The 576,716-nt window shown below is 49.7% G+C and overlaps 1 protein-coding gene and 2 long non-coding RNA genes across 6 annotated transcripts; 2 read left to right on the forward strand and 1 right to left on the reverse strand.

Annotated features, from left to right (window-relative positions):
• The first annotated feature begins 126,449 nt into the window (after positions 1-126,449).
• LOC141567230 (uncharacterized) lies at positions 126,450-128,221 on the forward strand. Its single transcript, XR_012489709.2, has 2 exons — positions 126,450-126,724; positions 127,075-128,221. It is a non-coding gene; the product is annotated as an uncharacterized LOC141567230 (long non-coding RNA).
• Positions 128,222-149,021: 20,800 nt separating this feature from the next.
• Positions 149,022-394,553, reverse strand: GLI2 (GLI family zinc finger 2). Of its 4 annotated transcripts, XM_088794610.1 has the most exons (14): positions 392,162-393,224; positions 325,862-326,042; positions 207,195-207,300; positions 185,924-186,126; positions 182,745-182,930; positions 172,876-173,077; positions 171,214-171,427; positions 169,653-169,775; positions 166,275-166,409; positions 162,170-162,319; positions 157,977-158,141; positions 156,548-156,829; positions 154,709-155,045; positions 149,022-153,214 (listed from the first exon to the last, which is right to left on the reverse strand). In XM_088794610.1, the coding sequence occupies exons 2-14, from the start codon at positions 326,010-326,012 to the stop codon at positions 150,795-150,797; spliced, it is 4,674 nt and encodes a 1,557-aa protein (XP_088650736.1). In that variant the 5' UTR covers positions 326,013-326,042; positions 392,162-393,224; the 3' UTR covers positions 149,022-150,794. The 4 variants fall into 4 exon arrangements, with proteins under 4 accessions (XP_088650736.1, XP_088650738.1, XP_088650739.1 ...); XM_088794612.1 differs by lacking the exon at positions 169,653-169,775 and having other exon boundaries at positions 392,162-394,553; XM_088794613.1 differs by lacking the exons at positions 325,862-326,042; positions 392,162-393,224 and adding an exon at positions 304,000-304,113.
• A 99,843-nt stretch (positions 394,554-494,396) lies between these two features.
• On the forward strand, positions 494,397-545,654 carry LOC141567233 (uncharacterized). Its single transcript, XR_016019598.1, has 3 exons — positions 494,397-494,511; positions 541,835-543,076; positions 544,185-545,654. It is a non-coding gene; the product is annotated as an uncharacterized LOC141567233 (long non-coding RNA).
• Positions 545,655-576,716: the final 31,062 nt, after the last annotated feature.

The raw sequence follows: 576,716 nt of genomic DNA on the forward strand, positions 1-576,716 counted from the left end.
ATTTTTTTCTTGTTGACATTACTTCCTTAATATTTCTCTTTTTTTAAAAAATGCTCTTTATGAAAAACATGTTAGATATTAGATATTTATATTGTTTTCATTGGATCATGTGTTTACAGGGAAAGCAATTCTGACAAGAATATATGGCAAAAAGATACTTCTGTTTGCATAGGTGAGGGCAATTAATCACTATACAATGTTTGAGCCTCTTGTGTAGAGATTGGTAAACTACAGCCTTTGGGCCAAATCCAGCATACGGTCTGTTTTAGTATGTCCCACACGTTTAGAATGGTTTTTACATTTTTAAAATAATTTTTATTAGGAAATATTTGGGAACAGTGTGTTTTTCCAGGACCCATCAGCTCCAAGTCAAGTTGTTGTTTTCAATCTAGTTGTGAAGGGCGCAGCTCACTGGCCTATGTGGGAATCGAACCAGTGACGTTGGTGTTATGCGCACTGCACTCTAACCAACTGAGCCAAGCGGCTGCCCGGTTTTCACATTTTTAAATGAATGTTAAAGGAAAAATAAGAAGAGGAAGAAAAAGAGGAGGAAAAGGAGGTGGAGGAGGAAGAGGAAGCAGAAGAATACGTGACAGAGATTTTATTTAGCCTGCAAACCTAAAATTGTTACTTTACTCTGGCCTTTGACAGAAGAGTTGGCTCACCCCTGCTTTGCTGTATGCAGAGATGGCAAATCCCTAGCACATATAGCATTCCTCCTCTTCTAGGTCCACTGCAGACATGGCTAATCAATTACAGCTGTCTTTCCTAGGTAGGCCTGGATTAGGCCATAGAATCTGTCTCAGTCAACTTCTCCAAGCAGCCATTCCAAATCAGTGGGCGTTGGCATGTGAGATGAAACCTGTTTGCCATCCCTAGATTTGTGGATATGCCTGAATTATTCAATCTTCTTAATGCCAAGTGACAGACTCCAAGGGCTATTGACAGTTAAACTCAGATTAACTGTTTAGTCAGAATGACTTACCCAGGAACCTTGCAGCTCACGTAAGAATAGCGAATAGAAAAAGTGACTTGAATGTGATCATACAGACAAAGAAGTCTTATTTCTATGCTAATCTTCCCCTCACCCTTTAATCCATGATTAGCTAAGAAAGCTTACCTTTAGCTGGAAGAAGGTCTTTTAACGTGCCCCTGTGTCTCTGTGCTTGGCTGTGAGTTGTAAGATTAGAATGTTCCTTTGGCATAGGAAATTTTAAGCGCCTTAAATATGTAATGTGGAAAAAACAAGGACAATATTTCCCTGTCATTAAACTGGCTGGCTCAAGGTTTCATGGGGGGGGGGGGGGGTGGTGGGGAGCAATAGCTGAGGAACTGGGCCTATTTGAAGTTTGTAGTTGTGTGCAAGATGTATTTCAAGTCTCCCCAACTGGAAAACATAAGCCCCCGCCACTGCCTCCCCTGGCACACACACATTTCTCACAGTGTCTAAAATATTTACACTGGAGACCTTTCATTTACACTGGAGTTCTTTAACCATGAAAATAATAGCCGGCATATACCAAATGGAAATTATGTGCCAGAAACTTCACATACCATTTTTATTCCTTACAACAATTCCATAAATTATCTTCTATTATTCCCATTTTATAGAGGAAATAACAGAGGTATAGAGTGTAGGGAATGTGGCCACAGTAACATTAGGTAGTAAGTGCCTGAATGGGGTTTTACACCCAAGCCAGTGTGGGGCCAAAGCGAGCTCTTTTTCCTTCACACTGGGGTATTTTGCAACGAGGAATGGGGCACTGAGGGGTATCTGAGCAGACCCCAACATCCTGAAGATGTCCCACTTGGGTCAGCTGGAGTTCAGAAGATAAGCTGAGGAGATGCTCATCAAAGGCAGCCCTTCTCCATGCCAGACAGTCTGAAGACCGCAACCTACTGAAGGCTGAATTGGCCAAAGATTTGGCTAAAGAGCGTGCTAACATAGATCTTTCTATTGGCCTATTTTCTTCAAGATTTAATTGCACCATCAAGTACTTCTGCATACCCTCCCCACTTCAGGGCAGGACAATGACTTATTATTTTTATTTGTTTATTATTATTAATTATTGTTATTTATTTGCACAGTGCCTTGGACAAACAGGAGCTGGCCAATGGAGTTTGAAGCAAAAACAAATGTGTGTCATGGGGCCATCATATTGATCTGGGATTTGTTTTCTCCAAGGAAACCTGGTGGTACTGAAGGGCTGAGGTGTGTGGGTGCAGGTACCATTTTTTTCCTTACAAACAAACTACAAACAAATCCTTCATGCCCTTGCCTCCTACCATCAACTTTTCTGAGGCCTGGTGAGGCAAGGAATGTGTCAAAGTGCAGGGCAAGAAAGAGAAGTAGAAAGCATTTAATTGTGCAGAATGGCCAAGATGAGGCATGGAAGGTGTTGTTTTGCAGGTAGAATACACCCCCAGCTAGGCCCTTCTTCCTACTCCTCCCACTAAGTGCAGCTGAAAACCCTGGGCATTACACATCAAACAAACTGAAGAAGGCTCTGAAAGGTGGAGAGAAGAAGGTAGACTGGCCAGGGACCTTGGGCACTGATGAATCTTTGGGTTTGTTGTTTGTTTGTTTGCCCAATATACCCTGCACTGGGTGCTGGCAGGGCGAGTAACCCAAAATGCCAAGAAGCACAGACAAAAATAGCCCCAACAAAAGCCTGCTTTCTCTAGCCCAAGGACCAGGAAAGGGGCAGCTTATCAAGAGAGAAAATTTTAAAACAGTAACCACCCAACTCTAGTCAAATACCAGAGAAAAACTGTGACACCCTCTCCATTCCCTTCAGCACAGGCCAAGTAGGAGCTGAGACTTTCATTCCTCCCTGGCCGTAAGGAGGTCCCGCCCCTGCAGTGTGAATGCACACCTTGTGGGGAGCAGTGCTGATTTCCCCCTCCCCTCCCAGCCAGGGAGCTTAGTGGGGAGCCCGAGCTTCCACACTCATCTGGAGTAACATGGCATCCCTCCTCTCCAGAGTGCCAATGGAGACCAAGTAGGAAAGCTGGGCCTCCACTCCCACGTGCAGTAATAAGGTGGCGTACCTGCCCTGCCCCTTTTCTCCGCTGGAGCACTGTCAGAGGAGGTCTGCTGTTACTGCTTGTACTCAACATTGTAGTGGAGGTTCCAGCCAGCGCAATTAGCCAATAAAAAGAAAGAAAATGTATCCATATTGGAAAGGAAGAAATAAAGTTATCTATATTCACAGATGACATGATCTTCTAAACAGAAGTCTCTAAGGAATCCATGCGAAAACTGTTAGAACTAATAAATGAGTTTAGCAAAGTTGCAGGATACTAGATCAATATATGAAAATCAACTGTATTTTTATGCAATTGCAATAAACAATCTGAAAATGAAATTAAGAAAACAATTCCATTTAAAATAGAATCAAGAAGAATAAAGTACTTAGGAATAAATTTAGCAAAAGTACAAAACTCATACTAAAAACTACAAAACTGTTGAAATAAATGAAAGAAGATTTAATTAATTGGAAAACATCTCTCATTCAAGGCTTAACATTGTTAAGATGGCAGTACTTCCTGAACTGATCACTAGAGACAACACAATCCCCACCAGAATCCTAGTGACTTCTTTGTAGAACTTGGCAAGCTGATTCTAATATTCATATGGAAATTCAAGGGACTCAGAACAGCCAAAACAGTTTTGGGGGGGAAAAAAAAAGAACAACATAAGAGCACTCAAACTTCCTTATTTCACAACTTGACTACAAAGCAACAGAAATCAAGATACTGTGGCACTGGCACAAGGAGAGACGTGCGTCTGATCAACAGAATACAACCGAGAGCCCAGAAATACACCTACACATCTGTCATCAACTGATTCTCATCATTAGTGCTGAGACAATCCAATGCAGAAAGAACAGTTTTTTCAACAAATGGTTCTGGGATAAATGATATCCACATGCAAAAGAATGAAGTTGGACCTCAACCTCACATCATATACAAAAAGTAACTCAAGATGGATCAAAGATCTAAACGTAAGAGCTAAAACTATAAAAACTTTTAGAAGGAAACATAAGAGTAATGTTTCATACCCTTAGATTTGGCAAAAGAGTCAGAATATGACATCAAAAGCTCAAGTGATAAAAGAAAAGGTAAATAGATTCAACTTCATCAAAACTAAAACTGTTGTGCTTCAAAAGACATAATTAAAATAGTGAAAAGACAACCTATCGAATGGGAGAAAATATTTGCAAAACACATATCTAATAAGGGACTTGTATCCAGAATATATAAAGAACTCTTACAACTCAATAATAAAAAGACAAACCAATTTTAAAAATGAGCAAAGGATCTGAATAGTCATTTGTCCAAGGAAGATATACAAATGGCCAACAAACATGAAAAGATGCTTAACATAATTAGTCATCAGGGAAATACACAACAAACCACAAGAGTCCACATCACAACCACTAGGATGGCTGGTTTCAAAAAGTCAGATGATAACAAATGTTGACAGGATGTGGAGAAATTGGGGCCCTATTACATTGCCGGTAGAAATGTAAAATGGTGCATCTATTTTGGAAAACAGTCTGTCAATTCCTGAAACAATTAAACATAGATTTACCATACAATCCAGCAATTCTACTCCTAGGTACATACTCAAAAGAAATAAAAACATATCTTCATTAAAACAAACAAAAAACTTGTACACGAATGTTTACAGCAGGATTTTTCACACTAGCCAAAAGGTAGAAACAACCCAAATATTCAACTGATAAACAAACAACCTGTCATATATCAATGCAATGCAATATTATTCAGTGGTGCAAAGGAATGAAGTGCGGATGCAACATGGATGAACCTTGAACACATTGTCCCCAGTGAAACATGGCAGTCCCCACAAACCACGTTATACGATTCTATTCAGATAAAATGTCCAGAACAGAGAACTCTATAAAGACAAAAGGTAGCAGTGGTTGTTGCTTGGGGCTGGGAGTAGGTGGGGATGGGGAAAATAGTGGTGGATCACTAAGGAGTGTGAATTTGTTTTTGAGATAATGAAAATGTTCTAAAAACTGCCTGTGGTGATGGTTGTGCCTATCTGAGAATACACTAAAAGCCTGAGGGCTTAAAATGTGCACTTTAAACGGGCAAATTGATGGTAGGTGAACTGCATCTCAATAAAGCAGTTAAAGATGTGAAATATTCCAATCACAGAAAAAAGTAGATAAAATAGAAAGCGTCATATTCAGCTTAATGAGTTGTAATGAAGACAACTTCTGTGTAACGTGCACGCCAGTCCAGGAACAGAGCTTCTCTGTATCCCGGAAGCTCCCTGCACATCCTTTCCTATCATAACCCCCAACCTTGCAACTACCCTCCTGATTGTGAACACCTTCAGTGAGGCATAATTGACAGACAGAAAACTGCACGTATTTAGAGTCAGCAATTTGACCAATTTTGACATATGTAGACACCCATGAAATCATCACCACAGCCAAGACAATGAACATGCCCAACCCCCAACATTTTCGAGGGCTCCCCTATAATCTCTTGCTTGCATTCTCCCTGCCAGCCCTGGCCCTGGGCAACCAACAATCTGTTTTCTGTCTCCACTTTTAGTTTGCATTTCCTAAAATTTTATATAAATGTAGTCATACAGTTTAAAATTATATAATTATAAGTAAAAATATATATTATATGTAACTATAACTAAACAAGAATGCTATACATATTTGCAGCTAGACCAGAAACTCTTTCAAGGCAGGGCATTTGCTTTGGACTCACAGCATAGTAGAGACTCACAAGACACTGCTCTATCACCCATTTCCTTTTGATTGACCCATTTGGGTTGGGTCGGTGCCACTTTCCCTGGACCTGCTCTTTGGCACCCCCTCTCCTGGTCCATTCTGTCAGAGCCTCCGTTCCACTGAACTGCATTCATTGACATGTGTGTCTTCCCTAATACATGCTGAATGCTGGGCAGATGCATCAAACTGAGAAGACACAATGCCAGTTGAAGAGCAGAAAACACCCAGGGAAGTATTCATTTTGGGGTCCCCAATGCCTGGCACTGAGTGTGGCAGGAGCAGTACCTAAATGCTTGTTAAATGAACGTATCCTTCTCAAACTGACCCTCCCTGCTTGGTGGCCAAAGTCCTCTTCTAAAAATGAAGTGTAAAGGAGTCTCACCCCTTGCTCTCACCAGCAGAGGGTCCCCTGCTTTTGCAGAGAGTTCCCCTGTTCTGACACAGCCCCCAGGCCCCCTGGAAGAGTCCCAGCTCTCCTCTCCCATGCAGCCCTCCCCATCACCTGCCTGTGTTTACTTTCCAGGGACACTGGACTCTCTCATGGGCCCAACACCACTGTCCGTCCTCAGTGCCGGCATGGCTGTCTCCTCCACCCTCTCTTCTTCCCAGTTACTTCCCCTCGTGGATTGCTGACTGTCCTGACTCCGCTCAGCGTGGAGAGAAGCCTTCCCCTCTCCACCAGCTTAGGTGTCCCTGCAGGCCCTTCCTTTGCAGCCTGGCCTGGGTATGTCATCAGCTTCTGGGGCCGTGTCCTCCTCTAGAAATGTGCTTGGTCTTCTCTAAGTGCAGGTCCTGACAGGTGCTCAGTACATGTCTGCGGGTCGAGTGTGTGTGTGTGTGTGTGTGTCCGCCTGGGCCAGGGCAAGAGGTCCCCCAGAGGAGCCAAGTGGGAACTCTAGACAAGGCTTGGGCCTGCAGCAGCAGGGGGGAGGAAGGGCAGCATTCAGGGAAAAACTGGGAAGGGCTCAGGGCAGGGACATGGGGGGTTGTTGGCAGCTCATGCTGTGCCTCTCTGATGGTTGAAAAGCAGATTGTACCAGAACCTTCTGCTTAGTTCCAAGGCCCAGCTAATACGTCTGTGGCATCTTCTACCTGTTGAAACACACACACACACACACACACACACACACACACACACACACACACACACAAAAAAAAAAGGAAAAGAAAAAGAAAGCCCAGCCTTCTTCTCCTCCCTCTTTTCTCCTCCCCTCTCACACAGAGAACAGGTGGTTCTCTCCAGCTGGCAGACTCCAGTGCCTTACATTGTGTTTTTATTCGCATTACATGTCAGCCAGGCTAAAGCTCTTTCATTGTGAGTGTTATCAAAGTCAAGATGGATGATTAGGTTTCCATCCATCAAACACCTCATAAGCGCACAATGCTGGGTGCTCCACACACTTCTCCAACCTCGCAGCACCTGTGAGAACTTCTCATCTCACACCTGAGGAAACTGAGACCCAGAAGAGACTGAGACACTGAAGAATTTGCCTGAAGCCTCTCCCCTGGGAAGAGTCAAAACCAGATTCAACCCAGGCATTTTTGACCCCACGCAGATTCCCAAATAGAAAGGGAACTACAGAGAAAATAAAGAGTCTGGGGGAAAAGGAATTATGTAGAATGTGTTTGGTTTCGACTTCTTGATCTTTAGAAATGAAATGATGACCCTGTAAGATTCCATGAGCCACTTTTTTGGGTGCAGGCTGTCTGTGTCACTGCACTTTGCCACTTGAGCCATTCTGGATGAGTGGGAAAGAGCCTGAGGGAATGAGGCAGGAGAAGGGAAGAGAAATCCAGGGCAGGGATGCTGGGGCAGAGCAGGTCTCCAAGAGGTAGCACCTCTGGAAGTGGGAGGAAGCAGGCAAAGCAGGTGGGGAAAGGGTGAATCTCTTACAGAGAATCATCTGTAAGAGCCTCAGGTTTTGCAAGATCAGGGTACAGTAGGGAAGTGGAGTGGTCCAGTCAGACTCCAGGCTGCAGCATCCGCGCTGGAGAAGTGGGCAGTGTTCATTTTTGAAGGGCTTCACCAGACATGTGAAGGCATTTGAACCTTAACCTGAGGACACTGGGGAGCCACTGAAGGTCGCATGTGAGGGAGGGACATGGCTTGTACTTTAGAGACTCTGCTCTGGCTGAGGGAGGACAGAGGATGGCAAGACTGACGGCCCCAGGTGTGGGATGGGGGCTGAGCTGGCTGCAGGCTGCTACAGGCATTTTCTTACCACCATTACAGATGGGCCAAATTCTGGCTGAAAATCGAGGTGAGCAGGCAGGTGCCTGCTTCCAGGGCTCACCTTCTCTGAGCTACCTGCCCTGTTGTGGAGCCAGGTCTGCAGACTTGGCCAGCCATATTTGGGATTCTGTGTGGAAGGAGGCTTCTGCTATTTAAAACCCGAGCCTCTTTCCAGGAAAATGGGTGGGGTTAAAGGGAGTCTCTACTGGGCTGAGACCAGAGTAGCTGCTGGAAAAGGGCTTAAGGAGGAACAAAGGGGAGCTGAAACCTCCACCAGAGAGACAAAGAAAAACTAGGACTTCTGGAGATGGGCAGGTCCAGGAGGAAAGGGGGGAGGGCAGATGGAATGGAGGAGGGACAAGAGGGGCCCATGGTGAGGGTGTGGGATGACAAGCCGGGGGAATGCCCCTGGCGGAGAAGGGGCTGGAGGGCTCATAGCCCTGTGAAGCGGCAAATGCTCGGGGCTAGGGTTTCCGGGCAGGAATTCCCTCCCGTTCTCAGGAACTTTTTCACTTTCCCATTCCCGAATCCTGAGATATAAACTGTTTTCTATTCTCCATGATGAATTGTTTGCACAAAGTGATGGCCGATCTACCAACCACCTGGGTTCAAGGGGCCGATTTTCCCGATCAACTTTTCTGGGGATTTGGGAACGGAAAAGTGGAAAAACTTCCTGAGAACAGGTGGGAATTCCCACCTGGAAACCCTACTTGGGGCTGTTCAGCCCTCCTCCCCACCTACAGAATCTTTAGTACAAGGAGCTGAGTGAGACAGCTGGCTCCTGTTCGGTTTGGGGTCCGTTGAGACTGAACATGGGGTCCTTGTGCATCTCCTGGGTGACAAAATGGAAGACAGATGATCACAAAAATGAACTGACACAGTGGGAGTAGGTGCTTGGAGCCACCGGTGACCTTGAGAAGGCAAACTGAGAAATGCGCAGAAAACGGGGAAGGCCTGGAAAAGCCATAGCACAGAGAAGAAGGGTTTTAAGGCTGTTTGTCAGAGTGTCTCAGTGCTGCTCAAGAGAGAAATATTTTATTTTCGGACTAAAATGTTTTCTTTGATGATTCTGTATGGACACAACCCTGGCATAATAAGGATAAAATTTCTTGTTCTGGAGTCAGGGGGGTGGGCTAACGGCCTGGGTCCCCCAGTTGGGCAATGGGGAGTGGGGTGCTGTCACCCTCCCCTCCAGCCTGGTCCTGCTGGCTCTAGGTGGCTCACACCCAGTACTGACCAGGCCACACTTTTCACCCCACCTTGGGCCTGACCCTCCATAGCTTTGATGACAGAGGCTCCCCTGGGCTCTAGACCTGTCTGGGGACCCAGCCCTAATCATGGGAGCACTCGGTGTCCGAGCTCCACCCTAGGGCTTGGGTAGACCCTGCCCTTCCAGCCCCCGTCCGGTGCAACCCTCCGAGAACAGGGTGCCTGAAAGGGTATTTGTTCCTACCCAGAATAACATGTTCAAGGCTCATTTCCCTTCACTCACCTGGCCAGAGATCGACAGCTCCGATAGAGGACAGGCCCTGTGTGGCATGGCTGGCCCAGACTGGCCCGGTGTGAAGTGGGGACCTGCCCAGGCTTACTGCCCCGTATTTCTGGTCTCACCCCTCCCTCTGTCTGCTTCAGGTCTGTCTGGGGTCCATCTCTCTGTCTCCCTGTCTTTTTTCTCTTCTTTCTGTTTCTGGCTCTCCCAGCTGCCTCTCTGCTACCAATTCTGCATCTTTCTTACTCTCTGCTCTTTTTCCCTACTTGACTTTTTCTGTCTCTCTACAGCCTTTTCTGTCACTCTTTCTGTTTTTCACATTTTCTTTCTCTGCCACCCACCCCTCCCTTCTGTCCCATAACCAAACCAGGCAGGTTTATTTGAACAACAAAAGTCAATATTTATTTTAGAAACCAAGCTGTTTTGCTCAAAAACAAGATTCCCAGAGTCAGCTCTCATAACCTCCCTTGGAAAAAAAATATTGGGGGACCCAGCCAGCTAGGGAGGTGCTCTGGGGGCTGTGGGGACCCAGTGCTAGAAGTGGATCTGGAGGGAAATGTTCATAAGACTCTTCACTTTCTGTCCTTTGATCTTTCCCACCCTGCTACCTGCAATAGTAAGAATAATACATAAATAATAATTACTATTAAGGTCACCATTTACTGCTGTGTCAGGCACTGTGCTAGCTACATTATATTCCATGTCATATTTAACCACACAACAGTCCTACAAAATGGGGTTTGTTGCCCCTTTTAGCAGATGAGGAGACTGAGGCTCAGAGAGGTCACTCAGCCCATACATAGTAGCCCAGCACCGATCTGACTGACTACAAGCTGTGTGTCCTGTGCGCTAGGATAGCTGTCATGTGCTGATTGCTTTTGTTTTAGGATTTGAGGGACCTGAGGAAGGAGCTGGTGTCACTTAGTCATTTTCCATGGGTGGGCGATGCATAGGGAGGGTGGTGCCGGTCAATAGTGGTGGAGTAGAGCCCAGGCGTCTGACGACAGGCAGGAGAGGAGGGGCAGAAGGGGTTCAGGACCATGCCTGTGGCTCCAGGAAGCCTCTTTCCTTGCTGTGTGGTCCCCATCAAACACTTGCCATTCTCTGAAATGCAACTTTCCCACCTGAAAGTGGGGGTTCTAGAGTCCCCTCATGGGGCTCTGTGCTGGGGACACCAGGGAGAGGTCAAAGGACATGCTTTTTCTAACTTAAGTTCATCATCCAGTTGACTTTGCCTGAGATTTTCCTAGCTGAGAGCTAATCCTATGAACTTGGAGGAATTAAGCTAAATGATGCTTTAGCAAGAAAGCTCTATGGATATGGCCATAAGGAAGTGGGGTGCACAGGGCATGTCTCCCCTCAATGTTACATAATCTGCCCAAACCCATGACCAAGGGGGGCCATCCTACTCCCCCAGATGCTCCTGCCTCCCAGGCTACCCACTTTTAGGCTCCACAAGGGTACCAGGATGCGATTTCTAGCCCCTTTTCTTCATTCATCGAACAAGTGTTGGCTGAGCACCCACTGTGTGTGGCACCGTTCTCAGCACGGGGGTACAGCAGAGCACGACGCCGATGACAGTCCCTGTCCTCGTGGGTCTCACAGTCTAGGAGGGAGGACAAATGACAACCAAGATGAACGAATGAAATATGATTGTATGGTAGACAGTTTACGTCATCAGGGGAACAATGAAGGAGCGAAAGGCCAGGGGGCTACGTAGGAGGGCTGGCCACTTAGGGTGCTTGGGAAGTCAGGTTGCATCACCTCCAGGGGCTCCCACTGGGACTGAGAAGTCCAGGCTCCTCTCCCTAGGACCCAGGCCGTTCCTCTTCTGGCCTCAAGTCCGCGTACATGCTTCGCTGTCCCACACTCCACACAAGCAGAGCGCTTCTCTCCATAACCTTTCCAGGTTTGCACAAGCTAATTGTAAACTGGGAGTGTCCTGCCCTCCTGCCTCCACTGCTTTGGAATGTGATTTTGATTTAATCAGGTATGGTGAGATGACAAAACAGAGACAACTGCCTTGAAAGAAGAGTTTATTACTTACAGTTACCAAGAGGATGGGGCGCGCCATGCCATGTCACGCCGGGCCACACAGGGAAGTTCCAGGGTCAGTCGGGAGGCAGAAGGATCCAAGGGAAAGCACAACTCCCCTACAAATGCCTGCTGTTTCACCTCACTGGAATAGTCAGTTCCTAGGCCCAACTGTTGCGGGTTTGAGCTTTATTTCTCCACTTACTGGTTTGGGCTATTGGCCATCTAAGCCTCAGTTCTCTCACCTGTGAAATGGGGTCGAACACTACCAGCCTTATTAGAATCACTGTCTTTGCCGGGTGTCCTTTGGTTGCACTTGATAGAAATCCAACTCAAGCTCATTTAAGCAAAAGGGGGCATTTAATGGGTTACATGGGTGGGAAATATGAAGGACTTCTGGTTTCGCTATGACTGGATCCAACACTCAATATCAAGACGTACCTCTCTTTGCCTGCCTCTGCTCTGCTGTCCTATCTCCCGGTTTCATCTTCAGGTATACTCTCCCCAGGTGAGAGCTAAGGTGGCCAGTGGCAACTCCAGGCTGACCCTCTGGCCGCTTAGCAAAAATTCCATGGAGGGCTCATTGGTCCAGCTTGGGTAGGCCCACCCTTGAACCCAGCCGTCACTGTGGCCAGAGGGGTGTGGGCTCTGACTGGCCAGGCGGCCACGTGCCCATTCAGACACCCATTGACCCACGTGGATGAAAGAAGTCGGCCCTCCAAAGGGAGTCGGGGATGCTTGACCAGGGAAGAGATGCTGGTGAACACACCTTGCAGGTGTCCGCCACAATTGTAGGAGAACTCTGCAGACACTGCAGGTAAACAGCACAGCGCTCAGCACCGGTGGGAACCTTAGAACAGGTGTCATTACTAGATTGCCCACCACTATCCTCCGGTTCCTTCAGGCTCCCAGCATGGGGCCCGAGCGCTGCCTTCCCTGGACACTACAGAACAATGACCCTGCTCTACGTGCGGCCAAGCCCTCCACGTGGGGCCCGGATCCCACTTCCTCTTGCTTTCTTAACCGCTTCGCTCCTACACCATTCTCTTTTTCTCAAGCATTAGCAATTTTGTCATTAATTGTGGACAATTCCCTTGAGAATACAAACATGCCTCGTTGTCACTTATCTCTAAAACTGCCTAACTTGGACTCATCTGTCACTGCCGTCCTAGCTACAGCCCCTTTCCTACATTCAATCCAACTAACGTCCTATCAGCTCTGGTTTCAAAACGCTCACCGCTCTGCCTTTCCCTCTTGTCCCTCGGGTCTGCCTTCCACGGGCAGCTGTCCAATAGGAATGGGATTCGAGCATTTATGGGTTGACGTAGTTAGCCATTTAAAAATTTCTGAAAGTCACTTTAAAAGGTAAAAGGAAACAGGTGCAATTAATTTTAGCAATATACTATTTAAATGAATATATCCAAAGTATTGTTATTTCAACATGTAATCGACATAAAAATATTTAGTGGGATATTTTGCATTCTTTCTGTGTTAAGCCTTTGAAATCTCTCACGTATTTTACATTTGCAGCACACCTCACTGTGGACCAGCCACCTCCAGGGCTCAATCGCCATGAGTAGTGCAGGTCTCAAGTGTCAGTCGGACCTTGGCACTCCCCTCTCGCTACACTCAGAACGTGACCCGAGTGTCCTGAAGTGGGTGACAAGGCCCTTCATGAGCTGGGCAGCCTCCGGACCTCATCTCCTCCCGCTCGTGCCCTCACCCACTGCAGCCACCCTGGCTGTCCTCCTGCCTCCTGCACGCACCAAGCTCACCTCTACCCCAGGGCCGTTTCTCTGGCTCATTCTCTGCCTGCACTGCTCGTCTTCCCATGTGGGCATGCTTAGTTTCGCCATGTCATTCTGTTCTCCGCCACTGTCACCTCCTCAGAGACTCTCCCGAACCTGTCCTCTAAAGTGCACCAAAGCTGCTCCCATAGACCATGTCCCTTCATATCACTCTGCTTGGTTCTCTGCACAACATCTACTACTCTTTAGCGCTGGCTTCTTTGGTGCTGTGGCTCCTTGTTTTGATGCTTGTTTTCTGTCTGGAACAGCTCCTTGGCAGAAGCCTGCACACTCAACCACGCTCGCTGTTTGAAATTAATCTCTCAGTATAGTCAGTATCTGTGGTCTCATTGGCTGCAAATTCTTTTTGTACCAAGGCATGCACACACACGTATTTATGAAACACAAACAGGGCTTGTATTTATGAAATTTGTCACCCTCGACCACTACTGATGATGCCTAATGACTTTGATTATTTATAGTCAGGGTCTGCTATATGGTAGCAAAAGGTGTGCTCACATTTTACAATGATAACATACTGATCTGGAACCACGATGATGACCATCTAACATTCTTGGTGTGCGGGTTAATGTGACCCTGCAGGTAACAGCCCCCTGGCTCAGGCCTCGCCCCTGGCAGGTGCTTAGGAAACGTGAGAGCCCTTCAGAGCAACTCAACAAACAGTCATAGGGCTCCTGGCATGCTCTGGACACAGTGCTTGATGCTGGACATTCATAGAGGAAGAAGGCCCAGGAGGCAGGTACCAAGATATCCTCCTCATGCAGAGAAAGTACCTTCCAACTTGGCCCCAGCCACTGCGCAGGGCAGAGAGAGCCACCTACTCCACGTCTAGGCCTGACCCATGTCTGTTTGGAAACATGCCCACCTCTCCTCCACTGCATCGCTGGGTGCAGTATCCTGTGGGTGCCCCAGGAGCCCGGAAAATGTCCAACTCAATGAGAGGCATTTCCAGTCTTTGCACTCTTGGGAGGGTCGCTGGAAGAGGACTCAGCCGGGACCATAGCTCTGGCACTGTAGGCAGGGTGTCCCCAGGCAGCCCCGTTCCTCCCTGGGTCACTTAGCGGGTGAGGATAGATGAGTGCTATTCCCAAGATATTTAGGAAGAAGACTTGCCTTAGACAAAACTTTCGTGAAACTCCACTAAATGAAACACAACAAGCAGGGTTATTGGGGCTAAAGCAGACCTGGGGCCACACAGCCTTTCTTCCCTGCTTCGCCCTCTCTGGCAACCCTGGGAACCCACAGGACCCAGTCTGAAAACCATGGACTCATTCTCTGGAGCTGGAACGGAAGCTTTGAATGCCAGCCCTACCTCTTCCCCATGAGGTGCCCTTGGGCAATTTGCTGAACTTCTTAACGAAGCTCAGTTTCCCCGCTGTAAAATGGAGCTGACACCTAATAGAGTTGCCATGAGCAGTACACAGGAAAAAGAAAACTCATGTAAAACACTTAGCCCAGTGCCAGTGAGGTGGTAAGTATTCAAAAGTAGATTACTGTTCCTCTCAAGAGTGTGCGCATTTTAAATCTGAACACTGGGCGAGGGAATGCTTAATCCAAGCAACAGAGAGAACCTGAGATGGCAGAACTGCACCACAGCAGCTGGGAGCAAGGCCATGTGCAGAGGGTATTAGAGTCTCCATCTCTCTTTCGGAGGTGCTCTCCGAGTTGTGGTTCTGCACTAACTGGCTCTGGTTTCCTGATAAATTAGGAAGACGGTTGACCCCTGGATTTTGCCTATACTCACAGGTGAAATACTTAGGGATACTTAAGCATCCAAGCTCGTGTTTGGGTTGAGGGGAAAGAAGGCGGAAGGGGCTCAGGAAAAGTGTGCTCAGGCTGGGCCCACTCCCACGCTGGGGCTGAGCCATCCAGCCTGATGTGGGCTCCAGGGCCTGGCGGGCTGGATGAGGATGGGGTGGGTGTATTCTGCAAGATTCTTAGCTCCGTCCTGGAGACAAAACCCCGGGAACATCAGCCTATGAGGTGGGGGAACGGCCTTGCTCTGCTCCGCCCCTGCCTGTCCTCCAAGCATCTGCCAGGGCCCCTGGGCCAGCCTCTGATCTCAGTCATCAGCTGAGCCAGTTGCTGAAGGGATCTGTCAAAGGCTTTGAATGCCAGGAAAATACACAAGCAGTCATCTGGACTAGCTAGGCCCACCAGGGAGAAGAGCCAGGCTCAGCTGCAAAGACGATAAGCCCAGGAAGATGAAACCTGGGGGAGCGTGGTAGTCTGAGGCAGGGGTCAGGTAATACACTCACCCCCTCTGCACCTCAGGAGTTTCCTCTGCCAAGTGGTGAAACCCCAGGAGGCCAGAATCTCCAACTTGAGAGAATTGCCCTTCTTTTAACATTTACGTAAAAGTAGCTCAAGCCCACAGATGGTTGGGTGGCCCACCCCTCACTGTGTCTGGGTTTCCCGGGGACGGCACAACAATTGCCAGGGTTTCAGGATGCCCATTCTGCTTCTGCCAGATCGGCTACTAACCTTCTTGAGATGCTGGGGGTTGAGGGAGCTTCTGTTAGAGAAAAGGGCTCTGTGGAAATATCACTTAAGGAAACCACTGATCTGGTCCCATTTGCGTCCGTGAAACTTGAAGCTCAGAAAGGAGAAGTGACATGGTCAAGGTCATGCAAGAGTTTCCAGGCGTGGAGTCACAGAGTTCTCAGCCCAGAGACCCTCCAAAGTCTCCTATAACTGAGGCACTGGCCGCAGTGAGGCCCCAATTCTGTAGCCTCCAGTACTCCTGCCTCCCAGTCTGATCTTCTGTAGCATTATAATTTTGCTTTTCTGGAAGCTTCTTTGCTCCCCCTCCCCCCCCCCGCCCCATTCCCACACGCAGCTGGATGTTTTGCTATGAGCACCGGCCTTGGAACCAGGCTGACCTGGGTTCAAATTCTGTCTTGTAGCTCCTCAGCTGTGTGACTTTGGGCAAATGATTTCGCATCCCTAAGCTTCTGTTTCCTTTCCTACAGAGGATATGATACCTTGCGAGGCTCCAGTGTGGAGGACAGAGAGAACAGGCCTCAGTCTCCCGCAGTTCACAATCTAACTGGGGGTCTTAGGCACAGATATTTAAAAACATGTATTAAAGACATTTTCAATGAACACAGGTAGGAATATATATGTATTCTAATCTGAGGGTATAGGGTATTAAAAAAGATTATGTGCTGTTAATTGCTGAAGGTGGGGGTTCATTCTATTATTCTCTCTAGCTTTATATATGTTTGAAAAACTTTTTTCTGTATTTTTGAAGGAAATATTACACATCATATTATATCATCTGTAAATATTTCAGCATGTATCCATAAAAAGAACTCAAAAATAATAAACACAATACTGTTATCACCTTAAAAAAACTAAAGACAATTCTTTAATATAACCAAATTTCCAGTGGGTGTTTACATTTCCCTAGTTGTCATATAAAATTTTGGAATCAGTGTATTTTTGGAATCTGCATCCAAACAGGGATCACATATTATGATGGATTAATTTTTCACTTAAGTCTGTTTTGATTTATAAATAAGCTCTTCCTTCGTCTTTTATTTCCTTGTAATATTTTGTGGAAGAAATCAAATAGTCTGGACTACAGGGTTTCCTACAGTCTGCCCACTCCATGTTCATTCCCATGGTACCGTTTAACATTCTCCTGTGTCTCTTATATTCACCCTAAATAGTGAGTGGGATAGAGGCTTGCTTGGGATTTTCAGCAAGGCTGCCTCATAGTGGCTGCTCCCCATCAGAGGGCGCACTGATGTCTGTGCGTCTTTCTTCTGATGATGTTGGCAGCAATTGATAATCATTGCCTAGACCCATTGCAATGTGAACTCCTCCATGTTTTGTTCACTAATGTACCAGCAGGTTAGACGAGTGCTTGGCACATAAGAGATGCTCAAGGAATGACAGGGGCATAAGGCATTAGGTGAAGTGCCAGAGGAGTGGTTGTTCTGGAGGCATTGAGAGAAAGCCAAGGTTACCTGAGCTAGAACAATCAAGAAAGGCTTCCTGGAGGAGGTGGGATTGAGCCTGACCTGGAAAGATGGGAAGGGCTTCATTCTCTATGAGTGTGGGGACTTGGGAAGGATTCCCAGAAGGGATACGGTGTGAGCTGGGTCTGGAAGTGCAGACGTGTGTTTCCAATTCCTTGGCGCTCTGGTATTCTCACAGCCCCCCTCAGAACACTGCTGTGGGGCGGGGAGAGTGGGGATGCTGGAATCAGATAGGCCTGTGCTGGAATCCTGGCCCCTTCTTACAGGTGCAGGAAGATGTGCGGGTCACATAGTGTCCTCATGTGAACCATGGGCACACAATGGTGCCTGCTTCATAGGGATGGCATTAGAATTCAGTGACAGCCTGGGTGCCCTGACTTGGACATAGCCAGGTACAGAGTCATGTGAAATAAATGCCAGTGGTATTATTGACATTTCCACAGGTTCAGGAGGCGGCCTGACCTATCTGGGGCTCCACTGTTCCTGAGTTAGCTCTTGCTCTCCAGTGCCCAAGTAGCATGCAGGGCCTGGGGAGCACACAGGGAGAGGTAGCAGAGCCCAGACGGAGCTGCTTCTGGTGGCAATGGACTAAAGCTGTCCTAGAACAGTAGTTACTGCAGCTGTCTCTCCAGTAGTTACTGCAGCTCTCTCTCCATGGCCCAGGCACACTTACTTCCCTTAAGATCACTGGAAATGCAACCTCCCTTCAGGGTCAGGAGGACTCAGAGAAGCCACAGGTTAGCTGTTAGTGTCTTGGCCGTGGCTTGGGGTGGCTGGCTGCCCAGTGCTTTCTGTCCCCACTGCAAGGGCTGCTGGACTGGGAGGATGCAGCTGACAATGCCTTCTGGTCTCCTCCCTTGCAAGGGAGCTTGGCGGACTCTGTACCCCAAAGCAAGGCTGGGGTACGCCACCTCACGCTGCTTGGTGTGGCTCACCTCCCTTCCTGTTTTGACTTCCTGCTCATAGGACTGGTCTTCTCTCAGCTTTCCCCAGCATCTTGGGAGAGGGTACAATTAGCCCAGTCCTGAGGGGTCAGCCAGGGTCATCCCAACTCCCTGCCCGCTCCCCTCTGTGACTTATCACAATCTTGTTGCACTTTACTGCTTGAGCTTGAGAAAGAGTTGAGAAAGAGCCCCTGACCCAGCGATACATGCAGGGTGCCCCGACCTCCACGAGTCCTTGCTCATCTTCTGAGAGTTCCAGCTGCTCCCACGATCACGACTCATGGCCCTTGGGCCCTGTGGGGATTTGCTGGGGACTTGCTGGTCATTGCCTTCCTCTGTCATCATTTTCTCTGTATCCCAACCCCATCCATTCACATTGCTTTTCAGACCAGAACTAAGCACCTACCATCAAAAAGCCCTTGGCTGTTAACATAGAAATGCAGACAGCAGCTTACATGTGTATTTCAGAGGGATTTGGACCCATATTTTTCATTTCACCCAATTCTCCTTCCCACCACCATTGTCTCCCATGCCAGCTATGTTTCCTGTGTGTCACTCTGCCCCTGAACTCCAGGACTGAGCAACCTCTGTAGGGTGGCCAGCCCCTGGGCCAGGCACAGGGAATCCCGGCTTCACTGTAAGTTTCTGTCCTCCAGAAGCTCACACTCAGATCAGTGAGACAAGACCGCTCTCTTTTTTTTTATGGAGGGCGCAGCTCACAGTGGCCCATGCAGGGATCGACCCGGCAACCTTGGTGTTTTTAGCTCCACGCTCCAACCAGCTGAGCTAACTGGCCACCAGCAAGGACTCTCTCTTTAAAAACCTTTCTCACTGCCTTTAAAAAATACTTTTTATTTTGAAATAAGCATGGATTCCGAGGAAGTTGCATATATAATATGGAGACATCTGTGTATCCTTCACACAGTTTTCCCAATGGTAACATTTCACATAACTGGAAACTGATATCAAACCCAGGAAACCAACATTGGTACAATTTGCCCAGCTATTCAGACTGCACCATTTTTACTGTGTGCGTGTGTGTGCATGTATCTATGCAATTTTATCATGAATATAGGTGCATGTAACCACCACCATCAAGATCTAGAACTATTCCATCACCACAAAGATCCGGAACTATTCCATCAGCCCTTCATAGTCACACACCATCTGCCTCCCCTCCCTCTGCATCCCTAACCCCTGGCAACTAATTTGTCTCCACCATTTTGCCATTTTGAAAATCTTATATAAATGGAATCATATAGTATGTAACCTTATGATTTTTTTTACCTAGCATGTGTGTGTGTGTATGTGTATGTGTGAGTGAAACTTTAAATAGAACAGGAGGCCATACTTCATCTCTCTTCCTAGGTCCTAGTCCTCCTTCCAAAGACAACCATTGTTAACAGTTTCTTGTGTTTCCTTTTGAATGTTTGTATGCGTACAACCTCCTTTCCCAAAGCTGCAGAATACCCCCAATTCTGTCTCTTAAATTATATTTAGATACAACTTAGAATTGTGAGATTAAGGAGGTGAGCTGTGCCCTCCTCTCTGGCAGCAAATGCCTAAACTTCTATCACTTCTAGGTACAACCTCCTGTACCCGTCCTGGTTCTAAGTATGACTGTCTCCTGCCTGAACAACTATAGATTCTCTTCCCTGGGCATCTGCTAACCCCGTCTCGCTATGGTAGTGCTCTCAGCTGGGTGCCTTGCCCACCAGGAGACACTGGGCAATGCTTGGAAGCGTTTTTGGTCATCACAACTTCGGCAGGGGGAAAGGGTGCTACTGTCATCTAGAGGGTAGAGGCCTGGGATGCTTCTAAACATCACACAACGCACAAGACAGGCCCCGTGACAGAGACTTATCTGGCCTAAGACGTAGATAGTACTGAGGCTGAGGCCTGGTTTGTGTCTCATCTCCATGCAGCAGCCAGAGTGTCACTCTTCTGCTCAAAACCCGTCAGTGACTTCCCAGCTCTCTTGGCATAAAACCCCAAACCTTTCTGTGAACTATGAGGTCTGCGATGACTTCTGACCTCATCTCTTTCACCTCTCAGCTCCAGCTTAACCGTGCTGTCTGTCACGTGTGGGGCTTCTCTGCTGCATTCAGGGCTCTGTGCTAATGTCATCATCTCAGGAAAGCCGTCCCAGGCCTCCTGGCCTAGCATGCCACCCTCCCGGGCACCCCTTGCCCCCGCTCTCAGAGCATGCATCTCCACCTGACGTTTAAAGGATTGGTTTTTTTCATTGACTCACTCTTCCCATTGCAGTGTGAACTCCTCCATGTTTTGTTCACTAACGTACCAGCAGGTTAGACGAGTGCTTGGCACATAAGAGATGCTCAAAAAATGAATCTTTGTTGAGCGTGTCACGCATGCCAGGGTGTGCATTCCCCAGAGCCACCCCAAAGGCCAGTCTGTGTGCCCAGCTCAGAGTGGGTGAGGAGCAGAGCTGGAATGCATCAGGTTTGCAGTCCCAAACCTATGCCACGAACGGCCCCCAAACATACCTGGGGCTTGATGTGTTGTCACCCTGCTCTTAAAGCATTTTCTTACACTTAAAGCAACTCCAAACAGTTTTCCTGGTGATATTTCCCATGACTGTTGTATTTGCTTTCAGACCTGGAACCCCTTCCATTTCCATTTCTTCACTTGGCTCTCTGAGCCTGACATTGGGGGCCTGCTCTCCAGGGGGGAGGAATGTGAGGTTTGCTCTGATTGTGCAAGTCCCCTGTTGTCACCAAATAAAGTGTTTAAAAGAGCTGGCCTCTGCCCCCAGGTTTAGAAATGCTGCTTTTAGAGCACAAAACAAGCCTTGTGTCCAGAGAGTCAGAGGACAGACAGATGAGTGGGCAACCCCTCTCACTAAGCACAGAGGACGGCTGTGAGTGGGGGTCCCAGGTCCCAGCATTGGGGCCCAAGTGGGGCTGTGGGCCATCTTCTGGACCAGATCTGAACTGGCAGGTCAGGCAGAGCCGGGTGCAGTTGGGGCCTGGCAGGAGCTGTGCCCGAGGCTGGGCCAGCTTTTCACACCTCTGTTGCCCTTGGTACCCTGTCTGATGACAATGGCTGCAGCCACTTCCTGAGGGACAGAGCAGGGCCGCGCTCCATCCCTGGAGTCAGAGGACCCACTAAGTGATCCACTGGAGCCTGTTTCTTTATCTATAAATTGAAACAGTACAGTAACTGACTCACTGGGGTGTTTAAAGAGATAGTAAGTGTGAAGTTTTTAGTATTTAATGAAGACATAATTTACACACAGTAAAATTCACCCTTTTTGTGTGTAGTTTTTTTAATGTAACCACCACCACCACAATCAAGATATAGATTAGTTTCCTTATCCCCAAATTCTCTCATGCCCCTCTGTAGTCAAAGCCTTCTCCCACCCCTTCCCCTAACAACCCATCTGATTTCTGAGCCTGTAATTTGGCCTTTTCCAGAATGTCATAAAAATGGAGCCGTCTAATACGTAGCCTTTTGAATCTGGCTCCTTTCATCTTTCAAGCACAATGCATTTAAGAGTCATCCATGTTTTTGCATTTACCAATAGTTTGTTCCTTTTTTATTGCTGAGGAGAATTCTATTATGTGGCCCTACCACTGTTTGTCATTTACCTGTGAAGATTTCGGCTGTTTCCAGAATTTGGCAATAATAAACAGAGCTGCTGTAAACATTCACGTACAGGTTTTGGGGTGAACACAAGTTTTCATTTCTCTAGGGTAAGTACCCAGAAATATGGTGACTGGCTCATAGGGCAAACGTACGTCTAACTTTTTAAGAAGCTGCCAAACTGTTTTCCCATGATGGTTGTGCTGTTCTGAATTCCCACCAGTAATTATGAGAACTCTAGTTTCTCTGCATCTTTGCCAGCACGTGACTTTGTTCTGTTTTTTAGTTTTAGCCATTCTAATAGATATGTACTGTATAGCTGTTTCCTTGTCTGTCAATCAGTATTTTTCCAGTCACTGGGCATATTGAAATGTGGGTGGGAAACAGGGCCCTGGTATCAAATCACCTGAGTTCAAATCCTGACTTGATTACTTACTCTTTAATTTTCAGCTTTCTCATAGAAAAAAATGGAATTAAAATCGGGTTGTTGAAGAAATTAAGCATTATCATGCATAACAGTGCTTAGCTTTCTGAACGTTAAGCCACTGTTATTACTAGAATATTGCAGCCTGATCTCTAGTCCTTCCAGCAAGCCTCAAGGTCGGTGTTATCATGCCCCTTTTATATGTGAAGACACTGAAACTCTCTGCAAAGACCACATTTCCTAGTCTCGCTAACGGGTAGATGAAGGCATTGACTAAGCTCTGGCCAATGAGATGTAGGCAGAAGTGTCACGTGGGACTTGTGGAAAGTCTTCCTCAACAGGACTAAGGTATAAGCTTTTTCTCTTCCTCCTTCTATCTGGAAGGCAGGCTTGTTGGTCCTATCTGCAGCAGCCTTTTTGGGTTATGAAATGTGATCTTAAAAACGTAAACCAAGAGCTGAGAACAGAAACACGGGCGCCTGGATCTCTGATGGCTCATGAAGTCAACATATTAGCCCTGGACAGCCCTTCCCTAGACTGCTTGTCTGAGAAACAGCCAAAAACAAAAACAGAAAAATAAAAGTTAGTGGCTTACAACAGTAAACGTTCGTTCTCATGGCCACACTTTTCCAGTCGACTGAGGTTTGGCTGACTTATGCTGAGCTTGGCTGCGCCTCTGCCCTGGGTTATAGGCTGGCTGGATTTGGCTCTAAGCTGAGGGTTGAACTGAGGTTTTCCCACATATTTCCCATCATTCTTGGACTAGCACTTCATGGCAATGGCAGAAACGCAAGAGAACAAGCCCAATTTCACAAACATATTTAAAGCCTTTGCTTGCATCCTATATGCTAACATGCCATTGGCCAAAGCACTTGGCCAAATCCAACATCAGTGGGGTAGGGAAATATATCCTTTCTGTAGTGCGAGCACTGCAAGTCACGTGGCAAAGAAGGTAGATACCGGAAGGTGTGAAAACTTGGGAACAAGAATACAATACGCTGCAGCTAGACTGGGGTACTACCATTGGGGTAGCTGCCATTTTTCAAGATGCCAGAGACATGGTGATGTGAAATAGAGTTCACGAATCATACCTGTGGAAAGCTATTTAAAAGAGAAAAAGGTTGGGGCTTCTTCACCCAGAAAGCAAAGTACTACTTGCCCACCCAGACAGAAAGCTAATGCAGAAGCAGGAAGATCTGACTTCAGATTTCCAGTCAGATTGGGAGTAGCTGAACTTCCCATGGGCAAAGCTTGTGTGTTCTTTTTTTGGGGCATCTTCCCCAACGCCTAGCACAATGCCTGGCACAGAGCCAGGGCCACATAAATCTTCACACATTCGTTCCTGAATGTGTCTGAGTCAGTCTTTTTTCACCAAAGTAGGACTGCCATGAGTGTATGTAGAACAGCGTTTCTTAACTGCTGTAGTGTTGGCATGTGGGGCCGAATCATGCTGTGGTGGGGGGGCGGTGGGGGTTGTCCTGTGCATTGCACGTGTTTCGCAGCGTCTCTTGCCTCTACCTACTAGGTGCCAGTAGTACCCTCCCCCCGCTGTGACAACCAAAACTGTCTCCAGACATTGCCAAGCCACTCCTGCTGTAGAGAGGGGAGCCTGCGGTGCACATCCTAGCACAACAATTCTCAGAAGAATGGCTGAAGTGCAGGAATTTAATTTAAATAACATTAAATTAAAACTTAATTTAAAATAACAAATTGCATCAAAATAGTTGAATTGCATCTATGTATTTGCAGCTAAGTCTAACGTGGAAGTTAATTTCGCAAGTTTGGGGATATTTTGTGCAATTTCTCACAGCTTTAGAACCAATGGCCAGTCTAGGGAAATTTAATGAACTACATACATTACTGTGTTGGTCACCAATTATCCCAGGAAAGGCCCAGGATTTTCAATGAGTTGACAAAATTCCATGCTTTCATTTGACAAATACTTTTTGAGGGCCTGCTACAGACCAGCCATTGTTCTGGGCACTGCGGAGACAGCAGAAAACATGACAAATCCCTTCCCCTCATGGAACGCACATCCTAGCATGAGCAAAAATGATAAACATATAAACACATAATTACATGATATAACATTTTAGCTATAGGTGCTAGGAAGAAAATACGCGAGAATGACTTGGTCTGGGCTGCATTCCAGGAGGCGAATATTAGGAGGTGGCATTTGGACGGCAACTGAAGGGTGTGAAGGAGTGTGTGACGGTTTGGAAGAGGAACAATCTAGGCAGAAGTAAAGCAGGTTTTGCTTTCCATGTGACAATATTTTGCAAGAATATGAAGAACTTACCTCCTCCTTACACCTTTCTTCTTCCTCCCCTTTCTTTAAAAAAATCAACTGGTATTATTAAAGTCAAGGAAATCTCTCTAATCTCTTTTGCCCAAAAACTTTTGTCAGGCAGGCTTTGTGTCTGGCCATGTCACCTCCCACCTCCCGGTCTCAGTTTCCCCATCCGTCCAATGTGAGAGTTGGTCCAGATGCTGGGGAGATTTTTCGGGCAGAGGGAAGAGGGGCATTGTGTTCCCCGACCTGGGTCTGAGTCCTGGCTCCATCATTTTCTAACCAAATAGTTGTGAAAAAGTGTGTTCACCTCTCCGAGCATCAGTTTTGCCAAAACAAGTCTCTTGGGGGTGGATGAAATGGCCTGAGGCTAGGCTGGTGCCTCTGAAGCCCATGCCTGGCACCACTCAGATGCCCAGGTCTAGAGGTGGTGACTATAAAAGGGTTTTGTGAAGAGCGGGTGCAAAGTATCCATCTCACTACTGTGATGACCCTAATCGAAGCCGTTTTGGTTATTCAGCAGTCTCCTCAGCTTTGGCTGGTCCTCAGATCTAAAACACTTACCTGTGGACCTAAGTGTCAAAAGGTAAAGACACACTGGGATTCCAGCATGTTCTCAACATTTCTGAAAAATCAGACACAATTATGTGATATTTGTAATATCCTCATGCAAGGAACTATGTGCTGGCTATTTGGGTTTCCCACGTGTTTGGGTTCTAGGCGAGCAGGCCTTTTCTGAATGAAAATCAAGACAGACCGACATGGCCAAGTCTGGGTGTTTATAACAACCAGCTCCTGCCAGAGGTCAGCAGGTGTGAGGGAGCAGGTAAATACAGGAGAGGAGCCAGCGGGAACGGGAAGGGAAGGGACTACACTGAGTTTCCGGGTGGCCCCCACACCCATTCTCCCTCTTCCTATCAGAACCTCGTTTTCACTTGGGGCATTCTCCGTTTCCAGACACACTTGCAGCTACTAGGAGTGACCAAGTGACCTAGGTTTGGCCAATGATAAGGGGGTGTGCTGGCGTGGAGGTGGATATCTGGGTAAACTCCTGTTTTCCTGACACAAAGGACAGTGCCGGCTGGTACACATGCATGAATTCCTTACCACTTCCCCTCTTATCCTGTATGGAGCCAGGTGCCAGGCCTGGAGATGGAGCAGTCTTTTATGAGCAGCAGGGAGAAAGCTACATGCTAAGCAGGGTAGCAAGGAAGAGCGCTGTGTTTGGATCCCGTGTTGTGTGGGGTCACTGTGCTGGCTCAGCGCAAGTAAAGAGCTTGCTCTGTCTGCTCCCCACTGCTGGGGCTACTCCTGTTTATGGAGAAATGCCAGTGTGGGGTGTGACCTTGCCCCATTCCCTGCTGCTGGCCCCGTGACTGGGGCAGTGTGTGGGGGGCCAAGACACACACAAACACACACACTCACAATCACCGTGAGGGAGCCAGAGGCCCTGCCTTCTTTCTCTGTGTGGTTCCCAGCACCTAGCACAGTGCTCAGCACATAGGAGGGCATTTATGCATGTGCTTTGGGTGAACAGATGGACTGACGGATGGATGGATGGATGGATGGATGGATGGATGGATGGATACAAGTATGGCTGAGCGTGTATCCATCCATGTGTTCCTCAGCCTCTGTTTACTGAGCACCTACTACATGCAGGCTCTGCTCCAGACTCTGCCAGTAAAGTGGAGAGCAAGACTACACAGATCCTGCTCTCAAAGGCCCACCAGTCCAGCTGAGGGCTAAATGAGCAAAGGGCGGAAACGGCCTCTGGTGCCACCTCCACTTCCCTGGGGAAACCCCTACTTCTCCAGGGACAGAGCCAGAGTGAGCAACCATGGCAGATGGCTGCATCTCCTTTCTCTGGTCCCCAAATCAGGGCAGGGATGGGGGTGAGACAAGTGAGGCCGACCCTGTCCTTACATGAACCTGGGAGTTCGTGCCTCCCTAAATGCTGTGCTCGGGGCTCTGGCTCCTGCAGCCTCTGGAGAAGGCAGTGGGCCTCACCAAGGGGTTCTCACTGACCTGGGGCTGCGAGGAGATGCAGTTGCTGCCCTGGGAGCTTCCACCTGAGTGTGGGACAGAGTAGGCCCATCCGGCAGTGAGAGATAGGGATTCGATGCTCCTGGGAGCTGACGTTTACACGTTGATGTGGTGCCAGGGCTGTGCCACACAGCTTGTGGGCTCCTCACACTGCTTCGTTGTGATGACAATTCCCCCAGTTTTCAGATGAAGGGACTGATGCTAAGAGAGGACAAGTGATGTGCCTGAGATCCTACAACAGGTAAGAGACAGGATCAGGATTCAAACCCTCTCCTCCATATTTGGCAGAATGTGGAGCCACACAGTAGAGTTACAGGGATAGCGAATGGCCAGAGGGTCCCTGACCAGCTTTCTGAGGAATGGAGGATGGGCGTTAGGGCTTGGGGAATGTGTTCATCTGAACTGAAGGCAAGGGGGTGGGAGAGAGGCCATTTCAGGTGAGAGCACCACCTACTCCACCATGTAGGGGTGGGCTGAGCCTAGGCAGGTGCCAGAAAGCAACCCCAGGATGCTGCAGCAACAGACTGAGGTTAGAGCATCTGGCCCTCGCTGTACACATGTAATGAGATGAGGCTCAGAGAGGAAAGTATGTTTGCTTAAGGCCACACTGCACGGTGATGGCATAGCCAGGGCCAGAAAGATAGAACCAGGAACCAGAGCAATCAAAACAAAACCAAAACAGAGGAAAAACCCCAAGCAATATTCAGTCTACCAGGTAGTACAGTTAAAACATAAAAATCATCCATCCCAGTCATTTGGGGTCTTGTAGGCAAAATAAATGGCCATATGACTTCACCCTTTCCTATGCACCCAACCAATCCCACCTGGCCCCATCCTCCTCCCTGCTTCCCTCCCCCCACCCCTGCAAGACAACCTGCCCCACCCCAGACTCAGGGGAACAAAATGCTTGGGGAAAACCCTGGGCCATGACTTTCCTGAAGCTGAAAGTCAAGTTGCCAAAACAAACTTCTTTTGTCTTCCTTTATTTTTCCGTGTTTAAATAATAATAATCTGAAAATGAAGTCATTGTGCTCCCTTGCAGGCCTGCCAGAATTGCCTACTGGTGTGCTGAGTGTGTCTGCGGGCGGTCGCTGTCTGATGGGGCCTTGTGGCCCATTTCACTCCGCTCTCACTCCTGGGATCAGTCCCCCTCTCTGACATTACCCATCATTTTCTCCTGCATCTCATCAAAACTTATCCATTCAATGTCTCCTTCTCTCAGGGTCCATTTCTCTGCTAACAGAATGAGCCAGCTCTCCCCAAGGCATTGTCAGTTGTTGGTGGCTCCAACCCTGTAAGACAATTGCTTTTAAGAGAGACGCCATGGGAGACAGAATTCCCAACCACAAGGCATGGATGCATCTCAAGTTGTGAAATTTGAGTCCTGGGTACCAGATGGTAGAGAATTATTTTATAGAGGAAGGGTATATGGAGCCCTCTGGTCAGACAGGCGCACTCCCTCTGCCTGGTCCTGGCCTCTGCTGCTCCTCCCTCCTCCACAGCCAGCTGGCTGGCATTCTTGCTCCAGGCCACACACGGCCTGTGGACAGAAGACCTTCACGCACAAGACTGTCCTGGTTGGCTCCCACTGCCTTCTCTACTTAGCAGTGGCCTTCCTGGGGCAGTCTCTAGCAATCTTATTCTTCCCTCCACCCCACGGGTAGCCCAGGAGCCTGATACACAGTAGGTGCTCACAGAGCTGAGAAAGGAGCTCCTGATTGCTCCCTCCTCCAGTCTGCGTCCATGGCAGTCACCAATCACGTTGCTTCCATCGCAGGCCTCTTCCTTCCCACGCAGCCTCAGACGCTTCCTGAGAAGCCAGAGAGGCAGTGCTGAGGGTGGGAAGTCAGACAGTCTTGTGGCTGTGGGCCACTCGGTTAACCTCTCGGAGCTTCCAACTCCTCGTCTGCCTGATGAGAGGAATAATGTGTCACCTCTCACAGTGCAGGGAGCCGTCAGGGAGATAATGTGCATAAAATGCTCCACCGAGTACCAGCTGACAGAAGTTTAATAATGGAAGGTGTTCTACTGTACTGACTATCTGAAAAGGCACCAGCTAAGAGTTACTGAGCACGTGCCGTGCACCACACACTGTGCTAAAAGCTTCACACTTAATCCCCACTGAGACGCTATGCGGTAGGAGCCTTTACTGTCCCCATTCCACAGAAGAGAAAACTAAGCCTCGGTATGTGGCCGAGCTGGACCTGAGCTCAGGATCATCTTTCACACGCTGGAGGTTATTCCATGGACTCTTTAAAGTCCCAGAACCAGCCCTTGCTGGCTGAGCAGGACTGGGCTGCATGTGTACCCCCTGCCCCATCAACACATACTGGGAGGAAGGGGAGGGTGACCTTGGCCCCCACTCTCAGCCCAGGATAACACAGGCACAGATACACATAGGCACACACACGTGAACGCACACATGCACCCATGCACATGCACCCATGCACGCACATGCTCACGGAAGGCGAAGACCTTTAGGTGAAGGGGCTCTGCCAGGCTCTCACCCAGGCGAAAGCTGATGCTGTCTGGGTGGGGGTGGGGAGGGGCGCTCTCCTTGTTATCAGCTGCCCCTCTGTGGCTGGGAGGAGGCAGGCAGGTCCCAGATGGGCAGATGGAGTCAAGCGGCTGGGACTCCAGCTACCGCTACAGGGTGGAGGCCCAGATGGCCATGGGCCTCAGGGGCCGCTGAGCTCTGCAAACGGGAGGCCCAGCCCAGACCTGCTGGGTTGGAAACTGCTGGCCTTGGATTGCTGGAACCAGTTGCTCAACTCTGACCTCCTGAGGGCAGGGGGGCAAGCTTAGGGCTTAAGGGTGAGCCTGGCCCCGGGCAGGAAGGCAGAGAGCCTGATGAGGTCCAGATGCGCCCAGGATTCAACAGCCCGAACCTGTGGGTGCATCTGACAGTGCACGTCATCCCCCCTTTTCCAATACCTTAGTCACCAAGCCCACTGCCCCCCAACCTCCTCCAGCAAGTGGCAAGGCCTAACATTCTAGCCAGTGTTACCCAGCAGAACTTTCTAGAATGATGCGAATGTTCTACATCTGTACTGTCCAGTAAGGTAGCCAGATGTGGCTACAGGGCACTGGACATGTAGCTGGTGCAACTGAGGAACTGGATTTTTAATGTGATGTAATTTAATTGAAATTGAAATAGCCACGTTAGGCGGTTGCTACCACACTGGCCACAGCAGCTCTAACAGCAGCAGCTGGGAGGGACAGAGGGCCTGAGCTTTGGGGCAGAGTGGGGCTTGCGTCCCAGCTCACCCAGTCAGTGGCTATGACCCGCTCATGCCCACAAGACCCCCCCCCACACACACACATACACACACAGCAGCCAACACTAACAGTATGAGTGCCGGGCTGGCTCCTGCACATAGCTGTACAGACCCAGAGCAAAGGCCTCCAGCCGCCTGCCTAAGGCTGCAGGCATGCCTCAGTTTCCTCCTCCGTAAAATCAGGAAAACTGTAGTGCTGACTTTGCAGGGCTGCGACCTCTAGTAGGTGTCCTGAGTATTAGCGAGCATGTGGATTACGAACAAGTATATAAAATTGAACACATGTGTGGCACATAGCCACGGGCCCTGGAGACAGGCCTAGCTCTCTCGCTCACAGAGGCACCAAGGGAACAGCTCTTGGGGGACCTGAGACAATGGCCCCAATGTGTTGGGCCTGGAAGTGCAGGGACTGCCCGGGTATGTGTGTGCTAGCTTAGCCTGTAACAGGGTCCCTCAGAGCCAGGAGCCAGGCTCATCCAGGGGCCCTACTTTCATTTTATCAGAGCACATTCCTCCCAACTATCAAAGCAAATCCTCAAGAAGTGGGAGAAAAATGTTAATGAACTTCAATTAAAATTCCTTCCCAGGCTAGTCAGTCTGAGTGGGCCGGCCCCTGACCTGCTCAGAGAAGCCTGCAGGTCTGAAAGCTGGTTCTTGCAGGGCCCAGGAAAACCCGAAGAATTCTGGGGATGAAGTGTAGGATCTCAGTTCAGGGACAGTGTCCTGTGTCCGTGCCAGGAACACGGGCCAGTGGTCCTCCACCAGACTCATGTTGCAATCTCCTGTCTATTTGTGAAGGGAGACTTCACATCTCTCCAGCACCCACAACGGACCAGCATGTCACCTACTCTAGCCTAAGCCTCCGAGCCAAACTGCATAGCAAAATTTTTTTGTTATCAGTTTATATTGTACAGAGGAAGAGGTTCAAGTTTAAAGTGGCAAAGTAGCTTGCCCAAACCACAAAATCGCAGTGCTGAGGTCCATGCCCAGGTCTGCTGGACTCCCAGACCTTTCCACGACTCCAGGCTTCCTTGTCAACATGGCCTGAAGTTCCTCAGGGTCAGTGACCATGGCAAGCATTTGCTCAGACACATGACGTAGCATAAACTAAGCCCTTTCTATTATTTTTTTTAAAGAAACACAATACAACCTTCTCATCCAAAAGCGCACTGCCCCTCCTTCCAGAAGTCTCCTCCAGGCGTAGGACAATACTGCCCCCAGTGACGTCTGCCACATTCGCTGTCACATTTGTCTGAGCCGTCTTGGGGAATGAATTTCCACATCCATCTATAAGCTTGTTCCTTCATCACCACACCTTGTTCATGACAAACCAGAATTACCCAGACTGACCTTCCACCATGGATGAGTGAAAGTTTACTGAATTACATTTTGGTGTGATGTCATCCTGGTGCTTTGAGGACGCTATTTAAAAGGGAGCTCCAGACACTCATTATTGGAGGGATGTTGTCAGGACCTTGGCCCTTCATCCCATGAAGCCACCTTTATTTGAAACCACAGAAGAAATTGCCTTCAGATTTCAAATTCAGGAAAGCCTGTGCTTCTGGACAATCAGCTTGGTTGTATCTTGTGGAATCTGAACACTTTGAGGCTGACCATGTTCCCTCTTTGCTTTGGCTACTGGGAAGCTCAGGATCACATTTGTAGCCACTTCCAGCACAATAGTGTATACTTTTTAATGGACTGATTTTGCCTTGTTTCAGATTACATTCTCATGTCCCCCATCCTCATTTACTTTCTTTATATTTTCTTGTTCACACATCTTTTAAAAACCACCAATGAATGAGGGTAAGGGGGATCAAATATATGGTGATGGAAGGAGAACTGACTCTGGGTGGTGAACACACAATGGGATTTATAGATGATGTAATACAGAATTGTACACCTGAAATCTATGTAATTTTACTAATAATTGTCACCCCAATAAATTAAAAAAAACACACCAATGAGAACAGGGTAAAAATAAATAGCAAGCTATGATTGATTGTCCATGTCATTTACAAGATTAGGCTTTGGATGTTTTTGGTCATTTCCAAAAGTCAGTTTCACTCTTAATCTTAAAATCACGATCTGAAATAAGTGCTTTGCCTGTCATGTGACAAGTGGAAGGGAAACCTACGCTGCAATGTAGGATTTCTTAGGATTTTGCTGACAAAACACATGCTTAGTTTACAGTCAAATCTGGTATATATGATTGGGTTGGGCAGTGGACACTGAGTTTACCATCTTCACTCTAGTGCCAGTTAGCTGTGTGACATGGGGGAAATTCCTTCACCTCTCTGAGCTTTGTACCACTGCATGAGAATGCAAACATGATCTATTTAAACAGCTTACATAGAACTGATAAATTACCTTTGATGGTATGGGAGGGCTGGAAAAAGACACAAATTACAGGCTGGTTTTACCCAGCCTGTGACCTTGGGGTTTGGGTTGGACCATGGGGTCAGAGTCATGCCTCTGGGTTCAGGATCTGAGAGATGTAACCCAATCTTAGCCAACAGCAAGTCAAAAAATTTTGCATTCTGTTTCATCCCAGTGGGCCTGTGGTAGCTTTCGTCCCCTGCCCCCCTGAAGTATCCCACACTCACCAGGGTTGTAGAAATTCTTGACAAACATGCATGGCCCACCTGTGGGTGCTCAGCCCCCTGCAGGGTCCTGAACTTGTGGTACTCAGTCTTAGTTTAGTTGGAAAGCTAGAAGCCTACCATATGAGAAAATTCCTAACTGTACCAGGCAGCTTTCTCCTTTCTGACAATCAGGGGTATATATGTCAGGTCACATCTCCACGTTTCCCTGCACTACCAGGAAGCTCAGAACCAAATATGAGTTTCAACTATGACAGTTGTATAGATCACCGTAGCTTGGATTTTCATGTTCCTGTTTCTGTTCCCCATAGTTCTGACTTCCTACTCTTATTTGTATTTCTGATTCATGCTTTAAATCATACAAATAGTACATGAATACATTCTAATTGAACACAAATTGAAATGATACAAGAAAACTGACCTCTGTGGTCCTCTAATCACCGGCCTTGATCCTGCTCCCCTGCCTGAGAGCGACCGACCACTATGTGGTGACACATACACACCTGAGCACGCATGCTGCACTGCTGCCGCGGGTAACTGTACACTTTCACAGGAGTGTAACACTGAGCTCCCACTGTGCCACTTGCTTTTTTATCTAACAATAAGTGTTGGAGAGCTGTCCTTGTCCAGTCAGAGCAAACACCTCATCACTTTTTTATTGAGATATATTTTTTATTGCTTTATTGAGATATAATTGACAAATAAAATTGTAAGACATTTAAAGTGTACTATCTCATCACTTTTAATGCAACATGTCATTTCATTGTACGGTTTAGCGCAATGATTCGGCCAGTTCGCGTCTGTGACATTTAGGCCATGTCTCCTGTTTCGCGTCTGTGACATTTAGGCCATGTCTCCTGTTTCGGCCATTGTAAATCATATCGTGATAAGCAAGGTCCTACATACCTCCTTGCTCACACATACAAGTGTTTCTCATCGGTACAGGCCAAGCAATGGAAGAACTGGGTCATGGCATATGAGTTTTAAAGTTTAAATTCATATTGCCGAATCGCTCTCTGATGTGGTTGCATCTGTTTACACACCCCACAGCCGGGCACGAGAAGGTCCATTCCCACATCCTCTCCATAGCTGAGGCCCTCACACTTTCTAATTTCTGCCCGTCTCACACAAGAGAAAAGCATCATGGTGTTTATACACATTTTCTCAGGACGAGTCTCTTGTCAAATGTTTATCAGCCATTTGTATTTCCCAGTTTGCTCGCTGTGGTTTATGTTCTTTGTCCATTTATTGAGTCATTGGTCTTCCGTTATTGTTGTTGATTTGTAGGAGTTCTTCACATATTCTGGATATTAATTGTACATATAAACTGTTTTCCTCTAGTCTTTTAAAGAGTTTTTACACGTCAGTAACTTAGGTTATGGTGGTTTTTTGGCACACGGAAATTTCAGTGTTGATACAGTGAGATGTGTCTACCTTTTCTTTCGTGACTTTTGCTTTGTGTGGCTTCTTGACAAAGGCCTTCCCTGCCTCAAGAACATGAACACGACGCTCCTGTATTTTCTTCTATTGGTTTAGAGGCTGTGTTTTTCTTGTTTAGCTCCTTTGTATGTCTGAGTGTAATTTTGCAAACGGTGAGAGGTAGGAATGTGACGTTATTTTCATAACGTGGGTGCTGGTTGCCCCAGCACCATTCACTCACACGTCCGACTGCTCCCTCCTGGTAACAAGGCCCTTTTGTCCGGTACCCAGTTCCCATGTGGGCAGGGACTTGTTCCTGGCTCTCTGTTCAGTTCTGTTACTTATGTGTTCATTCTCCTATTTCTGCTCTCTTCCCCCAGGTCCTGACTTTCTGTACGTGACTATATTCTCCAGGTTTTTATTTTTAAATTCATTGATTTTTCCCCCAGTGTATTTTTATATTGAGTAAAAGCCACATAACACATCATTCATGATTTAAAACATTTAAAAGTGTACAATTCACTGGCTCTTAGTACATTTACGATGTTGTACAGTCATCGTCCTAGATAATCTCGGAACATTTCATCACTCCTAAAAAAAACAAAAAAAACAAAACAACACAGGTGGCTAGTTAGCTCAGTTGGTTAGAGCGCGGTGCTTTTAACAACAAGGTTGCTGGTTCGATCCCCACACGGGCCACTGTGAGCTGTGCCCTCCACAACTAGATTGAAATAACTACTTGACTTGGAGCTGATGGGTCCTGGAAAAACACACTTAAAATAAATAAAAGTTAAAAAAAAAATTTGGGGGGGGGGAATAAGAAACCCTCCCCATTAAGCGTCATTCTCCATTCCCTTCCCCACCTCAGTCCCTGGCAACCACGAATCGGCTTTCTGTCTCTACGGATTTGCATGTTCTAGACATGTGGTATAAACGTAATTACACAATGTGCAGCCTTTCCCGTCTGGCTTCTTTCATTTACCATGCTGTTTGCAAGGTGCAGCCACGTTGTAGCATGTGTCAGTACTGCATTCCTTTGTGTGGTATTCCATTGTATGAATAGACCACATTTTGTTTATCCGTTCATCAGTTGACGGACATTTGTGTTGTTTCCACTTTGGGGCTATTATGAATAATGCTGCTATGGACATTCATGGACTTGTTTTGATTGGAACATATGTTATCATTTCTCCTGGGTATATACATATGTATAAGTGGAATTTCTGGGTCACAGGGTAACTGTATGCTTAACTTTTGAGAAACCGCCAAACTTTTTTCCACAGCAGCTGCATCATTTTATAGTCTCACCAACAATATTCAAGGGTTCCAGATTCTCCACATCTTCCCAACACTTATTTCTGTCCACCTTTTTTATTATAGTATCCAAGTGAATGTGAAGTGACAGCTCATTGTGGTTTTGATTTGCGTTTCACTAATGACAGGTGAGGGTGACCATTTTTTCACCTGCTTATTGGCCTTTGGTGTATCTTTTGGAGAAATGTCTATTCAGATCCATTGCTCATTTTTATTTGGGTTATTTGGCTTTTTTTATTGAATTTTACAAGTTCATTATATATGCTGGATACTAGACCCTTATCAGATATATGATTTATAAATATTTTCTCTCATTATGTGGGTTGTCTTTTCACTTTCTCGACAGCATCCTTTGATGAACCAAAGTTTTAAGATTTGTTGTTTTTAATTATTATAGGCAACACCAAACCCTTGAGAGATGTAGGAGGGTAATAGCAAATGTTGAAGAATAAGCAAAGAAATAAAGAACGCCAGGGAGTGTAGGACAAGACTCGAACAAGCAAGCAGTGTTTTCAGTAGACTACAAAAATTCTGAGGAAGGCAGGATTCCTAGAAGCTGGAAGAATTGAGGAAATCTCTGTGGGACAGACTTGATTTGGTCAGGATTCAGGCTAATGCAGTCTAAGAGTTTGTTATTAATTCACTGACAACACTTTGTTGAGCATCTTCTGTGCGAGGCGTGGGGAGCGGGTGTGTGGAGAGATGGGTGGGGTCCTCACAGCCCAGACGAAGAAGCGGAGATGAGAGGTCAGGGTTGCACATGCCCAGGCAGATGGGCAGGTTTGCAGACTAAGAGAGGCCTTGCTGGAGACCAGCAGGATCAGGAGCTGGCTGCTGAGGGCGGACGGAAGGCAAGTGAAAGGGCAGAAAAGTAGCTCCAGCAGAGGGAGCCCTCTACACAGAAGGACTTGTGGCAGAAAGAGTCTAGGCCAGGGGTGTCCAAACTTTTTTCAACATTTTTCACTAAGGGCCATATGCGGTAAAATACACAAACAGCCGGGTGTATTTTACCTTCACTTCACCTTCACTCACTCGAGGTGAAGTATGTATTGCCTCACCTGGTTTATTAAAGTAAACTAAATATATTTTTGGAATTTGCTGCGGGCCAATTAACAACGGATTGCGAGCCGCAGTTGGCCTGTGGGCCGCAGTTTGGACACCTCTGATCTAGAGTGTCCCAGAGATTGCGGGTGAAGTGAGATCTTGAGCTTACAAGGTGGGAAGGGAAGGCCTCTAAAAGGCCTTGCTTACCACACAAAGGAGGCCAGACTTGGTTCTGTGGGCCAAGGAGCCCCTGGAGAATATTAAACAGAAGAAAGACATGATCAGATTTGCATTTTGTGAAGGTCACACAGAACAAGAGGGGAGAAAGCTAGCCTGGAGATCAGGGGCCGTTTGGGTGCTGGGGGCAGGGAAGAGATGACGGCTGGACAGACGTGGCTCTATAGTCTTCTCTCTTGGTTTCTTTTATTATTTTTCTCTTAATACTGGAGCGGTACATGATCATTTCTGAGAACAGAAAATATCAACCAGCAAAAAGAGTATAATGTATGGCCACAGTTTTAGCTGCTGTTCATGCTTTGGGGCCCATGATCATGGGTGTGGACACACACACACACACACACACACACACACACACATGCTCCACAGCAAAATATCCTCCATGCTGATTGAAACTCAGTCTAATTCTTTATACCAAATCTATATTGCTGGACCATTTTGTTTTGAACTTCTTGCAGTTACAGCTCAGAATAGGAATAATTGGCTAAAAATGAATCAGAACTAAAAAGAAAAGCAGTAACCCAAATCTGATGATGCTTGCGTACATATGTGAAAAAGTTTGAAAGGCCCAGGGTGCAGCAAACTCGTCAATAGTGAACAGTCAGGGAGTACAGGCAGTGAGTTATGAAATGTGCCCTTCCTCTGGTTGGAGAGTCCCCAGATGAGGTGGGCCCTGACAGAGGGATCCAAACAGAGCAAACTGGGCATCACCATCTTAGTTTCTGGGCCCTCAGGCCAAATTAGGGGCCGCCCTGGGTTCCCTTCCAGACAGACCTAACCCTGCAACATTGGAGGTCTGTCCTGGCCCATCGGCCTGGCACCTTGTTGGAACTCAGTACACAGCCGTTCAACCAACAGATCAGGGAATAATCGTCTTGACGATGTAAGGATGGAAGGGAAACAACCATCACAGCATGGAATGTGCTAGATCCAGGCAGGATCGAGGTGCTCTGCAAGAGTTACTTAAACCTCAGAAGGAAGATATTGAGATTTTTAAAAATTTGGGGGATTGGAGGGGATTTCTTTTTTGAAAGCAGCTTTATTGAGGTATAATGAACAAACAGCAAACCACACAGAGGTAAAGTGTACACCTTAAGCTTTAACATATGCATACACTCATGAAACATCATCACACTCAAGGTAATGAATATGTCTGTCACCTCTAACAGTTTACTCGTGAACTTTTGGAATCCATTCCCTTCCCTTCTAACCCCCATCCCCTGGCAACTACTGATCAGCTTTCTCGCCCTATGGATTGGTGTGCATTTTCTAGAATTCTATATGAATAGAATCATTCGTATGTGCTCTTTTTGGCCTGGCTTGTCACTCAACATAATTTGAGACTTGTGCATGTTGCCGAGTCTTATAATCACTCCCGTTTTACAGACCATGGGGCCCACGGGAACTAAGAAAACTGCAAATGGCACACAGCCCTGAAGTGGTAGAGCCAGAATTTGGTCCCAGCACTGTCTGGCCCCAAAGCCCCTCTCTTTCTTTCTATTGCATCCCTGCCTCTAGGAATAGTCTTGGAGTGAGCCCAGTTTCTGAAGAGTAATTGCTCGCTGCCGCTCTGGGTTCACCCCTGCACCCCAACCTTCTGCTCTGTCTCCCCTTCCATCATCTCTATACCTTCTGTGTGAGAATTAGCACCATGCTTCTGGGGAAAAGGAGGTGACGCTCTGTACAGCCGCTCTAGGGTGTGAGCGGCCTGAGGGCAGGCAGCGTGCTTGCTATTTGGTACACTAGCACCTACAGCAGTAGCCCAGTCTGCAAGATTTGTGTGGATGCTTTACTCCATTTTCCTCCTCCCTAGGGGCCAGGGGTGGGGGGAACCTTTTTGGGACAGGTGGGTCCCATGCTGAGGTACAAGCTGCCTCCTGACTGACAATTCCCAGGCTGGTCACAGGTCATCAGCTGCCATGTGCCCTCAGGAGCCAGGCCTGGGCTACCAGAGTCTGGCTGTCCTGAGCCTGGCCTTGCCCTGGGCTCACTGCCATGTGGGCTTCAGCCCGAGGCAGCCTGTCGGGCTCCTCACCCAGCAGCACACCCCAGCCACCCTGCTGCTCATCCCCTGGCAGCCTCGAGCCTCTGGGCCAGCCTTGGTGCAGCACTTGGATGTGCCCCAGCTCTCCACCCCTCCAGCAGGCATGCCAAGCATGAGAACTGGACCGCCTGGAGCGAGGGATGGAACCCTGGCTGTGCCATTACCACTGGGAGAGCCTGGGCAACTTGCTCACTCACCCACCCAACTCATCCACTTATCCATTTGCACAGACCCCTGTGCTGGACCCAGAGATGAGTAAGACGCAGGCCAGGGGTGCTGTGCACAGTTGTACAGGTTGCATCCTGCACAAGGACACCGGTCAAGGGAGCAAGTGACTGGCTCACTAAGCTCTTACCCCTGGGTGGGATGGGGCTGTGTCCCCCTGGAGGAAGGATTCTGTGTGGTGGCCCTGACACCTCCCCTGCCCCCAGGGAGTCCTCGTTCAGGGGCAGTAGAGGGTAGAGACATGAAAGTATGCGTATAGCACAGCACAGTCAGGGCTTTGTCACTGATTTCATGGGAGTTGTCCAGTAGCTACAGCCTATCAAGGAAGGCTTCCTGGAGAGGTGGCATGGTCACAGAGATGTGATGATGTGGGAATGAAGGAAGGACCAACATCGAGGGGAAACCCTGAGCACAGGCCTGGAGGCTAGCAGACGCACCGTGGGTGGAGAGGCTGTGAATATTAAAGAGTGGCAGAAACATAGAAGGAGGGCAGGGGTAGGCCCCAGGGAAAGTGCTGGTACCTACCCAGAGGGCAATGAGGAAGCACTGAAAGATTTTAACCAAGTAGGTGGAGCTCTTAGCCTCTACACCTTCATCTGTAAAGTGGACACAGCAGTCCTACTTCGCCAGGTTGTGGGGTGTATCTAGCGCATGGTAAGTCCCCACTAACAAGGCAGTCCCTGTGTTTGCCCTCCCGCGTAGGGCAAGGGCAGGGTGCCACATGGCCAGGCCTGGTTGGCACAGCCTGCCACAGTGTCCTGCCCTGGAACCTTCTGTGCTGAGGTGAGGTGATGAAACCAGATTCCAGCCCAGAGAAGCAGGATGACGTGCCTCTCTGCCACCCTCCCCCAGATAGAGGTTGTGGCTCTGTGAAGCCTGGCTCACTTCCCCTGGCACCCAGGCCTTGAAGTAGGGCCAAGGAAGCTGGTCAGGGCCTGGCCGAGCAGTATGAAGGGTGGCTGGGCTTCCTGGGCCTGGCACCCACCAGTGGGGGAGAGCCTGCGGAGACCTGGAGGCACTGCGGTGCCTGTTTGGCCACCCCTCCTCTCCTCGGGGCAGGCGTACCCGTCCTTCTCCTCAGCCCCATCTTGCCTGGCCCAGGCTCAGCCAAGCAGCTGCCGGGACCCCGAACTCACTGTCCCTTCACTGCTCAATGCTCTCAGCATCTCCTGCCCCACCTGCAGGGTTTAGCAACATTATACTTTAAACATTTAATATGGACTGCTTTTCTGATTATGCCAATAATACGCACTAATTTTAGAAACTTTGGAAAATACAGACAAGTAAAAGAAGGAAAGATAAAGAACTAGTTTATTACCCAGAGAGAAACATTGTTAAATTAACAGTGTCATTCATTCCAGATCTTTCACACCTGTGTACGTAGACACACACACACACACACACACACACACACACACACAGTTGGGATCACAATGTATACACAATTCTGCATCTTGCTTTTCTCACTGATTATTTTATCACAAGTGTTTTCATCAGTCATTATAGATGATTCAAAAGCATGTCAAGATTTCATTATGGAAAAGTTCAAGTGTACCCACAAGTGGAGAGAATCACACCAGGAACCCATGTACCTGCCACCAGCATCAGCATTCACCAACAGTCTGCGTGTTTCAGCTATTATTCTTCCCACCAACTTTGTTGTTTTTTGCCGGAATATTTTAAAGTCAACCACAGATCTCCTGTCGTCTCACTCATGAATACCAAAGCATTGTAGAGAGCCTCAAGAAGAGGTCTCATGCTTATCCAGGCTTGGAAACATCCAGAACACCATCCACAGCTTGCCAGTTTGGGGCTATCGGTTTATGGCAAGAGTCTTGCCTGTTGGTTAAAAGTATTTGCTCTTCTCATTTTGGGTTGAATCCTGCATTCATTTTCTAGGTAACTTCTTCCAGTTTCTGAGAGAGAGAGAGAGAGAGAGAGAGAGAGAGAGAGAGAGAGAGAGAGAGAGAGACAGAGAGAGAGACAGAGAGACAGAGAGAGAGACAGAGAGAGAGACAGAGAGAGAGACCCTAAAATGCCCCAGGGCCTTGACTGGACCATTAAGGCAGCTCAAGGTTGGAGTTTAACAGCGGCCAGAAAACTGTCTGGCTGAGCTGACAAAGGTGGGCGTCCAGGCAGGAGACACGTGTGAGTTTCAGTGATGTCACCTTCCTGAGTGGCCTGTGAGACTCAGGAGCCCCCAGAGCCAGGTGACTTTGGCCCCTTTTTCTCACGGGAAGGTTAGGAGCCTCAGAGGAGGGGTCCCCCGGTCCTTGCTCCCCAGCTGATGAGAAGCATGAACCAGAGTCAGGCTCTCATCAGCTCAAAGTTTTCTCTTCACACACGTTTTTGCTTGGGCTCCTCTAGGCCTGACACGGATGAGGGATGCAGATGCTGCTGGGAAGGTGGCCCGCGCAGGGCCCAGAGGCGTCTGAGCCAGGAGCTGGTATGTTTCCTGCTCCCCAGTCTGCAGGCTGACCACAGTCCTGGCTCCTGGAGGTGAGCGGCCTCATTTCACAGACAAGCTGAGTGGGCTGGGGGCTTCAGGTTGCACAGCTGGACCTGACAACACGGCTGAACGTCCCTACCCAATCCCGTCCGTAGGCGTCATTAGGGCACACGTGTATCAAGCACCAAGGTGTGGCAGGCCACACTCTGAACTCTCTCTGCAACCATAAACCTGCTCGGTCCCACTCCAGCCTTCCAGAGAGCTGCTATTAACTCCACATTACAGGTGAGACAACTGAGACCGAGCTGGTAAGTAGAGAGGATTCAGACCTGGTACCCTGGTCCACAGCCTCTGCTCCTGACCAGCGGCCCCAGAGACAATGCTTGCTCGTGCAGGGACCATACAGAGGTGGAATGATGGAGGTATGGGAGCTGCGGGAGCTGCAGTGAGAGCAGGCATGGACGGGGAGACCCAGATTCTGGTGCCAGCTTGACTGAGGGTTCCCCAGGGCTGGTGATGTTGAGGAATGCCTCAGCTGCCTCTTTGGGGCAGAATCCTGGGATGGAGGGACCCTACACACAGGCTGTGCTCTTGGGGTCTCTGGACAGCATATCAGCTGTTTTCCAGGACTGTGGGTGGTGGCACTCACAGGATCAGCCTAACCTGGGGCTGTCTGTGACCTTTCCTTTTTTGTCCTTTGGCCTGTTCTGCTTTGCCAGGGTGGGTGGGGGGGAGTCTGGTCTGCTGTTACCCACTCACCACCTCCAGCCCGCCCCACACACTCCAACACTGACACTGCTCAAATCATCACCAGGCCTCGAGGACAAACCCAGGGCATCCAGACCTTTTCTTCAGCACAGGACACGAGTGCTGCAAATGGGCCTGGTCTGCACTCTGCTGCCCCCTCCCTGCCCCTTCCATACTATCGAAGAAACCTGGTGTAGCCAGGCTCCAGCCTCGCTGCCTTGGAGCTGGTGAGACCGCCACCCTGGGGAGGTTTGCAGGCCCCTCTCCTTCCAGCCTGGACCAGGCTCCAAGCCGACTCTGCCGCTTCCTGCTGGGTGATCTCCCCGACCTCAGGGCCTTCATCGGGAAAGTGGGAATGAAAACACATCCCTCGCTGGGCAGGGTTGCAAACTGCACCATCTGGACTGTATGAAGCTTCCCTGCACAGGCCCAGCTGCACAAGGTGGTGGCCCACGTATTTCAGCTGGATTTCTGCACAGGCAAACAACCCCAGGACCTTTCCAGCTCTGAAACCCTGAAGGTCTGAATTTCCAAACGGAAGCTGCCCCCAGGCCCATAGATCGCGCTTTTCTCAGCTCCTTGGCCCCCTCAGCCTGGACAGCAAGATCTTTCCAGCCTCACCCAGCAACTGCCTGTTGAATTTTTTAAATGTTTAAAACTATATGTATTATATAAACATGCTCTCTTTGTAAGAAAATTAAGTGTTATGGAAGTATACAAAATATAGAGTAAAAGCCCCCTTCTCCACACAACTTTCTCACCTTCATCAATCCCCCTTCCAGAGAATTGTCTAGAGTTCAGCATGGATCCTTCCAGAGGGCTTCCATCTAATTACACACACACGCACACGCACACACACGCACACGCACGCACACGCACACACACACTCACGCACGCGCGCACACACACACGCACGCACACACACGCACACACGCACACACACACACGCACACGCACACACACACACCTGCAGATACACAGGCTCATACTTACTGTTTTGAATTCGCTTCTTTCATGTAATTGACAGACTTTCTGTGTTGCTGCATGTCGACCTATTTCATTATTTTAAACAACTAATTAACATTTTTGCAGGATCTATCCACCATAATTTACCATTATGCTTTACATTTAAGTCTACAGACATTTTACGTTTTGATTTATGATACATTTTATATATTTATTTGTGGATATTTGGGTCATTTCTAATTTTTCAGTCAAGTCCTGTTGCAATGCATCTACCTGTGCACGAATCGTTTTTGTACACGAGTGTATTTCTGTATGTCATATATCTTGGAATAAACACACCCTGCCAAAGGGTATTTGCATTATATGTGTGGATAAACACCGATAAATCGCTCTCCTGAAAGATTAACCCAATTACCACTCCCATCGCACTGGGAGGAAGCCCATTCCCCACGCCCATGTCAACACTCAATAGCATCAGTATTTTTCATTTTGCCAGTTAAAAACTCTTTATTGTCTGATTTGCATTTCCCTGCTTACAGACGCGTGAGCATCTTTTCAGGGCTACTGGCCATTTGTGTTGACTCAGCTGTATATTGTCTCTTTCTATCCTTGTCCCGTCTTCCATTGGATTAATTATCTTTTTCTTAGTCACGTGTAGTTTCTGGTGCCTTTTTAAAAAGGGATAAATGTACATGATTTTTAAATTTTAAATAAAGCAAAAGGTATAAAGGAAAGCGGAAGTCTCCTTCCCACACCTGACCCAGTTCCCTGCCCAGCACCCAGGGACAGTGATTCCCCTGGGCACACAGCAGCAGCACATACGGCCACCTCCAAACATTTTCATTTTAATTTCTTTCACGATCAGAAGAAGGATTAATGTAATAATAATGAACATACAACAAGGAATCCAGCCTGGATCATAACTGTCTTTATACCAAGGCAATTATAAACATAATTTTAAATATTTTTCAAGGAGGCAAAAGCACTTAGGGCCCACGAAAGTCACACTGCAGGCTGACCTGCCAGTGACAGCTATTTCCACTTTCTTGGGCATCGTTCTAAAAATATTTTGTGCACATATGTTTTAAATATTTACTTATAAAAGGCTTTTCTTCTTTTTTTATTGTGAAACGTTTTAAGTAGGTAGGAAAAACTCAAGGAAATAACAACCACTCATGAATCCACTACCCAGATTAAATAGTGAGTAAACACAATTTTTACTATATTTCCTCCAGAGCTCCTTTTTGTTTAATAAAGGAAGTGGGATTTGATATATAAAGCTCATCTCCCTCCCATGGTTTTCCTCTCTCCCACTCCCACTCCCCTGAATTGGCTGAGGGCTGTCCTTGAGCACGTTTGTGTGTAGACCACAAACACTCTGCTAAATCCCATGGTCATCAACTTCTCTGTACTTGACACAGTGGAGCATTTCCTCCTCCGTGATACCTTTTCCTCCCACTCCCAGGATGCTTCACTCCCCTGTCTCTCTTCCTGCTTTACCGGCTGTTCCCTCTCTGCCTCCTTCGCTCATTACCCCGCGTCTTCCCGACTGCCTGATATTGGAGGGCCCGGGGCTCTGTCCTTGTGTCTGTCTACACCCTCTCAATCATCCTCCAGTCACTGGGTTCAATACTATTTGTATGCTGACTGCCATGCAAATTAATATCTCTAGCCCAATATTTTTACCTAACTCTACACCCATATACACAACTACCTATCGAACTTACCCCTGGGATGTCTGGTAGCATCTCCAACCAAAGGACCAAAAGCAAACTCATGAGCTTCCCCTTCCTATACCTCCCCAAATCTCCCCCACCTCAGTATGTGAGCGCCCCACTCGTCCAGTGCCTGAGCTCCAAACCTTGGCTTCCTTCTAGATTCCTCTCTCACATACCATATGTGAGCATCAGTGAGCAAATCCTGCTGGCTCTCCCTTCAAAACATATCCAGAATCTGACCACTGTCACCAACTTCTGTGCTGTGTCCTGGTCGGAGCTGCATCTGTCACCATCTGCCCTATTATAAAAATACTCATTTATTCATTGTTATTCTCCCCCCACTAGAATATAAGTTCCAAAGGGCAAGGACATTTTCCATTTTGTTTATTCTCACATCACTGCATAGAGAACAGTGTTGACACATAATAGGTAATTAATACATATTTGTTGGATGAATGAATATTTTAATAACCATGTTTATTTCTGTATTTTATTCTGTTTCACTGAATGATTTGTCTGTTCATGCACCACTGCCTCAGCATTTTAGTTACTTAACTTTAAAATATGTTTGACACATGGTAGTTCATATACCTTCTGAACATCATTCTTTTTCAAAATTGATTTTGTTATTCTCATGCATTTCTAATTCAGATGAACTTCAAAAGAGTAATCCTGTCAAACTTCTCTAAAAATCCTGTTAGTATTTTGATTGGAATTACTTTGATAGACTTATTGATTGATTTGGGAAAAAATGACATCTTTACCCAATGAAGTATTTCTATCCTGAACATTGACTGTCTCTCCATTTATTCAGGATTCTTTTTGTTCTTTAGTCTAGATTTAGAGTTTCCTTTATAGCAATCTTGTATATTCCTTGTATTTCTGAGAAAAATTCTATTGGTCATGATGGATTTTTTTCCTTTTAATTCAGAGGTGAATTCACTGTGCTAATATATAATTTAAGATATATGCATGTCAGGATTATTTTTTTAAAAGGCAGGAAGATCTTTATCTTTGTTAGGTTGTGGAACAGTTCATATTACACAGAAATTGTATCTTCCTTGAAAATTTGGTAAAACTTCCCTGGGCCTGTTGTCTTTTGAGGATAGATCTTTGACTATCTTTTCAATTGTTTTTTTAGTGTATTTGTTTTTTAGAGCAGTTTTGGGTTCATAGCAACATTGAGCAGAAAGTACAGATACTCTGTGTATACATCCACCCCCACACACGTGCACAGCTTTCCCCACTATCACCATCCCAGTGCCAAGGCAGTGTATTTGTTACAATCAATGAGCTTACATTGACACATTATTATCACCTAAATTCCATAGCTTACATTACAGTCATTCTCGGTGTTGTATACTCTATGGGTTTGGGCAAGTGTATAACGATGTGTATCCATCATTATAGTATCACACAGAGTAATTTCACTGCCCAAACAATCCTTTGTGCTCTGCCTGCTCACCCCTCCCTACCTCCGAACCCCTGGCAACCACTGAACTTTTTACTGTCTCCATAATTTTGCCTTTCCAGAATGTCATATTATTGAATCATATAACCTTTTTAGACTGGCTTCTTTCACTTAGTAATATGCATTTGAAGTTCCTCCAGTCTTTTCATGACTTGCTATCTCATTTCTTTTTAACGCTGAGTAATATTCCATTGTTTAGATGTACCACAGTTTATGTGTACATTCACCTACTGAGGGACATTTGGTTGCTTCCAAGTTTTGCAATTATGACTAAAGCTGCTATAAACATTCACAGGTAGAGTTTTGTGTGGACATGAGTTTTCAAGTCATTTGTGTAACACTAAGAAGCTTGAACTGCTGGATCCTATGATAAGAGTATATTTAGCTTTTAAGAAACCACCAAATTATCTTTCAATGTGGCTGTACCATTTTGCATTCCCGCCAGCAATGAATGAGAGTTCCCATTGCTCTATATCCTTCCCAGCATCTGGTGCTGTCGGTGTTCTGGATTTTGGTCATTCTAATAGGTGCATAGTGATATCTTACTGTTGTTTAAATTTGCATATCCCCAAAGACATATGATGTGGAGCACCCTTTTATGGGCTTATTTGCCATCTGTATCTCTTGTTTGATGAGGTATCTGTTAAAGTCTTTGGCCCACTTTTTAATTAGGTTGTTCATTGTTTTATTGTTGAGTTTTAAGAGTTCTTAGTATATTTTGGATAATAGTCCTTTGTCAGATATGTCTTTCTTTTACAAATATTTTCTCCAGTCTATGGCTTGTCTTCTCATTCTCTTGAATAATTTATATTTCCCTAGAGAATAGTTTCAATTCTTTTGGTAAAAGTGCTTTGTCACCTCCTCTGTATCTGTACTAAATTCACCTTCTCGGGTGCCTGCTCTATACATAGCTATGTGCTGGACTTTTATTGGTTGAATGCTTAGGATATGTCCCAACAACACGCATACTTTCCTTTGGGGAGCTACATCCTTCACCATGAGGCAAATACTCTATGGTTTGGGTGAAATTCACACACATCCAGCACATGGAAAGGCCTGGATTGGATTGATCCAATCAATGTAACTTGTCCCCCCCTGAAGTTTGGGGCCCACAGTCCCTGCTGCCGGCAGCCACCTTGTAATAAAAAGGAAACGAGCTTGAGGATAAAATTGACAGAGAAGAGCAGGGCGGAGAGTGCAGCAGAAAAAGTGAGTTGGAGTCCCGAGTAAACCATGAAGGCTATATGATTCGGGCAAAGTAGAGAAAATAGTAATGAACTTGATGTAGCCATCACTCCACAGCAGCAGTTATTAAAAATGCCAATTTTCATCGGTAGGCAAAGAGAGGCCTCTTTTGCTTTCCTGAACCTCTGCTAACTCAGCATCATTGTCCTGAGAGGGCAGCGAGTGGAGTCACACTTGAGAGTCCCTCGCTGTGGGGGAGGGGCCTGAGACCTGGCAGCTAAGAGAAATTGGCCCCGAAGACCTCGGGGTTTGCTGAGCTGTCAAGTTCACCCTGTTTGGGAAGGGCTGTTGCCTGTCTTTCAAGGACTCAGCAGAAAGGATCAAAAGCTAAATTTCCTGGTGTATACTTGAGACCTTCCAGCATCCTTTCTCCTCAAAATTCTTTCCTATCTTCTTTCTTTTTACTCTCTGTAAATATGAAAGCACAGAGGCATACCCTGGCCCTCCAAGCAAAAGTTTCCAAAGAGGCATATAGTTCAGTGGTCCACAGGGTGCTTCTGGAATCAGGACTGCCCGAGCCCCGGCTCTCCCACTGCCAACTGTGGGGGGCTCCCTTAACCTCGCTGTGCCTCCAGCTCCTCATCAGGGAAATGGCAATGATAATAATTTCTGTCTCATAGGATTTTTGAGGATTAAAAGGATGGGATAATAAATGTGAAGAAGCACTTAGAACAGGCACTGTCACATATTAAATACTTAATAACATTATGAAAATAAGATAATGATACAGAAAGACTCTACGCTAGCAGCTGGTGATAAAAATATCTGGGTTTAAATACATACTAACTCCTGTCTATAGAGAGTGGGCTACATACAGCAGGGACAAGATCTGGCTCCGGTCACATTCTTAACTAGTTTTGTGACCATCGGTTAGTCACTGTCCTTTTCAGGGCCTCCAAGTTTACATCCATAACAGAAGGTGCTTGAACAGTCTATACCTTTTATATTACTTTGGTCTGAAACCTGGAATCTTTCTGTAGCAAAAAGTTTCCACCCTACTGTGGGCCCTTGGGCTTATTTTTAATTAACCAACCATCAGGAATGCAACTGGTTACAGATCAAACATGAAGATGAGCAGTGGCTGCCCTCCACGGCCTCCCAGCGGGGCCTCTCCCCCACCCACAGACATACCCCACGCCTTGGGCAGGTCTCCCGCTCACTCAACAGGCGGTTCTCTGGCCCAGCAGTTCAGCAGATTGGTAGCTGGACAGTTCCCAGGGCACAGGCCTTGGCCTGGAAAAGCCACTAGCAGCAAAGGAAAGGGCAGGGCATATCTTCTCTAAGAAAGGCATAGGGTAGGGCGCCCCATTGAGGATCCAGCCCCTTTTACCTAAGCTTTCCCGCTCCCTCCAGACTTGAGATTCTAGAACTCCTGGGGTACCCAAGTCTCCAAGTGCCCCAGAATCCATTAGTTAGTCTGCAGCCCTGGTCCTAAATAAATAAGGGTGCCCTCCTCCACTGATGGAACTCCTCTGTCTTGGGAGATGCTTGACTTTATCTCTCAATGTCATGAAATAAAAGGATGTTTCTTACTACATGGCAAGGGCTCGGCTAAACACGCCAAATGGAGTAGAAGGGTCACATGCCAGGAATGAAAAGAGCAGGACTTTTGCCTGCTTTGTCACCAGCCAGGGACACGAGCAGAGGGTAATGACTGCAGGCCCAGCTTCCTCAAGGGACTTGCATCTCTAAGTTCCCGCTGGCTCTCCCGGATGAGTCCATGATCGGCAGAGGAATGACGCAGAGAAACCAGAGCATCCGAATAAAGCCCCAGCCTGTCGCCCTCCCGCCCACCAAACGTGTCCCTGACACTCCATTACCCACCCATCACCCGCTGTGTGGTCTCTCAGTACATCCTCCCAGTACAATACCACTTTCAAGGTCCAGGTGGTGCACGAGGGAGATAGATGGGCAGAACTCCTCTGACCGGTATACATGATTGTGGTGACCAGGACGCAAGCTCTGAGGCCCACAGAACACAGCCTCTGCCTGGGCACCCCAGGCTATGGCAGTGACTGTGGGGTGGGGCTCAGCTCTCCCTGAGCAAAGGTCAGCCTCACCGTGGTGCCCTGAGAAGGGCGGAACCTGGGACGATCTCCAAAGACCAATCTATGTGTCTGGCTTGGACATTCTCTGGAAATACACGCTCACCTAGAACCCCCTAAACTGGGCTCTGCTCATGTCACCCCTGGTTAGTGACTAGGCCATCCCAGTGACCAGGCCTCAAAGTTTAGAAAGGGTCAGTCATCAGCTGCAGCTTACTGAGCACTCAGTGATCCATCTCTGTCTCCTGAGGTCTGTGCCATAAAACCTACATGGCTGGGGAGAGGGGGAGGGAAGGGATGGCTCAGTTGGTTAGAGCTCTCAACAACAGGGTTGCTGGTTCGATTCCCACATGGGCCAGTGAGCTGCGCCCACCACAACTAGATTGAAGACAACGAGCTGCTGCTGAGCTGCCGGTGGGGCGGCCGAATGGCACAGTTGGTTAGAGTGTGTGCTTTCAACAATAAGGTTGCCGGTTCAATTCCTGCATGAGATGGTGGTCTGCGCCCCCTGCATCTAAGATTGAAAATGGCGACTGGATTTGGAGCTGAGCTGCGCCCTCCACAACTAGATTGAAGGACAACGATTTGACTTAGAGCCGATGGGTCCTGGAAAAACACACTGTTTCCCAATATTCCCCAATTAAAAAAAAAAAAAAACCTGCATGGCTCTCCTCAATCTCACATTTACCACTGCATTCTCCAACCGATCAATATCAGACTGTTAAGCAAACAAATTCCATACTTGCGTTTAGGTGCATTAATTAGCATCCTAGCACATATACCCACTCTTTACCTCACTTTTTCTACCCCAGAGATGTGATATCCAGCAGTTCTGAGTCATATGCATTTGGGTTTCAATTCTACAGCATAACCTTGGACTAGTTACATGAAACTTTCAAAGCCTCAGTTTCTTGGTCTGTTAAATGGAAACAGTAGTAGTGTCTCTCTTACACGGTTGTTATAATACCAAAGAGATAACACATGTAAAGTAATTTGCACAATGCCTGGATCAATATATTTTATTTATTAGTATTTGTCCTTATTACATCCAAGAAGTGAAGTAAATAGAACAGCTTAAACTATGCTTTCAGCAGCCTATATTTGTAGAATGATCTATTTCTTAAGTTACACATTAATTCAAGGTTTCATTAAGTAGCTCAATGCCTTGGGCAACAGATTACTTATAAATAGTATAATATTTAGTGGCTCCTTAGTTTTGCAGTCAGACATTATTAATGGTCCATGACTTAGAATCATGAGGAAGTAAAAACACATGCACACATCCACTCACGCCCCCACGTGCACACACACGTACACACATTGAATGACGGGAAGAAAATCCAAAGCTGGGGCTACGCGCTAATCTTACGGTGAATTTTGGAAAAAGAAGATCAAAGTGAAAGAGGAAGAAGACCAAAGTTATCTTTCATCAAACACTGCAAAAGAACATTCCAAGTGTTGATTAATGGGTTCATTGTCGTATCCCTAATTATCGCCAAAGCATTGCTTTGGGGTACCCTTTTGAAAGCTATATTAGCCCCCATAGACAATTTGCTGAGCCTGCCACCTGGTTAAGAAATTAATAAATTCCCCTTAGCTAATTTAATCGTTTGGGTAATTTAAGTAGACAGGAGATCACAGTATTTCAAACATTCAATAGGGAAAAGTCAGGTCTTCGTCTGATTTTTGGTATGTGTGCCTGTGTGTGCATTTGTCATGGAAGGGCTATGGGAGGACAGGAGTGGTAGAAGAAATGGTCAAAGAAAAGCGGTCAACACAGCTTTATGAGGAATACCTGACACAGTGGAACAGCCTTGAACAAATCAAGGACTTTGAGGACGGTCTAGGTGTTCAAATTGTATCTTGGTTAAGGTGACTTACACCGCAGATTTTTTTTTCCACTAAAAGTAGGGGCTCTGTCATGCTAAGTTCTCCTGGCATGATTAGCGATGTGGTTACTCTTGCCCTCTGGAAACCCCCAAACCCAAAGACCTTGCCCTGTGTCCCCCAGCCCTGCCCCTCACCCACCACTGCGGTAGGCTCAAGCTCTGTCTGCCTGTCAGAGACCCAACAAGGCTGGTCCACGCACAAACCATTCACAAGCTTCCAGTAGAGGGTCTATTTCCTGCTTCCACAATAAGGCATATGGAAAAGTCTTCTGGCCAGAGGGCATTGTTGTTTGGTTTTCTGTAAAGCACATGGCTTGAGATGTGTCCCTGGAAAACACCAGAATTTTGATCCCTATTGCATTGGTTGTAGCCCCTAGGTAGTTTTTAGCACACTTTCTTTCTCTCTGCTTCTCAGTTATTCCACAAATCTCAGAACAGAAACCTTAAATACCACGTGGTCAAACTTGATAGCGTAGGAAAACGACTGTACAGAAAGAAAACAAAGGCTACGGCCACAGCGACATGCAGGGCCGAGGCCGGCCTCCCCCACCTCATCCCTGGAGGCGATTTCTCCTCAATCACACCACACATCCACCCCTGTGTCTGGTGACACAGAGTCAGCAAGACGTCCTCGCCCCTCTGCTAGGCATTGCCAAAGATACTGAACAAACTCAGGAAAACCTGGATGAAAACAGAGCCCAGGTAAGTGGACTGTTGGCACTACGGGGGCTTAGTGCATTCTTGCATTGTTTCGGTTCTGCCTTGTGGGACGAAGCAGCAAGTGACAAACTCCCAGCTAATGCTGCTGCATGTTGTGTCAGCTGCTCTCGGTGCAAGCACTTCCCTCCCAGGATGCCCACAGAACGGCCCTCATGTACCTGCTGAACCTTCTGCCTACATGCTCCAGGTTGCACAGTGACGTCCTGGCCTCAGTGCTCCCCACCCTCCTCATTTACCTTTTCTGTATTGGTAATTAAGGCAGGGAGAGCACTCCCAGGGAGGGTGGGGGTGTCCCAGACCTGTGCCAGGTGGGGGGGGGGGGCAGAGAAAGAGGAAGCCTGGGTTGTAAACTTGCTAGGAAAACTGACCTCCTTCCGGGTTTGCCCTGTGACTCTCTAAGCATAGATTTTAAAGGGCCTCACTTCCCACGGACCCACAATACTGCAGGGCTGCTAGGGCCAGAGAGACACCTGCAAACTCTGCCCCTGGGGTCCCCGGGGCCTCGCCGAGGGAATAGGCTGCTCCAGGTAAGGTCCCTGGAAGCAGCCGGACCCTCTATCTCCAACACTGCGCGTCGCTGTGGCACAAGACGGCTGCTCAGGAGCACACGTGAACGTGCTTGCTGTGGGCTGGTGTGGGGAGGAGAGGCGCTCACCAAAGCCAAGCAGGACTGCTCCCTGGGAGCCCTGCTCCCTGCTCTGCGTTGTCACTACCACCCCCCGGGAAAGGGCGCCAGTGTTTGCGGAGCATCCGCCACGTGCAGTGGGGACGAGGAGCTTCAGACCCCTGGCGAGCGTCTCAGAGGTCGGGGTCAATGTGCGCCCTTGCTGATGAGCAGGCCGGGCTCAGGGGCAAGTGAGAGCGTGAGCAGCAGGGCAGGGCTGGCAGCGTGCGGGCGAGTTCCTTTAAGTGGAGCTCTGGAGAGGATGGCAGCCACACCTCTCTATCAGGGAGGCTTTGCTGTGTGAGAAGTGGGGGGGGGCATGCGTGGGTTTGAGAGCAAGTGAGATGGGGGGGAGGCAGAGAGAGAGAGAGGGAGGGGGAGAGAGAGAGAGAGAGAAAGAGAGAGAGAGAGAGAGAGAGAGAGAGAGAGAGAGAGAGAGAGAGAGAGAGAGAGAGATCTGGAGTATTAGAAGTTGGAAATCTCAGGATGGTGGAGTGAGACAGGAGCCGCAAGAGTGATGGACTGTTGCCGGGACTAGAAGGATGACGACGTCAGAGTCCCACGTCCTGGCCTGAGATCAGACTGGTGTCACGTTGGGCCATTAACCAACTTTCCTGACCCTCATTTACTTATCTGTAAAATGGAAATAGAACTACTATTGTCTCAGGCTGATCAGCAAAAGGAAGTGATATTAATGTACAGGAGCCCAGTGCACGGTAAACGCTCCATAAATGCTGATTCCTTTCCAGCTGCGCAGAAGAGGCCTGACCATCATCACTTCTCGCGACAACTGGGAAGTGTTAGACCGGGGTTCCTGCCCAGGCCGGCCCACCTCCCCAGCAGTGCCGCAGGCTATCCTCCGTGGGCCATTACGCTGCAGACGACTCATTCGCCTACCCTGGTTTGAAACTGCTCAGCTCAGGGATGGAATGTTCTGGTCCCACCAATTTGATTTTCAAATCTCTTCCTTCTGAACAGAGACCAGCCGGTGCCTGGTGGGTTGGGGGTGAAGGGGCAAAGGGACATACTGATGATTTCAGGACACTGAGATTGGAGGGAGGGAAGGTGCATGCCCCACCCTAGGCCACATGCCCTTCTCCCAGTGTGTGCATTTCTGCAAACCGGGTTAAGATGCTTCGAGAGGACAGGGAGAGAAGTCAGGGGAGACAGAGGGGTCAGTTGTAGGGAGAGGGCAGGACCCCTGCTCTGGGGGTCAGATGTTGGGTGACAGCAGAGTCTAGATCCCTATTTCTTACCCCAGTCGGTCATCTCAGGCTTCTGTCCAGGGTAAGGAGAGCTGGGCAATGTCCCCAGTCCCCATCAACCTGTGGGAACTCCCTGCATGGGAAATTGCCCGCCAGCAAGCTCTATCCTGACAGTGCCAGCAGAGGGCGCCAGGAGCCTGGCAGACAGGTTTCCAGCCTCCCTGTCAGGGCTCACTCAGCTGATTCTCATCCACCTCGAGTTTCACAGCAATGCCCTCCCCAGGCAGTCTCACCAGTAGTCCGAATAGGAGGCCACCCTGGTGTAATTACCACCCCGACTTACAGATGGACAAATGGAGACTCAGAGAGAGAGAGAGAGAGGGGAAGTCGCACAGGTGGGAAGGCCTGCAGCTTCCAAGTGGCTGATCTGACCTCTCCTCCTAGTGCTACCATACAGGGCAGGAGCCCTGAGGGGAGCAACTTCTTCCAACTAAACCATTACATCAGTTTCTTATGGCTGCTGCAGCAAATTACCACAAACCTGTTGGCTTAAAACAACACACATTTATTATCTTACAATTCTGTAGACCAAAAGTCTTACTGGGCTCAACTGCTTTCCTCCTGGAAGCTCTAAGGGGGACACATTTCTTCGCCTTTCCAGGTGGCTTCTAGTGGCTGCACACATTCCTTGGCTCATGCTCCCTCCCTCCATCTTTAAAAGCCACCGCAGGACCTCTTCAACTCTCTCTCTCTCCCTCCCCCCTTCTCTGACTTACCCTCCTGCCTCCCTGTGGGGACAGAGCCAGGAGTGCAGTTTCCAGGCTCTCGGCCTCAGGTGGAAAGCTCTCGGCCTCACATGGAAAGGTGCTGGCTCAGGTAGTAAATGGCCATCAACTGTGATTGGATGGCCATCAGCTGTGGCTAGTTGGCCGTCAGCTGTAACCAGTGAGCCATTGGCCACTAATATAACTGCTGTGGCTACGCTAGCAGCAAATGGGGGGCTAGCAAGAAGATGGTGGCTGAGCTAGCAATAGTGGATTGCAGTTAGCAAGTGAGGTTGGTTGTCAGAGAAGTGGACAGTGGGTAGCGGATAGTGTGGCTCCTGCTTCCTGTGTCTCCAATCCAGCTGCCAGTGAGACTATAGTGGTATGACTCCCCTATCTATGGCTCCGTGGGTGTTCCTTTTTGGCCTCACCATGTCCTGCGTTCTTATGTGGGGAGTGGGACCAGAGACACCGCATGACTCCCTGCATGACACGCCCTCTCTTAAAGACCTTTGTGATTATATTGGTCCCACCCACATAATCCAGGATAACCTTCTCCTCGCCAGATTCTTAATTCAATCACATCCATAAAGTCCCTTGTCGTGCGGGAGACCCTGCTCGCTGCGCCATTTGTCATGCGGGGCGTCCAGCGGGGTCTCTGGTCCCGCTCCCCTCATAACGCAGGATATGGTGAGGCCAAAAAGGAGCACCCACGGAGCCATAGGTAGGGGAGTCACACCACTATATTCTCTCTGGCGGCACTATACTCTCACTGGAGGCTGGATCCACACTGTCCGCAAACCGCCATCCATGCTTGCCAGCCCAGCCGCCATCTTCTTGCTAGCCCCCATTCTTTCTCTCTTCTCCTCTCTGCTAGCGTAGCCGCAGCAGTTATATTAGTGGCTAATTGGCTAACTGGCTGCAGCTGACGGCCATCTACTACCCGAGCCAGCACCCCTCCACGTGAGGCCGAGAGCCTGTAAACTACTTTCTGGGGCTCTGCCCCCACACTCCACCCCTACAGGTTCTCGCCTCACAATCTACGCGACAAGCGTCTTCCGCGAGGGTCCCTGTGTCATATTAGCCTACTGACACCTATGGACGAAAAGAAACGGTAGTCTTAGGAACCAACAATGGCAAATCCCTTCCATCTGGGAGGATACATGCCAGCTTCTTGTCCTGGGAAAGGAGGGTTGCTGCCACTGGCACCTTTCCCGGTTTGTGGTACCAAACCTTTATGGCAGTGCTTGGGGTCCCTTGCATAGTTTCAACATGTAACAGAACAGGGGACCCCATAATAGGCCATAGTGAGAGCACATAGTTTCCTCGCAAAATCATCCCGGTATCAGGACCTCTGTATACTACAGTCACTTGTGGTGGCCACTCAGCCACCACCCCTGGCGTCACTTGCAAATCATGAGTCAAACCTGCCCCCCATGGGGCTATCAGGCCCAACTATCGACAGTGGGGGCTTTTGACCTGCCAGGGCCAAGTCCATTGCTGTCGTTCCCCTGCTTTCAAGCATGTGGGTGCTGGCAGCAAAATGTTCCCATTTCTGCCATAGCCTGGCTTTAACAGAGTCTCACTGGTGGTAACTTGTAATTGAATGGGAGCGGCCGTTCGATGTAGCAGAGCTTCTACTGGCGCGGGCCCTCCCTTCCGTGGTCTCTCATTCAGGACTCTCAGGACGTCCCATAGACGCGAGGCCCAGTCACGCATCGTGGGAGGGTGTTTTGACACCCGGAGACCTTGCTTCAAAAGGCCATTATAGCGTTCAATCATGCCAGCTGCTTGCGGATTGTACGGGGTGTGAAACAACCATTGCACGTCCATCCTGGCAGCCCAGCGCTGCACTTCTTGCCCCATAAAATGGGTACCCCTGTCACTTTCAATGACTTGGGGGCGCCCATAGAGGGCACACCGCCGTGTAAGGGCGACCACTGTATGCCGCTGATCCGCAGCCGGACAGGGCCAAGCAAACATCAACCCCGTAGCAGTGTCCACTGCTGTAAATGCGTATATCGCATTGCGGGCCTTAGGCAGGGGTCCACTTGCCAGCGAGTGAGGGGCACCCTCCCTCGCGTAATCTGCTGTGTCTCCCAGGGGAGCCTCCGCCTTTGGGGGCTGTCCTGGGCACAGACGGCACAGTCATAGCAGGCATCTGCTATCTCCTGCCATTTCAAAGGCAGGCCCCAGCGTCTGCTCACCTGCCACATGGTTCGGCTTCCAGCGTGCTGCAATTTCCTATGCAGCCAATGGGCCACATCAGTGGCAGGAGCCCGCTCTAACCATCGTACCCGTGCTAGGGCGTCTGCTTCATCATTACCTGGGGACACTAAGGGGGAGTGACCTGTGACATGCATTAAGGTCACCTCCTTTCTCTGCCCTAGGTCCCAGAGGTCCTGCCACATGGCTTGACCCCACAGTGGATGGTGTCCCACCAACCAGTTTTGGTGTTTCCATGTAGGGAGCCACAACGTTAGGCCCCGGAACACCGCCCAGCTGTCAGTGCAAATAACTAGGGGCCCAGGCTCATGGCTGATCACCATCCACACAGCCCGTAATTCAGCCCACTGGCTACTCTGGCCTGTCCCAGTATCAAACCAAATGGTGTCTGTTTTGGGCTGCACACCAATAGCCGTACAAACAGCTGCAGCCCCTTGGCTAGAACCATCGGTAAACCAGGCATCCTCAGGTACTGGGGACTGTCCTTCTTTGTAGGGCGAGGGCTCCAAGTCCTCCCCTCTAGGCAGAGCACTTGGCTCAGCCTGGGCTACAAGCTCCACAGGCCCCAGGACCTGTTGTAGCTCTGTGCTCAAAGGGCTTGAACTAAGGGTGCTACGTTGCTCCAAGTAGGCACCCCACTTGGCGAGGGTGGTGGTCTGTGCCACCCCCGTTTTGGGTCCCTGGGTCCATGTACGGACCCACCCCTGGACAGGATAGGTTGTTCGAACCAATACGCGTGCCGTTCCTGTGATGGCTTCTGTGGCCACTAGGGCTGCATACACAGCAGCCAGCTGTTTCTCTATTAGAGAGTAGCGGACCTCCGCTCCTTTCCATAATTGGGACCAAAATCCCACTGGCAACCGGAGACGCTCCTGCCGTTGCCAGAGGCCCCATCCATACCCCTCTTGGGTTACATGAACATCAAGTTCAAATGGGCGGCCGGGGTCCACTACTTGCAGAGCCTGTGCCTGCTGCACTGCCCGTTTTGTGGCAACGAAGGCTTGCTCTATAGCCTCTGTCCAATCCCATGAGGCCCCCTTTTTTATCATATTGTACAAGGGCCTTGCCATTTGTGCTAAATGGGGTACAAACGCCCGCCAATATCCTAGCAGACCCAAATATGTCTGCAGTTGGGAGACCTTGGTCGGCCAGGGAAAGGCTTGTATTTTGTCAATGATTGCCTCAGGTATAACCTTTGTCTTACCCGACCACACAATACCCAAAAACTTGACGGATAAGCCAGGGCCTTGGACCTTTTCCTCATTCACCGCCCAGCCGCGTGACTTCAGGTGGTGGAGAAGAGAGGGAGCTGCTTGCTCTAAATCAGAAAGAGAATCTGAGGTTAACAGAATGTCATCAACATAATGAAACAAGGCCACAGAGGATGGGCGATGCCACTGTGCCAAATCCTGGGCCACAAGCCCGTGGCAGATAGTGGGGCTGTGCAAGTATCCTTGCGGAAGGACTTGAAAAGTCCACTGACGCCCATCCCACGTAAAAGCAAACTGCTCTTGACACTCGGGTGCAATGTCAATGGAGAAAAAAGCATTGGCCAAGTCCACTACATAGTGATATGTCCCTAGGCGGACAGTCAGACGATCCATTAAATCATGAATTGAAGGCACTGCAGCGTGCAAGGGTGGCGTCACCTTATTTAACTCCCTATAGTCCACAGTCATTCGCCAGGTCCCATCTGGCTTCTTGACAGGCCATACTGGGGAGTTAAAGGGACTGTGCGTTGGCCTCACAATATGTGCCTTCTCCAATTCCAATATTGTACGACCGATCTCCTCCTGTCCTCCTGGCAGGCGATACTGTCGCACTGTAACCACGCGCCAGGGCTGTGGCAATGCTTGAGGAGGGTGGTGAGCATGCCCACGTGTCACCGCTTTCACCACCCGGATGCAGAGACGGAACTCTCCTACCGACGTCTGTAAGCTGAGGCCATGTAGCACGTCCACCCCTAGAATATACTCCGGAACGGGGGAGACATAAACCTTGTAGGTACGAGGAGGGAGCCTTCCCATACCCAGTGGTAAGGAAACGGCTTTCACAGTCACAGTTTTTCCCCCGTAGCCATCAATGCAGACTGCTGGTCCGGGGAACAGTTCTGGGTTCCCATAAACGAGACTGCAGTCAGCACCAGTGTCAACTACAGCCAAAACCCTCTGTACATTCGAAGGGGACCAATGTATGGACAGTTCCACGTGGGGCCTCCGGTCCCTGCTCGTCCCCTCTGACCGGGTACCTTGGCCCCACCCCTAATCAAGCTGCAAGGAGTTGGCCTCAAGCGGCTGCATGAAGTCCTGGAGGGACACGGGTCGCGCTTTGCCAGACTCCTCCTTTATGCTTCTCCAGAATTGTTGTTCCGGACGCAACTGTTTCCAAAGTTCAAGCAGGAGTGCGTTGGGTTGCTGGTCTATTTTCTTCCTATCGACCCCTGCTGCCACGAGATCACGCCACATCTGTGCGCGTGTTACTCTCTGAGGCCCGCGACCTCGCCCCTTTACCTTTGGTTTGGGCTTCCAGGTCTCAACTGTGCGGACCTCCTGTCTTAACTTCCTTGGCCTCCGGCTTTCAACATCCCCTAGAGTGACCATGGCAGTTGTAACTTCATGGATCCGTCGCCCTACATACGGTGTAAGAATAGCAACCAAGGATCCAAAAGCACTCACAGGTGCAGTGTCCAAAACCAGATCTCTCATGCTGGCAGTAAAAAGCTCGTCATCTGGGCCCTGCATGTTGAGGTTAAAAATAGCATGTCTCATACCCATTTCACGGATTTGCGTAAGTTCTGTATATGACTGCCATTGACTCACAGTGTCTGGCAGCTCGCCAGCCTGTTCCCATACGGTGTGTACCGCAGCCGTGAGCCACGCCATTAGAGAATGGTTGCCTTGGTTGTTGGCCAACCTATGGCAGTTTTGTAACCTTTGTCGCAGGGACGGATGCACTGTCATGAAGGCTAGCTTTTCCATCTCGCCTGGGGAGCAGAGAATGTTGTCTGCTCCCTCATCCCATAAACGTAACAGCCAAGCCGAGACTGGCTCTCCAGGGCGCTGTCTGTACCGCCTCCCCAGCTCCTGCAACTCAGTGGGAGTGTATGGGGTGTAGGTTGTGAACTCAGTCACAGCTGGGTTGCTGGCAGCAACCCCCTGGGGCCCAAAGGTTGCTCACGTTTTACCCTTTGCTTCAAGATTGGCCGGGCTTGGGGGTTGGGAGCTACATTGTCTCCACTTGCTTCCTCCGCCTCTGCCTCAGAGTCTCCACTGTGGGGCCCCTGTTCTAACAGGCGGACCCGGGCTTCCAGCGCTTCCAACCGGGACACCTGGTCAGGCACCCGGGCCACTTCATTAAGCACATTTTCCGTGTTGAGACTCAAGGCCTTGAGGAACATCCAGCCCACACGGCCGGCTGTAGCCTTCTCCTCCTCTGGCAACTGCTCAGCCAGAGCCTGCAGGGCCCTCTCCACGCTGGCCGGAGAGCCGTCCATGTCCTCCCACCCCTCCTTGGGGGTCCAACTCCTGAGAACAGTGGCCACTGGACACCACACACTGTGTGGGGGCCACACGTCCTCCTGCCCAGAGTCAGACGCCATTCCTACCTGGTCGGAATCTTGCTCACCGTGCCAGGTGTCTGAGTGGGTGGAGGCCTCGATGTAAGATGTCCACAGCCCTCGGAGCCTACAGCAGCAGCCCACCAAAAAGCCGGTAATGCCTACTATGGCCAACAGGGCGGCATGCCATCCGGAGGCTCGAGAGGACCACCAATTCACCGAGGGGTCACGTCTCTCCCAGGCAGACTGTGCTCCCCCTCTCTGGCGCGGCTCCTCATGGGCTTCCTGAGACTGCGTTTTCACACGCACAAACTGCTCTACCATCCCTCGGAGAGCCTTGGCCGGCGCCATACCCTGCTCGCTGCGCCATTTGTCGTGCGGGGCGTCCGGCGGGGTCTCTGGTCCCGCTCCCCTCATAACGCAGGATATGGTGAGGCCAAAAAGGAACACCCACGGAGCCATAGTTAGGGGAGTCATACCACTATATTCTCTCTGGCGGCACTATACTCTCACTGGAGGCTGGATCCACACTGTCCGCAAACCGCCATCCATGCTTGCCAGCCCAGCCGCCATCTTCTTGCTAGCCCCCATTCTTTCTCTCTTCTCCTCTCTCCTCCGTAGCCGCAGCAGTTATATTAGCGGCTAATTGGCCAACTGGCCACAGCTGATGGTCAACCAGCCACAGCTGACGGCCATCCACCACCCGAGCCAGCACCCCTCCATGTGAGGCCGAGAGCCCGGAAATTGCTCTCCAGGACTCTGTCCCCACAGCTCTCTCCTAGCCTTCATTCCCAGTCTCCCTTTACACGGGGTGGCCCAGAAAGCCTCCGCTACGGCTCCCCCTCCTGGCTGGATGCAAAGCATCCCAATTTAGGAAGCTTAGGAATCACCTGGGGCCTGCAAGGCACACTGACCCCGGCCCTCCCCTGGAATGTGAGCTGCAGCCTGTCCAGGGGAAGGCCCTGGGCAGGAGTATTTCCCAAGTACCCAGAGATCCTCACGAGGACGTATGTTGGGAGACACTGCATGAGATCACAGGGTCACTGCATAATTCTGCAAGGCGGGGTGGGGTGGGAACCCTTAAGAAGGCATGGAGGAGAGTATGTCTGCTGCCCCCATCTGTGGCGTCCAGCCCGTCAATGTCCTGTGTGCTGGCCTCGGGCTTGCACTCTGGGGCTCCCCAGGGAAGAACCAAGGTGTCTGTCTGATGGAGGCATGTGCTCTGAGCAGCTCACTTTCCTCCCTTGCTCAAAAGGCCTATCTGGGCAGGTGAAGGCAAGGGAGGTTGCCACGTGCATAGCTCCAGAGTTGGCACGTGGGTTGCAGAGGACCCTTCTAGAGAAAGCACTAACAAGCCGCCCAAATAGGATGGGGAGGGAAGAACTTTCCCCACAGAGTTCACAACCGTTTGACAGATCTCGAAAACAAGGTTTAGAGAGCTAGCCAGCCTCAGGTCGGTTCCCCATCCAAGCTGCTCCTGCTCCAGCCCTACGCTCAGCGAGCTGAGGTCCAGGGACCACTCCGACTCCTTCCACTTCAGCCTGCATCTCCCACATGTGAAGCTGTTGGCCCCTGGCCATGCCATCCACCCCCACCCCCACCAGATGCAGCCCAAGAAAGTCACAAAACATTTCTACCCCGAAGATCTCCTTTCATCCTCAAAACGAGCCTCCCCCCCAAGTCAGGCAGGACACGCCCTGTGTGCCCCCTCCTACAGACACGGCCATACTCATCTGGCACTCTGGCTTCATGTCCCCCACCACACCTGCACCTCCCAAGTGCTGAACGTCAGAGTGACAAAGGAACGGGCATTGTATTCCACAGCCAGCTGCTTCTGCTGCCTGTGGCATCTTTCTCCAGAACCAACAGTGAAGGCACCCTTAAAAGAAGCGGGCTGAATTCTCAGTTCTGTGAAATGCAGCAGAAATGCTCGTTTTCCAACCCTGCACTGCCACCTGCTGGTCAGACAGGCGGGGGCATTCGGAATGAGACGGGGTAACGGACTGGAAGGCCAGGCAGCCGTGAGGCTGCGTGCGGATCAGTCCCCTTCCGACCTTACTGCTCCTGCACCACAGGACCCGACCCGGCCCTCATCGTCCCCGAGATGTGACTGAGCTGCCACATTTCCCCTCCTTGTTTCCACCATCAAATCCATCTCAGAAGGTATGGTTTTGTTGAAAAGGATCTGCTAAAGTAACTCATATTGAGACGTAATGATTGACGTGGGCTTTAGTTGTTATCTATCCCCTCCCGGGGCCACTGGAGAAAAAAGCAATTTTTTAAATTGGAATCTGAGTGGAGCAATGTTTACCTCCAAAAAAAGGTATTCTCTAATGGTGCATTTCTTTGCGGTGGTATTTTGGATAGGCAGAAGTCGGCAGTGCTTTCTAGGCACCTATTCTTCTAACTTATCCTGAGTGTAGAGGCCGATGAGTAGGGCACACGTGCAGTCCATCATTGCGGGATGTAATGAAGGGACAGAACGTTAGAGTTGTCTTGTCAGGGCCCTCGGACACCTGGTCGTTACACAGATAAATTCGAGAACAGGAAGAATGGAAACAATCTCTTCCCAACAGGATTAGGTTTCGGTGGATTCCTGGATGATAGGTATCCTAGGATTTTAAGGGCAAGTGTGAGGTTCAAATCACAGAGACCAGTCTTACTTCTGCCCCCAAACCATCCCCTGGTTCCCTCTCCAAGATGACTCAGGGGGAGGCCTCCATGGGCGAGCGGGAGCACAGCCCGCCCCCCAGCTTCGTGTCTGTTCTGTCCATACTTGCCTGCTCGACGTGGCCCACATCCCGGCTCCTCTCCAAGTGGGGACCTGAGAGGAATTTCGACTTATTTTCCATCTCTTTCCATCTCTGAGCTGCATGATGAGTAATTCCTTCAACTCTTTTTTTTTCTAATTCATGAATTCTTTTGCAGATGTGCCTAATCGGATGCTTAAGCCATTTTGACTTTGTACATTTTAATAATTATGTTTTTATTTTGAGACGTTCCATTTGGTTGTTAGATCTGTTTGGTTCTTTTTTATCATTTTGTGTTCCTGCTCACGTTTTCAATTTCCCCTTTCATTTCTGTGAGTATTTAAAACATACGAGTTTTTATTCTGTTCCTGATAATTCCATTTCCGACGTCCTTGGTGGTCTAGTTCTAATACTTGCTGTTTCTGCTGACACTTGCTTGTGGTGAATTGTTTCTTCATGTTTTGGCTCAGTTTTCCTTGAGTTCATATTTCGCTGATCTTGGTTTGTGGAATTCCAAGAGGGTGGGGTTGAGGGTCAATCCTTGGGAGAGATTTGTGTTCTGTCAGGAGCTCTTGGATTGCTGCCATCTTGGAAATACACTAAAATAATTCTCAGCTTGGCTATTCTTCAGAGATTGTAAACTCAGACCCAAAATCTGTGTGAAGATGATCTTCTGTCTGAAAGTTTCTGGGGGTAGGGGTAGGCTAGAGGGAGAGAGCAAAATCTCTCCCTTCCGCCTCCTCCCCACCCCTTTCCTTCTCTGTCTTCTTTGCACAAACTGAGGCCAGAACATACCCACCTGTTTTTGTGTTAGTTCTTTTTTTGACCCCACGTCTCACTGGGAGCCTAGCTCTTCAAGGATTCTAGCATTTCCCAGGATCTAGGTCCTGACATTCCATCTTGCCTGCATGGGCCCAAGGTCTGGCCTTCTCTTCTGTATGGCTGTTAAAAACTTGTGACTATGGTTTTCAGGTATTTTCAGATGCTTCTAGGGCAGCCCACAGCTTCTGAGATCACTTGCCACTCTGCTTTCAGCTCCCTCTTAGCTTTTGGACCCTGTGGGCTCCCGGGCTGTTTTTTTTTACATGTTCATTGTAGGCATTTAAACTAATGTTTGTTTCATTTTAATCAACATATCGAGGTATTTGCATTGGAATTTTTGCCCCAGAATATCTAGTCTAGAAGTGGAAGTCCTAATTTTCTTTTGAAGTGTTTAAATGTTTGCCACATGTACCCAGTCACAACAACCATGAAACTGGAGGCATCACAGTCCACACAGGAGACCACCCTCACTTCCGACATCAGTTACAAGTTTGGAGGCGTATTCCCCCAAAGCACCCTGAGGTTTGATCATTTGCTGGAAAGACTCGCAGAACTCATGGAAAGCTGTTACCCTCATGTTATCTTCATGGACACAGATGTACGAAAAGAGACGAAGCAGCTCAGGCAGAGCGAGGAGAACCACATGTGGGGCTCCGGTAGTCCCCTCCCCTTGGAATCAGGACGCCCTGCTTTCCCGACATCGACATGTGACAATACGTCGCAAACAGGGCAGCTTCCCACGCTTGGCTTCTCCTGTGTAGTGGGGCTCCACTACGAAGGAACAATTGTGGAACCCGCCTCAATCTCCAGCCCCGCAGGAGGCCGGAAGCCTCCCTCCCCACCTCAGATCACACTGCCCGTCTTCCTGGTGTGGCCACCGCCACCCTAAGGCTGTTTGGTAAGCCATTCCCTACTGAGACCACACTGTTACACTATCCAGTGTTACCCAAGGCTCCCAGGCAAGGACTCCTCTATCAGGCCCCATGTTCCAGCTCAGGGATTACCTCTCGGGGCAAAAGGCAAAGGGCAAAGTCTCTGGGGGCAAAGTTAAATTCTTTACTACACACCCCCACCATGAGGAGGCAGGTCTCCTGCCTACCGTGTTTCCCCGAAAATAAGACCTAGCCGGACCATTAGCTCTAATGCATCTTTTGGAGCAAAAATTAATATAAGACCCAGTCTTATTTTAATATAAGACCTGGTTTCATATAATATAGTACAATATAATATAATATAATATAATATAATATAATATAATATAATATAATATAATATAATATAATGTAATGTGTAACCAGGTCTTATATTAATTTTTGCTCCAAAAGATGCATGAGGGCTGATAGTCCAGCCAGGTCTTATTTTTGGGGAAACATGGTAAATACACTCAGGATCATTTCTTGGTGCTCAGCAAACTTACCAGGACATGTCATGGGGTTGATCGTTGAACTTTTTACAGGGACGTACTATAACCTTTTGTGCTAATTTCAACCTACATTTCAGGAAGGTCTTCTTCTATCAACATTTTATCAGTTTTTAAAATTCACTTATTCTGAATTTATTCTGAAGAATCATTTTTTTGTATTTGTCTTCTCCATAATCACTTCTAGTTCACTGTTCTTTTCCACTTTATCTTTCACGATCCCTCTCTTTAGCTTTTCATCTGGCTTTCATCTCTTTAATAATTTCATTTCTCTTTTTTATTTCTTTTCTGAGCTCCTGTTGTTCACTTTTTCCCTCTTTCTGGTTTAATATAGGTTTATATATATCTGGTCCAGTCTCATTCATATCAACTTTAAGTCTTTTTTTTTTTCCTAATAAGCCATGTTATCTTTAATTTTTTATAAATAGAAGGATTATTTATCTGATTTCTCTTTTCCTCTTTTCTTTTGGTTACTGTTCATTTTTGAATGGGAAGTGGTCTGGGCCTTTTTTTATACTTCAGTGTTGAGTCTGTTTTTCCCTCCATTTTTGTTATTGTGGTAAAACACACACAACATAAAATTTAGCATCTTAACCATTTACAGTTCAGTGGCATACGTTCATAATGTTGTGCAACCATCCCCACTATCTGTCTTCATAACGCTTTCATCTTGTAAAACTGAAACTCTATTCACATTAAACAGTAACTCCTCATTCTTTCCTCCCTCCAGCCCCTGTCAGCCACCATTCTACTTCTGTCACTATGATTTTGACTACTCCAAATACCTTATAAAAGTGGAATCATACAGCATTTGTCCTTTGTCGCTGGCTTAGTTCACTTAGCATAATGTTCTCAAGGTTCATTCAGTTGTGGCATGTGTCAGAATTTCCTTCCTTTTTAAGGCCGAATAATAATCCATTGTGTGTATAGACCACATTTTGCTTACCCATTCATCTGTTCATGGACACTTGGGTGGCTTCCACTTCTTGCTGTTGGGCGTAATGCTGCTGTGCACATAGGTGCACAGAATCTCTTCAAGACCTTGCTTTCACTTGTTTTGGGTATATGCCCAGAAGTGTAATTGCTGGGTCAGATGGTAATTCTATTTTTAAGTTTTTGAGGAAACACCATGCAAAGTATGGAAACATCGTATTTTCCACAGTGGCTGCACCATTTTACCTCCCCACCAACAGTGCACAAGGGTTCCGATTTCTCCACATCCTTGCCAACACTTGTTGTTTTCTGTTTGTTTCTGACAGTAGCCATCCTAATGGTGTGAGGAAGTACCTCACTGTAGGTCTGATTTGCATTTCCCCAATGAGTAGTGATGTGGAACATCTTTTCATGTGCTTATTGGATGTTTGCATATCTTTGTATATCTTTGGAGAAATGTCTATTCAAGTCCTTCACCCGTTTTTAAATTGGTTTGGCTGGTTTTTGTTGTTGAGTTTTAGGAGTTTTCTATATATTCAGGATATTAATTCCTTATCAGATATAGGATTTGCAGATATGTTCTCCCATTCTGTGGGTTGCCTTTTTATTCTGTACATATTGTTTTTTTTAACAATTTTGTATTTTTCAATTACAGTTGACATACACTATTATATTAGTTTCAGGTGTACAATATAGTGATTAGACATTTATACTTGTATAATTTATGAAGTGATCATCCCACTAAACCTAGGACCCATCTGACACTATACATAGTTATTACATTATTGACTATGTTCCTTATGCTATAATTTACATCCACATTGCTATTTTGTAACTACCAATTTGTACTTCTTAATCCCTTTTTTAGCCATTCCCAACCCCCCTTCCCTCCGGCAACCATCAACATGTTCTCTGTATTTATGAGTCTGTTTCTGTTTTGTTTGTTCATTTATTTTGTTCTTTAGATTCCACAAATAAGTGAAATCATACGGCTTTCTCTGACTTACTCCACTCAGCACAACACCCTCTAGGTCCATCTATTGCAGAAGGCAAGATTTCATTCTTTTTTATGGCTGAGTAACAGTCCATTATATATATTATGCATGCCATGTCTTCCTTATCCATTTATCCATTGATGGACACCTAGGCTGCCTCCATATGTTGGCTACTGTAAATAATGCTGCAACGAACATGTGGATACACATGGCTCTTCTCAGTAGTGTTTTGGGTGTCTTTGGATAAATACCCAGAGGTAGGATTACTGGGTCCTTCTTTGTCTCTTGTTATAGCCTTTGTTTTACTGTCTATTTTGTCTGGTATAAAGATTATTACCCCAGGTTTTGTTGTGTGTGTGTGTGTGTGTGTGTGTGTGTGTGTGTGTGTTTCCATTATCACGAAATACCATTTTTCCACCCCTTTTCTTTCAGTCTGTGTGTCTTTTGATCTGAAGTGAGTCTCTTGTAGGCAGCATATGTAAGGGTCTTTGGGGATGTTCTGGGGTGAGTTGTCCCAGAACAAGGATCAATCTGCATAAAAGACTGAGGAGTTTTCTGGAAAGAACTGACCCTACGCAGAGAGAGTTTCAGACCCTTGGTTGGTTGAAGACAACAGGCTGGGCAGGTAGGAGAGGAGAGGTGGGAGACAGCTGCTCTCTGTGACCTCGCTGTGTCACTCCGCTTGGTCTGCCCCTCCTGTGTGGTGCTCACCTGAAAGAGTGGTCAGCAGTGGTCCCTTGACACAGGCACCCTTGATGGAACTCAGGCTTTTCCATACCTCCACGTGCCCTGGGGCGCTGGAGCATGGGATGCCTCGGGAGCTGGTTTCCCATTGAGATGCCCATTGAGATGCTCCATGGACATTAATGTGTTGGAGGAGGGAGTGCCCCCGTTAGGAGGAGCCCAAGCTCTGGCCAGAAGAACAGCCTACAGTGAGTTGTCTCCTGTGGGAAGGGACAGAATAGGGGAAAGGACCAGCCTTTCCTACACCAGCACTCTTACTTCTATCCCAGACTTGCCTCATCAAAGAGCCGGCCAGGGGACATGGTGAATTCAGGTTCCCAGGCCCACCCCAGATCGCAGCGTCTGAACCTCCAGAAGAGGGACAAGGCTTGCATTTTTTTTTTTTTAAGAAGGGCGCAGCTCACAGTGGCCCCTGTGGGGATCAACCCGGCAACCTTGGTGTTATTAGCTCCACGCTCTAACCAACTAAGATAACCGGCCACCCCCAAGGCTTGCATTTTTGACAAGTGCCCCCATAAGTGTGGGAAATCCTGCTCTGTGCCATCTTATCCTTGCTCCCAACCCTCTGGGGCAGGTGCAGTATTGCTCCCATTTCTCTGATGAGGACATTGATCCCCAGGTAAATGAAGTGCTGGGTCCAGAGGCCACCACTGGCAAAAAGCAGAATGAGGATGTGACCAGGGCTGGCTGAGTCCTGAGTCCATGCCGTCACCAGGACCCACGGCGCCATTATGTCCAGGAGAGGGGAAGGCAATGACAGTGGGGGCTGGCCATCCGGGGGGCTGCCACACACAGGGACTGCAGGGATGACAGAGACCAGGGGCACGTCCCATATACAGACCTGGGCTTCACGCAGACCCAGGTATGACCTCTGCCTCGCTTTGCCAGTTGTGTGACCTTGAGCAAGTTAATACTTGTTCCTGCATCTCAGTCTGTAAATCTGGAAAATGGGAATAATACATTACCAGTTTTAGAGAGAGGTGATTAGCACAGGCCTAGAGTCCAGCACAGGGCCAGTCAGAGCAGGTCCCTAAGTGGCAGGTGTTGTCAAACTAGGGATAAAAACCGCTTTCCCCTTCACGCTTCTCTCCTCCCTTGTGGCTTCCCTTTCTTCCCCTTTACTCACTTCCTTTCCTTGTGTCACCTTTGTTCCAAACTCTGGAGCAGAATAGCTCTCGCTCAGAGCGCTTCTCACCCCAAGGCACCGCAGCTGGAGGTTTCAAGCTGCTTTTCACAGAAACTGGACATCCACCAAGGAATTCTAAGAGGCCTGGAAAAGGAATTCCCTCTGTCCTGACATCATTCCCTTATTTCATGGGGAGAAATTATTCTTATCTCAACCCCATTGACAGAAGGTTCAACCTTGGGCCTTTGATGTGTGCACTGTAAATGGTCCACACATAGCCTGGAAGTGCCTTGCGTGTAGGCTGGCCAGCAGCGCTCCGGCTGGTTTGCTAGGGGACAAGACTGGGAACTGTTTGCTCTCCACGCTTTGCTTTGGCTTTAATTTTCCTCAGGGATCCGGCTGATGCTGCCAGAGCTGGGCTCTGGAGTGGGCGTGGGGGAGGGAGAGATGAAGTGGACTCTTGCGTTAAATTGTGGGGGGCAGAGTGCCCTCTGTAATGAAGAGCTCCAGTCTTGGAGTTGAACAGACCTGGGTTCAAATCCCAGGGGTCAGTGACTAGCTGAGTGACCATAGGCAAACTACTTAATTTCTCTGAGCCTCAAAATACCTTCCTCATAGGTTTATAATGATGCTCAAATGAGATATTGAAGTTCCTGGTGCACAGAAGTACAAGTGCTACCATCTTGGTTGGTAATCAAGACGTTACCATTCTTCTTACTCTCCCTTTAAAAATCTCCCAAATACCCTGCCACCCACACTGACAGAACGCGGAGGCATTAGGGTTAAAACCATGATGCTGCTGCCCTCTAGTGGCAAAGTATAGCAACACAAACCATCACACCAAAGATGAGCGTTTCGCATTCTCAGGGAAGTTTCTGATTAATTATATGTATATGAAAAATCCATGGTATTTTTTTTACTGGACTTAAGAATATTGTATACTATACCTATATAAAACATAATGTTTCCCTCTGAAAAACTACTTTAAAGACATTTGCAGCACACGCACGCTGACAAATTCTTAAAATTGATTTTTTTCCCAAAATATTTTCGTGTAAAATCGGTGTGTTGTTATTTCTTCACACTTGTTACATATTGAAAAATCCAGTAGTTTCCTTTCCATCACTAAGAGCCAAAATAGTGCCTTGGATAAGTCACTTCATCTCGAGGAGGCTAAGCCAATGAGGGTTGTCGTCAGTGCAAAGAAGGGGTGAGGCGTGGTGGTCTCCGACAGCAGCATCTCCGTCTGCTGATCTGCCCATGTGTGCCACTTTTTGAAAAGTCTGTTTTGGGCCATGACCAAGTGCTGAGACAGCAAGCTCTCCCCCAGCTCGGCTGCCGCTTGCTCGGTCATAGCTCACACTCCCGCCTGCTTCTCTCTGGGATTTAGAGCTCTACTCATCATCTGCCTGAAGGGTCAAGGATTTCCTTTCCTGGAGGAAATTATCTTGCATTTTACACTTCACACCCATAGAAATTTAATTATCTGCCATCCCCAGTCTATCAGAGAGATGGCTGTGACCCCACTCTATAAAATACGCCTTCCCTCTGGACCCAGGGGGACAGGGAGAGCACGGCTGTGAGCATACACGACAGCGGGTTCTCCTAAACATGTCTCTGAATGCAAGCCTGGAGAGTCCATCCGTGGATGGAAACTCACAGGTGGACGGCGTGATGAAGGGAGAAGGCTAGGACGCGTGTGTTGGAGGGCCACAGGAACACCCCAGCGGTCCCCAAGCATCCTTCATCTCAGTAGACCAGAAGGATTAAGGGCTTTGGAGCCACGTCCTCAGGTTTGAACCTTGAACCTCACTAGTTGGGTGACTTTGGGCAAGTGGATTAATTCTCTGTGCTTCTAATACAACAATATGCGGTTGTTGAAAGAATTAAATGAGTTAATACACTGAACACAGTAAGCACTCAATAATTGTCATCTTTCCCTAGACAAATGCTGCCGCCTCCAGGCTGGCCCCGCCTCCAGGCTGGCCCCGCCTCCAGCCTCCCTGCTTCTCCATTTCCCATCAGGCAACCAGGACTGTTTCTGAAGGAACTCTCTGACCATGTCCCACTCCACCGCCTCTAGAGTCTTGTCCCCCTTAACCTGGCCCCTGCCTCCCTCCAGCGACACCCCCAGCCTAAACACCCCGCGGCTCCGCTGTGGACTCCAAGTCAGTTTGCTCATGCTGTTCACTTTACCCAACTTCTCGACTCACACATTCTTGCTCTGCTCTTGCCTCTCTTGTGAAGGAATGTCTCCCTTGTTGTGTCCCCAAGTCCCATCCCCTCTCTTCCAATTGACCCCTGCGCCTAAAGTGTGACCCTGTCACTGCTCAGATCACCAAATCACACTGCCGGACAGTCCCGGCTTGCAGTGCTGTTTCCTCTCCTGGCTGGTAAGCTTTCGGGAGACAGGACCAAGGTTGGCCTTTGCCCTGGTGTTTGGAGGGTCGCAGCCCAGGTCCTGCCCAGAGGAGGTGCTTGGAAAGCCGCACTCTTGTTACATGAGCCACACCTTGGGCCACAGGCTCTGAACTCAGCGGACACAAATACCGTGGCGGTGGGGGAGTAGGCGTTACCTCCTAGGCAGTCCTGAATTGGGCAGAATCTTAGGCCAAAGTCTCCTGTATCCCTTTCCAATTCAGCAACTGCACGATCTGACGGAAGTGGGTGTGCGTGCGTGCATGTGTGTGTACGTGTGCGCGCATGCAAGTGTGTGTTAAACAGTGCCCTTGCCATAGTCTACTTTTAAAATGCCATTTTCATTGTTCCACAAACATGAATTGCATGTCCACTACACACCGGGCGCTGTTCTGTGTTGGAGTCATAGCGGTGAATGAGACAGACACACTCCCCGCCTGATCAGGGGTATGCCATTGCGTGTTTGTAAACGTAGAGAGTCTGCTCGCTTGCCTCCTCCCCGCACTGACGTGCTCAGCACCTGGGAGGTTCCAGGCCTCTAAAGGGGACAGGAGACTGATTCCCAGACTATGATCCCCGCCCCTGCCTCGCTGGCTGTAATGTGGGGGAAGGTACAGTAGGTGGCGATATTGGGCCATATTCAGCTTTTGACTCCTGCCTCGCTTCCTCCCAGAACCGGCACCTTCAAACTCTTTCAGGGCCTCAGATTTCCCTAGAACCCCCAGAGTATCTGAAACCCCAGACCCCTAACTCCCAGACACCTCTAGATCCCAGACCCCAAAATCCCAACCTCCCCAGACCACCACATCTCTGAAATTGGGATCCTCCAATTCCGGAATCTCAAATCTTCCCAGAGCCCCAGACCCTAAAACGCTGATCCTCAGACAGCGCAACGCTCCATAACTTTGAAACTCCCCAAACCCTCAGGCCCAGATGCCCCCGAACCCAGAATCTCCAACATCCAGAAACCACAATCCTTAGATTCTTCGAACTCCCCAGATTCTCAGCATTCCCCGCCCCCCCCCCCCTGCCCCCATTCTACAAACTAACCCCCTGGCTTCAGATCCTTCTAGATTCCTTAGACCCAAGATTCCTGAGAACCATCAGACCTCCCAGACCCACAGACTGCTGGACCTCCACACCACTACAAAGAGCTACAGATCCCCAGTTTCCAACCCTCCCAGACCTACCAGATCCCTCAGGTTCCCACACCAAGATCCAGGTCTCCTGACTGCTCCCCACTTCCCAACAGAAGCTCTCTGGGGGTAGCTTTGTGCTGAGGCAGTAGGTGCTGACCCCTCCCCGAATTCTCCCAAAATTGGTGAGGGCCATGATGCCCAGGCTCACCAATTCCAAAGCTATGAGGGATCCCACATCTTGCAAAGAGGAGCAGATAGAGGCCTAGAAGAAACTGGCTCAAGGCCCCCAGGATGTGAGTAGCTGGAATCCAGGCCCCTTATTCCTGGCTCATGCCGTGCCTGGCACAGAGTAAGTGCCCAACAAATGCTGGTTATTATTATACTATCACTTAATCACCCCTATCCTGGCCCTTGCCCAGGCTGACCTCTGCAAGGCCCAATGTGGGACCATTCTATCTTCCTGGGCCTGAATAATCAGAACACCTCCCAACTTAGCAACACCTGCAAATTTAATTAACAAGCTGTTTATCTCCCTGGCTGAGCAATTAATAAAGGTGTCAGGCAGAACGAGGCCTTACACAGCTTCCTGCAATGCCCTGAAAATACCCCTCCTTCTGCACCAGGGGCTTGGCCATTTATCAGAGAATTGGGGTAGGATGTGCTTGCAAAAACCAGAGAAAAAGAGAGAAAGAGAGAGACAAAGCCGGGAGTTACGTACATGGAGTCACCACCCAGACATCCTGCTCTTGTTCAGCTCTTTGGCGAACAGGCCTGGAACCCCACCATGTGCCCCGCACTGGGCTGCACCAACATTCTACAAACAGCACCTGGAAAATCTCCCACCAGAGCTGTGAGCAGCAGGGGCAAATGTAATATGCAGGCTGAGGTTGTCTTTTCCAATATTGGAATTAATCAGACAAACTGCTCATCAACCAGGGCCCGCCATGCCCTTGGCCCCAGGAGAATACCTATTACTCCAGGAGCTGGGCCAGCTTTAGGGCAAGGAGTCAAGGCAGCCACTGCCTCTACTCTTAGTGGTGCCTTCATGGCAGTACCATTAAGTTGGAGCTTTGCAGCCACAGTCCCCCAAACCTAAAGGACTCTGGTTTTGCTAGAAGCTGCTGTGATGATGAGAATAGCTCCCGTGCAATTGCAGTCAGCTGTTTATGATCAGAGCTAGGACAGAATATGACCATTTTTGTTCTTAGAGCTTAAGGCACGGTGTCTTAGACATGCAAGATAAAAACACATTCAACTAGGCCAGCATCTGCCTTTTACAGATGAGAAAACACAGGCACAAAGAGGTGAAAGTGACTTGCCTAAGTTAGAAACACAGCCAGAACTAGATGTCACCCTAGATTCTCTCTACTGACTGAAACTGCACCCTGAGCCTCATTATAATACCCTTCCTGCACCCTGACAAGCAACCTTTTAACCCTGGGCTTCTCATCCAGACATACATACATACATCCTGAAGGAGCCCAAAAGTGTGCCCAAATGGGTGAGAAACCTTGAGGGATACGTGTTTCTCTCTCTCTCTCTCTCTCTCTCTCTCTCTCTCTCTCTCTCTCTCTCTCTGGTTGAAGGACAGACCCTGAAGCATCTACTGCCCACTGTGTCCTAGGAGACTTTCTCATCTTCACTCTCTCTTCAAACCCCCAACAGCCTCTCTGTTCTCAAAACTATCAGCTTCTTATTACACTGAGGAAAGAGCAATCAGAGGACAACAACCTTCTCATCACCAAACACTTCAGCTGGCCAGAGCCTCTCCTTTCCTTGCTGGAGACATGGATGCACTGTCGGGGCCACCATCTCAGCCCACCCCCTCAGTGCCCCCACCACAAGACTGCCACTTTCCTGGCTTCCGTCTGACCCTGTGGCAGTGTCGTGTTGGTCTCCTTTGCTTGTTCCTCCTCATCTCTGAACTTTGAGGGAGTTCTTAGGACTCAATCCAAATCCTCTTCTCTTTTTTCTCCTTAGGTGAAAAAGTCCATGGCTTTTCATGTGGTCCATGAACTGATGGTTCCCACATTTACGTCCCCAGCCCCGCCATCTCCCTGAATAACAGATTGGTAAATAGGCATCCTATGTGATTTCTCCCCTTGGAGGTTTGTATAAGCCCCTAAAATTTTATAGGCTCCCCAAACAAACTCTCTCTGTCCCCTCCCCAATTCAACCTGCTGTCTTCTATCCTTGTGTGCTGCAGGGGGTCTGGCTGCCTTTGCACAGGTACAACTAGACACCAGCTTGCCTCTCTCCACATGGGGTGGGAGGTGTAGGCAGAAACTGCTCAGCACCCAGGCCAGAGCATCTGGAAGTGTGGGGGAAGTTAACACCTGCAGGTGTCCTTGACCAGTGGGGCGGGAGTGGCTGGGTGAAGTCTCTCTCCTCCCTCAGGCGGTGGTTCTGAGATGTAGCTCATGACATTCTTCAGGAGGTCTCTCAGACTCAAGCACTGGACACCACGGGTGGGCCAGCAAGAATGCATCCGGTGTTGGCCATCCTGCCATCCCAGCTTTCTTCCCTCCTCCCTGCACAAGCCATTGGCTTGGCTTCCGCTCTCAGGGGAACTCAGAATAAGATCCAAGGAGAGTAGCCACTGAGAGCCTTCTTCAAGAAAGAAAAGACCACAGCCCACATGGAAGCAGCGTGTTTAGTCCACAGCCTCCTGCTGTTAGCTTGGGAAGGCGGCTCTGCTCCCGCCGACCAAGGCAAGTCCACAGCTGTGCCTGGATGGTGCCTGAGTTCAGAGCTGCTCTGTGCATCTTACAGAAGAAGCAGACACTGCGATGGACATGCCCAGTCGGGAGGGCTGGACCTGGAGAGCAGCTGGATTAAATGCACCTTTCTGTTTCTCTAGGACCTGTTCTGTAGCAGGTGGTCATTGCTGGGCTGTCAGGATGCCTGTCACTGGGTAAGGGAGCTCGTGGACCTCCCTGTGGCCCACCCATCGTAATATGACTGACTGAACGCCAGCTTCATGCCAGCAGGTGTGAGGCACAGTGGGGAAGACAACAGCTCCAATGACAAATACAGGAACACATAGGTGCTTTACCACACCAAAAATGGGTGCCGTATCCAGGGACTGCGCAGGAGCAAAGGAGACCTGAAAGGGCCTCCCGGAGGAGGTGACACTGGCCCTGCGTCCTGTGAAGATAGCGAAAGGCAGCAGGGGCGCTAGAGGAGGGCACAGCACGTCAGGCCGTGATAGGGCCTGGTGGGCACGGGGAGGCCAGACCGGAGGAGGAGTTCAGACTTGGTGGTTGAGGGTAATTGAGGTCATTGCAAAGGCTGGAAGCTAGGAAGTTCTGATTTGTGTCCGGGAGACTCCTGCAGGCAGCTTGCAGAATGAAGAGGGTTTAACTGGGCCGGCAGGCAGGCAGGCAGGAGACAGTTGGAAACCTAGACTCAGGCAGAGGCAGAGGGAAAGGAGTGGAGAGAAAGGAGGGGCTAGAGAGGGTATGAGAGCAGCTGTGTCTCCTTCCGGGCTTGGGTTTCTCCAAACACAGGAGTGTGGGAGACTTTTGCGTTCCAGTGCCTAATAGAAGAAGAGGGGGAGAAAGCAAGACCAAGCACCTCTCAGTTTCAGAATTAATCACTATCTTTTTTGGTTAAGCATCCATGGCGGGAAGTGGCTGGGAGAAGTAAGATTTAGCCTTCCAAATAGGCAGCAAGGAAGGAAGGGCCCAGAAGCACTTCCACAGACTCATTTGCATTTCAAACAGCCAGTTTGTTTTATCTCCTAATTAGCATACTCACCCTCTGCAGAAAACGAGTCCATTAAAGGAGACTCCGCTCCAGGCCCAGCTCCTCCTTTAAATATTTTTAAAGTGCATGATTAATACACTTGCCCAGCGCTGCCTGGGACTGTGCTGGGGGTCAGGGGGCAGGTAAATGAAAGAAAATGGCTGCACTCGGTGCTGACTAGCTGATTAATCACAACCTCTTTTCTATAAATCACAGCAGATGGCAGGAGCAGGCTGCAGGCCCTCCTGGGGAATGAGGTACTGTGGGCTGGGTGGGATGGGGTCCCCTCTTGTGTTCCTGCAGACCTTGGGCTCCACCCCTCTGCACTCTGAGGCAATTCCCAAGTTCAAAAGAGGTTGTGACTACTGGAAAGATATAGGGAAATCTCATCTAACTCTTGGGCTTTTCAAGATCAAATAACAACATGAATTTTAGAAATAGCCCACTCTGGGGGCGGGGGGTTGGCCATAGTACAATATTTGTACATGTGTTATTTTGCATTCTCCCAAAAACCCCATTTTCCAGATGGGAATGAGAGGCTCACCAAGCTCAAAGTTCACCACCAGGCCCCAAAGTCTCCTCATCCACCTTCTTTCTGTCCTCTCAAGGAGATCACCATCCAACCCCCAAGGCCCAGAAATGAAGGTCCTGGGTGCCATCCTCCCCTCCCTGTGCCTCTCCTGCCTCTCCTGCCAGCTCTGAGCACCAGACACAGAAGCTACAGCTTCCCTGAGGTAGGTCAGCCTGCTCCCACACACATGTGAAGGCTGGGAGCTGACATTTTCAGAGAAAGGAAATAGCAGGTGCCAAGGCACTGGGGTACGGTCAACTTGATGCTTGTGACTAAAGGCCCAGTTGGCTGCAACAGAACCAGTAAAGGGAAGCCTGTCAAAGGGGGCTCCAGAGAGGCTGGCAGGACTGGATTCTGCAGAGCCTGTGGCCATGTGGGGGACAAAAGCGGTGACATAGCTGATGTACATTTCAGAGAGCTCCCTCTGGCCACTGTGTGGATAATGGTCTATAAGAGGACAGGCAACCAGGTAGATGAACCAGAAATGACACTACAGCCATTCAGGCCAGAAGTGGTGTGTGGGACTGGGGTAGAGGGGATTGGTGTGAGCAGAGAAGGGCACGCCTTGGGCTACCACTGAAAGGTCTTGCTAGTGGTGCTGACATGAGGGAAGAAAGATATGCCAGGATGACTCCAGTGTATGGCGTGGTACCCCCATCGATGGGGCTGGGGAGCTGGGAAAGGGGGCAGGAGACAGATGGAGGTAATGGCATAAAGTCATGTAGGTTCCAGATGCCAACGTGACATCCACGTGTGGCTGTTGAGAGGGCTGAAAGGAGAGAGTTGTCCTCAGGATGGATGTGAAAGTGACAGGAGGACAGGTGGGAAGGATGAGTGGGAGTGAGGGGGGCACAATAAGGTCAAGAAGATGAGAGGAACTGGTGAAGGAGACCGTGAAAGGTGTAGCTAGCCAGGCAGGAGAAAGGTCAGAAAAGTGCATGTGCCATGTGTAGAGAGAGGCTTGCTCTTTGTTTAATGGCCAATAATCTGAAATAATGAGTAAACTGCAATTGTTAAAAACCTGTGACCTAGGAGGGTTCCCAACATCCCCCCAATGATAAGAGCAGTGCATGTGCCTAGCCTGTACAACAACATGGTTTATGCTGAAGCTTTCCAGGGAGTCTGGAATTTGGGCATGCCCCTGCGGGGTGCTACGTGACTGGCCCCAATAAAAACCCTGAGTACTGGGCCGCTAACCAGCTTCCCTGTAGGCAGCATTTCGAATGTGTTGTCACAGCTCATTGCTGGGGGAATTAAACAAGTCCCGTGTGACTCCACCAGGAGAAACCAGAAGCTTGTGTCTGGTTTCCTCATGACTTCACCCACACACCTTTTCCATTTGTTGAATTGTTCTGTGTTCTTTTGCTGTTAAAAAAAAAAAAATCTTAGCTATGGATACAATTGTATGCTGAGTTCTCCTCGCAAATCATCTAACCTAGGCGGTCTGGGGACACCCTCCCCCCCCCAACAAATAAGCTAAGTAAAAATCTATCAACATTTTAAAAAGAAAAAAGAAAACCTGTGACTTGGGACTTTCTTTACAGAGCCATCACCTTTTCTTAAGTTCAAGAAAGAAATTTCTTTTTCAGATCCTCTTCTTGGTCCCCCTGGAATATTCCCTGGGATCCTTTGCCTGGATCCAGAAGCTTCCTGTCCTGCCAAGCACAGATCGGCCAACCTCCTGCAGGAAGCCTTCCCTGAATCCTGCACTCTCCCTGCATCAGCATGGATGTTCGATTTCATCCTCAGTTACTCAGTACCGATCCCAGAATTGGGGAAGTGTCTGCGCTGGAAACCTCCTCTGGGACCTGGGACAAACCGCTTTCCTTGCCGTGCCTCCTTGTTCTCATTTGGGAGGTGCGGAAGACAGATGAACGGCTGGAAGTGGGTAGAGGGCTTTGGACGCCTTTGGGATGAAATCCAGGGCTGGGGCGGGGAAGCCCTGTGGCGCTCCGACTGGCCCCCGGTGGCTGACACACAGCCGGGTCACTGGACCCAAGCTGCGGCACCACAGCCCTTCTTTCACCAGGGGGCGCTGCTGGGCCGGCGGGCCGACCTTATTTCCCCAACCCCTCCAAGTTCTGTGGGACTCTTTTGGTTTAAAAATCATTCTCTCAGGATCCATTTGCAAACAGACTTTGGAATTGCCCCTTTGAGAAATTCAATGTAGCTTTAATTTTGAGTTTCAGGACTAAGTCGGGAATCTGGGAAGGTTCCAGCCGCCCCTGCTGACTGGCCAGCCTGAGTCCTTCTGAGTAACCGGACCATGGGGAGAGGTGTGACGCCTCGGTTCTCAGTGGACCAGACTCTCCACTACCGTCTGTTTGTCAGTTTTGATAAGCATGGAAGGAACACACCTGTCCTCCAGCCCTGCCTCATGGGCCAGCCTTGAACCTCAGCAGAACCAGAACTGAAAGAGTCCTTTTGGTGAAAGATTTAGTGAATTTGGGGGAAAATTTCAGCTGCTCTAGGCGCTTAGTGAGGTGTGAGGGCACCGTCTTCACTCACTTTTTACCTCTTGCTCTGGAGGATGGCACAGCTGTGGGAACCAACGGTGGAGCCAGGAACCACCTAGGGCTGGAGCCTGCCTCTGAATTCTCCACCCTGGCAGGCTCTTCTTGGAGGAGAGAAGTCAGAGCCTGAGGCCAAGCTTCACAATCTGCCACCCCAGGCCCCTAAGGGTAAGTTGTGCGTGGTCCTGGCCCCTGGATGGCACTGGATGGCAAAACAGTCCTAACCAGAGCCAGGCCACCAGCAGGCACTGCCCTTCCCTGGAGACGCCTTCATCAGACCCAAACCCACCCAGCCCCCGAGGGGCTCAGGAAGAGGAGGGGTGAAACCTCAGGCCCTGTCCCCCAAGCAACTCAGCATTTCTCCAAGCATGATGGCAACTCATACTCTTGGGAGATGTCTCAGCTGATAGGGAGATGGGGGATGGCTAGACTGGGCAGCAGGGGCCACTTGAAGGGGATGGGGGGCTTGATGCTGAGAATGAGCAGGATTAGGGGGTGTGGAGGGAGGGCGCTGCTAGACAGAGCAAGAAATCAAGATTGAGGGCTCTGGGGAGGGGGCACTCAGGAGACTGGTGTCTCAGAGACAGCTGGGTACCTGTGCTGGAGTCAGTGGACATTAGCTTGCAGAGAAGAGAAGGAGCCTGCTAGGTTACGGAGGGGTTTGAAGCCAGGGTTTAGACCTGATGTGATAACAACAGGGAACCATGGTAGCTTCTTGAGCAAGAGAGTTGTGGCAGGGAGGGGTTCTGGGGTAGGGGACAGGCTCAGGAAAGGGAGAGAGATGAAGATGGTTTATTATACAAGCTTCTGCACGCACCCATGACAGATCTTTAACCCACTGAACCCCTGGTTCCAGTTCATTTACTAAATTAACCTTAGAAGCTACCATTAAAAATCACATTTTCAAATGACATGAGAAAATACCCAGGGTAACGCTAAGTAAAAAACCAAGAAGCCTTTGAGTAAGTACATTATAATTTCGATTTTGTAAGAAAAGTATGTGCATCTCTGTTTGTTGGGACACAACTGCTGAGATTGTTTTATGATGAATATTTAAGTTGCTTTTTTATTTTTTCTCTTTTTTTGCCAAACATCTTCTTTCACCTCCGGGGAAGATTTGTGCCTTAGCCTTCCCTGCCCCTGGGGTAAGAAGAGCCAGTTTCTGGTTACAAATGATTTAGCCTCTGGATTTTGTGGCCTTCCTTGGGAAGGGTAAGAGCCGGCAGGGAAAAGCAGGGGCTGGAGGGGCTCCCCCAAATAAGGGGGATTCTCTGGGCCTGGGCTGCGTGAAGAGATGTCAGGGGCCCCAGAGGCCCCAGTAAAGCCCAAATGTCAGTGGTCAGCTGGGCCTCTGGGGCCTGCTCCACAGTGTTTCCAAATTCTCTGAGATTCCTGTGTCCAGGAGAGATGCCCACGGAACCACGGTCTCACTCCAGGGTTACTTATGTGGGTGAACATAGGTGACAGGTGAGCCAGGGCCCCTCTGCAGCCCTCCTCATTCACACATCTTGGCACTGTGTGAGATCCAGAACCAGGGCACCGTCCACGGTGGGAGCAACTCAGAATCCACACAAAGCTGGTTTACAGCCCAAAGTGACATGCTATTTCCTGTAGACCCAAGTTGGTGGCCTGGGAGATCTCCCCATCAAACACACTAAAGGAAAAGAGTGATGGGGAGGGGGAGGGAGGGGAGGGGAAGGGTGGGGAGGGGAGGGGAAGTGAGAGGAAGGGAGGGGAGGGGAGGGGTGGGGAGAAAAAAGAAACAAAAGAGTCTGGAGGGAATACACCAACTCTTACCAGCTACTCTTTCTGCAGGTGGAGTTATGGTGATCTTTTTCTTCTTAATAGTAAACTATGTTTTTAAAATTTTCTAAAATGAGCAAACATGAATTTCAAAATTAGAAGAAAAATAACCCAATCAGGAAAACTAGCCCTGGGGAGGTCAGGCTTAAGGAGACAAGGACAGAGGGGTCTCGTTGGAGGGCCCAGCTCCCAGGGTGGCTTCTCCACTCTCCTCAAGGCAGAGAGACCCAAGGCACCTATGTGGCATTTGCACAGCCCTCACCCCTTCCTGACCAGCTGCCACCCCTCCCCCTGCTGTCACTCACTCCTGGAGGCCAGATGGCGCTGCCACCATGTTTCTAATTAGAAGTGTCCTCATTACTGGCCAGCTGAGGGGACGGAGACTGTGTAATGCCCACCATGCCACCCCAGACCCGACTTGTCCAAGTGTGTTTAGAGCTCAGGTTTCTTCTAAGGCAATAAGAATGTTCTATCTTTTTCAACTCCTCTCCCCCACTGATTCCCCATCCGGCTTTCCTTTTGGGTCTCATGTCCCTATAATGGCACTTACATCCGCCCAGTATCCTGATTATAGGATTCATCCCAATCTGTTTCAAACCTGATAATCAATGTGGAAGCCAGGAAGTCCTAAGAATTTGACCTCAGACTCTCTCTCACCCTCCCAAGTATTTTCCTACCTCTCTGTTCCCTACATTTTCCTATAGCTGACCTCATGTTCATTGCCGAGGTCTCCTCGGTGGTCTCCCTGCCTCCCCTCTGTCACCTCCCACAATGCCATGCCATGGAAGAGAAAAATACTACTGAGATTGTGCTTCTCTGGTCAAAATGACTTTGATGATGCTTCGGTCCCTCCCACCAAAGCTTATGGGATAAAGTCCAAGTCTCCTTTCCTACAGCTCAAAGCCCTCTGAGCTCAGTCCTGGGATAGCAGAGTATGTGTTACTCTGCCAGCCCCTGCTCCCATAGCAGACATTACTAATGGATCACAGCACTCTTCCCTCTGCTACTCCAGGATGTGGTTTCTGAGTTGTCTTTAGGACAACATACAGGCACCCCAAAACAACTGATCACAGTTGACCATCTCGAATCCATTCTTCACCCAAACATCTGTGCTTCTCTCTCTCTTGCCCTGTGGGCTGTGTTGGCACACTCACATTGGGATAACCAAAGAGGGTTGGATAATGGGACTAACCACACAAGTATGGGCAGCTGAGGGGTGCCCCGAGGGAAAGTGCATTATTCAGGACTCACAGCAGGACTACCACCTCTCCGCCTAAGGAGTCAACCCCCAAGGAGGGAGTTGCATTGAGTGGTGACCTCTGAATGGTTGAGGGACATAGCTAACTGTAAGCAACGTGGGATGGAGGGATCCGGGGTCTTTTTCTCCTGCCTCCCTCACATCACGTGCCTGGGCTCTCCACTGCTTGCAGCCAGAAAAGGCTGGAGGGCGAGAGAACTCACTGCAGCGCACCCCGCAGGGCAGAGCAGGATTGGGGGATTGTGGGAAGATTCCAGCCCACAGGGGGGCTCCCTGCTCAGCCCCGCAGAGAAGAGAGAGGAGGTGGCAGGGCTCACAGACGAGCCCCTGTGCGTGCTCGTTCTCATGCCCCGTGCTCTTGCGAACACAGTTGGTCTGTTGGTGTGACTGTCCCACCAGCGTCACCTGCCGACACCCTCGGAGCTGCAGCTCATCCTTTCTTCCTCTGGATCTCATCGCCAGGCAGATGTCTGGGGAAGGGCACCCGAGCGTAGGCAAGACAGAGCCATTGCTCCATTTGCAGGACAAGGATCCAGGAGCTGAGAGGGCATTTCTGACCCAGCATCCTCTACACAGAGCCCTCATCTCCATCTTCAGCCATGTGCATAATTTTATTTCTCCTCCCTGTGTGGCCTCCCAACCATTTCTGCCCAAAAAGGGCAAAGTAAAAAACAAACAAACCTGTGCCCTGTTGGCCGAGTGAGGGAGTCAGAATGTGAAATTTCTTGGATGTTTCATGCTTTGTCTAAAAAACAGTTAAAATGTGCACCTTTCTCTGTAATATGTCTGTCTTTGTTTTGATATCAAAAGGGTAGTTTAATGCCCCCGCCATTGCACAGAACTGGTGCTCAGAACACTGGCCTTTGGCATCTTATACCTGGCTGGTGGGCATACCTCCGCCCAATCCCTCCTCAGGTTTCCCCCACTGTCCCCCAGACCTGGTTCAGGAGAGCGAGTTTGAGAAGAGCCCTCGTGGGCCTGTGACAAGCAGACTCACAGCAGGCCCCGAGGATTACTTTTCTTCTGTTGCCTTGTAGGACCTTGTCCCACCTGGTTGGTGATAAATCACAAACACTCCTGCGCTCACATCTGGGGAGTGTAATTGGGCCGGCTCTGCATGAGACTGACTCTGGCATCAACTGACATGTCCCTGGGCCTTTGTCCAGTGTGCTCAGTTGGACCTCTGAAAGTCTGCCTGACCCTCAGTCTCTTCTTTTGCTCTGCCTCCCTGCTTCTGTCCCCTGTGACCAACCCTTGGACAGTTTGCTATGCCAGCAGAATGTGAGTGCTCCCAGCTCAAGTCAGCTCTAGTTAACCAACATCTAGAGAACCTGGGATGTGCCGTGACCTGTCCTGGGCACTGGAAGTATCAAGGTGATCAGGACACAGTCCTGGCTCTCTGGTCCTCACAGATAGCTAGAGAGACTGAGAAGTAAATGACACTCGAGTATGCCAAGAATCACCCTACAAGTAGGTACACAGAACAGAGGGGATGGATATTAATGTGTGAGTGTATCAGGGAAAGCTTCCTGTAGGAGGTGCGATAGAGCAGTGTTTTCAAGTGGAGGCAATGGTCTTGTTCTCTAGCTGCTTGAGTCTTCATTCAAGATAACAGTTTATTTTCTCTGGGTGGGCTGGACTGGGCTGGGTGATGCCCTATTTGGATTGAGGTCTGGGGCTCAGCCACAGGGAGAAGAGAGAAGTTACTGGTAAAGTTAGTAGGTGGGGCTGGGCTCCACTGGGGTTTTCACTTGCGTTCCACGCGGGATGTCCAAAGAGGGTCCCAGAGGCCAGGGCCACCTTCCCACACAGCCGAGGGGAATGGCCCTGACAGTGGCACTGCCTGCATTCTTCATCAGGGTGGAAATTCCAACCAGCCTCCCGCATCATGGCCCTGATGAGCATAATAAATTGCAGCATCTCGCATCCCAAAGCCCCGAGGTGACTGGGGCACATTAAGAAGGACCACAGCTAGCAGCAGTATGCTGCTGCAAAATAAAAGTGCGGCCTGAAGCCAACCCGCGGTGCCCTGGCTTATTTCTCGTCCTTACCTAAGCCAACCTTGTTAGTCTCACCCAAATGTGTTCCCCTAATGATGCTCCCACAGAGGTGGGGGCACACACCCTTATGGTCTGGACAGCCGGGGCTCCTAATCAAAAATAATAAGCAGAATTAAGAACGGCCTATTAGGCTCCTTTCCCCTGGCCCCCTGCCCTTCCGTTGCTCCAGCCCGTCCAACCTGGCTCGGGACCAAGAGCGCTGGGCCCTGCAGCGACACCCAAGATTTATTCCGAGCATGCTGCCCTGGCAAATGGCGCCAATCCTCCTGTTCCCCGCCCACTAACGAACATCTGTTGTTGGTTCCTGGGAGTTCAAGGACTTTGGGAGGTGGCTTGGAGGTGGTGTAATCAGAAACCAAACACTGCTACCCCCTCTGCTCCAGAAATCCATGAATAAGCCCTCCTCTGTTCCTTTAGGTCCATGCTTTTCCTCTGGGAATACCCTTCCTTGCTGCCCACCCCGTCACCCCACCAAGCTCTCTGGGCCCCGCCCCACACGCAGCTCGGTGCGCCCTCTGCTGGGCGCCTTTGCTAACAGCCCCCGGGGCCAGGCAGCCCCGCCCTATGCCCCCTGTCACAGCCTCATGGCGTCCTCACTGTCTGTTTCTTGTTTGTCTCTGAGGCCAAGGGCTCAATGGCAGGCATCAAGTTGGCCTTATTACAAGTTTGTTGAATGAATTTATGTGAGGTGTAGGATGCTTGGAGAAGGAGTTTCAGAAAGAAACAGGACACTGACATCTCAGCGTCTTCCCTTTGGCTAAATGTTCACGAGATTTAAGTTCAGCTCCGGGGTGACCACTGATGCTTCCCTTCCTGCAGACATTAGCCACACCCTGCCTTTACCCACAAGGGAGACAGGGGCAGCCGAAGGCTTAGCACCACCACAACAATGCCCACTGCCCAAGGTCACTGCCGCAGTGAAGGCTGATAGTGTTCCAGCCTTGCAGGCCTGGGCAGCAGCAGGGGTGGCTGGAATAGCAGGCCTTTCTGTAAAATTTGTTTGCATGGTCTTTGAAGATGATCTGCAGGCCTGTCTGACGACAGGAGGAGGTGGGATGGGGGCGAAGGAACCCCCTTCACTCGGGGCATCTCAGTTGAAGAGGGGAAGGGTTTAAATCTTCCGTTTTCCTGCCCAAGGGGAGGGAGGTAGGGATGGTTTCCTCTGTCTGGGTGCAGGCTGCCAGGACTGAAGACGATAGTGTCTTCAATAGCCTGGCTGAATGGTTGGTCCCACTGGTGCCGAGGGCCAGGCTAGTCCAAGGAAAATGGAGGGCCCTCCCCCTTGGAATGCCATGGAGGACAGGAAAACCATCTCTCTCCTCTATAGGATCACACATGGGGCAGATCTCATCTCCGTGCGAGGGTCAGGAAAGGCACGCCTGTGCGGGCACACACACGCACATGCAGCAAAACCTTGAGGACTCCGAACATGTTTACACACGCAGTATGATTCTGTGGCAAAGCACCTGCCCAAGAAGACAAGCAGAAATTCATTCACTCATGGGTCCACCAGCCATTTCTGAGCATTTGCCCCAGGCCTGGGGCTGATACGACAGCAGTCAAAGGGCTCACTGGCTAGGCCTTTGTGAATCTCCCAGGGTGGAAAGAGAGAGAGACCTGGTTTTTTTTTGTTGTTTTTTTTTAATTGGAGAAAATTGGGAATAGTGTGTTTTTCCAGGACCCATCAACTCCATGTCAAGTCATTGTTTTCAATCTAGTGGGGGGGGAGGTGCAGCTCACTGGCCCATGTGGGAATCGAACCGGCGACCTTGGTGTTATGAGCACTGCACTTTAACCACTGAGCCAACTGGCTGCCCTAGATAGACCTTTAACAAACACACAGCTCAAATTACACATGAGGACAAGTGCTGCTGTCATAGGAAAGTTTGTCAGGGGCCTGGCTTTGCTGGGGTCCCTGACAGAGTGACATTTGAAGTAAGGGCTGAATGAAGTGGAGAGTCACCTGGGTGGAGGTAGCTGGAGAAAGAAGTGAGATTTCAGAGAGAATGAACTGTTTGGGGCGGGGCCCCGGGCTGGCTGGAGACTGATGGCAGGGAGACCAGTGGGGTGGGAAGCATGGCGGGGGCGCAGCCCAGAGAAGGTACAGGGTGATGTCAGAACGTGGTGGTTATCACGGGACAAGGGGACGCATGATCAGATTTGCTGGCTGTGGGTAGAGAATCAGGAAGCGGCAAGAGCAGCTGCAGAGGACAAGTTAGGACTCTTTTTGCATCAGTCCTGGTGAGAGGTAAGGGTGGTAAGAAAGAAACTTGCCAACAGTGATGTGACCAGTAGTGGGTGGTGGGTTGGCAAGGGAGGTTCAAGAAAAGGTGGAGTCAGGGATTCCCGCTGACTGTCTGACTTATATAAAGGCGGGGAGGGGAAAGGCAGGTGTCATGCAGGGACTCAGCTCCCACTCCCTGGACAAGAACGCAGGATGTGGTGAGGCCAAAAAGAAACACCAATGGAGCCATAGATACGGGAGTCATACCACTATATTCTCGCTGGTGGCTGGGTTGGAGACACAGGAAGCAGGAGCCACACGATACGGAACCTGCCGTCTGCTTCTCTGTCAACCAACCAACCCCACTTGCTAGCTGCAATCCGTGGTTGCTAGCATAGCCACGGCAGTTACACCAGTGGCTAATGGCTAACCGGTAACAGCTGATGGCCAGCTAGTCACAGTTGATGGCCATCTACTACCTGAGCCAGCACCTTTCCACGTGAGGCCGAGAGCCTGGAAACTGCTCTCCTGGCTCTGTCCCCACAGCACGACAGGCCCAGTCTGAGGATGAGGTTGACCGAATGTTCTCTAAGCAGTGGGGCAGGGCTGTGATACCACCCAGAGTCACTAGTATTGAAGCTGGGAGTTGGGGTCAGGGGAGCCAGAGAGGGTAACGGAGAGAGAGTCAGGGGCCAGGGCTCCAAGACCTGGCTGGGCTCCAGGTGCACAGAGCACCCCAGCCCTCACTCCACCTGTCCCTGGAGCACCATCCCCACCTCCCACTGACTTCCAGAAGGGAGGGGTGCACATTCCAAGCCAGCTTGAAAAACAAGCAGTCCTGTTTTTACAACACGTCTATGAAAGACGATCCTTTTTTAGCTAAAATATGAGGGCTATTCAAAATAAGTAACGAACTATGAACATACACATGCAATGAGAACGTGAAAGGGAATGAACACTAGCTCAAAATCATTAACACGAGGCAGTCACAGGGCCCTCCTGTGGCCTCCTGCCAGCGGATGGCTCCACTGAGGCTTATCTAAGGGGTCCTGGGGTACCTCCCAGGCTGTTCTCAAAGTGGGGTCTGGGACCAGCAGCACCTGGGAACTTGTTAGAAACGGTCATTCTGGGACTAGACGTGCTAACTCAGAGTGGGGGAGAGCCCAGCAGGCTGTGTGTGTGTGTGTGTGTGTGTGTGTTTGACTTGAAATTTATATAACATAACATTAACAGTTCTAGTGTACTATTTGGTGACGTGTAGTGAACTAACGGTGTTTTGCAACCACCTCCTGTCTCTAGTTCCTAAACAGTTTCATCACCCCAAAGCAAACTTGTATCTATTAAGCAGTTACTTCCCATGCCCCCTTCCCCAGCCCCTGGCAATCACCTTCTGTCTCTATGGATTTGCCTGTTCTGGATATTTTATACAAATGCAACCATACAATGTGTGGCCTTTCGCGTCTGGCTTCCTTCACTCAGCAGCTTGCCTTCAGGATTCATCCACATTGTGTCATGTATCGGTACCAGATTCCTTTGTGTGGTTGACTATTTCATTGTATGGATGGACCACATCCACCTGTGTTTGAACAAGCCCTCCAGGTGGTTCTGATGCCCCCTCAAGTTGGAGAACCACCACTTGGCAGTAATGGGGACAGAGTGCCCTGGTGGGGCGCCTTCTCCCACCGGGCGCTGCCCAGCCCACCCCCTCCCCACACTGCACACGGCCACAGAGCCCACATGCCACTCAGTGCTACTAATTACATGGGGTCCTGATCTGCTCGCCTGCTCCACCGTTCCTGCAGGGCTGTGCTCACACACATTTCAGATGGGTTACGATTTGAGCTTAAACGTCGTAAAAACGCATCGTTTTGGAAATGTTCTCCTTGGTCAGACTACTTGTTAGCTCAGAGTGGACACTGTATCTTTTCCTCAAACCAAGTTAAGCAGGGAGGGCCCAGGGCAAGGCAGCTGGGGTGGGGCGACCCCTAGGGTTTTGTGCCGTTGCTCTGGGTTTGAAGCCTGGTTCTGTCACTAACTGCTCTGGGTGACCCTGACAAGTGCTCTACCCTCTCTAAGCCTGAGCTACCCCGTCCAGGAAGGGCTGTGGTGACCCTAAGAGCACTCAGAACCAGGCTCAGTAAAGATAAACTGTTATTTGATGGACCCTTGTGAAACTGCCATTTTTGTAGCTCAAACAAAGTTACATATACCTGTGTGGGTTGAGAAGCTGGCATTTTATTCTAAACTCAATAGAGGCCATTGGAGGGCTTTAGGCAAGTGACAAGGGCCAATGTATTTCATTAAAAAACACCTTTGGCTTTTGTGTGGATAGTAGGTCAGGGATGCCATTCCCTTTTCTACAGGTCATTGGGCCTCCCCAGAGATGTCTGAGTCTGGGGCACAACACAACTGAGACCCTCACTCGACTTGTTCTCACTGAACTGGCCACTAACTCTGTGAAGTTGGTGCTGCTCTTATCTCCATTCCACAGATAAGAAGACTGAGGCCTTAAGAGGCATTCAAACCCATCTGCCTGCTAACCCCATATGCTTTCCTGCCAGCATGCTGCCCTGGGCTGCGCTCTGGGAAGATGGCACCCAGCATCTCTGGTCTAGGCCTCCCGGTCCCCAGACCCCGCCTTGACAGTGGAGCTCCCAACACTGCAGCCCTCTGGGTCACTGTGGAGCTGGGCAGGTACCTGTCACATGTCAGAGGAAGATCTGGGAGCCAGGGGTCCCCTCGGGCACTTCCATAGAGTCTGTTAAACACTCCTGGGTGTGAACCCCACTTGTGACACACACCAGCTGTGCAACCTTGGCCAAACCACTTAACCTTTCTGAGCCCCCCTTCCTCGCCTGCAAAGATGAAATAATAATGGCACCTGGCCTTCAGGGTCATGGGGAGAATTAGACATAACACCTTGTTTTCTGTTCCCAAAGCCTGGCCAGGGAGGGTTGCCCCCGCCTGCCTCCCTCCCACCCCCACCCCCACCCCCTTATTTGGCCACTTCTAGGCTGCCCAGGCAGACGCTTGTCACGGCACTCACCCAGCTTAGGTGTCTCACACCGAGGAGACAAAGGCCTGGGCGGGAGGAGACCAACCCCAGCACTCCCAGCAGGCAGCCCCTTTGCCTCAGCAGCCAGGTGAAGGGCAGTCATTGACTTGGAGGGGAAATTGTCCTGTTCACTGTCCTCAGAACCTCAAGGAAGCTGGTGACACAACGGAGTGTGGACATTAATGCAATCGAAGGGTAATTCAATCACTTTATAGAAGTTGATCTGTCCTTTTTATTACAATTACTGTCGGCTGGGGTGTTTCGTTCCATCATGGAGAATAAACATCATTTATCATACTTGTAAAGATTAGCCCCCGACAGCTACGGCTCTTGCTTTGCATAAATGTGTATTAATGTCGACCCTGCCTGCAGTGTGGGGAGAGGTCTATATTTCACAAGACTGATTAGGCCCTGTCACCACTGCTTTAAGTAATGTCTTATCATGACTGATACACCCCGACTGCAAAGCAGCAGCCGGGAGAGTGGGGGCCACTCCAGGCAATTTATGGTGGCACTGGAATGAAAAGCAAGCCTGGGAAGGTGGGCATCTGTTTCCTCGGGCGTAAGCCCATCCCTGGTGCTGGGGCCCGCCCTCGTCCCATGGCCCCTGCTCAAGAACTGAAGGCTTCCCACGCGGTGTCAGGGCTGGCCCACGCACCACTGCTGAGCCCCCAGAGCCCCTGCCCAGCCCTGAGTGTCCCTCCCTGAGACCCCACTAAGGCTGTCTGTCTCCTTTCCTCTACTTTGGGGTGACTCATCCACCAGGCCCTTCTCTGTCAGGAGCCCCTTTGCGTTGATACCCGAGGGCCCTTCCCTTGTTCCCTGTGCCCAGGCTGGGGTCCTGGCTGCCCCTGGCCACCACTGCTGATGCCCACCTCGGTTCCAGCTCAGGCCTCACGCCTGGGCTCAGCCTGGTGGCATTCCCTCACACCCAGATGTCCTACCATGTCACTAACCTCCCACCTGTCCCCCACATCATGGCTAGTGTGGCCCCACTGAACAGAAGCGTGGTTACAGCACTCCAGGGAGGCGCACGGCCCGTAGGACAAAGCCCAAGCTCCTGGGAATCAGGCTTTCAGGTTCTCCAGGGACCAGCGGCAGCCTCCTGCTCTCCTCCCACTGTCAGAGCCTCCTGCCCCAGCCACGCCTGGTGATCTCACACACTGTCTCTGGACCCGACTTGTCCCTTCTTCCCACACCCGTCCACGGAGCCAGCTCCCATGGGGGTCCTGGCCTCTGTGCCCGCCCCTCCCCAGCCAGAAGCGATGCTTCCTGTGCGCCTCTGACCCTAGCACCACTCATGATTCCCACAGTTGATATCATAGAGCAGGATTTGGGACAGAAAATGTGGAGGAACATGATTTCCTGGGCCTCACATCACTCTGCGAGTCGGCATGTAGTGCAGAAAAACACTGACATTGTCACTGGGTTTATTGTTTTATTTGTGTTACATTTATAAATTCGTTTGGATTCTATAGTTTCATAAGGACTATAAGAAGTTTATACCTAGTTTTATGTGCCCCTATTTAAGGAATTATAATAAATATGTCATAAAGACACCAGGTTCATTACGGAAAGGGCATGGATTTGGTTGGTCCTGTCCACCTGTACCCTAGCACCCACTTCAGTGCCTGGAACATGGTAGGTGCTCATTAAATATCTGTGCAATGAGTGGATTCATGAGAAAGACAGTGTTTATGTGGATGGGGGACAGGAATCTTGGAAGCACAAAGTAGATACCATGTGGCTACTTGCTAAGTGAATGGATCATTGAATGAATGGGCAAATGTATGAACAAATGAATGAATGAAGGATTGTTCAGGGTCCCTGGGAGCATGAATTGAGGCAAGTGGGAGCAGGGCTCAGTCAGGCGCTGTCTCCCTCTAGATCTCACCTAAAACATGAAGCTACAGCCTGTCTGGCTCAGGCCTGGACCCCACATCTCCTGGAGTCTGCAGCTGCCGTGGTGCCCCCAGACCCGTCTGGTCCTCTGCACCCCTCCACGCCATTCCTTCCCCACTCCCATGGTTCTCCTGTTGGCTCTCAGGAAGGGCCTGGGCCTGTTTTCTACACTTTTGCCACCTGAGGGAAAGGCAGTAGGGAGGGGGCTTTATTGAGATTCACACACCATATAGTTCATCCATTTAAAGTATACGCTTCAATGCAATGGTTTTTAGTACAGACATAGATATGTACAATCATCAACACGGTCAATTTTAGAACATTCTGTCACCTCACAAAGAAGCTCTATACCCTGAGCTATCACAGCTCATCTCTCCAGCCCCCTTCTCTCAGCCCCTGACAACCACTATGTATTTTCTATAGATTTCCCAACTATAGATTTTCTTATGAATGGGATCCGCCTGCCCCTTTTCCCCCTCGCCCTCTCCCCCCTCTTTCTCCACATTCTCCGCTTTCTCCTCCCCCTCCTGCTTGTCTGTATAGAATGTGGACATGAGGCTGGAGGGGTAGCAGCCATTTTATAACTATGAGGCAACCTCAGGATGAAAGCCAACTTCAGGTAGAGTAGATGGCAGAGTAGAAAGGGAGACGGCACTTGCCTCATTCATAACATAGTAGAGTCTCGGCTAGATCTGGACTTTCTACCTTCAGATTCCATGTTATATGAAAACAAAACAAACAAGGAAAACCCTATTTGGCTGAGCCACGGCCGTCCAGGTTCTGCTACTTGCAAATGACTGCAGTCCTAACTGAAAGCAGAAACTGAAGCTCTGATTAGGCCACTTCCCTGCTCCAGAGGCAGCACAAGGGTTCCCGTCTTCTGCTGAATGAAGGAAAAATACACCAGCCTGGAACGCATGGCCTTCTGGGGTCCACCCCCATTACCCTCGGTGTGTTCAGGTCAGAGAGTTTTCCTTGTTGCTGGCCCCTCTCCATTCCCAGTTATACTTGGCCCCTTCTTCCCCCACCCCCAGCTCCTCTATCCTTCCGTCTCTTCCTTGGAAGTCCCCCCTCCTTGCCCTGCCTTGAAGTCCAGCTGAACGGGTGCTTGCCCCTGCAGAGCTCCACCTGTCCCCAACCACCCCCCGCCATGCCCTCTTGGAGTCTTGCCCCGGCACATGGCTCAGTGCAATAGCACAGTCTGGTCTCATTTCCTTCCCATCCTGGAAGAGTCTTTCTTTTCTGCAGCCACCCTCCCCTGGGGCCAGGACAGTGCATGGTGTGCCCGTCATAGGTGCTCCACAAATGTCTATGAATGAATGACAGCATCCTTTATACGATATGGAAACGTATTTCACGTGGCACGTCAGTGCAACAACAGTGTTATTTATCGACCATCTACTCTCTGATGAACACTGACTTAAGCACTTAATTTGAAAAAATCATGTTTATTTTTTTCTGCTGTATGGCCAAAAAGTTCGTTTTCTGCTGAATACAGAACGACACATGCAATCTAAAGGTCTACTGGAGTGCCTGCACTGGTAACATTTGGGTGAATATCTGTTAAGGTATATAAGGGATATTGTACATAGACAGGGAGGGCAAGAAAGGAAGAGAAGAGGGATCGTGATACACTGGACTTTGTTTTTGTCAAGTTGCTGGTTATTCTTTACCAGGCATTTTAAGTTGATACCTCAGCTTCACACATATCCACATTTCACACATAGAAAACTGAAGCTCAGAGAAACAAATTCAAGGTCAGATAGCTAGGAGAGCAGCGAAGTGGAATTTTACAACAGATCTGTGGAACTCCAAAGCCAGTGTTCTTTCCATTCACTCAACATCCAAAATCTCACCAGCATTTGCCTCAGACATAAAATGAGCCATCGAGAATGCAAACTACGTATTTCATATATGAATGTATTCCTCAACATGTTGCACATGTAACTGATTCACTCACCTGTGTAACTTTACCTGGGGTCTTAAACTGGAATCAGTGACCTCTAAAGAAGAAGATATAGATGGACTTCAGTGGCTAGGAAGCCCCTTGAAAATTTGTTGGCAAGTTTTCTGTGTATGTCTGAATGTCATTTTATAAGGGAGGATTTTTAGCTTCCATGAGATTCTTAAAGGGCCTGTGACCCTCAGAAGCCAGGAGGCACTAACACAGTGAATGCAGGTGTCCACCCGAGGCCACCCGCTGTGTAAGCAGCATCGCCCAAATGCTCCAGCTGGCCCAGCCTCTGAGCCCAGCACGCACAACCCGACCTACGTCCTTGGCTGTGGTTCTGCTCTGGGAGTTCCAGGTGGGACTGCCCTTGCTCAGAGTATGGATTTCCAGCCCAGAGTGGGTGGGCAGGGAGCACCGGTGGACTGGGAGCTGCTTGTGGGGGCCAGGGGTCTGGGTGCGGTGGTTGGGAAGAAGGCAGGCCGTGTCACAGGTGAGACACTTCTATGAAAGGAGGGCACTAGGGATATGGAACCACTGGCAGGACAAATGCTTCGTGGCAGGAGGGAGGTTTTGCCTCCAGCTCGCGCTGGGCCTCAGAGCGTGGGCACATCACAGCTGGGAATCTGGGATCCTCAGCACTAACCCTTGTTCCGGCACTAACTAACCTGATTTGGCGCGGGTCACTTCCGCTCCCCAGGCCTCAGTTCCCCATCTGTAGAATCAGGAGCCTTGAGTGGAATCAGAGCATGACTCAGAGCGAAAGACCCAGGGACGACGGCCCCTGGTCCTAAACCACCAGTGACTCTGGCCACCATTGGCTTATTAGTTGGTTTCTTAACCCCGGGGCACTGAAAAATGCTGCCCGACCTTCCCCCAGAGGGTTGAAGAGTGAGGCTGTGGGAAGCCAGAAGGAAGGAAGCCTGAGAGAGGAGGGAAGGTGGGGAGGCTCTGAGTTCCTGGAGGACAGAGATGGTGCACTTCCTTCCACACTGTAACCCAGCTCTCAGACTACGTCTTGGTGCATCGTTGGTGCCTGTATTGGTTTTCTAGGGCTGCCGTGCACAGTCCATAAGCTAGGCGGTTTAAAAGCACAGAAATTTCTTGTCTTCCCAGTTCTGGAGACTAGAAGTCCAAAATCAAGGCGTCCCCAGGACCATATTCCCTCTGAAAGTCACAGGGTGTCCTTTCTTGCCAATTCCGGCTTCTGGGGTCCTTGGCTTACAGTTGTATCATTCCAGTCTCCTGCCTTTGTCTTCACATGGCGCTCTCCCTGTGTGTCTGTCTTCACCTGGCCACCTTCTTACAAGGTCACTGGTTATATTGGATTGGGGGCCCACCCTGCTCCAGTTGGACCTCATCTTAACTAATTACATCTGCAAAGAGCTTATTTCCATTCTGAGTTATTGGGGGTTAGGACTTCAACATATCTTTTTTGGGGGTCACTATTGAATCCAAAAGAGTGTCCAATAAATATTTGATTAATGAGTGGGGGAGACAAATGGCAGTGGCTTTGGAAATCTTACTATGAGGAAATTGCCCAGGAGGTAAAATTGAATTTACTGGGACATAGTTTTTAAGTAATTGCTGCTCCTTGGGTACAATTTACTGTACTTGAATTATTGACTCATGGATGAAGAGTAAAGTGCATGTGAATCGAGGGAGGCAAAGCTATGCAAGTGTCAACAGGAGTGAACGAGATTGTGTGGACAGGTGAGCAGGTCACTGAGGTCACAGGTGCCTAGGAGATGCATCTGACCACGGTGCTCACAGTCCTTTTGCTGTTTTTCCATCTTCATGAAAAAAAAATTGTTTTTTTCCCACTTCTGCAAAATAAAATAAGTGTGACTTGTGTTTCACAATTTTACTATCTAGCCAGTTTCATGGATTTTTGACAATTTAATGACATTTTTGACATAACATTTGACTTTATAATTCCACTACTTTGAATCTAGCCTTAATAAAAAACACCTGTTGTTTTAGCCAGCTATGGTGTTTGAAGTTGTCTAAAATCCTTGAAGACTTTACTCTGGAGTTCCAAAACTCTGAAGAGCTGGTTTGAAAAAAACATTACATAAAACGAAGGCAGGTGTCGGGTGGTCCAGCTCTGCAGATAGTGATTAAGATCGGGGACAACTACTTCCAGGAAAATCATTTGGACCATGGACAACTTACATTCTAGAGATGCCCAGACAGTTTAGAATTTACATGTCCCAGCTGTTCTCTAAGTTCTTGCTGAAATAGTCAAGAGTTTAGTGCAGGGAACAGAAACCATGCTAGGTATTTTAAGCAGAAAGGAATTTAATACAGGGAATTGAAGATTTATAAAGTCATTTGAAGAGGTTGAAGGGTAGGTCCCAGTTTGAGTGTCCAGGAATGACTACCAGAACACCATATAATAGGAGATTAATTCCAGGAACCCTCTGCTGTAGCTGCAGCCCAGGGAGCAGGAAGCTGAGACAAGGCAGTGGTCGCTGATCCTGCTGCCCAAACACTGGTCATGGGCACAGCTGCCTCATGCCCCATGACGCTGGTGGCTGGACATCAGAATGCTGCATCCAGCTGCCTCTGCAACCACCTCTTAACACCTTGACGCAGGAAGCTGGACCCTGGTCTTTCTTGTTTGCCATAAGAGAACAGCCCAAAGCTTTAGGAAAATGGCCTCCACCTCCCTTCTGCCTTCTAACTTCATGTAAGTGCTTCTAGTTGGCAAACCATCTTAAATCCAGGACTCTAACTGCAAGAGAGTCTGGGAAATGCAGTTTAAGCTTTCAAATCTCTGCAGTAGAGGAAAGCACTTTAGATGAGGAAGATGGACACTGGGGCCCATGGCAGCATCCTACATATTGGAATTCCTTTATCCTGGGCCAGAAATATCCACTCCCTAGACAGAGAGGAAGCAGAACACGCAAATGTTCCAAGCGGAGAGACTACAGAACTAAAGCTTCCTCACACCCAGGCAGAAATGGAAACAGGTGCTCCTGTCTCTCAGCTGGGCAGGGCTTTAAAGGGAAAGAAGAATGACTTAGGGCAGGGCTGTCCAATGGAACTATTTGCACTGATGGGAATTTTCAAAGTGATGCTGTGCAGTACAGTAGCCACTGGCCCCGTGTGGCTATTGAGCACTTGAAACGTGGCTAGTGTGACTTGGGCAACTGAGTTTTCACTTTGTGTTGATTTAAATGTACACCACCACATTGTACAGTGGATACCATATTAGACAGTGTGCACTTAGAGGTGCCCAGAGAGACCAAGCTCGGGACGCTGACTTCCCCACTCTGTTGAAGGCTTGATCTGCTAAGCTTTGGATAGGCTCATAGATTGAAAAACAAAACAGTGGGGTTGGGGGCATGCCTAAAGAAGGGGTGACATTTCGGAGGCAGGGGTGGCAGGAAGGGTCTCTCCCTATGGAATGGCTGGTGTGTTGGAGCCAAAGAAGGAAGCAGAGACAAGGGGTCCCTCCAGGAGTGGAAGCAGAAGCCAAGAAGGAGTCGTTCAGGTTTTAAAACAGTAGGTTTGTTCTCAGTCTGAAGATGCTTCAGGGGTCCAGAAGGCTGGAGTGTTGGCAGAGCAGATCAGAGAAGAGAAAGTGAAGTGGCCTCATGGGAGTGGTGTTGGGACAACCACAGCTGGGCTTATATGAAACCAATGACAAAAGCGGACAGAGGACTCACTTTAGGCAGCCCTGGTGACCCTACCTGGCCTGCATATGTGATGGGAATACTTTAACTAGTAACCAAGAGTATTAATTTCCTATTGCTGCTGTAATGAATTATCACAAACTAGGTGGCTTTAACAACACAAATTTATTCTTATAGTTCTGTAGGTTAGAAGTCCAGCTTGGATCTCACTAGGCTAAAATCAAGGTGTCAGTAGGGCTGCATTCCTTCCGGAGGTTCCAAATCTGTTCCCTTGCCTTTTCCAGCCTGCATTTCTTGGTTTGTGGTCCCTTCCTCCATCTTCAAAGTCCGTCACTATGACCTCTGCTCCTGTCATCACATCTCCTACTCTCACTCTGACCCTTCCACCTCCCTCTTAAAAGAACCCTGGTGATAATAATGGGCCCAGGATAATCTCCCTGTCTCAAAGCCCTTAACTTAATTACATCTGCAAAGGCCCTCTTGCCTAAGGCAATATAGTCACAGCGATGAGGACGTGGCCTCTTTGGGGGCCTATTACTCAGCCTACCACATCCTCTATTCCCATTCCATCTCACTTCCCATGCTCCATTCTACTGCCACCCCTGGCCTTCCTATCCATCTCTTTCCCCAGTCAGTTTGCATTGATTGCCTCAGAAAAGGACAGCAGGACAGTAAAGAAAACAGAGTCATTTCTTGCTTTTTAAGTTTCAAAGTCTAGCCTCATGAGGATGGACAATAGCTAGGGAGGAAAAACTGACAAGAAACAAGGTGCCATCAAAGAAAACCCCCCAGGTTGGGAAGCCAAGAGTCTGTGAAGAGAGGGCCTCTTATCCTGCTCCCTCTGGCTGAGCAATGGTACATGTTGGACCCTAGGTTGATTGGGAAGGTCAAGAGCAGAGGAAAGTTGTCTCTGTAGCATTCACGTTGGGTAGGCTTTGCTGCAGTAACAAACAGCCCCAATTTTATTGGCTTAACAAATAAGGTTAATTTCTCACTGTCACTCCACTTCCATTGTGGGTAGACTGGGGGACCCCACCCATATCTCCTCTTCCAGTATCCAGGCAGACGGAGCAGCCACCATCCGAAGCATCAAACCAGTTTCCACAGCAGAAGGAAAGAGAAGTGTGGCAAATTGCAGTCTGGCTTTTAAAGCTTCTGGCAGAGATGCTGTTTGTCACTTGTCACTTTTCATTAGCCAAAGCAAGTCATAGGCCATACTTAACTTCAAAGGGCCAGAGAAGTACAACCCTGCCCTGTGCCTGGAAGGGGACCTGGAAATGACCACCAGGGCTCCTTTCCCGGGCAGAGCTCCAGAGATGTGGCAAGACCCCTGAGGAGTGGCTACTCAGGAGCTCTGCATGGGCAGCTGGGCCTGGCATGACCCCACAGAGGTGTCCTGCACCCAGGCAAAAGGGAACAGTGTTTCCTCATGTTGGAGAGAGACAGGCAGTAGCTATGGAGCGGGGATTCAAAGAAGGTGGGCATGGGCCAGCCTGGAAACCCAATACCAGCTAGAACTAGGATGTCCCTGCCAAGGTCAGAGTGGGCTTATGGTGAGTCGTGGCCCCCGGAAAGAGGCAGGGGATTCTGAATGGCCTGAATTTAAGTTGACCCTGACAGTGGAGTTGGGGCTCTGAACAGAACTTAAATTTAGGTATGGGAGAGTCAAGTTAAATTTCGTTCACACTATAGTCAAGTAGAAACCAAACGCTGATGTTGGGAAATGCAGGTAATGTGATGGACAGGTCTGTACACGATGTAGCACGTTGGTCATTCCTACAGTGAGCATTCGCTTAATCACTTCTTTCTGCCATTTAAAAAAACTATCTTTCGTGACTAAAAGTTTCAGCAATGATTTAAATTGTTTTAAATTCAAACACACATGCTTGGCAAAATGCAAACATATTTTCATTTACTAACCACTGAAATTGAGGGAAAGCGCTCTCTCTCCTAGCCTCATCTTCACGGCTTTGGGGAATCCTGACCAGAGAAGGAAGTGAGATAAGGGAGGTAAGGGGTTATTGAACTTCCAGAATGTGCCAGAGACTGTGGTGGGAACCATGAGGCCTTAACCCATGTGAGCCTGTGAGGAACGCGAGGCCCAAGAGATTCAGGAACTTGCGCCTCGTCGCTCAGCTGCTGGGCCAAAGCCAGGACTCCACGCCAGCTGGGCTGGACCCTCCATCACCTCAACCTGCCCCCCAGGGCCTCTGCTCCGCGCTCCAGCTGCCACTTAGAACTTGGCTGCCAAGGGCCCTCAGCCCCCAGGCTCCCTAGTGCCAGGGTCAGAGTCCAAGGATAAAGCACTAAGTGACCTCACGTTCTGCACGCTTGTCCCTTTTCTTCAGATGGTGACTATGGTGCCCCCAGAGGATGCTGAGAAAGGACATCCACTATCAGAAACAGAATCTTCCGGTGGAGAAAGCCAGATCCCAGTTTAACTACTTCCAGAATGGTCTGTGGGTCCCACACATGTTCTCAGGTAACCCAGTGCCAAGGGGGCCAGAGAGCCCCCACACGTTGAAAATAGAAAGGCAGGGAGGGGAGCGCTGCTCTGCACCTAAAAACAGCTCCCAAATGTTCACGCTCCCAGTTGTCCTTCAGGGAGGGCGGCCAGTCCATGGCTCAACATGCCCAGGTATCACCGTGCCTGTCTACTTCAGGCTTGTTAAAGATAGAGGGACAGCAGTGTCCCAGTGTTGGGGTGTGGGTCCGTGGCCTGGGGGCTCCGGGTGACCCAGAAGCCCCGACTGGGGGGGGGGGGGTAACCTCTTCAAGGGAAATCCTAGGACTCAGGAATGAATCTCAACTCCCACACCTGGGAGGTAAGAGAGTCAACAACAGATCACAAACTCGCTTTCTGTTGGGTGGAAAGATGGCTCCCGAGGCCACCCTGATGGTCTTTTGCAGTCTTCACTGCAGCGTTGTCAGATGAGTTGAGCAGTTCTTTCTTTATTTTTCAGCCTCTGTTGTCCAAAGGTTAAATTCAGGCATGGAGAGTCAGCGTACGCGTGAACAGGGATGGGTGTGTGCGGAACCAGGTTGACGCCTGGGATTACTGACTCCTTCTGGCCGGAGTGCTTCCCTATAAAGTTTAACAGAATATTTATTGGGCAGGAATATTTTGCAACAGCAGCCAGGGACTAGAAGAGGCCCCACACCCCCAGTGGCTGTGTCCCACCTACGGTCCATTATTGCCTTGGTCAGGGCACATGGGTCCCCACTAACCAACACAGAGGGAGGAGCCCTCGGCAGTGCACGCAGGACTGGGCTGGGGCCTGCAGCTGGGCCATCTCCTGGGGGGCTGCCCCGAAAGCTTGGAGGAAGCTTACCTGGGGGGAGCTTACCTGGGGGGAGCAGGCCAGGTGAGTGACAGTACTTCTTCCCAGCAGGGGTGGAAAAGAAGGGAGTGTTTCTACTTTCACCCTAGGAAACTCTGGCTCCAGTGCCACAAACCCCTCCCAAAACTTCCAACAACAAAGCAATTATATTTTCCAGGCGTTATTGTTTTCCAGACACCGTGGGAACTTTCACCCTCATTGGGGTGGATGGTCATGTGCCCAAATGTCTCTTCCACTGCCGCCTGTGTGGCCTGGGTGTTTGTGTGGTGGCACAGGGCTTGTGAGGGCTGTGGCCCTCTTGTTGTTGGCTTTTGAGTTGTATGTTGTGCTCATACAGGGGCGAGGGTCAGGCAGTAGCTGCATGGTCATTTCCTCTGAGGGTCAGGTGCTGCCCTCTCTGCCCAGCTTGGGAGGGCCCCTCCCTACCTGTTCTGGGTACTGCCTTGTGCCTTTCCCTAAAGCAAGTGCTCACTGGTGTGTCTGGGTGACAGAGCCGAAGCTGTTTCAGGCTCTAAAGTTTTGACTTTCAGGCAGCGCAAGTGTAGAAGCTGCTCTCCCAGAGCTCCTGGGGCTGGGGGTGACATCCCCCAGAAACCCCCTCTCCCAGCCCCTCCTCCCTTTTTTCCTCTTTGTTCGTTGCTGGGTCTGCTCCTCCCCCTTATTCCTTAGGCTCTCACTGGATGGAGGAATAATCAAGCCTGCTCCACTGGAGCCCGTGTGCATTGCAACACGGGTGGACTTCATGTCTACAGCTGCTCTCTGCCATAGCGTTAAGGCTGAGGCTCTCTCTCTCTCTCTCTCTCTCTCTCTCTCTCTCTCTCTCTCTCTCTCTCTCTCTCCCTCTAATTACATACACCATGTATAGTCCTCAAAAGAAAAAAAAATGTTATTTTGCATAATCATACTACCATTATCAAAATCAGAAAATTAACAAGGATAGAATATTATTATCTAGTCTACAGAGCTCCTTCCGATTTTGCCAGTGGCCCCTTAAAGGGATCCTGGGTCCCACCCCTTCAGTCTACTTGAACTTGGGCCAGTTATGCAGTCTGCCTTTGTATGTCATGACATCAGCATCTCTGAAGAGCACAGGCCAGCTATTGTGCGGACTGTTCCTTAACCTGACGCTTCCCCGGGTTCAGCCCGGCTATGCGTTTCGTCAGAGATGTGGCAGGAGGACAGTGTGTCCTCTGTGCATCACAGCAGGAAGCCTGTGATGTCAGTTTGTCCTGTCAGCGATGACGTTCACTTTGATAGCTTTGTTCAGATGGTATTCTCCAGACAGGTCCACTATAAAGTTACCATTTTTTTTCCTTGGGAATTAATAAGTGTGTGTGCTCTAAAAAAGCACAATATAGTACATATTCCTGTAACAAATTCAGATGATACGACAAAGGCACCGCTTCCACTCTTGTGTCTCAAAGGTAATCCTTAACAATTTGGTTAAGAGCTGCGTCTCTTAAGCGATGCTTTTGCATCCACATTTCCCCCAGAATTTTTCCAAATATGTATACATATTTTTAAATAAATAAAAGTAGTATTATCTCACACAAATTGTTAGTTTGGTGCAAAAGTAATTGCAGTTTTTGCAATTATTTTTAAGTTTTTAAACCACAATTACTTTTGCACCAACCCAATACAACATAAAATCGTAGTATTATTTCTTGTTCAATGTTTTAATCTCTTCTTTATTGTGACTAATGAGAGTGGCTCTAAGGCCCCTCTAATACTAATGAATAGTAGTATTTCTTCTCTGAATGCCCTCTTTTATTATAGCCCCCGTTTCTTTTATAATTGGCCAGTTTGTCCTTTCCTGGCCACGTTATGGGTGCCAACAACTGGGCAGTAAAGGGCAAATAAAAGGGGTGTTTGGGGGCCTTTGAGGAACTAAGGGTGGCGGGCATGCCCCTGCTGGGGAGGTGGCAGGAGCACAGGCCTTGCTTACAGGCCAAGAGGTTGGATCTTGTTCTGCAGGAAGTGAAGGGGTATGTGCATGGGAGCTGCCCCAGTGGACATGACTTCTAGAAAGATCTGTGTGCATCCTGGGGAGAAGGGTCAGGCACAGAGGGGCCCTGGCTGCTGAAGTGCTTGTTGCTTTAGGTAGCAAACCAGAGGCCAGAAGAAGCTATTTAAAGCCTCTTTCCTTTGAGGAAAGTTTGAGATGGTAGAAAGCAAAGTTCTGAAGAACTCCAGAAAACTGGCCGTTGGAGCCGGAGCTGGACTCCTGCCCTAATGGGCTTCTTTCATTATCATTATCCCCATTAGTGCTTTATTGTATTAGTTATAGCTAATTTACATTTTACCAAAGCATTGAAAACAGATTGCAGATGTTTGAAAACAGATGTTATCCTAATGCTAAGGCAAAAACCATGAATATTTATGATGATTATTGCCCAGATCAAATTACCTTGCTTTAACAGGGAGGCTTGTTCTAACAACTTTAACTGGGAACCTGGCGAGGGAAGACAGAAAAGTATTGATGAACTTTTGGGCGCACTTCAACTTTCCTTCACGTGGGATACATTTCGCTGCCTTGCCGTGGACCTGAGAACAGAGATTGGTTGTTATGGAACCAATTTAGGGATTTTCCTGCTGCTCGTATTAATTGACCAAGTCAGGATTTTCCATCTGGCTTTTTCCACCCCCTCCTTGGTGAAGGTCTGCCAAGCTTTCTCTAACCTAAGCAGCAGTGGTCTCTTCCCAGACTGCAGGGGGAGGTCACACTTCTTATCCCTTCCCCCTGCCTAACTGTCAGGGGCCTCAGAGCCACCAGGAGCCAGGGTGGGCCTCAGGGGCCAGCAGAGTTTGTGGTTGTCAAGGGTTCCAGGCTGACTCACGGCCCAAGCAGGGCTCGCTCTTTTTCTGTTGGCCACACTGGCAGAAGCATCAGAAATAGAGAACACTGGTTACTAAGGGGGAAGAAGGTTGGGGGGGAGGACGAAATGGGGAAAGGGGGGTCAAATATATGGTAACAAATGGAAATTGGACTTTTGATGGTGAGCATACAGTAGAGAATACAGATGTCGAATTACAAAGGTGTACACCTGAAATTTGTATAACGTTATTAACCAATGTTACTGTAATAAAAAAATAAATTAAAAAAAAATAGAGTCTTTCCTTTGCAGTCTTTAAGAGACCTCTGCTTGAGTTCAGGGCAACGGGGAACGTGTAAGGAATTTTGCTGAGTGTAGTGGGTGGGTGGTGCCCTTCCAGCCCCCTCTGTGTCCTCTTACCCTTTGCGTGCCCACCCTAACTTTTGCATTTACACCCAGCACCTACAGCTCTTCCTGGGAGGACCTCTGACCACAGGAGTCCCGTGGCCCCAACGTGGAGAACCAATGTGCTTGAGAGCTAATCTTTCCCCTCCCCTCCCCCTCTTAACAAATTGTTGGAATAGAAGCACAGCTCTGGCCTCAGGTGAGGGCATGTCTGAGGCATAGCTTACACGTCAGGCTTCCCAGCCCGTCAGGCTGACAACTGACCTTGGCGTGGCATCCCCCCCCCCCTTCCTTCCTTGTTCAGCTTCCTACTGGTTTCTCCTGGGGGCACTTCCTCAATACATCCCTGCTCAGAGCCGATGTCCCAGGGCTCGCTTCTGGTGAGCCCCGCCTGAGAGGCTGAGGGTCCTCTGTGCTAGCACGTCCCCAGTGACGGAGATGAAGAAATGCTGAAGGACAGATCCTGGGTGTGACAAGCGTAGGGACAGTGGTGGAGACGGATGGGGGGGGAAGACGATTCCAGGAGCTGAGAGGTAGGTGCAGGTGGAAGGGCAGGTCTGGCCTGTGGTGGACATTAGGTGCCCACTACACGAGTTGTCACTTTGAGCACCGCTACAGGCCACAGGCTGGGCTGGGGACTGTCCAGCTCATGTAATCCTCATATTAGCCCTGCAAACTGGATGTCATCAGACCCATCACTCTCCTAAAAACTCTGAATCTCAGAGACCTTGAGTGACTCACCTAGAAACATTTACTCATTTAACAAACTTTTATCAAGAAAAGCCTCCTGGGGTGCCAGGGTCCGTACTGGGCATGGGAGACTTGTGGTGAGCCTGTCTCTGTCTTCATGATTAGACTCGATGGGAAAGATAGCTGTTAATAGATACAACACATATGGAAATATGTAATAAACATGCAATCCCAAGCCATGATGGACGAAATGCATAGGATGCTCTGAGCATGCTCCGTGGGGAATGGCCCGGGGAGGTGACACTTGGGCTAAGAGTGAAGGATGAGTAGGTGTGTTCAGGAGAGCCTCAGGCAGAGTGACAGCATGGCCGAAGGCCCTGGTAGAAGGAGCTCCGAGTGTTCTGGACATTGTCATGATGCTATGGGCTTGGCCTTGTTCTCAGAACTATGGGCAGCCGTGGGAGAAACCTGCTCACACTGGAAGAGGCAGGTTAGGTTTGAGCACCAGTATGAGCTCTGCTTACAACTTTGTGCCTCTAAGGACGTGCTCTAGGGGCCAATCTCTGGGCGGGTTCCTGGATAGGAAGGAGGGCCTGGGAGTGCATCTGATGTGGCCGGTACCTGGCTTGCTCCACTTTGTTCCACATGGGCTCAGCAAGGCTCTTCTCCCTGGACACCTGAACAAAAATTGGCAGAGGGCACAACACCCAGCTTTCCCAAGAACAATAGTTCTCAAATGTGAGCTTCTGAGAATGGGAAGAGAATTTGCATTTTTCCCAAGTTCCCCAATGATGCTGGTGCCGTTTCTGGGAGCCCAGTTTGAGCACCGCTGCCCTGGGCCATGCTGAGCCCCAGGGAGGCTGTGCATGAGGCTCCCCTGAGGACAAGTCTCACAGTGAGTATGAATGCAGCAGCACCTCAGGGGAAGGCGGGTCCTTTGCTGGAGTATCACTGGGGCTCAAGAAGCAGAACCGTGGGGGAAATGCATATATTAAGGGAGTCACCTTACTCCATCATGGGAGCTGGCCAAGTCCAAAGTCCAGAGGCAGATAGTCAAGAAAGGCCGATGAGGGACAGGCTAGACCCCACGGACACCAGCCGAAGCCCATGGTCCCAGGTAGAAGTTAGGAGGGGGGCCCCAAGGGAAGGGAGAGCAATTGTAGCCCCCACTGCGGTTTGGAAGGCCTAAGTCCTCCCAAAGGGCTTCTAACTGATGAAGTCAGGCCCACCCAGGAAAATCCCCCTTTTGGTTAATTTAAGGTTAACTATCTTGTGACGGTAATCACGCCTGTAAATTTTCTTCACCGTAGAACCTAGGTGAGTGTGTGATTAAATAACTGGGCAGGAGTTGTGTGTACAATAGAAAATACACTACCTCCATCCAACCACTGAGAAAACAACCCTTGTGGCCTGTGTAACCAGAAGCATGTTAGAAAGGGCATTCTGGGGACTGGAGTGCAGCCTGACCATGCTGACAAGGCACAGAGCCACACTGGCATGTCACAGAGCCACGCTGACATGTCATAGAACCACGCTGACATGTCAGAGAGCCACACTGGCATGTCATACAGCCACACTGGCATGTCATACAGCCACGCTGACATGTCATACAGCCACGCTGACATGTCATACAGCCACGCTGGCATGTCATACAGCCACACTAACATGTCATACAGCCACGCTGGCATGTCATACAGCCACACTGGCATGTCACACAGCCACATTGACATGTCATACAGCCACACTGACATGTCATAGAGCCACACTGGCATGTCATACAGCCATGCTGACATGTCAGAGAGCCACACTGGCATGTTATGCAGCCACGCTGACATGTCATACAGCCACGCTGGCATGTCATAGAGCCACACTGGCATGTCATACAGCCACACTGACATGTCATACAGCCACACTGGCATGTCATACAGCCACGCTGACATGTCATACAGCCACACTGGCATGTCATACAGCCACACTGGCATGTCATACAGCCACACTGGCATGTCATACAGCCACACTGACATGTCATAGAGCCACACTGGCATGTCATACAGCCACACTGACATGTCATAGAGCCACACTGGCATGTCATACAGCCACGCTGACATGTCAGAGAGCCACACTGGCATGTCATGCAGCCATGCTGACATGTCATAGAGCCATACTGACGTGTCATAGAGCCACACTGACATGTCACAGAGCCACATTGACAAGGCGCAGAACGCCCAGCCTTCTGGAGGTTCAGCTCAGGCCCTGCCTGGGTCACAGTTTCCAATACCTGCGCCTTACTGCTGCCATCACGTTCCGGGCTCCTCATTCTTTGGGATGTGCCTCTTGTCTCATAAAATAGCTTCCAAGGTGGCAGGACTTTGTCCTCAAAGGTGGAGCCCAGGCTGCAAACATCAGCAGGTGAGACTGAGAGAGAGCTGGCCAGAGTGGGTCAGGCTGGCCCAGAACACGACGGGGGAGGAAGCCCATTAATGCAGACCAGGACATGGCTCGCAAGGCTTCCTCTCTGGGCCCCAGCTTTCTCACCTGGACAATGAATGTGGGAATCCATGACCCTTAAAGACAAGAGAGAAGGTTCTTGGAAGTTCCAGATTAAAAATACACAGTAAGATAGCCAGGAATGAGAATTGCAGTGGTGTGAGAGTGTTTGGTGCAACGCTTGATGCTAGAGGAAAATGGAGCTGTGGCTTCAACATTTCGAAGGAAATTTATTTTCCACCTAGAATTCTATACCTTTGCAAAAGATCATCTAAACGTGATGATAGAATAGAATTATTGTCAACCCTGGAAACCTCAGAATATTCAGTTCCCATCTACCCTTTCAGAGAAAACAACCAGAGGAGGCACTTTAGCAAAAGAAGGTCAGGAATGACCATGAGGACTCTGTGGGCTCTACAACACAAGCGGTGGGGATAAGGTGTCCCACAGAAGCTGAGAGGACGCATGGATGATGCCCATTCCAGGGAGAAAGGCGTTATTAGAACAGGGCTTGAGGTTTGAAAAAAAATATGACAGGGCTGTGGGGCATTTGAAAAAAAGAAAACAGCGATAAGCCCATAGAATATTAAGCTAGTGAAAAAATATGTCAATAATAAAAAAAAAATAAAAGATGTTTAAAAAAAGAAAACGAAATCACTGCTCAACAGCCAACAATATTGATCCATATTTATATGATTATAATGATATAAATAAGTACTGTTGACTCAACCGGGAATAATGATGTAATTATACTAAGGAGATGGGGAGAGAGTGAGTGGGGGTAGGAGGGAGCTAAAAACAGCTATTCTAACAGGAGCCCAGAAGGTAATGCTAACAAGGAACAATCAAGAAATGAGATAGAAGCATGTTGTTAACCATAAGATTGTCAACACCAGAAGAAACAGCTAAGAAAGTCAAAAATCAAAACAGTCTCCTCGTCAGAGGAGAAGCGGGGGTTAAGAGACTGCTATAAAGCCTTTTAGTAACAGTTGATTCAAAAACTGGATGCAAACAATTTTGTTAAAAGATGAAATGAATTTTAAAACAATGAAATTAATTTAAAAATCGGGGGGGAAATGAAAAATTATGAACACCATATTGTGGGAGGCCTGCTCTAACAGTATCAGATCGTGCCAATCCCCACCCCACCCCCACACCCCAGTACAATTCTACCACCCTGCCCTCTGGTGCCTGGGAAAGTGGACGGACAGTGAGTGACTGGAGCCCTGGTGGGAGGAGAGTGCTAGCTCTCGCCAGGGAAACCTTCTGATGTTTTGATTGTTTGGGGCAAACAGTCAATCTGAATCAAAAAACTTTTCAAGAGACAAATAAAGGCTTTAGTGGATGATCCCTTCCAAACACTTAAAATAATGACCCTTAGTTAAACAGTCCTGCTTGGGCCTCAGGCGTGTGAGAAGAGCCGGTAGCAGATGGCTGGGTAAATAGCAGCAGGACTTGGGAAGTGGTTCAGTGCTGTAAGCAGCAAGCAGCTCTGCTTACAGATGAACACAGCTACCAGGCTGAGTTCAGGAATTTCACATCACGCAGGTACTGGATAGCCTGGCAAACACGGTGCCTTGTACTGAGCTATGTATGTTAACGCTGTAAACACATGGCGAGCTGCTATCCTTGCACAGCAAGTAACGGGTGCATGTTGATAGCTATGCAAACAGAGTTCCAGGTGAGCGGCCATTTGTCCAAGTCCTGTATGTATCTAGCTAGCCCTTCTCTTGCCCGTGGTAGGAGAGTCTCCGAAATGTGAACATAATAGGAGCGTACTTGAAGCCAGCACTGGTATGGTAGCTCTGCAAACACAGCCATGAGGGTGTTGGAAGGTACATCCATCCTTATCATCTGGGGATTCTATATCTGTGAATTCAGCTACTTGCTACTAAAATTTACTGGGAGCCCCCAAACCAACACTTACAGTGCTGTGGTGGCCATTTGCAGACGTGTACAGAGCGGCAAAAATGTGAGTCGCCCGTGTGCACGTTCCTTGCTGATACCGCACACGGCTGTGCTCTGCCCTCTTGTCCCAGCTCTCACATCGTAAACGGCGTCCTTCTCGTGATCCAGTGAGTGCCACGTTTTTTCCCCATTCTTGTGCTTTTTGGTGGTGATTTGGCTGTAAAAAGTGGCTCCAGCGCACAGTGCTGCACTGCTGTCTAGTGTCCCTAAGCACGAGAAGGCCGTGACGTGTCTAACAGGGAAAACACATGAGTCAGGTAAGCTTTGCTGAGAACGAGTTCCAGCGCCACTGGCTGTGAGGTCAGTGGTAACGAATCAGCAGGAACTATCACACAAGGTGTATAAACAGAAACGCTCACAGGCAATGTTATGTATTGATTGGCTGACGAAAGTATTAAACTAGATGCTCACAGGAACCTAATCCTGTATTTTCCCCCAGGAACGGGGTTCAGCAGTCAATCAATCCCTTGGGGTTCACCGCGACATTCTAGGCCACACCTACCACGCACAATGCAACGCAACTCTAGTTGTGTTTAGTAATCCTGGAGGTTCCCTTCCCGACATCTACACCTCCCCTCACCACCCCCTCCGCAGCGTGGAGCAACGACCCTAAAGTTTGGGTGGACTTGACTTCACTCCCAGATCTAAGGTTGGATCGTGATCGCTCTAAGCAAATCCTCTCTGTCCCCTCCCTTTTATGACAGGGATTTGGTTCAGACACAACACCATGTTCTAAGTGGGTCCAAGCAGAATGAAGTTTGTCTTATATGAGGTTCCTCAGGAGTAAAGTTGCCAAATACAGGACACCCAATTAAATGTGATTTTCAAATAAACAAGCAATATTTTTTAGGATAAGTATGTCCCAAATATTTCAAGGCCATACTTATACTAATAATTATTGGTTGTTCATGTGAAATTCAAATATAACTGAGATTTTGTTTTTTATTTCACTTATTAATTATTAACATTTATTTTATCATTCATTGTATTTTTATTTGCTGAACCTGGCAACTGTACCCAGACACAGACCCTGAAAGAAGATTCCTGTTCAAGTGCCTTGTTAAGGAAGCGCTTCCAGGGAAGAAGCCGGTCCAGGGTGTGATTTCAGGTGAGGTCTCACAGAAGGGAGCTGGTTCTACAGGGGAGCTCAGGAGTACAAGTTACACTTCACCTGATGCAAGGGAACGGGCTCTCTTAAACTCACACCAGGCACCTTTTCTCAAAGGACTGGCTCTGGGAATGTGGACTCTCTAGTACCTCCAGTTCTTTGCATGAGCCTCTCCAAGTGACCCAAGGCCAAGTCTCCACAAAGAGTATAAGGTGTGGGACATTAAAGGCAAAGGTATCCAGAATCAACGGGAAGGATGGAGGGGTCTGGGGAGAGTGTCCACAATATCCACCCCAGAGCTTTTGTTCAAGCTGGGAAAGAACCCTTCATGTCACCCAGGACCTGGCTCCCCATTTCCTGGTAAAGCTGTCCTCACCTGAAAGGGCAGCCTCCTGGAGTGGGACGAGCAGTGCCCAACACTCCAAATTCCTGTCCACCAGGCACTTCAGAATGTTGCTGGCAAAGATTGGGAAATGGAGTCTTTAGATGTAATAAGTTGAGATGAGGCCGTACTAGATTAGTGTGAGCCCTGAATCCGATATTACTGATGTCCTTATAAGAAAACAGAGCCAAACAGAGCCACAGAGGCAGAGACTGGAAGGATACAGCTACAGCCAAGGAACGGCAAGGATTATGGGGGGCCACCAGGAGCTGGAAGAGACGTGGAAGGATTTTACCCAGAGTCTCAGAGGGACCATGGCCATGCCGACACCTTGATTTCGGACTCCTAGCCTCCAATATGTGAGAGAATAAATCTATGATTTTGCTACTTGGTTGTGGTCATTTGTTACAGCAGCCCTAGGAAATACCTGTAGCAACCAAGGATGAAACTGCCACCATGAATCGCAAAGCGTCCTCATGGAAGTAACTGGAATCTCCATGCCTGGACCAACTCACCTCTGAAGTCAGCCTGCAGGACCTTTTCAGTTACAGGGGCCAATGAGTTTCACTGGGTGGATTTACCCAGGTGGGGTTGGCATTTATCTTACTTGCAGCTGAAACTACACTAAATGACACTGACATTCCAAAGCACTGTCTTTGGGGAAGGTGCTGGAGCCAAGGACTAAGGCAGGTGCCAAGCTGCCCTGGCATCAGCTGCACCAATGTGGGGGGAGGGGCCTGCACGCTCCCTGGGGCCTCAGCCCGCCCAGGCCTGTCCTATGGGGGCAGAACTCTCCTCTCTGATGTGAGGGTCTGGGCTCGCAGAAGTGTTCTGGTGCTTCCATCCAGGGGGGACATCTGTGAGGCCTCATTTTTATCACATTACGTAGTTCATACCATGAGAAACTGAGAAGAGGTCTTGTCATGTAATTGATTGAAACCACAGCTGTTTCCCTGAAGAACTGGCCACAGCACTGGGTCTGGGTGACCCCAATAGGCCCTGGATCTGCAGAGCCCCCAAACCTGGAGCCTTCGTCCTCCCCCACTCAGTGTTCACGGCCCTTGGTGGGTCTGCAGCTTGAGCAACGGCAACCCCATTTGACAGAGGGGTGGCTGGGAAGTGGTTCAGGATCGGAAATGTGTCCCCTGTGTCCCTGTGTCCCCCGGGGCTCTGTGGCCCTGCCCAGGGCTCTCTCCATCTGACTCCTGTGTATAATACAGCCTGGATTCTACTGCTTCTTTCTGTCCCGCCTTCACATGTGTCGACATTTACCCAGAGTCTACAGGCATGGAGGCTTTGGTGAGTACGGAATTTGAAATGGCATCTCTGAGCATAACCACAAAGTGACTTCACAGGTAAGTAAGCCAGCACAGTTCAGCTCTGATGGACTTAGCTCCACGCTGGCTGGCTTTCCCAGATGGTGCAGGAGGCCCAGATCAATGGCTGGTTGAGACCATTCTCTTGCCTGGCAGTGTGTGTCAGGCGAGAAGTCCCCAGCGCCCCAGAACTTGTGTAGGGAAATACTTCAAGGGGGACTCTTTTCCTTCTTTTCCACAGGCCCAACTGTTCTGACATAGTTATAGGATACCAGGGGCGGAAGACTTCTGGGGAGGGAAGGCGAGGAGAGGGGGATTCCAGGTGCTGCAGAACTAGGCCAAAACAATTGAGCATTTGCCTGCCACCACTGGAGGCTCTGTCAGAGCTGATTCGTACACACAGTTGTCTCTGAAGTCGACGGAATGCAACTGAGTGACTTTAAGAGTTCAGTTTTCTGACATGTTCCCTCTTAGAAGAGAGGTGGTTTAAACAGGCCTGGAACCTTTGGGAAGGGAGCGGGGGCATTTCATTCTGATTCGCCTCGATGAACTGCAGCACTTGGTGCAGTTACTCTCGTTGCATCACTTCAGCATCTCAAAGCAGGATGATAAATCCAGGTATCACTGGCTTGCCACGGACATTCCATGAGCTAAGAAGGAACGTCATTTCCCTGCCGTGCTATTCCCTGCAGGAGCTCAGGTTCCCGCGGGATTTTAACCTTTTCATGCTTGTAAATGGGGTCCCCATGGTCTGGCCTGGGATTTTATCCACCCTTTTTCACCCTAGAGCTGTACAAAACACAGCAGCTCAGGGTGAGCTCACCCTGAGCTGCTGTCCATCTCTAAGTTAGAGAGAACTTGAGAAATCCTTTTGCCTAACCTGTAATCTAATGGGATACCTTTCTTCGTCGCTGCCCCTAAAACATGGTCCTCCACCTTTTGGGGGACCACCCACCCAGCAGCAGAGAGCACAGTGGTCAGGAAACCTTTTTTTTCTCAACCTGAGCTGAAAACAGCCTGTAACTGCTGACACCTTGAGCCTCTGAAGAGGCAGAGGCTCAACAACTCCCTTAGTGACTCGCCAACTCTTCAGCGCTTCGAACACAGTCACGTGCCCGTGGAGGGTCCTCCTGCTACACGTGCCTCCCGAGTGCTGTCTGCAGACCCCCCGCATTCTCCCGGGGGCCTGGGAAAGGCAGGTGTTAGGGACTAACTTCATGCTGACGGATTCAAGTAGACAAAAGCCAATCTCCATTTTGACATCACTTAATTTAATTCCTGATACTGAGCCTCCATTCTGTTTTGACGGATCCTCGTTCCTTACTTGCCAACGGAGGCAAAATCAGTGATTTCTTAGCATGGTGGGTTTAAGACTATCAATTCAGAACATTCCCAACCCCATGGGGTGCGGGGAGAGGAGGTGGAGAGAAAGGATGTTAGGCAAATGTCCTGAGTGAGAGGATTTCCACTTTTCAGTGGTCATCGGGTTTGTGCCTATGCAGGACCAGGTTGTGCCATGTCCTGTACAGTCTTGGATGTGGCCACCGCCGGAGCTCCCTCACCATACACTGTGGGCTCCTGCCGTGGTCCTGGGACAGGCCTGAGCCCTCACTGCGTCATCCAGCACCTCACTCTGGTGTTTGTGCAGCTGGCAGGTCACAGACTTGCTCTTTCTGTTAAGCTCAGGCCCAGGAAAACTTGTTTACCCTCCCACGCCACTCCACAGCCAGGACATTCTGTAGACCTGCCTAGGTCCCTCTCAGACCTGGATGTCACCCTGCCACTCTTTTCAAAGTTCTACTGTCACACTGGGACCTGTGTGTAGGGTTTCATTTCTCTCAGCCCTGGCTGCATTTGAGGATTCACTGCATTCTTCCACAGTTCCCCCCAAAATTCAGGGGATTCTATCACGGTCCCCTTTCCCAATTGTCTCTTTGCTGATAGGCTTTTCTTTATTTAGAAAATGCTATCAACCCTTTCTGTCACTCCCAGAGCACCTGATATGCGCCAGGAGTAGGTTGATGCTTCATACCCATTATCCTTATCTTCACACAGCTCCTGCAGGACGGTGTTAGGTCCACGTTAAAGGTAACAGCACTAAAGCTCAGAGAAGGACCCGGGGAGAGCCCTGGGGCCACAGCTTGGGGACACTGTGTGGCACTCCTCATGAGATTTGCACTACATGACGAGTTCATGGAGGCAGGGCCCTCGCCGTGAATCTGGGGCTTGGCACACAGTAGGAGTGTCTCACAGTCCCCTGGCTTGCAAGAGGGGCTATTGAGCAATCGCAGGGTCAAGCTGGACTGCCAAAGAAAGGAAACTAAGAACAGCTGGTATGCAGGGGGACCGGCACCAGAGAGGCGAGGGTGGACGCTGCTCCCTCTCTCAATGTCTGCCCAGCTCTGCAAGGCCACTGCATTCCCTCAGCTTCCCCTTAGCGTGTGTGGTGTTCACTCCGGCAGACCGTGCAGCAAGTGCTGTTCAAACCCCTCAACGTCACCCACACAGCCCAGCTTTGCAGGGTCTCCACGCCCATCCAATTTGTCCACGCCTCCACTCTTGGTCAAGCCAGTTGTGGCTGGGAGATGAGGCCCTTGCCAGGAGTGTGGGCAGGCAGGAAGTCGTGGGCATTCCTACCACCCTGCTCAGGACAGGGCCGTTGTGTGAATCCTGCTCAATGTCGCTCACCAGTCACTAGTGGCTTGGGGACAAACGCAAAGCTCACGCCTGTCCCTGTGACACCAGGCAGCCGCCCTATGCTGCTTTGGCTGTTTTCCGGGCAGATCGACTCTGGTGGCAAACGGACCATCTCTGTGTCTGAGCCTATTGGTGAGCAGTCCCCTCCTACCCTGTCCCTCTGCCGTGACACTTCCCTGCAAGCCTGAGGATGAAGCCCCTTCTGGGTTCAAAGTTGTTCACATGCAAATCATCTTCCGTGAAATGGCAGAATGTCGTTCTCCAAGGGCTTCCAGACAGGACAGTCCTGGGGGTTGAATGGCAGGTTAATTCTGATCCACAAATTAATTTTGTCTCTTTGTATATCAAGGGTGTGCGAGACTTATTTAATTTGAAATAAATGTAATTATAGAAATGAATGAGCTATCAAAACTTTAAACATATGATCCATCAATATTGGCATGATGTGAGTGGCTGGTTATTAGAAATAAAATGGGTCTTTGGCAATATGGAATTCAATTTCCCCCACAGTGTGTCTCATTATGTTTTGACATCTGGGTGAATGCTAAATGACAATCCTTAATTTCCAAATCGGAGCTTAATTTCTAAATAGGAGGTTAACGTAAATAATGTGTCCGGCTGTGGGACTTCTGGGGCTCTGAGAAGAGAAACTTGCAAGCAGACCAGCCTGTGGTTTTGTGCAATTATCTGCCTCTCTGAATTCTCTCCCACAAGTCAAGTGTCAGACTCCGGGTAGCAGCAGAAATCATGGTGGCAGCGCTCTGACTACCAGAAGTTTCCATGGGCTCCATCTGTTTGGTGTGACTACCCCAGGCAGTGGAAGAGTCTCCAGACAGAGCTGCCCTGCAGCCGACGCACCTGGGCTGGGACTGGGCGCCGAGTCCATAGACCTGCACCAGTTGGTCGTCCTGGGGGTTTATCGGGTCCTGTCGCCCATCAGACACAGCAGGGCCAGAGCAGGGCTTCCATTCTACCACTGACCGTCCCTGGGGGGGATGCAGAGGGACTTCACATTTAAGGTCGAGCTGAGAAAAGTAGACTTCTATATGGGATCTGTGGAAAATGACTACAGAGCGAAAGCCAAAATCGTTCCAATGACTCCGAGGGAAAAGGCTCCCGAAAATGGTTCATTACAAGAGTCAGGATAAACATCTCAGCAAACTGTTAGGCAGTCTCAAGAAGATGCAGGGGACATGGCCTCCACCAAAGAAGAGCCAGAAATCTGGAGGTGGGCAGAGGCCGCGCCAAGGTCAGTGCTGTGTGGGGACATAGAGGTGGTGCCAAGGTACCGACACGAGCCAGAAGGATTGAAGTCCTCACTAGAAGCACTGGGACACATTGAATTGATACGTGGAGGACAAACTTGCCAAGTTCTCCCATACTGCTAAAAAAAAAGGAAAAAAGGAAAAAATAAATGCAAATGATAAAAATTAATAAACTACATGTTGAAGGCAGAGAACAGACCCAATTTCATCATGAACTAGAATTCCTAAAGAAGGAAGAAGCTTCTGCTGCAAATACAGCCCATCTTTCCCCCCTCCCCATACTCCAAGTCAGACCTCCCCTGCCCAACACATTCTCTAATCCCTTGCTGCTATTTTATTATCCTCCATAGAGGGGCTTGTTTCTGCCTGGAGCTCTTGTTCAAGTGTTTTCACTTGTCTATTGAATGTTTCCCTTACTACTCTGTAAACTCCCCGGGGCAAAAATTTTGTCTTATTCACATGCAGTGCCTGGAACACAGGTTCTCAATAAATACTTTCTGAATAAATGATAGTGTAGAAGTAATGATCAAATATACTGTATTACCAAAAAAATTTTCTCAGCTAAAGAGCTGCGTATGTGGAACACAAAGGATCATTCAAAAGCAAAAACAATCAAGAAAGATATTTATATTCACACTTTGAAAGAGTTACATTATGAAGAAAAAATCCTTAAGTCACTAGGCAGAAAAATAAGAATTACATCTCAAGAAACAAGAATTGGGCTAACCTCAGAGTTCTCCTCTGCTACATCAAATGCCAGAAGGCTTCAGAGCTGTAGTTAAGCAGTTTTGAAAGAGAAGGTTCATGATCGGAGACGTTACAGACAGATCACCTGGCACAAGAGAAGACAACTAACATATGTTTTCTCATATGAAAGAGCTCCAGACCTCCAGTCCGTGTGCCTTAGTTAGCCCAAGACACACCCTCTAGACCACTCCTAAGCAGAAAATCAGAGAAATCAAGAATGAGAAACTTGTGTGATCAAACACCAGGTGTCCCCAGAAGGCTGGTCTGCTCAGCAAACTTCACCTGTCTGTACCAGGTGCACCACTGTGGCCTCAGGAATATGGCGGGACGGGTGCCTCCTTCCACTGTAGCCTCTGGGTGAGACGCAAAGTATGCAATTTAGTTATGAGAGCAGTGAGAATAATCATCATAGTGAGAATAACTTTGTAATTGGCTGTAAAATAATCCCCTGGAAAAGTCTCTCCCGGAAGCAGGGTTTAATAACAACCTCAGGAGTTCAATTAAAGATGATTGCGACTATGTAATAACAACAATAGTAGCCGTCATGATTAAAGTCGTCACAGCAGTAATAACAATGAGAAAAAGAAGGAGAAGGAAATGAAGAACAGCTAACATTGAGTGGGCCTTCAGGGTGCTAAGGGCTTTCTATTTCATCTCACCACAGCCTTTTTAGATCAGTATTATCATCATTTATTTCCAGTTTAAATTTGGAGAAACTGAGGCTCAGAGAAGTGATAGTATATGCTTACTCTCAGGGCTGGTAAGTAGCAGACCTAGAGTCAAGCCTGAATAGTCTGCAAAATACATGTTCTCCCTAAGAGCACATGAAATGTTCACAAAGATAGACCAGTTTGCTAGACCATGAAATATGTCTCAATTAATTTCAAAAGACTGAATCTTATAGAATGTTTTCTGACAATAGAATTTAATTAGGAAGCAAAACAACAAACAAACAAAATGCCCTAGAAAAACCCCCAAGTATTGAATATTAACACACTTGTAAATGTCTGATAGCCAATTGGTCAAAGAAAAAATCATGAGAGAAATCTAAAAATATTTTAAACTGAATAATGAATAAAATAACATCAAAATTTATGGGATGCAGTTAAGGTAAATATCTATTAGAAATGTTAGAAACATATATTTAAAAAGAAGAAAGGTTTAAAATTAATAATCTAAATTTTTACTTTAAGAAGCCAGGGGAAAAATGTGGATTCTTTGACCAGATAAATAAATCTGATAAGCCACTAGCAAATATGATCAAGAAAAAAAGAAAGCAAACAGAAATAACCACTATGAGAAATGAAAAAGAAAATAACACTGCAGGTACTATAGACATTAAGGAATAAAAAGGGAAATATTATGAACAACTTTGGGCCAATAAATTTGACAACTTAGATGAAATGGACAAATTTCTTGAAAAACATGTATTATCAAAACTGACTCATTAAGAAATAGAAAATCTGAATTGTCCTATATCTATTAAAGAAACTATGTTCATAATTTAAAAATCCCCCCCACCCCAAATTCCTGGTTAAGATGGTTCCAGTAGTGAATTCTACCAAGCAATTAAGGAATAAACAATACTAATTTGACACAAACTTTTGCAGAAAACAGGAACAGGAAATACTTTCTGATTTGTTTTATGATGTCAGAATAACCATGATACAAAACCTGATGAAGGCATGAAATGAAAAGAAAATTATAGAGCAATATTCCTTATGAATTTAGACACAAAAATCCTTGCATTTGTTTCTTATTGCTGCTGTAACAAATCACACAGGCTTAAAACAATACATATTTATTCTCTTATAGTTCTGGAAGTCAGAAGTAGGAAATCAGTTTCACCGAGCTGAAATCAAGGTACAGCAGGGCCAAACTCCCTCCAGAGGATATAGGGGAGAATCTATTTTCTTCCCTTTTCCAGTTTATAGAGATGATTTCCTCGTAGTTCAAACGCATCCAGCCCTGTAGCATCTTGCTTCAGTGGTCGCATAACCCTCTCTTCTCTAATCAAATCTACTTCTGCCTCCCTTTTATAAGGATACTCATGATTACATTTTGGGCCCACCCAGATAATCCTGTATAATCTCAATATCTTTAACTTAATAATATCTTCAAAGCCCCTTTTGCCATATGAGGTAACATTCACAGGTTCTAGGGATTAGAACATTGACGTCTTTAGGGACCACTCTTCAGCTTACAAAGCCCTTAATAAAATATTAACAAACCAAATCCCATAATATATAAAAGGGTAGTAAAAGTGATTAAGTGTAATTCACCACAGGAATGCAAGGCTGGTTTAACATCTGAAAATCAAACAATATACTGGAAGGGGAGATGAGGGTACTTTCTAGGGTGATGGAAATATTCAATATCTTCAGTGAGATGCTGCTTATGCAGGTGCATGTGTGTGTCAAAATGTATCAGATTTAATACCTATGGTCTGTGTATTTTACTGTAAGCAAATTTTACCAGAAAATGAGCAATGCAAAATAATAAAAACAAAACACAAAAGCCCAGAGGTTAGAAAATCATTCCGAAATTTGAGGTAGGAGTGTCAATAAAGCAAACCAGGAAAAGAGTCAGATTTTGGGGAAAACCAAGGATTCACTTTTGCACATGTTCTATTTGAGATGAGATAGGCAAATAAAGATGTTAACCAGGCAGTTGCATGTGGGGAAGACAAGAGGGGTTGATGAGCTTGTGGTTGGATGTAGGAACAGGGAGCAGAAGGGGACAAGATGGGGCAGGTTTTCTGCTCGGGTGACTGGATGGCTGATGGGACCCTCTACTTTGATGATACCTCAGAAGGAGGGTGATGCTAGCTGAGCTACCTGCCTGCCTTTTCTGGCCCAGGGGAAGTATAGACATGGATACAGCTGGGCTGCTCCCCCCTTATTGCTTTCATGGCTGCCTTTAGCAGAGATGCTGCTTTTGCGGCCAGCTGGCCCACTCCACCGGGAATCCCAGGGCTCAGACCTGTGCCCTGATCCTTCACTTCTCACTGGAGACCCCTGACCCGCCTGCACTGTGGCTGCCATGGAGGGCACTCTGCTGTTTCCAACTGGTCAGCATCCCTGTGGAGACTGCCCTGGTGCCACCACCAGCCTTTCCCTAACATAGCACCTTGGAGTGCTGACACTGATGTCATCGGAGATATTTTGATGGACAGCCACTCTTTCTTTTAACAGTTTATTTGGAAATAATTTATAACTTACAGAAAAATTGCAAGAATAATACAAAGAATATCCATATACTTTTAACCCAGATTCACCTTTTATAACACTGTGCTTCCTTTGCTTTATCACTTATGCTCTGTCTCTATCTGTCTCCAAATGTGTCATGCATATATGTAGTCGATTCTCTTTATTCCCAGTAATCTATAATATTGCCATGAACACTGAATTAGTGAATACTGAGCGACTGCTCCTGGGAAACACAGGGCTAGGATCCCTCTGGCCTCTGGTCACATTTTCATCAATTGATCATCACATAACCTTGTTTCATGTGTGTTTCTGTTCAAAGACACCTTATTTAATATATATTGTTGATTCAATAACTTTGAACTCACAGCTAACAGCACTGTAACTCATGCCTGAAGGAAGCTTATCTAACAAGTGCTTTCTCTGTAAGCCTTTTGTGCATAGAAACACTAGACAGCACTTCAGGAGTACACTTGGGGGCCATTTTAAGCAGCAAAATCACCAAAAAAAGCACAAAAATGTGAAAAATGTGGCACTAAATACACCTTGAAAAGGACACTTTTTACAGGCGAGGAGCTGAAACAAGAAGGCAGAGGGTCACCTTGTTTGTTCTCAGCTGGGAACATGCACATCAGGTGACTCACATTTTTCACCACTCTTTGTATGACTGAAAAAGCACTGTGAGTATTGATTTTGGGGTTACAAATAAATTTTAGTGAGTAGGCAAATTTGCAAATACAGAATCCATAAAAAATGAGGATTTGTTTTTGTTGTTGTTGTTGTTGTTGTGTGTGTGTGTGTGTGTGTGTGTGTGTGTATTATTTTCTTATGGCTGCTATAACAAATTACTACCAAATTAAAACAACACAATTTATTCTCTTACAGTTCTGAAAGCCAGAAGTCCCAAATCAGTCAAGGTGTTTATAGGGCTGGTTCCTTCCAGAGGCTCCAGGGGAAAATCTGTTTCTTTGTCTTTTCCATCTTCTGGAGGCCACTTGTATTCTTTGGCTTGTGGCTCCTTCCTCACATCACAACCTCTGGCTTTTGTTATCACATCTCCTACTACTCAATCTGACCTCCTTCCTCCCTCTTGTAATGACCTTCTTGATGACATTAGGGCCCACTGAGGTAATCCAGGACAACCCCCGTGTCTCAACGTCCTTACCTTAATTACATTTGCAAAGTCCTTTTTATGAGGTACGATCAAACAATATGGTGAATATTTAAATTAAAAAAATTATTACAGTAAAAGACACATTGCCATTAATCCCCCTCAAAATACTCCCCCTTCAAACACACATATCCCACCATTCTTGCCACTTTCTGAAGGAGTTCTGGAAGTCCTCTTTCATGAGTGTCTTTAGTTATGCTGTTGTTGCTGCTTTGGTGTCCTGAATCCATTCAAACTGTTTACCTTTCATGGTCATTTTGACTTTGGGGAAGAGCCAGAAGTCACATGGTGCCAGATCCAGTGAATAAAGTGGATGAGGACACACCGTAATGTTTTTATTTGACAGAAATTGCCAAAGCAATGTGTGACACGGAGCGTTGTCATGATGAAGGATGAAACCATTTGCCCTTTTCACATTAATGCATTGTTCCAACTTCTCTCGACCGTAGCTCACACCCAACTGACTGCACCAAACAAGTTGAACCTTGTCACACACTGTTACTAAGGTTGGATGCGCTGCTTCCCATATTGAAGATCCCTGCCTTTCTGTTGGATGGCACTCGGCAGCAGCATTCACCATATACTGTGATCACATTGAAAAGGCTCTTTAGACCATGCAAACCTTTCATTCTTTATGAGTTTCTTCCCTTGATTTAGCATCCATTGACGATTCTTGCCTGAACCAATCTTTACTGTCATAGTTGCAAAATGAGGATTCTCCACTTTAGGCACACACTCTAGAGCTCCCAGTCAGCTCTCAGTGGTCTGCTGTAAGCAAGAGGCCCATTCGCCCCCACTTAGTTATTTCTTCGCTTATCTGTGTACTGTCAGTGTAAACCAGGGTTTCTCCGCTTCGGCACTATTAACATTTTACAACAGATCATTCTTTGTTGTGGGGACTGTCCTGTGCATTGTAAGATGTTTAGCAGCCCCTGGCCTCTTCCTGATGGATGCCAGTAGCCTTCCCGTTGTGGCCACCAAAAATGTCTGCAGAAATTGCCAAATGTCCCTGGGGAGCAAAATCACCCCCGAGGTGAGAATCACTGGTAGATCCATGGATTCTTCTTCTTCTTCTTCTTCTTCTTTTTTTTAAAATGGTTTATATTCCTTTCCGCGCTCAAATTGTCCCAGATTTGGCCAGTAGGAGCCTGTTCAGTGTTGCTCCTGTGTCCTGGTGGCCTGCCCCCTTCAGTTTTCCAAGCACCCCCTCACTTTCTGCCATGACAACATGTGCCAGGCTCAGCTTGTACCTTCCCTTCCCTGGCCCTGGTCTCAGCCATTCCTCTAAGGAGCCTGACACAGTTGTTTTGACTCAGCTTTATTAACAGAGCTGCATCTAAACGTAAAATCAAGAATTGTAAGCTATATCCAGTAATGCTAGGACCCCTGACCTCTCCTCTATTCCAGTCTTCATCTTCTCCCTCTGCCTGGTGTATATCTGCCCCAAACATGTCTGGCCTCTGCGCCGCCCCTTCCACTCCAGCCTACTGTCATTGTTCTACCAGTTAGGACATTTTGGTGGGACTTAATGTCTTTTTAGTGTTCCAAAAGCATTGCTCTCCAGGCTCCAAGCCCTCTGCAAGGAGAATTTGGCCCATCTAACTGGGCCCTGGCTGCCTCGGGCTGGTGCAAAGGGTCTCAGTGCCAGTGCCACCCGGGACAGAGTGAGGAGCCGATGCCATGAGAGGTCTCCTCTGCCCCATGGCATCTGACTGCGCCATGCGGTGACTGTCCTCTTCTCTTTCTTCTGGCCCATTGGGTAACAGCCCGCCCCTGGAAGCTGCTACTCTATTCTAAAGGTGAGTGCTGTGTCAGAAGGTGTAAAGCAATCCCCACAGAAGGAACCCTTAGCCTCTCATCACCGTGTCCCCAGGGCTGAGCTCATGCGCTCCTAGTTGTATAGGTAAATACTGAACTGAAGTTTCTAGACTGCGTCTCTTGAAGACAGGGATTCTATCTTTTTATTTCCTCAACTTTTTATTACTAAAAATTATAAACATAGGAAAAAAGTTGAAATAATAGTACAACGGTCACCTGTACTATTCAGATTCAATAATTGTTCATCATTTTCCCTATTTGCTTTGTCAACATGTGCATATAGATCAATAGGTTTTTTGTTTTGTTTTGTTTTTTTACTGACCATTTGAAAGTAAGTTGCAGACATCATGACCTTTCTTACTTAAGTACTTTGGCATGTGTCCCGTAAGAAAGAGGAGATTCTTCTACAAAACTATTATCATACCTAAAAATTAACAATAATTCTCTAATATCTTTTAATATCCAGTACTTATTCAAATTTCACCGATTGCCCCGGGGCTGTCCTTTATACCTGTGTTTATTTTATTTTATTTTATTTTATTTTATTTATTTTTTACTTCTGAACCAGGATTCAGTCAAGACTAACACTTGGCTGCTGGGTCTCTTTGTACTCTTTTAATTAAGAATCCCATAGATTAAAGACATGAGCCTGAGACCTGAAACCATAAAACTCTTAGAAGAAAACATAGGCCATAAGCTCCATGACATTGGTCTCGGTGATGATGTTTTGAATCTGACACCCAAAGCAAAGGCAACAAAAGTAAAATAAGCAAATAGGACTACATCAAACTAAAAAGCTTCTGCACAGCAAAGGAAACTATCCACAAATGAAAAGGCAATCTACTTAATGGGACAAAATTATAATCTTATACATCAAGTGTACTTCAATAAGAGAAAGTAAAAAACCTAAAAAAGAAAACCCCCAAATCTTCCCCCTTTCCTTTTCCCATGATGCCAGCTTCCTACAGAACCAGGTCAGGTGTCATGTAGAAGGACAGACTGTGTTCTTGTCACCTAAGCCCTCATGCCCGGGGCAGGCGCAGGACCGGGTGGTAAAGGGGCTATGAGCTGGTGGGCAGCCCCATGGGGAAGGGTTTCCACCGAGCTGGGCTCTCGGGTGGGCTGCTCAGCTGGATGCAGCCCTGGATTCTTGGTCCCACCCACCTCGTCTTTACACCCCACAGGGACACGGGTAGATGGTCTACACTCATTCTGTGGGAGGTTTAATCTGTTTTATTGAATTTTCAGATTCTCAGCTCAATATCCATAATAATGCCCAGCAGAAATAAAATTCTACTCCTGGTATTCTGCCAAATAGAGTTGATATTTACACACAGGTTTCAAACAACTCACCAAATGTCCCCAAAGACAGTGCATCAGCTATAGTGAGCCTGTACAGGAGACCAGAAAACCCCACACCAGGGGCCTCACTCCAGGGGAAAGGCGGGGTGGGACCACGGGAACACTGGCCTGGGCTTGGGTCTTGGGGAGCCACTTTTAGTGGGCCCTCGTACAAGTTATTCAACCTCTTCTCTACAGTGTCCTCGTGTGTAAAATGAGGGTCATTATAATAATAGGACAGCTCTGGGTTAGAAAGGACAGTCACATGCCAGCCTGGACCTTAGTCCCCAACCATGGCAACTGCCTGTTCACAGTGGGGTGGACCAAAGAGAGACAACCAGGTTGAGGGGACAGGGCCACGGGGGTGGGGGAGCTTGAGATGAAGAAGGTTGGTTGGGGCTGTGCAGGAGACACCAGTGGTTTGGTGAGCAGACAGGGAACAAGGTTCAGAGAGAAGCAGGAGACTTCTGTGGGTTCCAGACCCCTTGAGGTGCAGCCACTTCGCCGCTTGTCCTTGGAAAGCCTCTGTTTCTTAAGAGAAACTCCTTGTTACCTGGTTGGTGGGGGAAGGTGAGTACCCCTCTGAACCAAAGGGTACTGGCTGACACCATATCTGTACAGTGCCCAGCATGGAGGTTGGCAAGTGATAGGGGCAGAGCGATCCCTCCCCACCTCCTACCCAGACGGCCTGCCTGGGAAATGAGCATGAGCAATGCCTGGAAGGACTGGAGGGCCACCCCCAGGTCCTCCAGATGTCTCGCCATTTCGTGGCTCTCCCACTGCTTGGCTGTGGTCCCCTCATGAAGGATTGACGACCTTCCTCTGCCTTCCCGTCTCACTCAGCAACCCTATGAGACTGCGCTCTTGGTGTTGGTGTTAGGTAGTCGGAACAGAGCTGGACTCCAAGTACCAACTAAGAGGCACCTCAAGGTGACCTGGTGCTGGACAGGACACTGGGGGAGCCCAGTGTGACCAGTAGGTGCAGGATGGCTGAGCCCCAGGTGCCCACGTCATGGAGAAAGGTGAGGTCAGATAAGTGTCTTGGAGGAAGGGAGGAGTAAGCTGGGCCTTAAAAAACAGGGAAGGCGTGTGGCTGAGCTGAGGGCTCCCGTGAAGTGTGAGCTTCAAATGAGCACACGTTCATTCCTCATCTGTTCATAAACATTGGGTTCTACATGGAAGGTGGTATGAGAACGTCCTGTTGCACAGTCAGCCCCTGACACACACACACACACACACACTCGGCTACAGGTGTTGCAAGAGTAAGTTCAAGTGATTTGGAATCATTTACGCTCCTTTCAGGCACAGCACATGTTTCTGGCTCCTGTTGGAATAAACTGCTCGAGCATAGTGATTGAAAAGAGAAAAATCTCCAACTTTCAAGTGCTAATTCGTATTCAAAATTGAAAACAGTGAAGTAGTACAAACTGCAAGGTGTAATGTTTTTGTTTGGCAAGTGCAGATTTTCGTTCATACATGAAATATCTGGCAGAATTTGAATAGCACGTTTAAAATCTAAATGTATATTATGTTACATTCATTGATTATTTTAGAACAAAATAATAAATCCAGAAAAAACATTGCATCACTGTACGATTCAGTAATTGCCTAAATTGTACCCTTTGCAGATGTTTTTGTTTTATTAAAAGTCACTTATTAGTTATAAGACAATTATTTATATAAAATATTATTACCTCAGCCTGTAACTAAATAATCAAAGTTCAAACTGCTAGGGAGACATAAAAAGTATTGAATAAACAGTTGAATTTTTCCTTCCAAGTACTGTAATATTTGATTTCTTGTCCTTTCCTTTTAACTTTTTCTTAATTTTCTTGAATGAGTGTGTTGTGTGTATGTGTGTGTGTGTGTGTGTGTGTGAGAGAGAGAGAGAGAGAGAGAGAGAGAGAGACAGACAGACAGACAGACAGACAGACGGACGGACGGACAGATGGGGGGAGAGAGAGAGAGAGAGAGAGAGAGAGAGAGAGAGAGAGAGAGAGAGAGAGAGGTTCAATAAGAGAAAAATTTCGCTGTCAGTGTTTTTCTCTAGTCATTACTCTTTTTCTGTTGCATGATTGCTACTGAAAATGTTTAGCTGTACAGAGGAGGCGGGGTTACAGAGGACCTTCCGGTTCTCCTCCGTGCAGAAGCCAGCACTCTCGGCAACCCGTCTTTGCCAGTCAGACTGTGCTCACTGTGTGACCTTGGGCATGCCAGGGGACCTCTCTGTGCCTCAGTCTGTCTGTCTGGGAACGGAGGCAGAACGACTCTCACAGGCTACTGGGAGCCCCTGGCAATCAGTCTCTACATGGAGCTGGCTGAGCTGTGAGAGAAGCAGGAACTCAGGCTCTGAGGGGAGACGTGGGGCAGCGAGGGCTTCGGCTTTGGCATAAGGCAGACCTGGTTTCTCCACTCCACCCACATGACTTGGGTAAATATTTGTCCTTTCTGAGCCTTGGTTTTCTCAGCTGTAAGAAGAGATCATAATGGTTCTCTTTGAAGTTTGTGGTGAGGGTTAAATGGAATGACACACACCAAAACCCGGTCCAGCCCCAGTCCTGTGGCGGGTGTGCTGTCGAGTCGGTTTCTATGGAATCACACATTTGGGAGAGAAGCAGCCTCTTGAGTAGTGATGAGAGCCTTTGGGGGACTGGAGGAGGACCAGGGAGGAGGAGGGGGATCGGATTCCTAAGGGAAGGAGAAGCCTGGGCAGGACTAAAGGAAGAAGACTACCCAGCTCCTTCCACCTGCTGACGGCACTGACCTTCTCCAATTCCCCAGTTCTTCTCACCCACCGGGATCCAGGTCTCAGCCAGCCCTCCACGGAAGCAAAGAGCAGACCTACTGTCCATCAGAATCACCTGGGCAGCTTCCAAATAATGCAGATTCCTGGGCTCCACTCCTAAGGATTCTGATTCCATAGTTGGGGACTATGAGCTGTGGTTTTGTTAATTGAGGTAAAATTCAGATAACATAAAATTAACTATTTTAAAATGTACTAGTCAGTGGCATTTACTGCAATGACAATGGTCTGTAACCATCCCCTCTATGTAATACCAAAGCATTTTTATCACCTAAATAGGAAGCTATACCCATTAAGCAGTCACTCTTCACCAGCCACTAAAATGCTTTCTGTTTCTGTGGGCTTACCTATTCTGAATGTTTCATGTAGATGGAGCTATACAATGGTGTCTGGTTTCTTTCATTCAGCGTAATGATTTCAAGGTTCAGCCATGTTGTAGTAGCATCAGTATTCCATCCCTTTCCATGGCTGAATAATATTCTAACGTACGGATACACCAATTTTTTTATACATTCATCAGTAGATTATATTTGGGTTGTTTCTACTTTTTGGCTCTTGTGAATAGTGCTGCTATGAACATTCATGTATAAGTTTTGTTTGAATATCTGTCTTCAGTTCTTTTGTGTATGTATCTAGGAGTAGAATTGTTGGGTCATGTGGTAACTTTCTGTTCAACATTTTTAAGGACCACCAAACTATTTTCCACAGTGGCTGGACCATTTTACATTCCCACTAGCAATGCACAAGGTTTTTAATTTCTCCACAACCTCACCAACACTTAATCTTGTCCATCTTTTTTATCTTCATTGTGTTAGTAGCGGGTGTGAAGTGGTTTCGATTTACATTTTCCTAATGACTAGTGACACTGAACATCTTTTCATGTACTTGTTGGCCATCTGCATATCTTCTTTGAGAAACTGTCTATTCAAGTCATTTGCCCATTTTAAAATATTGGGTTCTTGTCTTTTTGTTGCTGAGTTGTACAAGTGCTCCATATATTTGGATAATAGACTTATCAGATACACATATATGATTTGCAAATACATTTTCCCATTCTATGGACCTTCTTTTCACTTTCTTAATAGTGTCTTTTGAAGCATTAAAGTTTTCAGTTTATCTATTTTATTTTTGGTTGTGTGTGCTTTAAGTGTCATACCTAAGAATCCACTGACAATCCAAGGTCATGAAGATTTACCCTATGTTTTCTGCTATGAGTTCTAATAGTTTTAACTCTCATATTTAGGTCTTTGATTCATCTTGAATCAAGTTTTGTGTATGGTATGATGTAGGGGTCCAATTTTATCTTTTTGCATGTGGATATCCAGGTGTCCCACCGTCATTTGTTAAAGAGAATATTCTTTCCGCATTGAATGGCATTGATATCCTTGTCAAAAATCAATTGACCATAGCTGTATGGGTTTATTTCTAGATTCTTAATTTTATTTCATTGGTCTATATATCTATTCTTATGCCAGTAGTATACTGTTTTGAGGACTGTAACTTTGTAGTAAGTTTTGATATTTATGAGTCCTCCAATTTTGTTTTTGTTTTGGCTATTTGGGAACCCTTGAAATCCCATATGAATTTTAGGGTCAGCTTTTCCATTTCTCTGCATTTTCATTTTTAAATTTAAGTAATTTGAGTTTTCTCTCTTTTTTTCATAGTCATTTTAACTAAAACTTTTTCAATTTGTTCTTTTTAAAGAACCAATTTTTGGTTTTCTTAATTCTAATTAAAAACTTTTGGTTTTGAGTTTAGTCATTCCTACCACCAATGAGGCCTGGAAAACATATTCCATGGTGCCCGTTATAGGCACCCCCTCTTGCTTAACTTCTCATGGTCTCTCCTCCCCAAGTACCCATTCAATAATTTAGCTTCCAGGTCTCTGTTCTTCATGGTCAAGGTCCTCTGGGTCTTTTTAAACTTTAATATCCCTCTTTATACATGGCCTTGGAGACTTCCATCATACCTACTACAGTCTGGCCACAGGGTGCTCTCCCTCCTTTGCGCCTTGTCAGGAAGCCTGAGATAGCTGCGGTGTTCTCAGGTGATGGTCTCTTTGTCTGGTGACCTCGCACAATGCTCAGGGATTTTTCATATGGATTTCTATCAAGACAACTGCTCCCCATGAAATTGGCTTTTTAAAGCCCAACGTTTGGAACAGTTTGCTTTTCCTGTCTTATGTCTGAGAGGTTAGAAATGCTGACCAGGGAAGGACCAAAGTTAGAGCTCTGCCGGGCATGATGAGAGGATCCTCACCAAATGGCCATTCCTTTAGTAAGAGTCTTGGCTTGGGTTCCCCCAAAACAGAGCCTGAGGCAAGGATTTGGATGAAAGTAGTTTATGTAGGTGGTAATTCCAGGAAGCACAGTGAAAGGCTGGGAAAGTGAGATGAGGAAGGGAGCAGAGCCAGTAGAGTATGCTCATGAATGGGTCATAGCTATGCATAATTGTGTCGTTCCACTAGGGACCTTGGTTCTCTTTATAGAACATACTTTAGAATTGCTCGAAAGGGTTGAAGAAGCTGTCCATCATTGATTGAGAGTCACTCCTGGGACACTAGCTTCTGGCTTGCCCTAACATAGGCCTATAACACACCTGTGGCAGGAGAATTCCTCAGGTAGACACAGGATGCCATTTGTGCAGAAACTGTCTACCTAGGACCTCCAGGGTGGGCCAATGGGCCATGAGTGAGACCTGACAGTATCTGTTTTACTTAACAAACATTATGGAATTCCTGCTGCATGCCAGGACATGCAGCAATGCCTAGGACATGGAGTTTGTCCCCTAGTGGGGACAAGGATGACAGATAATAAAGTAAACCAGCAAGCAAGTAAGCAAGACGACACTATGTAGTGATGAGGGTTACAAAGAAAATAAAGCAAGATTATGAGACACAATAACTGGGAGAACTGGAGCTGTGACCACTTAAGAACAGGTGGTGGGACGTTCTTTCTGAAGCGGGAAATTTGAACTGAAAGCCCCAAGGAGGCAGCAATGGGAAATTCTAGGAAGAATGCTTTGGGTAGAAGGAACACCAGTGCTAATGGCCCAGGCCAGAAATAAGTTTGGCATTTTTGAAGAACAGAAAGAAGGTCAATTTGTGAATAAACTATGGTATGTCCGCACAATGGAGTACTATGCAGCTGTAAGAGAATGAGAAAGCTCTCTGCAAGCTGATATAGAGTCATTTTCAGGACATGCTATTTCCAGAATACTCTCTGGCTCTGAGATTATGCTCAAGCCATGTCAGGGCAGTGCAAAAAAAAATGTCTATAATATGCCACCCTTCATTTAAGAATGAAGATAAATAAGAAAATACATGTGCATCTGCTCATTTGTTCAAAAAAAAAAAGAAAAATAAACCAAAATTAAAGAGATTGATTGGGGTAGAAAGAAAAGAAGGGGTTTGAGAAGGGGTAGAAAGAAAGGTGAAATGGGAACAGGGTATCAGGTATTGAAGAAGGAGTATGTCAGACACTTTCCTGAGTATATCTTTTTGATTAGCGCTGACTCTTAGAACCATAGTCATATTTTACATACCCTTCACATACCCAAAAACAGACAAATAATTAAAACCAACTAGGATAAGGGACCACCATGTAAGATGTGGAGAAGAAAATAAATAATCAAAGTAACTGGAAAAGAGTCTCTTAACTGAATACTGTAAAGCTAAAGACAAAAAAAAAAAAAGTACATAAATGTAACCTAGTTATTAAATTGGTTTCTTTCAAGGATATGGTTAACAATTCTGAAATGCTTTGTGTGTACATTAGAGTTGAACAAAAAAGTAAATAAATTACAGATTATTAAAGCCGGGTTTCTCACTACTGAAGAAGTTACAAGTAACAAAATGGGGAAAGCTAAAATAAACCTTGTAGTGTTGGATTAAAATTTGAGATATAAGTATAAACTCATGATATTTAATAAAAATACAGAGATAAATATAGATGTGTGTGTGTGCATGGGTGAGTATGCGTACATATATTTCCTAGCTCTATCTGACGAGAGGTTTAGAAGCAATGACATCCAGTAGCAAGAAGCACGCCTGGTACCAGATCTTGGTTTCTAAACAGCATTCTCTAATTAAAGGAATCAGCGATCCGGGGAGAAGTTGTTGATTCCAGGGCTGAGGCAGGAAAAATACAAGGTGAGTCTGGTGGTGCCAGAAAGTAAAGAAACCCTCAAAACAAACAGAAACATACAAACAAAACAAGGAGGGGGGTTACATATGAAAAGAACATAGGACCCTACCTCCAGGAGATCCCAATGGTCAAAGCTAGAACTAGAGCAACAAAATAAATGATGGTATTAAATTTTAACCCAAAGCGTAAAATAAATATCCACATGTCCATACTCATATAAATAAATAATTAAATAAGTAAATAGGAGCGAGGAGGCAGCTCTTCCTTACAGTATAATTCCATTAATAAATATAAGAGAAAAGAGAGAACTTATATATGTATCTGAGAAGTCGCAAGAACTGCGGTTGGAAAGCTGGAGACCCAGTAGAGCCAATGGTGTAACTATAGTCCAGGCCCAAGTCTGTCGGCAGGAGATATCCAATTCTCCAGTTTGAAGTCAGTCAGGCAGAGAGAGCAAATTTTCCATTGCTCCGCCTTTTCGTCCATTCAAACCTTCAGTTGATTGGATGAGGCCCACCACACAGGGGGAGGGTGATCTTCTTTACTTAGTCTACTGATTCCAGTGTTAATATCCTCCAGAAACACACTCATAGACACACCCAGAATAATGTTTGACCAAATGCCTGGGCATTCCGTGACCCAGTCAAGTTGACACACAAAATGAACTATCTCAGATGTCTCTTAGATTCTCACTTTAGTCATTGGTAGATGGTGGTCCATTTACTGAGATGACATGGAAGACTAGAGGAGAAGAAAGTTTGGGGATGAAAATTAAATGAGAGATGCCTACGAGATCTCCATGAGAATGTCAAACAGGCAGTGGACTGTAAGAGTCTAGAGTTCATGGGTGAGGAATACATTTGAGTCCTTTATGCGTAAATGGTATTTACAGCCTTGAGCTGGGATGAGAACACCCGGAAAGAAGGTACAGGAAAGGGCTGAGGACTGAGCCTGGGACATCCCCCCACAGTCCCCACCACACACAATATTCAAAGGTCAGTGGGATTATGGCGGGCTTGCAGTAAGTCCAAGCAGGAATGTTCCTGAGGTCGCGCACCTGTTCTCATTTTCAACGCTGTCTGAGATGGGGTCTACCAGTTGCAAATCCATTTGACTAGACAGTCATCTGACCCAGAGTTCTCTAGCTTGTTCAGTCCACCCAAGTCCAATGCAAACTTCTGAGTGCCTCCTATGTGTAGGGCCTATGCAGACAAAGGCGGGGCTCCTGCCAGTAAGAGGCTCTCTGTCTAATGGCGACATGACTCTTGGCAGACCCCTTTAAATGGTAAATGACTCACATATTTAAGCAGTAATTCAGTGACCACTGATTGAACCCCTACCATGGTGCCACGTGCAATTAAAAGAACTGAAAAGGCAAAGCCAAATGAGACATGGCTCTGCTTTTTAGGAGCTAATAGTCTAGTGGGAAGACAGACTTAAAACAGATATTTCAGTAAAGTATGGCAGACTCTCTCCTGGGAGGCTTTATCATGATCTTGGGAGAAAGGGATCCAGGTTGATTTGGCAGAAACCGACCACCTCATGGTCACCTGCCTCTCTCCCCAAAACCTCAGTGTGTCAGTGTGTGACGCAAAGGCTATATCCAGAAGGAAATGAGTCATTTTATTTCATTTCATTTTTATACCAACATATGTAACAGAGCTGTTCCTATTTTCAATACCTGGCAGGTCAGGCAGATGAAGTTGAGAGGAAACAGATATAGCTGTAATGTATACACATACACGCACGCATGCACGCACGCACGCACACACACACACACACACACACAGTTTTCTGGCTTCCAAATTTCTTAAGTGTTAGGTCATTTTCCTCCCTGGCCAAATGGCTGTCTGCCGAGTGCTGGGGCGGCCCATAAATCATCCTGCCCATAATATAAAACACAGCCCTTACTGACAGCGGGTCTGCTCGTAGAAGCGGAGCTGCCAGCTCGTAAAGCAAGGCCTGGTGTCACTCCCACCGAGCGGAGGCAATAAAGGGCACAGGGGAATTACCTGGTGCTCCAGCAGCTGGCTGCACTGCAGGGACCATGGCAGCAGGCCTAATGGGTCCCCCCATCCCCCACCACCTTGTAAAGCATTCCAGTTAAACGTAATTCCTCCCCTGCCCCGGAGCACTTTCTTTCAGGGAGAGAGGCAGGTCCCTGAAAGAGGCACTGTCCCCAAATCCCAATCTGACGCCAGAATCCAAAATGTCCAAATAAGAGGGAAGTGACATCTTTGGGTCTGTGGCATCTCCCCATAATGTGCACCTGGGGCTTGTTTCCATAAGGCTCACTGCTGCCCAGTAACCTCCTGCCCTTAGCCCGTCATCAGACCTTCTCAGCCAGTGCCCATGTGGATGACCGCAGCTCAGCTTTCACTCTTCAGACCTCTGAGCAGTATAGCCCTGCTCAACAAGGCCCCCAGACGCAGATGGTCCCCTCTCAGAGGGTCTTCGGGGACCTCCGGGTCCTCAGTTACTCCCCAGTGACTAACTATCCCAAACCTTCTCCAGTTTTCTTGAGCCTCTGATCACCCTTCTCTCAGCAGACATCAACTGTGCCGGGAAAAGGACAGAAGCCCTTTCTTCTCCCTGCTGCCAAACCTACAAGCCTCCCTCCATTTGCTGGTCTCCTGTTTCCTTCCCTCTTGTTCCAGCAGGGTTGCCGTCCATCCTGCTGTGGAAGGCCAGTCCCCCCCACGTTGTTGGCCTCCCCCTTTTGGCCCCCCCATGCCCTCTGGCTAGCCCCACTGCTCCTTGTCTCTTTGGCCTGTCCCTCTCCACTGGATCCCTCTCAGTAACTCTCCAATATACTGAAGCTTTTCCCATAGAAAAAAACATTACAAACAAATCCTCCCCAGCTATTGTATCTCTTTCTTATTTCCTTTTACTGGCAAAGTTTTTGCAAGTGTTGTCTAATTGCTTTCTTCATTTCCCCCCTCGCACTCTCCGTGCCCACCTCCAACCCAGCTTCTGCATCCCACACACCAACGCAGCTCCTGCTTCTGTGACCAACGGACTCATTCAGCAACTGTGAATAACACAGTGAGTTGGAAGCTCATTTGTGCTGTAGGGAAAAACACAGCAGGTAAGGAGATGGGGCTAGGAGGAGACTGTAATTTCAAATAGTGTGGTCAGGACACCAAAGGGCTGAAGGAGGCAAGGCATGGCTTGTGCGTACAAGCCTGGACAATCAAATTCACGAACTTGGTGCAACCATGTTGCTCACCTTTTTTGACATCAGAGGGATCATTCATTATGAATTTGTACCAACTGGACAGAGAGTTAGCCAAGTTGACTATTTGGAAATGATGAAAAGGCTGCGTGAAAAAGTTAGACGAACTGAACTTTTTGCCAACAATTCATGGCTCTTGCATCACGACAATGCACCAGCTCACACGGCACTGTCTGTGAGGGAGTTTTCATCCAGTAAACAAATTACTGTGTTAGAACACCCTCCCTACTCACCTGATCTGGCCCCAATGACTTCTTTCTTTACCCGAAGATAAAGGAAATATTGAAAGGAAGACATTTTGATGACATTCAGGACATCGAGAATAATACGACAACAGCTCTGATGGCCATTCCAGAAAAAGAGTTCCAAAATTGCTTTGAAGGGTGGACTAGGTACTGGCATAGGTGCATAGCTTCCCAAGGGGAGTACTTCGAAGGTGACAGTAGTGATATTCAGCAATGAGGTATGTAGCACTTTTTCTAGGATGAGTTCGTGAACTTAATTGTCAATCCTCGTATATCTGAAGGACAACTTTCCAGGCAGTGGGAATAGCCAGTGTAAAGGCCCTGAGGCAGAGTGTGCTGGGATTATATGTGGGACAACGAGGACACCAGGGTGGAGTGGTGTGGGGAGGAAAGACAAGGTCTGAGAAAGCCTTGTGGGCCATAGGACTTGGCCTGGGGGAGATGAGGAACTGCGTCAGTGCTAGGCACAGAAGTGACATGGTCTGAAGGACACTCCATGGACAATGAGAATAGGCTACAGGAGGCCAGAGTGGGAGCAGAGTGAGGAGGCTCGGGATAGATAGGTATACAGTAGTGGAGCGGAGTCCTGGCAAACCAGCTCTCCCAAAGGGAGCACAGAAAGCCCTGATCTGATCACCATGGTGACGCTGCCACCAAGGCAGACTCACAGGCCAATGGTCTAACACCTGGCCGGCCAAGTTCTTGTGAGATGGTACTAGTGGGTTCCACCACACTACAGGGGCCCCAGGAGTTATGGTGAAAAGTGAAGAGATTCTGGATAGTCTCTGAAGTTAGAGCCAAAAGGATTTCCTGAGACGTGGGATGTGGGATGTGAGAGAAAGGCAAGACCCAAAGGTGACTGCAAAGCTGCCCAGTCTAATGGTGACCAGGGGCGGGACTGTTGCCACCCCTCCTGGGACCACTCTTCCCTGAATTCTGGGGCACCCCCCACTCGGCTGTGTCTATCTCCTCCGTCTCTTGCCATTCCTTCTAGACTCCTGGGCAGCCTCACCTCCTGGCTCTGGCCCTCGATTACTGAGATTTCTAAGGACCCCTTTCCAGGCCCTCTCCTCTCTGAGGCTTCGCTGCATCCAGGTGATCTCATCCGCAGCTCTCATGCCCGCCCACAGGCAGCTGACTCACAAGCCTGCATAGGGCCCTGCTCTCCTCGGAGCTCCAGACCCACAAGCCCTAACGCCTCTCAGGCCTTGCTTCTTGGACGTCTTAAAGCCACATCAAACTCAACATGTACAAATCTGAACTCCCGAGGGGCCCCCTACCCTGCCTGGCTCCACACCCCACCTAGACACTCGTTTCTCCCCATCTCAGGTCAGGTGAGTCAGACCCCTGGGACTGCTCCCTAACACTTCCTGTTCTTACTCCTCACCTGAAACCCTTTGCCGAGTCCTGTGGATCTCACCTCCTGAGCAGCTATTGAATCCACACACCACTGTGCATTTCCACTGTCAGGCCTCCCTAGTTGTCTCCAGTGGCCTCACACCTGGGCTCCTGGCATTCCCTTGTACATCCTACAGAGGGACAGAGGTTTCCAACGTGCAGTCTTACTGTGTCATTCCCTTGCAAAACCTCTCGAATGCTTTCTGATGCCCTTTGAAAGGGCACGTTCTGCTCCGGCAACAAGGCCTGGCACTACCAGCCCTTCTCCTTCAGGCCTCCAACAGTGTGCCCCTGCCCTCTGCCAGCCACCCCAGCTTGCATTCAGTTACACTCTGTACCCTGCTCCCTCCCTCCCACCTCAAGGCCTCCCTTGCTTATCCCTTTGCCTGGAACACCTGTCACTGCCATTTTCATGAGACATCCCTCAGACTGAGGCTGTCACTGCTTTCTCAGAGGAGTCTTCCCCACCCTCTCTGGCTTGATCAAATCTGCCTATGATGTTGTCTCGTGGCACCTCTCCTTCATGATCCTGAGACCTGCTGTTGTCCTTTTGTTTATGCAACTATTTGATTAACGCCACTTTCCCCACCTGTCTGTAAGCCTCATTTTGCTCACTACCATCTCATCATGGTGAAGCGAGGGCATTGGAGTTAGACCACCTGAGTTGGAATTCCAGTCGGCAACTTGGAGGCCGTGTACTCCTGGATGAGTGACTTACTGACGTAGAGATAATGGTAGAACCATCTTATTAGGGCTGTTGTGAGGATTACAGGACTCGAGTAACATAAACTGTCTATCACAGAGTCAACACCATGCGTGGTACATAGAATCATTGGCCCCAGTTCTTCACTTTGCTCAGCATCCATGTCCTGGCTTGGGCCTGCCTGGGGGCGAAGTGAACTTCCTTGCCCCTTTGACGTTGGGTCTGGCCATGTGACTTGCTTCGGTCCATGGAATGGGATGAAAGTGACAGTACACCAGTTCTGAGTCTAGGCCTTAAGAGACTTGCACATTCCCATTTATCCTCTCGGGCTTCTGCCATTGGCACAAGAAGAGTCTCCCCTGTGTCACTTATGCCCCTTCAGCGTGGGCCACCCCCACCTAGCCAAGCATGGCATAGGCCAGCCAACCCCCAGTCCAACTGTAGATCAGTGGGAATAAATGACCATGGTTTTAATCCTGAGTTTTGGGATGGCTTGCTCTCAGAATTTCGTGGCACTAGATAACCTTCCCCAATAAGGTTGACACAGTGCCCATGATGGAGGAAACACTACTGTGATAGTTCCCTGTCCACAGTAGCTGTGGCGTGTCCCCAGGTTGGCCCTTAAAAGTCATGCCAGACTTTCAGAGCTTTTTGCTCTTCATATGTCATGTGTCAGCCAGGGCTCAACCAGAGATACAGAACCACTGTGATAGAAAGATAATGGATAGATGAATAGACAGATGATAAATAGACACAGAGAGATAAAAGTGAATCTGCTACACAGATCTGGCCTTACTAAATTGTGGGGGTGGTCAGACAGGCTCTAACGTGGGGAGAGCGAGGCCCCACTGGAGCCCACGCCCATGAGGACAACTCTTATGTAGGTTCTTGTCACCTCTGCCCTCGTGGGATGAGTGTCTTTCAGAAGACAGAGCCCTTCCTCATGGGAATAAACACACACACTTGACCCAGGAGTGGGGAAGGCAGAGGGAGGATTGGGGGAAGGTGAGTGGCTGCAGCCCAGCTCGCTGCCCCAGGATACCTGGGTGAACCAGATCACTGATGACATGTTTGTGCTTCCAAATGCCTGTGGTTCTGCCCATCCCCACCACCCACCACACCTCCCACATGAATCTCTGTGACCCACCCTAACCAGAAACCCCAGGAAAGGAATTCTGGGAAGTGTAGTCAAGCCTTGTCACTCTGACCCATCAAAGCTATCACATCTCGTAATTACCCCTCAGACTGATTCTTAGGACAGAAGTAACTGAGTAAATGAGTTCTTACAAAGGTGGGACTGAGTGTAATCCAGTGTGTTTCGAGTCTATTAGCCAAAAGACTATTTCTGTGATGGTGACTTCTCAGCGGTGTGGAGAAAGATGGAAGGCTAGTTGAACACCCACTGAGGGCCAGGTGTTTTATACATTTGATGTCATTGAATCCTCAAGACAATTTTTGAGATGGGCCATTTATCAAACCTATTTAACAGATGAGGAAATCAGGGTTCATAGCTTCTCGTCCCTCCCCATAGACAGGCTAGAGTTTCAAAGGGAAGCAAAGTTTTATTTTCATTGTTTAGAGAAGAACAGATGAAAAGCAGAAGGCAGGTTCTTGGTCCGAAAAGGGGCCCCACAGGAGGTGAGTGAGGAAGAGGAGAGTCACGATGTGAAGATTCAGTAGGCACACCACGACCCCAACAAAGGTGGGGTTCTGTTAGAAGGGAAAAGGGTGATGGCTTGGGTAAGCAGTCAGCAGTCTGTGCCACGAGCGCAGGTGGGGGGTGAAGAGTCAAGGCATTTTTGTGGTTCTTTTGGTTGAGCTGCTAACTAGAGGACCTAGAGACCTGAGTTGCTGGAAGACATCCATATACACTGCAAATACCAACAGCCTCAGACTCCAAGGCAGGGCCGGGGGCTTGTAGGTGTGGAGCCTGGGCTGGGGTCTGGAGTACTTTGGAACAATCTCCACCTGTGTGCTCTGAGCATGCTGCCCAGAACAGGCCATACTGTTGAATATTGCATGGATTGATGGAGCTGGAAGCCCTGGGAAGGCCACCAGTTAATTCCACAGAGGAGGAACCAGGGAGAGGGACGTTTCCTCATCTGACCCTGCAAGGATAGATGTGTGCATCTACGCCTCCTGTTGGGCACCCGATGGGCTGCCAGACTGGTTGTCTTGGTCATTATTTGTTTATGTGCTGATATTCCCAACTGGATGGAGTTCCCCTATGAGGTCACCAGCTCTTTGAAGGAAGATCTCTCACCTACACCTCTATTTCCCACCCTGCTGCTGTCGTACCTTCCCTGTTCCATCTCCAAGAGCAGAGTCTCCCAGCTGGCCTCTGGCTTCAGTCTAACCAACCCCTTCAGATTTAGTTCAAGAATGGAATGTAAAATAATGGTTCCCAACTTTTTCAAGAATGAACCAACCTCCCTGCTTCCCTCTCTGCCTCCCTCCCTTCCTTCCTTCCTCCCTTCCTTCCTTCCTTCCTTTTCTCCCTCCTCCTCCTCCTCCTCCCCCTCCTTCTCCTCTCTCTCTCTCTCTCTCTCTCTCTCTCTCTCTCTCTCTCTCCCCCCCCTCCTCCCTTCCCTCCCTCCCTCCCTCTTTCCTTCCCTCCTTCCCACCTTTCCTCCCTCTATTTCTTTCTGGTGTAGTACAGTAATTAGAATTATATGAATTTTAACACCTGTCTACAAGTCACCACCACAATCAAAACACCTCCCTCATTCCAACCCCCCCGCTTGCACTACCTCTTTGCAATGATAGCATTCCCCCACCCCAACCCCTGACAACCACTTGTCTGTTCTTCATCGTGATAGGTTTGTTCTTTCAAGAATGTCACATAAAAGGAATCATTCAGTATGTAACCTTTTGTGACTCAGCACAATGCTGGTGAGATTCACTCAAGTTGATTCATGTGTGAGTACTTTTTACCTATTTACTGCTGAGCAATTCCTTGTATGGATGGACCACAGTTTGTTTATCCATTCAACTGCTTATGGACATTTGGGTTATTTCCAGCTTTTGATGATTATGATTATGAGAGCTTCTGTAAATATTTGTGAAAAGGGTTTTTGATGAACACACATTTTCATTTCTCTAGGGTAAATACCCAGGAGTGAGGTTGCTGGGTCATGTGGTAACGCTATGCTTAACTTCATAAGAAACTGCCAAGCTGTTTTTTAGAATCGCTGTACCATTTTGCATCCCCCCAACGATGCATAAATTCTAGTTATACCATATCTGTGCCAGCATTTGGTATTTTAAAAATTTAGCCATTCTAGTAGTGATTATATCTAGTCATGTTTAAATCTGTATTGGCCTAATGGCTAATGATGTTGAACATCTTTTTATTTGCTAATTTATCATCCATATATCCTTTTAGTGAAGCATCTGTCTTTTGCCCAGTTTTAAATTGGATCATTTGTTTTCTTACTGTTGACTTTTGGGAGCATCTTATATAGTCTGGATACAAGTCCTTTGTTAGATATGTCATGAAAAAATAATTTCTCCAAGTCTGTGTCTTGTCTTTTCATTCTCTTAACAGTGTCTTTTGCAGAAAATAGATTTTTTTTATTTTGATGAAGTTCCATTTCTCACTTTTTTTCTTTTACTGGTCATGTTTTTGCTGTCATGTATAAGAACTCTTTGACTTCTTATATTACAAATTAGGTTACAAATTTGGTTACAAATATTTTCTCCAGTGTTTCTTCTAAAAGTTATGTGACTTAGGTTACAAATATTTTCTACAGTGTTTTCTTCTAAAAGTTATGTGACTTTATATTTTATATTAGATCTATGGTCTGTTTTGAGGTAATTTTTGTATGAGGTTTACGTGGAGGTTCATTATTATTGTTGTTGTTATTATTATTATTATTATGCCTGTGGATATCCAATCGTTCCAACACCATTGGCTAAAACACTATCCTTTCTCCACGGAATTGCCTTTGCACTGTTGTCAAAAATCAATTGGACTTATTTGTGTTGGTCTTTTTCTGGACTCCCTATTCCAGGAGTTGGCAGATGTTTTCTGTGACAGGTCAAATAGTGAATATTTTAGGATTTGTGAGCCATATAGTCTCTGTGTCACATCCTTTTTTTTTTCTTTTTTAAACAATGCTTTAAAAATAGAAAAACTATTCTTAGCTCATGGGTCATACAAAAATAGACCGTGGCCAGATCTGGCCCTAGTTTGACGAGCCTATTCTGTTCTGTTCCACTGATCTGCGTCTTTGCCATCACTAATACCACACTGTCTTGATTGTGGCAGCTTTATAGTAAGTCTTAAAATCAGATAGGGTGAGTGCTCCATCTTTACTCTCTGTTTTTTAATTGGTGGTTTTACACCATTTTCATTTTATGGAATTATTGATATGTTTGGATTTAGGTCTACCAATTATTCTTTGTTTTTCTCTGTTTTGTTTGTTTGTTCCTGTCTTCCCTTTTCTGCCTTCCTTTGGGTTATCTGAACATTTTTAGTATTCCATGTCAACTTACCTATTTCATTTTTGCCTGCACCCTTGTGTACAGTTTGTTTCCTGATTGCACGAGGGGTTACAATACACATGCTGAACTTTTCTCAATCTATTTACAATCAGTACTTTGCCACTTGAAGTGCCATGCTGTTGTCTAGCCCCATATAAGTTCCTTCACCCTTGCCTTCTATGTTGTACTTGTCTACAAATATTGAAAGCCCATCAGAAAATGTTATACTTTTGGTTTTCAACAGTTAAACATATTTTAAAGAACTCAAGAGGGAAGAGTAGTCTACTATATTTACCCAGATACTTGCCATTTCTATTGTTCTTCCCTCATTCCTGAAGCTCCAAGTTTCCTTCTAGTATCGTTTTCTTTCTGCCTTTAGAGCAGATCTGCTGACAATTAATTCTCTTCGTTTTCCATCATCTGAGAGTGTCTGAGTGATATTTTCATGGATATAGAGTTCTGGGTTGACAGTTCTTTCCTTTTAGTATTTAAAAAAATTTCCACTTACTTCTGGCCTCCATGGTTTCTCATGAGAAATCTCCAGTCTCCTCAGACAATCTCCTATTCATCTTCAAAACCTGGATCTGGTCTTATTCCCTATTTCAGCTATGCTGATCTTACATGCTCCCTTCCCTCCCACCCCCCATCCGACGTGTGCTGATCACTCCTTCCTAGGCATGACGTCATTGCACACATCGCTCCAGGCTGTAGTAATTCAGTCACCTGCTGGGTTCCCCCGCTTGTTCTTTGTCATGTCCACCAGCTGAGAGAGAGAGAGAGAGACAGAGACAGAGACAGAGACAGAGACAGAGACAGAGACAGAAGGAGAAGAGGAGGAGGAGGAGGAGGAGGAGGAGGAGGAAGGGGAGGAGGAGAAGGAGATGATTAAGAAGAAGCAACCGAAGACTGATCACTTTTCAGGAACCTCGGATGACCGCTGAGTTCAGAGCAGGTTTCTGGAATGGCACTAATTAGTAAATGAGGTCCCACGTATGGAAGAAAGCCCGTGTGCTACCACTTAGGTGGGTCTTTCACGCCCACCTACTTGCAGAAAATTCCCAGGTGGTTCAGGAAACAGTTGAAGACAATTTATAATGTTATCATGGGCTCATTCGTTTATTTATTCTTCAAGTTTGAGAGTTCTGGGTCACATTGGCATCGTTTTCAGTGGACTTTAATGTTTGCATCTAAAGGAAACATGTTTTAATGATAAATATTCTCCACCACACCAGGCCACTAGAGTGCACTTCGGAGTTGGAAGTGCCCAGCAGAGACCCTCAGCCCAGTGACCAGGCAGCTATTGTTTCTACATGAGGCTCTGCCTGAGGGCCTGTGGTCTCTGCTTAGCCCCCAGCCTGCCAGATCAGAGCCTTCTTCCTCTTCTGCTTCCTCTTCGTCCTCCTTCCCTCTCTCCAGCCAATAAAAACAAAACAGAACAAAACCCAGTACCTCTCAGGGACAGTCTCAAAGCTTCTGTAGCTTCATCTCTGTGTACAAAATCATTCTTTGTAGACGGTGTGGGGGCGGAGCCCCAGAGAGTAGTTTCCAGGCTCTCGGCCTCACATAGACAGGTGCTGGCTCAGGTAGTAAATGGCCAACTGTGATTGCATGGCCATCAGCTGTGGCTAGTTGGCCGTCAGCTGTAACCAGTGAGCCATTGGCCACTAATATAACTGCTGTGGCTATGCTAGGAAAAGAGGAAAGAGAAGAATGGGGGCTAGCAAGAAGATGGCGGCTGGGCTGGCAAGCGTGGATGGCGGTTTGCGGACAGTGTGAATCCAGCCTCCAGTGAGAGTATAGTGCCGCCAGCGAGAATATACTAGTATGACTCCCCTATCTATGGCTCCTTGTGTGTTCCTTTTTGGCCTCACCATATCCTGCGTTCTTGTATGGGGAGCGGGAGCAGAGACCAGGCAGGCCTCCCTGCACGACAAATGGCGCAGCGAGCAGGGTATGGTGCCGGCCAAAGCTCTCCAAAGGACGGTGGAGCAGTTTGTGTGTATGAACACTCAGTCTCTGGAAGACCAGGAGGAGCAGCTGCCGGAGAGCTGGACTGCCGTGGAGGGGTGGGAGGACGTGGACGGTTCTCCCACCAGCACAGGAAAAGCCATGCAGCTGCTGGAGAGATGGAGCCCCGTGGAGAGGTGGAAAGATGTGGACGGTTCCCCAACCAGCACAGGCCGGAGAAAGCGAAGGTCGTTGCGGCCCTGTGGGCCAGGGAAGTTCCTGCTCAGGCAGCCCGGATGCAGGACTTATAGTCCCAGGAGGTAACGCTTGCTGAGTCCTCCGTGGGAGATGAGGGTGAGGTCAAGGTCGTCCCTCACCCCCAGGACAGCCCTGGTGAATGACTATGGACTATGGGGAATTGCCTTCCATCCCTAATTTAATGGACCGCTTGACTGTTTGTTTGGAAACTGTTGTTAGTGGAACTGGGGGATATTTGCTTTTGTGTCTTGACTGGCCGCCATTGAGAATATGTAAGCACCTTGATTGTGAGTCGCTATTGTTCCAGCAGGGTACCCCGAGAGGCCCAGAGAGAGTGGCAGTGTCCTGAGAGCCCTGGCTGTGTCCAGGAAGTGTGGCTGTGCCCACAGAGAGTGGCAGTGTCCTGAGAGCCCTGGCTGTGTCCAGGAAGTGTGGCTGTGCCCACAGAGAGTGGCAGTGTCCTGAGAGCCCTGGCTGTGTCCAGGAAGTGTGGCTGTGCCCACAGAGAGTGGCAGTGCCCTGAGAGCCCTGGCTGAGTCCAGGAAGTCTGGCTGAGCCCTGAAGATACCCTGGCTGTGCCCAGGAAGTCGGGCTGTTCCCAGAGAGAGTGGCAGTGCCCTGAGAGCCCTGGCTGTGTCCAGGAAGTGTGCTGTGCCCAGAGAGAGTGGCAGTGCCCTGAGAAATCCTAGCTGTGCCCGGGGAAACTAGTGGTACCCTAAGAAGTCCAGGAAGTCTGGCCGTGCCCAGAAGTACTGGTGGTGCCCTGAGAAACCCTGGCTGTGTCCGGGAAGACAGGTGGTACCCTAAGAAGTCCAGGAAGTCTGGCTGTGCCCAGGAGTACTGGTGGTGCCCTGAGAAACCCTGGCTGTGTCCGGGAAGACAGGTGGTACCCTAAGAAGTCCAGGAAGTCTGGCCGTGCCCAGAAGCACTGGTGGTGCCCTGAGAAACCCTGGCTGTGCCCAGAGAGCCTGGCTGTGTCCAGGATATTGCATTCACCCCCAGGCTCCTCGCACAGGTCCCCTCGCGGAAGACGCTTATCGCGTAGATTGTGAGGCGAGAGCCTGTAGGGGTGGAGTGTGGGGGCAGAGCCCCAGAAAGTAGTTTCCAGGCTCTCGGCCTCACATAGACAGGTGCTGGCTCAGGTAGTAAATGGCCAACTGTGATTGCATGGCCATCAGCTGTGGCTAGTTGGCCGTCAGCTGTAACCAGTGAGCCATTGGCCACTAATATAACTGCTGTGGCTACGCTAGGAGGGAGAGAGAGAATGGGGGCTAGCAAGAAGATGGCGGCTGGGCTGGCAAGCGTGGATGGAGGTTTGCGGACAGTGTGAATCCAGCCTCCAGTGAGAGTATAGTGCCGCCAGCGAGAATATACTAGTATGACTCCCCTATCTATGGCTCCTTGTGTGTTCCTTTTTGGCCTCACCATATCCTGCGTTCTTGTATGGGGGGCGGGAGCAGAGACCTCGCAGGCTTCCCAGCACGACAGACGGCTTTGGACATGGCCTCCTGTTCAAATACATTCTGAAAGGGCCACTCACAAGATTCAATTTCTTCCTATCTCTCAAAGCTTTGTTCACTGTTCCCTCTCCATGAAGCCTTCCAGAACCACCGTATTTGGAAACAAACTAAGCAGAATTAATGAAAACTACTGTTGAATTCCCAGGTGCTGGTAAATCAGGCATAGCATCTGCCCTTGAACAACTCACAGCCTGCCCGGAGCAGAGAGAAGGTAAAGGACTGGATCGCACATATGGGCTGTGCCCTATGTTTATCAGAGTGTTGAGGGAGCCAGCTTGCTTCTGGGATTCTATGAAGAGGGGTTCTACCGCTTTCATAATGTGCACACAACTTTTCTGGGCTTCAGTTCATTTGGTGTTGAACTAGACATTTCGTTTTTTAAATTCCACTCTGTGGATCTATGTTTCCGCTGCTTCTGATTGGATGATCGGGGGAGGTGGGATATGGAATGTGTGAGGATTCTGGGTCTCTTGCTTCTGAGTTTAGCCAGATCAGCTCCACTTTTAACTGTGTCCTTGACCTTATATAGCCAATTTCATCTGAACAAAAGATTGCATGACTTTTAAAGTTTGAAAGCCACTAGATGACCAAGGTAGCCATGCCCACGACATTCTGGATTCATAAGATCTCCACAAAATGGATTGTGTGAACATATACAGTCTCAAAAGGCCTCTGGACATATCAAGCTATTGGCAACTCACAGAATTTGAGCTGCTATTAGGTACACTGGCAAATGAATTACGACAGGCTCTCTGCGGGTGAAGGAGGGGGAATGTCCTGATTTGTAGTGTTTGCTGATTCCTGTGGTTTGAATTCTCCTCCTATGGCCAATTTCAAGTTATCAATGTGAAGTCTCTGAATGCAGAGTTGGGAAGAGAAGCACATAACAGGCACAGGAGCTGGCTTTGGCACATCACTGGTGACAGGGTACCAATAAATGGCCCCACTGTCTTCCCCTGTTAGGTTCAGAACCAACTAAGATACAGACTCAGGAGACAGGAGGAGGTACAATGTCAGTCTTATTATGACTAAAGCTGGGTTAGAGGGTGTGGTAGGTTGGATTATTGTTCAGATATCTGTCTCCTCTAATTCTAGAAGACAGTGTATTTCCCTCCTCCATTGATGTAGGGCTCAGTTATGTGACTTGCTTTCTGTTCCAATTCTAGGCCTTAAGAGGCCACCTGTTTTGCTATCTTTTGTTACTTGTGCCATCACTATTAGAAACTGCTCAGATCCCAGGGAAGGAGGCAAAGAGCAGACTGGAGTTGCCTCAGCACCCCCAGCCTAGGGAAGCTACCCTCGGTGGACTTGTGGTCTCCTGAGCTAAATAAGTGCTGGTTGTTGTATGCTTCTGGGCTTTCGTGGTTTTCATTAGATGGCATTATTGGACCATACTGTGTTTCCCCCAAAATAAGACCTAGCCAGACCATCAGCTCTAATGCGTCTTTTGGAGCAAAAATTAATATAAGACCTGGTCTCATATTATATTATTATATTATATTACATTATATTATATTATATAAGACCCAGTCTTATATTATAGTAAAATAAAACTGGGTCTTATATTAATTTTTGCTCCAAAACACACATTAGGGCTGATTATCTGGTTAGGTTTTATTTTCGGGGAAACACGGTAATTAATTTATTCAGAAAATGGTGCCTGGAATGGGAGGCTGCTATAACAAAGTCCTAAAATGTGTAGCATAGGTTTGGAACTGAGCAGTGAGAAAATTTAGAGAAAGTCAAAAAGATGGCAAGAAAAATGGTGACCTGTGCTATATGGTGAAGAAATATTTTGGTACAATTATTGCCTAAGGTAATTGGGGAGGGAGGCAATGTACTTATGAATTCGGGGAATTGTGCAGGGCAGCTTCCAGGCACAGTGCTGAGTTTCTCTGAGCTCTGAATAAGGTGCTGCAAGTAAGAGACGACCTCAGAAAGGAAGCAGCCAGTTTATAAGAAAGGCTCCGTGTCACACATTGCTCTGCTACGGCAATTCCTGTCAAATAAAAACATTATAGTATGTCCTCACCCACCTTATTCACCAGATCTGGCACCATGTGACTTCTGGCTCTTCCCCAAAGTCAAAATGACCATGAAAGGTAAACATTTTGAATTGATTCCAGATATCGAGGCAGCCACAATAGCGCAACTCAAGACACTCATGAAAGAGAACTTGCAGAACTGCTTCAGAACGTGGCAAGAATGGTGGGATAAGTGTGTTTGAAGCAAGAGGGAGTGTTTTTAAGGGAGATTAATGGCAACGTGTCTTTTACTGTAATATTTTTTTTTTATATTTAAACATTCACCATATTCTTTGATCACACTGGTACTGCTTGACGTCACCGATGACGGGTTTGGCCACGTGACTTGCTTTTGCCTGCAGAATGAGGTGAAACTGATGGTGTACTGGTCCTGAGCAGAGGTCTAAAGAGGACCCACATTTTTCTGCTTGCTCTCTTATGCTTCTGCCATTGCTGCAAGAAAGCAGTGCCCAAGCCAGCATCCTGGTCCTGGAGGAAGAGGAGTCACGTGGAGCAGCCAAGCCAGTTAGGTGAACTGTCCCCAGCTGACCCACAGAGCTGCCCAGCCCAGCCCAGCCTGGCTTGGCCAACTCTCAGTTGACCCAGATTCATGAGCTAAGTACATGCTTATTGTTACATGGTGCTGAGGCTTCACGGGTATTGTTATGCAGCATGATTGTGCCCAGGGTTACCTGATGCAGGGGAAGTGGCCGACTTGAATGGCCAGCGTGGGCTTCTTAGTACTGTGGCTCATCCAGTCTCAGGCAGCACTGAACAACTTTTGTCCCCAAAACAGCAGAGATGCTCCCAGAGGCTTCACACGCGGTGAAGCAGAAAGGGCGCAAAGCCTGAAGATGGGCTTTGAAAGGGGCAGAGGAAAGGGTGGGCCAGGTACCCTGAGTTCCTCTTCCTGAGTGTGCAAGCAGCAAAGCAAGTCCTCCCCATGGGAGGAGCGAGGTCAGGAGTGGGACACTGGGTGTAGTCTTTCCACCAGGAAATGAAGGCCTGAGAAGTGCTGACTCCCCTGACACAAAGCAAAGACTCTGGGATGCCTGGGAGAAAGGAAACCTGCTGAATTCTACTTCCTTGGGTGTTTCCCACACTTATTTACTGGAGGACACTTCTTCCGTCCACTTGGTTACATTCCCCAGTTTTGAGTTTAAGCTGGTTTTGAGTAAGCACCCTCCATGCAGTTTGGTTCCAAATGCTCTGAGCCGAGTGCCAAGGTTTTCTCATGGAGAGGAGGAGAGAGTACAAAAGATGCCTTCTACACCCTCCAACCCAGTGCTGGTTACCCTCTTCCCTGTTCTCCTGTCCCACATCCAGAATTCATCCCAGGCCTCATGCCCTACTCACTGGCTCCCCGTGAGTTGATCAACTCAATTTCTGCAATGGTTGATTGATCTCTTACTAGACCCGGGCCCTCTCTATGCACCTGCCAGGGCTGAGCCCCTGCTCGTGGCTGCTCCCCACAGGCCCCTTCACCCAAGGCTGGCTGCTGGGTATCCTGGGGCTCCAGCTGCCTGCTGTGACTCTCTCCCTTTGCCTGCACCAGAGCACAGAGGGTCTGCCTGTCTTCTCCCCCAGTTCCCACCCAACTCAAATGTGCTCATCAGACTGCACCTCAAAGAGGGGATTCTGACATGAGGAGAGCTTGGGACTACACCTGGATCTGGTATGCACGGCTCTCAGCAAATCAACTTAGATGTTCAGACCAGATTGCAGAAAGAACAGCCAGATAATGACTGTAAAACACCAAACCCTGCCCACGCCCCCACCCCCAGAGAGACAACAAACAAACAGCCAGTAAATGCTTCACCATTAAACATGTCTTGGCGAAGGTGGGATAGTCAGTTTTGACACTGTTGAGAAAAAATACAGCCTAATTTCTGTTCAAAGGCTCCTAATTTACTGTCCAGGTTCTCATTAACTACTGTCAAGGAAGAAGCAGACAGACAAAATAAATTATGAAAAAATTACTTTTTTAATGTACAAAAAAGACGTATTTACAAGTTGAGCATGTCATCTCAATTCATAGCATGTAGAAAAAGCTAAAAATGCTTTGGAGATATAAATTCGGCTGGATGATTCACCTAGAGTATGTTCAGGGATGTCTTCTGTACAGACTATATACAGGGTGGGAACGGCTGGTGAACTCCCAGCTCAGGGAGGGAATGGCCACCAGAGCCCAGACCCCTGGTCCTGTCCCAGGGCTGTTATCTGGACTTGGTCTTGACTTTGGACCCTGACAAAGCATTTGGTGTTCTGGATGCACAGGGCCCAGGTAAGGTGCTGGCCTTACTCTGCCTGAAAGCAGGGTCATGGTCAGCATCAGGCTCATGGTGGTACAGTTGGCTTTGGCAAGGTTGCCATAAACTCCATATGGGAACGGTGTGGGCTTTGTATGTGTGTGTGGTGGGGCGGATGCACCAACTCACCCTGCAGTATGTTTGGAAACAATGTCTTCTGACACCAGTTTCAAATTCCATTTGGGGTTGGGGCTTGGTCACACTGAACAGGAAAGTTCAGTGATGGTCCCTCAGAGGCCCTGGAATCAACTGCTTTACCCTCCCGCCCCCACCAAAAACACCATGCATGTCATCATTCTCTGAGGTGAACAAGAGGGCAGAGGGAAGGGAATCCAGAAGTTACCGGGACTGCATGTTGTGGCTTGGTGTGGACCACTGGGCTGCTGGTGAGTGGACAGCACAGCCTGGAGGAAGCTAAGCAGAGGCTGCTATCAGGCCCTGGGGTTCCCCACGGTAAAGTGGGTGGACAGTGCACTGGAGAAACAGAATTGGGTAAACATGTGACTTCCTCTTCCTACCGGAAACCACCAGGGCGGCCGGAGGCTGGGCCCCATATGCACAATCACTTTCTCGAGGTCCCATCCTATGCTTGGCTGCCCTCCATGCATCCCTAACCCACAGCGGCTCCAGCAGCCCCGAGGTATTTGGAAAAAGTGTTCTTTTCAGGCAGGGCTACATTCTACATGCATGAACACTGTAAACATGGTCTGGAGAAGCCAGGGTCGTTTGGGGGCATGCCCCGAGCACTACAGTTTTTCTTTCCTTTTTCTGGCAAGATTTCCTACTTTATTCATTCATATACACTTGGACAGTCTGCCAGTTGCAAACTTGGCTTTGCAGGGTAGAGATGCCAGCTCTACCAAACCTGGAATCAGGGTGTGCTTCCGAATCACCTAGGTAAAATCTTGTTTTCCTCTGTGGCAGGGGATGTTAGAGGCCTCAGGAATTAAGCTGCACAGAATTCCAGTGGTCCAGCAATTCCTTTTCCTTGCAGGTACCAGAATGAGAAACTTATCTTCCTGGATTAGTATATTGAGTATGACTTTCAGATTAGAACCCAAATGTGGTTCCTTTATCTTCTTTCCTTGTATACTTGGAAAGCCTTGGCCAATGTAATCCCTCATTAGCCAAATGACAGAGGTGAAGAAGCCAGAGCAGAGTGGTCCTATAAACACCAAAGGCGGGAAGTACTGTGTAAACGAGCTTTTCCTGTTGAGATATTTTTTTCATGTTCTGAAAAATAATCCAAAAGAAGACCAGACAGGATGCACATAAACTTGCCCTTAGAGCATCTGTGGTCTGAACCCAGCCATTGGCAAACTCCCTCAGACCTATTAATACTATTTTGGAAAAAGACGAAATGGATGACAGCCCCATGCTCTGGGAATGGACGGTTCCTCCAGGTCCGCTCAATGCCAGGGTCGAGGTCTTAGGTCATCATGTTCAGGAACTTGCTCTCCTCGGCCAGACTGGTGAGCATAGAGCTCATGTCCCCAACGGCCATGTTGCTGATGCCCGTGGGGATAGAGGGCAGAGTCAGGGAGCTCCGTGGGGTGGTGAGGCGGGAGGAACTCTGGGAGAGGCTGTGCAGGAGGCTTGGGCTCAGTGTGCCCGAGAGCAAGCTCGAGTGGTCGCCGTCATCCATGATGGCGTCAAAATCAATCTGGGGAGGCTCCAGCAGCTGGGAGTCCACAGTGCTGGATACCTGGTTGACCCCTGGTGAGGGCAAGGGCTGGGGCTGGATGCTCTCCGGGCAGGCCTGTGGCTGCGGTGGCTGAGACCTCATGATCTGGCAGCCTACTTGGTTCTCCAGGCCTCCGTTCTGTTCATACATATGGATCTGGCCATAGTAGTAGAGCATACTGTGGTCCTGGGCCCCACCTGTGTCCTGTGGGGGCAGCTGAGGAGGAAGGGACACCATGGTGCCCATTGCTCCCTTGGGCACAGACTCTGCCATCTCCTGGTTGGCTGACACAGCAGCCATGGCATGACCAGTGGCCCTGGCATAGGCCAGCTGCTGCCCAGCACGTACCCCACGGTGGCGGCCAGCAGGGCTGGGCTCTGGGGGTGGTCGAGGTTGCACTAGGCCAAAGCTTGATCCAGCCAGCCCCACTGTGCCCTGCTGGAGCTCCATGAAGCCAGGCTGGTGGGAAGGCAGATGGCTGGTGCCCTGGCGGTAGCCTTCCTGGCTCATGGAGGTTGCCAGGTGATGGCCCTGGTGTGGGTAGCTCTGGGCTGGGTGAGGTGGTACCATCCCAGCCAGGGTAGAATTGGGGACCCCAAGTTCCCTGCGGCTACTACCCATCATGGTGGGGTCGGGAGCAACTTCCATTTGCTGGGGGAGCCCCAGGTGACCTGGCTTGGCTGCCAGGTTGCTGCAGGATGGGGGGAACTGGTTCAGGGTCCCACCCATGGTACTGGAGCTCAGCTGGGGGTGGGCTTGGCCATAGCTGGTGTGGGGGCTCACAGTGGTGGTCATGCTGGGACACTGGCCACCTGTTCCTGGCTGCCGCAGCTGCTGCATATAATTTACCCTGGGTGCTGAGGGGGCTCCGCTGCAAGGCTGAAGGTGTGGCTGCGTGCTGTCCAGCCCCCCGGGGCTAGGTTGTAGGCCTTGCGGACTGTAGCCTGGGTACTGACCAAAGGCTGGCTTCTGCTGCACCACAGCCAGGTTGCCCTGAGGAAAGGGTGAAGCCTTCACCTGGCTGGCCAGGGCGTCCATGGTGCCCGAGCTCACCTCATTCCACTGCACAGGCATGCTGTTTTTGTTCAGGTTGGAGGGGGCCCCATAGCCCAGCTGGCAGCCTCCCAGCACAGGGGCAGAAGGGCCCACGTTGGAGTCCGCAGCCACCATCCTGCGCTGGCTGGGCAGTTTGGGGTGCTCAGAGAAGCAGGTGCTTTCCGGAGGATATACCTGCGGGACACTCTCATCCACGGCGCCGCCGGCATGTGCCTTGATGTACTGCACCACGTCGTCGGGCAGCACAAGGTCGTCCTCGGGCAACACGAGATTGCCCTCAGGCCCCATACTGTCTGTCCCTGCTGCCATGGCCTCCATCACAGCGTTCTCGCTGATGCTGGGCGGCCGGGGAGAGTAGGCACCGCGGGCCAGGCTGCCATCAGCGCTGGCGGGACCCTGCAGGCGGAGGCCGCGCCTGTCCGCGGCGCAGGGAGGCAGTGGTGCCGGGTTCACGTCGTGGGCACTGTGGAAGCGCTGCACCCGTGGCGGAGCCAGGGCGTCCGGCCGCCTCACTGGGTCACTGGCCCGCCGTGCTCCACCACCTGGTGCTTCGTGGGGGAAGGCAGGCGCAGGCCCTGAGAAGCCATAGGCTGGCCCACCGCTGCCCCTCCTGGGCCCCAAGGTGCGCTCGGGAGCATCCAGCAGCGCCAGCCGGGCCCGCAGACTCCCACGCTCCAGGCCCGGCAGCGGTGTGGGGGGAGGCCCGCCTGTGGCCGCGGCGTACTTGGCCCGCAGGCTGTACTGCTGCGCCGGCGTCAGGCTGAGCGGCCCCGCACCTCCGCCACTGCACTGGCTGGCCTCGCTCGAGCGCCGCGATGCATCAGTGGAGATGGGATCGTAGGAGTCGGCAGAGCTGGCATGGTGCTGGCGGCCAGCGCCCATGGGCGAGGCTTCGCTGGAGCGGCGGCTGGAGAAGTACGGGGAGATACCCGAGGAGCGGCGGCTCACGGTGTAGGCTGAGCTGACCGTGCTGGTGGAGCTGTCGCGGCGCTCCTGCAGGTGGCTCAGCATGGTCACGTCGCTTGACGACAGCTCGGACAGCCTTGGGTTGGGCAGCAGTCCTACTGGCCTGCCACTTCCACCGCCGCTGAAGTTTTCCAGAATGGAGCCTGTGGGAAAGGAGAGGGGTCAGCATGGGGTTGGGGCGTTGTGCTCTGCCTGTGAGGAGGCTGGCAGTCTGTGTGCTTGGAGCCTTAGAACAGAGCCTGGCGCACAGGTGGCAGGCACACCGCCAGTGATTTCTGAATGGAAGGAGGAAGGAAGAACAGTAGCTGAGCAAATGGTGGCACTTGTCGCTGCTAAGGGTGGGGAAGCAGAAGTCAGGAGGCCTCATCCCACTCTTGGCTCTCCCACTGCCTGGCTGGCCCTGAATTCTCATGTCTGGTCCTCCGTTTTTCCAGTTGTGGATACAATGTCCTCTCCATAGGACTGAGTTCCTGAAAAATGTCCGGGAGAGCCCTGACCACAGCCTCCCTGTCCCATCATCATCCATGGATGGGTATTGCCAGTTGGGCTTCTGGGGACTGGGTTTACTGGGCAGGCTGCTTATGGGGAGGGTCCAGAGACCCATGGCCATGGAAGGGAGGAAAGGCTGCAGAGTGGGCAGGGAAAAATGAGCAGTGATGCAAGCCCAGGGATAGCCTCGGCTGAACTCATGGGGAGCTCTGGGCCTTACACAGCCTTTACACCCCTGCAGTGATCAGCCATTAGATGGGGGCCACCCTGGGAAGGGGTGACCTTGGGTGAGGCAGCTGTCAGCAACCCAAGCGATGTCTGCAGAGAGCTGAAGGCCGTGTACCAGCAGTTCCTTCAACAGCTGAGTCAACAAGTCCTCCCTTCAGGGGAGAGCTGGGTGGCACACCTCAGTGTCCAGTCCTATGGTCCATACTGGGCCATCAGGCCCCGGAGGGCAGCCCGGAGGCTAAGTGCCTCCGTGTGTCCGGTGCCGAACACACTGCTGGGCACAGGGCCAGCACGCAAGGAATGCTTGGTGAAGGCACCTTCTATCTCCAAGCTTGACCAACACCTCCTGAGGTTGAACACAGGGCTGCCTCCTCCATGAACTGCTCCCTGCCCTTCCCTAGCTGATGTGCTTTCTTCCTCCTCCTCCCCAAGCTACCCTGATCTCTGTCCTTGGTGCTATTTGGCTCATTCTTCGGGCGACTCCGCATCTGGTGCATGGTCTTCTAACTGTATGCTCCTTCTAACCACAGGGACCAGAATTAGATCACTCTTGCCTGGGGCCTTTGTCATAGTCCCCACAGCAGGTGCCTGATAAGTGACTGAATGACTCATTAGAAAGAGGATGATGTGAGCAGGGTCTGCCTGCTCTTAGGGGGATACAGAGTACAGCATGGTGCAGTTGAAAGAGCATAGGCTTTGCAGTCACTGAGGCCTGGGCTAAGTCTCCACTCTGCCATTGATCTGAGTGAGGCACTTTCACCTGCTGAGACTCAGTTTCCTAATCATGAAACGGGCTGGTAAGATCCCATCTACTGTGGGCATTCAGTGAGAAGACACGTGGTGCTTGATGGATGTGGACCTAGTAGGTGCTTCCCTAGGCTCTCTCCCTCCCCAGCCAACACACCAGGGTCTCCACTCACCACTTCCCGGGAGGGGAGGCAGCTTGGTGTTCCGGGTATGTGGAGCCGGTCCGGCCCATGAGCAGGAATCCTTGAGTGACTTGAGCTTCTCCTTCTTGAGCTGCTCTAACCGGTGCATGGCGGTCAGGTGTTGGCGCAGCTGCAGGCCACCAGCGGAAGGGGTGGCCAGGGCTGAGGCGTCGGCCCCTGGGGGCGTGTCATCCAGAGCTGTCAGGTCTCCCAGGCTCCCAGGCCCTGTCCCTGGCATGTCCACGCCACTGTCATTGTTGGGGGCACTGCCCAAGGGAGAGGGCTCGCTGCTGCAGGATGACTGGGCCCCGGGGCTGGACTGACACAGCTGCAGGGGATGTGGCAAGAAGGTGACAACTCAGGTGTGAGAACCCACCTTGCCCCACACCCACACCTGCATCCAATCCACACCAGAGCACACTCAGAAGCCAGAAGGAAGCTGTTGTGTGATGGAGCGTTCAACATGTCGCTTCTCTAAATCTCAGTTCCCAACCATAAGAAGGACCTGAACTGTCTGCGGGACAGTGTTAGTGGATGGATGGAAAACATCTGGCATGTTGAAGGCACCTAGTAACTGTCAGCCCCCTTTACCCCAACTCCATGACCCTAGGCTCTCCCAGCTGGCGTCTGAGCCGGAGCCCTGCTTGTTAAACTTTCAACCTGTGGACACTTTGAAGCTGTGCCCCACAGAGGCCACCACAGCTGCGTGAAGTTGACACAAAAGATGGTACTTAAGCATTCCCCACACCGCAATGTGCTGACGATGAAGCAAGGAACAGTGAAAGCCTGTGACGCGGTGCCTTCTCAACAGGATAGAGGCAGGTTGTTGGAAAAGAAAGACAAGCAGGGAGGTAGAACTGCTGGATGCAGATCATGCCTAAATGGCCACCAAACCAGCCCTCCCTCTGGGTCGGGGTGGAGTGGGGCTGAGAGTTCATGGCACATGTGTACAGTACAGAACCCACAGAACCTGGGACCTGAACCCAAATGAGGCTTACTTTGGATGTGGCACATCTGGGTTCATTTCTAGGCTGAAAGTCCCCAAATTCCAGACCTTCCCTTGGAAAGCTGCCATGCTCCATCCCGCCCGTGGCATTATCACCCATATTCCTCACCTTGGCACTCAAGACCCTCTTGCATCCTCTGCAGCCCTAACTCACACCTCCACTCTGCCCTGTCCCTCAGGCAGGCTTGGGCCCCACCACTTGCTCCTGCACCTGCCAGCTTGACTCTTTCTGCCAGCCTTTGCCTGTTCTGACGGTCCCACCTGCAAGCGCCTGCTGTCTACCCATCCAAATTCACTTTCCCACATCCTGACAGGCACCCAGCCCGCCCTCACTCACGCCAGACCACCCCCACCCCCACCCCCACGGGCTTCTCGGCTCACCTCAGTACCGTCTATCCTTAGGGGAGGTACAGTCAGGAAAAAGAGGTGGAGACAAAGAACAGGTGGTTAGAACAAAAGGAGTGGAGGCCAGAGGGGCGAGGACGCAGTGACAGGACAGAGGTGAGGGGACCAGCTGCTGTACCCAGTTCTGCTGGGAAAGGCAGACACACCAGGAACCACCCCCACCCCGTTGCAGACTGACCACTTGGGTGCAGGAACCCCCATCGCTTAAAGCCTGCTCAGCAGAAGGGACCTGGCACAAGACAGGTTCTATACGAGGCCCAAGGTGGTGAAGGGAGGAAAGTCGAACTGGAGAGAGGAAGCACATCATGCGCTTAGAGGGGGAGACACTGGGGCAGAGCCCACAGCTGCAGTTGGGATTGGAATTGCCCTGGTCTGCTGGGCGTGGCTTCCTGGAGGGCGTGGACGGGGCCTCCGCTTACCCCGGAGCTCTCAGTCTTGATGGCTTTGATGTGCAGGCAGTCCTCCACGGCCTGGCTGGTGCTGCTGGCCTCCGTGCTATCCTCGGAGCCCCGGCCGCCGGGCTCGGCGCTGGCCTCACTGTCCCCATTCTCCTTGAGCAGCGGAGCCCGGAGGTGCACGTCGTTGCGCTGCTTCTTGGTGACGTGAGCATCGGGGCCGTGCACAGTTTTCACGTGTTTCCGGAGAGAGCTGGGGTCCGTGTATCGCTTGGTGCAGCCTGGGATCTTGCAGATGTAGGGTTTCTGGGAAGAGAAGCAGGCGGTATTAGAAATGGGACACAAAGACAAACTGAGAACGGGTGCTCCCCGGTCTCCCGAGGCCATGCCACTTCCTTTGGCAGAGCCTAACGGGCACAGTCGGAAGGTGCCCTCTAGATGGAGCCACACCAGCCCCAGGCCTGGGAAGGCCTGCCTGCCCCACCAGCCTTGTCTGCCACCTTTTCCGGCAGGTAAACAGGTGGTTCAGGGAACCCACAAGCTGGGGACATAGATCAGAGACTGCAGAGGGAGGGGGGGACACAGAGCCTGGTGTGATGACAATGCTGCCTCCCACGGTGCTGGGAAGTTTGCTATCAGTAGTGAGTGTGTTACCTGTTATACCTGGGAGACAGCGCTAGAATCCTGAGCTCTGATGAGGAAAGACTGGGTCAGAGAGGCAAAGAAACTGACTCAGACACCTGGCATGGGATGAAAACCCAGGGTTTCTGAACCTCAGTCCTGAGCTCATATACACATACACCCCACACCCATATACATACATGCACACACATGTGTGCACATTCACTTGTGTACACACCTAATACATACAAGCACCCCACACACAATACATCCACACCCACATATATACACATACCAACACACACATACACACACACACACCCCTTTCCAAGGCCAGCTCTTGTCTATAGAGATTCTGAGAGGTTCAGATACCTTTGGGAATTCTTCTAACTTCTTACAAGCATTGGAGCAAGTCCCTTTGGGGTTCAAAATGGATCTAAGCTTTTAGAAACACTCTGTCCTGAGTCTACCTGATCCGCTGGGCTGGGAACGGGAGGCAGGTACAGTGAACACCTTGGGCTCCTGGCGACTTCCCTCCTTGGGCTCTCTCAGCCCTGCCAAGGGCTCTGGCTACCTGGCTAGACAAAGGCTGCTCTGTGTCCCATCAGCAGACCTGACAGGACCTGGCAGCACTAGTGGATAGAACATGTCTTTGCCAGCTGCCCAGGCCATGGGGGCAGGGACCTGCCACTATGTGCTGAGCTCAGCAGTGGGGCGGTGATGGGGAGGGGCACCTGGCACCTGGCCTACAGATGTCTAGAAGCCATGGGTGATGCATGTATGCCTGTGTCAGTAGGACATGCGCACGGCCTGTGCACACCCTGCAGGGTACCTCATTGGAGTGGGTGCGGTTCTGGTGCTTGGCGCGGTCCGAGGCATTGGAGAAGGCCTTGTTGCAGCCCTCGTGCTCACACACATATGGCTTCTCCCCAGTGTGGGACCGCAGGTGTGTCTTCAGGTTCTCCAGGCGAGAGTAGGCCTTCGAGCAGCCCTCAAACTGGGAAAAGGCGGGTTTGGTCAGAGAGCACCCCAGACCCAATGCAGGAGCCTGACCTCGGGTTGAACCCTGCCCCCTGCCCAGCCTCTCATCTGCTCCACCCGCATAAAGTACATACAGGAGTATGTACTTTAACAATGACATTTACCTTCCATTCTGATTATAAAATTGACATACGGCCAGTCTAGAAAACTTGGAGAAGACTGCAAAGTACAGAGGAAAATGAAAACCATTGCCCGCCCAGGGACAGCCACAATGGACACTCTGTTAAGTCTCATTCTGGTGGCTTTGCAATTCATCCCCACACATCTTTTTATAAACCAGAATTGGGGATATATCAATTATTTAGTTATGTATTTATTCTTTTTGTTAAAATCAACAGCACATTGTGAGACTCTTCCCATATCTCACACCCATATATATACATGCACACACATGTATGCATGTGTGTGCATGTATGTATATGGGTGTGAGATAAACCCTCTTTGAAAATATTACTTTTAACTGTTTTCCAATACCCCTCCCTGATGAGAACTTTTCTGTGCATCAAAATGTGCTGAGAATGAAATCCAGAGTCCTCCACGGCTTTGAGTGAGCTGGCTCCGCTCACCCTTACTCTGGTCGTGCTGATCTCTTTTGAGTTCCTTGACCCCACTCAATTCTTCCAGGTGCGTGCGGCCTTTGCACATCTGGTCCCCTTTGGCTAGAACCTTTCCCCCGCCCCCACCCACCCTGGCCCTGGACTGGCTCCCTCTGTATCAATCTTTTAGGTCATCTCCTCCAAGAGCATTTCGCTGATATTCTTAATCATAATAATTACCCATTTCCCTTTATGCTCCCTCACACAATTTATAATGATCTTAATCATTTTGTTATCTGGCCTTCCCACGAAGATACAAGCTTCAGAAGAGCAAGACCTTTCAGGTCTTACTCATTTCTGTGTTCCTAGTATTTAGTGCCTGATGAAAAGAAACATCTTTTGGCACTTAGGAACATTTTTGGAAAGGAAGGAAGGAAGGAAGGAAGGAAGGAAGGAAGGAAGGAAGGAAGGAAGGAAGGAAGGAAGGAAGGAAAGAAAAGGCAGGAAGGGAGGAAGGAATGAAAGAGAATGAGCAGCAGGGAGTGGGGGGAGAATGTCACTGCAGGAGGTTCTGTACCTATTCCACAGGTACTGAAGCTGCATCCAATGGACCTGTGAAATTTGCCCTCAGAATGACAGTAAACCCCAGCAGGAAGTGTCTCATTCTCCACATCCTCTCCTTTATTCCTGACCAGTCTGATTGAGCACACTTGGCTCCAAATGCCTTTTATCTGTTCCTACAATTCACAGCTCATATCACAGGGCTGTGGTTTGCTACCACTCAAGATTAAGAAAATAACTTCCTGCAGAGGATCCAGAAGAGCCAAACAATCTTGCAAAAGGAGGATACATTTGGGGGATTGACACTTCCCACTTTCAAAAGTTACTATAAAACTACGGTAATCAAGATTGTGTGGTACTGATATAAGGACAAACACAGAGCTCAATGGAATAGAAGTGCGAATTCAGAAATAAACTCATGTATTTATGCCAATTGATTTTCGGCAAGGGTGTCAAGACCATTCTTTGGGGGAAAGAACAGTCTCTTCAACAAATGGGTTTGGGATAACTGTATAACCACGTGCAAAAGAATGAACTTGGACCCTTACCTCACACCATACACAAAAATTAACTCAATATGGGTTAAAGACCTAAGTGGAAGAGCTATCCTATAAAATTATATATATGTATATATAAAATATTTATATAAAACTATATATTTACAGACTATAAAACTCACAGAAGAAAACATGGGTAAATCTTTGTGACTTTGGATTAGACAATGGTTTCTTATATATGACACCAAAAGCACAATCAATTATAACATTGGACTTTGTCAAAATTAAAAAATTCTGTGCTTCAAAGGAAACTTATCAAGAAAATGAAAAGAAAATCCACAGAATGGAAGAAAATATTTGCAAATCATGTATCTGATAAGGGTCTAGCAGAACTACTACAATTCAACAATAAAGACAAATAACTCTATTTAAAAACGGAAACAAATATTTGAGTAGACATTTCTCCAAAGAAGATACATTAAAAGGTCAATAAGCCCATGAAGAGATGCCCCACATCATCAGTCATTAGGGAAATGCTAATTAACACCGTAACGAGATGCCGCTTGACATCAACTACAGGACTGCCATCAAAGGACAGGTAAAACGTGCTGACAAGGATGTGGGGAAATCAGAACCCTCACACATTGCTGCTGGGAATGTAAAATGATGCAGCCTTTTTGGAAATCACTCTGGCTGGTCCTCAAAAAGTTAAACATAGAGTTGCCATATGACCCAGCAATTCTACTCTAGGTACATACACAAGAGAATTGAAAATAGGTCCACACAAAAACTTGTACACAAATGTTCATAGCAGCATATTCATAATAGCCAAAAAGTGAAGACAATGAAAATAGCCACCGACTGATAAATGGATTAGAAAACTAGGATCTATCCATACGATGGCATTTCATTTAGCCATATAAAGGAATGCAGTACTGATACATGCTACAACATGGATGAATCTTGAAAACATGCTAAGTGAACAGAGACACAAAGGCTCCAAGTTGTATGATTCCATTTTTATGAACTGTCCAGAATAGGCAAATTCAGAGACAGGAAGAAGATTAGTGTTTGTCAGAAGACGGAGGAAAGAGAGAACAGAAAGTGACTGCTAACAGGTATGGGTTTCTGTTTGGGATGATGAAACTGTTCTAGAATTAGCTAGGAATTCACAATTTTGTGAATATACTAAAAATCTGTATGTTTTAAAAAAATGGTAAACTTTATAGTATGTGAATTTTATCTCATTTAAAAATAACTTGCTAACGGGGTGGCCGGACGGCTCAGTTAGTTAGAGCATGAGCTCTGAACAACAGGGTTGCCAGTTCGATTCCCACATGGGCCAGTGAGCTGTGCCCTCCACAACTAGATTGAAGACAATGAGTTGCCACTGAGCTGCCAGATGAGTGGCCGGATGGCTCAGTTGGTTAGAGCACCAGCTCTCAACAAGGTTGCCAGTTCAATCCCTGCATGGGATGGTGGGCTGCGCCCCCTGCAACTAAATATTGAAAATAGCGACCTGACTTGGAGCTGAGCTGCTCCCTCCACAACTAGATTGAAGGACAATGACTTGGAGCTGATGGGCCCTGGAGAAACACACTGTTCCCCAATATTCCCTAATAAAAAATTAAAAAATAAATACATAAAAATAACTTGCTAACAGAGGTAGCATATTTCATTGAAGCCTGGACAGCACCGATTTCAAGACAGCCTGATTTCAGAGGTATTAAAATGAGAACAAAATGTATGTCTTGGACTCTATAAAATATGGCAATTCAAAGAGTTGCTAGAGGTTTCAGCTGCAGACACATCAGTTCACCATTGGACCAACTCCCTCTTTAAAGAGGGAGAACTTTGTATGTTAAAAAGAATGTCTCACCAATTACCGTCACAGATCTTGTCAACTCCATAAGGGAGGCTATCTAATAGGTCTTATCTTGTGTTCCCTAAAAAAATCAAAACCAAAAACCCAGGGGGATTTTTAATCCATCATTGCTCGAGTGAATCACCAATGAAGCTTTTCTCTCTGCAGAGACCAGACTGCAGGGTGCTACCAAGCCAGCCCCTCAGTCTGGGGTTACCCAACCATGTGAACTGTGGGGGTACAGCTGTGCTTTGGGATTCACGGTCACACAGACCGAGCCACAGAGACACTGGCACACCCTGCCTCAGTTACACACCCTGAGAAAGAGTAAATCAAAGTTCTGGGACAACAGACAGAGGGGCCTCGAGGACCAAGACAGGCAGAGTTTCAGGGCAGGAGGAGACAGGATGACCCACTGGCAAGGTTTCCTGTGGTCAGCCATGTCCAACACAACCCACAGCACCTGGCCAACATGGCCGGCCCTACAGATGCTGAGGGGAAGGGCAGTGCCCCCGGGCCCACTCACCGTGCACTTGTGGGGCTTCTCGCCCGTGTGCCGGCGCATATGCACCACCAGCATGTACTGCGCCTTAAAGGGCTTCTGCTCCCGCGTGCAGGCCTGCCAGCGGCACACGAACTCCTTCTTCTCCCCGTGGATGTGCTCGTTGTTGATGTGCTGTCAGGAACAAGCCCACGGAGGGGTGAGCCTGGACACCCACCCTCCAGACTGCACCTAGTGTGTGCAGACCCCCCCAGACCATCACCCACTCTGTGCAGACCCCCCTCGCAGACCATCGCCCACCCAACAAGACCACATTGATGTGCTAAGCCACGCCTCCTCATGAGTTCTCATTAGTGGCTGTTAAGTGATGACCTGTATGTTACTGTCTCGCCTGCATTTTCCAAGTAGTCATTAAAGTGACCATCTATGATGGTCAAAGGCATCCTGCTCACCCCAGGCTGGGCTCTGGGCTCTGGTCTATGGAGAATTGGTTGCTATGATGATGCCCCTGGGCTGCGAACAGTAGGCACTACTTAAATGCAGCGAGGCAGACATGCACATGGTAGGCACATGAGAAGCATCTCCCGCGCTTGCCTGATTATTCCAGAGATTTTTTAAAATTCAATTTTGCCTTATAAATGGAAACGTAAATGCATCCTCCTTTCTATTTTTGAAAAGAACCCATAACATGACGGTTTTATCCCCTTTTTCACAAAGGCCCACTTTGTTCAGCGGCCTGCCCAGGGTCAGGGCAGTTAGTGTGGCAGGAGTGAGATTCTGACCCTGTCAGTGGGCTCTGGGCACGATGCAACGCTGCCCATGGGACAAAGTGGCCTAGGAGAGGGAGTGAGTCGGACAGCCGAGGACGGTGTGACGGACCCGGCAGCACAGCAGTGCTAGCCCTGGTGGTCAGGCAAGCGGGTCCATCTCGGGGAGCCGGGGAACTGCATGGCAAGCAGCCTTCCCTGGAGAGGGGTCCTTACACCCAGCCAGCCAGCACTGCCCTGGCCAGGAACATGGGGCTAACTTTTCTATTTTTCCCACTCCCTGCACCCACATTTTCCGGCCTCTGCCCTGGTCCGTCACCTGTGTGACCCCCAGAGTAGCTGTTCCTGTGATGTGGAGCCACAGGCACTGAGGCCACAGGTAACAGAGCAAGCAGTCCCAGGTAGACCCTTAGGATTTTTAGTCACGTGCTTTGATTGTTTAACTGAAGGCTGCAGTCCTCACTGGAGCAGCGGTATTGCTAGCTCTGTGCCTGGGATGTGTTGATATGTGTGTGGGGCCTCTAAGACTTTTATGTCCCTAATTTTTTGGGTCGTTTATTTACCTGGGGAATGGAAACAGGTGGTATTAGTGACTCACACAGTAGAGTGAAAGAGTCCTCCTGCTTCCTCTCCCACTGGCGCTTCTCTCTAGAGGCCACCAGGGAGCCGCCTCAGGTCCCACCCAAGTCCCATGCTTCCCCTTCCATCACCCTTTTGGTTCAAGGTCATGTCCTGCCGGTATTCGAGTCAGGCTAGGCTTGCTTCCCCACAGGGATGGGGAGAGTGGAACGCTCAAGTCTTGGAGGCCCAGTCTCTCCAGTCCCATCCCCTTTTTCCTCTCTGTTCTCAGTTCCCTCTCCTCTTTCATTTGCTCTCACACCCGTCCTACATTCTCTAGACCGACCCTGTCCAATGCAGTAGCCACTCGCCACTTGTGCTCTGAGCCCGTGATATGTGGCTGGTCCCAACTAGGATGGGCTACAAGTGTAAACGCTCCTGTTTCAAAGACTGAGAATTAAAAAAAAAAGGATGTAAAACAGTTCAATAATGTTGTTTCACATTGACTACATGTCAAAATGGTAATATTTTAGATCTACTGGGTTAAATAAAATATATTATTAAAATGAATTTCACCTGCTTTCCTTTTGTTCTTTTTCACATGTGCTCCTACATAATGTCAAATTACACACGTGGCTGGCATTTGTGGCTGGCAGTGTCTTTCTCCGGGATGGTGCTATTGTCATCTTGCAACCTACAAGGCTGTCCGAGAGCTGAGCAGCCAGCACTGGCAGCGCCTCACGCTGAAAGGCAGGGACCCGCCAGACCCTCACGCTCTGAGAAACAGGCCCAACTGTCATGCATACAAATGCCAGCACTTCAGCAAGTGAATTCTATTACAATGCTTTGAACTTCCAGGGAAATCTTACCATATTAGCCTCACTTTCCATTTTTAAAGCCTTTCAAATGATAGAAATGCATCCTGACAATGCCTTTCATTTTTTTCTTATTGGTTTACTTAGCAACAAATTGTTAATAATCGGCTGGGGGCTCCAGGTTGCCTGTGTACCTGCCGCCATCCATCTTCCCAGGGAGCAGAGGGACAGGCCGGGCAGAGGGGCCTGGCTCCACTCTCACCGGAGCCTGCTCTCACAGGGTCAGGTGGAGTCATTCACCTACGGCCACAGGGACAGTCCTGGGCACAGACAGAAGGCTGCAGCTGCAGCCCTCCTACCCATGTCTGAACCCTCTACCTTTATTTAAGGAATTGCCTCCCTGCTCTTTGAGGCTGACCCACTCATCACTGAGCACATCTTTTAGGTCCTGGTCTCCAACCTGCCTGGGCCCTCTCCTGGGCCCACATGCTATCCCCTCTCTCCTCTCCTAATGCAAGCTGATCTGTCCCACAAGTCATAGCTGCAATGCCCCTTCTGTATATCAGCCCTGTTGATGCAAAGAGATGGTACAGGTTGAAAAATTGTAGTTGATTCCTGAGGGATTAGATTAGACCCTGCTCCACAGGTTCTATGTCAGCTGCAATGGCTTGCTGGGAAATTTCAGTCTCCTGGCTGAGAATTTGGGGAGCAAAACTCAAACACAAGAGAAATCAAGAGTATTTGGCAGCAAGTCACACAAATGGAGGAATCAGAGGGAGCAGGTGGTATTCCAAATGCTGGGTTCACAGCGCTGGGGAGACTGAAACTTGTTTGGGATAGCTTCAGGACGGGAACTCTGTGTGTGTGTGTGTGTGTGTGTGTGTGTGTGTGTGTGTACTCTACCCAGCATTCGAGCTGCTAGTTTAGTGTGGGGTTCATTTTTACAGACACTCCTTCACCAAGGAGTGTGTATTGCGATGGGTGGAGGGGGAGGGCAGTGGTTATTTTTGAATTTAAGTTATTTTCTGGACTGAGAAGAGAGAAACATCAGGCCTGGCATGGGAAACAGGGAGGAGGCAGGAGGGAGCTACCATGTATGAATACCACTCTCTGCTAAGCGCTTCTGTTGGTATCACATGCAATCTCCACCGCCTGTGGGGTAGGATTCACCCCAGCCCCCCACACGGGAGAGGAAACTGAGGCTCACAGAAGTGAAGTCTCTTGTTCAGAACTCAGTCGCTGTGGCGGAGCCCAGTTTGAAGCCAGGTGCTCCCTATGCGGAGCCCCTGCTCCCGCCTTCCCCCTGCCTAACCTGCCCCTGCCTGCAGCCACAATGGATGCTGCTGCAGGAGAGTTTACAGTGGGGACCACGGAGCATAGCCTGAAGGGCACCCCAGTTCCCACGGTGTTCTCTGGTCCCCTGATCGGTCAGTACCCAGGCACGTTTAAGCAGCCCCACTCAGAGATGGGTATAAACACCCATCTGCTCCTGTGTATACTGGGTCTCTGAGAACAGTCTCCAAGAGGAAATTACCAACTCCTTCCGCTGTAGGAGATACTTCTTGAAGGTTTCAGGGTTGGGTTTATTATTATCTTGTGGATGCTGGCTGGTTCAACTAATTTTATTTTCCTCTTTGTATCTTTTGCTAGGAAGCTCAAAAAATAGGTGTGAACTATAGCTCAGAGGCCTGGGTTTTTCACGCTAACTTGACTCCTACCTTCACTTTATTGTTCTATCCCCCTAATTTTCTCATTTGCTGTTTTTTCTTTTAATCTCTTATATGTACTACTTCTGTATTTGTAAGCTCCCTTTTAGACACAGGCAGGGCACACAGCATCATGCCTCCCACTTGCAGAGGATATGCCCAGGCATCCCTGCAGCCCCCTCCCCCAGCCGCTTCTCTCCAGCAGAAGGCGGGGAAGGCTGCAGGCTCCACGTGGTCTGGGCCCTGCACCGGGCTGGGCCGGCCCCTGGGCCGGGAGGCTTACGTGCACGAGCTGCTCCTGGGTGTCATACTCCTTGGTGCAATCTTCCCAGTGGCAGTTGGTCTCATAGATGACCACCTCGGCCTCCTGCTTACACTCATCCCGGTCCAGGTCCTCCTTGAGGTCAGCCAGCTGCTCCTGGGGGAGGAGCAGAGCACACATACCCACGTGAGCCTTGTCCAGGCCCCTGGCCCTGAGGAAAGGGTGCTGTTAGCCCCGGGCAGTTGGTGCCAAGGGCCTGGGTTGGTACAGGTGTGGAAATACACGCATGCACATGTACACGCACACACACATGCACACGTGCACGCACACACGCGCTCATCAGCTTCCTGAGCCCCTTTCCTCAGCTGGCTCCACCCATCACTCTCCCATCACATAGCTGTCCTGAGGACCTTCTCCCCTCTCTAATGCCAGCTTGTCATCACCAAGGAGTCCCGTCACATCCCTGGCCAACTGACATGGCAAGGAAAATAGGAGAAAGCAGGACACTACTTTCGCTTATTTGGTTTGGTTTCCTGTGGGCTCCACAGGCTTGGGGATGGGGCACTTTCATTCACTGTGTATGGGGCTGCTCCTCCCTGGAGACAAGAGAAGTGCAACATGCACCTGGCCTGGCCCTTCAGCTCTCTCACTCTCGTACGGCCCCCTCGTCCCAGGGCACACGGCACCTGGTTTCACACCCGGGACAACGCCCTGCACGTCTGCTGTGCCGGGCGGATGAGCTCGGCGAGTCCTCCCAGCAGCAGTCTTCCCTGTAATGGCCCTGCAGCACGGCTGCTGTATTCTTGTGCTACAGCTAGAAAAACAGGTTCAGGGAGGGGCTGACTCGCGCCCCCCAGGACACCAGTGAGTTTGTGGAGACCTGGATCTGGACTCTAGTCTCCTGAGCACGACAGGGGCCGTGTGTGCCCAGTTCAAGGCCGCAAAGGAAAGGCCCCCGAGACAGGACTTCACCTGACCACAGGTGCTTGGGATTCCTTTCAAGAGGACAAAACCTTTTACTCCAAAACCAGCAACAGACTGACAACAAACCCCACAGGGCCACCTCCCCCCAGCTAACGCTGACAGAGCTGGCCAGGGGCAGTCTCCGAGCATGGGACATGGGACAGGCTGGGAAGTACCAGGAGCTGGGGGAAGGGAGAGACACAGACGCCCCAGGCTGGTTGCAAAGCCCAGAAGGACCTCCCGAGGAGGTCAAGGACTCCTCAATACTCCACTGGCCTGCTAGGCAGACTCGGAGCGAAGCTAGGCAAAGAGGCAGATGTTAGAGTGACTTGCTTTACATTTCAGACTATCAACAAAATGGCAGGAACGCCCTGTCTTTCAAAAAAGCCTCTGGGGCAAACATTTGTCACTCTCTCCCCATAGTCAAGGGCCCCACAAGCTCCAGACACTCAGTGAAACAGAAGCCACAGCTCCCCCATAGCCTCACTCCTTTCTCTGAGTCCATTTCTAGGGGTAGGAATCAACCTCACGACTCCCACAGCTGGCTGGACTCCTGACCGACTTTCCAGAGCGCTGCAAGGGCTCCCGCAGGAGGGGCCTCTGGTTGTTTCTGAGAGCACCTTTCAATGAATGCACATGTTCTGAGAAGGAAAATGACGACGTGTTGTCCAAGAAGTCTCAGGCAGCACTGGGTCACATGAAACGGAAAGTCCAGAAGCACCTCTGCCCGAATTTTCAGCAAAGTGGGGGTGGGGAGCTGAGGCCTCCTGACGCCCGTCTGCACTTTCAGGAACGCTAGACAGGGGCTTATTATTCCCATAAGCTGCATACCCTGCTGATGTCAGAAGACCTGCCGAGGACCGTGCAGGGGCAGTGGGTGTGCTCGGGCCTCCAGATTCACAGTGGGATGTCACCCTCGCCCACACGTTTGAGGGCTTAGGCAGAGAGGGTATTCATTGTGCTGCATTTTCTGCCAAGGGAAAGTATGCTCATCCACTTTGCAAATGAGTCCAGCCACTGAATCAGGACACTGAGTGACACGGTGACAAGCTGCTCATGATAAACAGCTTTCCTTCCACTGACACAAGTGCGGAGCCCAGCTGGGCGGGAAGGAGGGCTTTGTGGGGCTCACCTGGGCTGGAGGGGGCGGGGCAGAGGGGCCCCTCGTGCTCAGCACTGCCTCTGCCCCATCCTCATTGCTCCTGCGTGTTTATCTCCCCAGGATAGGTGCCGTCCTCATCAATTTCAACGGCCCCCGATGATGGCCGGCCTCGTGGAAACCATGCATCATGCTGAGACGCTTTGGCGTCAGCGAGGGGAGAAGAATCTGTCACAAACCCCTCTGTTTGCCTGACAATAACAGGACCCAATATTTCATAAAAATTAAGTGCTCAGAGCATGCCCGACGGTTTACAGGTTTGATAAAGGATGGTGTGGCAGATGCAGGGGGAAGGGGAGAGGAGGCCCCAGCACCCTTAGTGTCAAAGCTGGCGACTGCAGTAACTGATGGAGACCAGGCCACCGTGAGGGAGAGGCCTGGGGGGCAGGAGGCTTGCCCTTGAGGTTGGCACTCACACTGAGCCCTTCCCACGACAAGCTTCTGCTCCGGCAGGACTGCCTGGCTGCCGTCCTGGAATGTTGGTATAAGTGGCAGGATCTCCAGAGGGACATGCACATGGATCTCAGCGCGCAACACGGCCATCCGGGGTTGGGGCTACTCCATTCCTCACTTCCCGCTAGAATCATCTTCCCTTCCCTCCCCCCTCACCTCACCACTCATTCCCTCAAAAGTGCATTGAGTCCTTAAAAAATATGATTTCACAGCTACTGTGTGCCAGGCTCTGTGCAAACCCTGGTGACGTGGAAAAAAACCAGGCACTTCTCCAAAGTGCCACCTCTACAAAGCTCACAGTGCAGAACAGCAGGCAGACGAAATGACCCAGGGGCTAGATGGGTGTCTGCGTAGCTGCGAGTCCTACTATCCTGGAGGGCCAGGAAGGGCTGAAGTAGCAGTGAAGACAATGGCGTGGGAGGTGGAATTCTAGGAAGAGGGAGCAATTGGACAGGAGCCTGAGCCATTCAGGGGATGTGAGCAACTCAGTTCAACTGGGGCTTGTGCTGCATGACGGTGAGGAATGGGCGGAGAGACGGCTGCAGCCCCAGACATTCATTCATTCATTCATTCATTCATTCATTCATTCATTCGGCATGTGTTTGATGAGCATGTAATGTGCAGGCTGCTGGGGACACTGCTCGATCCTCCCTGAGCTCATGGTATGTCCACCCTGTCCTCTCTGCTTCTCATATCTGCTCATTCACTCACGTAGGCAGCCATCCGTCCATTCATTCCCCAACAGGGTCTCCGTCCCATGTCAACTGACCCAGAGGAGACGAGGCCTGGCCCGTCTGAGGATGTGAGGATGGCCAGCAGGTTACCTGTGTCAGGGTCAATGGGGAGGCTGGCCGCAGGCCCTCAGCCTCAGTCTTGACCTTGCTGCGCTTATGAATGACGATGGGGTTGACGGTGCTGCTTACAGCCGACTCACTGCTCTGCTTGTTCTGAGGGAGGGTGCACAGGAGAGCTCATTACATGGCGGCAGGGTGGGAACCCCAAATTCTATTTGGGCTTTACCTCTGGGGCCCTCCCTGCACAGACCATCTGGCCAACCCTTGTATTTGAAGTTTGAGAAACTGAGTCCTCCCAGCTTGGTCCTCCAGCCAGGGGCACGGCCAGGAGAGAGCCCAGAGCCTGGCCTGTCAGTCCCTTCTTCCCCACCATCCATGGAAACGGAGCGGAGACCCTCTCTTTAGGAAATGCTGGGCAGCCGCACTCCTGACCTAACGGCTCCACGTCTCAGGCCTCCAGAGCAGCGGCGGCTCTGGGCCTGAGGAGAACAGGGCCTGGCCAACGCAGGGAGCAGGCGAGAAGGGCTGGCTCCTCAAGACACGGGAGCTAGAGCTGTGGTATCAGGTGGTGTGACAAAAACAGACAGCTACTGTCTGAGGCGAGGCTCTAGGCTGCCGCTTGGAGCTCTGGGGTGGAGGAGGGCGTCCTGGAAGAGGGGCCACTCTAGAATGTTGTGATGTTTTCCTCTCAAGTATATGGTCATGTCTAGGCTCTGCCCTGCCAAGTGGGTGGCCTCGGCAGTCATTTCACCTCAAGAATTGCCATCGTGAGTGCTAAGTAGGATCTAGGTCTACATGGGGCTCTGTGCACATGAACTCGTGTGTGTACACAGTGACCCAAGGTAGGTGGCAGATCCCACTGTGCAGACACATTAGCTCAGGCTGAAAAAGCGTTCAGGCAAGTCAGCATCCAAAACACAATCAAACCAATTCCAAAGCCTGTGCGCTTTCTACTCTCTGATACCGTCTCTATAACACAATTTCCTCATCTGCAAAACAAGACTTCATTCATTCACCAAATACTAATAGCACCTACTGTGTGCCAGGCACTGTGCGAACATGCCCAGGCATGACAAAGACTCATTGGAAAGGTCAAACAAGATGGTCTTTGGTAAACTGATGCTCTAAAACTAAACTGCACCATAGTAATTCTTATCCATTAATCCATCCATTTCATACTCTGTGCATTGAGTGCCTACATTATGCTAGACTGAATTTTAGGGTTTTTCCAGCTACTCATTGTGTTTATTAGACAGGCAACTGTAGAACTGCGGCTGGGTGCTTGCCCATGGTGAGTGGGCTGGTATTAGGACCCAGCCCAGCCATCGTCCATCCATCCACCAACAGGCTCTCAGTCCCACGTCAGCTGACCCAGAGGAGACGAGGCCTGGCCGCACCCTGAGGATGGTGAGGATGGCATCCAGCTTAGGCCCTTCTGATCATGTGGTCTCTCTGCCCAGAAGGCATCCTCCCAGACAGAAAAGCACCCAGAGTCCTTCCACAAGTTCCCCGCATGAGAAGGCAATGATCAGCTCTCGTGAGGTTCAGAAGAGTGTCTGGTGGCCGCGCTCTGCTCCCTGTACCCACCTACCTGGGTGGCGTCACTCAGACAGTTGCTGCTGCTGCTAAGCTGGGTGGGCGTGGCATTGATGGCGGTGAGGGCTATGGGCTGCTGGGCCAGGAAGGTGGGCGAGGGCTGGATCAGGGGTGGCGTGTGTCCGAAGGCCGAGCCCAGGCCCCTCTGCTGGCTCAGGATCTGCTGGTAGGCCACGGGGTTGATGGGGTGGGGGAAGGTGAAGGCTGGGCTACAAAGAAGAGCAGAGAAGGTGATGGAGCAACGGCAGGGGTGGCAGAAGGGGACAGGGCTCTATTAGGCCAACACTTCCTGGGCAGAGGGGACCTTGCTCAGGGATCGGGATGTGCTTAACCTCACTCAAGAACCTCCAATGGCTCCCCACTGCCTGCCATCTTAGACCCCACCTTCTGTGCTTAGCCCTCAGGCACTGCCCCAGGACACAGCCTTCACACTGGCCGGTTGGCCTTCAGTAGATGCCAGGCTCCATCTCAGCCCCACACCCTGGCCCTTCACCACTCTGACACCTGAGACGCACCCCTGCATTAGTGCTCTCTATCTGAACCCCATTTGGCTTCTGATGCCCGTTCTAATGCCCCCTCACCCAGGAAATGTGCCCTGAGCCCTCCAGCTCACATCGTCCTCTCTCTTCTTTAACTTCTACGACAGTTCCAGGCTCTCTCATGCCACTTGCCTATGAACCACTCTTTCCAGAACAGGATACTGAGGAAACAATGGTGAGGCCAAGCCATGAAAGACGCTGCGGCTTCCTCCTGGCTCTCTCTCAGATCACTCGCTCCGAGGGCGGGGGAGGGGGAACCAGCTGCCATGTTGTGAGGATGCTCAAGCAGCCTGTGGAGAGGCTCCCATAAGAAGAAACTAAAGCTCCTGCCAACAGCCCTGTGAGTGGCCATCTTAGAAACAGAGCCCCAGGCCCAGGCGTCTGCAGGTGACTACAGCTCCGGCTGACATCTTGATTGCGGCCTCAGGAGAGACCCTCAGAGATGGTGTGAGACGATGAACGCTCCTTGTTTTAAACTGCTAGGTTTAGGAGTAATTCGTTAGGCAGCAAAAGATCACTAATATATTTATCACGTCTATTTCTGGGTCCTTCTGACATTCGTAACATCTTCTGGCTTCTCTCAGGATGGTCAGGGGAAAAATAAGGGTTTCAGTCCAATTGGCTGGGGTCTGAGTCCCCGGAACAGTCAAGGGCTGCACAGAGGGGGCAAGAGCCAATGGTGCTGACGAGGTTTGGGTGTGACCTGGTGTGGCTACAGTGGGAAGACTGCGCCAGCCAGACTTGCGTGGCCCAAGCCAGTGTCATGCCTTGTGTGGCCCCCAATGCTGGCCAATGGCCTGGCTGCTCCCTGACACCTGCCGAAATACTAGGAAAGTCACCTTTGATTTTACAACCGACTCATTCATGACAGGCCCAAGAAATGTTACTTTTCACATCAGAAGTTGTGTTTGGGGCATGAAAAATGAGCACATGAAGACGTACTCAAATGTTGGCACATTTCAATCTCCTCATTGTTGGTTCTGAATTCACTAAAAAGTGGCAAGTACGCTGATTCACAAATGCAACAAGAACTGTCTTTCTTGTCGGGTTGGAAGCACAGACCCTCCCCACTGGGCCTCCAGCCCAGCTCCCGGCCCTCTGCTTCAGGCGGGGCTCACCTGAGGGTGCCCGCTGACAGATGCCCGTAGGAGCCGCTGGCTGCAGAGCTGCTGCGTGAGTTGTTGATATAGGCCACCAGCGAGTTGGGTGAGGTCCGGATCATCCTCTGCAGATCGAGGCTGGCGTCCGAGAGTGGGGAGATGGACAGCGCCCGCTTGCGGCTCAGGCGCGGTGTCACCCGTGGGCTGGAGAAACGCGACACTGCGGCACAGCCAACCCGAGGTACATCAGTATTATTACAGTGTTTGTAGAAGGGTTGCAGTAGGGGAAGGGGGACTGGCAGGTGGGAGACAGGAAGAGCCTGTGAGGATGGTCTAATGGGAACCACAGCTCTGCCATTGTTCATTTCTGGGCTCTTGGGCAAGGGGCGTAGCCTTTCTCAGCCTCAGTTTGCTCATCTATAAAATGGGGCAGATCTACACAGGTATGGTGAGGGTTTGAGAAGCACAGGTCAGGTGCTTGAGAGAGTGACTATGAGCACTGAACATATGTTAGCGCCTTTCCTGTCCGGTATGCAGAGACCAGGGCTGGATCCAGCCATGCTGAAGGCATGACAACAAAGTGCACAAACCATAAGTGAACCCACCCAGGAAGCCAGCAGCAGGTCAAGAAACAGGGCATGATCAGTGCCCAGAAGCCTCCTCGGCCCTTCCAGACCCACCGTAAGGGGAGCCACTACCCTAACTTCTAACACAACGCTTAGTCTTCCTATTTTTGAATATTTGCCTATTCTGTAAATGGAATTATAAATACTTTCTTATTTGGCTTCTTCATCCAACACTATAGTTGGTGAGATTTCTCCATGCTGCTCTGTGTGGCAGTAATGGGCTCTTCATAATTCCAGAGAATTCTACTGGATGACTCTGCAGTCTCCCTGCAGGAGGGGGCCTATGTATGGGGTCTGAGCAGGTCTGAGCAGGCAGAAGGGAGGCAGGAGGGCATTTTGAGCCCAGGAACAGCTGAGCACTGGCACGGAGGTAGGCTGGGACAGGCTGCGAGTAGCAGAGGGTGTGTTCAAGCAGCCCCTAGAGTTGTTTACAGGTAACCCAGCCTGAAGGGAACCTGGAGGGAGGGCAGTGGGCAGGGGCCTGGGGGGCACAGGAAGAGGCTGTTCCATGCAGGTATTCGAAATGCAGGCCACGGCCTATGGAGCATTTACCTGCCCCTGCTGTGTGTGTGCCAGGTGCTTCTCACACATCCCCGCATTTCCTCCTCAACACAGCCCCGGAGGTGGGCACTGATAGGCCCCGTTACAAAGAGGAAACAGGTCAGGGAGGGTCTGGACAGGGCAGAAACCTTGGTGGATGGATGGAGAGTGGTCCAGCGAAGTTGTCAGACCCATTTCTAGGCCACTGTTTTGTCCAGAGGAGAGACCCAGAGACCCGACTGGGGTGGGGGCTGTAGAAGGAGCAGTCTAGAACCACTGCTGGTGGTTCTAGAGCCCTCCGGGGCTGGCGCAGGCCCTCCTCCCTTCCTGCAGTTATTTATAGACAGTAGTCTCCCCTTACTCTCGGGAGATACATTCCAAGACCTCCCAGTGGACGCCTGACCCCGCCGATGGTACCAAACCCTATATATATACACACATATATACTGCATTTTCCCCATACATATATACCTTTTTATGTCAGTTTTCACTGAATGCCTTGCAGGTGCTAGGTACTAGTCTAAGCACATTAAAGTATTAAGCAGTTTAATCTTCACAACTGCCCTATAAGGAAGGGACGGTGATTATCCTCATTTCACACATGACAGAACAAGTAGCTTGTCCAAGGCTACACAGCCTTGGTGGAGAAATGGATCAGAAGGCAGGCAGATATGGCCACCAAAACCACCCACCTTATTGTTTCTGCTCAGGGTCGGGGAGGAGAGGCATCTCAGGGAAGGCTCTCCTGGGAGGGAAGGAGGTACACACACACACACCCCATGTGGGGGCACAAAGCCTGCGCCAGCCACACAGACCTGATGTTTAGTGGCTACCTTGGAGCACATGTCTTAGCCTCCCTGAGCCTCTCTTTGCCCATCTGTACAATTAGGGCAGCGTGGCTTTGCTTGCAGGGTTTGTGAGGACACACAGAGGACACCTAGGACGGTGCCGAAAAGGTGGTGCCTAAAACCCAGCAGAGCTTCCACGATGAAACTGTAAATTGATACAGTTTCTTTAGGGGCTGGGAGGACGGATGGGCGGGGTGAGCCTAGAGTTGATATCGGAGTAAAGGACAAGAAGTCTAGAAAAGATGATTGGGCCACACCGCAGAACACCTGCCACTCAACACTCACTCATCTGTCATTTGCACATCCTCTAAGCTTCTCAGTTCTTATGTACTGAGCTTATGCCTTGTCAATCCTCACATTAAAGGGAACTCAAAGTGAGATGCAAAAATAACTCTCCCAGAAGACTCCTGTTACTGACGAACTGCAAGGCAAGTGGGAGATACGCGGGGCAGGGGGAGAGATGTAACGTCACAGAGTCTGTAATACACACACCTTTCCGACCCAATTTCACAAAAGATTTTGCTGCTGATCTTTGGGTTCCCACCCTCTCTTGCACCCCTAACAAGAGGAAACAGGCCAAATCTGACAGTGATATTCATCTCTGTTATCCCCACCCCTCAAGGGAAATATGTTTATTAATGCACCTCCTCCACTGATAAATTACTAAATAGAAAGAAAAGCCTGGCACTCATTTCCCGTGGCTTCTCCCATGATTTATGGCCAGGATTGGTGGAGCCGTCACATCCATCCATCTGAGGACGCACCTGTTCTGATACCCGCCAGCCGCTGGGTGCCCAGCCCCTGGCCTGCCCTCACCTGGGCAGGTGCTCAACACTATCCGTTCCTGCTGCCACTTGCATCTGGACCCTGTTTCATCCTCTAGTTCTTTCTTTTGCTCATCATGTGTTTGTTCATTCATCCGTCAGACCCATGTGCAGTGCTGACAGTATGCCTGGCACTGGGATGGATACCATGGGGATGTCAAGCAGGGAGGTCCCTCTGCCTCGCCCTCCTGGAGCTCACCGTCCAGATGAGACATGAAAATGGTGGCTGTTGCACCAGCAGGATTTGCCAGGTGCTGCCTATGCTGGGTTACCCTAGGTAACCCCAGAGCGCTCAAGGGCGTGGTTGCTTTCCCTGGGGTAGATGTGAGAACAGGTCCTCAACCCAGCTCTGAACGGGGTGGCTTTGGGCAAGTCGCTGACCCTCTCTGAGCTGGTTCCTCACCTGGAAGATGGGCCAACAGCATCCACCTCCGGGTGCCTATGGGTTACAGACCAGCATATCATCCCCAGCTCTGGATGGACCTCCTGGGGACCCAGGAATCTGGGTTGAGGGTAGCCCATGGATACAGGGAGCCTGGCTCCACAGAACCTGGGCAGGGCAGGCACTGGCACTGGCAGCCGAGGGAGATACTTCCTGGCATGACATCCCAGGAGATTTTTTGTGTCAGATGCTGTTGTCCTCAGCACAGGGCTGGGACACACCCTCCCCTGGGACATCACGACACAGCCTTATGACAGGGCTCAGTGGGTAGGGAGGATTCCTGCATGGCCCAACCCCTCATCCAGATATTTTCTCACTGAGGAGATGCTGTAAGGAATCCAGCCTGGGGACCTTAACCTGCCCCACGCTTATTAACAGCTGTCCACAGCCCCCTCACCCCCTCTTATGGGGGAGTAGAGCGCGCCTAGGCTCTGCAGCCCAGAGGCTTGGGGTTGAGGCTGCCCAGCGCCATTTCCTACTTCTGTGATAAAGATAAGGAAACAGCGCTCTGGCCTCAGCTGCCCCACCTGTAAAGTGGCTTCATGACGCTGTCTCATGGGACTGCGTGCGGGTTTGCCAGGTGACCCGTATGCACCTCAGCCTGCCCGTCCAGGGCCTGTGGCCAGGTCTCCTCTGCTTCAGGCTTGCCTCCTGTCTGCAGCTGGGCACAGACGCCCTGCTCGACCGGCTGCCCCTCTATCAGCGCCTGCCTCTCTGTGGTGTGATCAATGTAATTGGTTTCTGAAAACCCCTCTGGACCCACCGGCAGCATAAAGAACTGGGCGTCAGAACGGAGGTGACATCCGAGTCAAATTAGTGTCAATATGACAATAAAATATACAGCTCGCAGGAAATATGGGCTGTAAACAGACAACATTTCAATCGGAAACATTTCAATCTTCTCAATGTGGTAGGAGTGGGAGGGGGTGCGGCTACGGCTGCTGCCGCTCTGCTGTTAAATCACCAATATTCAACAGCGTAACACAAGAAAATTCCATTTTAGGGCTCCGGTGACAACCAGTGAATTCCCCGCTCTCCAGAGAACCACTAGGCAGAATGATAACCTTGGGTTCCCTGACTGGTTATCTATTACCTTCCAAAGCAGCATCACTCCTCACTCTTCCTGCTATAAATCAGCCTCCTTTAGAACAAGAGGCAGTGGGCCTTCATCGACCACCAGTAGGCCAGGAAGCTCCCGGCAGAGGGAGGGCGGGCTTTCACGGGAAGTACCCTTTGTCCTGCCCACAGCCTGGCCTCCTGTCTTGGGAGGACTGCAGGATTTGGTTTTTCAGTTAAACACGAGCCCCGTCAAAGGCCTCTCTGCCTTCTAGCCTTTCCTCCACCCCTGTGGTGTTTTCCCTGATGTAGGATGTATACACGGCCCAAATGAGATTATTTTAGGCTTGATGGAGACAGAGGCAGGGGCCTCTTCCTCAGATATTATCAGGTTTCCCATTTCAGAAAAAATACAAAGTTCCATTTTAAGGTGCATTTATTTAACCCCCCAAAGTGAGTCTATTAAAAATATAATATTAAATGAAGAATCGTGTAGATGGCACTTGGCTAAGGTAAAAATTGGGCTAGTGGTTTGCCAGTGAGTGGATTGGGGACACTGGTCTTCTGGCTGTGGACCTTGGTGGCCTTCCTACTCGCCCTCTCCCCTCAGCCTGGCAGACCTGGTCTCTACGCCCCGGCTTGACATTGAATGCCTCTGGAAGGTTCTCTCTGCCCCACAGTTCTGCCTCCATTTGGAAAGTGAAGGGAAGGTGCTGAGAAAGGAGGCCAGGGCAGGTGGGGTGGCCTCAGGATGGTATGCCTTGTCCTGCCAAGGAGCTATATAGAGTAGCCCCACTGAAGCGTAAGTACCATGAGGGCAGGACTTGGCGGGCCGTGCATTGCTGTGTCCCTAGCACCCAGAATCATCATGCCTGGCACATAGTAGATGCACAATAAATACGCTCAGAATGAATGAGAGAGAGAGAGAGAGAGAGAGAGAGAGAGAGAGAGAGAGAAGGCCAGGTCTCCCTGACTTTCCACAAGCTCTCGAGGCCCCCTGTACCTACACAGAGCTTACATGCCATGTCATGTTTATGGGCGGCTCCTCACATGAACATACATGTCCTCAGAGAGTCTCAGGCCCTGCCACAGGCAGTCTCCTGAGCAGTACTGCCTGGCCCCAGGCCTGCACAGTTTTCTCTGTGAGAGTCTGAGCAAAAAGAAACTTGATGGGAAGACCCACTCACACCTTCAGTGGGTGGACCGAAGCTTCCTGGGAGACCTCAGGAAGACTGTGCAGCTGGGACCAGGGGAGGACACCCGAGTGGGAGGGCTTTCCCGGGCTCCCTTGGATCAGGGGGGGGCAGGGCCGGGGACACCCCAGAAGCAGGGCTGGATAAGCTGGGCACAGGCCTGGGCTAGGAGCACAGAGGGTCTCAGGGCTGTGTGTGAGCAGCTCATCCACGTTGGAGACAAACAGAAATGCTTGAATCATTTTAAAAAGCAGAAACAAAGGTTCTGGGTCTCATTTCAACCAGATTGAAGAAAACTGTACTAAGTAATGACAAATACAGGAGATCATGCTGGACCACTCCGATTTCCATGGGTCATAACTGATGGGGGACAAAGGAAAAGAAATCATTGTAACTGAAATCCATCAGGGCTCAGGAAAACCTCCCACTAACACCACCGCCCCGTGCCTCAGCCCGAGACGCTGCTATGCCTGCTCAGGCCAGAGCTGGACACAGCGACGTCTCCCTCTGCACCCTGAAGCCGAGGGCACCCCCGAGAGAGGTGCAGAAAGGATCGGGGGTGTGATGGGGTAACTGGCAGCCGCTGACGTGAGCTGGGCACTCTCACTCCCACTGGTGGGCTCTCCTCCTCACTGCCCCCAGCTCCCAGTTCTCAGGTGCTCAGCCCCAGACGCAGCCAAGGCTGAGGGCCCAGAGCACAGCGCTGCCTATTCCCAGCCCCCTTTCAGGCTCCCTGCAAGCCCACAGCTGCTCACCCCAGCAGTTCTTCCCTAATGAGTTTGCATCTTTCTATCCCAGATTCTTTTGTGACTGCCACTCACTCACATACTCACCCTACAAACACAGAGGAGTGATGCTTGGTAGCCATGCACCCACACCTAGAATAGAGATATCTAGATATAGAAGTGCCAGCCAGTGACAGTTTGAGTGCCTTAGGTCCCACAGGTGGGCGCTGAGGGAGATGCGGGAGCCCCAGGGGAGCTGAGCAGCTGGGATGGGGCAGGATTGGGGGACGGTCTCGGGACACGTGCCGACCGACCTGAGTCCGAGGACACACACAGGATGGAGCCAGGCCAGCCTGCAGGGAAGGGCACTGCAGGCAGGAGCACGGCGAGTTGTCCGGGAGCCTGCAGATGCAGAGGGGTGGCGGGAGTGCCCTGGGGGAGTGGGGGAGACGCAGCTGAACGGGAAAGCCACTTGAGCCATGCTATAGTTTGAATTTCATCCTGAGGGTGATGGGAGCCCCAGGGGCTGACTGCAGAATGGCTGAGGGGATAAGCAATCACTGAAAGGCAGACAGTGAGCCTGAGCTGAGAGGCAGTGCTGGGAGGGTGACAAGTAACTGCGTGGTGGGGAGGGCTAACAAGGCAGGCTCGGCCGCTCGGAGGGATGGGATGGATGGTGTAGATGGGGCGGTGTGAGGAAAAGGTGTCCAGAAGGACGGGGGCACTGGGCAGAAACACGGGGTCCACAGCGGTGCCAACAATCAAGAGACAAAATCCTGCAGGAGGTGGTAGATTTGAAAGAAGGAAAAGGATACTAGAGGAAAGAGATCGGAACCAGCATGAACTGAGCAGCCACCACACGCCAGGCACTGAGCCAAGTTCACACATGCGATGTTACTAAATGTGTTTAGTTCCCAAGCAGCACGCAGGCCTGGGTACCACCCGCCGTCCAGACCCTGTCCAGTCCCACCAGCACCTCTGGCCCAGCGTTCACAGCAAGGACACGCCACAGGCAGGCACTGGCCTAGATCTGCCCTCAGCTCCCTGCCACCCCTACAAGCACCCCAGCTCCGGCCCAGCTGCTCTGGGCTGTGCTGGAACAAGTCTGGCCCAGTGGGTCCTCCCGGAGGCCACGGCCCATGGGCTGGTTAGATGTGCTGCGCTACCTGGAGGCCGTGTGTCCAGGAAAGAGCTGATGATGCTGGTGATGAACAGAGTGGGGCTTGGAACCCCGACCAGAATGCTGGGCCGGCCACTCGATGCTGGGAACCCCAGTGTGCTCAGCTTAAAGCGGGCATAGTAATTCTCGCCTTAGAATGTGGCTGGGGGGCCATGCGGGAGAAGGTACATTTGGCACAGAACAGAGGCAGTTCTTATTCTCACGCAGCAGGTGTGCATGTTGGCTGATTCGGGGACACCTCTCCTGCCTTCTGGGGACACCTGCCTGACGAGACCCCTCAGCCATGGTTTCTATGTATCTGTTCACTGTCCAGCTGGCCTGGGGCCACCCACCCTGAGGCCCTGGAAGGTGGGACCCGTTTGGGGGCATCTCACATTCGGATGCGACTATTGGAACACAACGTTGGGGGCCCTTATGCACCGTGGTGTGCCAGTTGTCTGGTTTCCAACTGTGACAACTGTGTACATGACCTCACCTGAGCCCTACCTTCACCACCTGTGGACACCCCTCCCATGCCCTATGGGAGCACCGATGGGTCTGTCAGGATGAGAGGGGGGAGAACATGGGTGTGTGTGTGCTCAGGGGCCAACAGGCCTAATTCACACCCTACAATGTGTGCCTACGCTGCACTAAACACCGTCCTGGGGAAGGGCGTTGGGGGAGGGGGAGAGAGGAAGACCCACAGAGCAAATGCCGTGTTCTGGGATCCCCTCAGGCATCTCAAGAGTGACATGGGACAATACCCAGGAGAACAGCGTTGGGGGGACTGCAGTGCTCCCTCTCAGGAAATCTCGTGGGGGAACAGCAACGCTCAGAGCACTCAGGAACCAGACGAGGTGGCTCCTGTAAGCGTGCACTGAATAGGACAGAGAGAGAGAGCAGCAGGAACCAGAGGGGGGCATCTGGGGAGACTTCCTGGAGGAGGCAAGATCTCAGCCAGGGCTTTGTAACTGAGGGGCTCGGCTTTGCTCCAGTCAATCAGATGGAGTTGCAGTGGCCAGTGTGGCCAGAAAGCACAGGACAGAGTAGTGGGGGGACAGGAGGGGGCTGCAGGGTGCAGGGGCCCACCGTGAGCTCTGCCTGGCCCCACAGGACCGCCCGCAGCACAGCAGGTACCGAGACTTCTCTGTGGGGCTGGTCTCCCTGCAGGCCTCTGTTCCCTGCCATCAGGGAGTGAAGAAGCTATCCCAGGCAGGGCTTGAGGAGAACAAATCTGCAGGAGCTGCCTACCTGCCCCTTGCTGTGGTTTCTAGCTCCACAGCTTGGATCTGGGGTATCTCTGGGCTGGGCTCCAGGGCCAGCAGGTGGAGTGGCACTGACTGGGGGAGGAGCACTTAGCCCCCCTGCCTCCCCAACAGGGGCTCCATGTTGACCCCAAGGGCTCATGGTTAGGGGGCTTCAGGCGCCCCTGTGAAAGCATCGTGAGGATGGCATTTGGTGGGAGGGGAGGACTTGGTATCTGATGGGCACCAAGAACTTCAGCCACCCGGAACACCCGCTCTCCCACTTAAGTGCCCTGCCCGCAGCCCCCGCGCAGTTACTGACACCCCCGTCCTCCAGTGGCTCAGGCCCAAGACCCTGGGGTTGTCCTTCATGCCTTTCTTCCTCCCTCAATCCATATCCGATTCGGCAACAAGTCTTGTGGCTCTACCTGCTGAATTGATCTGAAACACGATCACGTCTCCCACCTTTACCAACCGGGACGACTGCTTCCACCTTGCTACTAAATCTATTCTCGGATCAGTAGCCAGAGCGGGACTCCTCCAAACAAGAAGTCAGATCTTGTTTCTCCTCTGCCCAACCCCCTCCAAGGGCCCATTCTCACTCCCCATGAAAGCCAAAGTCTTACCAAGCCCTGACTGGCCTGTGGGACCAGCCCTGGAACTCTGGGCCCCACTCCTGCCCTGACTCAATGGGTTCCAGGCCAACTGGCCTTCTGTATGCTTCCTGAGCTCAGCAGACACATGGAAACCTCAGGTCCTTTGCACTTGCTATTGCCCCTGCCTGGATAACTCCTTCCAAATATTTCTGAACAGCTCGGCTCTTTCAGTGCTTTGTCAGAATACCATCTTCCCTGTGTGGGTTTCTCCACTTCCTCATTTAAGATTGCACCCCAGTCCACCCTGCGGCTCCCCATCCACCTCCCAGCTTCGTTTGTCTCTCCTCACTGTGCTATACGTTCCGTGAAGGCAGAGGCGACTGTTCTTTGCTCCCTGGAGTGTCTGCAATTCTTAAAACACTTCCTGGCCTGGGGCTCACCAAGTGTTTGTGTGTGTGGTTCAGACTTGGCCCTCTGTGGAGTGCAGTCGTGGCAGGGACTAAGGTAAATCCCAGACCCCTCCTCAGGGGTCCTCACCCCCAAAGGAGCATCAGACACCCTCCTCAGCCCTGGGGAGGTACCCTCAGCCCCACCCCCTGTCCAGCTCCCTGCTCCCACTCGGCCCAGCACTCACCGTCCACTGGATTGAGGTAGTCATGGAGGTGGGGTGCGCCAGTGGCACCCCCAGTCTGCATCAGCAGGTCCCCGTATGGCGTGGGGTGGCCCGCCATGAGGGTCATCTGGTGGTAATAGTCTGAGGGGTTGGTGCCTGCAGGGGGGAGGCCAAACAGTCCCCTCTCCTTAAGGTGCTCATGGGCCACTGTGAGCAGGAGGGAGGGAGAAAGAAAAAAAGCCATCAGAATCTGGCAAAAAAGAAGAGAAACAGCCTGAGTCCCCCTCAGTTCCCTCTATACCCCGTCCTCTACCCCCTGGGCCCTCGTGTCCCTTTCCCCTCGCTCCAAGTCCTCACTGAGCAGACTGAGTGAGGGGCATGGGGTGGGGACTCTGGCCTCCCCACTACATTCCTCCAACTCGTCAAAGCTGTAATCACCACTCTCTCCTTTCTCTGCAGGCCCCACAGAAGCCCACAGCTCCAGGCAGACAGGGCCCAGGGTCCAACAAAGGCTTCAAAGGAAAAAGAAGATGCAAACAGAGGTTCCATGGTGGCCAGAGTGTTGGGTCCTGTCAGTTTCACCCAAACCTTCAAGGCGAGGTCACAGCCGGGAGCTCGCCAAGCGTGGCCAGATAAAGCCGCTCGCCTGCCACAGCCCACCCACTGCCCGTCCCGCAGCTGCAGAACCCAGGCTGTCTGCCTCTAATCCTCACTCAGCCCTGCCTGGGCCTTAGCAGAGGCAGGGAGGACGAGCTTCAGCTCTCAAGGGGCCTAGCCCTCAGGGGGGTGGTGTCAGGGAAAGGAAAGAGCTTGGAAACCACACATACCCACCATGAGTCCTGGCTTTTACCAAGCGTGCAAAATAGGGAAGGTGCCACCTCTCTGAGCTGGCTCAGTCTTCCTGTCTGTAAAATACAGTACTAATACCCACCACTCAAATTACTATTAAAAATAACAGTATAATAGAAGCCGCCATTGTGGGGACGCTTGCTGGGTCTGTGCAGGCACCGCGCTGAGGGAATCACAGTCATTCTCTAATTTCACTACCAGTGTCCTGCCAGCTGACGGGCACCATTTCCCTTCCCTTAGCAGAGGAGGACTCTGCACTTAGAGAGCTTGTCCGAGGTCACACAGCAGGTAGCTTGAATCGAGAGCTCAAGTTGCTAATCACTGTGCCCCCCGCCTCTCTGCTACTAGCCCGGCAAATACCAAAAGAGATGGCATGTGTGCTGGGCAGAGAGCAGAAGCCAGTCAATGGAAGAGGCTGTCCTCTTCTTCCTCCTTCTCCTTCTCTCTGTCTCAGCTGTGTCCTCTAGAGAGAGCCCTGGCCTCCAGCCAGGCTGACACCTACAGCCAATGCCTGCCCTGTGCACACCTGAGATGCCCTCTCTCCCTTCCTTGCCTGATGCCTCCTCCCTGAAGCCTTCCCTGGAGGGCCCATTTGTCCTCAGCGTACACACACAGCCACCTCGGATCACTGATGACCTTTCCAGGCTTTATGCGGGCAAGCACTGCGGCAGGCACAGCTGACAGATGCTGCTGTATGCGCCGCACACACTATGTCGTCATTTGGGAACTTGAGCCAGGGCCAGCCAGGCCTCAGGGTATCTGGTCTACCCCTTGCTGGGAGGGGTCAGGGGCATGCAAATCAGGCAAGTCCTCTCTGGTGCTGAACCCATGCCTATTGTCTCACGGAGTTTGTGTGTAGGAACGACATGGATATTTACATCAAAATCAGACATAAAATCAGTGTTCTGTCAACGGAAAGTCTCTCTCTGAAGGGCAGCGCTGCCTTGCCACTTAGATCTCCACGGGCTACACCACTGTCAGCCGAGACTAGTGTCGTTGATTCGTAAGGTCTCCAGGAGAGCGCTCTGTTCCTTACCTCTCCTATAGACACCTCGCAGGGCCCACTCTGGCCCAGGCCCAGGGAGCTGCTGGGTTCTGCCTCCTCCCTAGTAACCCTGCCACCATGTTTCCCAGGGCTGCTGTAACAAGTTAGCACAGCCTTAGTGCTCACTGCTGTTCATACAACGGATTTTATTTCCTCACAGTTCTGGAGGCCAGACGTCCAAAATCAAGGTGTCAGCAGGGCCACATGCCCTCCAGAGGCTTTAGGGGAAAATCTGTTCCTTGCTGTTTCCACTTTCTGGGGGTTGCCAGCTTCCTTGGCTTGTGGCCACATCACTCCCATCTTTGTGTTTTCTTCTCATCTGTGTGTCTTATAAGGACACTTGTCATTGGATTTAAGGCCTGAGATCCAGGATGATCTCATCTCAAAATTCTGAACATGATCACATCTACAAAGGCCCTTTTTCCAAAAGAGGCAACACTCTCAGATTTGGGGACTTATCTTCTTGGGGCACCATTCAGCCGCCTATACACGTATGAACTCCAGGCCGGGGCAGCATTTGGAACCCGGCCTGCATCCTCACGCTCTAGACCAGCCGCTGCAGGCTGGGTCGTCAGGAGAGGTGTGGAGAGGCCTGGGCCCACTGTGCAGAAGACAGTGGCTCGATGTGGAGGCAGCACCACCCTTCAGGGCACCGCAGCTCCGTCAAAGCCACTCAGGGCACCCACGCAGAGTTCAGGGCTGGCCAGGTTCCATCCCCGAGGGGCCATTTCAGAATGGTGCCACATTCTTGCAGGCCGTTTTCAGAGCTCCTGGTTGCAACCGTTTGCCTTGTCTGGCTTCTCTTTGGTGACGACCAGGCAAAGTGCAAACCTCATGGTCAGGGAGATGAACCCGGTGCTTCAGGGAGCCTTTCTGAATATTTGGGGGCCGGATTCCCTTTCATTAGGAAACTCCAGCCTAAGCCTCTTCAGATCCAGACCTTGGCTTCAGCTCTTGGTCACATCCATGAGCTGGGAGAGGACAGTCCTTTTGGTGAAAATGCAGGTGGCGCCGGGGGCTCCATGGGGCCATGTTTCCGGGAGCCTTTATCCACTCAGGAATGCACCCTGCAAACGTCCTCCAGCCTGCTGCTGACTGTAGGCTGAGAGGGAAGGTTTCAGTGGGCAGAATTTGAGAAGATGTAACCTGGTTGCTTTTTTAAAAAACTGTTTTCAATTACAGTTGACATACAATACGATATCACTTCCAGGTGTATCACATACTGATGAGACATTGCTATAACTTACGAAGCGATCATCCCGCTAGGTCTGCTACCCACCTGACACCATCTAGAGTGATTACTCACCATCAGCAGGGCTGAGACCCCTGGCTGCAGAGATCGTGGGGAGCGTGGGGCTGCTGTGCACGGCACGAAGGTAATGCTCCATGTGGGGGCTCACGTACGGGTGGGGTGCGTTGAAGGGGGACTCCCCAGGGCCGGCGGGGTGTGGGGAAAGCCGGATCAATGAGATGTCAGAGATGACAGGGCTGCCGCTCAGGGCAGGAGGCCTGCAGAGACAAAGGGGAGCATTCTGAGAGACGTGGCTGCTGCCACGGACACGCAGGAAACCCCGCCAAGCAGCAGAATCAAACAGGCAACCTGCACTTTTATTTCATATGCCCACATCCCTTGGTCGTCCTTCATACAGAGTCTGAACTCCGATATTCCAGCCAGTGAATGCACGCCAAAAGCTCCTGCGTGCGGGTGTGACCACCACCCACCAGTCTTGCGTTGGGGATGGAATTCTCTGCACACACGACTGGATTTGCTGGACCGCGGGCTCGGCAGGCCACACACCTGTGTGAGCTGTCACCATTGCTTTCCCAGGGCCTGCTCAGGGCAGGATCCATAGCGAAAACAAATCAATCCGTGTTAAATGAATGAATGCATATGTTCTGCAAATGTATGAAAAACAGAAGATGAAAATACGAATCCCAGGGGCAGCATGCAAAGAGCTCTTGTGCCTCACAGAAATTAGGAAAAGAGGAACCAGACAATACCCTAAAAGTGGGGAATTTTGGTTTCAGTTGGATAGTCACGGGTATTAAGTGCTCAGCTACAGGACCAGCTGTGAAGGAAGAGGTCAGGATTCCAGAAGAGTTTTGAAATGGCAAGCTATAACCAAGTTTGCAGTATTACTTTAGCTCTCCTTACACGAATTCCTTCTAATGCCAACAGAGTCTCCTTTCTAGGATGCCCACCGACAGTCAGACATATGCCTGCCTTGGTCCCTCTGGTCTGGGTTGGCGTGGCCACGACCCATCTCTATGTCCCCTGGTCGGCGCTCGCTCGAGGAGGTGCCGGCTCCGCTCAACACCGGAACAGGAGGCCCCCTCACCTGGGGTCTCTGAGCAGCTGCTAACGTATTAGCTGCAGGGGTCTTTCGAGGTCATCTACTCCAAAACGTGCCCATTAAATAACCAAATTGACCAAGATTTAATTTTCAAATGTTTTCAGAAAATAGGGTCTCTCTGTGATTTGTCAGAGTGCAAAGAATATGTGTTAGAATCAGACCTGGATTAGAATCTCAGTCTTTGCCAGCTCAGACACGCTGAGTTTAATCTCTCCAAGCCTCAGTTTCCTTGTCTGTAAAATGGGGATAATAATAGTGTCTATACCATAGAGTTGCTGTGGGAATAAAAGTCCCCAAAATGGTGCCTTAGACACAGCCATCAGCTGGTAAATGAAAGCTGTTCTTATAGCATTAGTACCACACTTTGAGGGAAAAACGCAGGAGACTCTCCAAGTCTTCACACGGGGTTGACATTGGAAGGGCACTGTTAGAACTGGTTACTTCAGAGACAGAATGGGATATCTGTTGGCTGGAGCAAACCAGAAATTACTGAGTATGTTCAGTAGTGTATGAAAACTGTGCTTACAACACAATTCAAACCAGGACCAAACACAGGTGACATCCAGATGTCTTAACATCTGGGTTAACAAACTCCCCACTTGAGGCCGCTCCCCTGGCCTGGATGTAAGCACTCAGCTACATTGCTTTCTAGCTTTTGCAGGTGTCATTGCAATGCATGTGCAGATCCAGCAAACCTGTCAGGCCACTTCCACACCAATTCAAGGCTGCAAATGCCTTTCTGCACCCTATACCTTGTGGAGCTATTTCTTTGTCCTCCCTGTAAGGCCAGGCCGGGGGGCACCCTCAGTGATGCCCAGGGTGCCTCCTCCTGTCTCAGGCCCTGGGCTCAGTGGGGAGGCCCAGGGGCTCCATGCAGGGGTCCTGGCTGACCTTGGAACAGCAGTCCATGAAGTAAGCACAGCTGTATGGCCACTGTGAGGACACGTGAAAACTCCAGCACCAACCAACAGGACGCAGGGTTCAGAGAGGAAGGCACCCCTCCATGCCCCGTGGCCAGAGAGATGCAAATCAGGATTCAACCCAAGTCGGCCTGACTCCCAGGGTGGTGCTGGCCTCCTCCCAGGGGCTGCCCTGCCCCACCAGAGAACGCTGCCAAGGACGCCCTGTTCCCTTCGTGTGACAGTGCAGGACGCTCAGAGAGGTCACCGCTGAACCCCAAGACAGACAGAATCTACAGGACATGCGGTGAGACAGGTCAGCTCATGCTGCTAATAAAAGGTACACAGGACAACAACCTCTTGGCTCTTCCCCACGCCAGGGAGGTTGTTGGTGCTGGGCCTGGGAGGGGCGGGATCTGGGACGGCAGAGCCTCCCTGGGAGGCAGAACTAAACGCTCCTCCCTGCATGTGTAGAGCAGGACTGGATTCTGAGCGGTGCTGCACAGGACCCGGGGCCTGGAATAGGCAGGGCAGGAGCCAGCCCGGGGCACTGCCTGCCTCTTCCAGAGCAGTGATTCCCTCACTGTCGCTGGTCCTTCCCACTTAGCTGGGTTGCTTTGGCCAGGACTTCACTAGAGTGGCACAAAAAGACCAGTGCACTTGACAGGAGGTTAACAGGCACTGACCACCTCCCCTTCCCTTCTCAGCATCAAGTCAACGTGGATGAGGAGAATCTACTGATCTGGGCACCAACACAACAGGCCCATCAGCCTGCCCAGACACCTCCTCTAGGAAGCCTCCCGAGACGTCCCCTCGGCACAGTGCCAATTAGCTGTGCCCTTACCTGGCATGTCCTCAGAACAGGCTGACTGCATGCCAGCCATAACAGGCCACATGCACATATTTCCTTTATTAATCCAAATAAAAAATTCACAAACTAGGTGCTTTATGCCCATTTTACACACAGGAACACAGCCAAAAATGCTAGGTCCCTTGCCCAAGGTCACTCAGACAGCAGGTAGTGGAACCACAGCTAACCCAGGTGGGTCTGGACCTGTGCCTGTGCCCGAGCTTGCCCCCTCGACAGAGAAGTGAGTCCTCTGGGTGAATGGGATTCTTTGTGAGCAGGCTCAGGTAGGCGCAGAATCGGGAAGGGGAAGAACCTGAGACTGGAACAGCGCTCTCCCCACCCTGTCTCAGCTCACTCTCTGTCTTCACCCCACTTCACCCATCACCACGTACGACCCAATCCAGTTCTCATGAGAGTTGGAATCTCCCTCACACAGTGTTGTGAATGACTGAGAAGGATTCAGGGGCACAGAAGCTTCAAGAGATGTCATCTTGACATACCAAACAATGCCATGGGAATGAATCTCAAATGACAGAATTCCAAGCATCCCTAATGCACTTGAGGGGCCAGAGGACTTCCCAGCAGCCCTGAAGTCACACCAAAAATGCCAGCGTTTCTTGGACACTTGGCCCCATCCCAGGGCCTCACTAAGAGTCCCCAGGCAGGCTGGGTGCGGCCAGTCCTGGGGAACTGACCACCATACCATGGGACCTCACCAGGAAAGGCATCTGCTAGGGAAATCTGAGCCACTGCTTCAGGCCAACCCCCAGCTGCAACCTCCTTTTTTTCTATTTCCACGCCATTCACTGTGGGGACCTGACACTGGTCTCAGCCTGGCCTGTCCAGGCCTTGAATTCTGGCAACTGGGCAGAAACTCAAGGAGGTGGCCTTGAGGACGGGAGATGGGGCCAGCTGTGGGAACTCACTTTAGGAGATGTTCAGTGGTCACAGTCTCCTACGTTGTAGATATGCATGTACGCACACTCACACGCTTGCAGGCCGCATTCACCCAGACTGGCACAGTCAGCATTTTTGCAAGCTGGGCAGCTTTGGCACTACTCTTACGCATTGCCTTCTCCCCTTCAGTCAGGCCTGAGTTCATCTGAGCCTCATTCTACCAGTTGTTTCTTCATATATTTGTTCATATTCCCAAAAAAATTGTCCCAAGCCGTTGCTCTGTGCCCAGGGTCTTGTAAAGAGCTCAGAGCCCACGTGGAAGAGGCAGACCTGCAAATCAAGTGAGCAAATAAAGGCTCCCACAGAGGAACAAATTCCCTCATTGCCTGTGTGAGGGAAGGCTTCTCAGAAAAGGTGAAATTTGGGCTGGGTTCTGAAGGATGGATAGGAGTTTATGAGGGAGTACATTACAAATGAAGCAACATATACAAAGAAAGTCTGGAGGATAAGAATGTGTGTGTGAAGGTTATACGTGGAGGGTTTGAGCACAGCCCACAGAACGCTTTGGGCTGGATCTGTATTGGACCATGTCCCTTCTCCTGTTGTGGGGGTGCGGGGGTTGGGGTGACATGTGACCTGAGCCCAGCTGATCAGAGCACCCCCTATCCTCAGGCACTGTGAGTGGTTCAGAGTTGGGTATGTACCCAAGACAGCAGCTTTGGCTGAACTCTTTGGGAAAGAAGGGCTCTCTGTCCACAGCAGTTGTTAAGCAGGTAGGAAGCAAATGTAGAGCTGCTGGGAGCCCTGAGGGGAGAGGTCAAGATGGAAGATAATACACACGTCATCAGAGCCGAGAGATATAGAACAAGTTTCTTGAACTGAGCCCCTGGATATGGTTCCAACTTTAGTGGAAGCTAGTATCCTTGGCCTTTTCAGTATCTGAGCCAAGATGTTTGTTTGTTTGTTTGTTTGTTTGTTTGTTTGTTTGTTTAAATCAGTTTGAGATGAGTTTTCTGTCTTAAGCAACAGCCACGGCCTAGCAAAGCAACTTGACTAATATGGCCTCCCATTCCCAGAGTGAGCCGGGATCCAGCATCCTACAAGGGAGACTTGAGCCATGGTTCCTCGGGTCTGTCCACCGTCCTGACCTCAGGACTGAAGGGGAGGGCCCCAGATGTCCTGCCCACAGCTGCTGTGCTGACAAGGACAGCTGTGCTGGCCCTTCCATGTGTGAACATGAGGGACAAGCAGGGGCTCTGGGTAAGAGTAACAGCCAACTGCCTCCTTGCCTCCTTGTATGCGTGTGTGTGCATGTGCGTGCAGGCATGCACATGTGAGTGTGTGCATGCATGCATGCATGTGTGCGTGCATGCAGGTGTGTGCTTGTGCGTGCATGCATGTGTGTGTGCATGCATGCACGTGTGTGCATGCATGTGTGTGTATCTGTATGTGTGTGCGTGCGTGTGCATGTGTGTGCATGTGCGTGTGTGTGTGAGTGCATGTGTATGTGTGCGCGTGCACGCGTGTGCATGCATGTGTATGTGTGTGCATATGTGTGCATGTGTATATGTGTGCATGCGTACATGTGTGTATGAGTGTGTGCATGTGTGCGTGCGTGCATGTGCATGTGCATGTGTGTGTGCGTACACATGTTGGTGCTGAGCAGCACTGGACTCAGCAGGGCCCAGCATCCCTGGGCTGATTCTGCTGCAGTCAAAAACTCCTGGCTTCTCCCCATGTGGGCCCTGGCCAGCTGGCTGGGCTGGGCCCCTCCTCTCTGAGGGCTGGAGGCTGTTTCCTCTTCCTCCTTTTCTTTTTTCACTATTGAGACGGGTCCTGCAAAGCCCCTGAACAAGATTTTAGGACCAGGCCCAAAGACCAGGGTGATGGCCAGGGGAAGAAAGAGAAAGGAGAAGGGGGGACGTGGACAAAGCAAGCAGATACCTAGCCGGATGGCTGTTGTTCTAGCCAAACTGGACGCTGCCATGGGGTAGCCGCTGCTGCTGCCGCCTAGGTCGCCAACATTCACTGGACACTGACTACATGCAACACATACAACCACTCTGCAACACAGGTTTTATTATCTCCATTTTAAAGAGAAGGAAACTGAGGCTCAGGACAGTAATGAGACTTGCCCGAGGCTGCAGAGCTATAAGTGGCAGAGCTGGAAGGAATGTGGCCTTTCTGACTCTGTGAAGTCAGACTCGGTGCTGGCACATCTCTGGTGGTCCACCGAAGGCCAGCTTCTGCCTCAGCTGTCTCCCCTCGAGAAGTTCAGCTTGGTATCCCTTTGTGGACACCACCTCAGCTGGTCCTCATGCCGACCCCAGGGGTAGGGGTGCAGCTTGAGGGGAGCCTTCACACATGCGGGTAAAGCCTGGACTTTCTGAGTCTGAATTATGGCTCTGCCACTTACTGTGGAGCTCGGTGGTACTGTCTACCCCGGAGCCTCCGTGTCCTTACCTGCAGGACATGGCAATGGAACCTGCCGAAGGGGCCCTGGGTGCTTGGTAGGTAGGTACTCAGCCAGTCTTACCATCTCTTTTCTTGGATTTAACTGATGAGCAAATGGAAGAAGTTCAGAGGAGGGACGAGTGGACCCTGCCCTCATCTTGTCACATCAAGTCCTAGACCCCTTCCCCATGTGCTGGCTCAAGATTTTTGGAAGGAGATGAAAGGAAAGGCCTAGGTGACGAGAACACTACACAGCCACATGTAACTCACCCCAACCCTGGCTGGGCCTGAGTGAGCATGCCTAGACCCTTGGAGACCGGCACCATTCTTGGGAGCTGGAACGATGGGGACAGATTCCTAGAGGGCGTGTGGCTTCCATGGGGCTGGAGGGAAGAGTAAGACTTTGCTTCATGGGAGGAAAAGGGAGGGCGTTTGACCCATAACACAGCCAGAGCCAAGGTACAGGGGCAGGAACCAACGTGCTTCTTAATGCAATGTGAGGAGGGGACGGAAGTGCAGGGATTGGGGCTCATGTACCCCACCCATGGGGCCTGTTTGGAAAGGCAGACAATGCAGAGCTGACTCACCCAGAGTCTGCATGAGCTGTTGGGGCAGGCTCTGCCCCTCGGGGGTCGGGAGCTGGAGGAAGGACCCTGGCAACCCGGAGACGTCCCTTCTTGTGGCTTTGTGCAAAGACCTTCTGTGCAGGTTAGCAGGGCCAGAAACAGGCAGGAGCGGCCCTTGTGCCCCATTTAGGTCCAGCAATACTGAATTTAGACTCCTAATCCACAAAACTGTGAGAATAATTTTCTGTTATTTTAACTTATATTTATTTTAAGTGTGGTTTTCCAGGACCCATCTGCTCCAAGTCAAGTAGCTGTTTCAATCTAGCTGTGGAGGGCACAGCTCACAGTGGCCCACGTGGGGATCATACCGGCAACCTTGTTGTTAAGAGCACCGCGCTCTAACCAACTGAGTTAACCGGCCGCCCCAATTTTCTGTTGTTTTAAGCCACCAAGTTTGCGGTCACTTATTACAATGGTAACAGGACGTTAAGCGTATGGTGCTCGTGTGGAGTAGGCCCTTGGGAGGCTCGGTCCACACCATCCTTCTTACTGTCACCCTTCTTACGACATTGTCAGCTCTTACACAGCAGGGCCTGTGTGTTATTTCCTGGGATAGCCCAGGCCCCCTAAGTGCTCCATCAGTGGCAGGCTGGCAAGGAAGGGAAATGCTCCTCCATGCTGGGAGGGCATCTGAGCGCTGTGCTCCAATTGCCCCCCCGTCCCTCCCCCACACACAAAGGGCTCTGGAGCGTGCCTTCCTGCCTGCCACCCAGATTATACGGTCACTGACTCCCCATAGCTGAACGTGTCCCGCACACAGCCCCGACATGCCAACCCTCCTACCCCAAGAACGGCTTGCTTGCACGCACTGGTCGTGCCTTCAGGCTGAGATGCTACCACCCACCAGGATCACAGGGCCATGGGTGGGGTCAGCAGGCTCAGAGTGGGCAGGACATGACCCCTGTGCTGTTGCCGAGCTGCTTGGGGCCAGAGCACCGACTTTCTCAGAAACACTGGACAGATGGCCTCAGGCCCATGGATCTGCTAGAAGGAAAACAGTTTCCCCAAAGCTGGCCTTGACACTCGGAGCTACTCTCCTATCAAAACTGGGGGTCCTTAGTGCCAGGGCTGGGTGGGCTAGGCGGGCATGTGTCTGCTTTCAGCAGGGCATTCCTGCAGAGCAGGCCAACGCCCGCTGCCCCAGGACGACCAGTAGGCAGAGATGGAACTCTGTCGGGCTCCTCTGGGGGACGTTCAGGCTCCTTTCCGAGGGTTTTCTTGTTTCTTGGATTTGTTGTTTCTTGGTTTTCTGTGTGTTTTTTTTTTTTTTTTTTTTTTTTTTTTTTTGGGGGGGGGGGTTATTTGGTATATGAAACTGTACTTTGGCAAGCGTGCTTCCATGTTTTTCATACATTAATTTTAAAAGTTCCAGAAATCAAGTCCTTTTCAAAATATACTCAGGGAGTTTGCAACTGTAAAGGGATGTACAGTGAATTCTTTTGGAAATCACTGGAGAACGGTCCCTGCCGTTCCATTTTTTGTGTCATCTTTTGTGTTCCTGTGTGTCTGGGCTACACCTGTCCATGTGGAGGAGGCTCGGTAAACCAGCAAACACAATACCATGAACAGGAGCTGGGACCTCTCCGTCTAGCCGTCCACTGTTTGGTTCATGCGTTCATGGATCATTCCCTCTGTCAGCCAACGTTCACTGAGCATGGACTTCTGATGGCCCTGGGTGGCAAGCTGGAGACCTGAGGAAGACTCAGCCAGGACCTCACACTCAGGAAGTGGGGCAGGTGGTCATAAACTTGACTGACAAGTGCTACAGCAGGTGCTACAACAGGAGTGGAGAACCGCAACATTCCCAGGGTCCACCCTGAAGCTACACATGCACAGATACCAGCAGAGCACATGAGGCTGTGGCAATGACAAGCTGCCAGGGTGATGCTGCTGGGCAGGGTGCCCCAGGTGCAGCCATGAGCTCAGGACATTACAGCCCCTCAAGCTTATAGTTCACACTGGTACCTGAGACCTGTGGAGTCATGGAGGGAGTATGGACACTGATTGTAGCCTACAAGTAGAACACAAGGAGCTGGAGCAGAAAGAAGGGTGGGAGGGAAAGAATTCATCCACTCTGCTGGGGCGATCTGAGAAGGCTTCCTGCAGGAGGTGGTATCTGAGCTGGGCCTACACTCTTATAGGGGAATGGAAAGAAGGCAGTGAGTGGTGCAGGCCTGGAGTTCTGAGACAGAAGAATAGCAGAACAAAGGGCAGGTCATACCGGGTAATAGTTAACAGAGTCCAGGGGCTGAAGCTCTGACCAGACAGCAGGGTGGGAGAAGAATGTGCGGGGGGAAACCAGAAAGAAAATGTTGAAAACCTGAGGTACACTATACCGTGTTTCCCTGAAAACAAGACCAGGTCTTATATTAATTTTTGCTCCAAAAGTCGCATGAGGGCTTATGTTCAGGGGATGTCCTCCTGAAAAATCACCTGAAAAATCATGCTAGGGCTTATTTTCCGGCTAGGGCTTATTTTCCGGTTAGGTCTTATTTTCGGGGAAATATGGTAATAAAAACTCTTCATCCAGGGAATGAAGAGGCCAGGCACAGACTGGGAGAGGCTATTTGTAACACATATAACTAACCATGGAATGAGTCGCCTTACTGTATAAAATGCTTATTCAAATCTACAGGAAAATGACAACGCCACAGAAAAATGGGCAAAATCGCTGAATAGGTATTTCACAAGAATGAAACATTATCGGTTAATAAACATATGAAAAGATGCTCAGCTTCATTCGTAGTAAGGGAAACAGAAAATTAGAATCACAGGGAGATGCCATTTTGGCAAAAATGTAAATGATGACATCACTCTAGTAACAAGGAGGTGGAACAAGCTGAGCCCTCACACCCAGCTGGTGGGAGTAAGGTCGGCAAAACCACCCAGCAAAAGTCTGACAACATCTAGGAGGGTTAAAATGTGAACACCCTATGACTCAGCAGTCTCATTCCCAGACACACATTTGTTCTAAAGTACGGGCTGCACACAGGCCCGGAGGATGGTAGGGACACCTTCACTGCAATAATGTTCAAAACAGCAAAGACACAGGGGTAACCAAGGGCCTGTCACCACGGAGCATCGAAGATGAAGGGATTAAAGGCCCCACGCATCAATGGGTGAATCTCCGGAATACAACACCCAGGGTGAAAAGCAGATTCCCTAAGAATACTCATACATCTGCAATGATTCCACTTATATAAAGCACACAGAGCAACACTGCACATGTTCTGTTAGGAGAGTCACCTACCAGGTAGATGGTACAGATGACGCGATGACAAACTCCAAACCCCAGAGCACGTGGAGTGGGGAGGCTAGCGGGGGCCAGCAGAGGGGCACACGGGACCTCAAAGGTGCTGCCACATCCCCAGTCCTTGGTCTGGACAGGGTAGGAGCATGTATGTCTTTATATCTCAGCCATGTTTTTGCTATTCTTTTGTATGTCTTCCATATTTGATAAGACCACATTTTTTTAAAAAGCATGGCTGAGTGGAAGCTGGCCTCTGGTTAGCAGTTGGCTGAATGGATGGGGTGCTCGGGTGGGAAGTGGAGTGGCCACAGGGCTGGCTGGTAGTGGAGGACTTGTGTGGGCTGCTGGAAAGCGTGTGAGGGTTCAGTGTCTCCCTGGTTACCCTGTGCACTCATGTTGGCCACTCCATCTGTCCGCTGCCAAGGCTCCCTCCTGGCCAATCCCAGCCCGACCGACAGGCCTGCTCTGCAACCGACACACATCTGTATACACATGCAATCCATTCGACCCTCGGCTCACCCCATTCCCGGTCCAGACCCGCACACTCCGCCAGACCTAACTGAGTGCCAGCTTTCAGCTGTCACTCCCTACGCAGAGCCGTAATAAAGAAATCACTGTTTTCAGCTGACAAAGAGCAGATTTCTTACTAAGTAAATGCTGATGTTTTGGTAGGGAAATTAGGTTATAAAATTGCGCCTACAAAGGAGGCCATACAGATGGACTCAGTTAAGATCTAGCCACACAGGCAATGGGGGTTAATTCAACCACCCACCCTTTATCACATTTTTTCCCTCCCTCGGAGCAGGAAGATAGGAAGGTTATCAGCTTTTCAAACATAAAAACCAAAAAGCATTAGAAAAAAAAAGGGAAGTATCAAGGAGACGTTTTTCTTAGCAAAGTGATGACGGGTGCAGAACTGGGGTGGGAGGGAGGCCTTGGGTTTGATCCATGTGTCCGGGCTGGGGGATGGGAGAGGCAGGAACACAGCTGGCCCTAGGGGAGGGCTCTGGGGGAGCCAGTCTGGATTAGCCCTCTCCAGGTGCCCTGTGGCAACGGTTAACCTCTGGGTATGAGGGGCCTTTGTCGGTCAGAGGAGCTGCCCTTGGCTGAGCACGGCAGGGTGGAATCTTCCAGAAAGTCACGGCTTTATGGGGGCTGCCATATCACAGAGCAAATGTGAGGGGCCTAGAAGTAGAGCCCTGGGCAGGAACCAGACATGGGGTATTGGAGGTCAGGGGGTGTCTTTAGTAAAAGGAAGGGTTTCATTAGATTTGAGTAGGGGTCTGGGTTTAAACAATGGGCAAAGGTGTGTGGGGAGGGGGCCTACATACAGGGAAATGCCTCTGCTTCCCCTCAGTGAGAATTCCTCATCTCAGGCCTGGCCTGCCAAAGCGGTGTGTGGAATTTCCTTTCCTGGATGCCTGTCAAAACTAGATGGATAATCCCAAATAGTTTAGATAAACGTCTTCTTAGTGGTGGGTGAACGGCCGATTTTTACCAAGCTGTGGAGTCTATTAATGAGCGCTTTGAAAAGAGTCTCTCCTTCAGACAGGCATCAGCGGAGCCTGGGAGTGGAGGCCCCTCATTGGAACAAGGCCAACCCGATGGGCGGTGGAGCCCCCTGGTGGGCTGGTGGTGGGATGGGAGAGACAGGCCTCCCCAGCCTTTCTGCTGATAAATGTTTTCCCTTCCTGGTTTCCTGGTGATCTGTGCTCCCCTGGAAACCCCTTGCAGCACAACACCCTGTTACTGTCCAGTTTCAACCCCTTTCCTTTCCAGACCATGAGATCTATGTGGACAGGAAGACTGTGCCCCCTTGGGCCTGTATCCCCAGCACCTGGCAGGGGGCTGACACACATAGGCACTGGGTAAGTATCTCAAGTGAACGTACCCCCATGAGTTAAGCAACAACCAATCTCTTTCTACTTTGCTCGGGCGGGATAGGTCAAGCCCACATTTTAGAAATGCAGCTCCTGGAAGGAGAGGATGAAGGAGTGGCTCCCACTGTGCCCAACACATTTCTTTTCCAGGGCACCAGGGACATGTTATCAATGCAGCAATGCTGCTGCAGTGATGGAGGCTTGGAGAGCGGCAGCAACAGGACTTGTGCAGGGCACATTTCCTCACCAAATGTTGACTCAGGTTGGCAGGCGTGACCCCGAGTGATAGCACTAGGGACACAGACAAATCTGGCAGCAGTGACTTAGGCTGAGTAAATGAATGTGTTCTGGGCACTGGCATCAGTTCCACCTGGAATGGACAACGTGGGCATGTGCAGTGGGAGAGGACCACTTACCTCAGAGGGCAACTGCCCCACCACCATCTGGAATGTTACTATTAGTGATGAATTCCTTTGGGTTAATGACTGTTCTGTTTCCATGCTTGCCAGCAGGGATAAGACTTTGCAACCCTAAGACCTGCACTGGGCTGCCCTTTCCTGTCCGAGGTTAATCATGGCACAGAAGAGTTCAAGTAGGCAGCTCCAACCTCATCTACTAGTGGAGGGGTTGTGGGACGCTCTTAAGTTCGGGAACCTCCAGTGTTCTCCTCTATGATTTGGGGAGAATATCATCCACCTTACAGGGTGTTGGGAGGATTGGCTATGATATCATCCACCCTGGACACAGCAGAGTGCCTGGAACAAAATGTGGGTTTCCTTTTGATGCCCATACGAGAGTGAGAAAAGCATATGAATGTCCAGCGCTCACTATATACCAGAAGCTCTTCAATGTGCTTTGCTCATTCATCTAATCTGCACAACCACCCATGTGGGGTACTGTCGCATCCCCATTTTAGAGACAGGGAAACTGAGGCTCACAGAGGTTACAGAGCCAGCCCGAGGATGAAGAGGGCACAGGTGACATTGGCAGGATGTGACCTCTTCCCCGCCGTGATCTGCCTACATCCAAGGAGTGTGTGAAAGGAAATGCCCGAGATGATGAGGGCCGAGCAGGATAGGAGAGGACCCAGCGGATCACCTCCAACCCTGCAGGACCTTTCCACTGGGCAGCACCACCCACACCTGCCCTGCACACCCTCCCCCGTGGCAGACCCGCCTCATTTCTGCACATCAAGATGTGCTTCACCCTGGGCCCCTCCTGCCCTCAGCTGACCACATGGGCTCTCTCCAAAGCCCAGAGCCAGGCAGCTCCTCTTCTGCGAGGGGCCAGCGTTCAGTCAAGATCAAAGAGCAGGCCGCCTTATCAGACACGATCCTCATTAAACTTTTACAAGCCAGACTCCATTATAAATGAGCTGTCTGTGCCACGCCACAGAGAACCTTCCTGGAGCTGAGAACCTGAGGCTCTTGGAGCCAGGAGGGCTTTTAGCAGAGCAGTCAGGGTGGAGAGTGGGCCTCTAGGGTCAAGCTGCCCAGGTTCAAATCACAGCTGTGATACTTACTAGGAGAATGTCACTGGAGAAAGCAGCCGACCTCACTGTGCCTCGGTTCCCCCACTTAACAGGTGGGAGTGACAATGCCACCTTTCTTATAGGGTGTTGATAAGGGTTAGATGATATAATCCAGATGGCTGAACCCAGCCTGCAGTGACTGCCCAGAGAGGGGAAGGGGCCTGTCTGGAGGGGTCTCTAAGCGCCACTCACATCACCACGAGCCAAAGCTCCACATCTACTTGTCTCTCAGTCCTCAGACAGCTGTGGGAGGTTGGTGGCTGCCCTCCAGACTCCCTGGTTCCAGGGTTTTCTGGGCTCCATGTCTACCTGCTGGCCAGTTGCTCTGAAGAAGTGGTCAGCCAAGGGACATTTTAAGGAGCGCTCTCTGGAGACAGAAGGGGAGCGAGGACCCAAGTGGGGAGGAAGGACAAGGCCCCTGGTGGGAGCCCTGGGCTCACCCAGCCTCTTGGCCCAGGAGCCAGGCAGACTTGCCCTGCGGAAGTCTTATCTTTCCACAAGTCTCTGAAAAGAAGCACGCACGTTTGCCGAGGGAGGAGAACATTCTTTTCAAAACACAAAGCCAGTCCTCTGTGTACTGTGAACCTTGTGTGTTGTGCCAAGAACCAAGAAGAAAATCTCCACGTGTCCTTCCGCCTGCCTGGGTGAGTGGCTGAGGGCGGAGCTGAGGGCTCAGGACAACGCGGTGAGTTGCAGACGTAGCAGGCGTGTGTTTATTAATCTCATGATGAGCTGGTGCCGTTTTTATGGAACACTGACCTTGGGAAAAGCCATCTTCAAGTCCCCCTGGATTAGGAAGTTCATGAGCTCAGCCAGCAACAGCGAAGAAACTACATTCTTAAGTGAGGCACACCAGCAAAGGGGCTAAACATCCCCATTAATATGCAGTTGCTGGAACAAGGGGGGGTGCAGACATCCTTAACAGCTCTCTCAGGGGGCTCTGGGTAATTTGCACGTGTGACAAAGTGTGCAGATGATGGTGGGAGGCGGAGGCCCTCACACCCACCAGCTGGCGTTCCCTCTCTTTTCTTAAAGTACATGGGCCCGCGTGTTGACTTTACATGAATTGATAGCTACCCCCAGAGCCATCTGTCCCTAACAAGAGCCCCCCTCCTCTCCCGGTCTCTGCGCAGGTGGCCTTGGGCCGTGACCGCTGGAGCAGTGCTCCCCAATGATAGCTCAGGATCCTTCAGGGGTGTGATTAACAGTGGTCAGGTCCAGAGCCAGGCAAGAGGAGAGAGGAGGGGATTGTCCTTCCACGGCTGAGAGGCTGTAGCTGTCCACTCCGGCCCTCCAGCCCCCATCCCACTATGCACACCTCCTTCTGCAAGCTGAGAATATGAATAGATCTGGGCCAATTTATGAGCACTGGATGTGTGAACGGCCCATGAATAGGAACCAGGGGATTTTTAACTCCCCATATTTTGCAGTCATCATCCTTTAGCGAAAAGGCCCTATAGCCTATGACTGAAATCTAACACACATCTCTGGGCCTGCTTTCTTGGGTATAAAATAAGCAAGGTGGCCTGTCGTGGTCCCCAGACTCTGGCCTATGGGTGCCTATAAACCAGCAGATTACTACGCCTCACCCTAATCCGAAAGAAGCAGAACGTCTGGGGTTGGGGCCTAGAAATGTGCATCTTTACGACACAGCCCAGTTCTGATTTGCAGCCAGGTTTGAGATGTGCTGTATGAGATGGTCTCTGTCACCCTCCTGGAATGGAAGCAGCTGGAATTGGTCCTCTCTAAAGCGCCAGAGCAGTGCTGGGACGGGAAGGACCCCACAAGCAACACGGTGATTCGAAGGTGGACCCCAGCCTCCTGAACCGCAAACATGTTTCTATTTTCCCTGCCAGGACATGCGTTAATCCTGGCCCAGGCAGACCACACTCCTGCTGTGTGACTGATACACCGAGCAACCAGGCAGCTCCAGCTGGGGGCCCTGCCATGCCTCAGCCTCAGTCCTCATGACACCCAGTGAGCCGGTTTCCAAGGGGCAGGGGCCAGGATGGAGTCCAACGTGCTCCTCTTTTTCACTAGCAGTCACCAGGCAATGGAGAGACTGCAGGGCCTTCTCTTTTTGCCCTTGAGAAAGGACTCTGGGAGCATCAGGAGCATGTCCCGGGGGCAAGGGTCACAAGAGAACTCTGCCTGACCAGCAAGAACAACCCCCTGACCCATTTGTCTCCCCATCACCTGTGCTTACACAGATGAGAGATGCAGCACCAGGAATCCATGGGCAGTGCCATGTCCCCTTCTGGAGCCATCTGAGCATTAGTGAGCATTGCAAGTGCTGGTGTGGGTTTGTAGCTCCAGGTGACAGGGAAGAGTGGCTCTGCAGAGGAGGGGGAAGTCACCCTGCTGGGCTGCGGGGGTTGTTCACCCACACACTGAGCTCCGCCCCTGCCCCTCCCATGTGCGGCTGTCTGTTTGGAGCGGTGTGAGGTCAGCCCTGGCCCTGCTCCCGTCCTGCCCGGGGACCACGATGACAGCTCTGGTACCCCACTTCTGCCATCCTCTAACTTCTCTTCAGTTACCTAGAAAGTCCATCTCACCATGCCCTCTGCTCCTGGTTGCCAAAAGGATAAAACCCAAATTCCTCAACTGGGGGGAAAAAGACCCATCCTCTCTCCATCCCCAGTGGTCTTTCTTCAGCCCAATTTCCCACCTTCCTATGTCACAGTCACCCAAAATCGCCTCTTCCAAGGACATGCGTGCCCTGGTCTGCCTCTGTCACACAGCAGGTCCCTTGGCCTGCCATGAATCTCTTCTTTGATTGGCAAATGGAATAATAATGGTAATAATAATCACTGTTATCATCTACTGAATGCTTTCAAACTCTCCTAAGTGCTTTACTTACATTACCCCATTCAATTCTCAAAGTAACTCAGTAGATGGGACAGGTACCCTTATTATGCCCTTTCACAGGTGAGAAAACAGGTTTATTCCTTCAGGTTGGAGCTCTCTGAGTCTAGGGATTTCAGCACTGGCGTTCCAGCCCTATTAGTGTGGCGGGGCCAGTGCTAGCAGTGGTCCTCGGGCTGGGGCAGGGACCAGGAGGCCCACGGTGGAGCTCTGCCCAGAGCCCTGTGCACTGGCGCCCAGTCACCAGACATGAGAGTCAGTGGGCCTGGCTTGGGTGCCTGAGCAGAGGCCGTGCGCACAGAGCAGCGGCAGCGGCTCCGACTTGGGCTGACAAGAGACGACACCGCAGCTCATTTGCTGTGCACCGTTTGTGTAATTAGCCACATTTGGTGCAGCGAGGAGGAGCGGTCTACAGCAGAGGCTTGATGGATCGGGTGTGCCACCAGGCTCCGACTGCATTAATCACCGAGGCCAGAGCCATGGGGGCCATTTCCCTCCTCAGCTTTGTCCTGTTTCCCACCTGGGGCACTGAGGGCAGGGGGGAAGGAGTGGGCTTTCCAGCATGTGCCTTGGAGCCTGGGTGGGGACCAACCGTCCTGAGGATAAGGTAGAGCCACCAGAAGCCCAGCCCAGCCCAGCAGGATGTGGGGCTCTGGGAACACTGCTGCTGCCCATCGCTAGGGGGTTAACCAGACTCGGACCTCCTTGGCTGGGAAGGGGAGCCTGCTCCACAACCTTCCAGCGGAATCAAGCATACCCGCCGTGCAGGGATGACGTGTGAAAGCCGGAGCACCTCTCTGAGCCTCTGTGTCTGCACCTGTAGGCTGCAGACTGTAACCCCATCTCACAGGGCAAGCAGGAAGTGAACGAATACAGCACACCTGGCTCCAGGGCCCAGCCTGGACCGCTGCAGGCCCCACACTTGTTATTGACAGCCTTTATTGATTGTATTCTACTTTGCGATGTCAGACTTAGCACTGGGGCGTGGTGATCCCAAATGAGCTGACTAACAACCCCCAGAGAGGTCCAGGTCCTAATTCCTGGGACCTGTGAATGCACCTTCTGGGACCTGTGGGGTACATTCTGCAGATGTGGCTGAGTTAAGAATCTTGAGACAGGAAGGTTATTCTGGATTATCCGGTGGGCTCTTAAAGCAATCACAGGTGACCTTATGAGAGGCAGAGGGAGAAAACTACCACAGAAGAGGAGGAAAGCTGTGTGAGGACAGAAGCAGGGGGAGAAAAGGCAATGTGATAAGAGGTAGGGGTCGTAGGCCAAGGAAATGGATTCTCTCCTGGTGCCCCCAGAAGGAACCAGCTCTGCCAGCACCTTGGCTGTAGGCCCGTAAGACTTACTTCAGACTTCTGACCTCCAGAATGACATAAAGTTGTACTGTTTTAACCCGCCAAGTTTGAGGTAATTTGGTACAGCGGCAATGGGAAACAAATACACTGCCCTCCAGTTATCAAGTCTAGTGAAAGAGCCATCCAGGCCAGTGGGTGACAAGGCCGTTTGCACAAGCCCGCTGGCCTGGTCAGACCTCCTCTGCTACCTGCCATCATCACTTTCTACTTGTTCAAGTGCTCTGCCCACATGCTGCCCCTCAGTGGCCAGGAAGAAAGCAAGCCCAGAGACGGGGACAGGACCTGTGTCCAACCCAGAGCTAGTGAGTGGCAAAGCCTGGAGAAGACTCAGGGGTAGCCTCCTGGCCACAGTTCCCTATTAGCATGGGTTGGGGGGCAGCACTAAGATTCCCCTCATTCAGCGATAAGGCCCTGATGCAGCCAGAGCATCTCAAACCTGAGCCTGCAGCAGGATCAACTGGGGGCACGTTAAATATAGATCGTGGACCCTACCCTGGAGTCTCTGACTCAGCAGGTTGGGCCAGAGCCTGAGAACCTGCATTCCTAGCAGCCTCTCAGGGGACGCTGACGCTGCTGTTTCAGAAGTCTGGGGAACCACTAACCTGGGGGCAGTGCCCTAACAAAGGGCGGTCGATGCTTTCAAAAAGGAATCGGTTAGACCCATCTAGGAGTCCTGGAGTCATACACATGCCCAAGAAAGCGGCCACCATGTGGTTGAGGGGCTGGGCTCAGGGGCTTGTAATTAGGTTTCTAACTCTCCCAGTCTTTCAGTGATGACGCTGATACTCAGTTATTGTCTCGCTCTGTGCTACCTCAGCTCCTTCATCTGTAAAGGCACATCCTATAGGGTTGTTGAGAGGATTAAGTGAGATGAAACACACCAAGTGTTTACAACAGTCACAAGATCACAGTTCATTCAAAAAATAGCATTTGCCATGGTGGGGTTTTCTTTCATCTCTGTCATTGCCCCTAGGTATGTGGGGAGATGTGAGCACAGATGTTCACCTGCAGAGTGACAGAACCCTGCATAGACACTCCCTCCAGGGAGCTCTCAGCATTGCTCACGTCTCCCACCAGCACTGGGACCCTTGCAGATAGCACTTCGCCGCAGGCCTGCTGTGTCCAGGATCCATGTCGCTGAACCAGACAGACATTTCTCAAGGGTAGGAAATCGGCAGTTCCAATCCCCTCCTTGACAGGGACGCAGCTCCCTTAACGTGCTTAGGATTCTCAGATGCCACCAACTGATCCACTGGCTCCAAACGTATGCACCTTGCAGAAGCTGCTGGAGCTGTGGTCTCAGTCCCCTGCAGCTGGAGGGCCCTGGGGGTGGGCAGAGGGCTAATGTGGGCACAAAGCGGCCAGCAGCAAGTCCTAGTCAAGTGAGAACCAGCTACATGTACTGAAATAAAATGAAAAGTTCCCAACATGTCGAAAGACATGGGAACCAGTGTCCAAATCTGGGACAATTTGAGCAACATAATAAACAGTGACAACCAGAAACTGTAATTCACAGAATAACACAATACCCTGCATGTATTTGAAATAAAGAAATGGTGAGAAGGGGCAGCTCTTCCTTACGGTAGAATTCCAATGAATAAATGTGGAAGGAATGATGGAAATGGAAAAGCACCACTTGGCAAACACTAGTAATTCCTGCTTCTGACAAGAGCCATCAATAGATGTTACAGTTAGTGGGTGAGATACAAGGAGAAACAGGATATTTACGTATCACCCCACAATTATTAATTACAAAGGGACCAATTTTAAAGTGGAGAAGCTCACCTGAACCAAGTGATTGAAATGTATCTCGTGATGAGAAGCACTGCCGTGACGTGCCCCTGGCATGACACACTAGGCACGGCATAGCACCGCTTCTAGTATGATGCTCCAAAATGTAGGTTTTGAATTCAGTCATGAGGCAACATCAGGCAAACCCAAATCGAGGGCGTTTTATACTGTAACTGGCCTGTCCTCTTCCAACAAATTGTCGAGGGCTTGAGAGACAAGAGAGCAATTGTCCTGGATGAAAGATAACTAAAGAGATAAGACAACTAAATGCAAAGTCTGGTCCTGAACCAGAGAATAAAAGACAGTAGTGGGCAACTGGCCAGATTTGGTTAAGATTTGTAAGTTGGTTCATAACAATGTATCAGTGTTTGTTTATCTGCGATGTTAACATTTGAGGAATTGGGGGGAGGGTATAACGGAAATCTTTGTACTATTTTTGCAACGTCTGAAATTATTTCAAAGTAAAAGATGTTTTAAAAATAAATAATAGCAACAGATTTGCTGTCTTGGGGAGACGATGGGTACCCAGAAGTAGGCGTCACCTGAGGGCGGAGACCCCTTCTCACCCACCTGCCTCCCGACTGACCACAGTGTCTGCCTGGAACACAGTGAGTGCTCAGCAAGTATTTACTGACTTCCTCTGAATGGGAGCAGGGAGAGACAGGAGGGTTTGTCTCCCGTGAGGAACCTGTGGAGAGGGCTGTGCACTCAGCAAACAATGATGGTGCACGGATTACACGTCAGCCATTGTCCACGTGGAAATGAGAGGGCAGTGCAGAGCCTGCTGGGAGGCAGGTGTGAAACACTGTTTTGGTGCAGTCCTGCAGTGGGGATCCAGGGAAAAGCCCCACTCAGTGTGGGGGATCCCAGTGCCCCCAGGCGGAGGCGGCTCCTGAGCTGAGGCTTAGAGGCTCTGTAGCAGTGGCCAGGAGGAAGGGGCTTTCTAGGCAGGCTGGGCGGCAGGAGTGAGGCACAGGGACATGTGACTGTCGTGTGTGCTGGAAACATAAATAGCAACTGGGACAGGTGACATGGCTGGGTCAAGAGAGGCATAGGCCCAACCGATCTTTCGCAGTAGGTCCCCTCCAAGGTAGATGTGGGAAGGAGTAGAGAGGTTGGGGGCGAGGGGAAGGTTCTGGGCTCTTTTCTAGATGCAGGTAGATGGGGTAGCAAGAGCACAGGTCTTCAAGACATAAAGACCAAGAAAAGTGACATCAGCTACGGGCTTCAAGGCCCCAGGTGGGAACAAAGAGGGGCAGGGTAGGTATAGTGAGAGCACTGATGACAACCCTCTACCTGGGGCTCTCAAGGCAGGGGGTAGGGCGAGGCCCCAAAGCATAACTGTGAGCTTGTCCTTATCACTAAGGTGACTCTATAATTTAGTGTCTAAATTGGGACACTTGAGAGAATGAAAGGGGCACTATGAATTATGATGCTGGAACAACATATAACGAGGGTCACCATACTTATATGGGACCTGTGGCCTGGAGGGGATTCCCACTGCATGGGTGAGTAAAGAGCCCCAAGGTGTGTGTGGCTACACCAGGTGCGTCTGCAGCGTTGGAAATGGTGATGTGTGAGCCAGCAGTGCTTCCTTCTCAGGTACCCAGAGGGGAGCTGGGTGTTCACATCCCACCCACAAGTTCACACAGGGTCCGGGATGAGAGCACTTGTGGGTGGCAAAGGTGACTGCTCACGGTGATGCAGATCAGGAATTCCAAAAAGAATGACAAAAGGCAGGAGAGGGGGCCGAGGCTGGCAGCCCAGCCTCCCTGGTGGCAGGGGACCCGCATGGCGGGCGGAGGGCAGAACTTACCCGTGCACGCTGTGGACAGAGTGAGGCTCGTAATGGTACCTTCCCTCCTGGTGTCTCATGTCAATCGGTAAGGGAGCATGGAACGGAGGCAAAAGGTGCTGCGGCACTGTGCAGGGGAGAGAGAAACAGGACTTCAAAACCTTTTCCCCTCCCTCAAAAAGCAATTTTCAAAAGGCTTTAAAGCTCAATGAATTTCAGAGCAAGAGCAGTCAGGACAGGGGGCTGCGAGGTGCACCGGCTATCACACACCCACGAAGGGGGATGAATAAATAATCAAAGTCAGCCCAAGAATCCTACATCTTTCACATAAAAGATCCCCAACTGCGCTCTTGACAAAGACAAGCAGCTAAGCGCTCTTTGAACTCAGGGAGATTACAGGCTGGGCTGCAAATCAGGGCTGACAGAGCCGACAGGCTTCTGCCCATCCCGGCCTCGGTTGCGTGTGGCTCCAGCAGCGCCAGGTTACGGCATCCACACAGGCTGGCAATATTTACCTAGAACCATCTGTGAAGCCAAGGCCCACTCCAGTTGCAGCCAGAGGACACCTTTGTGGGTCTGTTAATTCTCCAGCTCTTAATATTAATTACTGACCCCAAGAGCGCTGGCAGTGCCTGCAAGTTGCAAATACCAACTCGTGAGCATGGGTTTCCAGAGGTGAGTCAGCCCCTGTCTGCACTTGGCCTGCCCTCAACAAATCATCATGATAATTGTAGGATGCTCTTTGCTTATTAAAAAAAAAAAATTCCTGGGTACCCTGGAGGCAAACATAATTATAGGCTCTAGGAAAACAAGGCTCTTTAAAAAGTAGTTAGACTGAGAAAAGGGCTAAGAAGTGATTTCTCAGTCAACTCTCACTCAGGCAGAGGGCCGCGGGCCAGTAGGAATCAGTGGTGAGTGAATTGCTGACTAGTTTAAAGAAATAGTTTGTTTTACATGTGCACAGGTCAGCTGCCTGTCATTTCTATAGTAATAAATGCACACAAATACCGCTGCTAACTGTTTCTGTGCAAACAGATTCTGGTACCATATTGTAAACACTAGGAATTCTTACTTTTATTGTGGTAAAATACATGTAACAGAAATTTTACCTTTTTAACCATTTTTAAGTGTACAGTAAAGTACATTCCCATTGTTGTGCAATCATCACCACTATCCACCCACGAGACTTTTTCATCTTCCCAAACTGAAATTCTGTTCCCATTAAACACTAACTCCCCATTTCCCCCCACCTTCCCCCATGACCCAGGCAACCACCATTGTACTTTCTGTCACTATGAATTTGACTCCTCTAGGGACCTCATATAAGTGGAATCACACAGTATTTGTCCCCTTGTGACTGGCATATTTCACTTAGCATCATGTCCCCAAGGTTCATCCATCATACCAGGCGTCTGATTTTCCTTTAAGGCTGAATAAGCCTTATGGATATACCGCATTTTGGTTATCCATTCATCCCTTGATGGACACTTGGTTTGAGTGTTCCAAATTCGCAAAAAGAAGAAACTTTTCCTCTGACATTTTAACCTCAATTTTTACATATTCAATTTTATCTTCATAATTCCACAATACTGGCATTTTCCATGGGGACTGGGAACACAGAAAGCAAATCTTCAAACCCTGATTAAATCAATTTGCCAAACCAGATTCCACAAATCTTGGGCTCAAAGGGGAGTTGGCCTCCGAAAACAGAGGGCCAGCGCTGGCCTGTTCCACACAGGAGACACACGGGCTGTCTGGAAGCCCTGGGGGCGTCAGCAGGGAGATGGTCCTCATCTCCTCAGAGATGCAGGAAAGGGCCTTTACCGGTTTTCAGTGTGGCCAGGTAGACTGGATTACAGTATTGTTTACAAATAAACATGGTTTGCTGTTTCGTATTTCTGAATGTTTCCCTGCATAACCAAAAGCCCCATGGGGCCGGCCCGGTGGCTCAGGCAGTTAGTTAGAGCTTCATGCTCCTAACTCCGAAGGCTGCCGGTTCGATTCCCACATGGGCCAGTGGGCTCTCAACCACAAGGTTGCCAGTTCAATTCCTCGACTCCCGCAAGGGATGGTGGGCAGCGCCCCCTGCAACTAAAATTGAACACGGCACCTTGAGCTGAGCTGCCGCTGAGCTCCCGGATGGCTCAGTTGGTTGGAGCGTGTCCTCTCAACCACAAGGTTGCCGGTTCGACTCCTGCAAGGGATGGTGGGCTGTGCCCCCTGCAACTAGAAACGGCAACTGAACCTGGAGCTGAGCTACGCCCTCCACAACTGAGACTGAAAGAACAACAACTTGAAGCTGAACAGAACCCTCCACAACTAAGATTGAAAGGACAACAACTTGACATGGAGAAAAGTCCTGGAAGTGCACACTGTTCCCTGATAAAGTCCTGTTAAAAAAGAAAAAAAAAAAGCCCCCTGAGGCAGCCAGCGTGGGTGTTACTGCACCCATTTCACAGATGAGGAAATGGAGGCCAAGGGTGACTTCACCTGAAAGTCACTGGGCTGAAAAAAAAACGACAGTCAGAAGGAGAATCCAAGGCCCTGGACAGCTGGCCCTAGCTATTCCCTCTGCCCAGCCTGAATGAACACTCAGAGGCAGCCCTTGGGTGTAAGGGGGATGCCTGGGTCCCCTTGCCCTCACCTCACTCATGTATTGTATCTAACAGATGTATACACAGTACCAGGCCCTGCTGTAAGCGCTTTGCATGTCAACCCCTAGGTCTTCACAACAACCCCAGGCTGCATTCACCACGGAATTTCTGGCCGTCCTACTGGCCACCCTCCAGCACCCCATGTGCTCTTTTCCTCCCCAGTGTTGCACCTGCAGGGTTGCAGGGGGTTCCCTAATGCACTCAGAGCCCAGACCCCACCCCACCCCACCAGGCCCCTGCCTGGCCAGCAGTGAGCAGAGATGTTGCTCTGTACAGGCGTAACGACACTTCGTCGAGGTCTAAAGAGCTGTAACATCCACAAGAATGACGTGCTCATGCTGTTTTACCAGGCGAACATGAAATGGGGTGAACCAAGGCTGACCTGGCTGTCACAAGACCAGGCACATGCGTGCATGCGTGAGTGTATGTTAGGGGAGGATGAGTCTGGGGCTTCCGGAAGAAGTATAAGGGACAGTGACCCACAGAGCCCCACTGCAGCTGGGGCTGCTCCCGCTTTTCTGCCTGGTCCCAAAGCAGAGGTTACAAAGGGAAGCGGCTTTTTCTTTCTCAAGTCACGGCTGCAGGTCAGGACCGCCACAGCTCCTGATGCCCTCCCAGCAGCGGACACTCATGGAACGAGCAGGCGCAGGAACTCTGGCCACACCCCTGTACCCCCCCCCCCACTCAGAGTCCTCAGGAGGGGCCTGGGAACACGTTAGAGGTTCGTCCTCCAGGCACTGATGTGTTAGCTTGAATGTGGCCAAGTCCCCTCCCCGATCGGGGAGGGTAAGTGCTATGGGTCCTCTGTCCCATGGGGTTTTGCTTATGGCACCTCATTTAGTGTTGCCATCAGCACAGTTCTTATCCCTGTTTTTCAGGAAAGAACACTGAGGCTCTGAGTGGTGTGTCTACTGCTAGGAGAGCAATGATCATGCAGTTTGTGACCAATCTAGCAGTTTGTGGTTTTATTCTCTCTCTCCCAAGAAGCCCCATGTGGTTTCCCAAAGCCCAGCCCAGCATCCAGCACACAGCAGGCCCTCAGCAATAGGGCCTGTCAGCACTCAGATCCAACAACGCAGCAGACCAGCTAGCAGGTGGGGTCCAGACTCCCCTGCCCACCTACAGAGAGGATGCCCAGTCTACTCACATCAGTGGGGCTAAGTCTGGGTAGTAGTTACTGTAGAAATAGTCATTCATGTATTATTCACTCTTTTATTCATTCATTCATTCATTCATTCATTCATTCATTCATTCATTCATCTGCCTTATATCAAGGGCATGCTACGTAGCAGGCACTGTTCTAGGTCCTGGGAACAGCGGAGCGACCATAGCCCATGCTGTCACCTTCACAGAACTGTAGAGCTTCCTCGAGGGAGAGGAGGCAAGTGGTGAACAAATCAGCACCTACACTTACAACATAATGTCAGAGGGTGATGGGGCTAAGAAGGAAACCGGGCAAGGGAACAGAGAGGAGGCTTGGGTGTAGGGCGGGCTCTGCAGGAGAGGGAGAACCAGGCAGGGGGACGGCATGTGGGGGAGAACTCAGCGCTTTCAGCACCGGCTAAGCTGACTGGAGCAGAGGATGGAGGTAGGAAAGACACGAGAGTTGGTCTTATAAGACTGGTCAGGTTATGGGAAGGACTTTGGGATTATTTTCTGGGCGATTAGGGAAGCCCGTGGAGGCAGGGGGAGGCAGGGTCCTGAGCAGGGAGTCGCGTACTCTGATGAAACTTCTCTAAAGGCCGTACGAGTAGGGCCAGGAGGTACGGGGCAGGGGCGTGCACTGGCCGGGAATCCCAGATTGTCTCTGCCACTGGCAGTCACGGGACATTGCGGAGATTATATCCCCTCTCTGGGTCTCACATCACCCATCTGTACAATGGGGATTAGATGAGCTCTAATTGCCTTTCTTCCAGAACTATCCTGCTGTTTGTAAATGGTTACCTGCTCGCTCGGGAAAGACCCATGCTTATCCCAACCAGTGGGAAGGATCCCTGAGCGGTCACAGAAGAGGCTCTGGGCACAGACGCTGTTTTGTCTTTATGGTCCTATCTGTACCACTCACTGACCCAGTGGCCCTTCTCCATCCACTCAGCCCACCAATCGCAGACCCAGTCCCCTGAGCCCACTGGTAGGACATTCCCCAAACTGTCTCTGGGACCAACTTTGCAACCCAGGTAAACAGAGGATGAAGGCTGATCTTGGGTCATCTGAGGTCTCAGGACCTTTCAGACCACACACCCCTGAAGGAAGTATTCAGAGGTGGGTGCTTTGCTGGGGCCGCTCGGCCAGGCCCAGGGAGGAGGAAACTCCACTGTGGGCTCCTGTGAGAAATCCCTCTGCCCAGAGGCCATCAGCTGCATCCAAGGAACATGAGGACGAACATGAAGAACAAGAGCTGCCCTCAGTGACATGTTGCAGGAGACCCTTCCACACATTGTTTTCATTGTGGGCTCCTTTTTTCAAGTTAAATAAAAAATCCACACTAAATCATGTCCTTCCGGCAATGGAGAAAACACACACGCACCACATGTCATTTCAAAGAAATGGCTCTCTTTTTAAGTTTCTGAGAAAAAACTCTAAGATGGGAATCTTCTATGGATCACCCGACCCCCTCTGCAAAAACGTACATTTGTTTTTGATCGTGCACAGAAAAACCAATAGTCTGAGAAGCTGAGGATGGTGGTGGCACAATGGCTTTTTTCTTTTTAACCCTCACATTTTTCTCTGCGAAGGTTTAAACGCCCAGTGCTCCTTGACTGGTGGTTCCAGGGGTAAGGTGACATTTGTGTGGGCAATGTCCCTGGTATAAAGATCTCCCTGTGAGACTAGGGTACTGGGAAGGAGCAAGAAGGGCATCTCCTGGAAGCCCGGCTCAGTTAATGTCCCATTAATGACAACTCTGGTGAATTTCTGTAGGAGAGGGTGGGGTGGGGTCAGCAGAGGGCTCACACAAAGAATCAGGAAAAGTGGGTCATTGAAACATGACCAGGCAGCTGCGTCAGCAGCCGGAGGGAATTCTCCTTGGATGAAGTCATGTGTTGCTACAACATGGAGACGCTGCCCTGAGCACTGAGCTCAGACAGGCACACAAGAGGCTGGCCCACAGCAGGAGGGACCCGCTGGGGGAAAACAACCATCTCCCAGGAGAGACTGGACATGTTGGGAACACACCAGCCCTCCGGGCCGTCCGGTCCCTAGAGGTCAGCACGGTCTCCAGGTACTGTGGTCTCTTCCAATCACACTACAGCAGCGACTGAGCTCGGAGCTCCTGGCATGGGACCCCGGAAGACATGGGTTTCTGAGAGGAGAGCCGCCTTGCCCTGTCACTGACCAACAGGTATCTCTGGAAAGAGGCCTGTATTTCCTGGCGTGATACAGGTTTGACTTACGATGAATGAGGCACAAACCCAACTCAGTGCAGCCTGTGGGGCCCTGGGAGGGAGGCCAGGGGCAGAGCAGGGCATGGATCTCCGTCTTTCTTGGTCAGCTGCCCATGCCCCTAGGGTCACTGTGCAGGAGGCCAGTGTTGTGGCTGTATCATGGACACGCTTATGGGCCCCAGGTGGCCTCTGGCTAGCTGAAACGGAAGCATTCCAATTTGGCATGGCTGGGGGACCAGGAAAGGACTGATTGGCCCCCAATTTCTCTCACATTATGTGGGACTCTGCTTGGGATTCCCCATTAATGACTATTTGATCATGTTCCTTTCCCTTATAATTTCTTGCATCTTAAGTAATATCCCATGCAGTTTCATTATTTTTCTTAAAAGCAAACAGACCTTGGGAAAGTCACAGAAACACTGAAGTGTAGATGACTTACCAGGTGGCTTTCCCCCTAATGGAAGGACCCAGGCAGCAAGAGACACCCACATCCTTGAAGAAGGAAGGTGCTAGTGTGGAGGGGAGTACAAAGGGCAGACGGTGAGCTGGAAGGCAGGCACAGTGACCCTTAGAGCTCGATTGAAACTGGCTTGCTCCTGAGTTGCACATCAGCCAAATGACAGTCCTAAGGGCGATGACCTGTCCCCATGGTCTGAGGAACTCAGGAGTCGGAAGCACATGAGACACAAACCAGACAGACCTGGGTGTGAATCCTGGTTTTGTCATTTCCTAGCAAGTGACACATGCTCAGAGCTTTAGAGTCTTCATCCGTCAAGTGGGAAAGACACCGACCCGATGACAAAGCAGGAACTCAGTAAGGGGCAGTAAGTCCCTCAGTAAGGGGCAGTCCCCTCCCCATCCCTGTGATCCTCCGAGATGTAAACCAGGCCCCACTGCTCTGGTCATGACAGGACCTCTTCCCTGATCCCTGGTGTAAGGGACACTGCGATGCATCAGATGGGAACTCACATGTGGCATCTGCGGCTAGATGTCCACTCCATACAAACTCAGTGCCCCTGACTCGTGGCAGTGCAGAGTGGGACAGGCAGAAAGGAGAGGTCACTGCTTTGGGGCATCACAGGAAACGTCTCCTACAAATGAATTCCCGCTGACTGTCACCCCCACTCCCATGGGGCCCATCCCACAGGAGGCTCAGACAGGCTACCATGAGCGCCAGCATTTCCCATTGTTGTTCCCTAGTGTCTGTGCCCGCGCCGGCCAGGACAAAGCAAACAGGTGAGGGGACTCACAGGTGGCCTGGCAATTCCAGTGAACATTGTGAATTTTGTTGAAAAGGATTGCTTAAGTATATGCATGAGGTCTGACAATTAAGCTCGTGAACTTAATTATCTAACCTCAATATAGATATGATAGATAGATAGATAGATAGATAGATAGATAGATAGATAGATAGGCAGCGATAGATATAGATATATATGTCTAGGTCTATCTATCCATCTATCTACCTCCCCTCCTCATCTGCCTTCACCCACATCACCCTGTGTCATAGCAGTGACTGGCTCTCAGGAAATTCAATAGCAAAGAAGCTCAAGGCAGAAGAGGGTGTGTCCGGGTCGCAGGAGAATACTTCCCGTGTGCTGGATCCAATTACCTTAAACCAAACCCAGCTCTCTCCTCCAGAAAGCTAGGGGCATTGATGGCCTGGACCAGTATACCTCTGGGAGGTACTCTCTCATCCCAGCAGAGAGATTGCTACCTCCATTCCACGCTAGATGCCTATTAGTCAATGAAACCATTGAACTCCACAGGGAACAAGAATGTGAAGATGCTTTGCAAAATAAAAAATGTTAATAGCGTGAGGAAGGGATGGTGATTGGCACCTTTATTTTGTGCCCTGATGACCCGGAAGATCAAGCAGCCCTTCAGCTGCGCACGAGCAGGCTGCCTGCTCAGCTCAGGTCTGTGTTTCAGCTACTGGAGCTGGCTCCTCATGGAGGCCATAGGGCGGACTCCTCGCGCTCTCCCATTCCTGTGGGGATCCCAGGACCATTCCTCAGGGAAGCTGGAGGTAAGGCTCCCCAGAAATAACAACACTAGCTACAAAGAAGAGACCGATACTCCCTCCCTCAGCAGCACGGGTCTGACCTAGGGACATGATGTCATTCAGATATGTGGTCTCTCTAACATGGCCTTGACTAGCTCAGGCTCCGGGCCCCACCAGATCCACTCCTCAGCCTTCTCCGGAATCCACAGTGGAGCTGCCCACCATCCAGGGTGCAGCTTTTAATGCTCAGCTGCTACAGCCCAGAGGATGGAAGTCACACACACCACCCCAGCCCCCGGTTCACTTAAGGCTTCCCCACTGAGTCAATGCCTCCCCTGCTCAAGTGCCCTGGAGGCCCCAGAGAACAAGAGGGACAATGCCTGCACTAGGGGCAGCTCTGTGGAGGCCTCTGCAGAGCTGCAGAGTATGACCCTCTGTAGCCCACAGGGTCCACACAGTAACAGCTGCCAGAACGGCCTTGGAGTCAGGGAAAGGGGATTTGCGGGGAGCCCAGAGCAGCCAGTTGGGCTCTCCGGAAGAGGTGGTTTTGGAGCTGAGCCCTAAAGGGGCCAGTACTGGGAGAATTGGAGGAAAAGGGAAGGGTGAGAGGTTCTTTAGGCTCAGAGGCAGTGTAGAAGAATCCAGAAGACTTGGTCATGTCTTCGCACAGAATTGTGTGGGATGTGAATCCTGGCCCAAACCATGTGGCCACTCCTGTCTGTACATATGGGACTAGGAACAGGTCTTCCTGGGGTCCTCCAGGGGATTAAATGGTGTGTACGCATAACAAAAAGCACACAATCGCCTAAGGCAGTAACATCAGCACCTCTCAGACCCTAGAATCACCTGCAGGCTTTGTTAAAATGCCATTGCTGGGCCCCATCCCGACTTCCCACTTGCACCAGTAAATAAGAGGAGATTATTTCTCATATTTGTGCCTACGATGCACTATCCTAGCTGAAGAATGTTTGCTGTTGGAGAAACTCAACGTGGTGGATGAGACAGATAGCCCTGGGTGTGACTGTTGAATATCCGTGACTCCCACGCCATCCCATGGTTCAGGGCTTTTACATAGCAGACACAAGGGGCCTGAGCATCATGAGGGAAAGCAGGCTTTGAAGGCATCCCAGTGTCTGTGCTTTTCCCTGCTACAAGAACGAAGGTGCGTGCCAGGGCTGGAAAAGCCACAGAGACGGCACACATACATCCCTCTCTGGCTTGGGGTAGCCTCAGTCCGCTCTGAAACTTGGACGATTTCAAAGGCCAACCCTTCAGACATGGGGACTCAGATGGCCAAGGCCTCTCCCAGCAGGAACGAAATCACCAGCCCAAGCGTCAGAGCTCGGAGGCATGAAAGTGCAGAGGGGTCCAAGAAAACCTCATTCCCAGTGGCCAGGCAAGTCTGCTTCCAGGCCTTCTGCAAATGGCACATTATTCCCAATAATAAGCCCTGGACAGGCTGCTTCCAGAGGCCCCTCCTGATACCCAAGCACCGCCCCACAGGAAGCACTTAATAAGAATAATAATATCCTGAATGGCACTCCACAGCATGCAATTAAAAAGCGTTTCTGTCTCACTTGGGGGGAGGGGGGAAATGAAAATCAGACAGGAAATTCCAACACCACAAGCTGGCTGGTGTCCGGTGGGCCGAGGCCAGGCTGCTTGCTCGCAGTCAGGCCTGCCCCCACACAGAGCTTGGCAGGACCAGGGCCTGGCTCGGCCTGCCAGTGCACACCGCCCACCCCAGAGCTGCGGGCTGGCCTTTCCAAGAAGGTGTTGTTTGACAAAATATGACAAAATAGCTGCTGGAGAGAGAGAGAGAGAGAGAGAGAGAGAGAGAGAGAGAGAGAGAGAGAGAGAGAGAGAGAGAGAGAGAGAGCAGAGGCGGGGCCAGCACAAGCTACTCCACACAGGGAGAGCCCTGAGGCTGGGCAGGGTGGGCAGGGTGGGCAGGGGTGCAGAGAGAAGTGTACGCTCCAAGGGCTAGCAATGCACCTGACCCAATGCCACAGGGAGAGGCCAGACTCAAATACCACATGGCCCGCGCTGCATAGGAGCCTGGGCAGTCCTGGGATCTGTCCACTCTGCTACAGACTGAATGTTTAGGTTCACCCCACCCCCCAGTTCACATGCTGCAATCCTCATGCCTGATGTGATGGTATTTGGAGATGGGGTGTTCGGGAGGTGATGAGGTCATGAGGGTGGAGTCCTCATGAACGAGATTAGTGCCCTTAGAAAGGGACCCAGGGAGTTCCCTCGCCCCTCCCCCCACATGAGAAGCCTGTTCCAGGAGACACCGAATCTGCTAACGCTTCGATCTCAGCCTCCCTGCCTCCGGAACTGTGAGAAATGTCTGTCGTTTAACTGCACAGTCTAGGATATTTTTGTTATCCAACTTGGGCTGACTAAGATATTCCTCAGATGGTGGGGCTGAGATAAGGGGAACAGGCCACAGGAAGCCGATGGGGCCTGGGCAGGAGGCCGCAGGGCTGTGGTGCTTAGCACTGAGCCTGGCCCCCTTGCTGACTCACTTATCCTTCCTGCGCCTGGCTTTCCTCATCTGTATAATGAGGGTAGTGGCAGGACCCACATGAGAGGAAGCCTGTAATGCAGAGACGAGCTAACAAGTGCCAAGGACTTGTGCAGGGCCAGACACACACGAGGGCTCCAGGAGTGCCAGTGTGGCTATCTCCACAGAGCTTCCTGCCCCTTCAGCTAGTGTGGGAGGTTTGGGGGACGGTCCAGAGGGAGCCTGGAGAGATGCCTGCCATTGTAGGGATTGACAGGTTGCCCAATGGTTAGGGTAGACGAGTGAACATTACAATAGAAAATCTTACAACCAAAAGAAACCTTAGAGAAGGCCAAACCTGATTCAGTTTGAACAGTGTCTTGGCCACAGAATTTGTTCCAAAGACAGTCGTGTGCAGGACCCCAAGTCTATAATAGATTTTAGGCCCAGGGGACTGTGACTCCTAAGGTCTCCCCAGCAGGCCTCCAAGGGACCTTGCAGAAAATACGGATCCAGGCCAGGAGCCTGGGGAAGAGTGACCCTCGAGCTGGTGCCCACGTCCATACCCGCACCCCTTTCACCTGTTACAGAGGCAGGCAGGCCAGGTGGCCCGGGACAGATGCAGGCATTCCAGTATGGACCCGACATTGCACCGTCCACCTGCATGGACACGCCCCTAAGGTTCATCGCCCGTGACAGACTCACCTGCCAGCTTGCACCAGCAGCCCCAGCAGCTGGCAGCTTCAAGGCTGTCCTGTCACTGTCAAAAAAGCCCACTTGTTATGGGGGATGGAGGAACATTCAGCCTTTTCAAGAGGATGTCTGAGCCACTCCTCTGCCTGGTCCCCACAGGTCCCCAAGGTATCACCTGTCACTCTGCTTCCTTCAGCAGTATCCAGCTCCTTTCTTGCAGTTCTAGCAAGAGGTTTCCCCAGTCTGGCGTTTTCGTCCCGCCTTATAGCCTCCAGAGAGCGCCAGGAGAGCCTGTAGCCACTCTGCCTCAGTTTTTTGTTTTTCATTTCAAATAAAGTTCTTTAATAGTCTCCATTTAATTGGTTTATTTGTCGGTATCTGCTGCAGTTCTTGAGGGGGCCATGGCATTCAGTCCCCACCACGCACTGGTGCCGCTTTCCAGGGCTGGCTAAGGCAGCCCTTACTGCAAGATGTGTTCCGAGGCAGAGGCTGCCAAAGCCAGTCAATGAGATTCAAAAGCAGGGCCTGGAATGTGCTGTGAGAAGAGCCTTCAAGCACCTCTGAGCAGGGCGGTCCCCCTTATTTACTTTGTTGCAGTCGACAGCTAATTGCAAAATGCTTTTCATTCCTTGGTGGAAGCAGGTCTCTCCAGGACCACTTCTCAGGAGTCCCTTGTCAGTACGGTCCCAGTGAGTATATGTTACTCAAAGGGATCTTTGCTTTAAAACATTCTCTACCCAAAACTAGTCTCTTCGTGCCCACCATGTGGGCACATATGTTATCTTAAATTTTCTAGTAACTACATTAAAAAAAAAACTGAAAAGAAACAGGTAATAAAATAATTTTAATAACACAATTTCACTGACCCAGCATATCAAAAATATTATCATTTCAACATCTAACCAATACAAACCAATACAAAAGATACTAACCAGATGTTTCATATTTTTAATGTGTACTGTCTTCAAAATCGCTTGTGTAGCTTCTGTCCACAGCACATCTCAGTTCAAAGCAGCTAGGCTTGAACTGCTCAACAGCCACACGTAATGAGCGGCGGCCTTCCTGAACAACACAGGCCCGGCCGGTTCTCATTACTGAACTTGACCGTCAGGGCAGAGCGGAGCGTGTCAGAACTGCCACTCTGCTTCTCCTTGGACGCTGCCCACTGCCTTCCCCACAGGCGTGGGCAGGTGCGCCCAAACAAAGCAGTGGGTGGGGGGACTCCTGAGACCTTCTGACAAATAAGAAGGTCCCCAGAAAGCAGTGTACATGCAGGGGTCACGTGGGGCAGGGCTAACTCATGGGACATTTCTGGAAGCTTTGCTCCCTGGGCAGCAGTGGCTCCATGTCATTCTGGACCCAACTGACTGAACAATGGTTCCCCGCACATGCCATCCCCACCACCCCTGCCCACACTCCAGGCCACAACCTTCCACTGACGCTAGTGGGAAGAATGGTTTCCCTTACGGCGACACTGGAGGTCTACCCCGGCAGGATTGGAGACCAGCCCACAGAACCCCCCGGAAAAGCCTAATCCCCCTATTTTGCTGGTGAAGAAAATGAAACACAGAAAATGGCCTCATGACCCAACCCGCTGGCACTGAGCAGGGCCCAGAATCTTGTTTCCTGGGACAAGATTGTATAAGAGAGGCAAGAGAGAGGGGGAAAAAAGTCCAAAGTCTTCCTGGACATCAAAAAAACCTCTTGTAAAACAATATTTTGATGAGCTAAGTGTGTGAATTAAAAGCAGACAGAATCTACTTCCTTTAAAATAAACAGGGTTTAAAATCTAGGGGCAAACTCCCATGCACAATGTGTTTCGGAGCCAGAGAAACCAGAGCTGTCCTACAAACCCAAGAGCAAGCGGCCTGGCCCATTTGCCCACTCAAGGTGTTGGGTGCAATGGGCCTGCTCTTTCCACCCCAGCAAAGGGAACCCAGAGGAGAGATCCAGGTCCTGACAGGCAGCCCCCAGGTCCTGTGTGGTGGCCCGCAGAATGGAGTACCACGCCCAGTCTAGCCCTAGCACTCTTCCCCAGAAAGCCCTAGCTCGTTCACACCGCCCAGCTTAGAAAGCCCCTCCCCACAATGCCCATTTCCTTCTCATCACACCAACTCAAAACAAGTCCAGTTCACACGTGCCTCCTCTAGGAGATACTTCCTGGACCTTTCTTCTGCCTCCTCTCCATAGCAGGCAAAAGATATGCCCTCTGCACCATGTCCTTAAAGCCAGAGTCCAGTGCCTGGCACGGAGGGAGTGAGGAATCTGTGCCCAGTTAGGGGATGAATGAGTGAGTGAATTGTCTCACTACTAGAAAAGAGACCTTGAGGGCAACAAGGGTGGCCAATAGCGGCTGACACTCTGTCTAACTTAACTGAAGGCCTAGGGAAGGAAGTCCCACTGCACAGAGGACACAGCAGTACACAGAGTAGTAGCAGAAGGCAGAATAAGTCATGTGCCACGTAACGACATGTCGGTCAACAACAGACGGCACAAACCATGGTGGTCCCATAGGTTGTAATGGAGCTAAAAAATTCCTCGCGCCTAGTGACCTGTGGCTGTCGTAACGCAGTAGCACAACGCATTAGTCTTGTGCTTGGGGCAGTGCTGCTGCTCACAAACCTGGGCTGTCAGTCAGTAAAAGTCCACACAGCACATAATACTTGATAATGATAGCAAACGACTACGTGACTGGTTTACGTATTTACCACATTATACTTTTAACGTTATTTGAGAGTGTACTCTTTCAACTTATAAAAGTTAACTCTAAAACAGTACGCTGAGGTGTATGCTGAGCATACAACAGACGGATGAGGCAGTGGCCTCACACACCTCGTGTTCACTGCATCTCCTGATGGCATCATTTTCTCTTGGGATTGATTTAATGTCATGTTGTTTCATCAGTTGGGTAGCCTAAGCGTACGGTGTTTATGAGGTCCACAGCAGTGTAAGGAATGTCCCAGGCCTTCACACTCACTCCCCACTCGCTCCCTGACTCCCCCAGAGCAGCTTCCAGTCCTGCAGGCTCCATCCATGGTAAGTGCCCTACACAAGTGTACTTTTTGAAAAATCTTTAATACCATGTTTTTACTGTACCTTTTCTATGTTTGGATATGTTTAGATACACAAACACTTACGCACTCTAGAGCCTAGGTGTGTAGGAGGTTATACCATCTAGTGTGTGTAAGTGTGTAAGTCCACTCTATGACATTCCCACAATAACAAAATCACCTAATGACGCATTTCTCAGAGTGCATCCCCACCGTTGAGCAGAGCATGACTGCAGGGTTAGGCAGAGCAGTCGTAGCAGACAGCAGTAGTAGACAGAGCAGAAGTAGACAGAGCAGTAGTAGACAGAGCAGTAGTAGTGAACAGAGTAGTACAGAGTACTTGGCTCATCAGCTGGGACCCTCAGAGACTGACAGCAGAAGTGGTTTTAACAGCCAGTGCACCAGGCTTCCTACATGCTGAGCTTTCCTGAACATGTGACATTTGTTAACTGATTTAACCCTCAAAGCACTTGATGGGGAATGTATTGTTATCATCCCCATTTTACAGATGAGAAAACTGAGGCACAGAGAAGTTCAGTAATCTGGCTGGGGTCAGTCACAAGGCTAATCAGTGTCATTACCAGGCCTCACAGCCATCCCAGGAAAGTCCAGACAGGTTTTTACAGGTGGGACAGGGCAGTGAGAACTCTTCTAGGACCATGAGGAGATAAAGCGTGAGGCCGAGGAGGAGGCCTAGGGCCCCTTCCTGGGTGCCCAGCTCCCTCACAAGACAGCCTGGGACAGGCTGCAGTGTGATCAGAGCCACAGGTGTACGGTGGAAGGGTATTTCACAGAGCAGCTTCTAAGTGCTGCCCAGAGATCCAGCGAGTTGGCGGCAAGTCCGGGAGGGACCCTCGGGAGGGGTTATCTGTTTTCCCCAGCTGTGTTCCTGGTGCTGGCTAATAACCCCCATGGATCATTCTGCCTGGCTCAGAGAACGTGCTGACTGGCGTTAAAAATGGGCCCTTTTCTTGTGCATGGCTCGGTGCCCCTGCAGCACATGTGGGGTGCTCCTTGTTAGCTGCTGCGTGTGTAATTAGGGTGGTGGGGATAGAAAAGGGCCCACCCCAGGTCCCTAAGAGCGACTGCAGCTCAAAAAAAGCACCCACCTGGTTTTGTGCTGATTAATGATGGGCCCCACTAATAGCCCTGCTTAACACAGGAGTTTGTCAAGATTAAGTAATTGCCTTAAACAAAAAGTGTATTTATCTTTAAGGCCCGGCTGATGAATGATTGGTGCTGGGAAACGGGGTGATGGATGTCTGTGACTTCCTGCCACCATCCCTCCCACATTTGCATAAATTAAAATGCAGCCTTTGATTAGGATGAGAAGCCCCAAAAACCCTGCTGAGGGACGGGGTCAGGGATGAGGGTCAGGGTGGCCAAGGGCTGTGCAATCACCTTGCCTCAGGCTTGTGGGCCACTGCACGTTAGCGTTACAAACTTCTTGGCTGGGCAAAGGCCCCACTGCCAGGGGTGGACCAGATGCCCCATGGGGATCGAGGCTGGGACAGGACAGGTAGAGGGAAGAAACCAAAGTGTCGGGAACTGCAGATGCCATCAGGGGACCTGAGGAGATGCAGAGGGAAATGGGGTGCACAGCCCCCACACATAGCTCGCCTGGTACTGGCACACAGCACAGCATGCCCTACATGGACAAGTTGTGGCTGTCCCCAAGGTCATGAGTTATTTCACAAGGCTCTGCTGTCCACAGGGTTGGGGGAACCAGCTGGTGGCCTGGGATGAGCCGGGATCCCCATGTAGAAAATGGGTTTAAATGAGGGGTGTGTACAATCTAATAGCAGTCCCTCCATAAATGGGTATTTGTATTGTTATGCCTCCAGCATAGGGTTCCTGGGTTTGGGGTCATGGAAACCCATCTCTCTACTCCAGGCCCCTTGAGCATTTCCCACTCTTTCCCTCCTGATGGCACTTGGGAAGATACAACTCACAGAAATGGACAGACACATGCAGTGGGCCTGGGACAGACGGCGCAGGGCTGGCCAGACATAGTGATTTCCAGAAGGACGGCTGAGGAGGGGGAGCCGAGCTTAAAGTACGGGGACAGCAGGACCACATTTGGGAAGAGGCCAATGGGATCCAGCCAGGCTGGGAGGAGCAGGTGGGGTCCCTAAGTCTGGGAGGTATCTCCAGGTGACCGCCCTATGGTGCCGTCATCACCAAGCCAGCCAAAAGCAGGGGCTGCATTTATTCCCAAGAAGGAATGACAGTTATCATGCTGTATTCCTGTGGTTCCTGCTGAGTTGGGTCCAGAGCTGGTGGACCCTCACAGCCATTCTGGGGTTACATCTTCAGCACAAGCTGCGATGACAGTGCACCCCCACTGGGTTGGAGATACACTTTCAGGGCAGAGGAGAAGGGTAGCTTGGCACTGACCTAAACCCCTTGTCAGCCTGCATCTCACTTCTACAGACGGTCTGCCCACCAGCCACAAGCACGGCAGTGCTCTATCCAGTGGTTGATTCCACCTTCCTTTCCCGGCAAGGGAAGATTCCCAAACCAAACCACCCACCCGGAATCTGCCCCTGGGCTAGAGAGACACCAGCCAGAGCCAGGAGCTGTTCCCATAACATTGGTTTCCCCTGAACCACAGCTTCAGGGCCAAAGCCATGTGTGGCCCGTCAGTGGGGAGCGGCTGGGGCCAGGGGGCTGCAGCAGTGGCCAGATTTGGGTCGGGGGGCCTTTCCTTCCCTGGAAGCAGAAATCGGTGCCTTTTTTTAAATGCCAGCTCACAGTTCTGTAGTGTGTGGAGTCTTAACCCAGGGGCCCTGGCTTCTCCCATTTTCCAGGTGCTGAGCGCTTCCCAGTGAACAATCTACAGAGCAGGTTGGTCTGCAAGGTGGAGCAGACCAAACGCTCCAAAGACCAAGTCCCTGCCATGCAAGGGCTCTGGAAAGGTGTCCCTACAGAGCTGGCCACTGGAGGGAAGGTGGAACGTCACTTCCTCGTTCTGCCCAAGTGCACACGGATGTCACCCTGAAACCCATGCCCATGCTTCACACTCGGGCCGGTCGTGGGCACCCCTGCTCCCACGGCCAGCCCACTCAGGCTGAAGCCAAGTGGAGGCTGAGTGGACAGACCACCAGACCAGGGCTTGAAGGGCCTCGCTCATCACCAGTGGACAGACGGTCTCTGCTCACCCTGCAGGGCCATGGGGCAGGTTTAATGACCTAGTGTTCGGGGTCTCACTGTGATGTGCTGTCCACACCAACCTACTAGCCATCCCCGCACCCCAAGAACATGAAAGAGGGTCAACAAACGCCCTACGGAAAGGCAGCAACCTCCACGTCTATATTGTTCACTGCAGGAAGAAGACTGCTTTTCCACGCGGAAAAGTCCAGAGTGTCTATTGAATGAAATACAATGACAAGACTTGTTCTGAGTGCTTTATGCCAGGTGGAATTCTGTGCACTTGATATTCATGTTTATTTGCTCTTCACATTAACCCTATGTGTGTGCGGGGGTGGGTGGGTACTTTCACTACCCCCATTCTACAGATGAGAAAACCAAGGCTTGAAGTGTATGTAACTTGTCAAAGAGCACACAGCAAGTAACTGGCAAGGAAGGATTTGCATCCTTACCTTTGATTCTAGAGCCTGAGACCTAACAACCTTCCCACCCTGCTATCCTGATGACTGCTTCCTTATGACAGTGGCTGCCTGGGAAAATGGAGAAACGCAAGTCCCTGGCTGCTGAAAATGCACTCCCCGTAGTTATTTACACCATCACCATGGTGTCTTCACAAGAAAGGCCACTTCCATTCAGAGCCCTCAGGGGTCACCCAGCTCCCAGGTCAGTCTTTTCCACTGTATAGCCCAGTCTTCCAGTCCCACGTCCAGGCTCTGCTCTGGAGATGCAGGAAGGAAAATACTCTGGCCCTGGTCTCACTGCCAGGCAGCAGGAGACACATAGGTGAACAGGTGACAGGTAAGGAGACAAGAGGGCCAGGAAGGCGCAGAGATGAGAAATAGCAGAGTGCTCTGTGCTGTCCCAGCACCACTGGCAGGGCAGCGGTGAGGGCTGGGGCTGGGGCAGTGGGTGAGGCTGGGGCATTGCACGTCTTACATGAGGTTAAGGGCATCGGACATTAGCCTGCTGGTGACAGAGAGGCACCAGGAGGTTTATGCAAGAGAGTGACAGGGTCCGAATTACATTTTACATCCAAGGGAGTGGAGAGGGAAGCGTGTGGATGACACCTGACAACAGGAAGAGGATGTGAATTAACATGCAGATGTGACCTTGTAGCGATGGGGCTGAGAGCTGGAGGGTCGCCGCCAGGGCAGTGGGGCCGGAGGGAAGCATCGCAACCATGCAGGCTGCAGTGCCAGCAGGACTTGGCGAGGGGAGTGGGAGTGAGTAAAGAGTCAGGCTGGCCCAGTCAAGCGTCCTGGGTGGGTGCTAACCTGGGACTTAGGTGGGTGGTGGCACCCCCAACTATGGGCGGGGACACAGGAGAGAAAGCTGTTTTGAGGGTCCTGAAATGGGTGGTTTCTGACCTGCTGAGTTTGAGACGCCCCTGGAGCATCGGTGGCCATGTCCAGGGGCTGTAGAAATGAGGACAGAGCTGAGGAAGAGCTTTTAGGGGAGGCTGCAGTCTGGGAGACACTGGTGGTGGCTGGAACCCCAAATGAGAACAATCATATAAGGTGAGTATGAAAGGGGGGGTGGGGCAGAGCCTGGGAAACAGGACTCCTGTCAGAATGGTCTTGTGCTCACGTGGATTCTTGGGACTTCTGACACTGAGTGCAACCTGGGAGCTGCTGGCCTGGCCAGCGAACTCGGGTCCTGGGTGCTCTGCTCTGGATCCAGCCTGCCTGGTATCCAGGGCAGGAGGCGGGGTGATCCCGCAGTCTGTACCAAGCACAGCACCCCTGGGCTCAGTTCTGACTGTGCATGGAGTCTCATCGCCACACACGGGTGCGGGCAAGGAGAGAGGAAACAGCTATGGATACGTGACACCCCACCCCAGGTCAGAGTTCAGGAGCCCCAGTCATGCCCACACCCCTGACTTCCCACTGGACACGTCAGTCAGGATTCTCCTGTTCCTACCATGCTGCCGGATCCAGGACCCTGACCTTGCCCCCAAGTGGACTCTACTGCAGGAGGCTGAGCAGGCAGGTGGTCTGCCCATGGTTAACACAGCATGTCTTCTCAGAGAGAAGCACCAGCCCTCCTCTGGCCAGAACATATCCTTCCAGGCGGACAGTGGGCTCAGTAGGTAACGATAGCCTAGCTAAGGGCAGAGACAGGATGAGTTGGGTGGACTGACTACCTGGATAGAAACTTGGACCAGGACGAGGGTGGTGCAGCCCATTCCCTCATCAGTCCCCGGGAACTCTGGGGAGATAGCCAATACCCGATTCACAAGCACCTACTGTGTGTTCAGTGTATGTTGGGTCTCTAGTGGAACAGAATAAGCAACAGAAGCCTGAGTCCGCCTTGAAAACCTATGCGCCTTCCAAAGAGCCCTCCAAATGAAGGCAGATAACCTTTCCTGGGCTTGAGCTGCACCCCAAGCCCAGCCCTGGAGCAGCCACTGTGGCAGGCGGAGAGAGACCTGCCTAGGTCAGCCTGAGCTCCGGCAGCACCCCAGCTCCCACACACAGTGAGAAGTCATCCCAGGCTCTGACTGTCCTGAAGAAAAGTGGACTTGTTCCTAATCCTGGCTCTGTCACTTACCCACTGTGTGACCTTGGCCAACTCACTTAACCTCTCTGAGCCTGTTTGCTCCTATGTAACTTCCTTTCTCCGAGATCCCAGAAATGTAAACTCATGCCCTAGCTGGCTGTTGGCATAACTGTCCCTCAAAGGTGGCAACTTGGAGGATGCACAATGGGCAGGCACCCACCTTAAACCTTGAGTACCTCACACTGAGGACCCTGCATTTTCCCCACTAGCAGCAGATGGGTTTGAGCTTCCCCTTCCCTTCTTTTCCTTCCCACCTCCCTCCTCCTTTGCAGGAACTAAGAGCCCCCTTTTACAGCCCTCATGCAGGCCCCAGGGAGCCGAGGCAGGCAGAAATGACTGCTAATACTTCCAGGCACATTTACTGAAACCTTTTGACACGGAGGATATTTTTATGAGATAAGTGCCCTGTGTCGGTATCAACTGGCAAGTTTCATTGCTCACATTTCAGTCCTGCAAAAAGCCTTTTTCAATCACTGTCCGTGGCAACGATAAACTTTAATGGCTGAAGGAAAGCCTGCAGCTCAGGCGCTCTCCGTCCTTCCACATCTCTGTCCCATGCTGCCATCAGACCTCCCTCCTCTCCCTGCAGGGCAAGAGGCCCAGGCAGACGGACAGGTGGAGGGGCTGCCATCGTTCACCCCCAACCCCGTTTCTCAACCTCGGGGATCACAGGCCCTGGAAGCATATTAGAAACACCAAGGAATTAAAAATGCCAATACCCAGCCCAGCTGTGACCAACCGAGACAGAATCTCTAGGGTAGAATCTGGGACATATGCATTTTTAAAAGCTTCCTAGGGGACTGCAGTGGGCAGTGGGTGTTGAGAACAGCTGCACTTCCTCCCGGAAGGCGAGTCTTGGGTCACAGCTCCATCTGCCCCTGGCAGGCCACTCTTCTACTCACGCATACGACCTGCACCCAGCGTGGGCCAGGCAGACATGCGGTTCTCTATCTGATGGTGAGAGAACAAGAACCCAGAGGTCACAAGGTCACACAGACAGCCAGGAACCGACATGCCGTCAGAGCCCAGGTCCTGGTCATTTCCATCCATGTGAGTTATGTTTGAAATGAGAGTCTGGGTGGAAGAACAGTCCAGGGCTGCCACTCGGCAGGCAAGGTCAGTGTTCAAGAGAGAAAGAAAGAAAGAATGAATGAATGAATGAATGGCTTCTACCTACAGGAAACTCACTCAATCATGTCGGTGTCCTTCAGGTAAGGATGGTGCTTGTTGTTCCCGAAATGCTCACTCTCCAGAAGGTCCTAGCACATTCCAGAACTCAAGGCAGGCAGGGCCTCCATCTCCTTGGTACCACTTACAGAGCCGTGCCCATTGCCCATGGCTCTCCTCACAGGTTGAACATGCTCCTGGGACTTGAGGTGAGCTGCACCCCTGCATCACACTCCATGTTTGGCACCAGGCCCCTGCAGTGCTCTCCCACCTCCCACCTACCTCTCCCCAACCTCACCTCCCACCAACCCCTGCACACGCACAGGCCTCAGCAAGCCCCTGCCTTCCTTGGCCCCAAGTGAATTCTCCCGAGTCAGACGCTGTCTCCTTTGGGACGTCTCCTACCAACCCTCTCTCATGTCATGATCCCTCTGGATACTTTGGGGGAAGCAAATGTGAGATCAATCGAAGCAGGGGGCAGGCAGTGTCCTGGGGTTCTGGAGGGGTCCATACAGCACCCATTGCAGACATGAAGAAACGAAATGAAACAAAGCACCAATAAGGGCTGAGTCTGACTCAGAGGCTGGCTGATTTTTCTCATGCATCCTCAGCCAAGCTGTCTTCTCCAGTTGTGCCAATGTTAAAGGTGCTAAGGCAGAAGCATCTACAAACAGTCAGTCAGGACTGAGAGTTGGATCTCAGCTCTCTCACCGAGGACGAGCGCCACCAGCTCCCACTACCAAGAGGCTGCTGGGCAGTTGAAAGAAACTGTCTGAATTGCCTTTTTCAACCAAAGCAAACCAAACCCAAACCTGACTAGTTTCCCCATGGCTATATAGCCCCTCATTCTGCCATGGAGAACGGGCCTCAGGAAATCCCTCCTTTGCCATCCATTTCTTGAGTCTCACTTCCCTCCCCAGCCTTAGCTTGAACCAGTTATCACACACAGAGTCTCGAAATGAACAACTTCTACAACTTCCAAATATACTCATAAGCCCCACCTGTCCTCCCCCATCCATCAAGGCAAAAAAAACTCATTTCTCTTTGGGAGATGAAAAAAAAAAGCCCAGCATTGGGGACCAATTAAGCATTTCCTTTGAAATGCATGTGTGCTGTACATTGCTGAGGGTGAACTCCAACCTCTGATGAAATAGGAACCAGATGCCAGCACTTGGAGGTGTACAGCATCCTGCCACCACCGCCCATCACCAAGACGGACGTGGGGAGGGCAGCGCAGAGCCTGGAGGGGCTCTGGCTAATGTCACAGCCCAGGTTCACGGCACCAGCTACCACTGTAATTGTAGCCATCACCTCTGCCAAGAAATGAGGCCCCTCCTGACAGCTTCGTGAACTCCCGTTCCTCCCTGCCTACACGCCCCCCTTCTCCTTATTTTGCACCCTCGAAGAGATCTGGCTTACGCTCTCCTTCTTCCTCAAAGTCTTTCTGGAATACTCAAGCCTGAAGGGAAGGCTGACTTTCCCACTTAGGGATGAGGAGTGCTGCGAGGATACAGTCTTTGATCGTCAGTTACTATTCACAGAGCGTCAGTAACTATTAACCAGCACTACTACTCTGTGTAGACTGCTCTTGCGTTTTCTCAGCAACCCTCTGTAACCAGTGTCAGGCTGCAGTGGCGTGCTGACAGACGTAAACAACCGACTCTCGGGGGGGGAGGCGGGAGCCCTCATTTGTGGCATTTGCCAATTTCCATGGCGTAAATGCTGTCACCATGGCCTATTTCAAGTGAGCAATGAGTAATCACTGAACTTGGAGTTGGGAGAGGTGTAGCACTGGCTCTCATGAGCTAGCATGAGCTGGCTCCAGCAAGGCACTGCCGCCTTGGGTCTCCACAACCCCCAGCGAATGCTTCCGTCAGCAAGGACTGTCTTCTCTTTTAAAGACAAAAATATTGTGATTCCCTGAAAATTAAATAATACAATTTTCTACCTAAAAAATTAACAGGGTATTTTTCTTAATGAGAATACCCAGTACTGGAAAGGGTGCGGTGTTGGAAATAATTTGCTACTACATCTCAATGATCAGACCCTTCGATTCAGTAATCTCACCAATCTTACTCCAAGGTCAAAACTGAAGTGGAGAAATGTGCGGGCCCAGAGATTTTGGCCCCAGCAGAACTTATAATATCAAACAACTGGGCAAGCTAACAGTTCCACAAGCGGGAGGTGGTTACACTAAGTCTAAAGTCAACCTTCAGGGTGATACTGCAAGGATTTTATCATGAACAGCAAGAGAGGGCATGCCGGCTTTCTGAAGTTGGGTCCTTGTGCACGTCCTTTCTCCCATGTAGGTTCCCTTACTCTCCTGCGCTCACCAGAGGTCTAGCTGGGTGCTGGGGACGTGAGGACTTTCCCCTGTGGATGCAGCCTCTCCACCAGAGGCCTGAAGTAATGGGTTGGCCAAACAGATGGGATAAATCAATGCCAAGGACACTGTCACCCTGGGCAATCCTGCGCCACTCAATTTTCATGTGAATTTAGCAGCTCTGCATGGTTTTTAAGAACCCAATTGTATCCTGACACTTTTTAAATGATGCCTCTTTACATCCAGCCATAATTTATCTTTTGCTTAGCAGCAGCTCTACTTCCATAACCATTTGGAGGGGGGAAAACACCCACAGTGACTTCACTTAATTTACAATAGTTCACACTCAGTAAAACATGGATAACAGAGGTTTGCCAAATGTGAATTTCATGTCAGCAGGTCATTTTGGTAAAGCTTAAGTGGCTTTATTTTGAAAGAAAATACACATTTAAAAAATGTTTACCAATTTGAGTGAGGGAGAGGGTAAGTGTATGGGTGTGTGAGAAAGAACTTGTGCTGGTACAAACCCCCGGGGCTAAGATTTATACCCGACAGAGAAAAGGCTCTGTTTTTCCATTTTACCTAAAAAAGAAAGTAAAAATAATTTCAAATTGAAAAGTCCAAAGTCCAAAGGCATACGCGTGATCACACAGATGCTCTGATGGGTCTTTACTCGTCATTCTCAAGGCACAATGCTGAGCCTGAACTTGGGGACCAGCACACGTGGGATCACCCTGGGCCTCCTCACCATCCTGAGCAAACCACTCAACAGCGCTAACTTCCACTTTTTGGATATAACTATGGCTACACACATCCCTTGGCTCTTTTATGAAGGGGCTGTGAAAGTAAGAGACCGTTGGAGGAAGGACAGCAAATAACATTTATGCAGAGCCTCAAGGGAAGTGGGCATTGTCCCCTCATCTTGTTTAATCCACACACCCCTCAGGGGGCCACGTTTGTCATCCCTACTGTACGGGGGGAAACTGAGGCAGCAAGTGCTCAAATCCCATGAGCAATTACCAAGCTAGTTGGTGAGTTTCTTTAGCATTCATGAAGAAAATGACAATTGGGTTCACCAACTAGAAGTGGCTTTAATATTTGGAAATCGCCTGTCGGAGGCCTTGCTGCTCAGTGTGGTCCAAGCACCAACAGCTGTGGCGTCAGCAGTTGTGTGTTTAAAATGAAGACTCCTAGGCCCCACCCTACAGATTCAGAAGATGAATTGTAGCAAGATCCTGAGGTGATTGTTTTGTACATGGAAGTCTGAGAAACATTGGTTTAAGGGATATATTCTATTAAAGAAGAAATGAGAAAAGGCAGGGAAGAAAAAGATGGGAGTAGCAAGTGGCCACGACACACATGGATTCTCATGACAACGGGGCAACAAACAAGCCTGGGGCTCCTTCTGCATCGGGTTCCTTGAAGAACCTGCCCAATTCTGAACTCAGAGCAAACTCCCAGTGCAGCAAGTTAGAAATGCAGGTGCGGCCACCACCCCAGACCTGGGGAGTCAGGAGCTGGGGAAGGAGCTCAGTAGTCTGTGTGCAACAAGCTGGGGTGCTGGAGAGTCACGGCGTGCACTCCCACAAAGGGCCACTGTCCCCTCGCAGAGCCATTTACATTTTACTGCAGGCGCACACCTGGCTTGGACACCAGTAAGAAAAACAGCCTGCACTTGTACTCATTGTACCAACCTCATTTCTAAAGCATATTTTCACCCAGTACCTCATTTAACCCTCATAGCAGCCACAAGAGAGAGGCGAGCTGGGCACTGGCTTTCCTGTTCAGCAGATGGAAAACCAAGGCCTGTCAGTTAGAAGTCCAGGCTGGGCCTGAGCAGACAGCGGGCCCATCGGATGCAAATGCCCAGCTTCCCAAGTCTCTGCTGCGGTTCACGTAATCGCCCTCAGTTCACAGCAAGTTGCACCCACATAGCCAATAAGGCCTTCCAGCCCCCAGGAAAGGGGGTGATCCCACCCTGGCCCGGCCAGGAGCATGCTCAGGCCGTCCACCCACCCATCCTCCAGCACTCGCCTTCCACAGCTGCATCCTGAGAAGTAGTGAGCCTGTGAGGTGGTGGTGGTGGTGGTGGTGGTGGTGGTGGTGGTGGTGGTGTGTGTGTGTGTGTGTGTGTGTGTGTGAGAGAGAGAGAGAGAGAGAGAGAGAGAGAACATTTCCAGAGAGAGAGAACATTTCCAAAAAAGGAAGCCCTCAGAAGCAAAACCCTAAGGTGAGAAATATGTTCACCCCCTTACCCTGGGGTGTTTGCTTCTGTATTACAGGGTTCTGCAAAAGCCATCTCCCACCAAGATGCCTGCTTGTAAAACTCAAATGCACACGTGAGGCCCAGCTGCAGTTTCCCTCACAATGAGCCCAAGGAAAAAGCTATCCTGGGGAGTGCAGGAGGCTTGCGTCTGCAAGAGGTGCCAGGAACAGCCCCAGTGTTCTGCAGAGACGTGTAAATGTGTGAGCAGGCAGGCATCCTACCAGAGGGAGTGGAGCAAAGAACGCTTGCCCTTCTCACCACAGATCCTTCCAGTCTGCCCTGTGTCTGGAGACGCCATAAGCCGAGCCAACAACTGCTTGGGTTCTGGGTTTAGAAAAGTGTGCGTGGACATGCGTGCCTGCATTGCTCCGGGAGCCTGCATTTTCACCTGGGCTCAGAAAGATCCAGCTACACCAACCAGTGCCTGAGTCACCTGGGACAGGTTACTTTACCTCTCTGAGACTCAGCTAGATCTAAAAACTGGTAGTAAGAATTTTCCCCACCCAGGGTCGGGTGGTGATAAAATGAGGCTCTCTGTGTAGAGTGTCAGCCCACGGTGGATGCCCCATAAATGTTCATTTCCCCTCCCTAAAGCCAGGCTCTGTGCTCCTGGGGGAGAGAAAGACAAACACACCACAGTTAAGAGCAAATATGGAAACGCACATCCCGAGTGAGAGAAGCCGTCACTTACGTCCATTTGCAGTGACTTCTATGAGTGCTGCAATTTTAAAAAGCTTGATATTTATTTAGATATTTATTTTTCACTGTAAATACAACATATGTTTACAGAGATATTTATTTTTCTCTGTAAACACAACAAATGTCTGGGGAAAATAGAATCTCAAACTCACAGGATTGGAATGATTTTCTTTATGACAATCATTTTGTTTTTGTTTTTAAAAATCTACTATAGCAATGCATTATGCCATTGCATTTTACTCTCATTTGGAAGGAGAGGGGTGTGGATGGGAACTGAACCACACAGTGACAATAAGAAAAGATGACAGGTTAAGAGATCCTCATCGGGAAAATAATTTTGCATTTATTCCTCTAAATGGCGGAAGGTGGAATTCCCAAGGATTGGCATCAAGACCTGTCTAATTGAACATGACATTGATATTGAATGCATAATAAAATGTCACTCCACTGGGTGGAATTAGCAGACAATTTCATGGAACTGGGTGAGAAAGTCTCATAAAATTTTAGGGACTTAAAGAGATGATCGAGTTATATAAGTATAGGATCATAGATATTATCTGTTCAACCTAAGAGATTATCAATCAAACCCACCACTGTACTGACAGGGAAACTGAGATGCTGGGACATCACCTTTCTTCCTGAGATCACAGGTGTTAATGCCAAAGCCTAAGATAGGAACTTTCCTTTGTTTGGGGGTTTCCTCCCCACCCCAGAACAGAGAGTTGTGGGATGTGTGAACGTCTCAGCACGTAATATAGAGTGTCCTTAGTTATGATAAAGGTAAGGGATTTGGGGTTGGTGGAGATTGTTCCCTGCAGACAACAGAAGCCAGTAGCTCTGTCTAGAAAGGCTCACAAAATACTAAGTGGGTGTCATCCAGAAGGAAAGCCAGCAGAAACCTGTCCCCAGAAGTCCTGTGCCCACAGTCTTGATGCCCTTCTAACCAAAATAACATTTTGATTGGCTTTTTTTCAACCTTTTTTACCTCTTATTAGGAAAGTGGAGGCATTCAGTTTCCTCAGCATGGAGAGGCAAAGCTGAGAGAAGACATGATTCGCTCCTGTGAGGAATCTGGACAGAGTGAGAGAACCGAGCCCACACAACTTCCAGAGAGAGATTTAGAACCCAAAATATGGAGCCCTATTTCCTCCTGTAGGAAATACACTCAAGGAGTTTCCTCCCTCTGAGGCTTTCGCAGATACAATCATGAAGTCTGGTGAGGTGTGCCAAGGAGTGTCAAAATGGGGGAGTGCTCAGGGGGAGAGCCCAGAGCCCCGTATTTGGGATAAGGTAAAGGGGGAGGGCTCTCTTCTCCCACAGTGTGCTTCTGGGGCCACTACCCACAGGACAGTAGGTAAAAGTGCTCTCCCTTCCCTTTGCCCTCCCTCTCAACACCAGGCCACCTGGAACAGAAGGGGGGACGCCTTCCTCCCCAGCCTCCCGAAGCACTGGCCCCACTTTTACTTGTTAATTTTTATTTTCTGATCCCCCTTTTTTCTTTACTCTCATCAACCCTTCTTTTTAGTTGCCCCTATTAACTACATGCATTTTTGGAGTCTGCCTCTAGAACCACATGGGATAAAAGTGAATAAATAAACCTCAACAAGAGTTAACTCTTGGTGACTCTTGAGTGATTGATACCCAAGCTGGGGATTCCTTAAGACAGAGAGAAAAGGGGACAAGGTTTCAAAAGAGCTTTGTATGTACGCATTTCAAAGGAAATAGAGATCTGTTAGCATGCCCACCTTTACAACAAAAAAAGCCAATTGTTGATGGTGCGATTTTGCCCTGGAAACTTTGACTACTGTAACCATGGCACCGGCATCTTCTGCTGTTAGAGTTTCTCCTTCTTCTGTAGGGAAGGGCGCGTCCCAGTCTCTGTAAATCCATGTCCCACCCAACGTGGCGGGCTTGGTTAACACAGCTCAAGATTCCATCCATTCCTCTTCTGCCTGGGCCCTGCCTGACCAAGTCCCATCTCAGGCAGAGAAGATATGGCCCTTCTGGGTTCCCTCTGCACCCCAAACGGCCTTCTGACATCCTGGCCCTGTGACTTCATTGACTACCAGTGAACCTCAGCTCAGCGAGATCTGGGACTAGGCCTGGGGTTCAGGTGGAGGCCGCCTCCAGGCAGTCCTCTGTCAGGGACAGACAGGGAGGGTGGGAGGCAAGGAGGGAGAAATCTGAGCCACACTTAATTCCGAGAGATACACTGAGGCACGTGAGAACCAACCTGTCCAGACTTACACAGGGAAGGAGAGATGGAGACAGGACAAATTAGACGTTGTAGCACTTAGCTCGATAGGAATGACAACCCTAGAACCTGCACACAGTTCAAGCACCTGGTCATCACCTGTGTGCATTCTCCAGATCTCAGTTTCCTCTGCGTGTAGTGGAGGCATGAGCCCCCTCTGTCCCAACAGGAGGGGATGAAAGAGAAGCGAAGACAACTTCAGAGCTCTTTGCAAACAAACATCAAGGTGTCAGAGTTGGAAAACCTTAGCAGCCGCAAGAGGACCAAATCCTTCATGTTAAAAAGACAGGAAGGGGGATATGACTGGAAAGGACAAGCAATTAGAAGCAGGTCTCCCATCTCCCAGACCCACCAGCTTCCCTGAGACCCATCCTCCTCTCTTGCAAAAGCCGGTGAGAAACACGTATCTCTCACTGATCAAATTATCACCCCGATTCTAAAAAGAAAATGCTTAACTTCCCCCTTCCTTCCTCCCCTCCGAATATTTGACCATTCCTTCCATAATTCATTCAGTGCCAAATCCAAGCAAAACTTTTCTACTCCATCCATATTTGCAGCCAATTTGCATTTTCAGTTTTCTTGCTTTTTTTAATCATTGTTGTTTTTCCTCCCAGTTTCCCAGGAAGGGAGAACTGCTGGTATGCAGCAGAGAGCAGGCTGGCCTGGTGGGGTGGGGGTGGGGGTGGAGGCGGTGGGGGGTGGGGCTGTGAGGTGTCCACAGAGTGTGGCTAAAGCCCAGGGCTGGGGTGCCCCTTCCCTCACTTTCAGCCATGTCCCTAGGAAGGTACCCATTGGACACTAGAAAGCGGGAAAACTGTGCTTATTCTGGGGCAAAGAGGCAAAATGGAAGAGTGAGGATTTGTATGTGGGCTCGAAACCAGAGGATGCCGGCATTCCGCCTTCTCTCATTTGCAGCTCTCTTGAAAAAGCTGAGATTCCTTCCTCTCCAGTTCTTACCAGGTATGAATTTAGAACCATGGATGTCAGTGGAGCCCTAGACCCACGCCCGAGCTGTAAGGGTTGACTCAACAATGGTGCTCTAGAAAGAGTGGGAAGGGAACAGAATGCATGAAGAAACAGAGCAGGCGCTTCTGAGAGCTAGAGGTTCAAGGCCTCCAGGGCACAGTTCAAACCTAGTCCCTCTGTCAACTCAGCAGTGGGGTATGGGCCCTGGGAAGCTCTCCTTTCTAAGACACAGGCATCTGCCACCAAAATTGCATTAAAAAATAAGCAAATGCGTATCACATTCAAAAAGTGCACAGATTTAGAAGACAGGCCAATGCTTGGGAAGAACCAGGAAGGCAAGTTAAGCTCAAGAATAAGACCCACCCCTGGTGAGTCGGATTTTCTAATGGGCGGTAAAGAGAAAGAAAACACTAGTGAGCTCCCCAAACTCAGCTCCAGCTGCCACAAAGCCCCAGGAGGACCCCTGCCACCCCTTTCAAGACTTCTGTCCCCACAATGGGCCTCCCTCGGGCCTCAGCCTTTCCCCAGTGATTAACATGCAGCAGCTACAGAGGAACGAGAATTTATTCTGCAGGGGAGGCTGAGAGGCACAGGGGGTCAGGTGGCTCATCGTTAAATCACGGCTGCTGTCAGCCCCACACAATTCCTCTCCCCTCAGGCTCGGTCATTACTTGGGCTTATGCAAAATAAACAGCTTTGCAAAATATTCCCCCAGACAGGCCCACAAAGGCCTGGGCTGAGGGGACGCGAATGCAGCCAGAGACCCAGAAAACTGGCTGCCTGCTTGTTCAGCTGCTTGGGCTGGGGAGTTTGGATGTGTCCTGTCCATCTTTTCTTAGTCTGCTTCAAGTTTTCCTTTTTTCTTTTTGGTTGGTTTTGTGTTTAGCTTTTCTTCTTTCGTTTCTGGTAATTCCTCCCAAGACACTGCCATGAATACTGTCACCTATTCTTGTCGGCCGCTGACTCACTCCCTTCACTTTGTTTCTCTAGCTACATACAACTTACGATTCCCACTTTTCTATGGGGGAACTGAGCCATGAGAAATCTCTTACAAACGCTCCCAGAAAGCAACCAGTTCTCAGAAGATCCCTCAAGACAGGCTCTGCAGCGGGGGCTGTGGGTGCCTAGTCAGAACCCTAATTGTCCCAGAGCCACACACATGCCCCAAGTGGTGAAAGGGTGCAGAGGGCAGGGCCACTGGATTTTGAAAACAACTCTCCCTTTTGTGGGGAGCTGGGTTTGGTTATTCACCTTGAACCCACACTTCTGCCCCTAATTCTGTCCATCAGCAAGAACAAACTAAACTAGAAAAAGGCACTGGAAACCCCCACTAGCTGTGTGAGTTCAGCCTCCTTTCCAAACTCCTTTGGGGACAGGCGGGGACAGCAGGGCAGAAGCAAGGGAAAGCCCTTAGGCACAGACAAGGGGGTGCCAGGACCCAGTGAAGTGGTCAGGAGGCAGCAGTAAGTACAGGGCACAATGTCCTCTGCTGCAAACACGACTGGTGCCAAGCTGGTAGGCCACATTGGAACTCTTCCCTTGCTGGGGCCCCTGGCTCGCTGCGAGGCACACAGCAGGTTTTATGCACCCACTTTCCTGACATGCAAACAGAGCCATGGGCCCTGCCCAGCAAAATCAATGCTGAATGGACCATGTGGTTCCCTGGCCCAGACCTCAGCCCACCCAGACCTGGGGGTTTCTAGCCCACGAACCTGCAGGAACCTCCTGAAACCTCCCCTGTGACCCACGTTAAAAACAAGGAGGGTACACCCTGTGACTCAAGCAGCAAGGAACAAATCTTCCCTTCCGTCCCCTCCCCTTTCTTCTCCTCAACCCTCACTGGGTGGTTGGGGGTGGGGGACAACAAGACACTAGTTTTAATGAACACCTGTTCAGAGTGTTGGGCTAAGTAGTCCAAGGAAGTGACAACAATCTGCATAGCCAAGCAGGTCACAAGGCAAACAGTCCTGCAGTGTCGGGAGGGGAGGGGTTTCACTTACCATGCCTCCGTGGGGTCTGCGCTGGTGCCGCATGAGGGCGGGGCGTGAAAAGAAGGGGCCCTATTCCAGGAGTCTTGGAATTCCCGTTTCTCCCAATTCCCTGAGGTCTCTGTCCCCAGCAAATGAAGACATCCTTGTGGCAAAGGCCCTTTCTGCAACTTTCCAAATGGAGTCACAGAGGAAGGGCCAGTCACAAGGAAAGAGAAGAGAACTGTGCTCTCCAAACAAAGCCAGCGGGGGCCCCTCTGCCCCTCCACTCTTACCTGCTCAGGAATGTGAGCCGGCTCCCCAGTGGGAAGACACGGGACCCCTGCCCACTGCTGCAAAGCCTACTAGGATCTGCTCCCCCTCCTTCTCCAGCCCTAATTCCTTCCCTCTCTCTGGCCCAGGCGTCAATCACATTCTGCAAGTCCCTTCATTTACTTGTTTTATTTTATTTATCAAACACTTACTTAGCGCTCACTATAGACCAGATATTTGCACAGGCAATTCATTTCATCCTCAGAACCATTCCTACAAGGTAGGTCCTTGTTTCACAGAAAAGGAGACTGAGGAAGAGAGAGGTTAGGCAGAGACAAAATTCAAATCCACGTGGTCAACTCTTACCCACGAGGCAGCATGGCCTCTCAAGCTTCACGTCACTCAGAAAGCCTTTCTTATTTCCTCCTTGTCCATTCGAACTCACCCCTGCACCCAGCGCCCAGCTGAGTCTGCCCACTGATCGCAGCCAGGCACATTACTGGGCAGTGTTTGTGCGGTCTGGCCTGCTCCCCCACCCTGCTAGCAGGTCCCTGCAGCCAGACAGCCTGTCTGTTCATTTCTGGGGGCCCCATGCCTGGTGCCCAGTGGGTCCTGCAGAAATCTCTGCTGACAAATGGATTAATCAGTAAATAAACACATGGACAGGATCCTGAGAAGACAGTAGAACGCCATCCCCAAGAAGCAAACGCTAGGAGGTGAAAATGGCTAGAGGAGAAGCACAGAACCCCCATCCTTGCTCCTCCCTACTACCTGGCTGCCGGCTTTGGGGACCCTGACCTCGGTCTATGACTCACCAGACTCCTGTGCGTGCAGATGTCCCTAGGGAGGCCTGACCTCTCATGAAACACACAGCTTGCTTGAGGAGGAGCTAGTGAAGACACGACTTAATCCACATTGCATTTTTAAACTCATTTTTTAAAAAAATGTTGAGATCATTTGAGATTCAAATGAAGTTGTAAGAAATAATAGAGAGACCCTGTGTACCCTTTACCTGGTTTCCCTAACGACATCTTCCCAAACTCTAATGCAACATCAGAACCAAGATACTGACATTGATCCAATCCCATCCTGTTCTGAGTGCCCCAGTTTTACTTGTAGAGGCATACCTCGTTGTACTGCATTTTGCTTTATTGCACTACATAGATGGTATGTTTTTTTACAAATTGAAAGCAAGGCCTTCTACCAGCAAAAAGATTAGGACTTGCTTTAGTGCAAGACTTGCTTTATTGGTGGTTGGGAACCAAACCTGCAATATCACTGAAGTGTGCCTGCACTCATGCGCGCGCGCGAGCATGTACACACAGGCTCTGTATCACCACCTCAGTAAAGATACCAACAGCTCCATCAGCACAAGGACCCTTCACGTGACCTTTTATAACCACATCCACCTCCCTCCTGCCCAACCCCCCTGCCAACCAACCACTGACTTTGACCCCTAGTAATCTGTTCCCCATTTCTAAAATTTTGTCATTTCAAAAATTTTATCCAAAGTTACAGTTTGTAACGTCTGGGATTGGCTTTTTCAATCAGCATAATTTCCTAGAGATTCATCAAAGTTGGTATGTGTATGGAGAGTTTGTTCCTTTTTATTGCTGACTAGTATTCCACAGTACAGACGGACCACAGTGTGTGCAACCATTCATCCCCTGAAGGACATCTCGTTTGTTCCCACTTCATGGTTATTACAAATAAAGATGCTATAAACATTCATGTACAGGTTTTTGTGTGCACCTTCATTTTCACTTGTCTGGGATCAATGCCCAAGAGTGTGATTGCTGGATCATATGGTATTTGCATGTTTAACTTGATAAGAAGCTGCCAGGCAGCTGTTTTCTAGAGGGGGGCACCCTCCCAGCAATGACGTACGATCCAGGTACAGCACAACCTCTCTAGTATTTGGTGCTGTCACTAACTTTTTATTTTATTAATAACTGCTCTGACCAGTGTGCAGTGGTGTCTCACTGTGGTTTTAGCTTGCATTTCCTAATGGCTAATGAAGTTAAATGTCTTTTCATGTGCTTATTTGCCATCTATGCACACCCTCTTTTGTCGAATGTCTCTTTCATGTCCGTTGCCTGTTTTCTAACTGGGTTGTTTCTTTGTTCACTGCTGAGTTTTGAGAGCACTTCGTATGCTCTAGAGACTAGTCCTTTGTCAGATATGTGGCTTGCACATATTTCCTCTCAGTCTGTAGCCTGTCTTTTCATCCTCTTAACAGGGTCTTTTCAAGAGCAAAATTTAAAAAATTTTGGTGAGGTACAATTTATCAGTTTTTCTTTTTGTGGACCATGCTTCTGGTGCCAAAATCCTGTGCCTGATGCTGGATCCTGACAACTATTTTCCTGAGTTTTGTCATTTTATGTTTTACACCCACATCATGTTTTAATTTCTCATGGCTTCACAGGATGAAGGGATGTGCGCTCTCTAAGGTGGGAGCTATTCTTCCTCCACCTTGATCTGCCGATTTGCGTACCTCCCAAGCACCTCCTGAGGACTGGCTCAAGCTGGCTTATGAGTAGGTAGGAACTACAGATGAAAAGAAACAGCCATTGACGCTTCCTTAGAACATCTTAACAAGCTACACTAGCCCCACATACCTCCCAACCTTTTCAACAGACTGTTTTGACAGGCAGGACTAGACAAGGGCCAAAAGAGAAGACGTTTTTTCTCTATGTCCCCCCCACCCCCGCCAACTTCTCCCTCCCTGGGGACCAGATATAAAATGTGTTTTGTTCTCCTTGGGTCCCATGACACCTGACCTACTGACCTCGCCCAGGGAGCATCTCTTTTCTGGACCAAGTCCTCATAACCATCTAGCCTGGGGGGCCCTCTTCGCTGTACCTTCCTCATCCTGGGAAGAGGGGGACTTAGTCCCTGCCTAATGCTGGGCTGGCAGATCAACTACTTCCATTTTAACTGTAATTTAAAAACCAAGAGGATGAGGAACATTAATTCACTGCTAACTGACCAGGGTGTGAATTGTTAGGTTCCCTTGGGAAAAAGGATTCATTATCGAGGTCTCGGCCAACACTGGCTTGTCTGGGTCACCTAGAGGACCTCTCAGTGGAACCCTGACCCCGGCAGTGATTCCTGGCCCTGAACTGGACCCTACAAGTGGCAACTCTGAATAGAGGCCCATTCGGGAAAAACTGGTATCACAGATGATAGTCAACTTGCATCACCCAGTTCTGACTGTGAAAATCCCTGATGGCTTTGCATATAGATTGTAATCTAAAACATCTCACCATCGACCACACCCAAACCAAACCCCACTGCAGGCGCACGTCTATACTGGACAGCAGGCTTCTCAGGGGAGCGTGGCCCCATGGTCTATGTGTCTCTAACTGCCGCCCACCTCCCCTCAATCACACAGCACAGATCTTTTGTGTCTGAAGAAGAAAAGCAATGAGAAAGAAGAAGATAAAAGTGACGATGATGCTGCTCTGAAGAAGAGATTCGGAACCTTCCTAATGCTCAGCAATGATGTCACATTATTGCACGGAGGGAGCAAACGCAGTCCCCAGGCATCAGTGACGTCCCAGAAAACACCCAAAGTACAACCCAAATATCTCCCACCTTGCCCCAAAAGACAGCGACAACACTGGATTGCAGGGTATTGTGGCAGCTGAAAGTGTTTACCTTGGCGAAGCAGGGCCTTTCCCCCACCCGGTGGGCAAACAGCCCCTCCCTGCCACCCCCACTTCACTCTTTTCCCCCTCTGTAACTGTCTTTTCAGCATCCAGCCAGACAGAATGAAGGCAGGTGACAGGGCAGGGACTTAAGGGGGCCCATGCAGGGCTGGAGTTGGAGGAAGGCCACTCCAAATCACTTTGGTAAACTTGAACTGAGCCGCAGGCCACGGGCGCTGGCAGAAAAGCAGGAGCCCGCAGGTCAGGTCCTGCTAGCTGCGTCTAAGCCGTTGTTGCCTGGCCTCTCCCCGCCTCGGAGTGGACGTGTTGGGTCCCCATCTGAGTAAGCAATAAAAGGGGTCTGTGAATGCACTGCCAAAGCTGCTTAGCAGCCTGTCACACTGATCTAGCACCACGCTGGATCCAGCCCTCTCAAGGACCTGGGCAAACGCTGGTATTAGTGCTCCTTTCCTCTTAAGGGTTTGCTCCAGCCACTCCACTGTTTCCCAAGGAGGAGACCCCCGACCCTGACAATCCATCAAGTGAATGCAAATTGTGGCCCAGACAAAACCAGGCAAACAGCACCCCGCTCCAGATAATGGCCTCTGTGGGAGAAGGGCCCTTGCAACAATGATTGCTGTGTACACATCCCACTAAATACCCACACTTCTGATTAGCCTCATAATGATTTGTGTGTGCACCCGCCTCCTTTGAAATGCTCCCAAGTACATGGCACAAGTTGACTCAAGGCTAACCTCAAACAGCGGCCTCCCTGGGCTGCCCAACGCCAGGGAGTTGGCTGTGCAGAGCTCTCTCTGCTGTTGATTACAAGCCTTTGGAAATCCAACACCCAGCCCGGCAAGGAAACGAGCACTTCGGGAGGGTGATAATCACAGGCTAGATGCTCTGGCTGGCATGGATCTAATTTGAGCATCAATTCAGGTTCACTGGGGGGATACTCCCAGGTTGCCCCTGAGTTTCACGTTTAGAGAATGGGATGCTCCTCACACTGGCAGGTGGGGCACAGGGAGGTCTCTAAGGCATGTGCTTGCTGCCCACCACTTGCAATGGGTGCCTTTTCAGACAGCATCTAGCCGCCTGCCTCCAAGGGCCACAGGAATCCATCCATCAGGGCCAGTGTCTGAGGCTCATGTGAGAAGCCAGACCTCTTCCTAGAGTGTCACTGGCGCCTACAGGGAAAACACATGGGTGTATTGGATGCATACAAGGCATGATCAACAATTATGGTGAATGTTTAAATTTAAAAAAAAATTTCTACAGTAAAAGACACATCGCCATTAATCCCCCTTGTTTCTAACACACTTATCCCATCGTTCTTGCCACTTTCTGAAGCAGTTCTGAAAGTTCTCTTTCGTGAGTGTCTTTAGTTGCACTGTCATGGCTGCCTCCATGTCCTGGATCGATTCAAAACGTTTCCTTTCATGGTTATTTTGACTTTGGGGAAGAGCCAGAAGTCACACGGTGCCAGATCCAGTGAATAAGGTAGATGAGGACACACTATAATGTTTTTATTTGACAGAAACTGCTACACCAGAAGCGATGTGTGACACAGAGCGTTGTCATGATGGAGGATGAAGTAAAGACGACTTCCAGAGCTGCTTCAGAAAGTGCCGAGAATTATGGAATAAGTGTGTTTGAAATGAGGGGGAATGTTCTGAGGGGATTAATGGCAATGTGTCTTTTACTGTAATACATTTTTTTTACTTAAACATTCACCGTATTTTGTGATCACACCTTACATATTTCACCACATGTTTCTGGAGCTGCGTCTTGGGCCCAGATCTCTGTTCAGAGCAGCAGATTGCTCAGTCCGTCCCTTGGACAAGCCCCAGGCACCTAAGATATGACACACCCAACGAGAAGACGTGGGTGGACATCCCCTCCCCACAGGCCCTCTCTCTCAGGGGGCACTGCCATCCTCTCAGCCCGCATCACCCTGGCTTCCTCCTTGTCCTCGAGTCCACAGAGCAGATGTGGCTCGGGGCCAGCACATCTGCCACCACGGCCCTAATCCAGGCCTCTGCATCCTTACCTAAGTCCAAGCTGCCTCCTAAGCAGCCCCCTTGCCTCACCACTTCTGCTCCCTCCCTTCTGTGCCCCCGAAAGGCCAGTGCGGGCTTTCCAAAATGCAGGTCTGACCCTGCCACTCTCCTTCACAAACTCTTGGACAAAATGGGAATAGGAATTCCTTCCCTCATGATGTGGGTGTGAGGGGCACATACATGCTAATTGGTATAAAGAGATCCGGCAGCTAATAGGTGTTCAATAGACAGGAGTGTTTTCCCTGTTTCCTTTCCTCAGAGTCCCAGAGTGAGAAGAGTATGGCTTCACTATATCAGCTCATGGTCCTGTGTGCGAGCAAGGAGGGCGTGAATGCTAATGCCATCGGCCCACATCTTAAGCTCCCACCTTCACAGGAGGGAGCGGGGTTGGGTGCTACCTAATTCTTCTTCCAACTCAAAGCACAGAGGCCCTTGGCGTCCAGGGAGCAGACATGATTTTATTTTTAATCGTCCATGGAGGCCTCAAGCCTGAGTCCCTGCCCACCTGCTAGATGCCCTCCAGTGCCAGCAGCCACCTCACGTGCTCTGTTTGTCCAAGTGGGCGCTGGATGCTGCCTGTTGCTATGGGCTCCACCACAGCCCTCTGAGGCAGCCAGTGAGACAAGCACGGGCCAGGAAGGGATGCGCCAGGAGAACACATGCTCCCCTCGAATGGAGAAGAGCAGGAGGACCTGCCTGCCCAGCCAAGAGCAGGAGGGGATCGGGCCGGTTGGAAAGGCCTGACCGGCCTGAGGCTCGAGCAGACAGGCGCAGGGGTGCAACCCGCGGGTGGGTTATTCCAGAACCCAGACACATTGAGGCCGGTACCCTGGCTGCGAGGGGCTGTCTGCCCCGACTGTGGTGGCACCTCTTCACAAAGCCCAGTGGGGCTGGCAATGTGACCACGTCGTCACCCTCTGGGGCAGGGGTCTGACAATACGGCCCTATGGCGATGACAATGACAGAGTCCACAATAATAGGTGCCTTCTGTCACGAAGCTCAGCAGCCACTTTACATGCAGAGACAGGCTTGCCCTCAAGGCCCACAGTACACTTGGGGCTGCAGATTCTCACAGGCGGACGCTCCATGGGGGCAGCGCCTGTGGCTTTTACTTCTGGTGCCCTCACAGTTCCCAGAGAGGACATTGTTCCTGCTGGGGGGAGGGGAACCAGGGATGGCTTCCTGGATGTGGTGACATTTCAGCGGGACCTTGAAGGGCAGTCAGATTTGGATGGTCAGAGAGGTGGGAGGGGGCATTCAGGGAAGAGGCTTTCCTCCAAGGAGGAGGTCCAGAAATGAACAGAGGGAGCCGAGGAGCACGGGGCTAGAGTCCAGGTGCCTGGGCTAACGACAACAAAGGGGGGTGGGGGGAGTGGGGAGTGATGGGAGAATATGCAGTGACCCCTCCTTCTGGCCTGGTAGGGTGAGCAGACGTCTGGCCTCATTCCAGCGGGGGGGTGGGACAAACTTTGGGCTTGGGCATGTGGCTGGCAGGATAAGCACTTGCTGACTGCGCTGCCCACTCCAGATGGACCCTGATGGCTGTTCTAATGTCACTTGGCTTAGGGGCGGGTGAACTGTGGGGACCAGCCTGATTAAATCCACCATCTCAACCCAGACCCACAGCTGTATATCTCCAAAGTGGGGGAAGTGACACCTCACAGCCTGCACACAGCTTCATTTCCGAAAAGAATGTGTGAGAGGGGGAAGGTCAGGAGACAGGCACAGCCATAAATTTGATGGAAGGTTTAGCTGGAAACCCCATTAAATCCACACACGGCTCGATGCTGGGCAATGTCCTTCTCCAAGTCTGCTGAATGGGGCCAGGGAGGTGAGGGACTCACTAAGTAATGTCCTCATTTTTTGGTGTCTCCTATTACCCAGGGGATGAAAAACCCATTACCCATAAGGTTTAGTGGCACTTGGGCCCAGGACTGCGATACTGTCCTTTCCCGGAGCCCTCCCCTTGGCCAGCCCGCACGACGGTCAGCCTCTGTTGGCCTGTCTGTCTGCTCCACCATCTGTGTGGACGGCTTCACCATCCCTGCAGCTCTGGCCCCTGCCTCCCCAGGTGGCCGATGGGCCCCAGCAGTGGGGCACAGGTGAGTGGGGCAGAGGTGAGTGTGGTCTCGGTCAGAAACACCTATGCTGTGTGGCTGTGGGCCCAGCACTGGGCTGTCTGTGTGAGCTGCCCATGGTCCCCGGGCCATGGTGGTGGCCCTACAAACGTACAACACAGAATGCAGGGGCGGCCTGTAGAAAGGTGCCAATCCCTGTTCCTAAAAATCATGCCTCAACATACGCATCACCTAGGGAGGGTCCAAAGCACAGACTATTTTATCTGGAAAGGATATCCCCTGAGAGACAGGGCTGAAGACATGGGTAGGGGCCTTCCTCTACCCCTACCCACCTACCAGGTGCCAGAGCCATACCTGCCACTGGGAAGTAACATTGACCTAAGACTCAGCTCAAGAACTGCACAAAATGGTGAAGATGATAGAATTGGGCTCAAGTCCCTGTGCAGCCTTAGTGAATTACTGAACCTCTTTGAGCCTCTGTTTCTTGGATCTGTTAAATGGGATCACAATGATACTTCTCCTCCTGTGAGCATCGTGGGGATTTAAGGAGTAAATGTAGCTCAGCAAATGTGCTCAGCAAATATCTGCAAACATTACAACTTCCTTTACAGCAAGCCTGGGGTTCAAGATCATCTTCCTCTAGGCCTGACAGGACTGTGGACGGTTTCATTAGAGCAGGTGCAAAGGGAAGGCTGACACCCTTGCAGGGGGACTAGAGGCATCCTGCTCTTTCTCCCACAGAAGCCACAGCTACACATACTTTATGAGGCCATTTATGTGGTATTCTGGAAAAGGCACAATTCCAGGGACAGAAAACGTAACAGAGGTTGCCAGGGGCTGTGGGTGAGAGACTGCAAAGGGCAGGGCCAGCATTTGGGGGAGAGGAAACTATTCTCTATCTTGATCATGATGGTGATTACATGACTATACACATTTGTTAAAATTTATGAAAGTGTACACCTCAAAAGGGTGAATTTTACTGCATGTAAATTATACCTTCATAAACCTGACTTAGAAAAAGGAAAATAAAGAAACAAAGACCTAGCTAAGAGCAGACGTGAGACTAGATGTGAAGCCAGACCAGGTATCTCCATCCTGGCAGCGAGAAACAAGGTCTAGAGTAAGGCAAAGAATGTCAATAGGGCCCACAAAGGAAGGTCTCGGAGGTCCCCCACTGTCCAGGATGGAGGACCAAGGGAGGTGACAGATACAGCAGGGAGGGAGGGCCCAGACCCTTCACCCTCAAAGACAGGTAGGCCAGGCCTTGCCTCAGGGCCCGATGGCTCTGCACTGGGGCTGAAGCCACTGCTCTCTCTCTGGCTTGCTCTTCTTCCCTCCAGCTGTACTTCCCAAGTTCACAGAGTTTCAAGGACGCTTGCATTCCACAGATGAGACTGGAATGGGGCTGGACGCCCCTTGCCTCTAGCTCAGTGCCCTCCACCCTGAGAACCATTCTCCTTCCCTCTCCTTTGCAGCCTTCACCCCTTCCCTGTGGGTGAGGCATCCTGGAGTCAGATCAACTGGCAGCTCCTGGCCTTTGATGCCCGACCCTCCCTGCCCTCATCCCACCCTCTGAAGCTGTGGCTCCTGGAATGAAGCCCAGGTCTGTCCCACCTCCCTCCTTCCAGAGGCAAGTGCTCCCCAGGGTCAAACTAACCATGGGCAGCCACATTCATCCAGAGACTGGCTGTAAACTCAGTCGGGTAAAACCCCTGAAGTAAGCTGACTTGTTTGATTTCCAAGCTGTATCTCCCCTTCTTTGTACTTGAATAGTAGTGTGTTCTGGAATCAACCTGTAGGGCTTTACTGGTCCCGTGTTACATTCTGTCCCCACTAACCTGGCCCTCTTTGGATGCTGGGTCACTGGGAGCCCCGGCTCTCTCTTGCTGTGGCACATGGTTGTGCAGGCATTCCCTTTTGCCCTCTGTCCCACATCTAGGGGGCCCTGGGAAAGGGGTGGGATATCCTAGTTTGGACACTGTCCCATCCTCAAAACTTCTAGGTGTGACACAGGTAACTTTGACAGGACATTGGGAAGTAGGGCCCAGAAGCTCTGAATCTGAGTTGCCTTTCCTGAAAGCATCACATTCAAGGTCTTCAGAGCGAAAGTGACAGCACTAGTGGGACCTCTGTGCACCTAACACATGGACCTGCTCAGATAACCCTACTAAACATCTGATACGGTTAATGCTTCGCCCCCATTTTACAGATCCAGAAACTGAGGCTCTGAGAGGTCATTATCATGATAACACAAGTAGCTTTTTCCACCATGAGTTGCTGCTTTTAAGGATGGATAAAAAGTAAGACTAATTTCATGTTTTGCTCCCTAGGGTAGAAATATCTCTATTTCTATTTGTGGAGCCAGGTAGCTGCTGGACTGTTCCTGTGTATAAGGATGGATAAAAACAGTGATTCAACCCTCAAATTAAGCTCAACCTCACCTCACATACCCCAAATTTTCAAAACCAGTACAAATCAAATTCTGCTTGAGAAAGACATAATTTAGCCTTTTATAATCTTTCATATGCAAATATCTCAATTGTCAGAACTCAGTCCCTACCTGCTTTTTCTGGCTTATTCCTGCTGTCTGGGCTGTTCCAGGGCTTGGACCGAATAACCACAAGCTTTGCTTCTCAGTGGGGCAAAACAAGGTTTGTGTGTGTTTGTGAATAACCACATATGCGACCTGGTTTCCCCTCCTGACGGCAGAGCTGGGGGCCCAGCGTGGAGGAGGAAAGAGGGCTGAAGTTTGTGAGGGTGGGAAGGAAGAGCAGAAGGTATGGTGAGGAGAAGAGATTTCCGACAATGGGGATAAAACCGCAGAACCTAGACCTAGATAAGCTGGCCCAGCCTGGGCTGGGAAAGATAGGGAAAAAATATATCCATCCCTTTGCTTAAATCTGAGTGGAAATTAATTAAGTTTGCCCAATTCTCTAATTAAAAGTCCCAGTTAGCAAAACCCCCATGGCTGGGCTTTACGTAGAAATTCTTGTGAAACGCAGTGCGGATCCACGCGTATGGACAGAGGACTCACAGCTGGGAGGCACTCAGCACTGCCTGTTTGCAGAAACACATCCTGCTTTCCCATCCCTCACTCGGGGTCCTTAAAGAACCCCTTTCCTGTCCCGTAAGAACCCCCAGCAGGATGAAGGTTAAAAGCCAGACACGTCCTGCCTGCCCGACGCTGTGCAGGCGTAGGGGCGCAGGGCGCTGGAAGCGGCACCTCACACACACCAGTGTATTCCTCCCCTCGTCTCCAGCACAATATGTGGACATAGATGAAAATGCACACCCATTTCTCCACATGCGCATTTTAACCGGCATTTAAAACCCCAAACACTGAAATACAGCCAACTGCGGAAGCTTGGCTAGATGGAGAAGAAAATCACCGGTTTGCACCACTGGCTAAAGGGTCCCCCTCACGTGGCAAGTGGGTTAAAAGCTCCCCATTAGAGTGGTGCATGCGAACAGAGTTTAACACACTGAATTGGAATCTACTGGTCTTTGTCTACAAACTCCTAAGTAGTAATTATGGGTTACTGTGGGGTGACAGCCCGGCTGTCAAGCCACTGAAGTCTGATAATCTCCCAGGCGTCCAGCCTGAGGCAGGGCTGCAGCCAGAGGCAGACCGATGGACATGCACCTTCTAAGAGAGCAACTGGGCTGGGGTGTCGTCTACAAAGCCCTCCTCCGTCCAGCCCACGGCCTCTCCCCACATACCACTGTATCGCCCTTATCTGCCGCCTTGACAGAGCCTGCGACAGCCTCCTACCAGGCCTCTGCCTCCCTGTCCACCAGAGCGAGAACACTAGCAGCAAACCTGACCCCATCCAGTTACCCGGCATCACGTCCCCTCCAGATCCGGTTGCAGCTGACCCTCCAGCCCTTCCCCGTCACTTGGTCTTTTCCACTAAGAGTCTCCTTAATAACTGATCCTTTCCCATTTCCCCCATTGCTCAGGCTGGGCAGTGCCCAGCTAAAGTCCTCTAGTCCAAGCCCAGGCCATCTGGGGGAGGCCCGGGGCTGGGTATGAGAGGCACCCAGAAGCCACGGAAAGTGAAGTCCCTGCTGGACGAGGAACCGGATCCACCAGAGACCTGGGAGGTCACAGTGCCGACATACACACACCGCCCCCTTTGTGGCTGCACGGGGACTTGGATGGGTGCTGACAGGGCAGACCCGAGCCAGAAGTGGGGAGCTAGGAGGGCTTCCAGCGGAAGAAAGATTTTTAAAACCAGAAAAATTAAACCACGTTTGTTTGTTTTTTTCCTTTGGCTATAGGATATGAGTTTTAAAAATAAGTTTCATACAATGTACATAATTCTTTATTCTGCTTTTAGTTTTTAAATTATACTAAGTCATTAAGATTCTTCATAAATATCATTTTAGTGGATTCATACTGTCTCGTTCCATAGATGGGCATTAATTTATGTAAACGTTCCCCTTTATTCAGCCAAGTCTTTAAACACTATAAAGTGACTTTACTACACCCATGATTCTGCTTATGCAGCTTTTCTTGCAACTAATTATTTGTATAAAGAGATGGTCTTCCTCGGTTAGAGCCATTATTGGCCACAAGAAGTAACTAATACATTTGACTAGAATATCATAAGGGGAAAGCATTCTGTCTTCCTTTCTTTCTCACTCGGCCCCTGGAGGGAAGAGGCCGCAGTGAATATTTGTGGCTGAAGGAAGAATAAATAGCTGAGTCAGTGTGTAAGGGACTATTCCCCCAAGGATATTTTTCTGAAGTTCACAATTCTTCAAGGGACCCGGGCTTAGCCAACACTTTAATGTATTCATCTCAATCTGATCAGTTTTTCCTAGATGTTAACAGAGAAGAATTTTAAAAAATAAATAAACAACCTTTTAAATGGCAAATTCCAATATCAAAACAGAGGCGACCGGTGTAACGACTTTTCATACCAGGCAGCATTTATCAGAGCTGACCACACACATACCTAAGATCCCGCAGCCTCACTCCTGGGTATGTTCTCAGCAGAAATGCACACACAGCTTCACCAAGACTGTACAAGAATGTTCACAAACAGCACAGAATAGTCCCAAACTGGAAACAGCCCAGATGTCCAGCATCACTAAGACAGATCGGTATAATATGCTGTATTCACAGAAAAAGGAATAAATACTATTCGACAATGAGAAGGAACAAACCACAACTACATGTAACAACACGAATGAATCCCCCAAACATAAGACAGAAGCCAGACACAAAAGCGCACACACGGCACAATTCCATTTCTATAAAGAACAAAAGCTGAGCGACGTTCTCAGAGGCTGGGGGTGGGGGTGGGGGGGACCGGAAGCAGACACAGAGGCTCCGGGATGGTGGCCGTGGTCTGTTTCTTGATCTGGGTGTTGGTGACGTGTGTGTGTTCGCATGATGAAACTTTACCAAGCCGTACACTTAAGATGAATGCAATTTACTGTGCATGTGTCATATTTTAAGTTTTGAAGGATGCATGGTCATTTTGAAACCTCATCAAAATAGTGTACTTAAAAATCTTCTCGAGTGTCTGTGTGAAAGAGGCCCTGGAGACGCCAATACGTGACACGGGATTTTTGCACCGGTTCTCCAGTCTAGTCTCAGGACGTTCAGACTGACGTGGTAGGATGGGCAAGTGGTCAGCAAGGCTCCCATGCAGAGCTGGCTGTGGCCAGGGGCAAGCCCCCTCTCTGGGCCTGCTGGGGAAAGCAGCCCCCAAGGTCACTCTGGAGGGGACCTGGGTCCAGCCTCAGGGAGATTCATCCCCTGCAGACCCTGGGCCCAGCCCCTCCCAAGCTACACGTCCACGCCACGCCAGGCCTTCTCAGACCTCTTGCCCTGCAACACGCTGCTGCCCACTGTGTGAATGACAGGTCCAGGTCCCGTGGGGCCTGAAGCTTATACAACTTTAGGGGGGCCTGTTTAAGAGAAAGAATACCAAATAATGAATCTACAATTAAGCATAAGGCCATGGAAGGGAGCATGCAACCAGGGCCCTAAAGCATAAGCCTCGCTGAGTGAGTCTCTTCCTGGGTGGGAAGACAGGTGACTGCCCCTGACACTGGCCTGCCCCCAGCTGTCGTCAGGTGCCTTCCACAGCCTCCCTGCTGGCTGCCCAGGCCTGGCACACAGAGGCCCTGTGGAGAAAGGCCATTCCTCAGAAGGTGCCACCTCTGCCACCTAGCCCGCCCGTATCCCTCCACCCCACTCCTCTCCAGCCAGCCACAAACCCTCAGAAGACAAACCTCCTCCTGCCTGTGCTCCACCACTCATCTTATTTCTCTGGTGAATATTTAAACCATATGAAGGGATGCTTAAACTAAGCGTTCCTTCTGGCGTGTTCCTTAAATCAAGTGTTCCTTGATCCTTGAGATCAAGATATATTTGATCTCATATATGTTTGCAGATGAGATTTTTTTAAAAATTTACTTTTCAATTACAGTTGACATATAATATTATACTAATTTTAGATATACAGCACAGTGACTAGACATTTATATAAGTTACGAGGTGATGAGGTGATCCCCCCATAAGTCTCGTACCCACCTGGCACCGTACATAGTTATTACAATATTACTGACTATAGTTCCTGAGCTGAACCCTACATCCCCACAACTACTGTGTAACTACCAACTTGTACTTCTTAATCCCTTCCCCTTTTTCACCCATCCCCCCAAGTCCCCTCCCATCTGGTGACCATCAATTTGTTCTCTGTATCTATGAATTTGTTTCTGGCTTTTTTTTTTTCCATTAATTTATTTTGTTTTTTAGATTCCACATATAAGTGAAATCATGTGGTATTTGTCTTTCTCTGTCTGACTTATTTCACTTAGCATAATACTTTCTAGGTCCATTCATGTTCTCGTGAATGGTAAGATTTCATTCTTTTTTATGGCTGAGTAATATTCCACTGTATATATATACCACTTCTTCTTTATCCATTTGTCTATCTATGGACACTTGTACCAGGCTCATGGGTGAGAAGAATTAATATAGCTAAAATGTCCATGCTACCCAAAGTAATCTACAGATATATTGCAATCTCTATCAAAATACCAATGGGACTTTTCACAGAACTAGAGCAAATAATCTAAAATGTATATGAAACCACAGAACACTCCAAACAGCCAAAGCAATCTTAAGAAAGGAGAATGAAGCTAGAGGTCTCATGCGCTATCATATCAAACTATGTTACAAGGCTACAGTAATCAAAACAGCATGGTACTGGCATTAAAACAGACACATAGATCAATGGAACAGAAGACAGCCCAGAAACTAACCAACACGAATCAAATGGTGCTGTGAAAACTGGACAGATACATGCAAAAAAAGTGAAAATAAATAAATAAAAAAAAACACTTTCTTACACCATATACAAGAATAAACTAAAAATGGATTAAAGACTTAAATATAAGTCTGAAAGCATAAAACTCCTAGAAGAAAACATATGTACCATAGACAGTGAATTCTTTGACATTGCTCTTAGCAATATTTTTTGGATGTCTCCTTGGGCAGGGGAAACAAACAAAAAATAAACAAATGGGACTGCAGGTGAGATCTGGTCTCATGGGTCTTTGCAGTGGGAGTGCACTGGTGACTTTTGAGGGGTGGGGGTGGGGGCACGGCTGTGTGATCAATGGTCTGCCCCAGTTCAGCATTCTGTGCGACCTTCAGGTCAGAGCCCTGCAGGACACCAGGGAGAAGGGTCTTCCATCACACTGTCCTGAGGAGTTTGCCCAGGTCACCTCCAGCTGGCCCCAAAGGAGGAGGAGCAGCCGGGGGAACACTAACCCCTTTGCCAAGTACACTGCTCCTGACATTTCCCCTGCCTTCTCCTCCCTGCTTGCCCCTAAATGGTTTGTCTGATCTGCAACTGTATGTTCTTTTTGATATTATAGTATTTGAATGAATTGCAATGTCTAAAAACTGGGGGTGGGGAGAGAATTAAGCTTCCTGAGCAATTCGTATATGTAGGTACCATTTCCTCGTGTCTGGACAGAGCGAACGTGTCCCAGAAAGAGTAACAGCTTGGGAAACAGGCAGGTTCGGAGGTGATCCCAGCAAGTCTCATTTCACTTTCCTCCTCGGTAAAATGGGAGTAATAGTACCACAAAGACTTAGTTCGAGGACTGAGGAAAATGGATGGAAAGAGCCCAGAACAGCAAGGAACCCATAAATGTTGGCCATTATTTTTTATGGTTCTGTACTCTTCACTGCACAAGTCACAGATGTCTTCTGCTCATGTTTCATTTAACAGTGCTAGCGATCAGCCCATGTCAGAACGAATAGACCTAACTCACTTTTGGCTGCTGCATATTATTCCTCAAAATGGAAATGCCATTGTTTGTTTAACCATTTCTGGATTGTTTAGGCTGTTTCTGATTTTTTGTTATTAAAACAATGCTACCAGGGACCTTTCTACCCTGCTTGATTGGGACCATGTGCTACTGTTCCTCCAGGTAGAGCCTGAGAAGGGAAATTTCTGGGTCCAGGGCTTCGAAATGGTTATGACATGCTGCCAGGTGCCCTGCAGAGCTGGTCAGCGCTCAGCTGACCCTCCATGAGCAGCCTAGGGCAGTGCCCGGTCCCGCTGCTCCTATCCGTCATTGAACATTAGCTGACTGTTAAGGCTGACAATTTGTGAACACTCCCTGAGTACTGAGAAGACTGAGAGTTTTCTCTCATGTTTGAATTACATTTATAATTCCTCTCTATTAGTTGACTCTTCTTACGTTTTTATCTAATTTTTAAAAACTGGACATAGTTTTTCTTTGTTTCGGTCAAGGTTTCTTTCCTTCAGTTGTGTTCCATATGTGGGGCTTGCTTTCTCTCAGTCTGTCACTTGTCTTAACTTTGCTGATGGATGTTTGTTCATACAAAAGTTTATAATTTTACTGATGGCTGCAATCTACTTTGAGATGCATCAAAAACCAGATGGAGCAGAGGATGGAGAGAGTCACAGGGGGAGGGACAAAAAGAAAGTAAAGAATTAATGGCAGAATCAGGGGCCAGGGTTATCATGTAAAATTCTTTCAACTCTGTTTAACATTTTACATAATAAAAAGGTCAGAAAAAAGTATGCAGTTTTGATATGGTCAAGTGTGTCCGTCTTTTCCTTGATGTCTTTCAAATTTTGTGTCTTAAGGCTTCCCAAGGCAGGCAAAGTGCCGGGGTGAATGGAGTAGTCCCCTTTCGTAAGTTGGATTTTTTTAAAAATTTACTTATTGAATCCAAATCCATTTTCAATTTATTTTTGTAAAGAGTATGAGGTACAGATTTAATTTTTTTTTTCTTTCTTTCTGTAACCCATTGTGAATACTACCTACCAAACAGTCCATCCTTCTCTACTGATTTGACCAGCCATCCTTGTTGGAAACAAACCAAATTCCCCGTTGTTCTTTTATCTCTTTCTGGACTGTCCAGTCTGATGCAAGCCTCTGCTTTCATCACACAGCTTTGCAGCTTGGCTTAGTAGCTGGCCGGGCAGACCTCTCACCCCAGCACTGTCTTCTCTTGCAAAACAGTCTTGGCTCTTTGGGGTTCTTGTCTCTTCCCCGTGAATTTTATACTCAGCTTAGAGACTTCCATTAGAGTCCTCGTAGGATTTGGATCATGACTGCACAGAATTTATAGGCAATGGCACACCGATCGCAGGATTGTGCTGAGGAGACAAAGAGGGGTGGTGTGTGCAGAGAGCCTGGGCCAGAGCTAGTGGCCAGTAAACAGGAGCAGCTGCTATTATTACAGTTGGTGTTGCTCTGAGCGGGACACGCTCCATCTATCCCATCGCTTCTTGGCCAAGAAAACACTCTCTTTTGAAAACTGTTTTCAAATTCCTGCCAAGCCCAGCCCCTGCCCCACCTGGGCCATTTCCCCACAAAAAGAACTTTGCTCCTTTAGCTCCTTCACCATATGCTCTCCTTCCAACTGAGCAGCAGCCAGGGCTGGGGTCATTCCTCAGCCTTCCCCTCTACAGTGGGTCCATTCTCCATCCAGGCTCCTGAGTGCACCCAGGGTCTGTTAGGGCCCATGGGCAGGGGACAAGTGAATCAGCCTCCACTCTGCTCACACACTGTGTGCTGACAGGTGCGGCTCCTGCCTGTACCTGGGTCCCAGCTTATGAGGGGAGCCTCTGCACAAACTTAGCCACCCTCCAGGCACAGGCACCACCAGCCACCCTGCGGCCACTTACTCAGCACAGACCCCAAGCCACCGCCCAGTCTCATAACACCTGCAACAATGGGCATCACCTCCCACTTTATGGAGGAGGACGCAGGCTCCAAAGCAGAGCTTAGGCCCAAAGTGAGGACGCTAGGACTCAAACCCAGACCTACCTGACACCCCTGAACCACATTTCTGCTACTGCTGCCTGGGTCCAGAGCCCACAGTCCGAGGAACAAATATCCCTGGAGAGGTACCTCCAGGCCAGATCTTTGACCGAGCTGAGGTTCCCTGGCACTAAAACCCCCAGCCCCCTAGCTGCAGCTTCTCCCAGTATCTCCACTCCTTTTTCTTCTTTGCTGGGACAGCTGCTGCCAGTGTGCGGCTGTTGACAAACTAGTCAGCATGCTGCCAGGGCGTCTTTTGGAGCCGCCCGCATCTCCTGAGCAGAGAGATACCTCATTAGCGTGCTATATTTCAGCCCCGAGAAAACAATGCATGCCAAGAGACCATAAACAACAGTACAAATGCTACAGGTCACAGATGATAGATGCCACCCGCAGACGTTCAACGTGGGCCCCGCTCACACAGACAGGAGTGAGGCCAGCTTCCGGGCACATCCGTCTTCCCCAAATGCTGACGCAGGGAGAAGTCAGCACAGCCCGTGCTCCACGCACATCTGGGGGCCACGGCTCCTTGCCCCCCCACCACCATTAGCCTTTCTTCTGATGGGGGAGCTGCACTGTTTCTGATGACTTTCAATATTTCCAAACTCTCACTATTCCACTTTGGCTATTGGCTCTTTCGATTATGATCATAAATTTTATTTTCCTTGCTACAGGTCCAGGAATTTTTCTCTTTGAAAAAATAAAGTTTCAAAACACCCCGGCCAGTTTTTGAAAAGGGCTGGCCAGCCAGTTGAGAAATCAGGCCAAAGCCGAGGCAAACAGGGGCTCTCGCACAGATCCACTGAGCCCTCACAAACTGGGCTCTGTTGGCCGGAGGGGCGGTTCTGAAAAGGAGGCACCACGTGGCTGAGCGCCACCACTCTGGCCCTTGGGGTGCCAGCTGGGACGGTGGCCTGTGGGCAGGAGCCCTCTGGGGCGAGGACAGGCAAGGGCTGGGTGCTTCCCCTGTGGTCAAGGTCTGCAGACAGTGGACTACGGGATGAGCTCGGCCAACAGAGGACTCCGGACTTTGGGGACACAGCTCCTTCCTGGAGCAGTCTCGGGTCACACAGGTCTCTATGACCTGGACAAGCTGCTGGACCAGCTGAGGATGCCGGGCAGTCTCTACCCCACAGTGACTGTGGGGGGCATGAAAGTGCTCTCAGTGGTCACATACTCTGCACCCAGCGACATTTTGCGTGGGTCCCATTTCACACTGATGGGGAGGGGTTTGTGTTGGCACAGATGTGGTCAGATGAGGGTCCCAAGGAGCCTCTGACTCTGGAGGGACGCTTATGGCCCAACCTCAGGCAGGAAGGTCAAAGACACTCTGTAGGCATTAAAAAGGGGACCAAAGTATAGTCTAAGGATCCCCGAGGGTCCCATGACACTTTCAGGGGTCCACAAAGTCAAAATTATCTTCATACTAAGAGGTTATTTGCCTTTTTCATTCTTATTCTTGCACAAGTGGACAGGGAGGATTTCCGGAGGGTCCCTTAGAGCAGATCACATGCAGAGAAGCGATGAGAATGTCACCTTCCATGCGGCCAGAAGGGAAAGAGGTGTGAAAACTGGAAGCAATGCCAGTCTTTCAAGCTTTTTTGTTGTTTTGTTTTGGAAAGTATTTTTCAGAAAAATGGCTTATTTTCACTGATATGAAGTGGGTTTGTGACTATTTTAAATGAGTTTAAAATATCTTTTAAATTTCTCAGTTATCATTTCTAAGATGACAAATACATCAATAGATAGACTCCTTCCCAAAGAAAAGCTCTTTGGAGTTCTCAATTTTTAAGAGTGGTAAAGGAATCCTGAGACCAAAAAGTTTGAGAACCCCAGCTATAGAAGAACTTAAATGACAAGGGGTCACTGAGTCCGTAGGAGGAAAGGTTACAAAGTAGCAAATACGATACAATCCCATTTTGTAAAAAAGAAGGTGTGTGTGTGTGTGTGTGTGTGTGTGTGTGTGTGTGTGTGTGTTAGCTATGTGGACACCGAAGAAATCTACAAGCACATATTCCAAAATTTTATCACTGGCTCTTTCTGGGTGGTACTTCTCGTCTGTCAACCATGTGTGTTACTACTGCAATCAAAGTAAATAATTAATGCCTAAGGTTTAGCCCATCCTGTTCTGAAAAGCCCACTGAGTAATAACTGAACAAGTAACATTTCTGGGCCCTTTCAATGGGCCAGATACTGTGCTGAGTGTTTCAGGGATGCAGATTTATTTAATCCCAACGATACCTATGGATTATCAACCTAGCCACACTTTACAGAAGAGAAACAGAAGGTCAGAGCAGGGCTGAGCATCTTGTTGATGGTCACCCAAACAGGAGGTGACAGAGAACTAGGATTCCAATCCGGGCTGGTTGGTCTCCAGAAGCCGATGTCCCTGACCACTAGGCTAGGTGGCCTTCCTATGGGCTCTAGTCTCAGGGGGCGGCTGTGTGCCAAGGCTTCCACCCGCCTCTCCTTGGCACTGAGACCATGGCCCACTCACTCTGTCGCGTGGACTTCATCCCTGGTGGACAACAACCCAAGTCTCTTAGATGCATCCTGCAGCCCCTGTGTCTGCCCCGGGACTGGGCAGGTACCTAAGGGACTGGACCAGACAGCAGCAGCTCCTCAGCAGGAAACCAGACACCATCTTCTCTCTCGGGGGCTCCCCCCAATCCAGAGCCTAGACCCAGCCTCTGCGGCTGGGACCTCCAGCACGTTGGAAGCAAGGTCATGGCTGAGGGGTTACTCTGGGCACAGATCTCCAACCACAGCTCCTGGACCATAGCGTGGGCTTGGAGCAGGTCTTGGGAGCAGGTTTCACCACCTAGGGTCACACTACTGCTGCCGCCACCTCCAACCTGCTGACCCCAGCCATCAGCGCTCTCACTGCTGACCCCCAGGCACAATGACAAACTTCGTGCTCCCCTTCTACCTGCAAAGGCGACTCCCCATCTCTTTGCCTGTGGCACAGTGTGATATCGTAGCCAGACCCTGCAAAGTGTCCCCTATTCTCAGCCTGGGAAGGGCCAGAACTCTCAGCTGATTCCTGAACTTGTGTGCTTGCTGTGGGAGTCGAGAAACATAATAAATGGGCCCAGCTCCATGTGTAGCACCTAATTTGCAATAATATTGAAGTCTCCAACAATAACTCATTTACTCTTATAATAAATATATAAAAAAAGACAAATTGCTACATTGAACATGCATTTTCTTCACTGCAAGTAGCTGCTACCCCAGGGAGAAAGCCCTGTGCTGCTAACTAATAGTAAATCCTTTGGAAAATCATGTGTCATAATGATGGACAACCAGGGAAGGGGTATTAAATAGATTTAGAGGTTAGCTACTCTAACAAGAACAAAAGACGTCCTTTGCAAACCTGCACCTATAAGAGCACAATTGGCTGTGATTAGCACTCACCTTCTGACAGCCCAGGTGCACAGAGGAGAGAAAAGTTTCTGTCCTGGGTGGGTGTCAGGATAGCGAGGCAACAGGGCGAGGGACCACAGGTGAGGCCTGGCTGTGTGCAGGCTCCAGCCCCAGACTCTGCTCTGCAGCCCTGCAGGGATCCCGGAGTGCAAGTGCTGCCTGCTTTCCTAGGAGCCAGCCCACTTCTGTGCATCCGGGAGCAAACACTCACAGCGCACCCACCACGCCCAACTCAGTGCAGGCACGGGGTGTGCAGGGCACTCTCTCATTGAGAAGAAAGTCATGACTTTGGGATACGGAAGGAACTGCAGGTGTCCACGTCAAGGGCCCTGGAGGCAAAGGCCAGCTTTGGCTGTGGAGCTGGGGACTACTGCCTGACACAGTGTTAAAGCCCAGTGGCCCTGGCTTGGAAGAGGACACGGCTCAGGAAAGGACCGCCTGCTCTCCTGCTAGATCGTGACTGGTGCAGCCGTGACTCATTCTTTCCAACCCGTTTTTCCAAATCCCACATTTGCCTTCCTCAATTTGGGAATCCTGGCCTCATGGACAGGGGTTGATAGCTGTGTCCAAAAATCTGGAGTGGCCCTTGCCTTTCCAACCATCTCTTGTTGAACTTTGAGTTTGAGCCTGGTCCCCAGCTGGCGCCTGCCAGCTGCTCACTTAACTGAGAAGTGGGCGTGGGGCTTGCACTATTGCATGCCTGCTATCTGCCGGACTCCGTGTGGCAGAGCAGGGAGATTGGGTCTAGGGGGTTGTATGACTTGCGGAAAATCACATGCCCACGATAGCAGAGAGCAATCCTACCCTAGGGTCTGGGGCTCCAGGCACTGGGCTCCTCCTGGGAGCTGGGCTGGCCCTCCGGCAGGAGCGGGACCTACAGCTGGGTCTGGAGCTCGTGTGTGGCACAGCCACTTGTTAAAATCAAGGGTCAGTAGGCCATCTCAGCAGCTGAGCGGCTGGAGGGTCAGAGCACCCACATAATCTTGCCATAAGCCTCAAAGGCTGCTGACCCTACACCTTCTCTCCAATGACGAGCTGGCACTAAGCTGACACAGCTGGGAGTCAATTCTACCTGTGAAGTTCAAGTTTGGGTACAGGTCATGGCAAATCGATTTCACCAATTCCTTATAAGACCCAAGCCAAGTCACCTCCCCCTCACAGCACTATTTCTTCACCTATAAAATGAGAGACTTGCCGAGATACTGTAACACACGATCTGGCCAGTTTTTTCACCATTCAGTCATTCCAGTCAGTCAATAAGGGAAATTTTTTCCTCTTGAACTGATGATACAGATTACCTATAGCCATGAAATAATTCACCGAGACAGAGGCAATTCCATGAAAACAATGCTACAAACCTACTTTTTCCCCCTAAGAACATTACTCTCTCCAGCACCAAGTAATACTCAGGGGCTTTGCACACCAATCCTAGCTAAAACACACAGATGCCACTCACACTTTTGATAGACTTCACTTTAAAACTCGATACCACACATTAGGTATCAGCCCAATATACTTACACAACTTAGGATTTGGAAATTTTTCCAAAAACTATCTAGAAAGAGAAATAAAATACTAAACCAACAGAGAGAGCCACGGGCCCCCTGCGGTATGGAGAGACCAGGAGGGCCTCTCCCTTGGCCTCTGAGAATGGGCTGGCTTGCCATCCTTCCTTCCTTAGCCACTCCATTCCTCTGGCTTCAAAATACAAATACACAGATTTGATTTCACTAGTGCTTTATGCCTCTGGGATTGTCAAATAGTTCCTTTGCTGGCTTCCAGCATCTCACTTCTAGAAACCTTTCTATAGTTTATGCAATACTGCCTGGTGATTGATGACCATTTTGCAACTGCTATCAGTTTACTATTTTAACCAATATATCATAAATCAGAAAGAGGAATGCTGGGTCCAACTGGAGAGTGTAGCTTTCGCTCATTACTTGGAGGATTATAGCCATTTCATAAAATCCATTATCTAGGGAAAGGATCCTATTGGCAGGGGCCAGTAAAATTCATTTCATGCTTCAAAAGTTTGCGATGGGGCTGGCTAAGGAAAAAAAAAAACTAAATTGTTTGGAAGGTGGGAATCATGATTTGTTTAAAAACCACAAACGGCCAAGATTGAGCTGTGTCCATTACACCAAATGGCACTTTGTACTCAAATGCACGGGCACCATTGTCCAGGGCCAGCCCCCTGACCACAGCCCTCCCCAGTCTCACAAGCAACTGGATGGAGGAAGTGTGGCTTCCCTCCCTGCCCCCACTCCAGGCCAGGCCACTATCATCTCTTTCATCTTTGTCACAGTCCTTTCCGTGGCCTTCTGCTCTGGTCCTTCCAGTCCTGTCCCAGCACAGCAGCACGAGGGATGTTCCCACAATGCCACCTGGTCATGTCTTTCCAATGCTCTGAGGATCCAGCCCCAACTCTCACAACCTGCGACATCAGGCAGCCTGTCTCCTCTCCCATCTCAGCTCTTCGGTCTCCCTGCACACCTTGTTCCTGGGATGGTGACTTTCCCTCTCTTCCTTGAGCACGTGCACTCCTTCCCCTTCAAAGGGTGGCGCCACGCTACTGCTCCCTCTACTGGGAATGGCTACCCTCTGTAACAGCGAGGACAGTCCACAGCTGACAGCCGCTGCTTCCCAGCTATCCACTGGCCATTTCTCCTTTAGCAGTCATACTCTGATTTGATACACAGTTGCTGTCACCATTTCCCCTAAAGGCAGGCACCAGGAAGGACTCACCTTCTTACCTAACTTTGTTTCCAACTGGTAATGGGGACAAAATGTCAATGTCCCACAGACTAGCCCAAACAAGGACAGGGATGGTGGGGGCCTCTGTTCCTGCCTGTCCCTCCCCTGCGGGTAGATTTCCTTTACACCAGGGAGCAGCTCTCAGGCCTTAGGAGCAGCACCCCTCCCCCCCCAAATCCTCCCACTTTGGGGACTCCTGGGGTGCTGAAGGCTGGCCAGGTAAGGGTTTTTAGGAAGCCAATAGAAAGGAGAATCAAAAGGATGCTAAAAAAGAAAAGGAACGATGAAAGAAAGTGTCTTCTAGATTTTGCCAAGCCTCTAGAACCTTCTTTTTGAATATGATTTTGTTTCTTTCTCTCCTAAACTCAACTTTCCCCAAATTCATTCCTCATGCGAAAACAGCGTCTTCCCCAGGGAAGCTCAGTTTTAACACACACATGTTTTTCTAAGTAACTCAGAGCTGCTCAGCTCAGCAGACAATAAAGATTCTTGTCTGCGAGTCCTCCTTGCTGCTAAGACCACCGGGAATTAAGTGGCAAAGACGGAGCTCTCAGAAGCTCGGCTTTGCCAGATCTCAGAAGACACGCTCGGTTCAAAGTTCTTGTTGGCACCCCTGAGAGTTTGAGGGACTCAGAGTATGTCTGTCGGGAGGAGGGAGCAGGGATGAAACCCTACCACCGACAATGTGAATTTTCCTACCACCCCCTCCTTTGCAGCCTCACCCATCCCCATCGAGAAGCAGGAATCACTGAACTTCTTTCACAAGGTTTTCTCTTCAGGGCCTCCCGTGCTCCCCCCAAGCCCCTTCTCTGCTCCCCTCCCCTCCTGTTCTCAGTCCACCCAGCTCTTCTCTTGCCTTCCGATTGCCTCCTTCCCTCCTCCCCTCCCCCAGCAGGGTCCCCCTGCCTGGAGCTACTTATTCTCCTGGCTTCAAACTTGGAGGGAGGCAGACACTGGGGAAGGGAAGGGGAGAAGAAAGCAGCAGGCCAGGCCTGTGTAGACAAGAGCGGCCGCCTCCTCATTTCCACTTGAAGCGTGGCAGGAAAAGCTGCCTTTCTCCTTAACTTACCCCACTGGCCCGGAGGGAGGAGGGACGCTGCCTGGAGGGGCGGTGGAGCTGGGAGGGCTCTGCCTGGCCCATAGGCCGCCAGCCACGGAGCCCTGGATGGAGCAGCGGGAAGGAACATCAAGTGGCGGCCGGGAGGGAGGCGGGGCCACATGAATCATTTATGACCGGGCGGCGGAGGGTTTAGGTACACTCGCTCGCTCGCTTGCTCGCTCGCACAGGCCGGCTTGACTTGCGGGATCTGGCTGCTCCCGGTATACACTCCGGTCAGCGGGTGCCTTTCCCAGACTGGATGCCACATGAGCCCTTCCTGCTGTGAGAAGCCACACCTGTGCCCGTCCTCCAGGGGCAGGGACTGTTCATGGAAAGTGTCCGGCGCTTGGGTGGCATGGTGCCTCAAACTCATGGCTCTGCAACCTCAAGAGAGGGAGAGCGAGCTATGTGGGACCTTGGGGACCAACAGGACCAGAGGGCTTGCTGGGTGAGAGGGGAAACTGAGGCCCAGGAAAGGAGGGTGACTTGCCCAAGCTGCATACTGAGGTTGTGAAGAAGACATGACTGGTCCCCCAGGCCACTGTCCCTTTCCTTCTCTGGGAGGTTCTCTGGCTCCCAGCCGCCCCGGTGGAAACTTAGAGCCACAGAGCCAGGAAGCAGGGTGACCCCTCACGTGCAGGTGTCACAGGAGGTTCTGACCCCAGCCCCAACCAGCTGAAATCTCACTAAGAGTTTCCAGTTTTTGAATGTGGAATCCTTTCCAAACTGTGGAAAAATCACTCCCCAACCGTCTTTGTTCTTTCCCTTCCACAGGGAGGGGGGCATGGAAAGTACCTGGGGGACACGGAGCTCCCGTCAAGCAGAAGGATGGAACCTTCACGCAGAACCCTGCGGACCTGCCAGGTGAGGTCCTGCCAGGACCACGGACCCAGGCAGCTCCCCCCCCCCCCCCCCCCCCGTGTGCACAGCCGGGGAGGCACTGCCTTTTCTGCTAACAGGGGGGAGACGCACACTGGGGTGAGGAGGGGCAATATCATTGGCATCTTCACCCCTTTTCACCCCCGATGACATTCTGTACCCTTTTCCCATTGAATCCCAAGGCATCAAAAGTGTGAAAAGCAGCCATTCTGTCCCCGAAAGGGAGATCCTGCCTAAAGTAATGGAATGAACATAACCGTACAAGACGTTTGTGATTCCCCCCAGAACAGGGAGGGGGAGGGGGGCCTGACCTGGAGGAGGAAAGCTCCAGAACCACCACCCCTGCCCACGCCCTGACCCTTCCTGGTCCCACTCCAGGTGCCTGATCCCACATCCCCACCTGAGAACCTCTGACTGGGACCCGAGTCCCGCCTTGCCTGTCCCCCAGCGCCCTCTCACAGACACCTTCAGGTGCCCAACTTGAGCCCCGAAAGAAAGGCATGTTTCTTACAGAGGGGGCAGAGCTTGTGGGACTCTCCTAACCCACGGAAGCAGGCTAGGCCCGGAGACCTCCTTCGGATCACAAAGGAATGGCGTGAAGCCCCTCAGCGTCAGGAGTCAGGAGTCAGGCCCCCACACACCCAGTGTGTCCCTCTCCTCACAGTGCAGGCAGCGCTGCTCTCGGGCACAGGGCACAGGGCTGTTCTCGGGCACAAGGCACGGGGCTGCTCTTGGGCGTCGGGCACAGGGCACAAGGCTGCTCTCAGGCATGGAGCACAGGGCTACTCTTGGGCACGGGGCACAGGGCTGCTCTCGGGCACAGGGCACGGGGCTGCTCTTGGGCGTGGGGCACAGGGCACACAGCTGCTCTCGGGCATGGGGCACAGGGCTGCTTTCGGGCACGGGGCATAGGGCACACAGCTGCTCTCGGGCACGGGGCACAGGGCACACAGCTGCTCTCGGGCACGGGGCACGGGGCTGCTTTCAGGCATGGGGCACAGCTGCTCTCGGGCACGGGGCACAGGGCTGCTCTCAGGCATGGGGCTGCTCTTGGGCACGGGGCACAGGGCACACAGCTGCTCTCGGGCACGGGGCACGGGGCTGCTTTCGGGCATGGGGCACGGCTGCTCTCGGGCACGGGGCACAGGGCTACTCTCGGGCACGGGGCACAGGGCTGCTCTCGGGCACGGGGCACAGGGCTGCTTTCAGGCACGGGGCACAGGGCACACAGCTGCTCTCGGGCACGGGGCACGGGGCTGCTTTCGGGCATGGGGCACGGCTGCTCTCGGGCACGGGGCACAGGGCTACTCTCGGGCACAGGGCACAGGGCTGCTTTCAGGCACGGGGCATAGGGCACACAGCTGCTCTCGGGCATGGGGCACAGGGCAGCTCTCGGGCACGGGGCACGGGGCAGCTCTCGGGCACGGGGCACAGGGCTGCTTTCGGGCATGGGGCACAGGGCAGCTCTCGGGCACGGGGCACGGGGCAGCTCTCGGGCACGGGGCACAGGGCTGCTCTCGGGCACGGGGCACAGGGCTGCTTTCGGGCACGGGGCATAGGGCACACAGCTGCTCTCGGGCATGGGGCACAGGGCTGCTCTCGGACACACGGCACAGGGCTGCTCTCGGGCATGGGGCACAGGGCTGGTCTCAGGCACTGGGCACGGGTGGGGCTGCTCTCGGGCACAGGGCACGGGGCATGGGGCTGGTCTCGGGCACAGGACACAGGGTTGCTCTCGGGCACAGGGCTGGTCTCGGACACGGGGCATGGGGCACAGAGCACGAGGCTGGTCTCGGCACAGGGCACAGGGCTGGTGTCGGGCACGGGGCAAGGGGCTGCTTCGGCCCACCTGTCCATCAATTCTACCTCTCCTCTGAAGAGAGAGGATCTGCCCTGCCCAGGCACACTGTGAGCAGCTGGCACCAGGAGCACAGCACATGGCGAGGCCCCACACCCAGAAAGGGCTACATTAGCGAGCTTGGGCGGCAACCAGCTCTCCAGATTCCGGCCAGCACTGCTCAAGCCCTGCACACTTCCTCCATGCTCCAAGCAGCAGTCCTTGAACTGAGTCAAGGCTGCTTCCTGGGGTGGGAGGGGTGGGGAGGAGACGATACATGTGGAGTTGCAAAGGGTCAGAGGTTTGTCTCGGTCGATTATGCAAAAAAGCTCATCCCCAAACCTCCAAGGTCAGCAAAAAGAAAAAAGCAGACCCCTTCTTGGGTGGTAGTGCCTCAGATGGCACCGCAAAGCCCACAAAAAGAAAACAAGGGAAGTGACCCACACTTTGCCTCAGCCTCGCGGGAACGCAAGGCCCAGGGAGGCTGGAGGTTGGTGGAACAGAGCCTTCTTGATGGTTTCTTGATGGAACCCTGGCCCAGAATCTTCCTCCAGCTCCTTCAGTTTAGAATTCAGATCCTTCCGACAGGAGTGTGTGGGTGGAGCCAGAGGCCATGCAATACAGTTAAGAACTGACCTAGCAGTGAGCTCATCCAGTGAGCTTCTTCTTAATTCAGGGCACGTGGCCATTCTGGAGCCTCCAAAAAGTACTACAGTCACACTTTCAAGCATTCTAGAAACTCAAGCTGCCTTTATCCAGCCTTCCCCACCTCCCAATCCCACCACTCACACTACTCACAGATAGCAGGGAGGGTGCCTATTTGCAGTTAAGACCTCTATTTTAAAAATACAATACTAGTAACTAAGCAAACCGAAAGCCATTAAGCATTTGATTAAAACAGAATAAAGACTTGTGTGCTATTTATGTTGAATTCTAGTGCTTAAAGCAAAGCAGACGCTCTTCATAGAAGCAGTGATGGCTTAGATTCCACAGCCGGGGTTGCGTAATTGCAGGGTTGGGGGTAAGGGGCAGGCACTGCTGGGTCAGACAGTCCTTGGACAGTAACAGCGCTGGCTGGAGCCATGGCGGGGTGGGGGTGCAGAGGGGCAGCAGGCAGCTGCAGGACAAGTATGTGTGACAGCTCTCTCAGGGGAACGCAAAGCAGGACTTGTTCTTCCGAGGTCTCCCAATGGCACCTCTCAACCCATCAATGGGCATGCAGTTTCCTCGCTGGCCTGTTGACCTGGGGCAGGAAGAGTTCCTCATCTTTCATAAGGCCAAGTGGTGAGTGGTCCAAGCCAGGTCCTCCCGGGGCCCAGCCACAGCAAAGGCTGCTTATAGGGCTCTGTCATCTTATAACCCGAGGAAGCAGATACTGTTAACATTGATGAAAACCAACACTTACTGACGAAAACAGCTAGAAAGTGGCAGAGCCGACAGCAGACACATAGCTACCTCATGAAGCTCTCTAACACTTCATACCCACAGGCAACTGTGGGGGGTCAGGGCTGGCTTCTCTTTCTTCTGTGTGGGGAGAAGAGAGGAAACATAGGCTGCAACTTCATGTTTCCAGAGAGCACAAACAACCCACAATGTGCCCCATCAGCTCTGAGTCGGGCCTCAGTCCTTTGCTTTCTGAGCCAGGGCCAGCCTCACACTTCATCCGGATGGTTAAAAGCCCTCTCACTCACCGGAATTGTGGAGTGCCTGCTCAGCAAGGGCAACGGTGAAGCCAATGATGAAACAGACAGTGTGCTTCGACTTAAAGATCTGAGAACACAAGAGCTGGGCCCCACCTTCTGGGCAAGGCACCCTTGGAGCCATCCCAACTGAATGCTATGTGCCCATGGTAGACCCATTAAAGCTGCAAAAGGCCTTCTGGCTCTCACAGCTCTTGCCAATCCACCCGCACAGGAGCGGCTGACGGGCAGGCACTGCTCAGCAGACAGGTAAGGAAACAGGAGTGCCTGAAATCTCATGGCCAGCTGGATGGCAGGACAGATCCAGGACTCCTGGGAACTTCTTGCACAAGGCCTGGGACACAGTGAAGCACTGGCAGAGGGGCAGGTAAATTACATCCTTCTGTTAGGAGGCATCCCCCATGTAGGCATTTGTTCATTCCACAAACATTTAGTAAACGCCTTTGGGGCCAGAACTCGCCCAAAGTTCATTCCAGATCACCTCTGAGGCCTCCTGCACGACATCTGCTCTCTCTGTGACGTGCCTTCATTTCGAGTCCTGGACTTAGGGGTGGGGGGCTTCCCCAACTCACTCCCCAAGGTACGCATGATCACGCACGAGACTCTGAACAGGAGAGAGCAGGGAAGAGCAGTCACAGCAAACTCCCCAAGCGCTGCAGTCCTGGGCTAAGGAACTGTCCAGCCACCGGGACACAATCCCTTTGCCATCACGCAGTAGGTCACTAGAGCCTTGCCTGCCCAAGATGGGCACCTCTTCTTACTTGTTTACTTTGGGGAGGAAGAGGGAAGAAAAGACTTGCACAGGGGCCACATCACCCCTTCTGTGGCGGCTGCGTGTCTCCGAGTTCTCCTCCCCATCTGGGGTGGCTCACCCCTCAGATGTATAATGAATCAGGCACTCGCTCATCAATAAAAAATGACAAGCGATCATCTCATTGAAATCCGCTGAGCTGCTGGAGCCCGCAGACACAATCCTCGCCTGGCTCTGCAATTCCTCTGTGGGTTCGCGGTAATGAGCCTGGGGGTGGACGGGCCAGCTAGCGAGCACCTTGGCGCTTGCCGTGCAGGCGGTCAAGGCACCTTTCCAGGGTGGGCAGCGCAGGGCCTGCTGGCTATGCCTTTTTCATCTCTGTTCCCAAAGGGGACCAGCTCAGCAGGCCCAGTTTCCCCAAGGTCAGCAAGGCAGGAGTGGGTCGCTGGGGCGTGAGAGCTAATCCTGCCGTGGCATCTGCAATCCACTGTGTCCACATCTCCAAGGGGCCCGAGGCCGGGCCGGAGACTCAGCCAGACTTGGAGACTAAAAAACGTGACTGCTTTTTTGTCTTAAAAAGCAAGTAAGCGAGTGAAAAGACATAACAGGAACCCAGATGGCTACGGGGTGGCTAGTCCCCAGCCCTAGGCCCAGCTCCTTGCACCTACAGCTGGATCACAGGGAGGCCAGGCCCTGAGCAAAAGAAATGCCCCAGAGGTCACCTCTGGGAAGCTTTCCAGGCTTTTCCCGCAGCCTGCTGGTACATTTTGCATTTCATACTCACTTTGGCATTCACCACATATGGGGTCCTACGTGCACTGAGGTATTTTACACATAGTATCAGAGCCTGGAAAGACAAGAGCTGAGGGACACAGACAGCCCTGGGATGGCATTCAGGCATGTCATTCACAGGCTACGTGGCCTCAGGACATGAGGAACCTCAGGCTCCTCATTTGCACAATAGGTGAGGAAGCCTCTTGTGCAGAGAAGATGGATTTAGAGCTGTAACTCATCATCCATCATGTTGTCATTGCACAATAACAGTTGTTGTTATAGGGAGTACAGGTCTTGGGGAGCTAAGATTTTAAGGGCCCAGTGGCCCAGTGCTCACCCACCCTCACTCACCATCGTTTACATCAGTTACATCACCATCACCATCACGGCACGTCCCCTCCTGTGGGCCTTGCATCAGGGACCATAATGAATCAGCTTGAATTTTCATGACAGTTCTGGAGGCCAGGGACATTAACCCTTACAGGATTGGAAACGGAGTAATTCATCCGGGGCCTCAGGGAACCAAGGGGCAGAGCCTGACTCCTTCCTCACCCCATGTGCTGACACCTGTGCTGGCCCTCCACTGCTCTAGAGCCCTCGCTGACCTGTTAACCATGGAGCCCAGCTAGACTCCACCGTGAGCCCTGCCTGCCCTCCTCTTCCATAGGAACTTCCCCCAAGGCAAGCCAGCTGCCCAGGCTCTCAGACCTCTCTGACCTACCAGGACAGCTGCCCAGAATGCCCACCCCAGGTCCCGCCACATTCATCCTTCAAACTGGCCACCTTTCTGGAGTGTCCCATGACCACTCCAGGTGATGGAGACTGTGGCTGAGTTCTACTCCCAGAACTGCTGGCATGGGAAGCTTTTGAGCTTCTCTAAAGGACACTGACAGCGGTGTGGGCACAGGAGCCCCAGGGCCTGGGCAGGCGGCTCAAGTGAATCTCAGGACCTGGAATGAAGGTGGCGGAAAGGCAATGAGCCCCCCTGCGCAATGAAAGAACCCAGGTAAGGCAAGGTGGGACATCAAGTGCCAGTGTTCACACAACTCTTGGTGGCACCGGGACCAAAGCCGTGGCTGCGGCATCTTCTGGTGTTGAAGAAAACAGAAAGAAATTCCTGGCTACAGGTTGACCGCTCAGCCTTCCTCTCAGCTATAGATCAGGAGATGAGTCTGGACACCGCCTGCCTGGAGGACCTTAATAATACTCCCCAAACCTCATTTGTCGCCCCCAGTCCATCCTGTACACTGCAGTTGGGGGCAGGGCATGGGCCTGCCTGGCTACCAAAATGACCTCTGGGAGCAGACAGGGTATGTGCTTTTTCTGTATGTGCTTCAGTACTGTTTGCACGTGTTCTAGAAAGTATGTATAACTTTTTAATAACAAAAAAGGGGAATAATCTATTGGGTTGCTGTGAGACTCAGCTGCCTCATTCGTCATTCATTCATTCATTCATTCATCCAACACAGCTTCCTGGCTTGTTTCAGGAAACAGCCCCTTCCTAGGAGAGGGGAAGGGCCACATTTAGGTGCCAGTGACACTGCAAGACAAAGGAAGGATGGAGTAGAGGGAGCAGAGAGTTCTGGATTCTCAGGCAGGAGGCCTGGGCTTCTGCTTTTCTAACCAACTCAACATATGACCTCAGGGTGACCCTTGCCCCCTTGGGGCCTGAGTGGCCTCACCTATAAAAAGGACAAAGGCCCCTCCCATCTCTGACATTGCCAAATGTTTGGGGGATGTTGGGGCAGGATTCCAGAAAATACCAAGTAACTTGGGAGGCCCAGCCTCGGGCAACCCTCTTTAGAAGACTAACGAAAAACATTCTTGTAATGAAGCGATTAGCCAGGCCATCCTGAGGTGCGGATAGGTGACGCCCCACTCTGCTGTGCCTCAGCAAAGCCTGGCTCAAGCCCGAGCCTGGAGCAGAGGCACAGCCAGGGAAAGCATGCTCCAGTCCTGCCTGAGCCTGGAATACGCAGGAGACAATCCATTGCAAAACCCGTGCCTCGGGGTGGAGTCTGCCCTACATTAAGAAACACTTTCCAAATGAGATAATTATTTAATAGGTAATAAATGGAGTCGGGGAGGGGGCAAAGGGAATTCAGCTGATTAAGTGCCTCTGGCCCCCAGCACTGCGTGCCTTCCCCAGAGCTGAGCCTCTTGCCCTCACCTCCTAACGTCTTCTCACTCCCAGCTCACCTCCACCACTTCCCAGGTGTGGGGAAGCAACCCCCTGGCCACTGGGCTACGCAGAGGGCCCGAACCAGAGGGCCCACAGCAAGGCACCAGGCTGAATCCGAACCATCCTGCCGGCCAGAAACTCAGCAGCTCCTTGATGCCCCCATCCTGCCCGGGGGACTACAGGGCCCAAGAGGGAAGGCAGCAGGCTGGAGAAGACAGGGTAGAGCCAGGAGAGGGCAGTGGGCAAAAAAGTCAGAGGCTGCCCAATGCTATTCATGGCTTGGCGCTGGCCCAGGAGTCCTGCGTCCTCAGAAAGCTTCATCTGGCTCTGCCCATTCCAACTCCACAAGCCGGAGGTGGGGGTATCAGAGGGGCTTGAGCAGTCTCTGAATCTAAGGACGTGGTGTGGTGGGGCGGGGCGGGGGGAGGCACTACCCACCAACCATGTGCCAGGGGCCATGGGCAGTGCCTGCACACACACTGAATTGCACAGATTTGTTTATATCTTGTTTCTTGACAAGTAAGGACACTGAACTTCAGGGAGGTTAAGTCACTTATCCAAGGTCATCAGCCCAAGGGTCAATCCCACCCTTGCCTGGATCCAAAGTGTGGGTTCTTTCTACAGTGCCATGCTCTGTACCACCCACCTGCCCCGGGCACTTGGCAGGTGCTCACCAATGTGAATTCCCTTCCCACCTCACCCATTCTAGATAGGCGTCAGGCATCCTAATCTCAAGTAATTTAAGTGTCTAGAGTAACCTTCCCAGCAACCCACAAAAGATGCTTTGAGCAACTCCTCCAAGGAGAGCTCTACGAGGTGCAAGAGCATCAGAAACAACATGACGGAGTGAAGGGCCTAACAATCTCTGAGTTGGTCACAATGAGAAACAAGTAAAGCACAAGAAAATGGTAAGGAGGGTTGTCAAGGGTCAAGGGCCATGATCAGGCTGTGAGTGCAAGAAGAAATCTGAAAATGGTGAGGGGTGGTTGGTCCATGGGGAGGAATAGAGGGTGGGACCTGGATGGAAATGGCTGAAACATAATAGCTGATTGATAAAAAAAATGTGTTGGGTGGATGGGTGGATATGTTGAATTGATGGGTAGGTGGATGAATGGGAGACTTGGTGTGTGGGTGGGTGGGTGACTGAATGGGTGGATGGATGGATTTATGGATGGATGGATGGATGGACGGATGGATGGATGGATGGATGGATGGATGGATGGATATGTGGATGGATGGATGGATGGATGGATGGATGGATGGATGGATGGATGGATGGATGGATATGTGAATGTCTAGATGGACAGAAGCCCTATAATCAGGGCATTTCCTCCTCTCTCTGTCCCTATCTCTCATCCCTACCTCAGTCTTCTCTTTCCTCTCCTCTGTAGCCCTTCAGCTTAGATCTTCTGCATCTTTTGCAGGTGCCCACAGAAGACAGTCAGTAGCTTCAAGAACTAAGGTTCACAGCTAAGCACATCTTGAAGTTCATCATAAAGTCATCCCCTGGTCTTCAGACTAGCACAGCCAGAAGGCATGGAGGGATGAGCTTTTCCTCTCAGCCTTCCCCCATCCCATCTTTAGCAAGCCCCCAGCTCACATCTTCATTACCACTGCCTGCCCAGGCAGCTCCCACTTCACTATAAATCAAAGGCCCCCTGGTCTCCGTTCAACTCAAAGACAGCTTATTCCTTCAGGGCCTGAAAATGAGCCAGGTCCGCCAACGGTCCAAGTTACCCATCAGGGGCGTATCTGTCTGGATTTGTATCCACACACAAGGCTTCTTCAGATGTCCCTGAGAAATGCAGAGGCAGCCAAGAGAAGCAGCCCAGGAAAATACTGGTCTGCAAAATCATGGGAGAATAGGGGATAGGCAGATATAATGATACAGAGCTCAGGACTGCAGTATCCTGGAGCTCAGAGGGTCCTGGGGATTCTTAGAAGTGTCAGAGTGTTCCATGGGCAGCTGAGCTCCCTCATACAGTGGCTGGTCCCAGGCCAAAGCCAGGCCCAGACACCTGCAAAACTTAAGGGCAGGAGAGATCCAGGGAAGGGGGTAGATTTGGCCTGGGATCAGCCATTTTTAGAATGAGGCCCCTGACTACTCAAATCTCTCCCCAGCCCAACTTACTCCCCAAGGACTGTCCTGCCTCCTGGCCCAAGAATAGCCTCCCGAAACTTGCCACATGTGGGTGGCCCATACCCCGACCTGGAGCCTAGCAGGAAGGAGCTGGAAAGGTATGACAGTGGGTGACGAGCTGGGTGGCAACCATGGCTCTGACTGCAGGAGGCAGCCACCAGAGCCAGCGTTACAATCTATTTGAGATGCTTGAAGTAGGTAGGCATCCATCCCTATGCCTTCGAACACTCCTGGCACCACGAGAGGAGCCCCGAGGAAGCAAAGGGGCAGAAAGAGGAGGGCATTCATCAAGCTTCTCAGCCTGAAGGGGCAGAAAACAAGTCAGATGGGTGGCAGGGAGAGCTCCGGCACTGGAGTCAGCAGTCCAGGGTTGAATTCAATTTGGAGCCCTGCTTACATTACCTGTCTCCCCAAGCCTCAGTTTCCTCCTTCGTAAAATGGCGACCTTGCTACTATCAAGAGGACCTGATATAATTAATGCAGGTCAAAGGAGGCATTGCACAAATTGTATTGTTTTCAATAATGGACGTGCCTTTCCTGAATGAGCTTAATAGAACGCATGCCTGCCTTAATGAGGAGAGATGGTCTAGCAAAGGGGTTCAGGGCAGAGGTGTGGGGTCAGATGGACAGGGTTAGGAGCCTGGCACCGTCACGTACTGCTGTGCAACCGCCAGGCCAGTCACACAACCCCCTCTGGCCTCCATTTCTTCAACTGTCCAATGAGGGTCATGAGACTATTTCCTAGGGCGGTGGTGAAGATTAAATAAGTGAATACATGCGAAACAGAGCAAGGCCTGGAACAGTAAGAAATGTTAGTTCACAATATTGTTATCAGGACAATCTGCATGGGAAACCACATCCCTTCTCAGGACGCTGCCTTTGGGAACAACCCTTTGGGAACCCCACACTTTGGGGACTGGTTCCACACCCTAAGAATATCCTTCATGGTGGGAGAAGAGTGACACTTTGAGGGTCCCTTTTGCTGCCCCTTACCCGTTCTGTAAATCTGCGAGCGCTGGAGATACGGCCCTCGCCTGGGATGTGCTGACAATAACCCAACTCGGTAGACCATTTGGGTAAAAAGCAAGTGTGGCTGCGACCAATTTCTTTGAGTGGCTTGCTCACTGGCTTTGAAGATAACTCCAGGGATGAGAACAACCACAGTGGAGCAGGCTGAGCGCCGCCGCCAGTCTCAGACTGGAACTTAGAACCCCTCCAAGAGCTTCCAGGGACCCACCTTCTCACAAGAGTGGTGTCCTCACACTTATTCCTCTGGGACCTTCCTAACCAGCTGTGAACTGTTTGTCTACATGAGTTTGCATGTTTGCTGGGTTCTATGTTTTCCTCTCCTGATGTGCTGTGTTTTTAAAAATTCCGGCATCAACAAACCTTCTCTCATACGAGGAAGTCAGGGTCATTGTCTGATGGCCTCATGGAGAACCTGCCCCAGGATGGACCGTGAGAATTGCTCCTCCCAAACCACGATGGGGACTTACCTGTCACAGGCCCCGGAGATCCCAAGTATCCAACATCAGCCTAAGCCAGGGGGCATCCAAGGGTGGTCCCGGGCCCACCGTCATCAGCATCATCTGGGACTGCTCAGACTTGTAAGCCCCATTGCAGGCCTACACTCCCACCTCCGTCCCTGGCTAAGCAAAGAATGGGCACTCAAAAAGTCAATTCTGGTGGACGTGCCTTCCTTCTGGTTTGTTATCCTCAGATATGTCCCAACATTAAAAACAGAAAACCTCAGAACATTCACAGTGGAGACCAAGCTAATGGGGTGACGTGAAAAACAACACTTTATGCAGTGGTAGCCCCTCAGGATTCCCTCAGGGACCTCGGGGTTTCTTCTGACTGCCATCGCCTGTGGAGGAGGAGACAACCACACACTCAGCGATGGCACTGACTGAGAACAGTACCCCTTGGAGCCCCCTCTGAAGCGGGACTGTGTGGCAAATGTGACACATCCTTCAACCCTCAGAGAAGGCCCAGAAGAAGCTGGTGGGCAGGTCTTCCTGGAGTTGGGACCCAGTGGAGACCAGGATTACAAGGAGAATTCATGCAGACCTGCAGGGGCGCTGGCCCGTGCCTGGGCCTTCATACCTGCTATTCTCTTGGCCTGGAATACTTTCAGGCTTTGGCAAACTCCTTTTCAACCCAAGACTCAGCTGGGTCACCACTTCCTCAAGGCACTGGTCCCCTGGGCTGCCGTTTGGCTCTCTCTGCTCTTACCTTCCTACACTGTAACTGTCTACACACCTGGCTAGTTTGTTTACACCAGACTGTGAGCAATCTGAGGGCAGGCATCTGTCGTATTCCCCATTATAGCCCCCGGTGCACAATAGATACTCAATAAATGTTGGTTAAAAGAAGGGGTAGTCAGAAACGAGCTCAGGAAAAGCAGTGGGCCACCATGGACACCATGTGTCTTTGCTGTCATGATGGAGCTGCCCCCACAACCATCACCGCTGTGCAACTGCAGCCCCCAGACCCCAGTCCATGCCAGCCACACCTGTGACCATGCCACTCAGCATCCATCACAGGTGCTGGAAGGGGAGGATCACAGCGAGTCACCCAGGAGGGGGCTCCCAACTCCTGGGGAAGTGTGGCGAGGGGCTCAGCACACATGTGCAGAAAACATGCCCCTCTCCCTCCTGGTTTCAACCACTTGGAGAAGCAAAAGGGAAACTTCTATTGGAAAATGTAGAAAAATGTGACAATGCCATCCTATGGCTTTCCTTTCCTTGATAGGCAAAGGCCTAGTCTAGTGACTCATTCAATACGCTTTGACAAACAGAAAGCACAGCACTGTGGCTCCAGGCCAGCCGTTGGACATGGGTCCCTGCGCTCCCTCCCACTAACCAGGCCCAGGCCCTCCTGGGACTCACCTGCCCGGGACTTGAGCCAGGCGAAGGGGGAATTTCCTAACCAGAAGCGAGTCACAAAGTTTCGCCTTCATCTCCTTCCAGGACTCCTCACCACTCTCACACCTTCCCTCCTCCCCTTGCCAGGCCTCAGTCCCGGCCAGCCGGATGGCGGATCATTTTCTGAATTCAAATCTCCTGCTTCTGTCCTGACTCAAACAGCCCAGATCTTGGCAGCCCCAGGTCTCCACACCTGTGCCTTCTTTGTCCCCCTGAAAGTCACCTGGCCGTCCTTTCAGCCTTGGCTCAACCCATACCTCTCCTCTGGAAAGCCACAGGCATGTCATTTCATTACATGTTAATGAAGACCCTCCAAGGGCCAGCTCAGTGCTGGCTCCTCAACCACCTTGCAAAAGAAGGTGCCATCTAGCCCCTCTGAATAATCACAAGTGGGGCACAGAGAGGTTAAGGAACATGCAATTTTCCCAAGGGCACACAGAGAGGAGGAGGCCAGGCTACAAGGCCCTCAGCCTGTGCACTTTCCACTCCAAGCTGTCTTCTTGCTCCTGCCACTCCCACCACTTTTCTCTGCCAGCATTCATTATACCTCAGAGTCTGAACCAGCTTTGCACACCCAGAGCAAGCATGGAACACAGTGGAAAATGCCCTGATGCCCTCCCGAGGCATACGGGCGGCTCAGTACCATCCGCTCAAGGGTTGCCTCCTCAATGGAACATTTGTATTCTAAGCCAAAGGAATGAACTTGTAATGGTGGAATTCCAGGCTTCAGCCCCAAGTGGGCTGAGGAGGTAGGAGAGGTGTCTGCAGGCAGAGAAGCCCTCCTCAACCAGCCTTGGGAAAGCAGCCTCTGCTGTGCATGTTTACGGGCAGCCCTGCCTTTGTAACGCTGGCACCAGCTCCCAATGCTCATCCCTCAGTCCTGCACTGACTTAACTGGCGCCCCACACGGCATGTTACCTGAGGCTGGGGTGCCAGCAGGAGACCTGGCTCCCATTGGGCAGCAAGCGCCTGCCCAGGGTGGCGGGCAGGGTAGGGTTTTAGCACCTCCACTGACCTGAAGTGGCCCCAGCCAGGCGCAGTGCAGAGCTAGCCCCACAAATGGGGCCCAGGAGGATGCTTCCTGCACAAGAAAGGGCTCTCCTGTCTGTCTGCTTTCCATTGGCTTGGACAGAGCAGAGACGACGCCAGGCACACTGGTCTGTCCTTCTCCTCTGTCATAGTCCCTGTAGGAATCCAAGCTAGGGATTTGCCATCAAGTGCCCTGCATGCAGGAGAATGTCCTCCAGGCTCCTGAAAGATTGGGCTCAAATCCCAGAGCTGCCAACACTCCCTGCGGGGTCTTACCTACCACGTGCTTCCTCTCAGCGTGGAGTTTTAGGCTCCTCAGGCCCCCCACTGACAGCTTTTCCAGTCTTGAACTGACCAGTGTATTTATTTGCTCTGTGATGTGACGCAGTGGTGCCCCTCTCCAGCCTGACTGGCCTGCCTTCCCACTGGACATGGGGTGGGGGGAGCCTCTGCTCTGCTCAGCCTATTCCCTGGGTGATTCTCAGTAAAACCTCTTCCTAAGGCTCCCTCTATCACGGCCCTTGTTCTCAAACACCACCTCCTCACAGAGGCTTCCCTGATACCCGGTGGGGAGAGGCTCCCTGGCATTCTCACGCTCTACTTTGTCTTAGCAGCACTCACCGAAATTGTCTCATGTGCATTTACTTATAGATTGTCTATTTCCGCCCACAGGTGGGCATAGGCGCTCTATGGCAGCAGGGCCGCTGCCCGCTGCCCACGCCCCATCTGCACTCGCTGCCATCCTCCGCACTCGGGGACTATATGAAACATCCACGTGGGGACGCTCATTCCGCCTCCCCTCACGCTTAATTCAGCACAAGACAGGCCCCACGGGCGGGCAGGGACGAGGCCTAACCCCTCTGTGGGTCCTCCTAGGGCTGTGTAAAGAGCCCCGCCTAACAAAGGCTTCCTGGGCAGGGCTGCATTTCAGAGGAGCCAGGCACATAGACGGCAAGGGACCGTGCTCACCAGGCCTCTCCAAAAGCCAGGGCCACTACCGTCGGGAACACTGGCTCTGAACTCACCTGGGACCATGGGCTGTATTTTTGCATATCTGTTTTCCAGAAAAGTACACCCAAACAGAGCAAGCTCACAGGACTGAAAATTCCTCACTGGGGAGGTCGCCCAGCCGGAGCCCAGCCAGGTCTCACTAACAGTCGCAAGCCAGCGGTTCTGCAGCTGTCCTGGGCTTCCTGCGTCTATCCCAGGAAGTTCCCATGGCAAACTGTGGCCCATTTCCATTGTTTCATTGTAATTTTCTTGACTCTTTTTTGGGATATTTTGGGGGGCGGAAATCTAAGCAATTCTGCATATGATTTTAAAACAAATCGCACAGATGAGCTTATAATGAAAAGCAACCGTCCGCTCCCTGTGCTCTGGAGGCACTTACTTTTAACTTTTTAAAGCATTTTCTACTTTTAGTTCCTCTGACGGCTATCTGATCTATCTAAGGAATATATTAAAACAACATGTTTTGATTCTTTAATCCTATGAGTTCAATGTTTCCGATTTACCAGTTATTTATATGGAGGACAACTCAATACTTGAGCCTCCTGACACACAGCAACAGGGTTATGTGTAAGGCCACCCCTCCTCCTAGTGTAGTGAGGACGTGACCTTCAGTTCTTCGCGGTAGAATCTCTGCTGATGCCTTCCCCCAGCTACCCAGGCCCCTCATCCCTGGTGTATCAGTCCTGACTCAAGAGGTGGCTGCTCAGCTTGGGCCTTGCCATCACTCCCCTTCATGGGGGCTCCCTGCTGGGGTCCCAGGTGTTCCCTTCCTTCATTTATGCCCTTACTTTACATCATCAGAGGATCTTTAAGTAACTGCCTGCGTGGGAGGTAAAAGTTTTGAGTCCTTCTTGCATGACTGGAAACATCGCTGAGTGACGGCTGACAGTTTGGTAATTTCCCTCACACCTGCCAGGGCAGCCACTGTCTTCACGCACAGGTTGCTGCTGCTGAAGAGGCTGGTACGGTTTAATCCTCCAACCTTGGTAGACCATCTGGGGTTTTTGTTTATTTTCCCAGTCTCTAGGTATTTTTAGAAATGTTTCTTTATTTTTGGTTATCTGAAATTTCACAAACATGTCTAAATGGGATTTTTTTTGAAGTGCTAGGCACTCTGAGAATTATTTTAATGTGAGGATTTTGGACCTTCTGATGTGGGCAGTTTTCTTATATTTATTCTTTCATAATTTTTTCTCTCATCTGTTTTCTGTTTTAGTTTCTGGAACTTCCATTATACACGCAATCATCTGTCTTAATATTCTAGCTTTCTTAACTTTCCTATTTCTTTGCTTTCCTATTCTTTTTCCCATGGTTTCTATGAGTCACCTTCCATCCCTTTAATGAACTTTTTTATTTCTACCATCATATTTTTAATCTAAAGCTCTCTTTTATTCTCTGAATAGTCTCATTTCATAGCATCCCATTCTTGTTTTATGGCTGATGCAGTGCTTTCTTGATCTTTCTGGGGATACCCACGAGAGGGCTATTTTTCCCCTTACATTTTCACGTCTCCGTGAATTCTGTTTCTTCGGGGACTATACTTTGCCCATTGTTTATGTTGACATTGCTCTTCTACGAAGCTGGCTTTCTTCAGGTGTCAGTTAAAACTTGGACGTCCATTCATATTTAAAAATGTGAGATGAGAGACCTGTCTGGAAGTTCTCCATAACTGAGTGGGGATTGTCCAGTGGAAGCTTTAGCTACTCCACTGGGGGATCCCTAAATGCCAGAGAGGGGGGAGGCTTGGCTGGGGGACCCAACACCCACACGGTCTGGCTCACCTGGTTATCTACGAGAGTCAGTTTAGCTTCTCTGCAGAAGAATCTAATTATCATCAATACGACTGGCATCAAAGATCAACCCCTCATTCTCCAGTTACTCTCCACACAGGAGTCAAGAGGACGAGAAGGGTCAACTCCCCTTTACTCATTTTTTTAACTATCATAAAATATACATAACACAAAATTTACCATTTTAACCACTTTTGAGTGTACAGTTCAGTAACATTAAGCACATGCACACCCTTGTGTCACCTCCACCCCATTCATCACCAGAACCTTTCCCACCGTCCTGAACTGAAACTTCACACCCCTTAAACAATCATTCCGCATTCCCCCATCCTCCAGTCCCTGGCAACCACCCTTCTGCTTGGTTTCTATGAGTATGATTAGTTTAGGTAACTTATATAGGCAGAATCATGCATTATTTGTCCTTTTGTGACTGGCATCTCTCACTTAGCACAACGTCCTCAAGATTCATCAATGGTGCAGCACGTGTAGAATTTCCTTCCTTTTTAAGGCCGAACAGTCCATTGTATGGCTAGACCACGTTTGGTTTAACCATTCATCCGCCGCCCATTTACTCCTAAAGCCACTTAGGGTAAGGCCGGACTGAGAATGCAACCCTGTCACTGTCACCCAAAGGCAGGCGTGCTGCTTGAATCTTCAGAGACAGTACCTGTAGCCCCTCCCTCGTCCCTTCCCTGTCTCACAATGAACATGTCCACCTGGGAGTGTCCAGACCTCTCCACACACGAGATTCGACCCAAGGCCCACATCTCGTTTTCCCCAGTCCCCAGATCATCGGTGTGGGTGGCCTGACAGAGGACTTGCTATTTTCAGTGGAAACGCAGAACTACCACTATGTGAGCAGCAAAGTCACAGCAGCCAAGGAGACTCCTTTCTCCTTCAGCTCTTCCCTCCCAGCCTCCCCTTCCTGCCAGGCTCCCTCTGCAAAAGCAGCCAAGAATAGGATGAACAATGAAATACAGATCTAACTTTTCTTCCCAGTCCTGAATACCCTGCCTCCGCCCAAAATTAAATGAAAGGCTGGGGAGAGAGCCACAAACCCAGACAGGAGTCAGGGGGCCAGGTCCCACCCTCCTGCTGACTCACTGTGTGACTGGCACTGCTCTGGATGCCATCTCCTGTCTGACGAGACAGGGGTGGGACTGCATAACTCCAGACATCAAGGGATTCTTGATGCAGCAGCCCCCAGTCCACGCTGGTGCAAACCATAGGCCAGAGCCAGTCCCCTCCTTCCTAGGGCTGTTCCCCCAGGCGGCTCTCTGAGTCCAGGTCTGGAGCTGAGAAAAGCTTTCCTCCCCAGTACTGAGGGCAGGAGCCCCAAAGCCTTGCTCAGGTGTGCCCTGAGCTGTCTGCCTGACAAGCTCCATCAAGATGCAGCCTGGATTATTCATGTCTCTCCCTCTTCCCCCTGCTTCTGAAAGAGGCTGCCCCTGGCTGCTCCTTAAGAGCTTCTCTGAGCACTGCCCTCACCTAAGTGCCTGCCATTAATAAAAGATAAACAATAAGTGTGGTGCGGGGACTGGGACATCTGCTGCACCCCTCCTCCATGGGTCTCCCCCTTTCTGGGCTTTGGAGACACATGTGGTGGGGGAGGGGTGTTGGCGAGGACCCAGCTGCCTTCTGAGCCTCCAAGCTGGTCCTGGCCTCAGCTGGATCAAATCAACTCCCTGGCTCCAAACAGGAACCCCCACTCCTGCCCCCCACATAGCTAAGGCAGGAGCATCTAAGGACCAGAATCTCCCAGCTCAGTGGGGAGGGCCCGGCCGGCTTTCAACACTGACATGCCTGTTAGCCGCCCCTCCATCAACTTCCCACTCAAAATTCTAGACTGGGCAGCCCCAGAAACACAGCCATCACGTCCTTTCACCACTGGAACCTCCTGCCTGGGTGCCTGGTGGCCGTGTGCTCCCTTTTCCTCCTCTTTGGCCATCTCCTCTTCCTCCTGGTCCTCTGGCAGAGACCTAGGAGGCAGGGGGTGCTGGGCAGAGGTGGGGGGCAGCATCTTCCCCATAGAGGCATGACGACCCTCAAAAGCACTTTGGCCTTTGCAGGCCTCTTCTTTCCTAAAATATATTAACATTTCTACTTTAAAAATGCCTTGCTTTAAAGATTAATATAATCCAGGCTTCTCATTTTATAAAAAAACAAACCTAAAGCATTTTTGTGGGCCCCTGACAGGATTGTGACCCTGAGCCCTGTGCCCACTGGGCCTAAGGAAGCCCACCCGGACCCAGGGCCTGCCCGTCCTAAGATAGCCAACTCCTCTGAGTTTGCCCAGAACTGCCCCAGGAATGCTCTCAGTCCTGGGCAAACCAGGACAGCTGGTCACCCTATCTGCCCTTCTGTTTTAGATCCAGAGTCCCCCAGAACCATGGACAGCCAGAGTGGTGTAACTATCACCTCCTCAAACCTAGAGACTAAACAGAAGTGGGCTGAGCCCTTGCACGGGTCAGGACCCTGCGAGGAGCTGAAACCCAAGTTTGCTCCAAGGAGCTGGGCCCATGAATCAGAGCAAGGCCTGGACTGGTGACATGGTCTACTGTCACTCCTCTAAGACCACAGACACACACCCCCCACCGCCCCGCCGACCTGCAGAGCAACTCTGAGATGCAGTTATAGACGTGGATTTTCTAAGTAAGGACAGTGTGTCTCAGAGACGTGAAGTAACTCACCCAAGCTCACCAACTTTGAAGGGAACCAAGCCACCGACTACCTGGCTCCAAGCCTGAGCCATGGCTTTGCTAGGGCCGGACTCTTCAGGGGGCCAACAATGCTGCTGTTCCTGACTCTTGACCTTCACAGAGGGGTAGCCTGGAACGGGTAGGCAGGACAGGGGCCTTGGGGTGACCAGGGGTGGTAGGGAACAGCCTGGGGGAGGTGCTGGCGCCTCACGGCCCCCTGAAGAATAAGTACAGCACTACCACCTAGAATGCACTCAGCCTGCACCAAGCCACCTGGAGGCCAGAGGCCCAGCAGCCATGAGGAGCCCCTGGGGAAGCCATGCAGATGGCAGGGCCCCTCCCAGACCCAGCCAATCAGGGCTGAGGCCTGCGACGGTTTTCATAAAAGCTCTTCTGAGCAATTCTAGAGTAGCCAGAAAAAGAGCCCAGAACCCAACCTTCATCTGCCAATGGCTGTGGCATGGAGGGCCCAGAGCCACAGTCTGGCTCTGTCTGGAGATTCAGGGGAATGACCCATGAGGGACTTTTAGCAAGGAAGTGAGCAGCTGACTGAAGAGAATATAAACCGTGCACAGCCCTGAAATGACAGCACCAAGGACATCCCCCAACTGACTTGGGGGAAGGTAGAGTCACCAAATGACACCCACTCTGGAATCAGCCAGGCCCAGATCTTGGCACTACCTCTAACCAGCTGTGTGACCCTAGATAATATCACTAAGGCTTGTTTTTCCCATCTGTAAAATGGACAGGGTTATTGTGAGAGTGAAATGAGTTAATATGTAATATGTAGCCTGGTGCCTGGCAAATAGGAAAACCTCAGTAACAATATCTCTCATACTAATATATATAGATATAGATAGATATAGATATAGATATAGATATAGATATAGATATACACACATACATATATACATATACATATATATATATATATATATATATATATATATATATATATATATATACTGGCATAGTGCCTAGAACCTAATAAATATTTACTAAGTGCATGATTTACCACCAAAACCAGGTATCCCAACAGGTATCACCCATTCTATGATTGCATTCGGGAAACTTAAGCTCCCGGGGTCCAATCATTGCCCCGAGTTCATTAGTGGTGGAATAGGCTAAGTCAGCACAAGAAGCTGACCGGAGCTGTCGACTGCTGTGCAGTTTCCTTTCCAGCTCTCCCAGGGAGCGCTCCTCCAGTCCCAGGCCACCCAGAGCTGGGTGGGGTGTCTGAGGACGAGACAGGCAGCCGACCCTGGCCAACTGGCAGTTGCCGTGTTGGAGCACCGGCAGAAGGCAGGGCCAGCGTGGGCGTTCCTGGGCCTCAGCTGGGTGGGGAACACACGAATGGGCTGGATTTATCTGGCTTCTTGAGTGAGATGTTTCCTCCTAGTACAGCAGACCTTCCCTTGGAGCTACCAGACGACAGGTAAAAGGGATAATACAGCCTTGTAATGTTTGCACTTCCAAAGCACCACTTTCCCCTATTTTTCGTCATGTGTTCCCCTCACCAGGCTATGCAGGAGAGGAGTTAACATGTTCCTCACCAGGGAACCCCCAGAAATTCACAGGTGAAGGCATCCTTTCGCCACACTATGTGGGCCACGAGGCACCAAAGAGTGTCCCTACCTGACTGGCTCCTGAAGGTTTAGGGGTATGCCAAGGTGGGGTGCCCAAAGGGTAAGTGCCTCTTGGGATATAGATGACAGCACAAAATTACCTTAACCATTTTGTCTTGGTGACCAAAGACGCAATCAAACACCACAACCTCCACGGGAGGGTCTATTCATTTCCTTTCTAACTAAAATCAGAACATTTTGGAGCTTGAAGGTGCCTTTGAGAAATCAGCTAAGCTTCCCATTTTACAGATGGGGCAAGGGAAGCCCAGAGCAACAAAGGCTGCTCCGGGCTACATGATCAATTCAAGGTAGGTCTTCTGCCTTCCCAGCTACTGCTCTTCCACGGCACTTGGTAGTGAAGGGTCTGGGTAGAGGGTGGAGACCCATCACAGAGACATAGGAAACAGGGTTTGTATCCACGTAAGGCTGGAGTCACCTGTTTTACGTAGATTCAGTCTAATGTCATTTGTCAATTAGAGCAGGAGTAGCCAATTCCAGTGTGAGGGCCAAATCTGCCCCCTTCCACCCATTTCATTGGCATTCAGCCCTGCCGGTCCATGCACTGTCTGTGCTGCTTTCGTGCCTCATCAGCAGAGGGGAGCAGCTGTGTGAGAGACCATGTATACGGCCTGCAGAGATGAAAACATTTACTGTCTGGCTCTTGACAGGACAAGGGTGCTGACCACTGCTTCAGAGCTGGGGGAAATGGCAAGTACCCCCTGCCAGGAGTGACATGGGCTCTTCTGTAACATCACATGGGACCCCCGCCCTCATGTCACAGAGCGGGCAATAGCCCCAGCCCAAAATCACACTGCAGGCTCCCAGAAAGCCATGTTGCTCCTCCCCGCTCCGAAGCCGCTCTGACACCCTTGGACCTCGAGCAAGGAACCCTCAGCATCACAGCTGTCCTGTCACCTCAATATGCTGACCCACACTGGGGTGGCAAGACTTGTTTTCCTTTTCAAAATGTCCTCCCAGAAGAAACAAGGGACCTAGTGTCCTTAAATAGAAACTCTGGTGTCCTGTTTGAAATTATTTTTATTGATAGCAAAATGTAGACCTGGCATAGCTGTAAGTAAAGACAGATCCCAGACAAAACCTGCCACCTCGCATCTCAGGTTGGTCCTGATGCGATGATTCTGAGCGTGCCTTGGGGAATTACGGTGAAGGGCTCAGCTCTCCACAGCAGAGCCAGGAGCCTGGGTGTGAATACTGGCTGTGGGACCTGGGGAAAATTATGTCACCGCCTGAGCCACAGGTGTCTGTCTATAAAGTCAGGGTGATGACAGGGTTGTTGGGAGGATTGGATGAGAGCACCCCAGAAAACAAGCAAAGAGAGGAGTTGGCTGGCGCAGAGCACAAGCTCAGTAAATACTATCATTCACTGTCATGGCGTCCTGGAGAACAGGAACGAAAACCAGGCCTCTATTCAAAGGTATGTTGAGGAACACGCAGCAGTTTATAACAAAGATTTCTTCTGTTTGGTCAAAAATGAACTTTCTACCAAATTTAACCCACTACTTCAGCGCCATCATATAGCTCACCTTTAATTTGCTGCGCCAGCTTTTACAACACAGCGAATGATTCCTCTCCCAGATTTCTGCCTGGACCACTGAAAGGCTCATGGAGCAGCGCGCATAGAATGTGTTCATTTAAAATACAATTAGAAGACACTTCTTCTAATTCATTTGCAGACCGTCTCTGAAACTGACCAAACTATTTCCCATGCCTTCTACTAAGTTCTCACACGTGTAAGTATTTTCCCTCACTCATTCAGAAACTGTACATTGCATTTCTGTGGCTGAAGGTCTTAGGAAAATTCCTGTAACTGTTAAGTCCAGCCCACCCCACGCCAACCAGCCTTGACCTGGAACACCGGTAATTACTTCACAAGTTAGGAGCTCCTTATAAGAAGCATTGTGTACCCTACAAATATGCTTTCAAATGTATGACGTTAACAGGCATAAGATGAATTTTTGAAGCATTGTTTGAAAATACCGGAAGATTGGAAATCTAAATATCCATCGGAAGGGGACTCGTTACATGAATTATGGTCCGTCCATATAATGGAATACCAAACACCCATAAAAACAAATGAAGAAGCGCTTCAGGCCTCATATGGACCAATTTCCAAGATACATTGTCAAACCAAAACAGCAAGATGCCGACAATTGCATTAAAAAACACATATATGTATGTGTGTGTGTGTGTGTGTGTGTGTGTGTAAATTTATAGATAGGCACACATATATAAATATTCACAAATATGTGTATTATTTATGTGTACATATCTAGAATATCTCAAAAAGGATATGTGAGAAACTGAGACATCGGTTGACTCTAGGGAACGGAACCAGTCGGCCGGCTAGGAGACGGGGTTGGGGAGAGATGTTTTTACTTTTGTAACGAGTGAATTTTGAATCCTGAAAGTCACACTATTTAAAATAGCAAAATAAATAAAACGTAACACAACACCAAATCCCTGGAACTGTCCTGATCAAAGGGTGAACGGGAGCAAGGGAGAGGGGGCTAAACATCCTTCCCAGATCCCACCAGCAGACACATGAGCACGTGGGTGCAGGCTCCCTCCCACTGGCTTTGGCACGGGACCCCCTACCCACCAAGGACCTGAGGAGCCCAGCTGGTCCCTCTGTTAGCTGCATGCTGCTTTGCACAGAGCTCTGGGGATGGCCTTGACCCCACAACACCCAGGACAGGCCAGGAGGCAAGTCAGTGTTTCTCTGGCTTCCCAGCACCTGGAAAACCATAGGTAATGAAGAAGCGCTTTAGACGGTGCCTAGAACAGCACCTGGCACTCAGCAGGCACTCAGGAAAGACTGTTGGAATGAATGAAGATACAGAGGAGATTCAGGAAGTAATAATCAGGAAGCCAGCACTCCCGACTGAGGGTCACTATAAGCCCCTGAATTCGGTGGCGGGGAAACACTATTACCAAGTTATTCGTTTAGAGAAGGATGCACTCACTCAATGGTCATGTGACCTGCAAAGATGACTCAGCAAGGAGAAGGGTGAAAAGAGACAGATGGGCTGTCCCCTCTCTTCACCACACCCTGCCACAACCCCACACATCAGGACTCCCTTGGTCTCGATCCAAGAAGGCCTGTGACTTAGCCAGTGGATTTGGAAATAAGACAAACGCCAAGGATTTCCTCTCCTGAAAACCAACCACTTCATGGGTCTTTTGGCTGGAGTGGATGATAATTATAGCTCTTTCCCAAAATATGGGTTTCTTTCCCCATCAACCTCATTTTCTACCTTTAATTTTGCATATGAAAAACAACAGCATAGTGACTTGACATAGTAAGCTAAAAGTTCTCCAGCCCAATAAATATAATGAATATCTTTTTAAGTGCACATTTGAGCTGACAAGAAAAGAAAGACCACCTGGAGACTGAACACCTAGAGGAAACCTGAAGTGCAAAGCATCTCAGGTGAGCTGATTCTGGAAGACCCAGGGGTGGGCCTCTCACCATAACCCATTGGTCCCATTTTAGTGACCACGCAGGGAGAGGACAGGAGACTTAGAATATGTAACAGGAGAGAAGTGGGAACTGAGGTCCCCGTGTGTAATCAGACCATTGGAGGATTAGAGGCTGGACACCCTGCAATGCCCACCTGCACGGCGACATAAGAATGCCTGGGAGCTTACACTTCTGCCTGGGAAATTGGTGGAGGATTTTTAAGTCTCCTCTGAGTGTCTGTAAACGACTGCCTGCCTTCTATGGGGTGACGGTTCAAATGTACAGTCCCCACGGGGTCCACGAACCTCCAAGCTATGAAAAGAGTACAAAGTTGATCCCACACGTGTGTTATTCCTGAGGAGCCTGGCAAAGTCGTATGGAAAACCACTTTGGAGGAAGAGAGCCTCAATTCAGGCCACGCAGATTTCCTACAGGTAAATCTCTATTCATGATCCAAAATTACAAAATGTACCACACACACACACACACACACACACACACACACACACCCATGGCCAAGAGTCAGCGGATACCACAAAGAACATGTCAAAGTCAGCTTAAGAGAAGATGACTGAATGTGTAACAGAAAAATAAAAAAGACGGATAATATTAAAAAAGAGCTGAAGAGACATGGAGGATAGAATGAGAAAGTTCCAGAAGGAGAGAGTGGAAAGAATAGAGGGAAAGGCATCATTTAAAGAGATAATGGACAAGAACTTTCCAAAACTGAAGAAAAGCTCAGATTTTAAAAATAATAAAATAGCTATATATCAGAACCCCTGGGGTGTCACTGAAGCAAGACTTAGGTATACGTTTACGCTGGGGAGAGGAAAAAAGTAGGAAGGATGAAAATCAATTGCTGGTGCCCAACTCAAGGAATTAGGAAAATAACACGGGTGCAAACCTAAAGGAGGAAGACTCGGATGTGGGATATGAGAAGAAATCAATGACACAGGAAACAAAGAAACAAAAGGAATCAAGCAACCTGAAAGGACTAAAAAGCCAAACCTCTGTGACGACCAATCAAACAACAGAGAAAGCACAAATAAACATCATTAGGTATTAAAAGAGGCCCATAACCACAAACGCTGCCAATAAATTTGATGACAGGACAGACATTTTCCTAAAGAGAAAGAGAGACAGAGAGAGAGAGAGAGAGAGAGAGAGACAGAGAGAGAGAGAGAGAGAGAGAGATTCATGGATTTGATGAAAGACAACTCAAAACGAAATCGAAAGTTGGAATTACCTCTAACCATTAAAAAAAACAAAACTCAAAACCAGGCTGAGGCAGTTTTGCAGTTTGACTTTCCAAACCTTCGAGGAATGGATAATCATTAACATCCACAAATATTTGAAGAAAATCCTTAACATATATTTGACATGCACAAATGGGAACATATACAAATACGTTAACATATACAAATATTTTAAGATAATCCTTAACATATACAAATATTTTAGGATAATCCTTGACATGTACAAATATTTGAATATTGAGAGGGGCGTACTGCCCTGCACACGTTATTGGCTAATCTGGTGGATACTTCAACTAGATAAGGATAGAAGGCGAGTAAATGCATAGGCGAAACTGATTGCTACACGCAGATTCAAACGTCTTAATGGAAACATCGATTACATCCAACAATGTAAACTCAGGCGGGTTTCACCCAAGAATCAAGGATGTGACAATAATATTAGGTTGGTGCAAAAGTAATTGCGGCTTTTGCAACTGTTTTTAACCTTTTAAACCGCAATTACTTTTGCACCAACCTAATAGAAACTGCAGCCCCAGGGCCACTGCACATAGCGGAAAACTTGCTGAAAACCTGTGTAGGTTTAACCAAACAAACCCAGGACCCAGGGTCCCGGAAATGCCCACGGGAGGACTGCACAGTGAGGCCCTTCCTCACTTATGATCTCTCAGCCCTAGAAACCAGGACGACACCAAGAAAATGTTTTGGACGGAATCACCTGCAGAAAACTGGTGATGACGTGCATGGCAAGGGGCAGAGTGACCGAAACAGCCTTCAGAGGAGGCCAGAAAAAGGTCTGTGAGCAAAGGGCTCTGCGGGGACCTGAACCCCATCTCACACCTCCCAATTATTTGTATTAACTATATGGCCTTATTTTCTGTATTCCTGATGGTCTGGCACGTGGGGTTTCACTGACTGGGAGGAGACTGCCCCTCCCAGGGATAGCCAATTTTTAAAGATAGCAAAAACTAGCAGGGGAATGTGCCTTTCATAGGCAAACCAACCAATCCAAAGCCCAGACTCCAAACCACCTCCTCTACCTGGCAATATTCCCCTGCCCTAATCACTGAAGGTCAAGTACCATACAGCCAGAGACAGCTCTGTGCCCCAAAGCCCGCTGAAGTTATTCGAATCAGCTAATCCTAAACCTGCTTACTTTGCCTCACCCACTCCTTACCACAAAAACCACAATTAAGGCTCCTACTTTCCCCTCACTCCTTTTGTCTCCTGACCCACCTGGCCCTTCCCCGAGCAGTCCCGCGAGGAGTGGGGTTCCCCTACCTCTTGGGAACTGTCAGTACCAACTGATCTTTTCAGCGGCAGTTGACTTCTGACTGTTGGCCTCACCACACCTGAATAATAATAACACCTATTATTTAGGACATCATTGTACATTATGCAGAAGCCCCAAGGTATGATGCGGTGGGGGAATGAGCACCCCCAGAGCTGTGCAGAGGCATGCATACGTCACGTGGAAACCAGACTGATACAGACCAACGAGTTGTTGACTTCAGATGAGCCGAACCAGCCAACTACAGGCCCCTTCCGTGCGAGTCATGAGTTTAAGAGTTGCACTAAGATGATTTTGGGAGGCCTGGGGATGGTTTCCAACTGAATTTTAAACTTTGGTTTGTGGATTCTGCTGAAAGAGAATCTGAAATTCAAATGCCAAGTGTCCCTAAATGGCCTGCGTGTTTCCTAACTGCAATGAGGACGTTTGGGGAGCTGAAGGATCGTCCTAGCCCAGGAGACCTGGCAGGCGTCAGCTCCCCATGGGTGACCAGCGGGGGTGGAGGGAGGCGACCTCTGAGGTGGGAGCCGTCTGCTGTGACATGTGAGGACCAATGTCCACGCAGACAAAAAGACTTCAGAGAAGCAACACACCTGAGGGTATCTGTTTATCCACAGCGCAGACGAGACTTCCAGTCAATCCTGTGACAGCCCTGCAAAGGCAGCCGGATTCTCTGTGTTCAGCAGGTGGGGAAAAGGGTCTCACAGAGGTACAGTGACTTGCCCAAGGTCACCCAGCGAGGGAACAGCAGAGATGGGATGCAAACCCAGGCTCCTGACCCCAAACCTCACATGCAACCCAGTTTCTGAGTATACACCATCCCTTAGGGATGAGTCTTTTCCAGCTGTCCCAGTCCTAGAGGGTTATGACATGGAGCCTATGCCTGCTGCTGTCCTGTAGTAGCCGCTCTTCCTGGGCCCGCTGCTACCTAACACAGCCATGTGTCCTCCTAAGGACTCCAGCCTGAGGCTCAGAAAGTGAGGTAAACTCCCCAGGTCACATAGCCAGGCATGGCAGAGCTATCCTTCCGGTCCGGGCAAGAACTGTAAGGTGGACACGCTGTCCCTTTCAAGAGCAGACACAAAAGCCAGCCCCAAACAGCCAAGTTTCCTGGCTGAACACAGCTGTCTGCCCCAAGCACCCTGGAGAAGGCAGTAGTGGAGGCTTGAGTTCTCAGAGCTCAGAGCTGACTGCCTCTGGCATGTAGGCTCGCTCCATCACGCATCACGCAAAGGAGAAGGCTTTGGAGCCCCTGCTCTTGTGGGACCAGCTGGCCCACCCTGGACCAGGTGGGCATGGACTGGGGCCCCAAACCATGCTGACTCCTTCATCACCAAGCAAATACCACACGATGTTCCTGGGTTTTTACTGCTGGTTGAAAGAACCAACAAAAGAACTCACTGTGGCCCCTGTGCTGGGCGTAATGCTTTCCTAGGTGACGCACAGACGCAGCCCAGCGTGGGCAACCCCACCGACCGCTTCACCAGCTAAGACTGTGGGCAGTGATAGTCAGAGGATTTCAATTCCAGCAGCATTTAGTGAATCCTTACTCCGTGGAGGCACACTGGAAACCCCACCAAGCCCCATGAGGCAGGATCATGACTGACCCCATTTACAGATGAAGACACTGGGGCCTGCAGAGGTTAAGGAACTTAGTAAGTGTCCCAATGGGACTGAAATGTGCACTCCCAGCCCCCAGCACAGGCACCACCTCCCTTCCTGACCTTCTCGCTGCCACTACAAAATGAGATAATGACACATACCATCAGGGGTTGTGACAATCAGAGACAATATACGCAATCTCGTTTCACAGGTTCTGGGGTACTGAGGAGGCTCTCTGAATGGTAACTGCACTTTGCTGAACACCAGCAACCAAGAAAAGGGAATGAAAACACTCTGAGTCAAGCCTTTCTTTCCTGGTGTGAGCCCGTCTGGCGTGTGATGCACGCAGCCTTTCTTTCAGGAAAACACAGGTGCTTTCCTGGCCCCGAGGTCAGCATCCAGTGGGCATACGGCTGCCTCTGGGCACCTGTCCCCTCACTGCGGGGAGGTCACTGCCCTAGGAGGGCTGTCCTGGTAGGCGCACTAGCCGACTGTCCATTAAAACGACCAGAGGCCAGATGAATGCCCTCAAGAAACTTCAGGAGTCTGTTCCGCCCCGACAGAGGGCAGCCAGGCATTGAGGCAGGGCCCATTGCCACCCAGGATGGGTCTCAGTGTGCAGAGACAGGCAGACACAAGAGAGACGCCAGGGAAAAAGAAGAATGAGAGAGGAGGGGAGACTGTAGAAAGGAGGTGAACAGCGAGAATCAAGAGACTGAACAGAAGACAGAGCGGCAGAGAGACAGAGAGACATAGGCAGAGAGTGAGACAATGGAACGGAGAGACAGAGAGAGGTGAAGAGTCGGGAACTGAACGAGAGAAACAGTGACAGAAAGAGAGGTGCAGACAGAGGGACAGAGGCCGAAACAGAGTTGGAGGAGCATGAGAATAGAAAGGAGGCAGAAACGACCACCCAAGGACGCAGACAGCATGATGGGGACAGAGACAGGTAGGGGGATAGTCTCACATCCTGGCCTGGCTAGGAAGGTTCTTGGGGAGGAAACTCCCCTACCACCTGCACACTCCCCTACATGCCCTCTACAGCACATGGCACTGGCCTGGCCTATGGGAGCCCCAGAAGACAAGCCCACTAGTCCCCGTGTGCCCTGAGCTCCGTCAGCCTCCTCTGGTTGAAGTGGGTTCCCAGGTCCACACAGGGCTGCTGCTGCCACTCTGTCCCCAGCATCATACAACCCTCTGCGCAGATGGGGGTGGGGGGACATGGCGGGCAGTGTGCACGACTGCACGTGTCTGTGTATACAGAGGCCTGTGAACCGAACTCACACATGCACAGGCTCAGCAACCCTGCTGCCTGGGGGAACCAGCCCCGCTCTGCTCATCCAACGCCCTAGGACTGAAGGCTTGCTGGAGGCTTGAGCAGGACGCAGGGAAAGGGGGCACAGCCGGACCCTCTGAGGACGAAGGAGCTAAGCCACTAAAACAAACATGATGACAAGGAGGTGACACAACACTACCTGATGGTGGCACTGCATGGCCCATGTGGCTGCACCAAGAAGCCCCACCAGACACCCCTCCTCCCGGGCCCCAGGATGGCAGGTATTCAGACTAAGGGCGGAGCCAAGTTCAGGACCTGCCCAGGGCCGTGTGGCCAGTTAGAAAGCCCACCTCCCATCACCACCAGAGTTCCACCCAGGCAACAGCAAACACTGACATCCAAACCTGCCAGATTTTCACCCAAAGTTCTTCTAATCAAAAGCCACCTCTTGTGAGCAGGTATGTGTGCCTACGGGCACACGTGCACACACACACACACACACGCATGTACCCACACTTCACCTTCCTTGAGACATGTGCCCACCGCCTACCAAGCCACCTTGCATCTGAGCGCCCAGCACAATGCTAACTCAGAGGGGCCAGGCTTACGGGAACTCGGCCCCACACTTGCTTCTGGGCACCCAAGCCCTGGGGAAAGGAGGCCCACAAAGGAAAGGGTCCTTGTGAGCCTGCGGGATCTCCAGCTCACAGAGCCCCCTCCTGCAGCCACCCTGGAGGGGGCAGCGTCTCCTGTAGCCCAAGCCCTGGCCCACAGGCCCAGCCAAGGCAGCATGTGGTAAAGGGATGGACACTGGGAACTATGGGACGGTGATGTCAGCCAAGGGGCTGAGGGCCTCCTGGGAAACAACTGTGCACAATCTGATTTCTTCCTTGTGAGCATCCGATGACGTCAGCGCTTTGCTATCCCCATTTAGAGATGGGAAACTGAGGCTGGGACTCACTCTACTTGCTGAGTGCCACACAGCTCATAAGTGGCTGGGGACTCAACCCCAGCGCTATCCAACGTCCGGGCCTGAGGTCATAATCACTAAACTACCTTTGAGTAAATTGTATCATAAGACACAAACTGTGGTCAGAAATTCGGAGACTCCCACAGCAGACCCACTCTGTAAAACACACAGAACAGAAAGAGATAGTTTACTGTACTAACCTGCTTTGACGCATCCTGTTTTACATATATACGTATGTGACTGTGTGACTGTGTGTGTGCATGTGTTTACGTGCATGTGACCACAGAGTATACGAGGGAATGTGTGTGTGGTATGCATGTGGTGTGTGTGACCGTGAGAGTGTGAGGGGTGTGTACACGAGTGTGTGTGTAGTCATGTGTAAGTGTGGGGGAGAGTGTGCAAATGTGCCGAAGGATGGGCTGTGTGCCTCCTGCGAGAGCCCTGGGCCCAGCCTCAGCCTGGTGGGGTCCAGGCAGACCTTTCGGGAAGGTTGTGAGGAATAGTAGTTGTGGACAGTAATGTGGGGGGAGCTGGAAGTCATGGTCTCAGCAGAGAATCCATTTTAGTAACAAGAGGAGTGGAATAATGTAGCAAATTATAGTGTCTAACCAAATAAATGATTCCTTTCATTTTTACCGTTTTGTTTGGAGGAGAGCTTTAAACCTCATCTCCAAGCATATTCAGCAAGTGCTTACTGAGCGGATTTGGCTGTAATTAATATGAATTTAACTTTCTTTTCTTTCCCAAGGCATGGAACTGGAGGAGAAACGGGGCAGGGCAGACTCCTCTGGGCTGCGGCCTGGGTGAAGGTTGAAGAGCTTCACAGACCTGTGCAGGCTGCAAGAGCAAACGGGAGAGGGAAAGTATAAAACCTTTAATTGCTACTTCCCAAAATAACCTCAGCCCGCCTGTAATAAGCTTATGCTGGATTTTAATTCTTTTCATAGAGAAGAAAAAAAATCAGGTTTAAATATCTCAAACCAACATATTTTCCCCAGGTTCCACCCTCAGCGTCTGTCTAGAGTTGAGAGCTCCAACGTCCTGGAAATCTCTGGGCCACGGGTTCAGACAAGAGGCCGGCCTGGCAGTCGCTTTCTTGAGGAACAGCGGCCTTATGCCCAAGCAAGCATTTCCTCAGAACGCCCGGGGACGCAGCCCAGCGTGCTCCCCTCATCTGTAGATCAAGGGGGAGGTCGGGTCAGGGCTCCAAGGCTCATCGCAGCTTTAAAAGCCCGTGGGTCTTTGGACCTGCTCCCCACTGATGTTTGTTAAATTGTTTAATTTTCAAACTGGGGTAAAATATGTATCACATAAAATTTACTATTTCAACTATTTTTAAATGTCCAGTTCAGTGGCGTTAGGGACATTCACACTGTTGTGCAGCCATCACCACCGTCCATCCACAGAACTTCTTTCACATGCCCCAACTGGAACTCTGTCCCCATTAAACACTGACTGTGCGGTGCCCCACTGTTGTGCAGCCATCACCACCGTCCATCCACAGAACTTCTTTCACATGCCCCAACTGGAACTCTGTCCCCATTAAACACTGACTGTGCGGTGCCCCATCCCCCTGGCCCTGGCAGCCACCACTCTACTTTCTGTCTCTATGAATGTGACTACTCAGATGCCTCATATAAGGGGAATCATACTGGACTTGTCTTTTTGTGACTGGCTTCTTTCACGTAGACTAATGTCCTCAAGGTTCATCCATGTCGTATGGAGCATGTGTCAGAATTTCCTTCCTTCCCTAAGGCTAAGTAATACTCCATTGTATGTATACGCCACATGTTACTTATCCATCCGTCTGTTGATGGACACTTGGGTTCCTTCCACCTTTTGGCTCTTGTGAATAATGCTGCTATGAGCATAAGTGTACATATATCTCTTCAAGACCTTGTTTTCAATTCTTTTGGGTAGATACCCAGAAGTAGAATTGCTGGATCATATGGTAATTTTACGTTTAATTTTTTGAGGAACCCCCTTACTGTTTTCCATAGTGTCTGCACCATTTCCATTCCCACCACCATGAGGGTTCCAATTTCTCCACATTGTTGCCAACACTTGTCATAGCTACTGTTTTTATGATATTGGTCATCGCAGTGAGTATGAAGCCCACTGACTGGTCATCATCGGCTCCCAAGCAGAGGCCCTGGCTCAGGTGGGCTGGGTTCACTACTTAGCAAGAAGTACCAGCAGAAACATGCACGTGGGCCAGCCCACCATCCTGAAAGAAGATGGCAATGGGGCCAGGACAACTTTGCTGCAGGTTTATGGTCTTGGGCTGGCTCTGGAGGAGTCCTTAAAGCACTCATCTGATCATCGATTCACTCAACAAACATACATTGATGCGTACAGTGCCAGGCTATTCTAGGAGCTGGACACAGCGGCGTGTCATGGACTCAGGATGAGAGAGTGAGATGGTGGGAGCCCCACTTGTTCTGGGAACTCCAGTGGTGTCTGGAGAGGTGCAGTGTGAATGGAATGTGCCCAGCATTCGAAGGGAGGACAGAGGACAGGAAAGCTGGGGAAGGCTGCCTCGGCCGATCTGAGATGGGCTGCGAAGCTTATCACTCCGGACAATAATTATGTTGAGACTTAGCTGTCCGATCTCAAATCATTCCGCAGGGTGACCTGGAGTGGAGATGACAGGGTTTGAAATCTAACAGGCTAGGATCCAAATCTACCTCTCCCACCTGTGTGACCCGGTGTACCTGCTTTCTCTGGGTCTCAGGTCCCTAATCTGGCAGGGATTAGAAGCTAAACTATAATTAGACAAAAATCTCCATCAGCCCAAATCACCCTTGCATACCACACAGAGGCCCCCGCATGGTCATGGACCCACTTCCTCGCAAGCCCAGGTCAGGGGGCTCCTCTATGTGAAGACACATGCTGCCCCCCCATCCAAGAAGCAGTGAGGTTGCTTGCTGTGTTCAGAGGCCCACGTGTGAAATTCCAAGGGCAGAAACACCAGAAGTGAAAATTCTAGCTCAGGAGCTCACAGTACAGGAGGCAGGAGTGAACTTAACGTACCCTGATGGAGACCAGCAATGCTTGCTCCCAGCTCTACTCCAAGCTCGTCTGGCACACTCAGGCAGCAGAACAGTAGGCAAGGGCACTGTTCAAAAGCACACACTCCATCTCCTTCTAGCTCAGTCTCCCTCTCTTGCTCTTTCTGTCTCACACGAGCTAAATTCATTTGCTAAGTAGGGTGCATGCAGGTGCAAACCAGCCACAGCTCTCTCCCAGCCTGCCCTGCCGGACTGGCTGCAAGCATCGCAGCTGTCTCTGGACACAGCCTGGCTGCGGCCCAAGGCTCTGCTTTGTCACAACAAAGGCAGCCGTCACCCAGCTACCTCCCACAGTGCCCAGCAGTGAGGGCCTGTGGGGTTCTCACCCCCAGCATCCTGTCCCTCGCCGGGACACTGCTGGGCCACAGCTGGAGTGCAAAGCTCTGAGCCTCGTGCAGGAACATCTGTGAACCAGCAGACACAGGAAGGAGGCGTCCCTGTGATCTTCCGCCCGGTTATCCAAACATTTCCTGGCAGGCAGGCCTAGGCCCTGTGGATAGAGCACAGCCCAGGCTCTGCCCAGCGAAGCACGGACTAAGGGAGATAAGTCATCAGACAGGAGACACACAAGGCTCTGAAGGCAGCAGGAAGCACTGGGGAGGGGCTTGTGGAGAAGAGCTGTAATCAAGGAAGGCTTCCTGGAGGAGGTGGGCAAAAGATGGGGCTGGGTGCACTGTGGCAGATGTTGCTGCACAGCTTTCTCAGGTGAGAGGTGTTTTAATGTGGGGGCCAGGAGTGGCTACAGAGGTGGACAGGGCCAGGTCTTGGGCTTTATGCTATGGACCTATGTTTCTAAGCTGAGTGATGAACAAGGTCCTTTGAAAGCAATAAATTCTTTCAGACTCTAAGCAGTGGTTTAAATTCTCTCTACCCCCCAAATCACACCTTGGAGTACCAGAGGTCCATGGACTCCAGTGCAAGAAACACCATGAAGAGGTCCCTCTCAGGTGGTGTCGCTGACAAGGGAGTTCAAGTCCCAATGTCTCACTGTGGTTTGGACATCATGCTGTGGGGACATGTTACCTCCCAGCGAGTCCCCCAGTATGAGCCTAAATTCTCAAAGACCACCTAAAACACCTCCTCAGAGCTGGTTTGAGAGGTGCTGGTGAAGGCCTGAGGGGGACAGAAAAGTTTTCAGTCAGAGAGAGAGTGAGAGGCAAGAGGCAAGTATTTGCAGGGCCACACAGTTCTACCATCTGAGCCCCAGTGCTCACACTATCAGAGCCAAAGACCAGGAGGCAGGCCTAAGGACCCCAGGGTCCTCGGGGGTGGGCACACAACCCTTCACGTGGGAGAGGGCTCCACCTCTTGGCTCCCAGAAAAGACAAATTATGTTTTCCTCCCCATTCCACTCTCTATTGCCCTATATCGCCCTGTACTCACACGACAACCATACAGTAAGCTTAGTGTTCACATTGACATCATCCTTATTCGTGTGCCTTACTGACTCTCACCAGCTGTGTGACTTGGGGTAAGGGAATTAACCTCTCTGAACCAAAGTTCCACTACTGGTTTTGCTGTGCTATGACCTCCCACTTTTATTTAAAAAAAAAAAAAAAAAAGTCATCCCACTGTAAATAATCCAATATATGAGCATTGTGATTTCTATAGCCAATACATCAGAAAGGTCTATTTTTTCCTTTATTATATAAAGTTAATTCACCGCAGAATTCTATTAATTAACTAACTGCCGTTGTGCCAAGAACTATGGATGTTATGATCTGTGCGTGGTTTTACAAGAACGGGATAAATTACACAGCAACAAGGAAAAGCTAAGGGCCACCACACGTGAAAATCGTTCCGTGGGAGCAGATGATGGGTCTCAGCAATGTGGGTGCAGAGAGGAAAGCCCCACTCTTAGCCTGCACCATTGGCACTGCCCGGTCCCCCATCCATGCCTGTGGGAACCCCACAGGGCTTACTTCCATGTGCCACATAAGACCCCAGCCATGAGGAGTGTTTCCAACCGACAACCTTCCCTGAGCACATTCTGAGCCCACGTCTCCTCTCTAGAGCCCACAGTGGTGGGGAGGTCTGCTGGTAAGAGAATCCAAGGCAGCATTCTGAACCCTGCCTCCCAATTCCAGGTATCCCATAGATGTCCCCAAGACACCCACTTACATGTGATCCCCTAGTCCCACAGCAAAACTGACACAAGCAGGCAGATCAGAGGGGTGGTCAATTCCACACCAATCCTCTCCCATAAGCCAGCTCCAGACTGAACGCTCCTTGGTATTAAAGCAAAACTCAGCATCTACTGGGCAAGAAGTGTGCCCTCTCTGCCTTTCCCATGCCTGCCCAGTGGCTGGAACCTACACCTAGAAACAGAGGCTAATTTAATGATGGGGAGGGTTCCTTTCTCCCCTGCCCCCGCATAGCTCCAGTCCCATCCCCCACCCATATGGCTAAATTTATAGATTTGGGATTGCTGTAAATTATAATGTAATTATACTGTGCCAGGGGCAGCTTCCCATGGCAGAAATTAAAAAGCAATTCAGGTAAATGATCTTTAGCTACAGCAGAGTGTCCCTGCAGAACTCATTAAGTCCGGGGACCAAACGGCATACCAAAGACGGTGTGCAGCCTGCTACATGTCAAACACCGCCTCATCTTGGAAACAAGGCCACCAGTGGGGACAGGAGCGGGTCCCTCCCCAGACGCCGGCCTGCCCTTCATCTGCCTCTCACTGCAGACTCTGTGTACACCTGTCCAGGTATTTCCTCAATGCCTTTTCGGCCTGCCACTGCTGGACCACTCTGTGAAGATGCTCATTGGGGAAGGGGGGACATTGGTGGTACCTGCAGGAGAGCCAGGATACGAGGTAGAAGATGAGTTTCGTGAAGATTTAAATTAAAGTCAAATGGAAAATTAGCCATTTTGGTTGCCTAAGTACCACTTCCTCTGAAGCTCTGAATTCCAAAAGCCAAGAGTGTTGTTTTGTTTTGTTTTGTTTTGTTTTCTTTAGTTTCCTTAATTGAACCTAGTATTGAAAAAAGAAATTACTGCAGAGTAAGAGAACTGGAAAGAAATACGCTACCACATGAACGATGGGAGGGAGAATCAGAATCAGGGAAGAATGGAAGGATGTTCACTATGCTTTTCTGCATTGATCAAATGTTTAGATTACTTTAATAACCAGAAAAACAGTAAACATGCAATTTGCAGAAGTGTTCCCATTCGCTGTCCTTAGAGCTTCACCATGTACTGGGGGGTGGGGGGAGCACCGTCTCTCTTGGTGTTAATCGTGGCAAGTGGGCATAAGGAGTCCCCGCAATGGGGGCAGGCTCAGGAGTTGGGGGACACAAAGGTTCTGGAGTCCTGTGACCCACCAGGCTGCTTGCTAAGAACACTTCCAAAAAGCCATTTTGTCCACATGCCTTGAGCCACAGCCCAACCCCTCCCGCCATCCCCTTGCCTGTGTACCTACTGCGTGCAGGGTGCTGAGCCTATAGTATGGTGAGGAACCAGCAATGCTTTGGAAGGCTGCCGTCAGCCACACTTCCTGTGAGCGTATTGCCTGCCAGGCATTATTCCCAGTGCTTCGCTAAGAACAACTCCTTGAACCCCTGCAATGATCCATGCACCCACCAGACAGGTGCTTTACAGATGGACACTGAGACCCAGAGAGGTGAAGCCATCTGCTCCAGGACCCATACAGCTGGTCAGTGACAGGGTACGAACATATACTAAGCCAGGCCTTAGCCACAGCAGCCTTCTCTCCAAATCAGAGGCATGGGACACAGCAAACACCAGTGGACCAGCAGCCTGCTTCCCGGAGGACACTCTCCCCAGCGCCATGTGTTGTCAGAACCCAACTGGGTACTGTGGATGGCAGCCCAGGCTGGGGAGGCTCAGCGTGACCCAGCTGCACCACTGTCCAGTTGGGTGACCCTAGATAGGTTACTCAACAGTGAAGAGCCTCAGCTTCCCCATCTGTAAAATGGGACTGCACCTGTCTCTGGGGGGTGTAGCAGAGACTTGGGAAACTGTGCAAAGTGCTGGTTGTGGCAATGCAGAAAAAGTGTCTTACCGAGTAGATATGATAGTCTAAAACTTAAGAAGGAAAAGCGACGTAAGGGAAATGGACCTGGCACCCCACTGAGAGTGCATTAGCCCTTCCGGGCCCACCCATTCACGCTCCTCCTCATCCTCGCGTCCAGCTCTCAGGCGTCCAAGTGGACCCTCCCATATGCCTGCAAGACTGGGCCAGGGGTCGGGCACCCTAGCAATAACCAGACGCTGGTTACCAGCCCCTCTGTGGGTGTGACAGCCTAGGCCAGAGCAAGACCAAACACCCTCCCCAGAGCTGAGACTTCCTTCTCGGTCGGCCGACGCATCTCCCTGATCTGCGAGTTTCTTCCACAGTGGAAGTTCACGCCTTGTGCTGCTTGGCTGAGACATAAGCCCATCCCTAATTTGGACATTTTTCTCCCAACATCCAGCCAAAATAGGAAAATACATTACATACCAGGCCTTGTAACCTCGGTCCACGAGCCAGTGAACCACCGGGCGCGTCAGCACCTTTGCAACTGTGTGACCCTGCCCTGCACAAATGCCCCCGGGAAACGCTGTCCCCGTCATGTCCCAGTGGCAGCTCGGCTGGCCACACCAAGGCAGACTGCCCGTCAGGAAAGCAATGGACGGACTAGGTCTGGTGTTCTGGGCCCCAGCGCACACGTTTCCCATTTCTCCAGGAAAGAGGGTGGAGGGGCACAGGCTGCTGGGTCTGGGCTAGGCTCTGAAACCACGGGGAGGCCACACACTAGTAACTGAGTCGGCACAGGACAACCCCTTTGAAAGGCCTCCTGGTCCCAGACTGAGAAAACATGCACTTAAGCCACCTCAGCAAATTACTCCTCTGGCTATTCAGGCCTGCACACCAGGGCAGATGGGGCGCCCCCTCCGAGCCCCCGAAACCACAGGCGGCCTATCCTCCCCGCCTGCTCTGCTGCTACAAGGCACAGGCATCTCGTCAGTGGGACACTTAAGTATTTGTTTAAGGAAAAGTCAGTCCCCTCCCCACTAGAAAAAGAAGCTGCTCTCCTCCAGCACCCAAACCCTTCCCTTTTCCACTGAAGTTTTTGCCACTGCTGAAGGCAAACTCTCACAAAGAGAAGACACGCAGACACAGACACACACGGCACCACACATAGGGTATACGCACATGACCGGAGACCATCCCTGCGGCCCTCCTGGGCCCACACAGCCACAGCCAGCATACCTGGGGGTTGCCGGGAGAGGGGCCCGGACCAGCAGCCGACCCCGGGAGAGCCTCAAGGCAGCTCTCTGCCTTCTTCTGCCACCAGCTTCTCTTTCTCCTGCATCAGCCTCTGACGTTATCGCCTGGAGAGGGGGACTAATGCTCACCAGCTGGTTTGGTGGTTTAACCCTCTCGGGCTTCCAGGGCGTCCAGCCGGGATGAAAGCACACAGTCCCCCTAACAGGGGCCCCAGAGCCAAGTTGCTGTGAATTCAGCAAATATGAAGGCAACAGCTGAGAGTTCATATTAGATGAGAAATCGGGGCCTGGGTGGGTGAGGGGAAGAGAAACTGTTCCCAAAACCCACACTCATTCTACTGTTCTGATTCTCAGGGAGTGAGAGGGAACTCAGACTGAGCTGAGAAAACCAGACAGAGGGCAAAAGGTACCAGCCTGAACTTTCTTTCACCTGCCTTTTTCAACCCATCTCTCTAGGGTGTGATGCTTCAGAAGCTGCTGGAGAAGAGCTCCTCCAGCAAAGCAGTCAACAGTTCCCAGATTCATATGTTCTAAGCCGCCACCCTTCCTTATGCCTGGGCTCACGTTCTGTTTTCTATGCCTCACTTTTTTGCCTAGTGAACTCCTATTCATCCCTCAAAACCCAGGCATGCCTCCTCCAGGAAGCTTCCTTGCCTCTTCTCCTCCAAGGGCAGGAAGAGTATCTGGAGTTAACTCTCTTGAAGTCCTTTCCATACTGAGATACTAAGCCTGTGCTTTTCAGTCACTCCTCCTGACTGGTAAGGTCCCCATGGGCTCAGATGGTGGGGTATTTGCACAGTGACTACCACAATGACTGGTGAATGCCTGCAAGTAGATGAAGAAACTGCCTGTCACAAATCCTCACAGTATTACTATTCTTCAGACCAAAGCTCATGTCATAGAATTTTCTGTCTGCCATAGTGGCTCAGCTGCTGGCAGAACAATGGCAAAGGGAGAAGAAAAAAAAAAAAAGAGGAAAGGGTGGATGGAGAATATAAAAGCATTCTCTATTACCAGTGTCCTATCACTCTGAATTATCTACTATCAGTACTTTCAAAGTACAGTACAAACCTCTTCTACGTGGAGGTCACTTTCTACCAACTGTAGCCAGGAACACAGAACAGACAAGAAACCCCTGGGCCCCTAACCTATGCTGCAGGGGCCTTACTCTAACCTTTACCAGTGCCCCTGGGTTCTTGGTTTAGAAACAATTCTAACAGATTTATATGTTTTTCTAGCATATAAACCTGAAGTAGGTATAAATTAAAGAGGGCAGGGTGTTGTGGCTACTCCAGATAAGCAGGTTATCAGTAGAAGGTGCGAGAAGAGAGGTAGCCCATGAAGGGAGAGGTGCCTGCACTTGGAGCTCACTTAGACTGGAGTCCAAGTCCTGGCTGAACCACTTAATAGCCGGGTGGCCTTGGAAACATGCTAACCAGTGGGCCTTCCATAAACATCCAAATGCTTTTTGAATTAAACAGAATTGACTAATTGAATTTGGCCTTGAAGGAGCCTTGGGATTTGGAGAGGCAGAGGACTAGAGGAAGAAGTTGGGGTGGGAGAGGCCCCCTGCAGAGACTGGCCTGAGAGCCCAGACAAACTCAGGAGGCTCAGAAGTGCTTGTGTTTGGGCTAGGGGTATGGGAGAGAGGGGGGATGAACACACTTGCTCGTGGACCCTTCTGGTCTTGCCACAAGAGACACCCTCCCTCCCCAGCTGCAGAGCCAATGTCAGGGCTAAGCATTGCTCTCGGCTTCATTTGCAGTAATGCCTGAGACATTCAGCACCAGCTGAGGACGCAGCCAGTTGGAAAGGTCAGCTCACACCTTCATCTCTGCTTTGGGCCCCTGGCACCCACACACTCCTGCATGGGGGCTGCTTAGGGATGCAGGGCCATGTTCCTCTTGAATAGGAGGGAGGTGAAAACCCTGAATGCACCAAATGGCAGCCCTGGTACCAGACTCAGGCCTGTCCATTCCAGGACAGGTACTGTCACCCTCCACCACCAGGCTTGGAGGAGGTGCTGCCACCCCCATAGGGATGGAGGTTGGGGCTCGCAGTTTTCTGGTTCTCCCCCTCACCTCTCCGCAAGGGGCTAGACTCTGAGCTCTGCCAGGCGCAGGCATGGGGCCAAGTGGCCGCTTGAACCAAGAGCAGGATGCCTGGGAAGGCACTGGGGCAGGAAAGGAGCACAGGCTTTGGGGCCGGGACCCTACCAAATCCCAGTCTTCCTCTGGCTCGTGGAGACCCAGTGGGCAAAGCCGACTCCTCTGCCTCATATAGAACATGGGGCAAAGGCTTTAGGACGGTGCAGCCACGGCAGGTCCCGCGGCTCCTGAATCTTGGGCCATCTGGAGGCACAGCTCTCTGAAGTTTCCATCATATACGAGTAAGGGGCTGACGACACTGTCCCCTCAGGGGAGGCCCCGGAGGGGGACCGGTGATCTGAGGGTTCATAGAGAGTATAGAAAAATAATAAACAGAGCCACTTTACAATGGAGGTGGAGCTGCCATGGCAGAGGAACTGACTTGCATGTCTTATGCCTCAAGCCTTTATAATGTTAAAACGGCAAAATAACCTTTGGACTGGGCCTAAAGCAACCTTGTGTCCCAAAGAACTGATTGCAAGGATAACAAGAAAGCAGATATTATGATGACCAGAATGATAGCTACCAGACAGAAAATTAAAAACATCCTTTGAAATTAACATCACTATGTTATCTGCACCAATAGAAATGGCTTCCTTCTATTGATGTAATTGTTCCTCTTGCCGTTCTCATAAATACCCCTTGCCTTTGTCTCCTAATTGGAACATTATTTGAGCTTCTACCTGCATTAATGCTTCCTGAATAGCTATTCTTTAATCTCAAATAAATGCTTGTTGCCTCCCACTTTGAAAGGCCTTTTATTTTTAGGTTAATAAGAGGGAGAATTATGTATTCAAGCCAGGACATGGGGAGTCAGAGGACCTGTGAATGTCAGGTAGGCCATTGAGTAAGTAAGCAGGTCTGGAGCCAATGAGGTAAGTGTGGGAGTCACGGGGTAGAGACAGCTGAGAAGGTCGAGCCCCTCAAGTAAACACAAGAGGGCCTGTGGAGGAGGCTCCAAGGAGATGAGATGAGAAGAGAGCTGAGGGCAACCTTGGGTCAAGGGAAAAGGGAGGTTTCCAGAAGCCAGGGAAAGACGGGGGAGGGGTAATCACCAGTGAGACTAAGGAGAGGAGTGGAGAGTAGCCCTGGGAGCATGGGGGCCTCTCAGAGCCATCTGGGTGAAGGGCTAGGGCAGGGTCCTGACGGACAGGGAGCACAGACAGCTCTGACAAGGAATGCAGCTAGAAAGGGGGGACGAGAATGTGCAGCCAGAGGGCAGATGGGTCCAAGGGGTGCAGGGGTAGTTTTGAGAGAGACCTTGTGTTGGTGTTGGGTGTGGCTTTGTACTGTGGCAACAGAGGTACGCTGACACTTCCCTTCCCTTCTGGCTGTGATTAGGGCTGGTCACAGCTGAAATCTGTATGAGGTTTGGAGGAAGGGTCGGGGAAGCAGAGGTCCTCCTAGGGCGGGGCAAAATGTTTTCATAATACCAAGACTTGATTTGTCTTTCTCTCTCCTCACGGTACATTTGGAAATCCCCACCAGTCTGTGAGCCAATATTTCCAAGTGACTAAAGCATGATGGTACAAAATAATGCAGGGGTAAAACAATACCTACTCAAAGTGGGATTATTGTACCAATGGATTTTAATGAACAGAATACGGAAAGTTCTTTGATATGATTTCAGAGTCTATGTTACTCATTTAAGAAACCACCTGTCAAGTTTTGGTGTCGTATCAAAGAAGATCTACAATTAGATAAAATGGCATTTCAATTATTAAAAGGATATTTTAATGCCTCCCTTTTCTAACTTAGTATCTTATATGAGGCCATATTTCCTCCAAATATTTCCACCAAAAAAATATATTGCCATAAATTAAGCACAGAAGCAGATATGAGAATCTAGCTGTCCTCTATTAAGCCAGGAGTTAAGGAGATTTACAAAAGTGTAATGTCATTTTCTCACTATTTTTTTTTTCAGTTTGGAAAATTATTTTTCATAAAAATAATGGGTTTATCGTTATTTTCAAATGAGTTAAAAAATTAAAATATTTTAAAGTTTCCTCACTTTAAATTTCTAGTAAGGTAAATACTGATAAATAGAACCCGTGTAAACAAAAATCCTTTGGGCTCTTCAGTAATTTTTGAGGGAGTAAAAGTTGGGGAACCTTGAAGTAGGGCAGCAAGCATGCCACCCTCAGCTCCCACATGCCACTGCTGACCTGTGGCCCACCCTGGAGACATGGGCAGAGCTGGCTCTTCTGGTGCCCACAGAGCCCTTGGGACAAGAGTGAATATACGAAGTCTGACAATTAAGTTCGTGAACTTGTTGCAACGATGTTGCTAACCTTTTTTGATATCAGAGGGATTATTCATTATGAATTTGTACCAACTGGACAAACAGTTAACCAGGTTTACTATTTGGAAGTGCTGAAAAGGCTGCGTGAAAAAGTTAGACGACCTGAACTTTTCGCCAATAGTTCATGGCTCTTGCATCACGACAATGTACCAGCTCACATGCCACGTCTGTGAGGGAGTTATTAACCAGTAAACAAATAACTGCATTGGAACACCCTCCCTACCCACCTGATATGGCCCCCAGTGACTTCTTTCTGTACCTGAAGATAAAGGAAATACTGAAAGGAAGACATTTTGATGACATTCAGGACATCAAGGGTAATATGACGACAGCTCTGATGGCCATTCCAGAAAAAGAGTTCTAAAATTGCTTTGAAGGGTGAACTCGGCGCTGGTGTTGGTGCTTAGCTTCCCAAGGGGAGTACTTTGAAGGTGACCATAGTGACATTCATCAGTGAGGGATGTAGCACTTTTTCTAGGATGAGTTCGCGAACCTAATTGTCAACGCTTCGTGTTTCCCAGGGGAAGGCTTCTTCGGCAGCTTCCAGTTCTGTCCATGTGAGGCTGGGAGCTACCAGAGGGAGACAGCTGTCTCTAACTGTCCCCCCGGGTTCCAATGGCTCCACGCTCTCCTCATCACACCCAGCTTTCACTCCCACTGCAGAACCACTGACATATAGTGACTTTGGCCCAATACCAGATGCAGGGACTGCAACCTTCCAGAGACGTCACGGGTCCCACAGCTGGGTCCGGGCTGTGTCCTGTGTCACTCATGTGGCTTTGCTCCTCTGATAGGACCATTACTGGGTCGGGGCTGCGTGTCTAGGGAACCACGAGGCATGTGATGTGTACATGGCCCTGAAAGGCCAAGCAGGAGTGGACCTGGTAGGAGAGCAGCGGAGGGCAATCCTGGAAGAAGAGAGCTGTACAAAGACGCACAAGCACCTCTGAGGGACACTATGAGGATGGAGAGGTGGGCAGGGGCTGCGTGTGCCCCCAGGCCTTGGTGCCAGGGAGCCAGGGAGCCACCACAGATGGCTACCATCCCTTCCACCAGTGCAGGAAGGGAGTTGGGCCAGCTGTCCGGAAGGCGGCAGTCAGGTTAAATTCCCACTCCCACCCCCAACTTTCGGACCTGGTGATTTGCTGCTCCTCTTACAAATGGACTGCAGCTCCATAAACGCAGAGATGCCTTCTCTCCCAGGCTTCGTTGTGGTTTTTTATGAGTAAACATTTCTCGATAAAGACTTACTGTCTGCAGAGACCCCTTTATCCCCCAAAGGTAAGGGTTTAAGTGGCCTCCTAACTGCTGTTACTTATCTTTACAACGGCCAGAGAGAGCCCGCTCAACGGCAGAAGCTTTCACTTCACTGTATATATTTTTAGTGACTGGTTATAAATCAGGCTCCTCCCTGGAGCTCAGGGTCTCAAGTCTCCTCCATTCCAGAAGGCCAGGCTGGGAGAACCATCCCTGTCCCTGGTTCTCTGGGATGCTGGCACTGGCGTCCTCAGGAATGCAGGACACATCCCCCTGAGGACCTACCAAGGGGATCTCTTCAGGACCCTCAGGCCTGTTTCTGGCCCCTTCTTTGAGCAGCAGCCTCTGTCCTGTCCTCCTGCCCTCCTGCCGATCCAACCCTACTCTCAGCACAGCACCTGCCAGACCCATTCCCACTGAGGCATGGCTGTCTGCCAATAGCCAGGCTGTCTGCCTCCTCCCTGCACCACACTCATATATCCTAAGCCATCAGAATTCGTCTCAAATGATGAAATCACAGGAGCAGGCCAAAGGATGCATAAGCCCCCAGAAATCACGACCTATACCCACCCCAGACCTCTATCTATAGCAGATGTTATTGGTTCCCACTCTGTCCTGTGCTCTCACCACTTTAGTGCACACACACACACCCAACTTCCAAACACTAGAGCACCTTTGGTTAATTGTCCGAAGGTTTTCTCTGCCTCCAGAGCCTACTCTGCCCAACAGTGTGGCCAGACGGAAGTGCCAGCGCAGCCCCCCCCAGCAAGTCCTAATAGGAGTTGGTGTTTAACTCTGGGCTCCCTGCCCCTCGGGACAGATTGTACAGGGTCGCAGTTTCCCTGTGGAATGGAATTCCAGCAGCTCGCAGTGGTAACTGGCTCGCTAAGATGCCCTTCACTGGCGCTTTCCCTCTCCTGTCTCACCTGCCCAGTCCCCTGCTCACACCCCCAAATAAACCACACCCAAAAGAACCCTCGTCTTAGAGCCTGCTTCTGGGGACTAGAATTGAGACACCATGTGTGCACGTGACCTCAGATCAGGGTGCCATCTGAGACGTCCTCTGGCAGGCTGGAAGGCTGGGGTGACCTTCTTCTCAGGATGAGGTGGCCCACAGGGCTGGCACAGCCTGGTGACCTGGGAGGGACAAGACTGCACTCGTGAAAGGTGAGAGGCAGTGAAGAGACTGGCAGTGGGGCCAGGGTGGGCAGGGGCACCTGAGGACGACAGGCCAGAGGCAGCTGGATGGACGAGACCACAGCAAGAGAAGGTGCAGCACACAGGTGAAGTCTGGGGCATGAAGATGGGGCATCCATCTGCCCAGGCAGCCACAAGCCGGAAAGTTCTTGCACATGCAGGGCCGAGTCGCAGTCAGACCCTGGGCTCGTTTCTCTCCCTCCCAAGACATAACCCAGCTGAGGAATCAAGCTGTTCCCGGCATGCAGCTGGCACATTTCTGGAATGCGGGAGTTCAAGGACACGTGGGCTACGTCTCCACATGAGCCACATCTCCACGTGAGCTCGCTCTACCCCACCTCCTCAGGGAAGAACTTTCAAAGGCCACTCTCATCCTCCCCACACCCCAAAGCAACGAAGCTCCTACAACCACAGCACCAGGAAACATCAACTCTGTTTCTTTCTTTTTGTTTTTTAAGATCCCAGAAGTTTCTTTGGAGATCCCCTGAGGGACACACGCACAAAAGACGTGTGGCCCACCCACAGCCCATCCAGGACATTGGGTGGTGTTAGTGATGCCGCAGCACTAACAGGAGAGTTCTAACACTTCACAGAGGCGCACCAGGAATTCTCCACAAGCCTCTTGGACATGGCACCCAGGGGCTGGCCATCAGCCTCCTCAGGGCCTCGCAGTGTCCCTCGGGGACTGTCACCTCCAAGGAACAGAGCGCCTACCCCTCCCACCATGGTACATAATGGCTCTGCAACATAGTCCCACGTTCCCACACCTTCGGTCAGGGCTTTCCCTGCTTTTGCTGCTCACAGAGGACTCTCACCTTCACTGACAGACAAGAGTGGAGGATGGGACTCACAGAGAGGCTGGGGTAAGGGGACAGCCCACCTGGGGCCAGACCTCAGCAGGACAACCCAGGAGGGAACATTCCAGAAACAAGGAGCGAGAACAGGCACTGCATGTCAAGGGTGGGATTATATAAAAGGGGCCTGGAAGACTGCGAAGGGTGACGTCCCCAGACAGAGACCATGGGGTCCCTCCAGCGTCTCCCCAAGAGCTGGAAACTCCCCAGCGGCTCACTATGAGGCCGGAGGCCCCCCACACTAACGCTGTGGCCAGCCCTTCCCGGACACCTTGAGGCTGAGGCCTCCTTATGGGGCCTCTGCTTCAGTCCTGGTCACAGCCCCCGAGAGGGCAGGCAAGCGCGCATCCGTGTGAAAGACCAGGACCCAAGGAACTGCCGCCACTCCCATGGCGGCTGGAACCCAGGTGTCTGGCTCCACTGGGCTCCACTCCAGCCACTGCTAGTGAACCCCAACTTCCCTGGGTCACAGCAGGCAGGCAGGTGTGATCGCCCCACGGCACAGGAGTGACCTGAGCTAGCTCATCAGCCTCTTCTCCCCCAGCCGAGGAAGCCATGTCCACTCTACCTCACCAGCACATCTGAAAGAGGCAGCGGCCTTAACAACCGTGGGAGACGTTGCCGAGCCCCCATCTCTCTGACTAGAGCACCCGTTTTACTTTCTTCATGGTGTGGTCATTCATTTGGGTACTTGCCTATGTCTCCCGAATGGGCTGTCGGTTCTAGAAAAAGCAGACCTTGCCTTTGTGTTCCCTGCTGTGACCTAGTGATTGGCACACACTAGGCCCTCAGTAAACATCTGAGGAAAGACAGAAGGGAGGCCAGGAGAGAGAGACAGGGAAGAAGGAAGGAAGGACGAAGAATTTTCTGAAGAGCAGAGAAATCCAGCAAGAATCACGTGCATTTCACGTACGGGGACGGAATGCTTCCAGTCACAAGCTACATCAACCCAACAAAAATACAAGTGTGTTCTAAATGTCCTTCCCCTGCTCCACGCTCTTGTGTGGTCCCTACTTGCTTAGTCCAGATCCGTCTGCAGCCCGTCCAGGGGACCCCATGGATGTTCAACACTCCCTTTCCAACCGTGTCTCTCCTCCTAACCTGCTCTCAAGTGAGGGTTCCAGTCCCTGCCCTCCACACATGCCACCTCACCCCCAACCCCAGGCCTGTGCTCAGGTCCCCCCTCTCCAGACCTCTCCCACATGTCCCTCCTTCTTTGAGGACCCCTCCTTGTGGTGCTATCCCCAGAACATTCTGGATTTCCTCTCTAAGGCTCTCACCTGGCACTTCTCAGAGGTACATTGTGTCCCTCACGGGGAGCTCAAAAGGACAACGAGGGAGAGAAGGGGCAGTCCTGGTCACTCCAGGTACGGCCCACAGCAAGAGACTCAGGGACAAAATGACCACAGGAGTGCTTTCTGCTTCTGAAGAGCCAGAGCTCTGAGTCCATCACTCACTAGTGAGTGTCTACAGGTGACCGGACCTCCCTGGTGGCCTCCCGCTCTTCCCGTCAACGGGCTGCATTTTATTTGTCCTGCTCAGCACCGCATGGAGCCTGCCCTTGCACACACGGTCCCTACAGGTCAAGGAGGCTAACCCTCCCCCCACAGCGGTGTCCGTGGGACCACATGGGTACCACAGGGCCTGGTCACAGTAACTGGCTCCCAGGTGCAGGGGACCCAGGCCAGGCCAACGAGAAGACGCCCTGGACTTTTGCTGGAATCACCTGGAAGGAGATCCTCCTCCATCAGAGCTCAGGGGTGTCAAGCCCACATTCACCTGCAGCAACTCTTCACCATCAGGTGAAAACAAGCTGCCTGGATGCCCACCAAGAGGAAAGCCAACCAAGAGCACTGAGAGAAAGAACTAATGCCCCAATGACATCATCAGGGCCTCAAATGTAGCTAGTCATGGTTTTGCAATTATGGAGGCTAAGAACTCCAGGTAACTTAAGAGGATGTGAGCAGGTTTCTGTCATAGTAGCCAAGTGTCTGGCTCAGTTTCTATGGAGAAGAGCCATCCTTTCAGGCCAAGGTACTGGCATCTCCCTATAACCTCATACATCCCACATAGTCCTCTTGGGGTACACCCTTAAATCTGGCTGCCTGTCCATCCTCCATTACCACTGACTGAGGGATGGGGGAGAAGACGGAAGGCTCCTGGAACCACCCGCTGGGACTCGCTGAGGACAGGGTGAGGCCATGGGGCAGAGGGCAGGAGGACAGGAAAGGGAAGGGGCAAACCTGGGGCTCCATGCCAGGACAGGGGAGGTGAGAGGGTGTACAGACACCTCAACCCTAATTGTGCCAATTCTGCCACTTCCCAGGAGCTGCAATCCGCCTGGCACTTGCCCTCTGCAAAAGCTGCCCTGAGGAGGGCCTGTGGCACCACACATGGGCTGGGAAGGTCACTGACCTCTAAAGCTCACGCCTCCTGAGTGACTTACCCCAGGCCAGGGAGAGCACCCTGGCTTGGGGGTCCAGATCTGCTCCTTACTGGGCTCCCTCACATGCTCACTGTGTGGCCTCGGCAAGACCAGATGGCCCCTGAGGCCCCTCCCACTCAGAAGCATAGAAAAATCTGTCCCTGTCCAGCTGAGGGCATTACAGAGCCCTGGCCCTTCCCGGCAAAGTGTCTGATTTTCAGCAACAGGAGCCCAGGGCCGCCCCCACCACCTGGAGTAGTAGGTGGGGCTGCAGGGTCACCCTGGCATGCTGGCAGGCCATCTCTCTCCACCCCGCCTGACCCGGGCTGCAGAGCCCACGAGCCTGCCACAATCAATTATTTGGAGACCAAGGGAGGACGTAATCTGGTGATAAAGGACTGGAAGTGAGCTGGAGGCTGGTGCTCTTTCTAAAGTGATTTACTCAGCTCCCCTCCACACTGGCACCCTTAATGTAATTATTTACTTTGTCATTAAACACCCTCCTTCCACTCCAGTTATTTTTAGAGCTTCTGGAGCCTATAGAATCGGCTGAGAAAGCTGCTCATTGGCCAGGAGAAGTCAGGTCCTCCCTGTGGGGCAATGATACTCACAGCCTGGGGACAGCCTGGGGACTCATGCTGGGGTTTCCAAGGGGACCAAGGCAAGGCCAGGCCTAGATGCCACAGGCCTTCCCCCTTTACCCCCACCCCCAACTTTGTCACTCACCTTCTCCTTCCTTCCCTTCCTTCATCCTTTCTCCCTCCCTCCCTTCCTTTTTAAAACTGAGGTGCAATTCACCCTTTTAAAGTATACCATAAAATTCACCCTTTTAAAGTGTACAATTCAGTGGTTTTTAGTATACTCGTATTCACGGGGTTGTGCAACCATCACCACTATCTAATTACAGAGCATTTCATCGCCCCAAAAATGAACTCCATACTCATTGGCCGCCACTCCCCATTCCCTCCTCCCCTCAGCCCCTGACAACTGTTAATCTATTTTCTGTCTCTGTGGATTTGCCTACTTGGGACAGTTCATATAAACGAAATCATACAATACGTGGCTCCCTGTGTATCTGGCTTCTTTCACTCAGCATAAATGTTATCAAGGTTCATACATGTTAAAACACGTATCAGTATTTCATTCCTTTTTATGGCCAAATAATATTCCATTCTGTGGACATACTACATCTTGGGTTTATCTATTCATTAGCTAACGGACATTTGGGGCATTTCTCATTTGGGGCTATTGTGAATTAAGTTGCTATAAACATTTGTGTCCAAGGTTTTGGATGAACATATGTTTCCAGTTCTCATACTGACACACCTACGTAGGAGTGGAGTTTCTGGGCCCTCCCTCCGTCCCTCTCACAGTCAGCTGGGAAAGCTGGGGGCCTGGCACGTTAGTGCCGCTGTGGCCTGTGGTCACCGGGAAATCTCCACACTGCTCTGGCCACTAATGATGCAGCCAGGAGATGTCACGGGTCCTCTATGGCAGGTGATACCGCTACCCAACGAGAATGATTTCAGCAGCCTCTGGCGGCCCACATGCCAGAGCCGCACCCTGCACACAGCGGGCCAGGTGAGCTTCTTCACCCCCACTTTACAGATGAGGCAAAGGTGGCCCACGCTCATTCCTGGATGTGGACCTCACCTGCCTGCCTCTAACTGAAGGCACCTGTTGCTTTCCTTGTCACCAACACAGCCTAGAGGGATGTGACCAGGGTGCCAACTCTGGGGACCAGACATGGGACAAAGGTCGTACCCACAGCCAGCCTCAGAACTTGAAGAGGCAGCAAAGTACATCTTTGGCAATTTCAGCTTCCCTGTCTGACCTTCTTCTCCCTGGGTCAGCTCCCCCAGCACCAGGTACTCCAGGTACCCGAGGCTGTCACTGGGAAGGGGCCTGCACCTGTAACTTAGGTCACAAAGAGGGACACAGGACAACGTGGGCCTCTGCACAAATCCAGAGGCAAGGTGACAGCAAAAGGGAAATTTCAGGCACTTGGCTCTCAGGGAAGGGACTTTCCTGACCTGACAACCCTTGCACCAGACAGGACCACCTGCTCTGCCATGCATGACGCTTCCCCTGGATGTCCCTCCATTTCCAGAATGACAGGGACTGAGGAAAGTAAAAAGCTTGTGCCTGGTGTCCACTGCCAACCACCACGCCAAAGCCAAACCCTCCTCTCAAATGTTGCTGCTCAAAATGGGATGGAAAATCAGACAGTGAAATTACCTTCCTACCGTGGGCCTCATGGCCCAGTGTCTGGGTGTCTGACTTCCCAGTCCCCACAAATACAAGGCAGTGGTCCATGCCCCCAGGAAGCAGGGCCAGGCAGGGAAGGAGCCAAGGGCAGTTTCTCAAGGTAGAGCCTTTGCAGCCTCCCCCCCTCCACGTCTGCCCAGGAGGAGAGGCTGGCGGAACCTGCAGGGGGGTCCAAATAAGCCCTGCTCACCCAGGCCAGGCCAGGCCTCCAGTGTCCACGTGTGGCTGTGCAGCAGCTGGAGGACACGGACCCAGGAGGGGCCTCACAGGGCTTCCCGGCCCCGAGACAGGGGCTTGGCTGGGGCTGGGAGGTGAAGGGAGCCCCTCCTCAAAGGGCTGACAGAACCAGCCACCCTGAGCCCATACTCAGATCCCAGGACCTTTGTCCATGCTGTTCCCCCTTGCACATCATGGGCAAACTGCTACTCCTCGTGAAGACTCAGCTCAGAGTCCTGTGCATTCATTCATTCATTCATTCACTCTCAAATATCTATGTGAAGCATACGCACTAATCTTGGGAAAAGTTCTAGAATAATCATAACAGCAATAATAATACTAATAACAGCAACTACTATATACAGAATTTCTACTACGTCCCAGGTACTATCTAAGCTCTTTACACTGTTTATCTATAATCCTAGTCCGCAAATGATAAGTATTTAGCCCATTGGTAAACTGAGGACACTGGGCTTCCAATCAGCAAAGGATACCCAGCTGGGTAGTGGCAGAGCAAGGATTCAAACTCCGTCTGTCTAAAGCTGAGACTCATTGGCCAGGGGGATTGGCCGGCCATAGGGAGGTGGTCACTCCATGCACCATACCCTGTGGCTTGCCCTAGGCCCTGCCACACTTTGCAAACACCACTTTGGTGACCTCTTCCCAGCCATCTGATCTGAGTGTGCAGCTGTGCTCTGCAGGACCCTGACCGGTCAGAGAGGGCACATGGCTGCAGGTAGTGGCCTTACCAGGGCTCTACTGAGCCTTCCTAGCCTTTTCTGGCCACATTGCTTCCCTGCAGCTTCCCTGACCACCCCAGGCATCAGACAAAGGAGCCATTAGCATCACATGTGGGGGCATCTGGTTTCTCTCAGGGGGTCACAAGGTTTTGGGACAGGGACTATATGGCTCCTGTTTCTTGGATGGCCCCCTCACTCTCCCCACATGCCCCCTCTGGTGCTGGCACAGGGCTTCAAGAGGGCAGCAGCTTCGGTCAGAGGCACTGCTTCTCCCACCCATGTGCAGAAAAAGAAGAGGTTCCAATGGAGCCACAGGACCTCAGCCTGTAAGGCTGAATGGCCACACACCCACCTGGGACCCGCAGCCACCCCTGGGCCTCACTCCAGGGCAGTCAGGAGTCTCCTTCCCCACCCAGTCCCACAGGTCCCCAGACAGCACTGCCCATCCCGGCCACGCCCGACTGCCAGGCCCAAGGGCTTCTCCCTGGACTCCTCGCCTCCAGTCTCTCTGCCTAAGACCCTTTCCACTGCCAGTTGAGCTTTCAAGCTGACTGACAGGGCAGGGGTCTGCCTTAAACCTCTGAGGCTATTCCCCTGATGTCTGGGGAGGGGAACTAAGGAGGGGTCAGGAAGCTCCACCTGCCTCCAAGGCTGGAGCCCCTCAGGCTCCATCCACACACCCCCACTGGAGCCACAAGGGCCAACTCACTGACCCCTGAGCCCCTGTACTCCCCAGGGGCCACTCTGCTGCTCCCCCACCAATAGTAATACTATGCACTAATAGTAAACTATGCACTAAAATGTGCACCCACTTTTCCCGCCTTCTCCCTGGTGAGACCCTACACATCCCTAAAGTCCCAGCTCCCTGGCCGGATTCATCACCATCTCCCCGTAGTGCTCTATTCTCAGCCCCTGATGCTTCCATGTGTCCCACATCCACTCCAAACAGCAGACCTGACTTCATTATCTTCAAAATGTTCCCGAGATCAGAGGCAGTGAGACCTGGCCACAAACATAAAATAAATTATCCCCCCCACACCAATGATAAATGGTTCTATTAGCAAACCAGATTGTTAAACTCCGATATAACAGAACGCAGGAAACTGGGGCCCATCCATTCTCCCTCCGGCGCATACTGAGTTGTAAATAGGTTATTTTGTGTGTAAATAACACATTAAAACACAGCATTAGCTGTGTCTTTTGATAGAGAGGAAATTGTTACAAATAAATAATTCCGGACAGGAATGTAAAATAAGCCAGATTTAATAGAGCATGCCTGGTGCAGCCGTGTTAAACATGACTAAAATGATAAACCCCAGAATATACTAATAGTAAACTATGCACTGACATCAAAGTAATGAGGCTGTATTTTTACCAAGCTTTAGAAATGCTAAAATTAGTTTTGACAGAACCAAACATCAGAAAAATGTTTCTGACATAAATACTATCAATTTGGGGAGCAGGGGTTTGGGCCAGGAGGGGGCAGGACTGGGGGCAGCTGTGTCCCACCCCACGGGCAATTCCTAGGGAGTTGTTTCCAGTCCCACTGGTGTCCCTAGGTGACCGCTTGTACTTCATGTCTCTGGACCTCAGTTTCCACATCTGTGAAATGAACAGATCCGAACTGGATGATCTCTAAAGCTTCTTCCAGTTCTAGACCACCGCCCGCCCCTTACCCATAAGGGATCCACCCCCAGTGGATGCTTGAAACCACAGAGAGTACTGAACCCTACGAATACTATCCTTTTTCCTATACATATATACCTATGAGAAAGTTTAATTTATAAATTAGGCACAGTAAGAGATTAACACCAGTAAACAATAATAAAATAGAACAATTATAACAATATGCTGTAATAAACATTACATGAGTGTGGTCTGTCTCTCTGTCTCTCTGTCTCTCTCTCTCTCTCTCTCTCTCTCTCTCTCTCTAATAACCAATCTGATAACCCAGACGGCTCCTAAGTGACTACCGGGCAGGGAGCATGTGCAGTGTGAGATGCTGGACAAAGAGACGATTCACATCCCAGGCGGGATGGAGCACGACAGCACACGATTTCACACGCTACTCAGCAGGGCACACAATTTAAAACTTGTTGGCTTATTTTGGGAATTTTCCATTTAAAATTTTCAGACCGAGTTTGACCGTGGGTAACTGAAACCACAGAAAGCAAAACCGCAGATAAGGGGGGAACTACTGTAATTAGAAATGTCTTTAAAGCTCTCCCCGATGCTCAATGAACCATGAGAAACAAGGCTGTGTCTGTCGGGCATGGCTAAGGCCCCAGGGAGAGAGAACAGGAGCAGGAGCCACTGGATGCTTTCCTTCTGTGTGGGCGGAGCTCGCCAGCTCACGTGCGCCCGCCAGAAAACACAGCAATGTGGGTCCCAAGCTCAAACGTGTGTGCCAGCCACCGCATCCAAGGGGAGCAGCCAGGAGAGGGCGGCGCAGTCCCCCAAAGCTTGGACCCTGGGATGGGCCTGGAATGCTGTAGGCAGGGGCTGGGGGAGGAGCCTGCTGTGTTGCAGGAAAGTGGGGCATCCAGTCTGATTTTGGATGGCAGCTTTGAGTGGTGTTTAGAGCATGAGGTGTCAGCATTGCGCATGAGACTATGATATGCAGGAGACATGCTCAATCAAATTTCTGTCACTAACATTTACTTCAACGCTACACGGGCACTCTGCTACCCAGTCTACAGACGCTCTCCCATTTCACCTCACTGTAGGCAGAAATTATGATCTCAATTTTACAGACTTCAGAGACGTGAACTGCCTTATCCCAGAACACACAGCTAACAAGTGGGGCGCGGGGAAGAGCCCAGGTCTTTTCCGCTGTACTCCATTAGAAACCAAAAGGAACCTCCAGCCCTCACCCTCATCTCCAGGCACCCCGACCCTCCAGGACACAGCCAGCACCCAAGACCATGCCAGGGTGTCATCAGAGTCATTCAGACCCACCCAAAAAATGCCCCATTTGTCGCACTGCACCCCACTTCGCAGGTGTGCAAAGCCGTCAGAGCAGAGTTCTGCTCTCTGGAAAAAGTCTGATGGGAACTGGCTATTCTATGTGGCTGGGCTGTTAAAAAACAAGCTCAGAAGCAGCATCAACAGCAATCCTGAAAATCACTTAAATAAGAATAATTGCCCACTTAGTCACATCTGATTGCATTTTGGGCCCAAGGCAAAAGTGTGTGGCCCCAGCCTAGCAGTTCAGGTAAGCCACGGAGGCTGGCCCACTAGGTACGTTCCAGGGGCCTCGGGAGGGGAGCTAGGCCCAAGGAGCAGGCCAGCCCCGAATGACCCTCGTGCCAAGGGACCTCAGGGCTGGCAAAGGCAGCTGGCTGTACCAGCCCACCGGGCACACACCTGGCATGATAGCATCAAAATGAGGGAGTCTTCACTCAATATTGCTGGGGTGGGGTTAGGGGGAGGGGACAGTGGTGAATAAACAATGCTCTGCCCACATTGGGGGGTAGTGGCACGGAAACAGAGAGGGCAAAGACACCAGGGTCTCAGACGTATTGATCAAGGTAGGACACGGTAAGGTCCACATGACTTGGAGGGATTGCCTAGCCCTCAGCATCTGAGCAAGAATGCTCACAGCCTGACTTGTTTACGTATTTCGGTATTCGCGCAGCATTCCAAGCCAGACGTGCATACCTCACTGCTAAGCAACAATGCACCTCACAGAAACTTTCAAAGAAGCCAGCAGGGCCAGTGAACAAGATGAAGGGGTGGCGGGTGCGAGTTTGGGTGGCACAGAGGCCTCCTGCAGCAAGGGAGCACGAGGCTGAGAGTCATGCCTGCCCACGCCTGCTAAACGCGCAGGTCACAGTCCCCTCCAGGAATCCAGTCCATGCTTTGGACCCGCTGTACCCAGGGACCTGGGAAGCCTGTTAAACATATACATGCTTAGGCCCCAGCCCGGAAGATTCTGTTTCTGCAGGTCTGGGGCAGCCTGGGAGTCTGCGTTTATTACAGCCGTCTCATGAGATTCTAAGGCGAGGCCAGCTTCGGTAACCTCTGGACTGGTCCCACCCTTCAGGGTACAGGGGAATAGGCTGAGTTAAGGAGGTTAGGGGTCCCCTAAATTCCCTATCTAGGACAGGCTGTGGCAGTGAGGAAAAGAAGGGCCGGAACCCAGGTCTGATCTCCAGCCCATTGCTCCCCGCACCACTGTTGAGTGGGAAGACACCAGAAATCTGGGCTTCCATCCCCTATCTGGCCTCAACAGGACAGTTAGCAAGGGTTAGCAGTGGAGATTTTCTAAGTCAGAGCCTACAGACCTAGGAAAGGAACACTGGTAACAGTTACTAAAGCAAATACTTACATCAGACTTCACAGAGAGCTAAATGGTGCATAGCACTTTACATGTGCTAACTCAAGCAATCCTCACAACACTATGAAGTAGGTTCTTTTATTATGTCCATTTTACAGATGAGAAAGTGTGGCACAGACCTGCTCAGGGTCAGTGGAGCTAGGTCTTCACCAGGCGACCTGGCGACAGTCTGGGCTGCTTCTTACTGCTCTGTACTATACAGCAGGAGCAGCTACGACCCATGAGGTGCCCTGTGCCAGGCAGGAGGGAGCACATTATTTGTCTCCTGTAGCTTCCGCAGAGCAGCTCCATGTATGATTCGTACTTGACATATGGAAAGACTCTCCCTACCTTCTGCAGCTAGAACACAGAGGTCCCAACACTTACGAGAGCCTCAGAATCACCAGCAGCTCGCCGGGTCCCCGTCCCAGAAACTCTGCTTCAGGAGGTCTGGAATGGGGCCCACGAATGTGCGTTTCTCACAATTCCCAGGGATGCTGCTGCTGCTGCTGCTGCTGCTGCTGCTGGGGACCACACTGGGAGAGCCCTGGCCAGCACATGGCGTCGCCCCGTGTAGAGTTAGGTGTTGCAGTGTAGGCACATCACAGGGTTTCTAAAGCCTGTGTAGCTGCTTGACTTCAGGGGTAAGCAGAGCTCACTGGATAAGACCCACAGCGGAGTTTTAAGGCTCCAGACTTTCTGATCGTCCCAGCCCAAGGCTTGAAGTGGCTGGGTCCCTGGTGCGCGTCTGAGGCACACAGAGAGGTTCAGAAATATTTTTTTGGGGAAAAAAAAAAACATTGTTGAGAAGGAAAATACGACAGCATTTGGATAGTTTCACTGCAAAGCAATGAGAAACATCTGAATCAAATTGCCTTTAAAATTATGCCATTTTAAAAATTAAAGGGGGAAAAAACTCTGGGCCAAAATGAGTTTTTAAAGCTTTATGGCTTCCAAAGTGTTAGCACAACAGCTAAAGAGGCTGGGAAAGAACCAGCTGTGCTCCTGCCAGGTGATTCAACTAACCTTTCCGCAGTCTGACCACAGCGCAGTTTTCCCCTTTGGTACAGCCCTGCTTTGCCATGTAAAGGCGTTAGTGACACATATGTTGGCTCAGAGAGTTAACACTGAGTGGAAATACCCACCCCAGCAGGTCCAGCCCTAAGACGCCTAAGGGAGATCAAGCACCAGAGTCCAGTCAAGCCAGGTGACTTTCAAGGTCCCTCTGCAAATAAGTCACAGTCCCACAAAGAGCAGGCGCTGGAAGACAACAGGTACTGTTAGCCCTTGGACAGCCGAGGGAGCTAAGGCACAGTGACAAAGGAGGAGACCTGTCCAAGGCTGGTGCATAGGCTGGACGCTTTCCATGAGTAGCTATCAGTGGGCTGGGCTTTAAGGCCCAAATCACCCACAATCTAAAATCACAACCTGAAAACAAAGGGAAGGTGATGCTTATCCAGACACCTGCTGTCTGTTAAAGCAGCAGGTGGCCTTGGGCAAGTCCCTTCCCACCTGGTCTCAGTCTCATCTACAAAACAAAGGTGTGAAAGGCGAGGCTCCGATGCCTGATGACTGAGACATGCTGCTGCTCCCGCCTAATACCCGGGAGCTCCTCTCTGGGTTCGCCAAGCTTTGCCTCAGCGGGTGCCTGCCTCCCTCCCATCCTCTCTCCTCACTCTGGAGGCTCACGCTCTTTCCCATTCCTGCGGTGCTTGAGATCAGCTGGCTGTCAGGGTACCTGAGTGAGGCTCAGCTACTGCCACTTGCTCACAGCATCTCTGCCAGTAGGATGGACTAAAGGTCCAATGTCACGAGGTCATCAAGACTTTGGATAACATCTCTCAAGTGTCCTGACAACACAGTTTAGGAAAATGAGGCCCAAAGAAGGGAATGGTGTACCACACTGGGACCTAGGGATGTTGCTAGAAGTAGGACCCAGGCCAGTGCCCTATGGGCCACTCCCTCGGGACTCCCTCACTCCCTCCACAGAACACGGTCATTACAGTCCACCGGCACCAGGGGACCTGCTCCAAGATGACCCTTTGCTCCACGCAGGAATGGCTGCTCTTTCCTGACTCCAGGAGGGTTCTTTACCAACAGACTGCTCAGAGAGGGTGGAGGGAATGGAACAGTGACAGGCTCTCTACCAGACAGTCTGTACTGGACTCAGAGGCTCCAATGACACAAGACACCTACCCGGCAGGGGGCAACTGGGTGGACAGCTTGCATCCACAGTCTGCTGGAACCTCATCAGTTAAGTGCTCCCCAGGGGCAATGAGGGGACAGGGGGTCCCTGAAGGTGGGCAGGGATGGCACCCTGGGGTGAGGGCAGGGGCGGGGTGGAGGAAGGTGTGTGCCTCTGTGGAGCTGCTGCACTCCAAGCTATAGGCCCGCTGCCTACCCTCCCCCACCCCACATCCCAGGTCAGGAATCCCTCAGGCCGCTGTTGTTACTGCACAACTGGTGGCAAAAAGGTCTAATGCTGTAGGGGCTTCCCCCCTAATTACTGTCTAATTACTGCCTAAGTCTGTTCTCTGCTACTATGACATGGCAGTAAATTATGCCATGTGGCAGTTCATGATCCACTCATGGCTCCAGAGCGGCAGACCCAGGCCAAGGCAGAAAGAGATGAGGGCCCAGGGCAGGCCAGAGACACACCGAGCCGGCTTGCCAGAGCTCCCTCAGGCCTGACACCTATATGTCCAAGCATCAGGCAGAGGACTCGCCACAGGCCAGGGTCGGCCCTGACCCAGGGGAAGGAACAGACCATGTGCAGACACAGCCAGGCCAGGACCAGGGGGCGGACTCAGAGCCACCACCAGACTCCTGCCCCTCTCCTCATGTCTGTCTCCTGGACACCACTCTGCATGGGAGTCCACCCTGGGCTTTGGCTCCTTCCTCTACCCTCAGCTGGCTCCTCCTCACAGACGGAGGGCCTGGAGAGCCTGTCAGTGAGACAGGGTCCAGGTGTCACCCAGATGAGGAGACCAAATGCCCACCTCCCTGTGGGAGCACAAGGTTAGCCTTGGATATCCTTCTCCTGACCTGGGTCACACATCCTGAAAACGACCTCCATCTGAGAATCACAAGGAGGGTCGGGCCGGGGGTGGGGGGGCGGTGAATAAAAAGAAATGTATCAACAACGACCCAGAAGTCCTCCAGTTCACTCTGGGAGACACCGACTCCTACCCCTCTGAGTGTCTCTGATTCGCTGGTCTCTGGCCCCGAGCTGTGCCCAGCGTGGCACGTGGACAGCAGCGTCTGTCAGCCCCCCCCCTTACTGAATGGGGTTCCGCACTCTCACAGGCCCCCGCATCCATGTTCGCATCAAAGTGTGAGATGACACCCACCCCTCTCTGGCCAAGGCGCATTTCCCACCGTTCCCTGAGCTGTGCTTGAGCGGCGAGAGCAACAAGGCATGACTAAACGCACTTGAATAAAAAGGGGAAGAAAAGAAATCTAAGTCTCTCCATTCCTCAGAGACAGAAATAGTTATGTGGCCTCCAGATGGACTGCGCAGACACAAGGGGAGGTCTCGCCTTCCCGCCAAACTTTCCCACTGGGAAGCTGGCACGGACCAGTGGAAACCATAGAGTATTTCTCTTCGGGGCAGTAAAATGAGAGGCTGTGGCTCATGTAGTCCTTCTGTTATAATTAAGTTGGCCAGAAATTCACCTAAGGATACTAAATTCTGTACCTGACCCTCTAATTACAGCCAGAAGGGATCAGGAGACAATTACTTTCCAAAATAGTCCCTGGCGGGCCAGAGGCAAAAAGCAGTGTCTCTGGCACATCTCGAATGTGCCAACTGAACGCACCCCAGGGCCGCCCAGCAGCCACCGTGCCTCGCTTCCCTTCCCTTCCCTCTCCAAGTTCTCAGGCCCGCCCCTCTGAGTCTGAGCCAGCCCGGCCCCCCAAGATTGGGGGTGTCCAGACCTCCGGGAAACCCCGCAGGCGACCGTCACAGTGCCTGGGATCCCCAGCAGCAGGGACGCCCTCCTCTTCACCCGCCATAAACCCAGCATGCCTGCCGGATGACATCGGCCACCAGTCCAATTAAATCCTAACGGGCTAATGAAAAAGACCCCTGCTGCCCACCAAGTGTGCAAAACAGAAAGTACCTCCTTGGGCAGCTGCTGCCGCCGCCGCCGCCACAGTGGCCACGGCCAGAGCAGAGGCCTTCCTGCCCGGGTCAGGGAAAGCAGCACCCTCCAGGATCCCACTTTTGGCTTCTTTCTTCTCCGCGGCAGTGGCTGAAGCGGACGTCTCCATCTTAGCCGCTCATAGTCCTGGGTGGCAGCCCTAAAGAGAAGACAAAGACACTCACCAACACTGCCCCCAGACCCAGCCGGGAACGCCGACCCAGATTCCCCATCACCGCACGTGGCTAACGCTACCACCTCAATTCTCTCATAATTGGGAAGGAGGGTTTAATTAATTTTGATAATTATTAGTTCTGAGATTCATCTGCTCTTTTGAACGACCTCACGGACAGCAGCTGCACATTTCCGTTATCTTCTACCCCAGATTTTTTTTAACCTAAGCAACAAGTTCCTCCCGTGGTGAGTGGTGAGCAGTCAGAACTGCACTGAGAAATGAAGTCGGAAGCACAGGCTTCTCCAGCTCAGGATCTCAGGAAAATAAGAGTGACAAAGACTCAGAGGTCCTGAAAGAAAAGCCCTCGTTTTCCTGTCCCTTCCCTGCTCACCAGGATCCAGCTTTCATTTATTCATGTGTACGTTCATTCACTCATTTATTCAAGTTTTTCATCATTTATTCACTTGCACACACGCAGTCACCACATTTGGAAGCCCCTATTATGCAGCAGGCATCGTGTCTGGTGCTGAAGACGCAATCCATGCAGTTTACAATCTACATGAGAGACAGATAATAAATAAGGGAAGAAATAAATGTATATTTAGGTGCAGTTAGCGAGAGGTAGCATGGAAAGAGAAAGATTGAGCAGGGTGGGAGGGGTTTGCCTCTCTGAGGATGGGAGGCCACGTGAAGGTCTGAGGGAGCCCAGGGTAGCAGAGGGCGGAGGCGGGAGCCCAGGGCCCAGGTGGGAGGAGGCAAGTGCCGGCCCTGGAGGGTTTTGAGCAGACGGGTGACATGACATGACTCGGTTTAAAGGGGTCGTTCTGCTGTCGTGAGAAGAGCAAATTTGGGGGGAAAGGGCCCTGCTGCAGTGACCCAGGGAGACATGACGGCAGCTTGGGTTAAGGGGGCGGTGGTGGAACGTGGACATGCTCTGAAGACAGAGCTGACATAACTTGGCTGTGGGCTGTGATGGAAACAGGAGGAGTCGTGGTTAAGGGAGGAGCACCTGGGAACGCAGGGCCAGCTCCGTCTCCAGCTGGTGCTGGGTCACAGGGAGCATTTTATTAATATGCCTCATCACTCACAGATACTGCTAGCTCTGTATTTGTATCAAATATCACAGAATAGAAATTTGAAAGCCATTTTTTTTAAAGAAGGGGGGGGGTGTCAAAGATGGCTTCTAATTTTGACCGAGCACCTGGATGAATGAACGGTGCCATTTGCTGAGATGGAGCAGAGTGGATGAGAAGCATTTCCAGGGGCAGAAGTCAGGAGCTTGGTTTGGACCATGTTATGTTTGAGATGCCTATTAAGACATGCAGAAACTGCTGGAAATGCAGGTCAGATCTTTGGGTAGACAGAGGTGGAGGCTAGAGATGGGAATATGGCGGCCATGGGGGCGTTCCAACATCTCCAGGTCAGGAAAAAGAGGAGAAACCAGCCAAGGAGAGTGAGCAGGAATGGCCAATGAGGTGAGGGGAGAAGGGGAGGGAAAAAAAAGGCACCAGGAGAGTGTGGGGTTCTGGAAGCCAACCCAAGAAAGAAATGCCTTAAAGAAGAGAAACAATTGGCTCCATCACAAGTTACTGGAGACTGACAGGAGGCCTGAAAGCTGAGTATGTTCAGTGGTATGATGGCGGCCAGGGCCCAGGTGGGGTCAGGGAGAGTGGGAAGAGAGCGGAAACAGAGGCCACCTCTCAGGAAACTTTGCTGTAAAAGAAGTGAAGACATGGGCGATACCTGGAGGGAGCAAGGAGGTCCCTGGTGGCTATTTCAGAAGGGAGGCAGGCAGGGTTTCTGCCCGCGAGAAGAGAGCTCATGGATTGCAGGGTGGCAGGAACCAAACACAGTGGTGACTTCCCTCAGGGGGCTCGAGGCTAAACCTATGTTTGTAGGCCCCCGAATGTCATTTTACTAAATCCACACAAAACTCTGGTGTCTTTCTAAATAGAAAGATGGAGTCCACGAGAACGACAGGTATGATGCATGAAAGACAGTCCACAATCCTGCTGGCTGGCCGGCCAAGCACACAGCCTGAGTTCCGAACCTCCTGGTTAGGTCTGCACACACCGGCCTGTCTGCTTCCCACAATCTTCAAAACTCCCTGTCCAGAAAATCCAAGGCAGACACGGGACAGAGAAGTCTCCCTGAAGATTCTGGTGAGTTATGGGGTATCACTGCGGACCCTTCAAGCCTATTTGTACAATCTGCTTTTTTAAGACTCTGGCTGTCCAAATGGCCTGGGCCTGTTTCTCCTATCTGCCCTCCTAGCCACGTGAGCTGTACCTTTGGGTCACCTTCCTCCCCCCATTCCCCTCCCACATCTGATCTGCTACAATGGCCATCACTTCGCCTCCAAAGCACCTCATCAGTGCTGCCCCTCCCAGATGGCTGCTCCATCCCAGGCGTTCTTCCCTTCTGGGGGAGTCCTGGAGACCTTCAGGGAGTCCTCTACCTGACAACCAGGCACCTTCCCCAAAACCAAATATCACCGCCTCCCTCTCGACCGAGGCCTTTTGCTGAGCCCCCTTGGCCTTCAGGTAGTCTTCCTGTGCAGCTCCTCTCCCCACCTCCTCGTCACACCCGGCTCTCTTACATGCTGCCCACCAGAGACCCTTCACCCTTTCCATGTATGACGGACTCCTACTCTTCCTTTAAGATGTCATTCAGACGTCACCCCCTGGAAGCCTCTACTTCTCTCCAGTCATGGTCACTTCCTCTTCTGGACCCCTGCAGCAACCAGACGCCCCCTAATTGTGTTCATCGTTACCTCCAGGTCAGGAGCGGCTCCCCACTCAGGCTGGAAAGCAACAACTGCTCAGGAATGTCTAGCAAAGAAACTGTGAGGGGACCTTCGAGGCAGCAGAGCACAGCTCTTAGAAATGCCAGTGATTTTTGTGAACGGACTGGGTTTTCCTCCCAAGAGCTCAGGTGAAGGAATTCAGGCCCAACTTTGAAACACACCTTGAATTTGGAAGTAAGGACAAAAATCAAAATAACAGCTGGAACAACAGACCTTTAATAAGTGTTTACCAGGTGCCAAGCACTTTACTAGTGTGATTTCATTTAATCCTCGCAATATTTTACAGAGGATGAAATCAGTTGTGGTATTTGTCCAAAGACACACAACTTAGAAGTGGCTGTGCCAGGCCTTGAACCCAGACTGTCCAAAGCCATACTCCGGAGCACCAGAGAGAGCTGTCCTCGATGAGGCTCTGCAGTGAAAAGGGACTTGCCCCAGAATTCCCCGGCCGGCACTGAGTAACTGAGTGTGAGCCCGCCCTTCAGCTACGGGGAGCACTGTGCCAGGAGCCCAGGAAGCCCCGGAAGCAGGATTCGGCACGGCACCTGTCCGAGTGCCATACTCAAGCTGGTGAGATTGGGAGAGAAGGACCACGACCCCAGGGCGGGCCAAAAGCGGAGGCCCTGGGGCTGCTGGCAGACACCACGGTCCTGCAGGAGGCCTGTCTGCTGAGGCTGACCGGGCGCGCCAGGGGAGAGCAGTTGTACCTTCACTAACTCTTTAAACCCTAATTCTTTACCGGCAAGCAGCTTCACACCTTACATTGTGCCAGGCTGAGGGCTGGCTAGACTCCACACACCCCTAAATAAATAGGGTGACCTTCCCTGGGGTTTGGACACTCCCCCAGCATCATGGCACCTCTCACACAGCCTGGTCGTAATCTGCTATGTACACACCCGGCTCCCTGCCCAACTGTGACCCCCTCCAGGGCCAGGGCTTGTGTCCCCAGGCCCAGCTGAGCAGGTGCTCAGACCCCTTGCTGATGGGATGAGATGGGCCCAGGGAACCCGGCCTGCGTGTGGAGGGCATGGGGCTCAGTGGATGAGAAACCAACAGAAGACTCAAGGCACCCACAGGGTCACACATGTGACCACACCCAGGCTCCTCCAAATGCAGAGTGGGAAACTGAGGCCAGCAACTCAGAACCCTCAGACTTTAGTGTCAAGGACACCAAGGAAAGACACTCAAGAAGGGACAGTGCCAACGTCTGTTAAGGGACGTGAGGAGACTGGAAAGCAGTGGAGGAAAAGGTGGGTGTCCTTGGGGAATCGCAGCTGCAGCTCCCTCACCCCCACTTCCCCACCCTGTCGTGTTGTCAGAGTGATGTCACCTGGATGCTTACAGGGGAGGAAGTGAGCCGCCCTGGGCTACTTTCCCCAGAGGGGGAAGGGCCAGGTCCTCTGGCTGTAATGCCGCCCTGAAGCCACCACAGGCCCAGGTGAACAGAGCATGGGAAGGGAGGTACTTATTCCGATTCCCACTACCCAGACTGCTTCCTGTGGCCCGGGAACAGATGTGCACACGGAAGCACATGGGGGTCCATGGAGGCCTGAGGGGAGCTGCCCCAGCCAGGGGGAGCCCCTGTAGTGCCACGGGCCTCATCTTCTGCAGATCAGCAACTGCCCTCCCCTCCCCTCCTCTTCTTTCCCCTCCCCTCCCAGCAGAGGAAAGCAGTAGACAGAGCCAAGAGGCTGCGTAAATCACAGGAATTAGCGGGATTAGCACAATTTCTGGGTAAACACCAGGCGCCCAGGGTCCCAGGCAGCCACTTTCACTCTCTCAAGTTCCACCGATCAGAGGCAGATGTCTCAGCTTCATCAACAGCCTTACCTGGGCCTCCAGAGGCCAGCTGGGGACAGCAAAGGAGCTGGGCTCAGGGTTTCTAGACCTCAGCTGGGGGACTTGATGGTCTGTGCTGGGTATTTCTCACAGACTCCACAAAGGCTCCAGGGCAAGAGGGGCTGGGAGCACAGCCTTACCAGGGGGAGGAGAGTGATAGCGGCTGTGTGTGCTTTCTCACTTCACCTAGGAAACTCACACTGCTCTAGCACGCCCAAACAACTCAAGGGGGGAAGGCCACTACACTGCTGGATTCCGCTAAGGGAAGGGGGAACACGGCCAGGAGCCAGCAGGCGCTCCCGCCCGTCAGGAGGCTGCATACAGGGCCCCTGCCCTCCGGGACCTCAGCATCCCCGGGTTCTCTGGCAGCACCAGAAACCTCCAGAGGCGCTCCTGGGCCTTCTCTGGAGATTCTGATTCCAGGGGTCTGAATGGAGGGTGAACAGCCACATTTTTAAAAAAATTCCATGGTTATTAAACCACAGGCAGGTTTAAGGAAAACTGCATGGTGTGCTCGTAAGGTTGCTTCCAGACACAACTATGCAGAACAAATAATTTATAAGTTCCAATTACAGCAAAGCTGCATAACTTGAATGGAAAAAAAATACATTTTTGTCTTCATTCATTTGGAACCAGAAGTTGGTGTCTCCTTTGGGCATGAAGGTGGGCACCAAGCCCCCGGCCTGTGAGCCTGCCACCAGCACGAGTCACAGATGTCTCCACAGCACATCACAGAAATGGCTCCGCTTGCACTGAAGGTCGTCATCAGAGCCCCTGACCTTGCCAGTAGAGAAGCACGTGTTACTACAGCACAGCTGTGGTGCCTTTATCATTTCATCATTGTGGTCAGTACAACTGGTTTCTTTCATAATCCTATGCCTTTTATTCTAGGCATACACAGCATTCTGAGAATATTCTGAGGAGGGGTCCACGGCACAGAAAAGGTTAAAAACTCTGATTAAAAAGACTGACTTGAAGAATAAATTAATTATCAGAGCAGAATGAGAGAACCACTCTGAAACCTGCAATCCCAGACACCCCCACCACCTGGCTGCTTTGAACTCCTCTAACGAGTGAGTCACAGGAATTAGAGCATCTTCCCCGGGCGAAATCAATCTCCAGGAGAGAGATGAAACCTCGCCCCCCAGCGATCGCAGCCATGCCAGGGCCGTGGTGTTCTCACCTCCTGTCTGAGCTCAGCCAGGTGGCATGCATGCCAAGGCCCCACATGCACGGGCACGCATGGGCACACACAACATATAGTGACAACCACAACCACATACAGTTACACACGTGCATACACACACACACACACAGACCATAGGCACACAAGCACACCACATCATACACAGTTACACCTGTGCTCTGGAGCACACATACACACGGTCACACATGCAGTCACACACCACACGTACATGTCCGCACATACACAGCCACACGTGTGTACTTACATGAGAGACATACACAAGTATGTGTACAAAGATACAAACTCACACACATACATACAGATAATAAACACCTGCCCTGCCTTGATCACAGAATTATTTTTAAGATCAAATGAGATAAAACACCTGAAAAGTTCCTGGAGTGAAAAACACACTGCCAATGCAACACAGATTAAAGGTAACAATAATTATAACCTCATTATAACTAAAAAGAGAGCAGGACCCTCTCCCTCTCTCAATCTCTCTCCTGGCTCCAAGGTCCCAAGGGCTCATCCTATATCCTCCCTAAGTGGCTGAGCACCAATCATTTCATCGCCCATCACCTCAGTGTTGCCATCTGCAAAATGGACATTTTAAAGGGTGCTCCCAACCTGAGGGATACCAGCCCAACACCACAGTGCATGGGCGGGAGGGGTCTGACTCCCTGTGTCAGAGGCATGAGGGAGCCGGACATGTGCTCTGCCCCACGGCCCTGCCTGGTTTAAAACTGATCCTCACTCTTCCATTTTATAGGAGAAACGAAGATGGGTGAGGTGAGGGTTCCGTAGCACTGCACTAAGCGAGGGATGCTCTGCCTGCCCTCCATGGCCAGGAACAAATAATCCTATTTTTAAATATGTATGCATTTTATTCTCCGTGTGAGAGCCTGTTTGTGCTTGGGCCAGCGCGGTCTATGTCGCAGTGGCTTTGGCCATGTTGTTTCCCCTCTCTGAGCCTCCATTTTGCCCTCGAACATGGGGCATCCTCCCAACCTCTCAGGTTGGTGGAGAAGACACCCTTCCTGGCACAGTGCCACAGACATCGGGTCCTCGGTGGAGTCTGACCCAGGGTTGGCTGGCAGAACCTCTGCAGGCAGGCTCGTTTCACCAAAAAGGGCCACTTTCTGTGGGGGCCCCGGGGGAAGGCTGGGGCCTCTGCTGGCTACACACGCCTGTCTGTGGGAACTCAGGCCTAGGTGGCACCTGTTTCCAACTTCTCTGTCCCCCTGCCCTGTCTCTGTAGGTCAAACCAAAGCCTTTGTGAAAGGGTTCCACCCAGGCTCAGCAGCACACCAGCTCTGAGGAAATCCAAACAGCAGTGACAACAAGGGGCTGCAGGCCTGGGGCCAGGCAGGGCTCGTGCACATGTAACTGACCTCCCACCGCCAGAGTGGGTCAGGGGAACTGCCGTGTCATGGCCCTTGTCTCCTGGCTCCTATCCTTTCTGGTGGCCCAACATTAGGAGGGGCACCACAAAGGTCCAGCCTGGACCGGCCCCTCTTGCACCACCCTGGCCTGGGGTTCCTACAGACCCCTCGGGAAACGGAAAACTCACGAGGGGAACCAGAGCCTGCAGAAGGCCTTTGGATCCTGGCCTGGCCACATATGGGGAAAAAGGCCAGGACATGGGGTCCCAGCTGCCCTCAGCCCATGGAGACTGATGGGCATACACTCCCTTCCAAGGTGCTCAGGAACCAAGGTGATCAGGCTGCCAGTGTGTGAGGCCCTGGCACACAGTAGCTGTCCCCTGTCTCTGGATGAGCTTGGCACACAGCCTGGGGCCTGCCTGCTGCCCAGCGGGATGTGAAGACGATGAGGAGAGACAATTCCAGAAAAGAATAAAGAATTCTTTTGAAACACGCCCCTCCCCCCGCCATGATGTACCGTGTGCGGCCCTCAGTCCTGTCTGACTCGGAAGAAGAAGCATCCCCTCAAAAAGTCTCCATCATTCCTTGGACCTCCCCTCCCCTGCCCAGGGGTGTCCCTGCACTGGGAGACTTATTATCAGAGAGAGAAAAGATCGGAACCTTTAAGCACCTGGAGGTACGCACACCAGGCCAGCCACTTTCCTCATGTCATCGCACTGCCTGCCATGGTTACCCCTGAGGGGCCGATACATGATCCTCACTTTACAATAAAATGGACCCAGAGAGGGTAAGTAACCCACTCAAAGTCACAGAGCTAACGTGTGGCAACACTGGTGTTCCAATGTACTCGTAAGTCCATAGGATTCTGAAGCCCACACATTTTCTATTTTTTCCATCACAACCAAATTCTTTGAGTATGTAGATGCCAGTCACATGCAAGGAATACTATGGGTGCCGTTTGTGGCGAGTTCATCAAAGGCTAGAACAGTATATACGAAATACCAAGTAAACAGCAGAGACTTTATGCCTATGGGAGCTCAGTGAGGGAGGGCTACTGACTGCAGAGGTCAGAAGGGCCTTCCAGATGACCATCAGCTCTGCCCTGCGGCTTCAGGACAGGGAATGAAAGGCCTTGAAATTGGCCCTGAAGAGAGGAGAGGTGAGGGCACTCCATGGGCAGGGATGGCATGAGCATGTGACCGTGGCAATTTCTGGAGGGAGAAAAAGAAAGGAAAGTGTTCCCACAGGGAGAACAGAGCAGAAGATAAACCAGGTTGAAGGGGAGCTGTGGGGGCCAACAGGGTCTCGGAGGAGGGCAGACCTGGGGAGACTGAGGTTTAGGAAGCACACACCTCCTCGCCTCCTGGTCGTGGACACACTTCCGCCGCACAACCCGGCCTGGCTCCCACAATCCGAGCTGCTTCCAGGCGCTTCAGACCAGAGGCCTGGAACGTGGAGGCAAAGCCCTCACCCTCCCACTGTGGCAAGGGGTAGGCACCACCCAAACATCACTCTCCTAGCGGGTTCACCTGCTACTTTATCACTCCCTGAACATACGAAAGCTCCTTCATTTGCCCAGGCCCTGGGCTTGCTGGTGTGAAGGAAAACAGATAATTAACCCTAATTCACTGACTTGCTGGGCCAGAACAGCAGCCAGCTCGGCCCAATGGGAAATGCAGCTCTTCCTGCGGCAGCCAGCCTCAGATAAGGGGAGATGTGAATCAGGACTGGAGCTGGGCAGGAGGCTTTTTGTTTTCTCCTGGGAGGGTGTGGGTAAGAGCTACTTTGTGATTGACACTTCAGATGGCATCACAACTTCCATTCGCTTGCACTCAGGTTTATTACCTGAAAATACCAGGCCATCTCCATTCCCCCTGCCTTTGCATCCCCATGCTTTACTTCCTAGAACATTCTTTCATCTCTGCTCTACCCAAGGAAGCCATGCTTTAAAATCTGGCAAGCCTGCCCTAATCCTATTAGGAGCTGCTTGTGCTGCTTCTGAAATGTTACAACACTCCTGGCACATCAGGAGTTGGCACGTTCAGAAGGAACACAGTAAGTTCAGACTCTGGAGAAAGAAGGCCCACGTTCAAATCTCATCTCCACCTAGAGTTATTGACAAGAACCAACTTCTCCTAAAGCCTCAGTTTCTTCATCTGTACAATGGGTATGACAACAGTACAGGCCTGGCACACATGAGTGCCCAGCTCAAAGGTTCCCACATTATCATTGCTGCAACCTGCGCAAGACCGCCCACCTGCCTGCCTGCTGGGGCAGAAGACCTGTCCTGGGCAGTGCTGGGGGACCAACCCACCAACAGGAAGCCTGTCCAAGACTGGACAAGGCAGCCTGTCACAGCCCCTTCCTTTCTACCCTCTCCCTGCCCCTCCTCCACCCACCCAAGCACCTCTGCCTCTGGGGTCTAATGTGAAAAGTCTGAGGTTGGCATCTTTTTGAAATGTGCCGTCCTACTGAATTGCAAATGCCCATTATCCATCCCTTTGCTCTGTGGAGCCTCAAAGCTGCAGAAGCCCCGAGGGCTGGGGTCTCTCCCTGACACCCCCCCACCAGCACGCTGTCAGCACAGGCATGCTCCCAACTCAGCTCCTTGAGAAGACTGCCTTCGGCGAGGCGAACAAGGGGCCACTGTGCGCCTGCCCAGCCAGACCCAGATATTTTAACAGCTGCATTGTGTGTTTCTGAGGCGCGATTCCTGAGCAGGGAGGAAAAACAAGCTTCGCCTCTGCCCCGAGGAAGGAAAACAGACCGCCCTGGGCAGGCTGCAGGCAGTGGGAAGGCCTCCACAGGGGCCCAGGGCTGGGCAGGGCATGGTCGGGAACAGACCTGGCACACAGGAACCAGGGCACCAAGGCCCCTGCAAGGGTCCCCTTAATCCAAGACTGCGGAGGGGGAGAGAGGTGAGGACAGAGGCCCAGTGAGTGGAGAAAAATCCCAAAGGAGGCTCTAAAAGGGGGGAAAAAGCACAAGAAAGGTGGGAGGTGTCCACAGAACAAAGTCCAAATCTCACCTTGGGATCTGCCCCCCCCCCGCCCCTCCAGGCTCATTCCCCCCGTTCTAAGCTAACCCAGTTCCCCACCCAAGTGTGCTACTATGTCTCCACGTCTGGTCACACTGTTCCCTGGAACTGCAGTGCAATTTCCCCAAAGCCCTCCCTGCCAACACCCCCACCCCCCACCGGGCCAGGTGAGGGGGTCAGTCCTGTCTTGTGCCCTCCTGAGGTCAAGCTCCACATCACTGCAGTTGTGTTTTCATGTCTGTTCCCTGTTATGCCCGCCCCAGATGCAGGCTCAGTCAACATTTATTGACGGGCTCTACACAAATGCTCTCTGGCAATTAAGCCTGCAAGAATCCTCCTCTTCTCTGAGCCTCCCCTCAGGCCCCCAAGCCCACAAGGTCAGGGTGCCTCCTGTGATCCATCAGCACTCTAGGGGTGGGGGGGTCTGAGGGCCAGGCAGAGGATGAGCGTAGGTTCTTAGGTCAGGGCGGGGGGTGGAGGGAGGTGCTGTAAACAACGCGTAATGTCTGCATGTCTGCCGCCGGCAGCAGCTGCCAGCACTGCTATGAAGAGTTTTCAGGGTAAAATTCTACTGGCATATGAATGCAGCCCTTCCCTTAAAGTGTAAACTCCTTGAGAGCAAAGACTACATGCCTCGTGCTTAGTACTCGAGTCTGTAAATGACTGAGCACCTACTATGCTATAGGCACACATCATTTTCAAGATGAATAAAAACTCAAGTGTTTGTTGCTTAAAAGGTGCATTCTGAGCCACGATGCATTCAAACGGGCTGTTTTCTCCTAGTGGAAATGTAGGCTGGGGAGTGGCACTGGGGGGTCAGAGGCATGGTGCAGCTGGCTTCCCACATCCTTCTGGTCGTCACCCAAACCACAGCCTCTAAGGGATCATGGGGACCCGGCCTTTGCCCAGGTTGGAGGAGGGAGGGTTGCAGACCAAGATCAAACGGCACCTCTTCAAACATCTTGATGTAAGTGACCCAAGTCACAGAGGCTGTTCTGAGGAGGTGGCTAGCAGGGAGCACTGGGACTCGCCGAGCCCACCCAGAGGTGAGAGAACCTCGGTTTGCATTCTCTGCTTTAGTCCTGCTGAGGATCCTTGAGATTTTGAGGCTGCCTCGCAAGGGGCCACTCTAGGGCTCCAAACACATATTCTTACCCCTGTGCTCTTCTCCCTCCAATCCTGGAGTCTGTCACCAAAAAAAGGCCTCCACAGGTCATCTTGTCCAGCCCCCTGGCCAGGCAGCTCAGCTACAGAGCAGTCCCTTGCCAATGATGCAAATGGACTGTCCCCACGCTCCTTACCAGTGTGTGCCACAGCCAGCTAGTCCCAGCTGACCGTAGCACTCCCCCAGCCCCAACTGCACCGACTCGATGTGCAACTTTGGGTAAGTGTCCCCCCCATCTCTGGGCTCAGCGTCCCACCTGTGAGATGGGCATGCTGGACCCCCAGGGAATGTGTGTCATACCACATTTGGTAGAAACAGGAATTCTGGCATGCAGGGAGCACAGACAGGATCCAAGCAAACAGGCCCGAGCCACCTGCATCCATGAACCAACAACTGTATACTGAGTACCAACAATCTCCAAGGCCTGAGGTCACCCTCTCCATGGGTGGTGCTGGGCCTCGGGTAGGGGCAGGGCAGGGGTGGGGAGGGCTGGGTACAGATTCGGGGCGGCTGCTCTGCCTCTCAAGGCGATGGGGAGAACCAGGCCAGTGGGTGGCCTGGCATCCTGATTCGGTTTGTGCAGCACCCTGCTCTGACTTGCCTAGCCACGGCCCTCCCCACACCTTCCAGGCGATGCCCGTACCCAGCCCTTCTGTCTGTGCCTCTGCCAGGCTCCTTTCCCCGGACTCTGCCAACAACCAACGGCCATCACCACCCTGGCGAGTGAAGTCAACAAGAGTATCCTGGCTTCGGCTGACATCTTCGTGCCTGAGGTGGGAGGAGGGCACCCCAGGCCCCCGTGCTAAGTTGCCCCTGGGTAAGCCTCAACCCTGCGCAGTCCCAGCCTCTCCCAGACCTTGCTTTTCCTCCTGTATGCCCAAGAGCCTATGTGCCCTTCCTGTCTCCTGGCAGTCACACATCCCATCCTAAACCAGGTGTCTGGGCCCCAGGCCTGGTGACCTGATACCAACCCAGCCCTGTGTGTGTCAGCAGCAGCCTGAGTACTTGCCCACTCAGGCAGGCGAGGGATGTTCCTAGGGCTCCATGACTTGGGATAAACACAAGATTCTTCATTCAGGTGGCACACATTCCTGAGGACCTACTGTCTGCCAAGCCTGGGGCTGCCACCTTGACTACAGAGGTGAATTAAACACAGTACTCCCAGAGCTCCCAGCCAAAGAGGGGAGATAGTGAGCAAGGGAAATAACAGTGATGACCCAGGGTAAGCTTCTTAATAGAGAGTTAAGCTCAGGGGGCTGTAGGAAGTCTTGGCTAGCCTGAGGGCAGTCAGGGAAGGCTTCTTGGAGGAAGGGGCAAATAGGATTTTCAAAGAGAGGACAGGTCAGGTCCAGAATGGTCTGTTAAAGCAGAGGGGACCACAGCAGATGGAGGGCAACGTCTGAGCAGCGAGAAGGAAGCAGAGCAAGTGAGAGGTTCTGGGGATCTGAGTCCTGGAAGTCAGTGTCCAGCAGACAGTAGGCAATCACCATTGGTGGTCCCCAGGACCTGTGGGAAAATGTCCAAACTCCACATCTGGGCACAGGAAACCCCCAGCACCTGAGGAATCCCTGCTTCAATGCCACCACTCAGACCTCAGACTCTACTTGGGGGTGTGTCCAGAAGTCTGCAACCCGCAGACCCTGTCTCTGCACTCACACTCTTTCCTCAGAAACTCCTGTCCCCTCACCGCTCCCTGATTAACTCCTGCTTATACCTTTAATGCTAAGGCCAGTGTCCCCTGCCCCAGGAATGTTCCCCAGCCCTCCCACCCCAGGCTGGCCCTGCTCCCTCAGGTCCCATGTCAGCCTGTGCATCCATTGCAGCTGTTCAACTCTGCATGACCATGTGCACCGAGTGGTTCAGCTCTTTGACGTGCGCTCCCAGCCCAACGCACCGCTGCCGGGTTCACAGTCAGTGTCCCACAAAAGTGCATTCAGGGAGAGCCGTCCGATTGAACCCAGGGACCTGAATCACCTGCCTCCTGAACTGTCCCCCACACCATGCCCACTGTGGTCACCACACAGTGGACAGCTGGTGAGGGTTCTTTAACTGACTCTGAGAACCGAACAGAAAGAGGCAGCCTAGCTGCTTGCTGTATCTTAGAAGGTGCCAGACAGAACTCACTGGCTAAAATAAATACATAAATAAATAAATAAATAACGTTCACTCACTACCTGAAATTCTACCATTAGAGATTCACTTCTTTGAAACTTTTTAGTTTTCAAGAATAGCCTATTGAAATGCAAATGGCCCTATAATAAGCTCAGGCCTTCGGTGATTATCACATACAGACAAGTTCCCTTCCCTAAGCAGAGGGAGGAGGAGGGAGGAGAGTAAGGGGACACGGTGCCAAAAACCCTGCACTGTTTTGCTGTCGGCTGTCCTTGGCTCTGACTGCAGGGCCACACCCTCCTGATAAAAGGAACACGTCTCTCTGCTTGTTCCTGCACTTCAGCGTTTCTTGGCATGACACCATATGCAAAATTAAGTGGCTTTGTAGTGTGTGCGGCTGGTTCTCCTTCCCTCCTTTGGATGAAGCTCTCCAAGGCACACTCAATCAAGCCCTTTTGTTCCCTGGGCCTCTGGAAGGCTTCCGGAGAGGAAGTGAGAGTGCTCTTTAAAGCCAAGTCTCCATGAAGCCCCGCGATCAGTGTCCCCACCAGCCCCACCAGCCCCACCAGCCCCACCAGCCCCACCAGCCTGGCCTGACTGTGGGTTGGAGTGTCTGGGCCACAGGTGAGCTCGGCTTCTGGGCTCCCCGACCAGGACTGTCCCTGGGAAGATGCTCATGGACATCCCCAGCCCTTGTGAGAGAGGCCAGCGTGACACATGGGACTTCCTCAAATGAAGGGAGTCTCCAAACTTACAAGAAGCCACAGAGAAGGTAACAGGTGTAGGTGCCGGTTGGCCACTATCACCCAGTCATTGATTACAAGGAGCTGCGTCCCCTGAGCATCTGAGAATTGTAAGGCTTGGCTCCCCAACTTCGGGTCTACCCATTCAAAGAGGCACTTCTCCAGGTCCTGGACCCCACGCCTCCTTCCTCGATGGCACCATGCCAAGCCCCTCCAGTCAACCACCTGCTGACGGACGCAGTCCACCAAGGGATGCTATCAGGCAGGGCGCCACGTGGAGATCCCAGCGAGTTAGCCTCCTGTCCTACTCAGGAATCCTCTGCAGCAGTGCTTCTCAACTGGGGCAAATTGCCCCCCCCCCCAGAGGACATTTGGCAATGTGCAGAAACTTCTTTAATTGTTTCCAACTTGTGCTACTAGCAGCTCGTGGCTAGAGGCCAGGGACGCTACTAGACATCCTACATCGACCAGGACAGCCCCCACAACAGAGCATTATTCAGCCAAAATGTCTATGGTGTCAAGGTCAAGAAACCCTGATCTAGAATATTCTCAACACTTCATCATCCAACTTCTGCTTGAATACAACTCAGGGACGGGAGCTCACTACCTTTTGCTATAAGGAAAGGCAGTGTGATGAAGCCCTGGGTCTGAGGCGTGGGTTGGCATCTTGCTGGAAACCATGGGCAAGTGACCCAGCTTCTGCTCACCGCAGAATCGTTCAGGGGAAAATGGAGCTAGAAATCTGATGTTCCAAGATAGTTACAAATGAGTTCACTAGTACAGCACCTCAGACACGAAAGGCACTTTAACCACAGGAGACGGTCTGCTTTTAGAATATACTAGAGCACAGAGCTCTAGCTACCCCTAACAATTGCTGAATGTCCACCACCACCTGTAAAAACATCGGCTAAGCCCCTGGCCTGTCTCACTGACAGTCACAAGTGAGAAGGGACAAGTGAGATGTTTACGGCAGGGTTAGCTACACCTGGAAAACCCGGCAGCAACCTCCATGTTGACAGGCGGAAAATCATTTTAAATATATATCAGTATAACACGTAGCAACACCATGGGGACAGCATTGCAGCTACTTTAGGTCACTATGCTATAGAGATATAGAAATGCTTAAGCGCTATACTGAAATATAGAAAATGAAACAACATGGCATGCACACTGTACCTGCAATAAGGAGAATGCACAGAGGTGCAAGAGAAAGACAATATTTAGGGGGGAAAATCTTGTGTTAGGATGATGGGATTTGGAGTAATGCAGGATTTGGGCAATGCTCTTTAATGTAAAGGTTATACTGCTTTTCCCATTAAAATGTTATTTATTAATGACTGTAGAGAAAATAATAGAAGAAAGTACAAGTCTAGCCCTGCTTCCAACCATGAAGGAAACAGGTACAGGGGAAATCTCAGGTGACCATGTCCTCTGCCGGTTCCAAAGAGAACACTGCAGGTCTCAGAATGGGGGCTGCTGCTCCCTGGGCTCTGACCCCAAGACGGCAAAGGAGGTCTGCCCACCCACCTCCGCTGCCAACAGAGCAGACTCTCCTTTCAGCAGTCCCAGGGTAAACTCCACTCCCTACAACTTCACTCTGAATTGTCACCACCTCCCTCTTTTCAGAGGAGGAATTGACAGAAGTGAGGCAGTGGGGACGTAGCCCTAGGTCTGACCACTTTCCACAGCCCCCACTATGTCCAGCATCCACTAGGCCACCTGGCTCCTCATCCCAAGTGAGGACCCACCCCTTCAGGGGCCAAGAAACTGGGCTGAAGGATGCCCTCCTGATGAGGCTGCAGCCCGGAGGCCTTGCCCCAGGCTGGCCCCAAATCTCAGCAAGCACCAAATTGAATTTATCAAAAATATTTTCAAAAACCTCTCAAAGCTTCAATCTCACCACAAGAACAGACAAGCACTCCCCCTTCACCTCCCCTCCTACTGAGGGCCCACTCCAGTCGTCCCCACTGAAAGTGTTTAAAAGCTGAGAATTGTACTAGCTGCTTTATTTTTCCTTTTGCTCGGCCTGAGCACCAGAGCCAGTGCGGTTGAACCATCCCTGCCTACAACTCAGGCCCCAAGAGGGCTGGAGCACAACCAGGTACCGTAGAGCCTGTTCCAAGGTGGAGGTGGACCCACGAACCCCAGTCCACCTTCCCCTCCTTGTTTCCAGAAGACAGAATGGCCAGAGTGCCTGATACAGAAGGGGGAGAAAGAAAGCAGAAGATCCAGAAAAGGCAAGAGTGGAGATGATTTGGACAAATGAGGGCAGGAGCTGGCATTAAGGAAAAAAGCACCTGCTTCCTTCCTCGAAGGGGACTGGACATGCCTTATCACCTCTCCCAAACCAGATGAGGGGGTCCCAAGAAGGATAATGAGTTCAGGGAATCGTTCACACCCTTCACAGGACGACAGAATCATTAAGGGTGAAAGAAGAGCCCCCGATAATAAAACTGAGAGTACCATTCTTGCCACCAGTGGCCAAGCATCACATCCATAGCTACTGGGCACCTGCAAGGCCGAGCCAGAACCCCCTTCGCAGGCAGAAACTGCACTTACAGAGATCCGCCCACAGCCAGAGGCCTCCTGCTGCAAACGTGAGTGCTCCTTCCAATAGGCCCCTGCCTTTCCTCCCCTCCTGGTGTCTGACCTCCCCCTCCGCAGTCTGAAATGCCACCGCTAAGAGGCTGTCTGTCTGGGTTTTGTTTTTCCAGTTCCATGAGGCTTGGTTAAAATGGTGATATCTTTGAGATACCTAGAGGAAAACTGAGGTGGGGGATGAATACCTCTTGGGACACTTATGTAGGAGTCCCTCACACGCCACCTCATGTCAACCTCCTTTGCACTTGGGCCTCCTGTGACAACAGCACTATTGTGATCCCCATTTTAGACACCAGTGGCTGAGGCTCAGAGAGGCGAGCAGTTACGGTGCAGTGCAGAGCCAGTGCCCTGTGACCAGCTTTGTCTCCAAAGCCCCCGTCCTGTTCTCCTGGGGATTCATCACACCCACCTCTTCGGAGACTGGAGACCGTTTGCCCGCATTCCTTCCCACTCAGCAGACTGACCCTCAGTGAGGGTGGGCAGGCTGGAGGGGGCCAGGCTGGGGCAGCCCCTGAATGCCTGGCCCCTGCTGGGCGCTTAGCTTCTAGTCCCTCATCTCCCCCTCCCGACAGCCCAGAAACAGGCACGGTAGTCTCTCCTTTTCCAGTGGAGGAAACGGTGGCAAAGGGAGGTGTAAGCCAAGTACAAGAGGTGTGTGAGTTGGATGCATTGAAGCCATTCAAGACTCAGGTGCCTGGGGGCAAAGGGTGAGCCACCTCCAGGCCTCAGGACAGCTGGGGATGACAGGATTGCAGCCAACAGCCTGACAGTCGTGGGAGGAGGTGGGGTGGGGGTGATGGCAATAGCCTCCTGACACTGTACGTTACTCAGAAATGCATCAGAAACCCTCCAGAGAGCTCGATACCACATTTCCCTGGGAGAGGGGAACTGTGCTCTGTGAGCCTTCTCTGCCACAAACTGCTTGGAGAATGCACTTCTCTTTCTGGGGCTGGGTTTCCACGTGCCTAATATGGGCATGTCAGAATAACCTCAGGCCTCCTCGGGCAGGGCCTTACACGCTGGAGCCTAGGTCCCCAGTGAAGAGGAGCACTGCGCAGAGCAGGAGGGGGAGGTGGTGCCGGTGCAAAGGAATTCAGGGGCTGAGAGATAAGCCTGTAGTGGAGCTAGACCACTGAACCCACAGGCTCAGCTCATGGGGCACTAGGAGAGAACCAGGAGAGAGCCAAGGCCTGCCTGCCGGCTCTGCTCCCGGCACATTTCCGGGTCTGTGGGCCAGGCCCTGCAGACACAAAGAGGCCCTTTGGCACCTGCCACCCAGTGTAGCCTGCCCTCAGGACACTCACAGCAAAGGCGACAGATAGCAGTTAGGAAAGGGGAGATGGGTGCTGAGAAGTGCAGGTGGCAGGGGACACAGCTGGAGAGCAGAAGAGGAGAGTGGGCAGGACCCAGCCAGAGACAGGGCTACAGGGAGGGACAGCATGTGTCAGGCCAGGAGTCTGGGTTTTATTCTGAAGGAACTGGGGAGCGATAGAAGGCCTTTAAATAAAGGGGTGATATGATGAATGTGAATTTACACAGTGAGGCTTTGCATCAGGATACAAATGTCCCTTGGCACTTGCAAACCAATGGCATATTGCAGGTGGCTCTTAGTCCTCCACAGGCCCCTGCACTACCTCTAGTGGAGGAGGCCCCTGACCTTGCAGTTTCTGAACCCTGCAGGACGTATTGGCTGTGAGGGTGGGCTGGAGGGTAAGCCTACCAACAAGACACTGTCATTGTAACTCCTGCTGAAGGAAGGACAGAGTCATCCATACTCAGGGTGCTGAAGGCTCACTCCCCCTCAGGCCTGTGGAAGAGTCTCCCCTGATGGGGACCATCAGAGAGGGCAGTGGGTGCCTGGACCAAGGGAACAGCATCCTCCTGAGGTGACAGCTTGGCTGACATCAGGCAGATACTGCCACTTCCCAGCTGAGGAACCTCGTGGGAGGCGTAACCTCGCAGAGCTGCAGTTTCCAGCCTGCAGTTGACAGTGATGCCATCTATCCCATACGCCCCCAGGCCTCCCAACCCACTATCCCCTCAGATCTCACACCACCTACCTGCTGGAAACTCCCTACTCCTTACGGGGAAGTGGCGTGCACGGCAGCCGCCCCCACTCCCCTGGAAAGACCTCCACAGGGTCTGCGTTGAGCTGTCATCTGTCTGCCGGCCTATCTTTCCCTTCTCCCTTATCTCTCTTACTTTCTATTACTCCTTCCTTGCCTTCCCTCCCCCTTCCCTCCCTCTTTCCTTTCTTTCTTCCTTTCTTTCTTTTTCTTTCCTCCTCCCTTTCTTCCTTCTTTCATATCCAGCAATGGAACAGACAGCTAGGGCCCCACATGCCACAGAGATGGCTGTCTCTGTTTACCAGAAAGGAAGCATGGAAGAAGACAGCAGATAGCTGGCGTGGCTTCCAGCGTCCTAGCTGGAGCCCTGCAATTAGACCTTGGTCTCAACACGTCTGCCTCATCTGAATTCAAGGACAGTCTTTCCAGCTGCTAAAAGGTGTGCATGTGTGCATGTGTGTGTCAATGTGTGTGCGTGCACATCAGACTTCCCTTTTCAGTGATAACTGCTAAGTAAGGCCTGAGTAATAGGTGCCTTTCTGAGAACTGAGAAACCTGAAACTATTTACGTACTACGGAGAAAAATAATGTCTGGCTGAATGCACATTCCTTCACCATGCAGTGATGTCTACCAGGCTGAGAAAAGATGCGTGTGTTGTTTTCTTTCCCCATTTCCCTAAACACAAACACACGCATGACACCAACACACACACCCACTCTAACACACTCTCATACACACTTATACACTCTCTGACCCCGGACAGCTCAGACCTGCACTCTGCCAGGTTTGGAAAGGAGAACTGAGCATGAGGGGCCAGGCCTGCGCAGTAGTTAGGAGCAAGGACTAGGGGTCAGACCACCTGAGAGTCTAACCACACCCTGCCCCTCCTTTGCCGTGTGCCACTGGCAAGCTAGTTAACTTCCCCGGGCGTCGGTTTCCCCATGTAAAGGGTGAGTTACACGAGGGGCATGGTACGTCTCGCACAGACAAAGCCCTCAGTGAATGTGAGCCATGATTATTACTGAGCCACAAGAGTGTAAATCCACTCACTGGGCAGGATGGAGACACCTTGGGCCCGGGCGCTCCCGGCAATGGCTCCAGATCCCCCAGATCTTGATCCAGGCTGGTCCATTTCAATTCCTTCTCCAAGTCAGGTGTGTGGACTTTGTGGCACTCTGTGCCAAGCACCAGTGTTCTGAACCTCAATGCCTGCAATTTGTAAGGCTGCCCAAGGGGCCTGGTAAGCCAGCAACTGGCTACAGAAGTTACTGGCCCCACTGCTCAGCCCTGGCCAGAGTGTCACTCACACCCTTGGGCAAGACCCATGGCCAGCAGGATTCACAGGTCATGCTTTGTCTCTGGAGGCAACGGGACCAGCCAGCCTTTCCAGATGGGACAGTGAGAAAGTGGCTACCTTCCTGACCACAGTTCCCTGATTCATAAAAGGGACAAATAACTGTGCTGATTTCATAGGGAGGAGGTCTGTCCATCCGTCTGTCTGTACACACTTCACATGGCAAGGGCACACAGTACTCAGCACAGCCCGCGCATCTGACGGCACACAGCAGACAGCACCTTCGTTTTTATTTTATACAAGGAAGGGCGTGCACGCATGAGGAGGTGGGGTTTACGCTGTTCCCTGGGCCCTGTGCTGCCCTGGGGAACCTGGCTCCTGGGACAGTCACTGTGGGGCCTCTTAACCCAGATGTTCCACCTTCCATTTCTCCTGACGCACCCACCTTCTCAGCCAAGGCTGCTGGCCCAGCTGCCCAAAGCCGTTGCTGGACCCAGGGCTCTACCTCTCCTCTGATTCACCCCAGCTCTTCCACTGGCATAACCACGAGCACATCTCACAAAGCCTCTGGTGTTTCCCGCCCTCCCTGGTGGCTTCCCTGTCACAGCTCCCAAGAGCAGGACAAGCAGGCCAGAGGCCCTGGGTTTGTGTGACGAGTGATGCCAGGTTCTCCAGTGTCTCACCTGGAAGCCACCTCCAAGAAGGCCCACCAGGCCATGACACCAGCTTGCCGAACACCCACTAAACACAAATAGATTTGTCCTGAGGTTACTTAATCTCCTGGTCCCACCCCACCAGTCACATATACAATCTGAGTACCCACCTGCCTGCTCCCCAGACCCCCCATAACCTGGGCAGAGTGCCTGGTCCAGGCCGTTCCCTGGCCCTGTCACCACCCTCCTGAGAAAGACCACAGAGACCAGGGCTCGGCCCAGCCCCTACGTCACCTGCCCTCGGAACCTGGCAGATACCCCACTTTGCTCCCTTAATTATTTTCTCTGACTATGTGGGTGACCCATAAGCTGCGAAGATTGAATCAAAACTAAAAAGAAGGCAGCTTGAGTCACAGTAGAGGTGGTGATGCGATTGGATAACCGAGTTCCAAGGGCCTGAGGAGCAGCCAAGAGGCCCGAGGGCTGCCAAGGAAATGAGCGCCTCATGACCCGGAAGGAAGCCTCGCCAGGCAGCTCTGAGGACCACGCCCATCAGAGGGATCCTCTCACTCAGCAGGGGGTCTGGCTCTGGAGGCCACGAGGTGCAGGAGGAGAGCCCATCAGTTGGGTGGTGGTGGCAGCTCCTTTTGCAGTGGCACCTGGAGACCTTCCCTCCTCCGAGTGCTGTACCATTAGAACCACGCAGGCCGCTGCTCAAGGTCAACGGGATGCTCAATGCTACCAGCGCACCTGGCCAAGCCCGGGGGTAGTCGCCTGCTCCCCATGGCTCCCCAGCAGCTCTGCATCCCGAGTCTCCAACCTCTCCACAGTGGGCTCACATGCCCCAATCTACACCCAGATGCACTCGACACTGTCCCTTGCAAACAGGGTGTCCACTTGGAGGAAAAGTCTGTTAAGGCCCTCACGTTTTATCTCCAGCTGCTGCCACACTCCCCTGCCCCGTTCCTCCCCAGGCTGTGCAGGGCACAGGTCTGTGGATCCACATGGCGGGGGCATAGCACAGCAGACCCCAGGGTGCCCCACAGCCCCTGGCCCATCTGCAGGAGACATACCAGCAGCCCCCCACACACCACAGGCGCAAGGCAAAGAGTACTGGGTACCTGTGCGAGGGCTCCCCTTCCCTCATCTCGTTCCAGCGCTCACTCATCCCACACACGCTCACTCTCTCGCACACTCCACAACTCCCATGCAAATTCATGCTCTCACATTCACTCACACACACACTCGTAAGTTCCCACGTCACTCACACATGCTTGCACACTCATACTGTCACACACACTCTCATTCACACTCACATGTGTGCGCACACACACCCCTCTGATAGCGCTGCCCAGTGTTGGACATCCGAGTTCCTCCCTGACAACAGTGCTGCCCACTGCTGAGGAGGAGGGTGGGGTCCCTCTGGAGAAAGAAGCCTCTGCCTATGGGAGGACGGGGTTTTCAGGTGGTGGAGGCCCTGGCTCAGGGGCACAGGAGACCTGCCTTTGCTCAGGGTTCCTGATGCGGTCACCGAGGCCCCCAGCCCCACCCCACACACAAGCTGCCCCAGAGGCCTCAGCCAGCTGGACCTTTCCCTCACACCCCCTTCCAACCCTTCTGGCCCCTTTGGGGGGAAAGCCGGCCAAGATGCGTCCACCTGCTGTCAGCCCCAGGCCTCCACAGCCCCTTCCCCTGGACGTCAGTGCTTCCTGCTCACAGAGGTGGACTGGATGCAGGATCAGAGCCTGCATCCCACCGTCCATCCACAGGCCCCAGCTTCCACCATCAAGACTCACAGTGGTGCTCCTTCCCACCCCCCATCAGGCCCCACACCCCGACCCCATACAATCGTGTGTAGAACAGGGCACAGGCTCAGAGCCTATGGAGGGCCAGGAGTATGCTGGGAACCCAGGGGGAAAACTCCAGCCACCAAACACACTGCGGCAAGCAGGTAGGCCAGGGCCCTCCCCACTCCCATCAGCCTTCCCTAGGAAGCTAGCAGGCAGCTCCCAATACACACCTGGGAGACTGGCGGGGGACCAGCCTTCCCAGAAAAGCACTCTGGGGCTAGGACTATGTCCTGGTCACTTCTGCACAGACCCGTCAGCTGAGCAGACTCACACAGGAGGCCTCCTTCGGGTTTCCTGAAGGAGAAAATACACAGGTCTTTCCTCCATTCTAGAACACACCTGGGCTCACAACAACTCCTTCATCTGGCCCCGTGACTCCCTGTTTTCAACATCACACTCCAAGCTCACTGCCTAGTATTTTCCAACTGAGGGACCTATGGAGCCTCTCACCCAACCCCTCATCTTACAGATAAGGACCTGCAGCCCAGAGAAGATAAGACACTTCCCTAATGCTGCACAGCAGGGCAGGACCAAAATTCACTGCCCACTCTGAGTCCCAGCCCTCCCTTCCCAGCAGGAGGGAAGACAAGGAACCGAAAGAGGGTGAGGTCTAGAGTCCACCCTGACCTGCCTCATGGCACCTTCCTGCCCAGTCCCAAATCACCCAGGCCTCGTCACCATCCCACCTGTGTCAGGTAGGCCCACCTACAGCTACAGGCCTCCGGGGCTCTCCCACCCCAAGAAGGGGCAAAGAGCATGGCCAATACCCCAGCACAGAAGGTGCTTCAGGAGGCAGAGGAGGGAGCCCCATAACTGGGACACAACATGTGCACATGACCCCCAGGATGTTTCCGGGGAGTGAGGGCCCCACTTTCACTAGCATCTCCATGACCCACTGCACAGAGATTGTCCTGGCCCAAAGCCCTGGGTTTTAGAAACCTTGACCTCCAATCCCATGCACTTGTCTGACCTTCTCAACAGCAGGGGACCCTAACCCCACCCAGCCGCCTTCCCAGGGCCTGAGCCTAACACGCCTCCCCTTAAAAGGTGACAGAGTCAGGCTTGCAGTCAGACTGGATTCCAAAGCTAACAGTACCTCGTATGAGCGTGTAACCCAACGTTACTGAGCCTCTGTTTCTCCCATCGGGAAACTGAGTACAATATAACCTGCACTGGGAAGATTTGATGTGGCCACATGTGTCATGACTGCCCATAGGTGCTCAATGCCATTGCCTTCTCTGCCCCCCCCCCACACACACCATCCTCCACCTGCCCGAGTACCTGATAGGGACAGCCTGCCATCGCTAAAAAGCCAGCACCCTGTTCAGCCCCCAGCGCAGAGGGCTTGCTGAGGCCCTGTCTTGCCGACAGGGCAGTCCTAGCTCCCAGGCAGAGCTGAGCCAATGACAGGGATTTGTACCTGCCTGGGTGAGAACATTAGAGAAGGCCCAGGGGCCAAAGGCCTTGCAGCCCAAAGTGACCAGAGCCCAGGAGGAGGGTCTGGTGTGCTATTCCATGGGTTGGCATGGCCCGTCTCAGCCACAGCACAGCCTGCGTTCACTGGGCCCATGCCCTGGCCAGTGTGGCATGCATGACCTGTTCTGCCTCGTGGAGGGCCTATTATTCCCATTTCACAGGTGAGGCGGCTGAGGCAGCTTACCCCAGGTGACTCTTAACAACCCAGGTCTACAGGACATTACAGACAGATCAGGCTCTCAACCCCTTTGCTCTCCAGCCTTGGAGGGTCAGATAGTTTAACTAGAGAGGCCTGTGAGAGGGAGACCCTGAGCACTCTGCTGGGGGTGTACAGGGGAGCGTGGTGCCTCCACACCCACGGCAGACACTGGCCTGCTCCGCCAAGCACCCTGAACTGCGTGTGGCCCACGTGTAGAGCATAACCGTCTGTTCACAGGTAAAGCCATCGCAGCGGGCGTGCTTGAGAACACCACCAACTACTTCTGGCTGGAAACCACTGAACAGCACCGGGAGAGGGAACGCACATAAATAACACGAGTGTCACGGAGCATAATTATTAAATGTTGTCATTTCGGAAGAAAATTAATTAGCAATAGCTATAGCTGTCTTATATCTGCTTAAGCAGCGTGCATCTCAATTAAAATTTAATTGCCGCAGCTTCCATCACAGCAGGTTAAATGGCTTGAGATGCCGAGCGAGCGGGCTCATGTCTACACAAAGCTTGAACGAGTGTGAAGGGGAAGACTTGTCACAGAAGGGGAGGGGAGGTGGCAGACAGGGAAGCTGGCAGGACAGCAAGGTCCCGGCATACCCACGTGCAGGTACCCACCGGTCCTGGTAAGGGGTCAACGCTTCCAGGCATAGAGCTGGACGTGGAGAGTGGTTCCTTCACCTCCCATGCAGACCTGCCCTCAGATTTTAAACCTGGCAAGAATCGGGTGAATTCTCATGGCAGCCCTGACCGTGGGCAGTGGGGTCTAAGATGAAAAGGTCAGGAAACAGCTGACAACGTGCCGTCCACTGGAGGAGGCAAAGGTCTAGGGTAAGGGCGGCCAATTCCCCTGCCTATAGGGTCATGTATGAGAGCAGGTGAGGCCAGAGGCAATAGAGAGTGGTGAGGACTGAGGAAAATAGGAGCACATGGGCCCAGCCCACTGTGGAATGCAGGCAGCCACTGCTCCCCGCTGGCTGGCCCTTCCCAGGCAAAGATGAGGGCCCAGTGTGCTAGACTCTCAACAGAGTCAAGGAGGGATTTTTGTTTTGTTTTTGTTTTAGTTTTAGTTTCCTGAGTTTTAAAACACAGTATAGGCCTAACCTAAGGGTTATCAATATTTGACCTCTTGTCTAGGAATTTCTGCAAATGAATAAACACCAAAATGTGTCATCTTAGGTTGGAGATTAGGGGTTGCCAGGGAGTGAGGACCGAGTGCTAATTGGAACTGGGTTTCTTTTCAGGATGATGAAAATATCCTAAAATTATATAGTGATGATGGTTGCACAACTCTGTGAATATTCTAAAACCCACTGAATTGTACACTTAACAGGGTGAATTTTATGATATATGAAGTATATCTCAATAAAGCAGTTATTAAAAAAAAAAAAAAGAGGTATGTTGTTTACCTCAAACATACCCAACGGCTGCCAGATTTCTCACCAACGCATCTTTCATTCTTATCTCTCAGATATGTCTTGAGGCCCTGGTACAGGCTGGCGCAGGGTTAGGAGCTGGCTCAGCTTACACCCAACGTCAATGGAGCTTATGATGCCCGCCTAAATGATCAGATTGCATCGGGAAGGCTGCCACTCACCTCAAAATAGGATGCTTGTAAGTGAAGGGTTGTGGGTGATGGGAGGGAAGAATGGGGAAAGAGGCCAGGAAGGAAGGGAGGTGGGCACCTCTGGTCAAGAGCCCAGCCCCAGCAGGCGCCAGTGGTCCAATACCCACCCAGTCCAAACTCACCGCCTCCTCCACAAAGGCAGAAGCCCCACTTTAAGCCCCGAACTGCACCTCTCTCATCACCGTGTTTATGGGCCGCATGCAGTTCTGCTGACACAGTCGCTTCCCCTCACCTCATGCCAACTGGGAGCTACCTGAAGGCAGGCGCTGGGCATGGGAAGCTCAAAGAGGCACGCAATAATGAGTGGTGTTTATATCTCTCTTTGCAGCAACCAACACCCCGCCTGGCACGAGGGCACCCTGCCAGGGGTGAGCGCAGCGGCAGACAGCAGTGGGGAGCTGGCAGAGCATCCGGAAGCAGGAGACGGGAACCTGTCAGCATGTTGAGCTGAGCAGTCTGAATCAGACACCCGAGCTGTCACCACAGGCGACGCGATGCCACACACAATTCTTCCCTACTCGAGCTGCAGGCTTTGCCTTTCGTTTTCAGAAAAGCAGAGTCTTAGAACACCGTCTGCCCTTGGGAACACTGATAGCCTAACCTGTGACTGACTCCACAGGTCCACACTCTAAAACTATCTCTCTCACCTTTTCCCCAAACGCACCCTAAAACACTTTATGCAGGACTTAACAGCATTTCCACTCTGACCCACTTGTTCCACTTCGAGTAATCCATCCCACAGGGAGAACTCAACAGCTGTTACCTACAATGTTGTTTGTCACAGGAAAATGCAGGACGCCAAAATAGTGAAAACAACTTCAAATGACCCAAAATGAGGGACTGGTTAAGCCATCACTGCATGTCCAAATGATGGAATATTCGTCATTGAAAATAATATTTACAGATTTATTTAGTACTATGGGAAGGGCTCGTGTTAAAATACCCAGGGTAAAAATCCAGGATCCAAAGTGGCAAATGCAGTAAGATGTCTTAACAGGGGTCGCAGACCAGAGGAGCAGTCCTGGAAGGAAATGTACCTGTCTGTCATCACTAGTTGTTACCGAATGATGAGAGTGTTGAGGGCTTTTTTTCCTTCTTCATTTGTACTTTCCTAAACTTTCCACATTATTACTTAGCACATGGATTATGTGTTTATAATTAATAAAATATTCGGCATCATTTGTCCACAGCATAGATATTAATGTCCCCTCCCCACGAAATGCCAGGTGTCCCATACCCAGAGCTGGGAGCATCTGAGCCTGTGGCTAGGCCTTGGGGCGCTCAGGGTGGCTCCTTCCTACAGCTCAGGCTGGAACTGGCCACCCTGGGTGTTCCTGGGACTCAGAATGAATTGTCTGCAGCAAAGCACTCACTCTGCCATTTACTGAGTGCACCCACACCAGCTCCTGTGGATACCAAAATGTACATGGTCTGTACCCTCAGAAGGCTTTGCTTTGTGGAAACAAAAAACAAGGAGATAGTACTTAACTGCAGAACAGGACGTGAGTCTCCGGGAGCTGGGGAAGGAGTGGAGAGGGGAAGGGAAGGATTCCCAGTGGGGAGGCCTTGGGTGTTACCAAAGAATTTGAACATGATCGCATACTAAAGTTTGCCCAAGACCAACAGTGCCAACCCCCATCCCGGGCCACGGCAGACATTGCTAATCAATCACAGCACTCTTTCCTAGCTGTCCTTGTGGTCCTTCTCATGCGGCACATCCGACAGCCTCATCCAATCAAACTGCCCTGGCAGGGGAGGCAAGCCCCCCTCCGTGTGTGGGCAATGCAGCATCAAAGTAAGGGAGGGGCATGACAACAGAGCATGCGACACGATCACTATGGAAACGAGGGTGGCCAGCCAGCAGGGAGACCAGGACACAGACAGGTGTAAAATCCCAACACTGGAGACATAAAATATGAGTGTGCAGCCTCTAAGCAACATGGAGGCCCCCCTCAGGGAGGCAACCACAGGGAAGGAGGGGAGCAGGGCCACAGGGCCACACGCAGGGCCACACAGCCTACTCTGACACCTCTGACACCCGCTTCCTCTCTCCTGACTTTAGGAGGCGGGGCCAAGAAGCCCAGCAGTCCCTCTGGAAAGAAAAAGACCAGGGCACTTGGCTGAGCAGCTGACTGCACAGAACATCTGATCAGGCAGCTTACCGCTGGGATGGGCAGAAGGCCCCCCATGATGGCCCGGCACCTGCCCAAAGACTTGGCCTCCCAGCCTGTGGCAGTCACTGCTCTTCCAGGGCACGTGGCTTCCACCAGCACACGTCCTGTCTTCTCAAGCAGACTGCAAACGTCTTTGAGAAAGGGAGAGACCCTTGATTTACCCCTTAGATTCATAGGACTTGCACTTAGAAGGAAGGGCCCTTGGAAAACACCCAGCCTGACCTGGTCATCTTGCAAACGTGCAAGCCCAGGCTCAGAAATGTGAAGCCATCTGCCCGAGGTCACAGAGCTACAGGGGGGCAAAGCAAGAGTCAGCCTGAATCCAGTGCTGTCCACTGCATGGCTCTATCTTGAGTCCAGCAGAGCACTGAACACGGAGGCACCCACTCCCGTTCGCTGACTGGCCGATGCACGCAGGGAAGGGCAGTGTAGGACCAGACACCCAGCCTGAGCGCTGACCCGGAGGCTGGAGCCCACCAATCTCTGCACCAGCCTGCCTTGGAGAGGCTTAAGACCTTGTGGAGCCAGGACTCACGCAGAGCCCATCAGTGGCACTCCTTGTCAGGATCAGACGGCTGCCCTTTTGTGTTCATTCGGGCGTGCTTTCCAAAAGCCTCTGATTTGCTGCCATAGACCGCATGCGGCCGGGCAAAACGAGGGTGCCAAGGCCTCGGGCCTGTGCAGGCCGGGCAGAGATGGAAGGCATTATCAGTGTCTGGGCGCCAGAGTTAACTCAGACCTGGTGTCTAAGGGGTGTGGACGGGTGTAGTAGGCTCACAAAGGAGGACACCCCAAATGTGGAGCACATTCCTGGTGCCGCTCTGTCAGTCATCGACACTCCTGGGGGTCTTATGTGTGAACCAGGCACCGAGCCGGGACCCAGACAAGGGCTGCTCCCCACCTTCAATACGCCCCCCTGGTCCAATTGGGAAGACACACAGGTAAACCATCACCACCACTGGATCTGTGCCCAGGCGGCCCTGAGGCAGGGCATGCAGGGGTGGTGACGGGGCGGGTAGGGGGGAGGGGGAGGCATTCCAGCAGAAGCTGGCGAGGCAAAGGCCTAGAGAGGAGGCAGTTGTGAGCATCAATGGGCAGTTGGGCATGAGTGTTGGGGTGGGGGCCTGGGAACATGGAAGTTGAGGGTCAGGGAACCCCATATGGAGCCACAACGTTGCATGATTCCTGGGGACACCAGTGTGTTCTATGTAAATCTGACCCTCAATAGAATGAGTGGTGCCCAGAGTCAGACCACCAGGCCACGGACCAGGGAGCAGAGCCTGCTTGAATTAGAAAGGCACGAGGAAATCTCACGTCCATTCTCAGACAACTTGGGGTTGGGAGTGGGTAGAAGAGGCTCCCAACCCAGGGGAGGAAAGGCCCCTGCGCAGCCATGGGGTTACAGGGCCCCAGTAACTCTCAGACACCAGCATTGCTTCCTCCCATCAGTCAAGCTCCCCCTAGAGATCAAATATCAAAGGTCATGGTCTCAGGGCATCCAGCCTAGTCTTGAGCACCCCACTTTCCCAGATTTCTAAGACCCACCCGGAACCCTGGCCAAGCTGGTTTCAAATCAGCTGTCCCAGGCAGCTCCCTCTTCCGTAGGTCCAAGGGGACAAGAGGTACAGGGACCCACTTGTCAGCCAGGACCAGCCATGTGGACTGCTGGTGGCCGTGCACTCACATGCACGCACGCACGCACGCACGCATGGCATTTGGACACTCAGACTTGCACATTCTCAAAACCAATGCACAACCAGAAATGTACTCGCACAGAAATGCATGCACCTACAAACACACAATAACACAGACACACTCCTACATTCACAAATAGTTACAACATGGACACCAAATGCACACACACACACACACACACACTCTCTCTCACACAGGGGCACACATGTGTACATGCTTGCATGCAGACACACAAGAGCACCATAAGGGCAAATCTCTGAGCTTGCCTCCTAGACCTCGGGGAAACCATTCCTCCTAGAAGGTGAGCTCCAGAGCTCCGAGTCCACACAGTGCACAATTGCCTTGGCAGCAGCAGAATCTGGGGTTAAACATGAGTTACCCAACACAGACTTGGATGACCCCCCAGCAGCTGGAAGGGCTAGGCCAGTTCTCTGGGGCCTGGAGGGGACTTCGTGCAGAGATAACTTCCCAGAAGGGGCTAAATGTACAGGGCCCTGGGGCTCTGGGGTTCCCCTAGGCCCCAGGCACCCAGGGAGCCATGGAATCTTCCATTCTGCAGCAGAAAGAGCCCACTGGACTCAGGTAGTGCTCTCTGCCCAGCACTGGCCGTGGGCTCGCCAGTGAGCAGGGGGCATGCTGGCTTTTGCCCAGGTTATCGAGGAAGCTCCAGTGCTGAGTGAATGTCCAAAGGCAAAGAGCCTTTCCTGATTTTCCTTCATTCCTCCATCTGTAGATCTACCTGTTCATTCAATCAACACTGGCTATGGGTGCCAGCCCCAGACGCCAAGCTGAGTGCCACGTGGGGCCCCAAAGAGTGGATCCTAGGGGCAGGCGGGCGATGGTCTCTGGGAGAGGGAAAAGCTACTTCTTGTCCCAGAGTGTCATGCTATTGGGTCACTTCTCAGTGAAGAACCTTGAGAAGCCATAAGGATAAGGCTCTCCAGCCTGGGAGAAGCCCTCGAATTTCCCGACTAAATGAATGAATGGCTAAAAGAATGGGATTCCTGCTCAGTCCGCAGTTACATTATCCATCTGTCAAATGCTCCTGGCCCACCTTTCCAGAGGCCCCCCTCCCAGAATCAGGCCTGTCCAGGCAGGGAAAGACGGGCTGGGCGTGAGGGAGCCTGCAGCCGACTGGGCAGCACATGCGTGTGGGAGGCCTTTGCGAACAGGCAGACCAGGCTCTGATATTCTGGCACACTGGCCACAGGCCTGAGCAGGACCTGTGGGGCCCCGTGCGCAAGATGAGCTCATCCAGCCACAGTGAGCAGGCAGGGGAGGGATGGACAGATTCACCACCTCCACGCCCTGGGACAGGGGAGCCCTCTCCTCACAGGAATGAGGCAGGGCCACTATGTTCCCTCTCGGCTCTTCTGATGGCAGCTGCCACGCAGAACGCTCTCTAGGTCCTGGCATTATCCAAGCGGCTACTGTTATTTCATCTTCATGACAAGCCTACAAGACATGAACAAGGTCCTCCATGCCACATGGAAGGAAACTGAGGCACAGAGGGACACAGCGCACTCGGGCCACACAGCTAAGGGCTCAGGTCGGCCTGCATCCACAGGCGGGGAGGGCAGGGTCCCTCATCACTCAACTAGTCACTGCATACACGGAACCTGTGTGTTCACAGCAGTGGCCGAGGGGCAGAAAGCAGGTTTTGTGGTCTCTGCCCTCCAGCAACCTGAAGACACATCTTCTCACGTACAGTTAAACAGGCCCAACAACAGCACCCAACCCTCCCACAGAGAATCCCCACACACCAAGCCCAGTGGGCCTTCACCTCTCTGAGCCTCAGTGTCTTCCTCTGCAAAGTGGGGAGAAATGCGGCCACTGCACAGAGCAGCTGAGGAGTGGATGGGAAAATGTACAGAAGCGCTGAGCACAGAGCTGGCAGAGTCGATGCCCAAAGAAGGCATGAGCATTAGGAGTGACACGGCGCTTCTACCACCATTGATGCTGCGGCTTTTAATATAAAAAATTGCCAAGTAGGTGGTTGAGACTGGAGTAAAAAGAGATTCGAGTTTGGATGGCTTGAGGTTCCAGGAGTGTTAGGGTGCGCAGGGACTGAGCCCCAAGGAGCACGCACGCAGCAGCAGGACAGAGGCAGCGGGAGGGACAGCTGGCAGCCTCACTAGGAGAATGACAGTCACCAGGCTTCGAGCCTTTTGACGTGCCTGACCTGGGGCGCCCAGCACTTCCTACATGTCACCTCCCTCACACCTCCCAGCCCCCACATGAACTGGTACTGGACAACCTCTTCTTCCAGAGGTAGAACAAGAGGCACTGAGCGGGGAAGCACTTGAAGGGCACACAGCTCCCGGGGCGGGAGCCAGGACGGAGGCCAACCAGTAGAGCACCAGCAGGGCGAGTGACCCAGGCCAGGGTGCGGGCCAGGCTGTGGCTGCTGGAGAGAAGGCCAGCAGGGGGCGGGGCAGGCGGCCTATGGCTGAGGGGGGGAGAAGCCCCCTCGGCTCCTGTGCCCCCATGCCAATTTGGTGAGGGTATTAAAGAGTTTCTTTTCAATTACTTCTTTTTTGAAAATTACTAATAGCGCTCTGATGGAGATACGATTTAATTTCCCAATTGGTTTGGAAATGAGGAGACCCATAATTGTTTGACCCTCTCACCAGCAGCAGACGGGGAGAGGGGGGTTGGCTCCTCAGAGGCTGATCATGGATAAAAACATCCCTGCTGAACGTGCTCGGCCCCAGGCGCCAGACAGCGGTGGGGTGCGGGCTGACAGTCACGCCTCTGCACCCCACCCTGCTCAGCACCCCCAAGGACCTGGCCTCACGCTCTTCTCATATCTGGAAAAGCTCTGAGGCCACTGTGCCATGGCTACCTCCTCAGGGGCCCCAGGCTCAGTCCCTTGGAAGACGTCAGCTCTAAGCCACCAGGCCTGACTGCCCCACAGAGCCCCAGGCCTGCGGCCAGGTAGGTGGGCAAGCACAGTGCACCCTGCAGACAAAAGGAAAAGACAGCAGCCCTTAGGTAGAGCCTGAGTCTCGTTCTTACACAACCCCAAAGGGATGGGCATGGCTACACACACTGCACAAGTGAGGAGAATGAGAGCTCCCATGGGTGAGGCCTTGGTCTGACTCTGAAGACCAGGTTCTTCCCACCCGGCCTCCCTCCATTCCACTATGTTCTCATGGATGGTGAACACAAAAATGCCTTCGATTAGGAATCCCACTCAGTGAGACCTGGGAACAGGCCCAACACAGCACGTACTTATGCATAAAGCCTCTAGGACCAGCCTCAAGAAATTAACTGAAAATTTTTAGAATCTATCCATAAAATAATATAATGAGAATGGTCACTGGTTACTTTAAGTGCCAACTCTGTCATGTCATGTTATGTAAGTGATTCATAAAATCACCCTGCAGGTGGGCACTAGAACATCCCCATTTTACAGACGCAGAAACTGAGGCACAAAGTTTTTGAGAGCAGTCAGGATACCACCAGGCCAGTCTGAACATAAAGACCCTCTCCCACTGCCCTCCCATCTTCTTTTCTCATACATCTGACGAACACAGACCTCCATGCGGCAGGGGGAGCGATTTTCTCTCCCACTCCTGGGGTATGCTCCCTCTTGACCACTGTCTTCTTCTCTGCTGAGGGCAGCCTCCCTACCCTCCTACCCCAGGGCTCCTCCCTGAATCTTCTCTAGACTGGCTGGGACCACATTCCTCCCCAGGTGAAGAGCCTGCAGTCAGAGGCCAAGAGGCGTGCAGCCCTCTGCATCCCCGTCGTGTGGGCACGTGTTTGTTGGAGCCTACAAAGGCGCGCTGACCACCCTGCCACATGAATGAGGGGCAGAAGTGAGGCGCTGGTCACGTGTTTCCTGGAGAGACTAATGTATCCAGACTGAGGCATCACAGCTGGACTGAAGGTTACGGGGTCAGGAGGGGTCAGCCGGCTCCAGACAAGCCGAGGAACAGCAGGAATAACACCCAGCCCGGCCTCGCCAGCATGAGCATCCCGGAGTAAGTAAACACCATCCAGCCACGCGAGAGAGGAGCTGGGCAGAAGACCCAGACGTCCCCAAGACCTTGTCCACAGAGGGACTTTTGTTTGGAAAACAGGCATTATCACTGTGACAAATGCTGTCTGGATTCCAGGAGTACTTTTCCTGCTGTTTTTTAAATTCCAAATTCTCTCTACATCAACATCTCCTATGTCACCGCCCGTGTCTCCTCGGCCCACGCTGGAACACACCAAAAGGAAATGAGGCAGCAAACTTCAAAAACAAAGGAGACAGTGGTCTCAGAGATACCTAGCGACCTCTGTCTCACCTCCACACAGACGTTAATGGAACCGAAGCTTTGGCTGCCCCACAGGGCCCCTCTCATCCTGCAGAACCTCCTGTCTCCCTGAAGCCTCTGCCCCAAACAAGCCCTAATGGGCCCTAATGGGGGGGAGACAACTCCGAGTTTTCACCCCTTGCCAGCCCTAATGGGCAGTCAGGAAGGCTGGTCCTCCCAGCCCATTTCCCAGCCAGCCCCACGTACCCCACCAGGCCCCAAGGTCATCCCAGGCCCTCTCCCTCAGCACCTCTCTGCTCCCCACGCATGCAATTTGCCTCCCCTCCCACCTCTGTTCCCATGACCACCTGGACCTGCTGCCCTATTTGGCTCCTCTGGCCAATACTCCCTTTAACTACTCACTCAATAAGTCCACATTTACTGAGTACCTACTGCGTGCCCGGCACCAAGGCTGGCCTTCTAGGTGCTCTCAGCACACTGAGAAAGGCCGAAAAGCAGCAAGGAAGACAGTGGAAAGAAGCATGGGGTGCCTTGGAACCCCTAGACACCTAATTGAGCTCAGAATCAAAAGCAGGACAGACTTCCTGGAGGAGGTGAAGCACCAAGTTAAGCCAGGCGGTAGGGGCTTTAATCATTCCATTTTCTCTCTCCATCTGCTTCCTACTGCTCCAACTAACCCCCAACAAAGCCCTCACCCCCACTACCCAGCCCCCAGCCCTCAGGACCTACCACCACCCATTACCAGATCTGGAAGATGAGATGCTATTGCCCCTGCCTCAAGAAGCCCCCAATCTGTTAATTATTCCTCTCAGCATGGAGCCCAAAGGGAAGCACAGACAGGCCAAGACTATATTATCAGTCGCAAGTACTTTAGGACCTGCCTGGGCAGGGAGGAGGAAAAGGCTGGCAAGCAGGGCAGTGACTGGGACAGGGAAAGCTGAGGGGCCAACCCTCCCTCTAGAACAGGGGTGTCCAAACTTTTTTCAACGTTTTTTACCAAGGGTCATATGTGGTAAAATACACAAACAGCCGGGCCACTCACTCGAGGTGAAGTACGTATTGCCTCACCTGGTTTATTTAAGTAAACTAAATATATTTTTGGAATTTGCTGCGGGCCAAATAACAATGGATTGCGGGCTGCAGTTGGCCCGCGGGCCGCAGTTTGGACACCCCCTGGTCTAGAGTGTAATGACTGAAAGCAATTCTTCTTCCCACCCTCATGCCCTCCCCTCAGTCATACTGGGTCCAAGAGGTGTAGCCCCACACAGATTGCAGACGGTGAGAGGGTAGCACTGAACCCAGCCCACCCCAGGGTGCAGGCTCTGCGAGCTGCAAGGGGCTCTGGGGGCGAGGTTCCCACCTCCAGAGTCCGCACTGGTCTGGCTCACAGATTACCTGCAAAAGGCTGATGGAGAGATGGACAGGCCCTGCAGGAGTCTGTGTGGAAGGCTTCCTGGAGCACTGACGCTGGGTCGCAAGCACCAGGAGCCTTGACAGGTAGGAACCAGGGCTATTGTAATCATAGTGCACAGTGTTGTATTTCTACCAGAAGGAACTCTATTTTTATCTCCAAGAGGATGCACGCCGCTGAATCCCCAAGCCCTACTTCAGGCTGAGAAACCTGCAAATTCCGAAGCTTTCTAGAGGCACAATATGAGGCCTGACAATTAAGTTAGTGAACTTGTTGCAACGATGTTCCTAACCTTTTTTGATGTCAGAGGGATTATTCATTATGAATTTGTACCAACTGGACAAACAGTTCACCAAGTTTACTATTTGGAAGTGATGAAAAGGCTGCATGAAAAAGTTAGACGACCTGAACTTTTCTCCAACAATTCATGGCTCTTGCATCACGACAATGCACCAGCTCACACGGCACTGTCTGTGAGGGAGTTTTTAGCCAGTGAACAAATAACTGTATTGGAACACCCTCCCTACTCACCTGATCTGGCCCCCATGACTTCTTTCTTTACCCGAAGATAAAGGAAATACGGAAAGAAAGACATTTTGATGACATTCAGGACATCAAGGGTAATACGATGACAGCTCTGATGACAATTCCAGGAAGAGTTCCAAAATTGCTTTGAAGGGTGGACTAGGCGCTGTCGTCGGTGCATAGCTTCCCAAGGGAAGTACTTCGAAGGTGACCATAGTGACATTCAGCAATGAGACATGTAGTACTTTTTCTAGGGTAAATTCACAAACTTAATTGTCCCATCTCGTATACATACCCACAACACAGCCCAAGTCCTCAACCCAGCTGTTGGGACTGGCCTCATTCAAAGGCTAAAGGCCATGAGAAATGACGCGTCACTGACTCACATGAAGAGGCTACCACCAAAGGCAGCAATGAGCCATGCAGTGAAGGGGGGCTCTGTCCCCAGAGGTATAGGGGGAAAAAGCACAGGTCAGCCTGAGGTCACCTTCCACCTTCTCCCAGTGGCATCCAGGACTGGGTTCAGGGTAAGAATGGGGGACTTGTACCCTGAGGGCACCTGGGAGAGGCCTAGTGGTCCCAGGTTGGAACGTCTGGAGAGAGAGGGTGGGACTAGCTGCGAGGAGAGAGGTTCAAGGAAAGACCCCTGGGGTGTGGGGACAAGACAGGGACCTTTAGGAGGGCAGCGGCCACAGTGCCTAGAACCAAGGTTGTGCTTATAGCACACTGGGAAGTGGACTAAACCATCTCTGCTTCTTCCATGGGGTGTTTACTGAATGAATAAATGAATACATGTTACAGCTCTTAGTTTCTACACAAGACACGAAAACAGACAAACTAGAGCTAACTTAGAAGTCTTTTGTTGCAGAAACACCTAAATACTCTTAGAAAAAGGAAAACTCCACACCCTGTTTTAGAAATGGTGGGTCAACAGCAAACAAATTTCTTTAGTACAGGACTTCTCAGAGCCTTCCGAATAGCACCATGCACTTTTAAGAGCCTGGAAAGCCACCAAGTAAGTGGTTCGCCCAAGCTCACTTGGGCGCCAGCCCATTACACCTTCAGAGCTTGTGCAAAGGGGAGTTGCAGAAAGCAAGCTCTGGGGACCCTCCCGACCTGTCTCCCTCCCACCAAACACGGCATAAGCAGGCTGGCTACACTCACCCCGTGGGGCCTGCCGTCCAATGCCCAGCTGTGATCCAGCCCCTCACTCTCACTTGGTGTGGTAGTACAGTGAGTGAGGGAGACATTATGAAAAGGCTAAGCTGAAAGTGTCCGTTCTTTAAAAACCGTTTTCAATATTCACATACACACACCTGCAGTGTATCTGTGTTATGAGCACATTGTGAGGACACACCTCCCAATCTTGTCAGGAAGTGTGTTCTGGAGGTGACTCTTTACAGCTTAGGAGTCTCCTCCAGTCCGTCTCCCATACGTGTGGCACCCCCTCCCCAGCACATCCTTTGGCAGCGCCGTGGGAGGCGTCCACTGCAGCCCTCAGCCAAACGCTGCCTGCTGCCTGGCTGAGGCCACAACCCGGGCACCAGGCACCATACGTCTGTTCTGGCACCTCATCTGTGCCATCGGGTACAGAGGCTGTCCTCCCTGAAGCTCCGAGGATTGGCGGACATGTCCAGGTGACAACACAGGAGAACCCAGGAGACTTTCGTTCAGCACAAAAGATCTGGGGAACACTGTGGCTTTTCGTGAGATCTCATAGGAAAGTTCTCAGAACAAGATGTCCTCAGAAGTATGTGATTATCTCCCCGGACAGAGGAGACTGGCTTTGCAAAGCCCTGGCCAGCCAGCGGCTTGGGAAAACATAAAAGGCTCTCTTGTTGACAAAACCCACTCCTACCATAGGACCTGCCCTCAAAACCTTTTAAAATGATTTTAGGTTTTGGCCCCGACTTGTCCTCCAGGGCCCCACCCCACAGACACATTACTGACACACCAAATCCATGCTCTGTTTCTGAAAGTCCGTCAGAACTTCCTCTGGGGGACAAGATGCCACATGCCAGGGACACAGCATGGCTCCTTGTCATTCTGTGGAGAAGGCTGTAATTAGAAGGCGACTAGCCAGCCCCTCCCTGATCCTCCCTGGAGAGCTCTCCCCGGGGGCCAGGCAGCAGCGAGACCCCTGAGCACCCACTGGACACCTGGCCTTGCGGCACTTAGCCCCTGTTCAGGACAAGTCGTCCACGACCCTCATAAACGAGATCCTCGCCAAGGGCTAGTTCATTTAACTCCCCCTCACTTTCTCCACCAGCAGCACAGTGGGTCCTCCCAGGACTTCAGGTCCCCTAAATCCAACAAACGTGCCTTTCCCCCTTCCCTCCTCCTTCCAGCAAATGTTGATGATGGCCAATGGCTGCCAGATGCTCTGCCAGGTGAAAGGGACACAGAGATCTGAGACTCAGCCAGTCAACCACAAGTGTGACAATGTCTGTCCTGGGTGTGGGGCAAGGCACAGGGAGGGTGTCACCAATTGGGTCTATGGGCGATGGGGACACATTCATGGAACCCATGATCAGTCCAGTTGGAGCAAAATGTTGGCACCACGGCCCAATGAGTAATAAGGCCAGAGAAGGGAGCAGGGCCAGACTCCGAGGCCCAGGTTCCAGAACCTTCCAGGGCTTTACTCATGTGGTCCCCCATCCAGGATGTCCTGTCCTTACCTCTACCCAAATGCTGACCTTGGCCTCAAAGCCCTCCCCAGTCCCCAACCAAGAAGTCTCTCGTCTTCAGATCCCTCCAGTCACACAGCACTCAGCTCAGGACCCCATGTCAGAGCCAGGGGGCCTCAGGTGTCTCTTCAGCCCAACACCTTCACTTTCCGGACGGAGGAACCACGGCCCAAAGAGGAGTTGGGCTCTGCTCCTCGGCAGGCCTCCCTTTTATGAAGGAGCAGGACAACGACGGGAGCCAGCAGGCCTGAGCCTGGCAATAAGTCCTGACAAGCCCTCGACAGCCCCCTCGTGGGGAAGCCTCTGTGTCCATCTCAGGGCGAGGCCCCCCTCCCTGTGCCGATCCCAGCCCACTGACATCCTGAGGTCCATGTATTTGTCCATCTTCCCTCACCTTAGCCCCACCACTGGGGGCTCTGTGAGGCCAGTGTCATGTCCCCAAGCCTGACACAATGCCGGCTCCCAGTGGCGCTCAAGAGATGCTCATTGGATGGACGGAGACAGAGAGAGGAGACAGAGAGAGGAGACACAGGGAGGGGAGGGTGGAGAGGTAGGAAGATGGTGGCTGAGTCAGTCCCAGATGGGAACATGCTCTCCACCAGCTTGTGCTTCTCTCCACTCCTGCCTTGGTCACTCAGCTGGAGACCATGGTGTGGGGGAAAGAACAAAGCCCCTGGCACCAGCAGGCCTGGGCTCAAATCCTAGCCGATGTCCTTGAAGCCGTGTGGCCTTGGCAGGCTCCCTGTGCACACAGCACCTCTGTTTCTCCATCTCTGCCCAGGCCCACAAACAGGAACCACCCCACAGTTAGCGGCTGAGGTAGCTGTGAGAGACGCAGGGGTGTCTCAGGCATGTGCTGCAGCCATGTATGGGCCAGCCTGAGGCCCACATGCTCCTAGGGCCCAGACCCGCCCACGGAGCTCCCTAACCCAGAGGCCCCTCCTTGGAAGCCATGGCTGCTGCCAGCCTGGGCTACCCGCTGTCAGCAGCGTCCTGGGTGACAACTGCCTCCTTGTGCCTCCAGAGGCACGTAGCACCAGAGTGACACAGCACATGGGTGCCTCCACGTACATCTCCAATTACCTGAATCTCTGCCATCAGCTGTGCTGAAGATAAATGGCACCAGGGCCTGATTTACGCTGCTATTTTGCCTAATTTTCTAAGGTGCCCCTTCAGGAGAAGGGAAACAAAACTTTTCTGGAGGCCATGCTCTCTGGCTGAGGCCCAGGCCAGGGTGGATTCTTCCACCAAAAGGGGGCCCCAGCAATCACTCCTTCAACTGAGCACCCACCCCCAGCCCCCGCCCTGAGCCCCGAGAAGGCCATGGTCTGCACTAGAACTCCCTGGAGCCTGGTCGAGGGAAGGCCCACATCCCTGGGAAGGCAGAGGGCAGCTCCTCCTGACTGTCTAGGTGTGGCTTTTCCTGTGAGGTCCTGGGTGAGTTCCTCTGCCTCCTTCACCTACTACAGGGCGCCCCTTGTGATGGCAATACGTGGAGGTCAGGTGTGCCAGCCAGAGGGTGCTAGACCCCCGGGGGAAGCAGTGAAGACCTCAGAAACAGCCAGAGGGCTGGCACTTTTTCTAAGGCCCCCTCCTGGACTCCAAGGTCAAATAGTCAGGGACTTGGGTCCCTAAAAGCCTCAACTTTTAGAAAAAACAGCAGAGTCGATTTGAGCCCCAGTGCGAGAGGGAACGCTGGCTTGGTCAGTGATGGGGACCACCGCCCAAACCCGGGGGGGCAGGAAACCAGGGCTCTAGGGAGGAGCCCTGCAGTTAAAGTGCCAGCTTTCTGGTACCAGTGTCCAGTGGCTGGGACCCAAGCCAGGGAAATACACAGACCTCTCCACGACGGATCCATGCATGGGCAGGAGCCACCCCTGGCCTAAAAGACACAAGTCATCTCTGACTGGGCTGGAGGAGCAGGGACGCCCTATGGGGCAGGCATTGGGATGACTGTATTACAGACTGTCCTTATCCCTCTAAAGTCCCCATAAGCCACCCAAAATGCCACCTGGCCAGTTTGGCACAGGCATCACTACTCAGAGGAGGGGCCTACAGTCACACAGGCTCGGGTACACCTGGGGTGGGGCAGCCCTCTGCAAGGTGGGGATACAACCCCAGGGAAGGCAGATATGGGGCCAAACACTGGGTTGGCCTGGCCCACACTGGTTTTGTCAGTGAGACGAGAGAGTTGCGGAAAGGAGCACAGGCAGCAGAGGAAACAGTGGGCCAGGGGCGGGAGGGAGGCAGGGGTGCTCCCAGCCCAGGTGCAGGCTCCTGCCTCTCTGGTCCCTTTTCCCCGCCCTACCCCCGGTACCCCTCTGCCATTGGGTTCCAGCTGCAACTTGCTCTTTCCAGGCTAGAGCCAATCTGAGGAGGGGAGCGCTGCCCCTGGGGAGGCAGCGTGGCCAGGGGGTAACGTGCTCCCCGATGAGGATACTCTGGTCCTCACACCCACCTCCCTGGCTTGGGGTCGCCACAAGACCAAGGCGACCCCCTGGTTCTTTCCTCCACTCACTGCCCCAGCCCAGCAGACATTCTCCATCCCAGGTCCATTCCCAAAGCCTTGCCATCGTGCCCAGACTCTCTCCCGAAATAAGCTGGTGACATCTGCTACACAAGGCGAGCGTTCTCCTGGGAGACCTGCCTTTCTCCTGCCACCCATGCTCACTTATTTTGAAAACCAGTGAAACTGTACTAAGACCCAAGCTAACAGTCGGATGGAAAGACATGTTCAGCAATGATACTGGCTGCAGGAAAACCAAGGTGAGGCCCAGCCCACACCGTCTCTGCTTCCTCTGGCCAGTACTCCCTGCGCCGGCAACGCCAGTCTCAACAGACTTCCCAGCACCAGTCGGGATTGTGTAACAGGGTATTCAGGGTCAGAGCTTCCCAGGACAAGGTGTAGAGGAGAGAAGTATGCCGAATGAAGATGAACTGAAGGGCGGGATTCCAGAAGGACCTGGAAATACTATGGCAGTTTTGTTTTGATTTTTCCAAGGCGGCAGACACCGAACGTCTGAGTGTGTGAGAACAGAGTAAAGAGACAGGGGTGAGGTCTGAGAAACCGCTGAGAAGGAAAGACTGACTGCTGTCGGCCAAGGGCTGACCACGGCATGGGGGGAGGAAGGGCATCGTCCCTGGCCCAGCAGGGAGGCAGGTGGGTGCTACTAGGGGCTCACAGGGACAAGTCACCAAGGAGCTCAGGTGATAATTAAAATGAGTCACCTGCCTAGAATAAGCTGAAGACAGGCCCCCCACACAGATGTCAAGGAGGTAAGTCCCCCAAATCTCCTACTACCTCCCAAGGTCACCCCAGGCCCCAGGGATGGGGTCCACTCAACCTCCCTTTCCTGGGAAGCCTGCCCCTTCTGATCCTTGGAAGGTTCAGACTTCCAGGCATCCTCTCAAAGGCTCAGAGATGATCTATGAGGCCCCAGACCGTCCTCAGAGCCCACCCCAAGGCCACTCCCCAGTCTGGCATCCCAAGGGGGCCTAAACCCCAGAGCAAAGGGGGGCTCTGGAAGGTCTGAGAGTTGGTTTGGGCCCTGGGCTAGTCGAGCACGTCCCCTTCACTAGACAAATACAGCAACGGAGACACAGAGAGGCGAGGGCCTTGGCCAAAGTCACACAGCAGGCACGTCTCACCCTGCCCTCCCAAGGCTGACCCGACATCACCAGGGCCATGAGGGGCAGCCCCCATGACTGAATCCCCTCACTAGTCCAAAGGCTCCATCAAGATCTCTCACCCCAGGGTGCCCAGGCTGGACTGTCCAGGTCTGCAGCTGCACAGCCAGCACCTCTATGAACAAAGCAGGAAACCTGCCTGAGGGGTAGGGGACAGCGAGAATCATGGGAGATCGGGTACAGGAAGGGCCCAGCCCCCAGGAGCTGTGCTGCTTTCCTCCCCTTTCTCCAGAGAAAGAGGGAAGGTCAGCAGTAGCCCAGTCTTGGATGGGGCTGTGTCCCCTGCACAAGTCGCTGTCACTATGTACAGCGAGAGACTTCCCCTTCTGTACAAGGAAAGGATTGGAGGGGCAGGATTCTAAGGTCTGCTGACCCTCACTCTGACTCTCCTTCTGGGTTTCTGGCTCCACAGAGTGGTCTGGCCCAGTCTTTGGATAGTGGGCTCCCCCGGGGCCTGCCCACAGCCCTCTCCCCGGGCCACAGAGGGCAGAGGCGGCTGGATGATTTACAGCCTCCTCCAGCCACCCTTCCCAAGGCTGCAGGCCCAGCAGATATTTTCCACTGCCTCAGCTGAGTTCAGACGTTAAAGGAAGCCCTGGGGCTGGGCCTGGGGCCGAGCCCCAGCTTCCCATCTTCTGATCACACAGGCAGGCCAGAGGCCCAGGCCAAACATCTGTGCCTAGGAACCAGCACTCCATCACAAGGGAGGGTGAGACAAAGCCCAGGGCCCTGCAGCCAGGCCCCCCAGCCAGCGTGATTCACACCAGGCCCTTCCCACTTCCGTTTTCCCCTTTCTCCCCATGACAACATCTTGAACGAGTGCCTTTGCTGGCAAGCCTGAGCACTCTGGGGTTTTCTGCCCCGACGCGGCTCCCACGCTCAGCTGTGCACACAGCACTTGGACAAGCTGCTGAGATTGTGTGTGGTGGTAGAAGTAAAACACAACCTCCAGCCCACACACAAGTTCTCAGAGGCCTAGCTCCCAGCCGGCAGGCTCGCCAGGGTGATTGGTGAGGTGCCCCTGGCTCTCCGCACCAGGCCCTTCCCCAGCCACCTTCTGGACAAGCCAGACTTTCCTGTCAGGTCATGAGCACAGACAGAATAAGGACAATTTATACTGTGGAATTCTCCACACAGTTTAAAACAGGAAAGGTCCCACTGGGGAGAAAAATACAAACTAAGCTTTCTGCTTCCAGCCAGGATGGAATAACAGGGACAGGTTCCCACCCAAAACCACCAAATAACAAGACAAAACATTTGAAACAATGCTTTTCAAGACACTGATCATCAGCCAACAAAGAGACAGTAGTCCCTGAGAGGCAGAAACAAATGAGGTGGTGAGCCCCAGAATGCCCCAGGCTGCAGAGCACAGAGGGGGGACTCAATAGAATCTGATGGATCCCTTGACCCGAGGAGATGGAGCTGAAGTCCAGGGAGAGCAGAGCAGCTAGAGTTTGCATGACAGAATGCCCGAGAAGAGAGCTGAACAGAGATCGGAGATCAGCAGGGTTCCCCCTAGAATACTGCAGAATAGAATCAGCACATGCAGTTTCTCCAGGGCCAGGGAAAGAACCAGCTGGAAAGATGAGAGGGAACAGTGCCCAGCACACACAGGACCAGTGCCTTTTCCCGCCAGCCAGACTAGAGAACCTCAAAAGTCACAGGGCACTGGGTAGAGAAATCAAGGATTTTGCCTCAATAGCAAGGAATAATTAGCCCTGAGCTCTGGTCCTATCTAACTAATCTTAAGAGAAAGATCAAACCTTCCAAGTAAATCAACCATGTCCCAAAGAAAGCTCAGGAATATTTATAGGAAAACAAAAATAGTCAATACCCAACAAGATAAAATCTACAATATCTAGCATCCATCAAAGATTGCCAGGCCTGCAAAAAAAAAAAAAAGAGGGGCAGGAAAATACAACCCATAATGAGGAAAATAATCAATTAATCAAAACTGAGCCAGAGCAGACACAGATGTTAGAATTTCGAGACAAGAGCCTTAAAATTCTTATGTGGAATTATGACTATATTCCACATATTCAAAAATTAAGTAGACACACAGACAACATAAAATGACCCAATCAAACTTCTGGAGATGTAAAATACAGTGGATGGGATTAGTGGCAGATTAGACACCACAGACAAAAGATTCATGAACTTGCAGAAATAGCAACAGAAACTATTCAGTATGACAAGCAGAGAAAAAAAAATTACAAAAGAAAAGAGTATGTGAGCTGTGGGACAACTTCAAGCTGACTAAGATATGTGTAATCAGAGTCCCCAAAGTAGAAATGGGGAAGAGGTTGGAAAGAAGAAATATTTGAATAAATAATGACTAAGAATGTTCCAAGTCTGATGAAAACTACAAACGCAAAGAGAATCTTAAAAGTAGCCAGTGCAAAGATTATTATTACCTGAGAGTTATTTCATAATGACAAAGGAGTGAATTCATCAAGAGGATATAACAGTCCTAAATGTTTATGCACCTAACAACAGAGCTTCAAAATACATAAAGTAAAAACTTAAAGAACTGGTCTGACACTAGAAAGCCAATCAATGTGATTCAACATATTCTCCCATCTGACATCAACAAGACGATGTCTGCTCTCACCACCTCTAGTCAACATTGTACTGGAGGTTCTACCACTCGTAAAATAAGGCTAAATAAATAAACAAATAAAAGGCACCCAGCTTGTAAAGAAAGAAATGAAACTGTCTTTATTCTCAGATGATGTGAACATTTACGTACAAAATCTGATCAAGTCTACAAAACAGAATGCAAGAACAATACACAAAAATCAATTATATTTCTAAATACTAGATTGAATTTTTAAAACTATCACTTACAATAGCTTCAAAAGGCATAAAATATGTCAGGATAAATCTGAAAAAGATGTGCAATACCTACACATTAAAAACTATAAAACATTGCTGAGAATTTTTAAAAAACCTAAATAAATGGAAGGACATACCTTATTCATAGGTCAGAGTACTCAACATTATTAAAATGTCAAGTCTCTTTAAATGTATCTATAGTCATCACAATCTCGATCAAAATCTTCAAAGTGGGGTTTTTGGAGAAACTGCCAAACTGATTCTAAAACTCGTATGAAAATACAAAGGATCTAAAATAGCCAAAGAAACTTTAAAAAATAACAAAGGTAGAGGGTTAATACGACATGATTTCAAGACTTATAAAGCTCAGTAACCAAGAAAGTATGGTGTTGGTGTCAACATAGACAAATAGATCAAAGGAACAAAATAAAAAGTCCCAGAAATAGCCACACATATATATGGAAAACAGATTTTTTTATACATAGGTGCAAAGGCAACTTGGTACAGAAAGAATAATCTTTGCAACAAATGGTACTGGAGCAATTAGAGAGCCATATACAAATAAATAACTTTGATCTATAATTTGTATTATATATAAATATTAACATATTAACTCAGAATGGATCATAGACCTAAAAGTGAAACCTACAACTTTAATACTTCTAAAAAGAAAATACAGGAGAAAAATCTTTGTGACTTCTGTTTAGGCAAAGATTTCTTAGATACAATACCCAAAGCATGATCTGTAAAAAAATTTTTGATAAAATGGAGTTTCATCAAAGTTAATGTATTTTATTTTACAATAGACACTGTTAAGAGAAAGAAAAGATAAGCCACAGTCTGGGAGAACATATTTGCAAATCATATAACTGATAAAGGACCTGTATCCAGATGTATAAAGAATTTTCAAAACCGAATAATAAAAAAACAAACAACCCAAGATAAAGAAAAAGAAAAAGAGCAAGAATTGCTCAGACACTTCACCAAAGAAGATATGCAGATGGCAGGCAATAACGGACACCAGAAGAAGAATGACATCATTCATTAGGAAAACGCAAATTAAAACTATAAGGAGATACTACTATATACCTATTAAAATAGCTAAAATTCAAAAGATTGACCATTCCAAGTGTTTGCAAGGATGTGGTGGAACTGGGACTCTCATATACTGCTGGTGGGAATATAAAATGGTATGATCCTCTTTGTTAAGCAGTTTTGCTGTTTCTTAAAGTCAATCAGACCACCCTCATGACCCAGATACACATACCATATGACCCAGACATTGCACTCCAAAATGAAAGAACACCTATGCCCATACAATGACTTGTACAGAAGTGTCCACAGCAGCCTTATTTGTAAATAGTCAAAATTGGAAAAAACCAAAATGTCCATCCACAAGCATGTGGAGCAACCAATGATGGTCTGTCCATCAAATGGAATACTATTCAGCAATAAAAAGGAAGGGACTATATAAGGAGTGATCAAAACTATGGTGACTGCTGCTGCTGAGTGCCATCCAACAGAAAGACAGGGATCTTCAAAACGGGAAGTGGCGCGTGGAACCTTAGTAACAGTGTGTGACAAGTTTCAGCTTATTCGGTGCAGTCAGTCGGGTGTGAGCTACGGTTGAGAGAAGGTATGTTTTAAAGTGTGCTGTAAATCATGGATCACGAACAATGAATTAACATGAAATTGGCAAACTGTTTCATCCTCCACCATGACAACACTCCATGTCACACATGCTTCTAGTACAGCAATTTCTGTCAGATTAAAACATTACAGTGTGTCCTCACCCACCTAATTCACTGGATCTGGCACCGTGCGACTTCTGACACTTCCCCAAAGTCAAAATGACCACGAAAGGTAAACGTTTTGAATCGATTCAGGACATCAAGGCAGCCACGACAGCACAACTAAAGACACTCACAAAAGAGAACTTCCAGACCTGCTTCAGAAAGTGGCAAGAACAATGGGATGAATGTGTTTGAAATGGGTGGGGGGGTGTTTTGAGGGGGATTAATGGCAATGTGTCTTTTAGTGTAATTTTTTTTTTAATTTAAACACTCACTATAGTTTTTGATCTCACCTCGTAGATGTGTGAATGAATCTCAAAATAGTTGTGCTGAGTGATAGCCAGATCAAGAAAAAAAACAACAGTACACCCTGTAGGACTCCATCTGACTAAATGCGAATTAACCTATAGTATATGAGAGAAAGCAGATCAGTGGTTGTCTGGGGAAGGCAAGGGCGTGGGAGGGACCGATGACAGAGGGGCAGGAGGAAACTTCTGGTGATGACAGACATGTTCACTATCGTGATTGTGGTGATGGCGTGCATACATAAGTCAAAACTGATCAAATTTTCCACTTAAAAGAACTCCACTGAGATGTAATTTTTCTTCCAACTATCAGATTGGCAAAGATTGAAAAGTTTGATAATCACATTATTGGTGTGGATATGGGGAAATGGGCATTCTCACAAGTTGCTGATGGGAGTGTAAATGTCTATGGAAAGCTATTTGACAATACTGATCCAAATTACAAAACACCCACACTTATGCCCAGAAATTTCATTTCTAGGAATTTATATACTCACATATGTGAAATGACATAAGGTCATTCAATGCACCACTGTTTATAATGGCAAGTGTCCATCAGTAGGGACTAGATAAGTAAACTCTGGTATAACCACACAATGGGATACCCTCCCTAACTTAAAGAATGAAGACATTATTTACGTGCTCACGTGGAACGGTGAAAAAGGCAAGTCATGCTGTAAATTGTATACTATGCTTCGATTTGTGTATTAAAAGGCTGAAAGACAATACATTCATTTTCATGCTACTTGCATAAAATTTATTTCAGGAAGAATACACACAAAAACTAATATCACTGATTTATTCTAGAAGAACTATGTGGGCAACTGGGCTACAGCAGTGCTAGGAAGACTTTACATATATGTACGAGGTGTGATCAAAATACACAGTTTAAATAAAGAACAATTATTACAGTAAAAGACACATTGCCAATAATACCCCTCAAAATACTTCCTGTTGCTTCAAACACACTCATCTCATAGTTTTGCCACTTTCTGAAGCAGTTCTGGAAGTCCTCTTTCGTGAGTGCCTTTAGTTGCACTGTCATCGCTGCCTGGATATCCTGAATCATTTTGACTTTGGGGAAGAGCCAGAAGTCACACAGTGCCAGATCCAGTGAATAAAGTTTAATGAGGACACACCATAATGTTTTTATTTGACAGAAATTGCCATATACCAGAAGCGATGTGTGACACAGTGCATTGTCATGATGGAGGATGATTTATGGCACACTTTAAAACATACCTTCTCTCAACCGTAGCTCACACCCGACTGACTGCACTGAACAAGTTGAACCTTGTCACACAGTTACTAAGGTTCGCTGCGCTGCTTCCCCTACTGAAGATCCCTGTCCTTCTGTTGGATGACACTCGGCAGCAGCATTCACTGTACTTTTTGATCACACCTCGTATATACAACCCTTATGCCTTTTGAAATTATTCACCATGTGAATATGTTACTATTCAATAAATAAATAAGTGTAAATAAAAATGAAAAATAAATAAAAAACAAAATGAGTAAGGTTGACCTTTAGGGACAGACGTGGGAAGAACACAAGATATTGGTAAGTGAGCACAGAGAAAGCAAGCTGCTGAATACGATGGTAGTATGACCGACTTGTATAAAAAAAAAAGGAAGAAGATAAAATATTAGTCTATATCAACTGAGAAACACAAGAAAACACATGTATAGTGGTTATCAGTGGTTATCTCTAGGAAGTAGGATTTGGGGGGACCTTCTCACTCCACATTATCCATTACTGAATCTTTAAACTGTTGTATCTGCATTAAGTTTGTATTAGGAAAATAAACAGCTGGCTTCATGGGCTGCCCTCCACTGGAGCGGTTACCTAGAAATATGTGTAAAGAGTCACAAACATGAGCTCACCTTTGACAGGGAATTCTACCTCTGTAAATCTATCCAAACAATGTGACCAGTTACAATCAAAGATTTACATCTTGGGAAAACATACACACGAATGTGGTGGGAAGTAAAAAAAAGTAGATTACAAAACAATTGTGTGATGTGATCCCGTGAGTGTGGAAAACATCGGTAAACATACATAGGAAAGATCTAGAAGGAAGTACTCAAGGTGCTGAGGAGTTCCCCACAGACAATGCAGGAATGCACGCCTGAGGCCATGGGCCGCTTTTACTTTCTTCTTTTAAAATTTCTTTTCATAATTATTTAATAAATGATCTGCTTTTGTTTTTAAGAAAAGGAATTTAAGTACATTCAGAACCTTAGAGCATTTATATACAAAGGTGTTTTTTAGAAGAATTATTTGTGATTGTGAAAATAATAACTTTTATGTCCAAAATAGAGGAATCAACAAACACATTTTGAAAGAGCCTAAAGCAAATGTTCACCAAGAAGTATTAAGTGAAAAATTATAGGATGCGGGCCGGCCCAGTGGCTCAGGCGGTTGGAGCTCCATGCTCCTAACTCTGAAGGCTGCCGGTTCGATTCCCACATGGGCCAGTGGGCTCTCAACCACAAGGTTGCCAGTTCAACTCCTCGAGTCCCGCAAGGGATGGTGGGCTCTGCCCCCTGCAACTAAGATTGAACACGGCACCTTGAGCTGAGCTGCCTCCCGGATGGCTCAGTTGTTGGTTGGAGCGCGGGCTCTCAACCACAAGGTTGCCAGTTCAATTCCTCGAGTCCCGCAAGGGATTGTGGGCAGCGCCCCCTGCAACTAAAATTGAGCTAAGCTGCCGCTGAGCTCCCGGATGGCTCAGTTGGTTGGAGCGTATCCTCTCAACCACAAGGTTGCCGGTTCGACTCCCGCAAGGGATGGTGGGCTGTGCCCCCTGCAACTAGCAACAGCAACTGGACCTGGAGCTGAGCTTCGCCCTCCACAGCTAAGACTGAAAGAACAACAACTTGAAGCTGAACGGCACCCTCCACAACTGAGATTGAAAGGACAACAACTTGACTTGGAGAAAAGTCCTGGAAATGCACACTGTTCCCCAATAAAGTCCTGTTCCCCTTCCCCAATAAAATCTTTAAAAAAAAGTAAAAAAAAAAATTACAGGATGCAAACTATAAACCATATAATCTCAAATCTGTAAAATGTATGGACAGGGGCAATAAATATTAATAGAAAGAGGAAGACTAAAATTAAGTAGACCAAAAAACAACATTTTTTTAAAAATCCAGGATAACAAATATGTTATTGTAATATTTGGGTTATGATGATCCGTAAGGGGGGAGGGGGGAGGGGGGGGAGAGGACAATTTTGGATTAGGTGACCTCACTCTGCTGTCGTGTCCAGGAAAATGCCCACTGAGCAGCCGTAGGGGACTGGCCCTGTGGGATGCACGTGATCACCAGCCTCATGAAGCCATGTGTCTCTTCTCTGACCAGCAACTATCTCCAACCTTGAGCAGGTCCAGTGGCTGGAGAGCACAGCCACTGTCCTGGCTTCTGGAGGGATCTAGCCCAGAGCCACACTTCGTAAAGGCCCCTCCAGAGCACGACAGGGGAGAGGTGGCACTGCGTCATCACTGCGTCATCACCCTCAGGCCCAGGGCAGCCTCTGGCAGCCTGAAGATAAGGTACCATAGGGGCCTTGTTAGTCTGAGATGCAACAAAATCAGGCACCTCTCGGAAACTCTCCCTGATAATGACCGATGCCTTTCTCGGCCAGAGACAAGGCACAGTAGTGTCCAGGTTCTGGTAAGCACAGGCTCTGTCCCGTCAAGATGTCTTTCAGCAGCAACTGTTCTTACAGCCCAGCGGGACGCAGAGTCTAGCTTAAACCAGCAGCACGTGCTAAATGAGAATTAGGACTTGGGTTGACTGGAGCCTCAATGAGTCGCTAGTGTGACGTAGCTGCCAAATACATGGTGCCCGCTCGGGCTGCCTCATTAACAATAATGACCAAGATGTATCGAGAGCTTTCTATGTACCAGGGGCTTGACATGTACAAACCCTTTTATCCTCACTATACCCCTAGGAGATGGGTCCACACTCATCCTCACTTTACAGGTGAGAAAATGGAGGCACACAGCGGGATGTGCGGTCTGTCTCCAGCGCCTGCTCTGAACCCTTGCTCCACCAAACCTTCCAAACTAGGGGCTGATGCATCGTCCCTTCCGAATGGCCATGCCACAGCCATCAGGACAATACCCTCCAGGAGCGCTGGCCAGGGCACCAAACAGATGCCAAGCTGGGTCGCACAGAACATGTAGGGTTTAGATGTGCCAAAAAAAGAGGCTGGGGGGCTAGCCTGGGAAAAAACTAGCCCCGGGAAAATGCTCACTGTCCTCCCTCACAGAGCTGGGTACCACATAAGAGACAGAATGTGGGTGGATCCCCTCTGGGAGCAGGAGTTAGGGGAGGCAGCTGTGATGGACGGCAGGACCCCACTCCCAACTGTCCAGGCTGCCGGCGATGGGCGATGGGCCTCCCAGGCAGAGGGGGTCTCTTCTGAGCACAGGCTGTGCCCTGCCCTCCCACCAGAAGGTATGGAAGAGTCCCCTGTGGATGGGAAACCGACCCTAGGGAGGGGAGGGAAGCTGTGACCCTGACTCTTCCAGCTTTCGGAACTTGGGCAACTCCAATAAAGCCAGGAGCCTCCATAGCGTCTGATAAGCCTACTGCATTGGGCTGTTATCCCGGTGGGTGTCCCACGTCTAGTGGTAGTGATGCTAAAACCTGCATGGTCTCTAAGGCCCTTCTACCTGAGACAGTGTAACAGCGTTTAGAGACAGCAGCACTGCCTGTGGGAATGCTAAGGTCAAGGGCAGCTTCCTCACTCAAGTAAATCCGTGACGTGACCCAAATGCAACCCTGTAATGACTAGAAAAAGAAACTGATCCCAGGCACTGAATGTCATGGCTTAAAGAGTGCTACCAAGGATGTATTCCAACTGCCTCCTTTGACAGACAAGGAACAAAGTAGGAGAGGCTCAGGGAGGGACAAGGGCAGGCCCAAGGTCGCATATTAGCTTCCAGGCAAAGCCAGGTTAGACCCCTGGTTACCTCACCACATTTTCAGTGTTTTTTCCACCCAAACACCCTGCCTCCCATTAAAAACCCCTCAAAGTGGGTATAAAAATAGTGTACACAGAAATAATGTCTGGGGCCCAAATGAACTATAACACGTGATTAGATTATATGAAAATACAACTCTGCTAATCATTTTATAAACAATTGCTCTTACTCTCTCAAATCAAGGAGGCCAATCTGGAGATTGCTTGGTTGGCTCATATTTCTTCAGAGAAGAGGTGTCAAAGGAAACTAAACAAATGTCATTTTCCCATTGAAAAATTTCCCAGAATTCACTTATAACAAATACTTACTAAGCACAAATAAACAGACAACGGCAAAACAGTATTACTGAGGGTTACTAGCAAGGGAAATCCCATGAGGAGGTGGGAGGAGGTCTGAGGCAGGAAGGACTCCATGAAGTGACTCTTGAGTTACAGGCTTCACAGGTAAGAGAGGAAGGATATGCCAAAGACCAGCAGCAAAGGCCTTTAAAATCCAATCCAATGGATGGATGGATGGATGGATGGATGGATGGATGGATGGATGGATGGATGGATTGGTGGGTGGGTGGGTGGTTGAGTGGATGGATGGATGGATGGATGGATGGATGGATGGATGGATGGGTGGATGGATGGATGGATGACCACTACTACCCTTAGGTCACTGAAGGTATTCCTGAGGATCACAGTAGAGTGTTCTGAGAACCAGGTTCACGTTCTCTTCCATTTTCCACCAGCCATGCCGTCCAGCTGGCCCAAGAGGTGACCCAGAGAGAGTTATCTTCAGGGAGCAGGTTGGGAATACTTGGGGGTCAGATGCCACACAACTTACCTACAGATGGGCAAGGGTTGGCGGGATGAGAAGAGGTATGTACTGGGAATTCCCTTTTCCACAGTTGTGCCTGGCCTACTTGGCAGAAAAAATAAACTTGAGAAACTGAATCAGCCCAAACCCAAGAGGGGAGAACGGGAAGGTAAAGCTGACGATCACTCTGCTGTACATCAAATCCCAAGTGTTCCAGCCCCAGTAAGAACCTGGGCCCGCTGTGTGTTTCTGTCCCATGGGTGACAGTGAGGTGGCAGAGCCTTCCTTGGGATCACAAAGCCACCCCCTTAAGGCATCCCCGGGGTCTCATAAGGGGCCCCTCTGCAGACGGCAGGACCCTCCTCACACTTCACCCTCCAAGTAACACTGAGCCCTGGACGTTCCAGAAATGCCACACTCTGTCCATCATTTGCCCAAGTTCCTCTGCCTGGGCGGCCCTTCCTTCCCCTCCATGGGCAAAGTCCTCCTTCTGGAGATCCAGTTCCGGTCCTCTCCTGGAGGAGGCCTTCCTCGGGCTTTTCATTATTCTGACCAAGGATCCTGCGATTCCTGACTAGTAGCTGCCAGGAACAACCTGGTACAAAATTCACTGTGACGTGGGAAACTTATCTGCCTGGGCCAGGAAAACAGACATATCCAGGTTCTCTCAGACAACAATTTGGGGCAATTCCCGCTTCTGGATGACATTCCTAGGTAGCTGCCTTTGGAGGTCATGCTGGCCAATTCATGACTTTCCTACAGTAGCCTCCCTACCAGGCATGAGGGTAACGGGGAAGATGAACATTTGAGAAACCTGCTGGGATTTCAGAGGCCTCCGGCTGTTAGCCAAGTTAGCAAGGTGTGTGCCCACAGCAGAGAGCTTAATAAGTGCCGGGCACATAACAGATGTTCCAGTAAGTGCTAGCTGATTGGCTGATGGATTGCATAAGGAAGTCCTTTCAATGGCAACTGCCACACTGTTTCAAATTCAGAGCACAGGAAAGGTTAAAGACTGCCAGCCTGGTGTGAGAATGAGGTGTGAAAAAGGCACTGCTTTGACAGGAAGCCCCATGGCAGAGTCCTGTTGTGTCACTGGGGCGGAAGGGTGAGCTTGATGGTGGCCTCCACCCAGGGTTTCTCAATTGCAGTATCGGTAACATTAGAGGCTGGATAAGCATTTGTCATGGGGGCTGCCCTGTCCATCCCTGGCCTCTACGCATGAGATGCCAGCAGCAACCCCACAAGTGTGACAACCAAACATGTCTCCAGACATTGCCAAATGTCCCTTGGAGAACAAACAGCCCTGGTTGAGAATCAGTGCTGTAGCCTTTGTATGTGGCTGAACAGCTGCTCCCAGGGCAGCACCCAGAAGCCAGAGGCAGAAAAGGGTCCTGGTTTGGGTGTCAGCAAATCTGACTCTGCTCAGGGCTCTGCCTCCCACTGCCCAGGCAACCGTGCAGATTATCCAATGTCTCTGAGACTCAGCTTATCCATCTGCAAAATGAGGCCATATTCTGCAAGTGACTTGCATGCTCTGGGCAGAAGGTGCTTCATCACTGATTTATACTGTTATGTACATAGCTGTTCTAAGCTAGCATCTTCAAGCTCTCCGCAAAAGCTAGAGACATACTACTGGAAATCCACTAAGGCCCACAGAGGGCCTCAAAAACAGTTGTCCAAACACTTTGGAAGTTATTCCACTTTTAAGAATTTATTCCAAGGAAATGATCAGAATTTCAGGTAAATATTTACATACAAACATGTCTACTCCAGCACTATCCAAAACAAACTAGAAACAATCTAAATTACCCAATGATGTAAGGAAGGCAAAATAAAATATGATAGAGGCAGACAAAGGAATATTACACAGCCAAAAATCACATAAATAAAAATTATTCATTAATAACATGGAAAAATGTCCATGATATGTTAGGTGAATCAAGAGTTACAAGACTGTAAGTAAAATTTTGTAATAAAATATAGAGCAAAAATATTACTTCATGTAAAATAACAGAAAAAGACTGGGAGAAAATTTAATAAAATTTCCCTCTTTATGCTGTTGCCTATTTCACAAGTTTCGGTAAAAAAAACAAAAACATATCTTAGTTTTAAGATCTTGTAGGGAAAATGTTTTGTTGTTATTGCTAATGTTTTCCCATCAGAAGAGAAGGCTTTCCTTGAATCACCAAGTGCTAAACCACAGTCCAGACCTTGAACACAGAGTCCCGAGCCAAGCAAAGAAAAGAATGTTTAAACCTAAATAAAATGAAACCCAAGGAAACCGAAGCTAAAGAAAGAGGGACGAGCAGGGCCTGGTCCACTGGTGGGGAAACCTGAGGTACCCACAGGATGAGCAGGACTGGGCAGGAGAGCAGGTGAACCCCGGCCAGGCCCACGCACTGCACTGGATACCTGCCTGGGCACGTGGCCGGGTAGCTTGCAGGAGACACAGGGTGCTCACTCAGGCAACCAGCTCTGTGAGGATGGCTAGTAGATGCCCAGAGCTGTACAGTGGTCTGGGCGCTGGATTCTCACTGCTGAAATCAGTGAAAACAGGGAGGCAGGGGTGTCAGTCAGGACCCTCAAGCCCTGCAAACCAAGACTTCCAAGCGCTATTGAGAAGGAGCCATCAGGTTGGTGCCACCCCAGTTTTCCTGCCTGCCACTGACCACTCACCCATTCAAGGTGGGCCTCTTGAAGATGAGAGTGGACGGCAATGAAGGAGCACCCCACTGAAGGAGGGGGCCTCAGCGGTTCTTCGCAAAACAGCTGGGCTGGGCAGTGGGGGCCTGAGGGTCCTGGGACTGAGCGGCTGGATGTGGAGAAGGATGCAGCACCCGAGTGCTGATACCAGAAACCTGGAGGACATGGACGTGCCACCAGCCCTCATCCATCTCCCACAGGGCTCCCAGTGCCAAGAGAGCCGCTAGGCAGGACGCCCTTATGTGCTTTATAAGTTGCCCTCAGGCATACAGACAGAGCAGAGGAGCTGAGCAAACGTGGGCAGGCAAGAACACAGCACCTTCAGATCAGCCACCAGCTGTAGAGTGGATGGGATGAGTCCACAAGTCCCAAGTTCAAACATATGAAAGTTTCTTCTTTCGTGCTCTCTTGAAGTTCTTGCCCTCATGCAATTGAAACGTTAACATAGAGCTAACAAGAGTCTGCAGTACAGGACAGAACAAATCATAAAGTCCCCAAAAGCTGGCCCACACCCTCCGAGCCAGAGTTACTTAAGAGCCCATGTCTCCCAGGCTAGCAGGACCTTAGTGAGAAGAAAGGCCACCATTCCCAGGTGGCAAGGCCATGCTAGACTCCCTCTCAGAGCCTCATTTAATACGAAAACACACCTGTAAGGACTCATTCTGAGCGGAGAAGTGAGGGCCACGGAGAGAAGCCATGCTTGTCCTGATGTTCCAATCGCCCCACACCCGTCAGACACTCCCTTCCAGGCTCTTTCTTACCTTCACACTCTGAAGGACACTCAAGTCATAGTGAGTCATAGGAAGGATGTTCTTGAAATCTGCTGACACCAAGGCCAGGGTGCAGGGAGCAGGTGCTGTGAGCTGGGGGCAGGGTGCCAGCCAGGCCTGCAGGGCACATGAACCACAGGCTGACCTCACAGGGGACCTGGGCAGGGCAGAGGAAAGGGAGGCCCACTCCACAAACCCATTCTCCCTTCCCGGCAGGCTCCTTCCAGCTCTGAGGCCTGAGGCCGTCACAGCGCCTGCAGGTGGGCATGGCAGCCCACACCATCTCCTCCCACTGCACGACGGCTCCTGCTTCCTACCCTTTTCAGGGAACCTTCAGCCAAACCTCAGTGGGTTAAAACTGCCAAAAGACCTGCTCAAACTGTGAAACACCAAACTGGACCTAAAGAGGGTCTGACACCTGGCCACTCTGGCCATGAAGCCAGGAGACAGCCATCCTGACAGCAGCACATGCAGTTTCTTACACAAGAAAAGAGAAAGGAGCCGCCTGAGGGGCAGTCAGGTAGAACTCATGGCACATAAACTAAGGTACCGATTTCATATACTCTCTGGTTTCTCCCAGGCTTGAAGGAGAGTATTTCACAGCAAAACTGGTGACTACCAGCCACCTGACCGTCCTGGCCTCTGTCCCAGGAAAGAGCTGTGATATCCTGGAGCAGAAGCAGCTCAGTTCTCAGCCAGTATGTTTGCCCCAACCTCCATTCAGCAATAGATGACCAGGCACCTGAAATGCTTCCAATAGGCTGAGGCCAATCCTGGCTTGTCCATCAGCTTTAAAGATGTGAGTGCTACCCTTTTGTTAATGCAAAAATCACAAAGGAACTGAGGGACATCACAGGAAGAAAACACTAATCCCCATCACCCCACCCTAAAAATCCTTGATAAACTGCAGATCTCAGGGTCCCACTCCACAGAAATTCTCATTCAGTGCGTTCTCCTTGGAGCCTGAGAATCTGCATATTTAACAAGCTTCCCCCCGAATCTTAACCAGGAGGCCCAGGAACCCCACGAAGGGATGCATAAGGACTTATTCTCAGCTTTGCCTCTATAACTCCTTCCCGTTCTGACGTCATTCTCGTATGCTATTTCTCTATTTTCATTCTCTTATGTAAGTGCCTCTTAGGAGAAGAAAAAAATCTTCTGGTTCAGAAAGTGATCTGGTAGTTAAAAGACTTACTGATATATATGTTAATCAGCAAAAAATATAGGTATTGCACATCCCACATTCAAACGTAACAGGAAGAGTAACCTAACGTACTATACATCATGCATGTAACCTGATACACAGACAAAGACATCCTTATTACATTTGAACCCTACCACCCTGTTCCATCCTACCATCAGCACACCTGAAAATTCCTGATTGTATAACTGCTGAGTCCGACTCCTTCCCTCCTTACAAAATGGGCAACACACGCACACCCTCAGCCCGTGAACACCAGAGACGTCCCCTCACCTTGATCTCCACAGACAGCGAGGGCCAGCCTTAAATATGCTGTCACTGCCTGGACACACAATGTATCACCACATCACAAGCCACCTCTGTCAGCGGAAACGTGTGAGTGATGTGCCTTCAACCTGTCATCAGACTGCGATGACCTCAATTTTTGGAGAAGTCAAACTCTACCCTTATCTTCAGAGATCCAAGACATATTTATGTGTCAGCCGTCCGTTCAACTTATCTGTAGCCTTCAGGAAAGTCTGAAAAGGCCATCACAGGCCAAGTGCTTCCCCTGCTCCCTCCCATGTCCCCAAGTCCACTCCCACCCACGCTCTCCCTGTGACCACATCCAGAGGTGCTGAAGCATTACAACTGTTTAGGGGGAATCACTGGCAGGGAAAGGCAAGGCATATTCCTTCAGAGCACCTCACTATACTGTCCCCAGAAGCAGAGGCAATGACAAGACTCCCCACTCCAGACTCTAGACCTCCCACCCTGATTCTCAAAGAGGGCTGGAAGACGCTGAAGCTGGAGGATGTGAGAGCTCACAGTTGCCAGCCCTCATTCCACAGAGAGATAAAGCGGCTTGCACAGGGTCACCCAGCTCTTGAGTGACTGGTTTCACTCTCCCTGAGGGAAAACCCAAGAGGTTCAGGTTTATTTCTCTTCATGGTGCATTCATCCATCACGCTTACTCTCTTCCTCAACTTTTTCCAAAGGAAAACATTGATATATATCAGAAAGTCTTCCTCACAGTTGGGGGAGGGCGGGTCTGCCCAACTCTCTATACCACTGCCACCTTCATAGGCAAATCTAATGACTTGCTTTTAGGGTGTTCTTAACTAGCAAAGGACAAAGATGGAGACAGGGCACCAGAGTCCCTTCACCCTTCTTCCCCTGGCTCAATCACACTCCTCCTTGGAGACCAGTTCAAAGGAAAGCCTTCCTTAGTCTCCAAAGTGGAGCTAGTTCAGTCTCATGGGATCTGGTAACTTGATGGTCATGTTGGAATTATTTAAATGCATCTGTGATTTCCCCCGGATGGATCTTGGTAAGACGTCTAGCCCTTGCTTAAGCCATTGCTTGGTGAATTGTAGATTCTTGAAGAAAGAATCTACAAATTAAGAGCTGTTTTCCAGCCATCACCATCTGTCTACACTGCAAATGCTTGCATACTAATCTCCCCATCTCAGGTTTAAAAATATGGACTTGTTTTTATTTTTTTTAACTCCCAACATAATGAATGAGTTTAAATATTAGAAGTTGAAATTATTAAGTAAATCATTTCACCTGCAAAGCTTCTATTTGCATAACATTAATTCATGATGGCAGCTAAAACAAATTCATCACATTCTGTATATTAGAAGCTGATTTATGTAGGAATTGAAAAAAAGTCGTGAGCTCAAAATTATGTTGACATGATGTACGTGTTCAATGGAGAAAGATTTTTCTCTTTCCTCTTTTCTTTCTTTTTTTTTTTTTTAAATCATCCGAACAACTGAATTATGGTGAAAAGGAAAAGGATTTGAGGAGAGGAAGCAGGCGAAGGGCTGGCATCCTGGGAAGATGAATAATGCTGCCGCCTCACGTGTGTGGCAGGCTCTCGGTGCGCATACACACACACTCTCTAGTTATTAATGTCAAGTATTCCAAAGACACGCTGGAAAATCATTACCATTCATCGCCACTAACCGCCATTAAATTTCAATCAATTCAACTTAGCACAAGTGTACTTGAGCGGCCCTTACAGTTCCTTATAAATGTGGCTCAAAAGTCGGGTTGACTTATAGCATTGTCCACCACACAAAGAAGCATTGCTAAGCGTCTGCTAGGACCCCGGACGGATGCTCTTTTAACATCCTAAGCATTCAAAGATCTTTCTTTTTCTGAGCGCCAAGAGGTCTCCAATCCCTACAGGTCAAGACCACCGAGGCGTGGGGGTAGAAGAGGCAGGGAGGGTGTACTATTTTGAGAGACCCCCATTCCTTTCCTGCCTTTGGGGTGGGGACAGGGCAAAAGGAGGCTTTCCTGCCTACAGTCTCGCAGATGCGTCACAGAAAAAGTTTCTGACGCTAGGAAAAGTTTGGTAACCTGGCCACTCTTTCTCCTGGACCTGGTGAAATGCTCTCAACTCACTCTGCAAACTGTAAACTAAACTCAAAACCCCTTCCCCCGGTGAAGGGGGAGGGCAAGCCAGTCAGAAGGGAGAAGGGAGTCCGCTGCAGTCCGCCGGCAGGGGCACCTTTTGGAAAAGGCGCCTTCCCCAGGTGGCGCAGGCTTGCGGGCCGCTCCCTGTGGGGACGCCGAACCCCACGCTCCCGCTCTCGGCCCGACGACAAAGGCGTTGGCGCAGGCCGCTTTGGATCTGGCCCGCTGGCTTTCTTCCCGACTCGCCACGAGCAAGGTCCGGCCTGCCGCCACTCACCAGAGACAGCCGGTGCGCCGTCGGGACAATGTGGCCATTGTTCAGGCGCCACAGACCAGGCCGGTGGGCAGGTGGGAGGGATGCGGCGCGGCCCGCGTGAGAGCACTCGGGGCACAGAACGTTCCCGGACACGAGCACGGTCCCCACGGGCAGGGCACCCCTCCCCCGCAGATGATGGAGGGGAAGAGAGGAGAGTGGGAGAGAAAGGAAAGACAAGACAGGAAGGGGGCGCAGAAAGAGAGAAAGGAAAAGACAGAGAGAGCAAAACAAAGGGAGGGGGAGAGAGAAGGGGAAAGAAATAAAAAGATGCAAAAGGAAAGAGGAGATAGAGGAGGGGGAGAGAGAGGAAAGGCATAGTAGGACAAAAAAGACGGGAGAGGAGACAGAAAGGGTGGAAAAGGGGGAAGACGGGAGGGGAAGAGAAAGAAAGGAGACAAAGGAGGGAGGAAAGGGGAGAAAGAAGAGGAAGGGGAGAGAGACAGACAGACAGATGTACAGTGGAATTGTATGACAGGCTGCCCAGGAAGCCTCTGGAAAGAGCAAGAGTTCACCCTGTTTCATAAAGGGAAGCAGCTCCAAACCCAGCCGAGTCAGCAAAGCAGCGTAATCACACCAGGGGCTTTGCTTAATTACAGGTTTGAGAGCTGGGGCTGGAGGAAGGGAGATACTTAACTGTGTCCCGGGGAAGGCCCAGGCACTCAGATGGTCTGTATGGTTGGGGAATGCAAAGATTCCATCTACACACACACCCCTAGCCCACTGAGCCAGGATCCTGCAGAACATGCTTGGGGTCTGCAGCTGGTTGGGAACAGCCCCCGTGGGTGAACTGTACTGTTCAGTTGGGACAGGAGTCTCTGGGCTGAGCCCATGCTGGTCAGCAGTGGAGCCAATGGTCTGGGAGGCCCCGCCTCTCTGCCTGTAGCTGGGCCACCCGCCCTCTTTCCCTGCTCACAGGAGGCCAGGGGCCCTCAGCCCAAAGGGGGGAAATCAATCCCGTGCTAATGAATAAAAAGTCCCCTTTATTTCACTGCTGTTTTTGGTTCATTAAATTTTCCACAGATTTGCAGAGAAGAAAACATAATCAATAAACCCTGACAAAAGTGAACGTGTGAAAAAGGCCAGAGAATGGAAAAGTGAGATAAAAGTGATATCCGATCACAGATTTCAGCGCAGATGACGAGCTGGGGCCGCTGAGGAATCTCAATGGACCATCACCCCTTTACGGCTTCCCTTCCCTTTGCAGAAACTCTTCATTCAAGACAATAGTAAATGCACTACAACTTTTTTCTTATGCTAATGCATGAAACCGGGCACTCACAGTTAAAACACTCTTCCCAGCAACCTGGGTTTTTTTTAAACACACATGCACACACAAAACACCCACATTAACTTATTCAATTTAAACCAAAATCTCAAAAAAAGTTTAATATGCACTCTTCAGTTACATCTTAAATGAGCTATTTTCCCCCATTTGTATAAAAAAAACAAAAAAAACTAGAATCAGAACACACACAGGATTATTGAGGATGCTTTTGTTGATAAAGGAACTAGGGAAAATAAGATACTAACGATACAGAAAGTATGTTACGATTGGCATATTTTCCCAGGGCTTTAAACAGAGTTTTGTAGGGTAAGGATGTTTTTGTCACCCTCAGAATCTAAAAACAATGATCAATCATTTGTTTTCTTAAGTCCTTTATATTCCACAGCAAACAGTTTTAGAGAAAATGACTAATATTGAATTTGAAGTCACTCGTTTATTTGAAAACCACAAAGCTATTACTCTTTACCAAAGGACACTACCAAACACCAATGTCCACTGACCCTTCCCCAGTCGTCTTTTAAACAAGCCTGAGGAAAACAGTCACTGAGCAGCTTTCCTCCCGAGGTCTTTAGAAGCTGTGAGCCTTGTTCACTGAAATTACTTCATATTCTGTGTGCTGGGACAATCACCTATTCGGCCTCTCTGAATTTTCTGGAATCAGGGTACAGTTTTTCTCTTTGGCATTCTTCATGTGTTTCATTTGTCCGTGTCTCTCACACTTACTGAAAAGAAGAAAGAGGAACTGCTTCCCCAGTGTTCCTTTTCAAAGGGCCCTGGCCCAGCGGGAACAGCTGCAGCTGTCCACCCGAGGTCCACCTGGCCTAGCTGTCCTCCTGCACCAGGAAACAGGCCTTGGCCCAGGTAGAAACCACCCCCAACCTGATGAAGCAGGGCTGGTTTGCTCCACCTCCCTCAGGCCGGCGTCAGGAGCATCACTCAGATGAAAGAAAGGCCTGCTGAACACACACTTTTGCCAGGAAAAGACAAGCTGCCCTACCCCTAGAATACACAAGGATGTAGGACTCGGATTTTGAGCTTTAAAAACCCAGCCGTGTATGTAGGGGTCACACATGCTTTCAAAGTGCACAGGACACCTCCGTGTCCTATTTAAAGGGAATTGCTAGCTTCTGTGCGGTGAAGCCCCCATGTCACCACCCCCCCCCCCCAGGCCCTGATGGAAGAAGGGTGTTTATTAGGCAAATATCCAATTTTGTCGGCCGGCCTGCTGAATCCCTGGTTTGCTAATCCAGCCGTAGGGGCTGCAGTGTGTACAGGGCACTTGTGGGAGTACAAAAAGCATGAAGTATTTGTGTATTTTTCAGTCCGCAGTGCAAACAAGCCAGCTACAGTACACAGCCCCCAAGCCCCCTGAAGCCAGGCAATGAGCTGCTGACCAGCTGCCCTGTGGCCCCCTCTTCTGACCAGGCAACTCAAAGGATCTCAATGCTCTCCCACACGTGGGCTGGAGCATCCCTGAGAAACTGGAGTGGCACTCCATTCTAAAGCCACCTGGCCAGAAGGGCCTCATCTAACCACACACACTTCAAGGTGGGCCAAGTCAAGAGTTCCCTCCAAGGCCACCGCCAGGATCGAAGTGAGTGTGGGAGGAGCCTGGGAGCCTCTGGCGGAGAAGTCTGACCCATGTGCAAATTCCCCTCAAAACAGTTTCCCACGGAGGATAAAAACGTCTGGGACTGTCCTACCTTGTTCCTCAGCAAGCCAGGCCCTGGTTTGAGAGCGTTTCACTCCCACTCATTCTCATTCGCACCCAATGACTTTGCAAATAGACTGCACTGACCAGTCTCTCACTGAGATGCCAGATCAAGGGAAAGTTGGTTCACCTGAGGACTATCTGCCAGGCAGCGGGTTCCTCACCTCTAGTGGGATCTTCCCGCATTGGTTTACATCCCCCCAGAATCACTAAATAACCTCACGAAAGTAGCATATGTCTCAAAGCATAAGAGAGATTTGAAAAAAACAACAACACCCTAAATGTTACAAAATATAACTAACTTTGAAACTCTGGGACAAGTGACAACTTTCCCTATGTCTCGGTTGGAGTGGAATTTAAATCTGGGAACGAACATTTCCAAAATTTCCTGTTAACCCTCAGCCATGGGAGGGAGAAGCTGCAAGTCTAGGAAAACGAAAGCAAGACAAAACGAAGAAAAGGGAGCAAGACAGGAGGTCAGAGGCCCAAGAAGGCGGGAGGCCCTGGAAGGGATGCATCTGCCAGGTCTAGATTATACAGTCTAGAATTACTGCCCCAGGGCAGACCAGAAGCTGGGAAAAGCCTAGAGAGCATCAACACTCAAAGCAGCCAGGCATAGCCAGGGTGCCTTCCCCTCCCCTCGGATACCAGCCCAGGTAGCCACACAATGAATTTCCTCCCTAATGAACAACTGCAAGGCTGCTCCCAAACCCAGGAGGCCAGCCCCCCGACACCAGCAAGAGAGGAGAGAACTCCCAGCCAAGGTAAGGAAATGGGCAGGGAGGGGCCTTGTAGGAAAGGTGGCTAGAACAAACAGGTCTCATCAGGGGACTTGTGACGAGCCCGCCTATTCCTCCGCTTTCCACCGCTGTATATTTTGGATTTCACAGTTTATTTACTTTACTTTTTGGCACCGAGCCCCCTGAGCATGCCAATACAATATTTGTTTAAACACTATTTTATGCCGCTTGCGAGGGAAACGTTTACTTTCAAATTCTCCAACATCCCCCAGAGCCTCGTCTGCAAACAGCATATGAGCGTTTTACAACTGCTCCCTTTATCTGGAGCTGTCGGGATTAAACCTTCACACGCCCAGCGAAGGCGGCGGGCGGAGGCCCAGGACTCGGCGGTGGCCACCGGGCTGCAAAGCCCGCGCCAGAGGCCGTGCACCCCGCGCGCTGTCCCGGCGGGAGCGCATAAGCCCCGCCAGGGCCGGCACCAGACGCTAGGGAAAGATCTACTCTTACAGCCGGGTTCAACTCTGAAAGCCACATAAAAATCATACAAAAGAGAAAGGAGTGGAGGGAAGCATCCTGGGGGGGAGGGGTTGCCAAGGCCCGCGTGCGCCTCTGCCGCAGGTCACTGGGGTGAAGCGCGCTGCTCCATCCCCAGCTCCTGGAGCTGTAAAAGTCGGGTTTCCTAGGAAATGACAGCAATTCCTGCCGGGCTGAAAAGCCGCCGAGTTGGGTGAACTTCCAGCTCCCCAACGCGGTGGGCGCGCTCTCACTCACACACAAGCACACGCTCCTTCCTCCTTCCCTCCCTACACACACCCCCCGCCCCCGTCCGGGGAAAACGCTCCCTTCCCTAAACCCTTAATAGGATTGGCGCCCAACTCTCTCCGCGCCTCTCCCCATCCATCACACACAGATCAAGTTGCAGTAGTGGATTTTTCAAATTCCTTAGCAAATATACTTGTTGAGAGATTGGCGGGGTGGGGGGGGAGTGCGGGGGGGAAATGATGAGTGGGGGCGGGGATGAAACTGAAGGTGGGGGTCCGGAGGACCGGGCCAGGGATTACAGGCGGATCCCTTCGGAAAGTCAAGCGGATCTCGGGGCGGAGAGCAGGGGACAAGGAGGAGGAGGAGAAAAGTGACGAGGGGGGGCCGAAGAGGAGCGCCTGACCGAGGGGGAGGGGGACGGCAGCGCCTGATGAGGGGGAGGACGGAGCGAGGAAGAAAGAAAGGCAGGACTCCGGGACGCGTCGCGCGAAGTGCAGTCAGAAGTTCACAAGTGGCTGGCTCAGACCCTCCACACACAGCACACTCCCCTAAGACACACTCCCACTGCCCACCTCCCGGAGCTCCGCAGCATCCCAGCCTCCAGTGCCACCTCCCGCAAAAACAGCCCCTCGCTCGGGCGCAGTGGAGACCAGGCGGGGGCCGGCCCAGCTGTGCACCCGGCGAAGAGAGGCTCTTTCCCCCAGGTAGGAAGAGGAATGCAAAATCTCTCCCCGGCCACGAGTTCCTAACTCCCAGATACACGCACCCCCATATGTCCCCGCCCGCTTCGGCCAAAGCTCGAAGCCAGGCTGCCTCACTAGCCCCTAAGCCTAAGCCCGGTGTCCCCATCCCCGCGCCCTGGCGCGGGTACCCGGCCGAGGGACCCTCCGAGACTGAGCAGCATCCCAGCCGGCCCAGTCTCGGCCGGGCTAGTAGGCACTTCTCAACGAAAAGCAAGCAAAAGAAGGCCAATGCAACTTTACCGAGGGAGACAAAAGTTTGCCTCTAGCACGCAGGTGGCCTCTCGGGCGCCGGGCGGAGGCTGCGAGCCCCCATCCCAACTTGGCTGGCGCGGCGACCCGCCGCGGGCTGCAGTGTGCCGGGGCTCAGTCCGGCCGGGGCGGGGCAGGCCAAGCAGGGGAGGGGACCGAGAGGCGGGCTGGGGCCCGGTCGCCCCTATCGCCGGCAGGCGGGCAGCTTCCCGAGGCTCCGGCGCGCCGTGCGGCCCGCGCTCCTTCCTCCAGCTCCTCCGGATGCCCCGGCTCTTCCTCGCCTGCCTCCGCGTCCGCCGCCGCCGCCTCCCGCTCCTCCTCGAAGTCTCATTGATGAGAGTTTGAAAAAAAGTCCGCGGAGCCGTGCTGCCTCGGCTGGCGAGCTCCGGCACTCCCGCAATCCCCGCGCCACCGGGACGGCGCAGCGCCCCCGCGCGCACGGCTGCCGCACACCGGGCGCCGCGCACCCGCCCCGGGGGACCCGAGGGACCGGGAGGGGAGGGGGCGGCCGAGGACGCTCCTCCCCAGCCCCGAAGAGAGAAAGCACACCAACAAGGAAAGTTCGAGCGGAGAACGAAAGAACGCGCCAGTCTCCAACACTTTTTTAAGGCGCCGGGGTGGGTGGGTGGGTCGCTAACTCAAGTCAGATGAGCTCCGGAGCTGAGGCGCAGGAACTGCTCTGTTTTCAATCTCTTGAAATCACCCGCCCTCCCCACCTCCCTCTTCCCCTCCGCCGGGAGATGTCCGGGTCGCTGCTCCCAGTGCGCCCGCTTCTCCCGGCGCCAGGGCGGAAGCCGGGGACAGGGCGAAAGGGAGGGGCCCTGGCTCTGCGAGCACCCTGTCCAGCCAGCAGTGCGCGCAGGTGCCGGGGTCCGGGTGGCGCCCCCCGCCGCAGCAGGAGCAAGTCGCCTTCTGAGCGCGGGTTGGCGAGAAGCGTAGGAGCCTTCGAGGGTTGGTGCATGTGTGTTTTGCAGGGAGGGTTTTGTTTTGTTTTGTTTTTAGAGTCTCCGCTCGAGCTGCGGCGGCCAGATGGAAGTAATCAGAACCCAATAACAACAGAGGAAGAAGGAAGAAAAAGCTCCACTGAATTTTCAGGCCAAAGTGTGTATGGGGGTGTGTGTGAAAGAACTTGCTTAAGCAAACTAGGTGACAAGCCCTGGGTCCCCAAGCCGCACCACAGCCGAGAACTGAGCTGCCTGGCTTGGAGAAGCATGGGGACAGCTGGCCAAAGTGTCCCCCAACCCCTCATGGGCCGCCAACTTCTCTAGGACTGAGGGGCACCACCCAAAGAGTGCCTCATTGGGAGTATTATTTATTTTTCTTCCTAACGTTTGTGGAGCACTTACTATGTGCTAGGTGACACATTTTACTTCCTTTATACTATTTAACCTACAAAACTTTGTGAGGTAGTTTCTCTAATACCCGGTTTTACAAGGTGAAAAGACAGAGGCTTAAGTGACTTGTCCAAGGCCAGAGCATTGAAACTCCATCCTCCATGAGTTTCAGTACGCTGTACCATTAGTTTAGCCAAATTCACCGGGTTCAGGATGGTGGCAGCCTCTCTCAGCCCCTCTCCCTGCAGTTGCATCTTACCTGGAAATGCAGGGGAGCCAAAGGCTCAGAGACCCAATTCTACTCTCCCTGTGGGTGTGTGACCTTCACAGACCCATTTTACTGATGTAATTCTTTTTGTCAGTAGCTCTTTCCATACTTGACCCTCCCCTAACTTTGTTTTTCAATTTTTAATCAAAGAGGGAGCATATGATCCCTTTTACCTATTACTTTCCTTCCCTCCTTACCTTCATTTATATAAGAGAAGCAACAGTTTCTTCTTGACCTAGAGGAAAAAATATACAGAACAATATTAGAGCAATTTGATGCTAATTTTGTTTTTCTCAAATAGGCTGTCCAGTTGGGGATTAAAAACAAAACAAAAAACAAACAAACAAACAAAAAAACCTGTAGGGTTTTTAAAAAGCAAAACTTGCAGAAGCCAATGTGTTTATTTAAGGGAAGAGAAGTTTGAAAGGGGCTTTTTCTTTAAATATGATCAGATTCACCATTCCTCCATGCTATTTGTTTAAATTCCTGCTGAGCTTTCAGAACACAGACTCTAAGGAGACAGAAAAAGTAAACTCTCCCTCCCCTCCTTGGCCATATTTTAATGACCCTATTCATATCTACCCCAGGAAATGTGGGGAATCATTTCATGTTACTGGAATATTAGCAGCGTCGGCTGATTACTTCATTACAAGCTTGTCTCTGTTGGTTTCCTTGTGTTGTTAAGTTTGTGAAGAAGTTTAAACAAATCAACATTTTGGGATATTTCCTTTTTCTCTGTTTTTCTTCTCAGACCGGCTCAGCTCCTGCTGGAATCCAGGCACTCCCATAACCATTCCTGGCTTATTTTGGCAAGAAAGTGGCTGTGGAGATGAAAACGGAATGTTTTCAGTTTGAGGAGAGGCGGTAGACATACCATGCCTTAATTTCTAGATGGTCAGAAGTTTGGACACTGGAAAAAGCAACAGAAGGTTTGGAGCAGAGGTATAGCAGAGAAAGCCTTCATCTGAGCATTGAGACACCAGTTCCCGATCCCAGGTCTAATACTAAATGTACCACCTGGGCAAGTCCCGGTCCATGCCGTCCGCAGCTTTCCGTGTGCCAGGCACTGTGCTAAGTGACATGACATCACAGTGAGGAAGACTGATGGGCTCCTTCCTGTCATGGAGCTTAATTTTTCATTAATAACCACAAACAAATATACAATTACATTATATATGTATAATGTATATTATAAATGTAATATACATTATGTAATTGCATTTATAATATACATTATAAATATATAATGAATATACATTTGTAATGTATATGTATATATATATATAATGTATATATAGTATCTATCTATATATATATATATATAGCTTTTGATTGGTGACCTGAGCTAGCATGGGAGGCAGGGGTGGGGAAGGCTTTCCCGTAAGGTTGCACAGATGTGAGGAAGGAGTGAAGAACAATAACAGAAAAAATAGGCAAGTGGAACTACATTAAACTAAAAGGCTTCTGCACAGCCAAAGAAACAATTAACAGTGTAAAGGCATCCTGTAGAATGGGAGATAATATTTGCAAACCACACGTCTGACAAGGGGTTAATTTCCAAAATATATAAGGAACTCCTAAAACTCAGTAGGAAAAAAAAATAGCAAATGATCCAATTAAAAAATGGTCAAAAAAAAAAATTTTTCTTTTAATAAATAAATTTTTTTTAAAAATGGGCAAAGGACTTGAATAGATATTCTCCACAGAAGAAATACAAATGACCAACAGGTGTATGAAAAGATGCTGAACATTGCTAATCATCAGGGAAATACAAATTAAAGTCATAATGATATGTCACCTCACATCTGTTAGAATATCTATTATAAAAAAAAGTGGCAAGGTTGTGGAATAATTGGAACCCTTATACACTGTTGATGGAAATATAAAATGGTTTTGCCATTATGGAAAACAGCATGAAGGTTTCTCAAAAAATTAAAAATAGAATATATTCTAGACATCCCACTTCTGGATATATATGAAGAAGAAAGAAAGAAAGAAAGAAATCAAGATCTCCAAGAGATACCTGCACTCTCATGTTCATTGTAACATTAGTCTCAATAACCAAGATATGGAAACAACCCAAATGTATATCATCAGATGAATACATAAAGAAAATGTGGTTTATACATACAACGGAATATTATTCAGCTTTAAAAAAGGAAATTCTATTTGTGATCATATAGATAAACTTGGAAGAAATTAAGTGAAATAAGTTAGCCACAGAAGGACAAATATACTGCATGATTCCTCTTATATGAGTCATCTAAACTAGTCAAAGGTGTAGAAGTAGACAGAATGGCGGTGATCAGGGGATGCGGTAAGGGGACATGGGAAATTGTTGTTCATTAGTTATACGCGAGGAGTAAGTTCCAGAGATCTGCTATAAGATATAGTACCTATAGTTAACAAGTAGCTACTCCGGACTTAAAATTTCAAGAGGGTAGTTCTCATGTTAAGTGTTCTTACAAAAAACAATAAAGGGAAAGAAGGAAACTTTTAGCGTCAATGAATATGTTTATTACCTGGATTGCGGTGATGATAACAGGAGTGTCTACATATGTCCGAGCTGACCAAATTGTGTACATTAATTATGTGCAGTTTTGTATATACCAGTTATACTGCAATAAATCTTGGGGGGGGGGGGCGGGGGAGGAAGGAATGAAGGAGAGTTAACCGGGAGAGGAAAGAGTAGGAAGCAGTGTTCCAGTTCTTCCTTCTCTCTTTCTGTCAAAGGAGACTGAATAATGAGAAAATCCGGGCCCTTAGGGAAGTAGCTTGCCCATCATTGCACAGTGTTCCAGGTACTATGATTGTGTAACAAATCATCCCAAACTCAATTGGAAAAAAAACAACCAGCCATTTATTATGCACAAAGATTCTGCAGGTCAAGATTTCAGACAGAGCATAATGGGCAAAGTTTGTCTCTGTTCCACACTGTTGGGGCCGCAGGAGACATTGAGGCTGGCGCTGAGGTCACGTGACCACCTGCTCACTCCCAGGTGAGCTGATGCTGGCTGTTGTCTGGGGGGCCTCAGGTCCCTTCTGTCTGGACCCCTCCTCATAGTAGCTCTACTTAGACTAGTTTGGGTTTCCTCAAGCCTGGCGGTAAGTGGTCGCCAAGGACATGCTTAATGAGGTATAGCTAGGTAGAAGCCCTATCGCCTTTTAGGAAACCCTGGAAGTCATGCAGCATCATACAACTGCTTCCTATTCACTGAGACAGAAAGTTCTAGGTCCAAGGGGAGAGAAAATAGACTACTTCTTGATGGGCAATGGCAAGATTCTGAAGAGCATATCGGGGCAGAAATGGTGCTGAGGCTGCTTTTGGAAATAGTTTGTCACACAAAGCTAACTGGAGACTCAGGGAAGACTGGAAGGCAGCCGCCAGGTGTGTTCTGTGGCTTGACTACAAAGCCTGGTAGCAAGCACTTAGGAACACTAGAAAAAAATGAGAGACCCAGCCCCTACGCTCAAGGAGTCCACACATTCATCAAGAGATACACAAATTTGGCCACAATTAAAGGACACGAAATGTCATCGTAAGTGAAGATGGTCTGTGGCTGAGAGGAGTGGGTGACAGACTCAACAGCCAGTCAGAGGTCGAGGAAGACAGGCAGTGAGGGCATCAGAACAACAAGGGCCAATCCCCTGAAGCGGATTGATCATGTGTTGTTCTTTTGGGGCTCCTGAGATGGCCCCAGTCTTCCCACCCCTTGTTGGCTCTCTGGGATAGATGTCATGGTGAAGTCTGGACTCGGATGACTTGAGGCTGTGTCTGTCGTCATAGAGCAGACACACTTGGAAGGGCTAACACAGAACCTTTCTAGGGGATACTCCTCACCGCTGTGAGTGAATTTATCAGAACAAGCTTGGAGGAGGAGTAGGAAATATAAAGATGGTACCTGAGGGGACACTACCTGGGGACAAGTGCACAAAGGGAGGATGCCAAGGCAGGCCAAAGATCAACTAGCATTTCTAGTTTGCAGCCCAAATCTTCAGCCCCCTCCCAGACAATGTTGTGGGTTAATGCAATGTGAAGACACACACAGGGTGTGTGCAGTTGAGAAATGCTAGGAATCCCTCCCCACAGAAACAACCAGTGAAAACCCTTTTCCCTTTCATGCATGCCCTGGAGGACGCAACTGGGAGAGATTCAAGTGCAGAAGGACCAAAATTCTGGCTAACGAATGTATTCATGCATAAACACATGAATGCACTCATTCATACATTCACTCGTCCTTACTGAGCTCCTACCATGGGTGATGCCCTTTAGAGACAAGAAGATGAATGAGATACAGTCCCCTCCTTCCACTTACTAGTTCTTGCTGGGTGATACTCCTACAGGCCCCTGTGTCAGCTTAGAGTAGTTAGCGGTGAAGGAGGTTGCCATGCACAGGGCAGATTGGAAAAGGAAGGAGCTGGGAGAGGGACCATGGGCCATCGGTGCAGCCATCCTGAGGAGGGGAGAGGAGACGGCAAAATCAGCAGGGCTTAGAAAGCCAGTGGGTGTTCGTTAGGCTTTCTCCCCCACAGGGCCAGCCCTCTCAAAAACTTTCTCAAAATACATTGCAGCTTTTTTAAAGATAGCACCATCTCAGCCACGAATAAGGCTAAGACATATTAATCGTCCTCACCAATCACTTAATAATGAAAGACAGTATTTCAAGACAGTTTAAAAAGAAATTATTAAAGACATCTAATTAAATTATGATAAAATTAGAAGATACTGAACTGATCTACACATTGACCTTAAGGATAGACACTCCTAGCTCATAGTGTATTAAATTTACCTTAGTTACTTCTCTTAGGAGTTACCAGGAAGCAGTGGAGAGACTGTGGGAGACGACCAGTGTCTAAGCCATTCATTTCCTTGGAGTCTATCCACTCAGTTCATTGTATCCTGCAGAAGGAAAATAATGTGAAAGTCACTTGGGGATTGCATTAAAAGAACATTTAAAGTTGCATCTTCCCCAAATCTGTATAGATAATTTCCTTTGACACCTCCTCCAGTATCCATTATTTTATTAATATTTCAACTTGTCTTGAAATGTTTGGTGTCAGAGGTTTGTTTGCGCCTGGGTTACTTGGTGAGCCTTGTTTTCCCAGAAACTATCTGGGAAGAGGCAAGGTCCCACTGTCTAAATAACCTGAAGAAGGCAAGTGATGGCTTGAGGGCCACTGTGTCAGGCCTCCTGGCGGGGAGCATCGTCAAAATGGAAGCAGGCCCCTGGTTCATGAAGGCCTGAGTTGGTGAGGTGAGTAGCTCAGGCTAGCCTACATGGGTGTATTGGATAGCAAGTCTCTCCTCTCCCAAATTAACATATGAATAAAAACTTTTTCATATAGTTAATCGAAAACTGTCCGAAGATGATGACAGCAAAGGAAAAGAAAGTATAAAACATCAAGACTTAACTATAAAAAGAAATACCCAAAACCTGTATGAGAAAAAAAACATAAAACACATGAGAGTAGACTTGAACAAATTTGAAAAGATATGTGTTCGTGGTTAGGGAGATTCAACATCATAAAGGAGTTGTTTCAAGGTTAAATGTGTCAATTATTGCAATCCAAATAAAAACACTATCTGCTCTTGAGGAGAGGGGAACAGGACTAGATAAGTTAACAATTACGAAGTTCATTTGGATGAAGAGAGAAGCAAGAATAGTCAAGAATAACCCTGAAAAAGAAAAGCATTTGGGGGAGGTGCAGACAGCCCTATCAGACATTAAAACATAAAGCCTTTATATTTAAAACAATTTGGTATTGATCAATGAATAAAAAGACCAATAAAATGAATACAAAATCCAGAAATAGACCTAACTATGTATGGAATTTCAGCATGAATGAGTGGGTGAAAGGTGCTTTTTACTAAGTTATATTAGGATAAATAGAAATTAAACCTAGACCAAGATAGTATTTCTCACCTATCAGACTGACAAAAACCCAAAGCTTAACAACATATTCTGACAGTGAGGCTGCAGGGAAACAAACACTCTCAAACTTTGCTGATGGCAATGGAAAATGGATAACCCCTACAGAGGGAAATTTGGAATATCGAGCAAAATCACATATGTATTTACCCCTTTCACCTACTCACCTCACTTACAGGTAATCATCTCAGACATAATACAAAAAAAGGCATATGCAGAGGACTGTGAATAACAACAGTATTTGTAATGTCAAAAAACTGGAAACAACCCAAATCTCTTTATATGCAGGCACATTGAGTGAACTACAATATATCCTCCCAATGGAGTACCTTGCAGCTATAAGAAAGAATAAGGAACATTTTTTTAAGCAATTGTGTGTATTGGTTTTTTTTAAACTTTTTTTTTCTTTTTTTTTTTTAATTAAATTTATTGGGGTGACAATTGTTAGTAAAATTACATAGATTTCAGGTGTACAATTCTGTATTACATCATCTATAAATCCCATTGTGTGTTCATCACCCAGAGTCACTTCTTCCATCACCATATATTCGATCCCCCTTACCCTCACCTCCACCCCCATCCCCCTTACCCTCTGGCAACCACTAAACTATTGTCCGTGTCTATGAGTTTCTGTTTCTCATTTGTTTGTCTTGTTCTTTTGTTGTTTTTGGTTTATATACCACATATCAGTGAAATCACATGGTTCTCTGCTTTTTCTGTCTGACTTGTTTCGCTCAGCATTACTCTCTCAAGATCCATCCATGTTGTCACAAATGTTCCTATATCATCTTTTCTCACTGCCGAATAGTATTCCATTGTGTATATGTACCACAACTTCTTTATCCATTCATCTATCGAAGGACATTTTGGTTGTTTCCATGTCTTGGCCACCGTAAACAAAGCTGCAATGAACATTGGCGCACACGTGTCTTTATCTCTAAATGTTTTCAGATTTTTTGGGTAGATACCCAGGAGAGGGATTGCTGGGTCATACGGCAATTCTATTCGTAATTCTTTGAGGAACCTCCACACTGCCTTCCATAACGGCTGCACCAGTCTGCATTCCCACCAACAGTGTATGAGGGTTCCTTTTTCTCCACAGCCTCTCCAACATTTGTTTCTATTTGTCTTGTTGATGATAGCCATTCTGACTGGGGTGAGGTGATATCTCATTGTGGTTTTGATTTGCATTTCTCTGATGATTAGTGATGTTGAGCATTTTTTCATATGTCTATTTGCCATTTGTATGTCCTCTTTGGAGAAATGTCTCTTCAAGTCCTCTGCCCATTTTTCAATTGGGTTGTTTGTTTTTTTGTTGTTGAGTTGCATGAGTTCCTTGTATATTCTGGATACTAGCCCCTTATCGGAGGCACTGTTTGCAAAAATCTTCTCCCATTCAGTTGGTGGCCTCTTTATTTTGTCAATGGTTTCTTTCGCTGTGCAGAAGCTTTTAAGTTTCATATAGTCCCATTCGTTTATTTTAGCTTTTACTTCCATTGCCTTTGGAGTCAAGTTCATAAAATGCTCTTTGAACCCAAGGTCCATAAGTTTAGTACCTATGTTTTCTTCTATGCAGTTTATTGTGTCAGGTCTTATGCTTAAGTCTTTGATCCATTTTGAATTAACTTTGGTACATGGTGACAAATAGCATTCCAGTTTCATTCCTTTGCACGTGGCTATCCAATTCTCCCAGCACCATTTATTGAAGAGGCTGTCTTTGCTCCATTGTATGTTTTTAGCTTCTTTGTCAAAAATTATCTGTCCATATTTATGTGGTTTTATTTCTGGGTTCTCAATTCTATTCCATTGGTCTATGTGTCTGTTTTTCTGCCAATACCATGCTGTTTTGATTATTGTGGCCCTGTAGTACAGGCCAAAGTCAGGAAGTGTGATACCTCCATTATAGTTCTTTTTTCTTAAGATTGCTTTGGCTATTCGGGGTCTTTTGTGGTTCCAAACAAATCTGATGATTTTTTGTTCTATTTCTTTAAAATATACCATTGGGATTTTGATGGGGATTGCATTGAATCTGTATATTGCTTTGGGTAATATGGCCATTTTAACTATGTTGATTCTTCCAATCCATGAGCACGAATGTCTTTCCATTTCTTTGTGTCTTCTTCAATTTCTTTCAAAAATGTCTTATAGTTTTCAGCATATAGGTCTTTCACATCCTTGGTTAAGTTTATTCCTAGGTATTTTATTCTTTTTGCTGCAATTGCAAAAGGAATTGTTTTTTGTATTTCTTTTTCTGAGATTTCATTGTTAGTATATAGGAAGGCAATGGACTTTTGTGCGTTGATTTTGTAGCCAGCAACTTTACTGTATTCGTTGATTGTTTCTAATAGCTTTTTGGTGGAGTCTTTAGGGTTTTCTATATATAGCATCATGTCATCTGCAAAGAGTGATAATTTAACTTCTTCATTCCCAATTTGGATGCCTTTTATTTCTTTCTCTTGCCTGATTGCTCTGGCAAGGACTTCCAACACTATGTTGAAAAGCAGAGGTGATAGGGGACAGCCCTGTCGTGTTCCTGAACGTAGAGCAAAGGGCTTCAGTTTTTCTCCATTAATTATGAGATTAGCAGAGGGCTTGTCATATATGGCCTTTATTATGTTAAGGTATTTTCCTTCTATACCCATTTTATTAAGTGTTTTAATCATAAATGGATGTTGTATCTTGTCAAATGCTTTTTCTGCATCAATTGATATAATCATATGATTTTTGTCCTTTATTTTGTTTATGTGATGTATCACATTGATGGATTTTCGTATGTTGAACCATCCTTGTGCCCCGGGGATGAACCCCACTTGGTCGTGATGAATAATCTTTTTAATGCATTGTTGTATTCGATTTGCTAGAATTTTATTTAGGATTTTTGCATCGGTATTCATTAGAGATATTGGTCTGTAGTTTTCTTTTTTTGTGCTGTCCTTACCAGGTTTTGGTATCAGGGTAATGTTGGCCTCATAAAATGAGTTAGGGAGTACTGTCTCTTCTTCAATTTTTTGGAAGAGTTTGTGCAGAATTGGTATTAGATCCTCTTTGAAGGTTTGGTAGAATTCACTAGTGAAGCCATCTGGTCCCGGACTTTTGCTTTTGGGAAGGTTTTGGATGACTGATTCAATTTCGTTACTGGTGATCGGTCTGTTTAGATTTTCCAGTTCTTCATGGTTCAGCCTTGGAAGGCTATATGTTTCTAAGAACTTGTCCATTTCTTCTAGGTTGTTGAATTTGGTGGCATATAGTCCTTCATAGTATTCTTGGATGATCCTTTGTATTTCTGTGGTGTCCGTGATAACTTCCCCTTTTACGTTTCTGATTTTGTTAATCAGTGTCTTCTCTCTTTTTATCTTAGTAAGTCTAGCCAAGGGTTTGTCAATTTTGTTAATCTTTTCAAAGAACCAGCTCTTTGTCACATTAATTTTTTCTATTGTCTTTTTGTTCTCTATTTCATTTAGTTCTGCTCTAATTTTTATTATTTCCTTTCTTCTGCTGACCTTGGGTTTTACTTGTTCTTCTTTTTCTAGTTCTTTAAGGTGTAACATGAGGTTATTTATTTGAGAGTTTTCTTGTTTCTTGAGATAGGCCTGTAATGAGATAAATTTCCCTCTTAAAACTGCTTTCGCTGCATCCCAAAAATTTTGGTAGGATGTATTTTCATTGTCATTTGTTTCTATGTATCTTTTGATCTCTTCTCTAATTTCTTCTTTGACCCAGTCCTTCTTTAAAAGTATGTTGTTTAATCTCCATGTATTTGTGTTTTTTCCCGCTTTCTTTTTACAGTTGATATCCAATTTCAAAGCCTTGTGATCAGAGAATATGCATGGTATGATTTCAATCTTCTTAAATTTGTTGAGACTGATTTTATGTCCCAATATATGGTCTATCCTTGAGAATGTTCCGTGTACACTAGAAAAGAATGTATAGTCTGATGTTTTAGGATGAAGTGCTCTATAAATGTCAATTATGTCCATTTCATCTAATGTGTCATTTAGGGCTACTATTTCGTTATTTATTTTCTGTTTGGATGATCTATCCATAGCTGTCAATGATGTATTTAAGTCCCCTAGTATAATTGTGTTTTGGTCAATTTCTCCCTTTGGTTCTGTTAGTAGTTGCTTGGTGTATTTCGGTGCTCCCTGATTGGGGGCATAAATATTGATGACTGTTATGTCTTCTTGTTGTACAGTCCCCTTCACCATTATGAAATGTCCATCTTTATCTCTTATTATCTTTTTCACCTTGAAGTCTGTTTCATCTGATATCATTATGGCTACACCTGATTTTCTCTGGGTACCATTTGCTTGGAGTGTCAATTTCCACCCTTTCACTTTGAGTCTATGCTTGTCCTTGTAGCTGAGATGTGTCTCTTGGAGACAGCATATGGTTGGGTTTAGTTTTTTGATCCAATCTGCTACTCTGTGCCTTTTTATTGGTGAGTTCAGTCCATTTACATTTAGGGTGATTATTGATATGTGAGGATTTCCTGTCATTCTATCTTTAGTTTTCTGGTAAGGCTGTGTCTCCATTGTTTCTTTGCCTTTTTGTTGTTGTCTATTATTTCTGTGTGGTGGTATTCTATGATGTTTCCCTCTGTTTCTTCTTTTATTTCAGTATATATTTCAATTCTGGATTTATTTTGAGTGGTTACCCTTAAGTTTATGTAAAAGAAAGTTTGATATTTAGAGTATTCCATTTTCTTCAGCACGCTTACTTTCTCCATTCCCATATTCCGGTTCAGGCCTTTACTCTCCCCCTTTTTGAGTTTTGTTTGCCACAAATTGTCCCTGTTGATGGTGGTCGAATAGCCTCCTTTAGTATTTCTTGTAGTGCAGGTCGTGTATTAGAAAATTCCCTCAGCTTCTGTATGTCTGGAAAGGTCTTTATTCCTCCTTCATATCTAAAGGATATCTTTGCTGGATATATTATTCTTGGCTCATGATTTCTCTCTTTCAATAGTTTGAATATTTGGTTCCACTCCCTCCTGGCTTGTAGAGTTTCTGCTGAAAAATCTGATGATAATCTAATGGGCTTTCCTTTGTATGTTACCGTCTTCTTTTCCCTGGCTGCCTTGAGGATTCTTTCTTTGTCGTTGATTTTAGACAGCTTCAATACAATGTGCCTTGGAGAAGGCCTGTTTGGATTGAGGTAACTAGGTGTTCTATTTGCTTCTTGGATTCGAGGGTCCAGTTCTGTCCACAAATTTGGGAAGTTCTCATCGACAATTTGTTTGAATATATTCTCTGTTCCCTTCTCTCTTTCTTCTCCTTCTGGTATGCCCATTATTCTTATATTGCTCTTTCTGATGGAGTCAGAAAGTTCTTGTAGAGTTCTTTCATTTCTTTTAAGTCTCAAGTCTCTTTCTTCTTCTATCTGTGTCATTTCCAGGTTTCTATCTTCGATGTCACTGATTCTTTCCTCCATCTGGTCAACTCTACTACCTAAGCTGGTTATTTCATTCTTAATTTCTTCTATTGAGTTCTTAATCTCCAGAAATTCTATTTGGTTCTTTTTTAAGATTTCAATCTCTTTCGTAAAATGCTCATACTGTTCTTTGATTGAGTTTCTGAGTTCATTTAACTGCCTATCTGTGTTTTCTTGTATCTCGTTGAGTTTTTTCAGAACTGCAATCTTGAATTCTCTGTCATTTAAGTCACATATTTCTGTATCTTTAAGTCCCTTCTCTGGAGATTTTTCACTTTCTTTCTGAGCTATCTTGTTGCCTTGGTTATTCATGGCGATTACTGGTTTACTATTTCTCTTCCTAGACATCTACAGGAGTGACTTCTGCAACAGGTTGATAGGAAGCGGTCTTTCTTTTGTTTGCCAGTACTTGTTGGTAGAATGTTTTATTATTTCTCCAACTGCAACTTATTTTTCTTCTCCCACACGGTAGTGCTATTTTCTCTGCACTATTCCAACTTCTCACACAATGGGGGGATTCCCTGGGAGACGGGCTTCTCCTCTATTTATAGTTCGTCTAGGTCACAGGGCGCAGTGTCCCGGGGGGTATGCGGAGAGCTTTTGATGTTCCAAAGCTCTTCCAGCTCCTGATTCAGAGCCCGTATGTTTCAGCAGTTCTGTTTACTCCTGCAGGGATCCGCCCAGCTAGGTGGGGTCAGGGGCGGGGTGAGTTGTGAGAGGTGGCCCAGAGCAATGGCGGCGACCACCACCACAGCCGATCCTGCTTCCACAGCTCTCTCCCCTTTGCCAGAACTAGTTGGGCTGTGAATTTGTGTCTGCGGTACACAGTTCTCAAAATAGCAAATTTTCTGTTGTTTTGATCTGACACTACTACTGTTTCGCTTCTAGCACCGGGCAGGTGGGGGCGGGGCGAGCTCTGGGAGGGGAGGGAGGGGGCGGCTAGTCTCAGTGCCTAAGGCTCCGTTCTCTGCTCGGCAGTGCGGGCTTAAACCACCGTTTTCAGCCTTCTTCCCTCAGTCCTCTCTCCGAGGTCTCTGCCGTGAGCGTTGGGTTCAGCCGTGTTATATGCTGTCCCCTCAGCCCTGTGGGCCATAAGCGGAGCCCTAGCAGTCCGAGCTCTTCCCTCTCCCGCAGCTGCGGTAGTTCCGGGAAGCAGCGAGTTCAGCGCACTGAGCTGGGTCTGCGTCCTGCGCCCGCGCGGCTCCGTCTCCGCGCGCTTCTCCCTTCCCTCCTCCCTCCACTCGCGCGAATCTCCCACCTGTAGGTGATTTCAGTCGGTAGTGGGCCTCTTCGTGTTGCCTGTCTGCTGTGCAGGGAGTCCTTTGTGGAGTTTTTGTTGTTCGATTCTTTGTAGATTCCAGGGGAGCTTTACAGAGGCTCACCTCACTCCGCCATTTTTCCGGAAGTCTCTAAACTTTTATTTAAGTGTGTTTTTCCAGGACTCATCGGCTCCAGGTCAAGTAGTTGTTTCAATCTAGTTGTGGAGGGCGCAGCTCACAATGGCCCATGTAGGAATTGAATCGGCAAACTAGTTGTTAAGAGCACCACACTCTGACCAACTGAGCCATCCGGCTGCCCATCTGTGTGTATTGTTAAGTGAAAGAAGCAAGGTGGGGCAAAGTGGGTATGGTATACTTGTGTTTACCTTAAAATGAATGTGATACATGTATGTGCACACATGCACACATGTAAGATTTATTTATGCTTTTAAGTAGATAAACCACAAAATGGTTAAAAATTAGGGAGTAAGAAGTAGGGAATAAAATGGAGGGAACAGGGTTTGAAGCTTGCAGGATTGTGATTTACAAGAAATATATATTTGGTCATTCAGAGGGCCAGCATATATTTCTCACATATATTGGGTCTTCATGCACAATTCCTGCCTCACAGTTCCCAAAACCCTTGGAATTTCCCAAGAGCTGAGAGTGAAAAGGGTGTCTTTTACATTAATGAGGTTACTTTCGGAACGCCTCTTAAGGGTAAGGGTTGGGTGCCAGCAGAGCTGCCATGTGATTAGAGGGTTGGAACTTTCATTCGCTCCACCCACCTCTGGGGCGGGGAGAGAATTGCCAGCAGCCAATGATTTAGTCAATCATGACTGCAGTGAAATCTCCGTAAAAATCCAAAAGGACAGGGTTCAGAGAGCTTCCAGGGTGGGGAATACAGGAAGATTTGGGGAGAGTCTCGCCTGGAGAGGGCATGGAAGCTCCACTTCCCTTCCCACATACCTTGCCCTGTGCATCTCTTCCATCTGGCTGTTCCTGTTATATCCATTTTTAATAAACTGATAATCTAGTAAGTAAAATGTTTCTCTGAGTTGTGTGAACTGTTCTAGCAAACTAATCAAATCCAGGAGGTCATGAAAATGTTGGATGCATACCCAGTCGGTCAGAAGTACAGGTAACAACCCGGATTTCCAATTGGCGTCCAGTTGGGGGATGCAGGGTCACTGGAATCTCCAATCTGTAGCCAGTTGGTCAGAAGCATAAGTAACAACCGGGGCTTTCGGCTGGTGTCTGAAGTTGGGGAGGGGCAGTCTTGTAGGATTGAATCCTTAACCTGTTGAATCTGACGCTGTCTCCAGGTAGATAGTGTCAGAACTGAGTTGAATTCTTGGCCATGCTGGTGTCTGAGAATTGTTTGTTGGTGTACGGGGAAAACCCCTTCCCCACATTGAAACTGGGTGCTCAGAACACCAAAAAGAAAGATAGGCTTAATTTAATATATGTTAGGTTTTTAGACTTGGGAACCATGAACATAGTTTACGTTATTATAGGATTAAAAAATCTTTTTTTAAGAGTAATCCCAAAATGTGAAAGTAAAATGAAACAAATGAGCACAAATATGTGTCCAGTTGGTAGATACAAGAGACAGAATATTCTATATGACTTTAAAACAGTAATTTGCACAACCATGGAGGGCTATACCTTTAGCACAAAAAAGCACTAAGGGAAAAACACATTGTTTTCAATAATTATACTGTTGATGGAGTAATGGTGTTGTTCTGAGATACTATACGTATAGTGTGAAATAATACAAATGACTAATCATGTTAGTATCACTGACAACTGGATTGTTTAGCATGAGAGAAAGGGATACAGATATAAGATGAGTAAGGTTAAGTAGAATCTGTGGTTCTGAATTTGAGTTAGAAATATCATTATGAACTCAAGAATTCATATAAAAGCTTTTGTTTTGTAATAACATTTTTTAAATTGTCTTTTCTAGCTCTGTCCACTGAAAAGTCCTAAAAACAATGACCAACCCAATAGCAATTAGCAGTCTAAGGGCCTAGAATTTGATTTTTATCATTTTCCACTATAAGGAACCAGAGCTCCTTGGAAAAATGGTTGCTTCTAGGTCTTGGGGGGGTGCGAGGGGAAATGTCCAACAGGAACTTGAAAAATATTGTCAAAGATATTGACAATATGTCAAAAGATTCAGGACCAAATAAAGAGACTACTCTGGCCAAATACGTGACACACAAGTTTCAATAAGAATAATAAAGAAATGGATTAAAACACATCGAATTTGGAAATCCACGCATATGGAAAGATACTTGAAAGAAAATCCCCCTTATTGGTTTCCTTGAACCTGTGCTTTCCATTCAGTACCCACTGGCCATACATGGCTACTGAGCACTTCAAATGTGGCTAGTCCAACTGGGGAACTGAATTTTACATTTTATTTAATTTTAAATTTAAAATCTGACACTCAGTTCAGTTATTGAAGAATTTTGAAGTGTGTTTGGAACAACTCGGTAGGTGAATCTACATTTTCCACTCTAAATTTTGTGAAATCTAAATGCAGGTCAAGTATTTCTGATGAAAATTTAACATCTGAATTGAGTATAAAATGCACACTTGATTTCAAAGACAGAAATAAAAAAAATAAAAAAAAATAAAAAAAATAAATGAAGGCGAAGACATGAAAATGAGTCAGGGTTTGAATAAGAAACTCACAGCAGAGGTTCCAAGTGCAGTGCCATCCTTCCCCCACCCCAGGCACCTAAACTTCCACTCTCCTGCTCCAAACTCCCTAGCAGGGATGGGGCGCAAGCTCTCTCTTGCAGCACACTGTGAGTCCTCTGTCTCCACACCTTAAAACAGGTGCTACCTCTCCCTGGAAGGCCCTTTACCACCTTTTCTACTGGAGAGCTCCTATGCATCCCTCAAAACTCTGCTTGAATGTTACCTCCTCTGTGACGCTTTCCCTGACTCCCCTAGACAAAAGGAGGCAGTCCCTACCTCCTCACACTGTGCTGTTGATGTGTGTGGTGGTGTGGGGGACACAGGCCCCACTGTTCCCACCTGCCCTCAAAAAGCAAGGTCCTGTTAGCATTCAGCTCAGGTCTCCAGCTTGGAGGACACCGCTTCCCATTCAGGAGCTTCTCCATGTGCGCTGTGAATAAACAGACAGCCCATCCAGACCAGCCCCCTCCACTCTGCCTGCAGTCCACTCTGGCTTTCCACTTCCTTCAGCTTCATTGTTTAGTGTAACAGCCCTGTTACATCTCATCCCATTCCACTTTGGAAAACTGCATTTCTTCATACCTTGGTTGTGGTGGGAGTATTGAATTCATAGGCATGACCATAGTTTGAAATTCCGAAAAGAGAGAATCATGCCTTTTTATAGTATGTTCAGGATGACAAAAAGAATAAGGAAGGGACAGAGGCAGTGCAGGACCAAGCAGCTCCTGAGGGCAGGGATATTGTCACACTTATCTTTGTCTCTTTGTTTCCTGGATAGACCCTCCCCAGTGGGTGTTCCATGATGAGTGTTAAACCACATTGGGGGGCGGGGAGTTTGAGGGGGAGAGAATCACCTGATTCTGATATCAGTATTGTTTAGTGTTTTAAGCAATACTAATGATCTTCACCCTGGAGGGGGCTGAAAATAATATGGTTAAGAGGCAATTGACCCCAATGTAGCTGAGGCCATAGTCTGAGCAGTTGAATACTATCTGGTCCCCACGTCCGGATAAATTACAGCCCAGAGTGTCATGAGAACTTGCAGGAGTAAATGCAGAATTGCACCCTACAACTCTCCAGGAGATGTGCAGCCTGGGAGAAGGGCCAGAAAATGGACTATATGTCTGGGGAAATGCTGTCTGCTTCTTCAGACAAGGAAAAGGTGGGTACTGACAATGGCTGATCAGATGCCTTCATGAAAAGTCCTGGTGGAAATCCAGGATGGAGAGATGTAGGTAACCCCTCATGGAGACCACGCACCTGGCAGAGAACAAAACCATGAGACACATCAGTGGATTTCGGTGGATTTCTTCCTTCAACAATTGTAGGTGGTGAGCACTGGGCAAGGAATTGTTGCCCCAGAGCCGAGTGTCACCAGGCTCTATGCTAAGCCCTGACCGACCCTGCAGTTCTGTTAGTGACTTATATATATGAACACAGAGCAAAACATCTGATCGTATCTGGGGATGACACAAAACTGAAATTTAATACGTGCAATGGAGAATCAAGATTTGAAAAGATAAGACTTCATCACCCTGGAAGAAGGAGAAGAAACTGGGAAAATGTAATCTAAGATATCAAGCTTCACAAAACCCATCCCGTAAGGAAAGACCGGAGAGATATGGCTTAGCAGCAATGCTTGTGGCAAAGAGAGAGAAAGGGAGAAATAAAAGAAAAATCTGAGGGTGTTCAGTTCAGCCCAGACTTTTAAATGCTGTTGCAGAAGCTGATGGGCTGGGCTCCAGAGCGTTGTCCCTGAGCCTTTGTTGTCACAGACCACCTCCAGCATGTGGACCATGACTGCAGACCACCTTTGCTCTTGCTAACCCTTAGGTCAACTCAATTCCTCATGATGGAAACTCTAGATACGTGCAAGACCAGTATGTGTAAATGCCGAACTACCAACTGTGAAATGTTTGTCTCTATACCTCCAGTCACCACCAGGAGCCTTGCTTTCCGCAAGGGCTGCATTCCAAGAAGAGAGCAACAAACTAGAGTGTCCTTCGAGACTGACCTGTAAGAGAGCGGCTTGACACCCTAGCCCATGACCTACAGTTGAAGGGACTGAAAATGGTTAGCCTGGAATAGAAAGACTTAGAGAACTGAGAGCTACCTCTAAGTATCTGATGGGCTATTGTCATGTGTGCAGTGCAGTCCTGGAGGGCAGAGCTGGAACCATGGAGGGTTCCACCCCAAAGGCACTTCAGGATGGGGGCCCAGGAGGCACTCAGCCACCTTCTAGGCTTAGAGCCTGAGCAGATCATTGTGCTAACAGAAGCCTGAGGTCACGTCAGCCCTTCAAACCCAAGGCTCTTGTCAGGACAAGGAGGAAATAGCACTACCTTGTACAGACTAACCGGGCAACCTTTGCTCCCTGCCCTTGCTCCTCTTTATGGGCACAGCAGCTCCAGGACGCCACCTCCCTTCTTTCCCGGTGCCTTCGATAGAGGGAAGGGGTGGTATTGAGGGGACAGTGCTGGGTGTGGGTCACCTGAGTTCTGCTGCCAGTTCACTGCACAATCAGAGAAGTCCTCACCCTTCTGGGCCTCAGTTTCCTCATCTGTCACACCACCATTGGGCTGGTTTGTAGGTCACAAGCTGGCTGCCACAGGCTGAACCTGGCCTGCAGGTAGGTGTTGCTTGGCTTGGACATTATTAAACAATTGCTTTCTACTTTAAATTTCTCAACAGTATTTTAAAATGAAAGCATTAAATATGTTTTTGATGGGACACCTGTCTGTTCTTTCTTCTTCTTTGCACGTTCACAGATGTCACTCCTAGCTAGCTGCCACCGCTGGCTTGGGTGCCCTGCCTGGAACCTGCCTTTGGAGGAGCCCTGTTCCGCCAGAAGCCCTTTGTATTCAGGTTCTTCTTACTCTCGTGGCGGCCTGGACAGAACTCTGGCTCACTTCAGACGCCCGGTAGTGGCAGATCACCTCTAGTCCCATTTCTGCCTTTGGTGATGTTTCCTGAGCCACCCTGCGATGTGCCTCCCCACTCCACTGCTCGCCACTGTACCCAGTGCCCAGCACAGAGCTGGCACATGCTGGAGGCCCTCAGAGGTTGGTGGGCGTCTGGACACGGACAGGGTGAGGTGCAGCCTCCATCTTCCCAGGCATCCGTACTGCAGCCCAGTGGCACAGAGGACAGGGACACCTGGAATCTCCAGGGCAGCCTGTGGTGGGTGATCACATGATTTATCACCCAAACTGGGACCCAGAATGACAGGGAGCACTCTCCATAATGATGCTGGGACGACAGGTGTACATGGGAACTGTCCCAGAAGAACTGGGCAGTGTAGTCACCTTCCGTTTAGACTTCAAGAACTTAAAATGGGTTCATGCTCCTCGACCCAACAACGCTTCTTCTAGGAAACGTATCTCAAACTGGGGCGTGTTTTGTGCAGGCGATGTCTATTACAGTGTCCTTTATAATGACCACAACCTAAATGTCCTACAGCGGGGGATTGGTAAGCCAGTGACAGTAGACATGATCAAGTATTAGGTAGTCATTTTAAAAGGATTTGTAGGGGCCTGCCGGTGGCTCAGGCATTTGGAGCTTCATGCTCCTAACGCCAAAGGCTGCCGGTGCGATTCCTACATGGGCCAGTGGGCTCTCAACCACAAGGTTGCTGGTTCGATTCCCGCAAGGGATGGTGGGCTGCGCCCCCTGCAACTAACAACGGCAACTGGACGTGGAGCTGAGCTGCGCCGTCCACAACTAAGATTGAAAGGACAACAACCTGACTTGGAAAAAGTCCTGGAAATAAACAATGTTTCCCAATAAAGTCCTGTTCCCCTTCCCCAATAAAATCTTTAAATATAAATAAATAAATAAATAAATAGATAGATAGATAGATAGATAGATAGATAAATAGATAAATAAATGGATTTGCAAATAATTATTTCAAGGTGGCAAGTACGTTTAATACAATGCTGTATGAGAAAAGCAAAATAAAATTGTATTTCTATAATATGATTATAACCCTAGTCTGAAAAAGTCAACCCATGCCTAGAATAAAAGACAAAAGAAATTCAGCAACATATTGACAGTAACTACTTTGGGGGACTGGGGCTTTTTTTTTCTTGTACCGTTTTTGTCTTTTCCAAACTTTCTCCAGTGTTCATGTAGTTCTCCCATAATGGAAAAGCCCATTTGCTGGATCCCAGTTAGCAGCCACAGAAAGGCCAGGAAGACACAGGTGGGCAGAGTCTGTGTAGTGTGGCAGAGTAGCAGCTGGCCTGCCGTGAGCTTGGCCTGTCCAGTTGGGCTGCGTAAAACTGCCTGCTGAGGTCGGCCATCACCTCTAAGTTTCTGGTCCTTTCTGAGCGGGGAAGTGTGGTAGACAGAATAATGGCTCCTGAAGATGTCCCCTGAGCCTGTGACTATGTCATCTTACATGGCCAAAGAGACTTTTCAGATGTGATTAAGTTAAGGGCGCTGAAATAGGCAGATTATCCCGGGTTATCCGAGTGCCCAACCTAATCACACGCGTCCTTAGCAGTAGAAGGGGGGCCATGTGTGGTCACAGAGAGGTGCCTGAGAAGGACTAGACTGGCCATTGCTGATTATGAAGACAGAAAAAGGGGGCCGCAAGTCAAGGGACACAGTGGAAAGTGCTCTCAGTTTACAGCCAGCAGGAAAACGGGGACCTGGTCCCTATAACCCCAAGGAACTGAATTCCGCCAAGAGCCTAAATGAGCAGGGAACAGATTCTCCGCCAGAGCCTCCAGAACAGGACGCAGCCCTGCTGACACCTTTATCTCACTTCTGATTTACAGAATAGTGTGACAATAAATCTGTGTTATTTTCTGTCACTAAGTTAGTGATAGTTTGTTATGGCAGCAGTAGAAAAATAATACAGGCATGGACAGGACACTGGCTGGAGCCCTTGGTTCTTGGGCTGCTGTTCCCTGTGGGGCAGCCATGATCTCTCAGTCCCTTCCACTCTGACCCTCTGTTAGGCATGTGATCTTTATTCGTCCTGAATTTGGGAAAGGGAAGATGTTTTCCCCTACCACAGGGCACAGGATCCCATGGAGGTTCCTCAAAAAAAGTAAAAACAGGACTATCATAACATCTAGCAATTCCACTTCTGAAGGAAACACAATCACAGTCTCAAAAAGATATCTGCACCCATGTCCGTTGCAGCATTATTTACAAGAGCAAAGACATGGAAACAACCTAAACGTCCATAGACAGATGAATGGGTGAAGAAAATGTGGCATAGAAATAGAATGGAATATTACTCATCCATAAAAAAAAGGAAATCTTGGCATCTGCAACAACATGAATGGTGGACACTGTATTAAGTGAAGTAAGTCAGGTGGAGAAAGACAAATACTGTATGATCTCACTTACGTGTGGAATCTAAAAAAAAATGAACTCAGAAACAGAAGAGACTGATGGTTGCCAGAAGCCGGGGTCGAGGTTGGGAGAAACAGATGAAGGGGGTCAAAAGGCACAAATTTCCAGTATAAGATAAACAAGTCCCAGGCATGTAATGTACAGCATGGTGACTATAGTTGACAATACTGTATTGTATATTTGAAAGGTAATAAGAGAGTGGATCTTAAAAGCTCTCATCACAAGAGAAGAATTTTACAACTATGCGAGATGATGGGTATTAACTGGACTTATCGTGGTGATCATTTCACATGTACAGGTACCAAATCATTATGTTGTACACCTTAGACTAATACAATTGTATGTCAATTATAGCTCAGTAAAATGGGAAAAAAAATAAATTTAAACAATTTTAAAGCCCAGGACCACCAGCCTCCTTCACCAACTGGGCTGTTGTGGCAGTTTTGAGGCAAAGGGATCTACAGGCGAGTGAGCCCATGGCCTCCTTGTGCTGGAGCTGCTGCCAGCAAGCTCTGACCGCAGGTGTCTGGCTGTGATTTGTGTTCTCCGTACCTGCCCTTCAAGGAGAGGTCAATATTTGCTGCCGGACGCTCCCAGACTGCTCCATAGTTTGCTGGCAGCCCTGGGCATGGGGCCGGGAACAAGTAGAAGCTTGGGGAGGGTAGGTTTCCACTGGGCAGGCAGAACTCCTACAAGAGGCCTGCTGGGGCCTCCCTGCCTCATCATGAGGGGCACTGAGTGAGAGGGTGTGCCTGGTGTGGGCCCCGGGAGGTGAGGTGGATCTCTGCAGGGCACTTTGGGGCCTCCTGGGCCAGGATGCTGCTGCTTCGCCCTGCTCCCCTCTGTAGTACCTGACTAGCGACCCCCACCCCCACCCCAGGCTTTGATCCACGCAGACAAGCCATGCGGTGCTAGCTGTCTCTTCCTGTCGCTGAGTCTGAGCCAAGGTGGAATGTGGGAGGCCTGTGTGGTTTGGGGCTCCCCACCCTGCCAGAGCTGAGCACCTCCTCTTGGTGTGGCCTCTGTGGGAGCCTGAGCCCCTTCCTCAGAGAGAAATCCCTCCAGAACCTCAGAGCTATACTTGGGCAACTGCCTTGCTGAGCCTCAGTTTCCCCAACTGTCAAAGGCAGTAAATAGTACTTAGTTCAGAGGGTTGTTACGATGATAAAATCAGACATTTTCTAATGAGCACTTCACATGCCAGTGCCTGGCATATGATAACAAGTGTTCAATAAATCTTAATGGATTTGATTATTAATTACAGCGTGAATATAAACATGGTGAAGTCATTGTGAGGACTGGAGCAATTCACTTCTTTCCCTGGGCTTCTGTTTCCATCTAGAATGAGAAGGTTGGATTGCACGGTCTCTGGAGGGCTGCCTCCCTCTGAGATCCTGGGTTACCTCAGTTTCCCCAGCCTCCTCCTAGGCGGGTGGGCATGTGTCAAGTACATCGTGATGCTGAGACAGACAGAGCTCTGATGAAACAGCAGCTGCCAGGGGCCTGGTTCCTGAGCCACTGCCTGCGGCCAGAGGGGCCTCATCTGAAGGGTGGATCTGGCAGAATCTTAGACCTTCCCATGCCTGCCTCTGCCTGTCTTCACCAGGCACCCTGCAGGCTTGGCCCGGATGGCAGCAGAGGAATCGGGAAGTCTGGGGAGCAATCACCGCCACGTTAACACGCAGAGTGAGGCCTGATGCAGCCAGAGTCAGCCTTTACTCGTCTCTCCCTCCCCCCATCTTCTCTGAAGTCCCAGTGCTGCAGCAGTGGGGCTCTGCCACCCTGTCCTGCATGATAGCGTGCCCCGCGGATGCATTTTCCCTCAAAGAAATGAGAGCACCAGATCTGGCCATAGTAGATGGAGAGTATTTATCAGATCTGAAGAGGGCTCAGGTGTCCAGGAAGGCTTTGGGAGTTGGGGCAACAGCACGGTTGACATGTTGGTGCCCTGCCTTTTAGTGTGACGTCCAGCTAGCCGCACCTCTGTTTGCCTGGGGGTCTGTCTGAACCCTGGGGACCAATCTGACTGCACAGCAGCTGGAAGCGCCAGGGAATTATGTCCCTTGGGGGCAGCCTCCGCCACTGACAATTGGGAGCTGGTGGGTAGGTGCCCCAGCCCCCCCCCACCCCTTGAGGTCTTCACCATCTCCCAGAGTTCCACGTGGGATTCTAGGTGCTCACAGTGAAGCCTGCAGGAGAACATGGTCGTATTGGCTTTCTTCTCTTCCTGATTCACTTCTGCACCCCTGTTATGGGCTGAGTTGTCTCCCCAAACTGGTAACCCCCAGTACCTCAGAATATGATCTTATGTGGAAATAGGGTTGCTGCAGATGTAATTAGTGAAGATGAGGTCATTAGTGTGGGCCCTGATCCAGTATCACTGTGTCTTTATAAAAAAGGGGAGTTTGGACGCAGATACACATGGACACAGGAGAACGCTAAGAAAAGACAGGAAGAAATCAGAGCGATGCTTCCATTAGCCAAAGAAGGTCACCGGTAGCTAGCCCTGTAGGAAACCAACACTGCCACCGCCTTGATTTCGGACTTCCGCCCTCCAGAACTATGAGAAAATAAATTTCTGTTGTTTAAGCCACCCACAACCATCAACCACCATTGTGGTACTGTTGTGGCAGCCCTAGCTAGCAAGGGAGTACATTCCACCTACTGATGTATTCTAGGCCTGCCAAGTAAAGTACCTGCACCTGAATCCTTGTATCAGGGTCAGGAACCCAGCCTAAGGGACAGGGGACAGCAGGGGAGGCTGGTTCCATAGGGCAGGAGGATGCCGACAGGGAGCACACTAAAATGACCTAAAGAACTTGGGGGGCAAGGGCAGACCCAAGGCCCCAGCCCACCGTCTGAATCAGGATGAATCTGTGTGTCATCAGGGAGAGGCCATCAGGGTGGGTAACTGGCTTCAGGTGTCAATTGCCCATTCAAAACCCTCCTTTCGCTACCCTTCACTCCTGGCTGATGGAGACAGGCCTGGGCAGCCCCCACGTCCTCACTGGCGCAAGAGGAGGGCTTGGTGGTTTGCGTGTGTGCAGAGCGGGACCTTCCCAAGCTTCCTGCAAAGAAACCAGCCTCCTGGTGCTGAAGACCAGGAGTGAGTGGCCGACATGCCGGCCTCAAATAGGGTCCCCTGAGAATATTACTGTTTAATAAGATAGAGACCACCGGCAAATATGGAGACAAAAATCTTATAGTAGAGTCATGGGAAAATGAACAACTTGTTTTTCGTTAAAAATTTAATATTCATTTTGGGGGAACTAAATGTTCATCAGTAGGGGAATAATTAAGTCCACAAGAGTTCATCTTTCTGCCTTGGCCAAGTCCTAGCTTAGACTTCTCCTCGCCTCCTGAATTTGAGTCCCTTCTCCTTGCTCAGTCACAAGGCTCCATTGATTGGCATATGTGACGCGTCTGCCCTGATTGGGTATCAAGGGCTGATGACCTGACAAAGAACAAGACCACGAGTAGGGCCTGGAAGTTTGTCTGTGCCAAACCTAAGTCCCCATAACGAAGGCCTCGGTTTCCTTCTCTTCAAATGAGCATGTCACTAGAGGGGACAGAACATTGGAAAGCTTTCCCTTCACCAACTCTGGGTACAGCCATTGGGAAGAGCCTCTGGGCCTTCCTCAGAGAGCCTGCTGGCTCACGTCCTGGAGGGCGAGGCTGGGGAGGTCCCTGAAGGTAGAGTGTTGGTGGGAGGGCAGGGTAGAGGCGCGATGTGGGGGGCAAAGGTAGGCTTGGGGCTAAACAGGCAGCCTATGGATGCTGGAGACTGGGAAGGATTCCTGGTGGTTTGGGTGTAACTTGAAATTCTGCCATTTTTCTTCTTATCTCATCATCGGAAGGAAATCAGACAGAGAGTGAGCTCATTCTAACAGAAGTCATTTTTTGCTCTTCGTTTCCTATCAATTAAATCCTCTCTCTTCTGTTGATCATTTTCAGAGACTATGAAAGGCCTTTCTGCACCAGATGGCACAGAGCTAATTAGGCCAGCAGGCACTTGTTGAGTGCAGGGGCCAGGGAACAGCTGCTCAGACTTTGGCACCACTTGTTTTGGATTTGATGCTCAAATCTGCCATTAACCAGCTGTGTCACTGTCAGTAGGTACTCAACCAATCTGAGCCTTAATTTTCCCATCTATAAAATGGGAACAATAGCAGCTCAGACCCATGTATCCAATACCTACCGGACATCACTCCTTGCGGTTGTACAAGGAACCTCAAATTTAATGTGTCCAAAAGTGAACTTGACACCTTTCTCATCCAACCTGTTCTCTTTTGGTGTTTTCCACCTCTGTAAATGGCCCACCATCAGCTAAGCCACCACAGGTGGATGCTTCAGGCAGAAAGCTTTAACACTGCCTCATGACACTTTCTCCAGGAAGCCTTCTTTGATCACTTTTATCTCAGTGGATTGGATAACTCTGCAACAGGCTTCCATGCCATCATGTGTGTGTCTCTTTGACATACTAGATATGTTACATTTTAATTACCTGTTGGTGTGTCTCTCTTACTAAACTGTGACACCCTTGAGGACAGGGACAATGTCTTAATCTTCTTGGAACCCCAAGACTGACTTGGGACGGCTTGGGAGAGTCTAGACCTCTATTACCTCCATCACCCATGCTCCCTCCAACCCCAAATTCACATTAAACAGTGTGTTTGCTTCAAGATGAGTTCCCTAGCCGCACCCCTGGACCAGACTGCAGTTCTGGAGTCTTCCAGTATGGAAATCTAGTGCTGCCATCCGGGTCTAGTATGAAGTGGAAGCTCTGTAAATACACATGGAATGATCAGTGGCTTCAGGAGTTATCCAAGTGCCCTTCCTTTCCTCGCTGCACCACAGCCAGCTAATTCCCATGTCCTCCAGCCTCTTCCTCCCAGGCATCGCTCCTGTGTCAGCCCTCCTCCCGCCGGCCCCGCCCGCTGCTGGTCCAGGCCACAGCATTAGGGCAAGAGCCAGCTGCTCCACACAGAGTCCCACTCCCCTGCAGCCGCTGGAAATGCTCATGGCTGTCTCAAAGGAGCAGGGTTCCAGGCAGGGCACCCATCCTGTCTGTATCCCCTACCCTGCCCTCTTCATCTAACCAAGCTCAGCTCAAGAAGCCATTGGTCCCAAGAGCCCTGCCTATCTGGCCCCTCTGCTTTGGGCCCCCTCTTCCATGCTCACCTCGGTTACATCACCTGCTATACATAGCCATGCAGTAACCACGATTCTGTGTTTCCCCGAAGATAGGACGAAGGTCCCAGCATCTAACAGCTAGCACGTCTTCAACACAGTTTATTCCTTTTTGCATCACGCATCTCTTGACCTCTAGTCCTACCCAGCACAGAACCTGCTGTGTGACTTCAGCAAGGCACTTAAGCTCTGTCCTCAGTGTGCTCATGAATCACACGGAGGGTACTGTGTAGCCCTTCTAGGGTTAACACATCACAGGTCCATTGAGGCCTTTTTATCTGCTTTACTGCTGCCATCTGTGTGCAGGAGTGACGAGGAAAGCCCCTGTGGACCTGTCACTTCCTGACTGTTTACCGATGCTAGGATGCGACATCACATACTAGACCATCTTCCCCAGCCTAGACCATCTTCCCCAGCCCTTTGCACCGGAGAAGAGCCTGTCAGGTATGAGTCCCCTCCCCCAGGGGAGGCGAGATGACAGGGAACTTAACCTCAAAGGGACAAGCAGGGCTCTCAGAGAAAGGAGTCTGCAGAGAAGTTACTCCAAACCCTTCACTTTGTGTCCCCAATGTATTTCTTCCAGCTTGATATGTATGCGTCAAATCCTATTTTGGAATTGCCTCCTAGTTTCAGTTCAAAGATGGCAGTCTCATTTAGAAATTTCAGTTTCTTAATTAAGAAAATAAAAAGGGATTCAGGTGACAGAGGCATTCTGCATTTGCCAAGGACACTTACGACTTCAGTTGTTCAAGTTTGCTCCCTATCCTCACCCGGGAGCTGGTTAGAAATGCAAATTCTCAGGCCTCGCCCCAGACCTGCGAGTCAGAGTCTCAGGGTGGGGCCCAGCAGTCCATGTTTTAACAAGCCCTGCAGACCAGTCTGTGGATCTTCAGGTTTGAGAAGCATTGTACTAATGGATAGCTCCAAGTGTTTGGAGGAATTACCTACTTCTGAGACCCAATGAGAATTCAGACAGGGACAGTTAATGGTTGCCATTCTTTTTCGTTCAAGTCTAAAACAGTGGTTCTCAAATGTTAGCTGCATTAGAATCACCTGGATGGGGGTGCAGGGGTGGGGGTGGGGTAGGCGGGTTGGGGGTGGGACGCTTGCTAAACACAGCTTGCTGGGCCCCACCCCAGAGTCTCCGATGCAGTGAGTCTGGGGTGGGGCCTAAAAATGTGCATTTTCAACAAGTTTCTAGCGAAAACAATGATGTGATCTGGGGACCACATTTTGAGAGACATTGTCCTGAACAATTTCCAAAAGAAATACTTGACCAAATAATAGATTTCAACAGTGATACTATATACTTAGCGTTAGATCATGTTGGTTGATCTCATACTCTTCGAGGATTTTAAAAAACATTTGTATTTTTTTGTTTTGTTTTGTTTTGTTTTGTTTTAATAAGTTCAGAGGCTTTTAGTGGCAATATCTCATTGTGGCTCAGCTTCTTCATCTGTAGAATGGGCAGATCATCATACTTCCCAAAGGATTGCTGTGAGGGTGCAATGAGGGAATCCACAAAAAAGCACTTAGCCCAGAGTCTGGCACCTATCACATCCTTTCTAGAAATTACCTATAATGATGATGGTCTCATATTGTGGTGGACTAGGAAATCATGACCACAGCTCCCCTGCAAAGCCCAAAGCCTGTGGAGCCCATATATGCAAAGTAAGAGTGAAGTACATTCTCTTCCACGCCTGTGAGTGGCAAGAAAACTTTCCTAGCCTGGTGGGGCAGGAGTCCCCATGTCCTCAGCCACACCAGCTGGGGCCAGGGCCTGGAATGCCAGAGATGGACAACGAATTAGAATTAGAAAAGGTGGTGCTTGAAACCGTTGCTCAGGTCAAATTTTTATTGTATTTCGGATTATAAAGGGAATAAACACTCGTCAAAAGTTGACACGTTAGTTAAAGGCCTCTCTCTCCTTCAGGATCCTGGCGGTGACCTCTCACAAACAGCGTGTTTTCTGTCATTCTCCAGGGTCTACGAATGTTCACGTACACATGGATTGATATCATCCTTATTGTTTTCCTCTGGGGCAAGTTCAGTATTAATGGATACTTATCCAAGCTTACTTGCCTTGGTCTTCAGAGAGCTTCTCTAAGTGACATGAGCTGGTGGTTTTGGTGACTTTTATGGCATAAAATAAGTCTGTTCCCCACACTTTTCCTGGAAACAGGAGTCAGAGCAGGGAAGCCGTTTCTCTCCTTAGAGGAGGAAGAAATGTGTCCCAGCCCGAGGTGACTGAGTGGATGACGGAGATCAGTTTAGTCAGGGACCAAGGGTCATCGGGCCCCCTGAGGATAGGACTTCTCTTTCAAAATGACTCCCAGGAGAAAAGAACCAACTGCTTCATTTAAGTGACAAAACTTCTCCATTCTTTCAGCTACACTTTCCAATTCCTGCATCTCCTCTCTTCTCCGGCCTGCCAAGTCCACCCACCGAAGCCCAAAGCCTACAAAATACAGACCCTGGGTAGCAGACATTGTACCAGCAGCAGAAGTGAGTGCCCCTTGCAAGACTGGGCTGTCGGGGGAGCCCACCCGGTGGCTCAGGCAGTTAGAGCTCCATGCTCCCAACTCTGAAGGCTGCCGGTTCGATTCCCACATGGGCCAGTGGGCTCTCAACCACAAGGTTGCCAGTTCAACTCCTCGAGTCCCGCAAGGGATGGTGGGCTCTGCCCCCTGCAACTAAGATTGAACACGTCACCTTGACCTGAGCTGCCTCCCGGATGGCTCAGTTCGTTGGAGCGTGTCCTCTCAACCACAAGGTTGCCGGTTCGACTCCCGCAAGGGATGGTGGGCTGTGCCCCCTGCAACTAGCAACAGCAACTGGACCTGGAGCTGAGCTGCGCCCTCCACAACTAAGACTGAAGGGACAACAACTTGAGGCTGAACGGCGCCCTCCACGGCTAGGATCAAAGGGACAACAACTTGACTTGGAGAGGAGTCCTGGAAGTGCACACTGTTCCCCAATAGAGTCCTGTTCCCCTTCCCCAATAAAAACCAAAAAAAAAAAAAAAAAAAAAAAGGAATCTAAAAAAAGAAAGAAAGACGGCTGTCAGGACTCGCCTGGAGCCACCCCTCTTCCCAACAGCTTCTACCCCATCTTTCCAGCCCACCAAAAGTGCTTCTGCCTTGGCTTCAGAACAAATCTGTGAATTTTTCCTTTTTATGAGAGAGAAATTATAATTACTTTTTTTTTTCCAGCTACACACGAGTAATTCCACATCTTACCCCATGTTCCTTCTATTTACAACGTTTCTCAGGCCGTGTTCATGTTCCCAGGACACAGGGCTCCTTCCGTGAGCCCAGCACACCGGCCTGCCTTTCTCTCCAGCCTCAACTCTCCCCCAGCAACTTTCCCACTATATTGAATAGGTCACATGGCTCCCCCCTTGGAGCCTTCACTCCTCCATTCTCACGGCTAGTCATCCTCTTCTCCACGCTCCCTATGTCCTCCTTTGGGTGTCAGCTGAGATGTCTGATACTCCTGGAAGACTTCCCTTGAATGTGCTCCCCTAGCCCATCACCTTCCCTTTCACGCTCTAGAATCACTCACCCTCTCAAAATATGTGTAGACATAAACTGGATGATATTATAAATATTGTTTTGAAACCTGCTCTTCCTCTTTAACATTTTTCTTTTTTTTTTTTAACTTTTTATTTTAAAAGATTTTATTGGGGAAGGGGAACAGGACTTTTATTGGGGAACAGTGTGTACTTCCAGGCCTTTTTTCCAAATCAAGTTGTTATCCTTTCAATCTTAGTTGTGGAGGGTGCCGTTCAGCTTCAAGTTGTTGTCCTTTCAGTCTTAGTTGTGGAGGGCGCAGCTCAGCTCCAGATCCAGTCGCCATTTCTAGTTGCAGGGGGCACAGCCCACCATCCCTTGCGGGAGTCGAATTGGCAACCTTGTGGTTGAGAGGACGCACTCCAACCAACTGAGCCATCCGGGAGCTCAGCGGCAGCTCAGGTCAAGGTGACGTGTTCAATCTTAGTTGCAGGGGGCGCTGCCCACCATCCCTTGCGGGACTCGAGGAATTGAACTGGCAACCTTGTGGTTGAGAGCCCACTGGCACATGAGGGAATCGAACCGGCAGCCTTCAGAGTTAGGAGCATGGAGCTCTAACCGCCTCAGCCACTGGGCCAGCCCTTTAACATTTTTCTTGACTGCTGTTAAGAGCTACCTAAAACCTCGTGGTGAGGATGTCCATGAGGCATTGGATGACTCCCCCATTGATGGACACTTAGGTTATTTCCACTTTCATTATTACAGAGAATGTTACAAGTAACATTCTTCTGCACACGTCTTCGCACAGATGTGAAGAGTTTACGATTGAAATCTGAAGGTAGACTTGCTGGGTCAAATGGTTTATACCCACTTGAAATTTCGAAAAGTAATTCCCAAGAGCTCTCCAACATGCAAGTACCTGTTCACACTTCCAGTGACTGTGAAATGAGCCTCACGACTCCTTCAAGGCCTGTTGGAATTGAACCCTGGCACCTCTTTTTCAGAGAGCTATTTGGCAGTGTCTCCCAGGAGTTAAGGGGTCCTGAGCTTTTCCCAGGGCCTTCCCCTCCCAGTCCCAGTAGCTGGGCACTCAGGCCATCCTGAGCCACATCTGGGATGGGGAGGACAACAGGAACCCAAGGCCTTTAGTACTTAATGAATAGCCCCTTTGTTGTGCTGATTGACCTGCTGGGGTTTTGATGTGCATTTTGTTTTGGTTTTGTCCTCTCTGGCTTTGGAAGTGGCAGGTGCCCAGAGAATGTGCAAGTGAATCAGATGGTGGGTGTGGATGAGGTTTCTGGTGGTGTCCGTAATAATGGCTTTAGCACAAAGTAGTTGCTTTGAGGTCTTAAATTTCCCTACATTCACATATCTATCCATTAATCAGCCCATTCATTCATAAAATAATCACTGAGTACTCCCCACACCCCAGGCACTGTGCTAGGCCTCTGGGTATGAAGTCATGAAACAAATACAGGTTGGGGGGGAGGGGACAATAAGGACAGGAGGTTCCTAGCGAAGGTCCCAAAGTAGGAGGGAACACAGTGTGGGGAGAGAAATGAGGCTGGAGGGTAGGCAGGTGCTGGATTCCACGGGTTTTGAAATGTACCCCAAGAGCAATGGGAAACCACCAAGGAATTTTAAGCCAGGGTATAACAGGGTTTGATTTTTGATATGACAGCATCCCTTCATTTGCACTGAGATCTGAGGACCCAGGTGCCCGCAGGCTTAGAGAGAGGAGCCCGGTGTACCTTGGGCAGCAGACTCACTCGATTTCCATTCCTCTGGATAACTCAAATTCCTCCTTTGGTCCTGGCATGGGGCTGGAATTAAATGACAATAGCCTTGAAATTGGGCAAGTGTTGGGGGAAGTGCAGGCAGCTAGGCTCAGCATCTAGTGGCCAGCACCCCCCACCCCCCACCCCTCCACCCCGAACTCCCAGCAATGTAGGGTCCGAGGACTGCACCCTCCACTAGTCCTTGCAGAAGGGCGGAAACGCGACTAGAGCTACTAGACAAGCAGGATAGTGGCCCTGAAGCATCAGGGCTCCCTTTCACCCCCACCTCTCCTCACCCCCACTCCCACACTGTCCGCCCAAAGGCCAAGAAAGACAGTGGACGCTTTCCAAATTTGCTAGGCTAAACTTTTCAGAATGCAATTGCTGAACCCATCTGCTACCATGAACTGAATCGTCTACTGCCTCCTTTAACACTCAAAACCGCCCTCCAGGAGGGCACCCTGACCCTTTGTCCAGAGGAAGAAGCTGCCCCTCTGAGAGGCTGAGTGGTCCCAGGTCTCACACCTGTAAGGTGGGACCCGGTCTCATCCAGCCCTCTTCAACCTTCTCTAGTCTCTCAGAGGCTTGGCATTACAACTTTCTCAGGTGGCTGACCTGAGGATACAGATGTGTCCTTCAGGCCCCTTGCGTCCCCCTCAGCTGGGCCGCCCATACTCACTGTCCTGGTGGTTATCTCACTAAGGCCCTCAGAATGCAGGAGAACCTGGGGACCTTGTCACCCCACAGCACTCAGGGTCCTTGATCAGCTCACTGGAGCATGCGTTGCTGGAAGGCCAGCCTCTGCTCTGACTCAGCTACCCCTCTCCCCCACCACCCTGGAGCCTGACCTGACACACGGCAGATGGAAGGGGGGCACAGTAAGTGTCTGTGGGTCACTGAGAGACCCTTGGCAGAGCCCCTGGTGACCTGGTGTTTTTCAGAGTGGCCCAGTGAAAAGCGAATCCCCCGTTTCTGAGTCACGGCCAGGCTGTCCTAAATTCTAGGAGGGCGAGACAAAGACATGCGTGCGCCTACCTGGAAGGCAGGTAGTACAAGGCACGGCCTCAGGGCCCAAATCCTGGCCACAGGCTAACTCTAGGAGTTTGGACAACTTACTCGGCTTCTCTTTGCCTCAGTTTCCCCATCAGTAAGAGGAGATGTGTTAGTATCTGTCTCACAGGGTTGTAATGAAGAAGAAAAGAGTTAACAGGCACATGCTTAGCATAGAGACTGGCAAATGCATTGTTAAAAGATAAACTGAGGCATATTAAAATTTTAAGCCAATATTGGAGCAAAACTCGATTCAAATAGGGCAGCATTCGATCTGGCAGGTAGAAGGACACTCAAGGAACTGTACAAAATAAAAGACTCTTATAGGCAGAAGGGAGCAGGAACAAGGAAATCACACTAGGCCAAAAAGCAGGTTGGTTATTGCAAAGTTACTTACCTTCAGGGAATCGCAGGGGCCTATCGGGCAGGTTACCTAACAAATACTGATCAGGTGGTTCCTGAGCCCAAATTATAATTAAGTCTTGGTTTGGCGCTGTGGGGCTTAGCATAAATGACTCCATTTTGACCCTGTTGTCTTGTTTTTAACAACAGAAGCATTTTTTATTCTTCTCCTGACCGCCGAAGACTTACCATTTGGCAGAAGGAGTGACCTACAATTTAAAGAGCATAGGACACACTCCCTAGGAGGGGACCAAATACCCTACCTAAGCTTGGCCCCCATATTTTTCAAGCCATGGAGGCTCCAGGGATGGTCCCATCTTAAGCCTTTGACTGCTTCTGCTTCATAATTGAGAAGAGACTATTGTTTAGGGAAAAATACTTAAAAGTTAAAGCCAGAAATTTATTCCTGAACCGAACGTTTTCACCCATGAGCTGTAAATGGCTGTCCTCTCCAGGAGCAGAGTCGCTTCTGAGAAGGTGATCCTGGTGACAAGCGAGGACAGCTGACAACCAGGATGAGGGCAGAGCAGTAGTTTACTGCCCACCCTGGGCCCAGAGAAGGCTGGGGGGCAGGGGTGACGCTGCGTCCTTCTGGAGGGTCTTGCTTACAAGGAAGCGGGGACCAGATAGCTGGCTGCCCCCAGCTACAGAGCAGCAGACCAGACCTGGCGAACACCCTATGGGCTGGCAGGGGGTGCCCAGAATAGGGGTGATCCTGTCCAATCTGAAGCTTTTCTGCTCTGCATCATAATTCCCTCCTGCATTATAATTTCCATACCTTCTAGAAAAGTTTGTTTCTTGTCCTGTGTGTATTTTGGGAAACCACAGAAGATCCTGTGCCTGTGACTGGTGGCAGTGGAGCAAGGAGAGAAGGAACAGTGAGGAGAAAAGAGATGACAGGACAGAGAGAGGTGGCTCCCGGAATGGGTGTGGCACCCAGATGCAGGGACAGCAACAGCAGCTGGGCTGGACATGTGATACCTGAAGATAAGATGTCCTCAGGAATACTCCAGGGAGAGGAAGCCGGCAAGTGACTGGCCCTCCTGTGGTCTCAGCCCATTGCTCCTTGACTATTCAATGGAAGGGTGTTGGGCGGCTGGTTAGCTCAGTTGGTTAAAAAAAAAAAAAAAGGAAGGGTGACCTTTTAGGCTGGAGAACCTGTGGAATCAGGATTGACTCAGCTGCGGAGTGAGCAAGGCCAGGGCTCAGGGAGGGTTGCACAGAGGATGACTTTTAAGCAGAGTTTGAAGGATGAATAGGAGTTTGACAGTGAACCAGATGAAGAGAATTATTTATTTCACCTGCTCTCCTCAGTTCCCACCCTTCACACACCAGCAGGGAAATGCACACAGGCCTGTCAGACACCCCCAAATTCCAACAAGACTAGGCCCCCACCCACTTGGAGCAGAAGAATGGGGCGGCCTTAGCCTGTTTGAGTCATCTGTGGGGAGGAACAGGTTGCCGGCTCCCTTGGGCTCCACTGGGCTTTATAAGCCTGGCAATGACTGCCATTCCCAAACCCATCTCAGGCACTTCCGACTCAGTAGAGTGCTTATAGATTGCTTTTGTCAAAATGTGTGAATTCTCCTGGGGGTGGGGAGATTTATTCAGTCTTCATCTTTGCCGAGTTGGCTCTTATTTGCAGTTACCTGCAAAAATATATTTCTTGGGCCCAGTTCCCAGAGGAGTGATGTTGGGTCATTACTGCGTGAATTGTTAGGCTGTAAAGGAGCCATTCCTCACTCATCGCGGATCGGTGTTGCTGCTTGGCACCTGGGTCATTGCAGGCAGTCTTGTTATGACCATCTGTTGTGGTCGTCGCCGCTGATGGCTCTGCACGTGCAGGAAGTAGACACTTGGGAATTATTTGTGGGTGCACATTAACCACTTCTCCCCTGCCTCTGTTTTAATAGCGATGATGCGACAGAGCCAGCTACAGCTGAGGAAAGGAACAGAGTGAGGTCGGTATTCAGTTTATCAGAAACTAAGAGCATATCTGCCTGATGACCCTTGAGGGGAAACAAAGCAGGGGCTTGGCGCTCTTCTATATTCTCTTCTCTTCTGAGGTATGCACTGGGGCCTCAGGCCACCAGGGCCTGGGTAAGTTGACAAGGCTGGGCGTAGGCCTCAAAGCAGGTCAGTAACTTGTGTTACTTCTGCAGTCCTCACCCCCTTTCCTGCCACAGACAGACCCTCACCAGTGAAAACCCCTTTGCATCCTCCCCTCCTCCATCAGAGCTCTCCTAAATCAGGTCTTGTTGCCTCATGGCCCAACTGGAGACAGGGGAGAGACAATGAATAAGCAGTTAATTCTGGGTATGCTAATGGCTGAAACAATCTACCTGCACCCCTGCCTCCCAAAGGATGCTTCCATCTTCAGGATTCGCACAAGTCTTTGTAGGTAAACCAGTGGTTCTCAACCAGAGCAATTTGATTCCCCACTACACCACCCTGAGCATATTTGCAATGTCTGAGGACATTTTTGGTTGTCACAATGGGCGGGTGGGGGGGTTATTGGCAGCTAGTTAGTAGAGGCCAGGGATGCTGCCAAAAATCTTACAATGCACAGGACAGCCCCTTACAACAAAGAATCACATGGTCCCAAATGCCAAGAATGCCAGGTTGAGAAACCCTGAATTAGAAAGAGCTGGATTCCAGTCAGGATAAAAAAAGCCACCTTCTGTCCCTTCAAGGAGGGGTAAGCATGAGAGAAGGAGCTGGAAGGCAGGGCAGGGGGAAGGGGAACATTGCATCCCTCCTTCCAATCCTCCATTTGCAGGATGGTCAGAGACTCCTTCGGGAGCAGTGATGCCCAGTGGAACTTCCTGTGGTGACGGTAGAGTTCCATTCCTGCGCTGATAGCACCGTGTGGCCGTTGAGTACTGAACTGTGCCTACTGAGGGCTGAGCTTTTTATTTCATCTCTTTTCAGTAACTTTACAACTAAAATTAAATAGTCCCAGGTGGCTGATGGATACCCTATTGGTACAGGTATCTCTAGAGTCCTCAAAACTGTCCCCTCCCGCGTCTGGGGTGTCATGTCTTCTGGGGGGAGCTTCATTCACAATGAGGCGCTAATGGTAGGTAGGGAAAAGTCCAGCCTCCTTCCCAGAAGATTTCCATCTGAGTGAAGGGTTCAGATTGAAAATGGGAGGGTGAGAGTGGGCAGTGCAGGGTCACTGCCCAGGCTGCATGGGTGGGTGCAGAGGTGCCACACAGCAGCACCAGAGCCAGGAAGCCTGGGCCCACGCAGACCCGAAGGCCAGCAGCTCTGTCGGCAGAGCTCTGACCCAACTCTGTCCTCATAGGTGTCAGGAGCTTTCAGGGGCTTTTCCTTCTGGGCCAGACACAGAAGAAGGTGGAGGATGAGAGAAGCACAGCGGGGCAGGGGTAGGCCAACCTCTGGCCACAGGAACCACATGAAAGGCCGAAACCTGCAAGATCCCCCAAACTGTAAGGAGGCTGGCTCTGACTCTACTGCTCCTGTCACCCCAGGGAGAGGGTCGCAGAATTTCCTGAGAAGTACAAGAGGGCTGAGCGGTGGCCCCACTAGACATACAGATGACAGTGTGAGGTCCTCTCAGGCTCCATCTACGATACAGTTTTCTAGGAGATTTAGATAATTTAGAAGCCACTTTATTCTTACAATAATATATAAGCTTTGTAATAAAATATTAGTGCTGACAACAGAGCAAGGGTTAAAAATCCCTGGGCAGAACTTTGATTCTGGCAGAAGAGTGGGGCGGTGAGCTCAGGCTGTTTTTATGTATGTATGTGTGTATGTACTTATTTATTTATTTTTATTTAAAAAAAACCTTTTATTTATTTTAAGTGTGTTTTTCCAGGACCCATCAGCTCCAAGTCAAGTAGTTGTCTTCAGGGCGCAGCTCACAGCGGCCCACATGGGGATCGAACAGGCGACCTTGCCACTAAGAACACCATGCTCCAACAAACTGAGCTAACCGGCTGCCCCCATAGTTCAGGCTGTTATTAAATGCCAGATAGAATTTAGTGAAAATCTGCACATCTGTATAGCTAGCTACCTTCCCTACTGCCTTTATGTCTTTGCTCAAATATCGCATTCTCAAGGTCCCTGAGTAAGACCACCACCAGTCAAGCCTGGGCCCTTTTCTTCCCTGCTCAGTTTTTCCCCAGGGCTTCTCACGTGTTAAGTCCCTCTTACATTTACTTACCGTATTTTGCTGTGTATAATGCACTCCCGTATATAATGTGCACCCACTTTTTTTGCCCAAACTTTCAGGGTAAAAAAACTTTTGTTTCAATTTTTTAATTCAAATTTTTATTTGTTTACATTTAGGTACTTGTTTTTTGTATTATATAGGAATATTAGCATTTATTTTTAAACATACTATGGTACAAGAAATTTTATATAACAAGTAATTACAAAACACAAGAACAGGTACAAGATACAAGAAATTTTATGTACCAGTAACAAATTTACAATATTTACGCATCGTAGAAGGCCAAGAAATCTTTGTCCTTGCAAGTTCGTCCTAAGTTCAACAAAACCGATTATCATGTTCTAGGGTATTATTTTATATACGGATATCGTTATTGATTTCTAGAGTTATACTTTAACTCATAAGCATAAACAAAAGAATTAAAAACATTTATATAGATACGGAATTAGTACTATCCATGTATAATGCACGGCCTGCTTGTTCCCTCACAAACTTGGGCAATAAAGTATGTATTATAGCTGACAAAACATGGTATTTATTTGGTTGATTTCAATTATCTGCCCTATGTGATGAGCACCTAAACTTCAGGAAAGCAGGGTGCGGCCTGTTTTGTCCCTTTCAGCGCCTAAGTATTAAACAGTCATATCTGTCAATGAATGAAGCACCGCAGGCCTGAGCTCTGGTGCTTATTACCTCATGGCTTTTGTCACAGCGGGAGGAGGCGCAAATGGAGGGAGACCCAGGGCTTCAGTGGCCTGCCCAGGATGACCTGGCAAGTGTGTGGCAAGGCGGGGGTGAAACCTCTGTGCCCCCATTCTCCTGCCTCCGTCTGTGCCCTGTGCCCTGCAAGGAGAGCACAGGCGCAACCAAACCGTGGTGGTACCTTGGGCCGAGCCGCCCACCACACTTCCTGGAGGGATTGCGAGCTTCCTGGGAAGGGCTGGGATCCTTTCCCCGACTCGATAGAGAGACAACCGTGAGAGATGCTTAACGCTTAGCTACTGCAGTGTCTTTTCCACTGAAGCTTAACCCGAAAAAGCCAAACGAACAGAACACATCTCTGTGACAAGAACAGAAATCAGCGCGAAAAGGGGATTCTGATGACAGAACTTCCAATTACTTACAACCTTCCCCTGAAGCTGGATGAGCCTAACTTCGTTTTCTAGCACTAACTTAGAGGACATTTCCAGAGCAGAGAATTCTGGAATGTTCCTTGATAATCCAACTGCAGTCACCCTCAGAAAACATTTTAAGTTTACTTATGTATCTGTGTTGAAAGGGAGGAGGGAAGAAGAGTCCAGCAGAGGTGGATGGGGACAGGGAAAAGTATGCTATCCACTCAGCTCTTTCAAAGGGACACCCCTTTCCAGATGTGTTCTAAGTACAAGTATTCCAGTTACAATTGCTGCATCATACAAGTGTCTTTACTTCATCCTCCATCATGACAACGCTCCGTGTCACACATCACTTGTGATATGGCAATTTCTGTCAAATAAAACATTACAGTGTGTCCTCATCCACCTTATTCACTGGATCTGGCAACATGCGACTTCCGGCTCTTCCCCAAAGTCAAAATGACCATGAAAGGTAAACATTTTGAATCAATTCAGGACATCGAGGCAGCCATGACAATGCAAATAAAGACACTCACAAAAGAGGACTTCCAGAACTGCCTCAGAAAGTGCTAAGAACAATGGGATAATTGTGTTCAAAGCCAGGGAGTTTTTTGAGGGGGATTAATGGCAATATGTCTTTTACCGTAATAAAAATTTTTTTATTTAAACATTCACCATATTTTTTATCACGCTTCATATATATTTGACTAATTGTCCTTAGGCTTTTCATAATGTGATCAAGTTTTAATTTTTAAAAATTGTTGCAAATATATATAGCACAAAATTTACCATCTTAACCATTTTTCAGTGTACAGTTCAGTGGCTCTAAGTACACTCACATTGTTGTGCAACCTTCACCACCATCCATTCACAGAACTCTTTTCATCTTGCAAAACGGAAACTCTGTCCCCATTAAACAATCCCTCCCCATCCTCTTTTCTCCCAGCCCATGGTAACTACCATTCTACTTTTTGTCTTTATGAATTTGAGTACACTAAGTGCCTTATATAAGTGGAATCATGCAGTAGCTGTCCTTTTGTGACTGGCTTACTTCACTGAGCATGATGGCCTTAAGATTCCTTCATATTGTAATGTGTGACAGAATTTCCTGCCTTTCAAAGACTGAATATTATTTCATTGTATGTATATCCATTCATCCGTTGATGACACTTGGGTTGCTTCTGTGTTGATACTCTGAACAATGGTGCTATGAACATGAGTGTAGAACTATCTCTTCAAGACCCTGCTTTCAGTTCTTTTGGGTACATATCCAGGAGTAGACTTGCTAGATCTACTTTTTAAAAGTAATTCTACTTTTAAGTTTTTGAGAAACCTTCATACTGTTTTGCATTAATGCTGCCCAATTTTACAGTTTTACCAACAGTGCATGTGAGTGGTTAAATGCATTTTATTTATATTTAATCCTGAGAAAAACCTCTTAAGATACAAACTATGATTCTCACCTCCAGTCTTACAAAAAGGAAAACAAAGGAGTGGAGAAGCTGGCAAGTAGTGCTGCCAGAATTCAAAGCCTGCCCATCTCCAGTCTCTTTCAGTGGGGACTCCAGTTCTTCTGCAAAGTCCTCCCTCCCCTCCCCTGCTCCCATCCCATCCCTCTCCCTTCCCCTGAGCACCCACCCTCCTGTCTGAACTCAGTGTCCATCAGAGGTGGAATCAAGGTTCTCATCAGAATCAGTGATGTCCACTCTGCCTTAACCAACGGGGAAGCAATATAGTGTGTAGTACAAAAGCTCGGAGGCTAGGAAGCAGAGGCTGGGCTTGGAGGCCTGAGTCTGAGTGTGAGACTTTGGGCCTTTGCCCGAGGGACTCAGCCCCTCCGGATCTCAATCTGCTTTGGGAGGATACAAAGAGATGGTGAGACCACAAGGAGATAAAATGAAGTGCTGAAGTGAGATACAACATAAGCCTTATTGTTTGTATTGTGTGGTTTTGCTGCTGTTTGGGGCGTGTTTTCCTCATAATGCCTTCAGCACATCCCTCTGAACTCCTGGCCAAGCTCCAGTTCCAACTCCTTTGCCTCCATAGAGGCAGCGCAATGTACCAGGAGAAGAGGAATTCTGAATGTGGATGGCAGACATTGGATTCTGGCTCAGTCAATTCTGGGCTATTTTGCATGTACAGAGAGAGGGCCGCGTGGCGCAAAGTCCCAAATACTTTACAAAATACCAAGCTGGGATCCCATTGTTCCCTCTGCGGGGAGATCCCAGTCCCGCAGTCTGAGGACAGTGTGGAACGACTTGATTCTTAATCCTACCCTGCCACCTCGTGGTGGGTTTTTAAGACACATTTTCAAAGGTGGAATTCGATGACAAGATCCTGCCAGGAGCAATTGCAAAGTTGCAGGCAGTGTCACTCTGTGTCCCCACATCCTCACGACCCACTTAATGCCTTCAATTGCTCTCTCAGAAACTTTCCTTTCCTTTCCCCCAAGTCCCTAGAAAACACCCCACAGCTGTGAGGTTGTGTCTATACAAAAACATTTGGGGGTGTGCTTCTTGATGGGCTTTCTTTGCTCAGAGCCCAGGAGAAAGAGGGAAGAGAGAGGAAAGGAGCCAGGTGGGTCTGATGGAGAGAGAAACCCAGACGTTTTGGGGGCTGACAGGTCACGAGGGGCCTGCTACTTTCCCTGGGGGGAGGCAACCACCTGGTTTGGAGGCTTCTCCTTCATGTTACAGAGGCTTTGTTCACCCTCCTAATGGGGTCCTAGACTCCTTAAGCCCCAGAAGTTGGGGGCTTGGGTACCTGGTAAAGTGATAGGAAACTCTCTCCCCTTAACAGAAACAGGCAGCACTCACCGTGGGACACCCCATCTGGTGCATTTTGGGGTCCTGTCTGAGACGGCATTAGCTAGTGAGCCTGGGAGTCCTGGGTGCCCAATGGGCAGAGTTTGGATCTCAGCCAGCAAGTCTCTGCTATCTTTTAGGACTATTCTGTTGGGGCAGCAGGTGGTGAGAACAGAGTGTGGCAACCAGGAGACAGTGGTCCCTTACAGTCTCAGGCGCACTTGGATTTCACACTGGACCTACCTGCCTCACCTGGGAGATGCCTGTGCAGGAGCCAGACTATTGGCTGGAAGTTTCCCCCAGGACTGGAGAGGGTGGGAGCGTGTGTGAGCCTCTGGTGAAGACCTGCAAGTGTGATACCTGACGCAGCCCAGGGAAGGGCCGACGGAGGTTGCTCTGCCCACCTGAGCCCTCGAAGAATCAGAAGCCTTTTCCGGGTAGCCTGGAGAGCACCTTACCTGTCAGGATGTTTTGTTAATGAAATTACCCCCATTACTAAGGTCAGCATTACCAAATGTTGTGATTACTTTTGGGAACTTCTGCTTAAGAACCACAAGAGGAAGGATGGGCTTCACCCAAAACTACTTATTTTGAAAAAATTGAAACACAGAAAAGTTGATACAGTGATTCACTTACCGCTCATATACTTGTCACCTACATTCACCTCTCGTCCTTCACATTTCCGAGGTGTGACTCAGACACCTGTTGACTGTCCCCAGACAGCCGCTGTCCACTCTCTCCCAAAAGCCCTTGCTTTCAACTGTTGGTAAAGGGAGGAGTGGTCAGACCTTCCTGGTCAGGCGTCCATTGCCTTCCACGTCTCACAATCTAAATGAAGATAGTTCTTTTCCCTGCCTTGCTCTTTCCTTCCCTTTCTTTTCAGTCTCACTATCCCTCTTCCTATCTCTTTTCCTCTCTTTTTTTCTTTCCCACTGTGATAAAATATACCATTTTAACTACACTTCAGTGGCATTAAATACATTAAAAATATTTTTATTAAAAATATAGTTAGAATACAATATTATATTCATTTCAGGTATCCACAATAGTTAGTCAACATTTATATCCCTAAAGAAGTGATCACCACGTTAAGCCCAGCAACCATCTGACACCGCACCTGCTATCACAATATTATTGATTTTATTCCCAATGCTGTACATTACATCCCCATGACTTAATTGTTTTGTACTTGGAAATTTGGACCACTCTTGCCCTTCACCTTCCCCCGTTTTTAATTTTTCAGTTACAGTTGGCATTCAACATTATTTTATATTAATTTCAGGTGTACAGCACATGTTTAGACATTTATATAATTTAAAAAGTGATCCCCCTGACTAGTCTGGTACCCACCGGGCACTATGCGTAGTGATTACCGTATTATTGGCTATATTCCCTATGCTTTACTTTACATTCCCATGATTATTATGTAACCAATTTGTACTTCTTAATGCCTTCACCTTTTTCACCCTGCACCCCAACGCCCCCTCTCATCTATCATCCTGATAAACCTAGTACCATCTGACACCACACATAGTTAGGACAATATTATTGACTATAATCCTTATGCTGTACCCTCCATCCCCATGATGACTTTGTAACAACCAATTTGTACTTTTTAATCCCTTACTCTTTTCACTAACTTCCCAACCCCCTCCCATCTGCAACCATCAAAATGTTCTCTGTATCTATGAGTCTGTTTCTGTTTTGTTTGTTTATTTTCTTCTTTAGATTCCACATATAAGCAAAATCACATTGCATCTGTCATTCATTGTCTGACATACTGCACGCAGCACAATGCCCTCCAGGTCCATCCATGCTGCTGCAGACGGCAAGAACCCATTCCCGTCCCTGGCTGAACAATATTCCATTGTATATATGTAGCACCTCCTCTTTATCTATTCTTCTATCAGTGGGCACCCAGGCTGCCTCCACATCTGGCCATTGTAAACAATGCTGCAATGAACATATGGATGCACACGTCCCCTTGAAGTAGTGTTTGGGTTTCTTCAGGTAAATACTCACAAGTGGGATTACTGGGTCCTTTTCTGTCTCTTGTCATAACCTTTGTTTTAAAGTCTATTTTGTCTGGTATAAGTATTGCTACCTCAGCTTTTTGTGTGTTTGTTTCCATTTTCATGAAATAACTTTTTCCACCCCTTTACTTTCAGTCTGTATGTGTCTTGCAATCTGAAGTGAGTCTCTTGTAGGCAACATATTTAAGGGTTTTGTTTCCTTATCCATTCAGCCAAGATTTATTTATTTATTTATTTTACCCTAAGTTTTTGATTGAAGCATTTAATCCACTTACATTGAAAACAATTGTTGATAGATAGGTAGTTATTATCATTTTTTATTCATATTTTTTATCTTTTTCTTTTCTTTTCGTCTTGAAGAAGTCCCTCTAAGAGTCCTTGTGATCCTGGTTTGGTGGTGATGAACTCCTTTAGTTTTATCTTGTCTGGGAAGCTCTTTATCTGTCCTTTGATTTTGGATGATAGCTTTGCTGGGTAGAGTACCCTTGATTGTAGGTCCTTGTTTTTCATCACTTTGAATATTTTGTGCCAATCCCTTCTGGCCTGCAAAGTTTTTGTTGAGAAATCAGCTGACAATCTTATGGAAGCTCCCTTATAAGTTACTAGTTGCCTTTCTCCTGTTGCTTTTCGGATTCTCTCTTTGTCTTTAACCTTTGCCAGTTTAATTATAATGTGCCTTGGTGTGGGCCCATTTGGGTTTATCTTGGTTGGGACTCTCTGCACTTCCTGGGCATGTATGTTTATTTCCTTCACTAGGTTAGGAAAATTTTCCATCATTATTTCTTCAAGTAGTCTCTCAATCCCTTGCTTTCTCTCTTCTACTTTTGATACCCTTATGATGCAAATATTGTTATACTTGATGCTCTCCCAGAGGTTTCTGAAGCTCTCTTCATTTTTTTTAAAATTGTGTTTTCTTTTTTTCTATTCTCATTGGTTGTTTTCTGCTACCTCGTCCTCCAAACTGCTGATGTGATCCTCTGCTTCATCTAATCTGCTCATGACTCTGTTTAGTGCATTTTTCATTTCAGTTACTGTATTCTTCACTTCTAACTGGTTCTTTTTTATGGTTTCTATGTCCCTTTTTATGCTTGCTCTCTCTTTGTTGAAGTTCTCACTAAGCTCCTTGAGCATCCTTATAACCATTGTTTTGAACTCTGCCTCTGGTAGTTTGCTTGCCTCCATTTTTGTTTAGTTCTGCTTCTGGAGTTTTCTCCCGTTCTTTCATTTGGAATGTATTTCTTTGTTTCCTCATTTTGGCTGCCTCTCTGTGTTTATTTTTACGTATTAGGTAGGGCTGCTATGTCTCCCAGTCTTGCTGTGTGGCCTTATGTAGTAGGGGTCCTGTGGGGCCCAGTGGCACAATCTCCCTGGTTCCCTGAAACAGATGCCTCAGGAGTGTACCTTGTGTGGGTTTTGTGTGTCCTCCTGTTATAGTTGAGCCTTGATTACTCTTGGCATGTCAGTGGGTGGTACTGACCCTCAGGCTGACTGGCTATGGGTTTTGGACACATCCACAGCTGGGGGCTTACCCTATGGAGCAGGATTCATCCCAGTGGGCTCTGGTGCCTGTTGAGACTACCCTTTGTATGAGCCTCTTGTGGGGCTAACTGGATGGTGCTCTCCTGTGGTCTGAAGCCAACCTCCAAGTATATTGGTTCTGGGGCCTCTTGGGAGGGATTCTGGTGCAGGCCCAGGTTAGCTACTGCCTGGGTCAGCCACTGCCTGATTGGCTGGGGAGTTCCTGGTAGGAGCTGCAAAGCAATCCACAGTGGGTGGCTGCCTGTGCTGTACCTGGAGGCATGTGGGAGAGGCCACACTGCAAACTGAGAATGGCTGCCACTATTACTGGGACTGGGATAGTTCCACAAAAAGCCAGGACACTCTGAGGCCTGCCTCGACTCCTGTAAGTTTCTGCCATTGATAAAACCTCTGGCAGTACACAAGTTGGGTGAGGTAGGGTTTCAGTGAGTCACCAGGGAGGAGCGAGTGGAGCTCACTAGGCTAATCAGATTCAGATTTGGCCTGTGGGGCCAGGCTCAACACAAGAAAGATGGTACCTACCTACCAGCTGCACGGGAGTAGGGCCCCACACAGGGAAAATGGGGACTGCCTTTCCAGTCTTCACCCCAAAGTTACACAACTCAGTCTCTGCATATGTCACCGTCTCTCCACCAGAGCCCAGGGTGAGTGCCTGCACGGGCCCTTTAAGAGGATGTCTGGATTTCCCACAGCCTTCTGTCCCACCAGGATGGTCAGAATCCCCACTGTTTTTCACAGCCAGTTGTTGTGGGGTTCCTCTTTCCAGTAGTACTCCAGGCTGGGGAGGCTGGTGTGAGGCTGGGGTCCCTTGTTCCTCCATGCGGAACCTCTGTGGCTGAGCTATCCCTCCCAATTTTCATCCACCAAATACAGTTGTGTGGCCCGCCTGTTTCATGTCCCACCCCTCCTACCAGTCTTGATGTGGCTTCTTCTTTATATCCTTAATTATAAAACTTATGTTCAGCTAGACTTCAGATGATTCTCCATATTGATTGTTCTATAATTTAGTTGTAATTTTGATGCATTCACAAGATGAGGCAAGCACAGCATTTACTTACTCCTCCCTCTTGGATCCTAAGTACATTCTTATTGCTGTACAACCATCACTGTCATCCATCTCCAGAGCTCTCTTCATCTTATAAAACTTGAAACTCTGTACCCATTAAACACTAATTCTCCATTCCCCCTGCTTCCATCGTTTGGCAACCACTATTCTGTTTAGTTTCTATGATTTTAACTACTCTAAGTACCTCATATAAGTGGAATATCATGCAGTATTTGTCTTTTTGTGACTGTCTATTCCACCTAACATAATATCTTCAAGTTTCATCCATGTTGTAATATGTGCCAGAATTGCTTCTTTTTTAAGGCTGAATAATATTCCATTGTATGTATGTACCTCATTTTGCTTATTCATTCATCCATCAATAGACACTTGGGTTGCTTTCACCTTTTATCTATTGTGAATAATGTGCCTATATCTCTTTGAGATCCTGCTGCTTTCAAATCCTTTGGAAATATACCCAGAAGTAGAATTGCTGGATCATATGGTAATTCTATTTTTAATTATTTTTGAGGATCCGTCATATTGTTTTTCACAAGTGGTAGCACCATTTCACATTCCTACCAAAAGCACACAAATGTTCCCATTTCTCCATGTCCTGGCCAATACTTGATAATTTCTGTTTGTTTGTTTGTTTGTTTGTTTGTCGGTTGGTTTTTCTTTGCTGGTAGCCATCCCTATGGGTGTCAGCAGGTATCTTATTACAGTTTTGACTTGCATGTCCTGAAATATTGGTGATGTTGACCATCTTTCCCTGTGCTTATTGCTATTTGTATATCTTCGTTGGAGAAATGTCTATTCTTGAATTGAGTTGTTTATTTCTTTGGTGTCGAACTTCACAAGTTCTCTACATATTCTACATATTAATTCTTTATCAGATATTTAATTTGTTCTCCCATTTTGGGCTGCCTTTTGACTTTGTTGCTATTATCTTTTTATTTCATGAAGCCCAATTTGTCTTTTTTTCTTTTGTCCCCTGTGCCTTTAGTGTCATATCTGAAAAATCATTGTCAAATCCAATGTTGTGAAGATTTATCCTGTTTTCTTCTAAAGATTTATAGTTTTAGCTCTTATGTTTCGATCTTCTATCCATTTTGGTTAATTTTTGTGTACGTTGTTAAGTAAGGGTTCAACTTCATTCCTTTTCATGTGGATATCCAGTTTTCCCAGCACCATTCGTTGAAAAGACTGTTTTTCTCCCATTAAATGGTCTGGTCAACTCTTGTAAAAAATCATTTGACCATATATATGTGAGGCTTTATTTCCGAGTTCTTAATTCCATTCCATTGGTCTGTATGTCTGACATTATGCCAGCACCACACTGTTTTGTTTACTGTAGCTTAGTAATAAGTTTGAAATCAGGAAGCGTGTGTCCTCCAGCTTTGTTCTTCCTTTTCACGATTGTTTTCACTATTCAGAACCCTTTGAGATTCTATACAAATTTTAGGATGGGTTTTTCTATTTCTGCAAAAAAAAATCATTGAGAGTTTGATTGGAATTGCCTTGAATCTGTACATGACTTTGAATTGTAGTGACATCTTAACAATAAGTCTTCCAATTCATGAACATGGGATATGCTTCCATTTATTTAATCTTCTTTTTAAAATTCTTATTAGTTTCAGGTGTACAAAACAATTTAATAGACATTTCACCCCTCACAAAGTGATAACCCCCTCCGCCAATCTATTGCCCCTCTGACATCATATTATTTAATCTTCTTTAACTTTTTTTTCTCTTAATTCATCTAGCTAATGATGGACTAAGTTAGTTTTGTTGATCTAGTCAATTTTGTTCATCCCTTTTCTCTTGTTGATTAAATTATTACAAAATAAATTTAAATGGCTGATATAAGACCTATGTACCCATAACACAACATCATAAATCAATCCCCACACAGCTGACACCCCCAGGCCTCGCTCTTTGTTGCCTCCCTCCAAAGGCAATCACCATCCGGAACGCAGTGCTTGTCATTTTCATGTATTTCTTTGTGAGTTCTCTAAAGTACATGCATCTCTAAAATATACAGTGTTTCTTCGCATGCTTTTAAATTTTATATAAATGGCATAGCCTTTATTCTTCTGCAGCTTGCCTCAGGGCTATGTTTGAGAGCCTCAGCTTGCTGGAGTGTGGAAATCTAATTTGTTCATTCTCATCACTGTATGGTGGCAACGTGTGGTATGAATAAACCACAACTGAGTAATCCATTCTACTGATGGTTGTCATTTAGATTGGTTCTGATATTTTGCTATTATGAACAATGAAACTCTGACCATTTGGGCACTCGTCTGCCAGCGCATGTGTGAGGGTTTATCTAAAGTGTGTACCAAGGAGGTGCACTGCTGGGTGGTAACCTACAGTAGCCAGAGCTGGTCTTCAGCTGCACCCAAATATGCATATACTTTCTAAAGTGGTTGCACGATTCTACACTTCCACTAGGGGGCGAACGAGAGCCCTCACCACTCAGTCTTCTCCCACCCTCAGTATCACCAGACTTGAATGGTGGGTTCGTTATAATCCTGAAACATTCAACACAATTTAATTCAACTCTTTGATGGAGCACTGAGCAGCCATGAAAATGATGTTTCCACAAATATTTAATGATGTGAATACTGCTCTCAATATAATGCTAAGTGAAAAGAGTCTGAGAAACTGTATAGCTTGTGTATATAATAACCAAAGAATAAAGTGAGACACGAGGGGAATGTAATGGTGGGTGAGCTTTATTTTCTTCTTTACTTTTTTGTATTACCCAAAATTTTCATAAGATGTCCCCAATAGTGGTTTGATTGTCAGAAAAAAAGGGCCAATATAATGATTGTTTTCAAGCAGCAACAATGAGTGGGTTGTGAGACCAGACAGGGAACTCAAAAAAGCTGGTTGGAGAGAAGTGCCACGCTGAGAGGACAAGTTCTGGGACACGTGCCAGAAGCCGCAGTCGAGGTAAGGTCTCAGACTCCGTGTGCAAATTCCGCTCTAAACTGGTAGCTTAGGCCCTGGGCCAGGACAGTCACCACTCTGTACCTCAGTTTTCTCAACTGTGAACAGGGAATAGTAATGGTATTTACCTCATGGGCTGTTATGAGGCTGATAAGATGTGTGACGTGCTGAGAATCAAGAAAAGAGCGTGAGTGCTCCATAGCTGGTGGCATCATTTTCAGCGAGGAGATGTCCTGGCAGGAGTAGGATGGAGCAGACCTTGGATCAAGAGACACTGAGGGGACAAAGACGATAAAATGGCCTTAACACACAGTGAGCCGACGGAGGGACCAGGGAGGACCCACTTCTGCCGACTGCCATCCCCCCTGTGCCCACCAATGTTAGCTCATCCTCTGCTCCAGGCTCCACACCTACTGCCAGACCTCACAATCACCTGACAGGTGGGGTGACACAATTCCTGGGAGGCAAGTGGTTTCCTTCTAGTCACACAGTTGGAGTCAACAGTCCAATGCAGAGGCTGTCTCCCAGAGGTCACAAGTTGCCACCTGCCTCTCCACAGGCAGAGAAAGGACGGTAGAGGCTTCCCCAGCCACACTGCTAACCAAGTACTGGGGGCATATTCCTTACTCTTTGTTGAAGGGATGAGAGTTGAGGTTTGAGAGGAGTGGAGGCTCCTGCTGCCTCCCCCCCACTCGCCGGGGCTCTGCTGGTTTCTCCTCCGTGTGGAGGAGCCACAAAGTCCCACCATTGCCACATCCCCTCAGCAGTCACCGCCGACTGCTCCTGTGTGCGAGGCCCTGCTCTGGCTGCGATATGTCCTGGAGGAAAGGGACACAGAGGCCTCCTCTCAGGCTCGGATCCAGGACAGCCTGGCACGTGCCTGCTCATTCACCCCTGCGAACGTATTTGGAATTCGCCTGAGCACTGTGGCGTGGGCTGCTCCTCGGCCCTCAGGGGGGAGCCCCGCTGGCCTCTCTACTTGCTCACAGTCCACTCCCTTTGGGGACCTTCAAAGCCCAAAGCTGAACTTGAGCCTGCTTTGGTCACGGTGGTGATGTGAGTCCAGAAATATAAAAGGCAAAGGGGGCCCTGGACCCAGCAAGCTGCCGGAGCCTCTCCGTGCGCCCTAAGTGCCGGTCCCTATGCCGTGTGTTGTCGCAGTGCTGGGGCTCATATCGTACAGTCTGCTCTCTGCTCGGGCCGGGGCCCCACGTGGCGCGGCTTCTGCTCTGCTTTCCAGCCACAAGGCCGCCACTCACTGCTGCCAGGCCCCTCTGCGGAGAGGTGACTCCTTTTGGGAGGAATGTCCTGGAACTTCTCACACGCTAACAACCAAATAAATAACAAATCACCATTTACAAAGTGAAAATTTTCACTTCAAAAATGCTGCCTGTTTTCAATTGCGCAAAGCATTTGTACAGTGAATTTTTTTCCCCCAAAAGGGTGACAGTGTATTTATAGCTCAATGTAAGTGAAGCACATCAGATGTCGAAGAACTAGGAGCCAAATAAATGGATGGCTGGACCATGTCTTGTACATTAGCTGTAAATATTAAGGTAGTGAAAGAATTTGTGCCAAGCAAGTGTTGTTTTCTCTTGCTGTGTTGTGCCAGGACTTAAGATCTTGGCATGATCTATAATTCAGCCCAGTTCCTTTATTTCATGCTTCTGTTTTTCCAGAAAGTCATGTAAGTCCCTGTGAAATCAAACACCTTCGTCTCCAGATAGCAGAGAAACTGACTTCAACTGCATTGCTCGGCAGTCAGGCCCAGGTGAGTGGGGGAGCTGACAGCGTGGCAAAAAGTCGAAGGACGTGAAATCAACCAAAATGAAACAACAGAAAAGTGAAATCCTAGTTACTGCCTTCTGTTATAAAATGATGGCCCTTTTTGACTTAGCCTTTACCACGAGATGTTCAAATTGTCCCTGCGATGACAATAGCTTTTATCATATAAGCAAATCAGCAGATGAGGTGAGATCTCTAACTTACAGTGTAAAATAGTGTTTAAGGATTGCTCTGCTTTGTCACCAGAGGGCCTTGAATGCTCTTTTTTTCCTTGGCCACTTGTAGTTTGTCCCTTGGGTCTCAGTTTGCCCTTGTCCCAAGAGCAGCCTGAAAGGCCAGAGTATGGTGGGTTTTGTGCATCTGATCCCGCCCTCCGGGGGACCCAGGTGTATTTGAGGCTTGGGCCAGGATGAGCCAGCACAGACCTAGATATCCAGTATAGAGGGACCACGTGCAGTGGGCTATTTTTCAGCTGCCTTCTAGGAAATCGACAGCCGGGAGGCTTAAAAATAGGGATTGCTTTGGTAAGAATTAATTTTAAAAATTTGGCATATTCCCAGATCCCCACCATTCAACACTTTTCACACATACACACTGCCCCAAACACATTAAATGACACTTAAAGGGCATGATGTATGAGAAAATAGTAAAAAAAAAATATCAGTTACACACTTCTACCATTTCCCTGAAAATAAGACCTACCCCGAAAATAAGCCCCAGTTAAGATCGTCAGCCAGACGGACACATTTAGTACGTTATGACGATGTTCCAGAAGAAGATAACATGACTGTATTTGAATAAATGTAGATTGTTGTACATGAAAAGAATAAGACATCCCTGAAAATAAACCCTAATGGAGCAAAAATTAATATAAGACCTAGTCTTATTTTCAGGGAAACACGGTACCTTCTCTCCATCGAAGTTTACACGCATCGACCCATGAAAACTTACCTGCGTGGCTTAGCTTACAGCAGGAGTGAGCCAGATGGCAGGGACATGGGCTCTGGGGACAGCCTGTATTCCTGGCCACTGCTTGTCTGCTTTCCAGGTCCTCCTCCCTGGCCACCCAGGCTGGGTCAGATGACTCTGTGCTTACTCCCCCCCCCCCCCCCCCCGGGCCCCGTGAGAGCTCCATCGGTGCTTGTGTCAGTCATCTTCGGGTCCCAGCCCAGACACCAGGGCTTGTCCTCAGCTTCTGGGCCTTCCGGGCTGCATCTGACACTGCTGCTCAGCCCTTCATCTCTTCCTGGCCTGCTCTCTCTAAAATATTTTAAAAATATTTTTAAAAACATATTTTTAAAAAGTAATATTTTTATAGAAGCATGTCATGCCAGGTGGCAGGCGAGGTCTCTGGTTCCGCTCCCCATATAGGAACGCAGGACATGGTGAGGCCAAAAAGGAACATCCACGGAGCCATAGGTAGGGGAGTCATACCACTATATTCTCGCTGGCAGCTGGGTTGGAGACACAGGAGGCAGAATCCACATGATCTGCAACCTGCCATCCTCTTCTCTGCCAACCAACCAACCCCACTTGCTACCTGCAATCCGCGCTTGCCAGCCCAGCCACCATCTTCTTGCTAGCCCCCGTTTGCTGCTAGCATAGCCACGGCAGTTATATTAGTGGCCAATGGCTCACTGGTTACAGCTGACGGCCAACTAGCCACAGCTGATGGCCATCCAATCACAGTTGATGGCCATTTACTACCTGAGCCAGCACGTTTCCACGTGAGGCCGAGAGCCTGGAAACTGCACTCCTGACTCTGTCCCCACAAAGCGTAACTTATATTAAGATGCGAAGATCACCAGGGTGCTGCCCTCAGATCAGGAAACACTATCAGCGGGACCCAGAAGGCCCTCGGGACCCTATCTAGTCACAATTGTCCCCTCTGCCTCATGGTGAGGGCACCAGGTGTCCCCACACACAGGGCTACCAGGCTGCACATGGCAATGAAAGCCTGTCAGCAAGGTGTGAGAACAGCCTCCCTCGCTCTGAGGGCCAGGCTCTGTCCTTGCAGGCATTTGGCAGGGTCCTGTCTAAAGCTGTCACCTCTGCAGCCTCAATCATGTTCTGATGGCAAATCAGTGACCACTGGCACAGGCCTTTATCTGGGTCCACGGACCTCCGAGGGTCCCAGGAAAGAATTCAGGGCAGCTGCAACTTGGATGGGAGAAAATTATACTTTTATTTTACCTCGATTTAGAATACACACTACTACATCACAATTTTTATATATTTTGGCAACTGTCTTTCTGTATAATGGGTTTCCCTTGCAGCTCTACTCATTTCAATATCTAAAAACCCCAAAGTGAGCAGGGCTCCACAGGGGGGACCCAAAGGCCCAGGAAACAGGACGGGCTACGGGACCCTGGGTGAGGGCAGAGAGAAGGCCCTGGAAACCAATCGACCATGTCATTGTGTAACATGCTAAAGGCCCAGCCTGGGATAGTGAGAGACACAGAGAGCAAGGGCCATTCCGAGCAGTTTTAGGCCCAAGACTGACCTCAAAGCTCCAGACCAATGAAACAGGGTCTGTCTAACTGACAGTGACCAGAAAATTGACAAAGATGTGTAAATATACAACTAGAAATCAGAATACATGGGAGTGCAACAAATTGAAAAGAGATGAGAAGTAAGTGAATGAGAATGTTCAATTTTAAGCAGTGTCAGGGATGCAAGTTTTGGATGAGCTAGGAGGTAATTTCAGTTTCTACCACAGGCCCACAATCTCGGATCCAAAATTCCTGGGGTCAGCTGTGGTCGGGATACAGAATGTTCAGCTCCTAAACAACACACCCTGCTACAGGGCTCTCCTCCATGGGGCCTGGGCAGCACCTCTCATCACACTCGCCCAGACTTCTCCACCCAAACGAATGACCTCACACAATGTGGATAAATAAAGACCAGCGGTAGTCACGAGTGGGGACAGGGCAGGTTTTACTGCCAAATGACTTACCAAAAAAAAAATTAAAAAAAAAATGTTTGGGAGTTTTTTGGATTTCAGATTTGAGGATAAGGAGCTGAGGGTCAGGAATTGAGAATGAGCTGACCTATAATTCTCCTTGGTCTGACACTACCCAAGATACAGCCAAAGCGCTGCTATGGTATCAATCAGTGTTTCCAATTCACAAAACAGATTTACCTGTGGGGTCTCTTGGAATGAGAGCAGAAATCCTGAGCAGGTGCCGGAACTATATCGTTTTCAGCCTCTGTGATTCCTGTACTGCATGACCTCCACCCGAACCTCTGCCGGTGCGGTCTCTCCTGCCTTGCCGTGGTCGCCTGGCCCAGCCTTGTCCAGCCAGCAAACTCCCACCTGCCCTTTAAAGGGACAGCTTCCTCTCAGCTGCTGGGCACGTGACCAGGTGTTGTGTGGGAGGGTGCAAGATTGTGAGGTCCCTGAGGTGACCTGGCCTTCAGTGGACAGAGCATGGACTCAGTTTCTCCCTGGGAACTGAGTGGAGGGTGGAGTGACAGCAGCAGCAGTCAGAGCTCTAGAGCCTGGTTGGCCAGTACACTGGGGCCCCTGCCTTCTCTCCGTTGGTAAGTTTCTCCTGCTTCCCAAGGGAAACCTTTCCTGCACTACCCCCAAAGTAATTGGCCATCTCCTCCAGTGTTAATGAGACATAATTGTATACAAGAGAGGGGGCCTCGAGGATTATCAGAAAAGGAGACTCCATCTCCTACTTTGCAGTGGGGCCCCATTTTTCCTGGTTGTCCCCTTGCAGCAAGCTCCAGGCCAGCCCCCCACAAACGGAGGTGACTTATCTGGCAGTCTGTCTGCCTGCCCAGGCCTCACTCCTGACTGCTGCTTTCCCATCCCTCACCTTGCTCTGTGCATCTACAGAGGACAGCCCCCCAGGACACACTCCAGGCCCCGCTCAAGCAGGCCTGACCCTCACCCTGGGCTGGCCCTTCCCTTTGTCCTGATGAGCCTCCATTAATGCTGCCTGATATGGAACCAGCTCCAAACAGAGACAGTTAAAGTAGGAACAAAGAAAGCACTAGAGCAACCTCAGAAGCCACAACTTGTGCTGGGCACCCACAGACATTCACTGTGCCCCCGCTGTACACTCAGGTTTGCTCTGAGGGGGTGGGGTGGGGTGGGGGGTGGGGTGGGGTGGGGGGTGGGGTGGGTGCGGGATGTGGGGGCAGGCACTTGGCTAGGCAGCTACTTGAAGCCCATCCCCTCATATGAAAGCATCACTCACTGTTGACCATGGGCAGAAAAATCAGTAGTAGCTTCGGTTTATGACCAGCTTCCTATGTGTCACATAGACTCATCCAAAAGCCCTATAAGGGAAGGAATATAATTTCCATTTTCCAGATAAAGAAACAAGTTCATAGGCTTGTCCAGGATCAATTAGCCCCTTCCCAAGCTCCTCCTGACCATTGGGGGCGCTCTCTGTCTGTCTCTGTCTCTGTCTCTGTCTCTGTCTGTCTCTCTCTCTCTCTCTCTCTCTGTCTCTCTCTCTCTGTCTCTCTCTCTGTCTCTCTCTCTCTCTCTGTCTCTCTCTCTCTGTCTGTCTCTCTCTCTCTCTCTCTCTCTCTCTCTCTCTCTCTCTCTCTCTCTCTCTCTCACACACACACACACACACACACACACACACACACACACACACAAAGCAGATGGTCTGGGGGAAGAGCAGTGTGTATGAGATTGTTTGTGGGAACAGTAGTGTGCATATTAACCACCAGGTGGCGCCCTGATGCCACAGTCGCGATGCCTGATCCCATTGACGCTCGTCTTTTAGAAGAAAATCAAGGGCAGCCTGGAAGGCCAGGGTATGGTGGGTTTTGTGCATCTGACCCCGCCCCTCTGGGGGACCCAGTTGTATTTGAGGCTTGGGCCAGGATGAGCCAGCACAGACCTAGATATCCAGTACACAGCGCCCACCTGCAGTGGGCTATGTCCCAGTTACTTTCTAGGAAATTGACAGCAGGGAGACTTAAAAATAGGAATTGCTTTGGTAAGACTTAATTTTAAAAGTTTGGCATATTCCCAGATTCCCATCATTCAACACTTTTCACCCATACACACTGCCCCAAATATATTAAATGACACTTAAAAGGCATGACATATGAGAAAATAATAATAAAAAAATTAATTACACACTTTCACCTTCTCTCAATAGATGTTTACACGCATCGACCCACGGAAACTTACCTGCATGGTTTAGCTTACAGCAGGAGTGAGCTAGCAGGGACGTGGGCTGTGGGGACAGTCCGTATTCCTGGCCACTGCTTGTCTGCTTTCCAGGCTCTGGAATGACCTCGCAGGGTAGCTTCTCTCCATTGTATGCTGATATGCTGCTGTCTCCTACTCTTTAATCTTTAGAAAGTACAAACTCAGGTATGCAAGACGGGTCACTTGCTATATTTTCCATAACTCAGCTTTATTTCTATTTCATGTGTCTACTCCACCAGGGTGCCAATTTCTGATTCCCCACCGACCGCTGGCGTTGATTCTAAGTTTAGAGCGTGAGCGGGAATGTGAGAAGTGGAGGGGACATGTGTGTGCTGTGTTGTACGCGTATGAGAGGAGACTCTGGTCTTGGATATCATCTGTGCCCCATTTTGGGAGGCCCCTCTGTCACTGTCCCTAGGCCCCTTAGGGTTTCAAGGTCTCCCTGTAGTTTCTATGCCACCCGTGGGGGTGGGGAAATCAAGGGGTGGTTTCTGTGAGAGCCTGGAAATCACATCGCTTAGCATACAGCTGATCCCTCTGGAGCTTTCCATGGGGGCTGAGCTCAGGGGCCCCTGCCCTTGGGTCCCAAAAGGCCATCCGGGTGTCTCTACTCGGGACCCCCACTTCCATCCTCCTATCTGTCTTCATCCTCACCTCAGCCTGGGCAACCATTTTCTGGTCTTGGTGGTAGGTCGAAAGGATACTATTCTCCCCCAGCCTCTGCTTCTCCAGTATTGCATCTGACCAGGAATGTGTGCTCCCCCATAGCGGTAGACATCTGGGAGACGAAGGCCAGGAAGACATGGCGGCTCTCAATGGTGTGGGCACATTTTGGTTGTTCTAGTGACTTGGGGGTGTGGGTGGCTTTTAGAGGGTGGGTCCAGGGATGCTAGGCATCCTGCAGTACAGAGGATGGTCCCTACACAAGGAGACGGCCTCCTCTCAGTGTCCATAGCGGGTCCATAGTGGGACCACAGGACCAGAAGACACTTGCTTCCCACCCTGCAGTGTCGTTCTCCAGTCTGAGTAAGAGGAAAGACAAAAAGAAAGGACGAATGTCAACTATTATTAAAACATGCATGCTTCCAGATAACAAGTGAGGGGATTCAGGATGGGCGAGCGGAGGCTTCGGGGGGATGTGGTGAGGGGTACCAGCTCTGAGGTGGGCTCCCCTGCAGGAGGGGAGGGGAGGTCAGTGGGATCAAGGACTCCTACTGGGCAGAGCCTCTGAAATCAGAGTGTGGGCAGCCAAGGGGGGTTAACAGGGGTCAGCCTGGGGAGGCTTTTGAACAGGCCCAGAAAGGCCGGGTCAGGGTGCAAACTGAGAGGGGAGGAATTGGTGGGAGAAATACTGGCGATTCCAGTGAGCTTCCTCCTTCCCCCGTCCAGGCTGAGACCTGCCTCTGGGCAGAGTTTTCTTTTTTTTTTAAATTAAATTTACGGGGTGACAATGGTTAGTAAAATTTCATAGGTTTCAAGTGTATAATCCTATAATACATCATATATATATATATATATATATATATATATATATATATATATATATATACACACACACACACATACCATATTTTGCCATGTATAATGCACACTTTTTTGCCCAAATTTCTGAGGGGAAAAAGGATGAGCATTATACATAGATAGTACTAATTTCATATCTATATAAATGTTTTTAATTATTTTATTTATGCTTATGAGTTAAAGTGTAACTCTAGAGATCAATAATGATATCCGTATGCAAAATAATACCCTGGAACATGATAATTGGTTTCGTTGAACTTACGAGGAACTTGGCAACGATGACGAATTCTTGGCCTTCTATGATGTGTAAATATCGTAAATTTGTTACCAGCACATAAAATTTCTTGTACCTTGCATTTGTTCTTGTGTTTTGTAATTATTTGTCACATAAAATTTCTTGAACCATTGAATATGTTAAAAAATAAATGCTCAAATTCCTTTATAATACAAAAAACAAGTACCTAAATGTAAACAAATAAAATTTTGAATTAAAAAATTAAAACAAAAGATTTTTTCCCCAAAAAATTTGGACCAAAAACGTGGGTGCACATTATACACGGGGGCACATTATACATGGGAGCACATTATACATGGGAGAACATTATACATGGCAAAATACGGTAACATTGTGTGCTCAATATAGTTACTCATTTGCTTAGTTCTAAGATGCGCATAAAATCACCACCCAGAGTCAGTTCTCCTTCCATCACCATATATTTTGGGGCAGTGTTTTAAAATACGTTTTATTTTGGAGAATTTCAAACCTGTACTAAAGTGGACAAAAGAGTGTAATGACCTCCTAGACCTACTCTGCACCCTCATCAGCCATCACCCCCCGGCCAGCCTGCCCAGCCACACCTACACCCAGCCCCCTCCCCATTATTTTGAAGCACATCTCAGGTATCATATCATCTCATCCGAAAATATTTTAGTACCCATCTCTAAAAGATGGCAGGGCCCAGCAGCACCATCAAACACCCAGGTTCAGACGTCCAGTTATCTGAGAGGGCCGAATTTCCTTTCCAGTTTGTTTGAATCAGGATCCAAATAAGGTCCAGCCAGAGTGACTGAGTGAGGCATCTCCAGGTCTCTTATTTTTTTAACTTTTCATTTTGAAACAGTTTCAGACTCACAGGGAAGTTGCAAAAATAGTACAGAGAATTCCCACTCTAGCTTTCACCCAGATTCTTCAAATGTTACCATGTTACATAACCAGGGTGCAATGATCAAAATCAGGAAATTAACATGCTTACAATACTACTATCAAATCTACAGATCTTATTTAAATTTTGCCAATTCAATTGTCTCCTTTAATCTGGAAGAGTTCCTCAGTCTTGCTCTTTTTTTTCTTTTTTCTTTTTGGAAGAGTACTGGCCAGTTATTTTGCAGAATGTCCATCTGTTTTCTAGAATTTGGGCTTGCCTGATGTTTCCTCATGATTAAATTTGAGTTAGCATTTTTGGCAGGGAATCCACAGAAGGAAGCTGCATCTTTCTTAGTGTATCATTTGGGGGGCACAGGATGTCTGATTTCTCTACTATGAAGTTACTATTTTTCCCCCTTTGTAATTAATAAGTACCTGTGGGGAGGTGATTTGAGAGTGCGTGACTGTCTTATTTCTCATCATATTTTTGCCTACTAATTTTACCATTCCTTGACTCATAACTCTTGCTTGAAACAATTATTACTGAGGCGTTTACTAAATAGTGAATTTTCTAGGTCCATCATTCCTTCTACATTTAATACTTGAAATTCTTCTGAGAGGAAGAGGTTCCCCCATTTCTCCCTGATTTATGTATTTAATCACTTATCTATTTACATCTGTGTAACTCGTGGATTCTTATTCTAATCTGTGGCTTATGAGCCATTACTACCATTATTGATTTTGTTGTTCAGAATGGCCCAGATTTGGCCACTGGGAGCTTCTTCAAGTTGGCGTCAACGTCCTTTTGACATGTCCTTATCATGTCTTGAGCATTTCCTTGCTCTCTGGCATCACAAAATGTTCCAGGCTCATCTTGTACTTTCGCTGACCTGGCCCTGGAATGAGCTGTTTCTGTAAAGAGCCCTGGTTCCTTTTATTGAGAATGGCTTGTAGAAATAAAGACGTGGGTGCTGGCTGTGCTCACTGCTAGTGGGGTCGTTGCTCTATCAGCAGATAGAGCTAAAAACATGTAAGTCATCCCCCCATCCATGGGGGATGTGATCTAAGACCCCCAGTGGGTGCCTGAAACAGTGGAGAGGCCAGAACCCTATATATACTCTGCCTTTTCCTACACATACATACCTATGGTAACGTTTAAATTATAGATTAGGCACAGTAGGAGATTAATAACGACAACTAATGATGAAATAGACCAATTATAACAATACACTGTAATCAAAGTTATGTGAATGTGGTCTCTCTCTCTCAAAATATTTACTGGACTGAACTCACCTTTTCACTTCTAGAAAACACTTTATAGTTTCTTTTGGGCACATCCGAATTGCCAGCATCACTACTCTTGTGCTTTGGGGCCATTATTAAGTAGAATAAGGGTTACTTGAACACAAGCATTCTATACTGTAATAATATATAAATGCATGTATATAATTTGTATAAATAAGTATGTATAAAATTTCTGTATTATATATATTAAAAACTGTGAGTTCATGCTGATACACCCAACTCCAACATCACAGGGCTTCTTCTAGCTTCTCCCTTTCCTTATTTGCAACTTCTTTTCCAATTTAGAGTAACTTGGATCTCATTATACACAATATAGTTACTCATTTGCTTAGTTCTAAAATGCACACAAAATTGTTTCCAAATTGTTTTCCCATACCTCTGTGAAAAATACACTTGCTAACTAGGATATAATAGATGTATACAGGTCTTTTTGTCTTTAGCCTTAGAAGATATAATAACAACAACAACAACAACAATAATAATAATAATAATACTGTTTCCTATAGTATCTTAGATTAGTTTTTCTCTCATCTCCTTCAGTGTAGGTATGCATTCTATTTGCAAAATATTGTATTCCATTTTGAGATTCCTTCCACCTCTGTTGGTTTAAAAATATGTTTTTTTTTTTAGTACATGCAGCATGAACAGGATTCTAAAAGTCAGAACTATTCAAATAGATATACTCAAGTATCGCTCTATCTTTTCTACCCTGTTCTCATCACCCATCTTTTCCATCCTATTGCCACCCACCTTCTGCAGGTAACCAATCTCATTTGAGTCAAGGTTAGCCTTCCTGTGTTTCCTTTGCAGAAATGAACAGGCATAGATATATTTTCTTTTCCTCCCTCTCTTACATGAAAGGTAGCACGTTGTAGATACTCTTTCACATTTTCCTTTTTTTACTCAACAGTATAGCCTGGTAACCACTCCATTCTCGAGTCTCATTTAATCCAAATGTTCCTCTCTACCTTTTTATTTTTCCTCCACAGTTTATTTGTTGGAGAAGCTGGCTGTTTGTCCTGTAGAGTTTTCCCCAGTCTAGTTTTGCTGGTTGTATCCCCATGGTGTAGTTTAACAAGTTCCTCTGTCCCTGTATTTTGTTCAATTGGTAATTGCATCTAGAAGCTTGGTCAGATTCAAGTCTGGTTTCTTGGATAAAGACTCAGAGTTTAAAGGAATCCCTGGTGAAGCAAAGACGGCCTCTGTGAAGGTCCAAACGGATGCCGGACGGAGCCTGCTCTAGTGCGCCACCCAGATGCTGTTAAGTAGTGGGCCACATCCTGTCACACAAGTTCTGGCCCCTTTGTCTAAAATGGGTGTTTCCTCTTTCTGGATGAACTTTGTGGTGTCTGGAGATCATCTTGGGACTTGCACTTCTCATTCCTTAAATCAGGTGGGTCAAATTCACCCTTGTTTTTACCCTTTCCGACCTGTGGGGCTAATAAGGTGGAGAGGTATTTTTTACCTGTCAGTTGTGAAAATGCAACGGTGTTCCGCAATTCCTGGGTGCAATATCTGAGATGACCAGTAGAGGGGGATGTTACTTCAAGAAAACTCGCTCTTACGGGGCTAACAAGGCCCACCCTCTGCTTGTCTGTGTTTATCTGAGCCTGACAGCAGGGCTTTCCTCCATGCTCTCCGGGCACATGCCTGCACCCACCTCACCCGGGCTGCCTCTCACTCCTTCTCCTGCCCCAGCCCTTGTTTCTAAGCCACATTCCCGGAGGCTGACATGTGCCATCACCTTCTAGTGAAGGATGGTCTCAGGGAACGCTCAGCACGGGCTTGGGGAGGGAACGGACAAGCGATGAGGGAGGCCGATGGTCTCTCATTCTCTTGGGCCAGTCTGCCTCCTTCTCCTCTCCACTCCCTGCTTTCTGCCCTGTCTGCTCTGATGCAGACTGAGGTTGGAATGTAAAGAAATCATTAACTGTATGTCACGAATAACAGAAACCTCTTATTTTTAAAGGAGAATGAGTGGGTTGTCTTACATTTTAAAAAACCCAAACGGAATTGATTTTCAGTTTTGCAGACCCCTCTGTGGGAGATGGCTTTTTGTAGAAAGAGTCAACCATATTTATAAAAGAACAGAACTCCCCCAATGGCCCTAAGTTCCATCAGAATTAGGGTCCCCCTTTTAAGTGGGTGTGGGCATTTCCTTTGCTTATGTGAGATCATTGAACAAGCAGCTCCCAGTCTCCCAAGCCCGGTTCTGGCCTTTCCCCTCCCCCACCCCCCCTTAGAGTGAAAGCTCTGTGAGGACAGAGCTGCATTGGTCCCAGGTGGAGAACAGTCAAAGCGAGAGAGACCAGGGTGCCCTGGGGGGAGACACCCACTTCACCGGCTGGCCCTGTGGGCTTCCAGAATGTGGGTGCTGGAGGTGTGCGCCTATGGCTTGCCAGTTTGGCACCTCACACGCCACCTTATTAACTTACAGTGTCTACCAAGGGGCCTGGACCCGTGTCTCTGGCCATCCTGGTAGGAAAATCAGTGTGAGAAGGTGACTGCTGAGGCTGTTTGGTGAGAGTGGCCTTCAGGGCAAGATGAAAGGCTCACAGCCCGACACCTCCATCCTATCCCCACGGCCTAGGCTGCTCTTCTGTCAGTCAGAACTGGGTTGGAAATCACTCACACTGACTTCCTGACTGGCCCTGGGGTCCCTTCAGGAAAGGGATTGCAGCAGGGCCCACCCCAGACAACGCCTGAACCCAGGGACCAGGATCTGGGGCCTCATCCGTCCAGAGCACCAAAGGTGTGAGGCCCCATGGTGGGTCTCACCTGGGCAGTGGAGACGTCAGTGGTGCCCGTGGACCAGGCTGTTAGAAGTTGAAGTGAGCAAGTTGGAACCGCCTGAGGGCCACAGCCTGGCCTACCATCCACCTGGGCATTGGGATTGGTCAGCTCAGGAGCTTCCGTCTGTGCCCACATGTGAGGCCGCAGTGGACTAGAGGCCTGGGAGACAGCCCAGGAGCTCAACGTCTGCTCCCAGGGCCAGAGCAGCTCGGGACCCTGGAACCAGCGGCTGCTGCCGGTATTGCCTCACCCTTGAGAAGAACACAGTCTGTGTTGGAGACCTGGCTTCCTGAGGGAAGTGTGGGAAAGGAAGTGATAGGTTCCTGAGGTTGCAGCTAACGTGGCGCCTAAAAGAAACCCCAGCCAGACCCAGCAGCTGCCCCTGAACCAACAGTATTCTGTTTCTGTTCGTGAGTTCCTGCCTTGCTCCCAAAAGGACCTGCAGCGATTTGCAACGATGTGTAGAACATGACAGGTGGTGTCATCCCAAGTGATGCTGTGGTTGCCCTCATATCGCTGTTATCCCTGCCTCACAGTTGGGAAGTGGGGCTCAGCAAGGGGAAGCGCCGTGCCGGAGGTGTGCAGCCGGGTGAAGGTTCGGCTGCTCAGGCTTCAGACCCCCAGTTCATAGCCCCAGCCTCGTTGTCCCCCACCAACCCCTCAGGTCTGGGATCACACCTGTGTCACTTGGCTGAAGATTAGCACAGCCTCCCAGCACCAGTGTCCACACCCAGGAAAGAAACTGCTCTTGGTGGGGCCTGACTTGTTTCTTATTTAAATTGGATTTTTAAAGCACAGTTTACGTATAGATTTCACAATGGCCCTAGGACTCCTGAGTATCTCCTTGGGGAGTTCAGTCCTCCTTCCTGCCCTCCTTCCTCCTTTCCTCCTTCCCTCCTTCCTTCCCTCCTTCCTCCCTTCCTTGCTTCCTTCCTCCTTCCCTCCCTCCCTTGTTCCTTCAAACATTTATTGAGCCCCTCCTCAGTGCCAGACCTTGGGGTCTCTGCCTGGAGGAGTGGGCAGTCTGATGGGGAGACGGGCAACTGAAGAAGGTCTGAGCTGGGACAGAAGCCAAAGCACGGGGCTGTGGGGCACTGATGGGGGACAGCCCAGCAGAGGCTGGGAGACAGTGAGGAGCACTGGGAGGAGCTGTCAGCCTGAGGCCACGCCCATCTGAGCAGACCACGCCCATCTCAGCCTGGGACCAGCACGCCCAGTGCTCATAGTCCAGGGTCCTTCAAGCGCAGGAGGCAGATGTGAAGGAGACAGCTCTGTGTTTATATCTGGTCTCTGCTTCTCGCTCACTGTGACCTTGGGCAGTCAATTACCAGTTACTCAACTTTCTTAGCCATAAGATGGGTTCAAGAAGAGCCGCCTTGGGGATCTGAGACTGGGAGGGCAGCAGGAGGCATGCCCATCCCAGGGTGGGTGCATTTCCTCCCCTTGGTCGATAGTGGGGGCAGGGAGCTGGCCCCGATCTGTACTCCAGCCTGAGGGTATGCTGTCGTCCTGTCCCAAAAGGGGGGGGACAGGCCCTTATTCTCCCCCAGGTCGGTCACCACACCAGGGCCTCCCTTTCTCAGGAAGGCCAAGTTACCAAAACAGATAAATCAATCTGTCAAGAATCTCTCAACTCTCTCAGCCAAGAAGCTCAAAAGAGGAATTGTTCCTGGAGATGAAGGAGGAAACAGCAGACACCTTCTTCATGGGCTCCTTGCCTGCAGGCACCCCTCGCTCCGCCCTGCCACTCCCTCCCACGTGTACCCACGGAGCACCTGCAGCCTGGCTGGACCCAGGGACGATGGATGCCTCCTCCCACCAGCTCCTGGGCAGACCCCAAACCCAAAGCCGCTGGTCTGGGGAGGTGGGGTCCTATCCCAATTATGTATGGGACATCCCTTCAGAAACTCAGTCCCTGTCTGTTTAGTGGAGGCCTAAAGACCTGAGCTGCTCCCTGCGCAATGCCTGAGGGGCTTGTGGGAGTAAGTGCCCCACCCCAGGCAAACTCCCCGTCCATGTGACCATCGGAGCCTGAACGGGGTGGCGACCAGGGAGACTGACCACAAGAGAACAGGAGACTCTGGAGACCAGAACACCTTCATGTTCCTTCCAGATGGAGAAGGAATGTTCTCAGAGAATGGGGACCATCTCTTTCTGGAGGGAATGGGGTGAGGAGTGGGGGCAGCTCTGCCACTTAGCAGCTGTGTGACCTTGTGAAAGTTACTTGACCTCTCTGTGCAGTGATTTCCTCATCTGTAGGATAGGCATCTTTTGGGATCTTCCTTGTGGCTTGCAGTGAGGATTGAATATATCTGTGTACTGTGTTCCTGGCACATTGTGATCGTGTTGCAAATATTAGCCATTATTATCTTGAGGTATAATGATGTATTGTAAACATCACATAGCACACACCTTTTCTCATTTAACCCTCACTGCCACTCTGCAGGGTGGGTATTAGTGTCCTTACCCTCCAGATGACAAAACTGAGGTCAGAGAATGTCGTAAGTGCCTAAGGCTTCACAGCTAAGGCCTGCAGCTCTATTAGAAGTGGTATTTCTGACTAAACTCTTACTGGTTCTGTGCACTCTGCAAGCAGGTGAGGGGACAGGAGGGGTTGGACATGAGCCCAACCCCCATCACAGCCCCCTCCCCACGTGGCTAATCATAGTTTGGTCAAAGGGACTATAACCAGAAGTTGACCCTCGAGGAGGGGAGTGAGGGGCTGGGAAGAAGTGAACATTAGATACACAAATGAGTCCCAAAGCAGGGGAGAGTGTGAGGATCTCAGTGGGAGACTAGGGACTTGTGAGCTGTGATCCAACAAGAGGGCAAGCAAGAAGATGACCCCTCCCCACCCCACCCTGCGTCCCCTATGGCCCCGGGAAAGGCTGCTGTGAGTGGAAAGGCATTTGTTCAAAACTGGAATGATTGCCCAAGAGAGGCAGAGTGGGAAGCCCTCCCGGGGGAGAGAACCTGTGAGTCAGCAGCCGGGGTCCTCGAGCGGCAGGAGGGGGGAGCGGCAGGGACATGGCTTGGCCACCTGGAAACCCATGCAGCGACAGCTGCTCACACATGAAAGGTGAATGTGGAGTGTCATCAGCCTGGGAGTGCCAGCATAACGTCACCAGGGCAAGGGGGGCCGTGGGGGTGCGGCACATGCCCCCTAACTTCCCAGGGGAAAAAGCTTGCCACTGTCAGGGACATGAAAGAACTGTCAAAGATCCATGAAACTAGCTGCATAGGTTGTGAAACATAAGCTCACTTCTGTTTGTTTTGTGACAACGTGGAAGCCACAGATGTTCTCTCAAGATGAAAGAGAACCACGAGGGACATCTCTTGGTGTGACCTCCATCACCTCCTTCATGTCACCTGTCCCCATCTACTGCTTCTCTCCCCACCCCATTCCAGTGGGGCTGCATCCCAACCTGGAGTTCATGGGTCAGAGGTCACATGAGAGGATGAGCCAGTGGTGAAATCTTGGGGGGGGAGGGGCAGGTGCCGTAAGTCAAGGATGAAAGTTCAGACAGAAAGCTATATCAAGGCAAAGACGTGTGGCTGTTAAAAGTTAGAGGCCAAGGACTGGCCAGTTAGCAGGCGTTAGAGGCAAGCCGGTGGTCAAGGAACGGTATGGCCGTGAGCAAGAGCCACAGTCAGCAAAAGGAGAGAAGGCTGAGCTCCCACCTGGAGGGCTAACTGTAAGCTGGGCAATGTGCTTGGGCTGCTTTGCCAATAGTTCCATTAATAGTTCCTTCCCCCGACGTTGGGAGGTGAGCATCACTATACTGATCCCGCAGAGGAGAAACTGAGGCTCAGAGAAGTGTAGTAAATCACCAAAGTTCTCACAGCTTCTAAGTGGCAGGGGTGAGATCAGAAGCAGCCTGTCTGACAACAGAGAGAGAGGCCAGGTCTGCAAAGCGACAATGGTCTGTGTCCTGAGGACAGACTCAGATGCTGAGAGTTCATCTCTGGAAAGGAGCAGCATATCTGAGGTCTGGAATCATTAAGGCATTTGATCAGAGAAATATGGAATCCATTATATTCTAGACCCGGGATTTCCTAAGAGGCACCAACAAGAATTAATGATGCCGGTAACTAAATCTTATTTTAGAGAGTAGATGACACGTTTTGGAGCTCACTACTCTAGAAGTTGGTACAGGCTAAAATTAGAGAAATGTTTCAAAATAAATCTATGGGTGGGAGATATGAGAGAAACCATGACGTATCAGTGGCATGGTAAGAATGTGATGGGGAAACACAGCTGATTAGGGATTAACAGGCTGATCTGCCCAATGGGAATGGGTTGGCTTTGGGAATTGCTAGGTTTCTCTTTGAAGAGGACAGCTACTATTTCTGTCTGATGTCCCTAGTCTCTGGGGTAAGCACCCCACCTTCTCTAGGGACCATGCCTCCTCCACTCTCAGACTGTGTGGTTCTGCGGGGTTGCCTTGCCCCTGGCTGCGTGGAAGGGACGTGACTCAGGCGTAACCAGACAAAGTGACTGTATTGAGTTCAGGGAAAGGCCTTGTGTTTAATCCAGCAACGGACTCAAGCCCCCGTGCTCTAGTGGGAATCATTGGGAAAAGAACTTTCTGGGCTGAGCTTGCTCATCTATCAAGGAAAGAGAAGGAGCTGTTGGGGGGCCAGCCATTTTGAGCTGTGTGTGTGTGTGTGTGTGTGTGTGTGTGTGTGTGTGTGTGTATGTAGGGGGACTCATGAATCAAATAAAAGTCAGATTTAATTTATTTAGTTTTTCAGTATTTAATGAAACTTACTATCACCCACATACCATGCCTCCCAGCATCCACTGTTCTTTCTTCCTCCGGTGGCCCATTTGATGATCTCCCTTCCTTTATACGAGGTGGGTGGGGTTCCACCCAAGGCCAAGCCAACCAGCATATCTCATTTCCATTACCACAGTCACTGTTGCAGAGGTGGGCACATGATCTAAGAGAGACCAACCAGAGACAAACTTAGGGCTTTTGCAGAAGCTACCGGAGGAAAGGTTCTCTCTTGCTGGCTAGATTTAAATTTGATGGCAGAGCTTTTGCTTCTGCAGTGTTCTTGTCACCATGAGGAATCATATGTCTGAAAATAGAGCCAACACAGGGGAAGTGGATCCTACAGATAGAAAAAGAGAAAAATTAGGCCTGGGTTTTAGTCCTGAATTGAATTGTAGCTAAAGCCAATGTAACCCTAGACTTTCAGTTACATGAACCAATTAACTTATTCTTACCTAGGCCTATTTTATGTGGGATTTTCTGTCTCTTACAATTAAAATAGGCCTGAATAGAGTCAATGAAGAGAAGGTCCTCATGTCAACAACTAGAAAAAATGGAATAATTTAGAATTGAACAAAAAGAGACTGTAAAATAAATATGATTAAAACATTTAAAAAAGAAAAAAATCATAAATTAATTGAGAGACAAATTTGAACAATAACCAAACAGATCTCAAGAAATAAAAAAAGATATAGTAATTAACATTAACAACTCAATGGATCAGCTAAATAGAGAGAAGTAGGAAGATGGTACATAGGTCTGAGGAAACTTCAACAAAAAGAGACAAGAAGAAAGGAAACGTGACCGTGATGTTAAGAGAGTGGTGAACAAAATGAAGTGGTCCAGATACATATTCTCTCCAGAAAGAGGGAATAGTGAAGAAGGATTGAAGGAGCACATCTAGTTCCGAACAGGTGAAACGGAAACAAATCAACATCTAGACACATCATTATAAACTGCAAACACAGCAGACCAAGCAAAGAGAGTAATGGAAAAGGAATGTTAATGAGGCTGACAGCAGACTTCTCAGCAGCAACAACTGATGCCAGGAGACAATGGGATAAAAGCATCACAGAACTGAAGAAAACTAAACTGTCAACTTAAACATCAATATCCAGCTAAACAATCATTCCTGAATGAGGATGAAATAGGCAGTTTTCAAACAAAAATTAAATGATCTTGTTACTCACAGCCTCTCACTTAAGAATTAATAAAGGATTTTCTTCAGTCACAAGGAAATGAATCCAGGAAAAAGGATATGATGAAGATAGCAAAATAAGCAAAGAAATTAGTAAGCATGTTGGTAAGTCCAAATAAATATTTATTATTTAAAATAATACTAATTTGTGGGAGGGGTTTAAAAGTCAGGTGGATGTGAAATAGTAGACAGCAATAGCATGATAAATATTGAATGGTTTGATTGGTTAGATAACTGTAAACTCTATGTATTATTTGGCTGAAAGATGGACACTGATTAGCCTTAGACATTCATGTTCAAATTTAGTGGGTTAGTACTAAAAGAATGGAAATAGAATGTATAACTTCCAAACCAGTGGAATGGGAGAACAGAAAGGAACAAAGAGAACTCAATCAATACAATGAAGACAGAGAAAGAGAAGGAAAAAAATAAGCAAAGGAAAAGCAAATACAAAGAAAGCACAAAATGCTTCTTTTGTGGTGGAAATAATTCCAAAAAACTCAGTGATTATAAAACATAAAAGAGTCTTAACGAGGGCAGCCAGATGGCTCAGTTGGTTAGAGTGTGAGCTCTGAACAATAGGGTTGCCGGTTTGATTTCCACGTGGGCCAGTGTGCTGTGCCCTCCACCACTAGACTGAAGACAACCAAGTGTCGCTGAGCTGCCGGAGGGGCGGCCGGATGGCTCAGTTGGTTAGAGCACGAGCTCCAACAACAAGACTTCCGGTTCAATTCCTGCATGGGGTGGTGGGCTGCGCCCCCTGCAACTAAGATTGAAAACGGTGACTGGACTTGGAGCTAAGCTGCTCCCTCCACAACTAGACTGAAGGACAATGACTTGGAGCTGATGGGCCCTGGAGAAACACACTGTTCCCCAATATTCCCCAATAAAAAAAAAGTCCTAATGAATGCAGCCTGTGTCTCTTTCTGTACACCAGGCATCAGCCTTTTCCAGATGTTTGCATCCTTATCTGTCCCCCATTACTAGAGGGTCAGTCCTTCCAGGACAAAGGCCTGTCCCACTTGATTCCATGGCTCCTGCCCCATACAGCACAATGCCTAGCCCTCAGTCTGGTGAGGCTTGCAAAAAAGCATGTGTTTATTTAAATTAAATTGAACAATAGAAGCAAGAGGGGAGAATGAAAATCTAAGGTCTTAGTAAGCCATAGCCATAATACACAAGAGAGAAAATAATATGCAAGAGAGGAAATTCAAACATTAATAAACATTAAAAATTCAACTTCATTAGAAATCAGAGATAGGCAAATTAGAACTAAGGATACAATTTTACTGTTTTGCCTTTCAGAAGCACGTTGCAGAATGACAAAACTAAATTTGGAGTGGGTACAGAGGCTCTTGCATACAGTTCAGGCTAGATACGGCTTCATTATCTCTGAAAAATAGTTTTACTTCTAAAATTTTATATCACTTAGGGTAACTTTGGTTGTAAGTGTCCAGAAACTGATTCAAACTGGCTTAAAAGGAAATTGACTGCCCCAAATAATCAGAAGTGTGCGTGTGTGTGTGTGCGCGCGCGCGCGCGTTGTTGGCTTCAGGCATGCCTCAAGTGGGTGATCTCAGGAGCAGTACTCACTTTCTCCATGTCTATGGTGTCACTTTCCTCTCAAGACTACTCTTTTATGCTCACAAAATAGTTCCAGACCTTACATTCTACTGTCCAAGGAAAGAAAGGTCATCCCTTTCCATAGTTCCCAAAAGCCCTCAGAAAAAAAGTTGCCTCCTGATTCACTAATGTTGCATGTGTTCAATATCTGAATCGTAGTTATTCTCAAAAAATACCAACCAGTTAGGAACAAAAGATTATTGGAAATAGAATGGGGAAAGCAAAGACAAAAGTACCCAGAAATTTGAATTATTTGGACCAAATTAAATGAGAAGAATACACATGTGGGGAAATTCTCAGCTCTTCCCTTTTCATATGGGTTTCCTGCTCCCTTCTCCCTCTTCTCTCTTCTTAGATTCCAATTATAGGTCTGGTTATCTTCACCATATTCTATATGTCTCTTATACACTCCCATTTGTCCCATCTTTTCATTTTATTGAGATTTCCTCTGTATATTTTCTTCCATTGTATTTTCCAGTTCACTAATCCTTTCTGCAGCTGTACCTAATTAACTCTTAAACCTATCCACTGTGCTCTCAACTCCCTTTTTTCAGTTTTAGAATTTCATTTTTTTCATAGTTTATATTCTCTGCTAAAATTTTAACCTTATCTTTCATTTCCTTGAGCATATTAAACAGGAATTTGAAGTTTGTGCCTGATAAATCCACAATCTAGATCTCCTTTGTGTCTGTTGTTTCTATTGTCTATTTTTTCTCCTAGTTTTTGGTCATGTCATCTGACCTTTTCAAATACCTCATTATTTTGTCTTGCATGTCAGACGTTATATTTTAAACAGTGTTGACTTGAGGCTCTGGATGATGTTACAATTTTTAAAAAATGTATTATATGGTGGTAGGAACACTTACTATCAGACCTACTCTCTTAACAAATTTTTAAGTACACGATATATTATTATTGACTATAGGTACAGTGCTGAACAGCAGACCTTTAGAGCTTATTCATCTTGGATAATGTTACGATTTTTAAGAAAAGATTTATATTTGGTTCTGGCCACCTATGAGGCCAGGGGCTCCACAATCTCCTTAATCCAATGCTGGTCTTCAGACGCAGTAGGAATGGGAAATGCATCTGGTTCACTTAGTTTTAGGGTATAGCGCTTTGGGTCTCAACTGAAAGCTTGGGCTGTTCCCCAGGACTTCCTTAGTGGGCAATGAATTGCGATACATGTCACAGAGCTCTGTGAAGCTCTACTCAGCCTCTGATCTGCATTCTCGGTTTCTTTAGGCTCTCCTGGAGGGTAGTGCCCATGCTGGCATCACCACTCTGGGCTTCTCTCTGCTCTCTGTCTCAGCACCACAATTTCTCACTGCTTGGAAGTTCTCTGATGCCTTCTGAAGGATATTTATTTTCTATCACTCTAATTTTCTGGTTGCTCTCAGCAAGAGTCTCCCATTGCCAGAGTGGAAATCATAATGGACTTCAGAATCCTATTAGGTATGGGTTCAAATTTCATCTCCCCTTTTAATAACTGGGTCGCCTTGGGCAAGCTGTTCAATCTTTCTGAGCCCAGTTATCTTTCTGAAAGGAGTGGGTAATGCCTGCCCTGCAGGATTGATTTGAGCTTTAGGAATAATATATGCAATGTGTTTAAGAATGTTCAACATTTGGTAGATACTCAAAATAGTTAGCTTTGTCGTTGTTGATATTCTCAATGAGTCTGCCTGGCTCCTACATTGCAGCTCTGGCACCATGGATGAGTCTCTGGGAACCTTGTTTGCATGAGATCCGGAGGCTTCTAGGGGCAGTGATGAGCGTGGCCTGGCTGGGCTCAAGTTGGTGGGAACCCAGCTTCCTGGTTAACGTCACTTAGTGGTTACTGAAGCTTGTCTGGACCCGGGGAGGTGGGAAGTGAGACACCAAAAGAGCTGTCCAATGATTACCAGGGCCAGGGAAACTGTGAGGTACCGGGAGGCAGCGCGTAAGAGGAGCCTGTGAAGGGGAGATGAGGGTGGAAGTCAGACAACTGGGGTGGGTCCTGGCTTGGGAACAGGCTGGGATACAGGAAACGGGCTGCGTAGAGGTTAGGGCTTGAAGGTATGGCCGTGCAGGGCCCGAGTGGGCCCATTGGGGGTGTGATGGGTGCTATGTTCTCAGCCTTTTGGCGCTGATGTTTTGACTCAACCTCTTTAATACTAAGGATATTTTTACTCTAAATGCATTTGAATATTTACCTCTTAATAGAATGATGCCAACTGTGAAATGTCACTGTGAAACTATTTTTCAGACCAAGTACCATACCGATGTAATTCTAGGGATTTATACAGTCTATTTACCATTTCTGTTATTTTTTTTCCTTTGGTATTTTATTGAAATTATATGCATCAAATAAATTCTTTTCTGTTTACTTTTATAACAAAATTTTACAACTAATTCATAGATCAGTTTTCGTGCATTTATAATTTTACTTCTGCTGGTGTGTGTGTGTGTGTGTGTGTGTGTGTGTGTAGTCATTACTTCCACCAAGTCCAATTTCTCTTGGCACATTGTGCAGATCTAAACTTCATAAGGAGGACTTAATTCTTTTGTTAGTTGTTAGTCAATCATACTTTTTTCCTCAAGTGCTGATGTAAACCTTGTGTTGATATACTATGTGTTGATTATTTCTCCTGGCGATATTCCTTATTAATTGTCTAAGAAGCAGGTAGTTATGTTTCTTTCTTTGTTACTTTGTTAGAAACGTGTGAACAATTTTGTGAAACGGAGAAACAAGAGGGGAAGAGAAAGAGGTGAGAGGTGAGTGAGGAGAGGAAAAAACCAAAAGAGCAAATGCAAGGCAGATCCGAAACAGAAGTGGGGAGGGCACTGAGATGGCTGGGTTCAAATACCGGTGGGTTCGAATCCCCTCCTTCCAAGTTGGATGGCAAGAGTTTTAGAAAAGTGATTGGCCCCAACCTTGGCATTGATGAGAGACGACGGTGGAGGCCCCAATCTTTGGGGAAGGCCCAGGTGGCCAGGAGTCTTGAGTGGAAGTAGGAGTGCTTAGATGAGTGTCACATTGGTGCTGGGACAAGATGTATAAAGGGGTGGTTGTTGTTACTGGACCCCCGAGGCTACCACCTGTGGCCATGTTTCCACCAGGAAGCAGAGCAGCTCAGCGGAAAGTACATGGGCTTTTGAGAAGGATCTGCCTTCTCTCACCCTACGTCCCGATTTACCAGACAGCACATTGGACAAGTTACTTAGCATCTGTCACTTTGATTTCCCTCATCTGGGTTGCTGTAAGAATTATGCAAGGTAAAAATACTGGCCACAGAAGACTCCCCACGAGTGGTAGCAACTACTGCTCTGATCAGTGCTCCCTGGCAAAGGCTGGCAGGGGTCAGGAAACGGATGACAAACACATTGTACGGAGTGTCTAACGTAGGCACTGCAAATGCCTGAGCAGGTTGCGGGGAATCCGCAAGGAGGAGTGCAGCAGCCTGAGGGGGTCAGAGGGGCCCTGACCACACAGTGGTCAGGGGTCGAGAGGACAGAGTCAGTGAGACATGTGTGGGGAGGATTGCTAGCCTGGGGGACCTGCTGGGAGACAGCCCCGGAGAAATAAATATCTCAGTCTCTTCCCTCCCACTCCTGCTGGGGTTTCCATGGCCAAACAGGAAAGCAGAAGGCCAGGCAGCCTGTTGGTTCTGATGAGACAGGTCCATGATCCGGGGCAGAGAGCAGAATAGGCCAAGGGTGGCCCTGGGCTGCAACCTGAAGATACCTAGTGCAGACCCAGGAGTGAACACTGCCATGCGCCTGCCCTTTAAGCGAGCCTCAGGTCACAGAGGCGGGTGGGGGACGTGGAAAGGCTCATCCAATCAGACCAGTTCCCCGTGGACGGGCGCACCATCGAGTTCCTCTTGGAAAGGTCAGGGGTAATGTATTCTTCCTCTCCAGACTCAAGGTACAGTCAGAGCCCTCTCACACGGACCCCTCAGCATTTCAGGCTTGGGGTAATTCAGATGGGAGTTCCCTGAAATTTATCTTTGCCATATTTGCACAGAAAGACCTTAAAAAGCTAGTCAATAGTGTAAACAAGAATAATTATAATATTCAGGAAGTTAAGGTTTAACATACCAAAGGAGGGAAAAAGAATTTGTTAAGCATAGAAGCAGAACCCATTTCTGAACAAAGGGAGAATTACAAACTGTTCTTTTTAGTAATAATCACACGGATGTGATCCCATATGATCCTGGAGGTGATTCGGGGTTGAGGTCAATCATCACATGGTCCAGTTTGCTCAGTGTCCCAAGAGGGTGGTACCCAGTGATGGTGAAGAGGGAGTGGGGTCCCTCTGGGGTCAAAAGCAGGTTTTCCATCCTGAGGCAGCATTGGGCAGCAGTAGGGAAACCTGGTGAGTCCTTGGAGTCTGGAAATATAGGATGGAATCTACATGTCTTGGGTCCCGTGACCCTGCTGAGCTCTATTTTCCCATCTGTGAAATGGATGAGGCAATGCCCATCTCATGGGCTTTCTCTAAGGATCACCCAGATCCTGTGGGATGGCCCTGTCATACACTATGTCCTCAGCTCATAATTCCCTTCCCGCACTGGCCCTTGAAGGGGGCACTGAACATTCCCCAAAGACCCTCCCAGGCTCCACATCCTCCGTGTCTTCCTGGGCCCGGCCTCAGGGAGGCCAGCCAGAGAGGCCGCTGACCCTTGTTATTTGGCTCAGGCTGACCAAGTTCCTCTCAGGTCTTGAATGCAGTCTCTTGTTTCTGTCACAGCAAATTCTGCCCTTCTGAATCACACGGGCAGTGTCCCTAATGAGAAGAACATGGTGGGCTTTGGAACAAGACAGGCATCATTTTGAATCCCAGCTCTGCCATTTACCTCCCAAGCTGCAAGTTTCTTAACCTCTCCAAGACTGGACAACTGAGACGGCCCAACCTGCTTTGCAGGTGTTCTCAAGCACCTGGAAGAGCCCTTGGTCATTACAGCGACTGGGTGATCGGGGGCTATTATTATTGTTTGTGTAGTGTGCTCAGACATTGCTAAGTTGGTCAGACATCTGGCTTTGTCTCTGGGAATTTTCCCTACATGGGAAGTTGCAGACTGTGGGGAGCATCTGCCAATTTGGGGGCGAGGTGATGGTGGTGAGGGAGAGATGGTGGTTGTGACACGGCCATGGTGGCCTGGGAGAGATCTTTGTCAGTTTTGCCGAGCCCTGCTTTGAGGCAAGGATGCACTGGGCTGTCAAATCTCTCCAGAGACAGAGCATTCCAAGGTCCTGCTCCCACATCCTCTATTCCCAAGGAAGCAAGTGTGGTCCCCAGAGCATGTGTCCTGGCCAACAGAGCACAAGACACTCTCACATCGTGACTTCTCTGTGGAAGAGATGAGTAATACAGCTCAACGCTTGCCCAAGGCACCGTGGAAAAAAGCGTCCATCATCTTAATGGTACCCTGTAGATGGCTGGCCGATCCACGGCCTCTTCCTCATGAAGGCTCCCTCCTGAAAGCACTCTATGTGAGCTATTCCTGGCATGTCCTGTGGTACAAAAGCGCGGTTCATCTTTTCAAGGAGACATGGGGAGGTTGAAAGTCAAACCCATTGGAACAAACCGTGGCTTTGGAGACGAGTCAAGTGCTTATTATGCAAGTCTTTGCTCTCTCAGGAGAAGTCAGCATGATGAGCAAAACAGAGTTTGGGGGGGATTTGGCGATAAGGATGAAAAGGGAACAAGATCTATGTGGTACATACCGTCTCTGTGGGGAGGGCTGTGGCCTCTGGGCGATCGCCTGCTCCTGGATTAACTCACAATCTCCCGCATCACCCAGGATAACCCAGGTCGGAAGGGGCCATGCTGGGTCACGGTGCCCCGTGAGGTCTGAAGGAAGAGTTGGGGTTCAGCTTGGCTTGGTTTGGGGAGAAAAAGATATACCTGTTCCTGGGGCCCACAATCACTGTTTTCATGTATGCAGAGCTGGTGGAACTGTGAGGAGAGGCTTGGACTGGGGCTGCAGGAATCTCTGCTCTTGTTTCACTGAGAGTTTGAACTACTTTGGGCTTCCATTTCTCTACAGGGATTACATATACTTGCCTCTTCTCTACCGTGTTTCCCCAAAAATAAGACCAAGACAGACCATCAGCTCTAATGTGTCTTTCGGAGCAAAAATTAACATAAGACCCGGTATTACATTATAGTAAAATAAGACCAGGTCTTATATTAATTTTTGTTCCAATAGACACATTAGAGCTGAATGTCCAGCTAGGTCTTATTTTCGGGGAAACATGGTACCTAAAAGGTGGGCTAGAAGCAGAGGTTGATAACAATGTCTCTTGGTAGAAAATGTGTTCCAGCATTTTGGGGGGGCTGACACCTGGTGTTTTTAGTGAAGGAAGGCAGGGTACTGCCAGAGGACCTGCGTGCTGGGGCCGCCCAGGACATCCCCCACCTGCTGAAAAAAGAAGATGCTCAGTGTGTAACTCTCACACGTATAGGAGGCCCCGGCAGGGCCATACCGCCAGGTGTGGCCATGATACCCGCTGCAGGGCGGTGTGGATGGAGAAAGTCTGTTGTGGGTTTTTTGTTTATTTGGGGAAAAAAGAGAGAGAGCAAGAGAGAGAGAGAGAGTGCTAGGAGATTAAGTGGAGATCTCATTCATTTTCCAGGAGCTGCTGCAGGAGACTGCGAGAAAAGGAGAGATTGGTCAGAGCCTCCTACCTTTCAAAAAGGGAGCTATTACATTTTTATTTATTTAACATATCAAAGTTCTATCTATGTTTTCCAATGAACAAAAGATTCCTTAGACTCAGTGAGTTTAAAACCACTGCTTGAAACCACTGGCCAGCTGGGCTGGGGAATTCCTTGCAAAGCTCTTGCTTCTCCACGCCAGGATCTTTGTTGTGGGATTCTTGTGCTGCATTACAAAACACGCCGAAACCTAGTGGCTTACCCTAGCAATTTGTTATTTCCTTTCATGAATTGACAGGGCTCTGATGGGTGGTTTTCACTTGGGGTCTCTCTTGTAGCTGCAGTTAGATGATGACCAGAACTGGAGTCCTGAGGCTCAACTGGGCAGGTCTTCCAACATGGCCTTCTCACTGGCAGGCCTGACACCCCAAGCTGAAGTATCGGGGAGACCTGGGGACGAGCCAGGGAGCTCTCTCTCCACATGGCCTCACTGTGTAGACTTCCTCCCAACATGGTAGTTTCAGGGCAGTCACTTCTTACATGGAGCCCGGCTACCTCCAGTTGCGTGACCCAAGAGACCCTGACAGAGGTTGCAAGGCTTTTTATGATTTAGCCTCAAAAGTACAAGTTTCACTTCTGTCACATTCTGCTAGTCAAAAGTTAGTCACTAGACCAGCCCACACTGAAGGGGAGAGGACGCTGAACGTAGGTAAACAGCAGCAGGCTAAGCTTATTGCAGGACATCTCTGGAGCCTGGCAACTACAGTCCAGAAGGAAGGAGGAGGACGCAGGACTGACCTTCCATGCCCTGCCTCTGCATCCCTGTCAGAGCTGGACTTGTGGCTTTAGTCAGAGTCTTGTCCACGCTCCAGAACTGGGGCTGGCAGAGTAGGCAAAAGGAAGTCCACCCCCTGCTACTTGTCTCAAGTTCTTTTTATACGGGGATAAAGGATTCTATTCCCTAATCACCAAGATAAGAAATGTCAGAACAAACCCAAATCCCTAACTGCAGCCTCTGCTGGGGAAGTTCGTCACGTTTCAGACACATCTCTGACACGATGACGCAGGGACGTCCAGGCTAAGGGTCACCATCAACTGGTCTCTGGTTTCTGACAACTGTCCCTTTGGCACATGTACCAGCAGGAGTCAGCTCGAAGGTGAGCAGGGGTGAGACGCAGGGCTTGGTTTGAGCTTCCTCACAGGATGCACGCTAGCGGGAGACTTCTGGCTTCCTGGGACTGTTGCTAAAACTCAGCTCCTGTAACAGTAAGTTTCAGACACTGGAATTTTCGCTGGTACTGTGAGGGTCCAACTGGAAACCTAATCCCCTGTTTTGCTTTAGCTGTCATATTTCCCAGGAATTTGAAGGATTTCTTCCGACAGCCAGGCACAACCATTATTTGGGAAAAGCAGGGTTCCAGCAAATTGTTAGGAGTCTCAGTGGCCTCTCTGTCCCTACCACCTGAGAGGTCTTCCCTGTACTCACGGCAATGCCTGATCATCCATCCTTGGGGGGGGTCAATGATTTTGTGTGGGTAAACAGAACACCAGGAAGAGGTGCCTCACACCATGAATATGGCGGCTTTGGCGGGGGTGGGGAGCATGTGGTTGGAGTCCCAGGGCACAGGTGCCGGTTATGTCCCCTCTTACTAAACTGTGCGGAGACCACAGGTGGGCTTCTGGCTCTGCGGGCAGTGTGGCTGTTTTCAGGGTTTCCACCTGACCTCTCATTTCCTGGGGGCCCACTCCTTCCCCTCCTATTAGGAGAAGGAAAATGTCCTTGCAGAGCAGTCGCTGTTTGGAAGCAAATGAGCAGAGAAGGGAGAGGGTGGGCAGGAAGGAGAGGGTCCCAGGGCCCCATGAAAACAGCTGCCACTTTATCTTGGGAGGGGACCCCAGGGAGCCCTTGAACTTGATGTCATTTCTGTCATGCATAGGGAGAGGCGCGAGTGAGCGTGTGCGGGGAAAGAGAAGCGCAGAGCAAACAGTTAGCCTCTGTTACTATTTGATAGGCAGCCAAAGCACTTCTGTTCCCAAGCCCAGCGAGCTGCCCGTGAAAAATAAATTGCTTTTCAAGAACATTCATCACAGCAAGTGGCTCGTTTCCTTGTCCTCAAACAACCCCATTCCTAGGCCCTTTTTCCCATTAAAAACTCTTCAGATGTGGTAAAATCAATAATGAAACAAAGGGGAGGTGTGGAGTGGTGGTGGCCATTGTGGGGAAGGAGGTGGGGGGATGTGCTTTGCCAGAGAAGCTGCCATTCCTGGGACTTGCTGGGCCTTGTGAAATGGGCCTCACCTGGACTCCGCTTCTGAGCAGAGGGTCTTGGGCCCCACAGGTGTGATTCTGAAATCCAGGAGCAAGCATGCTGACCTTCATTAGGCTCTGTCTCTTTAAAATTCCCTGTCTTGTTACCTGCTGACCACCCATTTGCAGGAGAGCTCTCCCACCCCATTACTCTACATTCATCACTTCTGTGTATTTATTTTATGGTGCTTATCTCAATATGTAATTACTAATTCATCTGTTCACTGTCTACTCCTCAACTAGAGTGTGAGCTCCACCAGGGCAGGGACCAAGCTGGTTTGCTCACTGGTGTATCCTGCGGCACACTAGTCACTCAACAAATCCTTGTAGGATGAAGGAATAAATGAGCAAATCCAAAATGTGATGCTTATGGCAAAAGATATTATCCAACCTAGGATGTCATTTTTCTGAGTTTTGTTTTCAGCAACAAATTTCATGAATAACTGGCCAGGCCGACCAGGGACCAGGGATTGTTGTGTGATCTCTGTGTGACAGGGGTTAGTTAACAGATTTAAGGGGCAGTTTACTACAGCAGGAGGCCACTGACCTTTGGTTTCACTGTGTGACCTTGAGGAAGTCACATCACCTCCCTGCTCAGAGTGCTAGTAAATGAGATTAATTGCTTACTTTATGGTATTTTTGGAGAGTTTAGTTGATGTAGAGAATATTATGGACTGCATGTATGTGTCCCCCCAAAATCTGTATGCTGTAGCCCTACCCCCCAATGTGATAGTATTAGGAGATGGGGCCTTTGGGAAGTAATTAAGTTTTGAGGTCATGAGGATGGGGCCCCCATGATGGAATTAGTGCCCTTAAAGAAGAGGAAGAGACACCAGAGTATGTTCATTTTCTCTCTCTCTCTCTCTCCCTCTCTCTGTCATGTGAGGACACAGTGAGTAGGTGGCCAGCCAGGATGTGGGACTCCCCAGGAACTGACTGACAATACCTTGATCCTGGACTTCCCAGCCTCTAAGACTAAGAGAAATGTCTCTTATTTAAGCCTTCTAATCTGTGGTATTTCATTATGGCAGCCTGAGCTAAGACAGGGAACATGCCAGGTACAACAACATAGCAGGTACTCAATACATAATAATCATTTTTATTATTATTTTGACAAGCATAGACCTTCTAAACTCAAAAAATATCAATAAGATATTTAGGGATTTCTGAGCATTTAGTCCACAATGTCTAAAAAATTCCCAACATCTGAGCTGTGGGCAGGAGCTCCCTCTCCTTGTGTGCAAGAGAGCCATACAGATATGTTTGAACTACAGCCTCACTCATGCTGGCGTTTCGTAGAGGATTTCCCCCATATCTCTACCACCAATAGTGGGTATTCCTTCAGGAGGGTGTGGAGAATAAGGCTGTTGGTTGGACTCATCAATCAGCAACAAGAAGGGTTCTGATGGGTCTTGGGCACCTAAGTACCATATTTTGATTCACTTATTCATTCATTCAACATGCATTTGTTGAATGTCTACTCTGTGCGGTGGAATACACCAGTAAACAAGCCAGCATGGTCCCTCTCCTGGTGGAGCTGACACTCTAGTTGGGAGTAGACAATGAACAGATGAACTCATGATTCCATATTGAAATAAGCACCATAAAGGAAATGCAGAATGATGTATGTGAGGACGAATGAGGGGGAGGGAGCGCTCTCCTGCAAGATGGGTGGTCAGGGAAGCTGAGGCCTGAAAGAGAAGCAGCAGCCAAGGCCAGAACATGAGGAAAGTGGGGAAGGACTTTGTGTGTGTGAGGAGCATAAAAGAGGCCAGAAGCAAAGATGGGGGTAAGGAGGACACAGAGGTGGTCCAAGGAGCCTCTGGGGCCCCGGCAGGGCAACTGGGGCCCCAGGCAGGGCTAAGGCAGAAGTTCTGAGGTCAGCGGGGGCTACTGGCAGCCCTGAATCCCGACCTTCTTCAGGCAAGCTCAGAGCCGCTGCCAAGAGGAGGGCTGAGAAGCTGGAGCTGGGGGAGTTTTTCCAGCTGCCAGCACCCTGGGGTTGCCCCAACCCCGCAGGTTATCTTTTTCCTTGCCAAATACTAGCAGAACAGAAACCACCTGGTTCCTGCCCGTGAGGCCAATTTAGGCACCCAACTGCTCAGGCCCCACCACCGCAGAACCAGGGGACCCTCATAACTGTACTGTTTGGGGCTGAGAAATAGATACTAACAAAACTTCGCCTTTCTTATTAGACAGACAGGGCTCCTTTTCAGACCCTACTAAGAATAGCCTAATTTATTCATGCTCTCCGGGGCTGGGAAGCGGGTGGAAGCCGTGGTGGCCGGCCTGGCGCCCTGCCAACGCCCGCCATAAAAGCCGAGGTTCGGCCAGGAGCCCGACCATGCGGGGCATTCAGAGAAGCCCGCGCGGCCCGCCCCACCGGCCCCGCCACGGCGCGCATTGGCTGCTCGGTGGCCTTCCCGCGCTCTCATTGGCTCCCATGCCCTAGCCCAGCCCCCTTATAGCTCCCCTCGGTTCCCCGGGAGGTGGGGAAGCAGGGGAGGTGCCATCTTTGGGACCTGCAGTGGCCCAGGGAGGGGTTTGGCTGCCAGGAAAGTGAAAATGCTGCGGCTGACCCGGCACAAAGCTAGGCACGTGGGTTTGGGGGGTGGTATCAGGGAACCCAGGCAGAGTTGCCGTTTGCGGATATCTCCCATGTACACCAGGCTTCCCGTTATTATTTTCATTCAGTCCTTACAATAATCTTGCAAAGTGGGTATTATATCTCCGGTTTACAGACGAGGAAAGTGATGGCAGAGAAGTTTAAGGGACTTGCCCAAGGTCACACAGCTACTCAGTTGCAGAGGTGGGGTTTGATGGCTGTTGTGTGTGATTCCAAAGACTGCGCCACTGTGCCACCTAATGGGGCTGTGTGTGTGTGTGTGTGTGTGTGTGTGTGTGTGTGTCCTAGAGGTTAGGTGGGTGACAACAGCCCACTGTGCCCTGAGGGTGTGCTGAGGTACCAAAACACTCAGCACTACCTTGGTCAGTTCCCAGGAGGCTTCTCACCGGAGACAGCACTCAGCCCCTCTTTGAAGGTGGTGGTAAGGGGGTGGGGAGGTGGAATTGTGGATGGTGCTGACAGTCAAGAGGCCATAGAAACAAAAATTAATGAGAATGGCCTTTGGACTTTGCTATGAGAACAGCCACTTTGTGACAGCCACAAAAAGAATCACCTCTGATATAGGCACCATCTTTTTGCACACCATTATACATTTGAAAATCCTTTCACCTCCATGGTCTCACTTAACTACAGAATCAAAACAACTCTGTAAGGTTGGCACTCTCATAATTTTGCAGAAGAGTAACCTGGGGACTAGTGAAGACTAATGAGGACAATGAGATTGTTTTCTGTGTTTGAGAACTTTATATCTTATGTAATTCTCACAACAGCCCTAGGAAGTAAGTATTGTCTGTCTTATTTTTATAGAGGTGGAAACCATAACTCAAGAGAGGTTAAGTAACTTCCTTAAGGTAACGCAGGAGTTTAAGGGCAAGGCTCCAAACTGACTCGTTCAGCTATTCTACTGTTCCTTCAGCTCGTGAGCTAACCTGAGGAATAGATGATGGCAGTAGTTGCTGAGCAAGAAAGATTTGAAGGATGACAGATAATAAGACCTCATGCCCAACCATATCTTTTTTCCTCTTTAACTCATATCAGATGGCTGAAACACCACTATTGACAATTATTTTGTTGAGTTAAACATTGCTTGGGTCATGATTGTCTTAAGGTTCAAATCTCCCTGTATGAGAGGAAGACATTAATTCCTTAGCATGACTGAAAAAGAAAAATATTTGGATATTCCACTGGAGCCATTCAACTAGCTAAAACATCTAATGAATTGTATTATTGTCTTGACCACATTTCCACATTTCTGCATCTCCTACATAAGGACAGTCCTGCAATGGGTAGCAGTAAAAATGAAGCAGCCAGAGAGGTTCTAGTTTGGAGTAGAATGTTGTAGGTGTCAGCAAACCTTTTCTCATGCTGCACCAACTAGGAAAAAAACTGGATAAATTATATAAATCATATTTTAAAGACATTAGCGATCTGTAGAAGTCAAGAGGACAAGATGAAACTAAAATTCCAGAGAAAAACTCTTCCTGGGTGAGTTGGGATAACTAGTCCTTTTCTTCCATGAGATTATTTGCTGAGTCAGTATCCAGACTGAGTGTTGGGCAAATAAGTCTACTAGGGGAAGGAGAACCCAGCTGTGAAAATGCAGCAGGGCTTTTGACAGTCATGTGGACTAAACTGAATGACTAGAGAATAGTGGAGCTCCAAACTTTCTGAATGGAACACTGAGCACTAGGGTAGTATAGTGCTCTGGGAGGCTGGACTATTAAGGAACAGTTATTCAGTCTTTGGGAGGCAAAATAAAATTAGAAGCAAAGGCCTTCAAGCAACATCTGAAAAGTATCCTCCTCAAGATATTTGCCAGATATTTTGCCTGCATGTGAAGGGAGGTGAAAGAGCCAAGCTCAAAATCTCAGAAGAGCAGAACTTTCAAGGCTAAGGAGGCAAAGTCTCACAGTCTAAAAAATCTCAGGAGGACCAGGCTTGAGAAGGAAGCTGCAAGAAACAATGACATGTCTCACCCTTGAGACATCTGAAATCAGAGGTGGACTGACTAACACTGGAATCCAGCTCCAGGCCAGCTCAGTTTCTGAAAGGACTGAGGTGATCAGCCCCTCAACTTATCTGCCTAACAGAACATAGGGAAATCCTCTCTGGGGAAGAATAATAATGACTAAGTTCTGTGATTCTTTTGTATATAATATCTGAAATTCAATTTAAAAAAATTACAAGACATGTGAGTAGGTAGAAAAACATGACCAGGAAGCATGAAAAAAAAAATACAATAGAAGCAAAATTACAGAGTGTCTTAGTCAGCTCAGGCTGCCATAACAAAATACCACAGACTGGGTGGCTTAAACAATAGACATTTATTTCTCACAGTTCTGGAGGCTGGGAGTCCAAGATCAAGGTGCCAGCAGATTCGGTTCCTGGTGAGAGCCGTCTTCCTGGCTTGCAGATGGCTGCCTTCTTGCTGTGTCCTCACACGGTGGAGACAGAGAGCTCTAGTGTCTCTTCTTATAAGGCACTAATCCTATTATGAGGGCTCCACCCTCATGACCTCATCTAAATTACTCCCAAAGGCCCCCACCTCCAAATACTATGACATTGAGGTTTAGGGCTTGAGCATATGAATTTTTGGGGGGATACCAACATTTACTCCATAGTACAGATTGTAATAAAGAATCTAACTCCATTTTTGGTATTCAAATGCTGACAGCTTTCAAGCCCCACCATTCCCTCTTCCCATGTGTCTTATACTTGGGCCAGCTCATGAGAAAGCCTGCATGCTCCCTCCATTGTTAGTCTCAGCAGGAAGTTCAAACCATGCAAGCTCTGGTCCACCTGGGATCTCTCACCCCTAGCCCCATCCTCTAATGACTAAAAAGCCAGTCTCCTTTCTCTGCTCCTTCACACCATCTTTAGACCTGCTTGGCTTTCCAGGCTTTCCCCAGAAATCCTCCTATGTGAGTAATAAGTCTCATATCTTCTTGGTGTCTGCTTGTTGTCATGAGTCTTGACATTCGAACCAAATTTTGATTGAAGGTCCCACCATCACAACACAGATGACTTAGCTATTGGAGTTATCAGACAAGACGTTAAAAATAACTATTACAAATGGAATATAAAAAGAATATATAAAGATGGACAAAATGAAGGAAAAGAGAGAATTTCTACAAAGAATTGGATACTATAAAAATTCAAATAAATATTCAAGAACTGAAAAAAATTAGTATCTGAAATTAAGAATACATTGACTGAACTAAATGTCAACCTAAAGTCAGCAGATGATAGAAGTAGTGAGCTGAAAGACATGTATATACAAAATACTTAAACTGAAGCACAAAGAGAAAAATATACTGAAAATAGCAGATCAGAGTATAAGACATATTGGGACACAGTCATGAGGCCTAACATATATGTGATTGGATTCTCAGAAAGAGAGGAGGGAGACAGAGTAAGACAAGCAATTTTTTGAAGAAATAAAGGCAAGAATTTTAAAAATCATATAAAGACATCAACTCAGATTCATAAAGCTCAGTGAATCCCAAATAAAATAAATACAAAGAAACTACACATAGCACATCATAGTCAAATTGTGAAAACCAAAGACAATGAGAAAAATGTTAAAAGAAGCCAGGAAAAATAAAACACATTACCTTCAAAGGAGCAACAATGAATTATGGCTGACTTGTCGATAGCAAGTATGAAATCCAGAGGACAATGGAATGTCAGTTGCAACTGAAAGAAAAGTTCTATATCCTGTGAAAATTTTCTTCAAAAATGAAGGCAATTCGTGTTCCTCTTCCCCTTCCCTTTCTTTCTCTTCCCTTCCCAAACAATTAGTTCTAAAGCCATTAGGTGTATATGTTTGTGTGTATGGTGGAGAGAGTAGAGGAAGCCACGGTGACATCCCAGAGTAGGATGTCAGAGCCCAAACAGGATGAGGAGGGCATTCCCATGGAGAAGAAACCAGATGTGGGATGCCAGAGCCTGCGCAGGGTGAGGAAGGCATGCCCACTGAGGAGAGAGGGTTCAAGTAGGGGAGTCAGAGAGAGTTACATATATAGAAAAGGAGAAAATTATAATAAATCCTGTGATGTTGGTTTGGAATAAATACATAATATATGTGTATATGTAATACATATATACATACGCATATTCCCCTAGCTCTGTTCACACAAAGCAGATATACCTTATTAGCAACATACCTAACACCTAAATTTTGGCTTCAAAATAACAGTTTCTAAAAAGCTAGGGATCCTTGGAGAATGGATGTTTCTAGGACTGGGGCAAGGAAAGTATAAGAATATGGAACATCTAGTGACGAAAATGCAAGGAAGTGCTCAAAGAATGATGGGACATGTGAAAAGGATACAGAAGCTGCCGTGAGGTGGCTCCCTCTAATCAAATATGGAACAATCTGAAAATCAAAATAAATAATAATAATGGATTATAACCCTTTGAATAAAAGAGGAAACCACAAGTCTATACAAATATAAATAAGTAGGTAGATAAACAGTAAAGTTTAGTGAGGACCAGGACTGTTTACGTAGTTTCCAAGTGTTTTACCACAAAACACTTATTAATTCAAAGGGGAAAAGAATGACTTTACAGTGTTCAGAAGGTGGGCAGACCTCACCTTAATCAAATGATCAAAGTGAACATCACCACTCATGGTACAAATTAATATGCACGGCCTGATGGGACACAGTGAGAAGAACTCAGCATCACTTCTGTGATTGTCCTGCCAAACCTGCATAATCTGAATGTAAGCCTGACAAATCAGACTATCAGACAAATACACATCGAGGGAAATTCTATAAAATATCTAGCCAGTGATCTTTAACAGTAGCAAGGTCAGAGAAGGTCAAGGAGCTGGTCCAGACGGAAGGAGATTAAAAAGGCATGGTAATTCATGACAACTACATTCCTGATCTATAGCATGATTCCTTTTCTAAAGACATTATAGGGGCAGTTAGCAGATCTTAAATGAGGTCTTGGATCAGATGGGATGGGTCCTTATTAATTTCCTGGTTTTGAAAGTTGTGCTGTGGTGATGCCAGAGAGTACTTTATGGGAAATATCCCTAACGTATTCAGGGGCATTTAAAGGCATCAGGCTGGCAAAATAGTCTCAAATGGTTCAGAAAAAAAAAACACCCCACACAGTTCTTTGTATTGGACTTTGTACTTTTCTGTAACTTTGTGATTATTTCAAATCTTTAAAAGGCTAAACTTGAAAAATGAAAACAAAGTGAAGAGATTTTCACAATAACAAAAGCTGAGAGAATGGATCACCAGCAGACCCACACCACAAGAAACACAAAGGCAATGATCCCAAGTGGAAACAGAGCTGCAGGATGGAATGGAAAGCACTGGGGGGCAAGTATGTGAACAGATATAAGACGATTGACTGCAACAGCAATAACTTTGGCTTGTGGGATTTACAGCACATGTAGATGTAAAACATATAACAGCAGTAGTTCAAAACATAGGAGGGGTATACATGAATGGAAGCTGTTTTAAGTTTCCTCTTCTATTTGTGAAATGGTAATGGAACCAATTTAAGGTAGACTCCAAAAGCCAATGATGCATCTCTGAGTTAATCACTAAAAGTTAAGAGAAATATAACTAAAAATATAGCAGAAAAAGTAAGATGAAACACACACACACACACACACACACACACACACACACACACGGAGGAATAAAGGTTTAAAGAAGAGATGGGATACATTTTTAAAAAGAAACAAGATGGTAGATTTCAACTCCACTCAACACTCCTATCAAAAGACAAATAATTCCAGGCTGGATAAAAAGAAAACAATCGTGTGGTGTTTATGAGGTACACTTAAAATACAGGACCTAGAAAGTAAAAAGGATGTAGAAAGTAAAAAGATGGTAAAACCTAATATCATGCAAACACTCACAAAAAGAAAGGTGTGGCTCAATTAATATCAGCCGAAGGAGATGCTAGAGCCAGAGTAGTAATGGAGGTAAAAAGTGAAATTTCATAACAATAAAAGGGTTAATTGAACAGGAAGACACAACAATCATAAATTTGCATGCACCAATAACAGAGCTGAACAATACACAAAGCAGAAAACTGACAGAAGACAAATAGGCAAATCTGTAATCATAATTGGAGATTTTAACAAATCTCAGCAACTGATAGAAAACCCAGATAATCAGTAGTATATGGAAAATAGGAACAACAGAATTAATCACCTTGACATAATAGACAGTAATAGGATACTGCATCCAGCAACTGAAAAATACGTTCTCTTCAAGTGCACATTAGAGCCTGTGTTGAACCACAAAGCAAGTCTTAACAAATTCCAAAAGGTGAAATCATCCTGGGTATGATCTTTGACCAAAGTGGAACTAAACTAGAAATTAACAGAAGAAATATTATTAGAAACCCCAAATGTTTGGACATTAGCAGAAAACTTGTAAATAACACATGGGCCAAAGAGGAAATCACACAGAAAGTTAGAAAATATTTTGAACTGAATGCAAATCAAAATACTAAGTACAAACACCTGAGGTAAATAGATAAAGCAGTGATTGAAATAAATGTATAGTTTTAAATGCATATATGATGAAAGAAAATAGTTTAAATCTAGTTATCTGAAGTTCCATCTTAAGTTAAGAAAAGAACAGTAACTTAAACCCATGGAAACAAGACAGAAGGAAATAATAAAAATAAGAACAAAAATCAATTAAATATAAAGCAGACATACAGGAGAAAGTCAGCCAAGCAAAAAGTTGGGTTACTAGAAAGATAATTAGATTGATAAACCTCAAGAAAAAAGAGAGATCAGTTGGTAACATAAGTTACCAATATCAACAATGGAAAAAATTCTACAGATATTAAAGGATAAAAAGAGGTTACTATACAAAAATTTTTGTTAGCATATTTAAAAATTTTGAGAAAGTCTAATTTATTTATTTATTTCTTTTGTTACCTATACTTTTGGTGTCAAATCCATGAAATTGTTGCCAAGTTCAATGTCAAGAAGATTTTCTCCTATGTTTTCTTAGAAGATTTTTAAAGCTTTAGCTCTTAAGTGTAGATCTTTGATCTATATTGAGTTAATTTTTGTATGTGGTGTTAGGCGAAGCTCTGACTCCTTTTGCGTGTAGATACCAGTTGTCCCAGCACCATTTATTGAAAAGACTCTCCTTTCCCTATTGAATGATCTTGGCAACTTTGTCAAAAATTAATTGCCCATATACGGAAGGGTCTATTTTTGGTCTCTCTATTCTATTCTGTTGGTCAATATAACTGTCCTTAGACCAGTACCATGCTGTTTTAATTACTGTAGCTTTGTAGTAAGTTTTAATTAGGAAGTATGAGACCTCCAACCTTTTTCTTCTTTTTCAAGATTGTTTGACAATCTGAGGCCCCTTGCAGTTCATATGAATATGACTGAGGATTGGCTTGTCCATTTCTGTGAAAAAGGCTGTTGAAATTTTGATAGGGGTTGTAGTGAACTTATAAATAGTTTTGGATCATATATGTAATTTTTAAAACACATAGACTAGTATTACCTATTATTTATGGGTGCACATGTATGTGGAAAGAATAAAATCCTGGACACACCAAAATTTCGATAATGGTTTCCTCTAGGGGTGGAAGGGTTGAGTTTAAGGAGGGAAAAAACCATGAAGTGATACAGATGAGACTCCAATTATACCTGTAGTGTTTCATGTCTTAAAAAAAAATTGGAGGCAAACTTTGTTAAAATCATCACTACTGAGCAGGTGGTAAATGGGTATGTGCTATGTTGCTGTCTATACTTTTCTATAGTTTGAAATTTCTCATTATAGAAGGGAGATGAGATGAGTGTCCTTGACACACTGGAAGAGCAGATTGAGTGGGTGGGAAACAGCTGCAAGAGTGGGAGGTGGTGACCAGAGAACGGGAGGTCAGGACTTTGAGTCCAGGTTGGGCTGAAGCATGGGGGTGGCCCAGCCTGAGTGAGGTACACTGGGTAGAGTCCTGTCCTGCTGTATTCCATTCAGCTCCCTTTACTGTCACCCCTCTGACCTGTCCCCTAGGAGCCTATTAAATGAGTTGAATTTAAACACAGGTGGGACTTGGTTTTGATCACCTATCTCCTCTCAACTTATGTCACCTCCCAGGTTAAAGCCGAGGGGACTGAAGCCTAAGGGGGTCATCATGTTGCCTAAGTACTTACCAGGTTTGTGAACAGAGCTCTTCCATCATGCCCGATAGCTTCTCTCGATTGGACAAGGCTCGCAAGAGAACATGGAGCTGGATTTGCTCACAATTCTGGGAGCAGAGAGCAGGCTGATGTGCAAGGAGGAAGGTGTTTAGAGCTGATGCCAGCCAGGAGCTTCCGGAAACCCAGAGTTGGGCTGTACGCTGTAAAGGAAGCTTCTGGCTGGAGGGTATGAGGTGGGTGGGCCCTCCAGGGATAAGGGTGAAAGGTTCTTAGGTCTACTGGAGAAGCCTCTTGGGATTCTGCCACAGGTGAAAGCCAAACATGAATCACTAATTTATTAACTGAAAAATCACTAGGAAATGAGTGGCTCCACGTACATGACTGAATGTGTGGCAGACTAATGTCTCCACAAAGATGTCCACGCGTTAGTCTCCAGAATCTGGGACTATGGTACCTTACATAGCAAAAGCGAGTTTGCAGTTGGACAGAGTATCCTCAATTATCCAGCCGGGCCCAGTGTCATCACAAGGGTCCTTATGAGAGAAAGGCAAGAGGGTCAGAGGCAGAGAGAGGAGATGTAATAATGGAAGCAGTGGCTGTAAAGATGGAGGAAAGGGCCACAACCAAGGAAGGCAGGTGGCTCCTAGAAGCAGGAAAGGCAAAGACATGCACTCTCCCCTAGAGCCTCCAGAGGAAGTGTGGCTGTGCCGACACCTTGGTTTGGTCCCCTGGACTTCTGACCCATTTTGGAGCTCTGACCTCCAGAACTGTACGATAGTGGATTTGTGTGTTTAAAGCACTAAACTTGTGATTATTTGTTATTGCACCAACAGGGCACTAATACAATGAATTTTCTAGGATGTGGTATATACATAACTATTATAACACTTCATATTAAAATGGCTATAACAATATTTCCAGTCCTACGTGCCCTTCCAGAATTTTGACAAGAGGTGTGGTCTGTTCTTCTTCCCTTAAACCTGGGTGGGCTTTTGTGACCTCCAATGCTAACTCATAAAAGTGATACAGCTTCTGCCCTGGCTTGTTCTTTCTTTTGTACATGAGCTTTGGGAACCTGCCAACATGTAAGCAATCTACCTAAAGCCACCATGCTGGAGACAGAGAAGCCCAGGAGCCCCAACTGTTGGAGCTCTTACTTGTTTGAGTCGCCCCAGCCCAGACGCCGCACAACTGAGTAAGTCGTCATCACCCAGACTTCCAGCTGCCTCGGTTGCTGCTGAGTGGAGCAGAGACCAGCTGTCCCCACTAAGCTCTGGTCCAATCGCAGACTGGTGAGCAAAACCAGTGCTGCAGTTGGAAACCACGAAGCTCTGGAGTGGTTTGTTACACAGTGATTGGCAGCCTGAGCAAGTGTCAGAGTCCATCCACATCCCTCTAGGTGAGGCTGAAGGGAACAGATTCAACCCAATAAAGGCTAAGAGCTTCCAGTTAATTCTTCAGTGCTCCATTCTCCACTATCAGCAGGGAAACCAAGGTTGGCCAACATCTGAGCAAAACTCTAGCATGAAGGAAAGAGATAAAAGAAAAAAAAAAACAAGCTGAAAAAACAGAAAAGAAAACTTTTAAAGAAACAATCCAAAAAATTCCCCCAAAGCACTAGTACTGATATGTTTAGAGTGATAAGAGAAGATATTGCATCCATAACACAAGAATAAGATGGTAATAAAGGGAACACTCAGTAAAAACAACAAAAAAGAGAGAACACAGGATTAAAAAAATAAAGTAAAAAGCATTATTAAGAGATTAGAGCATAAAGAAATTACCCAGACAGCAAGGCAATAAGCACAGAAATGGACAATGGAGGAAAAGAGGACCGTGAATAAGAAAATAAGGACTAGTCCAGGGAGTCCAAAATATGAATAAAAGGAATTCCAGGAATAGAGAGTAGAGAAAATGGTGGGAAAGAAATAATTCAAGAAATTAATTTAAGAAATAATTCAAGAGAATTTCTCAGAACTGAAACAAATCAATTTCGACTGAAATGGCCCACCAGTGGCCCAGCGTAATGGAAAATGTAGATCCAACAAGGCAAACTATTATTCAATTTCAGAACAAATGGGGTAAAAAGATAATGCTGCAACTTCTGGGGGGTGGGGTGGGGAGAGTGGGTCATGTACAAAAATTTGGGAATCAGAATTGTTTTGGACTTCTCAACAGAAACTTTGGAAAGCTAAAGACTTAGCATTAGAGCAAAGCTTTCAAAACTGTAAAGGGAAAGGATTTCCAATGATATTTGTTACTACTGCTATACAACAAATTATTTAAAAACTTAATAGCTTAAAACAATACACATTTCAGTTTCTGAGGGTCAGGAATTCAGGAGCAGCTTAGACGGGTGTTTCTGCTCAGGGTCTCTCATGAGATTATGTCCAGCTGTGGGACAGAGTTGCAGTCGTCTAAAGGCTCAGCTGGAGCTGAAGAATTTGCTTCCAGGCTCACTCATGTGGTTGTTGGCATTAAGCGGCATTTCCTTGCCACAAAGACCTCTCCCGGGGGCTACTTGTGATGTGGCTTCCCCCAGAGTGAGTAATCCAACCGATTGGGAGGACCCAAGACAGTCTATTATAATATAGTTTCAGAAGTGACAATCCATCACTTCTGCCATATCCTGTCACCTTAGACCACTGTTATAATCAAATCTTAGAAGTGATATTCCATCACTTCTGCCACATCCCAGACTTCAGACCACTCCAGTTCTGCTGAAGCACATGGTTAGTCACACAGACCAACAGTGTGGAGGGTACTGGACACGGGCCTGAATACCAGAAGGTAGGATAACTGGGGGCCATCTAAGAGGCTGCCTGCCACACCACCGAGAATTCTGCAGCCAGCCCAAAGTACACGTGAAGTGTGAGGCTATAATAAATGTATTTTAAGTCATGCAAGGTCTCAAACACCTTTTCTCAGAAGGCTACTTGAGGACAGGTTCCACCAAAACAAAAGAGTAAAGCAAGAAACAAGAGAGCCAACCTACGAGAGAGATCGAGGGATTCCCCAGCATGACGGAGAAGGGAGATAGCAGAATGGCAGCTGCTTTTGGCACATAGTAAGTGTGCTCTACAGGGTTTTGAACTGAGCTCAAATGTTTTTTGTTTTGTTTTGTTTTTGCAGTATTTCTTCTCCTTCCTCAATATCAGTTAGTCAGCGGTAACAAGGTACCTGCCCCTCACTGCTAATCTGCAGCTTTAAGTAAGAGCAGGCTTGTATAATAGTCTGTAAATCAAGGATCACTCCGAGGGCCCAACTACTTGTATGAGTAGTTTGTTCAAGTGTAGGCTGTGGACTTAGTGACATCCCACTTTCCTACCCACTGTTGGGCTCTGAGTATACTTGTCTAACGAAAGCTACCAGGATGCCGGAAGACTCAGGCCCCTTTGGAGAATATGGGGCTTTCATGGTCTCAGCCCTTTCTCAGCCCTGGTTGTCCTTGATCCCCACCATCCCCTGGGAAGTTGAGGAGCCATTACTGCGGAGGTGGAGCTGACTTCTTTTCTTTTTTCAAAGTAATTCACTTTAACTCCTTTCAAATTACGTGAAGTGTGTAAAAAATCTCAGGCATGTAAGAAATGTGACGGTTGTTTTTTTTTGACAATTCAACTTAATTTCTCTTTAAGCCCCAATTATTCTAAGTAGTAAACATTTCATCTCAGTCAATCTAGAGTTTTCTAATTCAATGCAGGGTTTCTTCTACCTCCTTTCCAAAGCTGGAATGGAACAGGGCGTCTGGTCTGGCTCGGTGTCACCCTTCCAGGAGGACTTCTGTTGTGTTCTCGTCATCTTCGTTCTGCTCCCAGACTTGAGACCACTCCAGTTCTGCAGAGTGACACCTTGGAGTCACAGAGACCCCATTCTTGTCCTCTTGGAGGAATGTCCTGCTGCAGCCTGTGACATGCTGGAGTGCTCGGGGAGTGGGAAAGCCTCCTCCTCTATCCGTGCCCACCTCCCACCCTCCTGTCAGCTCTGCAGCCCGGCATTTTGCTGTGTGCTGCCGCCCCCCCCAGTCCCGCTGCCTATGCAGACGCTTACCTCGAGGCTAAGCCTGGGGACAGGGCCAAGAAATGGGGCAATGCCCAGTCTCCCCATTATCTGCAGGCTCAGTGTTTGTGGAGCACAGGATGGGGAGGATGCAGGGATAATAGAACATAAAAATAGTCCGATAATTCATCTGCTCTTTCATTCATTCTGCATTTTGGGCGTACTCACCAGGTCCTGGTTTGCTAGAAATGCTAAGATGAAATATGGACCCTGTCCTTGAGGGTTCAGCGAGGAAGGAGGTAGATTATGAACCAATAATTCCAGTACCAGAAGGTGAGGGTAGCCCGGATGTAAGAAAATAAACGGTTTATGTCCCTAACATACAACGGGCTTCTGTGAATTGACCAAATAGTTCAAATACAGTATTTTAGTTTCGTTTTGCTGCCTAACAGATTATCACACACTTAATGCCTTAAAACAACAAATGTGTTATCTATAGCTCTGAAGAGCCGAAGTCTAAAATGAGTCTTAGTGGGCTAAACTCAAAGTGTTGGCAGGTCTGCATTCCTTCCAGAGGATCTGGGAGAAATTCGTATCTTTGCCTTTTCCAGCTTCTGGAGGCTGCCTAGGGTTCGAGGCTCTTGGCCCCTCCCTGCATCTTGAAAGCCATCAATGTCAGGCTGAGTCCTTCTCATGCTGCCATCGCTCTGGGTCTCTCTTGTCTGCTCCCTTTTCCACTTATGAGGACCCTTGTGATTACATTGGGCCCATCCAGGGTAATCGTCTCATCTCAAGGTCAGTTGATGAGCAACCTTAATTCCATCTGCAGCCTTAATTCACCTTTGACATGTAACCTAATACATTCACAGGTCCTGGGGAGTCACAGGACACAGACAATTTAGGAGGGCCATTATTTTGTCTACCACACATACCAAGAAAAAAATGGACAAAGATTATGAACAAGTAATTCACTAGAAAAATGCAAATAGCACATAAATCTGTGAAAAGAGGACCACTTTTCCCAATAGTCAGGGAAATGAAAAGTTGGAGCAGCAATGAGATCTCATGCTTACCCTCCAGAGGGTAAATGTTGCAAAGGCTAACACTGTCCAGGGCTAAAGAGAATACGGGAACGGCATGGGCTTGCCCTGCTGGGAGGAGGGCAATAGCTACGACATTTGGAGAAAAGTGATCAAATGGGCTATCAAAATGAAAATGCGTTTACATTTTGAGTCAGCAATTTCACGTGTAGGAATCTATTTCCTTCAGAAAACCACAGTCATTTCATTCAAAAAAGGTCAACATGTCAGAACTGAGGGTGTTGCCATGAACAGGACAGACAAGGCCCCGACTCTCACAGAGCTGAGGTTCTCGTGGGAGAGGCAAACCACAAATAAACAAGCAAACAAAGAAACTAGAAGTGTACTGAACTGGGATTAGGGCTGTGTGTACTAGTTTCCTAGGGCTGCAGTAACAAATTACCACAAACGGGGTGGCTTAAAACAACAGGCATATATTCCATCATAGTCCTGGAGTCCAGAACCAAGGTGTGGGCAGCGTTGGTTCCTTCTGGAGGCTCTCAGGGAGAATCTGTTCCTTGTCTCTTTCTTAGCTTCTGGTGGTGGCCAGCAACCCTTGGTGTCCCTTGGCTTGTATACGCATCGCTCCAATCTCTGTCATCATGTGCCATTCTTCTCTGTGTGTCTATTTGTCCCAATTCCCCTCTTCTTATACACACCAGTAATTGGATTGGGGTTCATCCTATCCAGTATGATCTCAACTTGACTACATCTGCAAAGACTATTTCCCAATAAGGTCCCAGTCACAGGGGCTGAGAGTTAACACTTCAATATAGCTTTTTAGAGGACACAAGTCAGCCTCCAGCAGGCTGTGCAGAGAACTGATGTAAGATGATATAACCACTGAAACTTGGATGAGCAGGAAGGCCTCTCAGAGGAGGTGATATTTAACCTGAGCTCTGTCTGAATGGTGAGGAAGAAGTCATTGACGATCAAGGAAGAGGATTCTAGGAGAGGAACAGCTGGCACAGTGACCTCAAGGCAAGATTGGGCTTGGTAAGTTCAAGGCCCTGGAACCAGGCTCATGTAACTGGTGCTACTGGGCATGGGGAGGGTGTTCCAAGTGTGTGGTGTTCGGGCGCAGGCCCTGAGTTTATCTGGGCTCCCCCAACCCAACCTTGCTGGCCACTGGGTCTCCCTGTCAGGCCGTGACCACCACAGTCTTCTAACATCATACGGTCTTATTGATGAAGCTGTCGCCCCCCCACCCAGAGCATGTGTGGAATCATAGAATGTTGGAGGGTGAATGGCCTTTAGAGTCTCCTCTCCTAGCTCCCCATTTACAGAGAGAGGAGCTGAGGCCCAGAGAGGGGAACGACCACTCACCAAGCCAGTGTCAGAGTGGGACCCAAATCCAGATCATCTCTTGAACTTATTCCTCTGGCCCTGCTAGAACACTGTGCTCTGTAACATAGCTTTTCCAAGTCCCTGTCACGTACATGTACCAACCACATCCCATGCAGTTACACCCAGCATCAGCAGACCCCAGCCTCTGAGCCTGTGAACCGCCTGGGAACGCAATCTGATTTTCATCTTTGGAACCGGGATGCTCAAATGCTCATTTACAGGAGCTCAGACCGGAAAATGTCGTTATAAGAAGTTAGTTAGCTTGTCTCGTACATCACCTCCTACCTGGAGGCTGCTCTGTGACAAGGTCCTATCTTGTCCAGTCCCCTCCTACTGGTCCACATTGCTATCCAGTTGCAGACAGTGGGTTTCGATGTCCAGACAGGTGTGGGCGAGGTGCTCCTTTGGATGGGGATACAGGAGGTCACTGTGCCCACCTGGCTTGGGAAGATAAGAAAGCTAGGGGACTCAGACGGGGTTTCTGTGCAAAGTACTAAGTTAAATCATCAAATCATTTTACTTTAAATGAATCCTTCTTCTCAGCAGATCCCAAAGACTGCCTCCTTCTGGAAGCTCTCCCTGACCCCAGAGTCAGGGGCACTGTCTTCGGTGGCTGCCTATGCACTGGGGTCTGTCTTCCCCTTCCTTTCCAACTCTACTTGTTCAAAAAAATCTTTGTTGATTTCTTGGCCCAGAAAGAGAGATGAAATTGAACTCCCATTCTCTGAGAGGCCCAACTACACTGAAAGAACCCAGGCCTCCTGACTGACCCAGCTCTCTCCGCTGGCTTTGGGCTGCCCAGGGCTGTGGAGCCCCAGACCCTGTTTTTCTCTTGCCATCATGTGGACCTAGTTCCCACGCATGAAGCCAGGTCCCGCCCCCTGTTTGTGTTGGCAGCTGTCTCCAGCGGCCAGACCCCCAGTCCCTTCCTAAGAGAACACATCCACAGGGTAGCAAATATTGGCCATCACCCTGAGAATTGTCTGGTTTTTCTTGTAAAATATGGGGGTGCCAAAAAATGTATATACACAACTTGTATTTATCTTTTGTTATCGGTATGTATTGAGTATTACAATTTTAATACAGTTCTTTCCTCTCTTAAAATGTGTATACATTTTTTTGTCATCCTCCATATTTCTCTTTTTCTTGCCTTGTCAACATCTCTCCTTTACTGGAAGTCAGCTGGGGAGGGAAGGGTTTCTCTCAGTCTTCTCCACCTCCTCCAAGCGGTTCTCCTTGACTTAGGTCGGTCCAACTCTGTCCTGGGGGAGCCTTTGTCCTCTTAGCCCTTCTCTGTGGACTGCATGCGTGCTCTGCTGCAGTTGTGTTTCCATGTGCAGCTCTCTGATCTCCCATGCTGTGAGGCGCTGCAGCCAGCCCTTCTAAAGGATATTGACAGCAGCTGCAACGGAGATCATCATTGCTGAGCACCTGCTTCCATACGCAGACCTGGTTTCATGTTCACAAACCCCTGCCAAAGAGCAACTTCCTCTTCCAGCTTTGCAACTGAGGATTGGCGGGGTGGGGTGGGGGGCGTCAGGCAGTTTCCTCAGGGTTCAGCAGTGCACACGTGGCAGAGCTGGCACTGGACGCTGGGAACCTGAAGCATGTCCCTTTCTGCCTATCGTCCCATTTATCCCTGACAGGCAGATCCTACTATTATCATTCCCTTCTCACAGAGAAGAAAACTGATCAGAGAAATTAAATAGCTAAGACCCTACTGAAACCTCCAGTTTCAAGTCCTGAGCCTTCGCTGCTGCAATGTCTTCTTCCTGGCTCCTCTGTTCTCCAAGGGGCAGAGACTGCCCTGCTTTCTGTCTTTCTTGTTTCCATACTATGAGTCCATTATGAACAAATCACCATCCTAGGGTCATAGGGGATGGCTGGCTGGCTGGCTGGATGGATGGGTGGATGGATGGATAGATGTGTAGATGGATGGATGGATGGATGGATGGATGGATGGATGGATGGATGGATGGATGGATGGGTGGATGGATGGATGGATGGATGATGAGTGGATAGATGTGTGGATGGATCTATCTATCTATCTATCTATCTATCTATCTATCTATCTATCTATCTATCTATCAATCTTACAGCCAATGCCATCAAGGAACTCACAATCCAGTAGAAAAAGATGGGCAAACATACATACACTCACACATATACATATGAATATCACAAATATACATATATAGTCACATATAGACATGCTTAAAATACTGCCTGAGAAAGGTGCATGCTCTGTGCCCCGAGACTCTGAACTTACACCTGCGGTAGGGAGTCACAGAAGCTCCTTCAGCAATCCTGTCCTGGCTCCTCTGGCCAGAGACAATGCTGGACACGTGGAAGACAGAGAAATGAACAGACATGACTCGAGCTCTGTGGGAGCTCCCGTCTTTAAGAGAGAATCTCAGATCTCGGCTGTTCTGGGTTTTGTGGGGAGGAGCAGAAGGCCAGGCTGGCTGCAGGGTCCTACATTTCCTGGCGAGAGGCTGAGAATGGGCCTGCTCAGGCGAAGGCCCCAGCCTGCCCTTCACTTGCTCTGTGGCATGCTGTATGGACACAGTATCTCTGAGCTTGGAATGCCCTTCTGCAGAATGACACAACTTAACAGCAGCTGCCACTAGAGGATCGGGGGCTCCTGAGCCAAGAGGAGCACCAATTCTCCTCCACACCCAGCCATAGTGCAGGGGACAAGGCTCCCTCTCCTGGTCCTGGACCTTCTCTGTAGCCAGGAGGCAATTTAACCTCCCAGCTTGCTGGAGTTTCCTTTCCAGTGAAAAAGGAGGCATGTGTCTCTGCGTCCCCCTCTTCCTCAACAGGAGGCCTGAAAATTTCCTGTGTCTCTTCTACCTTCCCCACACCCTCTCTCCACTAGAAACAGTACCTAGGTCCTTTCTCCCATGGAGTGAAGGCACTCTGTATCCTGAGTCACTTTACTAATACCAAGGCACTGGGTTTAAAGAGAGGAACTGAGGGTGAAGAGAGAGGAGAAGCTCACTGGCATCCGGGGCCTGGCTCAGACCCGGCACCTTCACTTCTGCTGTGTTCTTTGGTCAGAGCAAGCCTCAGGCCAGCCTGGATTCAAGGACTGGGGAGCAAACCCCCCTCCCACACACCCTTGAGGAAGGAGCTGCAATGTCACTGCAAGGACTTGGAGACAGGAAGGAGTAAAGATTTTGGCTGTTGTTTGCAATCTACCTCTGGTCACCAGTGAGGGCTCTGGGCCGACACCCACTGTTCCTTGTGTGTGTCCAGAGGGTCAGAAACAAGGGGTGTTTGTTCCATGTGGGGAAGAGAGCTGGGTAGGATTGAGCCAGGTTCTGGTGGCCACAGTGCAGGCTTTCTCAGAGTGGGGTGAGCAGCATCTTGAGAATTTAAAATTGTTAATCTGAAAATGCACTTATACATGTTCTGGGCCATCTGCACAGCCCTAGGTCCCACCAGGAACTTCCAGGTACTCAGCTTTGTATTTCTTTCCAATCTATGGCACTGTGTGAAGTCTCACAATTTTGATGGTTATGGGAGATTGAGGAAAGAGGCAGCCAGATGCCATTCAGACACAGGACATGAACAGGAAGACAAGAACAGAGGGAAACTGAGTCATGACGTGACAGAGCTGGGAGAACTTCCCCTTAGCAGCTAGAGTGTTTCCACATCCTCAGTGTCAATTTCACATCCGCCAACTCACATCATTTGCCATCTTGAAGTAATGCTGTTCATGACTGGGAGTGGCAAGGCTGGGAGGAAACACGGGCTGGGCAGTGAGGGCAGAATCAACTTGTGAAGGAGATTGAGGGTAGTAGCTGGGTCTCTAGGACATCTGAGTCCCGACAGCCTGACCAAATGAGGACTTTGTTACTAACAAGAGTCACTGTTGCTTGAGTGTTGGTTGCCAGGCAACCATGCTAATCCTCCAACAACCCAGCAAGGAAAGTTTGCCATTTCCACTCAGCAGACACAGTAATGGGTTCAGAGAGGTTAAGTAAGCTGCTCGAAGTCACACAGCATTCCTACCAATTCTGTTGTACTGTGCAGCCAGGACTCTTTCAGTTCCAACTCAGCTTCCTCCTCTGGGTTGCTTCTGTCTTGAGTTGGGTAGCCCACCTCCCGAGACATCTCAGGGCCCAGGTGAGAAGCAGATGCCTGGGCCCCACCTGTACTTTTGCCAGCCTGCCAGGCAATCCAGCTCATAATTAGGCAATTAAGTCTTCTAGTAAACACTGGAGAAGTCCAACCTGTTTTTGTATGTTTCAGGAAAACAAAGTCCCAGGAGCTTTCCAGTAAGTTCAGAGAGTTTCTGGCTCAGTGGTGAATAAACAGGGACAAGTGGCTTCGGCCCTGTCCCTCCCCACTGCCACCCCCTCCTGCCTGGCTCCTTTCCCACATCAGTCACCGAACCAGCATGTTGTTTGCTCTCCAAAGCGCTTTGGTGAAAGCAGCCCGTTCCCTGGGGTCTCTGTGTTTCTGGGAGTCCCCAGGCTGGGACTTCAGGACTTCGAAATGTCAGTCAGGATGTTTGTAGCACTTCAGGCCAGGCTCTGGTGGCCAGCGAGGGGCTGGGGGCAGGCGGGGCTTGGGGCTCAGTGAGTTTCTGGGTCCCCATGACTAGCACGATGATGAGCACATAGTCGGCCCTGAAAAGAGCTTGTTAAACAAAGTATGTTGGAGATTCCTCACACAGAGCACTGTCTGCAGCTGTGAAAACCCGTCCTGGAGCAAGGCCTCAGGCAGAAGTGGAGAGGGAGGGGCCCCTTCAGAAACCCCTCCCAGGCTCCTGACTCCCCATTATTTATTTCATTGCATAGGAGACAAAGCCTTCATCACCAGAGGGGACACTCAGAAAGCCGGGGTCTGAGCAGAGACCAGGCCATTCAGTCAGGAGGGGAGGACACCGGAACACCACGTCCTGCAGCAGGAAGAGAGGGCAGCAGGTAGGTTGGTGGGCAGAGGAGCGTCCTCACGCTTTCTGGGACTGCTCAGGGCTGGCTCTGCAGGGAGCTCGCGGCTCACGATTCACTATGGCCATGTTGGAGAGTTCTTCGCGTTTCCTCAGAGCAGATCAGGGCCCTTGTAGCTGCCTCCCCCTTGTGATGTCACACAAGGGGCTGGCTTCTGGGCCCCACGGGCCCCTGAACTCACTGTCCCCTCACCTGGGGCACTTACCATCTCACGTTAAAATTGTCTACAGACTTAAACCTGCCTCCCCACCAGACTGTGGGCAGCTTGAAAGCAGGACTTACATGTAACCTGGCCCTGAATCTCCACCCCAGGCCTGGCAGTGGATTGCAGGAGGGTCTTAGACTTCTCTGTTGTGTGAACATATGTGCACTGATGGAGATGTCCGCTGGAGCACGAGTTAGGAGAGCGGGTTCTGGTCCCTCCTGAGTCACTGGCTCTCAGGGTGACCTTGAGTAAAGCATTTTACCTTTGCGGGCCTCAGTTCTCCCAGCTGTGAAATAGGGGTTTGAATGACAGGAAAGTTTTTCTGCATTTCTGATAGTAGGTGTTATTAGTCAGCGATTCAAGCACAGAACCACTGGAGCAAAACGGGTGGAGGAGAGTGAGATTATAGATAGATGATAGATAAACACATAGATACATAGATAATTTACTCCAGGGAATTGACTTACACCAGTTGTGGGGGCTGGTTAAACGTCTCCACGTTCGATGTTGGAGCTTGAAGTCCACAGGGCACCAGTTAGAAATGGAGGCTCATGAGCAGGCTGGGACTCCAGGGGCATGCACTGGAACCCCACAAGGAAGGATGGAAGCCCCTGCCTGTTCCTGCTGCCTCGGACCTTGTTGATAAAGGAATCCAGCGGAAGCTGTGGCTCTTCATCTAAAACAGACCTCTGACCCACTGCTGCTTTGCACTGGTGAGGCAGGTCATCAGACCAGCTCTCCACATGCTTACAGCATGTGTGCTCCAAAACGCCGCAGCCGCCCTGCCTCCGCCAGCTCTCTGCTGAGTAGCCCACCCTACTCAGAAACACATAAGGAAAGGAACACCGGGGAGTGGAGTTCCATCTAATCTAGCCAAGGTGATGCGTTACAAAGCTATCACAGTGCGAAGTTCTTTGGTTTCTTCTGTAAATGAATGACTGGTCTTCCAGTGTGTAGCTCCAAGGTCATTAATTCAGAGTTAGATACAGCTTATGGCTTGTCAGCTCCTCCAGGATGGTCTGGCGTCTCCTCCTTCTCTTGTGATTTCTGGGCACAGGGTGTAGTCTGAGGGGGCTGATAAAGACAATTAGAAGGGGCCTTGTTTCCTCACCAGAGCTGGCATTTGTTCTATGCTCATTCCAGGCAAGCTATGCTCATTGCATCCCCACACCAACACTTGGAGAGCGATACTAGCATTATCCCCATTTTGCAGGTTGGAAACTGAGGCCCCGAGAGTTTAAGAAACTTCCCCCAAATTACACGGCCAGTAAGTAGTAGAACTGAGGTTTAACCTGAGCAGTGCATGTGGCTTCATCATACTTAATACTGCCTCTGTGTAATGCTTACGTCATTATCAGAGTTGTTGAAGGGGGACTGCGAGATTGTGGGCAGAGGTCTCAGGGGTCAGAAGTGTGGTTCATTTTCATGTTTGGCCCTGGAAGTTTGAAAAAACTGGCTCTGCTGACAAAAATTCAGAATTGTTTACGTTTTCATCTCAGCTTGCTGTGTGTTGGAGACTCCTAATTGCCTTCCAACGTTCCTTATCTAATTCCTCAGTAATAGGACTCCCAATTTTCAGCTGGGCACATGGTAACCTGAAAAGAAAAAGACTTTCCCAGCCTTCTTTATAGATGGGCAAAGATGAGGCCATGTGACTTCATTATGGCTAGAGGGATTGTCGTGCGGGGAGGCCTGCAGGGTCTCTGGTCCCGCTCCCCACATAACGCAGGATATGGTGAGGCCAAAAAGGAACACCCACGGAGCCATAGGTAGGGGAGTCATACCACTACGGTCTCACTGGAGGCTGGGTTCACTGGACGTGCGACCTGCTGTCCGTTTTGTCTGCAACCCACCGACGACTCTCTTTCACTCTCCTCCACTCTCCTCCGTAGCCGCAGCAGTTATATTGGCGGCTAATTGGCTAACTGGCTACAGCTGACGGCCAATCAGCCACAGCTGACGGCCATCTACTACCCGAGCCAGCACTCCTCCACGTGAGGCCGAGAGCCTGTAAACTACTTTCTGGGGCTCTGCCCCCACAGGGATATTAGTGGAAGTGTGTAAATTCTATTGTATTCTTATAGGGAAGGGGCAATCTCCTCTTCTATCAGCTCTTGCTTTATGAGAAAGTCGCTGAATGAAATGCAGTGTAATGGCTGGAGCTCCAGCAGCCATTTTGGATCAGAGAATCAACTTGGAAATGGAAATCACACGTGGTGAAGCAATAAGACACGAGGAACGTGGATCCCTGAGACCACTGAGTGCCATACTGGCCCTGAATGACTCCTTCTGAACTTCAAGAACATGAGGGAGAAATAAAGTTTTGTTTAAGCTTTTGCTACTTGAAGTGTGTTCCAAGAACCAGCAGCATTGTTATCTCCTGGGAGCTTGTTAGGAAGGTGCAGTCTTGTGTCCCACCCAGAGCTGCTGAATCAATATCTACAGTTTAATAAGATCCCTTCTTGATGTGTATGTCTGTTCAAGTTAGAGAAACACTGGTTTAAGCCACTGTTATTGGCTGAGTTAATTCTAACTGGTTGCAGCTGTGATGGCCTCACTGATGTTGGCAACTTGGGTTCCCCCTGTTATTTTTAGAGTCTACTGAGGCAATGGCTTCTGGGGAAGCCACTCATGACTAATGGTCCTTATTCCAATCTTGCTGTGCAGAGCTCTGGGTGGAGAGGGGACCTATCAAAACTATTGAGAGAAATTGGAATTCTTAAGCATGTGTGTGCATATCTGCGCATATGTATCTTTGAAGTTGCGAGCAACTCTTTGTGTGCTCGCCTGTGTTTGCAAAGAGGCTAGGGAGGGGGTTGTGCCAATGGAGTGTTTTCACCCACTAGTTGTTGATGAATCTGTAAGGAAAATAGAGGAAGGCTAGAGTGGGGTGACATCCAGCCTATGGAGAAATACAATTAAAATCACATCGGCTCTGTGGTATGTGCCTAACTGCAGGAATTTTGTGGTCAGGCATCTGGGAAGGCACCATCATGAGAAACAGACCTGGGGACCTAAGAAGCAGAGGGAGAAGCTGGCCTGTTCTGAGGATGGAAGCCATGTGGGCTGAGGGGGCTGGTACCAAGCCCCCCTTGTCCCTGGCTGTGGGATTGGCCACCTGCCTGCACAAACCATGGATGGCGACAGATGAAGGTGGGTGACATCTGGCCAAAGGTCCAGAGGACTGGTCAGTGTTTCCATTGCCACTCTGCGTTGTCTACATCTTTCTTGACCCTCCCTGGTCCCTTTTGGCAGAATGCCTTCACACATGATATCCAGAAGGGCATCCAGTTCCGAGAAACATGGGAGGTGGTACGATTGGTGCTGTTTGTTTTCTTGCTGTTGGAGGCTATGCCCTGCTGTCACCTCTAGGAAGGGAGGGTAGCAGTCAGGGAACCAGAGGTGATGACATGTGACTGACATCAATGGCGTGGCAGCCGACCTGTGGGGGTTCCAGGATGGCTGCTTGTTTTGTGAGCCAGTGTTCACTCTTTGCTGGACAAATATCCCTTGGACTCCGGCCCAGAAAAGCACCATGAAGCCAGGTGGGGAAGGCCAGCCCGCATCCTGGACAGGAAGGGAGTCAGACTTATAAACAATTACAAGAGTTTTCTGCCATAGAGGAAGTAGCTGTGTGACCTTGGGCAACTTAATCTTTCTTTGCCTCAGTGACTTCATCTGTAAGATGAAGATACTAATGTCTCCTCGTAGAGTTTTTGTGAGGATAACATGACTTAATATCTAATATCCTTATTACAGTCAGGCCAGGATCCTGGAGAAACCAGCAGAAGGGTCCTCCATGCAGTCTGGTGAGGGGCCCAGGGAAGGTGATGCTTCACAGAGAGGCTGAGGGTTAGTAGGAGTTTGCCAGGCAGGGGATGGGGGAAAGAACATTCTGGGTCCACTGGCCAAGGCATCAAAGAATGAAGTTGTGGGGTGAGAAGAATTCAGTCATGGCTGGAATGGAGAGAGTAAGGCAAGAGAAGTGGGCAGGGCCTCATTCAGAACCTCCCAGACACGCAGGCCCAGCCCGGACCCATCTGGCCACCTCCGCCCCATAATAGCACTTAGTTAGGACCGTTCCGGCTGCTCTCTCCCTGTTTTCTTAGACAGAAAGCCCCTAAAGGCGCAGTCCTGCCGACCCCTGATGGTCCGATTATCAGGGGCAGCACACGGCCTTTACACGTGACTTCCAAGAAGCTTTGGCAGACAAATCAGTGAATCTCACCCTCGCTCTGCTGAGTTCCTCCTTATGCTTACAATGCCCTGCCTACTCCTCCAGTGGCCCGTGCTTTCTAATTCTTTGGGATGCAACTGCCCCTCGCATGAAGACTTCTGAGATGGCTCCAGGCTCTCTCTGACCTACTGCCTCCTTTGTACCATACAGGCTCTGAGTCTGGGCTTGGCCCGGGTTGGCCTTGACCCCTTCCTTGTGCAGACCCTGCAGAGAGTGGAGGGCTGGGCCCAGAAACAGGGCAGAGCTGGGGAGAAGCCTGCAGCTCTCAGAGCCCTGCCAGTGGAAGGTCCTCCTCCCCCCCACCCCCATTCCACAAGACAGGAAGTGATAGAAGCTTCTGGGACCAAGTTTTAACTCTCTTGGCAGACCAGTAGGCAGACCAACGTCACCATGCTTACATGCGTGAAGCCTTGTTTCCATCCTCGGGCAGTGACTACAGGTGGCTGTGGTCATAGTGCTGGCACTCACTGCTGGGGCCTGACGTTCAGGGGCACTTAGCCAGGCAGCCTGGGCAAATGCCAACAGGAGCGTGAAGAATCCTCCTAACCCATCAACCTCTGACCTAGTCCTGTGCTTTCTGGGTAAGGTGTTGTGTTTTGTGTTTCAAACCCATCTCTGATGGCCTAATAGTCCATGACGAGGACAACCGCCCTGACTTACATAAGCAACTCCTGGCAGAAAACAGCAGCCGCACACAGCTAATTGGCCTGCTTCTGATGGACAGGCGTGTTTGAGCTGTGAGCGCTGGGTGGTCTCAGGACAGGGCTTTGCCATCTGGTCTCTGTCACCAGGGGTGGGAGTGCCGTCACTGAGCTATGAGTCAGCAGCTCTTCCTTTCCTCTCTGCCCAGTCAACGCGAATGTGTGTGTGGGGGAGTTGGGACCCCAGCACTTGCTCCCTGCAGCGTCCCTTCTGCAAAGGGCCACGAGAAGCAGTGTCCACCTGGGCAGGCTACATGCCAGATTGTCTAAGGGGGAGTTTCATTGAGGAGGTTCGGTTTAGAGAGTTTTAACTGTAAAACCCATTGTTGTTTGCAAGCAAGTTTTACTGAATCCTTAAAAACATGGCAAGTGGCTTAAAATGACTTGGTTATTAAAAGATTCTTCCCTTTTAAACCTTCCATCCTAACTCAATAGATCTTACTTTATTCCTCCACTCAGATTGGACCTCATAACTGGGAAGACCTCTTTTCTGAGACATATCCTCTCTCCTACTTCACCCCATCCTGGCTTCTGGACATGGCTACCCTAAGGCGGGGGTCAGGGGAGGACAGACAGAGAGGAGAGGTTGTCCTAGGAACCTGGTTTCATGCTGCTGTCTAGAGGCCTCCCTGGAAGGAGTCTGGGTAGGGTAATTGGCAATTGTCTGTAAGTTGTGGATACTTAGTGCCTCCTCGTTTTCATGTGTGGATCCTGGTCACCAATTCCTGAGTGACAGGAAAAGTCCCTTCCAATATAATGTTCACCAAGGTTTGCTGAGACACTTAGCAAGAAGCTGTAACAGCAAGTACCACAGAGAGTTAATTGTTTTATTATACCAGGGAAACTCACTTTTCAAAGATCTTTCACAAACCCTTTCTCTTTTGATCTTCCTGATAGCCTGGTAAGATAAAGTGTAAAAGCTATCATCAGTGGGCTTAAGTAATTAATTAATTTGTCTGCACTTCAGCTCCCTCATCTGTAATATTGGGGGTAATAGAATCTACCTCATAGGGATATAGATAGAATTAAATTTTAAAAAGAATGAAAAAAAGGTATGCCAAGTGGAATCATCAAATGCACCGTGGAGGTGCGCCTTACCCCACCTAGGGCAGGGCCGATGAGTAGGAGGCAGAATGAAGGGGCAGGAAGGGAGGCTGGGAGGGGGCATGGGCTTTGGAATCAAGTGACACGGACTCAAATCCCACAGTCACTTATTAGCTGTGTGACCTTAGACAAGACACTTAGATCCTTTAATCATCAATTTCCACTTCTGCCCAGTGGGTGTGATGGGGCATATACGTCAAACCTGCACCCCCTTCAGTTTACCCGTGTCACTCAATGACACTGCCATCCACCAATTGCTCCTGACAAAACCTAGAGTCATCTTTCAATCTCCTTCTCCATACTCCACATCCGATCTATCGGCATGTTTTGTCGATTCTATTTCTAAGCATCTGTCAAACCCGTTGGCTTTAGAACAGGTGGGGTTTACCAACATAGGGGAGCTTCCCAAAGATGTGGGGTCCCTGTGCAGCCTGGGCAGCCGGAGGCAGTCCTCCTCGTCCTTTGGCTGCTTGATGGAAACCTGGACTCAGTGGGGGCCTACACTGAAATGCCAGAAATTTCTTGTAAAATTACGTCTGAAGTGGATTTATTATGTATAAATCCTCCCCAGTTTTATTCCCCAAGAAGGCCTCCCTTTCTCCAGTAATACATTGGTGAGGGGCATGTTAGCCTCTTTGTGAAGTGCTATGGTGGCTGTTCTCTGCAGGCCAGAGATGGCGTGGGAGAACAGGCATGATTTCAAGGATGGGCGTCCTGAGTAACAGAGGTCAGGCAATGGCACTTGACCACCAGAGGCAGTGGGGGGGGTGGCTTTAAAGAGGGTTGGGCTAGTGTGATGATGGTCTGAGCCACAGGGATCTTGGTTATGGCTCTTTGATTTTAGGGACCTTAGGACTGAAATAATCATGATAGAGTGTCGTGGCCTCTTACCATTCAATCCCTAGACCTGATTCAACTCATAGACCCAGAAGCCATGAATGAACCCATTATCCTTAAAGCAGGACCTTATAATAACGGAATCTTCCTCCTGGCCTACTGCAAAGTGAGCTGGGTCATTTGCGGGTTAATTCAGCATTGGGGAAAGGACTATTGAACATTGGCCCTGAGCTAAGACCAATTCCTGGAAACTGAAAACATTGCGGTGGCCTACCAGCTAGAGGATTCTGAGGCTAAGGTGGTAATGGGAGTTTTGACTTAAATCTACCGCAGTGAAGACAGTTGGAACCGGAACCCATCCCATGTTTATTTGCCAAAGTTTAGACTGAATAGTTTGATTGGACATGCCTGGGAATTGACAGAATCTCCACACTGACTCCTTGGTTTATGGAATAATAGGGAAGAACCAAATGGAAGCATCTGGAATTCCACCTCCCTATCAAAGTTATTAGCCCACATCCTTAGGGAACTTCAGATATTGGTGCCAACGTTGAACATTAGAAAACATTCAGCAGTAGTGATTTCTATGATACTCTCACACAGCAATTGCCTGTTGAGTTGGTGCAGAAGACAAATCGATCTCTGAGAATAACTCCAGATAATTGTAAGCTCATTCAAGTGGTCTTCAGTTTCAGCAGTTACTTTAGATGAGGTGTCTTGATAAATTTACACAACCCATGACATCACAGCTGGTAAATCTTTTCTTTTTGTAAATCACTATGAGCACAAAGGCATCAGGAATTCAGTAGTTAGATTGCACCTGAAAAGGATAGCAGTCCATCTTCACAGTCTGCTCTCTGAATTACATCCGGCTCTGTGGCACAATTCACTCTTATTGTCTCATCACTCCACATGATATAATGCTAGTCTATGACATTGCTGACATAAAGCTAGCAGGTCATGGAGAGTAGAGTAACAGGTACTTAAATGCCTTTGCAAAATATATGTGTGCTACAGGATAAGGCAATGAATCCCCTAAAAAACAGGGACTTGGCGACCTCACTGAAGCTTCTGGAATTCTGGTGTCTAGGACATATTGGAATAGTCCCTCCAAAGTGAAAGAGACATTGACTCACTAGATCCCTATTACAAAGAAGGAGGTATGATCCTTTGTGAACTGCTTTGGACTTTGGAAGGAACATGGAAAGACCCAAACACTATGATTCATTACTTGTGAGTAATTGCCATAAGACTCCCAGTTCTGGGTGGAGCTCAGAGCCTCTTAAGTTGGTCCAGTCTATAACGTAAGCAGCTCTTCTCTTTGGGCCTTATAATCCATGAGATCCAATCGTGCTAAATTTCCTTTAGTAGATCATTGATTGGACAAACAGCAGAAACTCTAAGACTTTAGAGCAAAGCTATGATCTGCTCAACAAGCAACTATTCTCCTTTTGACAAGTAGCTTTATACTGGCGCTGGTAGAGAAACGGTCCACCTGGCTAGACGATATCAATGGTCAAGCCACCTGAGCTTGACAACACTCTGTTAGCTGGTGTTATCTGCTCCACCAAACCATAAAATTGAGCAGGGCCCACAAACATTCCATCACTACTTGAAAGGGGTAGTGACAAGACTGGGCCCACGCAGGTCCTGAAGATCAGTAGTGTACCGAGCATACCTGACACCTAGAGTCAGAGGTATACTGGTAAATATTTAACAACCAACTCTCTTGGTGGGGTGGGGGCAGTTCTGATTTGTAGTGTTTGAAAATTTCTATGGTGTAAATATTATACTTACGACTGTGGCTGATTTCAAGCTACAAACATGACATCACTGAATGCAGAATTGGAAAGTGATTTCACAGTTGGCTCTCACCAGCCAGTGCAAGCTGGCTCCAGCGCGCCACTGCCCAGAGCGGATCGTTTTCTCAAATCCCCTTCCTCTGTGCAATAAGATTATTTTCTGAATATGATCATAAAATGAAATAATGTCAGAGAAGAAGCACAGACAGTGAAAAATATTTTATTGTAATCATGCTGCTTTTAAATAACAAATAAAATGACAGCAAAAAAGAGGAGAAAACGATTGAACATATGGTTTCTGGGTCAGCACTTACGGAGCTTACAAGTCCCCGCTCCATCCTAATAAGTAAAAAGCGGAACACATTGAAAAATCAGCAACTCTTCTTAAATCTGCCAGAGAAGTGAGGTCACAGGGCAAACTGCTGCCCCCAAATTGGAGAGACTGACACGACAGACAGATACAGAGACTCATAATTTACCTGAGCAGAAACTGTGAACTGAGATCTCTGCGGGAGCCAGGGCTGGGGGAGGGAGACCGAACTGTAACTGACAAATTACTGGAGGCTTCGTGTGGACAGTTCTGGGAGTTCAAACTCCAGGGGGACCCAGTTGTGGGACAGAGGGTGGGGAGCACATTTTCGTGAGTTTTATCTCTGGGACCTCGACCAGGTCCTTACAGTGAAGAGCTGAGAAAAATCCCCTCATACATCCAGCAGAGGGAAGGGAAAAGGAACCATCTGAAATATAGCAAAACTTGTATTCTTCGCAAGACCTGCCGCAGGAGAAACTATTTTACCAGAGCCTAATCTGCTGGGGTTAACAGCACCTAACTGCCCTGGGGGAATGGAAAAGAGGAGAAAAGTAATGGATGAATACTTTGAAATCACATCAGTGGATTTTCTATTTTTTGAAAGAAGGAAAATACTTTTATCTAAATATTGTTCTGTCACAGTAATGAAGAATATTACAGTTTCTGATTTTTGAGTCTCCACCTCTGAAAGTTTGTCAATAACTTTATCAGAATTGATCGTCTTTGAATGTTAATATTCAGTGGACAGTGTGGTCAGATTTGACAATCTCTTCATTAAGTGTTGATCAAAGCACACTTTTTATTCATCTTAACTCCAATTTCTCACACATGAAGCAACACATAAATCGTTTTTGTAAATAAAGTTTTATTGGAATACATCCACACATGTTTATTTACATTTTGTTTATAGCTGCTTTTATGCTGCAGTAGTAGAGTTGAGTAGTTGTGACAGACCATCTTGCCTGCAAGCCTAAAATGTTTATTATCTGGCCCTTTAAGAAAAAGTTTGCCATCTCTGACCTAAAGGATTGAAAATAAAATGTAATTGTATTTAAAGTGTACAAAATTTGAATATATATGTATTTAAAAACATAAATTATGATAAATATAAGAATAAAAAAAACTTCAATTTGTATGTTTTCGGAAAAGTGTTTTTCCTTAAGATATTCAGAATTATCTATTATAATTGAAGGACAAAATATAATGAATCATTATTAAAATCTAATCAAAATTACTAAGGTAAAGCTGAAAATTTTAATTTTTTAAAAATTCAAGTAATCATGTTAAATGTTTCTATGAAACAAAACTTACCCATAATTCTGGCATTCTGTATTTGTCCTAGTTACCAATATAAAGAATTAATACTACACTTCATGTTGTTTCTATTGTAGATGTACGTATATACCAATTGAAGAGCAAACTGAATTGTTTAATATTACAAAATATTTCTCAACCACTCATGCAAAATATCAACTCCACTATTGTGAAAAATATACTATAAATATACCTTCAGAATCATGAATTCTAACAGGAAGAAAATGGATGCTGAACAGTATTTTGTTACTAAAAATATGTTATGAAAATGTATATTGTATTCATGCTGAGAAGATTTAACAAGTTAAATAATTTGTGTTTTCCCTCAGATAAGAGCTTCCACTGCTCAAATCCTCCTCACATGTGGAAGCAGTGTCTGTCTCTGACATCTGCTAAAGTGTAACCTTCCTGAGTCTAGATAACCTTTGGTTTCGAGGACATTGGGGAAGAGATACTGAGATGTATTTCCCTGGGGCCTGAACAGTGTCAGCCATGAGAATGGATATTGAGGGTTATGGACGGCAATCTGCCAGCACTGAGCACTGGATCCTGTGTGTTCTGTACTGAGTGTGTGTGTGTGTGTGTGTGTGTGTGTGTGTGTGTGTGTGTGCATGCATGCGCGTGTGTGCAGGCGTGCGTACGTGTGTGTGTTATATGTAGAGTCATCTTAAGCATGATGCTGGGAGCAGCAGCCCCTCTTGCAGGGTAGAAGGGTATATGGAATATGCCTTTATTCTGTAAACGGCCACTGGTCTGGTAACCGCCCTGTGATTCACAGCAGGATGTCAGCGACCAAAACTGTCTTATGGGACCTGACCCAGGAAACAATTGATTGAAAAAAGGGCAGACATTCGACTCAAGCTACCCAATCATTCTCATATTCCCATATTTTCTCTCTCTCTCCGTCCCTCCTTCCTTCCCTCCTTCTCTCCCTCTCTCAGGAATTTGGAAATTTTTCTGAACAACTGGAAACCAAATCAAGTTCATGACAGAGTTCTGGGTAGAAGACCATGAACTCCACCTTTGGGGTCCTCAGAGTTGTCCCAGACAATCCTGATTCTGTCCTTCTGGTCTTCCTGTGGGGATGTCCAGTTCCTTCCTCAGATTCTACCAGGCCTCTCAGTATTCTTCTAATGATTTCTTTTTCTGGCTTGGTCACTGTTACTTAAAATCAAAGGGACTCTAACATGTCAGGAAAGGGATTATCTGTACGCCCAAATTGTAAGACTGGGTTAGGCATAAATCAGCCTGTGGAGAAATCCTCTGTCCAGACTACGTTATGAGGCCACAGTGGGTCTAATAATAGCTTGTCTGTGCCACCAACATTCTATACAGGGTAGAGTCAGATAGACCTGAAACTGTGTCCTGGCTCCGCCACATACCTGTGGTGTGACCATGGGTAAGTTACTTAACCTCTCCAGGCTTCAGTTTCTCCCTCTGTAAAACCATCCCTCACAGGGTTTAGGTATCTGGGTATAGCATCTTCATATGAATGAGAAAAAAGTGCCCTGTCTGTTGGTGTGCGTTTGGGCCTTTGGGAGAAAATGAAAGGGTGCTCACTGATTCTTGCGATTCTTATTTCATTAGCCTGGAAGCTTCAGTAAGCTCCAGGAGGGTTGTGCTGCCCAGAGGAAAACCCAGATGTGCAGCACGTGATCCCAGCCTCCTGAGGTGGAGTCCTGGGAGGCAGGCAGACCAGTTGGTGGGAAGCAGTCCCACGTCACTGTAATAGTAGGCTCCTGCTCATGTGAACCCCTTCATTACTCCAAAGCTTTCCCACTGCATTCTCGGTGAATCCTCACCCCAACCGTATGAGGTAGGCAGGATGGGGCCACTGGTGATGTTTTATGGCCAAGAAACCTGAGGAGTAATGCCACTGTTCATTTAACAGTGATCTCTGAAGTTGAGATTGGAACTTAATTTCCAAGACTCCTGGGCTCAGTTTTAAATCAGAGGCTGAGTGAGGAGCAGGCCTTCCTGCTTGCTTCTATGTCCCACTTCAAGGGAAGAGAAGCTGTTCTGCTAGTCAGATGGCAAAAGCCAGCAATGGGCCACGTTTGCCATTGGGCAGAATCCTGTGCACTCAAAGATGTGAAGTGGATGGGTTTGCCTGCCTTCTTCGGTGTTCTGTCTCTCTTGGCACAGGAAGAGGGCTCTGGCATATCCTGGACTGTTTATGTCTCTGCATGCTAAGTGTGAGGGTCTGGGCATGATTGGCTAGAAAGATCTGGACTCATGTTCAGGGCCAGTAGGAAGCCTCTCCCCCCTGAGGGCCAAAATGCGTTCTCCACCCAGCTCTCCTGAAGTTCTGCATGGAGATATCAGACAAGAGACTAGCTTTTCAGAAAGTGGCTTTTCTTAGTTTCCTGTTTGGCATATGTCACAGGTGGGGGTCCCAGGAAGCAGCCGGAGATGGAGTTTGCCTGTGGGAGGTTAGGAGCACTTTGGGAAGAGTAGGCACAGGGTGGAGTCCAGCTGCCAGGCCGTCTGCACAAAGACCTCACCGATCCTGAGGGGAGATCTGAAGATGCCACCCAGCCTTTGTATCCCAGCTGGACCATCGATCAGTGGTTGACTCGGTTTCCCTGAAGAAGCGGGCATTTCCTTGGGTGACAAGTCTCTCTCCTGCTAGAGAGAGAGCTGACTGTGGGGCAAGTGCCGTGGCTAGGGAGTGAGCCCTCCATTCCTGGAGTGAGACCTGGGCAAGGCGACCCTGTGGATACCTTGCTATGGTGACCACTGTGGGCCCAGAGCTCCCTGGGGGTTGCGGATCCAAGAATAACCTGGAAGACTGGGAAGAATTTGGAAGAGGATAAGTTATTTAGGATTCAAAGGAGGTGCCCTATGAGGTGAGCTGGGATGAGCACAGTGAGTGGCCCAGGGAATGAGCGAGGGGACTCACGGGGTCCATTCCAGCCAGAAGCTCTGCCTAGAAAGGGAGGCCTCCCCTTCTGCAGCCCTGGGAGAACACGCTGCAGGCAGGGGGTGGGGGACCCCTGGGCAGGCCAGGCCTAGCTCAGGAGCAATGCCTTGGGAGGTGAAGCTGCGTCCTTGGTCCGGGCTGCCTGACTGGAGCCGGAGGCTCTCCCGGGAGGCTGCGGATCTCGGAGGGCAGTTGCGGTGCCTGCGGTGATCTGAGGCCAGCCTCTGCCGAGGACACAGCCGGCTTCCTCCAGCGTGGGTTTTTCCACAGTGGAAACAAGCTCCGGGACCGCGGGGAGCGGCCGATTGCCTTTGGGGTCCCTCCGTGACTCAGAGCGTTTTCCAGCTCGTTGAACCGGGACCCTGCTGTGTGAAGTTTCCTCCCGGGCTCGGCGGATGCATAATGAATGGGGAATTTAATCCATATGCTGCCGATTCCTTTACCCTGAACTCATCGGCAGGCGGCTCCCCGGGAGCCTTTGATGTCCGGCGGGACTCCCAGCCTTTTTATGAGATGTTTTATGCTCTCTTTCCACCACTCCCCACTCGCCCCTCGGCCCTTTCTGTTTAAGGAATAGAAGTTGTGCTTTTCGGAGTCTAAATGGACTCAGACTTTGAAAGGTTCCAGTTCTAAATTCTAAGCTCGTGGGGTTCCCTTGGACTCCAGCCCTGGCCACTTCTCCTCCAGCCAGAACCTTGGGCCCAGTTCAGGAGGCGTTGCACGCACGAGCCCCTGGCCGGGGTGGGCAGAGCTGGGAGCCTTAGGAGGCAGGAAGCCTCTGGTTCTTTCTCCTGACCCCCAGGCCAGGGGCTGGCGCTGTGCAGAGGCAGTAGTGGGTGGGGGCGATAGGAGGACCCCAGCTTTCCCTCTCCCATCCTGGTGCCTCAGCCATCAGCCACGTCACCCATTTTGTTCATTCCTTTGTGCTAAGGCATCTTTTCCCCGAATCCCTAGTAGCACTGCAAATATTTAAGATTGGGACAGTCATTAATACATTATTGTGGGTTCACTTTTCAGTTGGGAGATTGTCTCACGCAATGGGACACAGGATGGTTTGGTTTGATGCCAGGAGAGGAGCCCTTGTTGGGAAAGAGTGTTGGAAAGGGGAGGAGAATGTTGGAGACTGAAAGCAAGCTCCTGGGACCCCTGACTTCCCTGGGTTCCTAGGGGTCTGGACTTCGGGGTGGAACACAGTGGCATGGGGAGGGGAGGGGTGACGACTGACTCAGGCTGCAGCAGATGGAAATCCCAATTAGAGGCATCCTTCAGAAGAAAAGACAAGTTTCCAAACTGGCGTGTGTGTGTGTGTGTGTGTGTGTGTGTGTGTGTGTGTATGCACGCACATGCGTGAGCTGGAGGTATGCACTGAAGTGGCTTTTCATGGCTGCCTAGCTCTTTGACCTTGGGAACAGTGGTGGCTGTTAAACGCAGGGACCCACTGGAGCACCAAGAGGACAGAGCTCATGCCTACCTGGAACAGCAAGAAGGGAAGGATTCCAAGAGAAGCGAGAAGTCGGGTCTGAAATTTGGAGGAGGCTAAGGGGTTCTCTTTGGATACAGGAATGAAGGACAAGTGAAGGGGAGGAAGAAGAGGCCCAGCAATGAGCAATATGTGTGCGGGTGTGGCTTATGTGGTGGAGAGGTATTCTTGGCCCCTGGTGCCACTGAGGGGGTTACGCCTGCCATACAGCAGAAGATGGAGGTCTGGAGTTGCTTAGCTCATTCCTGCCTGGTTTGTGTTCTCCACTGGCAAAGGCACACTGCTCTGTGTCTCCTGGGTACATTTTGTTCAAGACGTTTGGGAATGTTAACAATCCTGTGACCCCATGTGTCCCCACCATTTCATGTTGTCATCGCAAACCCATCAGGAAATGAGGATGGGGGCAGAACATCTCACTGTTTTTCTTTTATGGCAGATAAAGAAATGGAGGTTCAGAGAGATTGTGTGGCTTGCTTAACGTCACACAGCGAGCCAGGGGCAGAATGAGGGTTCAAACCACCTGTGCCAGGGCTTGTTGCTGCTCCCCACCGCCTGGGTGTGCCTCCTCCTGATCTCCCCAGGGTTCCTGATGGCTCTGTTTCTCTGGGCCAGGGCTGCCCATCAGACCAATTTGCATGGGGAGCAGCCACTATGCACAGGCAGGGGGCCAGACACTTGGCAAAGTGAAGATAAATCAGATGGCTTCTGTTCTCAGGAGCCCACCGTCAGCGGAGGGCAGACATGGGAACAGACGCAGAGGAGGTGGTGTCATGAGGACAAGCAGAGAGGTGACACACAGGACCCAGGCTGGGGGTAATCCGGGAACATTTCTTACAGGCAAGGTCTCGGCTGAGTTAAAAGGCAGAGGGAAGCAGGGACAGAAGAAAAGGGAGCCACAGGGAACGGCAGAGCTGAGGTGTGAGGAGGAAGACAGCAGCATGGGTGAGGTTATAGGTATGAGCAGGTTGGTGTTATAAAGGTGAAGTGCAAGCGTTGGGCAATCGTGAACAAAGAAGCAGGGGACATAGGTCAGCCAGGGGAGATGACACTTCTAAGCCTGCCAGGGTCTGGACTTTGTCTTGGAGACAAAGCAGACTATTTCAACATGACACGGTTTGCATCTAGAATGATCTTTCCTCCTGGGGAAAGTCAGATTAGGAAGGGAGAAAGGCTGAGTGAGGCTGGAATATCAACACCCCACGCCCACCCCCACTTCAGGAGGGTGGCAGCTGGGACAGAGAGAAGGGACAGGATATGGTTATTGGGTACAGGGTCTGGAGGGTCACAGATGACTCCCAGATGAAAAGAGACAGGTGGAGAAGCAGGTTGAGGAGTGGACCATGGACATGGTGTTGTGGCCTGAGCCAGGTGAGACTTCCAGTTGGCACCTGCATATAGGGCTAAAGGTCAGGAGAAGCCACATCTGGAGCTGCATGTCCGGGTTCATCTGCATATGGGTGGGAATTAAAATCCCTAGGTGGTCCAAGATGGTCTAGAAGGGAGGGTGATGGTCATCAGAGGAGGCTCAGGATAGGAATGAGAATAGGCTTTGGCTGGACCTTAAAAGTGGGGAGAGGTGGGGCTTGGCATTGACAGAGACTGAGGTTCTTGAGGGCTGACACCCAGTGTCCCTTCCCTGTTAGCCCAGCCCTAAGCACGGTGGAGTGAACTGGAAGCAGGATTTGTCCCTTTGGAATGATGGCTTTTACCCAGAGTCAAGGACTTAGGGATTGGAGTAAAGCGTGGGGCAGCTTTAATGGACCCAGTGGGGAAGGAAAAGGCACCTGAGCAAGAGGCAAGCCACAGGCTCATCCTTCTCCTGGGTCCAGAAGGGCAGGGCGTGCGCTGATGGTGGAGACAAAGCCAGGTGTGTTCTTGTGACTCAGGCGCCAGCAGGGATTGCGGTATCCCCTAGCAATTAGATACTAAGCATACCTGGAACTGGGTCGTGCCTTACCTGGCCAAAGGAAGCACATGTCCTTCAGGGATTCAGCTACACAAGTGTAGCTTGGGCGTCTTGTGGCTCTGGGCGGCCCAGAGAGGTAAATTTTGTGCCCTTTCTGTTGATGGAGCTAGTGGGCTGAGTCCTGCCTTTGACAAGAGGAGGTTTAGGCATCTCTGCCAGGCACCGGAGACCCTCACCTCTGCTAATCCTCTGCAAATATAAGATCAAACAATGAAGTTTGTGAACTCACCCTGAAAAAGTGCTACATACCTCATTGCTTAATATCACTACAGTCAACTTTGAAGTGCTCCCCTTGGGAAGCTATGCACCAATGCTGGTGCCTAGTTCACCCTTCAAAGCAATTTTGGAACTCTTTTCCTGGAATGGCATCAGAGCTCTCATCGTATTACCCTTGATGTCCTGAATGCCATCAAAATATCTTCCTTTCAGTATTTCCTTTATCTTTGGGTAAAGAAAGAAGTAATTGGGGGTCAGATCAGGTGAGTAGGGAGGGTGTTCCAATACAGTTATTTGTTTACTGGCTAAAAACTCCCTCACAGACAGTGCCGTGTGAGCTGGTGCATTGTTGTGATGCAAGAGCCATGCACTGTTGGCGAAAAATTCATGTCGTCTAACTTTTTCACGTGGCCTTTCCAGCACTTCCAAGGAGTAAACTTGGTTAACTGTTTGCCAGTTGGTACAAATTCATAACGAATAATCCCTCTGATATCAAAAAATATTAGCAACATCATTGCAACAAGTTTGGGAACTTAATTGTCAGACCTCATATATTGCTAAAAACCACCTACAGTCATGTTTCAAACATGGCATTGGCAGCTAAATTCAAAGCATTGCATCGCAACTAAGAGTACATCAGCCAGCTTTGTTGGTGAAGCTTCAGCCACCTGAGGGGACAGCCTGGTGCCTTGGGAAAGAGTCTCACTACAATGGAGCATTTGTTTGGGGGCCAGAGTAGAAGGGATGACCTCCCAGTGCAGGGCCTTCTCGCCCATGGAAGCATCATGAATAGTGCAGTCAAACAGCCCAGGGCTTGGAGGATTCCAATCTTGTTTCAATCATTCACGCAAGTGGGACCTTGGGCAAGTCACTCAGTTTTCTCATCTGGCAAATGGACATAAAAATCACTGGGTTGACTGACTTATAGGCTGTGAAGCAAACCAAATGAGCTCATAGATGAGAAACAGATTTTAAAGTTAAAAAGATCTTTGGCTTCCAGCTTTCCCCAGCTCCTCTGCCTGTTGACCCTGAAAACTCTAAAGGCTGCAGTATTCATCGCCTGTCTGGGGACCGTTCTACTGTCTTCCTGGGCTCCTCTTAAAAATCAAAGGAAACGGCAGCCAGGAATGGGAAAGAACCAACCCAGTTTCAGCCATGAGCTAAGCGCAGATGACGAGATGGGGGAAAACTGGCTCTAAAAGCAAATAAATTCCTCTACACACCACCTTCCACTCAAGGGTCATTTGACTTTCCATCAACAGCAGCTAATGATGTGGGGAGATAGGACTCTGGGGTGGGGGTGGGGGGGCGCTGTCTCCACCTCTTCCCATGCAGCCTTTCCTCGTGGCGGGGTAAGGCCTTGGGAGTCGCAGGGAAGCCCGTAAAACGCCTTGACAATTCCTTGGCAGGAAGTGGATGCTATCCCAGAGGGTGGGGCTTTTCCCTCACTGACCATCCAGGACGCTCCTGACTTTACTGGGAGCATGGGAGAGGCCCACAGCTGCTTGGGCTGGGCGTGTCCGGAGAGGCGGAGGCCCTAGCTTCTGAGCAAGGCAAACCCCGTCAGCTGGGATTTATTTCCTCCTGTGGGCTCTCTAACACATGTTTGTGGAGCCTCAACCAAGGAGCAGGCACCGCGCTCCACTCTGGATAACATCAGCCCAACGACAGAGGTGTCCGGTCTGTCTGACCCCGGAGTCACAAGCTCCCTTGGCTGGCAGTTTGCAGCCCTGGGGTTCCCACTCAGCAGTGTTCAAAAGCCCAGTGCTGTCCCAGGTGTGTGTTGCTGTGTAACCCTATGGCCTAAACGAGGGCTGGATCTCCAGTCTTCCTCAGACCCAGCGAGCCTGGGGCCTGTAGGTCCTGGGACACCGAGGCTCTGCAGGCCTTTCCTTGTGCTTTCTGCCCTGCAGGTTACTCCCTTCCCCGTGGTCCTCTTCCTCACTGCTAAGACTTGGATTGGTGGGTGGCCACACTCACTCCACCCAGGGTTTCAAGGTAAATCCTGACTATTCTAAGCCAAACATGGTAATTCTAAGCTCCTTGTCAGTGATTGGTTTTGAAGCAGGCTCGTGACACAATTGTAGCCAATAGGATGTGAGGGGAAATGAGCTGGGGGAGGAACTTTGGGAAAGATTTCCCACTGGCTAAAAGAGACACAGAGGCCAGGGGCGTGTGTTCTCTCTCCCTCAGTGGTGCCGTGTTTGTGCATAATGCCTGGAACATTGGCAGCCAGCTTGCAACCATGAAAGGAGCTCATCTGAACACAAAGCTAACACGCTGAGGAGCCGACCTGAAACACAGAAGGGACTTGGGTCCATGAGGATATCACTGAATCGCTAAATTAATGAAGCCCTGGTACTGCTCTTCCTCAAGATTTCTTGTTACGTGAAATTTTTTTCAATGCCATGTTTGGTTGGGTTTTCTATCCCTTGCAGTAGAAGCATCCTTACTCTTTGAGTCCCTGTCTCCATATGATGTCCCTTTTGACCTCTTTGTGAGCCCCAGAGATTGGAGTCATGTAGCCTCATACTCTGTGAAAAAACTAAAGCTGCCAAAGTGTTGGGGCTACATTGCCTGGGGAGGAGGGCTGGAGGGCCTCCTGCTCATCCCCTGCTCAGGTGAGGATCGTCTCTCCATAGGTGGCTCCCACTGTGACCTTCTTCCCTCCAGGGGCCTTGCAGCTGTTGCTCAACTTCCTGGGGGACGAGGGCACCACCACCTCTGCTGGCTCAGGGGAGTCTAGTCTGCCTCTTTCCCTGCTATTCAACCTAAGGTTGGTGTCACACAGGGTCTCCTTTAGCCAGGGAAGAGTAGGACTTCAGAACCAGTGGGTCATGGCCTCAGGAATAGGCTCAGTGGGTGAGGAGAATGCAGAGGGAGCTCCCGTGACTCTAACGCGGGAGGCCCCACCAGAACTAAGATGTGGAGGGGTGAGGACTGGTGTGCAAGGGGGCAACTTGTAAGCAAGGGCGAGGCTGATTATCAGGAACAGGTTCTAGGTGGGGACAGGCTCACAACGGGAAGACCTCTGCACCAGGAGCATCTGGGGACGGGAACCCTGTTCTATGCATCCATGCGGCCCTGTGCCTGACTTATTCAGTAGGTGCTCCAGGGGGTGAGACCACTCATTCATTCATTCATTGATTCATTCATTCACTCAACAAAGACATTGCGCCCCTTTGTGTTGAGCCAAGAAAGAGATCAGTGCTGAGTAGGACAAACAAGGTCCCTGAACTCTAGGTTCTTAGGAGCAGGTAGGGGCGGGGGTATGGACATAAACCAGGAGCTAAATAGCTAATTAACCAACTAGCTAGCAAACTAACTAATATTTTTGGTTAATTATATGTGCTACGAGGTATGACAGCCTGTGTTTACTGGGTGGGGGGTGGCATGTAGCAGTTGGTGGGTATTAGGGAGGGCCTGGCCAAGGGCAGAGTCGGGAGGATGAGAGGGAGCCAGACATGCAAACTTCTGCGGCAGGAGCCCTGGGGGAAGAAGCAGCCAGACTGAAACCCGAGGTGGACGGGGTGTGTTCAAGGCTGGGTGTCTGGGAAGTCGGCGGGGCCCAGTGGAGTTGACGCTGAAGCGTGAGGCAGGGAGCTGGCCTCCTGTGCCCTGTGGACCATGGTCTGGGGTCTGGGGCGATGGCCGGATGGTTCTGAGTTCCAGAATGTTAGACCGGAGCACCTTAAATCCTTTTTCTGCCTGAGGTCATAATTAGTCCTAGAGAGCTACAGAGAAGTGTGTCGCATTCAGGCTCCAAAGGACACCACTGAAGGACAGGAGACAGCAGTAGGCTGAGAACCAGGTGACAACCAACATTTGGAGGCATCCACTTTCATAATTACTGTGGTTGTGATTTCTGATGTCCAGGGCTGGGGCCCTTTCTGCTTGACCGCCCTTCCCTCTCCCATACCTGTCACCCTAGTCTGTCTGGCCAAAGCTAGAGTTTTGCCCGTCCTCTCACTCCTCAGTTCTCCCCTCCACGCGGCCCTCCTAATGGGGGAAAATGACGGCACCAGTCTCGGGACAGCGGACAGCCCACACCCGGCCGCTCCATGGGAAGCATGACTAAGGAGTATTGACCCCAGGACTTTCCAGCACCCACATCCCCCTCCTGCCTCAGCTGTGCCTGCCCAGGCCCCAGTCATCCTGAGCTCCAGCTTTCGGTCCTCGAGTCCCTGGCCTGCCTCTCTTTCCCCAGATGACCCCCTGGCCCAGGTTCCCTAGGAAGGGCCTAACAACCTGTTTTCCTCTGCTGCTGGTCCCATTCTTCCCTCCCTGGCCCGAGGATTGATAAATGTGAGTTATAAGAGGTTTTAGTTTGGCTCTTCTTAAGGAAAACAGTTAATAAAGAAATGAAAAGGGGCACAGAGGTGAGGGCTGAGGCCTGTCTGGAAACCCTATGGAAATTAGCACCTTCTCTGACCCTGCGAGCTTGCCTGTGGGACAGGGCTGCGATGCCTCCTGCAGTGGGATGGCTGCGCTGATGGGGGAACATGGCAGGCTCGGGACAGCTGGCTCCTTAGCCTGGTGTCCGGCTGTTGTCCCGAGAGGGATTACGCAGTGCAGAGAGAGGGCTATGGATGGGTCCCAGTGCGGTCGGTTAGCTGTGTGGTCTCCAGCAGGCCACACAACCACCCTGGACCTCAGTTTTATGACCTGCAAAATCAAAATGACAATAGCTTTCTCATGGGATAGGTAGAGTGTAACAATAAGGTAAGACCGTGCAGTATGCCTGCTGCGGGGTCTGGCACTCGGTAGCGGGCTCCACCCGCACCCCCAACCTCCCCCATTTCCCTCTTCCTGCCTCCCTTCCTCCTCTGCTTTAATGTATGACCCCCATCCTCCCCCATCTTAGATTCCAAAAATGAACCATGGCTGAAAAACACATGAAAGCACATGGAAGGTGGGGTGGGGTGGGGTGGAGAGTGTTCAGGCACCGTGACAGTCCTGGCAGAAGAGGTAGAGTTTGACCCGTTGGGGACCAGCTCAAAGACCCTCCAGCTGCCTGCTCACCAACTAGGCAGGGACGCTGAGAGCTCCCATTTCCACAGTCACTGCATCAGGGGAGTGGCTGTCACCAAAGACAGGCAGGCCTGGCTCCCCAGGCTGTTCAGCTCCTGGGCACAGACAGCCTGACCTGTGCTCTAGCACCAGCAAGGGCAACTCGGCCCAGACTGCCTTGGTGGTGCCCCAGTTTTCCTCATATGTGAGCGTGAGCCCCCGAGGAACCCTGGGTCTCCTACCCTGGAGGAGCCAGTGACATGCAGCGACCCAGGGCAGGGGTTGGGGTGTCCCTGGTGGGGTCTGTGTGTCAGTGGTGTCTGTGTCTGTATGTGTCTGTGAGGATATGTCTGGGTGGTGTGTGTGTGTGTGTGTGTGTGTGTGTGTGTGTGTATGGATGGTATGTTGTGTCCTTGGTAACTGTGGTATGTATGTGTTTGTGAGATATGTGGTGTGTGTATCCATGGTCTATGTAGTATTAGTGTGTATGTGTGTGCAGTGTGCAGTGTGTGTGTGTGTCTGTGGATATGTATAGTGTCTGTGGTGTGTGTGTTTCATCTGTGGTATGCATGTGTACATGTCTGTGGGGTGTGTGTGTCTGTAGTGTGTGCGTGTGTGTCTCTCTGTTAATGTGTCCGTGATGTGTGCACATATGGGTTGACACACCACAGCATTGGTGTATGTCTGTGTGTGTGCGTGCGTGTGTGCTGTGTGTGTTGTATGTGTGTGTGCATGTGTGCGGAGTGTGTGCGTGTGTGCTGTGCTGGTGTGTGTACTGTGTGGATGTGTGTGCATACATGTGTGCGCGTGTGTACATGTGTGTGTGGTTTGTGCGTGTGTACTGTGCTGGGTGTGTACTGTGTGGGTGTATGTGCATACACACGTGTGTGCTGTGTGTGCATGTGTGTATGTGCGTGTGTGTGCGTACACACGTGCGTGCTGTGCATGTGTGTGGTGTGTGTGCGTGTGTGCTGTGCGGGTGTGTGTACTGTGTGTGCATACATGTGTGTGTGCTGTGTGTGCATACACACGTGTGTGCTGTGCATGTGTGCTGTGTGTGTTGTATGTGTGTGTGCGTGTGTGCATACACGTGTGCGTGCTGTGCATGTGTGCTGTGCGGGTGTGTGTACTGTGTGTGTGCATACATGTGTGTGTGTGTGCACATACACACGTGTGTGCTGTGCGTGTGTGCTGTGTGTGTTGTGTGTGTGCGTGTGTGCATACACGTGTGCGTGCTGTGCGTGTGTGCTGTGTGTGCATACACACGTGTGTGCTGTGCGTGTGTGCTGCGTGTGTGTGTGCATACACACACAGCATCGGTGAGAACAGGACCCTCCCTACCCACTTACGGTCCACACCCTTGGTGAAGTCATCATGTCGTGAGTGATGTCATGGAGTCACTTTTCTTGTTTTTCCACTTTTATGAGTCCTCCTGCCCCCTCCCTGGGCAGCCATTCGTGCTCCTGTGTCCCTGCTAAGGATCCTCCTTGCCCGTCTTCCTGCCGCCTCTCTCCCAGGGATTGCCCTCAGGCTCTAGGACTGGGCCAGCCCTGCCAGCTCCCTCTGCCTCTTGGTTTGGCTCAGGGCTCCCTCTGAATCCTGGGACAGCTCTGTACTCCCTCCCCAACTGCAGCAAGTCGTTGGTGACATCTCCAGCTGGCTGACCCTTGGCAATCTCCCGAGTCAAGGGAACAGCCTCTTACGGCCCAGCCTCCTCCTGGTCCAGGCCGTGGCATGCTTGCTGCCCCTCTGTGTGGCCTATGCAGCTGTCCAGCAACCAGCATCCATTTCTGTCACCTTCTCTAGAGAGTGGGGGAGGGAGTGACAGAGTTTACATTGGGACATGTTATGTGTGAGTCTCTGAGGGGGCACCTGGGAGACAGAGGTCAGGGGTCACTGGACACGGGGCTTCAGACCAGGGTGTGGGCTGGAGTTAACATGGGTCACTCTCAGAGGCACATGGAGGGCCTACAACCAAGCCAAGGGCACCATTGCATGCTGGTGGTGATGCAGACCACATGGATGAGAATGAATGTGAGGAGTGAGCTGTGGGATGGGCCCCACTGCACCCACATTGAAAGACAGGCAGAAAGAAGAAGGAGACACACACCCACACCCACTCACCACCTCTTCCCCACACACCTCACGCACCAGGCCCATCATAAAGACTTCCAACCATGCTCAGAATAAAGCCTGCTGCTCCCCCATGGCCTCCACAGCCCCAGCTTCCGACCGGCCCACAATTCCTCCCCTAGGCCCTACCTGAGGCCACATGGCCACCCTGCTGGCCCTTGACCCAGCAAAGCACATTCGCCCCTCAGGGCCTTTGCCCTTGCTGTTCCCTGTCAGCGGCAGTCTTCCCCTGGCAGCCACGTGGCTCTCTCTCCCCTCACCTATTGGCATCTCTGGTTTCAGACGTCTTTTCAGAGAGGCCTTTCCGGACCACATTATTTAAAATATCACCAGTGTTAACCCTCTGTCCCCTTATGCCATTTTAATTGTCTCCATCATACCTGAAATTGCATTATCTGTGTATTTATTTGTTTGCTATCTATCTCCTCCACCAAACATCATCCTTCTGAGGGCAGATGCGTGGTCTTCTCTGCTGTATTATCAGTATTTGGCACATAGTAAAGGCTCACACTATAGTTGTGGCGTGGTCGAATGCAGAAATGAGTGCATGGAGGATGGGTACAGTTGGAGTGTCTGTGTATGCCACGGCAAGACCAGGTTTCACAAGAAAGGGAGTGTCATGCTGCAAAATACATTTCAGATGGATCAAGGCTGTAAAAGGGAAAAACAAAGCTATAAAACCACTGGATGAGAGGAGAGGAGAATATTTTCATGATCTTGGAGGAGGGAAAGCTATCCTAAGCAAGACACGAAATCCAGAAGCTATAAAAGAAAAGCCTGACAGATTTTACTACATAAAAATAAAAAGCTTATGCATGGCAAATACACGATAAACAAAGTTAAAAGATGTTTGACTGCCTGGAGAAAATATTTAAAACATGTGCAACAGACAACAAATTAATATCATAACATATAATGAGATTTCATGAGCCAGTCAGGAAGACACATACAGCCCGGCAGAAAAAAATGGGTAAAGGACAAGAGTGGGTAATTCATAGAGTAAGAAACACTCATGGCCAGTGAACAGCTGAATAGATGCTCACCAGTCACCAGCAAGAACCCACTGGGGGTTGAAATCAAAAGGAGGGCTCACGCTATACTGGTGAGGGGTCCCCGTGCCTCATTTGTAGAATGGGTGTGGTCCCTGCAGACAGTGGGAGGGCAAGTTGGGCAGATTTAGCGACATTCAAAACGCATGCTCCTTGTGACCCAGAAATTCCACTCTTAGGAGACTATCTTTGCCAAATGCCTAAGATGCTCAATGCCTCGTGGTTTGCTCTAGCACAGGAAGAGGGGCACCACTTCATCGTTCTGCCACAGGTGGTGGCTGCACGAAGGAGAACTACTCAGCCAATAGCCAGACTCTGGAACTGAGAAATGCTCCCAACTTATTAAGTGAAAATAAAAGCAAGACACAAAGCCACAGGAGTGGCCGGGTCCCATTTGTATTTTTTAAGTCCTATATGTGCAGTAACCCAGATGTATACACACACCTGCATAGAGAACGCTCCGGAGAGAAATTTACAACTGCCAACAGCAGGGAGCCCTGGGGAGTGGGGTAGAGCTTAAAGAGTGACTTCGCTTTTCTTGTTTCTTTACCATAGATTTTTAGCACGTAAAATATCTCACTATTGTAATTTTTTAATAAAGAAAAAATAATAGCATCAAAGGAGGGTACAGCTGGGGTGTGTGGTGCCATTGGGTCAGGAAGGGGAGGCCTGAAAATCTGGTCTGGCTCCGGTGCTCAGAAATGACACGCCAGGCAGTAGAAGCCATGCAGTGCCCACGGGGGGCTGGCCCTGCTCTGGGCCTCCCCACAACACTGCGGCCGGTTCTGAGATCACTTTGTTGATGTGTTAGCGATGAAATCCAGAGTCTCAGGATGCGAGCACGGAGCCAGGGCTGACCCCACTAGGGAAGCAGTGATGCCTCTCCCTGCATGATCAGGGGATGGGGTACACTAGCAACATGACAAGGCAGGACCTCAGCTCCAGCTGAATCACCCTATCTGCTCAGCATTCATGGATGGGGGTAAGCTGTTCCTGTGCAGTCTCCTCCCACCCCCATAATTTCAGGTTTCCTTTCCTATGAGGTCAGGGCCCCTTCCTCTCATGGAAGCCTCCATAGCACCTGGCCCATCCCCAGGTGGTCAGAAGCTCAGTTCTGGACACACCGATACAGCGATGGGTACGAGACCTGTGGATAGATGTCATGGTAACAAGTGGATGCAAGCATCTGGAGTTCAAGGGAGAAGCCGGGCTGGAGATACACCAGTGGTAACTAGTCATGAGCTGGTGTAGAGAAGAGCAGTGGGCCCGGGATGAAGCCCTAGGTTCCTACACAGAGGAGACTGTGGTCATCACATTACTGTCAGGACAGGCACTGCCACATGGAACCCCAAGGAACAGGGCCTCAGGGAGGTGAGGGGATGCCCAAGGCCACGCAGGTAGCACTTGTCTGCTTGGCTCCAAAGCCCGGCACTTCCCTGATGGTCACTCTACTCACTGCTTCTCTGTCAGACCTAATATCTCATCTTTGCTTGAATGTGGTGGTTTAAGACAGCTAAGCTGTTTTGTCTTTGTTTCTGCCTCTGACCTTGCTCCTTTGGTTCATGGAGCTGATCAGCTAGAGGTTTGAGAAGCTGGGAGGAACTGGGAACAATTGAGAGGCCAGAAACGGAAGATGCCCAGCTGGGGGCAGTGGGCAGGCCCCCTCGGTGTGCCATGGCCTTACCTGGAGAAGGGAGTCTGTGACAGTCATGCCCACTCACACAGCCGACGGAGAGGCTCTGCGACAGAGAAAGGGGGCACGTGCCCCGGAGCTACAGGAACAGCAATGGCTACTGCCTGGGGGAGCCCTCTCCCTCCAGGTAGCATCGCCTCATTCTACCCTCACAGCCCAACAAGGTGGGCAGGTGGCTCTCTTGCTATCTGCAGAGGGATTAAGAACACAGACTGCCAGGAAGGGTAGGGCCAGGCCTGTCTGATGTCTCAACCTTACAACCATGTATGTTAGAGGCTCTCCATATATGGTCAGTGTCTGCGCTTACATTTTGTTCTACATGTTTTCACTGAGGCCTCACAATGACCATATGAGTTGTATATTATTGGCTCCATTTCACAGACAAGGGAACAGAGGCCCAGGAAGGTCAATTAAGGTCACCTAGCCAGGAGGCTCCAGGTCTTGCCTTCCGACGCCAGGCTCTCCCAGACTGCTGCCTCTTGGCACAGCCGTCAGCCACCTGGAGAGGGGCACAGGAACTGAGCACGGCCAAGCGGGTCTCCTCAAGATGGCGCCCACCCTCTTTCCTTGCTTTACCATATTTGATGGACTCTGAGAAGACATGTTTTACATTTTGGCATCTTTGAATTCTGGGTGTATCTTACAATCTTTGCCAGGCCAGACAGCTGTTGTGACTTTTTTGTCTTTCCCTGGCTCCTACATCAAAACTTTCAGGATGGGTATCCATTCCTTGGGAGAAAATCCTGCAGCCAGGAGTGGAGGACAATTAAAAAGAGGTGATGAATTGCTATGCTTTTTTTGATGGTGCAGAGAAGGCCGTGTAGAAAACCAAACTTCACAGCTGTGAGTCAGAGATTCTAAAGAGTTGGACTCCAGACCGAGCAGTTCTGGGGCTACTTGATTCAGGGGGGCTCTCCATTTTGATCTCACGGAGGGATGTGCGTGCCCACAGCTCTGCCAGGCCTCCTGTGTGATGACAGTGCTAGGAGACACATCCTAGAAGCCATGTAGCCGGTGTGCCAACACACCCTCTCAGGTGCTCATGTTCCATCCCAAGGGAGGCAGGGAAAGATGCTCTCTCACCTACCTGGGTGCCCACAGATGGCAAAGTGGAGAAATTGGAGGTTGGTCTGATGGTCCGGAGAGCTGATGATGGGCACTACGTGACTCTGAGCCCAAGAAGAGCCCCGATCCTGTGCCGTCTGCTGAGCTGGTAACCACAGCCCTTCATGGTGTGGCTCACCACTCGCCTTTACGGCCCTGCCCAGAGCCCAGCACACTACAGTCATTCAATCAGTGTTTGCTGAATGAAGGAAAATTGCACATGACTTCAGAGTCTCTACAATATAGGTTTGAATTATGTGTCTGCCATTTCTTCTCCGAGCCTCAGTTTTCTCATCTGTAAAATGGGGATAAAATGTCTTCCTGATTGGATTATTGGGAAGATAAAGGAGATGATGCATATAAAGTACTAAGCTTAATAACCAATGAGCAACTGATGGAAGTGATCAGGAATATTTCTGAGATTCTTTATCATGATTTTTTTTTTGTGCAATGGCCTCAGACATAGCCCTAATCCCAGCTCTTGGTCATGACAAGAATGAGGGAAAAGCATACATGGCTCAATGGAAATCCTTCCTCAGCACAGGGACAACTGCCGCAGCTGTACCTTACAGGTGGGCATAAGGACCCCCACTAGATCTGAGCTTGATGGAACCTACACTGAGCTTGTCCTCACCCCAGGGAGAGTCCGAGCAGCCAGTGTCTGAGACCTGTCTGTGGCCCTCTATAGGGGCTCCTTCAGGGCGGGGTCTTGACTTATTTACCCCTTGTCAGACGGTGCGCAGCAGGTGCTCAACACGTTTTTTAATGGATAAATGAGTCCTTATCTTTGAGAGCAGGCCTTCCGAGAATAAGTGTGTTCTCTCTCTCCCCTTGTACATGTGTGTACATGCTCAGGTACACAGGAACACACACATGCCCATTTAGACACACAGGCTCACTCACCAGGCTGGAGTCTTTTTGCAGGTCTGGGGCTTCTAATGTCATCTGTCTTCCCACAGCCAGCCACAAACTCCTGCTTCAATGTGGGGAACTGTGGGTTACCTGCCTTTGCATTTTCCCCAGCGACCAGCACAGAAAATGCTCAGGAATCACTAAGTGGGTGGATGGATGAAAGAATGAAACTGACCTGGGGTAACTGATATGAGTGAATGCCACACAAGATGATGATGGTGACAATAAACCATGTGTACTACTTAGAATATAGGCTGGGTATTGCTGTAAAATACAGGTTTGCTGTAAAGATGCCAAAGTAACAAGATCTAAGTCTACTGCTCCTCATGTGAGGAGCTGGTTATAAGCGTGATGGGCTTCTGTGGCAGCTGCACAGTGCCGAGAACCCAGGCTCTGCTAGTCATAAGAGAGAGGTCTAATGTGGCTGCTCCACCTCCTGCCATCACACCCACATTCCTACCAGCAGGAAGTGGGAAGGGGAAGTGGAAGAAACTCCTTTTTCCTTTAAAGGCGTGGCCCAGAAGTTGCTCCCTTGGCATCCACTGACATCTGACTGGCCAGAACTCAGTTGCAGGGCCACACCTTGATGCAAGGGAAGCTGGGGAAACTGGTGACCTTTGCGCCCATCTTAAACTTGGAAGGCCATTTACTAAAGCAAGAAAAGAAGAATGGATATTGGGGCAACTCGCTTGCTCGGCTCCGCCTCTTTTTGAAAAGATGGAATGGCTTGTTCATTGGTCACGTGTGGTGAGTTAGAGGGGTCATGACAGCTTTGAGTGTGAATCTGGGGGAAATGGTGGGAGAGGCAGAGAGAAAGAGGTGTTGCCTTGAATGGATGGATGCTACTAAGGGACTCAGGGGTGTACGGGGTCTCTCAGGTGTCGGGTGGAGAGGCCAAGAGCCCTCTGAGAGGCACACAGAGGAGGACAAAGTGGCAGGACAGCTAGCCTGCAGTCTGCCCAGCTGGTCTGTGTTCTAGCCCAGACACAGGACAGAGGCTATGGACTGGGGGGGGGGGGGGGGCAGGTGCACAGCCCCACAGACAGCAGCTGCGTTTCAGGTACCCTGACCACGGGAGTGGCAGTGTTGTCAGCATATCTGAATGAGCTACCAGCATTTACGAAATGATGAGTTTTCCCGTTTCCTTTAAAATATCAGAGGCTCAGTCAGGCGAGGCTGGTCTGACTCTCTCTGAGGTGACAGTTGTGGGTCCTGTGCAGTGGCTGTGGGCTCTGGCTCACCAGCCCCCACCACCCTCTCTTAGGCTTCCCTCACTTACACCCCTGCCTGCTCATGGAGAAACAGGAGGGGGTGACCTTCTCCTCACCACTGAGAGTCCCCACTATGTCATCCGGAGCCTAGCAAGGCGTCCCCATCCCTGGATCACAAACGTCTGTCTCGCAGAGGCTGTGGCTCTTTCCCATACACTCTGCCAGGCCTTGTGCCAGAAAGAGGATCCGATAATCTGTGAGCAAAGTCTCAGCCTCTGAGTGGCTGGGCGTCCATCTCACACTCAGCTTTGCCCTAAAACCTGGGTCCCCAATGTGACCTCGCTTCTTACTCCACACCTCAATTTCCCCTGACTCTAACAGAGCACTGAGCTCAGAAAAGACAAGATGACCAGTAGTCACCGTTTACCTTCAAGGTCTCTTGCCACTGGATGGAACTGGCATTTTTGTTTACATTCAGGGGTGGGTGTTGGGTGTGATTTGGTTCATGCTGCAGTGACGGTGGGACACTGAGGTCTGCTCTGGACCCCAGGCCTGTGGGGACAGTGTCTCTGCAGTGGAGGAGAAGACTGGGTCATGAAGGGGTCTCCTCCTGGGGTGGAATTGCTGCTCCCAGAGGCAGAGAACCCCCCAAAGAAAAACAGTTTGATTTCATCTAGGAACTGGTTACTTATTAGCTCCATTGTTTTCAACATCTCCCTTGGCCAGAACTCAAAAGTGGCTTTATTTTGCAAGCGGTTTTGTGTGTGGAGACACATCCGGGGTTGATAATACTGCAGCCCAGGATATTTTGGTTCTTCCTTATTTAAAGGGAAGATCTACTGCCACCCGGCCCCACCTCACCCTCCAGATCGGAAACTATGTGACCCTTATGATGGGGTTTCAGTTGGAAACCTCGGGCCAAATTTCTGAGCTAAAAGGAACACAGGGCCGCGTCGGGGCCAAACACACGCTCTGGACAGCTGGGTATGATGTTTTGTCCTGTCCTTTAAAAACAAAGCTTAAGCTGAGCAAAGAATTGCTTTCAAATCAGATATTTGTTGGCACATGAATTTTAGAAAACATGTTTTTTGTTTTAAAATTAGATTTCCCTGGAAAGAACAATGGCAGAATCAAAAGAGACAAGTGTTTGGTGGGGCAGAAAAGAACAAATTCTTTTGCCCAAAATGTCTTCAGTTTTGCTGAGATCCAAGCTACTTGCGGGGCTGGCTCCCTGACGGGAGCCAGAGGACAGGGCTCACAGCTTGTTGAGAGCCATGCAGTTGCCACCTGAGTCCCTTGGAGACCCTAATGCAAAGCGTTCTGGGAGAAGTATTCCAGACAGAGTCAACTCCTGCTCCTGCCTGGCTGCGCACTCCCTGAGGGTGCCCCAGGGCCTGAAATCCCTGGGCTGATACAGAGGTGAGGGGTTCTGAGAATGTGCCCCTCCCCCATCCCCAACCCCTCCCCCAGGATTCTCGCTGCCCTAGTGCTACCCTGCTAAGGACCAGCACCTCCATGCAACCCACAGCTCTGGCCACAGCTGGGGAGACTAGACATGGAGCCTTGACCTAGGGCAGCTGTCAGTAGCCTGGCTCGAAAGCATGGCCCAGAGCCCAGTGTCTGTCCAGCCAAACAGATGCTCCCTCTTGGGGCTTTTGGGTGCAAAACACACAGAGAGGGATCCAGAGAGACTCACTGAAAGCAAGCAGTTCACAGAGGCCGTGGAGAAGAGACCATGGAATATGCATGAAGGGGCAGCCCCCATCCTGAAGGGCAGGGAGCGGAGGGTGCAGAGGGTGAGGGAGCAGGAAGAACAAGAAGCTGAGACGCAGTAGTGGGGTCCAGGGACATACGGAACTGTGGGCTGGGCCCTCCAGCTGCTGTCTGGTGGCCAGAGATGCCACTACATAGAAAAGAGCTCCTGCAGCTGCCCCCTTGAACCCTCTGTCCTGAGCTATCCACTCAGGTATAACGCTCTTTGGGCTTGAGGGGAAATTTTCAGGACCTGGGTTCTAAGCAAGGGGCAAGATGGGAGCAGCAGACATGTACATAAAGGACAGCTCATTCCTTCCAGAGTTGTGGTCTCTTCCCCACCTCTTCCAGGAAGCCTCCCCGACACCCTCTCCACTCATAATCCTCAGCCTTTTCCCTCTTTGGGGTGTCCACAGAACTTGTCCCTAAGGGTTCCCAGTCTTCTGTTGTGGCTAACGCTCCATCTTTGTGTTCCATTTCCTATCCTGGCCACAAGCTCTCCAAAGGCAGGGACTGCTCTGGCATCTGTGAGTCCCCGCAGCTCCGGGCAGGATGCCTGGAGCATGGTACGGTGGTTGGAGGATTCACTTCACAACCATGCATGGGTCTTATCCGTGGACGACCCCACTTATGTCCCCACATAGGGAACACCAGCCCCAATGGCCTCTCAGGACAGAGACGAGGGTTGTCTGCAGCCTTTGCCCTCGGCAGAGCCAGAGAGGAGGCATTTAACCCAGCCTTAGAACTGGAGGCAGGTGGCTGAGCCCAGCTGGTGGGTGAGCTGGTATTTCCGAGAGAGCCCGAAGCACAGGGCAGGGCTCCTGGCTGGACGAACTTGGAAAGGTGCGGAAACTTTCCCACTTCTCGTAGCTCAGTGGTTATCTGCCCCTTGGCCATTAGCGAGGACATTCTGTAAAAGAAAAGGCCCTTGGGGGAGGGGGAGCTGGAGACACCAGTTTGGGAGTGGACAAGCTGCAAGACCCCAGCCCTGCCCAGACCCGCCTCGCTGCATGCCTTGCTTTGCTCCACATTCTGGTTTATCTGTCCACCATGGATGCCGTTGCCCCCACAGCATGGCCTGAGATCCACCCCCGAGTTTTCACAGGCAGACCCCATTCCTGGGCAGGATTCACGCAGACTAAAAGAAAAGCTGCCCCCTTTTCCTCACCCTTAGCACGGGCATACACACACGGCCCCGAGAGAGTCAATTGGGCTGAGAAGAGTATTTCTCAGAAGCCTTCCCTCTGAGTAGGAAGAGCGTGGACAAAGGTGGGGAGCCGTCCCTATGCATCAAGTAAGAAGGGGCAGTAGAGGCCTGCCCTGATGCCACAAAGAAGGTCACCATAACCAAGCAGTGAGTGAGATGACAGCTTGGAAAAGCAGGCTTTGTTATTCTTAATAGTCACAAGAATGGTCCATGGTATATGCTCAAAAACTTGTCGTTTTTAATTCTCACAACAAGCACATTTGGTGAGTATTCCTAGTCCCCTTTTACAGATGAGTGAAGTAAGGTCTAGAGAAGTAACACATCTTGCCCGAGCTTAGATGCGGCTCACATTCCTTCGTCTAGAACTCAGGTACATGGCCACATCCAGCAGTAAGGGGGCTGGGTAATGGAACCTGGCCGGCAGCCCCGTGTTGACAATAGCTCCCGTCCAGTGAATGAAGAGGAGGGCAGATGCGCAGAGCGGCGGTGTGGGTGCGAGGCCTGGTCCTGTGGCCTTGCCATGTCTGGGATGAGCCAGTCCTCCCCCAAATACCATGCTGTGGGGAGAGTAAGCAGGACTCTGGCCGCCTGGCCCATGGCCGTGCATTCCTGGGCCAGCCTCATGCCTCTCCCTGGCCAGGGCAGCTTCCATGTACCGCCCCACACCCTTGGGGAGCACAGAAACTGCGTTCTCATCTTCCTTAAATGGCCACTGGCCCAGTTTCATTCGGCTCAAAGATCCATTCCACAGTGAGCAACTGCTTTGTCCCAAGCCTGTGCCAGCCCTGTGGGGTGGTCACAGGGGTGCTATGGGAAAGAGCAGAGGATCAGTCCACGAGTATTTACTGTGTCCAACTCTGGCTCTGCACTGGGCTGGCACGGGGAGTCTGGGTGCAGAGAGGAGACGTGGGGAGAGATGAGCCTAACAGACAGAGTCGTAGGGAGGACGCCATGACCGCAGTGGTCAAGAGGGGAGGTCACAGCGTTAGGTCCCCCACAGGTGCTGGGTGACTGTGGAGGGACAGAGAGCCCATGCTCCTGTGTGAAGGGAGCAGCCGTTATTCAGCAACAGCTGCTTGGCCCCTGGTGGGAATTGGCACCTAGAGTGGCCCAGCCTTCCGATTTCTCTAGAGAAGCCAGAAATGCAGGGTGTGTGTCTGTATATGGAGGTGTGAGTGAGTGTGTGTGTGTGTGTCTGTGTGTGAGAGAGAGAGAGAGATGTTAATTTTTCAAAGACTGACTGGAGGCTGTGCACGCTTTGCTGCCGGCAAGACTGAGTCCTGGGGCCACTCCTGAGCCTCTGCAACCTGGACTGAACGATGTGATTCAGAAAGCAATGACTGGGCTGGGTAGAGGAGAACAGAACCCAGGTTTGTGACCGAGGGGAATACTGACTGCATTGAATGGGTCAGCCTCTCATTCTAGGTACCTGTCATTGTTACTTCATTCAATTCTTGAAGAAGCCTCTGGAAGAGCTATTGTGACGTTTCCCTTCTCATGGTTGAAAAGCTGTGGCTCAGAGAGGTTAGGTCACTTGTGCAAGGTCACACAGCTCAAAAGCAGCTCTGAATGATTGTGCTGAGCTTTAGGAGAGATGGAGACCAAAGCCTCTTCAGGAAGGAAAGCATAGCTCAGGGCAGGGCAATGATCTACCTCAAGTTACCCAAGAGCAAGGACAGGTGGGACAAGGCCGGGATTCCTTACTCATTTCCTTTCGCCAGTTGCTCTTTCCTTCTCAGCCCGACGGCTCCCTACACAATGCTGACTCCACGTGGAGCTGCGGCTTCCTGGCAGGGCCTGCTGGGGAGCGGTAGTCCAGGGGATACCTTTGCACAGTGAGACTTTCACAAAGCATGTAATCACCTGCTAGTGTATCTCCTTGTTAAGCCTGAACTTTGGTCCGTCTGGTTTGCAAGGCCCGGGCCCACGAGCACTGCATGTCTGCCTGGCAGGATGCAGAGGACCTAAGTGACAGGAATCTGCCTGAGCTCATGGCTTCTCTGGGCAATCAAGGACACATGCAGCCTACATTTAGGCCGGTGAACATCTGTCCTGCATGGTCGCCTCAAGGCAGGGAGCTGGCCTCAGGCGCCTCGGGTAACCCTTCCCTCTAGGGATAGTGATGACTAGGGGCACTCAGAGGCACTGCCCTGCACCCCCCTAAAAGGGATGGACCCTGAAGTCCCTGGTGGGGTAGCAGGGCTGCCATGTGCCTTTCCTCTCCTGTAAAGCAGGGGTCAGTGCCCTAGTCTTCTGTCAGCTTTTACTGGGCTGCCTGTCGCTTTGTCGTCCCTAACCTCCTTGTCCGGCCCCTTTTCCTTTCCCTTTCCCCTCCCTCCATTCAAACCTGCTCTGGATCAGCTGCAAGGGTCACATAAACTTATACTCTCTGAGGTACAAACCACTGTACTTGGCTTACAGAATACCACTCCCAGGCTTATTTGCATTTCAAAAGCACCATGGTCATTTTACCCAAAAGGATGATGATATCTCGGCATCAGCAATCAGGAGATTTGGAGACACCGTGGGACGTGTCTAAGTTCTACTCAAATTTTTTTTATAGTGTCTGTCCTGAGAGCCCCCCGTCAAAATACTGTTTATATCTTCTTCGTACATCACCAGTTTTCGAAGCCTTTGAATACACTTAAGACAATAACAACAAACCAACCTTAAAAAGAAGTTTGGATACAATCTAGTCTTGCTTTCATTTTTGAAGGCCTCGGTATGTCCTAGCTATCATTAATAGGGCTTCTCCTTGGCAGAACCCTGGGTAAAAGGGACACCCCATGTTGGTGAGGAGCAGCTAGCTATAGGAAGAGCCCCCATGAGTCTGCAGGCTCTGGCAGGAGCAGGAGGACCAAGCAGTCCCGTCTTTGAGCCAATGAGCCCTGTCACTGTCTGTGGGTACAAAGACCAGCCTGCAGAGGACGTGGACCGTGTTGTGCAAGCAAATAATGTTGATTACGTCCCAGGTCAGCCCATGAAAGCTCTTTAAATCCAAAATGTGCTTGAGCTTAAAGCCATTGGTTCTACAATACAATATTTTGCTCATTCATTCATTCATTCAATCGAATGTTTACTAAGTACCCAGCATATACAGTGGCAGACTAATTACGTTTGGGGTACATTGACTGTGGTATAGACCCAGAATGACAGTGGCTCAAATAAGACAGAGGATTAGCTCTCTGTCATGGTTAATTTTATGTTTTATGTGTCAACTTGACTGGGCTAAGGGATGCCCAGATAACTGGTAAAACATTATTTATGGGTGTTTCTGGAAGAGGTTAGCATTTGAGTCAGTAGACTGAGTAAAGAAGATAGATCCCTCTCACCAGTGCAAAGGGGCATCGTTCCATCCACTGAGGCTCGGGATAGAACAGAAGGGCAGAGAAGGACGAATTTGCTCCCTGCTTGAGCTGGGACTCCCACCTCCTCCTGCCCTCGGACATCAGTGTCCCGGTTCTTGGGACTTCAGATTCAGATGAGGACTTCCATCGTGGGCTCCCTGGGCTCTCACACCTTTGAGCTTTGGCTGAAACCACACCACCAGCTTCTTTGGGCCTCTGGCTTGCAGACAGCAGATTGTGGGACTTCCTGGCTTCCATAGTCACGAGAGCCAATTCCTACTATAAATGCCCTCTTACATGTATCTCTACCTATCCTATTGGTTCTGTTTCTCTGGAGGACCCTGACTAGTACATTCTCTCTCGTCAAAGTCCCAGCATGTATGTTGCTCAGGCCCCTCCGCCTCATTGCTTGGCATTTCTGGATCAAAGCTCCTGTTTTCATGGTCCAAAGTGGCACCTGTGTCACACCTGAATTGCACCATGAGGAGGCGGTGAAGGAGGAAGGGCACAGCCCACAGTTGTACACCTCATGCCCACTCACATCCCATTGGCCAGGACTTGGGCTCATGGCCACACCCAGCTAAGAGGGAGGCTGGGAAATGTTGTTTTTATTTTGGGTGAAAGTAGGCCGAACTACAAATCAGGAGGTCTGTCCCTGTGAAAGAACATGAGAATAAACATTAGGGGACAACTTGTCGGCTCTGACAAAATTGGCAAATAAAATAAAACCGATGTGCCTCTGCCCTGAGGCACTCATAATCCAGGTAGGGAGATGGCTATTAAATGGCAAATGACCCCACGTTAATGCTTCCATTGTGATGAGGGACATTACTCGGAAATGCACAGGGTGCTCTAAGGAGGGGTGGCACAGGCTTCTCAGGGTGGACTTGGGAGCAGAGACCTGAAGGACGGTAGGTTGGGGTAAGGGGTGAAGTGGGAGCAGTGAGGGGGTTCCCACCAGACAGGTTGAATGGCAAATGCTAGGATACTGGGGCAATAAGGAAGGTGGCACTTAGGAGGACTGGCAAGCAGGCTGGATTCTAGTAAGCGATGGGAGAGGGTGGGTGATGAGGGGAGAGGGTTGACTGAACAGGCAGTGCCTTTTAGCCAAGGTGGGCATTTGCAGATGTCCTACTCAAGGCAATGGGAAACCACTGGAGGGGGTGTCGGAGGGGGTGACATAGCTGCACTGCAGGTTCCGACCATTCCACTGTGTTGCCTGGTTTCTCTGGAAACGGGGAACTCAGAGGTCAACAAAGTTTACAAGTCCTACTGGCAGTAGCAACAGAGGCTGCACAAAGAGGCTTGCTGGGCTCTACTACATGCCTGTCATCTTGTGCCAAGTTAGCATCACAGAATGTTGAATTTGAGAGGATGGAGAGAATATCCAGTGCAACCACTTCATGGTACAGACAAGGAGGCTGAGCCCAGAGAGGGAAAGAGGCTCAGCCAGGACACCCAGCAGGGTGGTGGCAGAACTGGAGCCAGAACTGACTCCTTCTGACTCCCCTGGGTGGTTGAGCAGGGTCCCTGGGTTAAATGGGTATCACCTGGCTCCTGGGAGCTACCTATCCGAATCAGCATCAGAAACTTCAATCTGTGAATTATTTCTAATTCCAGCCCTAAGACATAAAATCAAACCACATACTGAGCTGCCCACAGTTGCCTGACAGCTGGCCTGTTTGATCCTGGCTGTCTGCTCCAAATTGGTATTAGTGGCACCAAGAGCAGATTAACATGGTTACTGGGCACCCAGCAACTTGATGCCAACAGCTGGGCTTGCAAAAACTGTCAGTCTCCCCCAGCTGCTAAGCTGCCCAGGCACCCATATTTCCCCAACCTTGGGGTGGAGAGCAGTCCTGGGTCCAGCAAGGGTTGGGTCCTCCCTCAGCCATGAAGTGATGCCTCTGGTCCAGCCTAAGATACAGGAGAGGATGCAAGGAAGCATGGCCAGGAAGGCAACACTCAAGATTTCAGGGTTAGCACAGAGCTGAAACATCAGTGGGGCCCATGGGCATTCATCACCTGAGCCAAAGCCCACATTGCATAGCCAGGAACCAGCCAGCGAGGTGGGAGCTATGCCTAATGTCCCACAGCAAAGGACTAGAGCTTGGACTCCCTCCCTGTCAATCTTATGTTTTTCCTGTTCCATCAAACTGAGCATGTACCTTCCCACCACCTTTACTAACCTGAGTCTCTCTTTTATGGATTTGTTCACCTCGTCAACGACCATCTCCTAAGCACCTCCTGAAAGCCAGTCACTGTGCTAGGTACTGGGATGCAGGAAGCCATCGTTGTGGAAAGGATTAGAGGCACGAACAGAACCATTCACTGAGGTTAATACAATGTACATTAGTGAATAAGGGAAAGAGGGAGAGTGGTGGCAGGGAAGACATCTCAGAAGGGATGAGCCATGATGTGGGTTGCATTAGATAGGGTTGGAAAACACCACAGTAACAATGGAGTACATAAGGCATTTTTCTCTCCTGTAAAATTCCAGGGCTAGTATGGTGATTTGATCTGCAAAGACCTCAGGGACTCAGGCTCCTTGCATCCTACTGTATTGCTATCTCTAGAGAAAACTGGTCTTCAAGGGCCAAGATGGTGATTAAAGCTCCAGTCACCGCATTTGTATTCCAGGCAGCAAGTTGGAAGGAGGCAAACATGTTTTCACAAAAACGCTTGTACAAGAATGTTCAGTGTCAAGAACTATGAAGGGTCTGAGGTTTTACCCAACGTGAGTGCTAACGAGTGAGCCTACCACAGTTTTATGGAGGCTGGCAGAAGATGCGAGAACCACGGGTCAGAGACAAAGAACTTTATTACTCACAGCACAACAAGCAGCATGAGCATCAACATATTTATTTGTGTCAGTTCCTCTAGTCCCTAAGTCCCAGGGGGCAATGTGGAACGGCCAAGATGATTGCTGCACCTGCAGTGCTTTACATTAAAAAAGAGGAACCCTGAACTTAGGGAACGTGGATCATTTATAATGGGAAGCATCACACCCGCCCTTTGCTCCCCTGGGAGACACTTCTTTTCCCAAGATAATTCACAATAGAAATATCCTTGGAAAGATAGTCCAGAACAAAGGGAAGTCCGTGCCTCACTTACAAGATGTGCAGAAATGCAAGAGACCCACAGGGAATTGTCTCCCAAAACATGGCAGCTTTATTCACGAGAGCCCAAAACCTGAAAGAGCCCACCACACCATGATGGGTCCACCACACCGTGGACTACGACTCACAAATAAAAAAGAATCTACTGATAGTTGCAACAACGATGATGCTTGAAAACACTGTACTGACCAACACATTCCAGACACAAGAGTACATAGCGTATGATCCATTTAAATGAAATTCTAGAACAGGAAAAGCTAATAGATGATGGGGAAAAATCAGAACAGTGGTTGTTTAGCAGAGGGGAGAAGGTCAAGGATTGACAGCAACGGGGCATAAGGAAACTTTTCTGGAGGGATGATCTTTATCTGGCTACATTTGTCAAATGTACACTTAAAGTTTATTCATTTCATTACATGTAAATTTTACATCAAAATATCATAAACAAATATGCACTGAAGTATTTGGAGGGAAGTATACTGGTGTCTGTAATTTACTTCTGAAATGAATCAAAAATAGGATTTTTAATGGATGGGTATAAGGATGGATGGATGGATGGATGGATGGACGGATGGATGGATGGACGGATGGATGGATGGATGGATGGATGGATGGATGAATGGATGGATAGATAGATGATTAATAAAACAAGTATCACCTAGAATCCATGAGATGGATATGTAGGTATTTACTGTATAATTCTTCCAACTTTTCAATATATTTGAAAATTTTTATGATCAAATGGAATAAAAGAGGGGGCAGATGTCATGTACCAGCTGTCTTTAAGAAGGTTCCCAGAAGCTGCCACATGACACTTCTAACATCCTATTGGCCTCAACCTAGTCACATGGCCATACTCAGCTGCAAGGGAGGTTGGGCAATGTAGTCTTTGTTCTAGGGGAACTTGGCGCCTGGTAAAACTTCTAATACTGAGAAAGAAGGAGAGAACAGATCAACCAGCAGCCGCTGCCATGTGCAGGGCTGCTCTTGGCCCATACAGTGCCTTTGTGTGAATTAAGAAAAGGCACTCCTTCCTCTAGGCACATGGCCCAGTGGGTACATCTTGGAGTAGAGAATGGGCTGGCTTCAGCCCTCACTAACCCTTAGGCCAGATGTCCTTGAGCAGATGTGAATATGCACAGCATAAACTTTAAGCATATAGCATAAAGTTTGGCAACTTTAAGAAAAAAAAGGGCTGGCCATTTAATGAAATCAATTTAAATTTAATTTCTTTCAGAAATCTCTTGAGAACAAAAATGGATTTTTTTCTGTGTAGGTTTGGTTTCCAATGAGAAAGCTATATTAGAATAGCAGGAAGACTATTTCCTGGTTTCCATAATCCATGCCTTTACCTTTGGAAACCTTAAACGCGTGACAAGAGTCCATAGACATCTGGAGAAACAATTTCTTTTTAAAATGTCACCCTTTTTTTTCTCCTGAGGGCTTGGAGTTTGTCTAATGGTGAACTGCTTCTCGTTGTGATGACGCAGTTTAGATGTTGCCGTGGAATGAAGACCTTGTCCCAAAGTCTGTCAACCTCAGACACAGAGTTGTCGTCCACTAGGGCATGGCCCTTGACAGAGTAAAGAACCTGCTGCTCCATGGGTTCCCACTCGTTCATCAGAGTGTCAAATCCCACGCCTTGTTTGAGCTGGGAACTTGTTTGCCGGCAGATGATGAGATTTTGAAATTGGAAACACTTGAGGAGCACTGCATAAACCAGACAGGATAGACCATCAGCGGTAAAGTTACTGATGGTCTCTCCATGTCAGGCATATAGTATCCGTGTTTGGACCGCCGTAGCATTGAAGATGCGTGGGATTGTTGTGGAAGGCATGGGGTAACCCTGTGCTGGGCTTTGTTTGATGCCAGAGAAGCCCCACTGCCCTGGCCCTTGGGAAGAAGCAGAGCAGGACGCTCTGGAACATGCAGTGTGTGTGTATATGGGGGGGGTGGGGTGGAATCCAGCAGCATTGGTAGCTTGACAATCCTCCTTCCTTCTCCTTTGAGACCTGCTGCCCTAGAGGGAGGGGCAAGCACACAGTACTCTCCCAGAGTCCCCCTTCTTAGCGAGGGTCCTTCCATTCACCAAGTTGCTCAGGTTAGAAACTTGAGCGTCACCCTTCACTCCGATCTTTCTGGGTCAATCCACAATCTGATGCTTTCAAAACGGGGTCGGAGAGTGGGTCACTCCCACTTATTGCTGAGAGATTGCCACAGTCCCTGTGGCGACAGAGCCCCAGAAAGTAGTTTACAGGCTCTCGGCCTCACGTGGAAGGGTGCTGGCTCGGGTGGTGAATGGCCGTCGGCTGTGGCTGATTGGCCGTCGGCTGTGGCCGGTTAGCCGATTGGCCGCTGGTATAACTGCTGCGGCTACGAAGGATTGCCAAGGATTGCCGAGGAGCCGAGCAGAGCCGAGCAGAGCCGAGCAGAGCCGAAGAGAGTGGAAGAAGACAGCCGAGAGAGAGAGGAACAGAGGAGAGAGTGGAGGAGAGTCGTCGGTTGGTTGGCGGAAAGGCGGACGGCAGGTTGGCGTCCGGTGGGCCCAGCCTCCAGTGAGACCATAGTGATATGACTCCCCTACTTATGGCTCCGTGGGTGTTCCTTTTCGGCCTCACCATATCCTGCGTTCTTGTGTGGGGAGTGGGAACAGAGACCCTGCAGGCCGCCCCGCCTGAAAGATGGCGCGGCGAGAAGGCCTCCGTGCACGACAAATGGCGCAGCGAGCAGGGTCTCCCGCACGACAGTCCCCTACTGGTCTCCCAAGTCCTCCCCTTGTCGCTGTACAACTTGGTCTCCACACTCAGAGTTATTGTTAATAAAACTCTGTATCAGGTCATATCCTCCTCTGCTTAAAAATCCCCTGAGGCTTAATACCTCAGCAGAGCCCAATTTAAACTTTGAATCATGGTCTGCCAGGCCTTCTCAATCCTGGCTGCCATTAGAATCACCAGGGCTCTTTACAATTCCTGATACCCAGGCTGTCCCGCAGACTAAGTGACCCCAGTGTGCAGCCAGGCCTGGAGCCAGCACCCCAGGGCCCGCCCCGACCACTCTCTGCCTTGTGTGCTTCACTCCCCATTTGCTGCCACACACGGGCCTCACCCACCTTCTGGTGTTGCTTCCTCAAGGCCACTGCCTGTGTCTGGAACCCTCCCTCACTGCCTTCAGGTCTCTGCTCAAAGGCTACCTCCTCAGGAAGACCAGCGGGTCACTTCCGACCCTTTCATCTGCTCTTTTCTCCCGAAGGTGCTCTCACTATGTGGCTCCCACCAGGGCTGCGCATTTCTTGTTTTGTTCCAGAACCCCCAGAGTCCAGAAGTGTGCAATTTACACAGTGGGCACTCATTTAAGTTTCTTGAATGCAGGAAGAATGAGAAGGAATGGAACTCTCCCTAAGCTAACAGAACTGCCTGAGGAGGCAATTTTCCCCTGCAGAGAGGGCCTGCCTAATTAAATAACAAAGGCCTAGGACTATGCCTCAGTGGTTAAGCGCTTGGTCAACGCCAGGCGTGGTTACCCCGGTGAATGTCTTCACCTCTCTGCCTCCATTTCTTCAGCTGTACAATGGGAATAATTGGATGTGCTTCTTAGTGTGATTTCGAGGATGAAATGCAGTAATTGAAATGAGACTTTTAGCCTTATTCAAGGCTCAATAGCATAATCATGGATCATGAGCATGTAAGATCCAATCTGAAGCACTTAAAGAGTCGTATTCTCTGTTTACCTGATTTATGTAATAATGAACTCTTTATTATTACTAACTAGGTATGGCGGCCCAAAGAAGGGCCGTACGTGGCCACAAGGTGCACAGCCACCGGCTCCAGGGCCAGAGCCTACCCCGGCCTACTGCGCGGCTCTATGCAGCCCTGTTGTCAGGTCGGGACCGGCGCCGGCAACCCAGCCCAGGGCAGCGGAGGGCGCGGCCTGGCCGCGGGGCGGCTTTGTGCGCTGCCTGATTTCCATTTCCCCAGATAAACACGCGGCGGGGGCCGCGACCTCACTGCATAGCAAATGCCTCGGCTCCCGCCCCGCGTGGGGCCCCCGAATGAGATGATTTACTCCTGTTTTGCATATTAATTGATCTAAACGCCACCCGTTCTGGGAACAATTAAGAGGCCCTCTGGCTCCCGGGGCTGCGCAGCGGCTGCGGCAGCGAAGCAGCGGGCGCCCCCTCCGGGCCGAGGGCCGGGTGGGGGTTGCAGGAGAGGCAGGGGGTCGGGGGGACGCGGGCCCCACCAACGCCGGACCCGGCACAAAGCGGCTTGGTCTGGGTGCCCGGTATTCTGTGCAGACAAAGCTCCTGCGCTGGCCCTGCTTCCCCATCTGCACAAATGCATCCCAAAGCCGCCGAGGGAGAGGGCGAGCACGAGGCCCAGGCCGTGGGACCAGACGCAGCACCCGATCCTATAAAGACGGCAGCCTTTATATTCCCCGATACCCAGCCCCCGCGAAGTGGGTTGTCATTTGACACTCACTTCACAGATGAGGTTGACCGATCAGGGTGGGATCTGCCTCCTACCCGAGCCACTGGTCACATGTCCTTTCGTTTGGCCGTGCTGCAGCCAGGGCGGGAGGGAGCTCCGTAGCCACGCCATTAGTTTTTCAGACTTCTTCACAGCCCCTGGCCTGAGCCATGGAGCTAAGAAGGGCAGTGGCCCAGCTGACATTATGCCCTTCAGCACCACCACCATCAGACTCTCCAGGCCCTCAGTGGAAGGGGACTCCAAGGAAGCGGGCTTCAGCAGAACTCGCATTCTCCCAACCCATTTCTGATGCTTTCCTTGCAGGGTCTCCACCTCAGGACCCGGGACTGCCATCACCCCTCTGCTGGGCTTGGAAACCAAGTAATATCCCTTGACTCTCTTCCCTGATACCCAGCTCTCACCCTAAGCCCACCTGCACATTCACAAAACACATAGTCACTTCCCTCTAGTCCCACTGCCTCTGCCATCTCCCACCAGGACAAGTGCCCAAACTCCCTTTGCTGCCACTCTCTCTGACTTTGTGTTCTCCTTCCCATGTGTATGTTAGAGACAGCCTTTCAAGAGGTAAATCAGAGCCAGTCACTGTATCACCACAACTCCCACCACCAGCCCCTTCAGACTTTCACTTTGTACTCAGAAATCTACCGGCCTTTCTATGGTCTCCAGGGCTCCATGGGAACCGGCCTTTTTTGCTGTCTCTCAACCTCTACAAGTATATTCCAAAGCTCTTTTAGGAAAGAATATTTAAGGGGAAACCTGAAGGATGAGGGGGAACCATGCAGCTAAAGAGTGAGGGGAACAGTGTCTCAGGCAGAGGGAACAGTAAGTACAAGAGCCCTGAGGCACAAAAGCCCCTGGCCTCTTTTGGGATGGCCCACAGCCCCTGTGTCTTGACGTGCAAGGTGAGCATAGTGAGAAGAGAGGATTAGAGAGATGACCAGTGGCCAGCTCTCTCACACAAAGAATTTGGGTTTTAAGAGGAGTGTGGTTTATATTTTTGTGAGCATTGACCCACCTGAGTGGGAATCTTGGGGTCCTTCCTTAGTTTCTCCTCCAAAAGCTCCTCTGCCCACCCCTGTTTCTCTCTCTCTTTCCCTCCCTTCCTTCCCCCCCCCCCACACGAACGCATGCCCACAGCCCTCCCATCTGTCTCCAATCCCTGTGGATTCAAGCCCCGAATTCCCTCTGACCAAGCCCATCCCTTTGGCTGTCTCTGCCATGACTTCTTGCCTAAGTAACCACAGCGACCTAACCTCTCCTCCCCCCAGCTACAGCCTCATCCCCTCACCCCCATGCCAGGGTTCTGGGCTCCCTTGCCACCACTTTTCTTCACTTGCTCTGGTCACTGAGTCCTGTTAGCTCCTCAGGACCTGGAGCTCACGTTGCCCCATCCCCAGTTGATTGTTCCATGCAGGAATGAGGGCCCAGACATTTAGACATTCCAGAGGAAGTCTGAAATCCAGATTTTTACGCGAAATCTTCCAGTTTTAAAATATTAGATCAATGCCTGATCACTGCACTGTACACCTGAAGCTGAATAATACTGTATGTCAACTATAATTAAACATATATATATATATATACACACACACAGTCATGGGATATGGACTACAGCATAGGGAACAGAGTCAATGGAATTGTAATAGATTTATATGACGTCAGAGAGGCAATAGATTGGGGGACGGGGGTTATCACTTTGTGAGGGGTGAAATGTCTAACTATTACATTGTTTTGTACACTGAAACTAATAAAAAGAAAAGAATATTGTGGGAATGGTATGTAAATAATAAATATTCAGGCTTAAATTGGAAATTACTAATCTTAATTAAATAAATTCATTCTATTTTGTTCTTCTTAAATTGTTATGATATATGAAAACTTGATATTGATCAATGTTAAAACATTGATGTTGCAATAAAATATATCTGTAAAAAATATATATATTAGATCAAAACCAAAAATGGTTAACACTGGTACGTAGAACCAAACAAATTACGTGCAGCAAATCTAGTCCAGGCCTTCCTATTGGCAGCCACTTAACATGGCATCTACAGATCCTGACAGTCAATCCATTATTTAGTCAACAACACACAGGTTGACTCTACTCACAGGTTGCCAAGTCAGTAAGCTAGAGTAGAGACTTAGTGGGTGATTGTTCGCATAGCCCTGTGTTTTTCTGGTACTTTAAGGATTTCATGATTTCATTTAAGCCCTGGATGCATGTGGAATTAATTTTGGTGTAACATGTGAAGTGAAGATCTAAATTAATTTCTTTTACAGATGGGTAGCCAATTGTCCCTATACCAAATATGGATAAATCCCGTTTTTAAAATGCCATCTTGATCATACAGTAACTTCCTATATACATTGGATGACTATAGTTTCTAAATTATCTATTCATGTACCATAGTTTTAATTATTTGGCTGTATAATAGATTTAAAATACATGTAAGTATTTGATGGGGTCATGTTTTGCTGCTCTTTACATTTCTTTTTCATACTTTTCCTGGATAATCATGCTTGTGTATCTTTCCATATCAACTTTAGCATTAACTTGTCTGGCGTAGTTCCATGAGAAATCCTGTTGGTATTTTCAGTGTGATTGTGTTGATGTGTAGATTAATTTAGGGAGAACTGATATCCTTAGAATGTTGAACTTTTTAATCCAAGAATGTGGTATAAGTTCACATTTGTATCTTTCAATAGCATTCAGAAAGTTTCCTTCATAGATTTTGCACATTTTTTAAGTTTGTTTCTAGGTTGTTTTTGCAAATGGAGTCTTTCATTTATTGTGATTTAGTACTGGTTATTTTCTGTATATTTCAAGGCTATGATAGTAGAACACTAGTTTTGTATTCAGTTACCTTACTCAATCATTCTGTCATTTTCAATAAGTTTTTCAATTGATTCTTCTGGATTTCTCAGGTAAATGGTCAAATAATCTACAAACAGTAATAGGTCACCTCCTCCTTTACAATTTGATACCCCCTTCATTGCATTGTCTGGGACTCCAGAGGGGTGGTGGTGTGATGGCAGTATTTGTAGGATCTCCCCCCTGGTTCTGGGTTAAAATATATAAATGCCAATTTATGGCATTATCAACCTAATCTAACTTATTAAAAGCTTTTTCTTTTATTCAGAATAAGTATTGAATTTTATTCAATAATATTTTTTTAGAACACAGAGATAAAGGAAGATCCTAGAAGCTGTCAGAGACTGAAAGGGTCACATAATGAGCATCAAGAACCAGAATGGCATTGGACTTCTTAACATCAACCCAGAACATGTGGTTGTAGAGAACTGCCTTCAGAATTCTGGGGGAAGATGATTTCCAACCAAGATTTATGCATCCAGCCAAACTGTCAATCAATTATCCCAAAACTGAACTCCCATATGCAGTTTCCAAGGAAGCTACTGGCATGCATATTACAACAAATGAAAGGAGTAAACCAAGGAAGAACATGGCTTAGGATCTAAGAAACAAGGATCCAACATATGAGAGTGGTGAAGGGAATTCTTAGGATACTGATGAAGAGAAATTTCAGGACTTCTATACAGACAGCTAGGAGATCAACTGGTCCAGGTGGGAGCAGGACAGAGGGCTTCAAGAGGAAAATAGAACTGATAAGTTCCCAGATATATTTGAAATATATTGCTAGAACTTTAGACATGTTTGTAGGAAGAATTAATGATGTTATGTCAACAACTAATTAAATGAAAACTGGGATAATTAACTCCAGGGTAGGGGGGAGGTGTAGAAGACAGCAACTATAACCATAATATAGTATTTTGTTTATCTGTGAATAATGTATAAGTAGGTATGATAATGTAAAAACTGAGTATTGATTTATCAACTGTGATAGAACTATATTGAAAGGAAAAGTGTGGGTTTGTGCGTGGTGTCTGGTGGAGCATCAGAATCTTCTACAGGAGGAAGCCAATAAATAATATCTAAAAAGTAATGGTAAAGAATGATATTTAGAAATATAAAAGTAAATGTCAGAAGGGATAGCTGAAAGAATTGAAAGGAGTTGCCTCTGAGGAGGGGGCTAGGCGGTGAGAGGAGAGGCAGGACTGCTGCTTTTCATCATCGGTTTCCTGGTAACAGTTGACTTTAAAATTTTTCTGCATAAATATTTTAGTAAAAATAGAAATTTAGTTGTAAAATGTTCATGTGTGTATTACCTAAAGACAGCTTTTGTACCACTTCTACTCTTAGCAAAGTTTGGACAGACCAACATGCTAATTCCAGTTCTGCAAATCACTCGCTGTGTGACTCTGGGCAAGTTGCTCAGTCTCTCTGAGCCTTCACTTTGTCATCTATAAAATTGAAATAATACAAGTACCCACATCATAGAATTACTGAGAGGATAAAATGAGATCATACCTGGGCCTGCACATAGAAGCATCCAATAAAAGGTATGTACTATTGTGGTTATTGTTGTTTCAATTTCACTTCCTTCAATTCCTAAGTGATTAACCATGGGCAACTCAATTAATTTCTCTGAGCCTCATCTTTAAAACTGGAATAAAATACTTCACACCTCTGAGGAGATAAATGAGATAATGAGTGTAGATTACCTAGCACCTATCCTCGAAATCTCAGAATTCTTTTTAAAATGGGAAAATCCTTTTAGGGTCTTGTAAGAATGAAATGAAATGCCACAGTTAAAATCTCTAGCACAGTTCCAAGGACACATTTATTTACTTAAAAAAGGTAGCTATGCTTAACATTAGCCACTTTTTTAAGTCATAGAAGTAAGTACCCCTTAAACTTATACAGTGCTGTATGTCAGTTATATCTCAATAAAACTGAAAGAAAAAAAGTCATAAAAGTAACACGTGCTAACTATAGAAAATTTAGAAAAGTTTAAAAACAAAATCACCAGTAACTGCAATGTTTCCTGATGATTTATTATTATTTTTTTTTGCATCTATATCATATATTTATTGTATCAGCCAATAAAGGATAGGTCATGCTGCAGGGAAAACCATACCAAAATCTCAGTGGTTTAACAGCAAACAGGGTTATTTTTGCTTGTACCCAGATCATATGACTCCAGGTAACAATCAGGGGTGCTGTTCCCCATAGGTTGGTTCCTTTGATTTTCTGGGCCTTTCATACCAACAATGCTCCTATGGCTGCTGAAGCAGGGCAAGAGTAGGCTGAGCAGGGAATGCCAGAAATTAAACACCACCACCTGGAAGTGACCTGTTACTTTCCTCACAATTCATTGGCCACAGCAAGTCACATGGACATACCTTATCTCAAGGGGTGAGGAAGTGAAGGCCTCCCAAGTGCCTGGAAGTGGTGGGGAGCTGGATATGGGTGAACTGTGGTAATGTCTACCCTACATTACAGTATTGAAATCTCATTGTGTATAGGTTCTGCCTGCTGCCTTTGTCTCTTACCATTACATCATGAAATATTCTTTGAAAATTGTAGTAAACATGCAGATTCAATAAAAGACTTTAAGTGGCATGGTGACACAATTTCCCTCTTCCCTTTTCTCTTCTTCTAATTTAGGGAACTGTGTGCATGGAGATCCAGGCCCCAGAGCTTTGCATGCCATGGCTCTGAAATGCCTCCCCCATCTCTCCTGGCTGATGCAGGACAGGCAGGCCCTAGCATTCCTTCTTGGGAGAGCGTGTACAGTTCCACGGTGTCGTTCCCTGCAGAAGTAACACATTTGGAGGTGAGGCCAAGAGAACCTGCCGAACAACTGCCAGATTAACAACTCCACACGTGGGGTGTGGCTGCATGAGGCTGTGCTGTGGCCTCCTTACACAGACAGTCAGCCGGTGGTGTGAACGTGCAGTGTTAAAAGTGACACCAGAATGGTGGAGGCGTCACCGTCAGCTGTTGCAAGAGATGACACCCGGGCCTGCAGGGTTGGGTGAAAGCTCAGGAGCGGCAGCCCCTCCTCACTTGGGTCCCAGGATCCCAGGGACCGGAGGGAAGGGGTCCAGGAGGAGGTGAGCTTGGTCAGCCCACTGAACGGGAGGATTTTGTCCCCGACATGCAAAGTACGGGAAACGGAAGCTGTGGGAATGGTGAGAAACAAGTGGAGGTCAGGAGAGTGGGAGCAGCAAGAAAAGGGGCCACGAGAGCCATGAAGCTGCTAGTTCCGTTTCCTCCAACAGACTTTTGCTCGATGCCCATTCTGATTATGCAGACAGCACAGTTGTGATTTTCACAAAAGAGTTTAAAGACAACCTCTAAGGTTTATAAGCCAGTTGTGAAAATGTTACTGACACACTTGAAACGTTTAAAGGGGAATGCAAAGTGCACTCTTGCCTGGCTTGGGCGGCATGAGCAGATGGCCAGGGTGTTAGACGACTTCGGAAGAGGCAGGGCTTGTTGAAGGTCTCCTTCCTTCTCAGCTGCTACCATCCATGGAAGCCTCAGGGAAGAGGAGAGGAAAGACAAAACAGGAGAAAAGAAGGCAAGCAGAGAGAAGGGGAGATTATTTAATCCTCCAGCAGTATTTGAGCGGGCAAAGCAGTGATGTCAAACCATTTTTCAGATGGAGAAACTGAGACCCAGATGGTCTAACCAGCGTCTCCTGGAAGCAGAGCTGCAAGTGGAGCTAAGATAGTCCAGCTGGATGCATTCTGCAAAAAGATTTGTATGCATGTTCTCTCACAGGTTGTGGGTGTAGGTGTAAGATCTGACCTGTGTGCAGCATTAGCCAGGGGCTGGACAAAGGTTTACTGCAAAGTAAAACTCAAGAACATACACTCCATGGGCGGCCAGATGGCTCAGTTTGTTAGAGTGCGAGCTCTGAACAACAGGGTTGCCGGTTCGATTCCCACATGGGCCAGTGAGCTGCACCCTCCACAACTAGATTGAATACAACGAGCTGCTGCTGAGCTGCCGGTGGGGCAGCTTGTGCCCCCTGCAACTAAGATTGAATATGGTGACTGGACTTGGAGCTGAGCTGCGCCCTCCACAACTAGATCGAAGGACAACGACTTGACTTGGAGCTGATGGGCCCTGGAGAAACACACTGTTCCCCAATATTCCCCAATAAAAAATTAAAAACAACAACAACATACACTGCATTTGAGAGTGAAACTAAATAACTCGCCTCTAGCTTTACGGTTTACAAAACACTCTCCTATTTATTATCTCATTTTCTCCTCACAACAACCCTGTGACAAACATATTATTATAACCATTTTGCAATTTAGGAAACTGAGGCTCGGAGGGAGAATGCACTGTTTCACAGAGCTCGTCAGGGATAGATGGAGCCCAGGTCAGCTGATCCCACTTGTAGACACTTGACTCTTCTATCTCACAAGTCACTCAGGATAACCCAGACGGTAGCTGATTTGCTTGCCCTGTCCTGTTCCCTCTTCCAACGTGACATGCGTTCCACAAACCCAGCCTGGAGCTGATTGGACCAGGCATGGGTTTAGAGGAAACGCCCATTGGCTGGCCAGGGACCAGTCAGCTACTGCTGAAATTCTGGCCTAAGCCTGCACAGGGACGCCCAGGGACCTGGGGAACTGAGGCAGATACTGGGGGGATGTTAGTGTGCAGTCTGAATATGGCTGTTTCTGAAGTCCTCAAAACTGCCCTCATTTCTCCCTCACCCCCCATTCTCCACACCCTCACACTCCTTGGAATCTGTGAGCCCTGGAGCCTTTCTCTACCCAAGGGTAGTAGGGTTTCCTGCTCCATGGAAGTCAGGTAGCCCAAAACACTGAGGAAAGCTGCTCTGCAGAATCCAGGGAGCCTGGGTTCAGCTGCCAGGTCCCAGCAAAGCATCTTTTTCCCACTGAGATGACACCTTTCTGTGGGGGAGCACAGAGCTGCTTACTGCATGCCCTCTTTGGAGCTGCCAGGGTGAGACCACTGGGCCCACCTCCGTCTATGCTGAGACCTACAGATGACATTTGTACCACACCTGTGCTGCCAGCCCAGCATCTGCACTCACAGCCACCTTGCCCTTGTATCCTCGTTGTACTCATGGTCTCAGACTTGAACTGCAGTGGTACCTTGGTTTTCGAACATCTCCATTGACGAACATTTCGGTTTATGAATGCCATAAACTCAGAAGTAAATGCTTCGGTTTTCGAGCATGCCTTGGAAGTCGAACATGTCACGTGCTTCCATTGAGTATAAGATCCTAAGGCCTAGCTGTCGGCTGTTTTTGAACGTTTCAGAACTCAAATGGTCTTCCAGAATGGATTATGTTTGAAAACCGAGGTACCACTGTACTTGTTTTAGCAAGTCTTCCAAGGTTCCTTTCAGTTTATGCATTAGAGAAATGTTTGTTGAGTGCCCGTTGTGTGTCAGGCACCATTCCATGAACATACGTTTTAGGTTCACTCCCAGCTGTGGCTCTGGAATCTATTTTCCTGTTAACCTGGCTGCTTGGCCATGGAGGTGGGCTTCTCTTAGGCCAGAGTTTTCACTTCCTTCACGTCCTTCCTTCCTGCACTTCAGACTGTTTCTCTGGCTTTGCAGCTCTGGGTCAAATGCCATCACCTCTATCTAATTCCTGGAAAGCTGGGTTCTGGCCCATTTCTCTGTTGGGCACTGGACTTCTACTATGTTGGGTCATATAACAATGGCCATTCAGAAGAACTAGTCATGAGCCGGACTTGAGATGCTGATGGGAAAGAGGGTCTTGGGAGCCAGAGACATTTTCACAGCCTACAGATAGTCTTACCTCCCCCAAACTAACCGCCTTCTGCAACTGTACCCTACCCCTCCTTCAATCTCTCTCCTTTCCTTGACCATATAACCTTGAAATTGCGGTCTCCAACTCTCTCTTCACCCCTTCCCCTCAGCAGTCTCAGGTCCGCCCCCACTGTGCCTGATTCAGAGGTAATTGAATTGTCTCAACCCCAGGGATGCATTTCCCACCCGCACATGTCCCTCCTCTCCCCCACAGCAGCCACTCGCTTCCTTCCCCCAGTTCTCCCTCTCTTAGCCTTGGCATTACTCCGATTCTTCCCCTCCCCTGAAAACTTCTTAGTCATCCCTGGAAGCACATCATGACCTCAGTTTACAGATGAGAACGCGGAGGCTCAGTGAATATAAGCAAACTGCCTGCAGTCATGCAGCCAGGAAGTGGTGGAACAGAGATTTGCACCAAGTCTCACCAAAGATCCACCCCAGGCTTCACTCCTGCGCAACCTGTTGAACTCACCAAACACGACCAGCCATCCACTGAAATCACGCAGGCCCCGGCCTTGCACTCCAGTGGAGCCCAGCACGGCCCCTCCCTGCAGCCTTTTTCTCCTACCAGGCCACACATCTTGATGTTTATCCAAATTAACCAAAATGTCATTTGTTGCCACCATGGTTCTGTCATGATGAGTAAGACTGTGCATCTATCTCCTCGTTTCTTAAGAAGCCATTTGTGGCTCCTTTCCGTGAATGGCCTGTTGCTATTTGCTCGGTTTCCCTTAGGTTGTTGATTTCCCACTTACTGTAGGAGTGCTTTAGCATTTAAGGAAACTCACCCTTTGCCATATGTGTTGCAAATATTTTTTTCCAGTTTTTTTTATAGTAGGATTTTAACATAATATGCAGTCGAATTTTCAATATTTATTTTTTGGCTTGACATTTACTGTCAATCCAGTCAGCCTTCTGCAGTATTCTTCTGGGCTTTTGGGGCGTGAGGTCTCCCCTCGCCCTGCCCAGAGCCGTAGAGGCTGATGGGTGTGGTCCATACTCAACTCTGCCAGGCTTCTTGTTAATGTTTCCTTCAGCTTCCTCAATGACAGGGTGAAATCTCCATGTGAGCCCCTCCTGAGGGGCTGCTGGGGATGAAGGAAACTCAGGCCAGGTGTCCACCACCTTCCATCGCCTGAGGTGGCTGGGGCAGAGCAGCAGGTGGCCTGGGATGCCCGTGGCAGCCAAGGGCACTTCAGCGGGTGGGTGAGTGAAGGGAGGGGTGATTAGAAAGAATTTGGAGGGGTCTGGAGGCAGGAGAGATCTATGCCAGGAGGAGAGCTCAGTCCATCCCAGTGGGAGCAGCGTAAGAACAGCAGTGTGTGAGAAGAGGGACGATTTGGAGGACAATAAGAGCCTACTTTGGCAGGGACAGGTTCCTGTGAAGGATGAGAGGGCGGAGGGCAGGCTGGGGACACGAGGTCTCTGGGCCAGCAGCGGGAGCAGTGCTGGTGTCACAGCAGCAGCGGCAGTGACCGAGCCCCCCACAGTGGGGCAGGTTGGGGGTGGGGCGGTGTCCCAGGTAGAGACAGCAGGGAAGGGCGGAGCGGCTTCTTGGCACAGCCTAGCGATGCCCTAATTAAACCGCGGGTACATTTCCCAGCCCAACTGTCAACCGCGTGCTGCGCAAGCCAGGAATGAATATTCCCAAAGCACCAACAGAAGGAAGTTCTTCATAAAAACGGAGCCCGAGGGCGTGAAGGGAAAACAAGCCCTGTTCACACGCAGGCAGCGCATCCGCTCGGCACAGCCCGAGGGGGCAGAAGCGGGGCGACACCGTGGGACGCCTTGAGCCCCCAGTGCGCAGATGTTGAGCAGCCCAGGAGCTGGAGGCTCTTTTCCTGCCCAATCAGTGCCCCTCTGAAGCCCGCCAGGCGCCCTGCTCCTCTAAGGACCTGGGCGCAGGCTGCCCCCTCCATGCAAACACTCCCAGAGGGGCGCTTCGCCTGAGCCTCTCCCCTTGCAGGGGCGTCCTCCGCTTCAGAGCATATCAGGGAGCTCCCAGCCTGGGCTTCCAAATGCCCTCTCCCTGTGTCCCTGTGACTGCGTGACTTTGAGCAAGTGACTCCCCCTCTCCTTACTTCTTTTTCCTTCCTTGAAACATGGAGTTAATAGCAAATTCCTTGCTGGTTGTAAGGACTCAAGGAGATACATGTATATCACTGGCTATGATCATGGCTCCATAAATGAGAGGAGATTTGAGGAATGGAGAGCACAAAAGATCTTTTTAAAGACATTTCTTCTTTTCCTGCTCCAGGACTTTGCTTTCTGTTCCTCCACGTGCTGCAGGGGTTGCAGGAAGACTCTCCAACAAGAGGTCACTCTGTGGTACCCTCTGTCTAACCCCTACCAGGGCTCCGTTTACTCACAAGATAGCTGTCAAGCCTTCAACACCCTTGGCTCCAGCTCCTCCTGGGCACACAGGCCCCAGCCAAGTCCAGAGCGGATGGTTTCAGGACCAAGAATGTTGCTTTGCTGCCCTCCCGCCTCCCGCTCCTGGTGCCTCTGCAGAGGCTTTAGTGAGGAGGGTGAGGGCATAGGCTTGGGGGCCAGATTGCCCTGGGTTGATCCCAACTTGATGGTCCCAATAGCACCTGGTCCCTTGCAGGCCTGCATTGCTATTCACTCTGCCCCCAACCTGCCCCCTCAAGCTCAGTGTCACCTCTCTTTATCTGCTGTCTCTCCTCTTAACAAGCAGCTCCCGGGGCAGGTGCCAAGCCTCCTTCATTCTGCTTCTCCAGCACCTAACACAGTGCCTGGCACACAGTAGGTGCCCAGTGACTATAACTGGTGAAGCAAATGGTGGCCTCGATGGTGTGGATGATGAGCGCCCACAGGGACCTCTTCCCACAAATAATCAATGTCTATAAGCCAGCAGCTCCACCATCGATCGATCATTTCTTTGGGCAGGACAGACTACATAATGGGCAGAGCCCATTGCAAATGTAAACACGGTCCCCTTGTTTAAAAGCTTGGAATTGCAAGACGGCAGCTACAACAGCATTAAACTAAGCACAGAGCCCGCCTGTGCATGGAGCCTTCTGAGTGTGGGCCTTGTACCACTGCACAGGTCGCATTCCCGTGAAGCAGCCCTGCATTTGGGTCTTGGAAGTGAGTGGCCTTCTGTGTCTCCTATGAAAATATTACCACCACCACCACCCCCTCTTTCTGGGGCACTGCCTGTAATGCGGTCATGCTTAGCTAAAAAGCAGCATGTCCCTTGTTAGGAAAGAGCTTCTTAAAATCCTGGATATCAGTGGGCAAGGATGTGGCCATCCTTTCAGACAGGCCTTGATGCTCTGATTCAAAACAAAATCAAGACCCTAAGTAGATTCTCCTTCAGGGTGACTATTAAGTCACAAGCTTCCTAGCCCCTTGCTATGCCCTCTGACCTGCTAATCAGGGCTTCTTTGGGTTCTGTGACCATTTATTGAGCACCCACTGTGTGCGGGTAGTGCAATAGGCCCCAGGGATATAGCAGTAACCAGTGTAGATGAAGCCCCTACCCTCCTAGGGCTGACATTGCAGTGGGAAGACAGACAATAAATATAAATAAGGAGAAAAATATACAGGATAATGTCAGATAGTGCCAAATGCTAACCAGCAAACAAACAAACAGAAAATCCCCAACAACAACAAAGGTAGGTTAAGGGGACAGAGTAAGGTAGATGTATGATAGACAGAGGGGTCAGGAAAGGCCTCCCTGAGGAGGTGCCTTTTGAGCAGAGACTTAAATGAGGTAAAGGGCAAGCTACACCCAGGTCCATGGGTAGAGTGTTCCAAGCTGTGGGACTAGCAAGTGCAAAGGCCCTGAGGCAGGAATGTGACTGGCAAGAGCAGCGTGGGTACAGACAGGGGTAGTGTGGGAGGAGATGGGATCTAGAGGTCATGGGGACCCAGAGCAGGCAGGAGCTTGTAGGCTCCCTGAGGAGTTTAGATCTGATACCAACTGGCCAGAAGGCAAGAACTTGTTAGTGTTAGGCTGTCATTTCCCTTACCAGAAGTGCCTCCCAAACTACTTTTCCTAGGCATACTCAGCTTCTGTGTTTCAGTAGCACCTCTAGGGAACCATGGCAAGACAAGAGGGACACAGCAAATGAGAGCGTGCTGGACTCGAATTTCTCTTCTGTAGTTACTGCTTTGGGACTTGGGTCCAATCTTAAAATCTCTCAATCTCAGACTCCTTCATTGCACGCTGCAGCTTTGTTGGGAGGCTCAGGATATAAAGCACCTAGTAGGCAGCCTGGCACACTGTAGGCACTCATTGCTACAATGATCACCCTTTTATCTTTTCCAGCAGGTTCACCGTTGCTTTTAATCACAGAATCATTGAATTGTCTTGACCTCCTTGAGGAACAGTAGTATTTTGTTATGTGCATTGTCTTCAAGTTTCCTTCCTGAGGGGGAAAAGGAAAGGAACTTAATGTTTGTTTAATACCGACCTGGTACCTGGCACCTGGAACGAATGATTCCATGTGATGCCCTCGCAAGCCCAGGGTATGGACACTATTATCCCATTTTATGGTCCAGGAAGCTGAGGCTGAGAAGGGCTCAGAGATGTAGTGACACAGCTAGTAAGTGGCAGGTCTGCGGTCAGCCTGGTGACACTGGAGGCCAGCTGGTTTCTCTTTCCATGGTTTGACCAGGAAGGAAACTCAAAAGCTAATAGTATGGGCTCCGCTGGACTCTGGGTCCTGATGCCGGGGTCTAAATCCTGCCTGTGCTTCTTCCAGGAAAGTTATCGAGACTCCTGTCTAACTGCTGCATGCCTCAGTTTCCCCATCCATTACATGGAGAGAATCACAGTCCATACCCTGTAGGGTTACTGTAAGAGAGCAATGAAATCACTCATGCGTGCGTCTAGGACAGTCCCACATGGCACTCAATAATTGCTCAAATATTCTTAGCTATCATATTATTGGAAAGTCATAACCCGATGTTTTCTTGGTAATGCTTTCTGAATCAGACCCTCTAAGGCTACCTTTCCCTAGGCTGCCCCAAATGCAGTGAACTGGGGGAAAGCTTGGATGTAGGGTCTCCTTTCAGTGGCCACAGCCGTATATCCCACCCCATATGCTCTTCTGCACTGGGCCCTTGCACCCCCTCCCAAAAGGTAAAGTTGAATTCCCCTTCTGCTTGAATCTGGAGCCAGAAGTGGCACCACCTGAGCTCTGAGCCTGTGTCAGAGAAGACCACCCAGCGTACCCTGCTTCTCTTGGGCTGCTCCCTCTGTAGAAGCCAGGTGCCACAGAAGCGCAAGGACCAGTCACCCTGAAGAGAGCCTGAGTGTGCCCCAAGACATGCCAGCATGCCCGTGAAGGTGTGTTGGGCCCTCCAGACCAGCCCACCCATAGCTGATGCCACGTAGAGCCCTGCCCGAGCTCCCCACCAGAGGCCACCCTGAAGCCCGTGGGGCCTTACTGTCTCAGCAACAGAGCACAGGGGTGGGCGCAGCTGAGGTGGGCTGCTAGGCAGGTCCAAGGGATGGCTCGGCCTGTGCTGGGGGCTCTAACGCATTTACACTTGGTGTGACCGGAACAGAGGGGTGGCCCCACTCCAGGCTGCCTACGGGGACAGCCCTGGGACAGCTGCCAGCCTGCTGCTTCTGTGTGCATCTCGTTCCAGCTCCGTGTTGAGTGATGTTATGGTGGCTTCAAATTGGCCATGGTGGGGTAGCCACACCAAAGAAACTGACAAACACTGCAAGTCAGGCTCCCCTGCCCCATTACCACCACCACGCCCCAGAACTGGCTCACTGCCGGGTGTGGGGGCAGAGCCCCAGAAAGTAGTTTCCAGGCTCTCAGCCTCACATAGACAGGTGCTGGCTCAGGTAGTAAACGGCCATCAACTGTGATTGCATGGCCATCAGATGTGGCTAGTTGGCCGTAGCTGTAACCAGTGAGCCATTGGCCACTAATATAACTGCTGTGGCTACGCTAGCAGAGAGAGAAAGAATGGGGGCTAGCAAGGAGATGGTGGCTGGGCTGGCAAGCGTGGATGGCGGTTTGCGGACAGTGTGGATCCAGCCTCCAGTGAGAGTATAGTGCCGCCAGTGAGACTATAGTGATATGACTCCCCTACCTATGGCTCCGTGGGTGTTCCTTTTTGGCCTCACCATCTCCTGTGTTCTTATGTGGGGAGTGGGAGCAGAGACCCCGCCGGGTCTCCTGCATTACACCGGGCATGGCCTCTTTCCCCAAGGAGCTCCCAGTCTTCTTGAGGGCGACAGATCTTGTGTGACTGCATCACTTCCACAGACCCAGTCCTTCAGTCTGAGGGTCAGTGACAAAAGTCAGGCATCTGTCTCGTTACTTTGACCATTAAATTAGTCCAGGCCTCTCCGCTGCTTTCTCACACAGTCCCAGGTGAGCAGCATGCCTCTCATTTCATAGTTGGGTAAACTGAGGTCAAAGACCTTACTGAAGTGTGTGCAGCTGTTGGGGCAGAGACAAGTCAATCTCAGGTCTTTTGGGCTGAAGGGGCCTTAGAAATCCTATGTCCTGATTACAGAAGCTCAGGGCGAGGATGGAACTTTAGTTACAGTTCCCATAGCCAGGTAGAGAAGAGGCAGGATGGGAATTCAGGGCCCCTGACCCCTGCACCCTTTCCCTGTCCCTGGGATCTTTTCAGTGGCCACTCCTACCTTTTGCCAGAGACCCTGGTTCCTGGAGTGCAGCCTACAAACCCCTTGCTGCTGGCTGGTTTGTATGTGGGTTCAAATAAAGGTGTCGCGTTCCCCCGCCCCGACTCTGTCCCTGACCCCAAGGCCCTCTCTTTGAGACCTGCCTCCCCTGCTTAGCTTGGCCCAGAGTTTGCCTCGTGCTCCTGCACTTTGTATTCTGCTTATCTCCTTGCAGGGTCAATATTTGCTATTTAAATGAATGTTATTTGCCTCTGTTTGAGATTTTGCATTTTGCCCTGTATTTTGGGTCATGGAAGGGAGTACCTGTGGTCAGTGAGGTGGCCTGGAGCTCCCAGCAACCACTGGGACCATAGAGTGACCTGAGGCAGAGAAAAAAATTCTACCCAGGATGCTCCCAACCACTCCTATTTTCACTGTTTCATCCATATTGATATTTATACCCGTACTCTTACTCATGTTCACATCTACTCATTTAGAAAAATCTTCTCCTGAATGCCAGCCTCCTGTCAGGTCTGGGAAGCACAGAGGTGGATCGGTACAGCGTGCGGCAAAGGTGGCTACACTCTTGCCAGAACTCAGTTTTCCATCTCCAGCGTCTCCTGCCCTAGATGACAGCTCCCCGCGTCCGCTGTGGGTAGGTGTGCTCAAGTGATGTGTTTTGGCCAATGGAACATTGGCAAAAGAGACAAATGCCACTTTCCAGGCCTGTCCCAAAACGATCTCAAAATCTTTTCTCCATTGTCAGCTGGAATCAGAAAATCCCGTGGAGGGTTCCAAGGCTGCCCCCGACAAAATGGCAGCCACTAGATACATGTGTGGCTATTTAAATGGAAACTGATTGAAGTGAAATAAAATGAAAAATTCAGTTCCTCCGTCACACTAGCCACATGTCAAATGCTCACCAGCCACACGCGCACAGAAATCTCAGAAAGTCCTAACGAAAGGTACTGCTCCAAGGCACCATGGTTCTGAATGATGACCTGGAAGGTCACCCACCAACCAGGATTGTCATGTGAAGTTATGTGTGAGAGAGAAATAAGCTTTTACCGAGTTCAGGTTGCAGGGAGGTGTTTGTTATTTACTCTGATTTGTACACACCCTTGGCCTGGAGTTGTTTTCCATGTAGCGGAGGGGAGCAGATGCAGGCCATGCAGGATGCGGACATAGAGGCACGAGGCTGCCAGAGCTTGAGCCTGGAGACCAGGAGGGAAGGTCCGAGAAGGCCCCATGGGGAGAAAGGACCCTCACCCGTCCTGAAGGTCAAGTAGGATAGTGCTGAAGCATTTTGCCTCTGTTTCTCTCCGCTGCTTCCCAAAGCCCGCCTCGCCCTCCTCCTGGGCATCAGGGACCTCCTGTTCTCTTCCTTCTCTGGGACAGACATCACCGCCCTGATCATCCTTTGGGGCCCAGACCGCCCCCTCTCTCAGTGCTTCCTGTTTAGGGGTGCTGATTTCATTGGAACAAAGGAGGCATGTCTGAGGCTAAATCATTTCCTTGGCCTCGGAGTGTGTGGGAGTGGGAGCTGGGGCAGGCCAGTGAAAAGCAGGGGCTGCAGAAACTAAAGCACAAGGACCTCTCTTTCTCCAGGGGTTTCTCAGCAGGTGGGAAATCAGCCTGGAGCTGGCGGTGGTCACCTTTCTCGCCACCCGGGGACAGCCTGCTGGCAATAGAAGGCAACATGGAGGAAAACAGAACCAAGAAATGAAGAGAGACAGATTTCCAGGACACTATATCTAAAAGCAGAGAGTGCTGGACTTCTTGGTTAAATGAGCTCATAAACATCCTTTTAAATTTGAGCAAGTTTTAAGTGGAGAGTGTGACTAACACACTCTTCCTTGTATGAAGGTATTTTCTCAGGTAGAGCGCTGATAAACTCATTGATACAGTGGTGCCAATTCATTCAATAGGCTCCATGTGAATGTTAAGTGTGACCTAGTAAGCAGTGCTCAGTACTCGTTGACAGGATGTTGGGCTCTGCTTTCAGGGTGGGGAGCTTTATTGTATATACACATAGGTGACAGAGGAGGGGCACAGGCATTCTGGGCCCTAGGCCAGCTCCCTGATCAATAGCAGAAGGGAAAACTGGGACACACCCCGAATATGAGGTGCAGTGGGCAGAAAGCTCAGAGACAAAGTGGGGATTCCTTTCAGAAGCCTCTGAAATCCGATAGTCCTTACAGCGACTCTCAGCCAGGGTAGGGGCAGCTGGCCTGCAGTGAGGGGATACCCCCTTCATCCCCAGGTCTCCTGGGCTCAGAGCCCACTGCCCCTGGGCCTGGGGTCTCCTGCCTGAGGGCAGACTGAACGCCCTCTTCTCCCCAGGAAAGCCCCAGGATCTGAGGGCATGGGGAATGAAGAAAAGGCAACACAGGAGGCAGGAGGCCCAGGCCCAGGTGGGTCACTAACTCACAGACAGTCTTTGGCAGGTCGCTGCCCATCTTCAGACCTCAAGCGCTGGTCCACTAATGTAGGGCTTTTTTATTTGTTTGGTTTTATATATTTTTAGCAACTGTACCAGTCAGGGTAATAGTGGGAAACAGATTCCACACTCAAAGTAAGAGGACTTGAGGGTTTAATAAAGGAAATATTTGTAAAGTGGAGGGCAAGGTGTAGGTCACCACGAAGGATCTGTTCCCAACTTTAGGCTTAAAGGGACAAGGTTCAGGGAATATTACAGATCCCAGCAAGAAAGCCAAGTGGAGGGAACCTCTTGACAGCCAGGGACTCGGCCACAGTCCACAGGGTCAGCCCCCTCCCTCTTGCCAGGGTGCCCCACTGGCTCCCAGGAGCTCTTGGGCGCGTCGCAGGCTGGTGGGGACAGGCAAAGAAACTGGGCTGTCTGAGCGGTAGGCCAGGGCTCTCTAGTTATCATCCCAGGATTCCTCTGTGCTCAGGAGAACACGTCTAACGGTGACTGGACAAAAGCTCTGAAGCCAGATGCCTGCTTTCCAATCCTACTTCCAGCACTAAGTTACTTCTCATGCCTCTGTTTTCTCACCTGTAAAATGGGGATAATAGCAAAACCCGCCTTGCGAGTCTGAATGAGTTAATAAATAGAAGGTTCTTAGGAGAGTCTTGCCCATATCGAGGCCTAAGCGTGCTTCAGACACTGTCATCAGCCGTTAGGTGCTGTGCTAATCTGTGATCCACACCATCTCATTCAAGCACACAACAACTTTGGGTCTGCCTGGTCCCAAAGCCTGCACTCAAAGCCTCTGTCTTAGCTGCTTTCCTCTAGGGAGCCTACTCTACACTCAAGTCTGTGTGACACATTCATTCCTTTTCCAGGCTGGTCGTTGCTGTAAAATTGTTGGCTGTTTTCTTTTAGGAGACAATCTGGTGCCGTGGAAGGAATCTCCATTTTCTCATCTGAAATTTTTGTGTGTTATGAAAAGAAATACATTGGTGTGTGTTCATGTGCTGGATACCACGCCAGGCACCAAAACGGCCAATTTTCTTCCTTCCCTGTGGGCCCTGCAGAATCTCAGGACCGTTATGGTTTTCTAATGTACTTTATCATCAGAGCCCTGTGCCTGTCATGCTAGTTACAAATACAGGTTCCTGGGCTATGCCCCAGCATCACTGAGTCGGGTTGTCTAGGGTGGGGCCCTGTAATCTGCACTGTATTCCAATTCCTCAGGTGATCACCAGGTGGCCAGCACCCTGGCCGAGGCCTCCAGGCCGGGGTGTGTTAACCAAAGGGGTTATGGGGAGGACTCAGCTGGGTCTAGAGAGCCGTGTTTGCCGGCACAGTGACAAAGCCCAGTCTTGGAATCACACAGCTCTGTCTGAACCTGGGCTGAACCATGCAATGGCTGGATGACCTTGAACAAGTCCCTTCACCTCCTTGAGCCTGGCTTTCCGCCTCCATCAAAGGTGGATGGAAATGCCAACCTTGCAGGGGCAGTTTAAGGTGTACAATGAAACGAGGTGTGCAGTGTCTGGTACGGAGTCTGCCTCGGCTCTTTCGGATCTCCCTGTGGTGATTAAGAGAAACGAAGAGAAAACGATATCCCCAAAGGTGGGCTCAGAGCAGGTGGCCCAGCCTGCTGGCAGAGGAGGGGTTAACGACGACTGTGTCCCAGGAACAATAAGTGGCCGGTGGTGGAAACGCTGAACTGTGATGATGGGGCTGACAGGGGCTATTTTCGGAGCCCAACCGCATGGAGTAATAGGATTGGAGCGGAGGCAAGCGTGACCAGAGCCGATGTTCTCAGCTACCGAGGCAACGGCCAGCCGGCTGCGCCAAACAAAACACTCCGCGCTTCTCTCCACCTCCCCACCCCCCGAACAGGTTTTATCTTGACCTTCATGCAAGCCACCCTCGCAAACAGCAAGAAAAAGATTGCTTTTGATATCCTAACTGTGGTGCGCTCCAGACTCACTGCTCCCACACCCTCGGGCTCCAGTTTGATGTCCATGGAACAGTGGGGAAACTGAGGCAGAGGTGGGGTGGGAAGTGAGCCCAGATGTCCGACTCCAGTCATATGCCACGGGGTCTTCATCCTTCTATCAAAAACCTACTTGGGAGAGGATTCCTTGTTGCCCTGCACACCTGGGGACAGTGTTCATACGCCCTGGCATTGCCACACCCACCAAAGTTGCTCCGAAGGGGAAGGCAGGGGCACTGCTGCTCTCAGTGTCCAGATGGGCATTAAGACCTGATGAAGAGGGAGCAAGGAAAAGGGCGTCTTGACGAGTGTCCGTGATAAGGAGTGGGGGACACCAGGACTTTAATCTCCTAGCCTTCCTGCTTTTGTGACACAGGCCTTGCTCCCATATCCCAGGTGTTGGCGGCTCACTAAGTGGCAGGGCTCCTTTACCCTGTACTCCAGGTGCCAGGAGGTCCTCAGGCTCGACTGTGGGCCACCTCCATTCACTCCTGCCTTCACCCTGCCTACCAGGACCTCCCCCAGGGCAGATTTGCATATGTTATGGAATAATACATTTAGGAAAGTGAGAATTTACACATTTTTTATTCTTCTTCTCATCTGTGACCTTCCTGCTAGCCTGCCAGAGGCACCCAGTGCCTCAGGGAGGATTAGGGTTGTAACAAGACACAAAGAGAAAGTGAGCTCCAGGCCAGACTAAGATCTCAAAGCCCAGAGCACTTTGAAAGCCAGGCTCTGCTGCAGGAGAAAAGGTTTTCTAAATTCTGCACATTGTCCTCTCTATATCAAGTACAATGCCTTGTGGTCCAAGCTGTGAGATTTACTCTGAGCTGGTGTGCCGTAGAGAAGACACTGAATGTGACAGGAAGGTGAGCTGGAGTAGGACAAATGGGACATCAGGAGTGGGTACACAGGGCTGAAAATGCTGCTGGATTGCATAGGACCCAGTGCCATTGGAAGCCCAGGCTGGACCCCAGAAGAGGTGAAGAAACTCTATAGGTCAAAGGGGATGCTGATGCTCCCCTCTCCCCTGTCCCCTGTGCTTCTGGAATCTAGGACCCAACCTCCACACCGTGAGCTGTCCCCCAGGGTAGAAATGGCAGGGATGAAGGTTCAGGAAGCACGAGAGGGGCCTGGACTAGCTACCCCAGGCTCCTAGAATCCTCACTGTGTGGAAGGGCACCAGAAGGGAGCTGAGAGTGGCTGGTGAACTTGCCAAGGATCAGCTGTAGAGCCAAGAACTGCAGAACCACCACCATGGGGGAGGAGGGTATCAGGGGTCATAACCAGGCCTCCGGCATCAGCCCCAGAGTGGAGAATGAGCATCAGAGCCCCCTGCATGGCTTAGGTGCAGTGAACAGACCATGGGACACCCCCAACCCCTCCACCTCCCCACCCTTATGGCCTCCCAATAGGACTGTATGGCTTTTGCAAGCAAGATGGCTCATCACCTGCATCCCAGGGGCCAACAGTCTCCTAAGGCACAGCCAGAAGTCCCCTGCAGCCTAGCAAAGAGGGAGAGGGAGTGAGAGAGCAGGAGACAGCCCTGCAGTGGCTCTGACCTTTGAAAAGTCAGGTATGTATGTAGCTGAAAAAAAAAAGGGATGAACTTGAACTAGGAAGTTTAACTCTCACTTGCCCAGCAAGATGAGGTCAGGTGGGGTGTTGTTGGCGTGTGTGTGCGCATGTGTGTGCATCCTATTGGGCATTGTGTGCATTCGGAGCCCCTGCCCCAGCTTGTGCAAGCCCAGAGCAGCCCTGCGGGAGGGACAGGCAGGCAGTGTGGCAATCTCCACCAGCAGCTGGGCCCGAGTTCACCCCAAAGCTATTTCCGAGGGGCAGGTTTGCTGAGCAAATGAAGAGTGTAAACAGGATTGCAGAGGGATTGTTTAAACGCTTCGGGCAAACAAAGTTCCCCAGCCCCTGGGGCTCCCCTGGAAGCACCTATTGACAGGCAAACAAAGGATGCGCTAATTTATCCATTCACCGAGACCCCGCCCCTCGGGACCCTGGCCCCTCCTCCTTGTCCTCCGCCATGGTCACTGGTTAACCTTGATAAAGCGGCCCCGTAAAAGTTCAGCCCTCTGTCGTAGTTCCCCCCACCCCCACCCCCACTCTCGAGAGGAAATTAATGAGGTATCCATGTGACCGCCTGCCTCTTGTTTAATATGCGGCAGAGGTCAGCTTCGTAGAAGAGTGGCCCGTGTCGTCCAGGCTTGTCCAGAGGGGAAGAAATGGCTGATCCGGGGTTTTATGTTTCTATTAATATCAGAGCACAAACGCATTGTGACTCAGCCTGGTCCTGCCCAGGAACCATTCCCTACCACCCCCAGCCCGGGACTTGGCACCAGGGTCCCCGCACTTGCAGAGGGTCCAAGAGCAGGTGCCAGCCGACCACGGAAGCAGAACCTTGAGTGGTCTTGAAACCAGCCTTTGAATAAGCTTTCCTGGTGATGTTTCTGCTGGCTGCTGGAGTTCAGGAGTCACTGGTCCAGTTCCGTACTGGGCATCTAGAGTCAGTGATTGAATGTGGACTGAATAAATGGAAGGAGGAATGACTGACCCAGGCTGCCTGTCTTGCTAAGTGGGTCTAGAGCCAACTCCACCATTGAGCAGCTGGGTGACCTTGAACCAGGCCCTACACCTTCCCTCACATGTGGAGTGGATTTTCGGGAGGGTTTAATCAGATAATCCACTTAAAAAACTTGCCGAGTGCCCGACACGAGTGTTAAGAGGACTGGGAGAGGAAAGATGTATAAACAGCTTTATTGGGGTATAATTCACAGAAAATAAAATTCACCTGTTTGAAATGTACAATTCAATGATTGCAATATATTTTAGGACGTGCAGTTTTATTAGTCATAGCATTAATATCGATTTCCCTTTCCTCTAAGCAGGTTGTCCTAGGTAGGACCCCTGGGAGCCAGGCTCCTGCTTGCCCAGGTGCGAACACTTTGCTTAACTCGTGCTGAGTGCTGCTTCTCCTTCTCCTTCCTGCCCCCTCCCTGCAGTAGCAGTTAGCCAGGCATGGTGCCCAGCGGTGTCTGCGCCCATGCCCTGAGGTCTTTGCAGGGTTCTGACTAAATGGGTAGCAGCAGGGATAGGAATGCAGGGCTCCCTCCACCTCCCGCTCTCCAGCCATCTTGCCTTAACCCTGACCCTGTAGGCAAGCAGGGTGTGTCCTGCTCTTTTACTGTGGCCCCTTCACAAGGCATCTGGGCTCTGCAGGTGAGCCCTCTAAAGACCTTGATTCAGAGGTGGAAGAGGTGGTAGAGGTGTCGGGGCATCAGGGCCACCACACTGTCCAGCACCCCTCCTGGCAGGCCCGTGCTGGGCTATTTTTACTTCAAGATGTCCTTCAGCAGCTAAAAAAGTCTGCTCTTCCCTCCTTCCCTTGGGCCTTAATCTCTGAGCTGACCAGGCTCTCTGTTCTGGCTCTGGGTTTTGTCAGCCTGCTCCTCTGTACCTGCATGTGCGCCAGAGACATGGGACCCAGGTGTGTATGTGCAGGGACGTGCACCTGTGTGTATATGCACGTGTATCTGCAGGACTCCGTGTGTGGAATATGTACAGGATGACGTGTCCATGTGTCTGAATGTACACATATCGCCACAGACATTTCTGTAATACGACTTTGATTTTTAGTGTGCACGTAGGCAGGTGCCCAAATACATGAGCACATACTTGTGAACATGCAAGGGTGTATGTAAAAGGGCATTCTGTTTATACAAATGTATCAACAATTCCAGGTGAGAAGCCACAGCTGTCAGGTCAGTGTTCAGAAATGCGGACTGCCAAGAGGAACAGGCAGCTCCCACTTATAGGGCTGCCCTGTGTCCTTCGTTTCCCTGCTCTTCATGAATATTAATAAAGCTGTTGAGCCCTGATCAGACACTGGACTAAATCTTTTGCTGCACTATTTCATCTAATCATGACAACCTGAGGATGCATTATTATCCCACTTTATAGATGAGGAGCCCAAGGCTCAGGCAGTAATAACTTGAAGTAGCAGAGCCAGATCTGACTGGTTCCCAAGTCTTTGCTTTGTGTTACTCCATGTTGTCTGCCTATGATGATGGCAAATACACACATGCATTATAATAGCTCATACCCAGTGCCAGTCAGCAGGTGGCTGTCTGTGAGAACATCTGGAGGGTAGTCTTCGCTGTGGAGATCACTGAACGGGTGGCCTTGAGTGTAGGTGCTCAACTCAGAAACCTTGTCCAAAAGGGTAGGCCGGCTGGTGGGCATTAGGGCTCTGGGGAGCACCATGCTGAGGCTACCTGAGGCGAGAATGGGCAGGCGATCTCAGATCTCCATTCATCCCTGGGACAAGCGAGTCCTCCGCCTAGAGGACCCCCGGGCTCACCCTGAACCCTCGGCAAGAGAACATCCTCTGAGGCAGCCAGGATGGGAAGGCTCCCCTTGCCCTCACCTGGTCTCTGCCAGCCTTGAAGAGAGGCTGTTGTGCTGTGTCATACCCCTGTCATCCAGACCCTAACAGCCGAGGGGAAGGAGGGAAAGAGAAGAGGAAGGGGGACTCCGCCTGGGAGCCCCTTGGAAAACGAACAGCTGTACTTTGTGCCTGTTGAACCAAGGAGACTTGTCAAGCCACTAAACCACACTTGCCTCCTGTTGGCCATAAAATGAATTAGCCCTGGAAATAGAGGGGACTATCAGCTGGCTTCCAGAGCCCCTTTGGAGAGGTCTTAGGTCACCCAGTCATAAATCAGTGTGTGGCGAGGCCAACACTCAGGTCCGAATGGAACAGGGCAGGAGTCCCAGGCTCTGGGGAGGCGGCTCTTGGCACAGCATCTCTTTCAAGACTCCCAATTCCCCTCCAAGAAGGAGGCTTTCTGCCCATTTTACATGAGGAGTGGTACCTCACTTGGCACAGTCCATGCAGCATGCGGGGAGGGGCCTAAATCCCTCTCATTCCCCACCTCTTCCTGCCTCTCTGTTCTGCTGCTGGGAGACATGGTTCTTCATTGTCAGAAGGTCCTGGGGGAGGGACTCCCAGTGTCCTTGCTGCTTCTGCAGCTCAGGGATAGACTTTTGTCTTCCCTGCTCCCAGCCTCCTCTCACCTCAGACAAACCTTGAGGCTGCAGCTCTGGGTCAGTTTGGCCGGACAGAACAAGGTCCCAACCTGTGCATGGTGCTAGGATGGGGCTCAGAGACCTAGGGCTCTGGCCTCGGCTTTGTCACCAAGCAGCTGGTGATTTGGGGCAATGCCTTTACTGCTCCCCATCCCCACTGGCCCTGGGCATCTTGGCTACACACCCACTTGTCTAAGTGAAAATGACCACCATCTGTGCACTTCAGGGTTCATAGAGCCCGTCTCCATCACTTATATTGAAACCCTCTGGCCTTTGCCTTCAAGACTGAACAGTGAGTGGAGAGGTTACGATGGGTCCCTTGGGGGTAGTCATGGTTTTAATCCTGGTCTACTCTCCCCAGCAATGCCAGCTTGGGTCTCTAGGCAGCACACACTGAGAGTTGGGAGTGGGAGAGGTTTATTGGGAAAGATAAAACCTGGAGGGAGCAGGAGTGGGCAGGAGAGTCTCAGACCAACATGTACACGTGACAGAGTCTCAGCCAACTCCACAGGGACTTCTGGAGCAAAGATTGCCCCTCACAGGAGTCCCGTGTTAGGCAGAAATAGCCAGGCTCTCGCCTCTCCCCTCCCATTCAGTCCCTGGCTGGGGGCTGTCCTGGAAGTATGTGGCCTTCACCCGGAAGTGGAGCTGGAGCCTGAAGGTGCCGCACTGAGGCTGGAGGCTCCTGCTCTCTCACAGCTGAACAGCAGGTTCTCTCTTGAAAGGAAGTGGGAGAAGCACCTCCATGGTTGCCACACCCGCTGTGTGACCCTGGGCACGTGATTAACAGCTCTGAGTTCAGCCTCCTGGTCACGGACAATGAATCTCCAAGGCCCCCAGCTCAGTGCCTGCTACATGGCGGTAAGGAGCACTGGTCACTGTGGTTATCCCCATGGTTTTTGTCATTGTTGGTGTACTTTCTCCCCTGACTGTTTAGGTTTAGTTCCTGGAGGAGAGCTTTTCCTCCTGTCTTCTCTCACCTTGGACTGTTGGCTGGGTCCTGTGGGACTCTCACCAGCAAGTCCTACTGTGCGTGTGGGGGTGGGGACAGGAGAAGGCACAGTTTCCATGGCCTGGTCTCTGTTTCCATCCCCAGGAGCCAGCCTTGTGTGACAGAAAATAATTCTGGATTTGTGGTGTTATAAGCAGAATTGTTTTCCCCACAAAATGTGTATATTGAAGTCCTAACCTCTAGCACCTCCGAATGTTTTTGGAAATAGGGTCTTTGAAAAGGTAATTAAGTTAAAATGAGGTCATCAGAGTGGGCCCGAACCCATTATGACTGATATTCTTATAAGAAGAGAAAATTTGGATGCAGACCGGTACAGAAAGAAGACGGTGTGATCACACAGGGAGAAGACAGCCAAGTATACGCCAAGGAGAGAGGCCTGGAACAGATCCTTCCCTCACATGACTCTCAGAAGGAACCAAATCTGTCGACACCTTGATCTCAGACTTCCAGCCTCCATAACTGTGAGACAATAAATTTCTGTTGTTTATAATCCACCCAGTCTGTAGTGATTTGTTATGGCAGCCTGAGCTGACTAATACATGTGGTAAAACATGTATCAGCTAGAGTAATTTCAAGCGAGTAAGATATGTGACTAACAATGGCTTGACCCATAGAGACATCTCATTATCTCATAGAGCAAGAAGCAGGGGAGTGGATTAACTGTTGCCAAGGGTTAGGCTCCTTCCCAGCTCCGCACTGCACCTCTTGAGTTGGGCTTCTGATCTTTGGGCGACTTCAGATGGGTGGTCTGGCAGGGCCTCTCTGAGGAGATGACATGTGACTGAGACTTGAAGGTTGAGAAGATGCTGGCCCTGGGCAGAGCTAGAAAACGACCTGCTTCCATTGCCAGGGAATCAGCAACTGTGTTCCCCCTTGGGTCTGGGGCTGGAGAACTATTGGCCACTGACTTTGACTCCCAGCCCAAGGCCACCTGGTCCAGTGCCTGCCTTCAGGCAGTGCCAGGCATCCGTCCAGCAGAGACACTCATTATATTTGACTGTTTTCCATTCCTGGCAACATCAGTTGAAGGATATGCAAATAAGAAAGTCAACTGAAGTGGTTTCACAAAGAATGACATTTAATCATCACCATATATATATATATGTATAAGATGACAGTTAATGAAGAAAGAAAGAGTTAAAGGAAAAATTTGAAGGGCAGAGAAATAGAAAAGAAGAACAGGAAGAGACCCTACTTGTTCGTTCATTCATTCATTCATTCATTCATTCATTCAATACATATTTATTGCTATCGTAATAGGTTGCAGGGACAGTATTAGACGCTGAAAACATGGGTGTGATCAAAACAGATACTTCTCCTGCCTACAGGGGATTTCTAATGCACTGGGAGGAGGAAAGCAGTCATGAAACAATCTCACAGATAAATATATAATTACAGACTATACTAAATGCTATGAAGAGGGTAGGAGGTGAAGAAAGATTTTCCTGAGGAAGTGATAAGATCAGCAGGATGAGTATGAGTAACAAGGCGAAGAGGTTGGGGTTGAAGGCTGGTGTTTCTGACACAGGGAGTAGCCCTGCAGAGGCCCTGAGGGAGGAAGAAGCGTGGCTCCCTCCAGGCACTGAAGGAAGGCCAGTGGGACTAGAGCACAGAGACGGAAGGAGAGGTAGGCAGGGCCAGGTCACACAGCATCTACTGGGCCATGGTGAAGCGCATGGGTCTGTACTGAGGACAGTATTAGGATTTATAGTTTGAAATGACTTTGGCTTCTGGGTAGAGAATGGACTACAGGGGCAAGATGGAGGCAGGCAGGCTGGACACAAGGCCCTTGAGCTTGTCTAGGCAAGACATGATGGTGGCCTGGACTCGGGAAGGGTTTTTCAACCTCCTCCCTGCTAATCTCCTGGGCTGGGTGTGAGGCCCACTGTTGTGCGCAGCTGCCCTGTACTTCATAGGATGCTTAGCAGCAGCCCTGGCCTATACCCACTAGATGCCAGTAGCATGGCCCCACCAAGTTGTGACGGCTACAAAGGTCTCTAGACATTGCCAAATGTCCTCAGGGGAGCAAAATATCCCCTGATGAGAACTTTGGCCTAGGAGGATGATGGAGAAATGGGCAGACGTGTTGGCTTGGAAGAAAGTTAAGGGGGAAGTGAACAGGATGTGGCAATCAAACATGCAAGGAACATGCAGGGAGAGAAAGAGGATTACTCCCTGGCAACTGCATGGGTGTTGTTGCCACTCACTGACATGGAGACAATGAGAGAAGAATCCAGTTTGGGAGGCATGGGGAATGGTAGGGCACAGCTAGCTTCTACTATGAACTAGCAATGAGACCTCTGGCATGCTATTTTCTCTTATTTGGTCTGTTTTCCTACCCTCATAATGCAATGTTTGTGTTAGATCTAGAATAGCAAATATGTAAAGGTACCAGTTGTTCTTCCTGCACCTGAGGCAGACATAACTAATCAATTATTCTCTGAGCCTGGACACTTCTTTACACAGTGCTGTAGACAACAGGGGAGGTATGGCACGAGAGAGAAAACCTGTTTGCCACCCCTGAACTTAAGACTTATTTTAATCCTTTCCAAGTTGCCCAATGTTGACACTTTCTTCATAAGTACCGAAGTGTGCTGGATAAATTCTGAGCAATGGTGTCTGGAGCAGGAGTGGGGATTCCCCAACCTTCAGGCCAAATCCCATTCTTACTATGTCATCTACCCCAAGGGAGTACTACCCCAACTAAACGGGAGTTCCACAGTCATGCCATTTGTTGTGAAAGCACGACAGGGCTTTGGAAGCCTCTGGTAGCAGGCCCCCAGAGGGCCTGGGAGTGACGCTGTCTCTCAGAGCCTTTGCCCCAGTCTTCCCTCTCTTGCTCACTGAGTTTCTGTAATTGTCTATCTGCCTCAGTTTCCATGTGGCCAGCATACGCCTTCACCTCATCCATGCACTCTTGCTTACTCTCCCCGTCAGATCATAACACAGAATGAATGGAAGTAGATATTATTTTTCCATTTTTATGCAAAAGCATTTTTGCTTCCTGTTAATACTTTAAAAAGCAGATGCATGAAATGTGAATTTTAAAATATTTGTCTTCCTTCCAATTCTAATGATGCAGCAAGCCCACCGTTAGAATAGCCCCATATTCCTTTTGTGGGTAGAATTGTTTCCCTCAAGGATCTGGCCAAGTCCTAACCCTCAGGACCTGTGACTGACTATTTGGAAACAGGATCTTTGCAGATGTAGACTAATTAAGAGGAGGTTACATTGGATGAGGGTGGGTCCTACTCCAATGACTGGTGTCCTTATAAGAAGAGGGAAATTTGGATATAGGCACAGGTGGAGAACACCATGTGATGAAGAAGGCAGAGACTGAGTGATGCGTCCACAAGCCAAGGATGGTCAAGGATGGTTGGCACCACCAGAAGCAAGGAGAGAGGCATGAAACAGATTCTCCCTCGCAGCCCCTGGAAGGAACCAACCAGCTCACACCTTGATTTCAGGCTTTTGCCTCCAGAACTGTACATGAGTAAAAATTTCTGTTGTTTTCAGTCCCGCACATTCTGGTACTGTTACGGTAACCCTGGGAAACTGATCTGACCCCCCAACCCCAATTCCCTGGAAAAGGATTGTTGTTTATATCTGAGTTGTGTGTGAATTTTTTCCTCTCTGGTTCCGTAACTCTCAGCGGAGAAACAAGTCTTCCCACCATTGACCTCCTCGCCCTTGCTCCTGGGCTGCACACCTGCTCTGAGCCTCCAGGCTCCTGGACCAGGAACTTGGGGAGTAGTATATGCCTCGCGGGCTTAGCTCCTATGGCAGCCAGTCCCCAGGATGGCCTGCAATGGTCTTGGTCTCCAGCAATTCATGCTTTTGGGCAGGATCCAACCCTACACTTGCCCGACTCACTTCGCTTGCCCTGATCCCAGCCCCATTGGATCCTGCCTTTATTGAAACTGCTGATATTTTGTTCATCATGAATGTTTTCACTTTACTTTCGATTTTTCTAAATGTTACTTGCCTTTCATACTGACTTATTCGGTGTCCTCTTAAAATTTGCGAACAAGACAAGTGCCTCACTGGTCACACCTAGTCCTGGCCCTTGTTCCCTCTCATATTGCAATAGGACTGACAAATGGAATAAGTCAGAAGTATGTGACTGATGACACGAAGTCACAAAAGACATTGTAGCTTGTACTTTCCTTGGTCTTTCGGATCACTTGCTCTGGTGGAAGCCGGCTGCCATTCAGTGAGGATCCCGCGGAGCCCAATGGAGAGGCAGACGAGTTGAGAAACGCAGACCTCCCACGAACAGCCAGCATCAGTGTGCCACGCATGTGAGTGGCCACCTTGGAAGCAGATCCTCAGCCCCAGGGAAGCCCAGCCAACATAGCAATGAGAGACCCCAAGCCAGAACCACCAGCCAAGGGGTTCCTCGCTGGAATGCTGCCCCTCTTTGCTTTTCATTCTTTCAGACTCAGCTCAGACATCACCTTCCCATTGAGTCTTCTCTGACCTGACCCCCTGGCTGGGTTAGGCCTCCCCCTATGGGCCCCTCTCGCACTCTGTGCATTCCCTCCTCAGGATACATTATGGCTCTGTAATGCTGCCTTCCTGCATGACCATGAGCTGCGGGAGAGTGGGAACCATGTCTTATCATCTTAGCAGCCACCATAAGACAGTGAAGGAGAGGTGGGATGTGTTGGGGATCGTGAGAAGGGGTGGTTGAGAACCCTGCAGCCGAGATTCCCAAACCCGGGAGCATCAGAACCAGCTGCTGAACCTGGGAAGCAGAGATTACGGTCTGGGAGGGAGATGCCTGCCTGCAAGCACAGATACTGCAAGGACACCAACCAGAACTCAGGTTCAGGTTCAGGTTCAGGTTGGAACCATCAAAGAAAGAAACAGCTATGGCAGGAGGATAAAGCAGCAGCTACAAAATCAGCACCGGGAAGGGCCAGGAAGACAATGTAATTACTGCTGTAGGATGAGTGGGCCAGGTAGGGACTATGGCAACCTGGGGAGCAGAGCCCCTGCCAGCTCCCAACTGAAAGGTCACCTCCTCAAGAAGGTGTTCATGGACTCAGTCAGACTCCATCATGTCTCCCTGTGAGAGGCTGCTGAGCACCTAGCACTTCTCCACTGAAGTTCTTATTATCACTACAATTAGTTAATTTATTGTAGGATTGGTTTATCAGTCAGCCTCCCAGACAAAGGGGGGATTCCTCAGGGGCAGGACTGTGTGTTCCCAGCACCTACCCAGGCCTGGCCTCCAAGGATGCTCTATTACTCTTCACGAGGGAATGGATAATTGAGTAAAGAATGCTCCAACCTAACTTGCAGGGCTGTTTGATGGAAGAAGTGAGGTAATTATGTGTGAAAATGAATGAGTGCTATGCATTTTATGAAATAGGACCACTGAATGGAAGACTCAGCCAGTGAGGGAACCAACAAATCAGTCGCGTCAACGGCCTGCATGGGCAGAGCTTAGGTTCTCTCCATGACGGGAGTTGCCACGGGGTTTGCATCTCAGTTCCTGAGTCCTCACACTCTGAGCTATGCATGAAGTTGTTCCCCTGTTTCTCCAGCCCTAACCCCACGGAAGAGAGCAAGTCCCCTTGCAGGTTGGCTAGAACCTACCATGTGCCAATTCCTGGATGTAAACATCACTTCTCTTTGCTTCACTTACAGGCGTGGAAGTGGAAGCCCAGATGCCAGGGGTTTCTTACCGCAGAGCAAGTGTTTCTGAGCCCCCGGCAGCTTTCCTCCCTCCGCAGCCCGTCACCCATGATCCACGAGGAAGGGCAGGTCCAGGAACGGAAGGAGTCTCCTGGTGGCCCCACTTTTACCTCGTCCTCAGAGAGGACCCTACATTGAAGAGACTCTTCACTACCAGAGGGCGAAGTTCAGGCTCTGGCCAAGGGCCCGGCATTTCTGGCCCCGTTTTGCCTGAGGAAGCCAACTGTGCAGAAGGTCAGGAGGCCGGTGGGGTCAGAGTGGGCGAGTTAACATTCCCAAGGGACTCTACGCAGCAGGATTTCCTGACATGGGACTATTACCTTTCTCACATTACGTGGCCAGATTTACTTCCTGCTATTATGAACAGTGCGAGCATGACGGAGGAGTTTGTTTAATGGAAACAAGGGAAGAAGTTTGCTGGACTCTGGACGTGGAGCTGGCGGTGGGACCATGGGATTAACTACAGTTGAGGGCTGGGGTTCTCGTGCTGGCTCCATCTGATTTTGCCATTAGCTGGAGCAAGTAACTTCACACCTCTGAGCCTCAGTTTCCTTTTCTGTCACAGATGGGGAAGGAGGGTGGTAAAAAATGTTGCATCTGAACTCATGGAGTTGCTGAGTGGGTGAAGTGAGGTAATCTTCGTGGGAAACTGTTTTGCGAACTGGAAAGTGCAATTCGAGTCTCTGTCATCAGTTTTGATCTCCGATAATCTAGCACCACCAGCCAACCTTTCTCAGCTGAGAGGTCCTCAGTGGTTCCAGGAGAAAGTGCCTTACCCCAACTGAGTGCCCTCCCTCCTTCCACACTCGCTTCCTACTGGCTCTGGTCCAACTGGGCTCTGGCCCCCACATCTTTCGCTTCTGTACTTCTTTGCGCTGGAAGTTCTTCCTCTGTTTTTTGCTCAGCCAGATGCTCACCCCATTGAAAGCCTGCTGTCTGTTCTTTTCCAGAAAGTGTCTCCTGAGTCCTGCAGTGGCCTGGTCTGCCTCAGTCTCCCTCCATAGCTGCTGCCTGAACCTTCTGGATACCACTCTGGGCTTACCGCCTGGTCACACCCTTAGTGGGTTGCCCTTAAACAGAGGGTCCCTTCTGCACACATTCTTCATGCGCTATTTTGCACTGACCAGTTCATGTTGACAGGAGTCCTTGTGCCGTAGGGTGTCAGCTTCTGCAGCCACATTGTAGAAAGTTACATACCATGTTTTCCTGAAAATAAGACCTTGGCGGACCATCAGCTCTAATGAGCCTTTTGGAGCAAAAATTAATGTAAGACCCGGTCTTATTTTACTATAATATAAGACCCGGTATAATATAATATAAGACCTGGGCTTATATTAATTTTTGCTCCAAAAGATGCATTAGAGCTGATGGTCCGGCTAGGTCTTATTTTCGGGGAAACATAGTAGCAGCTCTGGCAGAAGTTGCCAAGGTGTGTCTGTCTCTGAGTCTTTGCACCAATATTTATAGCAGAAGCAGTTCACATCACTTTCCTTTACCGACCTGAAGGATAAAGAAACGGAAGAGCTTCAGGCCCTCAGCGAGCTGCAGGGGTTTGTCCTCCAGCTGCTGCGAGCCTCCTGGGTATACCCGTGCAGTTCCCAGTGGTGGGTGTGTAGGAAAGACCCCACCAGACCACCCTGGCCTCTGTCTAATCCGCACTGTCTCAAGGATTTGTTTTATATCCCCAGCCCTTGCTACTACAGCCCGAGTGTCCCCAAATTCTTTCAAGCTCCAGATGGGAGCCAGCCTCTTGGAACTTGACTGCCCGGGTTTGAATCCTGGCTCTACTGCCTAGGGTGAGTTAATTAACCATTTCATCAGTCTCCTCACCTGTAAAGTGGGCCTGGGTAGTAACACTTAGCTCTGAAGTTTGTCGTGTAGACTCAATCTGAGAGGACCTGCCAAGGGCATAGAGTAGAGCTCCCACAGAGGGACCCCCAAAGGTCTTGGTCATGAGGTGGGGGCTCTATCTCCGCAAGGAGAGACCAGTAAGGGAAGAAGGCAGCTGGTGAGTGCAGGGCTGGGTCGGCTCAGGACTGGCTTCCTCCCCAGCCTCCCTAAGGCCCACTCCACAGCTTGTCTCCAGCTCCTGCATCGCACATGACTCTATGTTGGTTTTGGGACCAGAATTTCTTACTTTTTTGGCTGTAAGTATGAAGATCCCTATTTAGTGCTAAATAAAATTTCTGCTTCTCCTTTTGGCTCCCTCTGAGAAAAAAATGACTTCAGTAGTATCTTAGAATTTGTATTCTATTTATTACAATAGCATCTGTACACATTTGAAGACTGTTCAGACATGTATGGGTGAGATACATCTATTCTGCCTGCAGACAATGCTTGGTGCCTTGATGAGCTCTCTGGCAGGCCCTCTAGCTGGGTGCCTCAGGGCTGGGGACCAGTGTGGTCTCCAGCTACTGAAGTCTTTTTTTTTTTTTTTTTTTTTCTGGTCCCGGACTTTTGCTTTTGGGAAGGTTTTGGATGACTGATTCAATTTCGTTACTGGTGATCGGTCTGTTTAGATTTTCCAGTTCTTCATGGTTCAGCCTTGGAAGGCTATATGTTTCTAAGAACTTGTCCATTTCTTCTAGGTTGTTGAATTTGGTGGCATATAGTCCTTCATAGTATTCTTGGATACTGAAGTCTTAATATAAACCTGGCTCTCCTCAGGTATGAGCTCCCTTAACACCCCTTGCTGGGAATGTAGATGATAAGCTGTGGGGACAGAGCCCCAAAGAGCAGTTTCCAGGCTCTCGGCCTCATATGGAGGGGTGCTGGCTCGGGTGGTAGATGGCCGTCAGCTGAGGCTGGTTGGCCGTCAGCTGTAACCATTGAGCCATTGGCCACTAATATAACTGCTGCGGCTACGGAGGAGAGCCGAGGAGAGTAGAGGAGCAGAGTCGAGGAGCGTGGAGGAGAGTCGTTGGTCAGTTGGCAGAAAAGCGGACAGCAGGTCGCACGTCCTGTGAACCCAGCCTCCAGTGAGACCATAGTGGTATGACTCCCCTATCTATGGCTCTGTGGGTGTTCCTTTTTGGCCTCACCATATCCTGCGTTCTTATGTGGGGAGCGGGAGCAGAGACCCCGCAGGCCGCCCCGCACGACACCTGTGTTCTTGTGCAGGGAGCGGGAGTGAGACCCCGCATGACTCCCCGCACGACATAAGCCCATTTTGCAAGTAAGAACAGAGACACCAAGAGCTGTATTCCCTGCCCAGGACAGGAAGCGTGTGATTAGCAGAGCGTGCGTTAGGTCCGGTGATGCCAAAGCCCACATGTTGCCCTGACCCCACCCTCCACGTGCCAGCTAAGCCCTGTTGATCTTGTCTGCAGGCCTGGGGCCTGGGACTCCTGAACAGTAGAGAAGCATCAGCTACCAGCCAGGAGTTAACATTCCCAGAGTAGCCAGTGTATCAGGTGCTTTTGCATCTGTTACCCTCTTTAATCCCTCAGGAATTCAATTAATTGTCCTAGAGTATTACAGAGGAGAAAACCAATTCTCAGAGAGGTTAAGTAACCTGCCCAAGGTAACACAGGTGTGAAGTGTCAGGGCTGGGGCCAGAATCCAGGTCTGTCTGTCCCAGGGTCCCTTGCTGGTCCCTTTGTGGTGTGTGGGCTTCCCAGGGCCTATGATAGGGAAAGTATAAATAGCCTCTTGAACCATAAAACTCCCATCAAGACATGATGGGTGTAAGAGATGATATTTTGAAAAATTGAAAAATTGTTTGCCCCAGATCTGACCCTACAGACGGATGAATAATCCATCTCCACATAAAATAACTTTAGGGTCTCTGGATTGAAGGAGAGCATGGGCAGGAGAGTGTTTTGTTGTTGACGTTGTTTTTAATCTCAATTGGAAAGTAATTTTTAATGTGCCAGATATTGCAAACTCAATCTAATACAGAGGTTCATTATGCAGAAAGCCGAAGTATCTTAATCAGGCATTATCATCTTGTAATAAGAAAACATAAGAGCACACCCAGCTAGCATTACTCCCAGGAGCTCAGAATGTGACTTGGAATCCCCAAGGGTCTCGCCTTAGTGGCTTCAGCTCACCCAACGGCTCTTCCTGTCTCTAGGGGACAATCATTCCTGTGGAATTCTGCAGCACACATGGGTTCATATGCAGATAGCAGGCTTTGTTGCTTCAAAGCACTCTGCTTTCTGTATTGCTATTCCCCAAAACGAGCTGGAACTGTCCTGTCTCGCATGTGTCCCTTATTCCAGATTCCTCCGACCAACTCAGAATCCGATGCCTTGGCTTGGGAGCAAGCAGAGGCAGAATGCAGGGAGAGCTTTGTGCCAGGTACAAATCCTCCAACCTTCCTGCTTGGTGCCTCTGAGCAAGTCACTCAACCCCTTTCACCTTTGGCCTCGTCTTCTGGAATATGGGGAGAGCAAGAGTTGGTTCCAGCAGCTTGGGGACTGTGACTCCCAGCACAGTACCTGGGATATGGCAGACACATGGTAGTTCCAGTTCTTGAGAAATGGCTGGGCTGAAAAACGGCCGGGAAGAAGGTGGCTTCGTGCATGTACCCAGGCACCTGAGATGGTTGCTCAATTAAGTGTTCCTTGTCAAGCATCACTTTGATCAAACCACTTCCCTTCTCAAAACTGACCCCCGGCTTCCTGGCTCTCCTGCATGTAACCCGGATTCTTCAACCTGGCCATCAAGACTCTCATTTCCCAAAACGCCTTTTCAGCCAACTTTTCTACGCTCCAAAAAGCCACTTAATAAATATTTAAAGGAAGCGTGAATACAATGACTCTAGCATTGTATGGCTGAAAATCTTGGCCCTGTTCCCAAGAAACGCACAGGCTAATTGGGAGCAAGACTTAAGATACCAGAAAAAAAGGGGAAATAGACATTTATTGTATATTTTAATCAAGGGACCAGTTTAGATCCCAGTTCTAGTTCTGATTCTGTCCCCAAAGTCCCGAGTGTTAGGCACGGCCGGAGGAATGAGTCATGCGAGACCAAAATTGGTCTGCTGGAGTTTATTTGGCTTGTTTGAGCTGCGGGAGGTCAGGCTAGAAAAGACCATAACCTCCCCAAGCAAAGAGGGTTATGGAGTTTTATAGGAGGGGGTAAACGAGGCTGTTCCCCCTTCAATGACAGGGTTTCAGGGCATGACCAAGCCCTCTGGCTCCACACCCCAGCCCCAGGTTGCCATCCAGACCGCCCAGGCCCACCCAGGCCCCCTGATCACAGGCCCCTAGGAGATAAAGAAAGACAGGATCAAGACAAGATGGCTTTTAAGATAAGGTTTCTGCTCCTGGCCTGAATATGGCTTAACACCAAGGGCCTGCTGTGATGTGACGTTCGAGATGCCACGCAGTTAAGCAACAAGGCCGGCACCGCAAGTCTCTAGTAACAGTCACCAGCCAGGAGGGCACTGAGGCTGCTGAGGAAGTCCCCTACCCCACAACTACTACTGTCAGCACCTCTGTTGTCTCAATCTACACCCCACCCTTTGCCGACAAGCATTGAGAAGGTCAGAAATGGTGTCTTTTGGGTTTTTTTTGGGGGGTAGGAGGAGGTAAAAACAGTTACCAGCATGATGACATAAGAGATAAGCTTTCATTCCTGAAAATAGAAGTATTCGAGCCATGCAGATTGGCTGTGTGAGAGACACTCCCCAGGCTGCATGACCAGCGTGAGGCCTAGAGGCTTGGTCTCCAGCGCTGGTGCCTGAGGCGTGACCGCCCCCCCCCCCCCCCCCAAATAGTCCTCAGTGCAGTTGTCCACTGGTTGGGAGGATTTCCGGTTGCCTGACTATAGAGACTATGCTGACAACAGAATCCTACCCAGAAATACCATGACTATTGCAAGTGAACTCACACAGGTGGTGGAAGGAGCTCCTCAAAGGGCAGGGAGTTGAGATTCCCCTGGTGACGCTCAGGCATTCATATAGACCATCTGGGGTCCTCGAGAATGAACACTTGTTTTCTAAATGTCTCTATGTGACAGCATTTGGACTGAGACTTGCTTCCATTGTAACCTGGTCATGAGGTTGTAGGGAAGGAGCTGACCAGCACTGACCCTAAATTTCTCCAAGGGGCTACCCCCACCTACTAGAAACAACCAAACAGTTGTGCATGGCTGGAGGGTCTTAGGCCAGTCCATTTTCAACAAGGCCCTTTGTCAGTAGTGATTGGCAGTGCATTTACTATAACTAGTCTGTCCTACACTTGGTCTTAGCCAAAAGGCCGAGAAACGATAGGCTAGTCTGTCCTAGAAGCTGTGCCCACTCTTTGGATGGGTGATAGATGTGAATGCCTCCATGACATGTGGATGCAAGAAATGCCACACTCATGTATCTAAATACAATTAAATCAGTCTCAAGACATCCCACTCACAAAACTGGGCAGAAATTGCAATATTTTACATTTGTTGGTCACTCCTAAGCCCTATATTAGGGGACTTTGGAGGTCCCCCCAAGAAGCCACAGGTAGTCATGCTGCCTTGTTGCTTAGCGGTCAGTGGCACCCCCTCTGGGCAACTGCTGCAGGCACCTTTGAGAC

Source organism: Rhinolophus sinicus, chromosome 17, assembly GCF_057876585.1.
Source record: "Rhinolophus sinicus isolate RSI-liver-muscle chromosome 17, RSI-T2T, whole genome shotgun sequence".
NCBI lineage: Eukaryota > Metazoa > Chordata > Mammalia > Chiroptera > Rhinolophidae > Rhinolophus > Rhinolophus sinicus.

Excerpts from the sequence above, each read along its gene's own strand:
- GLI2 (XM_088794610.1), bottom strand. The coding sequence starts at position 326,012 with ATGGAGACGTCCGCTTCAGCCACTGCCGCGGAGAAGAAAGAAGCCAAA. Across the intron at positions 182,931-185,923 it reads GGGTCTCAGCCCTGCTGATG|TGGCCCATGAGCACCTTAAG; the intron begins GTGAGTAATCAC and ends TCCTGCTCACAG. Across the intron at positions 158,142-162,169 it reads AGAAGCCCCACAAGTGCACG|TTTGAGGGCTGCTCGAAGGC; the intron begins GTGAGTGGGCCC and ends GCCTTTTCCCAG.